Here is a 576,716-nt window from a genome sequence, read left to right on the forward strand (position 1 = left end):
AGCTCTGCTACATGTGACAAATGACAATCTCACCTCTGCTACATGTGACAAATGACAATCTCACCTCTGCTACATGTGCCAAATGACAATCTCAGCTCTGCTGCATGTGACAAATGACAATCTCAGCTCTGCTACATGTGACAAATGACAATCTCAGCTCTGCTACATGTGACAAATGACAATCTCATCTCTGCTACATGTGACAAATGACAATCTCACCTCTGCTACATGTGACAAATGACAATCTCAGCTCTGCTGCATGTGGCAAATGACAATCTCAGCTCTGCTGCATGTGACAAATGACAATCTCACCTCTGCTACATGTGACAAATGACAATCTCAGCTCTGCTGCATGTGGCAAATGACAATCTCAGCTCTGCTGCATGTGACAAATGACAATCTCAGCTCTGCTACATGTGACAAATGACAATCTCAGCTCTGCTACATGTGACAAATGACAATCTCAGCTCTGCTACATGTGACAAATGACAATCTCACCTCTGCTACATGTGACAAATGACAATCTCAGCTCTGCTGCATGTGGCAAATGACAATCTCAGCTCTGCTGCATGTGACAAATGACAATCTCAGCTCTGCTACATGTGACAAATGACAATCTCACCTCTGCTACATGTGACAAATGACAATCTCAGCTCTGCTGCATGTGGCAAATGACAATCTCAGCTCTGCTGCATGTGACAAATGACAATCTCAGCTCTGCTACATGTGACAAATGACAATCTCACCTCTGCTACATGTGACAAATGACAATCTCACCTCTGCTACATGTGACAAATGACAATCTCACCTCTGCTACATGTGACAAATGACAATCTCAGCTCTGCTGCATGTGGCAAATGACAATCTCAGCTCTGCTACATGTGACAAATGACAATCTCAGCTCTGCTACATGTGACAAATGACAATCTCACCTCTGCTACATGTGACAAATGACAATCTCACCTCTGCTACATGTGACAAATGACAATCTCAGCTCTGCTGCATGTGGCAAATGACAATCTCAGCTCTGCTGCATGTGACAAATGACAATCTCACCTCTGCTGCATGTGACAAATGACAATCTCACCTCTGCTACATGTGACAAATGACAATCTCAGCTCTGCTACATGTGACAAATGACAATCTCACCTCTGCTACATGTGACAAATGACAATCTCAGCTCTGCTGCATGTGGCAAATGACAATCTCAGCTCTGCTGCATGTGACAAATGACAATCTCAGCTCTGCTACATGTGACAAATGACAATCTCACCTCTGCTACATGTGACAAATGACAATCTCAGCTCTGCTGCATGTGGCAAATGACAATCTCAGCTCTGCTGCATGTGGCAAATGACAATCTCAGCTCTGCTGCATGTGACAAATGACAATCTCAGCTCTGCTACATGTGACAAATGACAATCTCACCTCTGCTACATGTGACAAATGACAATCTCAGCTCTGCTGCATGTGGCAAATGACAATCTCAGCTCTGCTGCATGTGACAAATGACAATCTCAGCCCTGCTACATGTGACAAATGACAATCTCACCTCTGCTACATGTGACAAATGACAATCTCACCTCTGCTACATGTGACAAATGACAATCTCAGCTCTGCTGCATGTGGCAAATGACAATCTCAGCCCTGCTACATGTGACAAATGACAATCTCAGCCCTGCTACATGTGACAAATGACAATCTCAGCCCTGCTACATGTGACAGCCTCCTCCCCACTACTCCTGGTCATCTCCGATGTGACGTTGTTGTATATACACACAAGTTATTCCTAATATTTGTGCCCCCCACCGTGTGAGGTTTGGAGGTCACCGCCCTCGGGGTCCGGGTACGGAGGGGTTACAATGTAATCCTGGGATCTCGGTGCTGCTTCAGGGAAAGGTTTAACTCTTCAGCCTCTGATGTAGAACGACCATTGAGGAAGTGGAACACGTTCCAGCAGAACGGTCCAGAGCCATCTGCTACTTGTAGTTCTACAGTGGAGGAGAGGGCACACAGAGCTGTAGAATGTAACCTGGGTTTATCAGTTGAGCGGATCGTGTGGTGCGTTGACCATGGCAGCCCATGGCTGTGCCGGAGCTTCAGTCCCTATGGGCGCCGGTAATGAGTCCCCAGCAGTCCTGTGTTGTGCAGTGCAGGCTGCCTGTTCCCATTAACCCTGTAATGCCGGCCGCTCGTGCACTCCTGACACACTAGAACGCATGCGCAGAGTTGCTGTGACAGCACATGACAGGCACGGTTTCTGTAGTTAATGGTTGTGCAATGTAACACAGCAATAATAACACTTTACCACCCATCTGGCATCGCGGCCTGTGCCCCCCAGAGCCCCTGTGCCCCCCAGAGCCCCTGTGCCCGGCGGGATGTGGCACCCTGCCTGATGGGGGTATGGTAATGGCAGTGTGGTGTCAGTGCGCAGCCGGGTGTTTGCCCTGTATGTTGTGGCCTTGTGGGCATTATATGCTGCAGCCCTGTGCTACCTGAGAGTGTGTGTGTGTATGTATATACACAGTATATCTATATATGTGCGTGTGTGTAATTGTGTGTGTGTGTGTGTGTGTGTGTGTGTGTGTGTGTGTGTGTGTGTGTGTGTGTATAGTGGCTCGATTCTAACACATCGGGTATTCTAGAATATGTATGTAGCAGCCACGTAGTATTTAACACAGGCCACGCAGAATATCATACAGCCCACGCAGTATATAACACAGCCCACGCAGTATATAACACAGCCCATGCAGTATATAACACAGCCCATGCAGTATATAGCAGCCACGCAGTATATAACACAGGCCACGCAGAATATCATACAGCCCACGGAGTATATAAAACAGCCCACGCAGTATATAACACAGCCCATGCAGTATATAGCAGCCACGCAGTATATAACACAGGCCACGCAGAATATCATACAGCCCACGCAGTATATAACACAGCCCACGCAGTATATAACACAGCCCATGCAGTATATAACACAGCCCATGCAGTATATAGCAGCCACGCAGTATATAACACAGGCCACGCAGAATATCATACAGCCCACGCAGTATATAACACAGCCCACGCAGTATATAACACAGCCCATGCAGTATATAGCAGCCACGCAGTATATAACACAGACGACGTAGTATATAACACAGCCCACGTAACATATAGCACAGCCCACGGAGTATATCATACAGCCCACGGAGTATATCACACAGCCACATACTATATAACACAGCCCATGCAGTATATAGCAGCCACGCAGTATATAACACAGGCCACGCAGTATATAACACAGCCCACGTACTATATAACACAGCCCACACAGTATATAGCAGCCACGCAGTATATAACACAGGCCACGCAGTATATAACACAGCCCACGGAGTATATAACACTGTCCATGCAGTATATAGCAGCCACGCGGTATTTAGCAGTGTGGGCACCATATCCCTGTTAAAAAAAATAATTAAAATAAAAAATAGTTATATACTCACCCCCTGGGATCCAGCGAAACTATGCGCGCGGCTGCTGCCATCTTCCGTTCCCAGGATGCATTGCGAAATTACCCAGATGGCTTAGCGGTCTCGCTATAGTATGGTATATTGCCCAGTCACGTAGTATATTGCCCAGCCACATAGTATATAGCAGAGCCACGTAGTATATTGCCCAGCCACGTAGTATAGAGACTTAAAAAAAAAAAAAACATATACTCACCTTCCGAAGGCCCGTTGAAGTCCTGCTATACTCACCATCCGCCGCCTTTGCCGCTCCTCGCCACGCTCCCAGGACCGCTCGATTGCAAGCGGCAGCTTCCGGTCCCAGGGCTGGTGTGAGCAGGACCTATGATGACGTCGCGGTCACATGACTGTGACGTCACGGCAGGTCCTTGTCGCACACCAGCCCTGGGACGGGACCGGAAGCTGCCGCTTGCAATCGAGCGGTCCCGGGAGCGTGGCGAGGAGCGGCAAAGGCGGCGGAGGGTGAGTATAGCAAGTTTTTTGTTTTATGTGTGTATACCTGTGTGTGTATATATATATATATGAATATATATATATATATATATATACACCTGCATATACTGTATATATATATATATATATATGTGTGTGTGTATACCTGTGTGTTTATATATATATATATATATATATATATATACCTGTATATACTGTATATGTGTGTGTATAGATAGATAGTGTATGCACTTTATGTGCATATATATACACACACACACACAAGTACAAACACACATGCTGTATATGCATATATCTATAATATTACGCTGGGAGCGTCACTCTGTCCGAAGCCTTTATAGACTGCGCAGGCGCAAGCGCCGGCGCAGTCTGGACCCCACAGAGTGACGCTCCCAGGAGATCGCGGTATGCGTAAGCACTGAACGCATACCGCGATCTCCACCGGAGAGCCAGGGACCGTGGACGCGCCAGGAGGTAGGGTAAGTATATTCACCTGTCCTCCGTTCCAGCGCTGCGTGCGGCTCCGTCTTCCGCCTCCTCTGCTGTGACAGAGTCCAGTCACAGGCAGAGGAGCCGGAGTGTGTGTTCAAGAAAATGGCGCCGGAAAGCGCGGACTGCGCAGGCGCCCATTCCTGCTGCCGGAATCGGCGCCTGCTCAGTCCGCGCTTTCCGGCGCCATTTTCTTGAAGACACACTCCGGCTCCACTGCAGGTGTGTCTTCAAGAAAATGGCGCCGGAGAGCGCGGACTGCGCAGGCGCCAATTCCAGCAGCAGGAATCGGCGCCTGCGCAGTCCGCGCTTTCCGGCGCCATTTTCTTGAACACACCTGCAGTGGAGCCGGACGATAGGTGAGTATGGTATTTTTTTTTTTTATATGGCAGCAGCATACGGGGGCATAGAATACAATAGTGGCGCAGGATGGGAGCAGCACATGACAGAACGGGCACAGGATGGCAGCAGCACATGACAGAACGGGCGCAGGATGGCAGCAGCACATGACAGAACGGGCGCAGGATGGCAGCAGCACATGACAGAACGGGCGCAGGATGGCAGCAGCACATGACAGAACGGGCGCAGGATGGCAGCAGCACATGACAGAACGGGCGCAGGATGGCAGCAGCACATGACAGAACGGGCGCAGGATGGCAGCAGCGCATGACATAACGGGCGCAGGATGGCAGCAGGATGGGAGCAGCACATGACAGAACGGGCGCAGGATGGCAGCAGCACATGACAACGGGCGCAGGATGGCAGCAGCACATGACAGAACGGGCGCAGGATGGCAGCAGCGCATGACATAACAGGCGCAGGATGGCAGCAGGATGGGAGCAGCACATGACAGAACGGGTGCAGGATGGCAGCAGCGCATGACAGAACGGGCGCAGGATGGGGATGGCAGCAGCACATGACAGAACGGGCGCAGGATGGCAGCAGCATATGACAGAACGGGCGCAGGATGGGAGCAGCACATGACAGAACGGGCGCAGGATGGCAGCAGCACATGACAGAACGGGCGCAGGATGGCAGCAGCACATGACAGAACGGGCGCAGGATGGCAGCAGCACATGACAGAACGGGCGCAGGATGGCAGCAGCACATGACAGAACGGGCGCAGGATGGCAGCAGCACATGACAGAACGGGCGCAGGATGGCAGCAGCGCATGACATAACGGGCGCAGGATGGCAGCAGCACATGACAGAACGGGCGCAGGATGGCAGCAGCACATGACAGAACGGGCGCAGGATGGCAGCAGCACATGACAGAACGGGCGCAGGATGGCAGCAGCGCATGACATAACGGGCGCAGGATGGCAGCAGGATGGGAGCAGCACATGACAGAACGGGCGCAGGATGGCAGCAGCACATGACAACGGGCGCAGGATGGCAGCAGCACATGACAGAACGGGCGCAGGATGGCAGCAGCGCATGACATAACAGGCGCAGGATGGCAGCAGGATGGGAGCAGCACATGACAGAACGGGTGCAGGATGGCAGCAGCGCATGACAGAACGGGCGCAGGATGGGGATGGCAGCAGCACATGACAGAACGGGCGCAGGATGGCAGCAGCATATGACAGAACGGGCGCAGGATGGGAGCAGCACATGACAGAACGGGCGCAGGATGGCAGCAGCACATGACAGAACGGGCGCAGGATGGCAGCAGCACATGACAGAACGGGCGCAGGATGGCAGCAGCACATGACAGAACGGGCGCAGGATGGCAGCAGCACATGACAGAACGGGCGCAGGATGGCAGCAGCACATGACAGAACGGGCGCAGGATGGCAGCAGCGCATGACATAACGGGCACAGGATGGCAGCAGGATGGGAGCAGCACATGACAGAACGGGCGCAGGATGGCAGCAGCACATGACAACGGGCGCAGGATGGCAGCAGCACATGACAGAACGGGCGCAGGATGGCAGCAGCGCATGACATAACGGGCGCAGGATGGCAGCAGGATGGGAGCAGCACATGACAGAACGGGCGCAGGATGGCAGCAGCGCATGACAGAACGGGCGCAGGATGGGGATGGCAGCAGCACATGACAGAACGGGCGCAGGATGGCAGCAGCATATGACAGAACGGGCGCAGGATGGGAGCAGCACATGACAGAACGGGCGCAGGATGGCAGCAGCACATGACAGAACGGGCGCAGGATGGCAGCAGCACATGACAGAACGGGCGCAGGATGGCAGCAGCGCATGACATAAGGGGCGCAGGATGGCAGCAGGATGGGAGCAGCACATGACAGAACGGGCGCAGGATGGCAGCAGCACATGACAGAACGGGGGCGCAGGATGGGAGCAGCACATGACACAATGGGCGCAGGATGGGAGCAGCACATGACAGAACGGGCGCAGGATGGCAGCAGCGCATGACAGAACGGGCGCAGGATGGCAGCAGCACATGACAGAACGGGCGCAGGATGGCAGCAGCGCATGACAGAACGGGCGCAGGATGGCAGCAGCACATGATAGAACGGGCGCAGGATGGCAGCAGCACATGATGGAGACCATATACCAATATAAATGCTCGCCACCCGGGCGTAGAACGGGTTCAATAGGTAGTATATATATATATATACACACATACACACACGCATACATATATGTGTATATGTGTATATATATATATATATACGCATACATATACAGATATATACACACAGGCATATATATATATATATATATATATATATATACACACACACACACGCATACACATATACATATATATACACACACGCATACTTATATATATACACAAACAGTCATACATTTTATATATATATATATCTATATATACAAAGAAAAAAAGAGGCAGCACTCCATAATAAAGTGAAAAAAAGTGGAAGGTTTTAATCGACCCACATAGCCGGGCGACGTTTCAGCTCCATCTGAGCCTTTCTCAAGCCAAGATGATGGAGCTGAAACGTCGCCCGGCTATGTGGGTCGATTAAAACCTTCCACTTTTTTTCACTTTATTATGGAGTGCTGCCTCTTTTTTTCTTTGTGAATTTGGTGCAATCGTTGGACTGGTTGCCTGGGGCCTTGCACCCGAAGATAAGTACTTAAGTTGTGCTGTTCCCTTTTTTTCCTATTATATTTATATATATATATATATATATATATATATATATATATATATATACACAGGTATATAACTATTTTTTATTTTAATTATTTTTTTTAACAGGGATATGGTGCCCACACTGCTAAATACCGCGTGGCTGCTATATACTGCATGGACAGTGTGATATACTCCGTGGGCTGTATGATATACTCCGTGGGCTGTGCTATATGTTGCGTGGGCTGTGTTATATACTGCTTGGCCTGTGTTATATACTGCGTGGCTGCTATATACTGCGTGGGCTGTTATATAGTACGTGGGCTGTGTTATATACTCCGTGGGCTGTGCTATATGTTGCGTGGGCTGTGTTATATACTGCTTGGCCTGTGTTATATACTGCGTGGCTGCTATATACTGCGTGGGCTGTGTTATATACTCCATGGGCTGTATGATATACTGTGTTGCCTGTGTTATATACTATGTGGCTGCTACATACTGTACATACATACATATTCTAGAATACCCAATGTGTTAGAATCGGGCCACCATCTAATATATATATATATATATATATATATATATATATATATATATATATATATATACACACACACGCATACATATATATATATAATTACACACACGCATATATATAGATATACTGTATATATACACACACACACACACGTATATATATATATATACACACACATATGTAGCTGGTACAGACAGTACAAACGCTAATAGTCCGGGCCCGGTATACAGTGAGAGGGGTGTCCCCGGCTTCTGCCCCCCACTTCCACCAGTGTGCCCGCTTGCTGGTCTGCCATGCTCTGGGTGGGTATCATTACTCAGTGCGGATTGTTCACCTCATGTAGTTACAATTCGACCATTTGCTGTTGGGGTTTGGTTTCTTTCCCAGTGTTCTATTTTTGGCACTACAAATCCCAGCGTGTTTCCAAGGACACTGCCGAGCTACTAGCTCTATTATGTATGGAGCAGTGTGACCCTCGGGAAGGTTCGTGTCTGTGGTGAAGTGGCCATAAAGATACCACGAGTGGCGGCTCTCTGTGGGAAGTGTCTCCGGCAGGTGTGGGCAGGTGATAAGTGGGGGGCGCGGTGTGGACTTTGGTGGTCGCCTCTATCACCACACAAGGACAGGTTAGTGCCATTTCCCCGCCGCTCCTGAGTGTGGCATCCCTGAAGTAGGTCCCTGGTGCCCCCTCCTCATGGCACGGCACTCCGGGGAGACGATCGCCGGCAGCGGGGAGAGCGATGCAGGCGAGGAACACGAGCCTGTGACCTCCTCCGCTGACGTGGGCGCTGACGATCGCGGAATTAAGTGGAGGGCCCATTGGGGAGAGAGGGAGTGAGACACAGCAGCACAGGAGCGGCTCCTCTCCGCGTGGATTTATCACAGTGGAGCTCCCTGCCTTGGATTATTGCACGTGTTTTCCTCTGGAGCCCGTGGATTACCCGAGCCGATGCCTCCATTCTGATCACTGACAGCAGACCCCGGAGCCCCCTTACTGGCCAGAGTGGGGGCTGTGTGGCCACTTGTGGATCACCCGTGGGGCCAGGAGGAGTTGGGAAGCAATGCATTGGCACATGCCAGCCACTTCTCTCACCCCAGGTACAGTCACCTCGAGTCCTCCTAGGTTGGCAGCTCTGATGCCAACACGTTTGCTGCAAAGAATGACATGATATCTTATCAGTATAGTGATGTCTGGAGTCATTGCTGGAATATTCCTCGCTACAGATCTATACCAGCCAATGCAATATGCCCGCTGGGTGACTTCTTATTGTTCCCTAGAATAAATTCATTTTATACTGAAAAATACCGTATAATTAATATTGTAATCCAATGGTTATAGTGTGTGAGTTATGTAATGGTTAATGCGATAGACCACATCCTACTAAACAGTACACCATGCTTCATGATAAACTGGCCACACGGTGGCGCTGTCTTAGTTCTGCCAAGTTGATGGTTCAGTGCTATTTTTCAGGGAGGCTTCTTCCCCATGAGCTTTTGGTGAGTTTTGGATGTGTCATGAAGTTGTAATTTATCGAAAATACCCAGTGTAAAAACCTCATTGTGTAAACACAGTCTAATACAAATGCCAGTGAGTTTAGTGCTGACACCTAATTATTAATATCTAGTGTCATCGATGGCTGCAGGATTATTTTGTCTTCTAGGCTTTTACTAATTTCTAAAGCATATAATTTCATTTATTGCTTATGCACGGTGACCTATATTGTTGTTCAGTGGTAGAAAATAAATGAAGACGTATGCCACCTTTATGTTACATTGATAATGTATGGGGAATGGCTGACTATCACTCTACAGCAAACATAGCGGGCAGTATATACCCAGCGCTGTGGCTATGTGTAGCTTTAATCCCACCGCCAGCTTCTTGTCTTGTGTGTCCGGCAGAGTTCATGGTCATTCTATATTTGCTGTAGTTTGAAGGTCTTCATGTTGTGTGCCTTAAACATGGTTCTTTATGTGGCTCCAGGAGCAGACTGTGCATGTACCCTCATTGTTTTTCATTTTGTAGTGTATTTTTGTATGGTTGCTATTGGGACTTTAACTCCAGCCTTATAAATCTTATGTAATCCATTATACAACCATGAGAGGTTCCATCATGAGCAGCAGACCTCGTGTTCGAAGTATTCAATCCTCCCTGATTATGACATGTTGACTTTAGCTTATTTGTTGAGTCATACACAGCCTGGATATGGGATCATAGGATCCACTCCCCTTCCTTTTCTGCTTGTTGGCATTTATAATGTCTATATATTACCATTGTTTCCCAGGAATACCACTCTGGAGACTAGATTGGTTTTCCATTTGTTTAGAGAGGACACATTTTGGATGTTCATCGTGAAACATGGGGCCCTATTTGTCACTTGCGCCTTATTTTTGTCACTTTGCTTTTTAGCGTCTTGTGGTATTCACTCGCTCTTTATGAGTCAAATTCATTAAATTTTGCGCAAAGTTAAAAAGTTTGCCTCTTCTCCCCCCGTCTTTAACGATTTTGGAACTTTTCTAGTGCAAAATTCTGCACATTTTACAACATTTTGCCATGGGGGAGGGGACGGAGAACATTTGTGACTTTTTGAAAAGCCACAACATCTGGAGATCCGAAACCATGCCCGTATTTGCAAACTAAAAAGAAAACAAAAAACAACAAAATAGACAACTACATATAAAATGAACGTTACAAAGTCACCAATGGAAAGATGGATTTGGAGTAAACAATAAATAGGTGCAAAGCAGCAAAATCTCAACACAAAAACAGGTCCAAGTGAAATAGTGAATCCGGCCCATAGTTTTATTGGTGTTTCTGAAACTACTTACAAGATGCATAGTAACATATGTTTTTCAGAAGATGCAAAACATTTACAATCTATCTATACGTTACATATATATACCGCTAAATTGCGCACAGTAAGCATGTGTAAGACTCATATTATATGATATAATATGGCGTATTAAGGATATCCTTAGGTATAACGTCACCAGGAATAATTTGTAAGCTGCCAATCCTGTGTATGCATTCTTTGTAGAACTGTGACAAATGTGTGTACTTACAAGGAACCATGGTCATTTACTTGCGATAGTAGCACAATTCACACACTTAGGCGATGGATATGCATTCATTGCCATTTCCATGGTCCATTCCAAGCAATATTGTCATTCATTTTTACAAAGTATAAATTCTGGCACCTAGCATTAAAAGCCATAGCATAAAATGTCCACCTTGAGGCTCTGTGCACACGATGCAGATTTTGCTGCGGATCCGCAGCAGTTTCCCATGAGTTTACAGTACGATGTAAACCTATGGGAAAGCAAAAACGCTGTGCCCATGCTGCGGAAAAAAACGCGCAGAAACGCAGCGGTTTACATTCCGCAGCATGTCAATACTTTGTGCAGAATCCGCAGCGGTTTTACACCTGCTCCATAACAGAAACCGCAGGTGTAAAACCGCAGTAGAATCCGCACAAAAACCGCGGTAAATCTGCAATAAATCCGCAGGAAAAATGCGGTGTTTTTGTCCTGCAGATTTATTAAATCCGCTGCGGAAAAATCCGCAGTGGACGATTCTACGAGTGCACATAGCCTAAGGCTTCATTCACACATAGTATTTTTGTAGTTTTATTTCAGCTTGTAGAACAGTGTGACGTGCTTCTTCCAAGCATTTACCGTGACATTTTCTTTTACTCATACATTTTAGTATGTGTTTAGTTTTACATTTCCATGGAGAGCCTATAGAAAAATGATTGAGAACAAAAGCCACAGAGAAAGCTGCGCAAAAAAGGATACAGGTTTTTTTTTTTTCGTTTTTTTTAAGAAAAATGGTGTTTGAGGCCTTAATACACTTTAAGAGGCAAATATCATGTAGAAGGCTCTATTCCCTATTCCTGGTAAAAGCCTGAATACACTGGATACATGTGTAATGTCAGCTTTGGTAACAGATTCTCCAGCTGATGATCTGAGCTTTCAGCAGACAGATTTCAGTCTTCTCAATTGTCAGCTATCTGCAAATACAACGTACAACTGAGTGTGATGGATTTAGACATTGATGCAATAAAAGTAGCAATTGTGAATCTGCACAGTCCTTTCAGTGTAGGATCTGCTTGTCTTCGGGAGCATAATACTGAAAGCTGATGCATCGAAATCCAACATCAGATAGATTGGGTTTTAATTAACATGTTTTATAATATCCGTTTGCCCGGATCCCTCTCTCATACAGTATAGGTGGCAGTATGGGGAAGATATGGTTGTCTCAAGTGTATGTCCAGCTTTAGACTGAGCCCACATTATTGCTTTCTTTGGCATTTACACTCGTGTTCTAGTTTGCATCAGATTTCAACAGTCTGGTCAGGATAAGTGTTTTTTTTTTTTACATTAATTGTTATCTGTTCTTCTTGTTCATACATTACTGATGCACGGCAGAGTTGCTGTCAGTCAGGGCTGGGACATGCTTACAGCCACCATTCTCGATGCTGAAAGCGGTGACTAATTGTTTCAGGCATGACTGAAAGCTGCATAAAAAATACTAAGTGGAACTTGTTATGTTTTGGGCTTGAATTTGGATCATTTTGTATAAACTTATATTTTAAAAAACTTTTACAAAAGACCCAGCACTATTTTGAAAGCATTTTGGGCCAAGTCCATCTTTTTTCTTAATGCATCAAAAGAGGCGGGTGCATCGTTTTCATTATTTTAGCCATATTCATCACATGTGACTTTTGAAAAAATGTTGCCCAAAATGTAGCAAAATTACTGTAGCAGGAAGGTGGCATGGGAAATCAGTCCTAGCTAGAAGTCTTACATCTAAAGACAGGCTAAACGTTTATCAAATTTATCAAACATTGTGTGACACTTTCACAAATTCAGCGCAAATAATGATAATGCAGCCAGAAGGAAAACTGACCTAAAATAATCATCTCTAGATAAATTCTTCCTTAGTTTTCTTCTGCTCAGATGAACATCCAATCTATGTTTGTTTGTAGAGAGCTTGGCTTAAAAAAAGTAATGCAAAGTGTTTCATTTTTTTTAATTCTAAAAAACCCCCGACACTACGGAAAAATTCAAATCTACCACCTACTTTATTCAAATAGGGAAAAAGCAAACACAACACGTAAAGCTTGGACAATTTCTGCAATAAAGGTAAGAACCAGAACGTAATAGAATACAGAGGTGGGTTTTGGTTTGGAACTCCCATTAAAATGATATTAAAGTTTTATATAGAAAATACACTACATGGACACTGTGACGCTGAGTCACTTCTCACGGAGAAGTCGTGAGCCGGGGTAGTCAAGGAGTCCGTGGTCAAAAGCCAGGAGTGTTCGTCATAATTGGAAGGAAGAGACAAAGGCATAGTAGGTAACGGTCTGAGGTCAAAATACCAGGAGGATAACCGATCAGAGCAAAGGGGTTCAACAGATGGATGGTCATAACGAGGTTCACAGTCAGGCAATGAAAGATCAACAAACAGAACACAAGGTGCAGAGTGACAAACCACACATAGCTGAATGTACAGTACGTCTGGCAGAGGTCTGGGACTAACATCCCAGCTAAATAATCACCTTGCACAATGAACACCTGGAGGCAGCCAGCACCTCCCAGTCTACGATTGGATGGCCGAGCTGTCAAAACGATGACAGTTCAGCATGCCCTTGCACCAGACTGGACGACTGAGCTATCAATTAAACAACTGCCAGCTTCAGCCGCCCCTGTACCCGACTGGATGGCTAAGCAATCAGAAACTGCATCCGAGACACATTGAGGGGTGGAACTGAGACAGATCCCACTCCTTACACTGACAGGAGCTTTTATAACATTCCATTCTAAATCCTTAGATTTTAATATGGTGCTGGTGCTTGAAATTTCCATTCTTCTGGGAGAACTTTACAAGATTTCAACATTTTGGAGTGTGTCTGTGGGAATTTTTGTCCATTCACAAAGAACAGCATTTATGAGGTCAGACACTGATGTTGGATGGGAGGACCTCGCTTGCAATCATAGTTCTAGTTTTTCTCAAAGGTGGGTGTACTATAGATTTGGGGTTAGAGCTTTGTGTGGTCAGTCAGGTTCTTCCACACAAATCTCATTCAACCATGTCTTTATGGATGTTGCTTTATGCACTAGGGCACAGACATTCTAGAGCAGAAACTATTCCAGCAAAATGATATATATTTTTTAATAACCTGAAGACGACTCCGGGATGTTGGAGTCGAAACGCGTTGTTTTATCCTGTAACTCCTAAATAAATGATTATATTTGATATCCACGAGAATCTTGTGACGGAAGCGCTGACAACTATCTGGGTGTTCCTTTGTCTATTGATTCCCGCAAAGTTGGAAGCACACAATTGTCCAAAATGTCTTGGCATGCTCTGTAGCTTGGTTGTCATGGTTGTCACTTTGTGGCTAAGTTGCTGTGGTTCCTAAACACTTCAACTTTTCAGTAATACCACTCACAGGTGACCGTAGACTATTTTTTAAAAGCTTGTTACACCGATGGCTCCAATTACAGTACCATTGTCATATTCAAGGTGCAATTTAGAGCAAGCTATTATTTCACAAATGTTTGTAAAGGCAAAAAACATGGCGAGTGAGTGGATTGTATATACCTGTAGCAATGGAGCTGAATGAAAGAGCTGGATTCATTGATTAAGAGGAGTGCCGCAATACTCTTCTCCCAGTGTAATTCAGATTCCCCCAAAATATAAAAATATTTAGTAGTCCTACATAAATGGTTTTATGGCGGTCATCATTACACACTGCTGCGTGATGATACAATACAAATAAATGAACATTTTGTGTACTGCAGGTTATGGATCGCAATGTTTTTGTATGACATGTTTGATTTTATTGCCATGCTGCTAGTGATGTAATGGAAGGAGGCAGTCACCCCAAAGTGTTGCACAGGTTTTGCACTCAGCATGTAGGAGTTTCTCCAGTGGATCTACAGCAATGTCTGTTACTTTTTTGCATATATATATATATATATATATATATATATATATATATATATATATATATATCTATATAGCCTTCCTAGACTGGATTTTTTTGCATGTTACTAGATCATTTTTTTTGACTTGAAGAATACATTTGTTGGGTGTTGCAATTTATATGATATTGCATTTTCTGCCATGCTGTTAGAGATGTATTTACGGGAGTGTTAAGGCTTTATGCTTGCTTTGAAGACATTTTCGGACAGGTTCACATTGATGCCATATTGTGAGCCATGTGACATACCTGGTGCAGAGCCTTGTAAACTAATTGGCGCTCCACTTAATTATCCTGACATGATCAGGCATGTAATGTATGTGCACCATTGTATCCCGCACAGGGCATTAATATACGTCCCTATATTCTAAACAATGTTTTTGTCCCGCTCAGTCATACATACATATGAAGTAACACTTTGTATTGCGTTATTTTATATTTGACGCAAGGCTCCTGTTTGCTCTTCAAATAGAATAGAAATGTCCTTCCTACAATAAGTGACATAAAATACAAATTAAGTTGGATTTGTACTGTCACAGGGGGATACTGATACCTGATACTGTATAATTAGGTTACCCCCCAAGGACAGAATATCCCAGTATACCTAACTTAGTGTAGGATAGCACTACAATTATATGCTATCTGCAGCCTTCAGTGTAAATGGGAAAGTCTATGAAGCCTGGAATAAGATATACTATTAATATTATTATGTAGCACCACCTTATTTTATGTGATAGAACCCGAGCACATGGGTCTAACATGGAAAACATCACTGTAGTGTGTAAAGCTGTGTTCACATGTTGCGTTTTTGCTGTGTGTTTTTTTCTGCAGGCAAAACCTGCTCTCTTGACAGTGAAGAAGTGCTTACAAACAGCAGGTTTTGTTGCGTTTTTTTTATTGTCTCTTGTGCATGCTGATAACGTTTAGTGCCCCCCCCCCAAAAAAAAAAAAAAAAAACATGATGCAACTTCCTTTGGTTTTTGCACCAAAAACGCAGCAAAACCTGATCCCTGCATTTTTTTGCACTTACTGATTACTTTCTGTGGGTGAAAAAATGCTGCAAAAATGCTGCAAAAATGCTGAAAAGACACTTAGGGTATGTGCACACGTTGCAGATTTCCTCCGTGCAGAAACGCTGCAGATACGCAAGTGATTTACAGTACAATATAAATCAATCAGAAAAAAACAGACAAAAAAAACCCCGCTGTGCTAATGGTGCGGAAAATTCCGTGCAGAAACGCTGCGGATTAATAGAATTAGCATGTCACTTCTTTTGTGCGGATCTGCAGCGTTTTTGTACCCATTCCATTATAGAAATCCGCAGGGGTAAAAAATGCAAGAAATCCGCACAAAATCCCCAGCAAATTCGCATAAAAAACGCATCAAATCCGCACCTGCTTTTTCTGCCAAGAGATGCAGAATCCGCACAAAAAATTCCACAGGCAATTCCGCAACGTGGGCACATAGCCTTAGGCTATGTGCACACGTTACAGATTTGGGGGCAGAATTTTCTGCACAAAATCTGCATCTCCTGGCAGAAAACGCAAGTACAGATTTGATGCGTTTTTCTTGCTGATTTTGTGCGGTTTTCCTGCGGATTTCATGCGTTTTTTACCCTTGCGGATTTCTATTATGGAATGGGTGCAGAAACGCTGCAGATCCACACAAAAGAAGTGACATGCTCCTTCTTTCAATCCACTGCGTTTTCCATGCGGAATTTTCCACACCATTAGCACAGCATTTTTTTTCCTATTTATTTACATTGTACTGTAAATCACTTGCGGATCTGCAAGTTGCATGAAAAAGTGGCAAAAAAAAATGGAAGCAAAAACGCTGCTTTTTAAGTTTAAAGTACTTTCTGCTCTAAAAATCTTTCCTTCTAAAGTAAAAAAGAAACAGAATCAGGCATTAGGTGCTTCAGAACTGTGCTCTGGTGATCATCTTCTCTGCGGTTATCTTTGTCTCACAGACACCATATTTGCACACGTGACAATCATTATCAGTCAGTGTTCCAGCGCCCATACATGGCTTCACAAGGCCCATTCATACAATAAATAGACACAACAAACAAAAGGTGGAATTAATGGCCGTGTCATTTATTTTTGAGTTACTTAAATTTCATAACAAACATTTTGACCTTAAAATTAAACTCTTAAATTAACCGGAAGTTTAAAACACCTTATAAACCAATCCACCCATAAGGGCAATTTTCCTCCAAAACAAATGATCACGACAGGATAACAACCATAAAATAGGGGAGGGAGGGTGGGATTCAAACTGCTGGGCTTTTTATAACCTTCTAAAAAGCCCGCCAAAAACCCAACGGCCAATAAAAAGCCGTTAATTCAAACTCCAAGCAAGCTGGATAAAACCAGTTCAAACCGCTCCTGGCACACTGCCAGAGCTAACTTTTACAAAACCAAATTAACCCCTTCATAGCATTAAAACCATATTCTTCACATTTAGGGCCTGTCAAGCCATGAGACCCCCCTTATAATTCTGCTATTATGGACGGGGGAGGACTTACATGGCTTCACAAGGCCCATTCATACAATAAATAGACACAACAAACAAAAGGTGGAATTAATGGCCGTGTCATTTATTTTTGAGTTACTTAAATTTCATAACAAACATTTTGACCTTAAAATTAAACTCTTAAATTAACCGGAAGTTTAAAACACCTTATAAACCAATCCACCCATAAGGGCAATTTTCCACAAGCCAAGTCTCAAAGAGACATGGCCCCCCCACAACCAGACAGCCATTTTTCCACCATCGTTTGGAGATCTAGGTTAAAAATGTCCAATCCAATATCGGAAAGATGAATTAAGTCGTTCCTGTGGAGACCGGGTAAAAATCCTTCTAAGTCCACATGTCTGAAAGAAAAGCTGTTAATCAAAGGAAGAAACTTAGACATAACCCGATTAACCCTCTTCCGAATTTTCTCTAAAAAAACGAGTTCGACTCTATTCCAAAGCAACCTAGGAATGATCTCAGAAAAAACAAAAGAAGTAAACGGAGAAGATTGCTTAAAATAAATAAAATCCGATCTCAACAAAGCTAACAAGTCCAAGGTTTTGGTTTTCCCGAGATCATTACCGGCCAGATGAAAAACTACTAAATCTGGAGATGGAAATTTACAAAAGCATTTCTCAAATTCTGCTATAACATTGTACCACGACATGCCTCTCACACTGTGCCAAAAAACTTGAACCACCTCTTGACTCAAAGCAAGATTTTCAGAATAATAACGTTGTTTGGCTCTCTTCTGGGCCCAAAAAACATAGGAATGTCCTATAATCCAGATAATTTTGGCACCTGAAATAAAATCAAAATCAGTTATCATATAAATCGTGTCTAACATAAAGCTTAAATCTACCCGACTCCCATCTGCCCAGTTGCATAATCTGCGAATCCAAAAGGCCGGATCTCGACGCTTCAGTTGCTGCTCCTATCCGGAAAGAGTGAGACGTAATTCTTAAATGATTTTTACCTAATAACTGCAAACATTTTTTCAAAACCGCATTAAACTGAAAGATTGTCGCCGGTGTGCCGTCCAAATGAATAAATAATGGACCAGGAAGGCTTGGCCTAACTTGAAGCCAGCGGCTGGCGTTGGCCACTGGACAAAAATTCTTATCTGGAATAGAATCAATCTTTAACCTAACGCCTCGCCCCAATTGATCTGTTTTAGATTTCCTAACAAACAAAAACAAGTGCGAGCTAAAAACCGACAGATCCGAAACCATTAGACCCGACGGATCAGCTTTTTTTGACGAAACTAATTCCCCGATACGCAATGCCCCGAAAAACGCCAGCGTAAGTGCCGAAGAAAACAACAAACTTTCAGCCGAATCACTACATACTTTACGCAAGGATATACAAAGGTCTTCTAACAGTTGAAGGGAAATAGGGCGTCTAGAATCTGGTTTGAAACTGGTTCTTCTAAACCCCTTTAAAAATTGTTTCACAGGAAATAAGGCCGTCAACGGAACCTTACCCAATAATTTTAGAAAAAACGAGACCCCCGCAAAGGACTTAGCGACAGCCGAGTATGACAGACCCTTGTTACAAAGAAACTCCCCGAATCTCAAACCCGAAATAGGGCTGGAATTATTAAACTCAAAATTATGTAAATTACAGAAGCTAATCCATTGCTGCCATGCGGCTGAATAGTCAGCCCATGATCGCGCTGACAATGAATTTTCTATAAAATGAGGAATTAACTCAAAATCAAGTCCCAAACCTCTAGCGGGCAAAACGTTGGTCCCAGGTCTGCATTGGGCACCTGTTGGCGAAAAATTTGCCATTGTTGATTGGAAAGAGAATCCGTAATAAGACCTAAACAACTCGTCCCCAATTTAGCTTTCAACCAGATGTTTGACTTTAAGCATAACAGAACCAACTGCCTCAGGATTCTCATAGCCCATATATTTTTAGAGCACAAGGTGTTAATGCTGAGAACAACACCCTTGTTATTGGACAAAATCAGTATCCTACTATCTTTCATCAGATGACCCCACAAATATAAGCCAAGAAAAATAGAAAAAAGTCCTAAAACCATGGGATTCAAAACTGTTTTCATGCGTAACCAAGAATCAGGCCATTTGTGAGAAAACCAATGCGAAGAAAACAGGATTCCGCAGCCGCTATCAGAATTGGAAGAAAAAGCAAACGGAAGAGAATCTGCTAAAACAAACTCCGATTGCCAACAGGATTTGCCATTGAAGCCCAAAAGAAATGACCTCCAAACCCTGGCATCCTCTTTCAACTCTGAAGAGACTCGAATATGTGCCTCAGGGGATGAGAGCCCCATTGTGGAATTGTAGAGGCGTCTTGAAAAAACCCTGCCCATCGGAATAACACGCAAGGCAAAATTCAAGAGGCCCAAAAGAGATTGCAAGTCCTTTAAGGTTACCTTTTTTCTGGATAAGAATTTATCCAAGGCATCAATTAATTTAGAAATTTTTTCTTCAGGAAGTCTGCATTCCATTCTAACTGAATCCAAAGTAATGCCCAGAAATTCGATCACGTTCGACGGTTGGCAAGTCTTATCATGAGCTAATGGGACCCCAAACTGTTCACACATGAATATAAATCTATTTAGAGTGACTAAGCACAAATCAGAAAAGGGGGGCCCTACAAAAAGAAAATCATCTAAATCGTGTAAAATACCGGCGTTCCGAGTGTTCTGCTCCAAAACCCAGTGCAAAAACGATGAAAAACTTTCAAAATAAAAGCAAGATAACGAAAACCCCATAGGCAAACACATGTCGAAAAAATAAAGATCATCAAAATGAAAGCCCAAAGAATTAAATCCCACCGGATGGACAGGAAGAAGTCTAAAAGCCGATTTGATGTCTGACTTAGCCATTAATGAAAACCTACCAAACTTCCTAAGCAAATCAATAGCCGCGTCGAAGGACGAATAAGAAACGGAACACAGGGATTTATCTACTTCGTCGTTCAGGGAAGAACCTACGGGGTATGATAGGTGATGAATCATGCGAAAACTGCCAGGGTCTTTCTTGGGAACAATCCCGAGAGGGGAAACCCGAAAATTTTCAAACGGAGGGGAAGAAAAGGGGCCCGCGATCCTACCCAAAGCTAATTCCTCCAAAATCTTTTTTCTAGCTACATCTAGATGACAATTTAAGGATGCCAAATTCTTAACCAGAACGCAACCAGGGCCCTTAAATTGAGGAACGTCAAAACCGAAAAGGAAACCATTAAACAAGAGTTTACTGGTCTCCTGATTTGGGTATATTTTTAACCACTGAAGCATTTCTAGAATTTTCACCGGAGTCCGAGCTTTTTGGAATTGGGTCCCTAGGTGATGTTTGAGACAATTGCTTCCGAAAGCACTTGAACATCGGATGAGAGTTCCCGCAGAATGAGCACTCATGGCGAAATCTGCAAGAGCTACCCCATTTGCATTGAGACTCATTATAAGCAAAACACACTCCTTTCCTTGGAAAAACCGAAGCTGGTTGTTTGGTGGCATACTGCCTTTGGGGGAGCATAAGGTTTATCCATAACCCCACATCTTTAACCCCCCATTTAACATCAGGGTGTACCGCTAATTTCTGCCTAAAGGCCTCATCATAATGGAGCCAAGCGAGGCCTCCAAAATTACGGTAAGCCTCTAAAATAATATCGACATGTTGGAATAATTTACTACACAACTCCGGAAATTTCTCCCCTAGGACTGCTGAATAGATGGAAAAGGCTTGAATCCAATTGTTAAATGATTTTGTTGAGCTACGTCTAGGGTCATCACTATCCGGTTTAACCTCCTTCTCTGATCTATTCAAGTGGTCCCTACGGGGAAGTAGCGAAAATAAATCCACATAATTCTTATTCCAAATGAGCTCCTTAATAGACGAGCTCAAATGGAAACCTAGAGGTGAAAGGTCGCAAGTAAGCGCCTCTTTAAAAGGGTTCAGCGGGAATGGGTTAACCTCATTGTTAATGGGTGCTATAACACTAGCAGGAGAGCTAAAAATATCCCCAACTGAATCCACTAATACATTTCTTATAATCTCCCTAAGCTGTTCAGGAGGGACAGACAGGGGCACATCAAAGTTCTCACCCCCTCTGGAAAGTCCTCCTCTGGGCCTCTGGTCCGCTGCAGAACCGACGCTCAAGCCCTGGCAGGCAGGCGAGCTCAGCTGTTGCAACGCTGGAGCGTTGTATCTTCGGTCGACGTCGGATTCAATCGTCTGGACGCCGGCCGTCGTAGGAGGGAGCAGGTTGCTGGAAGAGGCTGCTGAGGGGGCCGCAGCCACTGAGCAGGGTAATGCCGCTGCAGCGCTTTTACGGCTGCGAGGAGCGGCAGCCCTGCCGGCGGCTCCAGACGACGACGCCGACCCCTCTTGACACCGGCGCTGACCCTCACGCACCGGACTCCGGGAAGTGACCGGGGAGGAGCGCCGAGACCTCTTGCGCACATCCGGTGCGCGGCTGCTGGGACCCGGAGATGGAAGGGGCGGAACAGACCTCAATGGCGTTCTCCTTCTAGACCTGACAGGAGGAGTCACCGCTGGGACGCTCTCCTGTAACGGCTGCTGCACTTCAGGGAACGGCTCTAAAACAGGGAGGACAGTAACCGGAGCCACCGGTGACGATTCCAAGGCAAGACAGCTTCTCAACCAGTCTGCCCCGTCCTCTCTGCCGGCTCGTGCCAGGAGTTGCTGCAAGAGGCTGTCCATCTTCTGTTTCTTCAGCTCCGACTGAGGTAAAAATTCAAACTGCTGGGCTTTTTATAACCTTCTAAAAAGCCCGCCAAAAACCCAACGGCCAATAAAAAGCCGTTAATTCAAACTCCAAGCAAGCTGGATAAAACCAGTTCAAACCGCTCCTGGCACACTGCCAGAGCTAACTTTTACAAAACCAAATTAACCCCTTCATAGCATTAAAACCATATTCTTCACATTTAGGGCCTGTCAAGCCATGAGACCCCCCCTATAATTCTGCTATTATGGACGGGGGAGGACTTACAATCCATACACCATGCACAGCATTGCCGGGTGTACTTACATATGGTAGTGAGTGCGGGTGACATGTTTATTAGGCCACATACATTCCCTAACCCATCACTCCTGTGTCAGACAGCACAGTAATTATGAACTTACACTGTTCAGCCTTATTTCTGTGACCCGGTTTTCAAAGTTTTTTATTTCTGTCATTTAACAGGAACCTTCATTATTTAGTCAAAAAAGACAGAAATCTGACCTGTTCATGTGAAGAGCACTCTTGTGCATGGCAGATTAGCAGGCACGGCTATAATAACCTTAAGGCCGGGGCAGAGGCGTAGCTAGAGTTTTGGTTCAGGGGGGCAAAGCTTCTGAGTGGGCACCTAACCAGGTAACCTTGATTACAATTCGGTGACGTGCCCTAATAGTGGAGGAGAACCAACATAGATATTACCACCATATGGTCAGTGGTAAATACAGTCCTACAGAACATATAAGAGATCACAGCACAGTTACAGATAATGTCTTACCGCTTATGTTTTCTGATGGAGTTGTTCACATTTCCTGTCTTTTCCATATGGCCCAGACCGACATGACAACTTCTTCCAGCCAGGACTCGTCTGCAGAGATTACAACAAAGACACATTTCAATTCTCACATTCCAGCGTCATCATCATCTATTCCCAACCTGCACAAACTCCTCATCCTGCTTATACCCCAATACTGAGCCGCTGCTGCCGTATGTGTCCCTATTACTGCCCCTGATACCCCAATACTGAGCCTCTGCTGCCGTATGTGTCCTTATTACTGCCCCTGATACCCCAATACTGAGCCGCTGCTGCCGTATATGTGTCCCTATTACTGCACCTGATACCCCAATACTGAGCCTCTGCTGCCGTATGTGTCCTTATTACTGCCCCTGATACCCCAATACTGAGCCGCTGCTGCCGTATGCGTCCTTATTATTGCCCCTGATACCCCAATACTGAGCCTCTGCTGCCGTATGTGTCCTTATTACTGCCCCTGATACCCCAATACTGAGCCGCTGCTGCCGTATGCGTCCTTATTATTGCCCCTGATACCCCAGTACTGAGCCGCTGCTGCCGTATGTGTCCCTATTACTTATCCTGATACCCCATAACTGAGCCGCTGCTGCTGTATGTGTCCCTATTGCTGCCCCTGATACCCCAATACTGAGCCGCTGCCGCCGTATGTGTCCCTATTACTTATCCTGATACCCCAATACTGAGCCGCTGCTGCCGTATGTGTCCCTATTACTGCACCTGATACCCCAATACTGAGCCGCTGCTGCCGTATATGTGTCCCTATTACTGCACCTGATACCCCAATACTGAGCCGCTGCTGCCGTATGTGTCCCTATTACTGCCCCTGATACCCCAATACTGAGTCGCTGCTGCCGTATGTGTCCCTATTACTGCCCCTGATACCCCAATACTGAGCCGCTGCTGCTGTATGCGTCCCTATTTCTGCCCCTGATACCCCAATACTAAGCCTCTGCTGCCGTATGTGTCCCTATTACTGCCCCTGATACCCCAATACTGAGCCGCTGCTGCTGTATGCGTCCCTATTTCTGCCCCTGATACCCCAATACTAAGCCTCTGCTGCCGTATGTGTCCCTATTACTGCAACTGATACCCCAATACTGAGCCGCTGCTGCCGTATGTGTCCCTATTACTGCCCCTGATACCCCAATACTGAGCCGCTGCTGCCGTATGTGTCCCTATTACTTATCCTGATACCCCATAACTGAGCCGCTGCTGCTGTATGCGTCCCTATTGCTGCCCCTGATACCCCAATACTGAGCCGCTGCCGCCGTATGTGTCCCTATTACTTATCCTGATACCCCAATACTGAGCCGCTGCTGCCGTATGTGTCCCTATTACTGCACCTGATACCCCAATACTGAGCCGCTGCTGCCGTATGTGTCCCTATTACTGCACCTGATACCCCAATACTGAGCCGCTGCTGCCGTATGTGTCCCTATTACTGCCCCTGATACCCCAATACTGAGCCGCTGCTGCCGTATGTGTCCCTATTACTGCCCCTGATACCCCAATACTGAGCCTCTGCTGCCGTATGTGTCCTTATTACTGCCCCTGATACCCCAATACTGAGCCGCTGCTGCCGTATGCGTCCTTATTATTGCCCCTGATACCCCAATACTGAGCCTCTGCTGCCGTATGTGTCCTTATTACTGCCCCTGATACCCCAATACTGAGCCGCTGCTGCCGTATGCGTCCTTATTATTGCCCCTGATACCCCAATACTGAGCCTCTGCTGCCGTATGTGTCCTTATTACTGCCCCTGATACCCCAATACTGAGCCGCTGCTGCCGTATGCGTCCTTATTATTGCCCCTGATACCCCAGTACTGAGCCGCTGCTGCCGTATGTGTCCCTATTACTTATCCTGATACCCCATAACTGAGCCGCTGCTGCTGTATGTGTCCCTATTGCTGCCCCTGATACCCCAATACTGAGCCGCTGCCGCCGTATGTGTCCCTATTACTTATCCTGATACCCCAATACTGAGCCGCTGCTGCCGTATGTGTCCCTATTACTGCACCTGATACCCCAATACTGAGCCGCTGCTGCCGTATATGTGTCCCTATTACTGCACCTGTTACCCCAATACTGAGCCGCTGCTGCCGTATGTGTCCCTATTACTGCCCCTGATACCCCAATACTGAGTCGCTGCTGCCGTATGTGTCCCTATTACTGCCCCTGATACCCCAATACTGAGCCTCTGCTGTCGTGTGTCCCTATTACTGCCCCTGATACCCCAATACTGAGCCGCTGCTGCTGTATGCGTCCCTATTTCTGCCCCTGATACCCCAATACTAAGCCTCTGCTGCCGTATGTGTCCCTATTACTGCAACTGATACCCCAATACTGAGCCGCTGCTGCCGTATGTGTCCCTATTACTGCCCCTGATACCCCAATACTGAGCCTCTGCTGCCGTATGTGTCCTTATTATTGCCCCTGATACCCCAATACTGAGCCGCTGCTGCCGTATGTGTCCCTATTACTTATCCTGATACCCCATAACTGAGCCGCTGCTGCTGTATGCGTCCCTATTGCTGCCCCTGATACCCCAATACTGAGCCGCTGCCGCCGTATGTGTCCCTATTACTTATCCTGATACCCCAATACTGAGCCGCTGCTGCCGTATGTGTCCCTATTACTGCACCTGATACCCCAATACTGAGCCGCTGCTGCCGTATGTGTCCCTATTACTGCACCTGATACCCCAATACTGAGCCGCTGCTGCCGTATGTGTCCCTATTACTGCCCCTGATACCCCAATACTGAGCCGCTGCTGCCGTATGTGTCCCTATTACTGCCCCTGATACCCCAATACTGAGCCGCTGCTGCCGTATGTGTCCCTATTACTGCCCCTGATACCCCAATACTGAGCCTCTGCTGTCGTGTGTCCCTATTACTACCCCTGATACCCCAATACTGAGCCGCTGCTGCTGTATGCGTCCCTATTTCTGCCCCTGATACCCCAATACTAAGCCTCTGCTGCCGTATGTGTCCCTATTACTGCAACTGATACCCCAGTACTGAGCCGCTGCTGCCGTATGTGTCCCTATTACTGCACCTGATACCCCAATACTGAGCCGCTGCTGCCGTATGTGTCCCTATTACTGCCCCTGATACCCCAATACTGAGCCGCTGCTGCTGTATGTGTCCCTATTACTGCCCCTGACACCCCAATACTGAGCCGCTGCTGCCGTATGTGTCCCAATTACTTCCCCTGATACCCCAATACTGAGCCTCTGCTGTCGTGTGTCCCTATTACTGCCCCTGATACCCCAATACTGAGCCGCTGCTGCTGTATGCGTCCCTATTTCTGCCCCTGATACCCCAATACTAAGCCTCTGCTGTCGTGTGTCCCTATTACTGCAACTGATACCCCAATACTGAGCCGCTGCTGTATGCGTCCCTATTACTGCCCCTGATACCCCAATACTGAGCCGCTGCTGCCGTGTGTCCCTATTACTGCACCTGATACCCCAATACTGAGCCGCTGCTGCTGTATGTGTCCCTATTACTGCACCTGATACCCCAATACTGAGCCGCTGCTGCCGTATGTGTCCCTATTACTGCACCTGATACCCCAATACTGAGCCGCTGCTGCCGTATGTGTCCCTATTACTGCACCTGATACCCCAATACTGAGCTGCTGCCGTATGTGTCCCTATTACTGCCCCTGATACCCCAATACTGAGCCTCTGCTGTCGTGTGTCCCTATTACTGCAACTGATACCCCAATACTGAGCCGCTGCTGCTGTATGCATCCCTATTACTGCCCCTGATACCCCAATACTGAGCTGCTGCTGCCGTATGTGTCCCTATTACTTATCCTGATACCCCAATACTGAGCCGCTGCTGCCATATGTTTCCCTATTACTGCACCTGATACCCCAATACTGAGCCGCTGCTGCCGTATGTGTCCCTATTACTACACCTGATACCCCAATACTGAGCCGCTGCCGTATGTGTCCCTATTACTGCACCTGATACCCCCAATACTGAGCCGCTGCTGCCGTATGTGACCCTATTACTGCACCTGCTGTGTAAATTCTAAAGCACCCCCTCTATAATATAGTAATGCCAGGTTCAAGTGCCCTAGAAAACACTGCCCATATTTTGCCCCCTAGAAAGTAATATTGCCCTGTGTGCCCCTTTGATAGTCACAGTAACCCAAGTTCCCCTATAACAATAAGAGCCCACTTTACATATAATAATGTCCCGAGTCTCCCCCTGTACAGCTCCCCTATACACAGTATGATGCTCTCTTATACACAGTATAATGCACCCTCACTGTATAGTACCACCCACACAGTATACTGACCCCTTAGTAGACTTCAAACTGTTTGATGGCTCCAACACTGTATGATGGCCCCATAGATAACCTCCATATGGTATAATGTGCCATATACTATATGCGCATATTCATCACTGTAATGAGCGGTACCACGTGACCGCTCACACAGAACCTGCTGTCGGCGCTGAGAGCAGACATCGCAGGAGCTGGGTGAGTATTTCTCTGCATTCTTCCACATGTTTGGTGTGTCTCCCTGGGGGCTTATTGCAAACTTTTTATGGATATCTTTGAGAAATGGCTTTGTTCTTGCCACTCTTCCATAAAGGCCAGATTTGTGCAGTGTACGACTGATTGTTGTCCTATGGACAGACTGTCCCACCTCAGCTGTAGATCTCTGCAGTTCACCCAGAGTGATCATGGGCCTCTTGGCTGCATCTCTGATCAGTCTTCTCATTGTTTGAGATGAAAGTTTAGAGGGACGGCTGGGTATTGGTAGATTTGCAGTGGTGTGATACTCCTTCTATTTCAATGATCACTTGCACAGTGCTCCTTGGGATGTTTAAAGTTTTGGAAATCATTTTGTATCCAAATTCGGCTTTAAACTTCTCCACAACAGTATCACAGACCTGCCTGTTGTGTTCCTTGGTCTTCATGATGCTCTCTGCTTCACACAGAATCCTGAGACTATCACAGAGCAGGTGCATTTATACGGAGACTTGATTACACACAGGTGGATTATATTTATCATCATTAGGCATTTAGGACAACATTGGATCATTCAGAGATCCACAATGACCTTCTGGAGTGAGTTTGCTGCACTAAAAGTAAAGGGGCCGAACAATATTGCACACCCCACTTTTCAGTTTTTGAATTTCCACAAAAATGTTAAATAACCAATACATTTCGTTCAACTTCACAATTGTGTTCCACTTGTTGTTGATTCTTCACCAAATATTTACATTTGGTATCTTTATGTTTGAAGAATGATATGTGGGAAAAGGTTGAAAAGTTCCAGGGGGCCGAATACTTTCGCAAGGCACTGTAGCATAAGCGATTGGGAAATCGCATCTAAGTCCCCTAAGTGGTCCAACAATAAAGTCACGTGCACACATTCAATATTTTGTCAGTATTTCCCATCAGGATTTGTAAACCAAAACCAGGAGTGGGTGATAAATACAGAAGAGGTGATGTGTTTCTATTATACTTTTCTTCTGATTTTTCCACTCCTCGCAGAAATTAGCCGCAATGGGAAGGGGTTAAGGAAAAGCAAGCAAAGAGCTTGAAAAATGTAAGTTTATACATAAAGTATTTTGGAGAATGTTTTTTTTCACTACACAATAGTTATCAGGGACTTTTATGAGAAAGGTACGGTAATTCAAATAAGTGCAGGGGTTGCAATCACAAATAGACCTTGGAAACTAGGGGGCCTAAAATGTTCCTTTGCCTCATATATTATTATTATGCTTTGCTTATATAGCGCTATCTTATTCCACATCGCTTTACATACATTGTCATCCCTGTCCCCATTGGGGCTCACAATCTATATTCACTTCCAGTATGTCTTTGGTGTGTGGGAGGAAACCCATGCAAACGCAGGGAGCACATACAAACTCCTTGCAGATGTTGTCCTTGGTGGGATTTGAAACCAAGACCCCAGCGCTGCAATGCTAACCACTGAGCCACCGTGCTGCCCATATAAAAAGACGATTACTACTAAAGACATGTGATAGTTGGGGGCTCTGTTGTCAATTTTGCATTAGGGCCCACAAGCTTCAGCACTCTGTCTTACAGTTTATACACTGCTCAAAAAAAATAAAGGGACACTACAATCCCTCATCCTAGATATCAGTAAATGAAATATTCCAGTTGTAAATCTTTATTCATTACATAGTGGAATGTGTTGAGAACAATAAAACCTAAAAATGATCAATGTAAATCACAATTAATATCCCACGGAGGTCTGGAGTTGGAATGATGCTCAAAATCAAAGTGGAAGTTACAGGCTGATCCAACTTCAGTGGAAATGCCTCAAGACATGGAAATGATGCTCAGTAGTGTGTGTGGCCTCCACGTGCCTGTATGACCTCCCTACAACGCCTGGGCATGCTCCTGATGAAATGGCGGATGGTCTCCTGAGGGTTATCATCTCCTCTCAGACCTGGACTAAAGCATCTGCCAACTCCTGGACAGTCTGCGGTGCAAGGTGACGTTGGTGGATGGTGCGAGACATGATGTTCCAGATGTGTTCAATCGGATTCAGGTCTGGGGAACGGATGGGCCAGTCCATAGCTTCAATGCCTTCATCTTGCAGGAACTCCTGACACACTCCAGCCACATGAGGTCTGGCATTGTCCTGCATTTGGAGGAACCCAGGGCCAATCGCACCAGCATATGGTCTCACAAGGGGTCTGAGGATCTGATCTCGGTACTTAATGGCAGTCAGGCTACCTCTGGTGAGCAAATGGAGGGCTGTCCGGCCCTCCAAAGAAATGCCACCCCACACCATTACTGACCCACTGCCAAACCGGTCATGCTGAAGAATATTGCAGGCAGCAGATCGCTCTCCACGGCGTCTCCAGACTCTGTCACGTCTGTCACATGTGCTCAGTTTGAACCTGCTTTCATCTGTGAAGAGCACAGGGCGCCAGTGGCGAATTTGCTAATCCTGGTGTTCTGTGGCAAATGTAAAGCATCTTGCACGGTGTTGAGCTGTGAGCACAACCCCCATTTGTGGACGTCGGGCACTCAGACCATCCTCATGGATTCGGTTTGTAACCGCTTGTGCAGACACATGCACATTTGTGGCCTGCTGAAGGTCATTTTGCAGGTCTCTGGCAGTGCTCCTCCTGTTCCTCATTGCACAAAGACTGAGGTAGCGGTCCTGCTGCTGGGTTGTTGCCCTCCTACGGCCCCCTCCACATCTCCTGGTGTACTGGCCTGTCTCCTGGTAGCACCTCCTGCCTCTGGACACTACGCTGACAGACACAGCAAACCTTGCCACAGCTCACATCGATGTGCCATCCTGGATGAGCTGCACTACCTGAGCCACTTGTGTGGGTTGTAGAGTATGTCTCATGCTACCACGAGTGAGAAAGCACAACCAACATTCAAAAGTGACCAAAACATCAGCCAGAAAGCATTGGTACTGAGTTGTGGTCTGAGATCCCCACCTGCAGAACCACTCCTTTATTGAGTGTGTCTTGATAATTGCCAATAATTTCCATCTGTTGTCTATTCCATTTGCACAACAGCATGTGAAATTGATTGTCAAACTGTGTTGCTTCCTAAGTGGACAGTTTGATTTCACAGAAGTCTGATTTACTTGGAGTTATATTCTGTTGTTTAAGTGCTCCCTTTATTTTTTGAGCAGTGTATATAGGTATATTCTATACAAAATAGTTACTGAGTAGACTGCTTTAAACAGTGAGATCTAGCTCTTGTGGCATAATCACCCTGTTAAGAGCACAGGGAGCTTTCTTCAGAATGTCTATAGGGATGCAGAGTGCAGCGCAGTGGAGCGACAGTGATAGCTGTTGAAATAAAGTAAGAACATTGTTGGGAACATCAGCTTTCCTTCATGCAGTGCCTTGGGATTGTGGGCGCTTACCAGATCCCTTGGGGCGTCCTAGTCTATATGGGTCCTCCAGATTACTCCTGAAGTGGAGACACCGGAGTCACGTGCCTTGCTATGCTCCTTTATCAACCCTTTTCAGTCCAATCCCACACCCAGGGAGGTGCGAAGTGTATAGGATAACACTAACCTGGCAAACAAGAGAAGATGGACAGGGATAAATGAAAATAACATTCATGAAAAATACACTCACCAAACAGAATGGAACCCAGTGTAGTTAAAAGAAGTAGAAACCAAATAAGAGAATATGAGGATGTGCACACAAACAAAACTCCAAACAAAAATTGACTGAACAAATCTCCAAACTCCAACTCCAACCACGAACTCCACATCCAACTTCAAACCAGGCAGTAACACTGGCCATTCCTAAGTACCAGATGCGAGCATATATAGCAGAGGGGAGTGTTCAACACTGAACAGCCCAGACAATCCAGGTAGGAAAGCTCCAGGAGCTTCAACTGAACAGATTAACCCTTGCACTGCCAGCGAGGAAAAAACCTGCAATTTAATAAGATGGTGAAATACTTCTTACCACAGCAGGAGTTTGTGAAACCAGACGCCACAATCTTTTGGACCCACTCTGTCGCGATATCTCCATGACACTTTCATTGCCTTTTACTAAACATTCTCTCCCTGTCCTACGCCGTGAGATCTCATGATATCTTGCAACAGACATCATGCTGTTGCAAGATATCAGTATTTTACATCAGTATTTATAAGCCAAAAAGCAGAAATGGTGCATGTGTTTCTACTATACTTTTCCTCTGATTATTTCACTACTGATTTTGAATTACCGTACAAATACTGATGTAAAATACTGACTAAATACTGAATGTGTGAATGTGTGAACATGACCTTAGCCATGAAAAGGTATCAACCACTGAGGACTCTCAAATTTTAATATTTTTCTATCTACTGGCTATATAATATATAATTTTTCCTGTAGAAGAATGTGGGTGATTCGTACTCTTTAAACATTCATAGCATGGACTATTAAACAATACTACTCAATTAGGTACAACTGGGCTAAAGAGCATGTTTGACGAGTCCTGGAGTTATTCGATACTAGCTTTCTATCACTGCTGTGCTGGAAACGTACAGCTAATGTAGTTATGCTTTTTTATAGATATGTGTTTTATAGGATTTGACATCTCTGTGAGACTAGTCAGACAGCTTTGTGCACTGCTACGTTACTGATTGATCAAAGATTGTCATTTATTCCAATGGTCGTGACTTAAACCACTTACACGCGGCAGTTGACTCATGTGACAATACTCATTTTTAACAAGTCTCATTAATTTAACTTACAATGACAAGTTCTATCGGCAAATGGAAGCAGTCACTACAGGTTGTTTTTATACATTGAAACTATTGGAAAATGTAAGTGAAGCAGATTTTTTCAAAGGAAGGTCTGCATAGGCTTCATCAGACTTCGTTTGTACAAAGTAATCTCCCCTGGAAAACATTGCTGGCCCTTTCCGTTAAATGGAAAAAGTAATTTTTTCTTCTTTTCATTATTTTGTACAATGATACAAAAAGTTATCCATTTATTCACATACATAAAACGTTCAAGTTCACATGTCTAAAAAAAGACTACATTATAAGGACTTGTTCACATGCTGTGTTTTTGCTCGTTTTGTCAGGAAAACACGCAGCGTTTTACAATGCCAGCAAAGTGAGTGTGATTCTCAAATCTCATGCACATGCTGCATATTTTTTCCTTGCGGATTTGAACCATCAAAGCATTTTTTTTTTTACAAATCTGCATGTCAGTTCTTTCTGTGTTTTCAGCATTTATCACCGGATCAAATATATGAGAAAAAAAGCAAAACTGCATTAAAAACGTGTACATTTAGGCTATGTTCACATGCTGCGTTTTTTATGCAAATTTTAAGCTGCGTTTTACAGTACCAGCAAAAGTTATGAGATTTTAGAAATCTCATGGACACACATTGTTTTTTTTCCAGACTGAATTGAAAAACTGCTGCATTTTTGCAAACTACAGCACACCACTTCTTTCAGCGTTATTGTGAGTGTTTTTGCAGCGTTTTTTCACCCATATAAAGCAATGAGTAAGTGAAAAAATGTGGCAAAAAAAGCGCAGGTATCCTTAGGTGCAAAAACCTATGGAAATTTATCAGCATGCACAAGAGACAATAAACAGAGGAAAAAGCGAAGCAAATACACAGGAAAACCTGCTTTTTATAAGCAGCTTCTTTACTGCCAAAGAGAGCAGGTTTTGCGGAAAAAACGTAACGTGTGAACATAGCCTTACACAGCGGTTTTTCCGCCAACACTGCTGCAAATCCTCAAGGAGTGCACATACCCCAAGATGGACTGCAGTGTTAGGCTGCCGTCACACTAGCAGTATTTGGTCAGTATTTTACATCAGTATTTGTAAGCCAAAACCAGGAGTGGTGATAAATACAGAAGTGGTGCGTATGTTTCTATTATACTTTTCCTCTATTTGTTCCACTCCTGGTTTTGGCTTACAAATACTGATGTAAAATACTGACCAAATACTGCTAGTGTGACGGCAGCCTTAAATGTACAGTATTATGCTGCCCAGTCAGCACCCGCTATATACCAGTTCTTGTGCAGCTTTGTGGCTAATTCTTGTTTTACTTCATAATTGAATAGATGTTGAGTTATTAAATATTCCCACTCTTGAACAAAGTAACGGAACCTCAAAAACTCACACCAATGATATTCATGGCTTCTGTGGTATTTACAAAAAGCCAATTACTTTCTAGTGCTTGCTTGTGTCTTTATGTCTATGTTTATGTTTTGCATTTGTCAAAAAAGTTAGATGAGATGGGTGCCAGGACTGCTGTCTTCTCAGTCGATATATTAAATGGAATCTGACAGCTCTTTATTGTTCCCAGCCCTCCACCATGCCTTACTATACAAGCTGATCAGCCTTCTGGCTTGCTTGACATCTTCCCAGCCAGAGCATGTCACCAGCAGCCTCTGCCAACAAGAAGTCAACCAACCAGGAGGAATAGTTCTAAAACACTGATAAACTGTTCCATGTCTGAACGCTGTCCAGATGACTATTGTACGGTCATTTACAAAGAGGTTACAGTGTTTTCTACAAATCATATGATGTGATTGGCTCGTTTGGATTTATGAGTCGCCCCGCGGGCTAGGGGTACTCGGTACCGGGTCTGGTACTTCACAGGGGGATGTCACGGTGGCGGCGACCCGGTCCGTGGCCCTGAGCGCCCATGTAAAAGGGAAAAGTCTTTAAAGGGATAAAGTTTTTGTTCGTGACGCCACCTATGGTATTCAGTCAGGGTGACCGACGCTGCTTTAAGGGGTCCACTGGGGTGATGTTATGGCAGCTAGATGGTATACCGTCCCACAGGTGAAGTATGTCCCCAGGGCTTCCCAGTGTGTAGATGGTGGATGGTGAGAGGCGCAGAGAAGAACGAGGACACAAGGGTGCAATCTCTTTACCTTTTACTGAAGACTTCAGCATCCACATTCCAGGGCACCAGATCACAGGCCAGGCAGAGTCCGGCCAGTCTGGAGGCAAGTCCAGAGTCCCCTTATGCAGGTGGAAATCAGTAGCCTTCCTTGGCGCTGCAGTGTTGTAGTTCCTTACTGCTAAGCTTCTCATAAGGTCCTCACAACTGTTGTAGATGTTATGTCTCTCTCTCCCCTGGATAGGATAGGACAAACCCATATGACTGGTGGCTTGAGGTGGTTTATAGGGACTCTATCATGCCCCAGCCTCTAAGGGGTGCCACCGTGCCTCCTGGGTGTAGGGCGGACAGGTAACATGAAATTAGCTGTCCTGCCGGTCTCTGGAGCAAGGCATAAAGGTCGTTACTCCCTCGGTGTTCCAGCTACTGGGCTTCTGCGCCTCAGAATGAGGCAGCCTGTGTAGGGCTGATCCCCTCCTGATATCCACTTCTTTGCAACTGACTAACTTTCCCTACAGGCAACCAGTTTTAGCTAAGTGTGGGGAGTGATCTAATAAATAGGAGCAAGAGCTGGTGGCCTGGAGTGTGAAATGTGTTGCATGTTTGTGATACCTGGATGCAGTTATCCTTCATTGCCTCCAAACGTAGCATCACTCTCCCCAAGAGGAAAGCAATACCACTGCGACGACCAGGACCCTGGGGCGCCTCATTTAGCATTCAGGAAAATGTTCCGAAACATCCACATATGTCAGTTTCCCTTTAAGGATGGCCAGATGTCCACATCACAGATTATGTTATTGAAGCATTCGCCCATCTCCATCCGGACTCAGTCCCTCTCATCATTGACTACTGCACATTTTCTTATTATAAAATCAATGAAAACAATATTTACAATCTTAAATTGTTGCATATCGATGTTATAAACAACAATAATTACATTAGTAATACTAAAAGTAAAAGTAACTTGTGGAAATAAATGAATGTGTCTGTTATTAAAGAGAATAGCAATGGAAATACAAGCTTGCTCTTGTCGGCTTTACAGCCAAGCCTCTTTTCCTGCACATATTTTTAATACTGATGAAAAGCTGCTCAGAAAGTGAGAACCAACACACTTGTAAATAAATAGATCTATATGCAAATATATGCCCTGATCAACAGCATCTCTCCAGAAATAGTGACTTCATAAATGCTGTATTGATATAAATGGAATCAATAAATCATTGCCACATCTGCAGTTATTCTCCAGCAGAAGACATGAACAGGGACTTGGAGATAAAACTGCAGACAGCTATTTTTCTTGAGCTTGATGAATGTATGTAAGTGAAGCATGGGCTTCTTGGCTACACGTCTGTTACCTGAGACTCGTGTACATGGAAGTTAAAGGGAATTGAAAAGGTAAGGGGAGTGCTCAAAAACATTGTCATGTTTCATGAATTTTTCTAATGCGTCATTTCAGGTGATGAGATAAATAGATTATTATGCACCGAGGAACCTGCTTAAACATCTAAGGCTACGTTCACATTTGCGTTGCGTCGGGCGCAGGTTCGGCGACGCATGCGTCATGCGCCCCTATATTTAACATGGGGGCGCATGGACATGCGTTGTCTTGCGTTTTGTGACGCATGCGTCATTTTTGGCGCAAGCGTCAGGGCGCAGAGGACTCTGCATGTTGCATTTTTTTTGCATCCAAAATCAAGCCAAAAATGAACGCATGCGTCACAAAACAATGCGTTTTTGCATGCGTTTTGCTTGCGTTGCGTCGCCGACGCAACGCCCAACAACGCAAATGTGAACGTAGCCTAAGCCACTAACTCCAACATATACGACCTGGCAGATCCTATCTCCAGATAACAAAAACTCAATGACATATTGACATAGAATTCCAGAGGTATTATCCAACACTAATGTTCAGTAATGCATACAGCATGATAAATCAAATAGATTGAGGCGCTTTCCGACAATAGGTATTTACAGCATATCCCTACGATATATCCTAAATGTCTGATATATGCCCTGCTGCTTCTGTAATGTTTCACAGACTTAGGGCTCATACTCACTTGCAAAAAACTCGGATGAGTCTCGCACGGCAATACCCGGCACTGCACCCAGCATGTATTCCTATGCGGCCGCAAGCTCCGATCTGAGTGCCGGCAGCATTATCGGGTATTAACGTGTGATGCCCCAGGGTCCTGGTTGTCCCAGTGGCATTGCTTTCCTCACTGGGAGAGTGATGTCATGCTTGGAAGCGATGGAAGATTCCTCTTAACAGGTAATTAGCACATACAACACCATTCTGACTCCAGGCCAGAAGAGGGAGCTCTACACCAGACTTCAGGGAGCTGCTTTCTCTGGTCAGGAGGAGGAGTTAGTTGCTAGGCAGTTGCTAGGCAGTTAGGAACATTTAGACAGTTGGTGCCAGACAGCAGACTGGAACAGTCTAAGGCAGAAGGACGGGTGAGGGGCCATGTAGCCTGAAATGCTGCAGCTCCTAGATAGCGAGATACAGAAGGAAGAACAGCTTTTAGCTAACGTGCCAGAGAGCGAAGCACAGGAGAGTGACAACAGGGGAGAATAGCTGGGACTGGGCTACATCCCTGATTGAGCGCAGACACCGGTAGCCGGAAGACCGAGGCTTTTGTGGGACTCTAAGACACATAGCAGAAACCGGCAGGACACCTGTATTATACACCACCTGTTCGCCCTAATACCGAGGAGACACAGTGACACATAGAGCCTGGGTCGTGAGAGAGACCCTGTAAAAAGGCTCAAGTCACCTGTCATACGGGTTTGTGTCCCACTTCAACAAAGGACAGAGATAACTGAGAGGACCTTGCTAAGAAGCAATAGGCAGTAAGGGACTATAACAACACAGTGCTAGAAGGAAGGCTTTTAACTCCACCTGATAAAGCTGGACTCTGAACTCGCTTCCAAGCCGGCCGGACCCTGCCTGTACCTATGATCTGTTGCCCTGGACTGTGGCTGCCTGCTACCATCAGTAAACCAGGTAAAAAGACTGCACAACTGTGTCCTTCGTTCTTTACTGCACCACTCACCATCCTCCATCTATTCACCTGGGAACCTACTTCACCTGTGGGAAGTTATACTATCTGGCTGCCATAACATCACCCCAGAGGACCCCTTTAAGCAGCATTGGTCATCCCAGACTGAATACCACAGGTAGTGTCACGAACTTTCCTAATTTCAAAAACCCCTTTAAAGACCTTCCCTTTAACATGGGCGCCCAGGGCCATGGACCGGGTCGCTGCCGCCGTGACACATCCCTTTAAGTAATGGACCCAGTACCAAGTACCCCACGGCCCTGACGGGTGACTCACATGTGAGACTCATCCGAGCCCTAAAGTGCAATATACTTGGGTGTAAGAGCGGACACAGACAGAAGAGGGCCACTGTGCTACAACAATATATGGGCCCTGTGCAGTCCAATAGCTCAGCATCTACTATATTATTGTCCAAGGGTCACTTCTGTCTTTCTGTCTGTCTTTCTGTCTGTCGCGGATATTCATTGGTCGCGGCCTCTGTCTGTCATGGAAATCCAAGTCGCTGATTGGGCAAAGTTTGGCGGCAAAATGGCCGCTCCTTCCTCCCCGCAGTCAGTGCCTGCTCCATACTCCCCTCCAGTCAGCCCTCACACAGGGTTAATAGCAGCGTTAACGGACCGAGGTGTAACGCACTTCGTTAATGCAGCTATTAACCCTGTGTGACCAACTTTTTACTATTGATGCTGTGTATCAATAGTATCCAGGACTGTCTGGGGTATCCGGGACAGTTGGGAATAGAGATGAGCGGATCTATCCACGGGAATCTGGTCCAGCGTGCAGGTCTATGGTACTGGGTGGCTGGACAGGAGGCCATAAATCTCTCACCTTCCAACTTCCCTGCGGGACTTTTGATTAGTCTGAGCAGTGCGACTTCATCTGCTCGTCCTGCTTATCTGTTGTTGGAACCTGTGGATTTATTTTTCTGTTCATTCACATTTGGAGCCGCCAGAATTTTTTCATCTTGATGTAGCTTCACTATATGGCATCCGGCTTCTTGTGTCTGTTACGCAGTGTTCATACGTTGCATAAATACCAGGATCCGCACCAAACTACACAATAACAAATTTCTCCCCCTTTTTTAATGTGCTTTTTATAGTACAAAAAAAGCTTTGATTCTGCATTTAAAAAAACAGTTTTTTACATGCATTTCATTTAGGCTCCTCAAAAAATCCCCCAGAGAAAAAAACAAAACACCAAAACTGCCCAGTTCATCAGCATCTTCAGAACACAGGGAGTGCAGTTCTCATGAAATCACATCCACTTTGCTTGGACAGTTACTGTAAATACAGCAGAATTTTTGTGCAGAAAATATGCAGCATTTATGCTACATGTGAACACGGTCTAAATTTCGCAGCAAAGTGGATGTGATTCCATGAAATTTCCATCCCCTGTGCATCCAATGAAGCAGCTTAACTCTGCGGTCTTGGTGTATTTTTTTCTGTATACTCTTCTTTTGAAAAAAAAACGTATGTAAAAAAAAACCTTCACATTTTTAAGTTGCAGAATCAAAGCTTTTCTGTACTATTAAAAAAGTGTAAAAACTTTGCTTCATATCTACACCAAAATCGCTTCAAATATTTGGGAAAACGCATAAAAGAAACTCAGCAAACACACCATAACAGAGAAGATTGTTATTGCGTTGTGTGGTGTGGACATCTGTAGAAAAAACGCAGCATTTATGCTATATGTGAACACGGCCCCAGTGTTATAGGTCTATTACATTTTTTATGGGTTTAATAGAGAAAAAAATATCAATCATACCATTTTTTTAACGTCATTTACCGAAAATTAAATAATCCGATTGCTGTGTTGTTCGGGTCGTTACAGTTACAGGGACACCAAATATGTATGGGTATTTTGCTGATGTGTTTTTCATTTTTTAGTAATTTTATAGGATTGAACATTTCTTATTCTCCCACTAGAACACAAAAAAAATAGAAATCCACTGGCACAATGTATCATTACAATCTGCCTGTGGAATCAGAGCATGCAATACACATAAAGTATACAAAATTCTCCTCATTATATCCCTAGAGCCTCAATAGCTTTAGCTCCTGCCTGTAATGTTAATGTTGTGGATTCGATTGAGACTGTCACAAAGAAAAAAAAAATGAAATTTTTGTAAATGCTTATTATTTTTACTACTTTAATAAGAACAAAAAAAACTTTTTTATCGACTCCGTATACAGGTACCATAGAAATACATTGTTATACATAACATTTCTCTATGGACATGTCAGTGAAAAGAGGGAGACACAAAAGCGCAAATAGGGTCTTATCAAACGTTACACAAAGTTGCCCACCAAGAGAACTACTCACCTGGTGAGATTGAAGGAAGGACATATATTAATGGCGGCTGCTGCAGATCCACAGGTCAGTGCAGGACCTGATTGAAGCACACACTTAGATAGGAGAAAAAAGGATCATCCCCGCGCTGCCGCATGAAGAATTTCAAAAATTGTAGAGGTTTCAACGTGGTTTATTCTACGCGTTTCAGGGTTCAGGTGACCCCTTCATCAGGACATACCACAAATATTGTACCTATGGACATGTATAATCTGCTTCTGGGTTCACTGTTAGCAGTACAGGTCAAGATTACCAAATTCTCCTATCTACGTCATTGTGGGCTGTTGCTCATAGTTAGAGCCACAGCCTATGAATATCAAGATGTGAGTTTGAGTCCTGATCACAGGAGGGAGGCAAAGTGAATAATTTAATTTATGCAGAGTAAAGCAGCCCGCCAGCAAAGAATTTCAAACAGGAGACAGGTCAGTCACTAAGCAATGACCTGTCCAAAGGTAGTTAGAGGACAGGGGCAGGAGCTGAAGACCCACCCCACAGTCCAGCCACTGTGTACCTGACTTCAAACATGGATTAAAGAACAACCGTACAGCGGATTTCTTCACTAGAGGTATCAATTTACTCTGTATATCAGCGCCAGGCCTTTCCTTTAAATTGCTGAATCTTGCAGACCGGTCTTCTTCAAAGGAATATTACTGCTCCTTGTGCACATGGATTCTTTTCTACTGCACAGACTGGTGTAATAAAGCATTACTTGATTTGATTAATTGATTAATTGATGGTCCTGACTTGGACACATTTATCTATTGTAGCACAATCAGACACCAAGCAGTGGTATGATTTCATTGATGGTAAACCATTGTGCATCGCTCATTAGGATTTAGATCTAGTGTTAAATAATTCTCAATAGTTTTTCATCCCAAATAGGTTGTTTTGGCATCTGCCAGCAGCGATGAGCTGGAGGGAGCAGAACACAGGCTATATAAAGCCTGGATATTGCAGCACTCGCATTCTGATCAATTGCTTAAATGAGGAAAAAATGTATGCAATCTCGTTTCACTTAACTGAGCTGTCTCGTTAAAGCATTAGGCCTCACATAAGAGCATGTTGTACAGCATGTTGCATTTTTTCTAAAAACCACAAGATTACATTGCTTCACGGTACGATGTGCCAACTTTTCCAAATGACATCAAGGGAGAAAGAAAACCAATAGTTACAATGTAATATTGAGCAGTAGATCTCTAGTAGCATATTCCTTACTACCTGCAAGGCTCCAAATAACATTATTATTAATAATGTGACATAATAAAAATTACATGTTATAGATGCACGTTTCACCAAATACTGAATTGCTACAAAAGAAACGTAACATCAAATGTTGGAAAGGAGGAAAGCAAACCCGTAGGCTGTGATCGTGGAGGTGTCTTACAGACAGGCAGCAGTAGCCGTGATGTGTGCAGTACAATGTGTGGGAAAGCAGTGCGAAGCGGAGAATAAAATATTAGGTGTGGTTATACTCAGGGCTGTTATGGTTTAACTGAATTTCTCACCGACTTTTGTTAGATTCAGTGACACATTGGGAGCAGCTCACGTTGTGTTATGCAGGGTTAGGACACGGTCAGTATTTGGCCTGGATTTTACCTCAGGATTTCTGATAAACACAGAAGTGGTGATATGTCTCTATTATACTTTTCCTCTGATTGTTCCTCTCCTGGTTTTGGCTTACAAATACTGAGGTAAAATGCTCACCAAATACTGAACGTGTGAATGTGACCTAAGACAGAGTAGAACAAGCTCATGCTTTACTTTTCTGTGTTTTATTTGGGTTGTCTACATCAGAATTTTTTTTAAAAAAGAATGGCAAAACATTAGGACTCCGTTCCCTCTCCCTTTTCAGCTCTTTTGGGTTCCACACTAGCTTTCACTTTGGAATCTTTTTAGACACCTAACAAAATAGTTCAGGCACGGTGACCCCTACGGTCAGTGTTGGTTGGTCACATAGCATGGTGTCAGCAGGGTCAGGGTATAGCAGTTTTTTTTTAATGTAAATGGACATCTCCTTTTATGCTCAGTGGTTAGTACTGCAGCCTTGAAATTGCAACTCTGGGGTTCTGGGGTCAACTCCCACCAAGGACAACATCTGCAAGGAGACAGTTTGTTTGTTCTCTCCATGTTTGCGTGGGTTTCCTCCAGGTTCTACGGTTTATTACCACAATACAAAGTCATACTGGTGATAGGGAATATAGATTGTGAGCCCCAATGGTGAGTTACATAAATAAATAATATTCCCTGCTCTGCCAACACTTGGCACAATGCTAAAAGCATTGCAATGCCTAAAGAGTTACTATCACCAAAATTACTCCTTTTCTATGGATATTCATCATCAAACATGGCTAAAATGTCTTATTCATCTGACTTGCTAATATCCTTGCACTTAGTGCCAAAATAACTTCACTCCAATGAATTGAATACATTTTCATGCACAGAAGTTTCTGAACCAGATCATTAGCCTGCTAATGTCCAGATTCAATGATGTCATGTATTGGTAGTGATTCCTCCTGAGTTTTATACATTAGAGGTTCCCTATCAAACCTTGTTCAGAATGTCTAATTTATCAATTACCGGTTTCTGCTGATAGATATGTAGCAGCCATATCCGTGAACCTATATTACTGTGTATCTGTGATTGTTACTGAACCCATATAGACTATGGCTGGCCGATCACTGGTATGACTGGTGTTTGGATGGTGGGAAAACAGACAGCTGGGTTGTTACCATTATGTTAATATATTACTCTGGGACTTTTCTCTCTCCTTTTCTGTGGGGTTAACTCTGCTACTCGTTATGAATCTTTACCTTGATTTTTTAAATACACAGGATATATAGTACAGACCAAAAGTTTGGACACACCTTCTCATTTAAAGATTTTTCTTTATTTTCATGACTATGAAAATTGTACATTCACACTGAAGGCATCAAAACTATGAATTAACACATGTGGAATTATATACTTAACAAAAAAGTGTGAAACAACTGAAATTATGTCATATATTCTAGGTTCTTCAAAGTAGCCACCTTTTGCTTTGATGACTGCTTTGCACACTCTTGGCATTCTCCTGATGAGCTTCAAGAGGTAGTCACCGGGAATGGTCTTCCAACAATCTTGAAGGAGTTCCCAGAGGTGCTTAGCACTTGTTGGTCCTTTTGCCTTCACTCTGCGGTCCAGCTCACCCCAAACCATCTCGATTGGGTTCAGGTCTGGTGACTGTGGAGGCCAGGTCATCTGGCGTAGCACCCCATCACTCTCCTTCTTAGTCAAATAGCCCTTACACAGCCTGGAGTTGTGTTTGGAGTCATTGTCCTGTTGAAAAATAAATGATGGTCCAGCTAAACGCAAACCGGATGGAATAGCATGCCGCTGCAAGATGCTGTGGTAGCCATGCTGGTTCAGTATGCCTTAAATTTTGAATAAATCCCCAACAGTGTCACCAGCAAAGCACCCCTACACCATCACACCACCTCCTCCATGCTTCACTGTGGGAACCAGGCATGTAGAGTCTATCCGTTCACCTTTTCTGTGTTGCACACACGGTGGTTGGAACCAAAGATCTCAAATTTGGACTCATCAGACCAAAGCACAGATTTCCACTGGTCTAATGTCAATTCCTTGTGTTCTTTAGCCCAAACAAGTCTCTTCTGCTTGTTGCCTGTCCTTAGCAGTGGTTTCCTAGCAGCTATTTTACCATGAAGGCCTGCTGCACAAAGTCTCCTCTTAACAGTTGTTGTAGAGATGTGTCTGCTGCTAGAATTCTGTGTGGCATTGACCTGGTCTCTAATCTTAGCTGCTGTTAACCTGCGATTTCTGAGGCTGGTGACTTGGATGAACTTATCCTCAGAAGCAGAGGTGACTTTTGGTCTTCCTTTCCTGGGGCAGTCCTCATGTGAGCCAGTTTCTTTGTAGCGCTTGATGGTTTTTGCTACTGCACTTGGGGACAATTTCAAAGTTTTCCCAATTTTTCGGACTGACTGACCTTCATTTCTTAAAGTAATGATGGCCACTCATTTTTCTTAGCTGTTTTTTTCTTACCATAATACAAATTCTAACAGTCTATTCAGTAGGACTATCAGCTGTGTATCCACCAGACTTCTGCACAACACAACTGATGGTCCCAACCCCATTTGTAAGGCAAGAAATCCCACTTATTAAACCTGACAGGGCACACCTGTGAAGTGAAAACCATTCCCGGTGACTACCTCTTGAAGCTCATCAAGAGAATGCCAAGAGTGTGCAAAGCAGTCATCAAAGCAAAAGGTGGCTACTTTGAAGAACCTAGAATATAAGACATAATTTCAGTTGTTTCACACTTTTTTTGTTAAGTATATAATTCCACATGTGTTAATTAATAGTTTTGATGCCTTCAGTGTGAATGTACAATTTTCATAGTCATGAAAATACAGCAAAATCTTTAAATGAGAAGGTGTGTCCAAACCTTTGGTCCTTACTGTATATTATGGGATTTATTATTTAGGTTGCGCTTTACAAGCGATTGCTACATAGACGTTTTGCATATTTTGTAATCGTTTTTACTTCTCGATTATTTTGTTCTACTTTTTTTTAATCTGTGTCTTTGTATATATTTTTGTATATATTTTTAACATTTAACAATATTGTAATTGGTCTACCATAAGGGACATGTTTTTTACTGCCTCCTGCTTAGACTGCACGTTTTTTTGTTGTAATCAATGTTACTGGTTGAAGCCTTTACTATATTGTTGTGGATTTACTCAGGAAAACTTAGTCTAAATAAATGGCTTAAATGGACTCTAAACATACTGTATAATGTCGGGTTCACACATCCATGATATACGGCCTGTGTTCGGCTCGAAACGCCTGGACCAACCTGCGGGTCTCCTGAACTAACTACTAGTGACGAGTGAACGTGCTCGGATAAGGTGCTAACCGAGTGTCTTCGGCATTTTTGGATCATATGTTCGAGTCCCCACGGCTCCATGTCTTGTAAAAGTTCAACAGCCGCAACACATGAGGGGATTGCCTAACAGACATTTCATGCATGTGTTGCAACTGTCTAATAGCCACGAGACATGCCTGTGCATGTTCCCTGTTGGAGATAAAAATTCCCTCTTCTGTTGGTCATTGGGGGTCCCAATGCTCACACCCCCAATGATCAGCAAGTTATTACCTATTCTATGGATAGATGATGAGCTGTTTTCAATGGACAATCCCTTTAAGTCTATTACGAAGCAATGATATAATAATACAGCAGTTATTGACATCACACATATATTTTCCTGCGTGGGTTATGACAAAGCATGAAACCTTTATGGTCAATTTTAATAGAATCTGAAAAACATGAAATGATCATTTTTCCCATGTGAACTGACTTTCTGATGGAGATTTATTAACCCCTTTCTGACCTCGGACGGGATAGTACGTCCGAGGTCAGAAGCCCCGCTTTGATGCGGGCTCCGGCGGTGAGCCCGCACCAAAGCCGGGACATGTCAGCTGTTTTGAACAGCTGACATGTGCCCGTAATAGGCGCGAGCAGAATCGCGATCTGCCCGAGCCTATTAACTAGTTAAATACCGCTGTCAAACGCAGACAGCGGCATTTAACTACCGCATCTGGCCGGGCGGCCGGAAATGACGTCATCGCTGACCCCCGTCACATGATCGAAGGTCGGCGATGGTTCTCCATTGTAACCATAGAGTTCCTTGAGACCTTTATGGTTACTGATCGTTGGTAGCTGTGAGCGCCACCCTGTGGTCGGCGCTCACAGCACACCTGCAATTCTGCTACATAGCAGCGAACAGCAGATTGCTGCTATGTAGCAGAGGCGATCGTGCTGTGCCTGCTTCTAGCCTCCCATGGAGGCTATTGAAGCATGGCAAAAGTAAAAAAAAAAAGTTTAAAAAAATGTGAAAAAAATAAAATAAAAAATAAAAGTTTAAATCACCCCCCTTTCGCCCCAATCAAAATAAATCAATAAAAAAAAATCAAATCTACACATATTTGGCATCACCGCACTCAGAATCGCCCGATCTATCAATTAAAAAAAAGCATTAACCTGATCGCTAGACAGCGTAGCGAGAAAAAAATTAGAAACGCCAGAATTACGTTTTTTTGCTCGCCGCGACATTGCATTAAAATGCAATAACGGGCTATCAAAAGAACGTATCTGCACCAAAATGCTATCATTAGAAACGTCATCTCGGCACACAAAAAATAAGCCCTCACCCGACCCCAGATCATGAAAAATGGAGACGCTACGAGTATCCGAAAATCTCACACTTTTTTTTTTTTTTTTTAGCAAAGTTTGGAATTTTTTTTCACCACTTAGGTAAAAAATAACCTAGACATGTTTGGTGTCTATGAACTCGTAATGACCTGGAGAATCATAATGGCAGGTTAGTTTTAGCATTTAGTGAACCTAGCAAAAAAGCCAACCAAAAAACAAGTGTGGGATTGCACTTTTTTTGCAATTTCACCGCACTTGGAATTTTTTTCCCGTTTTCTAGTACACGACATTCTAAAACCAATGATGTCGTTCAAAAGTACAGCTCGTCCCGCAAAAAATAAGCCCTCACATGGCCAAATTGACGGAAAAATAAAAAAGTTATGGCTCTGGGAAGGAGGGGAGTGAAAAACGAACATGGAAAAACGAAAAATCCCAAGGTCATGAAGGGGTTAAAAACATTAAATCATTGCCAAGTTTAGGTGGAAGAGTTGCCCATTGCTACCAGTCAGCTTGTTGGAATCTGATTGATTGATATGGGCAACTGATTCACTTTTTGCACCAATAGTAATAAATATGTGACACAGAACAAAACCTCTGTACGTCTCTCTAATTGGTGCTTTTTCCCCCATATCATTCTTTAGGAGGATAAAAGACTATATATAAGTAGCTGTGAGGTCATAAGGGAGAACGTTCTGGTTCAGCGACTTTATTGAGGTGTGCACATACTCTGATCTTTCAATGCAGAATTCTGCAACCGCCTCACTTATTTATAGATGATATATGGCTGATTCACATCACTGAGCCATCTGGTAATATAAGTACTCTGGGTGTGCTGCATAAATTTGTGTCTTGAAACAGTCTACACCCTTCTCAATAAAATGGCAGTACTTTTATGTCGATCGTCATTCATTACATTTTAACCATTTCAAGCTTATTTTTCATATGCATCTTCTTTATGCCTTATGCGTTTTTGCGGCTTATGTTATTAAATTAGTCGTGGCTCAGTGGTTAGCAGCACTGTTTCCTTGTGGTTCTGGATTTGATTTGACCAGGGGCAGCATCTGCAAGGAGTTTGCATGTTTTCCCTATGTTTGCCTGGGTTTCACTGCTTGCCTCACACACTCCAATATACGGCAAGAGGTTACGGTAATTGCTGTTCTATAACAATCACTGTAGTTTGTGTGTCTAATGTAGGGAAAGTAGATTGTGAGGCTTATTAGGGAGAAGGACTGATGTGAACGGTGACAAGTTCTATATACCGTTGTGAAGTATGTTGGGGCTACATAAAAAATTCCAAAGAAATCTATGAATCATGTTGATCCTTCTAAGTAGCTAAAGAAAATGGAGACCTGGTACTAAAACTAGGTGTTAGGGTTGGCGGAACCCACCGAATATATATATATTTATTAGTAGTAGTAGGTGCGTTCGCAACCCGGGATCCACCGTGCAGGAAAGAACCTGCTGCTAAGTATGGCGGTACAATATAGTACTATAAACAAACTCTGTTACTTCACAGAGTCTGTTAGCAAGGAGAACGCTGTGCCCTGTTTAGCTCACAGAGGCACACAGCTACTTAGTAGAGCAGTTAGTGGTCATGCACCCAAATGCAAACACGCAACTCCTCACCAGTGGAGCCGGAATTCTAATGGCTATACGCCAGCCCTGAATCCACTCACATGAAGCCAGAGGTGCCAGCATTCTAGGGGCTTATTTCAGTCGGGTCCCTGGATACACACACATGAAACTCCTCGCCGGAGGTGCCAGCATTCTAGGGGCTTATTTCAGCGGGGTCCCTGACTGCATACAAACACGACCACACTGGAGCTGAGCTCATACATAAATTGACACTAGTGCATGGCCGTGCGGTCATGCGAACCTTTTATAGCTGCAGCATGTACAGGACCTTCCAAGAAGGACTAATGGAAGGCTGCCACAGAACTTGATCAGGTACAGGGCCTTCCTGGAGGACCAATGGAAGTCGCTGCAGTATCTGAGCATGTGACCCTAGACCTCCACTGAGAGATCTTACCCTGGGCATGCTCAGTGTGTGCAAAGCAGGACTTAGTCCCAGAAAAGCCTGCTTGCCGCAGACCAGTGCAGGGTACAAGAGCAGAGCCTGGAGAGGCAGCAGTAACCCTTTGCACAGTATCAGATCCAATGAGATGCTGGGACTGACGTCTCCGCTGAGCAGGCTCCACTGCGGCCGATGCAGAATGGGAGACTGCAGCAGACATGGTTCGAGATTCCCCCTGTGCAGCAGCGGGAACTCGACTCCTAACACTAGGTAACGTCCATTTGGAAATGATTATTTGCAAGTATTTTATTTAAAGGGAACCTGTCATGTCCTTTTGAGCATGTAATGCTACGTTCACATTTGTGTCTTTGGGCTCAGCGTCGTCGACGGATACCGACGCATGCGTCATGCGCCCCTATCTTTAACATGGGGGGCGCATGGACATGCACCGGTATGCATTGTGATGCGTTATACGACGCATGCGTCATTTTGGCGCACCAGTCAGGGCGCGGGCGACGCTACATGTAGCATTTTGTCTGCGTCAAATTTCCAATCAAAAACGCATGTAACGCACTTGCGTCGTACATGCGTAACAAAAAGCACATTAGTGTCTGATAAACGCATAGGGCGCAGGTGCCTGCATTGACCTGCATTGTATAACGCATGCGCCTTTTGAGAAAAAAACCATTGATGAAGTGTCTACACATAAAAGCATTTGAGGACAATGCATGCATCAAAAAACGCTGCGTTGTGTATATGCGTTTTGCATTGCGTCGACGACGCTGCGCCCAAAGATGCAAATGTGAACGTAGCGTAAGCTGTGCCCAGTGAGTTGATAGTGACGCAGTGTGCATTATTAACATCATTTGAATGATGTTCCCGGGGTTGTGCCAACATCACTCAAATCCGCTTTGAAATCCCGCACTTGGTCAGTGTGTATCGTGGAGCCGCACTTGCGCAGTGTTGGCGCATGCGTATACAGACAGTGAAGCTGGGTAGTACCCACAGCTTCAGTGCGCCAGCGCAGGGAGCCAATCATCACGTTGCATGTGTGGCTCCCCGCTCAACACTGTGCAAGTGCAGCTCCATGATACACACTGCGCAAGTGCGGCTCCACGATACACACTGCGCAAGCGCGGGATTTTTAAAGCGGATTTGAGTGATGTGGACACCATCCCAGAAACATAATTCAAATTGTGTGGTACGAAATGAAGCACATCCCTATGACTAAATGAACAGGTAGAATCTAACTACCGTATATACTCGAGTATAAGCCGAGATTTTCAGCCCAAATTTTTGGGCTGAAAGTGCCCCTCTCGGCTTATACTCGAGTCAAGGTGGGTGGCAGGGTCGGCGGGTGAGGGGGTGAGGGCGCTGAGGCATACTTACCTAGTCCTGGTGATCCTGGCGCTCCCCCTGCCGTCCCACGGTCTTCTGTGCTGCAGCGTCTTCCCCTCTTCAGCGGTCACGTGGGACCGCTCATTAAAAAAATGAATAGGCGGCTCCACCTCCCATAGGGGTGAAGCCGCGTATTCATTTCTCTAATCAGCGGTGCCGGTGACCGCTGATAGAGAAAGAGGCTGCGGCACCGAAGACCAGGCAGAGGGAGCGTCAGGATCGCTGGGACTAGGTAAGTATTTTATATTCACCTGTCCGCAATCCAGCCGCCGGGCGTCGCTCCATCTTCCCGGCGCCTCCATCTTCCCGGCGTCTGCGCTCTGACTGTGCAGGTCAGAGGGCGCGATGACGCATATAGTGTGTGCGGCGCCCTCTGCCTGATCAGTCAGAGCAGAGACGCCGGGAAGATGGAGGCGCCGGGACCGGACGCTGGGAGCTGCAAGCAAGAGAGGTGAGTATGTATTTTTTTTTTTTTATTGCAGCAGCGACAATGGCAGAGCATCTATGGGGAAATATGAACGATGCAGAGCACTGTATAGGGCACAGCTATGGGGCACAATGAACGGTGCAGAGCACTGTATATGGGGCACAGCTATGGGGCACAATGAACGGTGCAGAGCACTGTACATGGGGCACAGCTATGGGGCACAATGAACGGTGCAGAGCACTGTATATGGGGCACAGCTATGGGGCACAATGAACGGTGCAGAGCACTGTATATGGGGCACAGCTATGGGGCACATTGAACGGTGCAGAGCACTGTATATGGGGCACAGCTATGGGGCACAATGAATGGTGCAGAGCACTGTATATGGGGCACAGCTATGGGACAAAATGAACGGTGCAGAGCATTGTATATGGGGCACAGATATGGGGCAATAATGAACGGTGCAGAGCACTGTATATGGGGCACAGCTATGGGGCACAATGAACAGTGCAGAGCACTGTATATGGGGCACAGCTATGGGACAAAATGAACGGTGCAGAGCACTGTATATGGGGCACAGCTGTGGGACAAAATGAACGGTGCAGAGCATTGTATATGGGGCACAGATATGGGGCAATAATGAACGGTGCCGAGCACAGTATGGGGCACAGATATGGGACAAAATGAACGGTGCCGAGCACAGTATGGGGCACAGCTATGGGACAATAATGAACTGTGCAGAGCATTGTATATGGGGCACAGATATGGGGCAATAATGAACGGTGCCGAGCACAGTATGGGGCACAGCTATGGGACAAAATGAACGGTGCAGAGCACTATACGGGGCACAGCTATGGGACAAAATGAACGGTGCAGAGCACTATATCGGGCGCAGCTATGGGGAAATATGAACGGTGCAGAGCACTATATGGCACAGCTATGGGGAAATAATGCTCTATTTTTATTTTTGAAATTCACCGGTAAATGCTGCATTTCCACCCTAGGCTTATACTCGAGTCAATAAGTTTTCCCAGTTTTTTGTGGCAAAATTAGGGGGCTCGGCTTATACTCGGGTCGGCTTATACTCGAGTATATACGGTATATAAAGTGCCGTTTTGCACATAATTACAGCGCTCTTTTTAATGAAAAAAAGTATTAATGCACATTGCATCTCTAATAACGCACTGGTGACATATTACATGCTAAAAAGGACATGACAGGTTCCTAAGTGAAATTAATAACAAAATCTCTTTTTTTATGGAGATTCAAATGCTATTATCACAAGTGTCTTAATATTTGCTGCATATGATTATTATTGACCAGATTTACTACAAATACAATTATTACAGAGAAATAAAGTGTAACACTATGTACTGCATGCAATTTCATGGCCTGTAACAAGGTGGTAAAAAGATCAGCTTGTCATTTGCAATACGTCCCCTTTTTCACAAGTGAACTTGAATATTAAATTATCACTTTGCTGTAAATACAACATACAGATTACACGTATTGTTGCATTATACATATATCATATTGAATGACTCTTAAAAATAGGCTTTTATTCTCTCATTTTGTAATAACCTTAAATTACATTCTGCCCTCTATTGTCTATATAGAGCATGACAATTCGATTAGGAATTTAATTTAATATATACAGTGGAAACCAGAAGTTTACATACACTATATAAAGAGACACATAAGCTTGTTTTTCTCACTATCTAACACAAAATCAGAATAAACCTTTCCCGTTTTAGGTTTTTAGGTAAATTACAATTATCATCTACTATATAATTGTCTAAGGGTCACTTCCGTCTTTCTGTCCTTCTGTCTGTCTGTCTGTCACGGATATTCATTGGTCGCGGCCTCTGTCTGTCATGGAAATCCAAGTCGCTGATTGGTCGTGGCAAAACTGCCAATCAGCGATGGGCACAGTCCGGTAGAAAATGGCCGCTCCTTCCTCCCCGCAGTCAGTGCCCGGCGCCCGCATACTCCCCTCCACTCACCGCTCACACAAGGTTAATGCCGGCGGTAACGGACTGCGTTATGCCGCGGGTAACGCACTCCATAACCGCTGCTATTAACCCTGTGTGACCAACTTTTTACTATTGATGCTGCGTATGAGGCTTCAATAGTAAAAAGATCTAATGTTAAAAGTAATAATAAAAAAAAATCGTTATATACTCACCGTCTGTCGGCCCCTCCTCGCGACACTCCGGTGACCGCGCCATGCATTGCGACCTCGCTAGATGATGACGTAGTGGTCTCGCGAGATCGCTACATCATCATCTCGAGAGACCGCAATGCACTCTTGAGACCGGAGCGCACGAGGAGCATCGGTAACCGCTTCCTGGATCCAGGGACCAACGAAAGGTCAGTATATAACTATTTTTTATTTTAATTCTTTTTTTTAACAGGGATATGATGCCCACATTGCTATATACTACTTGGGCTGTGCAATATACTATATGGAGTGTGCAATATACTACGTGGCTGTGCAATATACTACGTGGGCTGTGCAATATACTACGTGGGCTGCGCAATTAACTCCGTGGGCTGTGCAATATACTCCATGGGCTGCGCAATAAACTCCGTGGGCTGCGCAATATACTCCGTGGGCTGCGCAATATACTACGTGGGCTGCGCAATATAATACGCAGGCTGCGCAATATACTATGTGGGCTGCGCAATATACAACGTGGGCTGCGCAATGTACTACGTGGGCTGCGCAATGTAATACGTGGGCTGGGCAATGTACTATGTGGGCTGGGCAATGCACTATGTGGGCTGGGCAATATACTACGTGGGCTGTGCAATATACTACGTGGCTGTGCAGTATACTACGTGGGCTGTGCAATGTACTACGAGACCGCTACGTCATCATCTCGCTAGACCGCAATGCACTCTTGAGACTGGAGCGCACGAGGAGCACCGGTAACCGCTTCCAGGATCCAGGGCCCAAAGGAAGGTGAGTATATAACTATTTTTTATTTTCATTCTTTTTTTAACAGGGGTATGATGCCCACATTTCTACTGTATATACTACGTGGGCTGTGCAATATACTACATGGAGTGTGCAATATACTCCGTGGGCTGCGCAATATACTCCGTGGGCTGCTGTTATGACCTGGTGGTTAGGAGCACCTGGATTGACCTGATAGTTAAACCTCATACAGGACGAGCTCTGGGATGTGGGAACTCTGCTGACCGCAAGCCCTAATCCTATCACACACATTAGAAATAGCCGTGGAGCGCTCCTGACCAGACCTAGGCGCCTCGTCACAGCCTAAGAACTATCTAGCCCTAGAGATAGAAAATAAAGCCTACCTTGCCTCAGAGAAATTCTCCAAAGGTAAAGGAAGCCCCCCACATATATTGACTGTGAGTAAAGATGAAAGTCACATACGCAGAAATGAAAACAAGTTTCAGCAAAGGGAGGCCAGACTTACTAAATAGACAGAGGATAGGAAAGGTAACTTTGCGATCAGCACAAAAACCTACAAAAGACCACGCAGAGTGTGCAAAAAGACCTCCGCACCGACTCACAGTGCGGAGGGACCACTCTGCATCCCAGAGCTTCCAGCTAGCAAGACAAAATCATGATAACCAACTGGACAAGAAAACAGTGAACAAGTAATGACTATCAGGAACTTAGCTTCTGCAGGAGAAGGCAGGTCACCAGAGAGATCCAGGAGCGAACTGAACAAATGCAAAAACATTGACAGCTGGCATGGAGTAACGATCTGAGAGGAGTTAAATAGAGCAGCCAACCAAAGGATAAACCACGTCACCTGTGTAAGGAACCTCAGAAGCCGCAGCTTCACTCATAGCCACCAGAGGGAGCCCATAGACAGAACTCGCCGAAGTACCATTCACGACCACAAGAGGGAGCTTGACAACAGAATTCGCAACAGGCTGCGCAATATACTCCTTGGGCTGCGCAATATAATACGTGGGCTGCGCAATATACTATGTGGGCTGTGCAATATACTATGTGGGCTGCGCAATGTACTATGTGTGCTGCGCAATGTACTACGTGGGCTGGGCAATGTACTATGTCGACTGGGCAATGTACTACGTGGCCTGTGCAATATACTACATGGGCTGTGCAATATACTACGTGGGCTGTGCAATATACTACGTGGCTGTGCAGTATACTACGTGGGCTTTGCAATGTACTACGTGGGCTGTGCAATGTACTATGTGGGCTGTGCAATGTACTGCGTGGGCTGTGCAATGTACTGCGTGGGCTGTGCAATGTACTGCGTGGGCTGTGCAATGTACTGCGTGGGCTGTGCAATGTACTATGTGGGCTGTGCAATGTACTACACGGGCTGCACAATATACTATGTGGGCTGGGCAATGTACTACGTCGGCTGGGTAATGTACTACGTGGCATGTGCAATATACTGCGTGGGCTGTGCAATGTACTATGTGGGCTGTGCAATGTACTGCGTGGGCTGTGCAGTATACTATGTGGGCTGTGCAATGTACTACATGGGCTGTGCAATGTACTACGTGGGCTGTGCAATGTACTGCGTGGGCTGTGCAATGTACTGCGTGGGCTGTGCAATGTACTGCGTGGGCTGCGCAATGTACTGCGTGGGCTGTGCAATGTACTGCGTGGGCTGTGCAATGTACTGCGTGGGCTGTGCAATGTACTGCATGGGCTGTGCAATGTACTGCGTGGGCTGTGCAATGTACTATGTGGGCTGTGCAATATACTACGTGGCTGTGCTATATACTACGTGGGCTGTTACACACTACACATACATATTCTAGAATACCCGATGCGTTAGAATCGGGCTACCATCTGAGAATGTTTTAAGGCATTTATATTAGTTACTGCAAAGTCAAAAATTTACATACTCTAAGATTAATATGCCTTTAAACAATTCTGGATGGCCCATATGATTATGTCATTTGTTTAGAAGCTTCTGATAGGTTTTCTGGCAACATCTGAGTTAATTAGAGATACATTTGTGGATGTATTTTAATGCACTCCTGAAATGCATTGCTCCTTTGTGTAGCATCATGGGAAAGTCTCCAAAAATCAGTCAAGGTATGAAGAAGAGAATTGTGGACTTGTACAAGTCTGGCTCATCCTTGAGTACAATTTTAAGATACCTGAAGGTGCCTTGTTCATCTGTACAAACAATTATACGCAAGTACAAACAAAATGGGAATGTCCAGCTGTCTTACCGATCAGGAAGGAGATGGGTTCTGTGTCCCAGAGATGAAGGTGCTTTTGTCCAACATATGCATATCAACCCAAGGACATAAGCAAAAGACCTTGTGAAGATGATGGCGGAAGCTGGCAAGATTGTGTCAATATCCACAGTGAAACAAGTACTGTATCAACATGGGCTGAAAGGCCACTCTGACAGGAAGAAGCCATTACTCCAAAAGAAACATAAAAAAACAGATTAACGTTTGCAAATGCACACAGGAACAAAGACCTTAATTTTTTGAGACGTGCTGTGGTCTGATTTAACTAAAATTGAACTTTTTGGGCATAATGACCATCATTACGTTTGGAGGAAAAAGGGAGAAGTTTGGAAACCTAAGAACACCATCCCAGCTGTGAAACACGGGGGGTGGCAGCATCATGTTGTGGGGTTGATTTGCTGGAGGAGGGACTGATGCACTTCACAAAATAGATGGCATAATGAGAAAAGAAGATTACGTGGCAAGACTGAACCAACATCTCAACACATCAGCCAGGAAGTTGAAGCTTGGCGGAAATGGGTCTTCCAAATGGACAATGACCCGAAGCATACTGCCAAAATGGTAACAAAGTGGCTTAAGGATAACAAAGTTAATGTTTTGGAGTGGCCATCACAAAGCCCTGATCTCAATCCTATTGAAAATTCATGGGCAAAACTGAAAATGCAGGTGAGAGCAAAGCGACCAACAAACCAGATTAGTTACACCAGTTTTGTCAGGAGGAATGGGCCCAAATTTTGACCAACTATTGTGAGAAGCTTGTGGAAGAATATCCCAAACGTTTGACCCAAGTCATTGGGCAATGGTACCAAATACTAATGAAATGTATGTAAACTTTTGACTTTGCATTAAGTCATAAAGATGCCTTAAAACATTTCCTCTCACATTATTTTGGGTATTTGGCAAATATTAATTTGGTAATCCTAGTTGACCTAAAACAGGAAAGGTTTATTCTGTCACAGTTCCTAATCAAACAATTGCTTTACTCACAGCAGTTTTCCTCGGAGCAGAGAGAGAGTCGTCCTCTTGTGGACTCTGTGGCCTTTTATACCACACATGAATAGTGATGAGCGAGTATACTCGTTGCTCGGGTTTTCTCCAAACAGCCTCGGGTGGTCTCCGATTATTTTGGCGTGTTCGGAGATTTCGTTTTTGTTGCCTTAGCTGCATGATTAGCAGCTGCTGGACAGCCTGAATACATGTTGGGATTCCCTAAAAAACAGGCATTCCTCACATGTATTCAGGCTGTTCAGAAGCTGCAAATCATGCAACTGAGGTGAGGAAAACTAAATCTCCGAGCGCGCCAAAAATACTTGGAGGACACCTGAGTATGCTTGGGAAAATCCGAGCAATGAGTATACTCGCTCATCACTACACAAGAGCACTGCGGGAGATTAACCACAGTCATCAAAAACACAAATATATTTGTAAGACTTCACCACGACATTGCATAATAGGAACTAGTGTTAGCTGTTTTCAAAGTTTGTGTGTCAGCATAAACCTCCATGAGTCTATGAATGAGTGTATATGTAATTAACATGTAGTGTGTATGTAAGCTTAAGACATAAGCTCAAAACTGAACCAACACTAGGATTATATTATACAGGGGGATTATAAAAGACTCATCAGGTTTCAAAGAGGCATATTTCAAAATGTCTTACATGCACAATAGTGAATGGCACATGATAATGAACATAAATACTCCAAGTTTAGTGCATAATGTTTACAAATGTTCTATGTGTCATCTTGTTGTCACACGACACATCTATGTGGTATTCCAGTTCGACCCAAACCCGCTGCAGCATGTCCTGTTGATGGTCATTAGTGCGGCGGTAATATGGTCCCAGAGCTCATCCAGTGGTGCTAGCAAAGGTGCCAATGTCTTGGAAGTACCCCCAAAGGAAGAAGTCACACACTGAGAGATCTGGACATCTGGGGCTATTCTCTTGCCTAGTTGCCATTTTGTGATCTGATGCTGCCCTGCCACCTGGTGTCCTTTCAATACGTTATTATTATTACAATTGGGTGAAACATATATCTTTGCAGAAATATTAATTCAAAACTCGATGAATATTTTATAATCGCCTTGTATTTGCCAATCATCTATGACTTGTCTTAAGGTAGAATCTCCGTGGTTTCGATCATTATGCTTACATCTGTTTTTCATAGCAATAGAAGTTATCTATACATTTATAGTTATAGTAACATGAACATTTATTTATAACATACGACTTACGTCATATTCAGCACAATCATTAAAACGTATGGTCAGGCTTTCTCATGATGTCACTGTGGCATTTGGATGCTTTTGTCCCTGTTCTGACACTTAGCATACATTTCTACAATTATATCATTTGATGTTATGGCTCACAGTTGGGACTTGGTTTCCATTGTTCTTGTGTATTTTCTTGATTGAACCTACACCCTGACAAATCCAAACAATTAGGACTCCTAAACTTTTTCAGTAACCACTTGGTCAATGACATGAGGTTTTCAATGGTCTTTCCCATTATTGAGACTGAAATCCATACTGTAAAGTACGTTTGATAGTTTGTCGGCATCTTGCATTGTCTGTTGTTGCACAGGTGCTTCTCTCATTACTTTCATCTCCTCTCTATCTGTTTTTCAGATTCATTCAAACTAATTGTTCCATCCTGGGTTCAAGTCAAGAGAAAGGGGAAACTCATCCTGATCCTTCACTTTTACTGTTGATCTATAGGGACCATGGAAGATCTATGTAGTCTTCCTTATCTTCATTCATTAGTTGTTTCTCTATCCTCATCCTTGGTCAGTTTTTTTTGGTAGTAAAGTTGTCTTTAGAGGACCATCAATAAGAAGTAGGCAGAGAAGAAATAACTTACTAAGCATTGTCGGGAACCATACATGGGGTTTTCTGGAATTGTCAGGTTATTGTATGGAGCTTGCATTAATACGAATGACGGATTCACGAATTTGATTGAAATCAGGTCCGATGAGTAATGTAGCTCTTGAGGAGGCAGCAAACAACCAAAAAGATTGCATTAATGTAAAATTGTAGTAAATGACAATGGAAGCCGCAGCTTTAAAAAATATGAGCATGTATTTGTAACATAAGGCTTATGATGTCTTACTAGGCACAAGCATTCATGTCTGGTCAGGTTCTTCCATGTCTGTATGGCAGGTAGGGTTGCCACCTAGCTGGTAATTTACTGGCACAGCCGGTATTTCTACTTAAGAGGCTGGTATAATAGTAGCAAAAGCTGGTATTTTTTTCATTATAAAAGATGCGTGGCAATAAAGTTACCGTACTTCATACATGAATTAATTATTATTCCTATTCCAGGTCGTCCAGCTCTAATAATGTCAGTAGTGTCAGGATTAGGTCACAAGTGGGACTGGCAAAAGGCATTACAATGGGCAAGACACTAGAGAGCCAGAGACAGCAGACTACCAGCCTATACTGCCCTGTGTAATCAAAAGCCATAAAGATTTTACTCAGGGAGGTTTCACATTGCGCCTCGCAGTGTCCGCTTGCCGTTTCTTCCCTGTGGCCTCCATCAGGTCTTTATACATTGGTCAACCTTTTAACTGCTGTATGGAAATTACATTACTCACAGTGGTGTATGATAGGTTCGTTGTGCTTTTTTCTTTTTTTTTTTTGGCCAATTTGTTGAAACACACTGAAAAAATCACACAAACCCAACATGTGTAAATCACTATGAGCATGGGCAATATTTTTTGGGATAGAATCCGTGGCAACCCAATATGCAAAGTGACTAAATTACCTTGACAATAAATAGTTCCCAGATTGGAACCATGCCACCGAAACCTATATGCCCTTTTTAAACCTCACCCCAAATTTTTGGGTAAAAAAATGAGTAACAATAATGATGTGTTCATTTCCCTGTTCTAGCTTTGCATACATTCCTCTAAAAATATTAGGATTCCCAGGCTAATCAGTCAGTGTAGTTATAATGTTTTTAGGGGAAAGAGTTCTCCATTTCTTCAATCTTCCTCTGAGTACAAAGGAACAATGTATGCAGTCTTTCCTGTATCCAATCAGTAGTTTCTGCACATTTTCTTTTGCTTCTTTGGAAATGTCATTCTCTCGAGTGGATCTTCAAAGAGTTGTCAGTGTTAGCCAGCACCCGATAATATTTTTTTATGTACATAGCTCCTGTCAAGTGCTACTATATAGTACATCCCAGGCTTTCAGGATGCCATATGTACAGTGAAACAGCAGTGGTGGAGTCATTAAAGAATATAATTGAAGTCACTTAAAGGATTTTTCCATTTTTTAAATTTTTTTACTCATTCGTGTAGAATAGGGGATCTTAAAATTTTCTCATACACATGTATTTAAAACGCTACTCACATATCTTGTACCAGTGTCGTAGCCTGTGTCTAAATAATGGCTTTTTGGACCAGGACTAGAATGTGGGCACATGTTAAGGAGCTGAAACTCCTAAACCCTTCATCCAATTTTAATGTGGATACCCTCAAATGAAAGCTGAAAGTCTGAACTTCAACTGCATCTGAATTGTTTTGGTTAAAATTCACTGTGGTAATGTCTATAACCAAAATTAGAAAAATGTTGTCTCTGTCCAAATATATATGGACTTAACTGTATGTGTCACACTTTCCTACTTTTTGATGCCAGGAAACTGGTGTGAAGGGAATGATAAGTTCTGACTGTTGTGATGCAATCTTCTCTATTTAGGCTGCTACAGCCTTGCTGGGGCTTGGAAGTGGCTGTAAACAGTAGCTGTGAACAAGCCTACGCGGTCTTTGAATGGCTCCATAATCACTTAATTTTCCTGGGAAAGAGCTCTTTTCATCTGCTAAACCACACTAAAGGTACCTTCACACTCAGTGACGCTGCAGCGATACCGACAACGATGTCGATCGCTGCAGCGTCGCTGTTTGGTCGCTGGAGAGCTGTCACACAGACAGCTCTCCAGCGACCAACGATCCTGAAGTCCCTGGGTAACCAGGGAAAACATTGGGTTACTAAGCGCAGGGCCGCACTTAGTAACCCGATGTTTACCCTGGTTACCAGCGTAAAAGTAAAAAAAACAAACACTACATACTTACCTACCGCTGTCTGTCCTCGGCGCTCAGCTTCTCTGCACTCCTCCTGCACTGACTGAGCACAGTGGCCGGAAAGCAGAGCGGTGACGTCACCGCTCTGCTTTCCGGCTGACCGACGCTCACAGCCAGTGCAGGAGGAGTGCAGAGAAGCTGAGCGCCGAGGACAGACAGCGGTAGGTAAGTATGTAGTGTTTGTTTTTTTTACTTTTACGCTGGTAACCAGGGTAAACATCGGGTTACTAAGCGAGGCCCTGCGCTTAGTAACCCGATGTTTACCCTGGTTACCAGTGAAGACATCGCTGGATCGGTGTCACACACGCCGATCCAGCGATGTCAGCGGGAGATCCAGCGACGAAATAAAGTTCTGGACTTTCCTCAGCGACCAACGATCTCCCAGCAGGGGCCTGATCGTTGGTCGCTGTCACACAGAACGATTTCCTTAACGATATCGTTGCTACGTCACAAAAAGCAACGATATCGTTAACGATATCGTTATGTGTGAAGGTACCTTAAGAAACAGCTGTTTCCCTGCAAGTATTTTTTTTTTACGGAGCTGTTATATTTACATTACAACTCACAGCTGTTACGTTTCTTGCATTTAATGCAGCTACATGAAAAAATAGGCCTTGTGACTCTGATTTACAATGACTCGATCTAATATCATACATATTCAGTTTTTTGTGTTGGAACGGTATGTGCCCACAGGGTTTTCGGACGTTTTGGAAAAGAAACTGAGCAGAAATTCTTTACATCCTCCTACAAAACTCAAAGCTTGGAGGTTCTGCTTAGTTTCTGCTCCAAAAGCTCATAAAAAGACTCTGTGAATTCATAGCCTTATTTTATTAGAGGAGTATGTGGAGCTGAAACTGAGCGGAAATGGAATGCAAACTCTCCAAATCCTTCTCCAAATCTCAAAACCCTTTAAAAACTTTTAAGTTCCCGCTCAGTGGCCATGTGCACACAGAGTATTTTTGCTGAGTTTATGGAGCAGAATCTGAGCATAAACTCAAAGTTTTTGAGGAGTGTTAAGATTTGGGGGTGGATCTGGACATTCTTTGCTCAGTTTTTGCTAGGAAAGCTCATAGAAAAGATCTTTGTGCAAAAATATTCCTTGTGCAGATAGACCAATAGTGTCATAAATCATGAAGACATAATATAAGATCAAGCCATATTTGTGGAATGTTGTGAAGACAAGATAAATCCAACCCTCTGTGTGAAAGTAATAGATGGATTCTTGCCAGTCTGTGATGTTTAAACAAAATGAGATCAATAAAAAACATCATTATTATACTTTATGGCCTCGATTCATCAAGACTTGTTGTTTTCTCGCTGCTCTTGTTGAGGAGGGTGTGTTGGAGTCAGATGCACAAAAGTGAAGAAAGCGACAAAAACAACCACGGTAGCAAAAAGAATCTTCTTTTATGGTAATATGTCACACGGTGCCAAGATATATATCTTTCCTGGTAATATGTCACATAATACAGGGAGACAACATTGTTTCAACTTAACAAGATAGATAGGTCTATATCAAGCCATGATAGCACCCTATCTATCTTGTAAGGTTGAAACGATGCTGTCTCCCTGTATTCTGTGATGTAAAGAAGACACTGTTTGCTACTGTGGTTCCTGTTGTCGCTTTCTTCACTTTTGCATCTTATGGAGGATTGCGATCGTCCTCTTTTGGGCATACTTGCAAACACTATATACAGCATATCAATTTATATGTGGTTAGGCGCTGCTCTAAACTTGCTATCTTTCCGCACTCGGACGCAGCTGAGTTCATGAACCAGGAGCAGCTAACCAGTGGCATGCGCCCAGGGCCGGTTTTAGGCAAAGTGGTGCCCTAGGCAAAGTTTAAAATGTGGCCCCAATTGCTAACATATTGCACATCACACAGAAGCATTTCGGTTCTATTTACATGCGCTGAGTTCAGGCCGCTAAATGAGTGTGATCGGCAATATTGAAATCGTTCAACGCTTGTTTCCCGGCCTCTTTCCACCGTCTCAGAAAGAATGATGGGGACAGAATGATCACTAATAGATCACTAACAGATTACCATACATTATCTACAGTTTACACTGGCGATGTGCTAATGAAAACAATGATTTTTGTTCCGGCATAAACAATCCAATCACTCGATGAATATGCAGCATTTTGTTTGTTTAGTATAATACACCCCATAGTCCTCCATATATTATAATGTGCACCACAGTCCTCCATATTGTAAAATGCACACCACATAGTCCTCCATGTAATATGCCCCATAGCCCTCCATATAGTATAATACACTCCTCAGTCCCCCATATAGTATAATACACTTCCCATAGTCCTCCACATAGTATAATACACTCCTCATAGTCCTCCATATATTAAAATACACTGCTCAGTCCTCCACATAGTATAAGGCTGTGTGCACACGTTGCAGTTTTTTCGCGTTTTTTCCCAATAAAAACGCTATAAAACCGCATAAAAATGCATACAATAAGCTTCCCATCATTTAGAATGAATTCTGCATGTTTTGTGCACATGATGCGGTTTTTTCTGCGAAAAAAACGCATTGTAGTAAAAACCGCAGCATGTTCATTAATTTTCCGTTTTTTTTTTGCGGATTTCCCACTCCAAAATGCATTGGGAAGTGTCCGGAAAAAACCGCGGCAAAAATGCGTCAAAACCGCGGCAAAAACGCATCAAAACTGCGGTGTCAGAGACAGAGCGGGGAATGATGGCAGAGGGAGTGTCAGCTGAAGCTCTCTCCCCCATCATTAGCTTTGAACTGTACCGGCAGACGCCAGTATAGTTCAATGCGGCTGCAATGGAGTCAGTGCTGGCAGCAGGTGGGACCCCCTGCCTCACAGGCCCCATATCGGCTGCTTGATGTGCCGCTAGCTGGGGGCCCCTGGGAGAGAGGGGTTCCTAGGCAGCTGCCTGGTCTGCCTGCCCCTAATGCCGGCCCTTCATGCGCCTCTGTGCCACTCCAGAAATCTTAGTCCTGTTCCTGACTGGAGGAACATTTCTAGCATAAAGAATACCTCAGCTTGTGATGAATTAAACGAGCCGTGCCATTACGCCCTCCCCAGATGTCCCAGCTTTACCCACATTGGCAGAGCGAGGAAAAACTAGCGTGAAAAATGCAAACTTTGCAACATTTTTGCACAATTACAAATTGCACAATAATTTTGCACCTTTTCAAATCCATTTGCACCAAAATGTATTCTTTGATGAATCGGGGCCTATATTTTAAACTTTAGAGTGTGACTGTCTCAAAACTCTGAGCAATAGACCCCAAATATCTAATAGAAGATAACCTAGTTTGAAATTAACTTTAGAGAAAATCACTAGTCTGAATTTTATGAGCTTAGAGAACCTATTAAACCTTATGCACACCTTCCCAAGTGTGTAATGAGATTAGCAAATATTACAACAGTTACAATTGATGCAGTCTGTCTCTATGATGATGAACATGCTTGTGCTTCGGGGTGGCCTGTGGGCAGGTCTTTCCTTAGTCTCTCTGGCTTTGAGCAGGAAGATAAGACTCTGCCTACAGTCCTGCCACGGGCACAAACAGTCTGTCTCTATGATGAGCAACATTCTTGTGCTTCAGGGTGGCCTGTGGACAGATCTTTCCTTAGTTTCACTGGCCTAGAGGAGGAAGATAAGACTCTGCCTACTCTCCCGCCCCGAAGCATGGACATATCATTAACTGAAAACTTCTAACACTGATTACACAAGAACCACAAGATGGATTTCTTCACCACTGATATCAGTTTAATCAGTATAATAGTGGCAACCTGACAATGTCTGTAGTTTACTTAGCAAAATCCTGCTGACAGGTTAATTTCAATACACCCTGAGAGCCTGTACATGCTTGATGGAATATTCTCAATATCTCATTCAACATGTTTTTAGAGCATTGTGTTATACAACTGCCCATCTCTGCTTCTTCACTTGTTCCACAGTACCTACGTTCCATTCTGTGCCTTTTCTTCCTGGTTTATGCCTCGCTTGAGATTCTTCACAATGGGAGGGTGAAAGTACATACCACTGCTTTGATCTAACTTAATCTTAAATAGATTGTGCCACTTATGTCATCACTTTCCAGCATATAAGCTCCTTTCTCCAGTAGTTACACTTTCAATTACATCTCTATACCCATTAAGAGGCACCTCACTCACTATGTGCAGAATAATCTGAAGTCTTATGCATGATAGGGTGCCCGGCCCCTTCTTTTAGCTGAGCTGAATATGCGTGTGTCAGTTGTAGCTGAGCTGTGTGTCTTGCCTGCTGTAGCTGAACTGTGTGTGTTGTGTTTGTTGTAATTAAACTTTATGTGTGTGTCTGCTGTAGCAAAGTTTGTGTTGTGTGTTATAGCTATCCATGTATGTGCATGTTGTAGGTGAGCGATGTGTTTTGCGTCTGTTGTAGTTGAAGCTGAACTTGTGTGTGTCTGTTGTAGTTGAGTGTGTGTTGTGTCTGCTATAGCATAGCTTGTGAGTCTGTCATAGCTGAGCTGACTGTATTGTGTCTGTAGCTGAGCTGAGTGTGAGTTGTCTGTTGTAGCTGAGCTGAGTGTGAGTTTTGTCTGTTGTAGCTGAGCTGAGTGTAAGTTGTGTCTGTTGTAGCTGAGCTGAGTGTGAGTTGTCTGTTGTAGCTGAGCTGAGTGTGAGTTGTCTGTTGTAGCTGAGCTGAGTGTGAGTTGTCTGTTGTAGCTGAGCTGAGTGTGAGTTGTCTGTTGTAGCTGGGCTGAGTGTTTGTCTGTTGATAGTTTGCTATAATTCTTTACAGATTGCACAGGCTGTAATATACGGTAACTTCTTTTTATCCATCATAATGAAGCAGACATATTTACCAGGGGGCAGTAAACAGTTTAGGAAGGTATTAGGTCATATTATTACACCATGTTGGGGGTTTCTTCTGCAAGAATCCAGTGACAGGTTTAGTTTTAAAATTATGCTGTAAAGAAGATGAAAAGTTGGCATAGCTCCGAAATTGATGTCATTCTAACAGAACACAAAACAGAGGAAAATAAACAGATAATGGAATAGAAATACGCAGATACAGTATTGCTACAACCAGTGCCGCCTGTGTCTGTCAGCACCACACTCGTCATGTATGTCAGGCGCTGTGCTGCAATCATCAATGTAAAAATTGTTTCTATCCCAACAAAACATAAGAGCTATTTATATGCAGAGATCGGGCTAAATAACAATGTGTCCAAGTGATTGTACTAAGTGCTTTGTGATTCTGTAAAGGTACCGTCACACTAGACGATATCGCTAGAGATCCGTGACGTTGCAGCGTCCTGGCTAGCGATATCGTCCAGTGTGACAGGCAGCAGCGATCAGGCCCCTGCTGTGCTGTCGCTGGTCGGGGAAGAAAGTCCAGAACTTTATTTGGTCGCTGGACTCCCCGCAGACATCGCTGGATCGGCGTGTGTGACACCGATTCAGCGATGTCTTCACTGGTAACCAGGGTAAACATTGGGTAACTAAGCGCAGGGCCACGCTTAGTAACCCGATGTTTACCCTGGTTACCATCCTAAAAGTAAAAAAAAAAAAACACTACATACTTACCTACAGCCGTCTGTCCTCCAGCGCTGTGCTCTGCACTCCTCCTGCACTGGCTGTGAGCGTCGGTCAGCCGGAAAGCAGAGCGGTGACGTCACCGCTCTGCTTTCCGGCCGCTGTGCTCACAGCCAGTACAGGAGGAGAGCAGAGCACAGCGCTGGAGGACAGACGGCTGTAGGTAAGTATGTAGTGTTTGTTTTTTTTACTTTTAGGATGGTAACCAGGGTAAACATCGGGTTACTAAGCGCGGCCCTGCGCTTAGTTACCCGATGTTTACCCTGGTTACCGGCATCGTTGGTCGCTGGAGAGCGGTCTGTGTGACAGCTCTCCAGCGACCAAACAGCGACGCTGCAGCGATCCGGATCGTTGTCGGTATCGCTTCAGCGTCGCTAAGTGTGACGGTACCTTAAGGCTCACGGTGGTGGCGAGGGCCGGGCACCATGGGGATTTTCCTATTGATATTTCTTTGATAACTGTTAGCAGGATAAGGACTAGAGATGCGTCATATGGAAGTTCTCCTTCATTACTAAAAAGGGCATCCTGCATCCGATGAAGTATTTGTACTCCTACAGCTCTAATGCTTGGCATCAGTGCAGACCCGCAGAATACTATCACAGATATAAGATCTATCTATCTATCTATCTATCTATCTATCTATCTATCTATCTATCTATCTATCTATCTATCTATCTATCTATCTATCTATCCCATATCTATCTATCTATCTATCTATCTATCCCATATCTATCTATCTATCTATCCCATATCTATCTATCTATCTATCTATCTATCTATCTATCTATCTATCTATCTATCTATCTATCTATCCCATATCTATCTATCTATCTATCTATCTATCTATCTATCTATCTATCTATCTATCTATTTATCCCATATCTATCTATTCTATTTAATCGATCCGTCATTACTGGAAATTAAATGCAAATATTCAGAATTGCCATTTGCTAAAACAGAAAAGTGCTTTGGGTACTCACAATGTTTGGGACATCTTTGCATAGCTATATTCATAATCCTAATATGAAGTCACTTAACCAACAAAACATATTTTCCATATTTGCACTTCTTTTTTATTTACCATGTTTTTGGACTTCAGCTTTGTATGGCAGCCACTGGGTTTATCAAGCGTTAAATTACAGAACACGTGTTCAAGTTACGTTTACTAGCTCAAAGATTTAGAGATGTTATTGTCTTGGAAACAATGATTCACTGATGAATATTTTCAGAGGACATTGTTTGTGTGTGAATGCTTATTCCCCATGAGTTCCCGTACTAGAATGGAACGAGAATGATAGGTAATTTATCACAATATAGGCAGAACTCACGTTTTCATAAGTTTTACGTAAATGCTTAATTTTGCAAAAATATTTTGTCATGATTTGTTAGGTTATACAATACTTAAATGAAAACTAATTATTTGCTAAAGGGGTTGTCTCATGAAGACAACTGCTGTGTACAATGGGTACAGAAAATATTTAGACCCCTTTAAAGTTTTCATCCTTTGTTTCATTGCAGCCATTTGGTAAATTCAAAAAGTTCATTTTTGTTCTCATTAATGTACACTCTGCACCCCATCTTGACTGGCAGGGCCAGTCAAGAATTGTGACAGAATTGTTCTGAAGCCACTCCTTTGTTATTTTAGCTGTGTGCTTAGGGTAATAGTCTTGTTGGAAAGTGAACCTTCGGTCAAGTCTGAGGTCCAGAACACTCTGAAAGAGGTTTTCATCCAGGATATCTCTGTACGTGGCCGCATTTATGTTTCCTTCAATGGCAACCAGTCGTCCTATTCCTGCAGCTGAAAAACACCCCCAAATCATGATGCTGCGACCACCATGTTTCACTGTTGGGATTGTATTGGGCAGGTGATGAGCAGTGCCTGGTTTTCTCCACACATACTGCTTAGAATTATCATCAAAAAGGTCTATCTTCGTCTCATCAGACCAAAGAATCTTATTTCTCATAGTCTGTGAGTCCTTCATGTGTTTTTTAGCAAACTCTATGCGGGCTTTCATACTGTATGTCTTGCACTGAGGAGAGGCTTCTGTTGGGCCACTCTGCCATAAGGGCCTGACTGGTGCAGGGCTGCAGTGATAGTTGATTTTGTGGAACTTTCCACCATCTCCCTACTGCATCTCTGGAGCTCAGCCACAGTGATCTTGGGGTTCTTCTTTACCTTTCCCACCAAGGCTCTTCTCCCACGATTGCTCAGTTTTGCTGGACGGCCAGGTCTAGGAAGATTTTATTGTGGTCCCAAACTTCTTCTGTTTGAGGATTATGGAGGCCACTGTGCTCTTAGGAACCAAATCAGGTCCTATCAGTTTAACTAAACACAGCTGCACTCCAATGAAGGAGTAGAACCATCTCAAGGAGGATCACAAGGAAATGGACGGCATATGATTTAAATATGAGTGTCTGAGCAAAGGGTCTGAATACTTATTTCCATGTGATATTTCAGTTTTTCTTTTTTAATAAATATGTACCTTCCAACAAGACAATGACCCTAAGCACACAGCTAAAATAACAAAGGAGTGGCTTCAGAACAACTCTGTCACCATTCTTGACTGGCCCAGCCAGTCAAGATGGGGTGCAGAGTGTACATTAATGAGAAAAAAAATTAACTTTTTTGTATTTACCAAATGGCTGCAATGAAACAAAGAGTGAAAATTTTAAAGGGGTCTGAATATTTTCCGTACCTGTACCTGTATGTACAGTTGCTTCTCACAAAATTAGAATATCATCAAAAAGTTAATTTTTTTTAAATTCTTCAATGCAAAAAGTGAAACTCATATATTATATAGAGTCATTACAAACAGAGTGATCTATTTCAAGTGTTTATTTCTGTGAATGTTGATGATTATGGTTTACAGGCAATAAAAACCCAAAAGTCATTATTTCAGTACATTAGAATAAGCATTTAAAAAGGTCCCTTAGTCTGTTTCAGTAGGCTCCACAATCATGGGGAAGACTGCTGACTCAACAGATGTCCAGAAGGCAGTCATTGACACACTCTACAAGGAGTGTAAGCCACAAGAGGTCAATGCTAAAGAAGCTGGCTGTTCACAGAGTTCTGTATCCAAGCATATTAATGGAGAGTTGAGTGGAAGGAAACAGTGTGGTAGAAAAAGGTGCACAACTAACCGGGATAACCGCAGTCTTGAGAGGATTGTTAAGAAAAGGCCATTGAAAACTTTGGGTAAGATTCACAAGGAGTGGACTGCTGCTGAAGTCATTGCTTGAAGAGCCCCCACACACAGAGGTATCCAGGACATGGACTATACAAGTGTCACATTCCTTTTGTCAAACCACTCATGACCAATAGACAATGCCAGAATCGTCTTACCTGGGCCAAGGAGAAAAAGAACTGGACTGTTGCTCAGTGGTCCAAGGTGGTGTTTTAAGATAAAAGTAAATTTTGCATTTCATTTATAAATCAAGGTCCAGGAGTCTGGAGGAAGAGTGGAGAGGCACACAATCCAAGCTGCTTGAGGTCTAGTGTGAAGTTTCCACAATCAGTGATGGTTGGGCAGCCATGTCATCTGCTGGTGTAGGTCCACTGTGTTGTATCAAGACCAAAGTGATTGCAACTGTCTACCAGGAACTTTTGGAGCACTTCATGCTTCCCTCTGCCGACAAGCTTTTTGGAGATGGAAATTTCATTCTCCAGCCGGACTTGGCACCTGTCCACATTAACAAAAGTACCAATACCTTGTTTAAAAACAACAGTATCCCTGTGCTTGATTGGCCAGCAAACTCGCCTGACCTTAACCCCATAGAGAATTAATGGGGTATTGTCAAGAGGAAGATGAGAGACACCAGACCCAACAATGCAGATGAGTTGAAGGCTATTATCAAAGCCAGACCCAACAATGCAGATGAGTTGAAGGCTATTATCAAAGCAACCTGGGCTTCCATAACACCTCAGCAGTGCCACAAGCTGATCGACTCCATGCCACGCTGCATTGATGCAGTAATAGATGCAAAAAGGAGCCCCTACCAAGTATTGAGTGCATTATCTGAACATACATTTCAGTAGGCCAACATTTTGGAATTTAAAATCATTTTTCAAGCTTGTGTTATATTCTAATTTACTGAGATATGACGTTTGGGTTTTCATTGGCTGTAAGCTATAATCATCAACATTAACAGAAATAAACACATGAAATAGATCACTCTGTTTGTATTGACTCTATATAATGAGTTTCACTTTTTGCATTGAAGAACTGAAATAAATTAACTTTTTGATGATATTGTAATTTTATGAGGAGCACCTCTATATAGACAGTATGACCTCCTCTTTGTGTGAGAATGGAGAGACAGTCTGGTATTGCTGGTTCCAGTCTGACGGACCCAAGACATCTATGTAGTATAAGGATGCTCTTATGGGAAATGGAGGTGTTTGATAAGACAACTGTTTTACATTAATGTCTATCCTTATCATTATGTAAATATTTTCATGTTGTTATTTCTCAGTTTTTTCTATGTGGGCATATATTCTCTCTGGTTGTTTAGTGATTTGTTATTTACCATTATCCTATTATATTGTTATGAAAATCATTCTTCAATTCACTGTCATCCTGCAAAAATCACAAGACATACGTCAATTTACAAGTGAGTGTGTACCGCAGCCAGTCTAAACTAAAAGAGCTGCAGTAAAAAGCATAGCACAGAGAAATAGATAATGGATTTACCACTCCAATATTGCCTAATGCAAACTATGGCGTCACTACTTAATGGAGCAGAGCTAAAGGTAGCCACAATTAGGAACATAGAAGAAATAAAAAATCAGTTTCAAAATATCTTTGCAATGGGTGGTAATGGATAATAAGCTAGTGTTCTCTGTACAAGTAGCTCTGACACGGTTCTGCAAAACAAAGAACATTTTGTAAAGGTACCGTCGCACTAGACGATATCGCTAGCGATCCGTGACGTTGCAGCGTCCTCGCTAGCGATATCGTCCAGTGTGACAGGCAGCAGCAATCAGGCCCCTGCTGTGCTGTCGCTGGTCGGGGAAGAAAGTCCAGAACTTTATTTGGTCGCTGGACTCCCCGCAGACATCGCTGAATCGGCGTGTGTGACACCGATTCAGCGATGTCTTCACTGGTAACCAGGGTAAACATCGGGTAACTAAGCGCAGGGCCGCGCTTAGTAACCCGATGTTTACCCTGGTTACCATCCTAAAAGTAAAAAAAACAAACACTACATACTTACCTACAGCCGTCTGTCCTCCAGCGCTGTGCTCTGCTCTCCTGAACTGGCTGTGAGCGTCGGTCAGCCGGAAAGCAGAGCGGTGACGTCACCGCTCTGCTTTCCGGCCGCTGTGCTCACACAGACAGTACAGGAGGAGTGCAGAGCACAGCGCTGGAGGACAGACGGCTGTAGGTAAGTATGTAGTGTTTGTTTTTTTTACTTTTAGGATGGTAACCAGGGTAAACATCGGGTTACTAAGCGCGGCCCTGCGCTTAGTTACCCGATGTTTACCCTGGTTACCGGCATCGTTGGTCGCTGGAAAGCGGTCTGTGTGACAGCTCTCCAGCGACCAAACAGCGACGCTGCAGCGATCCGGATCGTTGTCGGTATCGCTGCAGCGTCGCTTAGTGTGACGGTACCTTAAGAGCCATGCTGCGAGAAGTGGAATGAAGATTAATTTCATAGGGACTTGATTTACAACCATAATGTGATTATTCAATTTTTTAAAAAATAAATTAAAAAGTAAAAAGAGCAACAAATGTTATAAAAAGGATTACTTGCCTCTTCTATTTAGCATCGAACGAGCATAGAGCCATGTTGGTGGCTGTGTGACACTTGACCACTGTGGACACTGATTGGCTGCAGTGGTCACACGCTTGTCACAAGTAAACAGAACTTGCAGAACACAGATTGGCGAGTGAGTAGTATTTTTTTTTATTTTTAACATTTGCTGCTGTATATCACTTTTAAAGGTAAAATGCAATATTTAACATACACTGTAAACTGACTGCAGGCGGCATATTTTAATAGTGGAGCAGTTAAGTGTTATCATGTGAAAAACACTATTAAACAGTAGATATGGGGTTAATCTGCAGGGTAGTAGCGTTATGATCGTACGGCACCCACACTTAGAGCCCCACTGTTGGGAGCAAATAATTTATCCCTACTGGCAACATTCAGTTTTCAGTCACAGGGGTGGCACCGGCGCAGGTTCAGTCACTGCTGTGTTTATAGAAAGCGGCGGCTGTAACCGCGCCCCCAGGACTGACTGACAGTGGCTCAGCATTAGGGGCAGCTGTCAGTCACTCCTCTGTTTATAGAGAGCAGCAGCTGTAACCGCGCCCCCAGCACTGACTGCCAGCCGCTCAGCATTAGGGGCAGCTGTCAGTCACTGCTCTGTTTATAGAGAGCAGCAGCTGTAACCGCGCCCCCAACACTGACTGCCAGCCGCTCAGCATTAGGGGCAGCTGTCAGTCACTGCTCTGTTTATAGAGAGCAGCAGCTGTAACCGCTCCCCCAGCACTGACTGCCAGCCGCTCAGCATTAGGGGCAGCTGTCAGTCACTGCTCTGTTTATAGAGAGCAGCAGCTGTAACCGTGCCCCCAGCACTAACTGACAGCGGCTCAGCGTTAGGGGCAGCTGTCAGTCACTGCTCTGTTTATAGAGAGCAGCAGCTGTAACCGCGCCCCCAGCACTGACTGACAGCGGCTCAGCATTAGGGGCAGCTGTCAGACACTGCTCTGTTTATAGAGAGCAGCAGCTATAGCTGCGCCCCCAGCACTGACTGCCAGCGGCTCAGCATTAGAAGCACCTGTCAGTCACTGCTCTGTTTATAGAGAGCAGCAGCTGTAACTGCACCCCCAGCACTGACTGCCAGCCACTCAGCATTAGGGACAGCTGTCAGTCACTGCTCTGTTTATAGAGAGCAGCAGTTGTAACCGCGCCCCCAGCACTGACTGACAGCGGCTCAGCATTAGGGGCAGCTGTCAGTCACTGTCCTGTTTATAGAGAGCAGCAGCTGTAACCGCGCCCCCAGCACCGACTATCAGCGGCTCAGCATTAGGGGCAGCTGTCAGTCACTGCTCTGTTTATAGAGAGCAGCAGCTGTAACCGCTCCCCCAGCACTGACTGACAGCGGCTCAGCATTAGGGGCAGCTGTCAGTCACTGCTCTGTTTATAGAGAGCAGCAGCTGTAACCACGCCCCCAGCACTGACTGACAGTGGCTCAGCATTAGGGGCAGCTGTCAGTCACTCCTCTGTTTATAGAGAACAGCAGCTGTAACCGCGCCCCCAGGACTGACTGACAGCGGCTCAGCATTAGGGGCAGCTGTCAGTCACTGCTCTGTTTATAGAGAGCAGCAGCTGTAACCACGCCCCCAGCACTGACTGACAGTGGCTCAGCATTAGGGGCAGCTGTCAGTCACTGCTCTGTTTATAGAGAGCAGCAGCTGTAACCGCGCCCCCAGCACTGACTGACAGCGGCTCAGCATTAGGGGCAGCTGTCAGTCATTCCTCTGTTTATAGAGAACAGCAGCTGTAACCGTGCCCCCAGCACTGACTGACAGCGGCTCAGCATTAGGGGCAGCTGTCAGTCACTCCTCTGTTTATAGAGAGCAGCAGCTGTAACCGCACCCCCAGCACTGACTGCCAGCCGCTCAGCATTAGGGGCAGCTGTCAGTCACTGCTCTGTTTATAGAGCGCAGCAGCTGTAACCGCACCCCCAGCACTGACTGACAGCGGCTCAGCACTAAGGGCACCTGTCAGTCACTCCTCTGATTATAGAGAACAGCAGCTGTAACCGCGCCCCCAGCACTGACTGACAGCGGCTCAGCATTAGGGGCAGCTGTCAGTCACTGCCGGGGGGGGGGGGGCACAATCCCCAATCATTCTTCAAGACTTGGTCCAATTTTTGAGATTTCTTGTGGCTAGAAAAAAATTGCTGTCAATCTGGCTTTTGTGTCCCTGTAACATAGCACAGATTGAAGCTTGGCCCTTGTCAGTGTTGCAATTTTAATGATGAGGAGTACACATCATATATGGAAGTTTCAAGCACCAATGCTAGTAATGGACCAAAGAAAAAAAAATTATAATCATTGAGACTTTGCCCGCTCTCCTAGTTCAGAAATCTGGAATCATTTTACAGTTTATAGAAGATAGAGATATAATTAATGTTCTTTACTTCTTAGGACTGTATCATTCTGATCAATTTTAGCTTTTATTATTGAGAAATGGAAGCCAGCGGCACAGATCCAGCCACTGCAGGAAAATGTAGTACCATATAGCCGCCATTCAAATTGTTTGCCAGCCATGCAATAGGCTACTGAAGGTGTATTGGAATTGTCTATTTTAGCTTATAGGAGGGGTCCATGTGAGGGGCATCCATCCCATAATGTTCATATGCCTTACTGTAAATATATCAATGAATGAATTAAAATTTTAGACAATGTTTTTGTTATGAAAATGTCTTTTAAAGATAAACTGTCATCAGATTCTTGCTATCTAATCTGATGACAGTGTAATATGGTAGCTGAGACACAGATTTCAGCAATGTGTCTCTTATTAGACTGTGTGCTGTTATTTCCATACAATGAAGGTTTTATCTGAGAAGCAGCTCACTGTCAATAGACTATGCACATAGAAACCTGTGGCGTGGGCGGGGTTAGCTCTTGAGCTCTGCTGCATGCTACATATAAAAACTCTGATTGTGTCACATCTGCCGCACCAGTAAACTAAGTGACACATCGTTGGAGTCAGGGTCTCTTTTCCTACCTCATGCTGCTTTCAGATGAGTTTGTAAAAACATGGCGATAGATTCCCTTTAAGGATGCGTCTCTAGGCATTTGCAAAGTTGAGACATATTAATCATTAGCACATACCGGTGTAAAAGCCCAGAATAGTATAAATGAGACCAGTTGAACGGCTTCTGTTCCAGATAAAGTAGATAGGTTTGGAATAAAAGGGTTTTGCTAATGATATTCTTGAAAGATGACCCACAATATCAGCACAAGGAAGGTCTCTGTGCAGCGTTCTCCGGGTGCTTGTTTTTCTGATATGTGGTGTAACTGATTTGTTTGAGAAGTGTAAAATGCTGGGGATCGGTTTTAGCACTCAGTAAATAATAGACTGTATAGTAATAATATTCAACACTTTTACATGAAAGCAATTATCACCATCCCAGATAAAGTGAAGGCTGCTTGCTTATTTATAAACTCCCATAAAAAGTGTTTTCCATTTCATTTACTTTGCTGTGTTCTAACCTCCCTGAAGACACATTTCAATAGCAGACAGATGTTACCGGCTTGTAGAGTTACAAAAACACGTATAGACTCTTGAATGCGTGACCTTAGCATCGGAGCGCAGCGCTCTTCTTGGAACAATAAAACAGATTCAATTTCTTGCTGAAAGCAAAAAGACGCTTTCTAATATAATCTTTGACGTATGCATCAAACAGAGATAAGGGCACAGTTTCCATTTGGGAGTTGGGTATACAAATTCTTATTGACGATTGAGCTATAAATACGTGTTCATTATCTTGTACTTAGGCATCAGTGATGAGCGAACGTCATCGGATAACGTGTTATCTGAGTATTTTGGGCATGCTCGAATAATATCTTTGAGTCCACGCGGCTACATGATTGGCGGCTGTTAGACAGGCCGCAACACTTGCGGGGATTGCCAAACTGCCTGAAAATTTGCAGCCGCAGGGACTCGAACATATAATTCGAGCACACCCAAGATACTGTATGTAATGCTATATCCAAGCATTCTCGCTCATCACCATTAGGTATTTAAAGAGAATCAACCGTGTTTTGCTACCCCATCTGAGAGCAGCATAGGAATCGAGACCCTGAGTCCAGTGATGTGGCACTTACTGGGCTGCTTGTTGTCATTTTGATAATATCACTGTTTTATCTGCTATAGATTTTCTCTGAATGTTGAGTTCTGTATAACCCGGCCCACTGTGTACACTGTGCGTAGGCAGAAAGCTGCCAATCAGCAGTGGGTTTATACAGAGCTCATGAATATGCTTGGCTACCTGGCAGCAGGTTTACTAGTCCTAGTTTAATAGTCTGCTGATAGAACACTGATGTTATCAAACCTACAGTCCAATAACTGACTCGTTGCTGGAATCAGGGTCTTTGTCTCTACATTTTGCTGCTCTCAGATTAGGTGGAAAAATCTTGTAACAGAGTACCTACTGTAGTAACCTGTCAAAAAACAAACAAAAGCAAAACAAAATATGTACAAAATATGTACATGCAGGAATAGTAGCAATCTGCAGGTAAATAGCATTTTAAACGTTTGTAGCAGCCTGCTTAGAAATGAATTTATATTCTCCCTTCAGCCATTCACTTCCAATCATCAGGTCAGAGTCAGGCAGTAAATATTATTATTTATTATTAAAGTGCCATTTATTCCATGGCGCTTTACATGTAAGGAGGGGTACACATAATAAAAACAAGTACAATAATCTTGACCAATACAAGTCATAACTGGTACAGGAGGAGAAAGGACCCTGCCCGCGAGGGCTCACAATCTACAAGGGATGGGTGAGGATACAGTAGGTGAGGATAGAGCTGGTCATGCAGCAGTTTGGTCGATCGGTGGTTGCTGCAGGTTGTAGGCTTGTCAGAAGAGGTGGGTCTTCAGGTTCTTTTTGAAGGTTTCGATGGTAGGCGAGAGTCTGATATGTTGTGGTAGAGGGTTCCAAAGTAGGGGTGATACGCGAGAGAAATCTTGTATGCGATTGTGGGAAGAGGAGATAAGAGGGGAGTAGAGAAGGAGATCTTGTGAGGATCGGAGGTAAGTACCGGGAGACGAGGTCACAGATGTATGGAGGAGACAGGTTGTGGATGGCTTTGTATGTCATGGTTAGGGTTTTGTACTGGAGTCTCTGGGCAATGGGGTGCCAGTGCAGGGATTGACAGAGGGGAGAAGCTGAGGATTGGGGAATAGCGGGGGGGGGACAGGTGGATTAGTCGGGCAGCAGAGTTTAGAATAGATTGGAGGGGTGCGAGAGTTTTAGAGGGGAGGCCACAGAGCAGGAGGTTGCAGTAGTCATGGTGAGAGATGATGAGGGCACGGACTAGGGTTTTTGCAGATTCTTGGTTTAGGAATGTGCGGATCCATGAAATATTTTTGAGTTGAATTCATCAGGAAGTGGAAAGGGCTTGTATATGTGGTTTGAAGGAGAGATCAGTGTCAAGGATTACCCCGAGGCAGCGAGCTTGTGGGACTGGGGAGAGTGGGCAGCCATTTACTGTAAGGTTATGAGCCCACGTAGCAGAAAGTATGCAGAATTTTCCTGATGAAATCCAGACTCCCTTCGCAGGAAATCCGCTAGCGTTTTTTTTTGCGTTATTATCGCATTTTTTGCCCGTATTTGTCGCTTTTCTCCGTGGATTTTTTGCAGATTTTTAGCGTTTTTAATACAATTCTATAGCGGCAAAACAGCCAATTTTCCGCAAAATTAATGAACATTCTGCATTATTTTTCTGCAATACTTTTCCACTAGGCACACAAATTGCGGAATGCATTAAAATAATGGGATGCTTTATGTAAGCATTTTTTAAGCATTTCCGCAGTGGAAAACGGCCACAAAAACGCTTAAAAAACGCTAAAAATCAGAAACGTGGGCACATAACCTAATGGATAGGACTGTTGGGGGGGGTTGGTCGCGTGAGATGGGGGAAAGATGATGAATTCTGTTTTGTCCATGTTAAGTTTTAGAAATCTAGCGGAGAAGAAGGATGAAATAGCAGACAGACAGACATTGAGGGATTCTGGTTAGTATGGTGGTAATATCTGGACCAGAGATGTAGATCTGTGTGTCCTCAGCATAAAGGTGATACTGAAAGCCATGAGATTCTATGAGCTGTCCCAGGCCAAAGGTGTAAATGGAGAAGAGCAGAGGCCCTAGAACAGAACCTTGCGGGCCCCCGACAGATAGGGGGCGAGGTGAGGAGGTGGTGTGTGAGTGGGAAACACTGAATAATCAGCGTTTCCTACACTGTGAGAATTCTCCTGCTCCTTGACTAACCTCCTGCTGTGCAGAGCAATGTGTGGAAGCCCAGCATGTTGTCGCTCACCATGCCCTACTCTGCCAATCTTCCCACACAAGCAGTAGACATTGGAGTATATTTATCAAGCTCAATGCATCAGAATTCTGGCATCATTTGTGCCAACACTGTCCTTTATGACTTTCCCCAAAAGGGGCTGTGGCTTTACTAAAAAGGGAGTGGTTTTTGGAAAGGGGCGTGTCTTCAAGTGTGACACCATTTCCTAAAAAATGTGTCCAAATTATGGCACACCCATAATTAGCCAACTAACAGGTGATGTAAACTTGGACTAGATAGTATTTATAGGTTTTATAGATGTTTTTTTACCGACATCTGGTGAGAATTTCATGTCAATAGCACCTTTCGAAATATATCTACTTAGAAAATTGTTGACATGTTCGATACTTATATCACCCGCTGTATAATTCGGGCTCCATCAGTCAGAGAAAGGCTTGAATAGTGTCCTTTTGGGCTTTTCCGTGCATATCGCAAACATTGCTTTTTGATGATAAAAGTACAAAACAGCATTTTATTGATAGAAAACTCCTGCCACAGACACCAGTGATTTGTTATGTAGCAAGCAGGAGGCGAATACAAATATAAATAATTTCCAATATGGTATTTTGTATATTCTTCTTCTTTAAGACGAAGAATTGGAGATTCCTGTTTTAAGCATCATTTTCCATTTGCCAGTGATAGATGCAGCCAATCTGTATGAGGAGTGGGAGTTGTGCTTGTAGGAACTTGCTAGAATGATCCATGTGTCTTGCATATATCCCTGGTATGAGTATATTTCCGAGACTGATATACATTCCAGTACACTGGCTTCACAATATAACAGCCTGACATTGATACACTGATGCTTTTATGAAGTTGTTGGGAGTTTCCCTTCTTATACAGGCCGAAACTATAGACTTACCCTTGGCTTTATTCATAACCCAACAAAACAAGTCAGTATTTTCAAAAGCTTTAGAAACGCTAAATTCTAATAAGAAATATTATTCATAATATACCTTACAGTGCTTTTCATTTTCTTGCATTCATGGCTATGATGAGATAGATGTACTGCCTTTTTTTTTGGCAAAGAATACTTGCTGTTTAGATTCTATCTTAAGCTGGATATACAGTTTTGATGGAAAACAATGACCTTAAAGGGAACCTGTCACCCGTTTTTTATAGATTGAGATAAAAATACTGTTAAATAGGGCCTGCGCTGTGCGTTACAATAGTGTATGTAGTGTACCCTGATTCCCCACCTATGCTGCGAAATACATTACCAAAGTCGCCGTTTTCGCCTGTCAATCAGACTGGTCAGGTGGGCGTGGTGACATCGCTCTTTTCTTCCCCAGCTTTCCGTTGGTGGCGTAGTGGTGTGCGCATGTCCAAGTGCCAAATCCACTGCGCGCAGGTAAAGAAAAAGCACGCGATCTGCGCTATTACCCTTGTCATCGGTGGGGGCGGCCATCTTCCTGAGGCCGCGCGTGCGCAGATGGAGTGCTCTGCTGCACGGGGCTTCAGGAAAATGGCCGCGGGATGCCACGCGTGCGCAGATGGAGATCGCGGCGGCCATTTTCCTGAAGCCGAGATGCAAACTCGGCTTTGGGAAAATGGCCGCTGCGATCTCTATCTGCGCACGCGCGGCATCCCGCGGCCATTTTCTTGAAGCCCCGTGCAGCAAAGCACTCCATCTGCGCACGCGCGGCCTCAGGAAGATGGCCGCCCCCACCGATGACAAGGGTAATAGTGCAGATCGCGCACTTTTTCTTCACCTGCGCGCAGTTCATTCGGCACTTGGACATGCGCACACCACTACGCCACCAATGGAAAGCTGGGGAAGAAACAGCGATGTCACCACGCCCACCCGACCTGACCAGCCTGATTGACAGGCGAAAACGGCGACTTTGGTAATGTATTTCGCAGCATAGGTGGGGAATCAGGGTACACTACATACACTATTGTAACGCACAGCGCAGGCCCTATTTAACAGTATTTTTATCTCAATCTGAAAAACGGGGTGACAGGTTCCCTTTAATTTGCAGACATTAGAATACCCCTTTAAGTCAAATAATATTGGTAAATATCTTCACTTCTTTGAGTCTGTACTTTGCCTCTGGTTATAGCAGTCATTATTATTATAAAAATGGTTAGGATAAAAGGTTATGAGCTGTGCCAGAAATATCTAAGATGCCTAAGATGCAGATAAACCTCAAGGAAGATTTTCAGCATTGACCTCTCATGTCATAGTCTCAGGGCTTGTTCGGAGGGATATCTCATGTTTGTTCTAAAATTGCAGCAGACATAAATGTTATGCAGTGTAAAAGGCAGTCATGTAATTTTGTAGCTACAGTAATGGGTCTAATCTTTTCACTGAGTAGAACAGCTAAGGCTACTTTCACACTAGCGTCGTTTGGCCTCCGTCGCAATGTGTCGTTTTGGAGAAAAAACGCATCCTGCAAAGTTGCCCGCAAGATGCGTTTTTTCTCCATAGATTTTCATTAGCGGCGCATTGCGTCGGATTGCCACACATCGCATCCGTCGTGCGACGGATGCGTCCTGTTTTGGTGGACCGTCGGCACAAAAAAATGCTACATGTAACTTTTTTTGTGCGTCGTATCCGCCATTTCCGACTGCGCATGCGCGGCCGGAACTCCGCCCCCTCCTTCCCGGACCTTACAATGGGGCAGCGGATGCGTTGAAAAACTGCATCCGCTGCCCCCGTTGTGCTTTTACTTCACAGCATGCGTCGGTACGTTGGCCCGACGCACTGCGGCCCGTACCGACGCTAGTGTGAAAGTAGCCTTATGTGTGATTTGCGACTTAAGCTACGTTCACACGTTGCGTTTTTGGTTGCATTTTTTACTGTGGTTTTGTCAGGGCATATTTGTCTCTTCTGCATGCTGATAATGCTTAAAATGCATAAAAAAATCTGATTCAACTTCATCAGGTTTTGGCACCAAAAATGTATCAAAACCTGATATCTGTGTTATTTGGTTAGTTTTTGTAGTGTTTTTGCACTGCCCATTGTGAAAAATGCTGAAAAAAGACGTGACATTTTACAAAAAAACAAGCTCTTATGACAAAACAGTCAGAAAAAAAACAAGGTGTATGCAAGAGATTTCGGAAATCTCATTGACTTTGCTGGTACTGTGAAATGCAGTTGAAAATTTGCATTAAAAAAGTTGAAAAAAAAATGCTGCAAAAACGCAACGTGTGAACATAATAGTGAAGCACTTCTGAAAGACATGAAACAATGTATTAGTAAATACTTAAATAATGATCACCTAATATGCATTAATTAGTTAATAATGTTCCCCTTCATAAAGTGGGAACAGTCCTTGCAGAATTATAATCAATTTCAAGTTCCTAATTTAGTATTTGAACTTGCTCCACAGATGAATCTTTCCATTAAAGCGAACCTGTTAGCAGGATTTTGCTGAGTAAACTACAGACAGTATCATGTCGGCGCAGTTATACTGATTAAAAAGATACCTGTGGTGATGAAATCCGTCTTGTGGTTCTTGTGTAATCAGTGTTGGAAGTGTTCAGTTAAAGGGAACCTGTCACCTTCAAAATGGAAGGTGAGCTAAGCCCACCGGCATCAGGGGCTTATCTACAGCATTCTGTAATGCTATAGATAAGCCTCCAATGTATCCTGAAAGCTGCGAAAAAGAGGTTAGATTATACTCACCCAGGGGCGGTCCCAGTCCGGTTCTGGTCCGATGTGCGTCGCGGTCCGGCATCTCCTATCTTCATTAGATGACATCCTCTTCTTGTCTTCACGGTGCGGCTCTGGCGCAGGTGTACTTTGTCTGCCCTGTTGAGGGCAGAGCAAATTACTGCAGTGCGCAGGCGCCGGGAAAGGTCAGAGAGGCCCGGCGCCTGTGCACTGCAGTACTTTGCTCTGCCCTCAACAGGGCAGACAAAGTATGCCTGCGCCGGAGCCGCAGCATGAAGACAAGAAGAGGAAGTCATCTGATGAAGATAGGAGGCCCCAGACCGGACCGTGACACCCATCGGACTGGACCGGGACCGCCCCAGGGTGAGTATAATCTAACCTTTTTTTCTCATCTTTTAGGATACATCGGGGGCTTATCTACAGCATTGCAGAATGCTGTAGATAAGCCCCTGATGCCGGTGGGCTTAGCTCACCTTCTATTTTGGGGGTGACAGGTTTCCTTTAATGATATGCTGATGCTCAGAGTCAGGACTGTATGGAGAGTATTATATTCCTGCTCTAGGCCAGAGAAACCAAGGAAAGATCTGCCCACAGACCGCCCCAAAGCATAAACAGTCTCTTTCTATGATGAAGAACATGTCCATGAGAAGATTGTAATATATAGCCATTTTTCCACTTGATCTACTCAAACTTTATCCGGTATTTTTAAATGATCACATTTTTAAAAGCTGAAATAAAAAGTGATCATTTGAAAATACCATTTTTTAAAAAAAAAAATACCTTTTTTCAAATAAATTGAAAAAAAAAACAATGCCACTTGTGCTGAGGAAATCCTCCAGCCCTTTTTTAAATACTGTTATAGTGTCTGCCATTACTACCTGTTGTGGTCGAGCATTCCACAGTCTGACCCTTCTAGGAACCCTTTCTTATTTAGATACTGGAATTTGCCTTCCCTCCATGTGTAATGCATGTCCCTTGGTCCTTAGTATGGTCTGTGGAAGGAATAAATCATTTGCAAGTCCTATATGTTGCCAATCCATATATATAGCTCTCCCCTGAGGCCTCTTTTTTCCCCAACTTTTCCAACCTCTCCTCATATGAGAGACTGTCCATCCCTTGTAGTAATCTAGTTATCTGCCTTTGAGCTGACTCTAACTTCTGAATATCCTTTTTAAAACATGGAGACAAAAACTGTATCCCGTATTCATGGTGTGAGTGATTTATAGAGGGGTATTAAAAAATACTTTTGTTTCATGAACTCACCACGCAGGGTATGTGAGACTCCACTTTTCGTATGGAACCTGCTTGTTCTGCTGGCTGGAAGACTTAAGAAAGAAGTGGTGTAGGAATAACCAGGTACAACCACTTCTAAAAAATGATCTCTATGACTAAGGGCAGAGTTTCACAACAGAAATGTGTGTGAAAAGATATGTATCAATAAACCACCAAAAACCATTTTAATGGTTACCGAATAAAGAAAATTGTTTAATTTTTATTAGTTATTGCACCTTCTATATCCTCCACCACTTCTTCTTTATAGAGGGGTATTAATTCATTTGGATCACAGAATTTTTTTTTTTTGTTATGCACCCTAAAATCTTGTTTGCTTTTGCAGTTGCTGCTTGACATTGAGTTATCTGCTCAGCTTTTTTGGAATATCCATGTCCTTTCCTAGTTTTGTAATCCTTAGACATGGCTTAGCTTTGCAAAGGAAGATTTGTGAAGGGAGTGGTTGTCAACATTGATTTCAGGCTCATTGGTGGCCGATGAGCCCATCATAAAGTACTTCCATTTAATTAATATGCCGCAATATGATTACTCTGTTCCCCTGTTCCCCGTGCAATACATTTTATGTATCAACATTGAACTTCTTCTGTCATGTTTGCCCAAGCTGACATCTTAACTAGATCATTTTTTAATATTATACAGTCTAATTTAGTTTTTATTATCCTACAAAGGTTTGTCACCAGAAAAGACTAACACTTTACTGTTAACCACTGGTGGACGCATTAAGGGCCTCTGTGCAAGAACAACATATGGTCCCTATGCAAATCAAATAGCTCATCATGATGTACGATTCCACCTGTTTTGGTCCTCTTTACCTCTTGGGCCCCTATGCGGCTGCACAGGTTGCATCAGTGATGTGTCCATCCCTGCTTTTAACCGTACACAGAAGGTTCTTAAATGGGTATTCCCATCTCTAAGATCCTATTCTAATATGCAGGGAATAAAAAATGGGTCCAAACAGATCTTTGTGGTCCCCATGTCTGACTTTATTCCATTTAGAGAATGTACCATTTACAACGACTTTTGTTTGCTATTAGCCAGTTCCTTACCTATCTGCATATACATGATTTCCCCCAGTCCTTGCTTATGTTATGTGCTATTATATGAAATGCCTTTGCAAAATCAAGATACGGTAAATCACATCAGCCACATTACCAACATCCAGATTCGCGCTTAACTTCTTATAGAAACTCAACATGTTGTTTAGACATGACATGACTTATCTTTCATTTATCAATGCTGGTTGTCAGTTATTATATTCTTTACAAAATATTTCTGATGAAAAGTACTTGTTTAATATATCAGCCTTTTCTTTGCCCTCTGCAATTCTATTACTGTGATCATCTTTTAAGGGGCCGATGCCATCAGATTTTTCTTTTAGACATTAGTATATTTACAACATTTCTTGAATTAATTTTATTGGCGTTGTCGGATTTGTTTCTCTGTAACTAACTTTTCTTACTGTAGCAAAATGAAAAAATTATGTCAGAATAGATAGACAAGTTTACGTGCATTGCTTATGTGTAATTTCTTACTTGCACAATTATAATTTATGTAATCAAATTTATGTGAATGAATCCTTTGTGTCTATTTGATTTTCTGTTAATTTGTAAACATTATTAATTTTAAACTACCGGTATATATAATTTATAGATATAAACTATTCCCATAGCCTAAAACCACCATTACCCATAATTGTACATTTTTACTGTTTAATATTTCTATATTTGTTTTTTGGAAACCTGGGTACCTATTGGTATGGCTGCTGTTGTGGTTTCAAAAGTTGATGTCATCTTGTTTTCCTAAAGTCCTGGTAGAAAACATACATTATGGGAAAGCTGGCTGTTATTATTTGCCTTTAGGAAAAGGAAATAATGTTTCCGGCACACCGAATAGTTAAAATGAAAAGGGAAGGGTAGTCCTATGACTAGGGGTGCACTGCTGCAGTGCCAGAAATGCGTGAGTTACTTTTATTGTTTTATTTTTAGTCAGGTCCAAATAAACTTTTTTCATTTTAACCGGTCAGTGCGCTGGAAACATATCCTTACCTTTTCCTACGTTTACTGAATGCACCAGCAGGATGGGCACCCACCGGACACATGCTAGCAAACTCGCTTGGATTCCAGCTGGATACTACTCATGTGGAGACTCCATGTCCCTCTTCCCTGTCTATTATTTGCCTTTATCATTCCAAAATTTGGGGAAAATTGGTCTGAAGTCCCTGTGAGACCTGTAATAGTGGTCATATTGTGTGTCACCCAGCTTTTTTTTATTAAAATAAATAACTAATATTAATTTTATAAGAGCAAATATCAATGTAACAGAGAAGGCCAACTCAAAGACAAATTTGCTGGTGATTTTTCAACTTAATGATTACATAGTTAAAATCTATGGTGAAAAGAAAAATATAATATATCCCACACAACTCTGCACCTTACCATCTAAGATGAAAGTCATGAAATAAAAGACTGCCATGGTGAGTGCCCCATACTTTTTTCGAATTATTTAAAAATTTAATGTAATATAATATGAGTCCCCACGGACGCAACCCCTAAAAGTTGTCTTAGCTAATCCATAGAAATCCTCTTTAAAGGGACTCTGTCACCCCCAAAATCGTATATGAGGTAAGCCCACCGACATCAGGGGATTATCTTCAGCAATCTGTAATGCTGTAGATAAGCCCCTGATGTATCCTGAAAGATAAGAAAAACAGGTTATATTATACTCACACACAGGGGCGGTCCCGCTGCAGTCCAGGTCCGATGGGCATCGTGATCCGGGTCCAGCGCCTCCTATCTTCTTACGATGATGTCCTCTTCTTGGTCTTCACGCCTCAGGTCCGGTGCAGGCGTACTTTGTCTGAGGGCAGAGCATAGTACTGCAGTGCGCAGGCGTCGGGACAGGTCAGAGAGCCCCGGTGCCTGCGCACTACAGTACTTTGCTCTGCCTTCATCAGGGCAGACAAAGTACGCCTGTGCCGGAGCCGCAGCAAGAAGACAAGAAGAGGATGTCATTGAATGAAGATAGGAGGCCCCGGACCCCAACGCCCATCAGACCGGACCGCAGCGGGACCGCCCCTGGGTGAGTATAATCTAACTTGTTTTTCTTATCTTTCAGGATACATCGGGGGCTTATCTACAGCATTACAGAATGCTGTAGATAAGCCCCCGATGACGATGGGCTTACCTCATATACGATTTTGGGGGTGACAGGTACCCTTTAACTCCCTCATATGAAAAGAACAACAAACTTTCTAATATACGGTACTTACCAGTAAAATTCTGGTTGTCGTCTTTCCGCATACTATGGCACATTGTATTTTTAGTTATGGACTACTTGTCACTGTGATTTTATGTGGATCATATGAATTATCACATAGAAATCATAGCTCACACTAATTGAAGCTTCCCAAAGGTATATTGAAAATATCTTGTTCTTTTTTTAAATAAAATGTAAACACTATGTAAAAAATAATATTGCCTCTGATATGGCTGACCAAATGCACCCTGCTGATAAGAGTGAAACTTTTTCGGAAGAAAAAAGTAGAAGAGAAGAATTAAACAAAGATTTTGATCGAGGACAATTTATTTGTCATCCGATTAAGGCATTGTCTATTACTTTTGGTGTATTAAGTAGAATATTGGTAATGGAGAATATATCAAGGACCTACAACTGTTATCCATTGATTTCATGACTTAATGTCGTAACGACTTGAGTAAAATTCCTCAAATTCTCATGGTCCAGGAAGACAGAGAAGTTTTTATAGTGTAAAAGATTTAAAGAGGAAAAAATGTAAAAAGAAAAACCCAACCCATTTATGGAAGCCACATTAAATAAGTGTATTATTTTTTTATCAGGAGATGTAAATTTCTAGTAACAGGTAGAATTTAATCCTGCCATGCCATCTCTGTAGATATTTAGTATTAGTTGAATGCCAAGATCATGCTTAGAATAAAATTCATTTTATCTTTTGCAGATAAAGTCTACATAAAAATGTCAGCGAATGGGTTGGTCTGATCATTCTTTGATTAATTGTGTCTACTCTGCAAAATGCCAGCATCATAATAATATTTAGAATCTGTTATTAGTTAGACGCAGATTAATATCTAAAGTCAGAAACACAGTAATTATTTTTTTTCTTTTTAAAGTTCATCTCTTTTGAAATTCTAATTACAAGTCACGTGCCGAGTGCTGTCAGATGTCTTCTCTGGGAGGAAATTTCTTACACAAATCAGTATTTTTTCAGCATCTATGCTGTGTCCACACATTGCGTTTGAAGTGTTCTCTTCAAAAGTCTGGGAAATATGCAAACCAATTCACTTCTTGATGACGTGATATAAAGAAATATGTATAGATGAACTTCAGTAAGTTTTTCAAAGAACCAATTTTAAAGATGGAAATATAACCCAGTGTAGAAGCTGCCAAAGGCAGAAATTGGAAAACAATTTTGGGGCAGACTGCCGCAAAATGGGAGTCCGCTAGTGATATAGAAAATAGAGCAGGACATATTGTGGTTTAGGGAAATGCTAAAACAACTGAGATATTAAGGTACAATATCTGAACAAACAAGTACAACCTACGGTATTTTGTAAAAATATGTTAACCTGGATCTTTTTGTGCTTTGGAGATCCCCGATTGTGTATTAAAATGAAGGTGCACCCATTGAATTCAGTGTTACATAATTATTTTCTCACTTTTCTTTTCATTACATATAATATGCATAACATACTAGGTTTAAAAAAATCTAATCAGCCATGATATAACAATTTTGGAGCTTCATTTCGTATATATAGTGTTGTGCTGTACCACTGGGGCTTTCTTAGGCTCATTTTTCCTCTCCTTTCCAGAAGATTTTACAGCAAGGTTCCTTATCAGAGGCAGGATTTCAATGACTATTAACTAGAGAAAAGTGAACATCGTCGGCTCCCTCCTTATTCGGCAAGTATAGCGCTTACTGTAGAAGCTGCATCGGGAACCCGGATACTTGGCGCGCTCCTGATAATGAACTGTTCAGCGCCACAGCTGCATGTGTTGCGGCTGTATGACAGTCCCAACACACAGGCTCTTCATTCATGTATTATGACTGTCACACAGCCATGACACATGCAGCTGCGATGCTGAACAGCTGATTATCGGGAGCGATCCTGGTATCCTGGTTCCCGATGCAGCTTCTTTGGTAAGCGCTATAGCTTGTGAAATGAGGGAGTCGACGATGTTCACTCATCTCTACTAGTAACACCACTATACACAGCTGACAACACAGGGTCCACCAGTCACAATTGGCAAAGCTCCCTCCCTACATAATGAGATTTGTACAGGCTCATTAGATGCTTCATTATAAAAGATATGTCTGGGGTCTGAATATATTGGCTATCTACATGTGTTGTTTCCTGAAACAAAAAAGAAGTTAGAGACTAAAAATTCCCCAGTGGCCAATTTGAAAAATTGCAGCATTACTAATTTAATTTTTTTTAGCAAAGCTTGTGATATGAAAAAAACAGACATTAAAAATACATGGAACACAAAAAATTGATATAAAGAATAGGTTATTTTCTGGTGATAGTTTACCTTTTATAGTCTGATACTGTTAATTAACACTCATTGGAGAGGGTCATAGTATCAGCTTGTAAAATAGGAATAACAGAGGTAGAGCACAACACTATTTTGTAATTTTGATTTAATTACAGATTGTGATGTGAAAAAAAAAATGTTGATTTAAAGGGAACCTGTCACCCCCAAAATCGAAGGTGAGCTAAGCCCACCGGCATCAGGGGTTTATCTACAGCATTCTGTAATGCTGTAGATAAGCCCCCGATGTATCCTGAAAGAGGAGAAAAAGAGGTTAGATTAAACTCACCCAGGGAAGGTCCCGCTGCGATCCAGTCCAATGGGCGTCGTGGTCCGGTCCGGGGCCTCCCATCTTCATAGGTTGACGTCCTCTTCTTGTGTTCATGCTGCAGCTCTGGTGCAGGCGTACTTTGTCTGCCCTGTTGAGGGCAGAGCAAAATACTGCAGTGCGCAGGCGCCGGGAAAAGTCAGAGAGGCCCGGCGCCTGCGCACTGCAGTACTTTGCTCTGTCCTCAACAGGGCAGGCAAAGTACACCTGCGCTGGAGCTGCAGCGTGAAGACAAGAAGAGGATGTCATCGTAAGAAGATTGGAGGACCGCGACGCCCATCGGATCGGACCGCCCCCCCCCCCCAGGTGAGTATAATCTAACCTCTTTTTCTCATTTTTCAGGATACATTGTGGACAGAACGCTGTAGATAAGCCCCTGATGCTGGTGGGTTTAGCTCACCTTTGACAGGTTCCCTTTAACCCCTTTACCCCCAAGGGTGGTTTGCACGTCAATGACCAGGCCAATTTTTACAATTCTGACCACTGTCCCTTTATGAGGTTATAACTCCGAAACGCTTCAACGGATCCTGGTGATTCTGACATTGTTTTCTCGTGACATATTGTACTTCATGATAGTGGTAAAATTTCTTTGATAGTACCTGCGTTTATTTGTGAAAAAAACGGAAAATTGGCGAAAATTTTGAAAATTTCGCAATTTTCAAACTTTGAATTTTTATGCAATTAAATCACAGAGATATGTCACACAAAATACTTAATAAGTAACATTTCCCACATGTCTCCTTTACATCAGCATAATTTTGGAACCAATTTTTTTTTTGTTAGGGAGTTATAAGGGTTAAAAGTTGACCAGCAATTTCTCATTTTTACAACACCATTTTTTTTTAGGGACCACGTCTCATTTGAAGTCATTTTGAGGGGTCTATATGATAGAAAATGCCCAAGTGTGACACCATTCTAAAAACTGCACACCCTAAAGGTGCTCAAAACCACATTCAAGAAGTTTATTAACCCTTCAGGTGTTTAATAGGAATTTTTGGGATGTTTAAATAAAAATGAACATTTAACTTTTTTACACAAAAAATTTACTTCAGCTCCAATTTGTTTTATTTTACCAAGGGTAACAGGAGAAATTGGACCCAAAAAGTTGTTGTCCAATTTGTCCTGAGTACGCTGATACCCCATATGTGGCAGTAAACCACTGTTTGGGCGCATGGGAGAGCTCGGAAGGGAAGGAGCGCTATTTGACTTTTCAATGCAAAATTGACAGGAATTGAGATGGGACGCCATGTTGCGTTTGGAGAGCCACTGATGTGCCTAAACATTGAAACCCCCCACAAGTGACACCATTTTGGAAAGTAGACCCCCTAAGGAACTTATCTGGATGTGTGGTGAGCACTTTGACCCACCAAGTGCTTCACAGAAGTTTATAATGCAGAACCGTAAAAATAAAAAATCATATTTTTTCACAAAAATTATATTTTTGCCCCCAATTTTTTATTTTTCCAAGGGTAAGAGAAGAAATTGGACCTCAAAAGTTGTTGTCCAATTTGTCCCGAGTACGCTGATACCCCATATGTGGCAGTAAACCACTGTTTGGGCGCATGGGAGAGCTCGGAAGGGAAGGAGCGCCGTTTGACTTTTCAATGCAAAATTGACAGGAATTGAGATGGGACGCCATGTTGCGTTTGGAGAGCCACTGATGTGCCTAAACATTGAAACCCCCCACAAGTGACACCATTTTGGAAAGTAGACCCCCTAAGGAACTTATCTGGATGTGTGGTGAGCACTTTGACCCACCAAGGGCTTCACAGAAGTTTATAATGCAGAGCCATAAAAATAAAACAAATTTTTTTTCCCACAAAAATTATTTTTTAGCCCCCAGTTTTGTATTTTCCCTAGGGTAACAGGAGAAATTGGACCCCAAAAGTTGTTGTCCAATTTGTCCTGAGTACGCTGATACCCCATATGTGGGGGGGAACCACCGTTTGGGCGCATGGGAGGGTTCGGAAGGGAAGGAGCGCCATTTGGAATGCAGACTTAGATGGAATGGTCTGCAGGCGTCACATTGCGTTTGCAGAGCCCCTAATGTACCTAAACAGTAGAAACCCCCCACAAGTGACACCATTTTGGAAAGTAGACCCCCTAAGGAACTCATCTTGATGTGTTGTGAGAGCTTTGAACCCCCAAGTATTTCACTACAGTTTATAACGCAGAGCCATGCAAATAAAAAATATTTTTTTTTCCACAAAAATTATATTTTAGCCCCCAGTTTTGTATTTTTCCAAGGTTAGCAGGAGAAATTGGACCCTAAATGTTGTTGTCCAATTTGTCCTGAGTACGCTGATACCCGATATGTGGGGGGGAACCACCGTTTGGGCGCATGGGAGGGCTCGGAAGGGAAGGAGCATCATTTGGAATGCAGACTTAGATGGATTGGTCTGCAGGCGTCACATTGCGTTTGCAGAGCCCCTAATGTACCTAAACAGTAGAAACCCCCCACAAGTGACCCCATATTGGAAACTAGACCCCTCAATGAACTTATCTAGATGTGTTGTGAGAACTTTGAACCCCCAAGTGTTTCACTACAGTTTATAACGCAGAGCCGTGAAAATAAAAAATCTTTTTGTTTTCCCACAAAAATTATTTTTTAGCCCCCAGTTTTGTATTTTCCCAAGGGTAACAGGAGAAATTGGTCCACAAAAGTTGTTGTCCAATTTGTCCTGAGTACGCTGATACCCCATATGTTGGGGTAAACCCCTGTTTGGGCACACAGGAGAGCTCGGAAGGGAAGGAGCACTGTTTTACTTTTTCAACGCAGAATTGGCTGGAATTGAGATCGGACGCCATGTCGTGTTTGGAGAGCCCCTGATGTGCCGAAACAGTGGAAACCCCCCAATTATAACTGAAACCCTAATCTAAACACACCCCTAACCCTAATTCCAACGGTAACCCTAACCACACCTCTAACCCTGACACACCCCTAACCCTAATCCCAACCCTATTCCCAACTGTAGATGTAATCTAAACCCTAACCCTAACTTTAGCCCCAACCCTAACTGTAGCCCCAACCCTAACCCTAACCCTAGCCCTAACCCTAGCCCTAACCCTAACCCTAGCCCTAACCCTAGCCCTAACCCTAGCCCTAACCCTAGCCCTAACCCTAGCCCTAACCCTAACCCTAGCCCTAACCCTAGCCCTAACCCTAGCCCTAGCCCTAACCCTAGCCCTAACCCTAGCCCTAACCCTAGCCCTAGCCCTAACCCTAACCCTAGCCCTAACCCTAGCCCTAACCCTAGCCCTAACCCTAGCCCTAGCCCTAACCCTAGCCCTAACCCTAGCCCTAATGGGAAAATGGAAATAAATACATTTTTTTTTATTTTTCCCTAACTAAGGGGGTGATGAAGGGGGGTTTGATTTACTTTTATAGCGAGTTTTTTAGCGGATTTTTATGATTGGCAGCCGTCACACACTGAAAGACCCTTTTTATTGCAAAAAATATTTTTTGCAATACCACATTTTGAGAGCTATAATTTTTCCATATTTTGGTCCACAGAGTCATGTGAGGTCTTGTTTTTTGCGGGACGAGTTGACGTTTTTATTGAAAACATTTTTGGGCACGTGACATTTTTTGATCACATTTTATTCCGATTTTTGTGAGGAAGAATGACCAAAAGCCAGCTATTCATGAATTTCTATTGGGGGAGGCGTTTATACCGTTCCGCGTTTGGTAAAATTGATAAATCAGTTTTATTCTTCGGGTCAGTACGATTACAGCGATACCTCATTTATATCATTTTTTTATGGTTTGGCGCTTTTATACGATAAAAACTATTTTACAGAAAAAATAATTATTTTTGCATCGCTTTATTCTCAGGACTATAACTTTTTTATTTTTTTGCTGATGATGCTGTATGGCGGCTCTTTTTTTGCGGGACAATATGACGCTTTCAGCGGTACCATGGTTATTTATATCTGTCCTTTTGATCGCGTGTTATTCCACTTTTTGTTCGGCGGTATGATAATAAAGCGTTGTTTTTTTGCCTCGTTTTTTTTTTTTTTCTTACGGTGTTTACTGAAGGGGTTAACTAGTGGGACAGTTTTATAGGTCGGGTCGTTACGGACGCGGCGATACTAAATATGTGTACTTTTATTGTTTTTTTTTTTTATTTAGATGAAGAAATGTATTTATGGGAATAATATTTTTTTTTTTTTTTCATTATTTTGGAATATTTTTTTTTATTTTTTTTACACATTTGGAAAAATTTTTTTAAACTTTTTTACTTTGTCCCGGGGGGACATCACAGATCAGTGATCTGACAGTTTGCACAGCACTCTGTCAGATCACTGATCTGACATGCAGCGCTGCAGGCTTCACAGTGCCTGCTCTGAGCAGGCTCTGTGAAGCCACCTCCCTCCCTGCAGGACCCGGATCCGCGGCCATCTTGGATCCGGGGCTGGAGGGAGCAGGGAAGGAGGTGAGACCCTCGCAGCAACGCGATCACATCGCATTGCTCCGGGGGTCTCAGGGAAGCCCGCAGGGAGCCCCCTCCCTGCGCGGTGCTTCCCTGCACCGCCGGCACATCGCGATCATCTTTGATCGCGGTGTGCCAGGGGTTAATGTGTCGGGGGCGGTCCGTGACCGCTCCTGGCACATAGTGCCGGATGTCAGCTGCGATAAGCAGCTGACACCCGGCCGCGATCGGCCGCGCTCCCCCCATGAGCGCGGTCGATCGGCTATGACGTACTATCCCGTCCAGGGTCAGATAAGCCCAGGGCACCTCGACGGGATAGTACGTCTAAGGTCACAGAGGGGTTAAACAAAAGGTAATTTTTTGATGATAGTTTCCCTTTAAGGACACACCTTTTTGGAAAGGGCATTGCCACCATCCAGATGCCAATTTATCTTGTTCATGCTTACATCAATATATACAATGATGGTTGGAATACAAAATATATTTATAGGGTTAGATTTGTTTAGCTACTCATGTCAGTTTTTTATTAACTAAAAATTGTTGTCCTTTGCCTATTTTCCTTTTCCATTTTTCTTAAATGTTACAATGCTGTCATCGTTTTTAAAAAAGGCGTGTGTAGTATAGATGGGAAGCAAATGCTGACTCGCAGAAATGGCATAATTTTTGCCAATAATTGCCATAAGTTACAGTGGGTAACAGATGTTAAAAAATGTAGTAAGATGTCTCACATCATACCATCTGCTCCAAATATGGCGGCCAATATGTCATGTTACTAATAACAAATTCGGTTCACAGCAATACATAAATACCTAGCACAGGATGCACACCCACCAATAAAGAGCAGATTAATTTTATCTTTTAGCAGGTAATAAATTGCATAAACTATAATTTTAGCCCAGTGTTACAAACCAACATACAATTATAGCAAACCACTAGAAAGCAGAAATAACATAGCCCGAGATGATGATCCCTTTAGGCAGGAGGGGCCTCTCCACACCTTAAATGTCCTAACATTTGTAGTTTCCCCAAAGCAATAATTGCGTTGCGATGGTTAGGTGCATTCTCTTTCAGATTGGAATATTCTTGAGTAAATGATCATTTCCCCTGGAAGCAGTGGATGATTGACTGACTTAATGTCACTTTCATCTAGATAGGAAAGCTAACAGCCAGAGGTGACTTGGCAGAAAGAAGAAATGAATGCTATGTTTCTGTAGACTGAAGAGCGCTCGTGAACCCTGGCTCTCACATCTGAGATGCGATGTGACTATTTCCTAGTGCGCAGCAGAAATTCCAGTTGCTGCGTTTCTCCAGGCTTCTCATAGGACCTATTCTCTGGCAGTAAAGTCAACACAATCTTTATTGATATTGGCAGCGCTGCCCGAGTCTGCTAACAGTACACAAGCTTGTAACATTGCATTAATTGTCCAACTAAAGGAGTGGAACACATACATTTTTACGCGTAACATATGCTGCTTTGATTAGAAACTAATTAAAAGTGCAGTCCCTCACAGGATTAATGTCTACTAATTGCACCTTTCTATTCATTAATAACACGGCTTTCACTGACGAGTGGAGGTCTGCTGCCACCGAAAGTAATTGGAATTGTACATAGTCACGTGATAGGATCAAGAGTATGTCAAGTCATTCTGAAAAAAAAATCTGCATTAACAAAGCTTGTTTAGGTATTTAATGTGAGTGGGTTCCAGACAATTTACAAGTACCAATTATATGCCATTACTAATATTATCTAACCTTGGTTGGTGACAACAAACGTTAGATTGCTGGTTGGAGCTTTTAAGAATCACGGTATTAATAACAGACTATTCTGACTGATGGGAGTGTAAGTTGAGCACACATACACAGAGTTCATGTATCACTATTTAATCTGAAATTGACAACAGTTTGCAGTTAAAAGTATTGAGCCGCCATTGCAAATTAGATTTATTTGCAAACACTTCAAACTTTGTGATGCCAGAATTAAACCATGAATCAAGAACAATTTAAATAACTCAACATGACTAATATAACAAGTGGTATATCCAAATGTATCACAAAGCGTCACTTTTAATAACTGTGGCAGACTCAGGATTATTCTACTCCTTCATGACAAATTCCTTTAATACTAAGTGAGCACTCTTTGCTGTTTTGATCTGCTGAAAATGTGGCGCACAGCAAGACAACAACTTCTCGTAGTTTTCCTGAGGAGTCTTAGTCCATTTCTCATAGGCAATGTCCTCCAGATCACTTATATTCTTGCATTTGCGTGCTGTAACCGCCTTCTTCAAATTCCACCCAAAATTTTCCGTGGGATTTAAATCAGGTGACTGTGAAGGTCACTCTAGAACCTTCCAGAACCTTTGCAGAAACCAAGTCTTTGTGGACAATGATGTATACTTGGTATCATTGTCCTGCTGAAAGGTCTAATCACATCCAAGCTTCAGCTTCCCTCAAAAAAATGCCTGACTTTTTCTCCTAGAATTCATAATATTTCATTTAATCCATCTTATCCTACACATGCTGCAGGTTTCCCATGACAGAGAAGAAAAAAGCAACCCCAGCACATTGCTGAGCCACCACCATGCTTCACTTTGGGTTTCACTGAGCCACCGCCATGCTTCACCGTAGACTTCACTGTGCCACCACCATGCTTCACTGTTGGCAGTGTGTTCTTTTTAGGATATGCTTCTTTTTCCTCTTTGTGACATACTGCTGATCCATAGGCACGGAAAGTTAGAGTTTTGTTTTGTCACTTCACAGAACAGAAATCGCCAAACTTCTTTGGTTTATTTATATTAGAGTGGACTTTCCTCATTTTATTTTTATCGGTCAGCAGTAGAGGTGTATGTCTTTTAATTCAGGCATGGAGACCTTTAGTGTTTGTATGTGCCTTACTATGTAAACTGAAACCTCAGTGTCTGCTGCCAGCAAATCTTGCTGCAGGTGTTTTGTAGTCACCCAAAGGTCAGCACTCTTTTGGCCACATCCAGGTACTATAAACAGCAATCCTTTTTATTTTTTATTTTTTTTAAAATAACCTTTTTGTCCACTATCTTACCAATAGTGGTGATAGGTAAGTTTTATGACTTAACACGTGTAGGAGATTAGTGAGAGCCCAGATTTTCACACCCCACTTGTCTCTCAAAAATCAATGCATTGCTCAAGAGTCAGAAGTGCAGAGCTTTTGCCTGAGCACAAATACCGAGAGGTGGGTGTACTGGCTCAGTAGACCCCACCAATCTGCTACATATGTTAGGTCATTTTCAATAACTATTTGCAGATAATGAAATTTGTTAACACCAACAGATATTTTGTAAGGATAAAATTGCATCTCATTTGGTTTGATTGTCCTAAGATGAAATCTTCATATCCCTTATGATTGATTTGTCCCTCGGATATCTTTCATAGGCCATTTACATATAACTATTGTGTTTGAAAGACTAATTTGTAGACATGCCAGATCAGTTTTCTAGCAGATAATATGAACAGGTCATATACACATCAAATTAGATTGATATTACTTTGAATGCATAGACAATTTGTCAGATATCTGTATGGGTGAAAAGAATGTTTTTAATTTACATGACTTCATGCAAAATTACAGAATCTCTGAATTATTTCTAATGAATTTGAGACTAATAACAAGTGAACTTTAAGAGTAACCAACTTTTTTTATTAATTGTTCATAAATCAATAGTACACATGAAAATAAACAACTTTGGGATATATTTTATCAGATAAAATCTATTTTCAGTGAAGTCAGATGTATCACATTACCGAGATATGAAATGGCAGTTGGTGCTTTTAAAATTCTATGGAGGAGGGAGGAGCTATAAGCAGACACACCCATTTTGCTGCAAGTTTTCCTGAAACAACAGTTACAGTTGTCCATAGAACTTTATGAGCACCAACTGTCATCTCCTTTTTTCCGTAATGGGAAAATCTGTGTTCTTGGAATTAAGCAGTTTTAAGACTGAATCATCAGTCCAGAAGGAGAAAGAAGCAGATTGCTCTTGATAAGATATATTACAAAATTTCTTATTTGTACATGTACTATAGATTTATGTAAATAAATATATATATACAACAGTAATTACCCCTGCAGATTTCTATTATGGAATGGGTGCAGAAACGTAGCAGATCTGCACAAAGAAGTCACATGCTCCTTTTTTGAATCTGCTATGTTTTCTGTGCAGATTTTTCTGCACCATTAGCACAGCATTTTTTTTTTTGCCATTGATTTACATTGTACTGTAAATCACTTGCGGATCTGCAGCATTTCTGCGCAGAAAAAAAAGCTGCAGATCTGCAGGAAATCTGCAACGTGTGCTCATAGCCTTACTCTTAAAATGAGTGCTTCTTCGGTGAGCAAAAGTAGAACCAGCTGAGTAATTCTTGAGTGACCCAGTTGTTTTGACTTTTGTGACCATACAGAAAGCCTGCTAAGGATTTTGTAAGAATAATTCTTGCACATGACAATCACATTTTGGCCCCAATATATACATATATGTATACAGTATATAGATCTAGATATCTTATTGTTGTGTATATACAGCTCTGGCAAAAATGAAGAGACCCCCACATCAAAACCCTGTCATGGGCAGCCCAATCTCCAGACCTGAACCCCATTGAAAACCTCTGGAATGTAATTAAGAGGATGATGGAGAGTCACAAGTCATCAAACAAAGAAAAACTGCTTACATTTTAGTGCCAGAAGCAGTGTGAAAGACTGGAGGAAAGCATGCCAAGACGCACGGAAGCTTTGATTATAAATCATGGTTATTCCACAAAATGTTGATTTCTGAACTCTTCCTGAGTTAAAACATTAGTATTGTTGTTTCTAAATGATTATGAACTTGTTTTCTTTGCATTATTTGAGGTCTGAAAGCACTGGGTTTTTTTTTTTAAATTTTTTCCATTGTTCTTTGTCAGAAGAAAGACCCAAAATGTATTGTTTGGAAATTTGGAGACATGTCAGAAGTTTATAGACTAAAAGAACAATTTAAATTTTACTCAAAAAATATACCTATAAAGAGAAAAATCAGACAAACGGAACATTTTGCAGTGGTTTCTTAATTTTTGCAAGAACTGTATATAGATATACGTATAGAGAGAGAGATTGAGATGTATTGTTGTGGGCTGTAGCAGTTAATATTTCAGACCGAGGAGCTTTTAGAGAGAGATGGTTGATAACGGAGAGCAGGGTGTCCCAGCGATCTGGATAATGAGCTTATTTCCAGCATCAATATTGGCTTAGTTTAGCGTCTCTGATATGCACACGGCTTTCATCCATGTAGCGCTCCGTCACATAATGATGTGTCCTTGTCAGAATACCGAGAGCTTTTCACAAGTCCTTACATGATGCCACTTAACAACGTGTTGTATTTATATTTGTACCCCAGAGTTCAATTTAAGGTGATGGATCGGGCGCTGCTGAGTTAATACACAACTCCCCGAGCAGCCACACTCGATCTGTCCTTGACGGCAAAGCAAGAGGAGAAATGCTTGCGTTACAAATAGCCCTATTGTATGAGCAGAACCCATTCATTTCAGCTGAACATTTGATGTACAGACCGTGTATTCTAAAACTCCAGAGGGAACAGTAAATATTCGTTAGCACGCCATTCCGCTAATGTCTTGTAACGAACCAACGTGATGATCTATGTACACAGTGTACACTGGCTTCCTGATACAGATCTGGCTGTGTAGTCTGAAGTGCCGGTTTCTAGTAAAGTCTACTCGGGAAAGTACAGACTTAATAACTGGGATTTATAAGCATATTATAGGCTGGTTCGTCCAGTTACCAAACAGCGGTCATCCTGTCAGTTGATTACTAGAGGTTTTCTCGTAGAGGGATTATTTTTGGACATAAATCAGCAAAGTGTTTCTTCATCCTTCCACGTGCGCCATAGATGGAAATGTTTTCTCATTGGATTGAGCAGTGCATTTACTGTCTTGTGAAATGACATGTCATATCCTGACCAGGAGGTAATTGGCATAGGGAGTGCACAGATTCTTTAGAATTACATGGATTATTACGAATATTAGCAGCAGTGTTCTTATTATTTCAACATTTAAGCGTTGTTTATTAAAAAACAAATCATACGGTAATTTATCCCATTATGCAAAGCTGACATTCTGAAGCATCATTGTAGCATCGCAGCACATGTTAGATATGATGCAAGGGAAGGTGGGCACTCATCACTTTATTGCAGTTTTCATAAACAGAGAATGTGGAGGCAAATGTGGCTGACAGCCGTTTCGCCAGAGAATTACGCTTCCTCTGAGCCTCGGGGAAAGCCTGAGTGCCCTTTCTTTGCATCGTATCTACAATTGGACGCCAAGGCATTCCTTTTCTGCAAGTGACTGAGTGCGTGATTGTGCAGGATGTGATTGGGATTCTTATTAAGTACTACAAGATTTGTAGGATGGCTCTTAGGCCAGGCTGGTTTCACACCATGTTTTTGTTGCTTCCTGGGTGTATCCGTTTGAATAAGAAGGAAACATATTCGGATAGATTCATTGTTGTCTTCAGAGAATATAATGGGTGAAATGTGAGTCCGATGAGTATCAATTTTACATTTTTTGAAGAGACCGTAGTACTCCGGAAAGCTTGTGGTTTGTTACATCTTTTCAGTTAGCCATTAACAGGTATCAACCTCTGAGGACTCTCAAATCTTAACGTCCGTAAAATGGAGCACCAGTAGACATACTTTAGTGCCGAGCATCAGCCTCTAACCTAATGAATATATGGGACATGTGCTCGGCCCCATAGACTAACATTGCTCCGAGTGTGATCCGATGTTTTATGGATTGGACTCAGACCGAAAATACGCTCCTTTGCACCGGCCAAAATGATGACTAATATTACTGTTACTTCATATGAGATAACATTGTATATTGTACATAATATTATATGAATGAAGAACATAGCTCATTGTGCTTTTTTTTATCTAGGGACTGCATTTCCTATAATGATCTAGAAAAAGAAAAGAAAAGAAATGTCAGCAATGGAGACCAGGGGGCCGACAATACAAGGAAACCAAGACAAAACAAACCTACATATGGAAAACAGCCCAAGTAATGGCAGCAGAGAATTGTTTGGATCAGGTGAGTTCATAAGGATATTACTTATGGAGTTATTCATTATTGTGCCAGACATTTATACTAATTATTCAGAAACATTTTAACCCCTTCATGATGCAGCCAATTTCCGTTTTTTGCATTTTTTGTTTTTTTCCTTCCCTTCTTGAGAAACCCATAACTTTTTTATTTTTCGGTCCACATAGATATATGAGGGCTTGTTTTTTTGCGGGATGAGTTGTACTCTTAACACTATTCTCTTTACCCCATAGTGTACTGAAAGACAGGAAAAAGAATTTCAAGTGGGGAGAAACTGTGAAAAAAAAAACCACAATCCTGAATTGTTTTTCAATGTACACATCCTGTTCATCAATAAGACTATGGCAATACCAAAAATGTCCAGTTTTTTAAATTATTTTAGTGGTGAAAAAAAATCAGAAATTTGCAAAAAAAATTACATATTGGGTTTGAGTAACCATTTTCCAATACCCATAACGTTTTCATTTTCTGTCGTTGGAGCTGTGTGATTGCTTGTTTTTGCTGGGCGAGACAACGTTTTTATTTATACCATTTTGGGATAGGTTTGATATTTTGATCTCCTGTTACAGCATTTTTTGTGGTATTGCAGTGACCAAAAAAAACACAATTTTGTCATTTTTCAATTTTTTTCATTAAGGGTATTTACCAATCGGGTTCATTATTTTTATATTTCGATAGTTCAGTCTTTTCTGAATGTCACAATACCACAAATGTGTATTTTCATTTAGTTATTCATTTATTATTTATTTTTTTGAATTATTTTAGCAGTGCCCTTAGGGAACCTGAAAATGCGATCATCTGATCGCTTGTGCGATACACAACAAAGTCACAGCATTTATGTATATAGTAAAAATCACTCTCTCCTTTTAAGCTCGGCCACAGGCTAGGTTCAGAGGCGCTCAACAGACCCCTTGTCTATTATAGCAACTCATCGGCAACCCGCAATTACATGATGGGTGCGCCGATGGACGTATAGAATGAAGCACCCCCATATTGGCACATGTTAAATGCTGCAGTCAGAGTTTCACAGCGGTTGTTAACAGGTTAATAATCGCGGGTGGAGCAGAGTGTTAGCGGCAGGTCCTGACTGTAACACACCGACATCATCTGCTGAGTATGGGTTGAGTTCCCATACACCCACTTCCGACTTGAGCTTTACATGTAGGTCGCATGTCGTCAAGTAGCTGAAAACAAACTTTTTATTTAGTGATAGAGTTGTAAAGTTGTGTCACAGGGACAATGGGTCCATATGTTTTGTTTGTTTTCTAACTTCTTTTATTTTTTGTTTGTAGGAAGGTCTTTTTACAAATTTTTGGTGAACTTTTATTTAATGCTTTTATTTTTTGGGCTTGGGACATCAATGATAACACGATCCGATGTAATGGCTACTTCCTCACTGAACTTGTAGCAGCCATAGAATAATTAATGTTGTGCAACCACTTACACAATGAGGTGTTTTTTCCACATGCAGGGACACAGTATTTAGGCTGGGATCACACCTGTGAGTGTGATGCAAGAAACTTGGTCGAGTCTCTCGCATCAATAGCCGGCACTGCCGCCGGCACTCGGGACTAGAGTGTTCAACTGCCTAGAAATTCATTCAGCCGCACACTCCGGTCCCGAGTGCCGCCGGGTATTGATGCGAGAGGCTCGCCCGAGTTTCTCGCATCACACTCGCAAGTGTGACCCCGGCCTTAGACTGAGTACTGTATTTAGTGCTGTTAATGACAGGGAACTAATCATGTCATTCAGACACATTAGTTAATTGAGCTGTGATGGATAGCTGCTGATGAAGTCACTATCAAAAGTGTAATATAATTCCATTACTAAAAATGTTGAGTGCAAAAATGATATACAGTTATGGTCATTGGTCACTAGTAGACATATACTATGGATGATCGTGTTTGAGGTGAGTTTCCTGAAAAATGACATTTTACGCCAAATTTGAACATTTTGAGATTTGATTTGCACTTAGCAAAAAAAACAAACAAACATGCCCAGCACTGTTTCCCACACTGCTGATATATCAGCGAGCAGGCTATTGATTTGAATAATGCAGTATAAGCCCCAACCACTACAAGTAGGCGGAGTCTAGTAATAATGCAGTTTAGACCTCATATATTCAGCGTTTGCAAATGTCTTGGCCTATCCTAAATCTAGGGCATCAGTGTAGTGGGCAACCTCTTTACGTTCTTATGGTCAGAGGGGTCATAGCTCGCTTTTACCTGTAAAGTGTAAGCTCTTATGGTGAGCGAAGTTTTCTCTCTCTCCTCTCCCTATGTGTATTTTATGAGCAATTACAATCTTTTCAGTATTGAGATTTGCACAAATTTTTAAGTCGCAAATCTTAATTTTGGGGAAAATTTGGCAAAGTTCGCAAATTCAAATTTTAAAAGATCTGCTTATCCTCTAGTCACTAGGTGTCTTCATTCTGAGCAATTTGCTGTCAATCTGTAGTTACAGAAAAGCAGGATGGATTATAAGAAGTGAGTGCATGTCCTTACAGCTGTCATGGTGCTTCGAGCTCCTACATAGACGGTGTTACAGGACATCCACTCAGTCTCCAAGTACACAGTAGGAAAGCTGTTGGACTTTTTCCATGTTGGGATCTATCTATGACTGTTTTTTTCAATTATTATCTCAGTTTGTTCAATTGCCTGCCCATTTTTATAGCAAATTAGTGGTCTTATACTAAAATTCTCTCTTTCCCCTTGGCTTGTTTTCAATGTCATCTGTTTCCCTCACAATTATTCTACTTGTCTCCTTACATTCCTCCACTCTTTCTTTACATGTGTTGTGCTTTGAAAAGCTGGAAACAGCCGTGCCATTCTTACACCGGCACTGTAAACCAGCTTTTCCATCACAAGCCCTCAGAGTACAAAGCGGTGTGAAACTTGGTTACATTGCTTGTTTCAGAGATTCATGGCTGTTATAACTGCACAAAACACACTCGTACATATAGATATTGTATAATATATGCTGGTACGGACTGGGGCTGAAATTCAGCCCTGGCATTTGAAATCACACAGGCCCATGTTGTCCCCGTCCCATGAACCAGATGGGATATATTACTAATATTACCCTGGATAGAGGAAAGGAAGATTTTCTACAAGACCAATATTTCTAATGATTCCCATGGCCTGCTGGGGTAAGTGACGGAGTCAGCAACTTTGTGCTTCATCACAACTCTTAAGGCTGCCGTCACACTAGCAGTATTTGGTCAGTATTTCATCAGTATTTGTAAGCCAAAACCAGGGGTGGGTGATAAATGCAGAAGTGGTGCATATGTTTCTGTTATACCTTTCCTCTATTTGTTCCACTCCGGATTTTGGCTTACAATTACTGATGTAAAATACTGACCAAATACTGCTATGGGTGTCTTGAGAACAGTGATTCTGTTAGCAACGTAGCAGACAAGGCAGCCCACAACCAGACAGGCCCTTCTGGCATTTGTCAGAATTGCCAAATGGCCAGTCCGGCCCTGAATATATCTATATATATAATTGTCTAAGGGTTTTTCCGTCTGTCTGTCTTTCTGTCTGTCTGTCTTTCTGTCTGTCTGTCTGTCCTGGAAATCCCGCGTCTCTGATTGGTCGAGGCCGCGACCAATCAGAGACCGGCACAGCATCGACGTAGAAATCCCGCGTCTCTGATTGGTCATGGCCTGGCGGCCTCGACCAATCAGCAACGGGCACAACGATGATGTCATAAAGGACGTAGAAATCCCACGTTTCTGATTCAGCGACGGGCACAGTATCGACGTAGATGTCATAATGGTTGCCATGGCGACGATGATGTCATAAAGGTTGCCTCGACCAATCAGCGACGGGCACAGTCTGCCGCGAATTCTGGAATCATCATTGTCTATATACTATGGGGACATGCATATTCTAGAATACCCGATGCGTTAGAATCAGGCCACAATCTAGTATATATATATATATATATATATATATATATATATACTAGATTGTGAAACATCGCGGACAGGGTCCTCTCTCCTCCTGTACCAGTCGTGACTTATATTGTTTAATATTACTGTACTTGTTTTTATTTTGTATTCCCCCCCTCGCATGTAAAGCACCATGGAATAAATGGGGCTATAATAACAATAATAATAATACTATATGTTCTAGAAAAAAAATAAGTTTATAATGTAATACTCTATGTACCATAGATTAAAGCCACCGTGGCACTTCGGCTGTGTTAAAGTGCCCATTTTTTTCGTGATTGTTCCTAAATTTTGTACTCATAAGTTAATCCAGACTCCATATCCCTAATTTAAACCTCAGACAAAACCTTTAACATTACAAGAACAATAAACAAAACCCTAAAAATTAAGTTAGACTCCCAACTAGACATCTAAGTTAATGCATAAATGAGATTCCTAATTTAATTCAAACTTCAGATGAAACTTTAAAAGGAATATCTATCATTTCAACGAACTTTACATTAATTAATAGTTCAAGTAAATATAAAAAAAATTGTAATAAACAGTGTCTTATCAGATAAATTAACTTCTTTCTCCACTTATTAGCCACTTTTTTCCCTATCTCTGCCTCCTATACTCATCATGTACTCTGAAAAACAACTCAAAGAAAGATGAGCAGCCAGCTCACTCTAGTATCATAAGCTCTATAGAGAAGGAAGGAGAGAGGAGCACTTAGCACAATGAGATCCGACAGACACAAATAGATTTAGCTTTAATATCTAGTAAATGTATTTCACCTCAGTGATAGATTCACAGTAACACAGCTCAGTACTGCTCTATAATGTTTTCAATGCTGCTTCTTTTCTCTGTGTGCTGCAGATAAAGAAGAAAAGGGATCAATCTTTCTCTGTGTGCTATGTAAGAGAGGTGTCATAGCAGCTAATATCCACCCACTAGCTTAGAGAGAACTTAAAATTGGAGATTGAAACTGTTTAAAAATAAAGGATACAAGTCATACTATATTAGATAAATTTGGCAGTGATATAAAGATTAATAAATGAAGTGTAGTTGTGCAGTGACCCATGGGAGAGTAGAAGACATTAGCGAAGACACACTTGCTTCTGATTATTATTAGGTACCCCAGATTTATGCAGAAAATGTACATGCTAGCAGTTTCATCTTTTTGTTTCCATGAGGACAGTGCAAAATAGACAGCAAAAATAGGACAAGGTAAAAGAAATTGCAGTTCATATAAGAATAATGTCAAAATAAATCACACAAATAAAAAATATGCATTAGTGATGAGTGAGAGTGCTCGGATAAGGCTTTATCTGAGAAGGCTCGGGTGCTAACCGAGTGTCTTCCGTGTGTTTGAAAAATATGTTCGAGTCCCCGCAGCTTATCTGAGCATGTTCACTCATCACTAATAGGCATGTATTCACACTACTGAAAAATAACTTATGGCAATTAATGATCTTTATTTGTATAACTGGTAGATTTAATTTATCTATTTATTGTTCAGGAATGGTTTGGAAAACATGACATACAGTTTAAGGTGTTGACTTGACTTCCAAATTCCCCAAACCTAAATCTGACTGACCATATGTAGGATGTGCTGGAAAACAAGCCAGATCCATACAGGTCCCAATTCACAGCTTGCTAGACTTAATAGTGTACGTCCTTGTGGCACCCCAGGAGTCCAGTTGCCACAATGGCATTGCCTTCCTCACGGGGGGAGGGTGGTGATGTCATGCCCGGGAGTAAGGATGGATCCCCTTGGCAGGTAACACAAACATGCAACACATTCCTAACTCCAGACCAGAAGAGGGAGCTCTTAACCCGGGTTCAGGGTAGCTTCCCTAAAAGTTCTGGCCTGAAGGCGGGGTTAGGAGTTCTTTGTGAGACAGCAAAGGGAGAGGAAGCGTTTGAGGATAGAGACTGGGAGTGGAGCTGTTACTGAGTTCTTCCCAGGAATAAGCGCACAAGAAACTGGACACCGGAGTCCATTGTTGTATGGGTACTAAATGCCCAGCAACTAGAACCGGAGGGCAGGAGATTGCAGGTCTCCTTGCCCATCTGACACCTGGAGGCACCACAGCAAGTCTGGAGCCTGGGGCTGCCAGTGAGAAGACAGTGCCCATGAAAGGCTCATGCTGTCAACCATAGGGGTTAGGAGAAACAGACACTAAGAGAAACTTGTGTAAAGCTTCAGGCAGCAAGGGACCGAGAGTACAGCGCAAAAGGAAGGCTTCCGAACCCACCTGACTAGGTGGATCCTTAGATACTCCCAGGCTGCCTGGACCCCATCAACACCTGTAACCTGTGCCCCGGATTTCACCTGCAATTTCATCAGTAAAAGGTAAAGGAAACTGCAATACATGTGTCCTCCAATTGTTTCCTGCACCCTCAGTCCTGCTCCCCACCATTTATCATCCCTTACCAACTGCACCGGTAGCCCTGGGGAACCAAGCTCTACCTGTGGGGAGCTATACCAACTCTGCTGCAACACCATCAGCCCCAGTGGTCCCCTTTAAGCAGTTTCGGCCATCCCTGGTCAAGTACCACAGGTGGCGTCAAGAACATTTCTCCATAGACTTTATTTTCCACTACACTTCATCACCTTTAATTGGACGCCCAGGGCCACGACTGGGTCACCGCTGCCGTGACCTTCCTCTTTAAGAACTGTGTCTGGCCCGAGTATCCCACGGTCCTAGCGGGCGCTCCTTCCTTGTATGTAGAAAAATGAGAATAATGTGTAGAGGAATGGACTGTGTTGGGTTTTATAAATCACATTGACACATCTGCTTTTAGATATTAGCAGAGGCCTGCTAATGTCTATGTGATACGATAATGAGCGTCCGGTTCTCTATCTCCAAGGCTCCGATATCCAGTTGTAAATCTGAATTTCCAGCACTGTATACAGAGCAGGAGGCTCTATATCCCATATGTAGTGATATGAGCAGGCCTATGCTGCTCTGTAAAGTGAAATTGTCATATCACAGCCTGGCTGCATGATTGCAGTCAGGTATATTATTCTCTGAAATGCCATAGTATTTAAAATATATTTTGAAGATCCATTGATGACCAGAACCCAGACTAGTCCGGTGGACCCCCAGGCCGGCTCCTCCCAGCACTGCAGCAGGTGATTGACAGGTCTCTCCCTATGTATACACGACAGGGAGAGAGACCTGGCAATCTCCTGAATTCCCTGAGAGGTTACCTTTAACAGCAGCTTTGTCAGTGAACGTGATTTAAAAAGCCAGATATTGTGTGTACTCCTGCACTATAATGATTTTTCTATGTAATTGGAGGGACACTAATGAACCTTACATCTTCCTGATAGATATCTCATGCCTCCTGAGAGGTCTTGTGGTATCTGCACCTCGATGATCGGCTGTTCTGGCAGGAATAGTGGAAGCAATATTATTAGGCAGGTGGATTCAGGTTCACATATATTTTTAATTTTTATGAGCTGCCATTTTCTCTTACTATTTTATATTTTTCACCAAGCGTTTCATTTTTTCCCCTTAATTAACCGTGAATAGGCCAAACATGCCACTGTGAAATATTGCTTCTATTAAGTTTTCTCTTTAAAATGAAAATAGGGAAATAAATGCCATGCCACTTAATGATTACAATCTAATTTGTCAGCTTAAACTATTATCTAGTGAAGCATGGGAGTCCAGTTTATTCTGTATAGTACATTGTGAAATGTATTCCACAAGGATCTGCTGAACGGCGTGCTAAAGATAATGAACCTTGGCAGCTACCAACTTAGGATAGTTTCTAATTGCTAACACAGCAGATTCATGCTGAGCAGGGACAAGCGTTACACTTTAAAGGATTTCAGGAAATATTTTTAGATACAATGCTTAGTCGATTGACATAATTAAGAAGCAGGACCTTCAAAATACAATGTATTCGGCTATATTTATTTTTATTATGGTTCTACGTCAGGATATGTTCAATATATTCTACAGTGTAATGTCTTTGTTGTATATTTCTCTCCATAATGTTAATTACTTATTTATAGTCAAGATTATGTTTTTTCCTTTAAGACAAATAATTATTTATTGATAAAAAAAAAATCATTTCCACATTACCCCTACAGCAACCAACTAAATTTAGCTCCATACTCGGGACCATGGTGGCTGGTCCTGAGAGGTAGGACCTTGACCGGTATGATAATTCTGTTTGTAACTAGCTCTCAATGAATCCTGATGGATCCTTTGACTTATAATGGGGTCCTCCATCAAGTTTCCATCATTTTTTACGTGGAAGAAATAGTGTGACAGATTGCACTGTACTTGTTATAAAGAAAAAAAATAAACACCAGACTTGGAACCCCGCACTAATGTTAACATTATATCCACAACCACAAGTCCTCATTCAGAAGTTCATGAACCATGTGTTCTGTCAGTGATTTTCATGGATAGAACACGTACCCACTAATGACTATGGAGCTGTTCACATGTATGTGGTTTAATTTTGTGGACCATGTGTCCACTACAAAAATTACAAATGTATGGCTGTTTTACAGTTATATGAAAAGGTTTGGGCACCCCTATTAATCTTAAGCTTAATGTTTTCTAAAAAATTGTTTTTTTGGCAACAGCTATTTCAGTTTCATGTATCTAATAACTGTTGGACACAGTAATGTTTCTGAAATAAGGTTTATTGTACTAACAGAAAATGTGCATGCGCGGCCGGAACTCCGCCCCCACCTCCCCGCAACTCACAATGGGGCAACGGATGCGCTGGAAAAATGCATCCGCTGCCCAAGTTGTGTGGCGCTTGCACAGTATGCGTCGGTACGTCGGGCCGATGCAGCGCGACGGCCCCGTACCGACGCTAATGTGAAAGTACCCTAAGTCTTTGGGTTCGTGAAAAACACAGACACCACATGGATGGCATCAGAGTGTAATCAGCCTGCTGTACATGATTATTATTTTAATAAATAAGAGAAGCTTTGTAATTCATCTATTTATTTATGAAAATCACCGATGAAACACTGATGGTAAAAATTGACAAAAGTTGATGAAACTTCCATCCAAAACACTGATGAAACTGGACCGTTTTTTTGTGTACATGAAAAATCACTGATGTCTGAATGAGGCCTAAAAACTGCATTAAAGAAGCCCTCCCATGAAGTTTTTTTCTCTAATCATGTGTATGTGTATGTAATATAGTATGTGTGTGTTAAATGTGCATTAATACGCTCTCCTACTCTCCTTCTGCGCCGTTCTGCTCCTCTTCTCAGTGATGTCACCGCTCTGCAGACTCTATGGATAACCCTGCACTATGCGTGACCCGGAAGTGGCATTTATAATGTAATTCTGTGGAGCCTCTTTCTGACGCTCCGTAGACTTGCGTGGTAGAAACAACTTCCTGGACAATGTGACCCGGAGAGTCTGCAGAACGGTGTCATCACTGAGAAGATGAGAAGATGAGAAGAGGAGCATAATGGTGCTGGATCTGGTATCCAGCACCATTATGCTCCTCTTCTCATCTTCTCAGTGATGTCACCGCTCTGCAGACTCTCCGGGTCACATTGTCCAGGCAGCAGTTGATGAATGCATTCTCACACTACACTACAAACACATATACACTTGTTTTTTGAAAAAAAATCTTCATGGGAGGGCTTCTTAAACCTACAGTACACAGTTGCGGCTCAGATACTTCCAGCAATTCACAGTGAATGTACTGGGCAGTGATGCTACTGGGACTGGAGTTTTGCCTGAACCATCATCAGTGGGTGTCAGCTACATATTACAGCTGATATCCTGCTGCATCGTCGGATTGTAGAAGCTGCCAATCCCAGGAGATTAACACCTTAGATGCATTAATGTGAAGCGACTGCAATATCTTACTGGTAAGACTGAGGAAAGAGAACCATCCCCCTTCAAACGATTGTGGAGCACCAGTGGGTTGCTAATCAAAGCCTCCTACTAGGAGCTGCCTGAAGCCTAATAGTCCTATTAGTCGGCCTCTCAGTGCAACACTGAAAAGCTAAATCCACTGCAATACAGAAATATAATTTATGATATAATCCAGAAGTCCAGAAAATAACAGTTTTATTTGGCAATTATGTTCACAAGAAAAGACGGGTGATCGCGGCCTAAAGGAACTACTAAACTGTGTAAATGATAAGCAAGTGTTACTATTTACAGATGTTTGTAAATGATTTAGCTAGAGATAAAGTTTATGAGAATAATAAATCAGCTAAGGTCAAGTGGAAAAGAAATCCGAGATTATTACGATAAGCCAAAAGTGACTGAACTGTATAATCAAGGTTTTCTGTGGGAATATGGATAGTCATTGTCTTTCCTGTCCTTTGCTGGAGGGACTGGGTCGGTGGTGATTTATTCCGTGCCTGCTGTTGTACTCACAGATTTTCTCCCATTAGCCCATCCCATCCATTCTTGCACTCTCTTTACTAAAGAGACTATTTGGATAATAATTTAAGGTAAAATACATATTAATATTATTCATTCTTATGTAAATTGTTGCCTTAAGAACATTAGCATTTCCCTACAAATATTTGCATAATTGTACAATTAATGACAGAAGCTACACGAGTTCTCATCAGAAAAGTATTGTAGTTATCACTTCATCATTACACACAGATAAAGTAATAGAACTGTTGTGGAAATCTCATTTATGCTGCATAATTGAAATATAATGGAGTTATTCCAGCACTGGAATTAGTCTTTGTAGAAACAATTATCCCTCAGATGCTTCTTCTAAGCCGCGTTAATGTACATTTATATCCCACCACAAATTGTATTATGTTATTACCACATGGAAATGGGATGAAGGATTGGATTTTTAATGAAACCAAATCTCCCATTTCAATTTGGATGTAATAAATATTACAACACTGATTAGATTGTGTGTTAGTATCAAGGTAAATTGATTGCTGTTAACAGAAAATTATGTAGAAAATCAGCTTTGTAGTGCATTTCTTCAATCTACCAAAAGCGCTCTAAAATCTACGTGTAGAGGTAATCCTATGCGTAGTTGTTTTAAAGAGGTTGTCCTATACTCTAATATTGATGGCCTATCATTAGGATAAGATATCAGTGTCTGATCGGTAGGAGGCGACATCTGGCACCACTTCTGATCAGCTGTTTCCGGTATCGTTGCGGCCAGAACTGCTCAATTACGGAGATGCACATTGCAACTCTTTTGACAATATAGTGGCTGCGACCGGGTACTGCACATCCACCCCCTATTCCAATCAATAGGGGGGAATGCGCAGTTCCCGACTGTGACCAATATCTTGTTGACTGTGCTGCACGGTGCAACTCTGTAGCTGAGCAATACCGGCCAACACCGACAACAGCTGATTGGCAGGTGTGCAGGATGTCGCACCTCCACTGATCAGACATTGATATCTTATCCTAAGGATAGGCCATTACAGGAAATGGATTATATGTTAAGTGAAATTTAATCAACAAATATTTCTAATGTTCAGAAGAAAGTTTCCAATTTTTGAAATGTACATTGCACAAATTGCCACATTCCAAGCCCTTATCATAAAGTCACAAGAGTTACAGACATTATTTGCACAATCCCAAATTCTGTGAATGAAAGAAAAAAAGAGAGGCTTCAAATGACAATTAGTACCAAAGAATATATCAATACTGGTCACAGAAATAGTGCTAATGGAATCTATACTAGAGTGCAGTCTAGCGTTTTCCACGCACTCATTTACTTGCATGGCAGAGTGCAAGCTAAATATCGGATACAACTTGGGCATAGTGCTATCTTTTCCTCTGACCGATTCGTTCTGAGGGAAAAATTGGATATGTGCACAGCCCCATAGAATAACATTGATCCGAGTACGATCCAATAGGTTGTCAGATTGCCCTCGGACCAAAAATACGGTCATGTGTACAAGTCCTTAGAGGGTCTGGTTTAGATTTCTCATGATACCATATAATTCCGTTGCTGGTGTTTAATAACTTGAGGAACAATAACAAAAAACCTAATGAATTAAACTCAACAGATAGAAAATTCTCATGGACAATAGCTAATACCCGTATACATTATATACAAATATTTCCCAATGATTACTTTATGTATAGGTGATACAAGGCGCATTCCCTTAATTGTGAAAATTCTGTCCGTCTCACCAATATCGATGATAGAGAGTTGGTTCAGTGTGACAATTTATCTCCTAATTTCTGATGAGATGACAGTAGAGCCAGCTGGCACATGAATCAGTCTCTAGACGCCAACTATAATTCCAGTGTGGGTGAAGTTACTCTTTAATGTTACATGAGGAATCTAATTGTCTCTTCTTCTATCCGTAGATGATGGCTCCAGTGTTGAAGACACAGATTTCAGTTGGGATGAGTATCTGGAGGAATCGGCATCTGTTGCTGCACCTCATACTTCTTTTAGACATGTATGTATTGCTGATGTCTGGGATTAGCCAAACCCTGAACTAAATACCATGTGAGGAAAGCTCCAGCTAACACCTGGGATCTGGTGTCACATAGCAGATCAGACATCAAAGCCGTTAAGCTCATCTCGAAATTCAAGTGAATCTTTGGTTAGACAAGTTGTTTTTCGAGATTTTTCATAGAATTTACACTTCCACGTGTAAAATTCTGATGACTTCATACTGCAGAGCAATGTTTCTCTGTGCCTATCAGTTACAGTACGTCTTCCTTCCATTGACTTCTAATATGAAGAAAGCAAATCTTAAAAGATTGATGATAAGCATATGATTTCCAGGGTTATAGCTGATAAGACCACCACTAATTCAGAGGACCGTGGTCGTCTGTGTGAATGAAGTGTTAGTGAGTATGTGTCAATACTCTACCTTTAACTATCCGTAACTCTCATAGACAGTTAAAGGGTTTTCCACTACTGGGACAACCCCTTCTCAATTGCTATATTCCACCATAGAAAATAACAGCCTATATTCACCTCTGGTGCTGGCGCTATTCCAGTGACATCGGCGCCGGGTCTCATAACACATGACATTATTGTGTCACGGGATCACTGCTGGAGATCACGCTAATGTGCCACTTCACTCACACTTCCGTCAGACGTGTCTGACATGAGTATGTCAGCGAGCACAGGCATGTCTCACTTCTTCCGGGTGTCAGTTTTAGTGACTGGCTGCAGCAGGGCTCATGTAGCATAAAACATCTTGCAAGCCCTCGTAGAGCCCTCGTGTTTAAATTGTGTAATAATAATAATTGTTGTTATTATTACTACTACATAATTTAAGCATGTTTGTATATACAGTGGCGTGTTATTATTATTTCTTGTTTTATAAGATTTACTTTTATAGTATAGACTGAATTTTTTTATTTTTGACAATGATGTTATTTTTTTTTCCTGAAAGTTAAGAAAAATATACAAATTCTGACGCCCAGTTCACTTTTAGAGTCACATGATATCATATAGCCATGGAATTCAATGGCTTTGTGTGTTCCATGGGCGGACTATGTTTGCATACCATCGCTATTTTTAGACAGTGACCTGGGACTATGTTCTTAAGTGTCTCATTTTGTATGCTTAGTTGATATTAGCAGAGGAAAACATTTAAAGGCGTTTTAATGTAAAATTAGAAGAAACAAGTTTAATTTTCCAGGTATGACTTCACCCTTTATTCTTATTTTATGTAACCCTGTAAAATTTTGGAAAATCTCTTCTGCACCAATCAAATGGCATAAATTCAAAAGAAACATTAAGAAGACATTGTAATGTACTAAAGCTGATTAGAAATGGAAAATAGCACCATGACTAGATAATAGAGCATAAAATGCACTTCTTTTCTTGTACAATGTCTTATACAACGGCTGAATACATTGTTTGCTTTAATTTTTGGTATTACTTTAGATATATGTTCATAAAAACTTAATTGTTTCATGTAGTGTGGTATGATCCATCTCATTTCTTATCATTTACAAGGTGGAAATTAGTCTTCAAAGCAGCTTCCAACCAGGAATGAAACTGGAGGTGGCCAATAAGAGTAACCCAGATACTTATTGGGTGGCTACTATCATTACAACTTGTGGCCAGCTATTGCTGCTGAGATATTGTGGCTATGGAGAGGACAGAAAAGCCGACTTCTGGTGTGATGTTATGACAGCAGACTTGCATCCTGTTGGTTGGTGTACACAAAACAACAAAGTCCTAATGCCACCTGATGGTAAGATCTACATCTATCTATCTGAAAATATTTCATATGATGCTATTAAAAAATATTCAAGTTATTATTTTTAAATGTATTAAAGGGCTTGTCTGGATGCAACATATTGATGGCCTGTACATAGGATAGGACATTAATATCACTTCAAATCAAAAGTGTTTACATCCGGCTGCTTCTACAACAATTAACAGCTGATCAGTGGGGGTGCCAGATGTTGGATCGCCACTGATCTGATATTGTTGATCTATCCTATCGGTCTCCCTCTCACCAAACTTTCTCCTCTCCAATCCATCTTGAATGCAGCTGCCAGGGTCATATTTCTGTCCAGACGCTTCACCGATGCCTCCATCTTGTGCCAGTCATTACACTGGCTACCCATTCGCTACAGAGTCCAGTATAAACTTGTCTCTCTCACCCACAAAGCTCTCCGCAGTTCTGCACCGCCTTATATCTCCTCTCTCATCTCCGTCTATCGCTCTACACGTGCCCTCCTTTCTACAAATGACCTAAGACTAACATCCCCTGTAATCCGAACCTCGCATCTCCGTCTCCAAGACTTCTCTTGTGCTGCGCCAGCTCTCTGGAATGCACTTCCCCAGATGATCAGACTGATACCTAGCCCTGACCAATTTAAGCACGCTTTAAAAACCCATCTCTTCAAAGAAGCCTACCACATCAACTACTCAGTAAACTAACTTTGCCCTGTTCCCTCCTTCCAAACATTATTCTTAATCTGCACCCTGCTATTCATCTGTCTCCACACCCTCCATGCACACGATAGCTGCACTTGATACTTGACTATTGCACTCAAACACATGGGCTGATGACTGGATCACGCAGCTTCATATGAAAATCCCTATTTATTATAATTGCCAGACCTGAAATAACAAGCACTTTTCACCTATTGTGTCCCCCCATTTCCTTGTAGATTGTAAGCTTGCGAGCAGGGACCTCACTCCTAATGTCACTGTTTAAATTGTCTTTACTTGTATTGAATTTATTGTCTGTACAAGTCCTCGCTTAATTGTAAAGTGCTGCGGAATATGTTGGCGCTATATAAATAAAAATTATTATTATCTTATGAATGTAATTATCGGACAGCCCCTTTAACTGTATTATCTACAAAAGTCGTGTAGTTAGTTGATATTAGGACACTGAAAACTTCTGAAAGTATTGTGCTGCACCCATAGTCATACCGATAACATAAAAATGATTACGATAACTTCCTGCTTTGGTTCCATGAGGACGATGAATTCCCCTTATAGTTCTCTGGTGTGAAAGTTAAAATGTATTGTATAAGAGCTGCTAGAATCATAGAAAAAAGTCTTCAAAGTTTAATTCACTGCATTCTTGGTGTTATAGTATTATTTTAGAATTTCTGATACATTTTAGGCTAAAACATTATTGGGTTCTTGTATCTGACTTTATGACTAGTTTTCATTTACTGCAAAAGAACAAAGAACATTTTTATTTGTGCTCATTTGTCACAGCTTACTGATAAACATTTAGCAACACTTTTTATTCATTCATTCATTTGTTTATTCATTAATTCTAGATTTGTACACACACATAATGTTTTGTTGTAGGAACTGGTAGCCAAAGCGAGTCCCAAATGTTTGTATGATTGACTATATAAATATCATACCCAGTAAACATGAAAATATATTGGCTATCTTTGGCACCAAAGTAAGTTTTCTTTTCCTTCTTCTATATCTATGACTAATGGGGTTTTCCTTCACCTTTATGAATTATTGGCATAAGGAGTTTGATTGAGGCAGCGGTCACACAGCGATCAGACAATTATCTTCTATGATGTTGATTTTTAGTAAAACCACTATGAGTGTTCACAGACAGGAGAAATGTTGTTCAAAAAAGTAAAGTATGGAAAAAAACCTTTTTTTTGTTCATATAAATATTAGTTAACCCTATAATTAAAAAGATACCTAAACTGCATATTCTTCTAGCGTACAATTACGCTCAGGTTTATGCTTAAAAATGTATCTTTAAGTAATCTAAAACTGCATGCCAAAAATACACACTTTCACAAATGTTTGGCACATAATAAAAGTTATATTTCAAGGATAAGCTACTATATGTATTATGAACAAATATGGTTTCAATCTAAAAAATGCATTGAATATACTATCATAAAGTCATTACATTATTAACATCCCATTAAAATTGTCGACATCCACCGAGAAAAATCTAACATCACTGGTCGTCTATTTCAACAATTGTTTTTGGAACCCCCAGCTAATTTGAGGAGCTTCCAAGTGACCAGATATATACAGTAGCTTTTCTGTTATATGGACTGCATAAGTAGGGTCTGTGCATTTTGGCAATAAGTGTTAAAAATCCCAAATCCTGCTGATGGGTAGCACTATTAATAGGCTCATTGATTTTGTTACTTTACTAGAGTGCACAGCTTTGGGGGAACAATAGGTGGGTTCAGTGGTGGAACTTATCACAGATTTTCTTATATCCTTTGGGAAGAAATAAAGCAATTCTAAAACAATGTTATCAAGGTGCTGTTTCTCCATTTACAGATAAAGTTCTGTCTTATATATATACCGTAAGCAGGGGCGTAACAACTGCGGTCGCAGGGGTCGCGACTGCGACGGGGCCCACAGTGTTTTCAGGGCCCGCCCAGTCCAGCAAACAAGTAGCAGGGGAAGGAGACAAGTCACGCACGCATCCTGCTGGCCACGCCCACAGCTTCCCCAGACTTTCAGCAGTGTGCGGCGAGTGGGCGTGTCCGTGAAGGACATGTGACCTAGCAGAAGGGCTGTGCGTGTCACTGACTGAAGCTGGAGAGATGGCAGGCATTAGCTGGTAAGTGATGTGCTGCTTACACCTGACACACACACACACACACACACCTACCTGTTCTATGCGCACAGGACCTGTGATGAGGTCACAGGAGGGGAAGAGTCAGGGGTTACATGATCAGTGGCCTCAGTGTGTGCACTATGCAGGACTCTGCTGTGCTTGATTGTCATGGTGCTGAATGAGGGGATGTTTATGTAACAGAGCCGTGTGTGTACAAGGTGTACAGAGCGGAGCCGTGTATGTATGTAGTGGAGCAAGGTGTACGGAGCGGAGTCAGGTGTGTACAAAGCTGAGCCGTGGGTGAAAGAGGTGAGCGGATTCGTGTATGTATGGGGTGTATGGAGCGGAGCCGCGTGTGTAAGAGGTGTATGGAGCGGAGCCGCGTGTGTAAGAGGTGTATGGAGCGGAGCCGCGTGTGTACAAGGTGTAAGGAGTGGAGCCGCGTGTGTACAAGGTGTACGGTGCAGAGCCGCGTGTGTACAAGGTGTAAAGAGCGCAGCCGCATGTGTACAAGGTGTAGGGAGCGGAGCCGCGTGTGTACAAGGTGTAGGGAGCGGAGCCACGTGTGTACAAGGTGTAGGGAGCGGAGCCGCGTGTGTACAAGGTGTACGGAGTTCTCGGAGCGAAGCCGTGTGTTCAAGGTGTAGGGATCGGAGCCGCGTGTGTACAAGGTGTAAGGAGTGGAGCCGCGTGTGTACAAGGTGTACGGTGCAGAGCCGCGTGTGTACAAGGTGTAAAGAGCGCAGCCGCATGTGTACAAGGTGTAGGGATCGGAGCCGCGTGTGTACGAGGTGTACGGAGCAGAGCCACGTGTGTACAAGGTGTACAGAGCAGAGCCGCGTGTGTACAAGGTGTAAAGAGCGCAGCCGCATGTGTACAAGGTGTAGGGATCGGAGCCGCGTGTGTACAAGGTGTACGGAGCGGAGCCGTGTGTGTACGGGTTCTCGGAGCGAAGCCGTGTGTGTACGTGCTGTGGGCAGAGCCCAGCATGTGCACTGTGGGGGAGTATTGCGTGTACTTGCCAGTGTCAGAATGTGCAGTGCGTATGCTCCAGAGCCAACCAGTACACCCAATACACCCCCACACTGCACAGGTCTGGAAATGACGCACTGCAGCGTCATACCAGGAAGAAACAGCACACAGAGTTCAAACGCCGGGAGTGCGCTTGGAATTAGAGCGAGGGAGGACATATTACTATAGGGACATGTTAGTTATAAAATCATTTTTCTCAGCGAGTACAGGGCAGTATTAGGTCAGACTACACAACATTGCAACACGACTATAGTGTGCGAAATGAATAGGGAAAATGTGAATTTCGGTGGGAAATATTTTGGCGCGGGGGGGCCCCATTTGAAAGTTCGCATCGGGGCCCCTCACTTTGTAGTTACGCCACTGACCGTAAGTATAAGCTTTCAGGCTTCTTTTATGAAGAGGCTCTCAGTAAATCACAGAAAATATGAACACTTTATCTCACATAATCCAACCAGATCTAATGTTCTTCTAATACTAAATTAGAGGTGTGTATATTGAAAATAGACAAGTCTGGAGAAAGAGATTGACATAGAAAATTAATTATAAAATTGTACAATAGTGAAATAAATAAATTTAACTTGTGACTTCCTTTGTGATGGCGTAACTGAAACCAGTATGAAGTAGAAAACCAGTGAAATGTTATGTAGGGCTTATTAAACATGGACCCGGCTCGGATCAGAAGATCACCGGATCGCCCAGTCTGCTGACTTGAGCTGACCTTTTCATATATGCCTAAAGGTACCGTCACAAAGCGACGCTGCAGCGATACCGACAACGATCCGGATCGCTGCAGCGTCGCTGTTTGGTCGCTGGAGAGCTGTCACACAGACAGCTCTCCAGCGACCAACGATGCCGGTAACCAGGGTAAACATCGGGTTACTAAGCGCAGGGCTGCGCTTAGTAACCCGATGTTTACCCTGGTTACCATCGTTAAAGTAAAAAAAACAAACGCTACATACTTACCTACCGCTGTCTGTCCTCGGCTCTCTGCTTCTCTGCCCTGTGTGGGCACAGCGGCCGGAAAGCAGAGCAGTGACGTCACCGCTCTGCTTTCCGGCTGCCTGGCGCTCACAGCCAGAGCAGAGAAGCAGAGCGCCGAGGACAGACAGCGGTAGGTAAGTATGTAGCGTTTGTTTTTTTTACTTTAACGATGGTAACCAGGGTAAACATCAGGTTACTAAGCGCGGCCCTGCGCTTAGTAACCCGATGTTTACCCTGGTTACCAGCGAAGACATCGTGTGTCACACACACCGATTCAGCGATGTCAGCGGGAGAGCCAGCGACGAAATAAAGTTCTGGCCTTTCTTCCCCGACCAGCGACATCACAGCAGGGGCCTGATCGCTGCTGCGTGTCACACTGGACGATATCGCTAGCCAGGACGCTGCAACGTCACGGATCGCTAGCGATATCGTCTAGTGTGACGGTACCTTAAGATGCAGTTTGTTAAGGTCAAAAGCCTTGACGGTTGGACCACGTCTTCTGACTTGAGCTTGGCCCTTGAACATGGACCATGTGAAAACCAACCTAATGTTGGAGCATTTTTCCAGTATTTTCTTCTGCCAAAGCAGATACACGAGCGTCATAGTAGTTATGTGATTGCGTGATAACCTGATCACAACATGATGAAAACATTTTCAGCAAACATCTGACATATAAATATAATCTTGTGCTAAACCAATGAGATTACAAAATGTACTTTATTTTTGTGTAGGTGTGCTACCAACTATGCATTTTAGTTAGTCATCTGCCTCCACAGGTCTATACTATAGGGCAGGCAACCAGAAACAGAATTTTGTTTCCCATGTGGTTTGCACAGAATAATGGATTAATGAAAAATTATGTACCTTTTTTCCGCTTTGTAAGACACACTTTTTCCCCAAAAAGTTTTTGGGGGAAATAGGGGATGCATCTTAAAATGTGGACATACCTTATCGGTGCTGCCGCTGCGGGTGTCCGATGCTTGCCGCCAAACTATCCCCGATGCTGCCGTGTGCTGCTGCTGCCACCGCGCTGTGTCCCCGGTGCTGCCGTGTGCTGCTGCCACCGCGCTGTGTCACTGGTGCTTGCTGCCGCTCTCTGTCCAGTGCTGCATGGGGGGGGATCTGCAGTTCCATCCATGCTTTCCTGTGCGATGGATTCTTTCCAGGAAAATGGCCGCCGGTAGGTCTCGGGAGATGAGATCTCAGTGCTGAAATCTCATCTCCCGAGATCTTGTTGCCGAGATCTCCATCTGCGCATGCGCCAACTCCCGGCAGCCATTTTCATGGAAGGATTCCACCACACAGGAAAGCATGGATGGAACTGCAGAGCTCCCCCATGCAGCACGGGACAGAGAGCGACGGCAGCACCCAGCAGCATTGGACAGAACATGGCGTCAAGCATCGGGGACACAGCACGGCAGCATCACCCGGTAAAAGAGCGCGGCAGCAAGCATCAGGGATACAATGCGGCAGCAGCACCCAGTAAAAGAGTGTGGCAGCAAGCATCGGGGAAACAGCATGGTGGCAGCACCCGGCAGCAAGGGACAGAGTGTGATGGCAAGCTTCGGGGACACAGCATGATGGCAGCATGGGACAGAGTGCGATGGCAACACCCACCTCCTCCAGCAGCAACGCTGAGACCTCGCTTCACCACAGCCACCACCTCGGTAAGAAATAAGATGCATGGATTATAAGAAGCAACACCATTTTATTAAAAAAGTTTTTTCCTATTTTTCTCCTCAAAATTTGGGGTGCGTCTTATAATCCGGAGCATCTTATAAAGCGAAAAATACGGTAATTTCCCATTCCAGGAGATGCTGAATGTGGATTCTGTCAGCTGCTGTACAAACTTCAGTCCATCTTATCATCTGCAGGAACAGCTTCTTCAGAACCACATATTCCATATTCCTGACATGAGTTTTAATTTGAAGTTTCACTTTGGGCACTTTCTAAAGATTAGGTTCATAAACCCTACCCTTCAGGTAACGCCACAGAAAAAGGTTGTAATTGTAAAGGCCACAACTATAAGTTCTTCTGTGAATACCACACAAATTAAGTAGAGGGATTTAACAATGTATGGTAAATTGCACTGGCACAGGGTGGCGGCATCAGTGCAGTGGTTGGACATAATTTTGGCTGCTGCATTCATGATAGATTGGAGAGGGGAGAATTTAGTAAGAGAAAGACCGATTAGTTGAGAGTTTTCTTTGTGCTAGTACTTACAATACGGTGAACTAACATCTCCAGTTAGATTCAATCATGGTTCATTAAACATGATGAATGTCCATACATTTACATAATGGCTTTCTGCAGTCTTAACTTGAACAGCTGAACTCCGGTAAAGTTGGCACATCGGCATGGAGTTCTGCTGCGTTCGCCTGCTGGGATCACTTTTATGTTGAATTCTTCTGACTTTTCATAATCTACTATATAATTATCTAAGGGTCACTTCCGTCTGGCTGTCTGTCTGTCACAGATATTAATTGGTCGCGGCCTCTGTCTATCATGGAAATCCAAGTCGCTGATTGGTCGTGGCTGTTTTGCCGCGACCAATCAGCGACGGGCACAGTCCGGCGGCAACATGGCCGCTCCTTCCCCGCAGTCAGTGCCCCCGCCATACTCCCCTCCAGTCACCGCTCACACAGGGTTAATGGCAGCGTTAACTGACCGAGCTATGCCGCGGTGTAACGCACTCGGATAACGCTGCTATTAACCCTGTGTGACCAGCCTATGCGGCATCAATAGTAAAAAGATCTAATGTTAAAAATAATTAAAAAAAATAAAAAATCGTTATATACTCACCGTCCATCGGCCCCTCGGATCCACAACAGGCCTTTCCCGCTCGTGACGCTCCGGTAACCGGTCCATGCTGCGATCTCGTGAGATGATGACGTAGCGGTCTCGCGAGACCGTTAAGTCATCATCTCGCGAGACCGCAATGCACTCTTCAGACTGGAGCGCGCAAGGACTCAGCGTCGGTAACCACTTCGCTTGGATCCGAGGGCTCCGGAAGGTGAGTATATAACTATTTTTTATTTTAATTCTTTTTTTTTAACAGGTATATGATGCCCACATTGCTATATACTATGTGGGCTGGGCAATATACTACATGGGCTGTGCAAAATACTACATGGGCTGTGCTTTATACTACGTGACTGGCCAATATACTATGTGACTGGCCAATATACTACGTGGCTGCGCAATATACTACGTGGCTGGGCAATATACTATGTGGCTGGACAATATACTACGTCGCTGGGCAATATACTACATGGGCTGTGCTTTATACTACGTGGACTGTGCAATATGTAGTATATTGCCCAGTCACGTAGTATATTGCCCAGTCACGTAGTATATTGCCCAGCCACGTAGTATATTGCCCAGTGACGTACTATATTGCCCAGCTACATAGTATATTGCCCAGCTACGTAGTATATTGCCCAGTGATGTAGTATATTGCCCAGTGATGTAGTATATTGGCCAGCTACGTACTATATTGCCCAGTGAGGTAGTATATTGCACAGCCACGTAGTATATTGCCCAGCCACGTAGTATATTGCCAGCCACGTAGTATATTGCCTAGTCACGTAGTATATTGCCCAGTCACGTAGTATATTGCCCAGCCACATATTATATTGCCCAGTGATTTACTATATTGCCCAGCTACATAGTATATTGCCCAGCTATGTAGTATATTGCCCAGTGACGTAGTATATTGCCCAGTGACGTAGTATATTGCCCAGTGATGTAGTATATTGCCCAGCTACATAGTATATTGCCCAGTGATGTAGTATATTGCCCAGCCATGTAGTATATTGCCCAGCCATGTAGTATATTGCCCAGTCACGTAGTATATTGCCCAGCCACGTAGTATATTGCCCAGTCATGTAGTATATTGCCCAGTCACGTAGTATATTGCCCAGTAACCTAGTATATTGCCCAGTGACGTACTATATTCCCAAGCTACGTAGTATATTGCCCAGTGACGTAGTATATTGCCCAGTGACGTAGTATATTGGCCAGCTACGTAGTATATTGCCCAGTGAGGTAGTATATTGCCCAGCCACGTATTATATTGCCCAGTCACGTAGTATGTAGTATATTGCCCAGCCACGTAGTATATTTCCCAGCCACATAGTAAATTGCCCAGTCACGTAGTATATTGACCAGCCACGTAGAATATTGCCCAGTCACGTAGTATATTGCCCAGCCACGTAGTATATTGCCCAGCCACGTAGTATATTGCCCAGTTACGTACTATATTGCTCAGCTACGTAGTATATTGCCCAGCCACTTAGTATATTGCCCAGCCATGTAGTATATTTCCCAGCCACGTAGTATATTGCGCAGTCACGTAGTATATTGCCCAGTCACGTAGTATATTGTCCTGTCACGTAGTATATTGCCCAGCCACGTAGTATATTGCCCAGCCACGTAGTATATTGCCCAGTTACGTACTATATTGCCCAGCCACATACTACAGGTCCTTCTCAAAAATTAGCATATAGTGTTAAATTTCATTATTTACCATAATGTAATGATTACAATTAAACTTTCATATATTATAGATTCATTATCCACCAACTGAAATTTGTCAGGTCTTTTATTGTTTTAATACTGATGATTTTGGCATACAACTCCTGATAACCCAAAAAACCTGTCTCAATAAATTAGCATATTTCACCCATCCAATCAAATCAAAGTGTTTTTTAATAACAAACAAAAAAACCAACAAATAATAATGTTCAGTTATGCACTCAATACTTGGTCGGGAATCCTTTGGCAGAAATGACTGCTTCAATGCGGCGTGGCATGGAGGCAATCAGCCTGTGACACTGCTGAGATGTTATGGAGGCCCAGGATGCTTCAATAGCGGCCTTAAGCTCATCCAGAGTGTTGGGTCTTGCGTCTCTCAACTTTCTCTTCACAATATCCCACAGATTCTCTATGGGGTTCAGGTCAGGAGAGTTGGCAGGCCAATTGAGCACAGTAATACCATGGTCAGTAAACCATTTACCAGTGGTTTTGGCACTGTGAGCAGGTGCCAGGTCGTGCTGAAAAATGAAATCTTCATCTCCATAAAGCATTTCAGCCGATGGAAGCATGAAGTGCTCCAAAATCTCCTGATAGCTAGCTGCATTGACCCTGCCCTTGATGAAACACAGTGGACCAACACCAGCAGCTGACATGGCACCCCACACCATCACTGACTGTGGGTACTTGACACTGGACTTCAGGCATTTTGGCATTTCCTTCTCCCCAGTCTTCCTCCAGACTCTGGCACCTTGATTTCCGAATGACATGCAAAATTTGCTTTCATCAGAAAAAAGTACTTGGGACCACTTAGCAACAGTCCAGTGCTGCTTCTCTGTAGCCCAGGTCAGGCGCCTCTGCCGCTGTTCATGGTTCAAAAGTGGCTTTACCTGGGGAATGCGGCACCTGTAGCCCATTTCCAGCACATGCCTGTGCACGGTGGCTCTGGATGTTTCCACACCAGACTCAGTCCACTGCTTCCTCAGGTTCCCCAAGGTCTGGAATCGGTCCTTCTCCACAATCTTCCTCAGGGTCCGGTCTCCTCTTCTCGTTGTACAGCGTTTTCTGCCACATTGTTTCCTTCCAACAGACTTACCATTGAGGTGCCTTGATACAGCACTCTGGGAACAGCCTATTTGTTGAGAAATTTCTTTCTGGGTCTTACCCTCTTGCTTGAGGGTGTCAATGATGGCCTTCTTGACATCTGTCAGGTCGCTAGTCTTACCCATGATGGGGGTTTTGAGTAATGAACCAGGCAGGGAGTTTATGAAAGCCTCAGGTATCTTTTGCATGTGTTTAGAGTTAATTAGTTGATTCAGAAGATTAGGGTAATAGGTCGTTTAGAGAACCTTTTCTTGATATGCTAATTTATTGAGACAGGTTTTTTGGGTTATCAGGAGTTGTATGCCAAAATCATCAGTATTAAAACAATAAAAGACCTGACAAATTTCAGTTGGTGGATAATGAATCTATAATATATGAAAGTTTAATTGTAATCATTACATTATGGTAAATAATGAAATTTAACACTATATGCTAATTTTTGAGAAGGACCTGTAGTATGTGGCTGGGCAATATAGTACGTAACTGGGCAATATACTACGTGGCTGGGCAATATACTACGTGGCTGGGCAATATACTACGTGACAGGACAATATACTACGTGACTGGGCAATATACTACGTGACTGCGCAATATACTACGTGGCTGGGAAATATACTACATGGCTGGGCAATATACTAAGTGGCTGGGCAATATACTACGTAGCTGAGCAATATAGTACGTAACTGGGCAATATACTACGTGGCTGGGCAATATACTACGTGGCTGGGCAATATACTACGTGACTGGGCAATATTCTACGTGGCTGGTCAATATACTACGTGACTGGGCAATTTACTATGTGGCTGGGAAATATACTACGTGGCTGGGCAATATACTACATACTACGTGACTGGGCAATATAATACGTGGCTGGGCAATATACTACCTCACTGGGCAATATACTACGTAGCTGGCCAATATACTACGTCACTGGGCAATATACTACGTCACTGGGCAATATACTACGTAGCTTGGGAATATAGTACGTCACTGGGCAATATACTAGGTTACTGGGCAATATACTACGTGACTGGGCAATATACTACATGACTGGGCAATATACTACGTGGCTGGGCAATATACTACGTGACTGGGCAATATACTACATGGCTGGGCAATATACTACATGGCTGGGCAATATACTACATCACTGGGCAATATACTATGTAGCTGGGCAATATACTACATCACTGGGCAATATACTACGTCACTGGGCAATATACTACGTCACTGGGCAATATACTACATAGCTGGGCAATATACTATGTAGCTGGGCAATATAGTAAATCACTGGGCAATATAATATGTGGCTGGGCAATATACTACGTGACTGGGCAATATACTACGTGACTAGGCAATATACTACGTGGCTGGCAATATACTACGTGGCTGGGCAATATACTACGTGGCTGTGCAATATACTACCTCACTGGGCAATATAGTACGTAGCTGGCCAATATACTACATCACTGGGCAATATACTACATCACTGGGCAATATACTACGTAGCTGGGCAATATACTATGTAGCTGGGCAATATAGTACGTCACTGGGCAATATACTACGTGGCTGGGCAATATACTACGTGACTGGGCAATATACTACGTGACTGGGCAATATACTACATGGCTGGGCAATTTACTTTGTGGCTGAGCAGTATACTATGTGGCTGTGCTATATACTACGTGGACATGTATATTCTAGAATACCTGATGCGTTAGAATCGGGTCACCATCTAGTTCTTCTATAAATGCCTATAACAATGATGGGTGTCTGAACACAAGATTGACTGTATCTTTTTGCTTCTGGTCACGGATACATCCAGTCTTATGCCTCTTACACAGCAAATCAGGTATGCTGCTTGTTGCTGGAACACGAATGTATAAAAAGGTACCCTATATACTCGAGTATAAGCCGAGATTTTCAGCCCAAATTTTGGGGCTGAAAGTCCCCTCTCGGCTTATACTTGAGTCATGATTGGCGGTGGGGTCGGTGGGTGAGGGGGAGAGAGGACTGTCATATACTCACCTAGTCCCGATGCTCCTGTCGCTGTCCCTGCCTGTAACATCGTCTCTGCATTCCGCAGCTCTTCCTCTGTTCAGCGGTCACGTGGGACCGCTCATTAAAGTAATGAATATGGACTCCACTCCCTTAGGGGTGGAGCTGCATATTCATTCTGTAATGAGCGGTCCCACGTGATCGCTTACTACAGGAAGAAGCTGTGGGCGCCGGAGACCATCTGTCTGGGAGAAGCTGCCAGGGACCACGCCGGAGCAGGTGAGTATTTCATTGTCACCTGTCCGCGTTCCACCCGCCGGGCGCCGCTCCGTCTTCCCGTCCTCTTGCTGTGACTGTTCAGGTCAGAGGGCGCGATGACATATTATTGTGCGCGCCGCCCTCTGCCTGAACAGTCAGTGCGGTTAGACGGGTCGCTGAGGAGCAGCAGGCAGCAAGCAAGGAGAGGTGACTATTTCTTTTTTTTTTTATTGCAGCAGCATTACATGTGGCACCGCTATATATGGATCATCTTATGGGGCAATAATGAAATGTATGGAGCATTCTATATGGCACAGCTATATATGGATCATCTTATGGGGCAATAATGAAATGTATGGAGCATTCTATATGGCACAGCTTTATATGGAGCATCTATGGGGCAATAATGAAATGTATGGAGCATTCTATATGGCACTGCTTTATATGCAGCATCTATGGGGCAATAATGAAATGTATGGAGCATTCTATATGGCACAGCTTTATATGGAGCATCTATGGGGCAATAATGAAATGTATTGAGCATTCTATATGGCACAGCTTTATATGGAGCATCTGTGGGGCAATAATGAATTGTATGGAGCATTCTATATGGCACAGCTATATATGGAGCATCTTATGGGGCAATAATGAAATGTATGGAGCATTCTATATGGCACAGTTTTAAATGGAGCATCTTATGGGGCCATAATGAACTGTATGCAGCATTACAAGGGGCACATTTTTATATGGAGCATCTTATGGGGCCATAATGAACTTTACTGCAGCATTACATGGGGCATATTTTTCTATGGAGCATCTTATGGGCACATCATCAACTTTATGGAGCATTACATGGGCCCATCATCAACTTTATGGAACATTATATGGGCCCATCATCAACTTTATGGAGCATTATATGGGCCCACCATCAACTTTATGGAGCATTGTATGGACCCATCATGAACTTTATGGAGCATTATATTTTTGAAATTTACCAGTAGCTGCTGCATTTTCTACCCTAGGCTTATACTCGAGTCATTAGGTTTTTCCAATTTTTTTGTGGGAAAATTAGGGGGGTCGGCTTATACTCGGGTCGGCTTATGCTCAAGTATATACGGTAATTATGGAAGATATGGAAATTGACCATTTCAAGGATCTTAGTCAAATCTGAGTCCTAGAGTCTATAGACCAAAGGCCCTTTGGCCCATAGGATAAGACCAGTTCTTTTAAAGACCGTTGATAATTGGGGGTCTAATTGGAGATTTTGTCTTGGGGCCCATGATTTTTCAATTATGTGACTGGTAAAGAGTATAATTGACTTTCTAGGTATCATTGACTTTCTGGGACAGATGTGATGGATCTCATTTATTTATTACACAGCATTATATTGTATAAACCACAAAATGGAAATAGTCTATCCTGGCCCAGCATTTTTAAAGCTTACAGTGCCTTGCGAAAGTATTCGGCTCCCTGGAACTTTTCAAGCTTTTCCCACATATGATGCTTCAAACATAAAGATACAAAGCGTAAATTTTTTGGTGAAGAATCAACAACAAGTGGAACACAATTGTGAAGTTGAACGAAATGTATTGGTTAGTTTAAATTTTTGTGGAAAATCAAAAACTGAAAAGTGAGGCATGCAATATTATTCACCCCCTTTACTTTCAGTGCAGCAAACTCACTCCAGAAATTCATTGTGGATCTCTGAATGTTCCCATGTTGTCCTAAATGCCTAATGATGATAAATATAATCCACCTGTATGCAATCAAGTCTCCGTATAAATGCACCTGCTCTGTGATAGTCTCAGGGTTCTGTTTGAAGCACAGAGAGCATCATGAAGACCAAAGAACACAACAGGCAGGTCCATGATACTGATGTGGAGAAGTTTAAAGCTGGATTTGGATACAAAATGAATTCCAAAACTTTAAACATCCCAAGGAACACTGTGCAAGCGATCATATTGAAATAGAAGGAGTATCATACCACTACAAATCTTCCAAGACCCGGCCGTCCCTCTAAACTTTCATCTCAAACAAGGAGAAGACTGATCAGAGATGCAGCCAAGAGGCCCATGATCATTCTGGATGAACTGCAGAGATCTACAGCTGAGATGGGACAGTCTGTCCATAGGACAACAATCAGTCGTACACTGCACAACTCTGGCCTTTATGGAAGAGTGGCAAGAAGAAAGTCATTTCTGAAAGATATCCATAAAAAGTGTTGTTTAAAGATTGCAACAAGCCACCTTCGAGACATATCATACATGTGGAAGAAGATGCTCTGGTCAGATAAAACCAAAATCAAACTTTTTGGCAACAATGCCATACGATATGTTTGGCGTAAAGGCAACACAGCTCGTCACCCTGAACACACCATCCCCACTGTCAAACATGGTGGTGGCAGCATCATGGTTTGGACCTGCTTTTCTTCAGCAGGGACAGGGAAGATGGTTAAAATTGATGGGAAGATGGATGGAGCCAAATACAGGACCATTCTTGAAGAAAACCTGTTGGAGTCTGCAAAAGACCTGAGACTGGGACGGAGATTTGTCCTCCAACAAGACAATGATGCCAAACATAAAGCAAAATCTACAATGGAATGGTTCACAAATAAATGTATCCAGGATTTTGAATGGCCAAGTCAGCTGAAAACTGCTGTTCACAAACGATCTCCTTCAAACCTCACTGAGCTCGAGCTGTTTGCCAAGGAAGAATGAGCAAGAATTTCAGACACTCGATGTATAAAACTGATAGAGACCTACCCCAAGCGACTTGCAGCTGTAATCACAGCAAAAGGTGGCGCAACAAAGTATTAAGTTAAAGGGGCCGAATAATATTGCACGCCCCACTTTTCAGTTTTTGATTTTCCACAAAAATTTAAAATAACAAATAAATTTTGTTCAACTTCACAATTGTGTTCCACATGTTGTTGATTCTTCACCAAAAATTTACACTTGGTATGTTTATTTTTGAAGCATGATATGTGGGAAAAGGTTAAAAAGTTCCAGGGAGCCGAATACTTTCACAAGGCCCTGTATATATAGGTACTGTGGTTTAAATAATTATTGAACATATCACCAATTGTCTAAGTAAATATATTTCTAAAGGTGCTATTGACATGAAATTCTCATCAGATGTTTGTGACAATCCATCCCATCCACCCAGATATTAGCAGGAAATTGTTAAGATAACTTCTTGAAATTCCGCAAAGTAAAAGCTTATTTTCTAGATGAAAACTGTAAACGTGAGGCAACCACTACCCATTATACAGCGGGTGAAATAAGTATTGAACACCAATTATCAAAGTAAATATATTTCTAAAGGTGCTATTGTCATAAAATTTTCACCAGATGTTGGTAACAACCCATCCAGTCCACATAAGCAAAGAAATAAAACCATAGATGTCTATAAATTAAGTCTTGTTTAACAATGAAAATTACAAAGTGAATTGAACACATGAAGGACAGGTTAAAAAAGCCATGGAAAGTCATGACACCAGCTGAAATCTATCAGTACTTAGAAAACAATCCTGCCACTTAGTGAAAAATATCAGCTAGTTCAACTGCTTGCCAATAAAAAGGTATCCTATTAGCAAGATGCTGCACAAGAGACATCTCACAGTGGGTGAATCCAGTGAGCTGTCTCAAGACCTTCGCAACCTTATTGTTACAAAAGATGCTGATGGCATTGGTTACAGAAGAATTTCAAAACTACTAAAGGTTTCATTTAACACTGTTGGAGCCATAATCCAGAAGTGGAAAGAACATCATTTCACCTTAAATTCGCAACAACCAGGTGCTCTCTGCAAGATTTGCATGCTCACCACATGTCATGCAGAGGCAAGAGACGACTCCCAGTGTCCGGCTTAACACCAAGAGAGATGTACAGAGAGACCCTGGTGATAGGGAGATGGGACACCTAACTTAAACTTAGTCTGATCTCTGCACTCCCTGTCGTCCTTCCCCCCATGTATGATTGCATGCCTAACTGCTCCATGGCCATAAACTTAACCTTTCTAGTGCGCAGGCCAGCAAGTCCCACTACTACAATAAGACAACATGAGAAAGGTTCGAGAAACAAAAGGAAAGCCCACAACTTATAAACAACTTAGCTTCTCCAACAGTAACCTTCACTGCTGCAACTGTAACGAGCACCTCAGCTTATCCAGAGACTGGCTCTTTCAAAGAGATTAGTATAGAATGAACTATAACTGGCATTGAATGAAGCTAGCAGTAGGTTTATATAGAGGAAGGGAGAGGTCACAAGGTGCTGCAGCTGAGCACTCAAGCTCCAAGTTCACTGCCAGAAGAGAAATGGTCCTTAACCCTTTCAGCACTGAAAGTAAATCCACTCCAATTCAAGGTAAGCGACCAACGAATCCTAAGAGGACCTGAGATCTAATAAACGCTGTGATCTTCTGATCCCAGATCCTCCAGAAGTCATATCAGGACATGACACACCCGTGACACCACACAAAGCTCTGTTGCTGAACAAAAAGCATGACCAAGCAAGTTTAAAGTTTGCTTAACAACATTTAGACAAGCCTGTGAAATAATGTTAGAATATAGTCTGGTCAGATGAGACCAAAATTGAACTCTTTGGATGTCATAATATACACCATATTTAAGGCCAAAAGGCACTGCTTATCACCCCAAAGACACCATAGTAAGTGATAAGTTTTGAGGTGGGAACATCATGGTGTGGGGCTATTTTTCACCATATGGCACTGGCAAACTTCCTATGATTGAAGGAAGAATGAATAGACAAATGTACCAAGAGATTCTTGATAAAAATGTTAGAATTGGAAGAGACCTCCAGGGTCATCGTGTCCAACCCTCTGCTCAATGCAGGATTCACTAAACCATCTCAGACAGATGTCTGTCCAGCCTTTGTTTGCAGACTGACTTTCACTGAAGGAGAACTCACCACTTCTCGTGGCAGCCTGTTCCACTCGTTCCACTCATTGATCACCCTCATTATAGAATTCTAGATTCATTGAAGAGACTTAAGTAATCTCAAAAGCTTGCTTTGTAAAGTCACTTGCTGTATTTTGCAGTTTATAAGATGCACAGGATTATAAGACCTCAAATTTTGAGGAGAAAAATAAGAAAAAAAACTTTTTTTTTTAAACAAAAATGTTGGTGTTTCTTACAATCGATGCATCTTATTGCTTACCGGGGGTGGTGGCTGCGGTAAAGTAGGGTCCCAGGGTCACTGTTGGCGGATGCAGGACTGGGGTAATGCTGCGGACCCCAGACTGGGAGAAAGGAGTGTTCAGATGTGCGATGCTCCGGGTGTTCGGTGGGGGGGGAGCTCCGCCGACATTTTGTGAAAGCCCGGAGCCCCCATACTTACATGGTTTACTTTGCAGTGGACTCCGGGAAAATGGCTGGCGGGGCGGCGCATGCGCACATGGAAATCTTGGCCCTGAGATCTCATCTCCCGAGATCTTGGTGGAGATCTCCATATGTGCATGCGCTGCCCCCGCGTGCGCTGTCCACCGCAGTGTAAACTATGGAAGTACGGGGGCTCCGGGCTTTCACAAAATGTCGGCCAGGCGCCCACACCACCGAACACTCGCAATGTCGCACCTTTAAATACCCCCTGATCCCAGCCTGCGGCCTGCAGCAACACTCCACTCTTGCCTCCAGCAGCGACCCTGGGACCCTGCTCCACAGTGGCCAGTAAGGTATATTCGAATTATAAAAAGCACCCCCATTTTCCCCCAAATTTGGGGGGGAAAAATGTGTCTTATAATCTGAAAAATACAGTATTTTATTTTTGTTGTCCATTGAAACTATTACGCTACACGGAGGTGAGACGACGAGACGTAGTAAACCCAATAGTGGACCCTCTAGGTCACGGTCCCAGAGCCCCCCAGGGCGAGCAAACCTGATGGAAGCGCCCCCTATACAGGGAGCGTTAGGAGCAGGCCCAAGGAGGATGGTACCGCAACTGCCGGAGCCAAAGGGACGACTGGGTGAAGCAGCGGAGCAGGAACGCAGAGGGAGACGAGGCAGAGAGCTGAAAAGGAAAAACACAATATAAGGACAAGGCAAAACCAAAAACCAGCAGGAACAGGGAACAGGGGAAAACCGGAGGAACAGGGAGAAACCGGAGAAACGGAACACAGAGAGTAATCCTAAGGATGGGCCCAAACACAACGCTGGCGCAAGCAGGAACGCTACAGCGAAGATACACAGGCGCTTACCTGAGGAAGCGCCGAGCAGAAATACCCGGTGGGCGCCGCCATATTGGAGGCGGAGCCACCGGGTCACAACCTCCCAGCAGGCAGAGCGGCAGAAGAGACCCTACGGCGTATGCGCGGACCGCAGCTGCGCCGAGAAGCAGAGAAGCCTAGCCGACCAGAAGAAGAAGGGACGTTAGGAGCGCGCCGGCCGGACAGGTAAGTATCGGCGATCGTGACAGAAATGTATCATAACTACAAGATTATTATTTTGTTTCTCACACTGAGCGCAATCAATCATTTCTCATTATTATACATAACTTATTTTTGCGACATCTAAGGTTTGATTTCTTTGCCTGAGTGAATTGAATGGATTGTTACCGATATTTGGTGAGAATTTCATGTCAAAAACACCTGTAGAAATATATTGGCTTAGAAAATTGATGACATGTTCAATACCTATTTTGTGCACTGTATATCTATATATATAATTGTCTAAGGGTTTTTCCGTCTGTCTTTCTGTCTGTCTGTCTGTCTGTCCTGGAAATCCCGCGTCTCTGATTGGTCGAGGCCGCCAGGCCTCAACCAATCAGCAACGGGCACAGCGACGATGATGTCATAAAGGACGTAGAGATCCCGCGTCTCTGATTGGTCAAGGCCGCCAGGCCTCAACCAATTAGCAACGGGCACAGCGACGATGATGTCATAAAGGACGTAGACATCCCGCGTCTCTGATTCAGCGACGGGCACAGTATCGACGTAGATGTCATAATGGTTGCCATGGCGACGATGATGTCATAAAGGTTGCCTTGACCAATCAGCGACGGGCACAGTCTGCCGCAAATTCTAGAATCATCATTGTCCATATACTACGGGGACATGCATATTCTAGAATACCCGATGCGTTAGAATCGGGCCACAATCTAGTAGATATATATATCTATATATATAATTGTCTAAGGGTTTTTCCGTCTGTCTGTCTGTCTGTCCTGGAAATCCCGCGTCTCTGATTGGTCGAGGCCGCCGGGCCTCGACAATCAGCGACGGGCACAGTATCGACGTAGAAGTCCCGCGTCTCTGATTGGTCAAGGCCTGGTGGCCTTGACCAATCAGCAACGGGCACAGCGACGATGATGTCATAAAGGACTTAGAAATCCCACGTTTCTGATTCAGCGACGGGCACAGTATTGACGTAGATGTCATAATGGTTGCCATGGCGTCGATGATGTCATAATGGACGTAGACATCCCGCGTCTATGATTGGTCGAGGCCGCCAGGCCTTGACCAATCAGCAACGGGCACAGCGACGATGATGTCATAAAGGACTTAGAAATCCCACGTTTCTGATTCAGCGACGGGCACAGTATCGACGTAGATGTCATAATGGTTGCCATGGCGACGATGATGTCATAAAGGTTGCCTCGACCAATCAGCGACGGGCCCAGTCTGCCGCGAATTCTGGAATCATCATTGTCCATATACTACGGGGACATGCATATTCTAGAATACCCGATGCGTTAGAATCGGGCCACAATCTAGTATATATATATATCTATATATATAATTGTCTAAGGGTTTTTCTGTCTGTCTGTCTGTCTGTCCTGGAAATCCCACGTCTCTGATTGGTCGACCAATCAGCGACGGGCACAGCATGGCAACGATGATGTCATAAAGGTTGCCTCGACCAATCAGCGACGGGCACAGTCTGCCGCGAATTCGCCTCGACCAATCAGCGACGGGCACAGTATCGACGTAGATGTCATAATGATTGCCATGGCGACGATGATGTCATAAAGGTTGCCTCGACCAATCAACGAGGGGCACAGTCTGCCGCGAATTCTGGAATCATCATTGTCCATATTCTACGGGGACATGCATATTCTAGAATACCCGATGCGTTAGAATCGGGCCACAATCTAGAATATATATATATATATATTCAAACCAGAACGTATCCTGATTGTAAAGGGTAGTTATATAATTAATGTAGATGTTAATCTATTTGGTACACAAATAAGAATTTAGGGGCTTAGTGATGACCTTTTGGTTGAATGGGAGAGGAATTGGTGCATTTTGTTATTGTAGCAAGAGATATATTTAAACCTTTGATCATAGAAGCAAAAAACCTGTATCACTTTAAAAGTTTAAAAAAACATAGTTTTAGCATGATCTAAATCTCGCAACACGTTTTGCAACAATTCTTAAAGGACTTGGGAAATCTTTGTTGCTTACGATCAAGCCCATTCTTGCATTTTTCCTTTTGTTAGAACCATCAACATGAATTTGGTTTGTGACGACCCTAATCTCTTCACCTTCATATTATGTCACATTCTGTTTTAAAATCTTCCTAATGTTTATTGCTTTTTGTTAGAATTATATCCTTAAGCTTCAGTTGAGTTTATGGCGGCCTGCCCAGAGTTTTATACTATACTACTAAGCCATTAGTAGTCACATAAAAAGATATGAAGTCTCACGCTTAACAAAAATACGGTACATTTTTTCATCACACTTTTAAAATTTATGCATGTTAAGAAAAAGACTAGAAGATTAGAAGGTGGAGAATTCCTTGATATTTAAAAAAAGCAGGATAATGGGATAAAAGTGAACTAAAGCATCCACATAAACTGTATCCAATTCAGCATGCCATGTCACCATTCATACAACTAGTTTATGAAATTCAATTAAATGCAGAATATAAGAAATCATATGACAGTTTGAATCATCATGCTTTCTCTTCTTTAAAGTAAATGCAAAGGTTAGATAAGAGTAGTGTACAGCTCTGTCCATATCACACCTCTTGCCTGCTGTATACCTTACCTTTAAAGAAGCCCTCCCATCAACGTTCTTATCCTCTTAATATATTGCAGTGATCATATTATATAGCACTGCGTACTTGCAATTGCTCATTTTGCCTTTCTACCCAGTAAATTATTCTCTTTTTTCTTCTCTATGTAAAAACAGGAAGTTTCTTATCCCTGCATAAATCATTCCCCTCTTCAACTTCTGACCCAGATGCTCTGCCCCTCCTCCCTGCCATGGGCTTTTGCAGTGACTCATGGCTCATACAGAGAAATTTCACTTCCTGTTGTTACATAGAGGTTAGACGGATTCGTCTAGTCAGTTTTTAATCATAGACCTAATGGAAAAGAGAAGAATTAGCTGGGTAGAAGAGCAAAATGAGCAATTGTAAGTACACAGTGCTATATAATATGATTACTGTAATATATTAAGAGGATACAAATGTTGATGGGAGTGAAGCTCTAACATAAGCCACTGTGTAGACATAGGGTATATGTATATATGGGATGCTTCTTCATAGAAAAGTACACTTGACCGAGCTTTTACTCATTGCATAATATGCATAAAAACACGTTTAAATATGAGCATTGAAAAAGCAAGCAAGCAAATTACATATCCGGATACCCCAGAGCTGTTTCTGTGGTGCATGTACTGTATATGGCACCAATGTTTCTCTATGGAATACCCCTTTAATTTTTATGCAGGATGAAGGGGATTGTAACCAAATGGTTCTAGCTTATTTTCATTTAAGTATATTGGAGTGATCTGCAAAATGAAGGAAAACCGCTAATAATTGCAGCATATATCAAACAGAACACTTTAAACAATGAAGGGGCCTTGCTGCAGACCCTGTCAACAGCTGACTGGCCATCAGTTTTAAAGGGATTATGTCATCAGAAAATGAACTGCTGTTTAAATCCTGTTTTTGTGTTCCATGCATTTTACTTATTATTTGTGTTATTTTTTTATTATATCATAAACTATTGGGGCTATTTTAGGCTCATACATATTGTTCTTTCATAAATTGTTCAAGAGAATTTCCTTATTATCAGAGGCAAGATTACAATGGCAGGCAACACCTCTATACATAGCTGATAACACCAATCACATTAGGTGGTGTCACCATTGACTCTGCTCTTCTTCCTTTCACAAGGACCTTTGCACACGCTCATTACATGCTTCAATACAGAAAAAGGAGTCTGTTCATTGTGGCTAATGTACATGTGCTGTTTCTTGAAATAACAGGAAGCTGGAATTTAAAAAAGCTTTCGTGGCCAGTTCAAAATTTGAAAGTTTTCTCATTTATATTTTTAATCTGGATTGTATCATTGAAAAAAAAAAAGGCAAAAAAATAGGTGTAAAATAAAAATCTTTGATTTACCTACTTCAGGTCTTCCCATGGACTATAAGCATCTAGGAAGTCCACATTCTATTCTGCAGTGACATTGTAAAACATCACTTTGTAACAGAGCTGCTGTTAGACACAGCTCAACTCCCTGCAGCGAAGGTAGACAGGATAGATTGTCATGTGTACCTTTTCGATTGCTCTATACACAGCTCTGAACAAGATTACAAAGAGATTAGAAAGGACTTACAGTGCCTCCTCCTCCAGACCCAGAAATCATGCGATCATCATGTGAGGCTGAGGCTTTGAGTACGGACGAATGACACAAATCAGACTGGATGACGCCTATTAACATATGGCGTGGGAGAATTATAAAAGATATTTTCTTAGACAAGTAGGGGAGCTAGGTACTTATGAATTGGAGTGCTGTTCAAGATTACTTTAAATCGCTAGACTTAATTCATATGGGGAAAACTTGGTAACAGGTTCCCTTTAAGCAACAAACAGAATTGTGTGTATTGAGCCATGAGAGGCATCATATCTGTGACCCATTCACTAATAACATAGTTGTCCCATAAACAATATGCAACTTCCAGGTTCTCACACCCAGTAATACTGGTTGTTAGTGTCTGACTCTGCCAAGAGCGCACAGAGTGGAGGAAGCTAGTTTCTTGGCATATTTTACTAGTGTACGTGGAGAGATAAGGTGACATCTGTCCCGAATACTTTACGTGTATCCTAGGGTAAAAATGATAAATGTTCCTAAAAGTGCAGTGTAGATAGGATAACATTTCTAACGGTGACCCTATTCTGGACCCTCTGGTATTAAAACCTTACCATTTGTCAATTGATGTGCATGTAAATAAGGTCTGAGAAGGACTGAGACCTGGATAATGGACACCCAGGCATGGGGAATTACATGAATGTAATGTCCAGCTCAAAGAAAAAAGAGGCCGCACCTGCTGCAACAGCACGCAGCCTAATAAGTGATACATCATTGGAATCAGGGTCTAAAAGCCTGCATTATGCTGCTCTCAGATTAAATAGCAAACACTTTCTGACAGATTCCCTTTAGGGAAGATTTTATTTTAATGCTCCTTTGCACCCTCTTTTTTATTCAGATGTTTTATGTACAGTGCCATAGCTCTATTTGGGAGAAATATTTCTTGATTCCTTTACAAAGGATTTTGTCTCTAAATGAAAAATAATAAAAAACATATTTTCTAGTAAATCAAGGTTCAGTATAAGTAACCGATCTCTGTTGTCCACCATAATCCAGACGTTCTTTTGGTGCAACAGAGTCCGACACAAATGTCAAAGTCTTCTGTTTCTAGAGTGTAGGGGGATGCTGCTGCCATTCCTGTGCATGTGTGTAAGTAAACCTTCTTGATATTTAGTACCGTAATTATTAGAGAATATTTAGGGCTGTTTACAACTCCTCCATGAGCCAAGACAGCGAGCCATTATGTATTAGCGGTCGCCATTCGGGCTGAATTTAGAGATCCATGTTTTACATAGAAAGTCATTCATTTGAATCACTATGACATTCCCATACTGAAAGGGTCATCTCTTACGTAATGTGAATAAAGCATTTATTTAAAGTGAGTTCCCCATAAATCTACAACATACTTCATCAATGTTTTTCAACTTGCGGGTAGAGAATAGTCTGTGGAGTTGGTCTAGCCATAGTAAGGGCCATGGAATTATTCCTCTATTTTGGAATGATATTTTTTGGTTATTAAGTCATAGTTGCATCCTAGACTTAAGTTTTGATTGAATGTAAAATGTTCCTGACAATATGATGGTATGGGTGGCGAATACTTCAGTGTTAGGAGCGGCATTGGGTTATAATTCTGACTTACATGATATTTCTTTTGAAAAGTCACTTTTAGAACATACACATTTCCTATTTCTTGTCTGAGGTCTTACAAACCGGGGGAAGAAATGCCAGTCAAGTGCCAAAACCTCCCAGTGATGGCCGCACTAGAAGATCGTTATTGCTTTTTGGCCTGAGGGAAGAGCAGTTCTTAGTGAACGCTGAAGCCACCCTGTCATGTTCTTGAAAAGTGATTTCATGTGCATTGCCGAGCCTCAGAGGGTTGACTTCGCTAAAGATAGATTGAAGAAAGGCAGAGCGGCTGAAGCTGTTGATTGTTGGCTACAGGCAATGATCTGCCATGGTAGCTGTGTGCTTTTAAATAAGGATTATATGGTTCTTGGATATGTGAAAAATATTCCATTTTTTTTAGAGGTTAGTCCATCCATTGCTCGTAACAGCTGCAATACTAGCAGCACTCCCCCAAAAAATGTAAAGATGATTGATGTCCCTCCAAATGTTTGCTACATTGTGTTTATGGAGCCGTTGTTTGGATTAGCGAACCTGTTTATAGCGCTGCTCAATGTGACAAAGGGGAAATATGAAAAAGACAAAAAGTCATGGAAATATAATTTATGTAGCAAGTGAAAATAAATTGGAAAAAAAAAAGGTTATGCTAGATTCATGTTAAGGGCTTGTTTTCACTTGTGAGGAACACGTCCGTGTCTCGCATGTGGAAATGAAGCTCTGGTGCCGGCACTCCAGAGCGGAGCGTGCGGCTCCATGTGTTCCTATGCGGCCGCACGCTCTGCTCCCAAGTGCCGGCACCAGAGCTTCGTTTCCACATGCGAGACACGGACGTGTTTCTCGCATGTGTGATCCTGGCCTAACACTGAGCTCTGCATCGGAATTTCCGTGTACATCACCCATGAACAAGATTGGAGCCATGCAATGTCATAGAGAACACAGTCACAGTGAATGACGACGTTCAACTATTGTGGAGGACAAAAAGCGTAGTCTACCGTATATAAACAGACACTTCCAGGACAGCGGCCAAACAGAGTCCAACGTGACTTCTGCTGGCTAAATTATACTGTACAGCACAATAAGGGAGGTCATATGAAAGCCTTTTTTGGAATATTTAGAATTGAGAGTCCTCAGTGGTTGATACCTTTTAATGGCTAACTGAAAAGATGGTAACAAATTGGAAGCTTTTGAGACTTATTTATATCTTGCCTTTTTGGGGGAATTTTGAAGGAACTGTCTTATAGCCCTCAACATAGAGAAATGTATAAATGTAAACCTGGCCTTATGTTGTCTTGAATTCGAATGACTTTAGTAAGAGGCTTGGACCAGTACACGATATGAAGAACGATGGAGCTAGGGTGTGGAGAAACAAAAATACAAGGAATCCATTGTATACATTCAGTCTATAACCTTTGTAATCCAAAGATATTATCGGAAAATTATGAAATTGTGGAAAAAGAAAATATGTTAAAACTGTAATAACTGTCTTCATTTAAGATTTGTGTAATTTATTTTTTATATATTTTTTTTGCTAATTTGTGATGTTACTTAGGTGCTGATTTCCTTGATTGAGTTTTACTTGCCTTTACCGTCATGATTGGTATAGAATCCATCAAAAAATCATCTGTGTGTATTTGTATAAAATATAGATGCAAACCATGGGACAGCATGGGCTAAAACATCCCACGGTACCTTTGTATGAATCCATAATATGTATGATACTATTGCTTCAGGGTATAGTCCTGTATCATCAGATTAGTGCCAGTTAGGGTGAGTATTTATCATCACAGCTCAGTGGAGTCTTCTTCATGATTCTATCATTGGGTATGCAGATGCCATTGCAGGTCCTCCTCCCTATTCTGCTTTTATGTGTTTGGTTAGATTTTTTACATTTACAGCACCTATAGATTCAATTCTTTTCATATATCTGGCATTGTTTGTCCTGATAACGTCAGATCCCGGATTCTGGTTTTATCATGTGAGTTTCTTAGGAAGAAAAGCGCGCACACAATAATAACCTGAATCATTGGTTTTGTTTCCATGCTGCCCTTTTAACATGAAATTCTGTGGAATTATATGACTCGCATTAAAGAGAAAAAGAAGCTAAAGTCCCAAGTTATTCTGTGGAATTGTAATATCATGAGAAGTTTTATTTTGGCTGCAGGGAACGTGTCTGTTAGTCATATAGAAGTGCGGTAATAGTATGATTGGCGTTGAGTCTGTAGGACTGAGTGCTGACAGAGAAAACAGTCATGGGCCAGAACTTATGGCCAAAGTGAGATATACTGTTTCCAAGCAGAATGACAGCTATGAGCATCGATTCCTCCTGGTAGGGAAATGATTCCCGGTGACACAAAAGAAGTCAGTTACAGTCCCTGGGCAATGGGAGATACGCCATAACTACATGTTTCTGAATTCTTAAAGACCAATATTAGATTTATGGTTTGCACCAAGTGTTCATACAGTACAAGAATGCCATCCGATCAGAAGTGACCGCACACGGCTGCATTTCCCATACAATTAGTTCTGACTTTAAAAGCCTCGGTATTGTTTCTTGGTGTAAAGCCGCTGGAGGAGCGGAGGGGTCGGTGAGTGAAAGCCTCACATTAAATAGGTTTCTGGTGATCTGAAGCAGAGGATTCTCCCTGACATTGTAGTTCAGCATTTGATGTGACCCTATGTCAATCTTAAGCATGAACTCATGCAATACTTTGTTTTCCTATAGCACCTGTGTCTAATTCCCCCTATATATAGGAATAAGAAGAAAGCATGTAGATAGAGCATGAAAGCCGTCCGTTCTATACTGTCTGACTGCGGGACATGCTGAACAGTAGAAAATAGCATTTATTTCTTATTACATTAACACATAAATACATACAAGGGATTTACGAAATATTGCTTTAAAGGTAAGTTCACACTCATATATAAAATCTGTCCTATTCTCATCCAGGAAAGAGGAACGATTTTTTTCCTCACTTGTCATCCATGTGCTGTCCGTATGCAATTGTTTGTTTTTTTTACTCAGCAGCTATTAATCATTTAACGGTTTTTCATCTCACAGAATTGTAATGTAGCCACAAAAATCGGATGCTGTACTGATGGCCGGTTTGGCATGCGGTTTATTTCTCACACCTATCAGATTTCAGAGTGAAATCGCAACATGTTGAATACGGCTGAGAAAAAATACGCAGATCTGCACTCTCCACTGTACAACATTGTCCGAGTGGAATACCTTTTTTTTTCTCATTGCGCTCAACCGATTTCTACGCTAGTGTGAGCGGACTCTAAAGGCTGGGTTTATAGCCCTTTTTTGTCTTCTTGTGATCCAGATGTATACATTAAATGAAGGATGTGATGGATGTCTAATGCGTCATTCACACGTCAGTATTTGTATGCCAAAACACGAGTGTCTCGAAAACACAGAACAGGTGTCAAACTTTCAATTATAGCTTTTCTCTGTAAGTTCTAGTCCTGGCTTTGGCAAACAAACATTGATGCAAAAATACTGGGGTGTGAATGAGGCCCAACAGTGACATGCATCACACATATGCTATAATGGTATTTATCAATTAACAAAATGCAAGTTAATGAACAAAGCAGAAATCTAAATCTAATCAATATTTGGTGTGACGTCCCTTTGTCATTAAAACAGTATCAGTTCTTCGAGGTACACTTGCTCACAGCTTTTGAAGGAACTCGGCAGGGAGGTTGTTCCAAACACTTTGGAGAGATAACCACAGATCTTCTGTGGATGTAGGCTTAAATAAATGTGGAACCAATCAGACGCTTCCTGGTGGTATTGCTTGATGGATTAGTATCTCCTTGCATTTCTCAGAATTGAGGACATAATTGATCCTGACCAAATCCCCAACTCCATTTGCTGAAATGCTGCCCCAAACTTGCAAGGAACCTCCACTGTTGCCTTCTGACACACATAATTGTACTGTCTGAAGTCTTTTTCCAAACAAATTATCAGCGAAATATTTCGCATTTTAACTTATCAGACCGGAACACTGGCTACCATTTTTCTGCACTTCCTATTTTTTCATGCATAGTTGAGTCACTTAGACTTGCATGAATGTTGAAGGCATGGCTTTTTGGAAGATTTTTTTTCATGAAGATCACTTGTGGTCAAGGTTTTCTAAACATTAGATGGGCATTGTTGGGTCCCACTGATGACTGCCTGTTCTGAACTGATGGCACTGCTGGACATCTTCCAATTTTAGCCTCACACCTAGCCAAATCAGTTCTCATGCTTCGCACTGACGAGGGCCAACAGCCCGAAACACCATGTCTGCGAATTGAGATACTGATTTGGCTTTTATCCTAAGTCATATTGCACGACTCGTTAAAGGGTTGATTGTGACTTGTAGGATCGCTTCTTCCAGCAGGTGGCGCTATAGAGTTTAAGTCCTCTTTTTCTCAGAAGAGGCAATTTGCATATTTAATTTCCCAGAGGAGCATTGCACGGCAAATAAGCCTCCTTACCTTGACAAGCCAGCTGGTATGTCACTCTCCATAAGGAGAAACGTTACCCCTTAGACCCCAGTCCAGAGCCTTACACCTAGCCAAATCAGTTCTCATGCTTCGCACTGACGAGGGCCAACCCAAAACACCGTGTCTGCGAATTGAGATACTGATTTGGCTTTTATCCTAGGTCATATTGCACGACTCGTTAAAGGGTTGATTGTGACTTGTAGGATCGCTACTTCCAACAGGTGGCGCTATAGAATTTAAGTTCTCTTTTTCTCAGGAGAGGCAATTTGCATATTTAATTTTAAATGAAGTAAGTTTGATGTGGCTTTTATCTGGTGCAGTAACTTTGTTTGCCTGATGATTGCATCTAAGGTCCTCAACTATGCCAATTTCCTGATGTCCTCCATACTGAGAAATAAAGGCAGATACTTATCTTTCCCACAGTACATTAATTAGGCCTTCTGATTGTCTCTAATTTTACTATGCAGCAGGACTATGACCCCAAATATACAGCCAATGTCCCTTCCCGACATTCGCCGTACTAGTACTTCTCTGCGGGAACTGAGTTCCCGCAAACCGCAGTACTAGTACGGCAGCACGATCGCGCAGTCTCACAGTGAGCACCCGCGCTGATCGTGGGCATTTAACCCCTCTCATGCTGCTGTCAGTAGTGACAGCGACATAGAGGGGCATCGCACAGGGATGAGGGCTTCCTGCGCTCTCACACTGGAACAACGCGATGCGATGTTCCAGTGTTCTGTAAGGAGTCCCCGGATCCAAAATGGCCACGGGGCTCCTTCCGAGTTCTTCGCTGAGGTGGCTTGCCGGCGCCTGCTGAGAGCAGGTGCCGGAAAGCCTCCTGCACTGCCTGTCATATTGCTGATCTGACACAGTGCTATGCAAAGTGTCAGATCACCGATCTGATGTACCATATTGATGTCTCACCCTAGGACAATGCTATAAAGTTAAAAAAAAAAAATAGAATGTATAAAAAAAAATCCCCAAGTAAATAAATAAATAAATATTTTCCAATAAATCCATTTATTTATTTAAATTAAAAATAAACAATAAAAGTATACATATTTGGTATCGCTGTGTCCGTAACGACCCGCTCTATAAAAATATCCAACTAGTTAACCCCCTCAGTGAACACCACAAAAAAAAACGAGGCAAAAAACAGTGCTTTATCATCATACTGCTGAACACAAAGTGCAATAAAATGTGATAAAAAGACGGATATAAATAACCATGTTACCGCTGAAAGCGTCATCTTGTCCCGCAAAAAAAAAAAGCCACCATTCAGCATCATCAGCAGAAAAATAAAAAAGTTATAGCTCTCAGAATAAAGGGATGCAAAAACAATATTTTTTTATATAAAATAGTTATTGTGTAAAAGCGCCAAAACATAAAAAAAGATATATATGAGGTATCGCTATAATCGTACTGACCCGAAGAATAAAGGCACTTTATCAATTTTACCAAATGTGGAACGGTATAAACGCCCCCCCCTAAAAGAAATTCAGGAATTGCTGGTTTTTGTTCATTCTGCCTCCCAAATTCGAAATAAAAAGCGACAAAAAAGTAATTTGCCCGAAATGGTACCAATAAAAACGTCAACTCGTCCCGCAAAAAACAAGACCTCACATGACTCTGTGGGCCAAAATATGGATAAATTATAGCTCTCAAAATGTGGTGATGCAAAAATCTATTTTTAGCAATAAAAAGCGTCTCTTAGCGTGTGACAGCTACCAAAGAAAAACCCGCTATAAATAGTAAATCAAACCCCCCTTTACCACCCCCTTAGTTAGGGAAAAATAATAAAATTAAAAAAATATATTTATTTCCATTTTCCCATAAGGGTTAGAGTTTTGGTTAGGGTTGGGGCTAATATTAGGGTTAGGGTTGGGGCTAAAGTTAGGGTTAGGGTTGGGGCTAAAGTTAGGGTTAGAGTTGGGGCTAAAGTTAAGGTTAGAGTTGGGGCTAAAGTTAGGTTTGGGGCTAAAGTTAGGGTTAGGGTTGGGGCTAAAGTTAGGGTTAGGGCTGGGGCTAAAGTTAGGGTTAGGATTGGGGCTAAAGTTAGGGTTTGGGTTATGTTTACGGTTGGGGTTAGGGTTGGGATTTGGGTTAGGGGTGTATCAAGGTTAGGGTGGGGTTAGGGTTATGGTTTGGGTGGAGATTAGGGCTGGTTTTAGGGTTAGGGGGGTGTTGGGGTTAGGGGTGTGGTCAGCGTTATGGTGAGGGTTGGGATTAGGGTTAGGGGTGTGTTCGGGTTAGGGGTTTGGTTAGGGTTATGGTTGGGATTAGGCTTAGGGGTGCATTGGGGTTAGGGTTGGAGTTAGAATTGGGGGGGGTTCCACTGTTTAGGCACATCAGGGGCTCTTCAAACGCGACACAGTGTCCAATCTCCATTCCAGCCAATTCTGCATTGAAAAAGTAAAATGTGCTCCTTCCCTTCCGAGCTCTGCCGAGCGCCCAAACAGTGGTTCCCCACTACATATGGGGTATCAGCGTACTCAGGACAAATTGGACAATTTTCACGGCTCTGCATCATAAACTTTAGCGAAACACTTGGGGATTCAAAATTCAGGTGCATCAGGGGCTCTGCAAACGCAATGTGACGCCCGCAGACCATTCCATCAAAGTCTGCATTCCAAAAGAGCGCTCCTTCCCTTCTGAGCTCTGTCATGCGCCCAAACAGTGGTTTACCCCCATATTTGGGTATCCGCGTTCTCAGGACAAATTGATCAACATTTTTTGGGGTCCAATTTGTCCTGTAACCCTTGGGAAAATAAAACATTTGGGGCGAAAAGATCATTTTTGTGAAAAAAATATGATTTTTTTTATTTTTATGGCTCTACATTATAAACTTCTGTGAAGCACTTGTAGGTTCAAAGTGCTCACCACACATCTATATTCGTTCCTATGGGGGTCTGCTTTCCAAAATGGTATCACTTGTGCGGGGTTTCCACTGTTTAGGCACATCAGAGGCTCTCCAAACGTGACATGGTGTCCGATCTCAATTCCAGCAAATTTTGCATTGAAAATTCAAATGGCGCACCTTCCCTTCCGATCTCTGCCATGTGCCCAAACAGTGGTTTACCTCCACATATGGGGTATCTGCGTACTCAGGATAAATTGCATAACGACTTTTGTGGTCCATTTTCTCCTGTTACCCTGGGTAAAATAAAACAAATTGGATCTGAAGTAAAAAATTTTGTGAAAAAAAGTTAAATCTTCTATTTTTTTTAAACATTCCAAAAATTCCTGTGAAGCACCTGAAGGGTTAATAAACTTCTTGAATGTGGTTTTGAGTACCTTTAGGGATGCAGTTTTCAGAATGGTGTCACTTTTGGGCATTTTCTGTCATATAGGCCCCTCAAAGTCACTTCAAGTGTGAAGTGGTCCTTTAAAAAAAATGGTTTTGCAAATTTTGTTGTAAAAATGAGAAATCGCTGGTCAACTTTTAACCCTTATAACTTCCTAACGAAAAAAATTATGTTTCCAAAATTCTGCTAATGTAAAGCAGACATGTGGGTAATGTTATTTATTAACTATTTTGTATGATATGACTTTCTAATTTAAGGGCATAAAAACTAAAATTTTAAAAATTTCCATTTTTTTCACAAATAAACGCAAGTCATATCGAAGAAATTTTACCACTATCATAAAGTACAATATGTCATCAGAAAACAATCTCAGAATCACCACAGTTGTCAGAATTGAAAAAAATGGCCTGGTCAGGAAGTTGAAAACAGGCTTTGGGGTGAAAGGGTTAATAAATATATTTAGTGTAAAGAAGAACACAGAGTACTATATGTCATTATATGAATCCCACACAATTCACATCTCAACGTTGTGATTTCTGTCTGGGACGACATGAATAGACAGAAGGAATTTCATAAGCCATCATCCACAGAAGATCTGTGGTTAGTTCTCAAAGATGTTTGGGACAACCTCACCTTCAGAAACTGCATGCAAGCATGCTTAGAAGAATGGATGCTTTGATTCTGTTCTGAAGACAAAGGTTATTCAAAACAAATATCGATTTGATTTAGATTTCTCTTTTGTTCTTTTACATTTTCTTCATTAATGAAAGAAAAACCATTAACATTTATACATTTTAAAATGTTCTTACGTTGCAGAGTTTTTTTTTCTACACCTGCCTAATACTTTTCCACAGTGCTGTATCTCATGAGCATTTTATGAAGGATATGTTAAATGGATGGAGGTTTTTGTTATGTAATCTGACTGTAGCATGATGTAGGGGCAGAAATCCTGATTCCAGCAATGTTTGGACTAAAGTTACCTTCACACTCAACGATATCGCTAGCGATCTGTGACGTTGCAGCATCCTAGGATAGCAATATCGTTGAGTTTGACAGGCAGCAGCGATCAGAATCCTGCTGTGCCATCGTTTGTCAGAGCAGAAAGTCCAGAACTTTATTTCGTCGCTGGACCTCCTGCAGACATCACTGAATCGGCGTGTGTGACGCCGATTCAGCGATGTCTTCACTGGTAACCAGGGTAAACATAGGGTTACTAAGCGCAGGGCCGTGTTTACCCTGGTTACCAGCGTAAACGTAAAAAAAAAAAAAACACTACATACTTACATTCCGGTGTCTGTCCCCGGCGCTGTGCTTCTCTGCACTGTGAGCGCTGGCCAGCCGGAAAGCAGAGCACAGCGGTGACGTCACCGCTGTGCTTTCTGGCTGGCGCTCACAGTCAGTGCAGAGAAGCACAGCGCCGGAGGACAGACACCGGAAGGTAAGTATGTAGTGTTTGTTTTTTTTTACGTTTATGCTGGTAACCAGGGTAAACATCGGGTTACTAAGCGCGGCCCTGCGTTTAGTAACCCGATATTTACCCTGGTTACCAGGGGACCGGCATCGTTGGTCGCTGGAGAGCTGTCTGTGTGACAGCTCTCCAGCGACCAAACAGTAGTGTTGAGCGATACCTTCCGATATCGGAAAGTATCGGTATCGGTTTGGATCGGCCGATATTCAAAAAATATCGGATATCGCCGATACCGATACCCGATCCCAATGCAAGTCAATGGGACCAAAATATCGGAATTAAAATAAACCCTTTCTTTCCTTGTAGGTTCATTCTACATGAAGGAAAACAACTAAGAATAATGTAGGATGTATGGGGGAGGTGGTGGAGACATTAAAGGCAATGAGGATTAGTCCAATCAAATAGAATAGCATGATTTTTTTTTTTTTAAAGACGTTCGGATTGAAAAAGATATTGACTATGTAAATTTTTTTTTATTTTGTCAGATATTGATGTTTCACTATTCCACGACCTTCCCCTTCTTTTTTTTCCTTTTCCCACACTTTCATCTTCATCATCATCAGCATCTTTGACATCAACTTCTTCACCTTATTCATCTTCTTCTTCATCTATTTTTTTTTTTTATTACATTCTTCATATTCATTTTCTTCAACTATTATTATTCTTCCTATTCTACATATTCTTTTTATTCCACTGTTATTATTCTTCCTATTCTACTTCTTCATCATATTCTCATTTGTGACAGCCTCAGGCATTCCCGTAGTTGTTATCTATAAAAGTTGGAAGATTACACCTTCCGTTCTGCCAGTCACAAAAGTTACATTTGTCCGCGTTCAGTTTGGCCTGCAGCATCAGGCTTTATCCAGGGGCACCACGAGGAGGAACGGACTCACCCCCATACACTGCTTAGTCTTCTTCTGCATATAATTTAGATAATATCTTTTGCTCTGATATTAAGTCTTATGCTTAATGTTCTTCTGCTCTTTGTTCTGCAGCCTCTTGTTCTTCTGCTTCTCGGTCTTCCATGTCGTCGTCTCCAGGGTCGTCGTCTCCAGTGTCGTCATCTCCGCCGTCGTCATCTCAGCCGTCGTCGTCTCCGCCGTCGTCGTCTCTGCCGTCGTCATCGGGGTGGTCTTCCGGGTCGTCGTCGTCGTCATCGGGGTGGTCTTCCGGGTCGTCGTCATCAGGGTGGTCTTCCGGGTCGTCGACTTTAGGGTCTTAAACTTGGAAATGTAGCAGAAGGTACAAGAAGGCTGAGAAAATGCCAAGAACCAGCTGATGGAACTGGAACTCGGATGGCTACCCGAAGGTTCAAGAGCCTATGGAACTACCGAGGACCAGCTGACGTTACTGGAACCCGGTTACTAAGCAGGAGGTACCCGTGCTAAAAAGCACTACCAAGGACCGCCTGACGTTGGCGGAACTCGGATACCCAGAAGGAGGCACCTAAGCCAAAGGCTCTGCCCGGAACCAGCTGACGTTACTGGAACCAGGATGGGGAGCAGAAGGTACAAGAGCAAAAGACACTGCCGAGAACCAGCTGACGGTACTGGAACCCGGATGGGTAGCCGAAGGTCCAAGAGCCAATGGAACTACCGAGGACCAGCTGACGTTACTGGAACCCGGTTACTAAGCAGGAGGTACCCGTGCCTGAAAGCACTACCAAGGACCACCTGACGTTGGTGGAACTTGGATACCCAGAAGGAGGCACCTAATCCAAAGGCTCTGCCCGGAACCAGCTGACGTTACTGGAACCAGGATGGGGAGCAGAAGGTACAAGAGCAAAAGACACTGCCTAGAACCAGCTGACGGTGCTGGAACCAGGTGGTGGACCCGAAGGCCCACAGGAGAGGAGAGAACAGCTAGGCCGCGAGGCAGCCGCAGTTACCGAACCCCAACAGTCCTACAGGGGGAGCTGGGCCTACTGGCACTACAGAACCAGCCTTGACTACCAGTTCACGCAGCCCACATAGGAAGCTCCTAAACTGGAGGCACCCTGGAGTTGGCTAACTCGACCGCACCACGACGGGGCAAGCATAGGCGTCTCAGTGAGCTTGACACAACCCGGAAACAGCTGACGGTGCTGAAACCAGGCTTGGCACGAGGGAGTACCTGTGACAAGAACACTGCCGAGAACCAGCTGGCGGTGCTGGAACCCAGATGCGTTGCCCCAGTGTGCAAGAGCCAATGGCACGACCGAGGACCAGCTGACGGTGCTGGAACCCGGTTACTAAGCTGTAGGTGCCCGCGCTTAAAAGCACTACCAAGGACCGCCTGGCGTTGGCGGAACTCGGATACCCAGGAGGAGGCACCTAAGCCAAAGGCTCGGCCCGGAACCAGCTGACGGTGCTGGAACCAGGTGGTGGACCCGAAGGTCCACAGGAGAGGAGAGAACAGCTAGGCCGCGAGGCAGCCGCAGTTACCGAACCCCAACAGTCCTACAGGGGGAGCTGGGCCTACTGGCACTACAGAACCAGCCTTGACTACCAATTCATGCAGCCCACATAGGAAGCTCCTAAACTGGAGGCACCCTGGAGTTGGCTAACCCGACCGCACCACGACGGGGCAAGCATAGGCGTCTCAGTGAAGTTGACACAACCCGGAAACAGCTGACGGTGCTGAAACCAGGCTTGGCACGAGGGAGTACCTGTGACAAGAACACTGCCGAGAACCAGCTGGCGGTGCTGGAACCCAGATGCGTTGCCCCAGTGTGCAAGAGCCAATGGCACGACCGAGGACCAGCTGACGGTGCTGGAACCCGGTTACTAAGCTGTAGGTGCCCGCGCTTAAAAGCACTACCAAGGACCGCCTGGCGTTGGCGGAACTCGGATACCCAGGAGGAGGCACCTAAGCCAAAGGCTCGGCCCGGAACCAGCTGACGGTGCTGGAACCAGGTGGTGGACCCGAAGGTCCACAGGAGAGGAGAGAACAGCTAGGCCGCGAGGCAGCCGCAGTTACCGAACCCCAACAGTCCTACAGGGGGAGCTGGGCCTACTGGCACTACAGAACCAGCCTTGACTACCAATTCATGCAGCCCACATAGGAAGCTCCTAAACTGGAGGCACCCTGGAGTTGGCTAACCCGACCGCACCACGACGGGGCAAGCATAGGCGTCTCAGTGAAGTTGACACAACCCGGAAACAGCTGACGGTGCTGAAACCAGGCTTGGCACGAGGGAGTACCTGTGACAAGAACACTGCCGAGAACCAGCTGGCGGTGCTGGAACCCAGATGCGTTGCCCCAGTGTGCAAGAGCCAATGGCACGACCGAGGACCAGCTGACGGTGCTGGAACCCGGTTACTAAGCTGTAGGTGCCCGCGCTTAAAAGCACTACCAAGGACCGCCTGGCGTTGGCGGAACTCGGATACCCAGGAGGAGGCACCTAAGCCAAAGGCTCGGCCTGGAACCAGCTGACGGTGCTGGAACCAGGTGGTGGACCCGAAGGTCCACTGGAGAGGAGAGAACAGCTAGGCCGTGAGGCAGCCGCAGTTACCGAACCCCAACAGTCCTACAGGGGGAGCTGGGCCTACTGGCACTACAGAACCAGCCTTGACTACCAGTTCACGCAGCCCACATAGGAAGCTCCTAAACTGGAGGCACCCTGGAGTTGGCTAACTCGACCGCACCACGATGGGGCAAGCATAGGCGTCTCAGTGAGCTTGACACAACCCGGAAACAGCTGACGGTGCTGAAACCAGGCTTGGCACGAGGGAGTACCTGTGACAAGAACACTGCCGAGAACCAGCTGGCGGTGCTGGAACCCGGATGTGTTGCCCCAGTGTGCAAGAGCCAATGGCACGACCGAGGACCAGCTGACGGTGCTGGAACCCGGTTACTAAGCTGTAGGTGCCCGCGCTTAAAAGCACTACCAAGGACCGCCTGGCGTTGGCGGAACTCGGATACCCAGGAGGAGGCACCTAAGCCAAAGGCTCGGCCTGGAACCAGCTGACGGTGCTGGAACCAGGTGGTGGACCCGAAGGTCCACTGGAGAGGAGAGAACAGCTAGGCCGCGAGGCAGCCGCAGTTACCGAACCCCAACAGTCCTACAGGGGGAGCTGGGCCTACTGGCACTACAGAACCAGCCTTGACTACCAGTTCACGCAGCCCACATAGGAAGCTCCTAAACTGGAGGCACCCTGGAGTTGGCTAACCCGACCGCACCACGACGGGGCAAGCATAGGCGTCTCAGTGAAGTTGACACAACCCGGAAACAGCTGACGGTGCTGAAACCAGGCTTGGCACGAGGGAGTACCTGTGACAAGAACACTGCCGAGAACCAGCTGGCGGTGCTGGAACCCAGATGCGTTGCCTTGCCTATTAAAGATTGTCTTCCTAGAGCCCCAACTAGCGGTGTTGGAGCAAAGGGTAAGCAGGGGGAGATGAGTGTAGGCCGAAGCCTGCACTGGAGGCAGCTTTGTGTCTGCGTTGCGTTTGCAGGACACTTTGCCGGCTACACACTGGGGGAACAGCTGGCGTTGCTGAACCCCACTAACACAATGGCGTGTGTTTTTCTCTGTGCAGCTAGCACTTGCGGGCAAAAACTAGCGATGTTAGAGCCCATGTTGAAGCAGGAGGAGGAGGAGAGGAGCAGAGTGTAGGCCGAAGCCTAGTTGAACCAATTTCAAAGGAAACCTTTAACCCCCCCCTCAGGTGTTACAAAGTACAAGAGACACACCTTGTGCAGTATTAATGCTGCACAAGTGAAAGGTTGCTCTATTAATTTGTCTACTTGCACACGCTGAATGAAAGACATACACAATTTACCCCATTCTACAGTCAAACTGTAGTGGATGCGTGACTTGGTTTTTTGATGAGACGCAGCACAGGTGTCCAAAATAACGCCTTGGTGCTTGGCGCAGCTTCCTGAGCGTTGTTATTTGCTGTACAGGAGTCTGCGCTCTTGTGTTATCCCTTGGCAATGCCCTGTTAGCGCTGCCCATCTTATGACATCATTTCATGTTGGCCGGTGCGGTTAACGATGGCCATAAATCCCAGACCCACAGTGTCTTTTCATAAAGCCACACTGCGGTGCTGGGATTCGTGGCCTTGAGCAGTAAATATTTTGGCCGCTCACACACGTCCTTACACCTGCTTCAGACTGGGCGGCCTCTGCTGATCCCTTCTCGCATGCCGCGGCCATGAGGCTGCACAGTCTGAAGAAGGCGGAAGGAGATGAGTTAAGACAGGCGAAGATATGCACTGCTCGTGCCCATCAATCACACCCTCGCAGTCAAAATAATTAAGACAACGAGGAGCATTTTATTCAGGCAGGGCGGACGAACAGGCGCAAGTAGCCAACCAATGATGTCAGAAGACGGGAAGCGCTGCCAAGGGGGGTGCTGCGTATCATTAGAAAGGAAAGTCACACCTCAGGGACAGTGGAATGGTCTCAAAGAGACACATTTTGTACGTGTTGAGTTCCACGTGGGCAAGGAGAAAACATCAGCCACCTTGTACAAATGCAGCAGTACTGCTGTACAAGGTGGCTGTTATACATAGAAACACCTGGGGGTGGTGGCCAGGCTCCCTTCAATTTCAGTTCATGTGCCTGCGTGGCGTTTGCAGGTCACGTTGCAAGCTGCACAGCAGGGGAACAGCTGGCGTTGCTGAACCCCACTAACACATTGGCTGGTGTTTGTCTCTGTGCAGATCGCATGTCCGGGCAAAAACTGGCGGTGTTTGAGCCCAGGGTCAGCAGGAGGAGGAGAGGAGCAAAGTGTAGGCCGAAGCCTGCACTGGTGGCAGCTTTTGTTCTGTTGTGCCAGCGTGGCTTGTGCTGGACACGTTGCCGACTACACAGCAGGGGAACAGCTGGCGTTGCTGAACCCCACTAACACATTGGCTGGTGTTTTTCTCTGTGCAGCTAGCAGTTCCGGGCAAAAACTAGCGGTGTTTGAGCCCAGGGTCAGCAGGAGGAGTAGAGGAGCAGAGTGTAGGCCGAAGCCTAGTTGAACCAATTTCAAAGGTTACCTTTAACCCCCCCCTCAGGTGTTGCAAGGTACAAGAGCCACACCTTGAGCAGCATTAATGATGCACAAGTCAAAGGTTGCTCTATTTAATTTTGCTCCTTGCACACGCTGAATTAAACACGTACACTATTTAGCCCATTATACTGTCAAACAGTAGTGGAGGCGTGACTACTAGTCTTTTTAAGGAGACGCAGCACAGGTGTACCAATTTACACCTAGGTGCTGTGCGCAGATTCCTTACCATTGTTATTTGCAGAACAGGAAACTGCGCTCTTGTGTTATCCCTTGGCAATACCCTGTTAGTGCAGGCCGTCTCATGACCTCATTTCATGTTGGCCGGTGCGGTTAACGATGGCCATAAATCCCAGACCCACAGTGGCTTTTCCTAAAGTCACACTGCGGTGCTGGGATTCGTTGCCTTGTGCAGTAAATATGTTCGCCGCTCACACATGTCCTTACACCTGCTTCAGATTGGGCGGCCTCAGCTGATCCCTTATCGCATGCCGCGGCCATGAGGCCACACAGTCAGAAGAAGGCGGAAGGAGGGGAGTGAAGACAGGGGAACATATGCACTGCTCGTGCCCATCAATCACACCCTCGCAGTCAAAATATATGAGACAACGGGGGGCGTTGTGTCGGGCAGGGGGGACGCACAGGCACAGCCAGCCAACCAATGATGTCAGGAGACGGGCAGCGCTAACAATGGGGGTGCTGCGTGTCATTAAAAAGGAAAGTCACACCTCAGGGACATTGTAATGGTCTGTAATGAGACACATTTTGTACTTGTTGAGTTCCACGTGTGCAAGGAGAAAAAGTCAGCCACCTTGTACAAATGCAGCAGTACTGCTGTACAAGGTGGCTGTTATACATAGAAACACCTGGGGGGGTGGGGGGCAGGCTCCCTTCAATTTCAGTTCATGTGCCTGCGTGGCGTTTGCAGGACACGTTGCCAGCTACACAGCAGGGGAACAGCTGGCGGTGCTGAACCCCACTAACACATTGGCTGGTGTTTTTCTCTGTGCAGCTAGCATGTCCGGGCAGAAACTGGCGTTGTTTGAGCCCAGGGTCAGCAGGAGGAGGAGAGGAGCAAAGTGTAGGCCGAAGCCTGCACTGGTGGCAGCTTTTGGTCAGTTGTGCCAGCGTGGCTTGTGCTGGACACGATGCCGACTACACAGCAGAGGAACAGCTGGCGGTGCTGAACCCCACTAACACATTGGCTGGTGTTTTTCTCTGTGCAGCTAGCATGTCCGGGCAGAAACTGGCGTTGTTTGAGCCCAGGGTCAGCAGGAGGAGGAGAGGAGCAAAGTGTAGGCCGAAGCCTGCACTGGTGGCAGCTTTTGTTCTGTTGTGCCAGCGTGGCTTGTGCTGGACACGTTGCCGACTACACAGCAGGGGAACAGCTGGCGTTGCTGAACCCCACTAACACATTGGCTGGTGTTTTTCTCTGTGCAGCTAGCAGTTCCGGGCAAAAACTAGCGGTGTTTGAGCCCAGGGTCAGCAGGAGGAGGAGAGGAGCAAAGTGTAGGCCGAAGCCTGCACTGGTGGCAGCTTTTGGTCAGTTGTGCCAGCGTGGCTTGTGCTGGACACGATGCCGACTACACAGCAGGGGAACAGCTGGCGGTGCTGAACCCCACTAACACATTGGCTGGTGTTTCTCTCTGTGCAGCTAGCATGTCCGGGCAGAAACTGGCGGTGTTTGAGCCCAGGGTCAGCAGGAGAGGAGCAGAGTGTAGGCCGAAGCCTAGTTGAACCAATTTCAAAGGTTACCTTTAACCCCCCCTCAGGTGTTGCAAGGTACAAGAGCCACACCTTGTGCAGCATTAATGCTGCACAAGTAAAAGGTTGCTCTATTTGTTTTGCTCCTTGCACACGCTGACTAAAACACGTACACTATTTAGCCCATTATACTGTCAAACAGTTGTGGAGGCGTGACTTGTCTTTTTAAGGAGACGCAGCACAGGTGTCAAAATTTGCACCTAGGTACTGGGCGCAGATTCCTGAGCGTTGTTATTTGCTGTACAGGAGTCTGCGCTATTGTGATCCCTTGGCCATGCGCTGTGAGCGCTTCCTGTCTTCTGACCTCATTTCATGTCGGCCGTTGCGGTTAGCGATGGACATGAATCCCAGACCCACAGTGTGTTTTCAAAAAATGACACTGCGTGGCTGGGATTCGTGGCCTTGTGCAGTAAATAGGTTTGCCGCTTACACATGTCCTTACACCTGCTCCAGACTGGGCGGCCTCAGCTGATCCCTTATCGCCTACCACAGCCAGGAGGCCGCACAGTCTGAAGAAGGCGGAAGGAGATGAGTTAAGACAGGCGAACATATGCACTGCTCGTGCCCATAAACCACACCCTCGCTGACAAAATAAATATGACAACGAGGGGCGTTGTTTCTAGCAGGGCGGATGCACAGGCGCAGCCAGCTAACCATGATGACAAAAGACGAGAAACGCTACCAAGGGGGGTGCTGCGTATCATTAGAAAGGAAAGTCACACCTCAGGGACAGTGGAATGGTCTCAATGAGACACATTTTGTACGTGTTGAGTTCCACGTGGGCAAGGAGAAAAAGTCAGCCACCTTGTACAAATGCAGCAGTACTGCTGTACTAGGTGGCTGTTATACATAGAAACACCTGGGGGGGTGGGGGGCAGGTTCCCTTTAATTTCAGTTCCTGTGCCTGCATGGCGTTTGCAGGTCACGTTGCCGGCTACACAGCAGGGGAACAGCTGGCGTTGCTGAACCCCACTAACACATTGGCTGGTGTTTTACTCTGTGCAGCTAGCACTTCCGGGCAAAAACTAGCGGTGTTTGAGCCCAGGGTCAGCAGGAGGAGGAGAGGAGCAGAGTGTAGGCCGAAGCCTGCACTGGTGGCAGCTTTTGTTCTGTTGTGCCAGCGTGGCTTGTGCTGGACACGTTGCCGACTACACAGCAGGGGAACAGCTGGCGGTGCTGAACCCCACTGACACATCACCTAGTGTTTTTTCTGTGTAGACAACACTTCCAGGTGGCAACTGACAGTGTTGAAACCCAGGGAATCAAAGAGGAGCAGAGTGTAGGCCGAAGCCTGCAGTGGAGCAAGTTGAAAGGGAACCTTTAACCCCCCCCCCCCCAGGCATTTGTTGCTGAAAGAGCCATCTTGTACAGCAGTAATACTGCACATGGAAAATGGTGGCTCCGAAAATTATGCTCCTTGCAAACGCTGAAGTACACACTCATATAATGTGTCCCCTCACACCGTCAAACCATCCCGGAAGTGGGACTTTCCTTTGTAATGTGACACAGCACAGCCGTCATTCCAACCCCTTTGGTGCCGGGCGCCACCTCCTCAACGTTGTTTGGTTCTGTCACGGAGCCCGCGCTGTAATGTTATCCCTTGGCCATGCACAGTTAGCGGTGCCCGTCTTCTGACATCATGTAGGTGTCAGGCTGGCAGTGCCTGTGCGTCCAAGCTGCCCGAGATCCAACCTTGCAGTGTCATCTAATGTAGTCCCACTGCGGGCCAGGGATCCATGGGCATGCGCAGTGCATATCATCGCCTCTCACTCACCTCCTTCCTGCTTCTTCAGACTGTGCGGCGTCACGGCCGTGGCATGCTATTAGGGATCAGCTGACGCCGCCTAGTCTGAAGAAGCGTGAAGAAGGGGAGTGAGAGGCTAGTATATGCACTGCGCATGGCCATGGATACCAGGCCCACTGTGGGATCACATTAGACGACACTGCGAGGTGGGATTTCGGGCAGCGTGGACGCACAGGCGCAGCCAGGACGACAACAAATGATGTCAGAGGACGGGCAGCGCAAACTGTGCATGGCCAAGGGATAACATAACAGCGCAGGGTCCATGACGGAATCAAACAACACTAAGGAGGCAGCGCACGGTGCCAAGGGGGTAGCAATGACGGCTGTGCTGCGTCACATTACAAAGGAAAGTCCCACCTCCGGGACGGTTGGACGGTGTGAGGGGACACATTACATGAGTGTGTAGTTCAGCGTTTGCAAGGAGCATAATTTCAAGAGCGACCTTTCCCTTGTGCAGTATTAGTGCTGCACATGGTGGCTCTTTCAGTAACAAACGCCTAGGGGGGGGGGGGGGACAGGTCCCCTTACATTTTAGTTATGCCAGCGTGGCGGTCGCATGACACATTGCCGGATACACAGCTGGGGATCAGCTGACGTTACTGAACCCCAATAACAGAGGAGCGACTGTTGACTGTGCACACAGCACTTCCAGGCACCAACTGGCGGTGTTAGAGCCCAGGGACAGCAGGAGGAGCAGATTGGAGGTATTGCCACACACACAGCTGGGGATCAGCTGACGTTACTGAACCCCAATAACAGAGGAGCGACTGTTGACTGTGCACACAGCACTTCCAGGCACCAACTGGCGGTGTTAGAGCCCAGGGACAGCAGGAGGAGCAGATTGGAGGTATTGCCGCACACACAGCTGGGGATCAGCTGACGTTACTGAACCCCAATAACAGAGGAGCGACTGTTGACTGTGCACACAGCACTTCCAGGCACCAACTGGCGGTGTTAGAGCCCAGGGACAGCAGGAGGAGCAGATTGGAGGTATTGCCGCACACACAGCTGGGGATCAGCTGACGTTACTGAACCCCAATAACAGAGGAGCGACTGTTGACTGTGCACACAGCACTTCCAGGCACCAACTGGCGGTGTTAGAGCCCAGGGACAGCAGGAGGAGCAGAGGAACAGAGTGTAGGCCGAAGCCTGATTGGAGCAAGTTGAAAGGAAACCTTTAACCCCCCCCAAGACGTTTGTAGCTGAAAGAGCCATCTTGTGCAGCACTAAGGATGCAAAAGGAAAAGGTTGCTCTTTTAATTATGCTCCTTGCAAACACCGAAGTAAACACTAAAAATGTGTCCCTTTATACCGTTAAACCGTTCCGGAGGTGCGAATTTCCTTCGTAATGGGACACAGCACAGCTGTCATTCCTATCCCCTTGATGCCGTGCGCTGCCTCCTCAGCGTTGTTTTAAGCTGTCACGGAGCCTGCGCTGTTCTGTTAGCCCTTGGCCATGCCCAATTAGCGCTGCCTGTCTTCTAACATAATTTGGTGTCAGGCTGTCAGTGCCTGTGCGTCCACGCTGCTCCAGATCCCACCTCGCAGTCTCATCTAACGTAATCCCACTGCGGGCCTTGGAACCATGGGCATGCACAGTGCATAACCTCGACTCTCACTCCCCTCCTTCCCTCTTCTTCAGACTGTGCGGTGTCACGGCCGTGGCATGCTAGGGATCAGCTGACGGCGCACAGTCTAAAGAAGGCGGAGGGAAATGAGCGAGAGCCCGAGGGGAAGATATGCACTGCGCATGCCCATGGATCCCAGGCCCGCAGTGTGACTCAATCAGAAGACACTGCGAGGCGGGATCTCGGGCACCGCGGCCGCACAGGCGCAGCCAGCCTGACACCAAATTATGTCAGAAGACAGGCAGCGCAAATAGGGCATGCCCAAGGGATAACAGAACAGCGCAGGCTCCGTGACAGCTTAAAACAACGCTGAGGAGGCAGCGCATGGCACCAAGGGGGTAGGAATGACGGCTGTGCTGCGTCACATTACGAAGGAAAGTCCCAGCTCCGGGACGGTATAACGGTATCAGTGAACACATTTTATAAGTGTTAAGTTCGGCGTGTGCAAAGAGCTAAAAAAAAAGAGCTACCTTTTCCTTGTGCAGCATTACTGCTGCACAAGATGGCTCTTTCAGTAACAAACGACGGGGGGGGGGGACAGGTTCCCTTACATTTAGGTTGTTGTGCCAGCGTGGCGGTCGCAGGACACATTGCCGGCTACACAGCTGGGGATCAGCTGACGTTACTGAAACCCAATAACACTGGGTCGTATGTTTTTACTGTGCAGCCTGCACTTCTGAGCCGCAACTGGCGGTGTTGGAGCCCAGGAATAGCAGTTCAGGTGGTAGAAAGATGAACACAGCAGGAGACCTGGATGACACCCAATTACTTAATCAGGCAGAGGAGTGGCAAATTCCTGCAAGATCCAGGCCTGGTTCATTTTCAGGAAAGTAAGCCGGTCAACGTTATCGGAGGATAGTCGCATGCGACGGTCTGTTAGTACACCACCTGCGGCACTAAAGACACGTTCCGATAAGACACTAGCCGCAGGGCAAGCCAGCACCTCCAATGCATACTGGCTTAGCTCTGGCCATGTATCCAGCTTAGAGACCCAAAACTTGAACGGGGAAGAGCCGTCTGGGAGTACAGTAAGAGGGCAAGCCATGTAGTCTGTCACCATCTGACGGAACCGTTGCCTCCTGCTGACTGGAGCCGCCGGTCATGGTGTAGACATTTGGGGCGGGCACACAAAAGTGTGCCAGAGTTGTGCCATACTGGGCTTGCCTTGGGCAGAGGCACTGCTTCTGCTCCCTCTTTGGGCAGAGCCTCCCCCACTGCCTCGACGCACTGAGCTGCTTTGTAAAGCACTAGCAGCACTCCTCTCAGTTGGACAGGAGAAGATGATGGAATTCACCAGTGTGTCGTGGTACTCCCGCAATTTACGCTCCCGGGTCAACGCAGGGATGAGGTTTTGGACGTTGTCCCGGTAGCGAGGATCGAGGAGGGTGAACACCCAATAATCAGGCATGTTGAGAATGTGGTCGATGCGGCGGTCGTTTCTCAGGCACTGCAGCATGAAATCCACCATGTGCTGCAGAGTGCCAACTGGCCCAGAAACGCTGTCCCCTGCTTGAGACATGATCTCTGCCCGCTCGTCATCACCCCACCCTCGCTGTACACACTGACCACTGGACAATTGTGTCGCTCCCTCCTCTGGACGGAGCTCTTCCTCCTCCATTGACTCCTCCTCATCCTCCTCACAAATTGGCCCCTGCGTACCCCTTTGTGAGGAACCACGTGGCGCTGACTCTCCAGAAGCTGATGGAAAAGGTGACTCCTCATCCTCCACCTCTTCCACCACATCATCCCTTAACCCTTGCAAAGTTTGCTGAAGCAGGCAGATAAGGGGGACAGTCATGCTGACTAGTGCATCATCTGCACTTGCCATCCGCGTGGAATAATCAAAAGGACGCAAAACCTGGCAGACGTCCTTCATAGTGGCCCACTCTGTGGTTGTGAAGTCTGATCGGCGCTGACTGCGACTTCTTTGCGCCTGATGCAGCTGGTACTCCATAACTGCTTGCTGCTGCTCACACAACCGCTCCAACATATGTAACGTGGAATTCCACCGGGTAGGTAGGTCACATATGATGCGGTGTTCCGGAAGGCGGAATCGGCGCTGCAGAGCAGCAATGCGGGATCTGGCCAAGCTGGAACGCCGCAAGTGAGCACACTCTAGGTGGACCTTGTGCAGCAGGGCATCAAGATCCGGATAGTCCCTCAGAAAACTCTGCACAACCAAATTGAGCACATGTGCCAGACATGGGATGTGAGTGAGGTTGCCAAGGGCCAAAGCTGCCACCAGATTTCGGCCATTGTCACACACTACCATGCCTGGCTGGAGATTCGCTGGCAGTAACCACACATCGCTCTCCTGCTTTATGGCATTCCAGAGCTCCTGCGCTGTGTGGCTTCGATGCACCAATGAAACTAGTTTCAAGACGGCCTGCTGACGTTTGGCCACGGCTGTGCTCATGTCGGTCATAGGTAAACGTTCACGGGTCCATGTGGGGGTGGACTGTGACGGATCCTGCAGAGAGGAATCAGAGGAACTGGTGTAAGAGGAGGAGTCGATGCGTACAGACTGGATTCCTGCAATCCTTGGAGTGGGCAGGACACGTCCTGCGCCACTCGCACGATCTGTACCTGGCTCAACAACATTAACCCAATGGGCAGTGAGGGAAACATATCGCCCCTGTCCATGCTGACTGGTCCACGCATCGGTGGTGAGGTGGACCTTGCTACTGACGGCGTTCAGTAGCGCATGTTTTATGTTTGCCTCAACATGCCTGTGCAGGGCAGGGACAGCCTGCCTGCTGAAGTAAAAGCGGCTGGGCACCTTGTACTGTGGGACTGCCAATGCCATCAAGTCACGGAAGCTGTCAGTCTCCACCAGCCTGAACGAGAGCATTTCCAGGGACAACAGTTTGGCAATGCCTGCATTCAGAGCCTGTGCTCGGGGGTGGTTGGCCGAGAATGCCCGCCTTTTCTCCCATGCCTGTACTACCGATGGCTGTAGAGTAGACTGGGAGTGTGAGGATGACTGGGAAGGTGGTGCTGTGGGTGGAATTACACAAGGTCTCTGGGAGGAAGCCAAACCAGCTGTGCGTGAGCTGGAGGAAGAGGCAACACGAGCTGAAGAGGTGGTAGCTGCCGCTGTTGGTTGGCCTACATCTTCAGTGTGTTTCTGTAACTCCACCGCGTGCCTGGTCCGCACATGTTTCCACATATTTGTGGTATTGAGGTTGCTGACATTTTTCCCTCTTTTTACTTTATGATGACACAGCTTGCATTTGACAAAACAAATGTCATCTGCAACTGTGTCAAAAAAGGACCAGGCACTGCAAGTCTTGGGAGCGCCCTTTTTGGCTTTGGAAAGAGACAGGCTCCTAACGGGTGCCAAAGTGGAGGCTACAGGCTCCGCAGTCTTCCCCCTCCCTCTCCCTCTCTGGCCCGTAAGAGGAAGCTCTTCCTCTGAGCTGCTCCCACCACCTTCCTGTTCCTCACGCCACGATGGGTCAAGGACCTCATCATCTCCACTACCCTCTGCCACCAACTGCTCCTCCTGGGTAGTCTCAGCAGCACAGTACGCACGAGAAAGCGGCACCTGAGTTTCATCATCAGATGCGTACTGCGCTGTGGTCACCGGAGGCACTGGCCCACCTGCCTCTTCAGAGTCAGAGAGAAAAAGGTGTTGGGCATCACTGCACACTGCCTCTTCTTCCATTTCTCCAATGCTGCTTGGCTGGCCCCCTGTTTCCAAGCCAAGAGATTCAGAGAACAGAAGTAGAGACGGCTCCTGTCCTGGGCTCTCTGACTGCCTGGCCAATTTGGCAGGTGGTGAAGAGACAGATGGCTGCTCTCCAGTGCTCTGTGCCTGAGAGGATGTGGCACTAACTGAAGTCGATGCCGAGGCGTTAGCTGCCATCCACCCGACAACGGCTTCAATTTGGTCTTCACGCAGCAGCGGTGCACGGCGCTCTCCGACAAAGCTGCGCATGAAGGACTGTTCCCTGCTGAAACTGAGTGACGACGAGTCACCGGCGCCCGCAGCAGGCACAGAATCACCACGTCCTCTCCCTGCTCCTCTCCCTGCTCCGCGCCCACGCCCACGTGCCTTACTCCCTGCCCTCTTCATCTTGGTTGACAGATAAAGATAAGCAGAAAAGTACTAAGGCCTTAGTGTGCTTATTCCTGTAATGCTCCTCCTAACAGGTGTAAGAAACACTAATGTTGTAAATTGTGGACTAAACTTTATTATTTTTCAAATGTGGCCTACACAAGTGTTAAGTTGTGTTTGGTGAACTAAACCTTTTTTTTGGTGCAGATCGGGCTACAGAGCTAGTTTAAATCACACGGAGACCGTGCAGACAGCCGTAAACGGCGCTGCAAGGCCAAAAAACCCTCCTCTAGGTTATCCTATATAGTGTTTTTCCACTATTTAGCTGGATACAAGTGGAAAGACACTAATAGGAATTTTTTTTTTCAAATTTTAAACTGGCTGCACTATTTGAAAAAAAGGAAATTGTTTTTCAAGGTATGAGGCAGTAACGCACCCTGAGCTGAATCCAACCGGCTATGGCTGCACACAGACTACAGGGCGAGCTGCGCTCACACAGAGACCGTGCAGACAGCCGTAAACGGCGCTGCAAGGCCCCAAAAAAACCCTCTAGGTTATCCTATGTAGTGTTTTTCCACAATTAAGCTGGAGACTGGTGGAAAGACACTAATAGGAATTTTTTTTTTTTCAAATTTTAAACAGGCTGCACTATTTCAAAAAAAGGAAAATTTTTCTCAAGGTATGAGCCAGTAACGAACCCTGAGCTGAATCCAACCGGCTATGGCTGCACACAGACTACAGGGCGAGCTGGGCTCACACGGAGACCGTGCAGACAGCCGTAAACGGCGCTGCAAGGCCAAAAAACCCTCCTCTAGGTTATCCTATATAGTGTTTTTCCACTATTTAGCTGGATACGAGTGGAAAGACACTTATAGGATTTTTTTTTTTCAAATTTTAAACAGGCTGCACTATTTGAAAAAAAAGGAAAATTTTTCGCAAGGTATGAGCCAGTAACGAACCCTGAGCTGAATCCAACCGGCTATGGCTGCACACAGACTACAGGGCGAGCTGGGCTCACACGGAGACCGTGCAGACAGCCGTAAACGGCGCTGCAAGGCCAAAAAACCCTCCTCTAGGTTATCCTATATAGTGTTTTTCCACTATTTAGCTGGATACGAGTGGAAAGACACTAATAGGAATTTTTTTTTTCAAATTTTAAACAGGCTGCACTATTTGAAAAAAAGGAAAATTTTTCTCAAGGTATGAGCCAGTAACGAACCCTGAGCTGAATCCAACCGGCTATGGCTGCACACAGACTACAGGGCGAGCTGGGCTCACACGGAGACCGTGCAGACAGCCGTAAACGGCGCTGCAAGGCCCTAAAAACCCCCTCTAGGTTATCCTATGTAGTGTTTTTCCACAATAGAGCTGGAGACTGGTGGAAAAACACTAATAGGAAATTTGAGAAAAAATGTGCAGCAGGCTGCACTAAGAGCAAAAAAGAACAACTGTGTGAGGCAGTGTGAACCCCCCCTGAGCTGAATACAACCGGGTATATGGCTGCACACAGACTACAGAGTGAGCTGCACACACACACACACAGAGACCTTGCAGAACGCTGTTAAAACAGCGCTGCAAGGCAAGAGCAAGGTGAACAGTGAAGAACACACAGCGTTTTGCTAAATTAGCCTTTGGAAAGGAAAATAAAGCAATTAGCAAGCTCAACTGGCCCTCAGTTAGAACACAGTGTCCTGTCCCTAACTGAAATCACAGCAGAGTGAGCGAAAAATGGCGGCAGCGCTTTTTTATAGTGCAGAGTGACATCATTTCAGCAGCCAATCCCAGCCTTGCCAGTACTTACATGCCCACCATGCTAAACAGGATGTGCCCACACTTTCATTCATTCCTCATTGGCTGCTGCGTTCAATTTGAATTCTGGGAACTTCCGATTCCGGTATCCGATACGCGGGAAGTATCGGAATTCGGTATCGGAATTCCGATACCGCAAATATCGGCCGATACCCGATACTTGCGGTATCGGAATGCTCAACACTACCAAACAGCGACGCTGCAGCGATCAGCATCATTGTCTGGATCGCTGCAGCGTCACTAAATGTGACGGTACCTTAAGAGGCACCTAGTCCTGTAGTGATAACCTCCTGCTCAATAAAACACTGATTTTATTGAAAGCTTAGTAAATGACACATTGTTGGAATCGGGTTCTCTTCCCCTATATCATGGTGCTTTTAGATTACATAGCAAAAGCTTTCTGACAGATTCCCTTTAGCTGTTATTCTTCTTAGATGCTTCTTAAATGCTATCAATATCATTACAAAATTATTTCCTTTATTTTAAGTGAATTCATGACATTGCATAGTCATAGTTTTAACATTCCTTAAGGCTTAAAAAGGGGTATTTCCATTTCCAAGATCCTATCCCAATTTGTAGTAGGTATAATAATAATAATAATAATATTAGCAAATACAAATTAAGAATGTAGTATAGTTTTTCTGATTCACTATGTCTCTTTCGTCATGTGCAGGCATTTCAAGACCTTAGGCATCCATGGTTACGACCACTAGCAACTAAATGTCACAATATCAGTGGTCATAGCCATGGATATCTAAGGTCCTACAATGCCTGCACATGAAGAAATAAACAGTGAATCAAAAAAACTATACTATATTTCTAAATGGAGGCAATTTGTAATATTATTAGTACACCTACTACCTATTTTGATAGGATCTTGGAGATAGGAATACACCTTCAAGCATGCCATTGAAGCTCTGAATAAAGTTGTTAAATGTTAGACATTAGTACCGAAGATCTTGAGGCTATAGCACAAGTCAGAGACTAATATCCATGTGTCAATCAAAATAACCTGTTCACATATTTTTCTGTAGAAATCAGATATCCTCTGCTTCGTCGGGATTGTCTGTAAAAGGAGATATTAGTATGTCAATTGTCTGAATAGCATTACTTATGGACTCTTTACACAGGACATGATGGGGCTGATAATCGCCTGAACGATCTTACAGTAGAACATTCAGTTCTAGTCATTGTTCAGTGTAAACATGTGCAGAAATAAAATAATGAATGTTCCCTGTTTGGTATCAATCACATATTTTATGCTGATTGCCAACATAAAAATGATTCTTTGTCAGCAGTAAATCCACTCTGTAATGGAAGCATATAAAGAGGAAAGACAGATCATTGCCAGCACTTAAGGGGAAGCCATCATCAGAACATGACCTATTGTTTACTTCAGCTCTCAGTGTTAAATACTGTATATATATATATTTATTCTGGTAATTTGTATTACCAAGTCACAATCTGTATTAAAGAGAACCTGTCACCCCCAAAATCGAAGATGAGCTAAGCCCACTGGCATCAGGGCCTTATCTACAGCATTCTGGAATGCTGTAGATAAGCCCCCGATGTAACCTGAAAGATGAGAAAAAGAGGTTATATTATACTCACCGAGGGACAGTCCCGCTGCGGGCCGGTCCAATGGGCGTCGCGGTCCGGTACGGGGCCTCCCAACTTCTTATGATGACGTCCTCTTCTTGTCTTCATGCTGCGGCTCTGGCACAGGCATACTTTCCCTGTTGAGGGCAGAGCAAAGTACTGCAGTGCGCAGGCGCCAGGATAGGTCAGAGAGGCCTGGCGCCTGCGTACTGCAGTACTTTGCTCTGCCCTCAACAGGGCAGACAAAGTACGCCTGCGCCGGAGCCGCAGCGTGAAGACAAGAAGAGGACGTTATCGTAAGAAGATGGGAGGCCCCGGACCAGACCACGACGCCCACCGCAGCGGGTCCGCCCCTGGGTGAGTATAATCTAACCTCTTTTTCTCCTCCTCAGGATACATCGGGGGCTTATCTACAGCATTACAGAATGCTGTAGATAAGCCCCTGATGCCGGTGGGCTTAGCTCATCTTTGATTTTGGGGGTGACAGGTTCCCTTTAAAGTTGAAAAAGAAAAATCTTGCAATTTTCACATTGAGCTCTTTTTCCTACCTAGCACTTGAGCTCTATTTCCTACCGATTCAGGAAATAAAAAATGTACATAGTCACAACATTTGTTTCATGTCCCCATTTTTCATTCTGAAGCATCTAATGAGCATGTGCCAAGGTCATTCTGTAGGCCCCCAGGGTCATCTGTGACATCACCTATAAGGATTGAGGGATCCAGTGCTATTAGGTGTGTATAGAGGTGTTTCCTGGCATTGTAACCCTGCCTTTGATAGTATGGATAGTATGGAGCTTTGCTATAAACTTCCTCAATTGACAAGAAGTATAAGTCTTAAAAATCTCCACTAGTCAGTGTGAAAATTGCAAGATTACTAATCTTTTTTTTAACACAAAAACCTGATTTAAATAATAGGTCATTTCTGATGATATTTTATGTTTAAAACACAATTATTGTAATATATAAATGTAAGCCTTGGAAATCTGACAGTCTTCTGTATCGGAATCTGGTGCTTTTTACAATTTATTTACCTTTGTTAAAGTATTATTAGTTTGACATTTGTTGGAATCCATAATCCATTGATTTTACGTGATTTTTCTATTAATATGATATTCATTTTTTTGCGTGCAAGAAAGTCTGATCACATTTGATCGGTTGTTTTTATCTGTTCTTGATCCATTTTTTGACAGTTATTACCATAGTTACATAGTTGCTACTATGTGACATCTGTTTCTTTATATATAACAAAATTTCCCATCATCTCATACTCATTAGACAGTAAAAAATAAACAGCGTTAGGAACATCTGTGTGCTATTATTTTTTTTCACTGACCCATTAACTTGAATGGCCGCTGTTGACCTGCAAATTGGATCAAAATTGGACATGAATATGTTTTTTTGTTATTGAGGACAATCAGACATGTGAACAGTACCACCATGAGCTGAGCGATTTCAGAAAACTCATGCCCACACTTGTTTTTTTCCTGACTCAATTATAAAACTGCTGTTTTCTTTAAAGCCTGCAGCAAGTCACTACTTCAGTGTTTTGCAACTTTTTCACCCATAGAAAGCAATTAGTAAGTTCAAAAAAGCCATCAGTTTATTCAGTATTTTAGTGAAAAAAGCAGGTACAGCAGGATGTGAAACCCATTTATTTTGTGATTTCCTAAAATTTAAACCAAAATGTCTTGGTGTCCTCACATGAGCAAGGATGTTACAATTACATTCAAGAAAAGAGGAGGGGGGAGAGGGAAGGTTAGGAGCTTGACACGCCGAGACGTGCATCTGTAAACCGTTGCAAATGAATGTAGCTGGTGGGTGCTGTACCTGCTGGTGATTTCAGCTGAAGTAGAAGAAAAGAAAAGGGAATATCCAGCACGTCCATCCAGTGTAAGTAAAATATCCAAAATTTATTGAAGCATTTTAAAAAACAATATTAAAAAAGAAAGAGAGAGAGACTCTCTCTGCCTGATGCGTTTCTGGCGCACCACGCCGCTCTTAGTCATAGGAGTTGTTACAATTAGTACAGTTTCGTTAAATGAGAAATATGTATTAAAGTAACCAAAAGTCTGAGCAATTCAATGCCCAACCAACGTGTAAAAGTAAACAATGTCCGACCAATGTGTGAAACTGAGCAATGTCCAAGCAACTCAATGCTTTTCCAATGTCTTAGGCCAGTCTCACACGTCCAGATAATTCCGGTACCGGAGAAAATGGTACCGGAGTTATCAGTGTCCGTGTGCTCACGTAGGCCATCCGTGTGGGATACGTGTGATGTCCGTGAGTACGTTTTTAGGGTTCTGTCCGTGTGCTGTACGTGCGTCCGTGTCCGTGTATTGCAACAATTTTTACAATTTTTAACCCTATGACAGGAAAAACGCACACGGATGACGCACAGACAGCATCCGTGTGCGGTACGTGTTTACACGGACCCATTGACTTTAATGGGTCCATGTGATCTGTGCGCTCCCACGAACACTGACATGTCTCCATGTTTTGCAAACAGACACACGGCCCGTGAAAACACGCTGACATCTGCAGAGACACATTTATTTTAATGTGTCTACGTGAGTCAGTGTCTCCGGTACGTGAGGAAACTGTCACCACACGTACCAGAGCCACTGACGTGTGAAACCGGCCTTAGGTAAACTATGCTGACCAATTAATCTCCCTCCGCTGTTTTTACATTTGCAATTGTGTATTTTTTCATAAACTCTTTTATTCAGAATAGACTATTTTTTAAGACATAAAAAACTTTTTCACTAAATTATTTGATGAAATTGCTCTTTTTTTCAAAAATGTTCTACAGCTTCACATACATTTTGCATTGGTGGCCTAACACCTTGCATTGTTCATGTGTGTATAGTGGAAACAAAGCTAAACTTTCCTGAAAAATGCAGCAAAAAACGCAGCAAGAAAAGACAGCAAAACCTGCTTTTTGTCTGCAGCTTCTTTTTGCTGCCAAGCGATCAGTTTTTACATGATCTCTAAATAAAAAAAAAAATACAGCTACCTGATACATAACAAATATATAGGGTTATTCCATGTCGTGAACTAATAATTTTTACCACTATATTTTTAATTCTTTTGAGATTTTGTTATTTGGTAACAGTGTGTCAGAGAATGCAAAATGTGAAGAAAAAAATCTAGACATTTTTTTTTATTTTTTATAGATTTTCAAAGTTCGGAAAAAGTGCGAATTTCGGTGTTGCCTGCCTTTACATCTTTCCCCATAACTCAGGCTAGAAAAAAGATAGAGAAACAAAATAAACACCATTCTACTCAAAACTGTACAGGCTTTCACCAGATATATCACAAAAGCATCTTTGATAATATTTTACCTATGCGAACGCAAGCACAAAACTTTAAAAGGCATTTCCGAAAAAAACGTTTAAATCAAAAATTTCAAAAACTGCACGTTTGCCTGCTATGCTCCTATCCACATCTGTACCAAAATACAAGCTGGGATCTTGATGGGATCATATTTTAAAAAATAAAACTATTACAGTGTCAATTCGAAAATCTCGCATTCAGATCTGTTCAGCCTGTGGTCTAACAGTGTGGGGTCTGTTATGATTAGGTGGCCTTGGAGCAGCATGAAAAACCTTCACTGGAGTAGGTGGTAACTATACTGACCGCAAACCCTGATCTTATCACCGCAACTAGAAGTAGCCGTGGGGTGTGCCTAACAAAACCTAGACACCTCGACACAGCCGGAGGACTAAATACCCCTATGGATGGAAATAGGAATTTCTACCTTGCCTCAGAGCAGAACCCCAAAGGATAGGCAGCCCCCCACAAATATTGACTGTGAGTAGTAGAGGAAAAGACACACGCAGGCAGGAAACAGGATTTAGCAAATGAGGCACACACTAGCTAAATAGGAAAGGATAGGACAGGATACTAAGCGGTCAGTATTAAAAATCCTTCCAAAAATATCCACAGCAGAAAATACAAAAACTCCACCATCTAACTAAAGATGTGGAGCGTATATCTGCATCTCCAGAGAATCCAACAAGACTGAGAAAACACTGACACAGTCTAAGCTGGACAAGAGAAAAACAAATGCATAGCACAGAATATAAGCACACTGCATGTGTGCCACAGAAACAAAAACCAGACACTTATCTTTGCTGAAATGGCAGCTAAGCAGGAGAAGCCAGAAAGTGATCCAACACTTCAGAAGAAACATTGACAACTGGCAAGGACTAATGAATCCTGCACACCTAAATATCCCAGTCAGAACTGCAATCAGCAGATACACCTGGCCAGGACTGCGACTCAGAGACAACTGCATTCCCACCTTCAACCACTGGAGGGAACCCAAGAGCAGAATTCACAACAGGGGTCTATATTTACCAAATAATCCATGATTTTTAGATATTACTGTATTATTTTATTATGTTACAGCTTAGAAGCAGGAGAGGGCAGAGGAGAAAGCTTTGTTAGGGCTGAGAATGACCAGGGGTAGACAGTGACTGCAGAGCAGATGACCGGCCGGCAGCTCGGGACTCCAGAGGCCATATTCACACCAAATCTTAACACCCAGGCCACTCCTCAAATGGAGGGAGAAAAATATTCTTAACATCCAGTTCATGTATTGTACAAACCACGACTACGAAGAGGAGGAGGAGAGTTTGTGAAAACCTCGGTTACAGGAAGCAGAAAGGAGACTCGGCAATACCGCACTGCCATCCCATGTAGTGAAACAGAAATAAAAACAAGGTTTTTTTCATTCAGCAAAGACCGTGAAGTCCATGACGTGGTAGAAGGTGGCACAAGATCGGCAATGGATAACTGGTGATGTGACCTGTGAATATGATCGGCGCTGGTGGCAGCTACTGGACTCTCCAAAGATTGTGAAAATGAAGGCGTAGAAGTGACTTTTCTGCAGCTTCTGGTCCAGCGCCGTCCTTTGTGTATCCAAGAAAATCAGACATTGTAAAAGTTAACAAAAATCAGATATTGACTCAGGTGGAGCCGAACACCATGACAGGCCGCACATACTCTGACATAAAAGGAAACGGCTATTGCTAGTAAGCGCTTATGGACAAGATTACATTTCACCCACTAGAAGGGACACATTGATGATAAAAGGCCAGTGTAAAAACCTACCATTAATTGTTTGATTAGCTCATATTTTATAAAGCGAGGATTTAACTACTGTACTATTCCTCTTAAAGGGAACCTGTCACCTGAATTTGGCGGGACTGGTTTTGGGTCATATGGGCGGAGTTTTCAGGTGTTTGATTCACCCTTTCCTTACCCGCTGGCTGCATGCTGGCCGAAATATTGGATTGAAGTTTATTCTCTGTCCTCCGTAGTACACGCCTGCGCAAAGCAAGATTACCTTGCGCAGGCGTGTACTACGGAGGACAGAGAATGAACTTCAATCCAATATTTCGGCCAGCATGCAGCCAGAGGGTAAGGAAAGGGTGAATCAAACACCTGAAAACTCCACCCATATGACCCAAAACTGGTCCCGCCAAATTCAGGTGACAGGTTCCCTTTAAACACTTCATAAATGACATGTTTAGTGATATAATAGAAAATAAATTGTTCCACGTATAAATAGGTGGTAAAAATATTGGTTCTTTTAATTTTGTTTTTAACATATAATTAGGATGAGACTGTATTTAGAAAATCACACTTGAGGATGTGATCACCTTTTTTCTTTTGGCTTGTTCAGTGAATTCAGGTTGAAAATGCTGAGCAAGTTGTGTTATGATTAGTGTTGAGCATTCCGATACCGCAAGTATCGGGTATCGGCCGATACTTGCGGTATCGGAATTCCGATACCGAGTTCCGATACTTTTGTGGTATCGGGAATCGGTATCGGATCCATAGTGATGTGTAAAATAAAGAATTAAAATAAAAAATATTGATATATTCACCTCTCCGGCGGCCCCTGGACATCACCGCTGGTAACCGGCAGGCTTCTTTGTTTAAAATGAGCGCGTTTAGGACCTGCGAATGACGTCGCGGCTTCTGATTGGTCGCGTGCCGCTCATGTGACTGCCACGCGACCAATCACAAGCCGCAACGTCATTCTCAGGCACTAAACTCCTCATTCTAGGAATTTAGGACCTGCGAATGACGTCGCGGCTTCTGATTGGTCGCGTGCCGCTCATGTGACCGCCACGCGACCAATCAGAAGCCACGACGTCATTCGCAGGTCCTAAACGCGCTCATTTTAAACAAAGAAGCCTGCCGGTTACCTGCGGTGATGTCCAGGGGCCGCTGGAGAGGTGAATATATCAATATTTTTTATTTTAATTCTTTATTTTACACATTAATATGGATCCCAGGGCCTGAAGGAGAGTTTCTTCTCCTTCAGACCCTGGGAACCATCAGGATACCTTCCGATACTTGGTGTCCCATTGACTTGTATTGGTATCGGATATTGGTATCGGCGATATCTGATACTTTTCGGGTATCGTCCGATACTATCCGATACCGATACTTTCAAGTATCGGACGGTATCGCTCAACACTAGTTATGATGATTAAGATGTATTTATTCTGGCACTTCGGTATTTGTTTTTTGTGTTTCTTTATTGTTGCATATAAATATTGAATTCAATAAGTTGTAATTTGAAAAGAAAAAGGGAAGAAACTCACACAAACATAAAATCAGATGATTCAAGGCTAGTGTTGAGCATTCCGATACCGCAAATATCGGGTATCGGCCGATATTTGCGGTATCGGAATTCCGATACCGACTTCCGATATTTTTGTGATATCGGGAATCGGTATCGGGATTAAGACTCATGTGTAAAATAAAGAATAAAAAAAAAAAATATTGATATACTTACCCTCTGACGCGCCCTGGTTGTCACCGCTGCAACCGCCATGTTTCCGTTACTAAGAATGAGCGCGTTAAGGACCTTTCGGTGACGTCGCGGCTTGTGATTGGTCGCGTGAGCGGTCACATGATGCTCACATGACCAATCACAAGCCGCGACGTTATCGAAGGTCCTTAATGCGCTCATTCTTAGGAAGGGAATCATGGCGGTTGCAGCGGTGACAACCAGGGCGCGTCCGAGGGTAAGTATATCAATATTTTTTATTTTTATTCTTTATTTTACACATCAATATGGATCCCAGGGCCTGAAGGAGAGTTTCCTCTCCATCAGACCCTGGGAACCATAGAGGATACCTTCCGATATTTGTGTCCCATTGACTTGTATTGGTATCGGATATCGGTATCGGCGATATCCGATATTTTTCGGATATCGGCCGATACCATCCGATACCGATACTTTCAAATATCGGACGGTATTGCTCAACACTATTCAAGGCTTAAAAAAAAAAAAAAAATTTGAAAGGTCCCAAGTTGAATCCCTGTACAAATATAATCAAGAACACAAGTAACACACATGCATGTTTTCACAATTTTAAAACATATATGTTTTTTTTTCACAATTGCGCATCAAAATTTTGAATTTGATTTCTCCTAAACAAAATATAAAGAAACATAGTCTTGTGACATATCAAATGCAAGCTGGTACTGTTCTGAGAACAATGATGCCTCTCTCACCTCTTTATCTTAATTCTAGCCAGAGATATGATACAAAATGTAAAGCCATACCAGGCCAAAATCTGCACTTTTTCAAAACTTTAAAAGTCTGTAAGAAATTAACTGATGAAGAAAAAAAATTGAAACTTTTAATTTGTAATTAACTAAAGTTGTACTTCATAAAAACAAAAAAATTAAAAAATCTAAAGACGTCAGGTAAAAAAAATAGCATATCAAAAAAGGAAAGGAAAATCAAAATTTGAATAGCAAACCATCATATTCCTGTCGGCATTTCTGTGGGCAACCAGGGCAAGACATCTTACCCCTTTACACCGCGGCCCTTTTCCGTTTTTGCGTTCTCGTTTTTCGCTCCCCTCCTTCCCAGAGCCATAACTTTTTTATTTTTCCGTCAATATGGTCATGTGAGGGCTTATTTTTTGTGGGACGAGTTGTACTGTTGACGGGAACCATTGGTTTTAGCATGTCTTGTACTAGAAAATGGGAAAAAAATTCCAAGTGTGGTGAAATTGCAAAAAAAGTGCAATCCCACACTTGTTTTTTGTTTGGCTTTTTTGCTAGGTTCTCTAAATGCTAAAAATGACCAGCCATTATGATTCTTCAGGTCATTACCAGTTCATAGACACCAAACATGTCTAGGTTATTTGTTATCTAGGTGGTGAAAACAAAAAGCGCCATTTTCCGATACCCGTAGCGTTTCCATTTTTCGTGATCTGGGGTCGGGTGAGGGCTTATTTTTTGCGTGCCGAGCTGACGTTTTTAATGATACCACTTTTGTGCAGGCATGTTCTTTTGATCGCCCGTTCTTGCTTTTTAATGCAATGTCGCCGCGACCAAAAAAACGTGATTCTGGCTTTTCGAATTTTTTTCTCGCTACGCTGCTTAGCGATCAGGTTGATGCTTTATTTTTATTGGGCGATTCTGAATGCAGCGATACTAAATATGTGTAGGTTTAATTTTTTTTTCATTGTTTTTTTTTGGATGGGGCGAAAGGGAGGTGATTTAAACTTTTATATTTTTTTCATATTTTTAAAAAACATTTTTTTTTAACTTTTGCCATGCTTCAATAGCCTCCATGTGAGGCTAGAAGCTGGCACCACTCGATCGGCTCAGCTACATAGCAGTGATCATCAGATCGCTGCTATGTAGCTGAAATGCAGGCTTGCTATGAGCGCCGACCACAGGGTGGCGCTCACAGCAGGCCGGTATCAGTAACCATAGAGGTCTAAAGGACCTCTATGGTTACTAACCTGACGCATCGCCGTCTCCCGATCATATGACGGGGTTCGGCGATGCGCTCATTTCCGGCCGTGTGGACGGAAGCAGTAGTTAATTGCCGCTGTCAGCGTTTGACAGCGGCATTTAACAGGTTAATAGTGGCGGGTGAATCGTGATGTCAAAACAGCTGACATGCCTCGACTCACCGCTGGAGCCCACATCAAAGGGGGAGACACGACATGTGCAGTACTAGTACGGTGCATGTCGTGAAGGAGTGTATCGCTGACATATTGGCTTCATAGGAGGTAATTTACGTCCATATTAAATATTATACAATACATAGTTGTAATGAATAATCGTTTGTGTATATAAGACATAAGAAAGATCAGTTCATAGTAGAACACTGTATGCTTCCTTGGCCTGCTCCAGGCATACAGTGGGGCAAAAAAGTATTTAGTCAGTCAGCAATAGTGCAAGTTCCACCACTTAAAAAGATGAGAGGCGTCTGTAATTTACATCATAGGTAGACCTCAACTATGGGAGACAAACTGAGAAAAAAAAAATCCAGAAAATCACATTGTCTGTTTTTTTAACATTTTATTTGCATATTATGGTGGAAAATAAGTATTTGGTCAGAAACAAAATTTCATCTCAATACTTTGTAATATATCCTTTGTTGGCAATGACAGAGGTCAAACGTTTTCTGTAAGTCTTCACAAGGTTGCCACACGCTGTTGTTGGGATGTTGGCCCATTCCTCCATGCAGATCTCTTCTAGAGCAGTGATGTTTTTGGCTTTTCGCTTGGCAACACGGACTTTCAACTCCCTCCAAAGGTTTTCTATAGGGTTGAGATCTGGAGACTGGCTAGGCCACTCCAGGACCTTGAAATGCTTCTTACGAAGCCACTCCTTCGTTGCCCTGGCGGTGTGCTTTGGATCATTGTCATGTTGAAAGACCCAGCCACGTTTCATCTTCAATGCCCTTGCTGATGGAAGGAGGTTTGTACTCAAAATCTCACGATACATGGCCCCATTCATTCTTTCATGTACCCGGATCAGTCGTCCTGGCCACTTTGCAGAGAAACAGCCCAAAAGCATGATGTTTCCACCACCATGCTTTACAGTAGGTATGGTGTTTGATGGATGCAACTCAGTATTCTTTTTCCTCCAAACATGACAAATTGTGTTTCTACCAAACAGTTCCAGTTTGGTTTCATCAGACCATAGGACATTCTCCCAAAACTCCTCTGGATCATCCAAATGCTCTCTAGCAAACTTCAGACGGACCCGGACATGTACTGGCTTAAGCAGTGGGACACGTCTGGCACTGCAGGATCTGAGTCCATGGTGGCATAGTGTGTTACTTATGGTAGGCCTTGTTACATTGGTCCCAGCTCTCTGCAGTTCATTCACTAGGCCCCCCTGCGTGGTTCTGGGATTTTTGCTCACCGTTCTTGTGATCATTCTGACCCCACGGGGTGCGATTTTGCGTGGAGCCCCAGATCGAGGGAGATTATCAGTGGTCTTGTATGTCTTCCATTTTCTAATTATTGCTCCCACTGTTCATTTCTTCACTCCAAGCTGGTTGGCTATTGCAGATTCAGTCTTCCCAGCCTGGTGCAGGGCTACAATTTTGTTTTTGGTGTCCTTTAACAGCTCTTTGGTCTTCACCGTAGTGGAGTTTGGAGTCAGACTGTTTGAGGGTGTGCACAGGTGTCTTTTTATACTGATAACAAGTTTAAACAGGTGCCATTACTACAGGTAATGAGTGGAGGAAAGAGGAGACTCTTAAAGAAGAAGTTACAGGTCTGTGAGAGCCAGAAATCTTGATTGTTTATTTCTGACCAAATACTTATTTTCCACCATAATATGCAAATAAAATGTTAAAAAAACAGACAATGTGATTTTCTGGATTTTTTTTTCTCAGTTTGTCTCCCATAGTTGAGGTCTACCTATGATGTAAATTACAGACGCCTCTCATCTTTTTAAGTGGTGGAACTTGCACTATTGCTGACTGACTAAATACTTTTTTGCCCCACTGTATATGTGAGCAAGGCATCTGAAAGTGTATCTCTGTCATATGCTTCATCAGTTGTGATGTCACTCCTTATTGTCCATATTAAATACTATGAAATACACAGTTCTAGTGAATAAACTGATGCATTTATAAGGCTGGAGTCACACTCAGCGTAAGACAATACGGTCCGTATATTACGGCCGTAATACGCTGAAAAGTCCCGAAAATAGTGGTCCGTAGCTCCTCCGTAGGCAGGGTGTGTCAGCGTATTTTGCGCATGGCATCCTCCGTATGTAATCCGTATGGCATCCGTACTGCGTGTTTTTCTCGCAGGCTTGCAAAACCGACATACGGCTATACAAGGGATCCATGTGTTAAAAAAAACAAAAACATATATAATATATATATATATATGTCATTAGACACATATATGTATATATATTATTACTTCATACAGCGCTAGATAGCTTTAAAGTCGGTAATTCAATTGCCGGCTTTTGCTATCTCCTTCCTAAACCCGACATGATATGAGACATGGTTTACATACAGTAAACCATCTCATATCCCCATTTATTTTGCATATTCCACACTACTAATGTTAGTAGTGTGTATATGCAAAATTTGGCCGTTCTAGCTATTAAATTAAAGGGTTAAATGGCAGAAAAAATTGGCGTGGGCTCCCGCACAATTTTCTCTGCCAGAGTAGTAAAGCCAGTGACTGAGGGCAGATATTAATAGCCTGGAGAGGGTCCACGGTTATTGGCCCCCCCCCTGGCTAAAAACATCTGCCCCCAGCCACCTCAGAAAAGGCACATCTGGAAGATGCGCCTATTCTGGCACTTTTTCTGTATGTAAACCATGTCTCATATCATGTCGGGTTTAGGAAGGAGATAGCAAAAGCCGGTAATTGAATTACCGGCTTTAAAGCTATCTAGCGCTGTATGAAATAATAATATACATACATATATGTGTCTCACTGACATTATATATATATATATATATATATATATATATATGTATGTATATATATATATATATATATATATATATACCTATTCTATGTGTACACATTTATTCTACCTATTCTATTGTAAGCTGTCAGTGTGATTTTACTGTACACCGCGCTGAATTGCTGGCTTTTCTCTCTAACACCGCTGCGTATTTCTCGCAAGTCACACTGCTGGTCCGTGTGTAATCCGTATTTTTGGGGCTTCCATAGACTTTCATTGGCGTTTTTTTTGCGCAATACGGTGACAAACGCAGCATGCTGCGATTTTCTACGGCCGTAGAAAGCCGTATAATACTGATCAGTAAAATACGGCAGATAGGAGCTGGGGCATAGAGAATAATTGGGACGTTTGTTTGGCGAGTTTTACGGACGTATTTTCTGCGCTCTTAAGTCCGTAAAACTCGCTAGTGTGACTCCAGCCTAAGACATAATATGGATCGGTTCATAATAGAACATTGTGTGCTTCCTTGGTGTGCTCCAGGCATATATGTTGTCAAGGCATCCCAAAGTATATATCATATTGGCTTCATCAAAGATGACGTGACTCCTTAATTATCCATATTAAATGCTATGAAATACACAGTTGTAGTGAATAAACTGATGCATATATAAGACATAGTATGGATGAGGTCATAGTGGAATATTGTGTGCTGCCTTGGGGTGCTCCCGTCCTCACCTTTCTGACATCTATGCTGTGTATAAAGCCATACAGACTAGTTATAATGTGGGTAAAATCAATCACGCTATTTCAGACAAGAGCTCTGTACCCGTGTAATCTAATATATATAGGTATGTTACCACTTGCTGTATTTGTTGAAGATTTTCCATTAAGTTTGTTGCAGAAAAGTTGTGGATTTGCCTCAGATTTCTCTGCATAGAAAAAGGTGCAATCTGCACAATGTGTGAGATAAATTGACATTTTGTGCATGACAATACACCTGCGCTCGTCAGTCTACATGCTGCAGATTGTCTCTGGAGTGTGTGAATGAGATTTCAGAAATTTCACTCACAATGCTACTCCTGTAATACTCGTAATAATGTAAAAATCTGCTGGGAAGAAAAATCCACAGCAAACGCACAAAATTGGAACATTCCCTTCGATGTGCAGTCTTATTTTTTGCATATATCTTTTGTACTTGTGCATCTTACACAGTAGACATGAAAAGTGCCCCCTACACTCCTGCCATACAAAGCTGCTGCCTCATGGGTAAAGGTGTAGCCAAAGCGACTCTCATCAGTAAAGGGTAATATTGGGTCAGGATTTTATGAAAAAGAATAAATCGTGCTTAGTTAATGTTTATTAGATTTTTATACTGTGACAAGAGTTTGGGAGGTTTATTGATTTGTGGGAAACCTCAAATCTATGCAGGTTCAAATGGAGAGTAATGCAATGACATGTTTGGGTTGCGCTTGTTTTGGTGTGTTAGTGCCAATGACTGCAATGAATAATTGGCTTTCCAATATGGAATTTTCTCTTTTTAGCAACATTAGGTGCCATTGTGTTCCAGCGCCAACAGCACTTCCACGTTTCAAATGCCTCAACCTCTGGTAAGTACTGCCACATAGGATGTCCTCAACCATTATCATCAATGTTACTCTGTTAGTAGATGCCCTAGAATTTAGTCTGAATATATATGTATACACACATTCCCAATGAGTAGACATGATACTCTTGCTTAGATCCTTTGCTGAAAGACTGGACAACTTTTAGATCATTATCTAGGTGCCCACCAGTAAAGTCATTAGCAGAACACCTGTACAACCAACAGCTGTTTCTCTGGACACCCCCATATGCATGAACACTTGGCTCAGCTGAGCGATCCTATGTTTGCTATGAGATAGCTAATGCCAGACATCTCTGGCAGTGGCTTATCTCCAAAACAACAGAATCCGCCATAGCAATTCAACAGGCTTGGACCTTCAGTTGATGTCTGGGGAAAGAGATGAGAGGCACCCACATATATTAAACTGGTAGCTGATCTCGTCAGTGTCGGAGGGTTTGGCCAATTTTAATAGAATGTGATGTCCTTGCTGGGGTGGCGCTGGTCTTTGCTTGCTTGTTCCTTACACTGTGCAATGACAGTGCGCTTTGTTGCTAGCTTGTCACTCCTGATTAGAGTCAGCAAGAGAGCGCACTGTCACTGTACACTGAGAAGAACAGTGACAAGTGACAGGGATATACTGAGCATCCATCAAAATTGCAAAGTGATGCATGCCCAATAGAGCAGAGGTTAGCCCAGCCCCTGAAATAGATAGAGGTCATTGATGATGCTTTGTTTCAGGGAGGGAGCAGAGGCTGTGGTCATGTAGCCTCTGCCCACTGATGATGCTTCCTTTGAGTATACCAGCATGCATTGGGATTTGCAAACAAAGCTTCATTAAATTGGAAGTAGTAGGAAAAAGAAATACATCAGTTAGATGTATGTGATAAATGAGGTATGATGTAGTGTAGTTATTATTATTATTATTATTTATTTATATAGCACCATTAATTCCATGGTGCTGTACATGAGAAAGGGGTTACATACAGGGTTATAGATATTGTTCACAGTAAACAGGTGTACAGTGATGGACTGGTACAGAGGGGAGAGGACCCTGTCCTTGCGGACTTACATTCTATGGGATAGTGGGGAAGAGACAGAAGGTAGGGGTGAGGCGGCGGCTCTGGCGGTGGTGGTGAGGTGGCGGTTATGGCGGTGGTGAGGCAGCGGCTCTGGCAGTGGTGACGCGGCGGCTCTGGGGGTGGTGAGGCGGCGGCTCTGGCAGTGGTGAGGCGGCGGCTCTGGCGGTGGTGAGGCGGTGGCTCTGGCGGTGGTGAGGCGGCGGCTCTGGCGGTGGTGAGGCGGTGGCTCTGGCGGTGGTGAGGCGGCGGCTCTGGCGGTGGTGAGGCGGCGGCTCTGGCAGTAGTGAGGCGGCGGCTCTGGGGGTGGTGAGGCGAATAAGTGTAGTTATGGAAGGATAGGTACATTTTGCTTAAAATATATTAGAAAAAAGATTAGATTGTGACATTAAATAGAGTTTGGGATGAAAAAAAAATTTGCTTCCGACCACCCCTTCAAGAACAGTATGGGTCTCAGTAAAGTATCATATTATATGACTTTCCACATTTTTTTTTCGTTTTGCACTGTACCAAGAAAGCAAAGTGTTAAAAACACAACATGTATTTAGGAAGTTTGTGGCATACCAATACTTTATCATTTAACTGGATTAGCTAGATACTAGACTGGGCACCCACCCGTTCACGCCTCATCAAAGCCTTTAATATTGTTTTCATAGAGAAGACTCCCTTTATGTCTACAGGGTAAAAGAGCAACTGGATTATTACTCTTTTATCTTCGTAATTATTTAGACCCGACCCACCCATTCATTATATCTGATAATCCTGGCATTTCTCGCTGTGTTTCCTGAAGCTATTGTTTGCCTGATTTATTTATAGCCTTTTTGTTGCCTTTTTCCTAAAATAATAATTCTGCATAAGGTTGCGAGATAAATATAATTTGCATGACTAAACTACTGGAAATTTTGTGCAAACCTCTATATCTCTCTAACTCTTCAAGATATGCATTCCTCTTTAAAGAGGAATGACTGAAAAAGAATCATATGATAATCTTTATTTTTTTATATAGCGCTAACATATTCCGCAGCGCTTTACACACATTATCATCACTGTCCCCGATTGGGCTCACAATCTAGAATTCCCTATCAGTATGTCTTTGGAATGTGGGAGGAAACCGGAGTACCCGGAGGAAACCCACGCAAACACGGAGAGAACATACAAACTCTTTGCAGATATTGTCCTGGGTGGGATTAGAACCCAGGACCCCAGCGCTGCAAGGCTGTAGTGCTAACCACTGCGCCACCGTGCTGCCCATAGGTACTGTGGATATAAAAAGTCTACACATCTTTGGTAAAATACCAAGTTTTTAGGATTTTTGCATGTAAACAAAAATTCTACCAAGAATAAGAATTTCAGAACTTTTTCCACAGTACATGTAAGAAGACCACACTGGTAAAATTTGTGTTTTTTGTCCGTCAGTGATTTCCTGAAGAAAGAAAAATAGTTTAAGCAGTTTTCCAGTGAAAAAATATTGATGAACTAACCTTGGGAAAGATCATCAATATCATCTCGGTGGTGGTCTGACACCCCGGATCCTCACCGATCAGGTGTTATAAGCAAGTTGTAATCATTGAAAAGAACTGTAAAGCACAGCCCGTTCAGTGTGTAGTGGCCCCTGCCAAGGCCTACAGATCATCTGGATGTAAATGGCACGGTGGCTCAGTGGTTAGCATTGCAGCGCTGGAGTCCTGGGTTCAAATCCCACCAAGGACAACATCTGCAAAGAGTTTGTATGTTCTCCCCATGTTCGCGTGGGTTTCCTCTGGGCACTCCGGTTTCCTTCCACATTCCAAAGACATACTGATAGGGAATTTAGATTGTGAGCCCCATCAGGGAAAGGAATGATAATGTGTGCAAAACTGTAAAGTGCTGCGGAATATGTTAACGCTATGTAAAAATAAAAATTATTATTATCATTATTATTATTATTAAATACATTGAATGTAAGTTTAATGTCATTCCATTCTCTAGAATAGCAGCTGTTCTGCAGTATCTGGAAGTGACTACTACACACTGAATGAAGCTGAACATTGCAGCTCAGATCAATGTATTCATAACCAACTGCCAATCACAGGCTTCCTACATATCACGTGCAGTACATGATGGCATCGTCACTAAGATAGCGATTGTCATGCGATTCCTATATAGAATAAGAGAGAACAGATACAAGCAAATAAATAAAATTTGCAAAAAAAAAACAGAAAAGCAGCTACACAATGAAAGAGAGAGTGCACATCCAAATGTATAAAAATATATTGTTAGATTTTATTATAAACACAAAAAGCAAGACACTGATAATATGGTATTTGGTAAATGGCTTAGTTTTTAGGAGGGCATTATCATTGGGCTTTATGTGGATATTCTGATTGTTTTTTGCCCATCAGTTTAGATATTCCTGCTGGTATATGTGCTTGTTTGAGCTATTGCACACTATTTATACGTTTTCTAGTCCGTTTCATTGTGGGGCTTTTTTTAATCTTAGTCTTCTTTGCTTTTATAATGAAATATAACAATATATTTTATATATTTGAATGTGCACTTTCCCTTTTCTTGTGTAGCCCCTTCTCAGTTTTTTTACATTACTTGCTTTACACACTGAGTAGCATTCCCTATTATATTAATTGCTTTGACTACGGTTTTTGATGGCACAAAATTAATAAAATTCTCACACAACCCATTTCATCCACTTTAGCACTGCTTAGAAATTTCTATCACTTTCTATCACTGTTAATTAATTGCAACTACTTATCAGCCCAATGCAATATTGTGTTTCCGAGTGTTTTTGTAGAGTTTTTAGTGTTTTGTACCTTTTAGTTAATGCTATATTTATCTTTCCAATTGCTCTTTTTTTCAAGTCTGCTTTATATGAGTTTGCCTGTTTTTTTTCTTTTTAGTTAGCCACCGTGGGCGGGGTGTTTAGAGTTTTCAGATTTTGGATTTTTGTTTTGCCTGATTCATCATTTTTCACTTTTTGAGAAGTTACAAAATTTCTTACAAATGCACTCCAGTCCCCCCATGGAATGATTTTATTTGTGCCTGAAGTTTTTGAAATTTTGCACCATTTTGGCAAAATGTGTGGCTTTTTACCCCTTAAAAAGTTGCAAAAGAGTTCAATGTAAAAATATTTTTTATTTTGGATAGAATCAATGAACAACATGCATCATTTTCAAGAATTTGCCAGATAAAAACAGCAATGACTACCACAAGACAAAATAATATAGTGATTTAAAAAATGCAAATGATGAATAGAGGCCTATGTGTCTATATACATAACATTTTTATTACATGATTAGTGTGTGAACCAGAACAGCTCCCCACACACATTTCGTGGCTCGCATGCACTGAGCATATGTTCTTTGACCTTCTGTTTATCACTGTATAATGCATAGTCTGCTGTAATATACTATATATAGTAATGGCCCATATATGCTGAGGCTTTATTTGGAAACGTGCGTGAGGTAATATTCTGGTTATATACCTCCATAGACACAATGATAACATTTGAACCAATTGAAATTGAACCAATATGTCCTAAAAGAACCCAAACAGGCCATGTCTGGAGTATTTCCTTAACGTCACACCATAAGTTTCACCAAATTAAAGGTTAGCAAAGCCTCGATACTTGGTTGTTGGAGTTCCTTGAGGACGTGTTTGAGAAACACTCTTCTGTACAAATGGACATTCACATCACCAGTTCACTTAGAATGTTGCTACTTTTACCTTGTCATGATATTCTGAAAAGTTTAACAATAGGGTCGACTCCAGGTTTATCCACTCTCTGTAACCCTAAAGGCTCCTCCTCTTCACATAAGTGAAAGGTAGGAGTTGGATGGATGTACATCTCCAGTAATAAAAAGCACTGTACATTTTTCATCCAGTAAAAACTGAGTTTTTCATCTATGTGGTGAGTCTGTTTTTAGTATCCATATGACACTCGTTTTATTCATACTATCACTGCCATATTGGTCCTCCTACAAAGCTCAGCCTGTGGCAGAACTTCATTGCCAGACGTCAACATAACTGTACTCCTTGACATTGAAATTGCAGCATCAGGAAAGAAAAGTCATTGAACTAGGGAAATCACAGGTTCGATAGATGTTCATGATGTAAAAATTGTGACAACATGGAAACATTTTGAAAACCTCTTGATTTATTTGGTATGGAGTATGAGCGACATGTGCAGGTACTTATACACCTTGATTGCTATCAGTGAGATTATTAATTGTTTGATGAATGTTCTGCCATGATGAGTGCATACAATCATCAAGATCTGCTGCTGGCAGCTCTCTTTGCAATTGCCAACCAAAGACATCCCAGACGTACTTGGTGGGAGAGAAGTCTAGAGACACTGCAGGTCATTGTCACGTGTTTAGGCTAGGCTGCTCACAAGAGCACCAGCAACCTGTGTCCTGGCATCGTGATGTTGAAAAATGGTTTTGGGACACTTTGGAGAAATGGCCTCTACTTTTCCTTCCTAGGTATGCATACATGTTGAGTAAAATTTCTGCACCATTTCTGCATCTCTTGGCAGGAAAAACACAGATGCAAAAATGCACATTTTTGTTGCGTTTTTGGTGCATTTCTTCCCTGTTTTTTTGCCCTGTGTTTTTGACTGATTTGAATGAAGTCAATGGTGAAAAAGGCAGGGTATATGGAGAATCACATTGCAAGGTCATTTTTTACCAAACCATGAAGGCCATAAAAATGGTGACAGAGTTTATTTTTTTCACAATATCTCCCCATTTTGGATCATTTTTTCCCATTTTTTCGGTGTATATTGTGGTAAAATGAATGGAGTTATCCAAGCCGATATTTTTGTTAGAATGGGGTCTAAAACATTGGCAATCGTAATCGTCACTCATAATTTAATTTATGTGTGCAGTGACAAAGAACCATGAATATATGCCATGCCATATGTATATCTATGAAAGCTGAATGACAACCTCTGTGGCAGCTATCTAAGTTGTCAATCAACATTCCTAAAAACACATTACAGATTAGAGTGAGTTTAATTATTCTAACTGGGTTTTTTTCTTTACCAACAGAAATTGGCCTTTGATATTTATAGACTAGTGCTAGCAGGAGGTTATTTTCTCTGAAAATCTTTGTTCGTTGAGTAAACATCGACTTAACATTTTACAGATCGCTCTTCCTTGTAACCTTGACCCAGTTATTGCATTCTGTATGTGACATGTTCTAGAGAAATATCTATTCTATGTTTACTGACCTAACACTCCGGCTGTTGCTGGCTCATCATACTTTTCTATTTTGACAACCTCATAAAGTTCATATACACTGAGTAAAACAATAGGATACTATCCAGGCAGCTGTAGTCACTGCTAGACTTGCAGAAGAGTTGGAGAGTTGTACAGTGGCATGTAAAAGTTTGGGCACCCCTGGTCAAAAGTACTGTTATTGTGAACAGTTAAAGTGAACCTGTCATCAGGATCGTGCACAGTAACCTACAGACAGTGTCAGGTTGGCGCCATTATACTGATTAAAATGATACCTTGGTTGATGAAATCCATCTTGTGGTTGTTGCTTAATCTTTATTTGTAGTTTTCAGTTAATAAGATTCTCGTGCTTCGGGAGGCCTGTGGGGGGGGGAGGCTTTATGTGGTGCTTTGCTTAGATGTTCATCCTTATGGGCTCATGACCGGTCACTGATCCCTCAGTGACCTACCCCCTACCTCAAAGGGCGCAAGCTGAAGGTTTTACAATGGCCCTCACAGTCCCCTGAGCTGAATATCATTGAAAACTGTGGCTAGACCTCAAGTAGCAGTGCATCCAAATTGCCTAAAATACAAAGGAAATGTGTCATCTTTAACTTTAGCCTTTTTAGAGATCATTGAATCTTTAACTTGCTTAACTGTTCACAATAACAGTAATTTTGACCAGGGGTGCCCAAACTTTTAAATGCCACTGTATATCACTGTTACCAAAATGTATCTCTTAAAGGTAATCTGTCATATCACCCCTCAAAAAAAGAAACTATTTATATATGCATGTAGCGCTATCAAAACAAGTCCATAAATATGGTTAAATGGCTAGTCCGTTACTGTTACTGAGAAATCGGTGTTTGAATTGACATGTAAATGGTTATGTTAGATCTACAACCAATGTCACTCCAGCTCTATTCCCTGCCCAGCACCGCCTCTCTTGCTTGACCAACAACCTCTATGATGTGTGACGCCAGGCAAAGTTGTCATCAGTCAAAAAAGAGGATGTGGCACTGGGCAGGAAATAGAGTTGAAGTGATAAGTGGCTTCAGACCTACCATAGTTCTTCAGTGTCATTTGAATATCAATTTGAAAGCTATTTTCTCAGTAATGGGGGAACGGACTGGCCATGTAAAGGGGTTGCTGGTCTTATCTTTGAAAGAGCTACATGCAGATATAAATAATGGGGTGTGAAATCCTGCTGATATTTTCCCTTTAAACTTCTGATCATTTAAATAAGAAGAAAGGAATCAAATATGTTCTTATTAGTAGAATATCACAAATAGGTTACAGTGTCTTCTTTACCGTCTTTCTCTTTGCTGCTCAGGTACGGACTGGGGTTCAAATTCAGCCCTGGCATTTGAAATCACACAGGCCCATGCCGTCCCCGTCCCCATGAACCAGATGAGATATATTACCCTGGATGGAGGAAAGGAAGATTTACTACAAGACCAATATTTAGAATGATACCATTGACCTGCTGGGGTAAGTGACGGAGTCAGTGACTTGTGCTCCGTCACACCTTTTTAACAGTATTGGTGTCTTGAGACCACTGATTCTGTTAACAACGTAGCAGACAAGGTGGCCCACGACCAGACAGGCCTTTCTGGTATTTGCCAGAATTGCCAGATGGCCAGTCCGGCCCTGTTGCCGCTAGTATCTTTTTTTCTTTTCATTGTATATGTAACATAGTGGCGGCTTCCAAATGGAAGACACCTGAAGAATGGTCAGGTCGGTTCTTTTAGTTGCTTTGTGGCTTTGGAATCCTGAATGCGTTAAAAGAAGTTAGATGGAACATATGCACGGCAAGTCATTTTGACGTTACTGTGAATGTGTTCATTCAGTATAATATGTTTATCCAGGTCAGTACTATAATGACAATACCAAACTTGCATATCTGTCAGAATGCTATGACACCCAGCCATAGGATGGACTCCACAGAAGCGATGACATGACAAGCACGAGGGCAATCAACTGCCCCCTTCTGTCATAGCAGCCCATTGGCTCCCTGTGATTGCTTTGCAGGGAGCCCGATGACCGCTGAACTGGGCGGGATCCAGGCACTTAAATGCTGTTGTAAACAGGATTTAAGCGATTAACAGCAGCGATTGTCAGGCACACCAATAGCTGCTGTTAGGGGAAGATGCTGGCCATATATTATAGCCTGCATCTGCCCTTTGTGGAGCGAGTTCTGCTTCTGATCCCATTCCAAAGTCCTTGACAAACTCCATGAATGATACATCCATCATGGGGCGTTAAGGTGTTTTAAATTCATGCTACAGTTGTAATTTTGCATTTGACCCTTTGCAATGAACCTTTTCTGTGGTGAAATCCACAGAGGTAATAATTGCTACAAAGATCTCTGCATATTATCTGCTGTTGGTGGCCCCAAATTTTCCTATTGTAGTTTTGTCTTTTTTTTTTTTTAAAGGTACAAAAAAGGAGCGATTCTTGTATAAAAAAAAGCTGTGTTGTAGTATCATTATAGTCTTTAATTACATTCTCAAAAGCAAAATTACATGATGTTAGGAATAATAAAAGAGAACAGTACCGATGACTAATTTGGCATAATTAGCTATAAACCAAAACTTTTTTTTTATAATTGTATCTAAAAAAACCTGGTTGCTGTTTGTCACTTATTTTTCTCTGTACACCATGTTCTTTCTTTCAACATGTTTTAGTATAGCTCTAACCATGTGTTTCTGGTTAGGCAAGGTTCTGAAATGGCTAATAAATGACTGGCATGAGACCTAATGTTAATTAGCTGTCTCAGCAGTCAGCACATTATGCATTTCCATCAATGTGAATAATCATGGTAATCAAACAAGATTAAATTAATACATAATACATTATTTTCACAGAGCTAATAGATTCTTTATCATAAATATGAGATAATGTATATTATTATTTTAATAATTCAAATTATAATTTTATTTGTGAGAAGAACTATTAGGTCATGTTCACACGATGCAATTCTGCTGCGTTTTTTTTGCTGTGATTTTCCAAAAGAGCAGAAAACTATATTTTTTTTTCTATCCCCAAATTGTGTAATAAATGAAGCATGATCAAATTACATGATAGGATAATCTTAAAGTTGCAACTCTATTTTCTGCTCTTAGGCCTATGAGCATCCTTAGAAACGCTAGAAAAAGCGCTCACAGAATGTTTAAAAGAATTTTATTATTGATTTGTGTAGAAAAACATGCCTGGTTGGAGAAAAGAGAGTGCACGTCAATTCTTTCAAGTGGATTGTGACGGAAAACGTTCCAAACTATGCACTGTCCAATCAAAAGACTATGAAAACACTTCATGAAAAAAAAAAAACACCTTGAACACCTTCAAAAACTGCTGCAGGAAATGCAAAACTCCTCCAAAAACTTCCCCAAAATTTGGAGTTTTTGACCACAATAAAAAATTCTCAATGTGAAAATACTCTTAGGTCATGTTCACACATTCGGTATTTGGTCAGGATTTTACATCAGTATTTGTAAGCCAAAACCAGAAGTTGGTGAAAAATGCAGAAGTGGTGATGAGGAAAATCTGCAGGTAAAAAAGAGAATATGAGTTTTTTAGCTCATTCCCGCAGTGGAAAAAACATAGGAAAACCGCATGTAATCTATTCATAACTTTATCAATTTTTATGGAAGCTGAGTTACAGGACATTTTCAAAACCAAGCAGTTTTATTCTTCTTTGGCTTCATATTGGAGACTCTCAGAAGTTCCTAAATCTCCAGAAATCTTGGAAAAGATTAATTTACATAGCTCATTGGAACTGAGATTTGCCATTCTTCATAACACCCTTACAAAATACTCCAAGAAATAGGATACTTGGAATACGCGATTTAAGAAATCTTAAATGTTAAGATATTTTATGGCAACTTTACTTGGACTACATTTTCATTCGATATCTGGTTGATGGACATTACAAGAAGATTTAGCTACTCCTTAATTCTTCTATACTCAAATAAAATAATAGCTTAAACTAATAATATTATATCGGTATTGCTTTAAACTATATTGAATGCCAAATCTTGATGCTTTCTCTTATATTCTGTATTGGTAGAGTCTTTCTTTTAATTCCCTACATTTTTTTCCCCTATGTTCCTTGTTTATTTGCATTTCCCCCATTTAAAATGTTAAAGTTTTAATAAATAAAGAAAAAGAAAAAAAAAAAAAAAACACAAGGCGCCCCCAATGTGTCTCACTATATTTGAAAGAATACAATCCTTTGCGGGAAATGTGCTCACCTATTTCAGTTGTGAACCAAAGGTCACAACTCCCATGAAGGCATAACCGTAGCAGCAGGTCTCCACAAAAATCCAAAAGGATATTGAGGGTAGTAGTCTTGGGCGCGGTCTTCAGTTCGCCCAAAAGTTTTAATAAAAACATTTGACACACAAAGCAGTTTTATTCAAAACATGATATACCAGAAAGAGTTAAAAAACACATGTAAAAAAAAATGTTAAAAAACAATTAAAAAAGCAAGTAACCTAAACTAGCTACTCTTGAAGATTTTGTGCCTCATCAAAAACTCACCAAATACTCCTTGTGGAAACGTAACTTTTAGGCCTCTTTCACACATCAGTTTTTTGCTATCAGTCACAATCTGTCGAATTTTGAATAAAACAAATCCGGCGACAGATGCCGCCGGATCCGTTTTTTTCTCATAGACTTGTATTAGCGATGGATTGAGACGGATGGCCTCACGTTTCATCTGTCGTTCGCCGGATCCATCGAAAATTGTTTGTCCGGCTGCTGGAGACGATGGACAAAGTAACTTTTTTTGTGTACGTTGAAAAATCAAACAGTGACGGATTTGTCGCCGTCCGTCGTTTGCTAGAATAGAAGCCTAAAGGCGTTGGATCCGTCAAATGACTGAATCTGGTGACACATTGCGTTTTTTTTTTAACTGAGCATGCTCCGATTTATTTAGGATCCAATTAGCCAGATCCGCTAGTCGGATCCATCGGAAAAACAAATCTGTTGCATCAGTTTTTCACAATCTGTGACGGATTGTGACTGACGGCAAAAAAATGATGTGTGAAAAGGGCCTAAGAATGCTGAATTTTTAAAGTTTTTTTTTTTAGTAGAAACATGCATTATCAAAAACACACCAAATACTTCTGGTGGTAGCTTAGCCCTACTATTCAGATAAAAACGCAGTTAACAGAAGTGGGGAAACGGCGACATATTATTACCCCTGAATGTGAAGGCTGAATTCAGATGACCGTGATTTCTGAACAGACTGCGTATCTCCTGACCCGAACATAATGTTCTCATAGGTATATATGAGGTTGCGGTCTATACTCAGACCATGATATATGCATGTCTGAATTCGGCGTAACAGAAGTATTGACTGGTTAAACATTTTAGTAACAGTATAAAAGTTGCATATGAAAATATATCCCAGCGTTCATTTATACCCACGAGGGATTTCTGGATATTTCAGAGTCGTTCTAATCATTTACTCATCTCGATTTTACAAGACATCTTATTTAAATGTAAGATGCATTTTGACACTGGATTTCTTGTACTACTCTCCAACATCTATAGTGCAGACAGTAAACCCCATAATAACACTCGGGGCAGTGGATAAGTATAGGATTTGCTCCAGGCCATCCATCTTTTATGGCTAAAGGCCAGTCAGATGTCAAAACCTCTTCAAGTATCTTGTGCTAACATGAATATTTTATTTCCATTGCGGCTATTCTCTGTCCTATTTCCGTAATAACCTATAACTGTAAATATTCTCTAAAATGCAGTCCTGTGTTGTTCTAGACACGGCCATAGGCCACATACTAAAGCACTTTCACCAATTACTGGGCATTGGTAGCAATGTGAAGACATTTGTTCGTATGTCACGACTTATCATATTTTACTAAATACTTGCATTCCCCATAACCGATAAGGAACGTTACTGAGGTGCTGAGCCGTTCCTCTGCTATTCCTCCCAAAAAGCAATGAATAAGGTGACCTTTGGGTGTTTAAATTCTTCTTGTTAAAGGGAACCTGTCACCACGTTTTTGCCCTATCAGCTAAGAATATCATTTGATTGTCAGGTATGCATTCCACATCTACATTTGAAACCCCATGCATCACCCATAAAAACCTTTTTTATTTGTCAGGGGGTTTCAAATGTAGATGTGGAATGCATACCTGACAATCAAATTATATTTTTAGCTGATAGGGCAAAAAAGTGGTGACAGGTTCCCTTTAAAGAACTGTGTCTAAAGCAGGCCATACAGATGAGATGGCCATCAGCCAAATGATGCTTCGGCTTCAGCCATCTCGGCCAACTTTACCATACACAGGAGCATTCTTTTGGCCAAGTGCTCCCATATTCTCGATGAGAAAACAACGGAACTACACGTCAGCCGATGGCTTGTCTCCACGAGAACAATGCGATAGCCATCTCTCCAGACCATCAGTCAGTTCACTCGCCTATACAAATTAGACCTTCTTCTGAACTCCTCGATATCACTGGGTCCTTCCTGCATTAGATTAATGCGTATATGGACCTTGATACTGTTAGCACTGATTGAACCTTATCTGTGTGCTGTGACATACCCCAACTAATAGTTTTCAGTCTGAATGAGCCCTTAGGCCTTTTTCAGACGTCAGCTATTTTTTTCTTACACAAAAAATGGTCCTAGTGTCTTGAGTGTTTTTGATCAGAGTTTCATCAGAGGTTAATCAGTGTAAATTTTTACCATCAGAGCTTGGTTAGAATTTCATCAGCTTTTCTCTGAGGAAAAAAAATCTGATTGAGGATTCTAAAACTTCTCATATCAATCAGTGGAATCTGAGTGCTGTCCTATTTTTCATGGACTCACAGACTCGCATTACCGAGTTTCATCCAGACTCGCATCAAAATTAGATGTTTCTGTGATTTTGTGAGGACCACTCACTCCACAGGAATAAACCACAGATAGAACGCATATGATAAGAAGTGACATCTGGAGCTACACGCTGACTTTGCCCACGACATCTGTTGCGCAACCAAGGTTTCTTCAGTGCTGCTACTCCATTGCCGCGCAATAGAAGTGAATGGGATCACAATGCAACCCCAAGGCTTCTGCAACAAGCAAGTTGTAAGAAGAACAACCTTGTCAGCTGTTTTTTACAACTTGCTTGTTGCAGTCGTAGTACCCTTAGGGCCACAATGTACCCTCATTGACTTTTGTGCTGCGATGTAGCAGTGGCACTGGGCAAACGCTGGTCATTGGCCAGTGTCAATGTGTAGACAGCACCTTATTGAAATCCTGCATATCCCCTCTTGGTACAAAGAGGGTCACATTTAAAGGGGTATTTAAAGGGCTATTCCAAGCATTGTCTGCTGCGGCATAAGTACTGCTGTAGGTATACTTTGGTGGTGGTTTCCATTTACTGTACCTCTCCCTTTAAAGGACAAACTGAAAGATTAATAATTTTTCCTTTAGTCAGTGTTGTGAGTAAAAGACCTAATAATTAGCAGTATACAGTCAGTGTTACCCAATATTTTTACACTGAAATTACTTAAAGAGCATTGAGTGCTTCTTGAACAATTTGGAAAGACCTTTATCAAATCCTTTATCCTAAACCTACAAAAAGTCCCATAAGACTGGATTCACACATTCCATTTTTGATGCAATTTTTTATATACACTCACTCTGTAGATTTTCTGGCTGAAAGTTCTGCGATTGTCCCATTCATAGGAAATCACCCCATTCCGATGTATGTCATGGATTTTCTGCAATAAAATCTGTAGTGTATGAATTTATCCCATTGACTTTTTTCCTAGATTGTTTTGCCTCTCTTTTTTAAGTAGCTGGTTTTCCTGGCTTTTAAAATGTGACTGCACCAAAAATGCTAGAAAAAAAGCCTTTAAATAACCCGTGCTTAAAACCACCCTAACATAATTTGCAGGATTTTATGAAACTCATAAAGAAGTCATAATGCAAGAAAGATACCAACCACTATGGACATATTATTGTTCAGTGTTAGACAATCATGGCTGTGTTCAACCAAAAATAGCACCACTACAAGTGAATGGTACAAAGCTGTAATACTACACATAACCTATAGACATAGGTGGCACTAAAGAAGTGAGACATATTTGCTGATGCTAGAAAACCCCTTTTATGCCAGTTAATACATTTACTAATTCTTATGAGTTTAGACTGGTCAAATTATGGGGTGGTCATACAGAAAAGAAATAAGTAATAAATAACTAATATAATTGGCATGTAACTGTGGGAAACCTGGGCTAGTGATTTCGCCTTGCTGCATGATATCTACGATCAGACTACAGACAGCTTTAACAGTCATTTTTGGCATTTCTTAGTCCTGAAGGAGGAAATGTCCTCAATGCTGTAAAAAGAAGAAATGCTTACTGGTTAGCTTCACCACTTTCAGAATGACTTTTCATGTGCATGTTTTTGCATGTAAGTCTATGAATGTGGACCGCGCACTTACTTCCTGATCACATTTAACGCCCATTGATCTTGAATTAATCATCACTTATCTGTCTGTAAGCTTCAAACACTTTTTTAATGTCAAACGATTTAAATAAATCAAATAAGATGTTTAAAGACATACATGGGGTCACATATTAACACCGCAGACTGCGGGGTACTAACCTTAGACCTGATGAGAAATACCACTCACCCTGTGCAATACTGCAAGGTCTGAGCTGATCAGGGAGGTAACGTAGAGGAGCATGTTTGGTGAATCGTTTTTCGGACAGGGCATACACATGGTTTTTCCATGGTTTTCAGTCTCAAGTCACTACTACTACATCTGTGGACCCTGTACATGACCAAATCGATTCATAGGTCTCTTGTAGAGCAGGCCCATCAGTATTCCATGGCTGCCCTGTGAACTTCTACCTACTGTCTCCTCTTTTAATTAGCCAGCCGGGCATGACTTCATCATTGCGGGGTAACGCCCACTTGATGTCACGCAAGGTCAACTAATCAAAAGAGGACGCAGGGCTGGTGGCAGGAGGAAAAGTTTGCAGGACTCCTGTCTGCCCTCTACAGAATATGGACATGGCTAATTGACCAGGGTCCTGAAAATTGATTAGCTCATCTCTGATTGGCTCCTTATCTAAATATCAAATGTCCAGTTCTTGTACTGACTATAGAAACTCACAAAAGCTTTATAAAAGCACCTTTCCTCTGTAGAAGATAGGAGAGTTTCTTCTTGCCGCAGTGCTGTAGGTGTTTATTGTTCTCATCGGGGCATTTGACATCATAACATCAGGAAGGGTCTTCCTTTTTATTAAAACTAAACCTGGATGCCACACACATTACATAGAAGTGGGTGGATGGCTGGACAACTGTCAATCGTCTGGAGAATGAGTGACATTTTCATCCACATTGGCCATTACAGTCGCACAAACTGGCCATATATTGACACTGGTGGGGATGGACGCATGATCTTATGGACACATTGTTTACGGGCCACAGTTAACCAGAAATTACAAACTGACTTTTGCCAGATGATATATTGGACATACTTTTAAATAACATTGAATAGGATTTTGTAGAGAACTTCTGGCTGTTAAATAATATGCGTGGGCCAAATTGTTTACTGTAAAGTCCTGTGCCAAAATTTCTCATAGTTGACATTATTTGTGATTTAATTCTGTCTAATCTAGTGTCCCAATTATCCCTGATAATACTGTAAAGGGTTTTGCATGAGTTTCTATTCTAGAATTTTTAAAGTTTTATTTCCATTGTCTATATATATATAGAGAGAGAGAGAGAGAGAGAGAGAGACAATGGAAATACAACTTTAAAAATTCTAGATATTATATATATTCTAGATTCTATATATATATATTAGTATGAACCTGCTAAAATGCTTGAATGTCTGGATTATGCTTTTATATAATGCACTAGGATAAGTACAAGCTATTCACCCATAGATGTGCCACAATTGCTGTGTCTTTAGAAAAAACTCACAACCAATAGTATCTAAGAAAAATCAGGATAAACAGTATATAACTACTAATTGTAAGTACAATTTTGATTTTTAGAACACAGGTTGAATTTCAGCATTCTTTTTCTCTGAGTGACAAACTGTTAGATCATACTATTTAAAGGGATTGTTTCAACTTCTTTAATGGGCAAAATTGAAAAGTCCTCATGAAAACAAGCAACTTTGCAATTTCCACTTTTGAAAAATCCTCTATTTGAAGAACAGTGGAATTTGTAATTTTACAGTTTGTTGCTTGTTTCCTAGCCACCACAGTAGTCTATCAGCAATGACTGGTCTCCTGCGCAAGGAGCACATCTGTGTATCTAGCAAGCTTCAGTGCCCATGCATGGTTCCAATGCTGCTGAGGCACAATAGAGTACACAGTTTGGGCCAGCAACTCTACCATGCCACTGGTCTGAACTGTCAATTATCAGGAGCGCACCATCCCCCGGCAAGCGGGAACCTGTGAAAGGGGGAGCTATTTACTCCTGAAGAATGAAGATGTGACAACTCCTTTAAGGAACTGAATAAACAAGGAGAATCTGAGTCATTTATGCCATTAAAAATCAGTTCCAAATGTTATTATCACAGAAAGTACAATAATATTAAACACGTAACAGTTACATGAATTTTATGGGTACATGTATAGAGCCATGATCGTGACCCCAGGTAAAAAAGGGGAGAGGAAAAGGCAAGGACAAGATAGTTTGTGTCAGACTAATAAATAGTATTGTTGATATATATCAAAGAATGTGATTTGCATTAATAGAGATGTATATGTAATTAATTGCCACCAAAATTAATAATTTGCTCTATGGTGTCCTAATGGGCAATATACCTTCCGTGCTGATAAAATGAGACATAGACAAGTGTCAATCACATTACCAAGAACCCATGTTTGAACACATTGCAAGTTTGCAAGAGGAGGAGGAAAGTATTAGCGTTATTTATGGTATTTATCCATGATATGTGTCTTGCCTTGACGTCGGCCCCTTGACGTTGGCATGTGGGCACAATTTGTGTTTTGTAACTTAGAACAGAGCTCTCCAACCTATTACCTTTAACCTGTTGCAAAATTACAATATCCAACATGGACTGGTCTAAAAATTATTGTATGTTTGGAAAGTACAGATGATTAGTAGTATGTAGTATTCTAATACGTGTAAAATAAAAAGACTTGAATATTTACACAGAATATTATACTTATAATTTGTTACACTAACTTTGGCCGTTTCTTTTCAGGAATAAAAGAGAAATGCACAGACTGGGCCGAGTTCCTTATTCATGATCTGACTGGCTCCAGGACTGCTCCAGCAAAGCTTCTAGAGGGAGTATGTCATGTTCGTACATTGTATTATTGTCGTAGTATATGTAATTATTATTGTATGTATGTATTATTGGACTATTCTCTTACATTGTATTGTTATTGTAGTGATTTGTTTTCCTATAGTGGATTATTTTATTCTCTATTTCTTGTCTCTAAATTATAATTGAATTTATTTTTGAGGATCAGTATCATCGTCTCTTAAACAACATAGATTAGAAATGTTTTGTCACTTTTGGGCCCAAAGGGACCCTGCACAAATGATGCTTTAGTCAGCATGTTCAATACCTGCTATATTAACTTTTTATTTATTTTACTTATGTAACACCGTCATACTCAACTTCATTATCACCACTGTTCCCATTGGGGCTTACAATCTAAATTCCCTAGCAATATATCTTTGGAGTGCAGGAGGAAACCACACAAACACCAGAAAAAAAATAAAAATTTGAAATCTTGCAATTTTCACACTGGCCAATGGAGCATTTTTATAGTCTATCTTTCTGTTGTTTCAGGAAACAATCCATGTACATTAGCCACAAATGACAGACTCTCACCTCAGGTTTTGTACTGAAGTCTACAAGTCTACTGAACGTGTGCAAAGATCATTGTGGAGGGGGGGGAGTAGGGGTCAGCTGTGACATCATCTATTGCGAATTGTGGATCCTGTGCTACCAGCTGTGTAAAAAGTTGTTACTGGTCATAGCAATTAGGAATGAGAGGACACGTGGAAGTTTGGGTTCTCATCCCGAACTTTAGTGCAAAGTTTGGTTCGAGCACCATAACTGTACTCGAACTTGAACCAGAAACCCATAGAAAACAATGAAGCCCCGAACTTTGGATCTAAAAAAAAATATCTTTCTCCCTTACTCGTACCCAGACTTCCCCCGATACTCTGAATATTAAAACAGACTTCTGGGACAAGTCCGTGTTCAGGGTTTAGCATTGGACACTAAGTGTCCGGTACGAACCCTGAACTTTTAAATTGGGTTCCCTCATCTCTAATAGTAGTTCTTCATCTGATGCCTGCTGAAAAATGTTTTTGCAAGAACTTAAATTTAGTTAGTGATATAGCTCCAATGAACAAAGAGAACATTTCAAGATAATATATTTTCTTTAATAAAATCTTGATCTGGAAAAAATACTTGTAATATAAAAATGTAATTGAAAATGTAGTCGTTTTCTGGCAACACAATTAAAGACAAACTAGAAACCATAATCAATGATAAAAGTAATAAAAGCACCACTCGTGTGTTTTTTTTTTTAATTGCAGCACTGGAGTGGTGCTACTAATCTGAGTTTCTTGCCCCTAGTATTCTACTTACCTGTCACTGTCTTCATCTTTTATCAGCACTGTTGGTCTCCACAGCTTGTGAGCCGCCGGATTGCTCCAGTGTTTGCTGGACAGACTGTAATGGTACCGTCACACAGTGGCACTTTGATCGCTAGGACGGCACGATCCGTGACGTTCCAGCAATATCGTTACGATCTCGCTGTGTCTGACGCGCTACTGCGATCCGGGACCCCGCTGAGAATCGTACGTCGTAGCAGATCGTTTGAAACTTTATTTCGTCGCTGGATCTCCCGCTGACATCGCTGAATCGGTGTGTGTGACGCCGATTCAGCGATGTCTTCACTGGTTACCAGGGTAAACATCGGGTTACTAAGCGCAGGGCCGCGCTTAGTAACCCGATGTTTACCCTGGTTACCAGCGTAAACGTAAAAAAACAAACACTACATACTTACATTCCGGTGTCTGTCCCCCGGCGCTGTGCTTCTCTGCACTGGCTGTGAGCGCCGACCAGCCGGAAAGCACAGCGGTGACGTCACCACTCTACTTTACGGCTGACCGGCGCTGACAGTGCAGAGGAAAGCACAGCGCCGGAGGACAGACACGGAAGGCAAGTATGTAGTGTTTGTTTTTTTACGTTTACGCTGGTAACCAGGGTAAACATCGGGTTACTAAGCGCGGCCCTGCGCTTAGTAACCCGATGTTTACTCTGGTTACCAGGGGACTTCGGGATCGTTGGTCGCTGGAGAGCTGTCTGTGTGACAGCTCTCCAGTGACCACACAGCGACGAAACAGCGACGCTGCAGCGATCGGCATCGTTGTCGTATCGCTGCAGCGTCGTTTCAGTGTGACGGTACCCTAAGTGATATAAGACTTCCAAACAGACATTCGGACCCTGCCTGGGTCGAAACATGTTGGTTTCTATGCCTTTTTTTAAAATCATGAGTGTATCCAAACTGCCTGACCTTTTTTGTTACCTGTTTCTAATATGAAGAAATAAATACGGTAGATGTTTTAAGAAACCTTGGATTTCCAGGGATCATTCGTCCAAAGAGGCGCTGGATGTTAACTACGGTATTTGATTCTTAAGAGTATGTCTAGTTTTTTTAGTAACAATACTAAATACATTACTGAATATTTTGTAGATAAACTCTTTATACAGTATGTAATTAAAGGGGTTCCTTCATTAGGATAACCCCATTCCATCAACTATTAGTCAGAATTAGAGCCACTGCATCAGCTATGTTCATCTTTTATATTGACATAATAGCTGTCTGGAAAATGACTATTATTTTAAAGAATACCTTTTTTTAAAAAACTTTTGATATGTTATAGTGATATGTCAGATGTTTTAATTGGTTGGGAGATCGGGCGCTGAGAATAAATGAAGGGACGGAGTAGACAGAAGAGCTGTGCCCCTTTTACTCCTTTGGACTCTCGCCTAGACTTTGTATAAATTCTGTGAGAGATAGACTATGATTATAGCATCAGCTCCTAGCCTATAAGTGATAGGGTTCTTCAGTTTGTATAAATTCATACACAGCTTGATCAGCTCTTCTATAACAGGAAACCTCAAAAGCAAAGGGGCCCAGTGCTAAGAGATTGCCGAAGGTCTCAGCACCAAGACCCCTACTAGTCCAAACGTCTTAAAGTTACTATGACATGGCAAACATTTTTGAGATATTTCTTAATATGTTAGTGATCTAATAAGCATAGTCTCCTATAGAAACCATTCTCATATCGTGTGTGAGATGTACTTATGAAGACATATATGTAGCAAGTTAAAGGTTTAGGCATTGGGTGGAGATAACAAGAAACAGAAACAAGCAAAAGCACAAAAAAATAGGTCCTGGGAAATTCACACAAGTTATTTATACAATGCAGAAATTCCCGACTTCAGCGTAATTTCTAATCAAATGACTCATATGACTCCATAAATTGTGTTTACTCTTGAAATGGATCTTGTGTAATAAGATAATATAATGCTTCATTAAAAGAGAATAAGGAAAACAGAGTTAGTTAAGAGCTACTGCAACGAGCCGCAGGACGGGCGGTTGTCACGGAAACCAATTGCGGGATCTGTGAACTCTTCTAGAATTGGTTTTCAGGGTATGCTTGTAAAGTGTGTTAAAAGGGGTCATCAGAGCACAATGAATGACTGTTACTAAGATGCTCACCGTATATTGCTGAATAGGTTTTAGTCTATTTCCACTGCATTATCCCCTTAACAAAGAGCTGTACATGCAGTTATTGTCAAAATGAATATCCACAGTCATTAAAGGATATTTTTACTACATAAAATTAAAACAATTGCATTGTGTGTATATATATATATATATATATATATATATATATATATATATATATATACTAGATGGTGGCCCGATTCTAACGCATCGGGTATTCTAGAATATGCATGTATATAGCAGCCACATAGTATATAGCACAGGCCACGACATATTCTTGAATACCCGATGCGTTAATACAGGCCACGCAGTATATAACAGCGGCCACGCAGTATATAACACAGCCCAAACAGTATATAGCACAGCCCACGCAGTATATAACATTGCCCACGTAGTATATAGCAGCCATGTAGTATATAACGCAGCCCACACAGTATATAACATTGCCCACATAGTATATAACACTGCCCACATAGTATATAGCAGCCATGTAGTATATAACGCAGCCCACACAGTATATAACACTGCCCACATAGTATATAGCAGCCATGTAGTATATAACGCAGCCCACGCACTATGTAACATTGCCCACATAGTATATAACACTGCCCACGTAGTACATAGCAGCCATGTAGTATATAACACAGCCCACGCAGTATGTAACACAGCCCACGTAGTATATAGCAATGTGGGCACTATATGCGTGGTTAAAAAAGACTTAAAATAAAAAGTAAGCATATACTCACCTTCCAAGGGCCCCTTATAGTCCGGGCACCTGTGTGCGGTGCACGCGGCAGCTTCCGGTCCCAGGGTTGGTATGAGCGCAGGACCTGTGATGATGTCGCGGTCACATGACCCTGACGGCATGGAAGGTCCTTCTCGCATAGCATCTTTTGAACCGGAACCTGCAGCTTGCACTGCCGAGGACAGCGCGCGACCTCGGAGGGTGAGAATAACCTTTTTTCTTATTATTATTATTTTTAACATTAGATCGTTTTACTATTGATGCTGCGTATGCAGCATCGATAGTAAAAAGTTGGTCACACAGGGTTAATAGCTGCGTTAATGGAGTGCGTTACACCGCAGCATAAGGTGGTCCATTAACGCTGCCATTAACCCTGTGTGAGGGCTGACTGGAGGGGAGTATGGGGCGTGCACTGACTGCGGGGAGGAAGGAGCGGCCATTTTTCCGCCGGACTGTGCCCGTCGCTGATTGGTAGTGGCAATGGTCGTGGGCGTTTTGCAACGACCAATCAGCGACTTGGATTCCATGACAGACAGAGGCCGCGACCAATGAATATCCGTGACAGACAGACAGACAGAAGTAACCCTTAGACAATTATATAGCATATATATATATATATATATATATATATATATTGCTTACAAATATCACACTAGAAGTAAAGAGGATATCTAATTTAGCAACACATCACCTTATAGTTTGTGATTCCTGCAGCTTTACCACTTGTCCTTATATACAGCCGACATGCTCTTCACAATCTGGGAAACCAGCAAAAATATATTTATACAATGACACAGATGTACATACACATAAGGTTGATGTAGACCTCTAAGACTACCCCAATTGCCTCAGTATCCCACCAAAGATGCATCTTATTTCAGTAGGTAAAATAATATGACCAGACAATTCTGCTATTGGGTGTCTGCACAGACACATACGTTTCCAGCTCTTGTTTCTCCTAATTGGGGATATTGGGGAATAGGTGGGCTGTTCAGGTGAACAATAGATGTCAATAGACTCTAAAGATAAGTGATGGCCAAACCTTCATTCATCTTACAGCTATTTATTTAAAAATTCCTCCATACACCTGAACAATTACCTTGGCCGACCATTCAGTTGCTCTTTTTTGAAAGAGCGCAATAATCGGCTGTCAGGCTCATCCTGCAGAACAAAAGAATAGGGGGATTAAATTCTTACCGCCCAATCCTTATCAGCCCCTCTTACTCTTCGCCGACACATGAAGTAATGGAGGGTCTGGAGGCCTTCATACACATTAGATCAGGGGTGTCAAACTGCATTCCTCGAGAGCAGCAAACAGGTCATGTTTTCAGGATTTCCTTGTACTGCACAGGTGATAATTTAATCACCTACACACATCATGATTACAGCACCTTGTGCAATGCTAAGGAAATCTTGAAAACACGCATGGTTTGCGGCCCTCGAGGAATGCAGTTTGACACCCCTGCATTAGATGGTTGGCCAATTCCACCATAATTAATGGGTTTAATAGACTTTTATCATATTTGCTTTAGGGCCTTAATGCCTGCAAAAAAATTAAGTACCCTATGTAGAGTGAACATGACCATTAGAATTTAGACTCTTAATAATGGTGTGGGAGAATACAGTAGGTAAAAATTAGATTAAAGTTATTGATTTTTCCAATTATATGGTTATTTTGCGTGCAAATGAGATGATAAAATGAATGTACAAAAAAGTAGTCCACAGCCTGTCTCTCAATTATTACATATATATAATTTATTATACTGTATATCTTGGCGGACATACCATTGGTGCAGATTCACAGGGGCCCAATAGGTAATGGGCACTCCCACCTGCAAAGCGAGGCATAAGGAGCATTATGATGAGCTTTTAGACTCCAAAAGGCCCACATACTATTCTTGCACAGTCGCCCATTCCCATCTTAGTCTGCTCCTGCTATATATTACTGTACTGTTTTACATATATGTTAGGAATTTTTATATTGAAACCACAATTTCTTTCTCTTTCTATAGCCTCTTCGTGGAAAAGCTCCTGTAGATCTCATTACAGTGGATTCACTCATAGAGCTACGAGACTCACATAATCCATTCCAGTACTGGATCGTAAGTGTGTTAGAAAATGTTGGAGGAAGATTACGATTGCGCTACGTTGGCTTAGAAGAATCCGATTCTTGTGATCAGTGGTTGTTTTACTTGGACTGTAGACTTCGACCTGTTGGTTGGTGTCAAGAAAATCAGTGCAGAATGGAACCACCTTTAGGTAAGTCTTAACAAGTTGCTGCTGTGTTGTCATAGTGTAAAGCAAACAACCACTGCATTAGATGCATGGGTATAAATCTTGTCTGCAGGACCTTCATACTCATATCCATAAACCTTGGCTTTCTGGTCTAAAGCAAACATCCACTGCATAACATGCATCGGTATAAATCTTGTCTGTAGGACCTTCATACACATATCCATAAACCTCGGCTTTCTGGTCTAAAGCAAACATCCACTGCATTAGATGCATGGGTATAAATCTTGTCTGCAGGACCTTCATACACATATCCATAAACCTCGGCTTTTTGGTCTAAAGCAAACATCCACTGCATTAGATGCATGGGTATAAATCTTGTCTGCAGGACCTTCATACACATATACATAAACCTCGGCTTTCTGGTCTAAAGCAAACATCCACTGCATTAGATGCATGGGTATAAATCTTGTCTGCAGGACCTTCATACACATATCCATAAACCACTGTTTTCTGGTCTAGCCAATGGCTATGTAGTCTCTAAAGTCACTCTAATGCTATGAGCATGCATACTAGTTCATTAAAAGGTTTTCTAGTATAATAAATAACTGTGAATACAGAGAGAATGCTTTTCGTGATTGTTACCTGAAATGCATGTGGAAGGATAAATTACTTTTATAGATTTGAATTATGTAATATAAGATATACTGACCATATTGGCCAAGTAGTTGTCTGGCATTAGGGTTCAAACATACAGTCACTCTATGTTCCTGCAGACTTGTTAATCCTCACAATACGTGCATTGCAGTCACATGGCCCAAGTATGTGATTTGCTTACATGCGATCACATACATGCAAGTTTATTGAGTGAGGCCGAATGTGTCTAGTCAGAATGTGGCTGGAAACATGCAAATAGCATATTTGTGGTCATGAATCCTCACGCTGCACAATGCATAGGCAGACTGCAGACTTGTATGCTAAGGAGGGACAACCCCTTTAAGTTGACCCTTTTTAAATGCCTTAGATATTATATGTGAATTTACATGTTTAACAGTTTGTATTCACGTAGTATTATTGAACTAAATGATCTGATTTTCCTTAAATACGGTAAATCCTCCATACACAGTACTTTCCTACCATTGACCCAAAAACAAAACATGTAAATTAGCTGATCTACTTTTTATGGTGTTAAGTTTGTTCCTATGTTTTGTCAGAAACCAGTGGTCTGCTATTAGCGGTTTAGGTCAGGAAACAGGTCATCTTTGTATATACTCATTCCGTTATACAGTACATGGCTGTACATTTAGGCTCTCGCTGGTTAGTAGGTCATCTATTCTGACTACTGCTTCAAATGATTACACATCAAGGATTGTAGATTTTCAGCCGGTTGATTTCCTAGTAATTCCTTTAAAATAGTCTTGTGAAGTTGCTTTAAAAACAATCCAGGGCAATTATCAATTGCAATGTCTGGGCAGATATTGAGATACCAGACATTCTTTACTTTTGGGAAATTGCAACATAAATTTAATCCAGGTGAAATTATGTTGCATTTTACATAAATATTCTCTGTGGTCATCGTAGATTGGAAGACAAGTCAGTAAAAATTGTCAAATGTCTTACATTTGTTTTAAAGTGTTATATTTTGATTAATATTTATTTCCAATGTGCTCACCTTGTGAGGGGTGCAATAGAACATAGCAGTAATGGGACTACTGCCATCTCCTTGCTAGATCATTAGCAGAATCATTCGTCTTTATGGAAACCCGTGAAAAAAATGGAGAGTTTTTCGGTGCAGTTTCATGTAAAACATACATCTATACTCTCATTAACGCTAGAATGCGTGACATCACAAATCTACACTTTTACATAACAGGGGCCTTTTAGTGCAAATCATATGGAGAAACTCACATAAATAACTTTTACAAGTTTATTTCAAAATTGCAAAATAAGATATCAATAATGCACAACATTTTAGTTATATTTTTTTTTGCAGAAAACACCAAAAAACTTTTTTCCAAATTTCAAACAAAGATATGAAAAACACACAAAGGTATATAAATCTAGAGTAAACTAGCTGCAGCTACATTTCTTTTCTAACTTTTCTTTTCAATTTTGTTGGTCTTCCAAACAATTTTCAGATGTTATCTTTTCTGAAGAATGTTCTTTGCAGACCTTTTCCCCACAAGTTGTACAATATCGCTCAGTTTTCAGTAATCTAAATTTCTTGGACAAATGAAACAATGCTTTTATTTTTCTTCTCCTGGCCCAGGAGCAGCTCTTATCTTTTATACTTTCTTTTAGGTGGTGTACAATGCGCTGGATATTTGTGGCTCATAAGCTCAACCCTTTGCAAGCTTCTTATAGAAACAAAGAGACTCCCAACATCATATGATCACAGGTCCTTCATCAATTAGCTCATAGTGTATACTGTCCTCATTACTCTCTACACAGCTCATTACTGCGTTCAGAAGAACCTGAGATGATGTCATGGCCTTATTACTCCCTCCCAAAATCATGTGACATCCTCATATGGCATTATCCATACCCTGGTGCCTTCACCAGCATTACTGGGTACAAATAAAGTAACTGGAGACACAAACACTGCTGAGTAGTACATGATAAAAATAGCAGGGGCCTAAAAGGCCCCCGTTCCGTACAAATGTGGTTTTCCCGAAAAAAGCATTGTTACACCAAAATGCCTATCAAAAAAATTACATGAACAACTGGATATTACCAACAACGACATACTTGAGGAATACCTAGAGTTTCAAAACTCTGACTAAACTAATTTTGCAGATAGTAGCAAAAAAGTAAGCGCAGGTGCCCCGATCCGAATTCTAGGGTTAAGATTCTGGTACAGGATCGAAAACTTATTTGTTTATATAAAATTTAATAACAAAGCAACTGATTTTATTTGGGGTTTTAATTGGACCAATAAAGCTTTGTGTTTTAGCTGTTGAACAGAGGAAGACTTAGTTTTACATGATTCTGAAAAATACTGCACTCTTCAAAATTAAGTTTTATGCTTAATAATGTAATTTTATTTGCAATAAAACTTCATTTTGACAAGTGCAGTATTTTTCAGAATCATTGACTGTCCCTTCTGACTAGCACCGTCCAACTCCCTTAGTTGCGTGCTAGCCCTCCGTTTCCATAACCTTAGTTTTACACGAGACAGCGCTGAGAAACACTTCATTTTTTTCACTGGTTTCCATCTAAAGTGAGCAGTCATTGTGAACCAACCCTTTCTGAAATAATACTTAGAAATATGAATAAAGTAGCTAAAACCATATATAATCCAGCATGTTCAATGTGAGACTATCTCAGCACTCATTATCTAAGGTGTATTGCATATTTATGTATTTGTAATACTCTAGATCTTTGTCCACTCAAGAGCATGTCTGAATGGAAAAGTGCTCTAGAAAAGTCTCTAGTAGATGCTGCAAGAAGTCCTCTCCCACTCGAAGTGTTCAAGGTAAGATATAGCTTGGGTTACAAGACTGTAAGATGATTTTTTTTAAAATATATACACTCAATGTAAATACTTGTATTCCCAAAAACAGACAAAAATATTCTAAGAGTTATACATTTATTGACTAACTAGAATTTTTTTTCCGATTAGCCAATAAAAGTATCACTCCTAGAATATGTCTTTTTTGGGCATAAAAGTATGTACATTGTTTTATTGGCTAATACAGTATCACAATATAATTTTGTATTCTACATCATCAAAATACATTTAAATAGTGCAAATAGTTATTGCAAGGGTTATCCATCACGGGAAAACCCATTCTTAACTACTAAATTGCCACAGGAAATGAGAAGATGTATACTCACTGAACAGAATTGTTACATTTTTGCAATGTCAGCATTGTATCTCTTGGATGTTTGCTCTGAAGGAATTTTGAAAGGTTGCAATCGATACTATTTATGAATATAATCTTCCTTTATGAAGGATCATGCTGACCTAAGGCCCCATTCATTCACTGCTGGGATGAAGGTGGAGGCCGTAGACCCAACTGAGCCCTCTCATATTCGTCCTGCAACTATCTGTAAGGTGAGTAACATTCTTGGTTAATAATGACTAAAGTAATTATAAGGAATCTGTATGACAGCCTTGTTACCACAGAGTGATCATAAGGACGTCTCAATATTTACAAGCATGCTGAAATTTAGACTGTAAATTTATTCATATACACTTCTGATGTTCCAGGAGAAAGCCTTGATTTCATTTATAGAGTTTATGCAAGACTATTTTTAGTGCTATCTACCTACTTGTTGCGCCCAGAATGCTAGGGGTAATAAACCGCTCCTGCTGGAAATTCATTGGCTTCCCCTGATGTCACGTCGATTGAGCAGCAACATCTTTTCTGCTCTGCTCTGTTGATGGAACGTGACAGTCAGCTTAAGGCTAATTGACAGCTTCCTGTTGCTTACGGCCACATTCACACATTCAGTTTTTGGTCAGTATTTTCCATCAGTATTTGCACACCAAAACCAGGCGTGGGTGAACTTTGTCTTTTAAATACTGAGGTAAAATTCTGACCAAATACTGAATGTGTGAACATGGCCTAACAGTCACTGCCCATCAACAGAGCAGGGCAAAAAAAGAATGTGCTTCTCTGTTGACGTTGAGCAGCTGAATCGCCGGCAGGAGTGGTCAACTCCCACTATGTGGTAGCACTGGGTAGAACAGTCGGGTAGTTAGCAACTACCTGCCTGCTGGTTTTTACTCCCATAGTAAAAATAAAATCCTGAATAAACCCTATTAACACCGTCCTCCTATTATGATACTTTAGCACATACTGTCTTCATGAGTTGAGGAAATCACAATGTTTATTATGAGCAAGCAATAGAATTATTTTTAAGTCTTTAGCTTTGGAGGATTGGAATTAATAGTGTTTAATTAATGGAGAAGTTATTTGTTTACTGGGTTTTTACAACTTTGGATAATATGCACTGATATTAATTTTTGCATGTTAAATCAGTGTAGACGCTAATATGGTGCTCCATGCTGTGCTGCTACATGGGGGTATTCTTATGTAGAAGACATTCTTGTTATTCCATGGAGCTTGCCACAAATTGTGTAACTCATATAGAATCCTAGAAAAGAAATCTGTATTAAATCCGTAGCTTGTGAGGTACACAAGGCTCTTATCGCTGCTTACAACTCAGTGTGTTTATGGAGCCATATTAAGGCTATATCCGTGTATTGTAAATGTAGTCCAGAAATAACGTTCTTTAATCTACTATTGTGCAATAATTGTATAAATATCAATAAAATTCAGCATCTTCTCAATCTAACAACAAACAGTCATGCGTACTTGTTAACTGATATTTATTTGCATGCTCATTAGGTGTATATTCATCTTTTTATAGCTTTATTCCATTCATACAGGCGACCCACTACTCAGTTCATCTTTACAATTTTTATAGGTATTTTTCCCAATTGCATAATTTGTTGAGGTCTATAAAATGTTGGTCAGCAATGATAAAGCAGATAACACCACTGTCCGAGTGAGCCTCACTTAATAATACAATCCATCTGGCTGTATATTGCAGGTTTTTAACAACGTATACTTCCTAGTAACTATTGATGATCTGAGAGCTGAAGCAAGAAACATGCCGATGCTTTGTCACGCCGATTCCTTAGGCCTCCTCCCGATACAATGGAGTCTTATAAATGGGGTTAATCTCACCCCCCCAAAAGGTCTGTAATGCAGTCGTATAAAAAATGGCATAAAAGCACTTTAAGGCCAAGTTTCCACAATGAGTAGTTGGTGTATTTTTGATGCTGAGTTTTTTCATTGCCTAAGGCCATGTTCGCATGTTCAGTATTTTGGATTACAAATAGTGATGTAAAATACTGACCAAAAATTGAATGTGTGCACGTAGTCTAAAGGAGTAGATTATTCTGTGAAAATGTTGTTGTTGCCCTTATGCAAGGTACAATCTGATAATGTGACATCATTACATTACACTGGGAGATGTAAGGACAATTAATGTGTTTAAGGGGTTGTCTGGTCCAAATCGATAAGTATGGCTGCCAGTTCCTGAGCCGGTACTGGAGGGTATGTATGTCCCATACACAAGCATATGAAGCTGGGCCATGCCCACTGGCCGGGCTCTGGCCGGGAGTATGGATAACTCATTCACACCCTGCGCATACACAGAAACTGATGAATCCCCGCAGCGCTTAGTGTGTCTGCAGACTTATGGATTTGGACCGGACAACCCCTTTAAATGAATGTAAAAGTGGTCTGGACCATAATGTCTCTCGTTATTTCCCCTTTTTCTATGAATTCATTTGCATTTGTCTATTAGGAACTTTCTTTTGACTTTCTCAACATTGATATCGTAGGAAAACAATAGGTTGAATTCAATAGATTTAATTGTATTTTCTATTTGTTTGCCATTATTGATTTGAATGATGTTTACACTAGTTTTCATCCGTGTCATCAATTGTGCACAGAATTAACAGGAAAATCATTATATTGATCATTAAATATGAATATTTGTACATGTACAAATATTCCTTCTGGACAAATGTTCCTACGCTGTATTATGTTGTAAGCATTTCCTCATATTTTGTGAAATCAGGTTATCCGGAGCAGGACTTTGACTGGGCGGATTACCAGAAACAGTGTGGAGCGGAGGCAGCACCTCATACATGCTTCAGAAATGTAAGATGCCAACGATCCTATTATTAATGGTGTTTATTGTACTAATGTTACAACGAGGGAAGCAGGTCATTGCAGACGTGGTTGGTTCGGGACATTAACTTTATGAGCACTGCTGGTTGTCATCGCACACAGCCTTCAGATACTTGTGGTGCTGTTTTGGGAAAAAATAGCTGTGTTTTTCTAAACCTGTACACTCAATATAAATAAAAATGACTTGAATAATTATTTGGTGCTATGGATACTTGCATTTTATAACCGCAACAATATAGCCTGTGTACATGACCTGTGGCACAAGCACAACATAGACGTTCTTATTTAGGAGCCTTAATGGAACGTCTTAATTTTATATAGATTTTCAGGATGTTGCATTGTAACTAATGCTACTACTGTAGCAGGTCTTACCTGGTTTTTACACTCTGCTGCTCACTCTAAAACCTATAGCACAGTCCACTAACCCATGAAAATCCTTCCATACAATTTGTATATGGAACCTGAAATGGCTAATTGTAGGAGCCACTGTCACAATTCTGCAAAGATGAGTGGGCCAAAATTCCTCCAGAGCGTTTTAAGAGACTCGTTGCCACATATCGCAAACGCTTGATTGCAGTAGTTGCTGCTAAGGGTGGCCCAACCAGTTATTAGGTTTAGAGGGCAATCACTTTTTCACACAGAGCCCTGTAGGTTTGGATTTCTTTTTCCCTTAATAATAAAGATCTTCATTTAAAAACTTATTTTTTTGTTTACTTGTGTTATCTTTGTCTAATATTTACATTTGTTTGGTGATCTGAAACATTTAAGTGACAAACATGCAAGAGAATAGGAAATCAGGGAGGGGGCAAACACTTTTTCACATAACTGTACATAAACTAGCAGGTGTGCCGAAACACAAGATTCAATTTTATAACCTATTATTGAGTAGAATTTCACCTGCCTATGTTTCCTCACAAGAATCTAAAGAATGCCCATTATGTTGGAAGCCAGACTGGTTTTATCGCTGATAAAGAACAATATTATAAGGGACTACAATTACATAATGTCGTGGAACATTATTTCACTTTTTAAAGTGTAAGCAAAGGAAATAACAGCAAATTACTTTCTGCATGGAAACTTGTAGAAATGGTGCTGCAGTTGAGCAACTTCTCATATGGCAATCATGTGAAACAAGCCTGGTGGAACACTGGTCAGAAATAATGATAGTAGCAAGTTCTGCAACCCTTAGAGAGGTTGTCCACTACTGTAGCATTGACAATTTATTCTTAGGATAGGTCATCAATGTCCGATCGGTGGGGGGCGTGACACCCAGCATCCTGCCGATCAGCTGTACTAGGTGCCGGCCGCAGCCGAAACTGCTCAGTTACAGAGCTGCTTTGTCTGCTGATAGTGGCTGTGGCACATCCTCCCCCTATTCAAATCAATAAAAGGCGGATGTGTAGTTCCCAACCGTGGCCACTATCCGTAGACTAATCTGCTCCTTAACGGTGCAGTGTGGACATCGCCAGCACCTAGAACATCTGATCATCGAGATGTCGGGTTGCACACCCTCACCGATCAGACATCGATGACCTATCCTAAGGATACGTCGTCAATGTTAAAGTAGTGGAAAATCGTTTTAAGTCTATTGTGCTAAGCTTGTCACCGCCAAGAATACTATGGTAAAGAAAATAAAAGGTATATCTTCAACTGCGGGAGATCTGTGTGGAAAAAGAGTACCCTTTATATAATCCTGTGTTCTTCTAGGCTTTTAATAGTTTCATAACTCCCTCACAATTATGTTCTCAGTAAACTTCCTCATACCATTCTATGGAACCTGTAATAAAACAGAATTCCTCATACTCATTAACTGGTTACAAGCATATGCACCCATTGAATTTCCACTGGTATTTATTCATTAAGTGTGATGACACAGGTCCATAAAGAAAAACATCTTAACATCTCTTGGGTCCATCTGAAAGAATCATAGAAGTTGGACAAATGATAGCTATAAGTGTGGAAAAATATTTAGTAACAACATATCCCTCTTTATAAATACGCAGATACCGTCATAGTATGGTGGCTGGTAAATAAATGTTTAGGGATCATTTTAATTAGTGGTATTACAATTTTTTTGTGGTTTACTATCTGTCCTGTACATTCAGAGTTAGTCTGTTGTAGTCTGCATTATTTCAGTAACTCCATACAGTCATTACCGAAAGTGTTGGCACTCTTGAGATTGTTCCAGAAAGTGAAGTAGTTCTTCAAGAAAATTATTGCAATTACATATGTTTTGCTATACACATGTTTATTTCCTTTGTGTATATAGGAAGAACACAAAAAAAATGGAGGGAAAAAAGGCAAATTAGATATAATGTCTCACAAAATCCCCAAAATTGTCCGGTCAAAATTGTTGGCACCTTTCCAAAATTGTGGATAAACAACTTTATTTCAAGCACGTGATGCCTGTTCAAACTACAAAGAAACTCATGCTGTCCTACAGGCTGAGGGTGCATCGATGTCAGTGCCAACTATCTGTTGACATTTGAATGAAATGAAGTGCTATGGCAGGAGATCAAAGATGACCTCACTGCTGACACAGAGACATCACAAAGCTAAACTGTAGTTTGCCAAAATGTATGTAAGTAAGCCAAAATCTTTCTGGGAAATGGTCTTGTGAACAGATGAGCCCAAGATAGAGCTTTTTGGTAAAGGCCATCATTCAACCGTTTACCGAAAAAGGAATGAGGTCTACAAAGAAAAAACACAGTACCTACAATCAAATATGGTGGAGGATCAAAGATGTTTTGGGGTTGTTCTGCAGCCTCTGGCACTGCGTGTTAGGGGTCGAGTTCCCGCTTCTGCACAGGGGGAATCTCGGGCCGCTTCTGCTGCGGTCTCCCATTCTTCTCCTGCCGCAGGTAAACCTGCTCAGCGGAGACGTCGGTTCTTGCGTCTGGCTCAGTCTCACTCTGTGCTTAGGCTTGCTGTTGCTTCTCCAGCTTTTGCCATTAAAGCCAGTGCTGGGCAGCAGCGAGCAGACGCTTTTGGGACTAAGTCCTCCTTTTTCCCTTCTGAGCATGCCCAGGGTGAGATCTCCCATTGGAGATCAAGGGTCACATGCTCAGATGCTGCAGTGGTTCCCATTGGTCCTCCTGGCAGGTCCTGAAAGGGCTAACTTCTGTGGCAGCTGCCCATTGGTCCTTTATTGGAAGGTCCTGAAAGTACTACAGCTATATAAGCTTCGCATGACCGCACGGCCATGCGCTAGTGTACAATTGCATACATGTGTTTGTTGTGAGTGCAAGTCGTTCATTAAATACCCCTACCCTATTGTATGACTGTTCGCGTATGGAGTATGGCTGCTATCTAGCGCCCGACTAACCACTCAACGTGTCACACACGTATCAGCGTCTATTGCTGTGTCCGCCAGTGCGGCGCCACGCGCCAGTAGTACGCTTCCTGACCCACGTCTGGGTGCTTAGTGGTGTCTGCCAGCACGGCACAGTTCGCACTTCGGTGCTCTAATTATAATAGTTACCTAACACACCCAGTTGCGGTGTTGTGTCAGCAAGTGGTCTAATCAGACTTCAATCCTGAGTCTTGGGGTTGTGTTCGCTGACTCCTTGCTTGCACTCTTTAGTGCGGTATTGCGGACCTGTGGCTTTACCGGGTTCGCTTCCACCGCCATATTGCGCTGCCATTTACTAGCAGCAGGTGTTCACCTGCACGGTGGACCCCGGACTGCGAACGTATCTATTACATCTTTCTTGGTGCGTTCCGCCAGTCCTAACACTACGTGCCTTGAATGTGTGCAAGGCATCATCAAACCTGAAGATTACTAAAGGATTTTTGGGTCGTAATGTACAGGGTGGGCTATATATACAGTTAGGGCCAGAAATATTTGGACAGTGACACAATTTTCGCGAGTTGGGCTCTGCATGCCACCACATTGGATTTGAAATGAAACCTCTACAACAGAATTCAAGTGCAGATTGTAACGTTTAATTTGAAGGGTTGAACAAAAATATCTGATAGAAAATGTAGGAATTGTACACATTTCTTTACAAACACTCCACATTTTAGGAGGTCAAAAGTAATTGGACAAATAAACATAACCCAAACAAAATATTTTTATTTTCAATATTTTGTTGCAAATCCTTTGGAGGCAATCACTGCCTTAAGTCTGGAACCCATGGACATCACCAAACGCTGGGTTTCCTCCTTCTTACAGCCGCAGCCTTCAGGTCTTGCTTGTTTGTGGGTCTTTCCGTCTTAAGTCTGGCTTTGAGCAAGTGAAATGCATGCTCAATTGGGTTTAGATCTGGAGATTGACTTGGCCATTGCAGAATGTTCCACTTTTTGGCACTCATGAACTCCTGGGTAGCTTTGGCTGTATGCTTGGGGTCATTGTCCATCTGTACTATGAAGCGCCGTCCAATCAACTTTGCAGCATTTGGCTGAATCTGGGCTGAAAGTATATCCCGGTACACTTCAGAATTCATCCGGCTACTCTTGTCTGCTCTTATGTCATCAATAAACACAAGTGACCCAGTGCCATTGAAAGCCATGCATGCCCATGCCATCACGTTGCCTCCACCATGTTTTACAGAGGATGTGGTGTGCCTTGGATCATGTGCCGTTCCCTTTCTTCTCCAAACTTTTTTCTTCCCATCATTCTGGTACAGGTTGATCTTTGTCTCATCTGTCCATAGAATACTTTTCCAGAACTGAGCTGGCTTCTTGAGGTGTTTTTCTGCAAATTTAACTCTGGCCTGTCTATTTTTGGTATTGATGAATGGTTTGCATCTAGATGTGAACCCTTTGTATTTACTGTCATGGAGTTTTCTCTTTACTGTTGACTTAGAGACAGATACACCTACTTCACTGAGAGTGTTCTGGACTTCAGTTGATGTTGTGAATGGGTTCTTCTTCACCAAATTAAGTATGCGGCGATCATCCACCACTGTTGTCATTCGTGGACGCCCAGGCCTTTTTGAGTTCCCAAGCTCACCAGTCAATTCCTTTTTTCTCAGAATGTACCCAACTGTTGATTTTGCTACTCCAAGCATGTCTGCTATCTCTCTGATGGATTTTTTCTTTTTTTTCAGCCTCAGGATGTTCTGCTTCACCTCAATTGAGAGTTCCTTTGACCGCATGTTGTCTGCTCACAGCAACAGCTTCCAAATGCAAAACCACACACCTGGAATCCACCCCTGACCTTTCAACTACTTAATTGATTACAGGTTAACGAGGGAGACGCCTTCAGAGTTAATTGCAGCCCTTAGAGTCCATTGTCCAATTACTTTTGGTCCCTTGAAAAAGAGGACGCTATGCATTACAGAGCTATGATTCCTAAACCCTTTCTCCGATTTGGATGTGGAAACTATCATATTGCAGCTGGGAGTGTGCACTCTCAGCCCATATTACATGTATAATTTTATTTCTGAACAAGTTTTTGTAAACAGCTAAAATAACAAAGCTTGTGTCACTGTCCAAATATTTCTGGCCCTAACTGTATATATATATATATATATATATATATATATATATATATATATATATATATATATATATATATATATATACATATATACACCTAAATAAAATGGGAATGGTTGGTGATATCAACTTCCTGTTTGTGGCACATTAGTTTATGGGAGGGGGAAAGCTTTTCAGGATGGGTGGTGACCATTGTGGCCATTTTGAAGTTGGCCATTTTGGATCCAACTTTATTTTTTCCAATGGGAAGAGGGTCATGTGAAACATCAAACTTATTGAGAATTTCACAAGAGAAACAATGGTGTGCTTGGTTTTAACGTAACTTTATTATTTCATGAGTTATTTACAAGTTTATGACCGCTTATGAAATGGGTTCAAAGTGCTGCCCATTGTGTTGGATTGTCAATACAACCCTCTTCTCCCACTCTTGACACACTGATAGCAACACCGCAGAAAAAATGCTAGCACAGACTTCCAGTATCCGTTGTTTCAGATGCTGGGGTCATCTGAAGGCAATGGTTTATGCTGTGAAAAGACGAGATGTGCAGCTGTACTTTCAAAAGACTTTGTATAAGTCAATAGTATAGGAGGTTATAAGAAATGTTGTAATGTATCTTATCAGAAAAGTCAGCTTCCTTTCCCACTTATCACAAGTCTTACCCTTCCCCCTGCCTCCTGAACTTTTCATCCACTGTGAAAAAGCAGCTCATGTCCATCTTGCTCAGAGGAGACAGTTGTCATGTGACACAGCCCATTATCCCCTATCGAGAAAGGGGATGGGGTGGAATGAAACACAAGAATGGGAAAAGGTAGACAGAGACAAAAAACATTATGCAGAGCTCTGTAACAAGTGTTTTATCTCACATCATAGCTTGATTGAAATCAACACAGCTCAGCTCTGCTGTATAATGTCCTCCTTGTTGGTACAGCTTGTGTCTGTGAGCTAGAAAGTGAATGAAGAGCCGCAATTCGCCTTTCTGCACCATGCTGTCTGTGGGATAAATCATTGCATCTGTTCTCCTCCTCCAGTTCCAAGTGGATTGCAATTTACAGATAGATCACGCAGAGTAAAAAAACTGATGAGCATGCAGAATAAGTCACATGGCCAGACGTGGTGTTATTCATCATGCACACACACAAGGCAACTTGTTCAGAAAAGTTGTTTGAAAGCACAGTTAAGCTTACATTTTTCAATCATTTTTATATTCCTTTTTTTGCTACTATTTTGAGAAAATATGAGCATTATAGGAAATATGTCTCTATTTTTCCCTTTTTTTATTTTTCATGACCACAAAAAACTGCTGAAAAAGCATTTTAAATTACACGCCATTGTCTTTTTTTTTAATGTTGAGCCTATTTTTTTCTGATGGGTGCTTGGCTAAAAACAGGAATTTGGACTGGAAGTGTCTCTTTTTTAGGTTTGTTATATTTATTTATATTTTTTCTTGCTTTTTTACATTTATTTATTTCATACTGTGCCCTCCAGAAGGCATTAAAATACCTTTTCGGGAAGGGTTTGTCTTAATATATTGATACATTCTTTTCATCACTTATTTTTTCCATAATTGGAGCTGGTATGTTAACCCCAGCCTCAAGGAAAGGTCAGCTTCCTTCATGTATAGCAGAGCGATCTGAGTCTAAGAAGACCCAAGAGCTCCTGCTCTCTCCCTACACCATGCACTGAAATGATAGGTGGGTCCGAAGGAAGAAGCCTGACAGCGTTTCTTACACTGTATATACAGCACTTGTTTAGTGGTTTGTATACAGTGATCAGGAAGGAAGGGATGGTAATTAGCGATGAGCGAATGAGCTCGGATAAGGTGGTATCTGAGCATGCTCATGTGCTAACCGAGTGTCTTTGGCATGCTCGAAAAATATGTATGTTAGGCAATCCCTGCATGTGTTGTGCCTATTGAACAGCTGCAGAACATGCAGCCCGGGGACTCGAACATATTTTTCAAGCACACCGGAGACACTCAGTTATCACATGAGCATGCTCTGATAACACCTTATCCGAGCACTTTCACTCATCACTAATGGTAATAAACCATTTCTACCTTCTCTATGAGGAGCCTGGCCGTCTCTGACACATGGCTCCCTGCTACATCAGCTGCATGAACTTATGCAAGGAGCTAAGGCTACGTTCACATTTGCGGTGTTGGGCGCAGCATCGTTGACGCATACCGACGCATGCGTCATGCGCCCCTATCTTTAACATGGGGGGCGCATGGACATGCGCTGGTATGCGTTGTATTGCATTTTATGACGCATGCGTCATATTGACGCTCAGAGAGGGCGCAGAAAACGCTACTTGTAGCGTTTTCACTGCGCCGAAATTCTTGCTCTGTACGATCTTATGACAACGCATGCGTCGCAAAACGCTGCGTTGTGTACATGCGTTGTTGGTTGCGTCGCCGATGCTGCGCCCAACAACGCAAATGTGAACGTTACCTAAGTCTTCATTGGCCTTTTTTAACGTTAGTGCAGAGTAAAGTGTGGACTGCCCTGATGTTTAAAGTCCATGGGCGGTCCAGAACTGGTTAAGATATCTTTTGTTTTTGTACTTCTTGGCTTCTATAATAATGTATTTTTGTGTGTCTATTAAATGTAAAAAAAATTTAGTTCACCTATTTTTCTAGTATAATTGTAGTTGTTTAAGGTATGTGATTTTTGGAGCATAGGGACAGATTGTAGTTGTGCCTGCTTACTATAGCTCCTATAGTCACACAATGTACATATAAATTAGGCTCTGTTGCACATACGTGACTGCTCTGACATGTTGCAAATATATTTTTTTTCCATACAATAGAACTAACTTCTCCATCATGTTCACAATCCCCTTTCCTAGAAACTATTCTGTACAAATTGCAAAACTATAAAATAATATTGATTTCATAAATTTGTCAAAATTCAATTTTAGGTCTATAACAGCAACCTGACAATTTGCACAAATGACAGTTTTACACATTTTCCTAATGCATTGACTTGTACATAAAAGAACCACGTTTAGTTTCTGTTCATTATAATAACATAACCTGCACACAGTGAAACTTTATCACAAATACATGACTTTTTCTGAGTTATTTCTTGTCTAATGAAGACACATTGCTAAATCTGAATGTGAACATCGCCATGCTATTTTCCTATCTCACTGTCTCACTGTAATGTTTACGTTCTTATGAAGATTGTTGTGTCCCCCCGTAAACGGCAGTTACCGTAATTCATTTAGTATTCCCATTGAAATAAATTACATTGTGACTTGTTTCTAGTAAAGAATAAATGAGGTATGGATAATGTGACAACATTACACTGTGCCCTCTGTTCAATTGTTAAACATATATTTTTTTTAGCAATTCGAGACAAAACTTACTTTTGCGCTTTCAACTCTTCTAATTTTTAGGTCTATCTAAAGATACACCAAATAAAAGAAGTTATATTTGTATCATCAGCCATTGTGTCCATAGTGAAGTATATCGTGGCACAGTTGTGTCGGTGCTCAAGAAAGGTTTCCCACACCAGCAATCATATAGTTAGTAAATAACTTGGCACTCAACTTAGTGGATCGTGATAATAAAGAAAAATAATTTTATTACTTGAATAGCAGCCCAGCATAATATGCTGGGCTGCTATTCAAGTAATAAAATTATTTTTCTTTATTATCACGATCCACTAAGTTGAGTGCCAAGTTATTTACCAGCCATTGTTTCCATTGACAAATCATATTTGCTATTCCCGTTTGCATTGATTTATAGACTGTGCCTTTTAGTAGTCTAAATTTGTGTTTCAGACCTCAAATTCTCGTGGATTTACAAAAAACATGAAACTGGAGGCGGTCAACCCAAGTAATCCGTCTGAGATTTGTGTTGCATCTGTTACCAAAGTAAAAGGAAGATTAATTTGGATCCACCTTGAAGGTATCTAAGTTTCCAGTCATTTTGATTTGTGCTTGACTATTGTAACAAAACAAGTTTTGATTTTTATATTTTAGCCACATCTTTATTTGAATTACAAAAAAGCTAGAAGAAAACCAGAAAGCACAATAGGGTCTTATCTGGATAGAAAAAAGAGTATAACACTGCCCAGTTGTGCTCACCTGGTAGGGTTGTGTGCACACAACCACTAATATGGTTAGGTTGTTAGGTTAATGTTAGGTTGCTGTAGACCATGAGGAGATACCAGGAGGAACTAGAAGAGAACATGCCCAGGCATCAATAATGATGAGAAGACCAGATTCCAAAGATATGTAGTTTAGTAGTCAACGGGTTTCGAAATATACAACTTCTTCACCGTGGTTGTTTGTCCTGATGAAGAAGTTGTATATTTTTCGGAATTCATTGACTATTAAATCGTGATGACCGTGTGTACTCGTTGCATGCTCGGGTGATCTCTGAGTATTTGTTAGTTTTCGGAGATTTAGTTTTCATCACCGCAGCTGAATTATTTACAGCTATTAGCCAGGTTGATTACATGTGGGGATTCCCTAGTAACCAGGCAACCCCCACATGTACTCAGCCTGGCTAATAGCTGTAAATCATTCAGCTGCGGTGATGAAAACTAAATCTCCGAACACTAAAAAATACTTGGAGATCACCGGTTCATGCTCGGGAAAACCCGAGAAACGAGTACACTCGCTCATCACTACTGTTAGACCATATATATTTGAAATTCGCTCTCTTCATCATTATTGATGGCAGCACAAGTTAACCCATTCCTTTCCAGTTGCGCCTGACATCTTTATTTGATGTATACTAGTTTGTAAATTTCATGTCATGCTAACAATGAATTCCAAAAAAGAACATTGTGGCTGCTAGATAATAGATGTATCTTACTGCATATCGTCATATATTGAGCTCATAAATAACAGTCTATGCCGTAGGCGTCTATGGTCCCGATTGTGTTGGCTGTAGGGAGCCAGAACTTGTGCTGTACCGCTATGTCTATGCAATGAATTCGAGCTCCATATAAAAACAAACTTTTCAAGATATACGGCATTGAGAAATGTACGGATTTCTCATCAGAGATAACCGCTTTCAAAAAGCACCTGCTGCACTGATAAGCCGTGTACTCGCTGGCAAACAGCTAATATTGTCGGCCACAGCTGCTTCATGGAAGCTGTACGATTACACTTCTTATAATACGGGAATAGCTCCAGCCCTCATTCTCACACAGCAATTCTTTATTCTAGTTCATGAAGAGGTGTGATGAGTATGGGATCGTTCTATATGATGTTCATATGACCAGGAATTTGTCGTTATTAGATAATCTGCTTAAATCACTGCATTATTTTAAAATTAAAAATGACAGAGAGGAATTCACTTAACAGTCACTGCTGAGATACTGAAATTAATACCTACCGTATTTATTTAAAGGGAACCTGTCATATGGGGTTAATCTGCAGGTTAATAGCATTTTTGACACCATGCGGTGCTGGCACTGAGAGCCCTGCTGCCGAGAAGAAATCAACTTTATTCACCCTGGCCGCATTTGGCTTCCAGTCATAGGGATGGTGTTGTGCGGCTTGAGCCACCCATCTAGTATTAGGGTGGCTGTCAGTCAGTTTTGGGGGCGCAAGTACAGCCGCAACTGTGACTGATGCCGCACCAACGCCACCCCTATAACTGGAAGCTGAACGCTGCCAGGGGGATAAAGTATATTTCCCCCCGGCAGAGGGGCTCTCAGTGTTGGCACCACATGGTGTCAGATCACTATTAGTTAGTAGTTATTTTACATGACAGATTCTCGTTAAATGAAATGACACTTGTATTTTCTGTGTTTTATGCATTTTGTTTACTTGTGAAGCCTCTCTTTAGGTGGGGCTAGATGTCTTTTATATTTTAGGAAAACAGTGGAATGCCATAGGTTGGATTTTATTAGATCACCTCAATATATAGCCAAACACAAGCACAAGTGTCACATCAGTGTTTTGTGTGATTTAATGGCTACTTGGAAACCAATCAGCTCATCCGGAAACTGAAAAAAGTAAAATGTTATTATTTTTAGTAATGCTTATCTAAAACCAGATACTGAATTTTCCAAGCCTTTAATATGGCCCAATGCTGAATATCACAGACAGATTAGAATTCAGTGAGAGCCAATAAGACAATTTAATAGAGCTCGACCATTGGATGGTCGACATTACAGTTCTCTGAAGACAGAATCAGCAGCAGATACAGTGGGGCAAAAAAGTATTTAGTCAGTCAGCAATAGTGCAAGTTCCACCACTTAAAATGATGAGAGGCGTCTGTAATTTACATCATAGGTAGACCTCAACTATGGGAGACAAACTGAGAAAAAAAAATCCAGAAAATCACATTGTCTGTTTTTTTAACATTTTATTTGCATATTATGGTGGAAAATAAGTATTTGATCAGAAACAAAATTTCATCTCAATACTTTGTAATATATCCTTTGTTGGCAATGACAGAGGTCAAACGTTTTCTGTAAGTCTTCACAAGGTTGCCACACACTGTTGTTGGTATGTTGGCCCATTCCTCCATGCAGATCTCCTCTAGAGCAGTGATGTTTTTGGCTTTTCGCTTGGCAACACGGACTTTCAACTCCCTCCAAAGGTTTTCTATAGGGTTGAGATCTGGAGACTGGCTAGGCCACTCCAGGACCTTGAAATGCTTATTACGAAGCCACTCCTGCGTTGCCCTGGCGGTGTGCTTTGGATCATTGTCATGTTGAAAGACCCAGCCACGTTTCATCTTCAATGCCCTTGCTGATGGAAGGAGGTTTGCACTCAAAATCTCACGATACATGGCCCCATTCATTCTTTCATGTACCCGGATCAGTCGTCCTGGCCCCTTTGCAGAGAAACAGCCCCAAAGCATGATGTTTCCACCACCATGCTTTACAGTACGTATGGTGTTTGATGGATACAACTCAGTATTCTTTTTCCTCCAAACACGACAAGTTGTGTTTCTACCAAACAGTTCCAGTTTGGTTTCATCAGACCATAGGACATTCTCCCAAATCATCCAAATGCTCTCTAGCAAACTTCAGACGGGCCCGGACATGTACTGGCTTAAGCAGTGGGACACGTCTGGCACTGCAGGATCTGAGTCCATGGTGGCGTAGTGTGTTACTTATGGTAGGCCTTGTTACATTGGTCCCAGCTCTCTGCAGTTCATTCACTAGGTCCCCCTGCGTGGTTCTGGGATTTTTGCTCACTGTTCTTGTGATCATTCTGACCCCACGGGGTGGGATTTTGCGTGGAGCCCCAGATCGAGGGAGATTATCAGTGGTCTTGTATGTCTTCCATTTTCTAATTATTGCTCCCACTGTTGATTTCTTCACTCTAAGTTGGTTGGCTATTGCAGATTCAGTCTTCCCAGCCTGGTGCAGGGCTACAATTTTGTTTCTGGTGTCCTTTGACAGCTCTTTGGTCTTCACCATAGTGGAGTTTGGAGTCAGACTGTTTGAGGGTGTGCACAGGTGTCTTTTTATACTGATAACAAGTTTAAACAGGTGCCATTACTACAGGTAATGAGTGGAGGAAAGAAGAGACTCTTAAAGAAGAAGTTACAGGTCTGTGAGAGCCAGAAATCTTGATTGTTTGTTTCTGACCAAATACTTATTTTCCACCATAAAATGCAAAAAAAATGATAAAAAAACAGACAATGTGATTTTCTGGATTTTTTTTTCTCAGTTTGTCTCCCATAGTTGAGGTCTACCTATGATGTAAATTACAGACGCCTCTCATCTTTTTAAGTGGTGGAACTTGCACTATTGCTGACTGACTAAATACTTTTTTGCCCCACTGTATATGTGATACAGATACACATCTCTATCGCTGACACATCCAACAAATTAAAATGGAAAGGAAAAGGATGTTGTGGTTGAGTTTCTTGCACATTTCTTAGTGGTCCCACAAGCACCTGCATCTGCAACAAATCATTAAAAGGTCGAAACAGGAAGTTTTTTTCTTCTTTTCTCAGTAATATTAAAGGAAAGCTGGTAGTGGATGTCCTGTTTAATGCTGACATATATAGATATCTACCACTGCACAACATATAATATAGCATGATGAGAATAAGATGTAACTTTGGATAGAAGATAGTAGATACAATTATTTATACTTGACTGAGGCCATAATAAACATGCTACTAATTATGTTGTACAGTTTTATGATTTGCTTCTCCATGAGTGTGATTGCTAAAGAGAATGTCCACTACCCTGATAACCCTTTGTTAAATATTGCGCCATATTCTGTAAAGAAAAGCATCACCGGTGCAGTAGGTATCTGTTTTTTTAGTTTAAACTGGGGACTAAAGCATTTAAATAGAGGTTGTTCAAGAAGTGAGCAACCTCTTTAATCTCAGATTGAACATTCCTTTTGGGTCTGCCACGTTGTTGTTGTTGCTTGCTATGCCCTTCTTTTGGCATATTTTGTTTTATAAGGCATAAAACACCTTGAGAATTTCAGTATAACAGAATCATAAAATGTTTTCTAGTTGGCAGAATACTTGAAGAGTTTTTTTGGGCAGCTGTTATTTTTCATTTTAGTCGTTGTCTCTAGTTTCCCTTGCTTACCATCCCACTGTTGTTTCTTTATTTCTTAATAAGGTAACGTTCACACTAGCGTTTCCCGTTTTGCGTCGTGTTTGCGTCGGGCGACGCAGCGGCGACGCATGCGTCATGCGCCCCTATATTTTACATGGGGGACGCATGCGTCTTTTTGTGCTGCGTTGTGCGACGCATGCGTCTTTTTTGCCGCAAGCGTTGGACCAAGAAAACGCAACAAGTTGCATTTTTCTTGCGTCCAAATTTCGGCAAAAAACGACGCATGCGTCGCAAAACGTAGCCTAACTTCATAATCCTAGAAACACCTAAGCCTTATTTGAGATGAAACTTTACTTGATGTTACAGTCATCGTTAAAGCCTCAACTAAGTTGGACTAAATTATACCTAAGCACTGTAAGGGTCCTAAACTACATTTCTAGTCTAAGATATTGAGAATTCTAATGTTTACTCTCATGCACCAGTTACTACCATCTGCAGTATTTATTTAGCTTCTTATTGTGCGTTTCTTATATAGTGCCATCATATTGCACAGCGCTTTAAAGATATCATCACTGTCCCCATTGGGGCTCATAATCTAAATTCCCTATCAGTATGTCGTTGTTGTGTTGGCGGAAACCCAGACCAAAATGGGGAGAACATACAAACTCCTTGCAGATGTTGTACTTGAGGAGTTCTGAACCCCGGACCCCAGCATTGTGAAGTTGCAGTAATAACCACTGAGCCACCATGCTGCCCAATATAATATATTTATTTACAATTTTTAAGAAGATTAAAATCTAGCATTCTAAAGAATAGCCCGAAATGTTGTAAAAATATTAGCAGGTGATTTATATTATGACACAATATAGTCGACTGTCCCATTAAATCCCTACTTAATTATTTGTTAATTATAATATTTGTGGGACAGTAATGTTTGAGATCATTATATTGTTTAGTTTCTTTTAGTTTAAAAAAAATATTTATAGCAGTATATGTAAAGCTTAAAATATCTTGAGAGAACTTGAAATGTCACAAACTCATTTTCATTTAGTCACATGCAAAATATTTCTCTGAAGTTTAAAGTTGGTCTATGTCAATTCAACAAGTTTAGCATAAATCAATAGCACACAAGAATCTAAGAAAATTTGTACTGTATCTTATTAGAAACTTCTGCTTCTTTCTCTACGTATGAGCTATTTCTCTCATACTTCTGCCTCCTGAACTAATCATTCACTTAGAAATATTGTTTAAATTAGTATTGCTTAACCTCTCCACACATAAATGGACACCAATGCGATGTGTAATTTCCCGCATCAAGCCGTACATGTATGGAATGAGGATGGTGAGGACACAGGAGGTACTACATTCAACTAGGCTCCCACTGCAGCAGTTTGGACTGCAGCTACGGGCAATTCCATCTGTTTAAGTCTTTACATGATGCAAATGTCATTGACAGGACATTTAAGAAGTTTGGCAAAGAGAAAATGCTCCCTCTATCAGCCCATCCGTACCACCGCAGTGATGTTGTGGGGAGCCGATGGGTTTCCATAGCAGCCAGAGACCTAGGAATGTCCTCCATGCCTGCCATACATCGTAGCTTAGCTGATCTTTCTGGAGGCTTGGTTTGATAAGCTGTACCAATCCATACTAAAAAACTGCTTGGATGGTGAATGCCGCAAAATAAAAAAGACTTGTAATGCCAGAATTGCTTTTTTTTGTTTATCCTGTCTCACAAAAAATAAATTAAAAAAATGATAAAAATGTGCTTTCACCCCAAAATTGTACCAATATATACCAATTATAGCCCAGAAAATGAACCTCATATAGTTTTGTAAGCAAAAAGAATGAAAACTTATAGCTCTCAGAATATGATGACACCTCACCTCCCCCCAAAAAGAAATGTTGTAAAAAGAAAATTTCTGCTGCAAAAGTAGTAAAGTATTAAAAAAAGGATAAAAATTAGGTATCACCAAAATTGTATCAATCTGCAGAATAAAGGTGTCATGTGTTAAGTTCCCACTGCTGCACAGGGGGAATCTCGAACCACCTCCGCTGCGGTCTCCCATTCTTCTCCGGCCGCAGTGGAGTCTGCTCAGCAGAGACGTCGGTCCCAGCATCTGGCTCAGGCAGATACTGTGCGCTTGGTTACTGCTGATCTTCCAGACTCAGCCATTATAACCAGCACTGTTCTGCGGCGAGCAGATTCTCCTGTGACTAAGTCCCGCTTTTCCTCTACTGGGCATGCCCAAGGGACGACCTCTCATTGGAGGTCGGGGGTCACATGCTCAGGTCCTGAAACAGTGCCTATTGGACCACTAGGAAGGTCCTGGAGAGCTTCCTCTATAAAAGGTTCGCATGGCTGCACGGCATTGCGCTAGTATCAACTTAAGTTCATGCGTGTGTGAGCTTAGCTACTTGGTGGTCTGTGTCAGCATGTGCTCAGGGTCGGCTGTATAGCCATTAGAATTCCGGCACCTCTGGAGAGGAGTTAGTGTGTGTGAATTTAGGGCCGGCGTATAGCCACTAGTATTCCGGCACCTCTGGAGAGGAGTTTGTGTGTATGAATTCAGGGCTGGCGTATAAACACTAGTATTCCGGCACCTCCGGAGAGGAGTTGTTTGAGTGCTTTTGCTGACTGTGTGACCACTATATGCTACCTGCTCCATGAGAGAGCTGTGACCCTCTGTGAAGTTAACAGGGCACAGCGTTATCTTTTATCCCGGCGACTCAGTGAAGCAACAGAGTTCGCTCCTATACAGACCATGTGACAGAACCCGTATCTGTTCAGGCGTAATACCACCTTATAGTGCCGCCGTTTACTAGCAGCAGGTTCCACTCCTACATGGTGGACACCGGGCTATGAACGCACCAATATTATCTCCATATTTACTCGGTGCGTTCCGCCAGCCCTAACATTATGTTAGTTATACTAGTGAAAAAAAACTGTTTTTTGTTCAGCAATCCAAAAACGTGACGACTCGGTCAGATGAAAAACTTTCTCAAACATCGGATTGCATGAGCTGGTTATGATGTGCAAAAAAAAGTGCAGTGAATGGTGATATAACCGCTCTGGTGAGAGGCGTGGTCCTAATTATACTGCACAGTGAATGCTATAAGAAATATAAATAAAAAACAAATGGCGCTCAAAACCATTAATAAATAAAATTGTGTCAATACAATTGTTCAAGTTCAGCATATGTCCATGCGACCACTCAATGTAAAAAGGGGGCAGTTGCTTTCACCAGAGATGTGATGTCAAAATAGAGTACAAATGGATGTAACAATAAAATGTATCAAATAAAGATGCCACATACAAAGTTATATTGATGGTATGACCTGAATTGCTTTGTAATTGCTGGATACTGGGAAAGCTGGGTGCAGTGCTCATGGTCGGATGCCTGGAAAGTTGGATGTGTGGTGAGGTGGCAAGACGCCACATAATAAGATTCAGAATACGTTGAAGGGCTGTTTTTAGGCAGTAATTATAATAAACACGCTGTCCTGGCCGGTGGCAAGTGTGTGGGGAATCACTGTCGTTTGACCTGAGCGGTAAAGTACCACTTCTAGTTCGTCACTCCCATACCTGTAGCAATGTACGGCCCTAAACCAACGCGTTTCAGGAGCTTACGGCTCCCTTCATCAGGGATATGACATGCTCGGTTAACACCTTATCTGACCACGTTCGCTCATTGTTATTTCTTACCCAAATGACAACTCTTGGCTGAGAGTCCCATTGATCTTATAATATCTAATGCCTACAGCTAACACTAAAACAATCATTTCTTCATACATTTCAGGTCTAGTGAAACCTGTTCCAGAGTACATAGTTGATGTGGAGTCCATGAATATTTTCCCTGTTGGATGGTGTGAAGCGAATTCATATCCACTGAACACCCCACAGAGAGCAGTAGGTAAGTACATCCAGATCATATATACTATATACTCAGCCCTGAACCCTGAGCTCAGGATTATCCAGGCTCTTATAAATAATATAAGAAATAGCTTACTGTGATATAAAATGGCCCTACCTAGTTTGTCCCTTTGTTAAAAATCAAACAATACACTCAATCGCACAATGTAATATAGTGGATGCAGATTCATGGAGTTACTGAAAAACGTTTGATTTGAGAAAACGTCTGAAGTTTCATGACTCATGAGGTACAGTATAAGTCACAAATCAATTTTCCATAGTTACGGTAAGTACTTTCTTAATAGTAGTTTCACGGATGAGTTCCCTTCTCAGCGCAGAGGAGTTGATGATTAATGACATTCAAGTAGCACAGTCACACTGCGAAAATCACGGGTATAGCACAGGATCCAAATAATGGGAGTTGTAACAGATTCTGCTTATGGGAGGGATAGTTTATCATGTACTCATTATTAAGAGATGGGAAGTCAACAAGAAGCTGTGGGGCAATGTTAAAAGGAAGCTATCATGTTGAAAATGGTATTTTCTCTATAAGCAGGGTGTTATAGAGCTGGAGGAGCTGATCAGATTAATATACATTTTTTTAAGTTTCAGTAAAAAGTTTCAGTAAAACTTTAGTTTTATTTGTTGAAATCCTGGTGTTTGTATGAATATGAGTCACGTGATTGTCAGTCTTCCCTGAATGACAGTGCATGCAGAGATAGCTGTCAATCATTGAGTAGGACCACCCACTGGACTCATATACACACAAACACCAATGATTTCAAGGAATAAATTACAAGTTATATTAAATCATTTCGTACTAATCTATATATCATTCTGCTCAGCTTCTCCTTCTCTATATCATGTTGTCCACAGATCAAACCGAAGATAAAATGTGACATGTTCCCTTTAAAGGGAATCAGTCACCAGATTTGTTATCTCTTATCTAAGAAAATCATGATGTAGGTGCAGAGACCCTGATTCCAGCAATGTGTCACTTACTGTACTGCTTGTTGCAGTTTTGAGCAAATCCCTGTTTTTTCTACTGCAGATCTGCCAGTTCTCCGAATGTTGATCTCTAAACAGCCCCGTCCACACCACTGATGGGCAACTTTCTGCCTTTGTACAGTGTATACAGAAAACTGCATATCCATGGTGGATGTGGGGTTATGCACAGCCCAGGAATATGCTTAACTACCTGGCTGCATGTTTACTAGTTCTTCAATTATAATCTCCTGATGATAAAATACTTATTTTATCAAAACTACACTAAGCAGCCCAGTAAATGATACATAGCTAAAATCAGGGTCTCTTTCTCTACACTATACTGCTCTCAGATTACTTGGCAAATATCTGATGGCAAATTCCCTTTTATAGGAAAGCTGAGACACTAAATTCAATGGTGTTTCACTTTTTTGCCTGTGTGCTGTTGTTTACTTACAACAAGGGTTTTATCACCAGGAGATAATTACTGTTGGACTACAGCACTGCATGAGCCCTAGTCCAACCCCGCCTCCTGTGATAAGCAGCTCTCTGTTACTAGACTATATACATAGGGATATAAATCAAATATTTGTCCATATGTACCCTACATTTAGAGGATCAGGTAAACAGAAGTGACCACTTAAAGGGAACCTGTCACCCCTAAAATCGAAGATGAGCTAAGCCCATCGGCATCAGGGGCTTATCTACAGCATTCATAGGGAGCCTGGTGTGGGCGGGGTTAGCTTTCTCAGCTCTGCTTCATGCTACATCTAAAAATTCTGATTGTGTCACAACTGCTGCACCCAGTAATCTAAGTGATGCATCATTTGAATCAGGGTCTCTTGCCCTATATTATGCTATTGCAAAATGATATAGCCAACTCCTGCAGACATATTCACTTTAAGACACTACTCATCACAATAGAAGCATAAAACTAGTGTGAAGATTTCCAGGTACAATGGCAAAATGCATTTGCAGAAATAAGTTATTACTTAAATGACAAAATGTGAGTTGTAAAGTTCCAGAAAGAAATAATAAAGCTATATATTTATTGTTCTTTGGAGAACATGAAGTATGAGACAACAAATGTATCTTTCCACTCCACACCTAAAAACATTTACAGTTAGGCTGTTTTTACACATCAGTTTTTTGCCGTCAGTCACAATCTGATGAATTTAGAAAAAAACTGATCCGGCAAAAGTTGCTGCTGCATCCGTTTTTTCCTCATAGACTTGTATTAGCGACGGATTGCGATGGATAGTCTCCCGTTTCATCCGTTTTTCGCCGGATAATAATAATCTTTATTTTTATATAGCGCTAACATATTCCGCAGCGCTTTACAGTTTGCATACATTATCATCGCTGTCCCCGATGGGGCTCACAATCCCTATCAGTATGTTTTTGGAATGTGGGAGGAAACCGGAGAACCCGGAGGAAACCCACGCAAACACAGGGAGAACGTACAAACTCCTTGCAGATGTTGTCCTTGGTGGGATTTGAACCCAGGACCCCAGTGCTGCAAAGCTGCAGTGCTATCAACTGAGCCAACATGCTGCCCATGGTCGAAAATTGCCGGATCCATCGAAAATTGGTTGGAGAAAACGGACATAGTAACGTTTTTTGTGTCCGTCAAAAAAACGGACGGATTTGTCGCCATCCATCGTTTTCTAGAATGGAACCCTATGGTGCCGGACCCGTCAAATGACGGAAACCAGCAACGGATTCCATTTTTTTTATCTGAGCATGCTCTGATTTTTTTTGGATCCAATTAGCAGGATCAGCTAGTCGGATCCATCAAAAAAAAGGATCCACCGCATCAGTTTTTCACAATCTGCGACGGATCCGTTTTTTTCAACATTCGACGGATTGTGACTGATGCCAAAAAACTGAAGTGTGAAAGCAGCCTAAGTGTAAACCCCCCAGAAGGACGTAGATGAGTTCTGCACTTACGGCATACCTCCTTGTGTGAGCACTGTGCATTGCAAGCCCATAGCCAATTTACTAGTCATTGACAGGGGACTTGTTGAAGGGGTTTTCTCTTTACATAAGCTGCTTAAAATATTCTTGTATTTATATGGTGCCATCAACCAACTCAGCTCTCTTCTTACTTACATGACACATTGTAGCGATTAAAATTCAGTTTTGGCACAGAAAAAAGAAACAGTGTTACAATGTAGCAAAAGTAACGACACCCGGACTTCGGGCTCAAATAGTATTTAGGTGGTTTTATTCACTAACACATGTGCGCAGCGTTAGGCAATGAGCCTTTTTCAAGTTCTACTTGGTATATGGCAAGGGATCGATCCAATCCTGTCGGAATGAAAGCTACTATTAGGGGCAGTGGAGCAATCTGCGCCAATGCTTACAAGACACATTTAGTAAGAGCCGGGCCTATACAACTTTACAATGCATAGGAAACTCACAAAGGCAATAAAGCTTGTGATACACTGGACTCTATGTACTAAGCTCAACATGTCTTTAATATTATTTTCCATTCTGCGGATCCTAGTGTTTCCAGACGTTTTGTCTATTGAGGGGTAGCAGATAAGTGACAATGAGGAGCAGAGTGATGAGGTGACTATAAGGATTTTTTTTTCATTTTTTTTTTACATCTTACATGCAAGAGCTTAAGGGACATGAAATTTGCAGAGAATAAGTTCTCTGAAAATCAAATTTACTGGTTAAATCCATGCGAACAATTCGAATATGCTAATCTCTAATTTGCAACATTTTCAATGTTTTGTGTTCTGCATGAAAACCTCAAAAACTGGAAAACCACAGTGCAAAATCTGCATGTTTTTTATGCTGTGACACAACACTCCGGGATCGCCTTTGCTGGGGTCAAAGGCCACGTGGTTTGTGCATTGAATCTGAGGCGTACAGCAGGTTTTCTGAGCAGGCTGACCTCAGGTCAGATTTATTAACGTGAAAGCAACATAGATAAAACAAAACATAAAAATAAATCCTAGCCTGTCCGGCGCTAACTAAACCAACACGTTGCTATCTCAACAACTGGGGGGGCTTCTCCCACCCAGCTAACATCACACAATCCTTGAGCACAGCTCTCACTCACGTTTGTCTCACACAGACAGGCAATCTGTGTGCCCCAGGCTGACGCTGGAAACCCCCAGCTGGTCATCCTTTATTCCTGCACTTGTTAACCCATTAGCATCCTGAAGATACTGAGTGGCCTAATTCACATAGGACAAATACCTGGGCGAGATATACCTGCCCCCAACTACCACACCGACATGAGTCTTACAATGCATTTTTCTACATTTTGAGTTATGTTTTTTGATGCATTTCCTCTCGCAAAAGCAGAAAGAAAACTAACACCGGCAACTCTATGTGTGAATTGTTCAGCACTTATTTCCACAATCGCATAAAAGTGACCATAACAGTGTCCTATTGTGAGGCAGATTGTTGGTTGGCCACTTCTCTACAGTATTCCTCTGTGATATTTCATTGTTGTAATGAGTAGGTTTGAAGCCTATGATCATGGAAGCTTTAGTACTAACTAACAAATTTGCTCTTTCCAGCAAAGTATAATAATAGGAAGGCAGTGGGGAAAAAAGACACAAAGTCACCCCGAGTTAGTTGTGTATGATCATATATACCAGTACCAGCGTGGGGCATCATTTCTATGTTTGCAGTAAGGTTGACACAAAGGGTAATTTCTAAAGATCCCATATGACTAGTTAAACATAATTACTAATTACAGTAGATGAGATTCCTGAACTGTTGCGTTTACGTCATGTACTGTATATGCTGCATAGCGCTCAAAGCATTTCTCCAGAACAGTTTTGTAATCCGTTGATGAGTGTGGGTGGCGTGGTGGTAATAAATGTTTGACCTTCTGTCATTATTTATTACATGTAGGTCATCAGACAATCTGTTTATGAAGTTTTTCCATTCATTAGCCTGTACTGTGTAGTTTTGTATTGATGAAAATATCATTACTGCATCGCTAACTATTTAGAGACCTCTTTGGGAAGTTATGTCTGTGGCACCTGTTATACTCCTCTTTCACCATACTCCTTCCCTATAAATCCTGTTTCTGCAACTAATTGCTGGCCCGTGAAAGGGACAAATCATTTTCTGTGAGAACTGTAACAAGAGTTCCACATTCCGCAATTTTTCCAATGTGTTTTGCACAGAGCTTGAAATCTTAAACAGATACAACACCCCGGTATATATGATAATCCTGGTGTTAGATTCCCTGGCTTTAGAGTACAATGCATGAACAGTGAAAATGTGCAAAAGCTTTACAAATTGTGTATATTTCAAATATGACTTGTATTACTAAGTCATTAAATGTAAGTTAAATGGAGCATGAAGCAGATCTCAGATCTGGATCACATGCTCCGATATAAATTACACAGCTCTCTGGCCAATTTCAGCATTTCCAATTACTCCTGTAAGTGGCAGTAATGCACCCAGCTTTTCACCATAAACATTCGCAGCCCGGCAAGACCATATGATCTGAGCAACTGGGAGACCGTCATTTTGGCAGTAGTTCTTGAAGCTGTTATGTAATTAGATCCAGTGATTCATAGCGAACATTACTGATCACAGGCTACGCAGTGAGTTTAGGTTATGATTAACCGCATACTCATGCATTGCTGACCTCCACGCAACACAATTAGGATAATTGTTGATCAATTAAAATGATATTTAATAACATGTCTTAATCCCTTAGGAATGAACAGAATAGCAAGTAAGCTAAGAAAAAGGTTGTTTCCCATGCCGCTCAATATTAACATTTAACCCTTCTAAGGCCGGGTTCACATTTGCGTTCGGGGGCTTTGTGGAGGGCTGCATACATCCTCCATTAAGCCCCGCCTATTTCCTGCGTACCGATCTCTAACATTGGGTGAGCATGACATGCGGGTGTATACGGATTCGTCATTTTGATGCGCCCGCCATGCATTCCCATGCGGTCGGCGGGCGCGTCAAAACAATGTATCCGCATACATCTGCATGTCCTGCATACCCAATGTTAAAGATAGTACATATCCGCATACATCCGCATGTCCTGCATAAACAATGTTAAAGATAGGTACGCAGGACGCATGTAGAAGTATGCGGAAATAGGCGGGGCTTAACTGAGGATGTACGCAGCCCTCCACAAAGCCCCCGAATTGAAAAGTGAACTTAGCCTAAAAGATGCAAATGTTACATAAATAAGTACATAAATAGCAAGAAAGTTGCTGTCATTGAAAATGATATTTTACATACCTAATAAAAGAACTGCTGTATTGTGGAGTGGAGATAATGACTCATTTGGGAATAATATGAACAGCTGAGTTTATGATGCAGGTATTAAAGAGTCTACTGGTCACAGCTTTTTCATGAAATAGACATCGAAAGTCTACCGATATTCTAAATTCTGCTAGCGATAAACCTATGATTTCTGTCATGGTAAACTATTTGAGAAGAGAAATACAGCCACTAGTTGCTTTTATATAGTAACCATAGTAAAACAATGAACACAATGGGTACAAAGCTTGTGTACAGTAACATGTAAAAGATTGGGCACCCCTGGTCAAAATTAGTGTTATTGTGAAGAGTTAAGCAAGGTGAAGATGACATGATCTCTAAAAGGGCTTAAGTTAAAGATGACACATTTTCTTTGCATTTTAGGCAAAAAATAAGTACATGTATTTTCATCTTTTACATTATAAAAATGATAAAAAGGAAAATGGTCCAATGCAAAAGTTTGGGCACTCTGAATGGTTAGTACCTAGTAGCACCCCCTGGTGCAATTATCACAGCTTGTAAACACTTTTTGTAGCCAGCCAAGAGTATTTTCAACTCTTGTTTGCGGGATTTTAATTCATTCATCCATTCTTCATTGGAAAATTCTTCCAGTTCTGTAAGATTCCTAGGTCATCTTGCATGCACTGCAATTTTGAAGTTTAGCCACAGAATTTTAATGATGTTCAGATCATGGGACTGTGAGGGCCATTGTAAAACCTTCAGCTTGCACCTTTTGAGGTTGTCTATTGTGGATTTTGATGTGTATTTAGGATCATCACGGATAGTGTTATGTTTACATCAAGAATTTGTTGAAATTTCATTGAATCCAATCTTCCTTCTACCTGTGAAATGTTCCCAGTGCCATTGGCTGTAACACAACCCCAAAGCATGATTTATCCAGCCCCATACTTAAAAGTTGGTGAGAAGTACTTTTCCTGAAATTTTGTGCCCTATTTTCACCACATATACATTTGGTCATTGTGGTCAAGGAGTTCTACTTTAAGTTTATTGGTCCAAAGGTTTGCATATTTCTGATGCAGAACATTATGGTGAAAACGCAGGAGAGATTTTCTTCTGATAACTCTTCCATGAAGGCCATATTTGTGCAGGTGTCTCTGAACAGTAGAACGATGTACCACATCTCCAGAGTCTGCTAAATCTTTATGAATGTCTTTTGCAGTCAAGCAGGAGGTTCTGATTTGCCTCTCTAGCAATCCTACAAGCAGCTCTCAATGAAATTTTTCTTGGTCTTCCAGACCGTATCTTGACCTTCACTGTTCCTGTTAACTGCTATTTCTTAATTACATTTTGAACAGGAAAGGGCAATTTGAAAACGCTTTGCTATCTTCTTATATCCTTCTCCTGTTTTGTTGGCCTCCACCATTTTCATTCAGAGTGCTAGGTAGCTGCTTAGAAGAACCCATGGCTGCTGTTTTTCAGCACAAGGTTAGAAGAGGCTGGGTCTTTATAAAGCTGGGAAATTTATATCATCTGACCTTTCCTAATGATGATAATGAACAAGCCATAACCCTAACGGGCTAATTGAGGTCTGAAACATTGGTCAAAGCTATCTGAGCACACAAATCTCCAAGAGTGGAAATGTGTCATCTCTAACTTTAGCCCCTTTAGAGATCATTTCATTTTCAATATGCGTAACTATTCACAATAACAGTAATTTTGACCAGGGGTGGCAAAACAATTACATTTCACCGTAATTATGAGAGATCAAACACATAAAGTTTTGCACATTTATGTGATACTTTAGTCCCCCAAAGTAGCATGAAAATCATTTAGAACAAATCACACCAATATGTTGTATGACCTTTAGTGAACCTATTACTGGGTTTTTGCCACCTAGTCTCAGAGTAGCATAATGTAGAGACAGAGGCATCAATTTATCACAGATTTTATGTTCCAGAAGTGGTGTAAAAGCTTTGCAAAGTTACAAAATATAGCAATTTTTGGTGTTTTAACTACAATTATTCCCAGCTCTGCCAAAATGGACGGAGCTGGGGCAGGAAGGGGGCATAGCACCACGCCACATTTTGTCTAATTCATGACAAGTTGCGGCATTCCCTACTCCAAAAATGTCACTTTAGTGATATTTTTATGTAACGCATCATGAATCAGGAGAGTTTGACTCTATCATGCCCCCTCATGAAGACCAGCAAGAAAATTGACTGTCTTGATGAATCAGGGCAATGTGTTACTTTCTTGGCTATGTGTTGTAGATTTGATGAAATCAGCAATAGATTACCAATAGAGGACTAGTAAGCCAGCGCTGCCATGTAGTCCTCCATATTCATGAGCTCTGTATAATCGTTCCGTCACTATCTATTAGTTGGCTTACTGTGTGCCAGAAATGTGCTCAACAATTTTGGTGCCCAAATTAGGTTACACCCTTTTCCAATAAATCCCACCCTATCAACAAAGTCATACCCCCTTGTTATATAAGTTGTAAAAAGTGTCTAAAACTTCAAATAAATATGCTGCAAGCCGTCAAAAATAGGGTTGTTTTTTTAGCAAATTACCTTAAAATTTCAGCACATTTTAGCTTGATAAATATGCTCCAGTGTCTCTATATATCCATTTGCTTAATTACTTTTGTCAATATGAACAGAGCTTTTTTGCAGCCATCATGCTAAGATTTTAATTTTGCAATACTTTGATATAAGAAAGCAAAAACAAAGGGCAACTCATACCAGAAAATGAAAAAAATGTGCAATGCAGTAAATCACTGTTGGTAAATAGAGATATTGTCATAGACAGAAACCTTGGAGTACTGCCACGGGCTTCTAAACCACCACTGGGACAATCATGACCTATATCTCTAAGCAAGACAGCATCAGATCAATGAATTCTGCCATTAGAATTCTACCTAAATGTGGATTTTGTATAAATTTGTATTTGTATAAATACATTTTATGTAGAACTAACTCAAATTTGCTGTTATTTTGCACTTGCGCCATGTTCACGTACGCAAGTGAGTATATGGATTTTGGAATATTATTTTAAAATGTTATTTTCATTTTTTTTTCTAGTGAAAAAGAAAAGAAAAATTGCTGTTGTTCAGCCAGAAAAACAGTAAGTAATATTCCTTATATGAAGAATTGTAACAAATGAAGAAGCTTTAGAGTGTCCCCCAATGATTATTATACAAAAGGGAGCTGACTTTCTCACATTTACTGATTTCCCTAAGTATTTTTTTTTTACATATAATTTCAAGATCAGAAACACAATGCAGCAAAGGAGGAATTATGTTTCCCATTTAAGGGAAAAATTAATTTGTTATTCTTTATTTAATACGTTTTACCGGTGCAGTGCCGCTCTATCCAAAGTCTATGGAGATGACAGACATAGCCAAGCGCTGCACATGTCTATTCTGGTCAATCCCACAGACTTTGAATAGATCAACACAGGAAGACCCAGTACCTGTAATAGAATACTTGTCACCTATGGATCTTATTATTTCCTGTAGATAGGTTTATGGGCAAAGTCCTAAAATGCTCCTTTCGAATGGTGTCCCCTTTAATGTGTATTGGGGCTCCCAACTCTCCCCCCTGATCAAACTTGTTGCATATCAATGGCCACTCCTTGCATTCTAGTGAAAATTCACTTGCCCAAAAGGGGTGAGGAATGTTCGGAGAGATGGTAATCTAATATATATTGCCACAATTTCTATGATGTCATCCCAGACTCCAAAATATACATACATAAATCAGATTATCGTGAATTTACAGATTTTTGCAAAAAAGGCAAATAAGAATGTTGGTCCTTTTGATTAATATGATTAATTATACTTTGTGTATAGAGGTATACATTTTTTTGTCATTCTGCAACGTTTTTCAGACATAGTCATGCGACTTCTTACTTTTCCCTTATATTGTCACAGCTGAAAATAAGAGCAAATGATTGGTGGCAAGTAAAAACCTTGTAGCTAAGTGTAATGTCAGTAAATGAGCAGTAGAGTTGATTAATAGAGACGGTTTTCTGCTTTTTGCACTGCCGGGATGCAGGGTTTCTAGCATTTCGCTCAATAAGGTCTCTCTGGGTAGTTTAAACCACAATAAAATATCATACAGTGAAGATTAACATCTGTAAATGTGTGCTACTTCTCATTCAGTCAAATCCAACTTCAGTAACCAAGTATTTCAGAATCCAGGAATGACCATTTACTAAATAGACATTGTATAGTATACTACCATTTACATCTCTAGTGCCTCTTTCATTAGTCTGACAGTAACATTAGGAATCCTATAAAACAGATTTCTGTCCATTACATGCAACATTAAAAAGCAAATATAACTTTTCAGGATGGAATTAGTGTTGTGTTGTTGATTTTAATGCTGTTTTTATTGACGCTGTAAAACTAAAAAATTGAATTGAAATCCACAGAAACAATTCCCTGGCAATATTGCTTTTTATTTAGTCAACTTGGCATAGTGTTGGTATCAGACGAGCCATAAAAGCTGTTTTACTAAATGCATCATTACTGTGTGAATTTAGTGTTATGTCCCTGCGATTACACAGTGATTTTGTAAAGTAGGTATTGTGGTGTACTTTTTACTTAGACGAGCCCTGCACAGGATTTATGGCATCTTGATTGTAATTATTGTAATTAAATTCTACCGTGTCTTCTTAAAATTGACTATACACAAATAGCAGAACTTCATGAGTGCATCTGCCGAATGTTTGCACAAAAGGCCTAACGACTTATATACCGTACCTTCTGTTTTAATACCCTTTCTGAGGCAGAGAGAACACAAGTATAGCATTAGAATCACAACCTTTTATTTGTACTGAAAAGGTTTCTGTGTCCTGGGATCAAAGCGCATGTGCATGGTGATTGATATGAGCACATATGAAGGGGGGCACAGGACCGGTATGCTGTAACTGGATTATCTTTGCCCTGAAACACTTCTTTTATATAGGAATCAGAGTTGAGTGTGATGTGCTGTGGGGTGCTTTCTTTATTCACTTTTAGCTCAGGAGTCCTTCTTACCTTCCCATCTATGGGATCAGATCCGGCTACAGATATGACAGGAGACCATAGGTCCGGTTCAATAGGTTTGGCTTTACTGTCAATACGGATACAAGCAGTTGCAGCATACATATTGAGACAGAGGCCATTTTTAGTGATGTTCCCTTGGCCCTGTATATTATCAGTCTTTTATATTCTGTCCAACCTGCCCCCGCCTCAACATCTTCTGTTGGTCACAGTAGCTTCAAATCCAGCATTAACAGTTTCCCTGAAGTCCACCATCTTCTCCTTTCACTGTGACCAGTCTGACATCTTTCTCACCAGGGAAACAAAGACACAACACACAATAACTTTCCTGGACCCTAGGCCCAAGACTGTCCCGGCGTCCACACAAAGCTTGGAATGTGTTTTCCTACTGTTAGGAGACTTGAACTGAAAGAACCCTTCCGCCTATGCTATATACATTATCTTAGAACCTGTTGGTATCATTTTTTTTTCTTCCTCTGGATCAACATATTAGGATATGGGTTGAACTAGATGGACTTAAAGGGACACTGTCACCTGGATTTGGAGGGAACAATCTTCAGCCATGGAGGCGGGGTTTTGGGGTTTTTGATTCACCCTTTCCTTACCCGCTGGCTGCATGCTGGCTGCAATATTGGATTGAAGTTCATTCTCTGTCCTCCGTAGTACATGCCTGCACAAGGCAAGATTGCAGTGTGCAGGCATGTAGTACGGAGGACATAGAATGAACTTCAATCCAATATTGCAGCCAGCATGCAGCCAGCGGGTAAGGAAAGGGTGAATCAAAAACCCCAAAACCCCGCCTCCATGGCTGAAGATTGTTCCCTCCAAATCCAGGTGACAGTGTCCATTTAAAGACTTCCTTCAACCTTAAATACTTTGTTACTATGTATTATCTAGCAACTCCTTACTTACTCTTCTCCACTCTTAACTCCACTGACTAAACTAGGAAGTGCTTCCCCTAAAAACGAATCTAACCCCTCCTAACTAATAAGCTAATCCCTTGTATTATCGCTATAATACCTGTTATGACCTGGTGGTCAGGACAATAATGGACCTGGTGGTTAAGAGCACACGGAATGACCTGATAGTTACTGATAATAAGGACGAGCTCTGGGACGTGGGAACTCTGCTGACCGCAATCCCTAAACCTATCAAACACACTAGAAATAGCCGTGGATTGCGCCTAACTCTCCCTATGCAACTCGGCACAGCCTAAGAAACTAGCTAGCCCTGAAGATAGAAAAATAAAGCCTACCTTGCCTCAGAGAAATTCCCCAAAGGAAAAGGCAGCCCCCCACATATAATGACTGTGAGTAAAGATGAAAATACAAACACAGAGATGAAATAGATTTAGCAAAGTGAGGCCCAACTTACTGAACAGACCGAGGATAGGAAAGGTTACTTTGCGGTCAGCACAAAAACCTACAAAAAGACCACGCAGAGGGCGTAAAAAGTCCCTCCGCACCGACTCACGGTGCGGAGGTGCTCCCTCTGCGTCCCAGAGCTTCCAGCAAGCAAGACAACAAATTAAATAGCAAGCTGGACAGAAAAATAGCAAACCAAAGAAATACAAGCTGGAACTTAGCTTCTGATGGGAAGACAGGTCACAAGAACGATCCAGGAGTGAACAGGCCAATACTGGAACATTGACAGGTGGCATGGAGCAAAGATCTAAGTGGAGTTAAATAGAGCAGCAGCTAACGAATTAACCTCGTCACCTGTGAAACTCAGAAACACCCACCAGAGGAAGTCCATGGACAGAACCAGCCGAAGTACCATTCATGACCACAGGAGGGAGCCCGACAACAGAATTCACAACAGTACCCCCCCCTTGAGGAGGAGTCACCGAACCCTCACCAGAGCCCCCAGGCCGACCAGGACGAGCCAAATGAAAGGCACGAACCAGATCGGCAGCATGAACATCAGAGGCAAAAACCCAGGAATTATCTTCCTGACCATAACCCTTCCACTTGACCAGGTACTGGAGTTTCCGTCTCGAAACACGAGAATCCAAAATCTTCTCCACCACATACTCCAACTCCCCCTCAACCAACACCGGGGCAGGAGGATCAACGGATGGAACCACAGGCGCCACGTATCTCCGCAATAACGACCTATGGAACACATTATGGATGGCAAAAGAGGCAGGAAGGGACAAACGAAATGACACAGGATTGATAACCTCAGAAATCTTATATGGACCAATGAAACGAGGCTTAAACTTAGGAGAGGAAACCTTCATAGGAACATAACGAGACGACAACCAAACCAAATCCCCAACACGAAGTCGGGGACCCACACAGCGCCGGCGGTTAGAGAAACGTTGAGCCTTCTCCTGGGACAATGTCAAATTGTCCACCACATGAGTCCAAATCTGCTGCAACCTATCCACCACAGTATCTACACCAGGACAGTCTGAAGACTCAACCTGCCCTGAAGAGAAACAAGGATGGAAACCAGAATTGCAGAAAAACGGCGAAACCAAAGTAGCCGAGCTGGCCCGATTATTAAGGGCGAACTCAGCCAACGGCAAAAAGGACACCCAATCATCCTGATCAGCAGAAACAAAGCATCTCAGATATGTTTCCAAAGTTTGATTAGTTCGTTCGGTTTGGCCATTTGTCTGAGGATGGAAAGCCGAGGAAAAAGACAAATCAATGCCCATCCTAGCACAAAAGGATCGCCAAAACCTTGAAACAAACTGGGAACCTCTGTCAGAAACGATGTTCTCCAGGATACCATGTAAACGAACCACATGCTGGAAAAATAATGGCACCAAATCAGAGGAGGAAGGCAATTTAGACAAAGGTACCAAATGGACCATCTTAGAAAAGCGATCACAAACCACCCAAATGACCGACATCTTTTGAGAGACGGGGAGATCCGAAATAAAATCCATAGAAATATGCGTCCAGGGCCTCTTCGGGACCGGCAAGGGCAAAAGCAACCCACTGGCACGAGAACAGCAGGGCTTAGCCCGAGCACAAGTCCCACAGGACTGCACAAAAGAACACACATCCCGCGACAAAGATGGCCACCAGAAGGATCTAGCCACCAAATCTCTGGTACCAAAGATTCCAGGATGTCCAGCCAACACTGAACAATGAATCTCAGAGATAACTCTACTAGTCCATCTATCAGGGACAAACAGTTTCTCCGCTGGGCAACGGTCAGGTCTATCAGCCTGAAATTTTTGCAGCACCCGACGCAAATCAGGGGAGATGGCAGACAAAATTACCCCCTCTTTGAGAATACCCGCCGGCTGAGGAACACCCGGAGAGTCAGGCACAAAACTCCTTGACAGGGCATCAGCCTTCACATTCTTAGAGCCCGGAAGGTACGAAACCACAAAATCAAAACGGGAGAAAAATAATGACTATCGAGCCTGTCTCGGATTCAACCGTTTGGCAGACTCAAGATAAGTCAAATTCTTGTGATCTGTCAAGACCACCACGCGATGCTTGGCTCCTTCCAGCCAGTGACGCCACTCCTCGAATGCCCACTTCATGGCCAACAATTCACGATTACCAACATCATAGTTACGCTCAGCAGGCGAAAACTTTCTAGAAAAGAAAGCACATGGCTTCATCACCGAGTCCTCAGAACTTCTTTGTGACAAAACAGCTCCTGCTCCAATCTCAGAAGCATCAACCTCAACCTGAAACGGAAGCGAAACATCTGGCTGGCACAACACAGGGGCAGAAGAAAAACAACGCTTCAACTCCTGAAAAGCCTCTACAGCCGCAGAAGACCAATTGACCACATCAGCACCCTTCTTGGTCAAATCAGTCAACGGTTTAGCAACAGTAGAAAAATTAGCGATGAAGCGCCGATAAAAATTAGCAAAGCCCAAGAACTTTTGCAGGCTCTTCACAGATGTCGGCTGAGTCCAATCGTAAATGGCCTGGACTTTAACAGGGTCCATCTCGATAGTAGAAGGGGAAAAAATGAACCCCAAAAATGAAACCTTTTGAACTCCAAAGAGACACTTTGACCCCTTCACAAACAAGGAATTCGCACGAAGGACCTGGAACACCATTCTGACCTGCTTCACATGAGACTCCCAATCATCCGAAAAGACCAAAATATCATCCAAATACACAATCAGGAAATTATCCAGGTACTCTCGGAAGATGTCATGCATAAAGGACTGAAATACTGATGGAGCATTGGAAAGCCCGAATGGCATAACCAGGTACTCAAAATGGCCCTCGGGCGTATTAAATGCTGTTTTCCATTCATCGCCTTGTTTAATACGCACAAGATTATACGCCCCTCGAAGATCTATCTTGGTGAACCAACTAGCCCCTTTAATACGAGCAAACAAATCAGACAGCAACGGCAAAGGATACTGAAATTTGACTGTAATTTTATTAAGAAGGCGGTAATCAATACAAGGTCTCAAAGAACCATCCTTCTTGGCCACAAAAAAGAACCCTGCTCCTAACAGTGATGACGACGGGCGAATATGGCCTTTCTCCAAGGATTCCTTTATATAACTCCGCATAGCGGCGTGTTCTGGCACAGATAAATTGAACAATCGGCCCTTAGGAAACTTACTACCAGGAATCAAATTAATTGCACAATCGCAATCCCTATGAGGAGGTAGGGCACTGGCTTTGGGCTCATCAAATACATCCCGATAATCTGACAAAAACTCTGGAACTTCAGAAGGAGTGGAAGACGATAGACAAAAATGGAACATCACCATGTCCCCCTGGCAAACCCAGCTGGACACAGACATAGATTTCCAGTCCAATACTGGATTATGAACCTGTAGCCATGGCAACCCCAAAACGACCACATCATGCAGATTATGCAACACCAGAAAGCGGATATCCTCCTGATGTGCAGGAGCCATGCACATGGTCAATTGGGTCCAATACTGAGGCTTATTCTTGGCCAAAGGCGTAGCATCAATTCCTCTCAATGGAATAGGATACCTCAAGGCCTCCAAGAAAAAACCACAGCGCCTAGCATACTCCAAGTCCATCAAATTCAGGGCAGCGCCTGAATCCACAAATGCCATAACAGAATTGGATGACAAAGAGCAAATCAGAGTAACAGACAATAGAAATTTAGACTGTACCGTACCAATGGTGGCAGACCTAGCGAACCGCTTAGTGCACTTAGGACAATCGGAGATAGCATGAGTGGAATCACCACAGTAAAAACATAGCCCATTCTGACATCTGTGTTCTTGCCGTTCAGCTCTGGTCAAAGTCCTATCACATTGCATAGGCTCAGGCCCATGCTCAGATAGTACTGCCAAATGGTGCACAGCTTTACGCTCACGCAAGCGTTGATCGACCTGAATGGCCAAGGACATAGACTCATTCAGACCAGCAGGCATGGGAAACCCCACCATGACATCCTTAAGGGCTTCAGAGAGACCCTTTCTGAAGATTGCTGCCAGGACACATTCATTCCACTGAGTGAGCACAGACCACTTTCTAAACTTCTGACAATATATCTCCGCTTCATCCTGACCCTGACACAGAGCCAGCAAGATTTTCTCTGCCTGATCCACTGAATTAGGTTCGTCATAAAGCAATCCAAGCGCCAGGAAAAATGCATCAACATCACGCAATGCCGGATCTCCTGGCGCAAGGGAAAATGCCCAGTCTTGAGGGTCACCACGTAACAAAGAAATAATGATCTTTACTTGTTGAACAGGGTCACCTGAGGAGCGAGGTTTCAAGGCAAGAAACAATTTACAATTATTTTTGAAATTCAAGAACTTAGATCTATCACCAAAAAACAAATCAGGAATTGGAATCCTAGGCTCTGACATCGGATTCTGAACCACAAAATCTTGAATGTTTTGTATCCTTGTAGTGAGATTATCCATCCAAGAGGACAGACCTTGAATGTCCATGTTTACACCAGTGTCCTGAACCACCCAGAGGTAAAGGGGAAAATAGAGACAAAACACACTGTGAAGAAAAAAAAATGGTCTCAGAACTTTTATCCCTCTATTGAGATGCATTAGTACTTTGGGCCACCTGTACTGTTATGACCTGGTGGTCAGGACAATAATGGACCTGGTGGTTAAGAGCACACGGAATGACCTGATAGTTACTGATAATAAGGACGAGCTCTGGGACGTGGGAACTCTGCTGACCGCAATCCCTAAACCTATCAAACACACTAGAAATAGCCGTGGATTGCGCCTAACGCTCCCTATGCAACTCGGCACAGCCTAAGAAACTAGCTAGCCCTGAAGATAGAGAAATAAAGCCTACCTTGCCTCAGAGAAATTCCCCAAAGGAAAAGGCAGCCCCCCACATATAATGACTGTGAGTAAAGATGAAAATACAAACACAGAGATGAGCTTTGGAACTCAGTCATACAGGGGGAAAAACAGGAGAAAATATCCTGGGACCGCCTGAAGATGTCGATTTATTTTCCTCCTTCCAATCCTCCCAGGTGTTGGGAAATGGAGGTCAGTTTCACCTCCAGGGTTGATCTGGAAACTTCTCTCTCCCACGTTCGGTCTCGGGCAGTCTGGTCCCAGACATGAAAATCTGTGTAGAAATATTGCCAGTCAAGGAGATATTCATTTCAGCCACAGAGGACACCTCAGTGCCAGAGCATTTATCTTCTCTGACCCGAGAGGGGGGTTTGAGTGTTGATTTGCATACTGCGACTCTGTTTCTTTGGAGATCTGGGAGCTTCAGATGCCTGAACCATTGGCTGGGAAGGTGGGTGTCGGCACTGGTGGCAGTGAACCCTCTCGAAGTCCACCTCTTCCAACTTCGAGACTTCTTTACTGGAGGCCGGTCATGTGACACCCACAATGTACCAGCACCAGGCTTTACCGGGATAAGGGCTTTATCCGACCATTCCAACTCAGACGCTAATGTCTGGAAGTGGACGGCAAATTGGCTGACCATGGACGAACCCTGAGTCAATGCCAGCTTTTGGAGCGCCATATCATGGGTGACCTGGGGTCCAAAAAAGACCTGTTTCAGAGTGCTCAAAAACCGAGGAGCACTCTGCACCACATGATCATCGCGCTCCCACAGCGGCGTAGCCCACTCCAATGCCCTGTCCGACAACAGAGAAATTATAAATCCCACCTTTGCCCACTCTGTGGGAAAACATGCAGCCAGGAGCTCGAGGTGTATACTGCACTGGCTTACGAAACCCCTACAGGATTTACTGTCACCAGAGTATTTTTCTGGCAGCGGGAGGTGAGATAAGGTTGGAACAGAGATGGCAGTGGGTAAAGCTGCCACAGCCACGCTAGCAGCCTAAATGTAATGCACACAAGTGCAACTAACATGCCATAATCAAATATACCATAATGAAGACAGACTGTGGCGATTTACAGCTAATTCGGACCGGGACAGGACCTGTTACGATCATTATGGGTAATTAATCCTTATCCAGCACTTGTACTTGCACTTTATCTGAAGACAGTCATGTAGGTAATAGTACCGGTATTGAACATTCGAATTAGCTGTAAATCGCCACAGTCTGTCTTCATTATGGTATATTTGATTATGGCATGTTAGTTGCACTTGTGTGCATTACATTTAGTATACCTCTCAGTATCCTGTTCCGTGATCTTGGGTTCTTGATGTACTCATGGTATTGTCACATGATGTCACTTATATGGTACATGATCCTATTTGTTTTTTTATTACATTTTCTAATAAAATTATTCTAGATTACTTTTTGGCCTTTTTTGACTCATAGTTCTCCTGTTTTCATAGAGGCACAGATATATTGATTTTATGTGGTCGCACCTCAATTGTACATAATATTTCACCCATACAGTATGCCTGATTTGGTTATTTTATTCTTTCTACCTGTCCTTCACTAAACACAGTCCACTTCCGTGCAGTACCTCTGTCACTGCCTGGGAAGTATAGTCTTCTTTCATTAACACTTCTAGGTCCAACCTACATGTTGTCTCTTCAGCCTTCAACATCTATCCAGTGTCCCCTCAAATGCACATCTCTACTTTCCCGGTTCCTGGTTATAATGACCACTGCTGCTGAGCTCTCCTTTCATGTCTGTTACACTTCCCAGGAACCAGGATGTTCTGGTCATAATAAAATCCCGACTTCCCCGTTTATCTAGTACAGTTACAGGGCTTGCTGCCTCAGAAAATCTCTTTGCTCTTAGACCAGGTTCACATTGTGTTATGGTGGTCCGTTAAACGGACTACGTTACACCGCGGCATAACGTAGTCCATTAACGCCACCATTGAAAGCAATGTCGGACCCATCGCCAGCACACGCCCACAATGGGCGTGCGCTAGCGGTGTGCCGTCATTGAGTGACGGACCCCGAGACGCGGGCTGCAGCGTTTCCGGGTCCATCACCACTAGCACAGATAGAGCTAGCAGATGCTCTATCTGCGCTAGCGGGCTGCAATAACGGCACTTGCTTTAACAGCAGCCCGTTAATGTATGTGTTTAACGGGCTGCTATTAACGCAGTGTGAACCCAGCCTTACTCCGAGAATGCAACCTATTCAGTCACCATAAGTGTGACTGGCGACACTCTCTTCACGTCACTGTTGACTCACTCTAATGCCATGTTCAGTATTTGGTCAGTATTTTACCTCAGTATTTGTTAGCCAAAACCAGGAGATAGTAATAAATGCAGAAGTGGTGACGTGTTTCTATTACACTTTTCCTCTGATTTTTCTACTCCTGGTCTTAGCTTACATATACTGAGGTAAAATACTGACCAAATGCTCAATGTGTGAATGTGGCTTCACCAGGACGTGATGCTCATCTATCTTCCAGGGCTAGCTAGTTGTTAGTCGCTCCTTACTGTCTCTCTGCCTATAATGTTGCTTTCACTTTCCCCAGTACAATTGCATAGGAGGCATTAATCATACATCAAACGTCAGCATTCACGAATACACAAGTACAGCATATCATCATATCAAAAATCATAATCACCTTCTGGGAGTGTCAGCCATCTCCACACTCCTTACGCTCCGTAACCAGATTTCTACACATATATTGAATAAAACTAAACGATAATAAAAAAGATAAAGACCATGAAGATATGTAGTACAATATGTGTATTGATAATAAACCCTTAGGCAACATCAGAAGGTTTAATCAGATTTACAACAGTGATGCGTGGAAAAGACCAAGAGGTCCATCATTTAAAAAGCAGTAGTTCGATTTGTTGCACATAGGTGTCCTTATGAGGATAAGGCTCCTTCTTATATTCCAGTAGAACGCTTGCTGAGCCATAATACTTATGTTTGACAATAGATCTAAGCTAATGTACCAGCTTCTTTCATTGTACTGGCTGAGAATGGCTGATCTTGATGGGTGTATATTGTTTTCATCCTATATAATACTGCTTTACCTACCCAGTAAGCTCCGCTCACTAATACAGTACATCACAAGGATAAAAGCTTACAATAGAAAATATGTAACAAATAACCTATTTATTATTATTATTATTATTATTATTATTGTTGTTATTTTCAATTAGTAATAATATTACACATGTTTTATCAGATTACCATCCTCAGTGCCTGTGCAGAAAATACCTCATGATCCTTGTCCGCTTCCTCAGAGTGACAGCTGCTCAACAGGTACATTATGTTCGTTCTGGCTACAAGCCTTAGTTATTTTGTGATGTTGACAGGTATTGATTTCTTCGAACAAAGCAGCACACAGAAAGCTGTATTTCATTACGTTATTACATACAAATTATTTATCTGTCACTTTATTTGCTTGCTATGAATTTATTTGTTGCTGGGTAATTGCCAAAGACAGCGAGATTCAATACAAAGTAAAAGTAGATTGTAAAGTGGCAATTAAGTCTTTCACACATTTTGAAACATAAATAATTTATAATTATCTTTTGTTCTTGCATTTTAGTCAAAACTTAAATGTAAAAATATTTAGACAGGATCTTTACTAACTCTTTTATGAAAGGTGTTATCTTACATTATATCTATTATCATTATATAATAAAGTCAGAGAACATTATATTATACTTTATACATACAGTGGGAAAAAAAGTATTTAGTCAGCCACCAATTGTGCAAGTTCTCCCACTTAAAAAGATGAGAGAGGTCTGTAATTGACATCATAGGTAGACCACAACTATGAGAGTCAAAATGAGAAAACAAATCCGGAAAAGCACCTTGTCTGATTTGACAAGATTTATTTGGCAAATTATAGTGGAAAATAAGTATTTGGTCATTAACAAAAGTTTATCTTAATATTTTGTTACATATCCTTTGTTGGCAATGACAGAGGTCATACATTTTCTGTAAGTCTTCACAAGGTTGGCACACATTGTTGGTTGTATGTTGGCCCATTCCTCTACAGTAGAGCAGTGATGTTTTGGGCCTGTCGCTGGGCAACAAGGACTTTCAACTCCTTCCAAAGGTTTTCTATAGGGTTGAGATATGGAGACTGGCTAGGCCACTCCAGGACCTTCATATGCTTCTTACAAGGCCACTCCTTCGTTGCCTTGGTGGTGTGCAGAAAGACCCATCCACGTTTCATCTTCAATTCCCTTGCTGATGGAAGGAGGTTGGCACTCAAAATCTCATGATATATGGCCCCGATCATTCTTTCCTGTACACAGATCAGTCATCCTGATCCCTTTGCTGAGAAACAGCCACAAAGCATGATGTTGCAACCCCCATGCTTCACATTAGTTATGGTGTTCTTTGTATGCAACTCAGCATTCTGTCTCCTCCAAGCATAACGAGTTTTGTTTCTACCGAACAGTTCTACTTTGGTTTCATCAGACCATATGACATTCTCCCAATACTCTTCTGGATAATCCAAATGCTCTCTAGCAAACTGCAGACGGGTCGTTACATGTACTCGCTTAAGCAGGGGGACACGTCTGGCACTGCAGGATCTGAGTCCCTGGCGGCGTAGTGTGTTACTGATGGTAGCCTTTGTTACGGTGGTGCCAGCACTATGCAGGTCATTCACTAGGTTAACCCATGTGGTTCTGAAATTTTTGCTCACCGTTCTTGTGATCATTTTGACCCCACGGGGTGAGATATTGCGTGGAGCCCCAGATCGAGGAAGATTATCAGTGGTCTTGTATATCTTCCATTTTCTTATTATTGCTCCCACAGTTGATTTCATCACACAAAGCTGCTTGCCTATTGCAAACTCAGTCTTCCCAGCCTGGTGCAGGGCTACAGTTTTGTTTCTGGTGTCATTCGACAGCTCTTTGGTCTTCATCATAGTGGAGTTTGGAGTATGACTGTTTGAGGCTGTGGATAGGTGTCTTTTATAATGATAGCAAGTTCAAACAGGTGCCATTACTACAGGTAATGAGTGGAGGACAGAAGAGCCTCTTAAAGAAGAAGTTACAGGTCTGTGAGAGCCAGATATTTTGCATGTTTTTAGGTGACCAAATACTTATTTTCCTCCATAATTTGCAAAATAAATTTTGCGAAATCAGGCAAGGTGATTTTCTGGATTTCTTTTCTCATTTTGACTTTCAGAGTTGTGGTCTACCTATGATGTCAATTACAGGCCTCTTTCATCTTTTTAAGCGGGAGAACTTGCACAATTCATGGTTGACTAAATACTTTTTCCCCATTGTAAATTCTGATATTTTCTTAAAGGGAAGGCATCGTCTTGAAAATGCTGGGTAAAGTATGGCATCTTGTTATAGAGCAGAAGGAGCTGAACAATTTGATATAATGTTTGCGGGAAAGGATTCATTGTAACTTGTGGGTTTTCATTTTGCTTAGGAACCAATGGAAAATACTGCTGCCCTCAACTTTACATCAATCATCGCTGCTTTTCAGGACCATATTTAAATAAAGGCAGGATAGCAGAACTACCTCAGTCAGTGGGTCCTGGGAAATGCGTGCTTGTTCTTAAAGAGGTATGTTCACCATTCATGATGCCAATGAATAAACTATCCTATTTGTGTGCCAGGTGCATTAGTGTAGGTATTATTATGGCAGAGTGGAGTTGACAGGCAGTTTTTGAGGTGAGGTGCTGGTGGAAGGGGGTTAGTGAGCTCCTAGGACATCGACTAAAGTAAGTTCACTGCACACTCAAGTTGAATGCAAGTTCTTACTGTTTTAATTGCAAAATACACACAAGTTCAGTGTAGGCATAGAATAAGGGTTGTGAGTGCGACTTATAGACGTTTTGACACGGTCCCGGGTCTTGCTCACAGAGTTGCTCTTTATAGTGCTGACCTTGATAAAAGGTGCTGATGGTACCTGAAGGGGTAGAAATGGAGGCCTTCGCCTGTGGAAGTGTCCTATGTTGTGTGCATCCGCACCTCTGGAGTGCAAGCCAGTATGGGCAGTTTTTATAAATGTAATAACAATATTAAACATCTTAAAATGTTCAAAAATATGTTCCTAGAGTTAAAGTGTAACCCAGAACCTCCTGTTTAATATAGCTGCATTTCTAAATAATATTCTGCAACTAGAACACAAACATTAGACTTAATTATTTAAAAAAACATCCATGCCTAAATAAAAAAAAATCAACATTGATTAACCCCAAAAGTGCAGTCAACTTAAACAGAACTGTAAAAAGTGGTTGGTGGGTCATAATTGACTGGAGAGTTTGGGCAACTCTTTTAAACTGTTTCCAGGCAGCAGTTTTAATTAACCCCTTCCCGACCTTTGACGCCACGTAGGCGTCATGAAAGTCGGTGCCATTCCGACCCATGACGCCTATGCGGCGTCATGGAAAGATCGCGTCCCTGCAGATCGGGTGAAAGGGTTAACTCCCATTTCACCCGATCTGCAGGGACAGGGGGAGTGGTAGTTTAGCCCAGGGGGGGTGGCTTCACCCCCTCGTGGCTACGATCGCTCTGATTGGCTGTTGAAAGTGAAACTGCCAATCAGAGCGATTTGTAATATTTCACCCATTATAACGAGTGAAATATTACAATCCAGCCATGGCCGATGCTGAAATATCATCGGCCATGGCTGGAAATACTAGTGTGCCCCCACCCCACCCCTCCGATCGCCCCCCACCCCCCCGATCTGGCCGGTACACTGCTCCGGCTCCCCTCCGTCCAGTGCTCCGCTCCCCCCCGTGCTCGTGTCCGCTCCCCCCGTGCTCCAATCACCCCCCCGTGCTCCAATCACCCCCCCTGCACTCCGATCCACCCCCCCCCGTGCTCCGTTCCACCCCCCCGTGCTCCGTTCCAGCCCCCCCGTGCTCCGTTCCACGCCCCCCGCGCTCCGTTCCACCCCTCCCGCGCTCCGATTCCCCCCCCCGTGCTCCGATTACCCCCCCCCGTGGTCCCCCCCCACCCTATCATACTTACCGATCCAGCCGTGGTCCCGTCCGTCTTCTCCCGGGCGCTGCCATCTTCCAAAATGGCGGGCGCATGCGCAGTGCGCCCGCCGAATCTGCCGGCCGGCAGATTCGTTCCAAAGTGCATTTTGATCACTGAGATAGATTATATCTCAGTGATCAAAATAAAAAAAATAATAAATGACCCCCCCCCCCCCTTTGTCACCCCCATAGGTAGGGACAATAAAAAAATAAAGAATTTTTTTTTTTTCCACTAATGTTAGAATAGGGTTAGGGTTAGGGGTAGGGTTAGGGTTAGGGGTAGGGTTAGGGTTAGGGGTAGGGTTAGGGTTAGGGGTAGGGTTAGGGTTAAGGTTAGGGCTAGGGGTAGGGGTAGGGTTAGGGTTAGGGGTAGGGTTAGGGTTAGGGGTAGGGTTAGGGGTAGGGTTAGGGTTAGGGTTAGGGCTAGGGTTAGGGTTAGGAATGTGCACACGTATTCTGGTCCTCTGCGGATTTTTCCGCTGCGGATTTGATAAATCCGCAGTGCTAAACCGCTGCGGATTTATGGCGGATTTACCGCGTTTTTTTCTGCGCATTTCACTGCGGTTTTACAATTGCGATTTTCTATTGGAGCAGTTGTAAAACCGCTGCGGAATCCGCACAAAGAAGTGACATGCTGCGGAATGTAAACCGCTGCGTTTCCGTGCAGTTTTTCCACAGCATGTGTACAGCGATTTTTGTTTCCCATAGGTTTACATTGAACTGTACACTCATGGGAAACTGCTGCGGATCCGCAGCGTGTGCACATACCTTTAGAATTAGGCTATGTGCACACGGTGCGGATTTGGCTGCGGATTCGCAGCAGTGTTCCATCAGGTTTACAGTACCATGTAAACATATGGAAACCAAATCCGCTGTGCCCATGGTGCGGAAAATACCGCGCGGGAACGCTGCGTTGTATTTTCCGCAGCATGTCAATTCTTTGTGCGGATTCCGCAGCGTTTTACACCTGTTCCTCAATAGGAATCCGCAAGTGAAATCCGCACAAAAAACACTGGAAATCCGCGGAAAATCCGCAGGTAAAACGCAGTGCCTTTTACCCGCGGATTTTTCAAAAATGGTGCGAAAATATCTCACACGAATCCGCAACGTGGGCACATAGCCTTAGGGTTAGGGTTGGAATTAGGGTTGTGGTTATGGTTAGGGGTGTGTTGGGGTTAGGGTTGTGGTTAGGGGTGTGTTGCAGTTAGGGTTGTGTTTAGGGTTATGGCTACAGTTGGGATTAGGGTTAGGGGTGTGTTGGGGTTAGTGTTGGAGGTAGAATTGAGGGGTTACCACTGTTTAGGCACATCAGGGGTCTCCAAACGCAACATGGCGCCACCATTGATTCCAGCCAATCTCGTATTCAAAAAGTCAAATGGTGCTCCCTCACTTCCGAGCCTTGACGTGTGCCCAAACAGTGGTTTACCCCCACATATGGGGTACCAGCATACTCAGGACAAACTGCGCAACAATTACTGGGGTCCAATTTCTCCTGTTACCCTTGTGAATCTAAAAAAATGCTTGCTAAAACATAATTTTTGAGGAAAGAAAAATGATTTTTTATTTTCACGGCTCTGCATTGTAAACGTCTGTGAAGCACTTGGGGGTTCAAAATGCTCACCACATATCTAGATAAGTTCCTTGGGGGGTCTAGTTTCTAAAATGGGGTCACTTGTGGGGGGTCTCTACTGTTTAGGCACACCAGGGGCTCTGCAAACGCAACGTGACACCCGCAGACCATTCCATCAAAGTCTGCATTTCAAAAGTCACTACTTCCCTTCTGAGCCCCGACGTGTGCCCAAACAGTGGTTTACCCCCACATATGGGGTATCAGCGTACTCAGGAGAAACTGGACAACAACTTTTGGGGTCCAATTTCTCCTGTAACCCTTGGGAAAATAAAAAATTCTGGGCTAAATAATTATTTTTGAGGAAAGAAAACGTATTTATTATTTTCACGGCTCTGCATTATAAACTTCTATGAAGCACTTGGGGGTTCAAAGTGCTCACCACACATCTAGATAAGTTCCTTTCAGGGTCTAGTTTCCAAAATGGGGTCACTTGTGGGGGGTTTCTACTGTTTAGGCACATCAGGGGCTCTGCAAACGCAACGTGACGCCCGCAGAGCATTCCATCAAAGTCTGCATTTCAAAACGTCACTACTTCAATTCCAAGCCCCGGCATGTGCCCAAACAGTAGTTTACCCCCACATATGGGGTATCACCGTACTCAGGAGAAACTGGACAACAACTTTTGGGGTCAAATTTCTCCTGTTACCCTTGGGAAAATTAAAAAATTCTGGGCTAAATAATTATTTTTGAGGAAAGAAAACGTATTTATTATTTTCACGGCTCTGCATTATAAACTTCTATGAAGCACTTGGGGGTTCAAAGTGCTCACCACACATCTAGATAAGTTCCTTTGGGGGTCTAGTTTCCAAAATGGGGTCACTTGTGGGGGGTTTCTACTGTTAAGCCACATCAGGGGCTCTGCAAACGCAACGTGACGCCCACAGAGCATTCCATCAAAGTCTGCATTTCAAAACGTCACTACTTCACTTCCGAGCCCCGGCATGTGCCCAAACAGTGATTTACCCCCACATATGGGGTATCAGCGTACTCAGGAGAAACTGGACAACAACTTTTGGGGTCAAATTTCTCCTATTACCCTTGGGAAAATAAAAAATTGCAGGCTAAAAGATCATTTTTGAGAAAATAATTTTTTTTTTTATTTTCATGGCTCTGCGTTATAAACTTCTGTGAAGCACTTGGGGGTTCAAAGTCCTCACCACACATCTAGATTAGTTCCTTTGGGGGTCTAGTTTCCAAAATGGTGTCATTTCTGGGGAATCTCCAATGTTTAAGCACACAGGGGCTCTCCAAACGTGACATGGTGTCCGCTAATGATTGGAGCTAATTTTCAATTTAAAAAGCCAAATGGCGTGCCATCCCTTCCGAGCCCTGCCGTGCGCCCAAACAGTGGTTTACCCCCACATATGGGGTATCAGCGTACTCAGGACAAACTGGACAACAATATTTGGGGTCCAATTTCTCCCATTATCCTTGGCAAAATAGGAAATTCCAGGCTAAAAAATCATTTTTGAGGAAAGAAAAATTATTTTTTATTTTCATGGCTCTGCGTTATAAACTTCTGTGAAGCACCTGGGGGTTTAAAGTACTCAATATGCATCTAGATAAGTTCCTTGGGGGGTCTAGTTTCCAAAATGGGGTCACTTGTGGGGGAGCTCCAATGTTTAGGCACACAGGGGGCTCTCCAAACGCGACATGGTGTCCGCTAACAATTGGAGCTAATTTTCCATTCAAAAAGTCAAATGGCGCGCCTTCCCTTCCGAGCCCTGCCGTGTGCCCAAACAGTGGTTTACCCCCACATATGAGGTATCGGCGTACTCGGGAGAAATTGCCCAACAAATTTTATGATCCATTTTATCCTACTGCCCATGTGAAAATGAAAAAATTGAGGCGAAAATAATTTTTTTGTGAAAAAAAAGTACTTTTTCATTTTTACAGATCAATTTGTGAAGCACCTGAGGGTTTAAAGTGCTCACTAGGCATCTAAATAGTTCCTTGGGGGGTCTAGTTTCCAAAATGGGGTCACTTGTGGGGGAGCGCCAATGTTTAGGCACACAGGAGCTATCCAAACGCGACATGGTGTCCGCTAACGATGGAAATAATTTTTCATTCAAAAAGTCAAATGGCGCTCCTTCCCTTCCGAGCCTTACCATGTGCCCAAACAGTGGTTTACCCCCACATGTGAGGTATTGGTGTACTCAGGAGAAATTGCCCAACACATTTTAGGATCCATTTTATCCTGTTGCCCATGTGAAAATGAAAAAATTGAGGCTAAAAGAATTTTTTTGTGAAAAAAAAGTACTTTTTCATTTTTACGGATCAATTTGTGAAGCACCTGGGGGTTCAAAGTGCTCACTATGCATCTAGATAAGTTCCTTGGGGCGTCTAGTTTCCAAAATGGGGTCACTTGTGGGGGAGCTCCAATTTTTAGGCACACGGGGGCTCTCCAAACGTGACATGGTGTCCGCTAAAGAGTGGAGCCAATTTTTGATTCAAAAAGTCAAATGGCGCTCCTTCCCTTCCAAGCCCTGCCGTGCGCCCAAACAGTGGTTTACCCCCACATATGAGGTATCAGCGTACTCAGGACAAATTGGACAACAACTTTCGTGGTTCAGTTTCTCCTTTTACCATTGGGAAAATAAAAAAATTGTTGCTAAAAGATAATTTTTGTGACTAAAAAGTTAAATGTTCATTTTTTCCTTCCATGTTGCTTCTGCTGCTGTGAAGCACCTGAAGGGTTAATAAACTTCTTGAATGTGGTTTTGAGTACCTTGAGGGGTGCAGTTTTTAGAATGGTGTCACTTTTGGGTATTTTCAGCCATATAGACCCCTCAAACTGACTTCAAATGTGAGGTGGTCCCTAAAAAAAATGGTTTTGTAAATTTCGTTGTAAAAATGACAAATCGCTGGTCAAATTTTAACCCTTATAACTTCCTAACAAAAAAAAATTTTGTTTCCAAAATTGTGCTGATGTAAAGTAAACATGTGGGAAATGTTATTTATTAACTATTTTGTGTCACATATCTCTCTGGTTTAACAGAATAAAAATTCAAAATGTGAAAATTGCGAAATTTTCAAAATTTTCGCCAAATTTCCGTGTTTATCACAAATAAATGCAGAATTTATTGACCTAAATTTACCACTAACATGAAGCCCAATATGTCACGAAAAAACAATCTCAGAACCGCTAGGATCCGTTGAAGCGTTCCTGAGTTATTACCTCATAAAGGGACACTGGTCAGAATTGCAAAAAACGGCAAGGTCTTTAAGGTCAAAATAGGCTGGGTCTTGAAGGGGTTAAGGTGGCCCAATGGTTGCCCTATATATACGAGCTGTCATCTTTTAACACAAACTGCAAAAATGAAGAATGCCTCCTTTGTTATTATTATAATGGATTAAGCTTATAATCAGTAGTCTGATGAATGAATTCTCTGTTTATAAAAAGACTTTATGACCTCGTTACAAAATGACCTAATTAAACACAAATAAAACCTATTTCATATTGTATAGGGACCTAGTATTCGCGATGGCAGTCCTATTTCTATTTATATAATTTATATACAGTGGCATGTAAAAGTTTGGGCACCCCTGGTCAAGATTACTGTTATTGTGAACCTTTAAGCAAGTTGAAGATGAAATGATCTATAAAAGGCCTAACTGTTGTGAATTCTGTGGTCAAGCTCCCTCCTGTGGTCATGAGTGGTACTTCAGCTGGTTCTGTCTATGAGCTTCCTCTGGTGGATGTGAGTGGGGCTGCGGCTTCTGAGTTTCCTTCCTCAGGTGACGAGGTTAAGTCGTTAGGTGCTGCTCTATTTAACTCCACCTAGTTCTTTGTTCCTTGCCTCCAGTCAATGTTCCAGTATTGGTCTTGCTCTCTCCTGGATCGTCCTTGTGGCCTGTCTGCACTGCATAATCTAAGTTCTTGGTTTGCTATTTTTTCTGTCTAGCTTGCTATTTTGGTTTGTCTTGCTTGCTGGAAGCTCTGGGACGCAGAGGAAGCACCTCCGTACCGTTAGTCGGTGCGGAGGGTCTTTTTGCGCCCTCTGCGTGGTTGTTTGTAGGTTTTTGTGTTGACCGCAAAGCTATCTTTCCTATCCTCGGTCTATTCAGTAAGTCGGGCCTCACTTTGCTAAAATCTATTTCATCTCTGTGTTTGTATTTTTATCTTTACTCACAGTCATTATATGTGGGGGGCTGCCTTTTCCTTTGGGGAATTTCTCTGAGGCAAGGTAGGCTTATTTTTCTATCTTCAGGGCTAGCTAGTTTCTCAGGCTGTGCCCGAGGCGCCTAGGTCTGGTCAGGAGCGCTCCACGGCTACCTCTAGTGTGGTGTGATAGGATTAGGGATTGCGGTCAGCAGAGTTCCCACGTCTCAGAGCTCGTCCTATGTTATTAGTAACTATCAGGTCACTTTGTGTGCTCTTAACCACCAGGTCCATTGTGTTTCTGAACCACCAGTTCATAATAGTACTGGAGGTCCTACCTCCGCATAGGGATTGCGATTGCGCTATCGATTTGATTCCTGGTAGTAAGTTTCCTAAGGGTCGACTGTTTAATTTGTCTGTGCCTGAGCACGCCGCTATGCGGAGTTACGTAAAGGAATCCTTGGAGAAGGGTCATATTCGCCCGTCGTCGTCGCCTTTGGGAGCAGGGTTCTTTTTTGTGGCCAAGAAGGATGGTTCGTTGAGACCTTGTATTGATTACCGCCTTCTAAATAAAATCACAGTCAAATTTCAGCACCCCTTGCCGCTGCTGTCTGATTTGTTTGCTCGGATTAAGGGGGCTAGTTGGTTCACCAAGATAGATCTTCGTGGTGCGTATAATCTTGTGCGTATTAAACAGGGTGATGAATGGAAAACAGCATTTAATATGCCCGAGGGCCATTTTGAGTACCTGGTTATGCCATTCGGGCTTTCCAATGCTCCATCAGTGTTTCAGTCCTTTATGCATGACATCTTCCGAGAGTACCTGGATAAATTCCTGATTGTATACTTGGATGATATTTTGGTCTTCTCGGATGATTGGGAGTCTCACGTGAAGCAGGTTAGAATGGTGTTCCAGGTCCTGCGTGCTAATTCTTTGTTTGTGAAGGGGTCAAAGTGTCTCTTTGGTGTTCAGAAGGTTTCATTTTTTCCCCTTCTACTATCGAGATGGACCCTGTTAAAGTTCAGGCCATTTATGATTGGACTCAGCCGACATCTCTGAAGAGTCTGCAAAAGTTCCTGGGCTTTGCTAATTTTTATCGTCGCTTCATCAATAATTTTTCTAGTATTGCTAAACCGTTGACTTATTTAACTAAGAAGGGTGCTGATGTGGTCAATTGGTCTTCTGCTGCTGTAGAAGCTTTTCAGGAGTTGAAGCGTCGTTTTTCTTCTGCCCCTGTGTTGTGCCAGCCAGATGTTTCGCTCCTGTTCCAGGTCGAGGTTGATGCTTCTGAGATTGGAGCAGGGGCTGTTTTGTCGCAAAGAAGTTCTGATGGCTCGGTGATGAAACCATGTGCCTTCTTTTCCAGGAAGTTTTCGCCTGCTGAGCGTAATTATGATTTTGGCAATCGAGAGTTGTTGGCCATGAAGTGGGCATTCGAGGAGTGGCGTCATTGGCTTGAAGGAGCTAAGCATCGCGTGGTGGTCTTGACTGATCACAAGAACTTGACTTATCTCGAGTCTGCCAAACGGTTGAATCCTAGACAGGCTCGTTGGTCGCTGTTTTTCTCCCGTTTTGACTTTGTGGTTTCGTACCTTCCGGGCTCTAAGAATGTGAAGGCGGATGCCCTGTCTAGGAGTTTTGTGCCCGACTCTCCGGGTTTGCCTGAGCCGGCGGGTATTCTCAAAGAGGGGGTAATTTTGTCTGCCATCTCCCCTGATTTGCGGCGGGTGCTGCAAAAATTTCAGGCTAATAGACCTGACCGTTGCCCAGCGGAGAAACTGTTTGTCCCTGATAAATGGACGAGTAGAGTTATCTCTGAGGTTCATTGTTCGGTGTTGGCTGGTCATCCTGGAATCTTTGGTACCAGAGATTTGGTGGCTAGATCCTTTTGGTGGCCGTCTCTGTCGCGGGATGTGCGTTCGTTTGTGCAGTCCTGTGGGATTTGTGCTCGGTCTAAGCCCTGCTGTTCTCGTGCCAGTGGGTTGCTTTTGCCCTTGCCGGTCCCGAAGAGGCCCTGGACACATATCTCTATGGATTTTATTTCAGATCTCCCCGTCTCTCAAAAGATGTCGGTCATTTGGGTGGTTTGTGATCGCTTCTCTAAGATGGTCCATTTGGTACCCTTGTCTAAATTGCCTTCCTCCTCTGATTTGGTGCCATTGTTTTTCCAGCATGTGGTTCGTTTACATGGCATTCCGGAGAACATCGTTTCTGACAGAGGTTCCCAGTTTGTTTCGAGGTTTTGGCGAGCCTTTTGTGCTAGGATGGGCATTGATTTGTCTTTTTCCTCGGCTTTCCATCCTCAGACAAATGGCCAAACTGAACGAACCAATCAGACTTTGGAAACATATCTGAGATGTTTTGTTTCTGCTGATCAGGATGATTGGGTGTCCTTTTTGCCTTTGGCTGAGTTCGCCCTTAATAATCGGGCCAGCTCGGCTACTTTGGTTTCGCCGTTTTTCTGCAATTCTGGTTTCCATCCTCGTTTCTCTTCAGGGCAGGTTGAGTCTTCAGACTGTCCTGGTGTGGATACTGTGGTGGATAGGTTGCAGCAGATTTGGACTCATGTAGTGGACAATTTGACATTGTCCCAGGAGAAGGCTCAACGTTTCGCTAACCGCAGGCGCTGTGTGGGTGCCCGACTTCGTGTTGGGGATTTGGTTGTCGTCTCGTTATATTCCTATGAAAGTTTCCTCTCCTAAGTTTAAGCCTCGTTTCATTGGTCCGTATAGGATTTCTGAGGTTCTTAATCCTGTGTCTTTTCGTTTGACCCTTCCAGCTTCTTTTTCCATCCATAATGTATTCCATAGGTCATTGTTGCGGAGATACGTGGCACCTGTGGTTCCATCCGTTGATCCTCCTGCCCCGGTTTTGGTTGAGGGGGAGTTGGAGTATATAGTGGAGAAGATTTTGGATTCTCGTATTTCGAGACGGAAACTCCAGTACCTGGTTAAGTGGAAGGGTTATGGTCAGGAAGATTATTCCTGGGTCTTTGCCTCTGATGTTCATGCTGCCGATCTGGTTCGTGCCTTTCATTTGGCTCATCCTGGTCGGCCTGGGGGCTCTGGTGAGGGTTCGGTGACCCCTCCTCAAGGGGGGGTATGCTGTTGTGAATTCTGTGGTCAAGCTCCCTCCTGTGGTCATGAGTGGTACTTAGGCTGGTTCTGTCTATGAGCTTCCTCTGGTGGATGTGAGTGGGGCTGCGGCTTCTGAGTTTCCTTCCTCAGGTGACGAGGTTAAGTCGTTAGGTGCTGCTCTATTTAACTTCACCTAGTTCTTTGTTCCTTGCCTCCAGTCAATGTTCCAGTATTGGTCTTGCTCTCTCCTGGATCGTCCTTGTGGCCTGTCTGCACTGCATAAGCTAAGTTCTGCTTGTGTTTCTTGGTTTGCTATTTTTTCTGTCCAGCTTGCTATTTTGGTTTGTCTTGCTTGCTGGAAGCTCTGGGACGCAGAGGAAGCACCTCCGTACCGTTGGTCGGTGCGGAGGGTCTTTTTGCGCCCTCTGCGTGGTTGTTTGTAGGTTTTTGTGTTGACTGCAAAGCTATCTTTCCTATCCTCGGTCTATTCAGTAAGTCGGGCCTCACTTTGCTAAAATCTATTTCATCTCTGTGTTTGTATTTTTATCTTTACTCACAGTCATTATATGTGGGGGGCTGCCTTTTCCTTTGGGGAATTTCTCTGAGGCAAGGTAGGCTTATTTTTCTATCTTCAGGGCTAGCTAGTTTCTCAGGCTGTGCCCGAGGCGCCTAGGTCTGGTCAGGAGCGCTCCACGGCTACCTCTAGTGTGGTGTGATAGGATTAGGGATTGCGGTCAGCAGAGTTCCCACGTTTCAGAGCTCGTTCTATGTTATTAGTAACTATCAGGTCACTTTGTGTGCTCTTAACCACCAGGTCCATTGTGTTTCTGAACCACCAGTTCATAACACCTAACGTTAAAGATAACATATTTCCTTTGCATTTTAGGCAACAAATATATATATATTTTCATCTTTTACATTTTAAAAATTACAAAAAGGAAAATGGACCAATGCAAAACTTTGGGCAACCTGCATAGATAGTACCTAGTAGCACCCCTTCTGAAAGTATCACAGCTTGTAAATGCTGTTTGTAGCCAGCCAAGAATCTTTCAATTCTTGTTTGAGAGTTTTCATCCTTTCTTCCTTGTAAAATACTTCCAGTTCTGTGAGATTTCTGAGTTGTCTTGCATGCACTGCTATTTTGATGACTAGCCACAAATTTTGAATGATGCTCAGATCAAGGGACTGTGAGGGCAATTGTAAAACCTTCAGCTTTCACCTTTTGATGTAATCAGTTGTGGATTTTGATGTGTGTTTAGGATCATCATGTTTGTAGAAGCCATCCTCTTTTCAACTTCAGCTATTTTTTCCAGATGGTGTTATGCTTGCATAAATAATTTTTTTAAATTTCAGTTAATCCGTTCTTCCCTCTACCCATGAAATGTTCCACATGCAATTGGCTGGAACCCTTTTTTCTCCACACATACCTTTGATCATTGTGGCCAAACAGTTCTATTCTAACCTCATCTGTCCACAGGACTTGTTTCCAAAATGTATCAGGCTTGTTTAGATGTTCTTTTGCATACTTCTGATGCTGAATTTTATGGTGAGGATGCAGGAGAGGTTTTCTTCTGATGACTTTTCATTGAAGACCATATTTGTGCGAGTGTCTGAACAGTAGTACAATGTACCACGACACCAGAGTTTGCTACATCTTTCAGATGGTCTTTTGCAATAAGCAAGGGTTCTGATTTGCCTCTCTAGCAATCTTACAAGTAGCTTTCACTGAAATTTTGCTTGATCTTCCAGACTATATCTTGACTTCAGCTGTTCCTGTTAACTGCCATTTCTTAATTACATTTCGAACTGAGGAAAGGGCAACTGAAAATGCATTTCTATCTTCTTATAGCCTTTTCCTGCTTGGTCAAAGTTGAGTAAATAAATCTCCAAGGGTGCACAAACTTTTGCATCGGCCCATTTTCCTTTTTGTAATTTTTAAAATGCAAAAAATGTCAATATAATTTTTTTGGCTAAAATTCAAAGGAAATGTGTTATCTTTAACTTTAGGCCTTTTAGAGACCATTTCATCTTCAACTTGCTTATCTAATTACAATAACAGTAATTTTGACCCAGGGTGCCCCAACTTTTACATGCCACTGTAGATGTTTCAATTTTTTTCTTTTTTTAATTTTCTTGTTCAAAACTAGAAATTAATTATGGCTGCTTACTATAATTTAGTCTTCAGCCTCTGTTTTTTAATACAGACTCTTTTTCTTTATCTGCATTATAATAGGGGTTAATGTGAAGAGTTCATTTAGAGCTTTATAAAAAAAAATGTAGCTCTTTATTCCCAGTGTTATTACAGGCTTTGCTCATGAGCCATTTTTTTTATAGTCCGGTTTAAATCCCCGGCCGGGAAAGTGCACGGGAAGAAATACATACAGTTCTTATTTTTTTCTTATAACATCAAAAGATTCCGCTTGGAATACAGCATTCCAAGTATCTTTTACTTTCAGGTGTGAGATTGTTCTGTTGAGATTTTTCTTTTACTGTTAAATGTGATTTTGATAATCATTTTTCAGCTACAGATTATATTTTTAGGATTTTATACTGTAAGAAATGGAACAATTTGTATATAGGCTCTTTTAATGAAAAACAAATGTCATGACAATACAATGGAATTTGGCTTCGATATTTTACAATTTGGTCTTAAAGTTTTTTTGTGGGATTAGCCAAAGTTCAAATCTGCACTTAATTCTGTAGTTTTCTTTTTAGACACTGGGTCCCGTATACTGGCTTCAAGGACATTAGTAGCAATAGTTTGAGTAACCAGTCTCAAAAACACTAATGTTTTACCCTCTACTCTTATATTAATGTTTTTAATAAAAGGCGGGTGTGGGTCTAACTTATGGCACCCAATGATCAGCTATTATATGTGTTGGTGGTGGCCGAATGTAAACAGTGTACTGAGCGTAAAAGCATGTCTCTGCTTCTCCGTTTCCTGTGTCACTGTGTCCTATACTGTCATAAGTTTCTATGAGGAGCCAAACAGTGGTGATTTCAAGTAACAACTACCAGGGGAAGTGATTCATTAAACTTGGATAGTGGTGTTAGCAGACTTGGACTGGCCGACAGGGGAACAGGTCAATCCCCCGGTGGGCCCCTGTGGAGGAGGAAGCCACTTATCCCCCAAAACCGATCAATAGCTGGCCCAAAACATTTGATTCACTATGTACAGACAAAAGTGGCATCTCATCACTCATTCAACAACCTACCTAGCTTATTATTATTATTATTATTTATTGTTATAGCGCCATTTATTCCATGGCGCTTTACATGTAAGGAGGGGTATACATAATAAAAACAAGTATAATAATCTTAAACAATACAAGTCATAACTGGTACAGGAGGAGAGAGGACCCTGCCCGCGAGGGCTCACAATCTACAAGAGATGGGTGAGAATACAGTAGGCGAGGATGGAGCTGGTCATGCAGCGGTTTGGTCAATCGGTGGTTACTGCAGGTTATAGGCTTGTCGGAAGAGGTGGGTCCCAGGCTCTTTTTGAAGGTTTCGATGGTAGGTGAGAGTCTGATATGTTGTGGTAGAGAGTTCCAGAGTAGGGGTGATGCGCGAGAGAAATCTTGTATGCGATTGTGGGAAGAGGAGATAAGAGGGGAATAGAGAAGGAGATCTTGTGAGGATGGGAGGTTGCGTGCAGGAAAGTACCGGGAGACGAGGTCACAGATGTATGGAGATGACAGGTTATGGATGGCTTTGTATGTCATGGTTAGGGTTTTGTACTGGAGTCTCTGGGCAATGGGGAGCCAGTGAAGGGATTGACAGAGGGGAGAAGCTGGGGAATAGCGGAGGGACAGATGGATTAGTCGGGCAGCAGAGTTTAGAATAGATTGGAGGGGTGCAAGAGTGTTCGAGGAGAGGCCACAGAGCAGGAGGTTGCAGTAGTCAAGGCGAGAGATGATGAGGGCATGGACTAGGGTTTTTGCAGATTCTTGGTTGAGGAATGAACGGATTCGTGAAATATTTTTGAGTTGAAGTCGGCAGGAAATGAAAAGGGCTTGGATATGTGGTTTGAAGGAGAGATCAGCGTCAAAGATTACCCCGAGGCAGGGAGCTTGTGGGACTGAGGAGAGTGGGCAGCCATTTACTGTAATGGATAGGTTGAAATAGTGGACAGACATTGAGGGATTCTGGTTAGTAGGGAGGTGATATCTGGTCCAGAGATGTAGATCTGTGTGTCATCAGCATAGAGATGATACTGAAAGCCATGAGATTCTATGAGCTGTCCCAGGCCAAAGGTGTAAATGGAGATGAGCAGGGGCCCTAGGACTGAACCTTGTGGGACTCCGACAGATAGGGGGCGAGGTGAGGAGGTGGTGTGTGAGTGGGATACGCTGAATGTCCGGTCTGTTAGGTATGATGAGATCCAGGATAGGGCCAAGTCTGTGATGCCAAGGGATGAGAAGGTCTGTAATAATAGGGAATGGTCCACTGTGTCAAAGGCAGCTGACAGGTCCAGGAGGAGGATGACAAAGTAGTGTCGCTTGCTCTTGGCAGTTAAGAGGTCATTGGTAATCTTAGTAAGGGCAGTTTCCGTGGAGTGGTGTGACCGGAAGCCAGATTGTAAGTGGTCGAAGAGGGAGTAAGAAGAGAGATGGGAGGACAGTTCAAGGTGGACGTGTTGTTACAGTAGCTTGGAGGCATGGGGGAGAAGTGATATAGGGCGATAGCTAGATACAGAGGATGGGTCAAGAGAGGGCTTTTTGAGGATAGGTGTGAAGGAGGCATGTTTAAAGCTTGAGGGGAAAACACCAGTTGTTAGTGATAGGTTGAAGAGATGGGTTAGGGTTGGGATGAAGACTGTGGTGAGGTTTGGGATGAAGTGGGATGGGATCGGGTCAAGTGCACAGGTGGTGAGATGTGATCCTGAGAGTAGAGTGGAGAGTCGATCTTCTGTAATGGTGGAGAAGTTGGTTTTGGAGGTGGAGGGCTGGGAAGTCGGGAGGAAGGGCTCTGGGGGTTGTTGACCAAAACTGTCTCTGATGTTATCAATCTTCTGCTTGAAAAATGAGGCAAAGTCTTCAGCTGAGATGAGTGGGGAGGGAGGAGGTGCTGGGGGATGGAGGAGAGAATTGAAGGTGTTGAATAACTGTTTAGGGTTGTGAGACAGGGAGGATATGAGAGATGAGAAGTAGGTTTGTTTAGCTGTGGAGAGTGTGGTCTTGGAAGTAGTGAGGGACTGTTTGAATGTGATGAAGTGCTCGTTGGAGTTGGATCCTGGAAGCTCGCCTCAGTTCTTTGGTCAGGCTGGTGTGCCAGGGCTGTCTGTTGATATTGTGCGCTTTGGTATGTGTAAGTGGGGCAGCAGATTCGAAAGCTGCAGCTATTGTGGTGTTATATAGAGCGGCATTGTCATCCGCATTGTGTAAGGAACTTATATCTGTGAGAGGGAGGAGGGATTCAGAGAATGAGTGTAGGTCAAGGTGTTTAAGATTTCTGCGAGGGTGTGAAAGTTTGTGGGGTGGGGATCGTAGACATGGAGTGGAGAGGGAAGAGAATGTGAGAAGGTTGTGGTCAGAGAGAGGAAGAGGTGAGTTAGAGAGGTTAGATAGGGAGCAGAGGCGGGTGAAGATGAGGTCCAGTATGTGACCATCTTTGTGAGTGGCTGTAGAAGACCATTGAGTGAGGCCGAAGGAGGAAGTGAGAGATAGAAGTTTAGTGGCAGCTGAGAGGGAAGTGTCAATAGGGATGTTGAAGTCGCCCATGATGATAGTAGGGATGTCCGCGGAAAGCAAATGAAGAAAATGAAGTAGCCAGGTGGTGAAGTGGTCAAAGAAGGTGGTGGCTGGCCCTGGGGGGTGGTAGATGACAGCCAGTTGGAGGTTGGAGGTGGAGTAGATGCGCAGAGTGCACCTCAAAGGAAGGAAGGGTAACAGAGGTTGGCAGTGGGATTGGGGTGAAGGAGCAGGTATCTGACAGGAGAAAACCAACTACTCCGCCATGTTTGCTGCTGGGGCAAGGGGTGTGAGAAAGGTGGATGCCACCATACGAAAGTGCAGCAGGAGAGGCTGTGTCAGAAGGGGTGAGCCAGGTTTCTGTGATGGCAAGGAAGGAAAGTTTGGTAGTAACAAAAAGATCATGGATGTAGGAAAGCTTGTTGCAGACAGAGCGAGCGTTCCACAGAGCTCCTACTAGTGGGACTGGGGAAGCGGGGGCTGGGTGAATGGGGTATAAGATTAGAGAGGTTACGGAAGGTTGTGATAGAACGTGAATGGGAGGTAGAAATGACTGTGGGAATGTGGTGAGGAAGACCAGGATTTGGAGAGATATCACCAGCAGTGAGAAGGAGCAGAGAAAGTGTTAGCAGGTGGGAGCAGGAGAGGGCATGAGGGGGCTGTCTGTGTTTGGAGACAGAGGATTGTATGTTAAGGAACGGTTTTGAGGAGGAGGTGAGGTGGATGGGGAGGATTGAAGAAGAGATGAACAGTTCTTTACTAGGAGTAGGGATTAGGGGAGTTTGCAGAAAGTGAAGAATTACCGTATAGTGGTGAAAGTGAAAACAAACAGAAACATTGTTTACAGTGACTGGCCAGTTACCTTCAGTTCCCTTCTGGTTCAATTCTGGTTTTAATTCTAAAATTAATCTTCACACTTCTTGGACACACGTATACGAATCACACAGCAGACTGAAGTCATTGCAGACTTTTGCTATGCAATATATGTACAACTAAGTGCATTCAGGTGTGAAGCAGAGAGGAGTGGTCTCTGCACATCTTGGTCAGAGAATTAAGGGTGGACCAGATGCATATAATCAAGCATGGAGTAAACAGGGTCATAAATATCACAGGGTAAGCTGGGGTTAGCTGAAAGGCATACCATGTGAAAGCTAGGAGCAGAGGGAAGTCTATGTGCAAAGCTGGGTGATGTACTATGTGCACTTCATAGACTGACAGCAGGAGAGCATGAGAGCTGGGTGGATTAACATACCATGTGAAAGCTAGGAGCAGAGGGAAGTCTATGTGCAAAGCTGGGTGATGTACTATGTGCACTTCATAGACAGACAGCAGGAGAGCAGGAGAGCTGGGTGGATTAACATACCATGTGAAAGCTAGGAGCAGAGTGAAGTCTATGCTTATTAGTAAGGGCAGCACGGTGGCGAAGTGGTTAGCACTGCAGCTTTGCAGCGCTGGGCTCCTGGGTTCTAATCCCACCCAGGACAACATTATTATTATTATTATTTATTTATATAGCACCATTGATTCCATCTGCAAAGAGTTCTCTCCGTGTTTACGTGGGTTTCCTCTGGGTACTCCGGTTTCCTCCCACATTCCAAAGACATACTGATAGGGAATCTAGATTGTAAGCCCCATTGGGGACAGCAATGATAATGTGTGCAAACTGTAAAGTGCTGCAGAATATGTTAGCACTGTATAAAAATAAAGATTATTATTAGTATACAAAGGCAGAGGTAAATTTGTAAATGACAGTAATGTAATATGTAGCTGACTAGTGGGCACCCAAAGTCAGTGTTACTGGAGGGCCCTTGCCACCCCAGTGCTTGGCCTTACCCACCCTTGCAGTTGGGAATAATTATGTTAGAGAGACTTTCTTACTGAAGTGTACAAGTTAGCAATATATACTGTATTTTAACTTGTCTTGTTCAGTTAAGATGTTAAAAGTTGTATCCGGCTTTTATTTTCTGTAATATCTTTTTTTTCTGGGAATGTTGAGTAACAGCTATAATAAATGCCACTACTGCTTGCACATGTGTAGTCTTTTGGCTCTTCCAAACTCTTGAATGGCAAATCTGCCTAGAAATACATCTTACTCTTTCATTTTGCTGCAGACTAGGCAGATTTGCCCTCCAGAAGTCAGCAAGAGATAAGTGACACCCCTGTGGGAGCTATAATGGCTATATCGATCGCCACCCCGGAGATGGCTGGATAGAATTTTTAATAACTTGTTATAAGAAGAGAAGCAGATGAATATTGAGACTATATTCTCTCTTTTATTTTGGGCTGAATTGCATGTGTGGCTGCAGTTTGCTGCTTTTGTGTTTTTGCCGCAGTTCATTGTACTGTCGCTTTATTAAGATGTTTATTTTATTCTAGACGCTGAAACAACAATAAAAAGTAAATTAGCAGATGCTTCTTAGCGAATAGTGACTGCCAATCTAAGCAGCATGCAGATGTAATTGGTTTAGATTCACTCACCCATGAATTGAATATACTACATTTGCTTTGGGAAATATTCGCAGTATGCCCTATGAAATTTATGACCTAATTAGAGTCTTTTGTAGATTTAGTTTACATTTCTCCGCCAGCAGATCGCTCTACCAAGGTAGTGAGCTCTAAGTAAGTTTCTCTATGGCTTGCTCAGTGGTGCAAATGAAAGAAAAGGATCTGGCAGTAAATTAACTGTAGGCACTGCCAACCAAACTTACGGGCAGTGTATTAGTTTGTGGCTTTTTATGGACTGTTTTCTGTAAGATTTGTGGTAGCCTTCATAATCATTCAATGTGCTGCTTCCAATATTGCAAGGTGACATTGCCATCCAGTTGCTTCAGAAAACATGTCTCTATCATATGACTGGTTCAGAGGCACTCAAAATGTTAGGGATGTATCAGCAAAATCCTAAAAAATGACAGTTTGAACTGGTAATATCAGTATCATGGAAATGTAATGTGCATGTGCTATTGGCAACTCACAGGTACAGTTTATGGTAGTCTGGTAGTCAGTATTCTGCGATGTGGCAACTAACAGAAGCCCTAGTTAAACTGATTGTTACTATAACTGGCATCTGCAGGGAAAAGACCAAGCGTTAAGAAGTGGCTCCTCAAAGAGATTTTTTTTTTTATTACAGCAAAGCCTTTGATTTATCAGTGCCACTGCTCTATACTCTGCCTCATAATTGGGGACCTGTAATCAGGTATTTGTGGACCTTTTCAGTGGCCAAGCATTGGAAAGCTTATAAAAGGGGGGTCTGAAATTCACATGAAGTTTCATCCTCAATCCCTATCTATTTGATGCCATAACCTAAACTCTTTTCTCAAATACTCAAATTAAAAATTCCCTTTCTTTCCCTAAGTACACTGACTGCTTTTTTTACGCTTCATTTAAGAATCCGAGTGCATGCTGAGATAATCAAATGAAACATCACAAGGGGCAGAGACTGCGGTCACTGCTGAAGCCTCTGCCCCTCAATGCGGTCACTTCCGCAGCCTCTGCCCCCTCCATGAAACGAAGCATCATCAATGATGCTCATTTCAGGGACTGGGCTAGTCCCAGTGCGTTATGCACAATGACAGCACTCTCTCTGCTGCCGGCTTAGATCAGCAGTAACGAGCTGATGACAGAGCGCATTGTCAGAATACCTGGTGTGTAGGAACCAATGACTTCTCTTGCAGGGACGGTACTGGTCTCTGCACCTCTGGTATTCTGACAAAGCACTCTGTTGCTATCTCATTACTGCTGATCTGAGGCAGCGGTAGAGTGTGCTGTCATTGTGCACATCACACTGGGACTAACTTCACTGATGAGGCTTCATTTCATGGAGGAGGTAGGGGCTGTGGCAGGTACCGCATCCTCTGCCCCCTGATGATGTTTTATTTAAGTATCCCAGCATGTACAAGGATTCAAGCATCATCAAAAAGGAAGTAGAAAAAAAAAGAGAGTAAAGCAATTATGTAGTTAGTGTAGCTAGGGAAAACAGGGAACTTTTAAATTCAAGTATATTAAAAAATAGTTTAGATTATGACATTAAATAGACAGAGATTAAGGATGAAAATTCATTTGGATTTCAGATTGCCTCTTTAGCCTCAGCTAGACTTGTACTCGTCTAGTAATTGCTTTTCATGCTCTTAATATAAGTTAAATATGAAGTAAAACAGAAGAGAAAATGGTTAATACCTTGTATATGTACAGATGATATCATGTTTTTTTTGTTCGTATCATTAAATATACTCTGTTAAATGGTACAACTGGCAGCAGTGCAGAAACTTACTTGCTATATATTTGCGGCAGGTCCTCAGCATGGTAATTAATGCTGCCTACAAACCTGGAAGGGTTTTACGAGAGTTACAGTTAGTGGAAGACTCATCATGGAATTTCCAGGAAGAAACACTCAAAGCCAAGTAAGTAATCCAAGGCTAATACACACAGGTCATTATTCTTACTGGTGCTTTATCCTTGTGCACTGTTATATAAAATCAGCAGCGCTGAGAACAAATGAATTCTGGTTAAACAATGACAAGCAATCCACGAACATACTGGGCTCATGTATTAAATGCTAATTAATAGTCTGCTGGAGCGTAGCAGATACCAGGTCGGACAATTAGGACACGTTTCTGTTTTATGTAATATTCTAGTAGTCAGCTAGAAATGCTGCAGAGCTGGAGCCTTTGTATGCTGCCAAGCAGATACAGTTAAGGCCATATATATTTGGACAGAGACAACATTTTTCTAATTTTGGTTATAGACATTACCACAATGAATTTTAAACAAAACAATTCAGATGCAGTTGAAGTTCAGACTTTCAGCTTTCATTTGAGGGTATCCACATTAAAATTGGATGAAGGGTTTAGGAGTTTCAGCTCCTTAACATGTGCCACCCTGTTTTTAAAGAGACCAAAAGTAATTGGACAATTGACTCCAAGGTTATTTCATAGACAGGTGTGGGCAATCCCTCAGTTATGTCATTCTCAATTAAGCAGATAAAAGGCCTGGAGTTGATTTGAGGTGTGCTGCTTGCATTTGGAAGGTTTTGCTGTGAAGTAAACATGCAGTCAAAGGAGCTCTCCATGCAGGTGAAACAAGCCATCCATAAGCTGCGAAAACAGAAAAAACCCATCCGAGAAATTGCTAATATTACAATCATTAATATGATCATTCTGTGCACATAGAGAATTAATATTCTCAGCAGCACATGTCCTAGGGTGCAGATTGTGGCTTTCAAACAACTGCCGATCAGCAACATGTAAGCCATCCAGTAGGGGCATAACTATAGTGGGTGCAGGGGCTGCAGTCACTCCCAGACCCTAGAACCTAGGAAGAGGCAAAAAGTACCTTTGTCCCATATGAAAATACAATGCTATTAAAGACTCATGGTAGTTGAGGACCCTGTTGGAGATTTTGTATTGGGCCCACAAGCTTCAAGTTGCGGTACTGCTGTTCTGTAATTGCATATTTGTCTGTTTAGACAGGCCTACCACATATCCATATGCACAGAATGATTGCTATTATGACCATTCTGTGCACTTAGAATCTCATTTGAATCAGTTAACAAAGTTTTCACACACCTGGCTAAAACTTTTGCACAGTACTGGATGTGAGAGTAAAAAATTACATACTGTATGTGAGACAAGAATAAATACATATGTGAGATCATAATAAATAGATATATGAGAACAGAATAAATATGTGAGGTCAGAATAAAAACTTAGGTGAAACCAGAATAATTACGTATTTTAGACCAGAATAAATACATATATAACTTTACTTGCAAATAGAATGTAAGCCCGCAAGGGCAGGGTCCTCGCCCCTCTGTATCAGTCCGTCATTGTTAGTTTGTTTACTGTATGTGATATTTGTAACTTGTATGTAACCCCTTCTCATGTACAGCACCATGGAATCAATGGTGCTATATAAATAAATAATAATAATAATAATATATGAGACTTAGGCCAAATTCAGTTGAGGATAATACAGTTCCATACAGAAAGCCTTAATGCATCTATTTGCTTAGATTTGTGTTACATATTAGGGAGCATTTACATTGTTTGCTGTCTACATATATGTATTTATATGATTGATGCACCTGATGTCTGCTATTGTATAGATATACAGTGGCATATCTTTACCATAGGCTCCTGTATGCAAAAATAAAAAAGTATGTCATGCAGTATACTTTTTTTACTGAATTTTCATGTATAGAAAAGCATAAAGTACTATTAAATTCTGTACAGCACAAAAAAGGTATACTGCCATATGCATTCATGGCCGAAAGTGCTGGCATCCTGGAAATTGTTCCAGAAAATTAAGTATTTCTCCCCGAAAATTATTGCTTATTATTGTTTATTTCCTTTGTGTGTATATGAACAACACAAAAAAGACAGACCACAAAAGGCAAATTTGACATAACTTCACACAACACCCCAAAAATGGGCCAGTCAAAATTGTTGGCATCTTTCCAAAATTGTGGGTAAACAACTTTGTTTCAAGCCTTCCATGATCATTCATGCTCACCTGTGGCAAGTAACAGGTGTGGGCAATATGAAAATCACACCTGAAACCAGATAAAACAGGGAGACGTTGACTCAATCGTTTCATTGTGTGTCTGTGTGTGCAACACTAAGCATTGAGAATAGAAAGAGGAGATGAAAATTCAAGGTTTCCTTCAAGCTAAGGATGCATCAGTGTCAGCGTAAACTATCCATTGACATTTGAAAGAAATTAAATGCTGTTGAGACCCAGTGGGACCCCACTGCTGATACAGAGACATAAAAATTTAGACTGCAGTTTACCAAAATGTACTACTGTTTGCTGAAAATGGAATGAGGCTCACAAAGAAAAGAACATTGTCTTTACAGTCAAATATGGTGGAGGGTAAAATATGTTTTGAAGTAGTTTTTCTGCCTTTGGCACTGGGTGCCTTGACTGCGTGCAAGGCGTCATGAAATCTGAAGATTACCAAAGGTTTTTGGTCACAATGTAGTGCCCAGTGTCAGAATGGATCTTCCAGCAGGACAATGACCCCAAACATACTTCAAGAAGCACCTATAAATGAATGGAAACCAAGCACTGGGAGTTATGACGTGACCAGCAATGAGCCCGGATCTAAATTCCTTTGAACACTTGAGGAGAAATCTTGAAGTTACTGTTAGGAGATGGCACCCATCAAATATGAGAGACTTGGAGTGGTTTGAAGAAGTAGAGTTGTCCAAAATTCCAGCTGAGAGGTGTAAGTAACTTGTTGATGGTTATAGGAAGCGATTGATTGCAGGTATTTATTCCAAAGGGTGTGCAACCAAATATTAAGTTAAGGGGGCCAATAATTTTGTCTGGTACATTTTTGGGGTTTTTGTGTGAAATTATGTCCAATTTGCCTTTTTTCTCAGCTTTAATTGTGTTGGTTCAATATTCACTAAGGAAATAAACGTATTAACCCATTATCTACCAATTTCCTTTTTTTGGGACGCCTAATCTTTAGCTTCTAGCAACTAAGATTTTGTAATTTTTATAATTAGGTCCAATTTTTTGTGCTGTGTTTGTAAAATGAATATTGACAAAATAGGAAATCATGTCATTGTCATTTTTAATTGAATATTAGGACGCCCTTTTCTGAAAAATCCGTACTTGAAAACATTTAGCAAATCATGTTTCTGATTCATTAAGACTCAAATCATTAAAAATCTGTCATTAAAAAAAATAATGAAAATTGCTAATTTGGCAAGTAATGGGTTAACAAAACGTGTAATTGCAGTCATTTTTTTGGAGGAATACTTTATTTTATGGAACAATTTCAAGGGTGCCAACACTTTTGGCAATAACTGTACTAGCTTGTCAGAGGCCACCCTTTTGACTTCCAATGGGTGAAAAATGGCATAATGGATACATTTGACTTATACACTAGGAACTTTCAAACACAATACAAATGCATTCTTCTTCTACCCTGATCACATTTCAGGGTATTATTTTTTTCATTTTTGAATGTTTAGAGCAGAGATATCAAACTCAAATACACAGAGGACTAAAATTGAAAACTTGGACAAAGTCGCTGACCAACCTTTATATTTATTTAAAAAAAAGTGTACAATTATGGACGTTTTTCCTTATCATCAAATATAAAGATGAACCTTTTCATATGGAAACAAACTTAAAGGTGTTGTCCCAGTCAGATCACATGACTGGATCATTGAGTATGATAATATGACACCCACACAGTGAATTCCTCCATAGTACCCTTCACAAGCACTTTATGATGACCCTACTGTACCCTCTTCAACACCCCTGGCAAAGTATAAGTATGGTAAACCCCAAAACAGTATGATGCCAAACTGTGATCCCCACACAGTATAATGGTCCCCACATAGTCCTCCATATAGTACAATCAGCCCCACATAGTCCTCCATTCAGAAAAATGGCCTTACATAGTCCTGTATACAGTATAATGTGCCCCACATAGTCCTCCATACAGTATATTGGGCCCCACTTAAAAAAATCTTCTCTCCTCGTTCCTCATCTTCTCCGGTCTTGACAATGAGTGCTCTGAAGCTCTTCACTGAGTGGCACATGGGGCTTGAAATAGTGACGTCACCACTAGGGTTGAGCGACTTTTACTTTTTTAGGGTCAAGTCGGGTTTCACGAAACCCAACTATCTCTAAAGTCGAGTTGAGTGAAATCGGCCGATTATGGCGAAAAGTCGGGGATTGACCGAAACACGAAACCCAATGCAAAGTCAATGGGAATTTTTTTGTTTTTTTTGTTTTATTTTTTTATTTTTATTTTCTCTCCCTCTCCTTCTCCCTCTCCCTCTCCCTCCCTCTCTCTCTTTCTCTCTCTCCCCTCCGTCCCTGAACAGAAAAGCTGGTGTTACACATTGCAAATCGCTACTGCGCACAATCGACAAGATGACGATAGGCGTCCACGCCCCTAAGACCTATGTCATCACTCTGTCCACGCTCCTTCATTGGCTGAAAAAATGGCGCCAAGCGCGTCATACGAAACTCGAATTTGGCGCGAAAGTCACGTACTGCATGGCCGACCCCACACAGGGATCTGGTCGGGTTTCATGAAACCCGACTTTGCCAAAAGTCGGCGACTTTTGAAAATGAACGATCCGTTTCGCTCAACCCTAGTCACCACGTCAGATGCAGAGGAAGAATGATAGGGGAGGGACCAGACAGGTCCCATTGTTGGTTTCAACTGTCGGCGTCCACTATATATCATGTCTACTATCATCTCATCTTCTGGAAATAATAAATAGTGGGCCATATCTGAGAATGAAGGGTAGACATTGCCAATAGATATGTTGTACTTCATGATCTATCCTAAATTGACAGAACGGTTTACGTCTTTTAATAGAATGAGCAGGTCTTTGAAAATCTGTCTGTTCAGTTTGATGCTGGTAGATGGGAATACTGAAATTAAACAGGGGCATTCTGCCAAGTAATTTCCAAGCAGCTGCTGCCAGTTTTGATTCTCAAGTACACCATTGACTTCCTGACTCCAGGAAATGATAATCAGATATCTCACTAGATCAATAATGTGCTGAGTATGTTTCTTAGTATTTCGCCTTCAAGTGCTCCAGCTCCAAAGGGCATAGCGTTTGCTGAATAGGTCAAGGATCGGTGCATGTGGATGAATTACACAGTAAAGATAACCTTGTTGTTCTGGAGTTTTAATTTTCCCCAATTTAGTGTAATTTCACCTATAGATATAAAGACACCACCTGCAAATGACATATGCTCGAGTACACAGGGAAGATGTTTGACAGGTTTTCTCCCCCTAATCTTTAATTTGTTCTTGAAACAGACCAAGGCACACTTGGATTTCTCCGAGAGGCTAATTAAACTAATTTACCCTAAACTATTATTAATGAAACACTGCTGATTACTGCTAATAATGCCATTTCCTAACTGCTGTTTCTGGCCAATATCTTTTAATAGGATTTATGTATCTTATCTGTGATTACTAATCTCTAATCCTCGGCTTGCAATATCACTTTACAATTGTCATGACTTAGCCTCTCTCAATGAGGCCACTTGAAACTGTGCCAACCGCACATTTTATGACCCATTTATTGAAAACAGCTCACTTCATTAATGATATTTTATAGGATCCATTTTACGGTGTAGGTGACAGTTTTTGACAGATTTATAGTATTTGCTGATTTTTATACATGTTTCCACAGATGACATAATGACGAATGTATGCATGGTGTCCAGATACTTGTTTTCACGTCCAGAGCACAGAATAAATTATTTCATGTGATTATGGATAAAATGTTCCAAATGTGTTATTTTAATCGTGTAATGCATACTTGTAATATTTACAGCTATATAAAAGCTTCAACACATTTTAACCTACAAGCTATATAAAAAATAAATATTCAGAAGGAAAATTCATTAAATATATACTTTAATGTATAATTAAAGAGCCTCTGCCCTACTCCTCTTTCAGGTTTTCTTGTTTTATTTGCTATATAGTTTTAGATTTACATTGTTTTTACTTGTAAAACTTGCCCATATGTCTCCTAAATGTATAGAACAAATCAAAGCAGTGGGTTTTTTTTTTATATATATGAAGTCCTGCTTATAAGAATGGAGCTTTGAAAGAGCTCTACGTTTGTTCCATGTAGTGAAGTCATATCAGAAGGTAACATTTCGGGGGCTCAAACATATCTCGACAAATTAACATTAGCATAAATAAAATGTTCTTTTTTAATACTTAATAATTTAATAATACTTCAATAATTGTTGAATTACTTTTGGTCCATTAAAATGAAGCTGCTGCATATTAAAAAGCTGTAATTCCTAATCCCTTCCTCCAATTAGGATGTGAATATCTTCAAATTAAAGCTGTGAGTCTGCACTTTAAGCCCCTACTGATTATATAACTGTACCTTGAATATGTTTTGGTGAACAGCTAAAATACCCAAACGTGTGTCACTGTCCAAATTAGGGATGAGCGAATATATTCGTTACTCGAGATTTCCCGAGCACACTTGGGTGACCTCCGAGTATTTTTTAGTGCTCAGAGACTTAGTTTTCATCGACGCAGCTGAATGATTTACAGCTACTAGCCTGCTTGATTACATGTGGGGATTCCCTAGCAACCAGGCAACCCCCACATGTACTTATGCTGGCTAATAGCTGTAACTCATTCAACTGCGGCGAAGAAAACTAAATCTCCGAGCACTAAAAAAGACTCGGAGGACCCCCGAGCGTGCTCGGGAAATCTCGAGTAACGAGTATATTCATTCCTCACTAGTCCAAATATTTCCGGATGTAGCTGTATATACATTGCATATATTTATATACATATGGCTGCTTCCAGAAAGTGAGTTAGTGTGTGGCAACCCAAATGTCAGTATCATATTAGTGAGCAGAGAGAAGTAGACTAGAGGCTTGATGGAATTAGTTCCCAAGAGTGAGACTCGGAGAAGTCTGTAAAGAATGCAGCAGCTGCATAAATACATGTTCTTGGTGGAATAGCTTGCTGCATCTTAGCGGTGTTGGAACATATATAAAGAAATGTGAGACTATAGGGCAGGATGTCACACACTACAGCCCAATGTCCTCACAGTTGTCAGAGCTATCTACTTTGTGAGTGAGAAATGTGTTAATGTGGGAGCATGTTTGTTAATGATGTGTTACTACTCTTTTATAGATGTGCTGGTCTGGGTGACATGCATGTTGCCATGTACTGTGATATAGGTTTCCTTTTTACAACATCGGGGTCTCTATGCTTTCACTATCTGAGGAGGTGCCGAGCCAAGAGTCTGATACTCTTAAAGTTATGTCCTTTGTCATATATTTATAATTCTTAAAAATTAATCTGTGATATTTTAGTATGCACATCTTTTTAGGGTACGTTCCCACGTTCAGGATCTGTTGCGGTTTTGGCGCTGCAGAATGTCCGCACCATTTCCGCACCTATTATGCAAATTACCAGACATTCGTTTTAAGTTTTTTTTCACATGAGGATTTTCCTCATTAATGCAAGTCTATGAGGGAAATCTGCATGCATACTCGCAAGAGAAATTGAATTGCTGCGAATCTGAAAGAGGCGCCGTATGTCAGTTGTCAGTTTCCGCGGGTTTATTTACATAGACATACAGGTCAGCTTCCTATGACCTGTATGTCTATGTAAATTGCTTAGGAGGGTTGATCCTACTGACAGATTAATTTTAAGCAAACCAAAAGATAATTGTACCCAATGAAAGAGTGTTTTGTTCATTTGTCAGGTGATAAACAGCGTGATTATTAACATTTAGCAATGCTAGTTCATGAGAACTGTGAAGTTTAAATGAACCCTTAGGTTTGGGCTGCTCTATTATTTACATTAAAAAGTCAGAAAAAATAAATGGCCTGTCCACTGTATGGAATTGACCCTATTTATTGCAGGAGTCAAGTCTGAACTTCTGGATTAAAATAATCCCATCAATGACCCCTGCAAATTTCTTAACCCTCATGTCATACAGAACAAGAGCCTCCAAAATCTCATCACTATAAACAGTGCTGGTAACTAGGGTTGAGCGACCTTGACCTTTTTAGAGTCGAGCCGTGTTTCGCGAAACCCGACTATCTTAGAAGTCGAGTCGAGTGGAATCGGCCGATTATCGCGAAAAGTCGGGTATCGCCCGAAACACGAAACCCAATGCAAGTCAATGGGGGAGCATAGTCGGCAGTGAGTGGAGGCCAGGAAAACACCTACACTGCCCATTTTAATGGCAAAAACATCCATTCTTGTTAAAGAAGCTTGTCAATCGTAATTTACCTTATAATAATTGGAAGGCATTTGAAATTGGGGGTCATTTGGCTAAAGTTGTGGGGGGTAGGGCTGGTTCAAGTAATTAGTGGGCCCAGTAAATCTGGACCACGTCATGGCAGTGGAGCAGGGAGAGGTAAGTATTTAAACTTTGCAAGTGCTGTGATCCTGAGCAAGCAGGGGGGGCCCACTCGTTGGCATTGGCACTGGCACAGGGCCCCTCAAAGTACAGCGGTGTGTTTGCACGGCGGGGGCGCCTCCCACCGGCAGCAACACTTTTGCGTACTATGAGAGGCCCTGTGCCAGTGACGTCGCCAACTAGTATTCCTCCCCCCACCTGATGAAGGAACCTGCACTTTCATCTGCACCTTCCTCTTTGTCCCCGTGTAAGGTGGTATGGTATGCGGGAAGAGGAACCTGACTTTCAGCAGGGTCACAATCTTGCTGTGTAGCGTGCACGGGGAATTTTGCGTTATGGGTCAATGTACCAGCAGACTCATCTATCACTGGCTGGGCAATGGGCAGGATGAGGAGGAAACACAGATATAGGCCCAAAGAATAAAGTGGGCTAAATGCAGTTCAAAATTGGTAACACAGGACTAACCAGGGGGCATTGCAGTGGAGGACAACTGGAATGAGAGGCTGACACAGAGAGTAGGCCCAAATCAGTAAGTAGTCGACATGCAGTTCAAAATTGGCAACCGTAGTAAACAGGCGGCCCAGCTTTGTTCAGTTGAGGAGAACAGCAAGGAGTGGCAGACACCGATAGTAGGCCCCAACCCAACTAGTAGGCCAAATGCAGTCTAACATTAACAACTACTTAACAAGAGCCTGAAAATGGAATTTCAGGACAGGAAACCAGGAGAACAGCAAGGAGTGGCAGACACCGATAGTAGGCCCCAAACCAACTAGTACGCCAAATGCAGTTGTTCCATTTAACTACAATTTAATGAGAGCCTGAAGATAGAAGTTCAGGAAAGGCAACCTGGAGAACACCTTGGAGTGGAACACACCATCTCTCTACACCCCATACCCAATTTGTAGGCCTAATGCAGTGTAGTTTTCAACAACTACTAAACGAGAGTCGGAAGATCGAAGCAATGTGGACGAAACCTGGGGAACACCTTGGAGTGTAACACACCGTCTCTCTACACCCCATACCCAATTTGTAGGCCTAATGCAGCGTAGTTTCCAACAACTACTAAACGAGAGCATGAAGATTGAAGCTCAGGAAAGTCAACCTGGAGAACACCTTGGAGTGGAACACACCATCTCTCTACACCCCATACCCAATTTGTAGGCCTAATGCAGCGTAGTTTCCAACAACTACTAAACGAGAGCATGAAGATAGAAGCAATGGAGAGGAAACCTGGGGAACACCTTGGAGTGGAACACACTATCTCTCTACACCCCATACCCAATTTGTAGGCCTAATGCAGCGTAGTTTCCAACAACTACTAAACGAGAGCATGAAGATCGAAGCAATGGCGATGAAACCTGGGGAACACCTTGGAGTGGAACACACCATCACTCTACACCCCATACCCAATTTGTAGGCCTAATGCAGCGTAGTTTCCAACAACTACTAAACGAGAGCATGAAGATTGAAGCTCAGGAAAGGCAACCTGGAGAACACCTTGGAGTGGAACACACCATCTCTCTACACCCCATACCCAATTTGTAGGCCTAATGCAGCGTAGTTTCCAACAACTACTAAACGAGAGCATGAAGATTGAAGCAATGGAGAGGAAACCTGGGGAACACCTTGGGGAGGCAGACACCGTTAGTAGGCCCTACCAAAGTTGTACACCCAATGCAGTTTTAAAATTCCTAGAGGCTGAAAACAAGACTATTGACGCTCAGCTTTTTTCAAAGGAACACAGCTGAATTGAGTGGCGCAGACAGACACAGGTAGTAGGACTCAAACCAAAAATGTGGCTCACTGCAGCAGAAAAAAGTTACAGGGGTACACAAGCTGCAGTGCTCTGGGCAGTGGAGGACAATTTCAATAGTGAACCGCAGACAGACTTTGTACGCCTACTATTAAAAAAAGGATGCTCTATGCAATTATAAATAGGTTCCAGGGGTACACGGGCAGCAGTGGTGTGGTCAGTGGATGCCTAGTGGAAGGAGTGACCGCAGACAGGCATCGAAGGCCTAAAATAATAACACATGGCTGTAGGCAATTTTAAATTGGTTCCAGGGGTACACGGGCAGCAGTGGCCTGGTCAGTGTAGTAGTAGTAGAAAGAACGGACCGCAGACAGGCATCGAAGGCCTAAAATAAAAAAATTGGGCTGGCTGTAGGCAATTTTAAATTGGTTCCAGGGGTACACGGGCAGCAGTGGTGTGGTCAGTGGAGGCATATTGTAAGGAGTGACCGCAGACAGGCATCGAAGGCCTAAAATAATAACACATGGCTGTAGGCAATTTTAAATTGGTTCCAGGGGTACACGGGCAGCAGTGGTGTGGTCAGTGGAGGCCTAGTGGAAGGAGTGACCGCAGACAGGCATCGAAGGCCTAAAATAAAAAAATTGGGCTGGCTGTAGGCAATTTTAAATTGGTTCCAGGGGTACACGGGCAGCAGTGGTGTGGTCAGTGGAGGCCTAGTGGAAGGAGTGACCGCAGACAGGCATCGAAGGCCTAAAATAATAACACATGGCTGTAGGCAATTTTAAATTGGTTCCAGGGGTACACGGGCAGCAGTGGCCTGGTCAGTGTAGTAGTAGTAGAAAGAACGGACCGCAGACAGGCATCGAAGGCCTAAAATAAAAAAATTGGGCTGGCTGTAGGCAATTTTAAATTGGTTCCAGGGGTACAAGGGCAGCAGTGGCCTGGTCAGTGTAGTAGTAGTAGAAAGAACGGACCGCAGACAGGCATCGAAGGCCTAAAATAAAAAAATTGGGCTGGCTGTAGGCAATTTTAAATTGGTTCCAGGGGTACATGGGCAGCAGTGGTGTGGTCAGTGGAGGCATATTGTAAGGAGTGACCGCAGACAGGCATCGAAGGCCTAAAATAATAACACATGGCTGTAGGCAATTTTAAATTGGTTCCAGGGGTACACGGGCAGCAGTGGTGTGGTCAGTGGAGGCCTAGTGGAAGGAGTGACCGCAGACAGGCATCGAAGGCCTAAAATAAAAAAATTGGGCTGGCTGTAGGCAATTTTAAATTGGTTCCAGGGGTACACGGGCAGCAGTGGTGTGGTCAGTGGAGGCATATTGTAAGGAGTGACCGCAGACAGGCATCGAAGGCCTAAAATAATAACACATGGCTGTAGGCAATTTTAAATTGGTTCCAGGGGTACACGGCCAGCAGTGGTGTGGTCAGTGGAGGCCTAGTGGAAGGAGTGACCGCAGACAGGCATCGAAGGCCTAAAATAAAAAAATTGGGCTGGCTGTAGGCAATTTTAAATTGGTTCCAGGGGTACACGGGCAGCAGTGGTGTGGTCAGTGGAGGCCTAGTGGAAGGAGTGACCGCAGACAGGCATCGAAGGCCTAAAATAATAACACATGGCTGTAGGCAATTTTAAATTGGTTCCAGGGGTACACGGGCAGCAGTGGTGTGGTCAGTGGAGGCCTAGTGGAAGGAGTGACCGCAGACAGGCATCGAAGGCCTAAAATAAAAAAATTGGGCTGGCTGTAGGCAATTTTAAATTGGTTCCAGGGGTACACGGGCAGCAGTGGTGTGGTCAGTGGAGGCATATTGTAAGGAGTGACCGCAGACAGGCATCGAAAGCCTAAAATAATAACACATGGCTGTAGGCAATTTTAAATTGGTTCCAGGGGTACACGGGCAGCAGTGGTGTGGTCAGTGGAGGCATAGTGGAAGGAGTGACCGCAGACAGGCTTCGAAGGCCTAACATAACAAAAATGTCAATACAATGGTATTGTCAGTGGCAGGCATTGAAGGATGTCAGCGCATAGACTAAACATTGGTGGAGCTGTGAGATAATTTTGCAAGTGGTAGAGCACTGTTTGAGCTGGGGGGGGAACTGTCTTGTGGCCGGCGGTACAGGCCCAGGGCCCCTCATATTACAATGGTGTGTCTGACGTTGGGTGCGCACCACCACCGCCAGAGACACTTTATTGTACTAGGAGGGACCCAGTGGCAGTGCCGTCGACCAAATGCGGGCACACCCACCTCTTCAGACAAACAGCACTCTCACGGGTGCTGTCGCCAAGTGTCGATACCACGGCCCCGTGTGGGGAGTTTGGCCATTTAGTGAGGTGTAAACATATCGTATGCTGGACAATCAGGTGCAGAAAATTACGAGATTGGAAAAGGCATTCAGAATAGTCCACAGGCAAGACCTTTTCATAGGAAAGCTAGGTGTCAGCCGGGCAAGGTGGGGCAAAAGATTTCGAAATCCAGTTGTGGTTCATTTTAATGAAGGTTAGATCATCTACATTTTGGGTAGCCAGACGAGTCCTTTTTTCTGTTAGTATTGAACCTGCAGCACTGAGTACTCTTTCTGATAGGACACTAGCTGCCGGGCAAGCAAGCTCCTGCAATGCATATTCTGCCAATTCTGGCCAGGTGTCTAATTTTGATGCCCAGTAATCAAATGGGAATGACGGTTGAGGGAGAACATCGATAAGGGATGAAAAATAGTTTGTAACCATACTGGACAAATGTTGTCTCCTGTCACTTTGAATTGATGCTGCAGTACCTGTCCTGTCTGCGGTCATAGCAAAATCACTCCACAACCTGGTCAGAAAACCCCTCTGGCCAACGCCACTTCTGATTTCTGCTGTTATGGCTGGCAATCAGGCAACACAGCGTGCAGTAATCAGCGCACATACAGAGATCTGGCAATAACCAAAAACAATAGGACGAGCTCTGAGACGTGGAATCTCTGTAGACTGCAGTACCTGATCTATCCTCACACAACTATAAGCAGCAGTGGATTGCGCCTATCACTACCTATGCAACTCGACACTGCCTGAGGAGCTGACTAGCCTGAAGATAGAAATACAAGCCTGACTTCCCTCAGAGAAATACCCCAAAGGAATAGGCAGCCCCCCACATATAATGACTGTTAGCAAGATGAAAAGACAAACGTAGGAATGAAATAGATTCAGCAAAGTGAGGCCCGATATTCTAGACAGAGCGAGGATAGCAAAGAGAACTATGCAGTCTACAAAAAACCCTAAAACGAAAACCACGCAAAGGGGCAAAAAGACCCACCGTGCCGAACTAACAGCACGGCGGTGCACCCCTTTGCTTCTCAGAGCTTCCAGCAAAAGTTAATAGCAAGCTGGACAGAAAAAACAGAAAACAAACTAGAAGCACTTATCTAGCAGAGCAGCAGGCTCAAGGAAAGATGCAGTAGCTCAGATCCAACACTGGAACATTGACAAGGAGCAAGGAAGACAGACTCAGGTGGAGCTAAATAGCAAGGCAGCCAACGAGCTCACCAAAACACCTGAGGGAGGAAGCCCAGAGACTGCAATACCACTTGTGACCACAGAAGTGAACTCAGCCACAGAATTCACAACAGTACCCCCCCCTTGAGGAGGGGTCACCGAACCCTCACCAGAACCCCCAGGCCGACCAGGATGAGCCACATGAAAGGCACGAACAAGATCTGGGGCATGGACATCAGAGGCAAAAACCCAGGAATTATCTTCCTGAGCATAACCCTTCCATTTGACCAGATACTGGAGTTTCCGTCTAGAGACACGAGAATCCAAAATCTTCTCCACAATATACTCCAATTCCCCCTCTACCAAAACAGGGGCAGGAGGCTCCACAGATGGAACCATAGGTGCCACGTATCTCCTCAACAACGGCCTATGGAATACATTATGTATGGAAAAGGAGTCTGGGAGGATCAGACGAAAAGACACCGGATTGAGAATCTCAGAAATCCTATACGGACCAATAAAACGAGGTTTAAATTTAGGAGAGGAAACCTTCATAGGAATATGACGAGAAGATAACCAAACCAGATCCCCAACACGAAGTCGGGGTCCCACACGGCGTCTGCGATTAGCGAAAAGCTGAGCCTTCTCCTGGGACAAGGTCAAATTGTCCACTACCTGAGTCCAGATCTGCTGCAACCTGTCCACCACAGAATCCACACCAGGACAGTCCGAAGACTCAACCTGTCCTGAAGAGAAACGAGGATGGAACCCAGAATTGCAGAAAAATTGAGAGACCAAGGTAGCCGAGCTGGCCCGATTATTAAGGGCGAACTCGGCCAACGGCAAAAATGACACCCAATCATCCTGGTCAGCGGAAACAAAACATCTCAGATATGTTTCCAAGGTCTGATTGGTTCGTTCGGTCTGGCCATTAGTCTGAGGATGGAAGGCCGAGGAGAAAGATAGGTCAATGCCCATCCTACCACAAAAGGCTCGCCAGAACCTCGAGACAAACTGGGAACCTCTGTCAGAAACAATATTCTCAGGAATGCCATGTAAACGAACCACATGCTGGAAGAACAAAGGCACCAAATCAGAGGAGGAAGGCAATTTAACCAAGGGCACCAGATGGACCATTTTAGAAAAGCGATCACCACAATAGAAACACAGTCTGTTCAGACGTCTGTGTTCTTGCCGTTCTACTTTAGTCATCGTCCTGTCGCACTGCATAGGCTCAGGTTTACTCTCAGACAATACCGCCAGATGGTGCACAGATTTACGCTCGCGCAAGCGACGACCGATCTGAATGGCCAAGGACATAGACTCATTCAAACCAGCAGGCATAGGAAATCCCACCATTACATCCTTAAGAGCTTCAGAGAGACCCTTTCTGAACAAAGCCGCTAGTGCAGATTCATTCCACAGAGTGAGTACTGACCACTTCCTAAATTTCTGACAATATACTTCTACATCATCCTGACCCTGGCATAAAGCCAGCAGATTTTTCTCAGCCCGATCCACTGAATTAGGCTCATCGTAAAGCAATCCCAGCGCCTGGAAAAATGCATCAACATTACTCAATGCAGAATCTCCTGGTGCAAGAGAAAACGCCCAGTCCTGTGGGTCGCCGCGCAAAAAAGAAATAATAATCAAAACCTGTTGAATAGGATTACCAGAAGAATGAGGTTTCAAGGCCAGAAATAGCTTACAATTATTTCTGAAGCTCAGGAACTTAGTTCTGTCACCAAAAAACAAATCAGGAATCGGAATTCTTGGTTCTAGCATCGATTTCTGATCAATAGTATCTTGAATCTTTTGTACATTTACAACGAGATTATCCATTGAGGAGCACAGAGCCTGAATATCCATGTCCACAGCTGTGTCCTGAAGCACTCTAATGTCTAGGGGAAAAAAAAGACTGAAGACAGAGCTAAGAAAAAAAAATGCTGTCAGGATTTCTTTTTTCCCTCTATTGGGAATCATTGGTGTGGCTCCTTGTACTGTTATGGCTGGCAATCAGGCAACACAGCGTGCAGTAATCAGCGCACATACAGAGATCTGGCAATAACCAAAAACAATAGGATGAGCTCTGAGACGTGGAATCTCTGTAGACTGCAGTACCTGATCTATCCTCACACAACTATAAGCAGCAGTGGATTGCGCCTATCACTACCTATGCAACTCGGCACTGCCTGAGGAGCTGACTAGCCTGAAGATAGAAATACAAGCCTGACTTACCTCAGAGAAATACCCCAAAGGAATAGGCAGCCCCCCACATATAATGACTGTTAGCAAGATGAAAAGACAAACGTAGGAATGAAATAGATTCAGCAAAGTGAGGCCCGATATTCTAGACAGAGCGAGGATAGCAAAGAGAACTATGCAGTCTACAAAAAACCCTAAAACGAAAACCACGCAAAGGGGCAAAAAGACCCACCGTGCCGAACTAACAGCACGGCGGTGCACCCCTTTGCTTCTCAGAGCTTCCAGCAAAAGTTAATAGCAAGCTGGACAGAAAAAACAGAAAACAAACTAGAAGCACTTATCTAGCAGAGCAGCAGGCTCAAGGAAAGATGCAGTAGCTCAGATCCAACACTGGAACATTGACAAGGAGCAAGGAAGACAGACTCAGGTGGAGCTAAATAGCAAGGCAGCCAACGAGCTCACCAAAACACCTGAGGGAGGAAGCCCAGAGACTGCAATACCACTTGTGACCACAGAAGTGAACTCAGCCACAGAATTCACAACATTCTGCCCCTCTAACTCCTCTGGTCTGCTGGCCCCTGCAGCTCGTGTGAGAACGATCACGGGCGCTGTGTGCAGGGTGATTGTTTGGTTGCTAATATTAGTTCCAAGTTCTCATGTGGCATTATATTTTGCAATTTGCCTTTATAGCGAGGATCAAGGAGGCAGGCCAACCAGTAATCGTCATCGTTCATCATTTTAGTTATGCGTGTGTCCCTTTTGACGATACGTAAGGCATAATCCGCCATGTGGGCCAAAGTTCCAGTTCTCAAATCTGCGGTTGTGCTTGGTTGAGGGGCAGTTTCAGGCAAATCCACGTCACTTGTGTCCCTCCAAAAACCAGAACCCGGCCTTGCCGCGCCACCAATTTCCAGTGGCCCCGGAAAAGCTTCCTCATTAAAAATATAATCATCCCCATCATCCTCCTCGTCCTCCTCCTCCTCTTCGCCCGCTAACTCGTCCTGTACACTGCCCTGGCCAGACAATGGCTGACTGTCATCAAGGCTTTCCTCTTCCTCAGCTGCAGACGCCTGATCCTTTATGTGCGTCAAACTTTGCATCAGCAGACGCATTAGGGGGATGCTCATGCTTATTATGGCGTTGTCTGCACTAACCAGCCGTGTGCATTCCTCAAAACACTGAAGGACTTGACACATGTCTTGAATCTTCGACCACTGCACACCTGACAACTCCATGTCTGCCATCCTACTGCCTGCCCGTGTTTGTGTATCCTCCCACAAAAACATAACAGCCCGCCTCTGTTCGCACAGTCTCTGAAGCATGTGCAGTGTTGAGTTCCACCTTGTTGCAACGTCTATGATTAGGCGATGCTGGGGAAGGTTCAAAGAACGCTGATAGGTCTGCATACGGCTGGAGTGTACGGGCGAACGGCGGATATGTGAGCAAAGTCCACGCACTTTGAGGAGCAGGTCGGATAACCCCGGATAACTTTTCAGGAAGCACTGCACCACCAGGTTTAAGGTGTGAGCCAGGCAAGGAATGTGTTTCAGTTGGGAAAGGGAGATGGCAGCCATGAAATTCCTTCCGTTATCACTCACTACCTTGCCTGCCTCAAGATCTACTGTGCCCAGCCACGACTGCGTTTCTTTCTGCAAGAACTCGGACAGAACTTCCGCGGTGTGTCTGTTGTCGCCCAAACACTTCATAGCCAATACAGCCTGCTGACGTTTGCCAGTAGCTGCCCCATAATGGGAGACCTGGTGTTCAACAGTGGCAGCTGCGGATGGAGTGGTTGTGCGACTGCGGTCTGTGGACGAGCTCTCGCTTCTGCAGGAGGACGAAGAGGAGGAGGAGGGGGTGCGAACGGCTACAGCCAACTGTTTCCTAGACCGTGGGCTAGGCAGAACTGTCCCAAACTTGCTGTCCCCTGTGGACCCTGCATCCACAACATTCACCCAGTGTGCCGTGATGGACACGTAACGTCCCTGGCCATGCCTACTGGTCCATGCATCTGTTGTCAGGTGCACCTTTGTGCTCACAGATTGCCTGAGTGCATGGACGATGCGCTCTTTAACATGCTGGTGGAGGGCTGGGATGGCTTTTCTGGAAAAAAAGTGTCGACTGGGTAGCTCGTAGCGTGGTACAGCGTAGTCCATCAGGGCTTTGAAAGCTTCGCTTTCAACTAACTGGTAGGGCATCATCTCTAACGAGATTAGTCTAGCTATGTGGGCGTTCAAACCCTGTGTACGCGGATGCGAGGCTAAGTACTTCCTTTTTCTAACCATAGTCTCATGTAGGGTGAGCTGGACTGGAGAGCTGGAGATCGTGGAACTAGCGGGGGTGCCGGTGGACATGGCAGACTGAGAGACGGTGGGAGATGGTATTGTTGCCGCCGGTGCCCTAGATGCAGTGTTTCCTACTACGAAACTGGTGATTCCCTGACCCTGACTGCTTTGGCCTGGCAAAGAAACCTGCACAGATACTGCAGGTGGTGCGGAAAATGGTGGCCCTACACTGCCGGAAGGGATGTTGCGTTGCTGACTAGCTTCATTGGCCGAGGGTGCTACAACCTTAACCCCTTCAAGACTCAGCCTATTTTGACCTTAAAGACCTTGCCGTTTTTTGCAATTCTGACCAGTGTCCCTTTATGAGGTAATAACTCAGGAACGCTTCAACGGATCCTAGCGGTTCTGAGATTGTTTTTTCGTGACATATTGGGCTTCATGTTAGTGGTAAATTTAGGTCAATAAATTCTGCATTTATTTGTGATAAACACGGAAATTTGGCGAAAATTTTGAAAATTTCGCAATTTTCACATTTTGAATTTTTATTCTGTTAAACCAGAGAGATATGTGACACAAAATAGTTAATAAATAACATTTCCCACATGTTTACTTTACATCAGCACAATTTTGGAAACAAAATTTTTTTTTGTTAGGAAGTTATAAGGGTTAAAATTTGACCAGCGATTTGTCATTTTTACAACGAAATTTACAAAACCATTTTTTTTAGGGACCACCTCACATTTGAAGTCAGTTTGAGGGGTCTATATGGCTGAAAATACCCAAAAGTGACACCATTCTAAAAACTGCACCCCTCAAGGTACTCAAAACCACATTCAAGAAGTTTATTAACCCTTCAGGTGCTTCACAGCAGCAGAAGCAACATGGAAGGAAAAAATGAACATTTAACTTTTTAGTCACAAAAATTATCTTTTAGCAACAATTTTTTTATTTTCCCAATGGTAAAAGGAGAAACTGAACCACGAAAGTTGTTGTCCAATTTGTCCTGAGTACGCTGATACCTCATATGTGGGGGTAAACCACTGTTTGGGCGCACGGCAGGGCTTGGAAGGGAAGGAGCGCCATTTGACTTTTTGAATCAAAAATTGGCTCCACTCTTTAGCGGACACCATGTCACGTTTGGAGAGCCCCCGTGTGCCTAAAAATTGGAGCTCCCCCACAAGTGACCCCATTTTGGAAACTAGACGCCCCAAGGAACTTATCTAGATGCATAGTGAGCACTTTGAACCCCCAGGTGCTTCACAAATTGATCCGTAAAAATGAAAAAGTACTTTTTTTTCACAAAAAAATTCTTTTAGCCTCAATTTTTTCATTTTCACATGGGCAACAGGATAAAATGGATCCTAAAATGTGTTGGGCAATTTCTCCTGAGTACACCAATACCTCACATGTGGGGGTAAACCACTGTTTGGGCACATGGTAAGGCTCGGAAGGGAAGGAGCGCCATTTGACTTTTTGAATGAAAAATTATTTCCATCGTTAGCGGACACCATGTCGCGTTTGGATAGCTCCTGTGTGCCTAAACATTGGCGCTCCCCCACAAGTGACCCCATTTTGGAAACTAGACCCCCCAAGGAACTTATTTAGATGATTTAGATGCCTAGTGAGCACTTTAAACCCTCAGGTGCTTCACAAATTGATCTGTAAAAATGAAAAAGTACTTTTTTTTCACAAAAAAATTATTTTCGCCTCAATTTTTTCATTTTCACATGGGCAGTAGGATAAAATGGATCATAAAATTTGTTGGGCAATTTCTCCCGAGTACGCCGATACCTCATATGTGGGGGTAAACCACTGTTTGGGCACACGGCAGGGCTCGGAAGGGAAGGCGCGCCATTTGACTTTTTGAATGGAAAATTAGCTCCAATTGTTAGCGGACACCATGTCGCGTTTGGAGAGCCCCCTGTGTGCCTAAACATTGGAGCTCCCCCACAAGTGACCCCATTTTGGAAACTAGACCCCCCAAGGAACTTATCTAGATGCATATTGAGCACTTTAAACCCCCAGGTGCTTCACAGAAGTTTATAACGCAGAGCCATGAAAATAAAAAATAATTTTTCTTTCCTCAAAAATGATTTTTTAGCCTGGAATTTCCTATTTTGCCAAGGATAATGGGAGAAATTGGACCCCAAATATTGTTGTCCAGTTTGTCCTGAGTACGCTGATACCCCATATGTGGGGGTAAACCACTGTTTGGGCGTACGGCAGGGCTCGGAAGGGATGGCACGCCATTTGGCTTTTTAAATGGAAAATTAGCTCCAATCATTAGCGGACACCATGTCACGTTTGGAGAGCCCCTGTGTGCTTAAACATTGGAGATCCCCCAGAAATGACACCATTTTGGAAACTAGACCCCCAAAGGAACTAATCTAGATGTGTGGTGAGGACTTTGAACCCCCAAGTGCTTCACAGAAGTTTATAACGCAGAGCCATGAAAATAAAAAAAAAATATATTTTCTCAAAAATGATCTTTTAGCCTGCAATTTTTTATTTTCCCAAGGGTAACAGGAGAAATTTGACCCCAAAAGTTGTTGTCCAGTTTCTCCTGAGTACGCTGATACCCCATATGTGGGGGTAAATCACTGTTTGGGCACATGCCGGGGCTCGGAAGTGAAGTAGTGACGTTTTGAAATGCAGACTTTGATGGAATGCTCTGTGGGCGTCACGTTGCGTTTGCAGAGCCCCTGATGTGGCTTAACAGTAGAAACCCCCCACAAGTGACCCCATTTTGGAAACTAGACCCCCAAAGGAACTTATCTAGATGTGTGGTGAGCACTTTGAACCCCCAAGTGCTTCATAGAAGTTTATAATGCAGAGCCGTGAAAATAATAAATACGTTTTCTTTCCTCAAAAATAATTATTTAGCCCAGAATTTTTTAATTTTCCCAAGGGTAACAGGAGAAATTTGACCCCAAAAGTTGTTGTCCAGTTTCTCCTGAGTACAGTGATACCCCATATGTGGGGGTAAACTACTGTTTGGGCACATGCCGGGGCTTGGAATTGAAGTAGTGACGTTTTGAAATGCAGACTTTGATGGAATGCTCTGCGGGCGTCACGTTGCGTTTGCAGAGCCCCTGATGTGCCTAAACAGTAGAAACCCCCCACAAGTGACCCCATTTTGGAAACTAGACCCTGAAAGGAACTTATCTAGATGTGTGGTGAGCACTTTGAACCCCCAAGTGCTTCATAGAAGTTTATAATGCAGAGCCGTGAAAATAATAAATACGTTTTCTTTCCTCAAAAATAATTATTTAGCCCAGAATTTTTTATTTTCCCAAGGGTTACAGGAGAAATTGGACCCCAAAAGTTGTTGTCCAGTTTCTCCTGAGTACGCTGATACCCCATATGTGGGGGTAAACCACTGTTTGGGCACACGTCGGGGCTCAGAAGGGAAGTAGTGACTTTTGAAATGCAGACTTTGATGGAATGGTCTGCGGGTGTCACGTTGCGTTTGCAGAGCCCCTGGTGTGCCTAAACAGTAGAGACCCCCCACAAGTGACCCCATTTTAGAAACTAGACCCCCCAAGGAACTTATCTAGATATGTGGTGAGCACTTTGAACCCCCAAGTGCTTCACAGACGTTTACAACGCAGAGCCGTGAAAATAAAAAATCATTTTTCTTTCCTCAAAAATTATGTTTTAGCAAGCATTTTTTTAGATTCACAAGGGTAACAGGAGAAATTGGACCCCAGTAATTGTTGCGCAGTTTGTCCTGAGTATGCTGGTACCCCATATGTGGGGGTAAACCACTGTTTGGGCACACGTCAGGGCTCGGAAGTGAGGGAGCACCATTTGACTTTTTGAATACGAGATTGGCTGGAATCAATGGTGGCGCCATGTTGCGTTTGGAGACCCCTGATGTGCCTAAACAGTGGTAACCCCTCAATTCTAACTCCAACACTAACCCCAACACACCCCTAACCCTAATCCCAACTGTAGCCATAATCCTAATCACAACCCTAACCCCAACACACCCCTAACCACAACACTAACCCCAACACACCCCTAACCCTAACCACAACCCTAATTCCAACCCTAACCCTAAGGCTATGTGCCCACGTTGCGGATTCGTGTGAGATATTTCCGCACCATTTTTGAAAAATCTGCGGGTAAAAGGCACTGTGTTTTACCTGCGGATTTTCCGCGGATTTCCAGTGTTTTTTGTGCGGATTTCACCTGCGGATTCCTATTGAGGAACAGGTGTAAAACGCTGCGGAATCCGCACAAAGAATTGACATGCTGCGGAAAATACAACGCAGCGTTCCCGCGCGGTATTTTCCGCACCATGGGCACAGCGGATTTGGTTTTTCATATGTTTACATGGTACTGTAAACCTGATGGAACACTGCTGCGAATCCGCAGCCAAATCCGCACCGTGTGCACATAGCCTAATTCTAAAGGTATGTGCACACGCTGCGGATCCGCAGCAGTTTCCCATGAGTGTACAGTTCAATGTAAACCTATGGGAAACAAAAATCGCTGTACACATGCTGCGGAAAAACTGCACGGAAACGCAGCGGTTTACATTCCGCAGCATGTCACTTCTTTGTGCGGATTCCGCAGCGGTTTTACAACTGCTCCAATAGAAAATCGCAATTGTAAAACCGCAGTGAAATGCGCAGAAAAAAACGCGGTAAATCCGCCATAAATCCGCAGCGGTTTAGCACTGCGTATTTATCAAATCCGCAGCGGAAAAATCCGCAGAGGACCAGAATACGTGTGCACATTCCTAACCCTAACCCTAGCCCTAACCCTAGCCCTAACCCTAACCCTACCCCTAACCCTAACCCTACCCCTAACCCTAACCCTACCCCTAGCCCTAACCTTAACCCTAACCCTACCCCTAACCCTAACCCTACCCCTAACCCTAACCCTATTCTAACATTAGTGGAAAAAAAAAAAATTCTTTATTTTTTTATTGTCCCTACCTATGGGGGTGACAAAGGGGGGGGGGGGTCATTTATTATTTTTTTTATTTTGATCACTGAGATAGATTATATCTCAGTGATCAAAATGCACTTTGGAACGAATCTGCCGGCCGGCAGATTCGGCGGGCGCACTGCGCATGCGCCCGCCATTTTGGAAGATGGCGGCGCCCGGGAGAAGACGGACGGGACCACGGCTGGATCGGTAAGTATGATAGGGTGGGGGGGGACCACGGGGGGGGGGATCGGAGCACGGGGGGGGAATCGGAGCGCGGGAGGGGTGGAACGGAGCGCGGGGGCGTGGAACGGAGCACGGGGGGGCTGGAATGGAGCACGGGGGGGTGGAACGGAGCACGGGGGGGTGGATCGGAGTGCAGGGGGGGTGATTGGAGCACGGGGGGGTGATTGGAGCACGGGGGGAGCGGACACGAGCACGGGGGGGAGCGGAGCACTGGACGGAGGGGAGCCGGAGCAGTGTACCGGCCAGATCGGGGGGGTGGGGGGGCGATCGGAGGGGTGGGGTGGGGGCACACTAGTATTTCCAGCCATGGCCGATGATATTTCAGCATCGGCCATGGCTGGATTGTAATATTTCACCCGTTATAATGGGTGAAATATTACAAATCGCTCTGATTGGCAGTTTCACTTTCAACAGCCAATCAGAGCGATCGTAGCCACGAGGGGGTGAAGCCACCCCCCCTGGGCTAAACTACCACTCCCCCTGTCCCTGCAGATCGGGTGAAATGGGAGTTAACCCTTTCACCCGATCTGCAGGGACGCGATCTTTCCATGACGCCGCATAGGCGTCATGGGTCGGAATGGCACCGACTTTCATGACGCCTACGTGGCGTCAAAGGTCGGGAAGGGGTTAAGGGACGTTTGGTAGTTAGTCCAGGCTTGCAAATGCATGGTGGTTAAATGTCTATGCATGCAACTTGTATTGAGACTTTTCAGATTCTGTCCTCTGCTTAAGGTAGTTGAACATTTTTGACAGATGACTTTGCGCTGATCAATTGGATGTTGTTTAAAAAAATGCCAGACTGCACTCTTTCTAGCATCGGATACCTTTTCAGGCATTGCAGACTGAGCTTTAACCGGATGGCCACGCTGTCCTCCAACAGGTTTTGATTTTTTCTGGGAGAATTTAGAAAATAAATAAAACAAAAAAAGGCTTTCTATGGCCCACTGAGTGAGAGATGACGCACACAGGAGTCAGGAGTGGCACACAAGCCCAGAGGCCAATATTTATCTCCCACTGATTGATGTAGTGATTTTTTCAGGTACATTTTGGAACCCAAATCAAGCTAAAAAAATAATAGGCTTTCTATGGCCCACAATTGGAGAGAGAGAGAGAGATGGCACACCCAGGAGTCAAGACTGGCACACAAGCAGAAAGGGCAATATTAATCTCCCACTGATTTGATTTTTTTTTTTTTCAGGGAGACTTTAGGAAAAAAAAATAATAGAATAAAATGATTTTTTCAGGAAGAATTTAGAAACCAAATAAAATAAAATGATTTTTTCAGGGAGAATATAGAAAACAAATAAAAGAAAAAATAGGCTTTCTATGGCCCACGGAGTGAGAGATGACGCACACAGGAGTCAGGAGTGGCACACAAGCCCAGAGGCCAATATTGTTCTCCCAATGATTGATGTAGTGATTTTTTCAGGTAGATTTTGTAACCCAAATCAAGCTAAAAAAATAATAGGCTTTCTATGGCCCACAATTGGAGAGAGAGAGAGAGATGGCACACCCAGGAGTCAAGACTGGCACACAAGCAGAAAGGGCAATATTAATCTCCCACTGATTTGATTTTTTTTTTTTCCAGGGAGACTTTAGAAAAAAAAAAAAAAAAAATGATTTTTTCAGGAAGAATTTAGAAACCAAATAAAATAAAAAATAGGCTTTCTATGGCCCACTGAGTGAGAGATGACGCACACAGGAGTCAGGAGTGGCACACAAGCCCAGAGGCCAATATTTATCTCCCACTGATTGATTTATTGATTTTTTCAGGTAGAATTTAGAACCCAAATCAACCAAAAAAATAAATAGGCTTTCTATGGCCCACTATTTGTGAGAGAGATGGCACGCTCAGGACTGGCACACAAGCCCAGAGGCCAATATTAATCTCCCACTTTTTATTTTTTTTCAGGGAAAATTTATAAACCCAATAAAAAAAATAATAAATAGGCTTTCTATGGCCCACTATTTGAGAGAGAGAGATGGCACGCTTAGGACTGGCACACAAGCCCAAAGGCCAATATTAATCTCCCTTTTTTTTTTCAGGGAGAATTTATAAAACCAAAAAAAAAAAAAAAAAATAGGCTTTCTATGGCTCACTATTTGTGAGAGAGATGGCACGCTCAGGACTGGCACACAAGCCCAGAGGCCAATATTAATCTCCCACTTTTTTTTTTTGTTCCAGGGAAAATTTATAAACCCAATAAAAAAAATAATAAATAGGCTTTCTATGGCCCACTATCTGAGAGAGAGAGATGGCACGCTTAGGACTGGCACACAAGCCCAAAGGCCAATATTAATCTCCCTTTTTTTTTTCAGGGAGAATTTATAAAACCAAAAAAAATAAAATAAATAGGCTTTCTATGGCCCACTATTTGTGAGAGAGATGGCACGCTCAGGACTGGCACACAAGCCCAGAGGCCAATATTAATCTCCCACTTTTTTTTTTTTTGTTCCAGGGAAAATTTATAAACCCAATAAAAAAAATAATAAATAGGCTTTCTATGGCCCACTATCTGAGAGAGAGAGATGGCACGCTCAGGACTGGCACACAAGCCCAGAGGCCAATATTAATCTCCCACTTTTTATTTTTTTTCAGGGAAAATTTATAAACCCAGTAAAAAAAATAATAAATAGGCTTTCTATGGCCCACTATCTGAGAGAGAGAGATGGCACGCTTAGGACTGGCACACAAGCCCAAAGGCCAATATTAATCTCCCTTTTTTTTTCAGGGAGAATTTATAAAACCAAAAAAAATAAAAATAAATAGGCTTTCTATGGCCCACTATTTGTGAGAGAGATGGCACGCTCAGGACTGGCACACAAGCCCAGAGGCCAATATTAATCTCCCACTTTTTTTTTTTTGTTCCAGGGAAAATTTATAAACCCAATAAAAAAAATAATAAATAGGCTTTCTATGGCCCACTATCTGAGAGAGAGAGATGGCACGCTTAGGACTGGCACACAAGCCCAAAGGCCAATATTAATCTCCCTTTTTTTTTTCAGGGAGAATTTATAAAACCAAAAAAAAAAAAATAAATAGGCTTTCTATGGCCCACTATTTGTGAGAGAGATGGCACGCTCAGGACTGGCACACAAGCCCAGAGGCCAATATTAATCTCCCACTTTTTTTTTTTTGTTCCAGGGAAAATTTATAAACCCAATAAAAAAAATAATAAATAGGCTTTCTATGGCCCACTATCTGAGAGAGAGAGATGGCACGCTTAGGACTGGCACACAAGCCCAAAGGCCAATATTAATCTCCCACTGATTGATTTATTGATTTTTTCAGGTAAAATTTAGAACCCAAATAAAGCAAAAAAAAAAAAAATAGGCTTTCTATGGCCCACTGAGTGAGTGATGATGCACACAGGAGTCAGGAGTGGCACACAAGCCCTGAGGCCAATATTTTTCTCCCACTGATTGATGTAGTGATTTTTTCAGGTAGATTTTAGAACCCAAATCAAGCAAAAAAATAAATAGGCTTTCTATGGCCCACTGAGTGAGAGATGGCACACACAGGGATGGCACTCTAGCAGAAATGTCAATCTTAATCTCCCACAAAAAAAAAAAAAAAACAGGGAGTGTCCAACAATTACTATCTCCCTGCAGTAATCTCAGCCAGGTATGGCAGGCAGCAATAAGGAGTGGACTGATGCACAAATTAAATAAAAAGTGTGTACAAACAAAAAAGATAGCTGTGCAGAAAGGAAGGAACAAGAGGATTTGTGCTTTGAAAAAAGCAGTTGGTTTGCACAGCGGCGTACACACAGCAATGCAGCTATCAGTGAGCCTTCTAGGGCAGCCCAATGAGCTACAGCGCTGAGAAAAAAAAAAAAATGTAGCTTCCACTGTCCCTGCACACCGAAGGTGGTGTTGGGCAGTGGAAATCGCTACAGCACAAGCGGTTTGGTGGTTAATGGACCCTGCCTAACGCTATCCCTGCTTCTGACGAAGCGGCAGCAACCTCTCCCTAAGCTCAGATCAGCAGCAGTAACATGGCGGTCGGCGGGAATGCCCCTTTATAGCCCCTGTGACGCCGCAGACAGCAAGCCAATCACTGCAATGCCCTTCTCTAAGATGGTGGGGACCAGGACCTATGTCATCACGCTGCCCACACTCTGCGTTTACCTTCATTGGCTGAGAAATGGCGCTTTTCGCGTCATTGAAACGCGACTTTGGCGCGAAAGTCGCGTACCGCATGGCCGACCCCGCACAGGGGTCGGATCGGGTTTCATGAAACCCGACTTTGCCAATAGTCGGTGACTTTTGAAAATGACCGACCCGTTTCGCTCAACCCTACTGGTAACTAGTTCTGGTGGCATACATACAGTGTAGTGATTTCTTGGCTTTGGCTACAGATGAGCAGATGAGGCAAACTTCAACTTCACCTGTACATTCAGATTTTCCCTGCTGTAAAAAAAAAAGATTTTTCATACAGCCTATAATGTCTAGTAGATTTTAAAGATACCGTATATACTCGAGTATAAGCCGAGATTTTCAGCCCAAATTTTTGGGCTGAAAGTGCCCCCCTCGGCTTATACTCGAGTCACGGTAGCGGTGGGGTCGGCGGGTGAGGGGGAGAGGGCACTGAGGTATACTTACCTAGTCCCAGCGATCCTCGCGCTGTCCCTGCCATCCCATGGGCTTCGGCGCTGCAGCTTCTTCCTCTCATCAGCGGTCACGTGGGACCGCTCATTACAGAAATGAATAAGCGGCTCCACCTCCCATAGGGGTGGAGCCGCCTATTCATTTCTCTAATCAGCGGTGCCGGTGACCGCTGATAGAGAAAGAAGCTGCGGCACCGAAGACAGCTGTGACAGGAGGGGACAGCGCGAGGATCGCCAGGACTAGGTGAGTATGTTATATTCACCTGTCCGCGTTCCAGCCGCCGGGCGCCGATCCATCTTCCCGGCGTCTATCTGCGCTCTGACTGTTCAGGTCAGAGGGCGCGATGACGCATATAGTGTGCGCGGCGCCCTCTGCCTGATCAGTCAGTGCAGAGAGACGCCGGGACCAGACGCTGGGAGCTGCAAGCAAGAAAGGTGAGTATGGCTTTTTTTTTTTATTGCAGCAGCACAGTATGGGGCCATATGAACGCAGCAGAGCACAGGATGGGGCCATATGAACGCAGCTGAGCACAGTATGGGGCCATATGAACGCAGCAGAGCACAGGATGGGGCCATATGAACGCAGCAGAGCACAGGATGGGGCCATATGAACGCAGCAGAGCACAGTATGGGGCCATATGAACGCAGCTGAGCACAGTATGGGGCCATATGAATGCAGCAGAGCACAGGATGGGGCCATATGAACGCAGCAGAGCACAGGATGGGGCCATATGAACGCAGCAGAGCACAGGATGGGGCCATATGAACGCAGCAGAGCACAGTATGGGGCCATATGAACGCAGCTGAGCACAGTATGGGGCCATATGAATGCAGCAGAGCACAGGATGGGGCCATATGAACGCAGCAGAGCACAGGATGGGGCCATATGAACGCAGCAGAGCACAGTATGGGGCCATATGAACGCAGCAGAGCACAGGATGGGGCCATATGAACGCAGCAGAGCACAGGATGGGGCCATATGAACGCAGCAGAGCACAGGATGGGGCCATATGAACGCAGCAGAGCACAGGATGGGGCCATATGAACGCAGCAGAGCACAGGATGGGGCCATATGAACGCAGCAGAGCACAGTATGGGGCCATATGAACGCAGCAGAGCACAGGATGGGGCCATATGAATGCAGCAGAGCACAGGATGGGGCCATATGAACGCAGCAGAGCACAGGATGGGGCCATATGAACGCAGCAGAGCACAGTATGGGGCAGATATGGGGATATATGAATGCAGCAGAGCACAGTATGGGGCAGATATGGGGATATATGAACGCAGCAGAGCACAGTATGGGGCAGATATGGGGATATATGAACGCAGCAGAGCACAGTATGGGGCAGATATGGGGATATATGAACGCAGCAGAGCACAGTATGGGGCAGATATGGGGATATATGAACCCAGCAGAGCACAGTATGGGGCAGATATGGGGATATATGAACGCAGCAGAGCACAGTATGGGGCAGATATGGGGATATATGAACGCAGCTACTGATGTCTCAATCAATTTTACTTTTATTGGTATCTATTTTTATTTTTGAAATTCACCGGTAGTTGCTGCATTTCCACCCTAGGCTTATACTCGAGTCAATAAGTTTTCCCAGTTTTTTGTGGCAAAATTAGGGGGGTCGGCTTATACTCGGGTCGGCTTATACTCGAGTATATACGGTAATTTTTCTGCTAGTGACACCGTCTTTAACTGTTGCAGCATTTTACATTAAATTGGGCATTAAAAAATATCTGCACATAATGTCATTATCCAGTAATATTCTAGCTCGCAGATACTGAAAGTGAAAGCTATTTATTTTTGTCGATGCTGTTGCGCATTGTTTGCAGAGTCTGTATTTTATTATCTTTTCTTTTTCCATTTTTTTAATGCTAAATCTAATTGTAAATTAAATAGAATCTGTCATTTTACAGAATTATACAGTGTACTGTAAGGAGCTTATCGTCTGTGCAGGGTTTATTCAGTAAATGCTAATATCCTAGCAACACTACAGAGATCACTTACTAAACTCAGAAGTGGCCATTTCACATAAATCTGGAGCGCAAGTAATTGTGTTTAGATGGACTAAAACATGATGGCATCTCAGACTAGAGTGGGTAATATCTCACAGCACTCAACTTAGGGTCTATTAATAATAATAATATTTATTTTTGTATAGCGCTAACATATTCCGCAGCGCTTTACAGTTTGCTTTGCACACATTATCATCACTGTCCTCAATGGGGCTCACAATCTAAATTCCCTATCAGTATGTCTTTGGAACTATTCTTTTACAATAAATACAATTCTAATTCTGTTATCTATCTATTAGTGATGAGCGAATATAATCGTTACTTGAGATTTCCCGAGCATGCTTGGGGGTCCTCCGAGTCTTTTTTAGTGCTCGGAAATTTAGTTTTCATCACCGCAGCTGAATGATTTACATCTGTTAGCCAGCATAAGTACATGTGGGTATTCCTTAGCAACCAGGCAACCCCCACATGTACTCAGCCTGGCTAACATATGTAAATCATTCAGCTGCGGCAATAAAAACTAAATTTCCGAGCACTAAAAAATACTCGGAGGAACCCCAAGCATCCTCGGGAAATCTCGAGTAATGAGTATCCTCGCTCATCACTACTATCTATCTATCTATCTATCTATCTATCTATCTATCTATCTATCTATCTATCTATCTATCTATCCCATATCTATCTATCTATCTATCTATCTATCTATCTATCTATCTATCTATCTATCTATCTATCTATCTATCTATCTACCTAATCTATCATCTATCTATCTATCTATCTATCTATCTATCTATCTATCTATCTATCTATCTATCTATCTATCCCATGTCTGTCTATCTATCTATCTATCTATCTATCTATCTATCTATCTATCTATCTATCTATCTATCCCATATCTATCTATCTATCTATCTATCTATCTATCTATCTATCTATTTCCAAAAAAGCAGGCAGCACTCCATTTTCTTAAAGATAATATGCAGGATTTATTTAAACGCACATGTCTCTGCGATGTTTCGGCTCTGAATGAGCCTTTCTCAAACCTTGAGAAAGGCTCATTCAGAGCCGAAACGTCGCAGAGACATGTGGGTTTAAATAAATCCTGCATATTATCTTTAAGAAAATGGAGTGCTGCCTGCTTTTTTGGAAATATATGGACTAGAGACAACCGGTGGACGGGTGGTCGAGGGGCTTTGCACCCGAAGATAAGTAAGGGATTTGTGCTGTTCCAATTTTTGCTATTCTATCTATCTATCTATCTATCTATCTATCTATCTATCTATCTATCTATCTATCTATCCCATATCTATCTATCTATCTATCTATCTATCTATCTATATATCTATCCAGAGGCGTAGCTAGGGTTTTGGTTCGGGAGGGGGGGGATAAAACTTCTGAGTGGGCCCCTAACCAGGTAACCTTGATTGCAACTGGGTGAGACACCCTAATAGTGGAGGAGAACCTCAGCAGATGATCGCGCTGTTACTGAAGATAATCTACTATATAATTGTCTAAGGGTCACTTCTGTCTGTCTGTCTGTCCTTCTGTCTTTCTTTCTGTCACGGATATTCATTGGTCACGGCCTCTGTCTGTCATGGAATCCAAGTCGCTGATTGTAGGGTTGAGCGAAACGGATCGGTCATTTTCAGAAATCGGCAACTTTTAGGCAAAGTCGGGTTTCATGAAACCCGAACCGATCCTACAGTGGGATTGGCCATGCGGTACACGATCAGAGCGCCAAAGTCGCGTTTCATATGACGCTGTCACCGCCGTTTTTCATCCAATGAAGGAGGATGCAGAGTGTGGGCAGCGTGATGACATAGGTCTCGGTCCCCACCATCTTTGAGAAGGGCATGGCAGTGATTGGCTTGCTGTCTGTGGCGTCACAGGGGGTATAAAGGGGCGTGCACGCCGACCGCCATCTTACTTCTGCCGATCTGAGCATAGGGAGAGGTTGCTGCAGTTAGTCAAAAGCAGGAACAGAGTTAGGGAGGAAATATAAACCCCCAAACCGCTTGAGCTGGAGCAATTTTCACTGTCCCACACCACCTTTTTGTGCAGGGACAGTGGAGGTCGTATTTTAGTGCAGCAGCTGCATAGCTGTGTGCACGGTGCTGTGCAAACCAACTGCTTTTTTTAAAGCAAAATTCCTGTTGCTCCTTTCTGCACAATTACCTATCTTGTTTATTTGTCCACATTTTTGTGTTAAGCAGTCCTTTTTATTGCTGCCATACTTGTCCTGAGCTCATTGTAGGGAGCTTGTTATTTTATTTATTTATTTTTTTAAAAATAATAATTCCAGCCACTTTCTGGCACGTTCATAGTGTTGTGTTATACCACTGGGCCAGAGTTGTGGTTCTGTGTCTCCCCCCCCCAAAAAAAAGGGAGATTAAAATTTGCACACAGTGTATATTCTGCTGTACTGCTAGTGTGTCGTATATATCAGGCAGCCACTTTCTGCCACGTTCATAGTTTACTGTTATACCAATGGGCCAGAGTTGTGCTTCTGTGTCTCCCCCCCAAAAAAAGGGAGATTAAAATTCGCACACAGTGTATATTTTGCTGTACTGCTAGTGTGTCATATATATCAGGCAGCCACTTTCTGCCACATTCATAGTTTACTGTTATACCACTGGGCCAGAGTTGTGGTTCTCTGTCTCCCAAAAAAAGGGAGATTAAAATTCGCACACAGTGTATATTCTGCTGTACTGCTAGTGTATCATATATATCAGGCAGCCACTTTCTGCCACGTTCATAGTTTACTGTTATACCACTGGGCCAAAGTTGTGCTTCTGTGTCTCCCCCCCCAAAAAAAAAGGGAGATTAAAATTCTCACACAGTGTATATTCAGCTGTACTGCTCGTGTGTCGTATATCAGGCAGCCACTTTCTGCCACGTTCATAGTGTTGTGTTATCCCACAGGGCCAGAGTTAGGGTTCAGTGTCTCCCCCCCAAAAATGGAGATTCAAATTCTCACACAGTGTATATTCAGCTGTACTGCTAGTGCGTCGTATATCAGGCAGACACTTTCTTCCACGTTCATAGTGTTGTGTTATCCCACAGGGCCAGAGTTGTGCTTCTGTGTCTCCCCCCCAAAAAAAGGGAGATTCAAATTCTCACACAGTGTATATTCTGCTGTACTGCTAGTGTGTCGTATATATCAGGCATCCACTTTCTGGCACGTTCATAGTTTACTGTTATACCACTGGGCCAGAGTTGTGGTTCTGTGTCTCCCCCCCAAAAAAAGGGAGATTAAAATTCGCACACAGTGTATATTCTGCTGTACTGCTCGTGTGTCGTATATCAGGCAGCCACTTTCTGCCACGTTCATAGTGTTGTGTTATCCCACAGGGTCAGAGTTAGGGTTCAGTGTCTCCCCCCCAAAAATGGAGATTCAAATTCTCACACAGTGTATATTCAGCTGAACTGCTAGTGCGTCGTATATCAGGCAGACACTTTCTTCCACGTTCATAGTGTTGTGTTATCCCACAGGGTCAGAGTTAGGGTTCAGTGTCTCCCCCCCAAAAATGGAGATTCAAATTCTCACACAGTGTATATTCAGCTGTACTGCTAGTACGTCGTATATCAGGCAGACACTTTCTTCCACGTTCATAGTGTTGTGTTATCCCACAGGGCCAGAGTTAGGGTTCAGTGTCTCCCCCCCAAAAATGGAGATTCAAATTCTCACACAGTGTATATTCAGCTGTACTGCTAGTGCGTCGTATATCAGGCAGACACTTTCTTCCACGTTCATAGTGTTGTGTTATCCCACAGGGCCAGAGTTAGGGTTCAGTGTCTCTCCCCCAAAAATGGAGATTCAAATTCTCACACAGTGTATATTCAGCTGTACTGCTAGTGCGTCGTATATCAGGCAGACACTTTCTTCCACGTTCATAGTGTTGTGTTATACCACAGGGCCAGAGTTGGGGTTCTGTGTCTCCCCCCAAAATCAAGTCATCTTTCAGGCAAGCTACGTGTCAGCAGAGGAAGGTGGGGCAAAAGAATGTGAAATCCATGATTGGTTAATTTAAATGAAGGTTAGACCATCAACATTTTTGGTAGCCAGACGTGTCCTTTTTTCGGTTAGTATTGAACCAGCAGCACTGTGAACACTCTTTCTGAAAGCACACTGACAGCAGGGTAATCAAGGTTCTGTAATCCATATTCTGGCAATTCAGGCCAGGTGTCTACTTTAGATGCCCAGTAATCAAAGGGGAATGACCTGAGAGGGAGAACATCGATAAGGGCGGAAAAGTAGTTTGTAACCATACTGCACAAATGCTGTCTCCTGTCACTTTGAATCGATGCAGCTGTCCCTGTCGTGTCAGCGGTCATTGCGAAATCATTCCACAACCTTGTCGTAAAACCCCTCTGTCCAAAGCCACTTCGGATTTCTGCACCTCTAGCACCTCTGCCATGTTGCCCCCTGCAGCTCGTGTGAGAACCATCACCGGCGCTGTGTGCTGGGTATGCCTGAACCAAACGGTCTACAAGAGTTGCTTGTTTGGTAGCCAATATTTGACCTAGGTTCTCATGTGGCATGATATTTTGCAGTTTTCCTTTATATCTTGTATCCAGGAGGCAGGCCAACCGGTTGTCGTCATCGGTCATCATTTTAAAAATGTGGGGGTCCCTTTTTAGGATACGCAAGGCATACTCAGCCATGTGGGCCAATGTTCCAGGTGTGAATTAACTGTTTCTGCTGGTTTGAGGCCCACTTTCTTGCAAATCAACATCACAAGTGTCCCGCAACAAACCTGTACCAGACCTTGCAATGCCACCAGTTTCTATTGCCACCTGAGAATCATCCTCCTCCCATACATATTCATCCCCATCATCCTCCTCCTCATCCTCTTCGTCCGCCAATTCGTCCTGTACAGTTCCCTGAGCAGACAATGGCTGACTGTCATCAAGGCTTCCCTCCTCCTCGGCTGCAGACGCCTGCTCCTTAATGTGCGTCAAACTTTGCATCAGCAGACGCATAAGTGGGATGTTAATGCTTATGATGGCGTCGACCACTGCACACCAGACAACTCCATGTCTGCCATCCAAGTGCCTGCCCGTGTATCTTCCCACAAATTTATAACAGCACGCCTCTGTTCACACAGCCTCTGAATCATGTGCAGTGTGGAGTTCCACCTTGTTGCAACGCCGATTATTAGGCGGTGCTGGGGAAGATTCAGCGATCGCTGATGGTTCAGCATACGGCTGGAGTGTATGGGCACCCGGCGGATGTGCGAGCAAAGTCTTCGCACCTTCAGGAGCAGGGCTGGTAACTTTGGATAATTTTTGAGGAAGCCCTGCACCACCAGGTTAAAGGTGTGAGCCAGGCAAGGTATGTGTTTCAGTTCTGAAAGGGCTATGGCAGCCATAAAATTCCTTTCGTTATCACTGAATACCTTGCCTGCCTCAAGATGTACACTGCCCAGCCATGACTGAGTTTGTTGCTGCAAGTACTCCACCAGTACTTCCGCGGTGTGTCTGTTGTCGCCCAAACACTTCATTTGCAACACAGTCTGCTGACGCTTACCACTAGCTGTTCGATAATGGAACACCCCATGTGCAACACTGGCAGCTGCTGATGGAGTGGTAGGGCGACTGTGCTCTGTGCACATGCTTTCGCTTCTGGAGGAGGAGGAGGAGTTGCGAATGCCGTATGCCAACTTTTTCCTGAGACTGTGGGATAGGCTGAACTGTCGCACTATGGCTGCCCCCTGTGGACCCTGCATCCTACACATTAACCCAGTGCGCCGTGATGGACACGTAACGTCCCCGGCAATGCCTACTGGTCCATGCATTTGTTGTGAGGTGCACCTTTCCACTGACTGGTTGCCTCAAGGCATGGACAATGCGGTCTTTGACATGCTGGAGGAGGGCTGGGATGGCTTTTCTCGCAAAGAAATGTCGACTGGGTAGGTCATAGCATGGTACTGCGTGGGCCATCAGGTCTTTGAAAGCTTCGCTTTCAACCAAACGGTAGGGCATCATCTGTAATAAGATTAGTATAGCAATGTGGGCATTCAAATCCTGTGTACGCGGATGAGATGATGAGTACTTTCTTTTCCTAACGAGAGTCTCTTGTAGGGTGAGCTGGACTGGAGAGCTGCATATGGCGGAACTAGCGGTGGTGGTGGTGGTGGACATGGCGGATTGAGAGAGAGTTTGTTATGGTATTCTTGTTGTTGCCCAACATAGAGTCTTTCCTATCAATAATCTTGTGATTCCCTGACTGCTTTGGCCTTACGACGATACCTCCACATTTGCTGCTGGTGGTGTCCTAACCAGTGGGCTTACAGTGAGGGAAGCAATGTAGCATTGCTGACTACCTTCACTCTGAGCAGGTGAACCAATGGTACGGGACGTTTTGTAGTTAGTCCAGGCTTGCAAGTGCATGGTGGTTAAATGTCTAAGCATGCACGTTGTATTTAAATTTTGAAGATTCTTCTCTCTGCTAAAGGTCTTGGAGCATTTCTTACAGATAACTTTTGACTGATCATTCTGATCTTGGTGAAAAAATTGCTACGCTACACTCTTCCTACTATCGAAAACCTTTTCAGGCATTATGCGCTGTGCTACTTTCACCCAATGACCACGCTCTCCTAACACTGTTTTTGTTTTTCGCAAACATTTTTGGCCTGATACGGGCCTGCCAGATGACAGCTGTTGCAATGTAGATGGCTGATGCGGATCATCCTCCTCCGCTTCTGAGCTAGTGGCAGCGGCACCCTCTTCCCCCAATGGCTGCCAATCTGGGTCAACAACTGGGTCATCTATCACCTCCTCCTCAATGTCATGTGCACCTTCCTCAGTGTCACCGTGTAAGGTGCTATAGCGTTCGGGACAGGGCACCATAGTCTCATCAGGGTCAGATTCTGGCTCAGTAAACTGCGAGGGCAATGTAGTGATCACAGTCAATGGAATAGCATCACAATCTAGCTGTGGCTGTGCATCAGTGCACTCCATGTCCTATTCTTCTTGTAATTGGCAGTGTACAATTTCCCTTTCGAACCCAGGCATGGTATGTGTAAAGAGCTTCATGGAGTAACCTGTAGTGTCGCCTGCTGCATCCTTCACTTTTGGTTTGGGAGAAGGACACAAGGAAACGTCTTTTTCCTGACCGGGAGCATCCACTGACGACTGGCCTAGTAACATTGTCTGCTGCCGCCTCTTGTTTTCCTCTACTAAACAAAGCTGAGCTTGAAGCTTCAGGCTTTCGGCCTGTAACAACAATATGAAACTACATTTGGCCTAGTTCTTGGTTTGGGCCTAGTAACATTGTCTGCTGCTGTCTTTTGTTTTCCTCTACTACACAAAGCTGAGCTTCAATCTTCAGGCTTTCGGCCTATATTTAGAATATGAAACTGCATTTGGCCTACTTGTTTGGTTGGGCCTACTAACGGTGTCTGCCGCTGATTGTTGTTCTCCTCCACTGAACAAACCAATGCCGCCTGTTTACTCCTGTTACCAATTTTTAACAGCTTTTAGCCTACTTTTTTTATTTTGGGCCTATATCTGTGTTTCCTCCACATTCCTGCCCATTGCCCAGCCACTGCTAGATGAGTCTGCTGGTACATTGACACAGACCACTACATTCCCCTTGCACTCTACACAGCCTGAATCTGACCCTGCTGAAACTCAGGTTCCCCTTCCCGCATACTATACCACCTTACATGGAGACAAAGAGGAAGGTGCAGATGAAAGTGCAGGTTCCTTCAACAGGTGGGGTGGGCATACTCATTGGCGACGTCACTGGCACAGGGCCCCTCATAGTACGCAAGTGTCTCTGCCGGTGGGAGGCACCCCCGCCGTCAATCACATCGCCGTACTTTGAGGGGCCCTGTGCCAGTGGCAATGCAAACGAGTGTGCCCCCCCCCCGCTTGCTCAGGATCACAGCACTTGCAAAGTTGAAATACTTACCTCTCCCTGCTCCACCGCCGTGACGTATTCCACATTTCCTGGGCCCAAGAAAAAATTGAGCGAGCCCTTCCCCCCCCCCCACAACTTTAACCAAATGACCCCCAATTTTCAATACCTAACTATTATTATAAGGTTAATTAAGATTGACAAGCTTAAGTAACAAGAATTGATGTTTTTGACATTAAAATGGGCTCTGTAGGTGTTTTTCTGTCCTCCACTCACTGCCGACTTTTATTCCCCATTGACTTTCATTGGGTTTCGTGTTTCAGTCGGCCCCCCGACTTTTCGCAATGATCGGCCGATTTCACCCGACCCGACTTTTGACAAAGTTGGGTTTCGCGAAACCCGACTCAATCCTGAAAAAGTAAAAGTCGCTCAACCCTAGCTGATTGGTCTCGCCAGCTGCCTGTCATGGCTGCCGTGACCAATCAGCGACGGCCACAGTCCGATTAGTCCCTCCCTACTCCCCTGCACTCAGTGCCCGGCGCCCGCTCTTTACTCCCTGCAGTCAGTGCCCGGCGCCTGCTCCATACTCCCTGCAGTCAGTGCCTGGCGCCCGCTCCATACTCCCCGCAGTCAGTGCCCGGCGCCCGCTCCATACTCCCCGCAGTCAGTGCCCGGCACCCGCTCCATACTCCCCGAAGTCAGTGCCCAGCGCCCGCTCCATACTCCCCTCCAGTCACCGCTCACACAGGATTAATGCCAGCGGTAACAGACCGCGTTATGCCGCGGGTAACTCACTCCATTACCGCCGCTATTAACCCTGTGTGACCAAGTTTTTACTATTGATGCTGCCTATGCAGCCTCAATAGTAAAAAGATCTAATGTGAAAAATAATATAAAAAATCATCATATATTCACCTTCCGGCGCCTTTCCTGCTCCTCGCGACGCTCCAGTAACCGGTCCATGCATTGCGATCTCGCGAGATGATGACGTAGCTGTACTGTGTGGCTGGGCATTATACTACGTGGCTGGGCAATATACTATGTGGCTGGGCAATATAGTACGTGATTGGGCAATATAGTACGTGACTGGGCAATATACTACATGGTTGGGCAATATACTACGTGGCTGGGCGATATACTATGTGGGCTGTGCAATATACTACATGGACATGCATATTCTAGAATACTCGATGCGTTTTATAATCCGAAAAACACAGCATATTTACATCAGCATTTTCTTAAAATGCAATAAATGTGCTTAGGGTAAAAGGCATCCCAAACTGGAGTTGTGGAAGGGCACATGGTTTATAGGTCAGAAGGTGCAAAATGAATGACTTACCCCAGGTGGGCAGCGTACGCTACAATGCTGGATAAATAGGTGCTGCATATAGACGGATTATAGATAAAAACAAATAGATAAAATGTTATAAAATAAATGAACTTTAAAAAAAATCATGAAAAAAATTTAAAATAGATGGAACTCATAGTGATGTTTTTTATGAGTACTTTGGAGCAGATTCTGCTGTAAATCTACTTAAAAAATGCTTTAAATAGCCTTTGAATAAGCATTCTATTGATTTCAGTTGATCTCGACAGGCCTATAGTGCACATTCTGCAAATTAGCCACCATGTTGTCAAAACTTCAGGTATTACTACTTGAAAAAATAATCCACATTTGACTATTGAATCAATTGAAGCAGAGAAAACACTCAGAAAAACACAACAAAAAAGAATGCCAAAAAAGTTTGATAATGAAGATGAAAAGAATTGGCTTCCCAGGCTTGAGCATATGTCTAATGAGTACCACACTGTCAAGATGTCAAGCTTCTGTTCGTGCTCTCATATCAGTATTCTCCAACCTGTACAGTTATCAGTTCTAACGGGGGAAATACAACTTTGTCCTAACAGCGCTATGTACTCCTGCTGTTTATTCTCTGCATGGGAAGGAAGCACTCTGGGTAATGATTTCTGCTTAACTTTATGAACATCGAGAGGGGAGAAGATGCGTTTTCTGAATGCAAAGTATGCCTGCTCTACCGACTTGACCTTCTTTGTGAGTATCTTGTAAGGGATGATTAAGAAGACCCGCTAAATGAAGGGAAATACGTTTACCAGTCATTGGGGTAAAAATCAATATTATATTGTGTGGTTACTTACTATAAAAAACAGAAGGACAAAACAAAAACACAGGAAGAACATCAAATGCAATGTGCAGTCATGATGACTACTTTAATTCAGGAGAAACATTCAGTGAAGTGATAAAAGTGAATACGTCACTGCATGGTGTATTAGAAGAACTGTATGGTTCAGACTTTCTTGCAGTGCCTATACCATTCATCAGAAATTGTAGCAAGTAGGGTTGAGTGACCTTGACTTTTTTAGGGTCGAGCCGGGTTTCGCGAAACCCGACTATCTCAAAAGTCGAGTCGAGAGAAATCGGCCGATTATGGCGAAAAGTCGAGGATCGACCGAAACACGAAACTCAATGCAAAGCCAATGGGAATATTTTTTTTTTTTTTTTTTTCTTCTTCTCTCTCTCTCTCTCTCTCTCTCTCTCTCTCTCTCTCTCTCTCTCTCTCTCTCTCTCTCTCTCTCCGTCCGTCCCTGAACTGAAAAGCTGGTGTTACACAGTGCAAATCGCTACAGCGCACAAGCAACAACATGGCGATAGGCGTCCACGCCCCTAAGACCTATGTCATCACTCTGCCCACGCCCCTTCATTGGCTGAAAAAAATGGCGCCAAGCGCGTCATACAAAACGCGACTTTGGCGCGAAAGTCGCGTACCGCATGGCCGACCCCACACAGGGATCGGGTCGGGTTTCATGAAACCCGACTTTGCCAAAAGTCGGCGACTTTTGAAAATGAACGATCCGTTTCGCTCAACCCTAGTAGCAAGTACACACTTTACACAGTTTTTCAAAAAAGTTTCAGACCAACTTCCAGAAATTGAAATATATGTGTGGGACTCTCCTTAATGAGGATCAGCTTCATTAGGAAACCACTTGGATGTGGAATGGCTCCTGGAGTTGAGAAGTAATTGGTTGCCGATTCCTTCTTTCTTGTATGGTTCCCTGTGAGAAGTCAATATAGACGAAGACTTGATGAAAAGGGAATGATAACATTACAATCTTCTTGGATGCTGTCATGAGATTACCTTAAATGTTATTAAAAATGGAGTATGACATCGTATGGATTATTCTCTGTAATATCTGTAATACTTTAGGTTTGGGGAACCTAAGCACTCCATGAGTAATAAGATGCAATTTGTGTGGCATCAGGTAAAATGGATGCAATAAATATAAATCTAATCTAAAATAAATTCAGCATGTGTTTGGTCTTCTATATCTGCCAGTTTAGCTTTGATCGAAGACAAGTTGTCTTTAACAGTGTTTAGGGGTCAATAAGAGAATTATGGACATTTGCATATTCATTAGAGATGAGCGAATCGATCTGCAGAGGATTGAGATTCAGTCGAATTTTCCTAAATTTCTCTGTTTCATGAAAATTGAAATATTTTGAGACATGATTCATGGTTCTATAAAAATCTTGCCCAACACCATTTCCAACACTGCTAAAGCATTAGAAAGCGGTCTAACATAATTTTGAGTTGCCTGGTGGGCCTCCCCATAATGCCTTACAGCAAAGGCTTCTTACAGATTTTTGTACCTTGGGCAGATGTGTTTAGTACCTGGCCTATGACAGATCAGTTGTTGCCAGGAGATGACAGTTTGCACAGCAGAGTCATTTTCCACCTCCAGAGTCACAGGGTAGATCCCTCTTTTGTATAGCATAAGCAGTTATGGTCAGTAGGGTCCTCTCTCTCCTGTAGGGTGTAAGCTCTTATGGTCAGCAGTGTCCTCTCTTCTGTAGAGTATAAGCTCTTATGGTCAGCAGGGTCCATTCTCTTCTGTAGAGTGTAATCTCTTTTGGTCAGTGTGGTCCTCTTTCTCTTCTGTAGAGTGTTAGCTCTTATGATCAGCAGAGTCCTCTTTCTCTCCTGTAGAGTGTAAGCTCTTATGGTCAGCAGGGTCCTCTCACTCTTATGTAGAGTGTAAGCTCTTATGGTCAGCAGGGTCCTCTTTCTCTTCTGTAGAGTGTAAGCTCTTATGGTCAGCAGGGTCCATTATTTTCTGTAGTGTATAAGCTCTTATGGACAGCAGGGTCCTTTCTCTTCTGTAGAGTGTAAGCTCAGATGGTCAGCAGGGTCCATTCTCTTCTGTAGTATGTAAGCTCTTATGGTCAGCAGGGTCCTCTTTCTTCTGTAAAGTGTAAGCTCTTATGGTCAGCATTGTCCATTCTCTTCCGTAGAGTATATGCTCTTATGGTCAGCAGGCTCCCCTCTTCTGCAGAGTATAAGCTCTTATGGACAGCAGGGTCCTTTCTCTTCTGTAGAGTGCAAGCTCTTATGGTCAGTGGGGTCCTCTTTCTCTTCTGTACAGTGTAAGCTCTTATAGTCAGCAGGGTCAATTATTTTCTGTAGTGTATAAGCTCTTATGGACAGGAGGGTCCTTTCTCTTCTGTAGAGTGTAAGCTCAGATGGTCAGCAGGGTCCATTCTCTTCTGTAGTATGTAAGCTCTTATGGTCAGCAGGGTCCTTTCTCTTCTGTAAAGTGTAAGCTCTTATGGTCAGCATTGTCCATTCTCTTCCGTAGAGTATAAGTTCTTATGGTCAGCAAGGTCCTTTCTCTTCTGTGGAGTGTGTGCTCTTAAGGTCAGTGGGGTCATCTTTCTCTTGTGTAGAGTGTAAGCTCTTATGGTCAGTGGGGTCCTCTTTCTCTTCTGTAGAGTGTAAGCATTTATGGTCAGCTGGGTCCTCTCATTCTGTGTTTTGTAGTGTGCTAGATCGTATTTGAGGTTAAGCACACATCTGATGGTTTTTGGTCATGTGAATATTTATGTGAAGAAGACACCAATCATATGATTACTATGTTCAAAGGATTTTTCTTAATATTATTACTGCTTTTTCACATAAAACTCTTGATTTTAAAAGGGAGTAAAAAATATATTTCTCAGCAAAAAGTTATTGATTGTAAATAAATCCTATATTAGGATTAGTCATAACAAACATACCCAGTGTTACAGAACCAATGTACTTTGTTATTACCTGTGTTGCCATATGTGATTTGTACCGCTGCTTGGTGATCTGGGATATAACTGGCAATTACATGAAATCCCATCCATGTGAAAATGGTTCTCAAGGGAGCTGCAAGCAGGTGTGTATCTATGGAGAAAATTATCTCAGCATTTCATGTTTGTATCCCCTCCAGATACAAAGGGAAAACCTACAGGGCGACTGTGAAGATTGTCCGCACATCCAACCAGGTTGCAGATTTTTGCCGCAAAGTTTGTGCAAAATTGGAATGTTGCCCGAATTTGTTTAGTTCATTCCTGGTCACTGACGTATGTCCAGAAAACTGCTCCATACACACGAAAACCAAATACAGTGAGTATCTCGAGGCATTGTGCATCCATGTAGCTCAACATGTAGAGAATAGCATTACTTCAGCCCGTGTGTGGAATTAATTTATCTTCTCCAGCTGTATGACAGGTGCTTTAGGACTACAAACAATTACAGACACAGGAAGCTATTTATTTTTTATTGACACTGGATTAAGAAGTAAATCTCCTTCGAAGCGAGCAGTCACAGAATTCGCACTATAATGAACTGTCTACGAACACTATCAGTGCACCAGCTTTTAATAGGTCTAAGTAGGGGATGTATTCGGTACAATGGGTTACAATTAATGATGTGTTCTTCGCACAGTTCACAGTAACATTATACTTTAGCATTTTAAGTACAGCAAGCGGCATTATACTTAGTATTTTCTCCCATGTTCACTGGAAGCAAATGTTCATTTTCACCAAATAGAGCGCTCATTCACTTTTTTTTAATAATGGGAATAAAATGTAAAATAACTATTGAACAGATCCCATTTATTTCAGTTGGTTTGGAATATATCATAACATTCTTGTTTACAATCAATAAGTAAATGATAATGAGATAATCACAAAACACAGAGATAGGTATGGATTTGAACATGTTTGCAATCTATTTTTACAAAAGAAAAAGCAATAGCAGACATTGATCTTTTGTTTTGTGCCCGAATTTGAGTGCATTTTGTTTTATTTTTAGTTTTATTCACTTCTTAATACTCCCATTTTGCACCTAGTGCGTCATTTTTATTTTGAGCAAGTCAACATTAATGGGTTAAGACATTTTCATAGGTTTTTTTTAAAATGTGGAACAAAAAGGATGCAAAATCACTTGAGTAGGGCATGTGGAAAAAGTGAAAAATCAATTCTGGAAAGAAGTCTTACATCAAAACATTGTGCAACACTTTAATAAATTTAACATTATTAATGACAATATAGCCAGAAGCTAAATTGACTTAAAACCTACTGTAACGCTGGTGGGTTTTAACCCACTGTGCCACGGGTCGAGCTTACCCTGAAGGGCCGTGACTAAGTGTCTACTGGGTATTGACTAGAGCCTCTGATGGTGAGGATAGGCTGGGCTAGCGATAGACACCATGTACCACTCCAGGGCAGTCCCTGGGACTGTAGCAGCAGACTGACTTGGGTAAGGGGTACAGGTGAGTGACACAAGGTCAGAGCAGGCAGCACAGGTTCAGAGTTAGTAGCCGAGGTCAGGAGCGGAAAAATCAGAATAGACAAAAAAGACAAGCCAGGTTGATAACAGATGGGACTAAACAGGAATAAGCCAATACAGGAACTAGAGACAGAGCTACTAAGAACCTAAGATCAGGCGAGGAAGGGAAAGCGAATTCACCTGATATATCATCTGCTGGCAAATGATAGGCTGGGGAAGCAGATCTCTAAAGGACAGAAGGGATACAAATACCTGCAGAGTTCCAACATGCCCCCTATGACTCACAAACAGCAGAGCTGGAAGAGAGGCACCAGACAGCTCACATGGATGGTCAGTTACTGAGTGAAGCAGAGTGAAACAGGCGATGAGTAGGTTGACGCTTAGGAGGTGTGCAAATGGCTGGTGTAACAGCCCCTCTATATGTGGTATTATAGGCCGAGGGTATATCCATATTTAAAGGGGATATCTGGGACTTTAAAAAAAAGTCATGTAGCAGCTAACAGAGGTACCTACCTGCCTCTTGTATCCAGTGCCGGTAAATGACCGCTCCTGCCAGAGATTCAGCTACTCCTTGTCAACAGAGCAGCAGTTTCTCTTCCTGTTGACATGCAGGACTACTGGTGTCAAGCCGATTGACAGGTGCCAATTAAGCAGTGGGAGCCGGCTGTCAGTCAGTATGAAAGCAGTAGTCCCGCCCTGTCAACAGGAAGAGAAACTGCTGCTCTGTTGACAGAGAGTAGCTGATTTTCTGGCATAAGCGGTCAACAATCGGCACCAGGTACAACAGACAGGTAGTTGCTTCTGTTAGCAACTACATACCTTTTTTTTCTAAAGTTCTGAATCCTTTTTAACATTTGCATTGTATTTTGGATAATACAGTCAACATAGTTTTTATTTCTATACGACAACTGTGGCCAAAGCCTGCACTAATGAAAAGACATTGTACAAAAACTTAAGGGTGGATGTACCCTAATGCACCATGTAGTTCCAATGACATAATCAGATTCCTGGAAGATTAGGTAAGCATTTCTAAAGAAAGCTTGTGAACAATTTTTCTGTCTGAGATGCACAAATCAGGTTTACGGATAACAGTTTGGAACAGTTTAGAATATAGTTTACCTTTTTGGGGGACTAAAGCAGGATGTGCATCCGAATGAGCAAAAAGTATAAAAGAAAAACTACTGTTTAAACTAAGTGTAATAAGATCAGTATATAGTAATTTTCATTTCTTAATGCAAAACTACTCACTATGATGAATTATTTCTATTTCTTACTGCAGCTTATTATGGAAAGAGGAAAAAGATTGCCAAGGCTTCTAGTGGTGAACATCAAGAAGACAATACCCAGACCAAACCAACAAGACGCAGAAAAAGGAGAAAATCAATTTTTGTACAAAAGAGCAGCCCCGTTGGCTCTGTTGAGGTAAGGGAAAGTATTTCAAACACTAATCAATTTATTTGATAATGTGAACATTGGAAATTTCCATTTTTTTTTGTCTTCCAGGTTCTTTTTTAAAGCTTAGTTGTGATAATGGATTGTTATTGGAAATGGAAAACGGGTCACTTGTATTTTTAGTGTAAATTTCTATTATTTCATTTTTTCAGATATCTCTGTGCTCCACATACATTGCTTTGGTGCAGTAGATGTCTGCTGAGGAGGAGATTTGCATTTCTTTTTAGTTCCTAAAATTGTGATTATTGTTGGCCAAGTTTTGTGTCTTAATGATCCTGACATTTTTTAATACTAAAAGTAATTAAAGTCACATAATTATCCAATTCATTAGTGCCTCACTTCTTTATGGGGGTATGTTTACATGAGGCGGGTACACTACAGATTTCTTGTTAGAATTTTGTGAGAAGGAAATAGACAGTGAAGTACCAGCAAAGTAGATGAGATTTTGCCAAAAATGATGTCATCCGTGCCGAAAGTGACCTGAGTTGTGTAACAGATTTTTCTATTGCCGTTTAGGTCTCGTTTATGCTCCTCTTGAAATTTAATAAATTTGGAGATTGATAGAAGAAAATAAAAATAACTAATTTTCCACTATGTGAAAATGCTAACTACTCCTGGAACTGGCTTGACTGTAGCAATGTCCCTTTAAAATTGAAGTCAACTACTTTATTTTAAAGGGAACCTGTCATATAAAAATAACACTACAAATCTACAGATATGGGGTTAATCTGCAAATTAAAAATGTTCTGAACATGCCTGGCTCTGTCCCTGCCTCTGCCAGGTGGAAATAAACTTTATTCCCACTAATGTTCAGCTTTCAGTCACTGCTCTGTGTATAGAGAGCAGCGGCTGTAACCGCCCCCCTGTCACTGACTGACAGCAGGTTCAGCATTACAGTTGGCTGTCAGTCAGTGCCAGGGGCGCAGTTACAGCCGCTGCTTTCTATACACTGAGCGATGACTGAAACTGTGCTGGAGTGACCCCTCTGACTGGAAGTCGAACGCTGCTGGAGGAATACATTTAATTTTCTCCCTGCAGTGGGACTCTCAGTGCTGGCAACGCATGGCATCAGAACACTATTAACTTGCTAATTAACCCCACATCTGCAGCTTAGAAGCGTTATTTTACATGACCGGTTCCCTTTAAATGTATAGGTAATTTTTTTCTAAAACAAACATCTAAACATGTTTTTTTTTGCTCTTTTTCATATTTCCTTTATTAACTAAATTTCCAATGTTAATAGGAGAGTGCAGACGATGATGGCCTCGAAGATGATACAGGCAGTGAGGGAACAAGTTCTGAAGTACGTGATGATCACACGGACACCTCCTCTGTTGAAGTTCCCTCTGTTCGTCCAAGAAGAGCTGTAACGCTAAGAAATAGCATTGCTTCTGACAGACCACCTCTAGTGGAGAGGTCAAGAAGAGTCCGGAAAACACATTCTCTGTCATATGCTGAAAAGGTCGATACCATAAGTGGGAAAGATGTACGTTTGTATGTAAAAACACAAATTGTTTGAGAACAAAAGAAAACTATTAGTTGTATGCAATGGCCTAGCCTCAATACAAAGAGTACTGTACACATGAATTGGAATCTGGAGCTCTCCTTGAGTTCTGAGAATGTAATGTTTTGCAACAATAACTTGTCATGTTCTATAAGCCAAGTTATTGGCATGCTTTTGAATACAGAGCATTAACATATATTAGTCTTAAATTCAGCTGCGATTAATGATTGGTAATGTCTGATTATTTTGTTATTTTGTTCCTAAAGGAAATGAAACAAGAGGAAGAAGAATGTTTGGTCCTAGAGAGTAACCCCTTGGAATGGACAGTAATGGATGTAGTGAAGTTTATTAAGTCTACAGATTGTGCTCCCTTATCTAAAATTTTTCAAGAACAGGTATAAATATTTTTTTACATGTTGCACAATGTTTTACAGAATTTCCCATTAACATACTTAATAACTTTTGAAGGTTCACCATGTTTTTCTCTGGCTACTTTCTACACATTTTGAAATTCACTAAAAATGGAACTATGGGTCTTTAAAATAACTGCCCCATCTGATTCTCAGAAATGACCTATAAATCGGGTGATATTTTTTCCTGCAGTTCTTGCTTATATTCTCCTTTTGTGACCTGGGACTAGAGCTTAGAAACGGTGCTTATGGGGTGTTTGAGATAGACTCAGACACATGTCTTGCCTTTTGATTGCCTTAGGTTGCTGGCTAGTCCCACTTTGCAGTTCTGCCTCGCCTGATTGGTTACTGTATAGTATATACTCTATATAGAACAACTTACTAAGAAACATCCAGCAATGGCACAATAATCTCAAAGAGGTTGGCTGCTACTTTCTTTTATTGATGGCCTTACCTTGAGGCTGCCGTCACACTAGCAGTATTTGGTCAGTATTTTACATCAGTATTTCTAAGCCAAAACCAGGAGTGGGTGATAAATGCAGAAGTGGTGCATATGTTTCTATTATACTTTTCCTCTATTTGTTCCACTCCTGGTTTTGGCTTACAAATACTGATGTAAAATACTGACCAAATACTGCTAGTGTGACGGCAGCCTGAGACTGGCCATCAGTATCTGATCAGTGGAGGTTTGACAACCGGCAGTTCTGCCGATTAGCTTTTAACGACAGCAGCTGGAAGTCTTCAGATGCTGCCAGAAAGCAGCAACTCCATGCATTATGAGGTGGATCTGCAGTACCTGGCTGTTGCCACTAAAGAACTGTTGGAGCTGCTGTGTTCTGGATGTATCTGAGAGCGTCCAGCTGACACTGGCCCTAGTAGCAGCTGATCATCAGGGTGGAAAAGCGGAGGTAGTTGGGTTGAGTGTCGTAATTCCATTGATCAGATATTCATGGCCTATCCTAATAGGAAATCAATATAGGAATGGCAGCCAACCCTTTTAAGGTACATATAACTAAATTACCACTGTGAAAAATAAAATGATAAGGAAACTGATGCACAAATACTAAAGGGGATGCGTCTTAGTAATGGGTAGCACAAAGGGTCGTTATAAGTGACGTCAGTCTCCTGATCATCTGCAATAAAGTTCAGTATTGCTGCAGATGAATGTCAGCAGGACACAAGGTGCTGGTTCTTATATTTTATTCTGCGTTAACATGATACAGCTACCAAACACAGTATAGATCCCAAGGCGCAGCTGCTGGGAATCTCGACTTTCCTGCTAATTTACAACTTATTGTTCAATTGTCCATGTTGGTAGATGAATCCATTTGAAAATAACTATATTACTAAGGAGCTTGAAGTTTTTTAAAGTTAAATATAATTTCTTTTACATTAGTATATTTTATATCTTTAGTTAAAAAACTTACAGTACAGGACTTTAATTATTACATACCTTAAGAGCAGTAGTTTATTTCTAAAGTTTTGTTACCAAGAGGCTTTTAGTTTCTTTACAATGTATCTACCATTGTCTTTGTATTGTTTGGGGCTGTTGTTATAACAGTACATCCGCATATATAAAGTGCACTAAATATGACTATTTTGTGTATTTTTAGGACATTGATGGACAAGCATTCTTACTTCTGACTCTTCCCACAGTACAAGACTGTATGGAATTAAAACTCGGCCCGGCCATAAAGCTATGCCACCAAATAGAGAGAGTCAAAGTGGCATTCTATGCACAATATGCCAACTGAACCCTCCGACATGTTTTGCTGTATCTAATTTAGACTCATTTTTAATGTAAAAAAATGAGTTTTCCACAAAAAAAAAGGAAAAAAGGAAAAAACACAGAAAAGATTTTTCCACATTTGTAAGCATATGTAAATATCGCTGCCATTTTTAATATCGCTAAGGCTAATCACAGTTGTGAAATCCGCAGAAATTCCAAACAAAACAGAAGAAGGATTTTTGTCTTGTTTTTCTGATATAAAGGCATACTTTGGCATGTCTGATCTTTTAGCAAAACTCGTAATCTTCTTTCATATTGAAAGTGTGTGTTTGTTTATACCGTGATCTGTGGCTTATGGGAAAGCTTTGATATAGTCGTTCACTTTCTATTGTTGCTTCTTGTCATTTTAATACCAATCTGGAGGAAATAAAGCCTTTCACTGCAGGAAAAGTCTGTCCTTCATTGCAGAGTAATAAATTGCAGGAGACTTCACTTGTCATTAGACTGTATTGAGCTGTAAAGTGAAGTCAGGCAAGCTACGTGGATATAGTTATCTGATTTAATGATGCACTAAAGTGAGGAAATGATAAGGCCAAGGTGTAAACTGTCCTAAATTCTAATACTGCTATTGTGATACTATAGTGTGACAGGTACAGTAGAAAATTATTAGACATATACTATACTTAAAGAGTCCCTATAACCAATGTGGGGTTATTCTCCTTAAATACTAGACAAGTGGGCAGCCCCAGATTGGTGATTTTCCTAAATACAATGTAGTAACAAAACCTTTCATAATAATGTCCCCCGAAAGGATCTAGCAAAAGTAGGACCTGGTCTTCTGAGGTGTCAGATCCCGGCAGGTAGAGCAGAATCCCACAACTGCTCTCTTACTCAAACCACGAGATTTCAACAGATCTCACTTTTCCTACTAAGGGCTGCCACTTAATTTACTTAGCTGTTACTGAACGGGTACATAATGAGAGATAACTGTTCGGTTACAGCTCAGTGAAGTACATGGCAGCGCTCACTTAGTACAAAGATTGAGGTCTTGCGTTAAGGTTGAGCCGTGGGAGTCTTCTCCACATGCCCGGATCTCACAACTCGGAAGTTTGGGCTCTTACGAGAAGGTTAGGCCCTTTCAGGGGACATTAGGTAACTTATGTGCAGTTTTGTCCTACATGATATTTAGAAAAATCACCAATCAGGGACTGCCTATTCTTTTATTAAATAGGCAGCCCCAGACTAGTCATAGGTATTCTTTCAGGCTCTGGAACATCACTTCATCCATAGTTTTTACGTTTTCTTTCTTTATGGTACAGCCATTTAGTGTGTCAATTTGGTATATGGTTTTCTCTAGTGACATATAACATCTCCTGCCTTTCACATAGTGCTATACAATCAAAAATGTGATATTTCATTTTTTACTGTTATTACACTTTCTGTCTTGAATATATTATGACACTTGGAACGTGTGGAGAAGAAAGGATTTCATTTTTCTACCTCTAAGGGATAATCAGCAAAGAGGTATCACCAATCCCCACCATTATCGCAAAGCGTTGTCTGCAGCATACAGCTGGCACCTGCTGAAGATGGTGGTAGCAAGAAATGTACAGTGAGCGGCTCCAAGGAGTTAATATTTTCTGACTATCCACAGAACGGGTGTACTTTATTGAACCCAATACATCCCTTTACAGAGTATGGATATACCCGAGAGATAATGGGAGTTGTATTGTGCTGTATTATGCAGGATGGATATACCACAAAGATTATTGAATTTGTGTTGAAGAGTGAACAGCGAGTTGTACTGTACATATATATCTATATATAAATCATAGGTAATTGAGGTCAAATGGCATGTAGATGTATATGCATAATCTTAAAGAGGTTGTCTACAGAAAAAACATTATCACCTATCCACATGATCGGATATAACTTATAGATTATTGGGGTCCTGTGATCCACACTATTTGGCAGATTGGGGCCGTGTATCCCCTTTATCCCAATTTTTAATGAAGCGGCAGTGTGCATGCCCACCTATCACTCCATTCATTTTCCATGGGCATATGAGCCATTCTAAATGCGAACAATAGGGATAAATTTGTCCCTTTCTGTCCCAGCAGAAGCTTAGGTACCTATCATCATCATCTTTATTTTTATATAGCGCTAACATATTCCGTAGCGCTTTACAGTTTGCACACATTATCATCGCTGTCCCCGATGGGGCTCACAATCTAGAATCCCTATCAGTATGTCTTTGGAATGTGGGAGGAAACCGGAGAACCCGGAGGAAACCCACGCAAACACGGGGAGAACGTACAAACTCCTTGTAGATGTTTTCCTTGGTGGGATTTGAAAACAGGACTCCAGCCCTGCTGATTCCAACTGCTAACATCTAACTAACTGTCACTATATGAGTGATCAGAGCCAATAATATCTGGGATACTGCAATGCCCTGTACATGGGGTAAGGACATAACAAATCAGAACAACTATACTACATTTCTAAGTGGAGGTATTTGCTAATATTATTATTATTATTATTATAAAACCTACTACATATTGGCATAGGATCTTGGAGATGGAAACACCCAACTGCTGGGACAGAAAGGGGCACTTTTATCCCTATTAATTACATTTAAATTGGAGCTGGCTGTGCGTATGCCCATAGAGCATGAATGGAGCGATAGGTGAGCAACTCTATTAAACGTACATGCTAAAAACCATAAACACTCATAGCTGTAAATAAAATCATATAAATACTCGGATACATATGTAGACTTATAGGCTCCACCTAAATACATGGACACAAATCTGGGGGATACCTTTCTATTCCACAAATCCTCTGGTCCTCCACTGAAGTTCTTAAGATGAGTCTTAGCTAAATTATCACTGAAGACATTCCCAGATTCATTATTTACTGAAATGTACCGAACTCCCAGACACGAGTTTAACTCTAATTGCGACTCACAATAGAATTTAATGTTATTATTTCATTAGGTCTGTAATTAACTGTACAAGTAAAATGCACTATGCTCATATACTTGGCAGTTTCATTGACTACATTTTCCAACTATTTAAGGTTGTAGCACAATCAATTAATAATCTCTATCTGGATATTAGGTCTTGTGGCCAAAATTGTGGCAAACTAATGTAGTCATCATGGTGCAATATGTCACCAGTGCTATCTTCTTCCTATATTCATGGTGTCTGGGGGATTAGATTTGACCTTCTTCAGTTTAATCAGGCATACTGTGTCAATATGCAGAGTATGCAGACTTTCTTAGATTGCTTGCTTGCTTACTTTGATTGCATAGCTTATATATACAATATTAAAGTAATGAAAATTGCTCCATATGGTGAGTACTTTGTTTTTATTCAATGTTTGTAGTTTAGTTTTGTTTTTATAATAGAACTGCAATAATTAGAATTCTACATGAACTGACTTTCATCTAAACCGAATATGACAGATTTACTACTATAGTCGTCATTCTGGAACTTTATAACTTTTCACGACATCTGTTATGACTGCGGAATCTCTGACCAATATGAAAAATGTCTTTGGTTTCAGTACTAGACATACATCTCAAGAGTCTGAGCTCTCAAAATCCATGCTCTTTAAAAAAAGGAAAACTTTTTTTTTTCCGGAGTAAACATTGATTGATACTCCCAGGTCCTATATTGATCAGGAACTTGTTTGTGGTTGAGTTGCAGTATTTAGTTTCTCCGCACTGTGTCTGTATAAACACTGAATGGGCTGCAATTACCGGTATCCCCTGAGAACAGTAACTCCTTACTTATACTAATCACTGCAGGTCCCTGGATTAAAGTCAGGATTAATCACCTATGAATAAGCCTTCATTTTGTATTTATGGAAAAAACACTTTAGTACCAAATATATATTATTGAGTGAGGACTATGCACAAGACAAAGAGCGTTATACCAATTCCCCGGTGGAATGGAAGTTATGTAAGAGATTAGAGAATTTAGTTCACTAGATCCAGCAGGCACATGGATAGTCTGTGGCTGCCACACGGGAGCCCTGCGAGTCTCCTCCTACATGCCAGTGCCTCTTCTGTTCAGTAAGCCCGGTGTGACTTCATTTGTGCATCTCATTGCATGATGTCGCAATGAGGCACAAATCAGAAGAAAGGCCAGAGATTTTGGTAGGGAAGAGGGCTCCCATCTAGTGGTTATGGATGTGGCAACTGGACCAGGGTACCAAAAATCGATTTGCTGAAATTTAAAGTTGTGCTTATTGGAGTCTTAATTTAGGGTGGGCATTTGTATATTACATAGAAATAGTTGGCTTTAGTGTTTTGAAGAGAATAGAAGCTGTAGTATCCCACAGCGACACATTGTATGCCGCATCTCATTGCATGTCATTCATTTAAGTCCTCCCTACTCCAAAGCTAAACACGACCAATCGGGTGTGACTGGTGTCGGACCCTAACCTAAGGATAGGTCATCAAAATCTCCTGACCAGACAATCTCATTTAATGATCAGGCATTGCAGAATATGTCTCTGTTATAAATCAGGAATTGAACACAACCTAATCGGTTTTGTTCATGAAAAGTAGTTATTTTCTTTAGGATTGTGAGGTCTGCTGAACACAAACTCACATTTGTTCTGTAACTATTATTTAAAAGTTATAGAAAATGAGCTCAATAGAACAGTTGGTCTAATACAGTTTTTCTTGTTAAGTAGCTACTAATAACATACCGTAAGTGATTTTTTTCCTGTAAGCAGAGAACATACTAAGAAGTATATCAGAATTCCAGTAAAATCGCATTTTTTCTAAACATACATGGTTTATTTTAAATGTAATTTCCTGATCAAAATCGTTTTCAATCTAGGATGTCACACTGTTGGCTTCCTGTGCTCTTGAAGACTTTACCTCTCATGTATTCCAGTAACTAAATACCTATGTAACAGAATCTTTGTAGAATGCCCCGTGGTGTTTCCACTGTAGTCATCAGATGTTAATATTACATAGGGCAAATGAATGGTCACAAGTAATATTACGATACCAAGCTTCTCGGGGCATAATGAGCTATTTGCAAGGGGTGCAGGAAACCAACCCTAAAGGGGGCTCTCTTTGTAAGACAACCCCTTTATGTTTGCTTGTGATTAAAACACTGGGCCATATTCCTAGAGTATAATGAATTACGGTAATAAACCATTCAAAAGAATTACGAGGGTTTAAAAAATAATATTTTCCACCTTTCTTTCCATATGTTGAAAAAAACTCTAGGAAGAATCTGAAATAACAATGTTATTGTGGGTACAAATTGTCTCGGAACACACAGTATGAGCCCACATTGAAGCATTATTTGTCCAGAAATCCTGTTATTAATAAATCCTATTTTGACAAATCTTTTTCGCTTTTTTTTTTCTCAAACCATATTGAAATGTCAGTGTACGCCGCAATATATTGTGTTTGATTAGCTTGGAAAGGTTAATATAGGATAATGGTATTCCGAATTTACATTTAAGCTTCTGTTGGAAAGCCTAGGGCAGGAATTCTTATTTATTCATGACAACCTTTATGGGCATGGAGTTCAATTGTGTGACCTGTCTACTCCATCAGTAAATATACACCTGTGTACTGTATATACACTGTTTTATTTTGGAACATTGCAGCCTGTTTTCTTATGTTGTGATAAAATCTAAAATGTACATTCCTGTTCTGCAATACCCCTGACTATATTGTGAAATGGGGTTTGAAGAAACTTGGAAATGTATCTCATTCTTATCCTTTTACAAATTTCAGGTGCAAAATTCTGCTCCAAATTATCAATTCATGAATGTTCATAAAATTCAAAACTGAATATACATTCAGAATAACATACTTTTGTCTCCATAACTATAAGACATATTTTAAGGTTAATCATGGTGATAGGTGAGGTTTATTTTAATTATTAAGATTTAGATTTATTTAGAATTCCTAAGTTTTGTAATTTAATTTTAAGATTGTTAAGGGTTATTCCCACTCTGATCATTTATTTTTTGGGGAGATGAGAGGGACAGGTGACTTCATGGCTACTGATACCCAGCAGGATGCATGTGTGATCAGCAGGTATGATGTACCTGTCCTAGGATAGAATGAGGTGAATGTTATCTGACAATTGTGGACACAACCCAGCAGGTTTCAGTGGAGGTGACATCACCGACCCTACAAAAGAATACTTCTTTGAATAAGATTAAACAGCATACCTTTAGCCCATTCTAGTAATTTTTCTCGGTAGTTCTACAAAAACGTAATGGGGAAAATAGTCTTGTCTTGATGCCCTAAAAGATATAGATTTCTAACATATAGGCCCTGATTCATCAACACTGGAATTTTTCATGCCAGTCTTTATGAGAGGGTAGGGTGGAGTGCGAGGCACCTCATTTATTAAGACGTGCATGCTCTCAGTTAATCAGGCAAGTCTAGAAGTGAAAGTGTTATGATCCTCACCAAAAATCTTACTCCAGTCAGAGTCTGAAGAATTGTGCTGTAAGGAACTCCACCTCTTGTCGTGAATTTGATGAGTGGGGGTCACCACCCCCGTCTCTCCCCAACTCTGTACACTTTGTCAGATCTGGGTGAAACTGGAGTAAAAAAAACCTGCAAAATTTTTGCACAGCTTAGCATTGTTCAAAAATTTTAATGACTATTAAATCTTTTTACAACTGGTTTCTTGCATAAAAGCTTTAATAAATCAGGGCCATAGGGTATGGCTGCATTATTCAGATTTTTGTCATGTATTCACATATCAATAAATGTATATTTCTATACAACATTTTTCATATTGCCATGGAGGTATAAAACATGTCTATATTCTACTTTTACAAATTACTCCTCCCTTTAGCAACTATTCCCCATGGGTGCAAGGTTGCTAAATAAAGGTGCAAATAATGGGATTTCACAATTTTCATGCTAGTTGAAAATCATATATCTTTTGTATTTCTCCATCACAAATTTCACCACAATTAGTCTACTGTATATAGATGCCATACAGGGTAAATCACGATATAGACTAATATTTGTCTTTCTTCTTCCATATTTATTCACCAGGTCCCAGACTGTGGTTTGGGGAATGTTGATGGAAAGGGTAAAAGATTTGCCAAATTCATTTTAGAAGTGTAACTAGAAGTCCCCCAAAGAAGAGTGAGGGTGATCCCCAACATCTAAGGTTTGGGCAGATGGGAGAATAGAAGTATTACCTTATTCCTTTTGCTTAGACAAGAACTCACATAGTAGTGCTAAATATTAGAAACCCACCACCTTTCCCCTCTCAGAAAGGAATGGAACACCTATCTGAGTGGGCCCGTTCTGTCTCTGACCCCCAAATCATGTGCTCATGTTTTGTCTATTCCTTGATATAATAACATTTTTGGGATGACATTGAAGGTCTAAAACTTCAGCTGCTTAACTTTACCCTTATACAAATGTTGTAAAATCTCCTCCGCTGAGTTTATGAAATCAAACCTCGTTTTTTTTTCCTCACGTCTGTTCTGTGCAGGAAATTCTCGTTTTCCTAATGACTTTTAGAATTTATGCTGTACAACTTGCATCTGTTAAAGTGATTTGAAGTCTTTTTCCATTAACACTTTTTAAAAACTCTTTCTGAGTTCAAGGTGTCTCCTTGGCTCCTCTAGAAAGAAATGTAATGCATTTAGAGCAGGAGTCTATGGGGTTACGTTAATAATGCATCATTAGAAGAAGGCTACCAATAAAGTTGAGACTTTTTTGACTTTTGACAATAGTTGAATTTAGACCTAGTTACATGGTATTTTCGGGGGTACAGGCATGTAAAATATATACAGTACATGCACCTGATTGCATATATTTTTTTCTTTTTTAAGTCTGTAATAACTAATGAATTGATGAGATCAGTAACTGCCATTAAGGCTCTGTTCACACTGTGGTTGAGCCCTGCATTTGACATATACGTAAAAAAAATTCCCAGCCTATGTCAAAAGTATCCATATGGTTCCATTTATCTTACGGAGGTCAAAAGAGCAACCTTTTGACCTCCACTAGGCTGACATCTCATTGTACACCTATTTGTAATATTTAGTCAATTATTCTTTTTGCAGAAAACTTAGTGACGTATGCCACTGTTTGCCTCTTCTCCCGATGTTTACGTCTGTTATAAGATCAGATATGATGTGAACAGGGATTTATAAGGATCTGATGAGCTGTTTACATGATATTGATGAATGCAGCCACATGTCAGGGCTAGCTGCAGTCCTAATTCAATGTAAAATATGTTGTAATGAATTTAATATTTGCAATTTGGCCAAGGGGATGCCGTTGTCTTTTTCTGTAATATGTATATACATTTTCCTTGTATATAAGTAAAATCTATTTACAGAGATTTATTTTAATTTGTATGAAAAGTCAAACCTTTCTACTTGAAAGACTTGTAAACCACCATGTTAATAAACTGCTATTGATACACTTTCATGGTTTTCGTTTGTCTTACTGAGCCGTTTAGAAGCTGATTCATGATGACTTTACATTCAGTCTTAAAGGGATTGTCATAGTGTTCAATATGGATCTAGCTGATACATGAAATAAACTACACCAGTGCCCCTGTCACATGCATTTACATTGATTCTTACTGTATGTGCCCAAGGCATTAATGTGAAAAGGACAGGAATGGTTGCCGTGTACCGTATCTGAGCTCCTTAAAGACTAATAACTAGGACCCCTTACTCCCTATGTCTGTTATTACCCATCATTTTATGGGCGCCTAAGACAGAATGTTATACTTCTCAAACATAGTGACTCCGCCACTTTAGAAAAGGGCATAATACTATATTTCTTTAACTTTTCAGATGCTTTCCATATTTTGTATTAAGCAGGTCTATGGGGCAAAGGAAGGAGAATACTACCTGAATCCGGTGCATTTAAGCACGTTACCTTCTCAATACTGCTTGTTTTTACAAGCTCTTTGCGAATGTAAAATGCGTCCTGGGTGGTAGCCATAGGCGAGTGTCAAATGTCCAACACCCCGTCATGTTACAAAGAAACGAGTGCTAGGGTTGTGCATGTGGGACATTATTCCTGCCTCTGTTACCACCACCATCGACTCTGATGCATTGTCACTTCCTTTAACCCTTTCAATCAGGAAGCCAGACTAGATCTTACAATCAATGTCCATTTTATGACCAGCCAAACTGGTGAACAGGGAATAACAGGTTATGGATTCTCCTTCACCATCTTCCATACAATTCATTGGCTTCTTTCCCAGACGTTGCTCCCTTGGTCAGTACTCACAGCAGGGTGCTACCTTGCCCCAAAGTGCTGCAATTTTTATCACATGCAGATTTGGTCACTAAAAAAAAATCCCTCATCTCCATTGCCATTGAATTATATCAATACAATTGTCCGTTTTTTATGGACAGAACTCAGACCACAAATATGGTTGTGTGAATGAGATCTCAGTGTGAGATCACACAGTGTGGCGGGCAGCAAGATCGAAACTATGCCCAGCTGCAGTGGCCATCTATTGGCAGATTTTGAAGCTCCTAAACATAGTTGAACATTAAAATAAGCAAAAAGGATGCAGTAGTTAGACAAGTCCAATCCATTATATGATCACTTTCTGTTCTTGTTCTAGGGCCACCTATAGTTTGCTTACCCTGTATGTCAGAAATATATAAAATGAAGGAAATATTGCTATGTAGATGCTGTCTGACTTGTGATCCATCGGTGTCTGTCTTTTTAGGCATGCATAAGTGTCATTGGCCACAGTTTTGGGCACCTCTGAAAAGAAAAACACCACTGAATAAAGGCCAGATTGAGTCCAGATAAACTCTGCTGCCTCATTATAGTGAGTGAATCCCTCAGGAGTTTCATCTGAATCACGTCAATGGGAGATTTAGATTGAAACCCTCATATAAGTGCTCAGCGTAGAGCGCAGGATAAATGTGATCCCAAAAATTATATAAAATGTTCCTACCAAAACCTACAAACTAATCCACAAAAAAGCACCCACTTAGGGCTGTCATCTGTCAATGGAAATATAGGGGGGCTTCCACATTACTGGTAGCACAAAGGCTTTGGAAAAGCAAAGTGGCTCCTCGACCCCCAAAAGAAATTCAGTAAATTCTGCGCTGCCAAATCTAAGTACCCCCCCTTCCTCTCTGAGCCCCAGTGTGCCTAAGTCACATTTAGCACCCACAGGTTTGTCATTTCTGTAGCTATGAGAAGCCACCTAAGTTATGGGTGCGTGTCTCCAGAAGCATGAGCTGAGCATAATGTACTGATCACTACAACATACTGGGAGCTACAACGTTTTGGGGACTACGTCGTACTGGGGACTACAACGGCAGTTTGCAATTTTCACTCAGCAGTATCCACTGCTGCTTGTTTCTGGAAAACACCCATGGGGTCAAAATTGTCACTATTTATTAGATACACCATTTCTGGGTCAGCTGAGGGCTGATGTTCTTAGTCTGGGAGGGGGCCAGTATCCATGACCCTTTCCTAGACTATTAATATGAGCCTGCAGCTGTCTGTGTTTGCTTGGTTAGTAAATATAGGGGGTACCCAACATCATTTTTTTGAGGGGTTTCCACTATAATAACCAGTAAAGGATAAGCAAACAGCTGTGAGTTGATATGTGTCTATAAGACACCCCCATTACTAACCCCATAGTCAAATTTAATAAAGACATACAGTACAGACCAAAAGTTTGGACACACCTTCTCATTTAAAGATTTTTCTGTATTTTCATGACTATGAAAATTGTAAATTCACACTGAAGGCATCAAAACTATGAATTAACACATGTGGAATTATATAATTAACAAAAAAGTGTAAAACAACTGAAAATTTGTTTTATATTCTAGGTTCTTCAAAGTAGCCACCCTTTGCTTTGATGACCGCTTTGCACACTGTTGGCATTCTCTTGATGAGCTTCAAGAGATAGTCACCGGGAATGGTCTTCCAACAATCTAGAAGGAGTTCCCAGAGATGCTTAGCACTTGTTGGCCCTTTTGACATCACTCTGTGGTCCAGCTCACCTCAAACCACCTCGATTGGGTTCAGGTCTGGTGTAGCACTGCATCACTCTCCTTCTTGGTCAAATAGCCCTTACACAGCCTGGAGGTGTGTTTGGGGTCATTGTCCTGTTGAAAAATAAATGATGGTCCAACTAAACGCAAACCAGATGAAATAGCATGCCGCTACAAGATGCTGTGGTAGCCATGCTGGTTCAGTATGCCTTCAATTTTGAATAAATCCCAAACAGTGTCACCAGCAAAGCACCCCCACACCATCACACCTCCTCCTCCATGCTTCACGGTGGGAACCAGGCAAGTCTCTTCTGCTTGTTGCCTGTCCTTAGCAGTGGTTTCCTAGCAGCTTTGTTACCATGAAGGCCTGCTGCACAAAGTCTCCTCTTAACAGTTGTTGTAGAGATGTGTCTGCTTCTAGAACTCTGTGTGGCATTGACCTGGTCTCTAATCTGAGCTGCTGTTAACCTGCGATTTCTGAGACTGGTGACACGGATAAACTTATCCTCAGAAGCAGAGGTGACTCTTGGTCTTCCTTTCCTGGAGCGGTCCTCATGTGAGCCAGTTTCTTTGTAGCGCTTGATGGTTTTTGCCACTGCACTTGGGGACACTTTCAAAGTTTTCCCAATTTTTCAGACTGACTGACCTTCATTTCTTAAAGTAATGATGGCCACTCGTTTTTCTTTACTTAGCTTCTTTTTTCTTGCCATAATACAAATTCTAACAGTCTATTCAGCAGGATTATCGGCTGTGTATCTACCTGACTTCTGCACAACACAACTGATGGTCTCAACCCCATTTATAATGCAAGAAATCCCACTTATTAAACCTGACAGGGCACACCTGTGTTGTGAAAACCATTCCCGGTGACTACCTCTTGAAGCTCATCAAGAGAATGCCAAGAGTGTGCAAAGCAGTCATCAAAGCAAAAGGTGGCTACTTTAAAGAACCTAGAATATAAGACATATTTTCAGTTGTTTCACACTTTTTTGTTAAGTATATAATTCCACATGTGTTAATTCATAGTTTTGATGCCTTCAGTGTGAATTTACAATTTTCATAGTCATGAAAATACAGAAAAATCTTTAAATAAGGTGTGTCCAAACTTTTGGTCTGTACTGTAGATTAAAATCATTTAATTGAAATAAACACAAGAAGTTGTTTAATTGAAATAAACAATCCATGACCCTCTTTTACCCATTTATTCACCAAAAAAATAAAATGAAAAAGCAAAGTTATACTCACCTTTGCACCAATAATCCATTAATGCCCATGTCCCATGATGATCTGGATGGTTTGGTGAGTGGTCACACCAGTGATGTGGCCTCTCACTACTCTGAACATATTGAGGTGAGCTTGATAAAGCGACTGTGTGTGACAGTGGCGACATCATTAAGGTTACCGCTGGTCACAGGCAGCGCTTTTCACGCTCAGCTCAGTGTGTTCTGGCTGGCGTGGTGAGCAGTTGCATCCGTGATGTGACCGCTCACCAAACCATCCAGATCGTCGTGGATTATCGGCGTAAAGGTGAGTATAACATTGCTTTTTTATTTTTATTTTTCGGTGAATAAATTGGTAAGAAAGGGTCGGTGAGTCTTTATTGTGGCTAAATTATAAATGCGGTGTAGGAGTTTTGACAGGTTCTCTTTAATTCAAGGGTTTGAGCAGCTCATCAACATGGAGCAAAAATGCAAAAAAGACTGCATTTTTCCAGAAGCAGTGGACTGGTATCCATCAACCGTGTATGGTACTGCAACTCCAGCCTATTCAATTTAATGGGATTTACAATGAGGACATGTAAAAAGGGAATATTCTACTACTATTTGTCTCCAAAATAGCATCAAAATGGCATATTTGAAAATACCCTCAGACTATCATAAATGGTTCTGGTATGATCTTGCTTCCATGGATAGTCAACTTGGTGATAAGGGTTGCAGATAAGGACAAATGATTTTCCTACAGACTGTACCTAAGCAGCTAATGGTCTTGTTCTATCAGCTTGTGTGGTCTACTGATTCTCAGTGTATTGTTTTTTGCTCTTAAGACTTTTTAATATAATACAAGAATTCTGTAGTCTGCAGCTCTAGCCGGACAGAATTCTAATTAGCTGACTTGATGAGGTGGCCTCCTATGATCATGTCACATTGAAAGTCACTGCACTCTATGACCTTTTCTGTGACTTATGGTAGTCTATGGAAATTGCATGACTGCACTTTTGATGTTAAGCACCTGTCAGTGGAGGGTGTGTACACTAATTAGAAGGGTTGTCCACAGAAACTACAGCTATGGAGTATGTGAATGGAATTTTACAATTATTCTACTCTTATCAGTGGATTCGAAGATTGAAATAGAATATAAAATCACACCGAGTGATAAGAAGATTTCACTCAGCGAAAAACAGCTATGGAACAAGATCTTCACTTCAAAACATTCTCCTTTATGGTGGGACAAATGGTTCTTTGAAAGCCTTGCAGCAGCTGTTTAATTACTAGTCTTCTAAGGAAAATTTCCTTTTCTTTTCAGCTGATTTCCTGTTGACTATAAAGACCGTGTGCATATTTTTCCTCTTACAAGTATGTGTGGTGTCATATGACAGTGCTTGAATACTGAGCTACAGAAGCTATACATTCATAGCCCTCTAAGGAGCATATTCATGGCTGTGGTGACAAGTTGTAGTTAAGTAAAGAGATGCTAGACAGTAACATAGACGTTTCAAGAGTCAGGAGTCAAGATTAGTTGGGAGGAAACCTGTGCATATAGGTTTAGATAGAAAGTACCTGTGTTCTACATTTGTAAAACATTTTTACTTGAAATAACTATGTACAGATGTTTGGACGTAGAGGAGCTTACTGCGACAAAGGGGAACTGGAATATCATCCATGTTACTGAGAAATGTGTCACGATGTCCAAACTAAATAACTCAGGAACACTACTTATATAGATAGAAAGCCAGATGCAACTACAGAACTAGACAATATACATAACTTATTTTATACAAATTTGTTTACATTCATTTATAGCTGTCTTATTTGGGGTTGTATTTTTAATACAAGTAAGGTTTTTTTTTATACGTTTCTTCTATCTTGTTTGAATTCTTGAAGATATAAAGCCTGTGGCTACATACTCAAGAGATGCTGATGACAACATGTCCCCTTCTGTCCTCTAACCAAGAAAATACAGCTGCACTCTGAAATGCTATAACATGCCAACATTTAATATATGAAATTGAAACTACATTACTGCCATAAAATTGGCCAATTCGTGAGAACCCAACAGCCCTGACAAGGCGTACTCTTTTCTGGGAACCCTAAACCGTATATGCCTCTCCCAGGCTGGAATTTTAAGGACAGGCAGGATCCAATTCTCAGCCAGAGAAAGACATAGTAGGTTTACGGTCCCCACAGAAGAGTATGCCTTGTCAGAGCTGATGGGCTCTCACAAATTGGCCAATTTGTGCACTAAGTACCTTCATTTTTTATTATATTTGTTATACAGTAATGCAGTTCCAATTGCATATATTCAATGAATGCATATTATAGCATTTCTTAGTGCTGCTGTATTTTCTTGGTTATATTGAATAGTTGTGACAGCTTGCACCTGTTCACACTTGTCTTGTTCTGTTTCGAGGTGCTGGCCACTCTTTTTGATATTTACGACCACAGTACCAACCCAAAGAAAATAAAAGATTGGCACAAGGAATGTAAAATTTAACAAATTTTATTATAGACCAACAAATTAACATGTATCATAATTACCTAAGTACCTCAAACTACAACTAGAAGCCACTAGCCACTACATACCATAATAAATGGCATAAGTTTACGGGTATCTTCCAGAAACACTGGAAAGTATTACATTCAGATCCTATTCTTAGAAAGATCTTACCGGAGAGACCTACGGTTGTGGCCAAAAGAACCAAAAATTTGCGTGATATTCTGGTTCATAGTCTCTATAGTCCAGGGGGGGATGCCACGTCTGCTGGTTCCACCAATTCGGGTTTTTACCCCTGTGGCCTGTGCAAAGCGTGCCTTAATCATGTTAAATGCAAAACCTTCTCCAATTTTGACAGTACCAAAACCTTTACCATTAGGAAACGGATCACATGTGCCTCTCGTGGCGTAATCTATCACGCCACGTGCCCCTGCAACAAAGTCTATATTGGACTCACCACCCGTGAACTGAAAATCCGGACGCGTGAACACTGCAGGGATATTATGAATGCCAAAACAGCTCAGGAAGAAACATCTTTAAAAACTTTACCCAGGCATTTCAGGCAATATCATCAGTGTAATCCACATAGTCTAAAGGTTAAAGGGATAGACTTAGTATCTATGGGTATCAGAGGGGGAAACTTGAGTAAGCTGCTTGCGCAGACCGAGAGTCGGTGGATTTATCGGCTGGGCACAATAGCACCACAGGGGCTAAACGAAAACTTTGGCTTCGGGGCATTTTTGTAAAAGATTTTTGTCTCTCTTTTCTCTTATACATGAGGTTTTTAGGGGGGAATTTGGTTGTTTATATACAATATTGATTTTCTTTTTATCATTTTTAGAATTGTTATCTTCGAGCGGGTCTATTTGCCTTATATTTGTTCCCTATCGATCAAGTTATCCTTGTGGACGATTAAGAAGTCTGTTGAATAAAGGAAGATCTATCAATGCAATGAACTAGAAGACAGTATTGGAATTTAATATTCGTCTAATATGGGAATATGCGTCATATATACAGTTTGGTATCTTGATGCCTGTTATGCCTGTGACTGAATATGTGTCTTCTTTTATGTTGTCACCTTAATTTTATATATTGACTACTGTATTTACTGCATTTGTTGCATTATTGTTATTTTCACAGCGTATGTTATATATGTAGCTGAGTATTTACAGCGTTGTTTCTCTTAAAGTAATTAGGGTCAAAACACATGTATCTTGTATCTAGGTTCATGTACACATATTGGTATATTGCACTTTCATTACTCGTATACCATTAGAGTTACGTGTCACTATTATTAAGTATAGAGTATTAAGTATTATTGAGTATAGAGCCATTATATTGTGGTTTGGGCTATGCTGCTATTCCTATGCACTTTCTTACAGTCACATGGGCACTTTATTTTAGAGCTATTGTGCAGTATTAGTAGACAGATAGTCAATTTGTAAGGCGGTAACATGATTACATGGCTATCTTTTGGCATTGGGGTTGTGCGCATGCGCTGCCTTGGTCGCTCCAGACGTCCCTGATCTGGTCTTGATTGGTGTTGCCTGACTTCCGCTCAGCGATGTGCTGGGCGGAATGCGGCCAGTGCCTTGGACCGGTGAGGGGTTGTCCCTTTTGGTAGCGATGCTGGGCGCCGGATGCGCCGTCATACCCTCGCCTTTGTTTACATCCGATGTCACGGACACATGATGCAGGATCACTAGGGACGCAACTTCTTTGATAGGTCTCGGGGCATTTTGGCAGCGATACTGGGTGCCGGATGCGCCGTCATACCCTCGCCTTTGTTTACATCCGACGTCACGGACACATGATGCAGAGTTACTAGGGACGCCACTTTTTTGATTGGTTTTGGGGCATTTATAAGGTCCGCCTACCTCCCTAAGGATATACGCCCCCGGAAGAAGAACTGGCGAAACGCGCGTCGGGGTGGGTCGCACACTAGGACGCGGGCATTATACAGGTAATATACCTTCATATATCTGCTATAGGGATATTTTGATATTGTGCAGGCAGCCTATCAGGCACATGGATAGTTTCCCTCGGCTTTTTCACCACTTAGGCGTATGCCAGTGGCTTTAATTAAGTCTGGTATAGGGAGGTCCCATGTGTATGTGATGTGTTACACTGTATGGTTCTATTCTTGTTATTTTTGAATATAGCAGTTGTGGGGATTTGTGCCTTGCTCCTAGTCCTAGTGGCTTCTAGTTGTAGTTTGAGGTACTTAGGTAATTATGATACATGTTAATTTGTTGGTCTATAATAAAATTTGTTAAATTTTACATTCCTTGTGCCAATGTTTTATTTTCTTTGGGTTGGTACTGTGGTCGTGTGTATCAGTACGGAATGTGACCAAGCTTTGTGCTTAGGTCACTTGGATTTAAATGTATGTCTTTTTGATATTTGTAGTACACTCCCTCAGAATGAGCATGCCTCCTATTATCCTAAGGCATTTTTAATTAGAGCTGGCTCCTACCTGCCCTAAAAATTCTAGTCTTTCAGCCCAGAGACATTTTGTCTGCAAAATTGGCTGGAATCCAGAACGGACGCCATGTTGTATTCGGAGAGCTCCTGATGTACCTAAACAGTAGAAACCCCCAAAATTGATCCAATTTTGGAAACTAAACCCCATCAAGAAGCTTATCTAGATGTGTGGTGACTGGTGAACCTACAGATGCTTCACAGAAATTTATAACTTTGAGCTTTGAAAAAAAAGATACTTTGTTTCCACAAAATTATATTTTAGGCTACAAATTGTTTATTTTCCCAAGGGAAGCATGAGAAAATGGATCTAAAAAATTATTTTGCAATTTCTCCTGAGTACACAGGTACCCCATATGTATGGAAAAACTACTATTTGGGAGCACGGTGGGTCACGGAAGAGAATCATCACCGTTTGACTGTTTGAACGCAAAATTAGCTGGAATCCAGAGCGTATGTCATGTTGCATTTGGAGAAACCCTGATGTGCTTAAACAGTAGAAACCCCCCACAAGACCCCTCAATGAATGCATCTTAGATATGTGGTGAACACCTAAAACCCACAGATGCTTCACAGAAGTTTATAATGTACAGCTTTGAAAATAAGTAATCACATTTTTCCCCAAAAAATGTTCTTTTAGCCCCAAATGTTTTATTTTTACGAGAAAATTGACTCCAAAATGTGTTGGGCACACGGCAGGGCTCAGAAAAGGAAGGAGCACCATTTGACTTTTGGAGCGCAAAAGTGGCTGGAATCATTAGTGGTTGCAATATTGCGTTTGGAGAACCCCTGATTTGCCTAAACAGTGGAAACTTCCACAAGTGATCTCATTTTGGAAATGAGACCCCTCAAGAAATCTATCTAGATGTGGGGTGTGCACCTTGAACATCCAAGTGCTTCACAGAAGTTTTTACATAGAGCCATGAAAATAACAAAATCTAATTTTTCCCACAAAAATGTTCTTTTAGCCCCACATTTTTTATTTTCACAAAGGCAACAGGAGAAAATGGACCACAAAATATGTTGTGCAATTTCTCCTGTGGTGGAAAGTTACTGTTTGTGCACATGGCAGGGAAGTAGCGCCGTTTGATGTTTTTAATACAAAATGGAATCTTTAGAGTACGCCATGTCGCATTTGGAGAGCCCCTGATGTTCCTAAACAGTAATAAAACACAAGTGCCCCCATTTTGGAAACTAGAGCCCTCAAGAAATGTATCTAGTTTTGTGGTGAGGACAAAAATGTTTTAATTTTCACAAGGATAGCAGGAGAAAATGGACCCCAAAAATATTTGTGCACTTTCTCCTGAGTACATAGATACTTCAAATGTGGTGGAAAGCTACCCTTGAGGCACAATGCAAAGCTTAGAAGGGAAGAAGCGCCATATTGGAGTTCAGATTTTGCTGGAATAGTTTGAGGGTGACATGTCACATTTGCAGAGCCCCTGAGGTGCCAGCAGTACCCTCCCATAAATTACTCTATTTTACAAACCACACCCCCCAATGAATTCATCTAGGGGTGTGTGATCATTTTGACACCACAAGAGTGTCACAGAATTTTATACCATTGGGCAGTGAAGAAAAAAAATTGTTTCAGCATCAGATTTTACATTTTCACAAGGGGAATTTAGAAAAATTGGCACCAAAATTTGTCTCACAATTTCTGCTGAATGTAGAAGAACCTCATATGTGGCTGTACAGTACTGCTTAGCCATACAGGGAGACTCAGGAGGGATGGAGTGCTATTTGTCTCCTGGAGCACAGATTTCCCTAGAATAGTTTTTGGACTCCATACTCAGAGCCCCTAACTGCTGGAAGCGCAGAATCCCCCTCTAGTGACCCTATTTTGGAAATTATACCCCTTTGGGAATTTATCTACAGGTGTAATGATGATTTGACTCCATCAGTATTTTTTAGAAACTAGCAGTAGTGGATCTTTCTGAGTGAAAATTGCAAATGTCATTGTAGTGCACTGTAACTGTACGTTGTAATCCCCAGGATGTTGTAGTGCCCAGTACGTGGTAGTGCCCAGCTAATGCTTCGGAGATATGGATCCATCTCTTTACTTCCCAAGTTCCAAACATGTGGATGCTATATGTGGTTTAGGCACACTGTGGCTCAGAAGGGAGGGGGCATTTGGATTTGAGTGCACAGAATTTGATGATTTTTTTTTGGGGGGGGGGGTGAGGAGCTATTTTGCTTTTCCTGAGCCTTTGTACTACTAGTAACATGGAAGCTCCCTATATTTCCATTAACAGATGACGGACCTGAGTGGGGACTTGCTTTTTTGTGGCTTGATTTGAAGCTTTTGTTGCGAACATTTTTAAAATGTTTTGGATCACATTTATCCTGCACTCTACACTGAGCACTTACTTTGGGGTTTCTATCTAAATCTCTGAGTGACGTGATTCAGATGAAACCCCTGAACGATCCATTCACTATAATGATGCAGCAGATGTACTCTGGACTCCATCTGGCTTCTGATCAGTAGTTTCCTTTTTTTCAGAGGTGCACAAAACTGTATCCGACCCCGCTTTTATGCACGCCTAAAAAGACGAACATCGCCGGATCATAAGCCAGACTGCACCCACAGCTGTTGTGAGTTCCGTTCTGGAGCTCCCTCTTGTGGTTACTGATGGTATGTTTGCGAGTTCTGCCCTTGGGCTCCCTCTGGTGGTTTTGAGTGGAGCTGCTGCTCCGTTAGGTAGCTGTGGCAGCTGCCTTCACTAATCGCCTTGCCTGGGTTTGTTATTTAAACCTGCTCTGGGCCTTAGTCTATGCCTGCTGTCAATGTTCTTGGTTGGATTTGATTCTTCCCTTGGATTTCTCATATGGCCAGTCCTTGTCTGCAAAAGATAAGTTTTGCTAGTTTTGTTTGTCCATTTGTTTGGACTCTATTGCATTTGCATTTTTGTCTCTTTTGTCCAGCTTGTCACTATGTCTTATTCAGGCTAGCTGGAAGCTCTGGGAAAGCAGATTTGCCCCTCCACACCGTGAGTCGGTGTTGGAGTTCATTTTTGTAAACTCTGCGTGGATTTTGTAGTTTTTAATACTGACCGCACAGTATCCTTTGCTCTCTGTCTATCTAGTTTAGTTTTGGCCTCCCTTTGCTGAAATCTAATTTCATTTCTGTGTTCGTCATTTCCCTCTCCTTTCACAGTCAATATTTGTGGGGGCTGTCTTTCCTTTTGGGGGTTTCTCTGAGGCAAGATAGCTTTCTATTTCCTTCTTTAGGGGTAGTTATATCTGAGGCTGTGACGAGGTGTCTAGGGAGTGTCAGGAACATCCCACGGCTATTTCTAGTTGTGTTGTTAGGATTAGGGACTGCGGTCAGTAGAGATACCACCTTCTCAGATCTCGTTCCATGTTGCGTTTTAGCCACCAGGTCATTTCAGTGTGGCCTCTTAACCACCAGGTCATAACACACAGCGTTTCCATCTTCCTCATTATAGGGAATCTTCCATCCGGGGATCCATCTGAATAACGTATTTCAGAGACTTATGTGGAAACTAGATGGTGGCCCGATTCAAACGCATCGGGTATTCTAGTATATGTATGTATGTATATAGCAGCCAAATAGTATATAGCAGAGGCCACGTAGTATATAGCAAATACTACGTGGCCTGTGCTATATACTATGTGGCTGCTATATACATACATATTGTAGAATACCCGATGCGTTAATACAGGCCATGCAGTATATAACAGTGGCCACGCAGTATATAACACAGCCCAAACAGTATATAACACAGCCCACGTACTATATAACACAACCCACGCAGTATATAGCAGCCACGCAGTATATAACACAGGCAATGTAGTATATAACACAGGCCACGCAGTAAATAACACAGCCCACAGAGTATATAACACAGCCCACGTACTATATAACACAGCCCACGTACTATATAACACAGCCCACAAACTATGTAACACAGCCCACGCAGTATATAGCAGCCACGCAGTATATAACACAGGCGACGCAGTATATAACACTGCCCACGTAACATATAACACAGGGCACGTAGTATATAGCACAGCCCACGGAGTATATCACACAGCCCACGGAGTATATAACACTGCCCATGTAGTATATAGCAGCCACGCGGTATGTAACACTACCCACGCAGAATTTAGCAGTGTGGGCACCATATTCCTGTTAAAAAATTAATTAAAATAAAAAATAGTTATATACTCACCTCATAAGTACCCCTTAGACAATTATATATATAGATCCTGGTGCAGAGCACAGGATAAATGTGAGCCAAGCCTTACTGCAAGCTTTGGCAGGCAGAATTTAAAAATCAACAGCAGGTGAAGAATTGGTTTTATTTATTTTTTACGCTGTTCTTCGTGTGGAATAAGTGATTACATTACTTTTTGGGGGGTCACTGTGATTACAGCAATACCAAATTAATATAGTTTTTTATGTTTGGCTGTTGTCACAAATTAAAAAACGCTTTTTTTTGTTCATCATCATCATATATTAAGAGCTATAATTTTTAAATATTTCAGCAGATATAATTATGTGACAACTTATTTCTTGTGGTAAGAGTTGGCATTTTTATTGGTATCATTTTCGGGCACATAAAGTTTTTCTTCATAGTTTTAAGCGTGCCCTAAAATCGCATTTGTTCAGACTGGCCTACCACCTCAACACATTAACCTAACGATCCCTGTGTGGCCCATTCAAAAAACTTAAACCATAATCAGGTTCCTCGCATCATGTTTTCATACACTTTATGCAGTTAATAGCCCTCTGTGTCTGTACTGTTACATACTTAGGCAGGTAACTGGTTCATGCAGCTTTACATGAACACCCGAGCCTTACACTATGGCTGGTCCGAATAACTATAGCAATTGTTGCCATCCACCTCTCGTGTCTCCCCTTTTCCTCATAGTTTGTAAGCTTGCGAGCAGGGCCCTCATTCCTCCTGGTATCTGTTTTGAACAGTGATTATGGTTATGCTGTAATGTCTATTGTCTGTAAAAATCCTCTCTATAATTTGTAAAGCGCTGCATAATATGTTAGCGCTATATACAGTAAATAAAATTGCTATTATTATTATCATTTTGATCACTTTCTATTCAAATTTTTGGGAGGCAAAATGAACAGAACCAGAGGTAGCTTTATTTTTCGGGTCAGTGCAATTACAGCGATACCACATTTATATAGTTTGTTTTTTTGGGCACTTTTACACAATAAAAACCATTTTATAGAAAAAATAATTGTGTGCCTCACTGTATTCTGACAGCTTTTTATTTTCTCTTCCACTGATGGATGTCTTGTGGATTGTTTTTTTAGGGATAAGATGACTTTTTCAGCGATACCATTTTGATTTACATTCGTCTTTTTGATTGCGTTTTATTTAACTTTTTGTTCGGTGGTATGATGAAAAAGCATTGTTTTTTGCACTTTTTTTTACGGTGTTCACAGAAGGGGTTAACTAGTGTGACAGTTTTAGGCAGCGAGTTGTTCTGGACGCAGCAATACCAAAGTGTACTATATTGTTTTGTTTTTTCACATAAAAATACTAATTTATGGATATAATATATATATATATATATATATATATATATATATATATATATATATTATCATTATTGTTTTGTAATTTTTTTAAAATATTTTTAACAATTTTGTTTTTACTTTTTTTTTACTTATTCGCTCTTTGAGACTTTCATTTTCAGCAGTTTGATCGCTGTTATAAACCAGTGAACTGACACAAGCCCCTCAGACCATACACTGCCCATGGTCTAAGGGGCTTGCCATAGCCTGGTTACTCGGATGTCTTCCTGACGACCTCGGATCACTATGGCACTGATGGGGCCCCCAGTGATTATGTTGTAGATGCGCTGATTAGAGGGCACAGGGAGCTCCCTCCCTCTTCCTGCCTTCTAAATGTTGAATTTGATGTTGTTTTTAGATTTTAGAGGTTAAAGTGACTGGACCGCTGCCGGCTCCTGGCAGTGAGAGCAGGGTGTCAGCTGTGATGTATGCTGAACACCCAGCAGCTGATGTGCTTGCAAAATCGCCAGGATGAAGAAAGTCAATCCCAACCAGGATGTGCTGGGTACGTCCAAGGTCGTGAAGGGGTTAATACAGCTCTGTCATAATTTATTTCTGTAGGAAAAAATCTGAAACCAAGGATTGTGCATGACAGAAAATGTGCTTCCTGGCATAAGAGAACAGTGAGCCATAATTTTAATTTTTTAAAAGAAAAATCTCCACATTCCAGAAATGTAAACATAACTGTGTACATTTTCCCCAACTTTCCCTGTTGTAATAGTCCAATACCAGAGTCATATATGTCCCCTGAATATCACTGTTGGCCACCACTTTTTACTATCCATTTATCTCTATCCAGATAGTTTGAGGACACTTGGACATTATTAAGGCTATGCCTTGTGCAGGCGTGTACTACGGAGGACAGAGAATGAACTTCAATCCAATATTGCAGCCAGCATGCAGCCAGCGGGTAAGGAAAGGGTGAATCAAACACCCAAAAACCCCACCTCCATGGCTGAAGATTGTTCCCTCCAAATTCAGGTGACAGTGTCCCTTTAATGAAGAGAGCACTGTAGTAAGATGCACCATATTGATTTTGAGGCGTAGGATTCACCTCTCAATTAGTTTGCTGCATCTGACAATTGCCGTGTGCCCCCACCAGAAATGTTACTCCATCCAGACACTGTCGTATATTTCTGTCATAATTTACGCAACCTTTGTGGTGTAAATTTAGATGACTTTGTCAAGCCGGCCTTACTACACTTCGTCCTGTTTCAGCTCCACCAAAGTAGCCTAGAGTAAAAACGCCAACAATTGTGGCACCAGAATTCTGGGTAAAACTCCTCAATAAATAGGGGCCATATTGACATAAAGCATGGGTCCAATAGAAACATACAGGTTTTGTTACATACCAACCTGGACCTGCTCTAGCGACGTCTGCCTCTATTTCCATGGGCTGCAGGATTCACCCTTTACATAGTGCTGATGATTGAGGAGACAGTAATGCCTATATAAGTGGTTGTCGCAGGTGCTGAACATCCTGGAATACTGATGTGGCTGGGACTTGTGGTGCTACCCATTTGGGAAGAATGGGTGTACTGCCCCCTACTTCTATTTTCATTTTGACCCCAGCTCAACTGACTCTTCTTAATGACTGACCTCCTGTTCCTGGTTAGAGATGAGCGAACTTTACAGTTTGGGGTTTGTACCGGTGATGAATTTCGAACACAGACTTTTCACGGAAGTCCATTTTCGTGTTCAGAGTTTGAATGGAGAGAGAGAGATTTTGTGGGGTTACTCTGCTTCCTTTGGCAGTACCTTAGCCCTGACTGCGACAATTTTACAGCACTACATTTCAGGGCCCCATTTATTCTATGGGGTTCAGGTTCAAGTTTGGGTAGAGTGCTGCTGCTCAAACCGAACTTTGGTCTAAAGTTCGGTTGAACTCAATGAGCACGAACATCCACAGGTCCGCTCATCCCTAGTCCTGATACCTGACTCTAGCTATTCCTTTGACTGTGGTTTTGCTTTCTGCTTCTGTCCCTAATTTTGTCCCTTTTGATGCTGATCTGACTTTGCTTGACCATCTCTGCCTCACTTCTCTGTCCTGCAGCTACTCCGTGGACCCATCCCCGGGGGCCCTGTTATAAGTCCAGCTCTCTGCATATGGGATAAAGCATGAAGGATTGGGTCCAGGCTCCTCTCGGACCTACTAGATAGGTCCCTGAAGTACCCTGTGTATCTGAGGACCATTTGTGAACTGAAGGCGTCTGACAAATCTTACAGTACTCTATTATTTCCAATACTTCTTGTGCTTTAGTTTGTTTAAAAGTTGACAAACCTTATTAAATACCCATTGTTATTCTTAGAATACATTATTAGCATTAGTAATTGGCAATAGTGTTGTAGCACCAATAATTGGACAGGATTGTGCATAACCCAGAGTACTTCAAGTCACAGAATATGGTGCAAAAGGTGAGACTTTTAATATGGATTAGTCTATCGTTTACACTACTCTTCAAGTTACTTTTCCTCATTAAACTGTGAGTTTGACTTTTATAGTCATTATTCAGTGTGAACAGATTCCTGTTTTCCAGAGTAATTTATAATCTAATACATGTTTAGCTTGTCACCGTGCCAAAACATTCACTAGCCTTTTCTCGATGTAGAACCAATCACGCCGGGGCTGACTTCACCCAGGCTTATATATATACGCAGTGTAAACTCAGACTCAATGACCGCTTCAGAAGGTGTCATTAGCTTCCACCATATAAAAGCACATTAATGGTGGTCGGCCATATGTATTGTTGCATTGCCGCCACAGTTACCAGCTTTGAGATATTAGATCTTTATTTGTAACTGTGAAAGTGTTAACTTTTATATTGAATGTGAAACTTCACTATGTCAACAAATGAGCTGTGACTTTATTTGTATTTTATAGAAGGCAGTATATAAGAGAAGACTGTTTAATGCCTTGACTATTCATAAAGACACTTTTGTTAATGGTGGGAAAGGTATTGCTGGAAAGGAACTATTGGAGATCTTCTCCCTCTAGTGGACGGGAATATATTCTATTCCGAAGCAGGAAACTTATGTGGAAAAACCACGAAAATGACTGGGGTTAATTTTGGACAATTCTTAAAATGACTGATTCAAACTTTTCTAAAAAAAAAAATATATATATATATATTTTAACTTATTGACTGCATTTAAAAGCAACATTTATTATGTACTTTTTAATGAAAATGATTCAAATTATATTTTCATGTCAATGGTTTGCATTTATACATTGCCCGTTTCAAACAATCATTGAGCAGTTTTTTAATTTATTTCTTTTAGTGCTTTCAGAACATGAAAGCTACACTGCGATTGGATGGTGTGGGCAACAAAGATATTTTTTTACTTATAATGATGCCAAGTTTAATATTTCTGAAAATGGACTAAAATAATGCAGAATGTGGAGGAGCATGCCACTGTAAATCCCTTTACTACGTATGCCGTCTGGGTATGGCACTCATCAGAGAGAGCAGCGGTATGGAGCGGGCTCAGGAACTGAGCCTACACCATCCTTGCCTGTCTCTAATAGTTGTGGCTTCACCCACTGCTCTTAACCTGATAAATGCAGCTGTCAATCTCTATTTACAGAGCACCCCCCACATCAAAAACTGTCCCATGCTACCAACGCCTCATTCACAATGTGATTGCGAGGTGCGGAGAGGTTGCCAGGATAGCCAGAGGTCTGGTAAAGACCCCATGACTGTCATGATGGTGCTCTCGTGAAGCCCAGGATACTAGTAGACTGTAGTTTTCACCACACACTACAATGAGGATCGATTACAGTAAATAGTATAGGTTATCAGATAGTTACAGGTTAAAGTCCCCTAAGTTACCTAATATTTTTTGTGTAATTCTGTGTATTAAAAAAGATTAGAATTTACATTTTCTTAAATTTGTGATCATTGTGCTTATTTCTGGCCACTTGTTTTCGCCTCATAAGAAGAGATATAATGACTCAGACTTAGTTGTTATGTCTTATTAGCACTATACAATACATGGATCACATCCCACTCTTGATCATTGCCGTGTGCATAAAAGTCTATTCTTTCAAAATATAATTATAATAATATATTCATTAACCCCATCAATAAAAACTATAAGGAGGAAAGAAATGAAATGGAAGTTGGAATTTCAAAGAGAGAATTGGAGCAAAGTGCACACTGACACTCTGACAAAATTTGATCCAAGAGTATTTGCGTAATATTAGCCGTTATTGTGCTGTCCGGTGCCAGCACGCAGTCGAATGTATAGGGGATAAAATGATCTTTATTCTCCCTGCCAGCATTCGGTATTCAGTCATGGATGCGGCGTCAGTTCAGTCATGCTCTGACTCCACAGAGCAGCTGCAATGTAGAGTCAATGTAGAGTCAGTGTCAGTCAGGGCTGGGGGCGCAGTTGCAGCGGTCACTCTGTGTACTCAGAGCGGTGACTGAACCACCGCTACCCCGCCTCCACGTTTGGACATATTTGCGGTCCTTAAAAAACAGACTGCATACAGACATAAAAAACGAATGTGTGAAGGGGCCTTAGCGATGTAAAAGTAACCTCATCATAAAAAAATGGTAACCCAGTAGTAACCAAAAGCCTATTTAAATGGAATATGTCAGCAGGTTTTAGATTTCAGTGATGTGTCACTTACTAGGCTGTGTGTTGATGTTTTAATAAAATCAGTGTTTAATCAGCAGGAGATTAATACTACTGGACTAAAGGTACCGTCACATTTAGCGACGTTGCAGCGATCCAGACAATGATCCCGATCGCTGCAGCGTCGCTGTTTGGTCGCTGGGGAGCTGTCACACAGACAGCTCTTCAGCGACCAACGATGCCGGTCCCCTGGTAACCAGGGTAAACATCGGGTTACTAAGCGCTGGGCTGCGCTTAGTAACCCGATGTTTACCCTGGTTACCAGCGTAAACGTAAAAAACAAACAAATACTACATACTTACTTTCCGGCGTCTGTCCTCCGGCGCTGTGCTTCTCTGCACTGACTGTGAGCGCCAGCCAGAAAGCACAGCAGTGACATCACCGCTGTGCTCTGCTTTCCGGCTGGCCGGCGCTCACAGTGCAAAGAAGCACAGCGCGGGGACAGACACCGGAATGTAAGTATGTAGTGTTTTTTTTTTTTAATGTTTACGCTGGTAACCAGGGTAAACATCGGGTTACTAAGCGCGGCCCTGCGCTTAGTAACCCGATGTTTACCCTGGTTACCAGTGAAGACATCGCTGAATCGGCGTCACACACGCCGATTCAGCGATGTCTGCAGGAGGTCCAGCGACGAAATAAAGTTCTGGACTTTCTGCTCCGACCAACGATGTCACAGCAGGATCCAGATCGCTGCTGCCTGTCAAACACAACGATATCGCTATCCAGGACGCTGCAACGTCACGGATCGCTAGCGATATCGTTGAGTGTGAAGGTACCTTTAGTTTCTGTGGCTCCTAGTTAACCCCATCCCCACTATTGATTAGTATCCTTCTGTCAATATACAGTGTACACAGAAAGCTGCCAATCAGTGGTGTGGGAAAGGTTATACAGAGCTCATCATTTAAGGCTGTGTGCCCATGATGAGCGTTTATCATGTTTATGAGCTGTGTATTTTCGTTGAGTGTTTTACAGTACCAGCAAACTGGATGTGATTGATAGAAATCTCCTGCCATTGTGCTTCATTTTTATGCTGCATAAACAGACCTGTGGTGCCTTTTCCAATCCACAGCACGTCAGTTTCTCTTGTAAGTTTGCAGAGTTTTCAGTGGGTAATTTTCCCATAGACTTGCACTTGCGGAAAAACGCACATACGTTTTTAGTGTGTTTCCTGGTGGAAACGCATCAAAAACACATTTAATCAGCACCTAATGATGTAAAATACCAGGAGGTTTAAAAAGCAAAGCAGCTTTAAGCATGACACACCAACCAGAGACAAAGAACGCAGCATCAAAAACGTGATAAAAACGCATGTTAAAAAAAGGAGTGAAAAAAGGACCCTAATTTATATAATAGCTGCAGAAATGGTGTGGAAATTCTGCAATGTTAAAAACTCACCAAATACTGATCGTGGGACCGTAACCTTAGAGAACAGGTAGATCTGTGGTAGAGAAAACAGTTGTTTCAAAATCACAGCAAGCAGCCCAGTAAGTGACACATCGCAGGAATAGGGGGTGAAAGGTTTAGAAATCCCAACCACTTTGATCGATTGCAGGATGCTGCTTTTGTTTTGTGCTGTGAAAATATGCGATGTCAAAAACTCGCTGAGAACTCATTGTAGGAACTTAACCTAACAGAAGAACTGAAAGCGCACAAAATCATATTAGCAACTGTCTCTTGAGTACAGTTTTTCTAGAACACTGAATAATCCAGTGGGCCATCGTTGCACTTTCTGCCTATTAATAAGCTGTAAAACCAAATGGTTTGAACAATTAAAAGACAAAAGTGGATTATCATGTGTATTTGGCTAGACAAGCAGCACAGTCAGGGAAGCTTCCTTGGAACAAGATAAAACAATTTAGCAGCACAGAGATAATGCTTCACACAGCCAGGCTTCATGGATCCTTGCGTCACCACTCGGCATTTCCAGCTTCTCTATATGTGGCCTCCTTTTATACTTTATTCCCTTCCTCCCATGATGTCACTGGTCCTGTCACAAACAGCTTTACCCATAGAGTCACACAAGTGGACAGGACTTGGCCTTCCATCGCCTGCCGCCTCTAATGTTTAATGAGCTAATTGGACAAAAGCATACTCATGGAAGAAGAGCAACTAAGAAAATGGTGTAATTACAGTGCAAGGACACGGTGATAACAGGTTTTTTTTATTTTAAATTCATGACAAATTATCTTTTTCTTACAACCATAATCATTTTATAATTCTAAATTATTTCTCCTTTGAGGACAAACTCAAATCTAAATCGATAATTTGCAGCAAATAAAAATGTCCACATTTCTACATTAAAAGAAAAGAAAGAACCTGAATATTCAGAGGAGAAGCAGGAATAAAATAAGCAAGAAAATGACTTTTTAACCGGTGATAGGTTCAAGAGGCCGTTGCGTTTGGATGGGACTGAGTTATAAAAAGGTAGGACCCAACCATTGCCAGAAGAGATGCTTAACGAAAAACACAGCCGGTGTTCTCCCGAAGCGTGTTCTTCTTGCTAAAATAAGCGAGTACATTAATGTTTAAAAGATGTTGTGAAAACATGCCCTAAAAAGGGTTTTGGAAATCCTCTTACTGACAAAGCATGACTCAAATGTTTTTTTTTATTTCAATGCTGGAATGGTGCTTCTAATCTCTGTTTCCTGACCCTAGTATTATACTCACCAGCTGCCGTCTTCAGCTCTTCTCAGTGCCGCATCTGTCCCATGCCGCCATAATGTGACCACAACTTCTGACTGACCAGAAGTCTGAGGTAACAGCGGTAACCGTGCTCTGACTCCAACAGACTTACATTGAGCTGTCACTTCTGGATCGCTAATGCTGGGCATAAACTGCTGGAGACCAACCGGAGAGGTGCCGATAAACATGAAAGTTGGTGGCTGGTAAGTATAAGGGTATGTTTCCACGTTCAGGAAACGCTGCGTGTTTGACACTGCAGAGAGGCGCAGCGTCAAACACGCAGCGTCCAGATGTTACAGCATAGTGGAGGGGATTTAATGAAATCCCGTCTCCACTATGCGTGGAAACACGCATCCCGCGGCCCTGCGATTCCGGACATGCGGTGCGTCTTTTTAGATCGCAGCATGTCCATTTACCTTGCGGCGCCGCTGCGCCGCCACAAAGTATAACACAGGGCCCTATGTGTGGGGTGCGATGATTCCGGATGTGTGCAATGAACACATCCGGCATCATCACGTCCCCAGAAGGCGCCGGCCATCCTGAACGTGGACACGTACCCTAAGACTAAGGCCAGGGAACTTAGATTAATAGCACTACTCCAGTGCTGAAACTTAAAAAAAACACTGCAGTGGTTCTTTAACCTTCGTCCGGCTGAGTAGGTACAATTGTAACTATTCCGTTTTAAAATTGCAATAACTTTTTTTTTCGAAAAGCCGTAGAGGGCTGAAATTTCGTGAAATCTCTGCAGCTTTGGTCCAGAATATATTGGCCAAATTTCAACAAAATATATATGAAGGTACAATTATACCTCTGCAGCCTGTTAACGTTGTAAAATTATGCAGCCTGACGAAGGTTAAGGCACTTATGTATTTATTTATATAATATATATGGTCCCAACATATTCCACAGCTGCATACATATACATTGTTATCACTCATGCCTGGATATGGGCTCACAATCTAAATTCCCTATCAGGACGTCTTTGACGTGTTGGAGGAAACCGAAGTTCCTGGAGCAAACGCACACAAACACAATAAAGACCCACCAAATCCATACAGATATTGTCTGTAGAATTGGACCCAGGGGACCAGAGCTGTAAGGCAACAGTGCTGAGCTCCTTAACCCCTTAGCGACAGGGCCAATTTTTAAAAATCTGACATGAGTCACTTTGTGTGGTAATAACTCTGGAACGCTTCAACATATTCCATTAGTTTTGAGATTTTTTTTGTGACAAATCATATTTTATGAAAATAGTAAGTTTAGGTTGATATGTTTTGGGTTTATTTATAAAAATATCAGAAATTTTACAAAAATGTAACAGAATTTTCAGTTTTCCAATTTGAATGATTATCCCTTTTATCCAGATAGTCATAACACACAAAAAACATTAATAAATAACATTTCACTCTTGTCTGCCTTACATCAGCACAATTTGTAAAATGTTGTTTTATTTAGTTAGAATTTTAGAAGGTTTAAAAATGGAGAAGTAATTTTTATTTTTTTCAAGGAAATTTCCAAAACTTTTTTTTTCAGGGATCAGTTCAGGTTTGAAGTGACTTTGGGGGTTTACTTGTGGGGTGCAGCACCTCGACCATGACTACCATCCTGTGCCGCTTACACAGCCTTTCGAACCCCGCCCCTCTCGTCTTGATGACAGGTTTAGCGTTCCTTTGCTTGACTCATTAGTGGTCTGGTGCGTGACCAGCATGTCACTGATGTAGACGATGCTGAGAGAGGAGTTGTGCCTGCGCTGGCTCCTCACTGAGCTACACACAGGAACACAAAAAATGATGAGGGCTATAGGAGGGACAATAGCCAAACCTCAATATACTTCCTGACTTGAGCTAACTTGTTGAAATGGAATAGAATTGCTATTTCTCAATTATGAAACCATTTTAAATGGCAAAACGGGCATGTAGAAAGCTTGCTTTCATGGCACCTATCTGTGTTGACCTATTCTGGCAGATTTCCTGTACAGCTGATCTGTAATAATATTATGCTACCAACTTTAAGGGCAGCATTATAAGGAGACATGTCCTCTATACTATTTGCCCAAAATGGCACCTGTGGTGCAAAAACGCTATTTACCTGAAGATATAGGGTTAATATGCAGGTAAATAGTGTTAAAACACTGTCTTAAAGAAAACACAGCTACCAGAATTAAATTAACTTATCTCCTCCCAGGAGCCGCTTGCTTTCAGTCATAGGGGCCTGCACAGAGCGCTTACAGTCATTTCTCATTATCACTCCCCAGCACTAAAATGACAGCTCTGTAGGTAAATAGTATGTTTGCACTATTCTGTAGCACTATTTTGTAATTGGCACATAACATGACATATACAAGAAAAAGTATAACATGACGATATTTGTGAAATTTGACTCTTGAAAACGTGAGATTTGAGTAGCATACATACAGATGATTTCTTACAGATCTATCAGTGGCCATAAAAGGTAACAAAATAATGTGGAACTGGCTGTACAGTCTGTTCCGTACCACTAAACTGAGCAATTCAGAAGAGAAATCTATGAAAGAACGACCTAATGAAGGCTCGGCCCTGATGGCCTCATGCACAATATACTTGATTTTCCCAGCAGACATTATCATTTACAGATTGTTCAGTTTGGAGAGAACAACGACTGTAATACTTTTGTAGATGAGTAATTTACTGGTTAAGATGCACAAAGATAGAACTCTGTATTGCTTCAGAGCAAATCTCTGTTGTTCACTTTATATGTTAAGGAGTAGTGGACTAAGGCTGGTTTCACATTTGCGTTTTTTGCCACTGCGTTTTAGCGCAAAAAAGCATGCTTTTTTCCCCTATACTTAACATTAAAACGCATGCGTTTTTTGCATGCGTTTTGCCGCGTTTTGCCGCCGTATGCGTCTTTTCTATACATGCGTTATGTTGCAGAAATGCAACATGTAGTAATTTCTAGCTGTGTTTTTTTGCGGCAAAAAAACCCATTGCTGTCTATGTAAACGCATGCGTTTTTAAGCACATGCGTTTGCATGCGTTTTTAAACGCATGCGTTTTAATAGATAAACACAAGAATACACACTGATAAGCGAACCCCAAACCCTAACCCTAAGTGATCCTAATAAGGGTTAGGGTTTGGGTTAGGGTTAGGATCCGTTAGGGTTAGGGATAGGGTTAGGATCCCTTAGGGTTAGGGATAGGGTTAGGGATAGGGATAGGGTTAGGGTTAGGATCCCTTAGGGCTATGGTTATGGTTAGGGTTAGGGTTAGGATCCCTTAGGGTTAGGGTTAGGGATAGGGTTAGGGTTAGGATCCCTTAGGGATAGGGCTAGGGTTAGGGATAGGGTTAGGGTTAGAATCCCTTAGGGTTAGGGTTAGGATCCCTAGGGTTACTAGGGATCCTAACCCTAACCCTAACCCTAGCAATTTCTGTTTAAAGTTGCTAGGGTAGCTGTCACACACTTCTCATCATGCGTTTTAAAAACGCAAACGCAGGAAAAAACGCATGTAAACACGTCAAAACGCCGCGTTTGTATTAAAAAACGTTTTAACACGTTTACATGCGTTTTTTTCACCACACGCGTTTGCGTTTAAAACGCTGCGTTTTTAAATGCAAATGTGAAACCAGCCTTAGCATGTTATAGAGAATAACATGGACATATACCCCACCTTTTCACCTCCTTCACTTATTTTCCTCTCAGCGTTCTAGAAATGGAAACAAGGTTCAGAGTTAAAAACAGAACAAAATGTCATGAAAAAGGGTTTCTATTTAGTGCTAACGTATGAATTGTTGTCTCTATATGGGGCCACATAGTGAATATTAAAATATGGCTTTAGGTTCAAACTTTATATGACATTTGGACTGATTTCTAACACACCTTCCTATCACTGCATTGGGTTTGAAGTAGTTAGATCTGTGCAGGATCTCACCATCATTAGAACTAAGAATTTACAGCCAATCAAATCTGAAACACCAATTTTCCGGAGTCTCAGTGCAGAGGCATAGCAAGCATCTACAGCACAGATTCCTACATGGGAACATTGTATTGCTACTACATTGTGTGCACAATTATTAGGCATATCATCATTTTTTTACGCAATTTTTTCAACTCCAAGCTGTGTAAACGTCAATGCTTATTGGATGAACCTGATCAGTTGATGTGCACTTGCGTAATGAGGGGAGTGCGGCCTAGAGATATCAACACCCTTCATCAAGGTGGGCAGACATATTAGTCAGCTTGTTTTCCTTAGGCAAAATGGGCTCAAAAAATAAATTTAGCTGAATGCGAAAAGTCCAAAATTGTTAAAAGTGGCATGGAGCGCTCTTGAAATTGCTGTGTTGTCATATTCCAGAACTACAACTTCCCTGGAGTGCCCAGAAGTATTAGGTCAGTTCAGTGTTCAGTGCTCAAAGACAAAGCCAAGGTAAGGAAGGCTCAAAGTTGACCACCAAAATCAGCTTTTTGACAAATCAGTCTAATGTGGAAGTCTTGTATCCCTGTCTCAAGTTCTGACAATAAGCTGTGTATTTCTTATTTTATTTTATTCAGTGTCGGTCGGACTGGGGGTAACAGCCACCGTTAGCTATACTCAGGGCGGTGACTGAACCCACACCAGCACCCCACTTATGACTGAAACTGGACACCTGTGACTGAAACCGGAACACTGTGGGGGGAATAAAGTTCTTTTTTGTTGGTGCGGGGAGGTTAATGCCGTTATTAACCTGCTAGATCTGCAGGTTAAAAGCGTTTTTTGTAGTGACACGTTCCTTTTAAACTTTGGAAAATTACAAAAATAAATAGGTTTCACACCCTGCTGAACCTGCTTTCTTTCACGAAGGACACTACAAAAACTGATGGCAACGTTTTCTTGCTGCTTTTTTGCACTTACTCATTGCTTTCTATAGGTAAAAAAAATACTGCAAAAACATGAAAGAAGTGACAAGCTGCAGTTTTCCAATTCAGTTAGGAAAAGAAAAAACAAGCATCTGCATGAGATTTCTGAAATTTCACCCCAGCTTTTAATTTGCATGAAAAAACAGAGCGAAAAACTCAATGTGCGAACCTAGCCTAATACTGAACGAACCCGAAATCTTGACTATATTGTGGAGTTGTCGACTTTCCTTTTTCACCATTGTGTTGCTCCATTGAGGTTTTGATAAGTTGTACATTTTGATGGTCTATTGTACTTTTTATTTCCTTTTTTTTTTTACATATTTTTTACATTCCGGATTACATATCCAGGGCAGTTTCCATGGTGCTGCGACATATAGAACATAGCAGGAATCAGATTCATAATACTTAATACTAATAATAAAGAAGGCAGAGCTCGCTCGTCATCCAAATATTGCACAGCTGTATGGCACGTATTCTCTTTAACTACTTCCGCATGTATCAAGAAGTTGTCTCTTAAGCTGCAAGCTAGACTTTACAAGAAGAGATCAAGTTCTCACAGATCAGAGTGACAGCCGCGTATTTGCAGAATTATGCAGTGGTAAATCTAAGGAGCGCGGTTGCCTAGTAACCTGGTAGATGTATGTTGACTCAACAGCGTACTAACTCCATATATTCCTTTCTTAAAATTACCCGCAATGAAAAGGTCATCAACCGAAAGGAAAATCAGATTAAGTTAAACTATTAACTAGACAAATAGAGTGAAGGAACTCCTATGCGTCGGTTCCATCCAATTAGATTACATATTGTTCTGTCAAATCAAGCATGAATCATTAATTTATTCCTGAAGCTGGCTACTCTGGTTCCTGCTGAAAGATTAAAATTCAGTCCTCTGCAAATAGAAAAACAATTCTGTTAGCGCCTGTTGGGCTTGTAACACATTGTTTGTAGCGTGATAAATAAGGGAACGGCATATTTGCTTTAGTAGTTGCATTGTTTAACCTATAAAGGAATGACGCTCCGCATTGTCCAAAGTATATTCTGTTTAGAAGTAGGAGACATTTAATAAATACTGTAGCGGCATGTACGGGCCAGATAAAGGCCGCCCATAATATAAATTATCGGTGTAAAAAAAGCAGGATTTGAAAAATTAACCCTTTTTATGTCCGGGGTGGAAAAAAATAATGAAAATATTACTACAGTGGCTTTCCTTAATATGGCAATTTATTCACGTACAGATCTCCAACTGTTTTATTCTTATATTACCTTAAGATTAATTCTTCATCCTTTAACTTAAATATATCAAACATTCTATGCTTATTAATTTCTTAACTGAATATGCTTTTCTGGCTGTCAAAGCTTCCTCTTCTGATAAAGCTGTTAGTCAACTACAAGTCAGGGGCAGGGAGGTGGTAGAGCACTCCCATCAAATTGCAAACAAAATGCAATTCTACAATTGTTCTTTTGTTTTTTTTATTTATCATGGTCACTATTCTGAACTGACCTGGCAATATGATTCTCCAGGTCAGTGTGATTATGCAGATACCAAACGTATAGGTTTTTTTTATTTAAGTGGTGAAAAAATTGAGAAATGTTGAAAAAAAAATGTTTGCTTGTGTCGCTATTTTACGAAAATTGTAACATTTTCATTTTTCATGATACGGGGCGTTGTGACAGCTTATTTTTTGCCCCCTGAGCTGATGTCATAAAGAGACCTCTGTGTTTCAAGAAGACACCTGGTCTAGTGCCAACATCCTCTTATGGGCTAGATTCATTGATGATGTATTCTTGCTTTGGTGCAGGTCTTGATTGTCGGTGAGTTCAAATTATTTGTTGACTGTCTTAATGACAATGGTATTCGTATGAGACTCGCATGAGAAAGTCAGTATAAGGAAATACCATTCTTAAATCTCATCATTAGCAGAGGTAGACAGGGATACTTAATTACAAGAACATATAACACATGTAAACTTACTGAGACTAATAGTCATTTTTGAGATGGCATCACCTTGGTCCACTTAAAAAGAGAATAAAGGGCAATTTATGTGGAGCAGGAGAAATTGTACCCATATGGTTGATTTTCAGGTACAGGTCTGGGACATCAGAGATAGATTCCTACAGAGTGGGTTTCTCAAAGACATTTTGGATTCAGCTTTCCGTAATGCATTGGATCAAGTCATTACATTTAAAAAAAAAAAGAGAACCTGATCGATGTACCTAGGATTATTTGAACGTATGACAATCAGGCCAACCATATACATTACATGGAGTAATTAAAAAACACTGGGGCATCTTCCAAGCGGAAGGGATTATATTTTATCAAATCCAGACATTATATATCGCAAAGGTCAATCCGTTCGTGATCACCTAGTATCCAGTTTTTACCAGAGACAAATACAATCAGGTACATGGCTGGATCGAAAAATATGTGGAACTTTTAGATTAAGCTGAGTAAAAACTTAAGTGGTACATCTGCATCAAAGATCTTTTATATGAGGGATTATGCAAACTGTAAGACAATGGGAGTTATATATATATGGCTACTTGTTCATGCCCCTTAAAATAATAAAAAATAGAAATTTTTTAAAATAAAATGGCCGAGCGTTTTACAGTCCATTTTAACTGTAGCTTACCGAGGAGGTCAGTGGCTGTGAAGTGGGGTCACAGGACGCAGGATCGCTGCTTCAGGAGACTGGCGGCAGGAGTGGGGCGATGCTGCATTGCCTGGGCAATCAGATGTCGACACCAGTTCCTTTTCCACTTTGCAGGGAGGCACAGTACACCACTTCTGAAGCCAGAGCAGTGAAAAGATTTGGTCTGTTGGCTAGCAGATAATAGTTCCAACAGGCTTGGCAGTACCACATCGTCTTCCTCACGGTCCAGTCACACCAGCCTAAAGTCTGGATCACTAAATCTTCACCCTGATCCTTCTTACTCCAACCATGCAGGCAAAACTGACAGCTGCTGGCTGAAACTCTCAGCTGTCAGCTTTATCATGGCTGGTCAAGAATAAAAGGGTCCCCATGCCATTTTTTAAAATTATTTAACACTCCAAAGAAAATTCTCACGGTGCTCACGGTGATCTCATTGAGGTCGCCCCAGTTCATTGTCCTGCTCAAAGTGAAGTGAGCTTGGTAACGCACCTTCAGCGACATGCAGTAACCTTGATGATGTCACTGCTAGTCACTGAAGCTGCACCCGCAGCATCTCATTCTCCCATGGTTTTCATCCTCAACGGTTGCATCAAGCCACTGTTCAGGCTGAAAACCAAATATCGCAGACATGGATTACGGTGTCAGATAGTATGGCTTATCTTCACTTCACACAGGTGAGGGATTTAACACAGCTGATATTAACCCAAAAAATATTAATCCACTTGTCAACCTTGCAAACCATCAGAATTGGCACATCTATTAGATGCGCCTTTTCTTGGCAGCAGTGGGCTGATGACGTAGCGGTGTTGCATGATGCTACATCATCTGGGGTCATTGTTGCAAGGCATCGCTGGGAACAGGAGTTGTTGGGAGCATCGTGAGGATCGGGAAGGCTGCGGGGCTGCCTGATTTTAAAAAAAATAATTTTTAACATTCTATTTTTTACTATTGATGCTGCATAGGCAGCATCAATAGTAAAAAGTTGGTCACACTTGTCAAACACTATGTTTGACAAGTGTGACCAGCCTGTCAATCAGTTTTCCAAGTGATGCTACAGATTGCTTGGAAATGCTAGCATTCTGCAAGCTAATTACGCTTGCAAAACCCTAGTGCTTAGCGGGAATACGCATACCAACTCCGCATGCGTATTTCCCGCGGCAGGGAGTTGCGAAATTTTCACGGCAATTCCGATTAGTGTGCACATAGCCTTAAGATTGAGAAAGTGTGTGTTACGCCCACAGGGTGTGGGAAAGTATAGTGGACTCACTAGACCATTGATGGAGCAGTGGTAGTTTTATACCCGGTACACAAGAGACAGGAGAATGAGCTTCCAAAAAGCAAAGGTATTTATTTAAAGGAAGCTTTAACAAACAAAAAGAGATGCCTGAGAGAAGAACCCTCTGGACCACAACACTGAACCACGTAGTGGAGCACCGGGCAAGATGTACCCCTATACAGGGATTTCCCCGTCACAGGTTATGTCAGTGGAGAGAATCCTGGAAGCTCTGTGTAGTCCCGGAAAGGCTGATCCAGCCGGCAGCAATATCTGGATTTTTCCGAGAGGAGCAGCTTAGTCACCCTGGAGTGGAAACCGGAGAGTCCAGAAGGATCCAGAATAGGGAACTGCCAGCGGAGGATTCTGAGGAGACAGAGGAATTAGAAAACCGAAAGTAATAAACTTCAGTTTGCAGAGCACAGCAGAGTGTGGCCTGAGCAGAAGGCCACGAACAACAGAATGAACACATTGCCCAGGCACCTCCCATAAGGGGAGGATGTCTTTTATGCACAGAGCATCATAGCACAGAGAGCCCTAATAGAGAACAGGTGCTCTGCTGTTTTAAGTATGTGCAGGAAGTGGGGCGCGCCTCCTAAGAGCATTTCCAGGAGACCTGCCAAGAGGATGCAGGTTCTTAGCAGAGAAAGGAGCCGCTGATTGTCTGGAACCACAGACAGGGTGAGTAGTACCAGTGGAGCTGTGTGAAAGGTGCCGTTCTCCCTTCGCAGCAGAGACCGGGCCTGCAGCTGAGGGCATGACAGTGTGCATGAGAATGGGAGCATTACAAATAGAATCTATCTCATTCATGGTGTTTCCTTCATTACCAGCTAGGGTTCTGTTGGGTATGCTCTGGTTTATGAAACACAATACTACTATCAATTGGGAGAATTGTGAGGTTAATTCATGTTTTTAGTACACTCGAGTATAAGCCAAGATTTTCTGCCCAAAAAAATGGGCTGAAAGTGCCCCTCTTGGTTTATACTTGAGTCATGGTCGGCGGGTGAGGGCGAGCGACAACAGTCACATACTCACCTGCTCCTGGCACTCCTGACACGGTCCCTGCATGTCCCATGGTCTCCGGCGCCGGTAGCTTCTTCCCCTGTTCAGCGGTCACCTGGTACCGCTCATTAAAGTATTGAATATGGACTCCACTCCCATAGGGGTGGAGCCGCATATTCATTACTGTAATGAGCGGTACCAGTGACCGCTGAACAGAGGAAGAAGCTGCCGGCTCCCGGAGACCATCTGTCTGGGAGAAGCTGCCAGGGACCGCGCCGGGAGCAGGTGACTATTTCATATTCACCTTTCCTCATTCCACTGCCGCCCCATCTTCCGCGTCCTTTGCAGTGACTGTTCAGGTCAGAGGGTGCAATGACGTATTAGTGTGCATGCCACCCTCTGCCTGAACAGTCACTGCGGAGAGACGGGATGCTAAGGAGCAGCGGGCAGCAACGAGAGGTGAGTATGTCATTTTTTTTTATTGCAGCAGCTGTGGCACATTGTTATATGGAGCATCTTATGGGGCCATAATAAACTGTATGGAGCATTATATGTGGCACATTGTTATATGGAGCATCTTATGGGGCCATAATGAACTGCATGGCGCATTATATGGGGCACATTGTTATATGGAGCATGGTTTGGGGCCATAATGAACTTTATGGAGCATTATATGTGGCACATTGTTATATGGAGCATCTATGGGGTCATAATGAACTGCATGGAGCATTACAGGTGGCACATTGTTATGTGGAGCATCTTATGGGGCCATAATGAACTGTATGGAGCATTATATGTGGCACATTTTTATATGGAGCATCTTATGGGGCCATAATCAGCATGTGTGCAACATTATATGGGGCATAATAGTCTATGGAGCATCTTATGGGGCCATAATCAGCATTTGTGCAGCATTATATGGGCCAAATATCTGTATGGAGCATCTTATGGGGTCATAATCAGCATTTGTGCAGCATTATATGGGCATATTTTAATATGGAGCATCTTATGGGGCCCATCATAAACTGTAGGGAGCATTATATGGGGCTTTTTTTATGGAGCATTGTATGGGGCCCATCATGAACTGTATGGAGCATTATATGGGGATCCTGATTCAATATGGATATTCAAAAACACTTAACCTACTGATGTCTCAATTAATATTACTTTTATTGATATCTATTTTTATTTTTGACATTTACCGGTAGCTGCTGCATTTTCCACCCTAGGCTTATACTCGAGTCAATAAGTTTTCCCAGTTTTTTGTAGCAAAATTAGGGGGGTCGGCTTATACTCGGGTCGGCTTATACTCGAGTAAATCCCTGGCATCTAGGAGATATCTTCTTCTAGATTTTATTCAGAATTTTGAGGATGTGTTTTCCAAAACTGATTGTGAATTTCTTCCCATGCATAGGTCGTATGATTGTGCTATAAAATTTTAATGTGATCATCTGGGGGTGTTGTGTGGGGGCACAAAACTTATAAGAGCCTTCGATTCTGCAGTTGCAGTCTCATGATTTGTTTTTCTACCTTGAAAAAAGTGCACTGAAATGGCACTGAAATGCATCGGTTGAATAAAAACCTTAATTTTACGCAATCAAGGTTTCATCATTCCCGCAAGGACAGCCCAGGTACCATTAGTGTCTGCTGTAAGTCAGTGCCGGGGTCACGACTACGGCCGTCGCACTCTATACACAGAGGGGTAACTGAAACACCAACGCTGTCAGGAGTAATAGAGTTAATTTCCTACTGGCAGCAGGGCTCAAAGTATGGGTGTCGGGCTATTTACCTGCAGATTAACCCCATATCTGCAGGTTAATAGCATTTTTTCACGTGACAGGTCCTCTCTAAGCTGATAATATGTATTTAAATCACATTGGTTTAACTTTTTCCAGAGAGAAAAATAGCGAATATATGAATATATGCGATGATGTTATTTTGTTATACTTGGTCCTAACCCAAAGAAATGTTAGGGTGTGCCAAAGCTAATAATATATTTTTCAGATGGCCATAGATTACTCTTATACAACCAAAAATGTTGTATTCATTCCTATTTCCTCTGTCAGAGTGCTGTCCGATTGGCCTACCCTAAAAACTTCAATGTTCACGTAAGCTTCCTCAAAGGTTTCAGAGACTTTGCAAAATTACAATGTGTTAGTTAATGTTATCTGAAGCAAGCAGTAAAATGCAAATATGTAAAATGGGATTTTCCGCTGCATTTATATAGTGAAGTATTTCCTCATAGCTCATAGTGGAGGAAACACCTTAACCTACTTGGAGCAGTGTTTACTAGGATCAGTGACAGGTCAAAATCCAGACAAGTTAGAATATCTGCACACAAGCAATACAAGTAAGGACTCGCTCACACTGGCGAGTAGCAGCCGATGATGCTGTCATGCGAAAGAATCAGATGCTATATGCAAATCACCCTCGGCTCAAACTCTAAAGGTACCTTCACGCATAACGATTTCATTAAGGGCACGTTCACACTAGGCGTTTTTTGCTGCATTTTTGAGCATTTTTTGCTGAGTTTTGGCATGCTAGAGTTGTCTCTTGTGCATGCTGATAAAGTTTAGTTAAAAAAAAAAATCCTATTCTATAAAATCAAGTTTTGGCACAAAAAATGCAGCAAAACCTGATACTTGCGTTTTTGGTGCTTTTTTCAGTGTTTTTCACCACCCATTCATTTCAATTTGTGAAAAACGCTGAAAAAAAAGCTGAAAGAAATGACATGCTCCATTATGCAAAAAAACATGCAAAGCACAAAATTCTGATGATAAAAAAGCTCAATGTGTGTATGAGACTTCTGAACACTCATAGACTTTGCTGGTACTGTAAAATGCAGGTGAAAAATTGCATTAACCTTAACCTTAAAGCACACTTTACAGCCTTTTTTACACACTGTATGTCCTTAAATGTATTGCAGACCAGTGGTGGTCTGAGTCCTGGAGATTCTGACCTACAGCGCAAAACACTGTTCTAAAGCACTTACTTCAGGAGGCAGAAGCTCAGCTCCTGCAGGAGCACGTGCATAAATCTATGTATGCTCAACAGAAAGCTGAGGACATACAAAATAGAAAACCATTGTAAAGTGTACGAACAGTTGAGAGAGAACCTGTCAGCAGGATTTAGCAATATAAAGTAAAGTTATTACCAAAATGGTGCTGTTATACTACTTAAACTGATACCACTGGGGTAGGGTCATCTTCCGCTTCTCCGCTCTACAGTACAGCCAGTCTTCTGTCTTGCTTTGACAGGAGTGACCTGCCTCCTATTAAAAATTCAGCAGTGCCGTCATTGTGGTGAGCGGTGCTTATGCAGTGTGATTCCATGGTGATCAATCTGCACATGCTCCACTTCCAGTGTCATTTTATTGAAGACCTGAAAACCAGCAATGGACTCACACTGCGCACGCACCACCCACCCAAATGATGGCAGTGGTAGCGTGGAATTTAAACAAGGAGGCAGGTCACTTAATAATTAGTGACCTGTCATAGCAGCACAGGAGACTGGCGGTTTGACAGAGGAGTAGAAGAAGACCCAACCACTAGTCCTTCCCTGATGCACAGATATATCATTAGAAGAAAAATTTAGACCCTGTTTAACAAACAAATACCAGAGATCTAATTCCTTCACCAAAGATATCAATTTAATTAGCATAACAGTGCCAATATGGCCATATCTTTACTTTATATTGATAAATCCTGCTGATAGATTCTTTTACGCTTCCCTTAGTGGCAATTGTAGGTGACCAACATGGCATCTCCTCAATCTATGTCTACTGCATGTAGGGAATTTAAAGCTTTGTACCATAAAATTTCAGCTCTAACCTTTAAAAAGATATAGTAAGCAAGACACATTAAATATCAGTAGTAGAGATAAGCAGAGGATTGATTTTGAGTCGAATTTCCTGAAGTCCTAGGTTTAACACAAATTCAAACATTTTGAATTTGTATTACCAAACTGAGGAGAACCCCAAATAAACCCTCACTAGGAAGCCTAAAATTTAACTTTTATTATTAGCAGTACTAAAAATTAACTAAAGGGTATAAAATATGTCCCTAATCTGCCTACATTTGTTTGAATTTAAGCGCTCACTGATCTCTTTCTTATACGTGATAGGTAGCACCCCGGAGTGCCAACCATTATCTGGTAGGACATAGACAGGTAGCACACTACTCCCCCCCAACATGTCACCACATTGGAGGCGTCATCAGGGGATGGGACACTGAATGGTGGCCGTCCAGACAAGCCATCTATATATACAATGGGTACGGAAAGCATTCAGACTCCTTTAAATTTTTCACTCTTTGTTTCATTGCAGCCATTTGGTAAATTTAAAAAAAAAATTTTTTTTCACATTAATGTACACTCTGCACCCCATCTTGACTGAAAAAACAGAAATGCAGACATATTTGCAAATTTATTAAAATGAAAAAATGAAATATCACATGGTCATAAGTATTCAGACCCTTTGCTCAGTATTGAGTATAAGCACCCTTTTGAGCTAGAACAGCCATGAGTCTTCTTGGAAATGATGCAACAAGTTTTTCACACCTGGTTTTGGTAATCCTCTACCTTGCAGATCCTCTCCAGTTGTTATTTTAGCTGTGTGCTTAGGGTCATTGTCTTGTTAGAAGTTGAATCTTCGGCAAAGTCTGAGATCCAGAGCACTCTGGATGAGGTTTTCATCCAGGATATCTCTGTACATGGCCGCATTCCTGTTTCTTCAATGACAACCAGTCATCCTGTGCCTGCAGCTGAAAAACACCCCCATAGCATGATGCTGCCACCACCATGTTTCACTCTTGGGAGTGTATTGGGCAGGTGTTGAGCAGTGCCTGGTTTTCTCCACACATACTGCTTAGAATTATCACCAAAAAGGTCTATCTTTATCTCATCAGACCAGAGAATCTTATTTCTCATAGTCTGGGAGTCCTTCATGTGTTTTTAACACACTCTATGCGGTCTTTCATATGTCTTGCACTGAGGAGAGGCTTCTGTCGGGCCACTTTACTATAAAGGCTCGACTGGTGAGGGCTGCAGTCATAGTTGACTTTGAGGATCTTTCTCCCATCTCCCTACTGGGAGCTCAGCCACAGTCATCTTGGGGTTCTTCTTTACCTCTCTCACCAAGGCTCTCCTCCCATGATTGCTCAGTTTGACTGGATGGCCAGGTCTAGGAAGACTTTTGGTGGTCCAAAACTTCTTCCATTTAAGGATTATGGAGGCCACTGTTGTAACCTTGGCCAGATTTGTGCCTTGTCACAATTCTGTCTCTCAGCTCCTTAGCCAGTTCCTTTGACCTCATGATTCTTATTTGGTCTGACATGCACTGTGAGCTGTGAGGTTTTATATAGACAGGTGTGTGCCTTTCCAAATCAAGTCATATCAGTCTAATTAAACACAGATGGACTCCAATGAAGGAGTAGAACCATCTCAAGGAATATCACAAGGAAATGGACAGCATGTGACTTAAATATGAGTGTCTGAGCAAAGGGTCTGAATACGTATGACCATGTGATATTTCAGTTTTTCTTTTTTAATAAATTTGCAAAAGTTACTACATTTCTGTTTTTTTCAGTCAAGATGGGGTGCAGAGTGTATATTAATGAGAAAAAAAAGCTTTTTTAAATTTACCATATAGCTGCAATGAAACAAAGTGTGAAAAATTTAAAGGGGGTCTGAATACTTTCCGTAGCCACTGTAAGTATATTAGTTGTTCGCATCATAATGAATATCTCTTTATTTTATTCAATACACAATTAGTAGTAGGGGAAAACCAGTAGTCTTGAATACCAACGTCACAGGTTCCTGATATCGAACATACGTTATTAATAAACCATCTCCATAAGTGGAACATGTTACATTAGAGTTGAGCGACCTTGACCTTTTTAGAGTCGAGCCGGGTTTCGCGAAACCCGACTATCTCAAAAGTCGGGTCGAGTGAAATCGGCCGATTATGACGTAAAGTCGGGATCGACCGAAACACGAAACCCAATGCAAGTCAATGGGGCAGCATAGTCGGCAGTGAGTGGGGGCCAGGAAAACACCTAGAGTGCCCATTTTAATGTCAAAACCATCCATTCTTCTTAATGAAGCTTGTCAAGCGTAATTTACCTTATAATAATTGGAAGGCATTTGAAATTGGGGGTCATTTGGCTAAAGTTGTGGTGGGTAGGGCTGGTTCAAGTAATTAGTGGGCCCAGGAAATCTGGACCACGTCACGGCAGTGGGGCAGGGAGAGGTAAGTATTTCAACTTTGCAAGTGCTGTGAACCTGAGCAAGCAGGGGGGGCCCACTCGTTGGCATTGGCACTGGCACAGGGCCCCTCAAAGTACAGCGGTGTGTTTGCACGGCGGGGGCGCCTCCCACCGGCAGCAACACTTTTGCGTACTATGAGAGGCCCTGTGCCAGTGACGTCGCCAACTAGTATTCCTCCCCCCACCTGATGAAGGAACCTGCACTTTCATCTGCACCTTCCTCTTTGTCCCCGTGTAAGGTGGTATGGTATGCGGGAAGAGCAACCTGACTTTCAGCAGGGTCACAATGTTGTTGTGTAGCGTGCACGGGGAATGTTGCGTTATGGGTCAATGTACCAGCAGACTCATCTATCACTGGCTGGGCAATGGGCAGGATGAGGAGGAAACACAGATATAGGCCCAAAGAATAAAGTTGGCTAAATGCAGTTCAAAATTGGTAACACAGGAATAACCAGGGGGCATTGCAGTGGAGGACAACTGGAATGAGAGGCTGACACAGAGAGTAGGCCCAAATCAGTAAGTAGTCGAAATGCAGTTCAAAATTGGCAACCGTAGTAAACAGGCGGCACAGCTTTGTTCAGTGGAGGAGAACAGCAAGGAGTGGCAGACACCGATAGTAGGCCCCAACCCAACTAGTAGGCCAAATGCAGTCTAACATTAACAACTACTTAACGAGCGCCTGAAAACGGAATTTCAGGACAGGAAACAAGGAGAACAGCAAGGAGCGGCAGACACTGTTAGTAGGCCCCAAACCAACTAGTACGCCAAATGCAGTTGTTCCATTTAACCACAATTTAACGAGAGCCTGAAGATAGAAGCTCAGGAAAGGCAACCTGGAGAACACCTTGGAGTGGAACACACCATCTCTCTCCACCCCATACCCATTTTGTAGGCCTAATGCAGTGTAGTTTTCTACAACTACTAAACGAGAGTCGGAAGACCGAAGCAATGGCAAGGAAACCTGGGAAACACCTTGGAGTGTAACACACCATCTCTCTCCACCCGATACCCATTTTGTAGGCCTAATGCAGTGTAGTTTTCTACAACTACTAAACGAGAGTCGGAAGATCGAAGCAATGGCGAGGAAACCTGGAGAACACCTTGGAGTGTAACACACCATCTCTCTCCACCCCATAGCCAATTTGGAGGCCTAATGCAGCGTAGTTTCCAACAACTACTAAATGAGAGCATTAAGATCGAAGCTCTGGAAAGGCAACCTGGAGAACACCTTGGAGTGTAACACACCATCTCTCTCCACCCGATACCCATTTTGTAGGCCTAATGCAGTGTAGTTTTCTACAACTACTGAACGAGAGTCGGAAGACCGAAGCAATGGCAAGGAAACCTGGGGAACACCTTGGAGTGTAACACACCATCTCTCTCCACCCGATACCCATTTTGTAGGCCTAATGCAGTGTAGTTTTCTACAACTACTAAACGAGAGTCGGAAGACCGAAGCAATGGCAAGGAAACCTGGGGAACACCTTGGAGTGTAACACACCATCTCTCTCCACCCGATACCCATTTTGTAGGCCTAATGCAGTGTAGTTTTCTACAACTACTAAACGAGAGTCGGAAGACCGAAGCAATGGCAAGGAAACCTGGGGAACACCTTGGAGTGTAACACACCATCTCTCTCCACCCGATACCCAATTTGTAGGCCTAATGCAGTGTAGTTTTCTACAACTACTACACGAGAGTCGGAAGACCGAAGCAATGGCAAGGAAACCTGGGGAACACCTTGGAGTGTAACACACCATCTCTCTCCACCCGATACCCATTTTGTAGGCCTAATGCAGTGTAGTTTTCTACAACTACTAAACGAGAGTCGGAAGACCGAAGCAATGGCAAGGAAACCTGGGGAACACCTTGGAGTGTAACACACCATCTCTCTCCACCCGATACCCATTTTGTAGGCCTAATGCAGTGTAGTTTTCTACAACTACTAAACGAGAGTCAGAAGACCGAAGCAATGGCAAGGAAACCTGGGGAACACCTTGGAGTGTAACACACCATCTCTCTCCACCCGATACCCATTTTGTAGGCCTAATGCAGTGTAGTTTTCTACAACTACTAAACGAGAGTCGGAAGACCGAAGCAATGGCAAGGAAACCTGGGGAACACCTTGGAGTGTAACACACCATCTCTCTCCACCCCATACCCAATTTGTAGGCCTAATGCAGCCTACTTTCCGACAACTACTAAACGAGAGCATGAAGATCGAAGCTCAGGAAAGGCAACCTGGGGAACACCTTGGAGTGTAACACACCCTCTCTCTACACCACGGAAGGGCTGATTCTTAGGAAGGAAGGCTGTCGGAAAGAAGCAGGGCGCGTCCGAGGGTGATTATATTCTTATTAGGTATATACTCACCCTCGGACGCGCCCTGCTTCTTTATTTGTAATGAATGTTTATTTGCAATGTGGTTTTGACTTACTCTATTTTTTTGGTAAATAATGATTTTATTATTTTCATTGTTTTGCATCTTCTTGGCAATAATATAAAGAAGACGCGACAGGACAACACTCGGTGGATGCCATATCTGTGTTTTAAATTGAAAAAAACTTTCAGTTAACTACTTGCAGGAGAAAGTTATTGTAGCTGGTGGCCAATTTTAGTACTGTACCAGATTTTTGTTGTATGTGTTTGTTTTTAATGTTAAAATGTCTGCATTTGATATCTCTCCAGTATTTTCTTTTTTATAAGCAAAATACTTATTTTTATATTTTCTGATGTTGGTTCAAGGGGTACACGGGCAGCAGTAGACAGGTCAGTGGAGGCCTAGTGGAAGGAGGGACCGCAGACAGGCTTTGAAGGCCTAACATAATAAATTGGGCTGGCTGTAGGCAATTTAAAATTGGTTCCAGGGGAACACGGGCAGCAGTGGCCTGGTCAGTGTAGTAGTAGTGGAAAGAACGGGCCGCAGACAGGCTTCGAAGGCCTAACATAACAAAAATTGGGATGTAGGCAATTTACAATTGGTTCCAGGGGAACACGGACAGCAGTAGACAGGTCAGTGGAGGCCTAGTGGAAGGAGGGACCGCAGACAGGCTTCGAAGGCCTAACATAATAAATTGGGCTTGCTGTCGGCAATGTTAAATTGGTTCCAGGGGAACACGGGCGGCAGTAGCCAGCTCAGTGTAGTAGTAGTGGAAAGAACGGGCCGCAGACAGGCTTCGAAGGCCTAACATAACAAAAATTGGGCTGTAGGCAATTTAAAATTGGTTCCAGGGGAACACGGGCAGCAGTAGACAGGTCAGTGGAGGCCTAGTGGAAGGAGTGACCGCAGACAGGCTTCGAAGGCCTAACATAAGAAAAATGTCAATACAATGGTATTGACAGTGCCAGGCATTGAAGGATGTCAGCGCATAGACTAATCATTGGTGGAGCTGTGAGAGAAAATTTTGCAAGTGGTAGAGCACTGTTTGAGCTGGGGGGGGGACTGTCTTGTGGCCGGCGGTACAGGCCCAGGGCCCCTCATATTACAACGGTGTGTCTGACGTTGGGTGCGCACGACCACCGCCAGACAATTTATTGTACTATGAGGGACCTAGTGGCAGTGCCGTCGACCAAAAGCGGGCACACCCACCTCCTCAGACAAACAGTACTCTCACGGGTGCTGGCGCCAAGTGGCGATACCACGGCCCCGTGTGGGGACTTTGGCCATTTAGGGAGGTGTTAACATGTCGGATGCTGGACAATCAGGTGCTGCAAATTACGAGATTGGAAAAGTCGTTCAGAATAGTCCACAGGCAAGACCTTTACATAGGAAAGCTAGGTGTCAGCCGGGCAAGGTGGGGCAAAAGATTTCGAAATCCAGTTGTGGTTCATTTTAATGAAGGTTAGATCATCTACATTTTGGGTAGCCAGAGGAGTCCTTTTTTCTGTTAGTATTGAACCTGCAGCACTGAATACTCTTTCTGATAGGACACTAGCTGCCGGGCAAGCAAGCTCCTGCAATGCATATTCTGCCAATTCTGGCCAGGTGTCTAATTTTGATGCCCAGTAATCAAATGGGAATGACGGTTGAGGGAGAACGTCGATAAGGGATGAAAAATAGTTAGTAACCATACTGGACAAATGTTGTCTCCTGTCACTTTAAATTGATGCTGCAGTACCTGTCCTGTCTGCGGTCATAGCAAAATCACTCCACAACCTGGTCAGAAAACCCCTCTGGCCAACGCCACTTCTGATTTCTGCCCCTCTAACACCTCTGGTCTGCTGGCCCCTGCAGCTCGTGTTAGAACGATCACGGACGCTGTGTGCAGGGAATGCCAGAAGCAAACAGTCAACAAGAGTTGATTGTTTGGTTGCTAATATTAGTTCCAAGTTCTCATGTGGCATTATATTTTGCAATTTGCCTTTATAGCGAGGATCAAGGAGGCAGGCCAACCAGTAATCGTCATCGTTCATCATTTTTGTTATGCGTGTGTCCCTTTTGAGGATACGCAAGGCATAATCCGCCATGTGGCCCAAAGTTCCAGTTCTCAAATCTGTGGTTGTGCTTGGTTGAGGGGCAGTTTCAGGCAAATCCACGTCACTTGTGTCCCTCCAAAAACCAGAACCCGGCCTTGCCGCGCCAACAATTTCCACTGGCCCCGGAAAAGCTTCCTCATTAAAAATATAATCATCCCCATCATCCTCCTCGTCCTCCTCCTCCTGTTCGCCCGCTACCTCGTCCTGTACACTGCCCTGGCCAGACAATGGCTGACTGTCATCAAGGCTTTCCTCTTCCTCAGCTGCAGACGCCTGATCCTTTATGTGCGTCAAACTTTGCATCAGCAGACGCATTAGGGGGATGCTCATGCTTATTATGGCGTTGTCTGCACTAACCAGCCGTGTGCATTCCTCAAAACACTGAAGGACTTGACACATGTCTTGAATCTTCGACCAATGCACACCTGACAACTCCATGTCTGCCATCCTACTGCCTGCCCGTGTATGTGTATCCTCCCACAAAAACATAACAGCCCGCCTCTGTTCACACAGTCTCTGAAGCATGTGCAGTGTTGAGTTCCACCTTGTTGCAACGTCTATGATTAGGCGATGCTGGGGAAGGTTCAAAGAACGCTGATAGGTCTGCATACGGCTGGAGTGTACGGGCGAACGGCGGATATGTGAGCAAAGTCCACGCACTTTGAGGAGCAGGTCGGATAACCCCGGATAACTTTTCAGGAAGCACTGCACCACCAGGTTTAAGGTGTGAGCCAGGCAAGGAATGTGTTTCAGTTGGGAAAGGGAGATGGCAGCCATGAAATTCCTTCCGTTATCACTCACTACCTTGCCTGCCTCAAGATCTACAGTGCCCAGCCACGACTGCGTTTCTTGCTGCAAGAACTCGGACAGAACTTCAGCGGTGTGTCTGTTGTCGCCCAAACACTTCATAGCCAATACAGCCTGCTGACGTTTGCCAGTAGCTGCCCCATAATGGGAGACCTGGTGTGCAACAGTGGCAGCTGCGGATGGAGTGGTTGTGCGACTGCGGTCTGTGGACGAGGTCTCGCTTCTGCAGGAGGGCGAGGAGGAGGAGGAGGCGGTGCGAACGGCTACAGCCAACTGTTTCCTAGACCGTGGGCTAGGCAGAACTGTCCCAAACTTGCTGTCCCCTGTGGACCCTGCATCCACCACATTTACCCAGTGTGCCGTGATGGACACGTAACGTCCCTGGCCATGCCTACTGGTCCATGCATCTGTTGTCAGGTGCACCTTTGTGCTCACAGATTGCCTGAGTGCATGGACGATGCGCTCTTTAACATGCTGGTGGAGGGCTGGGATGGCTTTTCTGGAAAAAAAGTGTCGACTGGGTAGCTCGTAGCGTGGTACAGCGTAGTCCATCAGGGCTTTGAAAGCTTCGCTTTCAACTAACCGGTAGGGCATCATCTCTAACGAGATTAGTCTAGCTATGTGGGCGTTCAAACCCTGTGTACGCGGATGCGAGGCTAAGTACTTCCTTTTTCTAACCATAGTCTCATGTAGGGTGAGCTGGACTGGAGAGCTGGAGATCGTGGAACTAGCGGGGGTGCTGGTGGACATGGCAGACTGAGAGACGGTGGGAGATGGTATTGTTGCCGCCGGTGCCCTAGATGCAGTGTTTCCTACTACGAAACTGGTGATTCCCTGACCCTGACTGCTTTGGCCTGGCAAAGAAACCTGCACAGATACTGCAGGTGGTGCAGAAAATGGTGGCCCTACACTGCCGGAAGGGATGTTGCGTTGATGACTAGATTCATTGGCCGAGGGTGCTACAACCTTAAGGGACGTTTGGTAGTTAGTCCAAGCTTGCAAATGCATGGTGGTTAAATGTCTATGCATGCAACTTGTATTGAGACTTTTCAGATTCTGCCCTCTGCTTAAGGTAGTTGAACATTTTTGACAGATGACTTTGCGCTGATCAATTGGATGTTGTTTAAAAAAATGCCAGACTGCACTCTTTCTAGCATCGGATACCTTTTCAGGCATTGCAGACTGAGCTTTAACCGGATGGCCACGCTGTCCTCCAACAGGTTTTGACTTTGCCACGCGTTTTGGGCAAGATACGGGCCCGGCAGATGGAACCTGTTGCGATGTTGATGCCTGCTGCGGCCCCTCCTCCTCCGCTTCAGAACTGCTGCCGCCTGCACCCTGTTCCCCCAATGGCTGCCAATCGGGGTCAAGAACTGGGTCATCTATTACCTCTTCTTGTAGCTCGTGTGCAACTTCGTCTGTGTCACCGTGTCGGTCGGTGGTATAGCGTTCGTGATGGGGCAACATAGTCTCATCAGGGTCTGATTCTTGATCAGCACCCTGCGAGGGCAATGTTGTGGTCTGAGTCAAAGGACCAGCATAGTAGTCTGGCTGTGGCTGTGCATCAGTGCACTCCATGTCAGATTCAACTTGTAATGGGCATGGACTGTTAACTGCTTCACTTTCTAAGCCAGGGACGGTATGTGTAAAGAGCTCCATGGAGTAACTCGTTGTGTCGCCTGCTGCATTCTTCTCTGTTGTTGTTTTTGCTGAAGAGGACAAGGAAGCGACTTGTCCCTGACCGTGAACATCCACTAACGACGCGCTGCTTTTACTTTTACCAGTTTCACGAGAGGAGGCAAAAGAGCTAGAGGCTGAGTCAGCAAGATAAGCCAAAACTTGCTCTTGCTGCTCCGGCTTTAAAAGCGGTTTTCCTACTCCCAGAAAAGGGAGCGTTCGAGGCCTTGTGTAGCCAGACGACGAACCTGGCTCCACAGCTCCAGACTTAGGTGCAATATTTTTTTTCCCACGACCACCTGATGCTCCACCACTACCACTACCCTCATTACCAGCTGACAATGAACGCCCCCGGCCACGACCTCTTCCACCAGACTTCCTCATTGTTTTAAAAACGTTACCAAACTAACGGTATTTGTTGCTGTCACACAACTTACACGGTGAGAAATAACTTCAGTATGATTTAGCTACCCCTTTACAGGTGGGTGAGACCACAACGAAAATCAGGCACAATGTTACACACTCTGTTGTTGGTGGCAACAAATGAGAGAGATGCCACACACGCAGGACTGTCACTGAAGCGCAAATGTAAATATTAATCTCCCACTGATTTGTTTTGTTTTTTTTAAAAGGGAGACTTTAGAAAAAAAAAATAATAAAAAAAAATGATTTTTTAAGGAAGAATTTATAAACCAAATAAAATTAAATGATTGTTTCAGGGAGAATTTAGAAAACAAATAAAAAAAAAAAAAGGCTTTCTATGGCCCACTGAGTGAGAGAGGAAGCACACAGGAGTCAGGAGTGGCACACAAGCCCAGAGGCCAATATTTATCTCCCACTGATTGATTTAGTGATTTTTTCAGGTAGATTTTGGAACCCAAATCAAGCAAAAAAATAAATAGGCTTTCTATGGCCCACAATTGGAGAGAGAGAGAGAGATGGCACACCCAGGAGTCAAGACTGGCACACAAGCAGAAAGGGCAATATTAATCTCCCACTGATTTGATTTTTTTTTTTTTTCAGGGAGACTTTAGAAAAAAAAAATACAAAAAAATGAATTTTTCAGGAAGAATTTAGAAACAAAATAAAATAAAATGATTGTTTCAGGGAGAATTTAGAAAACAAATTAAAAAAAAATAGGCTTTGTAGGGCCCACTGAGTGAGAGAGGACGCACACAGGAGTCAGGAGTGGCACACAAGCCCAGAGGCCAATATTTATCTCCCACTGATTGATTTAGTGATTTTTTCAGGTAGATTTTGGAACCCAAATCAAGCAAAAAAATTAATAGGCTTTCTATGGCCCACAATTGGAGAGAGAGAGATGGCACACCCAGGAGTCAAGACTGGCACACAAGCAGAAAGGGCAATATTAATCTCCCACTGATTTGATTTTTTATTTTTTTTTTTCAGGGAGACTTTAGAAAAAAAAATACAAAAAAAATGATTTTTTCAGGAATAATTTAGAAACCAAATAAAATAAAATGATTTTTTCAGGGAGAATTTAGAAAACAAATAAAACAAAAAATAGGCTTTCTAGGGCCCACTGAGTGAGAGATGACGCACACAGGAGTCAGGAGTGGCACACAAGCCCAGAGGCCAATATTTATCTCCCACTGATTGATTTCGTGATTTTTTCAGGTAGATTTTGGAACCCAAATCAAGCAAAAAAATAAATAGGCTTTCTATGGCCCACAATTGGAGAGAGAGAGAGAGAGATGGCACACCCAGGAGTCAAGACTGGCACACAAGCAGAAAGGGCAATATTAATCTCCCACTGATTTGATTTTTTTTTTTTTTTCAGGGAGACTTTAGAAAAAAAAAATACAAAAAAATGAATTTTTCAGGAAGAATTTAGAAACAAAATAAAATAAAATGATTGTTTCAGGGAGAATTTAGAAAACAAAAAAAAAAAAAAAAGGCTTTGTAGGGCCCACTGAGTGAGAGAGGACGCACACAGGAGTCAGGAGTGGCACACAAGCCCAGAGGCCAATATTTATCTCCCACTGATTGATTTAGTGATTTTTTCAGGTAGATTTTGGAACCCAAATCAAGCAAAAAAATTAATAGGCTTTCTATGGCCCACAATTGGAGAGAGAGAGATGGCACACCCAGGAGTCAAGACTGGCACACAAGCAGAAAGGGCAATATTAATCTCCCACTGATTTGATTTTTTTTTTTTTTCAGGGAGACTTTAGAAAAAAAAAATACAAAAAAATGAATTTTTCAGGAAGAATTTAGAAACAAAATAAAATAAAATGATTGTTTCAGGGAGAATTTAGAAAACAAATAAAAAAAAATAGGCTTTGTAGGGCCCACTGAGTGAGAGAGGACGCACACAGGAGTCAGGAGTGGCACAGAAGGCCAGAGGCCAATATTTATCTCCCACTGATTGATTTAGTGATTTTTTCAGGTAGATTTTGGAACCCAAATCAAGCAAAAAAATTAATAGGCTTTCTATGGCCCACAATTGGAGAGAGAGAGATGGCACACCCAGGAGTCAAGACTGGCACACAAGCAGAAAGGGCAATATTAATCTCCCACTGATTTGATTTTTTTTTTTTTTCAGGGAGACTTTAGAAAAAAAAAATACAAAAAAATGAATTTTTCAGGAAGAATTTAGAAACAAAATAAAATAAAATGATTGTTTCAGGGAGAATTTAGAAAACAAATAAAAAAAAAAATAGGCTTTGTAGGGCCCACTGAGTGAGAGAGGACGCACACAGGAGTCAGGAGTGGCACACAAGCCCAGAGGCCAATATTTATCTCCCACTGATTGATTTAGTGATTTTTTCAGGTAGATTTTGGAACCCAAATCAAGCAAAAAAATTAATAGGCTTTCTATGGCCCACAATTGGAGAGAGAGAGATGGCACACCCAGGAGTCAAGACTGGCACACAAGCAGAAAGGGCAATATTAATCTCCCACTGATTTGATTTTTTTTTTTTTTTTTCAGGGAGACTTTAGAAAAAAAAATACAAAAAAAATGATTTTTTCAGGAATAATTTAGAAACCAAATAAAATAAAATGATTTTTTCAGGGAGAATTTAGAAAACAAATAAAACAAAAAATAGGCTTTCTAGGGCCCACTGAGTGAGAGATGACGCACACAGGAGTCAGGAGTGGCACACAAGCCCAGAGGCCAATATTTATCTCCCACTGATTGATTTATTGATTTTTTCAGGTAGAATTTAGAACCCAAATCAACCCAAAAAATAAATAGGCTTTCTATGGCTCACTATTTGTGAGAGAGATGGCACGCTCAGGACTGGCACACAAGCCCAGAGGCCAATATTAATCTCCCACTTTTTTTTTTTTTCCAGGGAAAATTTATAAACCCAATAAAAAAAATAATAAATAGGCTTTCTATGGCCCACTATCTGAGAGAGAGAGATGGCACGCTTAGGACTGGCACACAAGCCCAAAGGCCAATATTAATCTCCCACTGATTGATTTATTGATTTTTTCAGGTAGAATTTAGAACCCAAATCAACCAAAAAAATAAATAGGCTTTCTATGGCCCACTATTTGTGAGAGAGATGGCACGCTCAGGACTGGCACACAAGCCCAGAGGCCAATATTAATCTCCCACTTTTTTTTTTTTTTTCCAGGGAAAATTTATAAACCCAATAAAAAAAATAATAAATAGGCTTTCTATGGCCCACTATCTGAGAGAGAGAGATGGCACGCTTAGGACTGGCACACAAGCCCAAAGGCCAATATTAATCTCCCACTGACTGATTTATTGATTTTTTCAGGTAGAATTTAGAACCCAAATCAAGCAAAAAAATTATTAGGCTTTCTATGGCCCACTGAGTGAGAGATGGCACACACAGGAGTCAGCAGTGGCACACAAGCCCTGAGGCCAATATTTTTCTCCCACTGATTGATGTTGTGATTTTTTCAGGTAGATTTTGGAACCCAAATCAAGCAAAAAAATAAATAGGCTTTCTATGGCCAACTGAGTGAGAGATGGCACACACAGGAGTAAGGAGTGGCACACAAGCCCTGAGGCCAATATTTTTCTCCCACTGATTGATGTAGTGATTTTTTCAGGTAGATTTTAGAACCCAAATCAAGCAAAAAAATAAATAGGCTTTCTATGGCCCACTGAGTGAGAGATGACACAGACAGGGATGGCACTCTAGCAGAAATGCCAATCTTAATCTCCCACAAAAAAAAAAAAAAAAAAGGAACTGTCCTTCAATTACTATCTCCCTGCAGTAATCTCAGCCAGGTATGGCAGGCAGCAATAAGGAGTGGACTGATGCACAAATTAAATAAAAAGTGTGGACAAACAAACAAGATAGCTGTGCAGAAAGGAAGGAACAAGAGGATTTGTGCTTTGAAAAAAGCAGTTGGTTTGCACAGCGGCGTACACACAGCAATGCAGCTATCAGGGAGCCTTCTAGGGCAGCCCAATGAGCTACAGCGCTGAGGAAAAAAAAAAATGTAGCTTCCACTGTCCCTGCACACCGAAGGTGGTGTTGGGCTGTGGAAATCGCTACAGCACAAGCGGTTTGGTGGTTAATGGAACCTGCCTAACGCTATCCCTGCTTCTGACGAAGCGGCAGCAACCTCTCCCTAAGCTCAGATCAGCAGCAGTAACATGGCGGTCGGCGGGAACGCCCCTTTATAGCCCCTGTGACGCCGCGGACAGCAAGCCAATCACTGCAATGCCCTTCTCTAAGATGGTGGGGACCAGGACCTATGTCATCACGCTGCCCACACTCTGCGTTTACCTTCATTGGCTGAGAAATGGCGCTTTTTCGCGTCATTGAAACGCGACTTTGGCGCGAAAGTCGCGTACCGCATGGCCGACCCCGCACAGGGGTCGGATCGGGTTTCATGAAACCCGACTTTGCCAAAAGTCGGCGACTTTTGAAAATGAACGACCCGTTTCGCTCAACCCTATGTTACATCCATAGCAATAAAGTGTCAAATAAAACTGTTGTTATTGTTCTTATTGTTATTAGTCCACTTTCTATGCTAGATACATTACGATTACTCAGATCCTCAACTATTGATATTCATTCACTCCTGACTAGGGTTGAGCGAAACGGGTCGAACATTTTCAAAAGTCGCCGACTTTTGGCGAAGTCGAGTTTCATGAAACCCGATCCGACCCCTGTGTGTGGTCGGCCATGCGGTACGCGACTTTCGCGCCAAAGTCGCGTTTCAATGACGCGAAAAGCGCCATTTCTCAGCCAATGAAGGTGAACGCAGAGTGTGGGCAGCGTGATGACATAGGTCCTGGTCCCCACCATCTTAGAGAAGGGCATTGCAGTGATTGGCTTGCTGTCTGCGGCGTCACAGGGGCTATAAAAAGGCATTCCCGCCGACCGCCATCTTACTGCTGCTGATCTGAGCTTAGGGAGAGGTTGCTGCCGCTTCTTCAGAAGCAGGGATAGCGTTAGGCAGGGTCCATTAACCACCAAACCGCTTGTGCTGTAGCGATTTCCACTGCCCAACACCACCTTCGGTGTGCAGGGACAGTGGAAGCTACATTTTTTTTTTTTCCTCAGCGCTGTAGCTCATTGGGCTGCCCTAGAAGGCTCCCTGATAGCTGCATTGCTGTGTGTACGCCGCTGTGCAAACCAACTGCTTTTTTTGCTTTTTTCAAAGCACAAATCCTGTTGTTCCTTCCTTTCTGCACAGCTATCTTGTTTGTTTGTCCACACTTTTTATTTAATTTGTGCATCAGTCCACTCCTTATTGCTGCCTGCCATACCTGGCTGAGATTACTGCAGGGAGATAGTAATTGTAGGACAGTCCCTGTTTTTTGTTTTTTGTTTTTTTGTGGGAGATTAAGATTGGCATTTCTGCTAGAGTGCCATCCCTGTGTGTGCCATCTCTCAGTCAGTGGGCCATAGAAAGCCTATTTATTTTTTTGCTTGATTTGAGTTCTAAAATCTACCTGAAAAAATCACTACATCAATCAGTGGGAGAAAAATATTGGCCTCAGGGCTTGTGTGCCACTCCTGAGTGTGCCATCTCTCAGTCAGTGGGCCATAGAAAGCCTATTTATTTTTTTTGCTTGATTTGGGTTCTAAAATCTACCTGAAAAAATCACTACATCAATCAGTGGGAGAAAAATATTGGCCTCAGGGCTTGTGTGCCATTCCTGACTCCTGTGTGTGCCATCTCTCACTCAGTGGGGCATAGAAAGCCTTTTTTTTTATTATTTGGTTTCTAAATTGTCATTGAAAAAATCATTTTATTTTATTTGTTTTCTAAATTATTCCTGAAAAAATCATTTTATTTTATTTTGTTTATAAAGTCTCCCTGAAAAAAAAATAAAAAAAAAAATTGGGAGATTTATATTGACATTTGTGCTTGAGTGACAGTCCTGTGTGTGTGGCATCTCTGTGATTTGGTGCCACAGAAAACAGAGTGTGTAACATTGTGCCTGATTTTCCTTGTGGTCTCACCAACCTGTAAAGGGATATTGAAATCAAACAGAAGTTATAGCTCAGCGTGTAAGTTGTTTGACAGCAACAAATTAAGTTAATTTGGTTAAGTTTTTAAAACAATGAGGAAGTCTGGTGCAAGAGGTCGTGGCCGTGGGCGTTCATTGTCAGCTGGTAATGATGGTAGTGGTAGTGGAGCATCAGGTGGTCGTGGGAAAAAAAATATTCCACCTAAGTCTGGAGCTGTGGAGCCAGGTTCGTCGTCTGGCTACACAAGGCCTCGAACGCTCTCTTTTCTGGGAGTAGGAAAACCGCTTTTACAGCTGGAGCAGCAACAGCAAGTTTTGGCTTACCTTGCAGACTCAGCCTCTAGCTCTTTTGCCTCCTCTTCTGAAACTGGTAAATGTAAAAGCAGCGCGTCGTTTGTGGATGTTCACGGTCAGGGACAAGTCGCTTCCTTGTCCTCTTCAGCAAAAACAACAACAAGAGAGAAGGATGCAGCAGGCGACACAACGGGTTACTCCATAGAGCTCTTTACACATACCGTCCCTGGCTTAGAAAGTGAAACAGTTAACAGGCCATGCCCATTACAAGTAGATTCTGACATGGAGTGCACTGATGCACAGCCACAGCCAGACTGCTATGCTGGTCCTTTGACTCAGACCACAACATTGCCCTCTCAGGGTACTGATCCACAATCAGACCCTGATGAGACTGTGTTGCCCCATCACGAACGCTATACCACCGACCGACACGGTGACACAGACGAAGTTGCACACGAGGTAGAAGAGGAGGTAATAGATGACCCTGTTGTTGACCCCGATTGGCAGCCATTGGGGGAACAGGGTGCAGGCGGCAGTAGTTCTGAAGCGGAGGAGGAGGGGCCGCAGCAGGCATCAACATCGCAACAGGTTCCATCTGCCGGGCCCGTATCTGGCCCAAAACGCGTGGCAAAGCAAAAAACTGTTGGAGGACAGCGTGTCCATCCGGTTAAAGCTCAGTCTGCAATTCCTGAAAAGGGATCCGATGCTAGGAAGAGTGCAGTCTGGCATTTTTTTAAACAACATCCAATTGATCAGCGCAAAGTCATCTGTCAAAAATGTTCAACTACCTTAAGCAGAGGGCAGAATCTGAAAAGTCTCAATACAAGTTGCATGCATAGACATTTAACCACCATGCATTTGCAAGCCTGGACTAACTACCAAACATCCCTTAAGGTTGTAGCACCCTCGGCCAATGAAGCTAGTCAGCAACGCAACATCCCTTCCGTCACTGTAAGGCCACCATTTTCCGCACCACCGGCAGTATCTGTGCAGGTTTCTTTGCCAGCCCAAAGCAGTCAGGGTCAGGGAATCACCAGTTTTGTAGGAGGAAATACTGCATCTAGGGCACCGGCGGAGACAATACCGTCTCCAACAGTCTCTCAGTCTGCCATGGCCACCGGCACACCCGCTAGTTCCACGATCTCCAGCTCTCCAGTCCAGCTCACCCTACATGAGACTCTGGTTAGAAAAAGGAAGTACTTATCCTCGCATCCGCGTACACAGGGTTTGAACGCCCACATAGCTAGACTAATCTCGTTAGAGATGATGCCCTACCGGTTAGTTGAAAGCGAAGCTTTCAAAGCCCTGATGGAGTACGCTGAACCACGCTATGAGCTACCCAGTCGACACTTTTTTTCCAGAAAAGCCATCCCAGCCCTGCACCAGCATGTTAAACAGCGCATCGTCCATGCACTCAGGCAATCTGTGAGTACAAAGGTGCACCTGACTACAGATGCATGGACCAGTAGGCATGGCCAGGGACGTTACGTGTCCATCACGGCACACTGGGTGAATGTGGTGGATGCAGGGTCCACAGGGGACATCAATTTCGGGATAGTTGTGCCTAGCCCACGGTCTAGGAAACAGTTGGCTGTAGGCGTTCGCACCCCCTCCTCCTCCTCCTCGTCCTCCTGCAGAAGCGAGAGCTCTTCCACAGACCGCAGTCGCCAAACCACTCCATCGTCAGCTGTCACTGTTGCACACCAGTTGTCCCATTATGGGGCAGCTACTGGCAAGCGTCAGCAGGCTGTATTGGCTATGAAGTGTTTGGGCGACAACAGACACACCGCGGAAGTTCTGTCCGAGTTCTTGCAGGAAGAAACGCAGTCGTGGCTGGGCACAGTAGATCTTGAGGCAGGCAAGGTAGTGAGTGATAATGGAAGGAATTTCATGGCTGCCATCTCCCTTTCCCAACTGAAACACATTCCTTGCCTGGCTCACACCTTAAACCTGGTGGTGCAGTGCTGATTGAAAACTTATCTTGGTTTCTCCGACCTGTTCCTCAAAGTGCGTGGACTTTGCTCACATATCCGCCGTTCGCCTGTACACTCCAGCCGTATGCAGACGTATCAGCGGTCTTTGAACCTTCCCCAGCATCGCCTAATCATAGACGTTGCAACAAGGTGGAACTCAACACTGCACATGCTTCAGAGACTGTGCGAACAGAGGCGGGCTGTTATGTTTTTGTGGGAGGATACACATACACGGGCAGGCAGTAGGATGGCAGACATGGAGTTGTCGGGTGTGCAGTGGTCGAAGATACAAGACATGTGTCAAGTCCTTCAGTGTTTTGAGGAATGCACACGGCTGGTTAGTGCAGACAACGCCATAATAAGCATGAGCATCCCCCTAATGAGTCTGCTGATGCAAAGTTTGATGCACATAAAGGATCAGGCGTTTGCACCAGAGGAAGAGGAAAGCCTTGATGACAGTCAGCCATTGTCTGGTCAGGGCAGTGTACAGGACGAGGTAGCGGGCGAAGAGGAGGTGGAGGACGAGGAGGATGATGGGGAAGAGTATATTTTTAATGAGGAAGCACTGGAAATTGGTGGCGTGGCAAGGCCGGGTTCTGTTTTTTTGAGGGACACAAGTGACGTAGATTTGCCTGCAACTGCACCTCAACCAAGCACAACCGCAGATTTGACAACTGGAACTTTGGCCCACATGGCGGATTATGCCTTGCGTATCCTCAAAAGGGACACACGCATTACTAAAATGATGAACGATGACGATTACTGGTTGGCCTGCCTCCTTGATCCTCGCTATAAAGGCAAATTGCAAAATATTATGCCACATGAGAACTTGGAACTAATATTAGCAACAAAACAATCAACTCTTGTTGACCGTTTGCTTCAGGCATTCCCAGCACACAGCGCCCGTGATCGTTCTCACACGAGCTCCAGGGGGCAGCAGACCAGGAGTGTTAGGGGTTCACACATCAGAAGTGGCGTTGGACAGAGGGGTTTTCTGACCAGGTTGTGGAGTGATTTTGCTATGACCGCAGACAGGACAGGTACTGCTGCATCAATTGAAAGTGACAGGAGACAACATTTGTACAGTATGGTAACAAATTTTTCATCCCTTATCGATGTTCTCCCTCAACCGTCATTCCCATTTGATTACTGGGCATCAAAATTAGACACCTGGCCAGAATTGGCTGAATATGCATTGCAGGAGCTTGCTTGCCCGGCAGCTAGTGTCCTATCAGAAAGAGTATTCAGTGCTGCAGGTTCAATATTAACCGAAAAAAGGACTCGTCTGGCTACACAAAATGTTGATGATCTAACATTCATTAAAATGAACCACAACTGGATTTCGAATTCTTTTGCCCCACCTTGCCCGGGCGACACCTAGCTTTCCTATGAAAAGCTCTTGCCTGTGGACTACTGTAATAACAAACGGATACACGCATATATTGGGGGGGATACCTCATAGTCAATCAATGTAACTACCAGTGTATTCAATTGGAGGCACTCCCACCTACATCGTAGGACAGTAAGGACCCACCAAAAACTACATATAACCACAAGGAAAAAAGTGGAAAAATGTCCGCAAGTATAAAGATAGAAACAACTTTATTATTAAAACTATACAAAAAGGTATCAAACAGGGACATGACAAAATCAGGCAGCAGAGTACATCACCGCAAAAATAGCGAGAGCCCATATATTAGGGCGTAAGTAGATCATGAGCGCAAGTGCGCAACAAAGTATAGGCACAGAAATGCATAATGTAAGCCTTACCCAATCAAATATATATACACACACCCGGCGAATATGGGCTCCCGCACTCCCCATAGGGAGACATTCACATTTATGTATTGTTTTGGACTACTAACTGGCAGACACTCATTACAATCATCCTCCGCTGACCAGGCCACTGCTGGCCGTGTTCACCTGGAACCAATTTAAAATTGCCTACAGCCATATGTTATTATGTTTGGCCTTTGATGCCTGTCTGCGGTCACTCCTTCCACTAGGCCTCCACTGACCACACCACTGCTGCCCGTGTACCCCTGGAACCAATTTAAAATTGCCTACAGCCAGCCCAATTTTTTTATGTTAGGCCTTCGAAGCCTGTCTGCGGTCCGTTCTTTCAACTACTACTACACTGACCAGGCCACTGCTGCCCGTGTTCCCCTGGAACCAATTTAAAATTGCCTACAGCCATCTGTTATTATGTTAGGCCTTCGATGCCTGTCTGCGGTCACTCCTTCCACTAGGCCTCCACTGACCACACCACTGCTGCCCGTGTACCCCTGGAACTAATTCAAAATTGCCTACAGCCAGCCCAATTTTTTTATGTTAGGCCTTCGAAGCCTGTCTGCGGTCCGTTCTTTCTACTACTACTACACTGACCAGGCCACTGCTGCCCGTGTTCCCCTGGAACCAATTTAAAATTGCCTACAGCCATCTGTTATTATGTTAGGCCTTCGATGCCTGTCTGCGGTCACTCCTTCCACTAGGCCTCCACTGACCAGAACACTGCTGCCCGTATTCCCCTGGAACCAATTTAAAATTGCCTACAGCCAGCCCAATTTTTTTATGTTAGGCCTTCGAAGCCTGTCTGCGGTCCGTTCTTTCAACTACTACTACACTGACCAGGCCACTGCTGCCCGTGTTCCCCTGGAACCAATTTAAAATTGCCTACAGCCATCTGTTATTATGTTAGGCCTTCGATGCCTGTCTGCGGTCACTCCTTCCACTAGGCCTCCACTGACCAGAACACTGCTGCCCGTGTTCCCCTGGAACCAATTTAAAATTGCCTACAGCCATCTGTTATTATGTTAGGCCTTCGATGCCTGTCTGCGGTCACTCCTTCCACTAGGCCTCCACTGACCACACCACTGCTGCCCGTGTACCCCTGGAACCAATTTAAAATTGCCTACAGCCAGCCCAATTTTTTTATGTTACGCCTTCGAAGCCTGTCTGCGGTCCGTTCTTTCAACTACTACTACACTGACCAGGCCACTGCTGCCCGTGTTCCCCTGGAACCAATTAAAAATTGCCTACAGCCAGCTGTTATTATGTTAGGCCTTCGATGCCTGTCTGCGGTCACTCCTTCCACTAGGCCTCCACTGACCACACCACTGCTGCCCGTGTACCCCTGGAACCAATTTAAAATTGCCTACAGCCAGCCCAATTTTTTTATGTTACACCTTCGAAGCCTGTCTGCGGTCCGTTCTTTCAACTACTACTACACTGACCAGGCCACTGCTGCCCGTGTTCCCCTGGAACCAATTTAAAATTGCCTACAGCCTACTGTTATTATGTTAGGCCTTCGATGCCTGTCTGCGGTCACTCCTTCCACTAGGCCTCCACTGACCACACCACTGCTGCCCGTGTACCCCTGGAACCAATTTAAAATTGCCTACAGCCAGCCCAATTTTTTTATGTTAGGCCTTCGAAGCCTGTCTGCGGTCCTTCCTTCCAATAGTTCTCCACTGACCAGACCAATGCTGGCCGTGTACCCCTGGAACCCAGCTGAAAGTGCATGGAGCCTCCTTTTTTTCTTTGTTTTATATTTAGACAGCCCAAATGAACTATGCTGTACCACGGTTCAAGCTACCCAGTCGACATTTCTTTTGCGAGAAAAGCCATCCCAGCCCTCCAGCGGCATGAAAAAGTCTGCATTGTCATAGCACTCAGGCAATCAAACAGTAGAAAGGTGCACCTGACAAGAGACGCATGGACCAGTAGGCATGTACACAAAAAGTTACGTGTCCATTACGGCGCACTGGGTTAATGTGTTGGATGCATGGTCCACAGGGGACAGCCTACAAAGTCTGTCTGCAGTCCCTAATTCAAATTTTCCTCCGCTGACCACACCACTGCTGCCCGTGTACCCCTGGAACCAATTTTAAAGTGTCTACAGCCTAATTTTGTTATGTTAGGCCTACTACGCCTGTCTGCGGTCCCTCCTTCCAATACTCGTCCACTGACCAGACCACTGCTGCCCGTGGACCCCTGGAACCTATTTTTAATTGCATAGAGCATCCTTTTTTTAATAGTAGGCGTACAAAGTCTGTCTGCGGTCCACTATTGAAATTGTCCTCCACTGCCCAGAGCAATGCTGCCTGTGTACCCCTGTAACTTTTTTAAGCTGCAGTGAGCCACATTTTTGGTTTAAGGCCTACTACCGGTGTCTGTCTGCGTCACTCAATTCAGCTGTGTTCCTTTGAAAAAAGCTGAGCGTCAATAGTCTTGTTTTCAGCCTCTAGGAATTTTAAAACTGCATTGGGGGTACAACTTTGGTAGGGCCTACTAACGGTGTCTGCCGCCCCAAGGTGTGCCCCAGGTTTCGTCCACATTGCTTCGGTCTTCCAACTCTCGTTTAGTAGTTGTAGAAAACTACACTGCATTAGGCCTACAAATTGGGTATGGGGTGTAGAGAGATGGTGTGTTCCACTCCAAGGTGTTCCCCAGGTTTCCCCTCCATTGCTTCGATCTTCATGCTCTCGTTTAGTAGTTGTTGGAAACTACACTGCATTAGGCCTACAAATTGGGTATGAGGTGTAGAGAGATGGTGTGTTACACTCCAAGGTGTTCTCCAGGTTGCCTTTCCTGAGCTTCTATCTTCAGGCTCTCGTTTAGTAGTTGTTGGGAACTACACTGCATTAGGCCTACAAAATGGGTATGGGGTGTAGAGAGATGGTGTGTTCCACTCCAAGGTGTTCCCCAGGTTTCCTCTCCATTGCTTCGATCTTCATGCTCTCGTTTAGTAGTTGTTGGAAACTACACTGCATTAGGCCTACAAAATGGGTATGGGTTGTAGAGAGATGGTGTGTTCCACTCCAAGGTGTTCCCCAGGTTTCCTCTCCATTGCTTCGATCTTCATGCTCTCGTTTAGTACTTGTTGGAAACTACGCTGCATTAGGCCTACAAAATGGGTATGGGGTGTAGAGAGATGGTGTGTTACACTCCAAGGTGTTCTCCAGGTTGCCTTTCCTGAGCTTCTATCTTCAGGCTCTCGTTTAGTAGTTGTTGGGAACTACACTGCATTAGGCCTACAAAATGGGTATGGGGTGTAGAGAGATGGTGTGTTCCACTCCAAGGTGTTCCCCAGGTTTCCTCTCCATTGCTTCGATCTTCATGCTCTCGTTTAGTAGTTGTTGGAAACTACACTGCATTAGGCCTACAAAATGGGTATGGGGTGTAGAGAGATGGTGTGTTCCGCTCCAAGGTGTTCCCCAGGTTTCCTCTCCGTTGCTTCGATCTTCATGCTCTCGTTTAGTAGTTGTTGGAAACTACGCTGCATTAGGCCTACAAAATGGGTATGGGGTGTAGAGAGATGGTGTGTTACACTCCAAGGTGTTCTCCAGGTTGCCTTTCCTGAGCATCTATCTTCAGGCTCTCGTTTAGTAGTTGTTGGGAACTACACTGCATTAGACCTACAAAATGGGTATGGGGTGTAGAGAGATGGTGTGTTACACTCCAAGGTGTTCTCCAGGTTGCCTTTCCTGAGCTTCTATCTTCAGGCTCTCGTTTAGTAGTTGTTGGGAACTACACTGCATTAGGCCTACAAAGTGGGTATGGGGTGTAGAGAGATGGTGTGTTGCACTCCAAGGTGTTCCCCAGGTTTCCTCTCCATTGCTTCGATCTTCATGCTCTCGTTTAGTAGTTGTTGGAAACTACACTGCATTAGGCCTACAAATTGGGTATGGGGTGTATAGACGGTGTGTTCCACTCCAAGGTGTTCTCCAGGTTGCCTTTCCTGAGCTTCTATCTTCAGGCTCTTGTTAAATAGTGGTTAAATGGAACAACTGCATTTGGCGTACTAGTTGGTTTGGGGCCTACTAACAGTGTCTGCCGCTCCTTGCTGTTCTCCTGGTTTCCTGTCCTGAAATTCCATTTTCAGGCTCTCGTTAAGTAGTTGTTAATGTTAGACTGCATTTGGCCTACTAGTTGGGTTGGGGCCTACTATCGGTGTCTGCTACTCCTTGCTGTTCTCCTCCACTGAACAAAGCTGTGCCGCCTGTTTACTACGGTTGCCAATTTTGAACTGCATTTCGACTACTTACTGATTTGGGCCTACTCTCTGTGTCAGCCTCTCATTCCAGTTGTCCTCCACTGCAATGCCCCCTGGTTATTCCTGTGTTACCAATTTTGAACTGGATTTAGCCAACTTTATTCTTTGGGCCTATATCTGTGTTTCCTCCTCATCCTGCCCATTGCCCAGCCAGTGATAGATGAGTCTGCTGGTACATTGACCCATAACGCAAAATTCCCCGTGCACGCTACACAGCAAGATTGTGACCCTGCTGAAAGTCAGGTTCCTCTTCCCGCATACCATACCACCTTACACGGGGACAAAGAGGAAGGTGCAGATGAAAGTGCAGGTTCCTTCATCAGGTGGGGGGAGGAATACTAGTTGGCGACGTCACTGGCACAGGGCCTCTCATAGTACGCAAAAGTGTTGCTGCCGGTGGGAGGCGCCCCCGCCGTGCAAACACACCGCTGTACTTTGAGGGGCCCTGTGCCAGTGCCAATGCCAACTAGTGGGCCCCCCCTGCTTGCTCAGGATCACAGCACTTGCAAAGTTGAAATACTTACCTCTCCCTGCTCCACTGCCGTGACGTGTTCCAGATTTCCTGGGCCCACTAATTACTTGATCCAGCCCTACCCCCCACAACTTTAGCCAAATGACCCCCAATTTCAAATGCCTTCCAATTATTATAAGCTAAATTACGATTGACAAGCTTCAGTAACAAGAATGGATGTTTTTGCCATTAAAATGGGCAGTGTAGATGTTTTCCTGGCCTCCACTCACTGCCGACTATGCTCCCCCATTGACTTGCATTGGGTTTCGTGTTTCGGGCGATACCCGACTTTTCGCGATAATCGGCCGATTCCACTCGACTCGACTTCTAAGATAGTCGGGTTTCGCGAAACACGGCTCGACTCCAAAAAGGTCAAGGTCGCTGAACCCTACTCCTGACGTTACATCAGTCTATATATCTATTGAGTTCATAGCACTTGAACCCTTCTCACAAGGTTTTACACATCTTGATTAACATTAGACCATTGTACCAAAGGAGACATAATACAAGGCCACATAGATTAAGAATAGTGCTAATTAAAATATATTATAAACAACATACCCACAACTGTAATGATTTTACCATACTGTATATCATATATAAATGTAAATATACCTCCATATATATACAAATATTTTCTTTATAGTTTCCACTCATAGAAAAGCGCCATTTGAGAAACCCTCATTAAGGCCAACTGGACTCATAGTACCAAGGCGATAAATCTATCTAGCCTAATCTATAAAAATATAATGCATAAAAAGTTGCAATTGTGTGATGCTTATTGTAAACATATTTATTTTCATCCTCACTAATCTTGAGATTATATTTCATCCAGCACCATTTCTAGGCTGCTGAAGAATCAGAGAGTGTGCTAACATCATTTTGCGTTGCTGTGTGGCTTCCCTATAATATCATGCAGCTATGGCATCATACAGATTTATCGTACCTTATATAGGTAAGTCAATACTTGGGCTATCACAGATCACCAGTTCTCAGAGGAGCAAAGTTTGTACCGGAGAGCTGTTTCCATCTTCAGAGTCACTCAGTTAATCTCTCTCTTGTCTAGATAGTAAGCTTTTTGGTCAGAGTGGTCCTTTCTCTCTCGCCTGTAAAATATAAACTCTTGTGGTCAGCAGGGTCCTTTCTTTTTCTCTGTATCCTCTTCCCCTCATGTATCTACTAGCAATTACAAGCTTACCATTATTGAGATTTGGGCAAATTTATTTGCCGTGATTTGAAAATATTTGTGAAAAATTCAGAGAAGTCATCGAAGTCGAATTCCAATAGATCCGCTCATTTCTTGTAGTAATGAAACATTTTTTTAACAAGCTTTACATTGGATTAATATAATGTTAATGGAGAGCCAATAAAATTATCAAAATAAACCTGTTGCCAATATATTTGGTTATTCCCTTTTAAGAAAACTACTGAGATGCCTTTACTTAGTATAAACGCAAAGCTAGATTTTCAAAGGCCTATAAATCCATCATTTTAAATTATATAATATATAGTATACAATGACATACACTCACATTTTCCTTTCTTCAGACAATTTAGAAAAAAGCAGACCATTGGCATACAGAAATATGTTCAATTGTTTTTATCTGCAGTTGGTACACAGTGTTCCACTCATTCATCCAAAAGGCCCTTCAAAGGGGCCGAGATTTTTTTTATTTTGTTATAGGAGCCAAACCAGTTGGTGCGACACAAAAGCAATTTAAATGTATATTACATTGTCTCCAGTTGTTCCAAAATAAAAGAGATAGGAAAAGTCTGAGCTGTCCTTATTCTCCAAGGACAAAGGAAAGCCCAAGATACATTTCGGAAAAATGTGTTTTACTGATTTCTTCTGTACTGCCTGTCCTTAACAGCAGGCTGTGGAGTTTCTGGAGTTTAATCTCCAAATCGACACAAACATGGCCAGCGTGTGACTATTGTACGGTAAAAGCCATATTTTCTGTTCTTTTCTTTCTAGGTTGCATTTGTAGTGCTAGACTCGAAAGACACACTTCTATTCTGTGGGACTTTAAACCATGTTTTATTTACTTTTTTGTCAACATTAATTTTGACAATAGACGTTTACTCAATTTTTGCATGTAATGTTTCTATCTATCTATCTATCTATCTATCTATCTATCTATCTATCTATCTATCTATCTATCTATCTATCTATCTATCTATCTATCTATCCCTCTATCTATCCATCTAGTGTGAACAGGTGCAAGCTGCAATGACTGTATAGCCTTTTAAAACAAAGGAGGAACACTGCAGCACTCTGTAAGGATCAAGAAACTACATTGTTGCTGAATAAAATGCACTATGAAAATAAATAGTACTTACAATAAATTAAGATTCTTAGCGCATAAATTGGCCAATTCATGTGTGGCCATCAACTACAGAAAGGTGACACTTGTCTAATGAGTCCTATTATTCTAAACATGCCTCTATTAGACCCAAGAGTGCTTTTAATTAGTGCTGGTATCTACCTGCACATTTAAAATTGTAGGTTTATAACTAGTGATGAGTGGGCTCGGGTGCTCGTTGCTCGGGTCGAGCAGATTGGAATACTCGGGTACTCGGCCAGAACAACGAGCCCAATGTAAATCTATGGGAGACCCGAGTATTTTTACCGTAATCCCCCCCGGGGGTCCTTGTAAGGTCTAAAAACGTCTGAAAATGATGGAAACACTGCTCGAATGACACAGGGACATCATGGGGATCGCCCCTGGAAGCATTCTTGACTCCTAGGTCACAGCTTTAATCAATTTTTTCCGAGATTCATGCCATTTTTCATGGTGCCACAAAAACACATTAAAACGAAACCAAAACGGGTTTTGCTCGGAAATATGTCAAGGTACATCCTTTGCAGGTTAATGACTTGCCTGTAAGGCCAAATGTTTAACCCCAGACCGAAAATTTCCTCTCCCAATTAGGTTTAGTTCAGACGCAACGTTTTTTAAGCGTTTTTCAACTTTAACATTGCTTTCAACCACTACAAATGCATTCACTGGGAAATGTCATTGTAACATTTAACAACCCTAGCTGCCCATGTGGTGTGTGACACATAAGCAGACACATCTAGTTTCATTTATGAAGGAAGGACTCTTAAAGTCACAGAGCCTATTTTTACTGGTGCATCAGGCGGCATTAATCTTCTTAAAGGGCCATTATGAAACAGTGGGTCTCCTAAGCTGTCGTAGCCTATGCTGTGAGTGGATGGGCTGCCAAGAATTACGATGCACCATAATACCCCTGTCATAAGATGTTCAGGGGGGACTCCTGAAAAAGTGTTGCATTGAATTTGAGGCCTGCCCTGCTACCAATTCATATGCACCTCAATAAGCTTTTGAACCCACATACTGGATGCGCCCATGAAAATCCACTTCACAATACGCATTTTGTACTCCCGTACTCCTTTGTTTTACATATTGGCAGCAAGGTGAGCCCTGCTGTATAGTCAGTCATATTCACCCCATTACGCCTTTGAACCCACAAACTGGATGGGCCCATGAAAATCCACTTGTATTTTTTAATGGTATGATGGTTCCCTCTTTGCACAATTATTTACAGGAGAATTTGGCAATTTTATTTGCCATGTTTTTAACACTAAGGTTCAGATACAGCTTTAAAAAAGGCTGATACTTGCAATACAATGCAATTTTAATGCAAACTACAAAATTCAAGGAATAGTATGATTGAATAGTGTGAGTGCGTACACTTTTGTATATGTTAACACACACAGGTTAATAAGTACATATAAGGATTAAATAAATATAGTGATTACGTATATTTGAAGATTAACTACATACAGTTTACTTAGATCATCACCAAGAGGCTTTTAAACATCATCCATCTGGAATATCAGAGAAGCAACACCAAGACAGAGAACCCCTGGGAGATTACCTACACTGCATGGGCGTCCCCAATTATGCAGGTATCAGCACACTGAACATGTACAGGTACCCCAGTTTTGGCATCTGTCTAAGTCATGTTTCTCTGGTCTTATATAGTGATTTACACTATGTAGTAACTCTAGTTTCACCCAGACTTTCAAGTGGCCACTTTTCAAGGTTGGATGAAACTGAGATATCATGGAGTCATCAGACGAGGGGCTATAAACCCCTAGAAAATAAAAGCCACAAGGATTTAGATCAAACCACCACCGGCATAGTTTCAGTAAACCTTAATATTTACAATGACAAACAGCAAACATGTAGAGGCTTAGAATGATTTGTGAAGTGAATAAACAAACATTTATCAAGATTGTGTCACTATGAGCATTGTCTGTCACATGTGTAAATGTTTTACAAGAAATGCAGCTATGTGATTGTCTGAATGCATTGGGTATACAGTATTTAAATCCTGGTTACAAATCGCCATTTGTATATTCGCCATTTGTACATTTGAGGCAGCCAAAGTTATGGCTCTCAAGGAGAGAAAGAAAAAACAGCAAAACGAGGCAGAGATGCTTACCTGCCTAAGCCTCTAAACAAATGCACTGGATGCAGTGGACCCATGTGGTTAAGATGGAGACTACACAGGTGCAGCATAACCGATGAGGCAGCCACTCTCAACCTACCAAGCTAATGGAGGGGGTGGCTGCTTGGCACATTGCTGCACATAAAAGACTTGTATGTGGCGCTGTTCACACAATGGAGATGCACAGCATCCAGGCAAGCCTAATAGTGACACCCTTCTATTAGATCAGGCGGGCCCGCACAGCGCTATCCAAATGCACCCCATGTGAACAGACACCACAGTTTACAAGACAAAAATGGGCCCAACTGTACCCTGAAAAAAAGTGCAAAAAACACAAAAAAAATAAAAAAAATTTGTGAGGTATTAGTTTATACTTTGGCCAAAATACGCAAGCTCGTAACCCGCGTCAAGGGTCCCCACGCTTCTCTCAAGGAGACAAACTAATATAGTGGACAAAGCTATATTTTTAATGAACTACTGAGCCAAACTAACGGCATTGCTTTATCAAATTTATCTGAAGTGTATTGTGTCCAATGTGAGCAACCAGGCAACACAAAAAGGAGCTTTTTAAGGGAGTTCTTTAAGGTACACAAATGTTATGAAGTCTTTGCCAACAAGGATGTGGTTTCACCAATGTGGGGTACCTTTTTAAATATTATACTAGTGCCATTGCAGGCTCCTTGCCTAAACTTCACAGGCCTATAACAGTACAAAGCACGTTCACCCTGGTGATCTAGTGGCAGTTAAACAAGAGACATTGCAAGAAGTAAGCCCAATGTAGTGGTGTGTGTCTCTGAGACTTGTAATGAAGTGCATGAGCTGTCAAACAATTCCCCAATGGGGGTACCTTTTTTAAAAATAGACTAGTGCCATCACAACCCCCTTGCCCAGAATTCACCAGCCTATAACAGTACTGAGCACGTTCACCCTGGTCATCTAGTGGCAGTTAAAGGACACATTGCAAGAGACAGACTTAAGAGGTAGGCCAAATGTAATGTAATGCCCAATTCCCCAATGTGGGGTCCTTTCTTTACACATTAAAATAGTGTCATCACAGCCCCTTTGCCCAAAATGCACCATACAGAGCATGTCCACCCTGGTGATCTAGTGGCTGGTGAAGGACACACTGCAGGAGACAGATTTAAGAAGTAAGCCCAATGTAATGCAGTGGCCATTTCCCCAATGTGGGGTCCTTTCTTTACAATTAAAATAGTGCCATCACAGCCCCCTTGCCCAAAATGCACCGTACAGAGCATGTTCACCCTGGTGATCTGGGGGCAGTTAAACAAGAGACATTGCAGGAGACAGAGTTAAGAAGTAAACACAATGTAGTGGTGTGGGTCACTGAGGCTTAAAATGGAGTGCATGAGCTGCCAAACAATTGCCCAATCGGGGAACCTTTTTTAAAAACAGACTAGTGCCATCGCAGGCCCCTTGCCTAAACTTCACTGGCCTATAACAGTACAAAGCACATTCACCCTGGTGATCTGGGGGCAGTTAAACAAGAGACATTGCAGGAGACAGAGTTAAGAAGTAAGCACAATGTAGTGGTGTGGGTCACAGAGGCTTAAAATGGAGTGCATGAGCTGTCAAACAATTTCCCAATGGGGGTACCTTTTTTAAAAATAGACTAGTGCCATCGCAGGCCCCTTGCCCACAATTTACCGGCCTATAGCAGTACTGAGCACGTTCACCCTGGTCATCTAGTGGCAGTTAAAGGACACATTGCAGGAGACAGACTTAAGAAGTAGGCCCAATGTAATGTAATGCCCAATTCCCCAATGTGGGGTCCTGTTTTTACTAAACAAAATAGTGCCTTCACAGCCCCCGTGCCCAAAATTCACCTGCCTATAATAGTACATAGCACATTCACCCTGGTCATGTAGTGGTTCTGAATGATGAGGATGAGGATAAGGAGGAGGATAACAACAAACAGACCAAATCTAGAAGCGTATACTCATGTGAGGTTGTGAAGAGGTGCATGAGAATACACCTCCCCAAAAGAGAGAATGTATTTGAGGTTATGTTTTGCTGTTTTCACTTGGTGGTGTACAGAAGTCTTTCCCAATCCAGCCCTTGTTCATTTTTATAAGAGTCAGCCTGTCAGCATTTTCAGTTGACAGGCGGATGCGCTTATCTGTTATAATTCCACCAGCGGCACTAAAAACCCACTCTGACACGCTAGCAGCAGGGCAGGCCAGGACCTCCAAGGCGTAGAGAGCCAGTTCATGCCACGTGTCCAGCTTGGATACCTAATAATTAAAAGGCACAGAGGAATCATGGAGGACATTTGTACGATCTGGAGGACATTTGTACGATCATGGAGGACATTTGTACTCCCTCACCATCTTCTCAAACATTGCACTTCTTGTGACAGCACCCCTTGCCTCTGTGCCATCTTGATGGGAGGGTCTGAGAAAACTGTCCCAGAACTTTGCCATTGTTCCCATGCCTGAGCTGGATTGCACTTCTGTCTCTCTCGCTTGAACTCCTTGTTTGTACAACAAACTCTGATGTCTGCTGCCAGCGTTCTCACATGGGAATTTTCAAAGTAGTTCAGGACGACTGACCATGCTGTCCTCCTCTTACTCATCCTCCTCCTCCCTGTCCTCAGGCCATCCCGGCTGAACAGACGATATGACAGCTGTGTTTGTAGTACCGTCTATAGCGCATGAAAGTAGCTCCTGTACTTCCTCCTCCTCCTCATTGACTACCTATCCACGATGAGAAGACTTGAGGCTGGGCTGAGTGTAATCCCCCTGTATTGTTCCTTGCTCCATGTCCTCGTGCTCTGCCTGCAATGCATCCTCTTTAATTGTGAGCAGTGAGGTTTTCAGAATGCTGAGAAGCGGGATGGTGATGCTAATTATGGCGTCATCGCTGCTCACCATCTTGGTGCAGTCCTCAAAGTTTTGGAGGATGGTACATATGTCGGACATCCATGTCCACTTCTGAGGTCTTATGTGTGGAGTCTGAACTGAATATCGACGGCCTTGTTGATGTTGGTAGCCAACAACTGCCCTTTTCTGCTCACAAAGCCTTTCCAACATAAGGAGCGTAGAGTTCCAGCGCGTGGGGCATCACACACCAGCCGGTGAGCTGGAAGCTGCAAATGCTGCTGAAGCATGGCAAGGTCGGCTGAAGCAGTAGCTGACTTTCTAACATGGGGAGACAGATGGTGTACTTTCACTAGCAGATCCAGCAGCTCCAGGTAGCTTTTCAAAAAACGTTGAACCACGAGGTTAAGCACATGGGCAAAGCAAGGTACGTGTGTGAGCTCACCTTGCCTCAGAGCGACCACCAGGTTATGTCCATTGTCACACATGACCATGCCTGGCTGTAGGTTCAGCGGTGTCATCTAAACATCTGACTGCTCTTTCAGCGCTGTCCACAACCCTTCTGCATTGTGCGGTTTGTCACCCATGAAGACTAGCTTCAGCACAGCCTGTTGCCGCTTGGCTGAGGCAGTGCTTCCAGCTTTTGACTCATGTCTTGATTTCAGAGATGGAGGATGAAGAGGAGGAGGAGGTGCAGGAGCTGTAGACTGTGGCGGCAACCCTGATTGACGTAGGGCCAGCAATCCTCAGCATGGGGAGGATGTGTTCCATCCCAAAGTCCGACTGGGTCCCGGCTTCCACTATGTTAACCCAGTGTGCCGTCAGTGAGATGTACCATCCCTGCCCACAAGCACTTGTCCACATGTCCATGGTTAGGTGGACATTCACTGTAACCGCATTGTTGAGGGCACGGGTAATGTTGTGGGACACATGCTGGTGTAAGGCCGGTATCGCACACCGGAAGAAATAGTGGTGACTGGGGACCAAGTAACTTGGGACTGCCACCGCCATCAGGTTGCAGAAAGCTTCTTTCTCAGCTAGCCTAAAAGGCAGCATTTCTAGCGCAAGAAGAAGAGAAATATTAGAATTTAGGACTGTGGCCTGTGGGGCGTTGCCGGGGTATTTCAGCTTGCATTCCAAAGACTGGGTTATAGACAACTGAAGGCTGTGCTAGGACAAGGACGTGGACGGGCTTGATGATGGTGCTGCTTGACTGTGGGCCACAACAGGTGCAGGGCTAAAGGCATCTTCACATGCACGGGATTAGCTTCTCCACAAAACAGTCAAAGATGCAGTGGTGTGACCTGCAGGCAGTGGTCCAGGAGCCTGGGGTTCGGCCCACAAAGTTGGGTGCTTTGCTGCCATGTGCCTGTTCATGATGGTGGTGGTCAGGCTGGTTGTTTTCCTACCCCTGCTGATCTGCGCATGGTAGGTTCTGCAAATGGCCTGTTTGGGGTTATAGGCAGAGTCTTTAAAAAATAACCAGACTCAGGAAGATCTAACAGTTGGAATGGCTACTTTCCTCATGTTGGTGTTACGGGGAACGGATGCACGCCTTCTGTCTGTGGCCACCACACTGTTTATTCCTGGCTGTTGTGGTGATATGCCTCCTTCCCCATGTGTGCTGCTGCCCTCGCTCTGCATGTCCTTCTGCCAGGTTGGGTTAGTCACTATGTCATCCACCACCTTGTCTTCCACATCAGCACCCTGCTCCTCCTCCTGACTTTCTGGCAATTGTGTCTCATCATCATCCACCTCCTCTGACACTTTCCCACCACCACCTTCACGTGACCGGGGCTGGTCAAAGCTTTGGGCATCTGTACATGCGATCTCATCTGTCTCCACTTCAAGTTCACCGGCCGAGAGTTCAGAATCTTGAAATGGAAAACTGAACAGCTCTTCATAGTCTCCATGTGTGGGATCAGTTTTCTCAGGGCACTTGGCATGGTGGGAGGAAGGAGGATCAGGGTGAGGAATATCCGGGCCACACTCACGGCTACTTAGACTTGAACGTGTGGAAGGCATGGTGGTGGTGGTGACGGTGGTGGCTAAGTGACTGGAAGCATTATCCGCTATCCAACCAACAACCATTTCACACTGCTCTGGCTTCAATAGTAGTGTGCTACGGTCCCCTAGAAACTGTGACAGGAACGTCGAGCGAGAAGATGTGGGTCTCTGTTGTTGCCCACTTTCACCTTGGCCACGGCCTCGTCCTCTGCATGCACCATCATCATCATGTCCACTTCCCCGTCCCTTGCCCCTTGCTTTGCCCATTTTAAATGGACTACTGCACTATTTCAAATGCTCAACACAAATATATATATTTTTTTATAAGCAAAATAGTGCTGTATAGAATTAGAGTATCAGACAGCAAAAAAAGTGTCCATCGGCCTACAATGACCAAACTTGGAGCACGCAGATATATGAGGGCTGTTATGGAAATACCACACTGGACAAAATGTGGACTGTTTTTTTTTTTTTAAATGCAAAATAGTGCTGTATATAATTAGAGTAACAGACAGCAAAAAAAAGTGGTACACCGGTCTACAATGACAAAACTTGGAGCATGCAGATATATGAGGGCTGTCACGGAAATACCACACTGGCAAATATGTGGCCTTTTTGTAATTTTGAAAGCTAAATAGTGCTGTATAGAATTAGAGTCTCAGACAGCAAAAAAAGGGTCCACCGGCCTACAATGCCCAAAGTTGGAGTACGCAGATAAGAGGCCTTTTCAGTGAATTTAAAACACACACACAAAAAGTGTGACAAGGCTAGCACACACAACTATGCTACGTATGCCTGACAAACTATGATTTTTCAACAGGCCTCAGTCTGACAGAACAGATTGTATATTTTTGTTTTTTGGGTTGAGTTTTTGGAAGAAAAAAAATCCAACTAGGTATATAGTAAAGAAGCTGCAGCAACTGCAGCAGCAGACAGTTATGGAGCTTTGGGAAGTATGCAGAGGTAGCAATGGACGCACATACAGTGCCTTCAGGCTTTGCACTGATGTGGATATGCTGTGCCCTGCCTGCCTAGCACTGCAATATCGGGACCCACGAATTAGCCCAAAAAAGGACTTTTGGTTTCTGAGGAGTTGTGGATTTAAGAGTTGCATACCTACACTAACTAAAAACCACGACTCTGACCCTATCTTGGCACCAGCTCTCCCTACTCTCGCTGAATTCGGAGCAGAATGCGGCGAGCAGGGCGGCGCCAGGTCTCTTATACTCGGGATGATGCTATGCGGCCAAGCCAATCACTGCACGACCACAACAAAGATGGCTGCGGCTTTTCATGGCCTGGCAGACAATCCATGCACCGTGATTGGGTCTCTAAAGTCTGCCAAAAACGCTGGGTGGAGACACCAGTTACCGCTGAATAATCCCGGAAATGCTCGCTGCTCGCCGAGTACACTGAGCATAGTAGTGGCGAGCACGTTCGCTCATCACTATTTATAACCATACCTACCAGCAGCCTCCGGCTTTCATTCATAGAGGCATGGCATTGGACAATGTTCAGTACATACAGTGTGGTTTGCCAATGTATTCACCCCTTTGGTATTTTTCATCTTTTGCTACCTCACAACCTGAAATTTCACTTTTATTTAGAGTGTGTATCAGTTCATGTACAGAACATGCCTACAACTGTGAACATTTGGTTTTCTGTTTCTTGTGAAGCAAATAACAAATAGGACAAAATAACTGAAAACTTCAGTGTGCATAACTATTCACCCCCCCTAAAGTCAGTCCTTTGTAGAGCCTCCTTTTGCGGCAATTATAGCTGCAAGTCGCTTTGGATAAGTCTCTATGAGCTTTCCCTATCTTACCACTGGGATTTTTGCCCATTCATTAAGGCAAAACTGCTCCCACTACTTCAAGTTAGATGGCTTCCTCTGGTAAACAGCAATCCTCAAGGCTGACTACATATTCTCAATTGGATTAAGTTGATTAGGCCACTCCAAAATGTTTCCCCTTAAACCCTTCGAGTATTGTGTTGGCAAATAAATTAATAAATTGGCATTGACTGCTCCAAAACATGAAAGTAAAAAAGGAGCACTTGGCGGTACTTTCAAATTATGTTGAACACAAGTAGTAACAAGAAGTAGAACTGTAGGTGATTAGGTGTTTCTACATACTCATTTAGCTTTCGGGGACCCATAGGAATACGGTTCAGTGCATTCCTTTTTGCAAAAGCATACAATTGATACAAAATGTGATAAACATTTTGCTTCTTACATGTGAAAATATACCAACACAACGTCTCAGCCTCCTCAGAACGTTCATACAATTTTCGACGTTGTGTCCATAGAGCTGAAAAGTTCACAGCTAAGCTAACAGAAATGGATCATGAAGAGGTGATTAAACCATTAGGGTAACAGCTCTCTTGGCACGCTGCCTGTCCTGCTATAAACAGGATTGCCGTTCTAACACAGTGACCGCATGTCTGGCACTGCGGTGAGTTACAGGCTGTGTGATATAATTTCAAAGTGATTGGAGAGGTTCCTTCAATTCACCAGTTCATTTTCTGCTCATCAACCGGTAGCAGTAATTATTAACATTGCTCATGGGTTCATGATGTTGGAAAGGTCAAGGGATAAGAACAGTTTTTGTTTCATAGAATTAATTTTTTATTAATGTCTAAATATAAACATACGAGTGACATTTACTATTGGATATATGCCAGAATTCTGTCTAAGGGGTTTGTGCAGATGTAAGGAGATGGACAAAATGCCCGTCCCCCTTGAAGAATATGTGTATTATTAATGTGCAATGTGACATGCATTTATGATGTTTATATGTGTAGTGATCTATGTTGTTGGTGACGAGTAGATATGAGGGAACTCGTTCAGTAAACGATCATCAATCTCAAATTTAGCACACATGTAGCACATTCGGATTCGTGTTCAGTTTCAGAGTATTTTTTCTCATAGTCGGCAAAATTCTGTCACAGTTCGGTAAATGATTGCGTTTCCACTAATACTTTTGTTAGGACTTTGGCTAGGATAGTGATTCTGTATGATGAGTGGGGATGTGTTTTATGAAGGGAGGTGGTATGTATAGGCCAGAGGAGCGGCGGTGGGTAATTTTTTTTCCTTTTTAATAACTTAATGTGTGCAAATTCCAGCAGCCAATCAGGGCGCAGAAGCCATACGCAACATCATGACACAAGCGTTTCTGTCATTGGCTTCCAAAGTCACATGTCCCTCTCTATATAAAAAGCAGACATGTTTTGCTGGCACAATTTTCTCAGTGTAACAGCGCAGCAAAGCCGCTGCTACTGCTGCAAGTTGTCATATTGTTAGATAGGATCCTATCCTGTGTGAAATAAACCTTCTAGCATCTACCTAGATTGTGCTAATAGTGTTGTGCAGGTAGGAGTCCACATTGACTACTCAAAATCATTTGGGCTAATACTGTGTGGCAGGCAGTAGTCAGAAGGCCCCATTTGCTAATCAAAATCATTTGGGCTAATGCAGTCAGGAGACCCCATTTGCTAATCAAAATTGTTAGTGCTAATAGTGTTGTGCAGGCTGGAGTCCACATTTCCTACTCAAAATCATTTGGGCTAAAACTGTGCAGCAGTCAGAACTCAGGAAGCCCCATTTGCTATCAAAATCACTAGGGCTAATACTGTTGAGCAAACCAGGAGGCCACATTTGCTAATAAAAATCATTTGGGCTAATAATGTGGTGCAGCCAGGAGGCCCCATTTGCTAATCAAAATCATTAGGGCTAATAGTGTTGTGCAGCCAGGAGTCTACATTTCCTACTCAAAATCATTTGGGCTAATGCTGTGTTGCAGTCAGGACTCAGGAGGCCCCATTTGCTGATCAAAATTGTTAAGGCTAATATTGGAGTGCAGCAAAGAGACCCCATTTGCTAATCAAATTCTTTAGGGCTACTAGTATTGGGCAGCCAGGAGGCCCCATTTGCTAATCAAAATTGTTAGGGCTAATAGTGTTGTGCAGCCAGGAGGCCCCATTTGCTAATTAAAATCATTAGGCTAATACTGGGGTGCAGCCAGCAGACCCCATTTGCTAATCAAAGTCATTAGTGCTAATAGTTTCCTACTCAAAATCATTTGGGCTAATACTGTGCTGCAGTCAGGACTCAAAAGGCCCCTTTTGCTAAACAAAATCATTAGGGCTAATAGCGGGGTTCAGCAAGGAAGCCCATTTGCTAATCAAAATCATTAGAGCTAACATTGTTGTTCAGGCACACTATCTCAGAAAATAAATACTGATTGTTCATTTAGTGACAGATCACTGACTGGTCTGGGCATAGGGTTGTGAAACAGCTGGTTAAAAGAGGGGGAGGGCACATACAAATGAGTGGGAAAAAGCAGGGCCATGGTGGAAGGGGGAATAGGCTTGGTGTTCCACGTGTACATGGGTTTGGTGGTAATGTTACTGAAAGCTCTACTGAACAAATGCCGCCTTGTCCTATGCAAAGGCAAATGACAACATCTGTTATTGGACCGGCTACTTGACTCCCTTTCTTTGGCAGCCACACAGTGTACGCCTTGTAGATGAGGGTTAGAAAGAGAATGTGCTCCAGTGGATTGCAAGCTCTGCCTTAAATAACCTTTCGTCCTCTTCCTCCACTTTAACATCACACACACACAGTACAATTCTCAGAGGTGGCACCCCAATTATCCTTGTTTCTCCACGTGTCACAACTTTTCAACTGCTCAACTGACTGTGGTGAACCACAGATGGGCCAGTCTGCAGAGCTGTTCATGCATTATATTCCATGAAAATCAGAAGTCTGCTCCAAATATTCACAGAATCCAGAAGAGGAAAGCATCTGCACCTATGTTCAACATTTTTTCCTGTTGGATCAAGGGCCGGACAAAGTAGGGTCCGAACAGAATCCAGACTTTCGTCAGCAGACGATAAACCCCAGGGTGAGATTCAAATACCTAAGGCACACGTGAACTGTACTGTGATGTCAGGGCAGGAAGAGAAGGAGGATGACTCTGAGGGTAAGGAGTGGGAGTACAGAGAGGATTAAGATGAGGTTGATGACCCAACTCACAATATCTGTCAATTTTGCAAAAAGCGAGTCAGTAGAGACAAAAATTGCAATAATTTGATTACTACTTGCATGAAATGGCACATGAGCAATCAACATGCCTTAGTCTGGGAATCACACTGTGCTAAAATGTGGACCAGTGGGCCTCATCAACCACCGGCCATCAAATCAACCACATCTGCTGCTTCTTCCTAATCCTCACTGTGCCAAGTGTACTCACACAGATCTCCACCTTCAGAAATTCAACTTGTTCACCCCCTACAGTCGGGGTGAGTGAGAGCCTGTCAGCTGTTAGGGAAGCCGAGATGCCTGCTGTTTTTGTTTCACTGAGCAAAACAAATCTTTCTCAGCCCACCATAACATCTCTGCCTGCACCTCAATCACAGTCCAGCAGTTTGTCCTTTTCACTCTACTCCAATCTCTCTCAGCACAGCAGACAGCCATTGGTCCCGCAGTTGTGGTCACATAAAAGAATGTTTCCTCCTACACATGCCAAAGTTAAGAGCTTGAACTCCACCTTCTTCAATCTGTTGGCCATGGAAACGCTGTCTTTCCACCTGGTGGATACAGATGGTTTCTGAAAGTTGATGGCCATCGCAGTCATCTAGTAACAGTTGCCCAGTCGCCATTACTTCTCTAAGAAAGATGTGCCTGCACTACACCAGCATGTTGCAGACAACATCATCAGTTCCCTGAAAAAATCTATGTCTGCCAGAGTGAATTTCACAACTGACACCTGGAAGAGGAAACATGGGCAGAGGCGCTACATCTCGATGACTTGGCGCTGGGTGACTCAGGTGGCTGTGAAGGCAGGTGGTCAACGGACTGCTCCACAAATCCCCAAGGCTTGCTGGACAAGTCTCTTTATCTAATATTTCCTCCACTGCTTCTGCCTCCTCCACCTCCTCTAGTGCCTCCACCTCACCCTCAACCTCTCCCTTAATGAGACACGCATTCCAACAGTACAGTGAGAATCCTCCCCACCTCCACACTGTGCAGCCAGGGATCACTGCATTTAGGCAGTGTTTAAATTAATATGCCTTGGAGAGCGTAGTCACACAGCTCAAAAGTTGTGTACAGCTATCCAGGCTGAGTTAGAGCAATGGCTGTCTCTACTGAATCTGGAGCCAGGGAAGGCCATGTGTAATAACAGTGCAAACCTGGTGGCAGCCCTACGCTGGGGCAACCTCACACACGTACCTTGCATGGATCACATCCTCAACCTGGAGGTACAGCTATTTCTCCACCACTTTATGTGATGCTGCAGAAAGCACGGTCGCTGTGTGCTCACTTCTGATGATTGCACCTCACAGGTCATCGACTTGCATCACTACATAGGACTTTTGGCCTATTGGTTACCTGTTTAATTTGTGATATTCCAACATGGTGGAATTCCACTCTGCACATGTTGCAGCGACTGTGGCAGCTGCCCTGGTGCAGTCTGTCCTTTCGCATAGCTAGGGCCAATGCACTATGGACGTGGTGCAAATCACACTTGCGGAGTGGGCACAGATGAAGGACCTCTGCACCCTTCTACACAGTTTTGAAATGGCTACTAAAATGATTAGCGCTGATGATGCCTTCATCAGTATCACTATTCCAGTCATCTACATGCTTGAGCACAATTTGAATACTCTGCATGAGGAGGTGGTGGTCCCAGAGAAAGAGCTGGAAGCAGAGGATGATGTTGAAGAGATAACAATAGCTCTAAGTTCCAGACTGTCATTGCACAGGCGGGTGCCATGGGATTGAGGGGGCTCTGGTACCAAACAAACTGTTAGTGAATTAGTGAAGGTGCAGGAGCCAAGGAACAAATTGAGGAGGGCAATGAGGAAGAGGTGATGGACGCGCAGCAGTCAGGAGAGGAAGAGGATAATAACCCACACTCTTTTGTCCATAGTTGGTGGAAGGGAACGGAGGAAGCAACCTTGAGTTTTATCCCTCCATCAACACACCATGGACTTGGACCTCATGGAATCCCCTGATACATGAGCGCCTTCTTGCTGCACTATCTTCAACATGATGCCCGTATTCTTAGGATTAGAATTAGTTTTGACTTCTGGGTTGCCACTCTGCTAGATCCACGATACAAGAGTAAATGTTGCCAGATGCTTCCCCCCTGGAAAGGTGCGCGCGCATGCTGAAGTATCGAAAGAGTGAGGTACACAGTGTGCATCGTGGTTCTAGACTTCCAACCCATGGAACATCAAGGCGTCATCACAAAAACATTGGCAGCAACAGCAGCAGTGTAAGTGGCATAAGCAATTTCTGTAAGTAATTTCACACATTTTTTAGACCAGCCCATACACCAGCAGAACAGAGTACAAGTCTTACACGTTGTGAACGACTTGAGAGGATAGTGCATGACCCTGGTATTGTCGAAGCTTCTTGGGAAAGAGGGAGATACCCCCTACTGACACTCTTACCATCCCTTACCTTTTTTCCCCCAGCGCGACCACCCGAACCCCTTCTCCCAATTAAGACAGAGACAAGAGTTTCTTTGGAATTATGTAGGCCACAGCAGCCTGTTTATTAAACAAAAACAACGGTTAACAATTAATGTAAAAGCATACATTTCAAAACTAGGGGAAGTCCTTGGAGCCCAAAAGAATCTGGTGATTTTAACCATACCGCGAACATAACTCAAACCATATTTTACTCCCAGCCGTTGTAAGCCTGGCTCGGGAGCACCAAAAACCCCGCAAGAGGGTTCACTGTTCGCGGTAAAAACATGAGATCCGACCACCCCTGCCGCAACTCCCCACCACCAATCACCAGATCCAAAACATAATAAACTTCAGAACAGAGGAGCCATATACCTATGGACCCCCCAAACCAATTTCCACCAACTCCAAGGACTCCCCCCAACCGCCACAACGAGAGGCCTTTGAAAACCTTAAAGGCCCGAGACCCCACCCGACCGAAAAGCTATGGCCTTCTCAATGCCCTCCTGTAACCCGAGAGCCCAAAAATCCATTCCTACAGCATTCAAATGCACGCCGTCCGCCAACCAATACTCCCCATTTCCAGATTCCAATTCAAAATGTCTGACCGCCGCACCCCCATTCCTAACCACAAAGGCAGACACCGCCCTGTTCACCTTTATGCGGGCCTTATCAATTTTTTGCAAAGACCGCATGTGCTTCCACCGTTTCCGCGGCACGATTTCGGACCAGACGACAGTCAATCCCGGGTACAAAACCCACAAACGTAAACAGTCCTGTTTGATGTCTCTAACCAACTCCCGAAAAGGTCGGACCCCAAGATCGTTACCCCCCACGTGCAAAACCAAAACGTCGGGAGCTCTGTCCAGTCTCACACTGTTCTGGATTTCCCGCAACACACGATTCCAGGCCATACCCCGAAAACCGAGCCACCGGATGCCTGCGACGCTTCGATCAAATCCGAGTTGCCTGCCCTCCGTCCGAACGTCGGCTCGCAGAGCTCCCCAGTGCACGTACGAGTGTCCAAGAATCCACACCAATAAACCTTGGTGACCTGGAACACAAACACAAACTTAACAACTGTCCCCTACTGCAGCAAAACGCTCCATAAAGCCTATAAAACCCCATCGACCACCCCCTGTGGCCGCACATAACTTCTAAAGCGGTTGGAGCGCCACCTACCGATCCTACGAATGGCGGAATCCTCCAATCCCCCAATTGCCGCTTCAGTTGTGGCACCTATCCGGAAGGAGTGAGGGGCGAAACAAGCCCCATCCAACCCCACCGAGGAAATCGCCTTTTTGAAAACCGCCGTGAACTGGTATCGAGACAAGCAGGAACCATCCTGGTGACATAACAATGCCCCATCCCGCTTAGGCTGCAGGCCCCAAAAGTTGCTAAGGCAAGAGACTGGACACATAACGGACCCCGCAACTGAGCCCACCACAATTCTGCTGCCCCGCCCCTCCTGATCCGACTTTGACCTTCGCAACCATAACTCCACCTGGCTCCCAGCCAACAATACGTCCCTGGCCAATAATCCCCCCGGCCCTTTTTTGTTTGGTGCCACCAACTCTCCTACTCTAAAGGCCCCAAAAAAGGCCAATGAAAAGGCCAGCCGAAATAAACAAAGCTCAAAAAACGAAGAACACAGTGATGACAATGCTTCGCCCAATTTTTCCAAAACGTTAAAAGACACCGGCCTCCTAGAATCTGTTCCTCTGGGCCGCCGCCTAAAACCTCTTACGGCCCTCTGCACCAAAAAGGACTTGGTGATATCGTCCCGACCCCGCAATTTGCAACCAAAGGCCAGGGCCGCCATGACTCTTGACACTTTTGCGGGAGACCAACCCGCTGATGCCACCCGGCTCAACCATGACAACAGGATCCCGATCTGATCCTGGTAGCTCCACCCACCAGATTCCGCTGCTAGCAAAAACTCCCACTCCCGCCAAGTTGCCTGATAAGCCTCCCAGGTTCTGGGAGCCAACGACGCCTTAATCAATGCCTGAGCATCCCGGACACCGCTAGCCAAAGTTCTGGAGGGCACTCCAAACCGACCATCTCCGCCTCCGGGGCCAATGACCGAAAACGATCGAACTGCAAACGAGAAAGAGAGTCAGCGATGGAGTTATGAACTCCCGGCACATGCGACGCTGTGACATGCGCGTTCAAATTCAAACACAACAGCACCAAACGCCGTAACACGCAAACCACCGGCGGCGAAGATGCAGACAAACTATTAATCGCGCAAACCACCCCCATGTTATCTCAACGAAAACGAACACGCCTGTTCCGAAAATTATCTTGCCACAAGTGCACCGCTACCAAAATAGGGAAAATCTCCAGGAGAGCAATGTTACGAACTAAACCAGTAGAAATCCAACTCGCAGGCCACTTTGCCGCGCACCATTGCCCTTGGAAATATGCTCCAAAACCCGAACCTCCGGCTGCGTCAGTGAATAATTCCAACGACTCGTTGTCAATCACGCCCGCCATAAACAACGACCTACCATTATATGACTTCAGGAACTCACTCCACACTGCCAAATCCTCCTTGTGCTCAGCTAATAACCGCACAAAATGGTGAGGAGCCTTAACTCCCGCCGTAGCGCTAGCCAACCTCCTAGAAAAAACTCGCCCCATTGGCATGACTCGACAAGCGAAATTAAGCTTACCGAGCAGAGATTGCAGGTCTCGCAAAGGCACCTTACGCAGGCGACCAGTTCGTACAACGTCTTCCCGTAGGCCCGTCAATTTGTCCTCAGGCAAACGAAACTCCCACCGCACGGTATCGATGACTATGCCTAAGAAACACAAGCACGTACTCGGGCCTTCCGTCTTACCCGGTGCCAGCGGGACCCCGAACCGCGAAGCCACCCATTCAATCGCATTCAAAATCCTTGCACAGCAATCGGACCCCGCCGGGCCGATGCACAAAAAATCGTCTAGGTAGTGTAGGACCGCATCGCAACCAGACACGTCCCGTACCACCCATTCCAAAAAGGAACTAAACGCCTCGAACAGAGCACAAGACAGCGAACAACCCATGGGCAAACATCTGTCAACAAAAAATTTTTTCTCCCAAAAACATCCAAGAAGTCTAACGCTAGACGGATGAACCGGCAACAATCGAAAAGCGGCTTCTATGTCCGTCTTTGCCAACAGGGCACCTTTTCCGCATCTCTGCACCCAAGCTACCGCTTCATCAAACGATGCGTAAACCACCGAGCACAAATCAGGATCAATGCCGTCGTTCACCGACCTACCCTTAGGATACGACAGGTGCTGGATAAGGCGAAATTTTCCCGCTTCCTTCCTAGGGACCACCCCCAGAGGGGAAACAACTAAGTCCTCAAATGGAGCATGGTCAAAAGGGCCAGCCATGCGGCCCAAAGCCACCTCTTTACGTAACTTCTCTGAAACCACCTCAGAGTGTAACAAGGCTGAATGCAGATTTTTCCTAACAACGGGAACCACAAAAGGAGGTGCTGGAATAACAAAACCTTCCGTAAAACCGGACAGTAACAGTGCCGCCTTTTCCTTATCCGGGTACCTACTTAGATAAGGGACCATCCTTTCCACCATCACCGGAGTCTCCCCCATGGGAATTACCTGGACCTGCTTTTGCCTTGCCCTTCTTAAAGCATTTTGCGGCTCCGTGGGAGGAACCACTGCAGTGGGAGCACAAATGTTTAAATCTACAATTGCTTCCAAATTTGCACTGTCCCTCATTAAATTGCCAGCAGACACCCAACTTCTGTCCTCCTGCCTGACCGGCGTTGCCTGAGGAGCTCCCTGCACCGGACTGAGATCCATGGCCGGACCCACCGGCCCCCCCTTGAAAGGGATGGCCGAACTTGTACTGCGCCATCACGCGCAACCAGAGACCAATATCCTTCTGGTCCCACCTAATAGCCGGCCGCACAGCTTTTCTCTGCCTAAACTGCTCATCGTATCTCAGCCACGCCTGACCGCCATACACCCTATGAGCCTCACTGATGGAATCCATGTAGCAAAACAGCCCCGAGCAATTCTCTGGAGCCTTCTCGCCAATAACACTGGCCAAAATGGCAAAAGCTTGAAGCCAATTAGCAAAAGTCTGGGGAATCAAACGCCAACGCCGCTTTTCTTCCTCCTCCTTTTTTAAATCCTCCTTCTTCCCCTTGTCAATGTTAAATTTCTCCAAGGGGAGCAGTGAAAAAATTTCCACGTACTCATCCTTACTAATCTTTTCCCTGACCTCTTTCTTAAGATGCGCCCCCAACGGGCCCTCAAAACACACGTATACCTCGCCGTGCGCCCTATCATCTAAGTGGACCCTACACTCCTTCTCCTTCTCAGTCTGCACAGAAACCGAAACTGGCTCCGCAACCTCGGCCTGCGCTGCTGCCGCACTAACCGGACTCCGTGTTACACCAGACCAAGCACCCAAAAAACCCTGCGGAGCCACATCACGATCCAATCTAGCTAGCAGGTCCTGCACATTAACAAAAAGCTCCCGCACCCCTGCCGCTTCACCGCCGCCTGCTACCCCTGCCGCAGCTACGCCGCTAAGCGCTCCCTGACCACCACTAAACGCAGGCGCACTAGCATCATAAGAACAAGCACGAGACACAGACGCATACTCACCGGGCTGCAAGGGATCTGTGGTCCCTCCAGCCGGAGTGCTGGTATCCGGACGTCCACGAACGGCCCAATCCGCCACCGACCCGTCCAACGATGTGCCTTGGAGGTGTCCGTCAGACCCGCTGCTCCCGGACGCAGCTAGCCCGTGGGACACTGGATTCGGACTCCCCGCGATGGGGGGAGACGCCGCCTGGACCGGAGAGGGCACATCTTGCTGACCGGCGCCAGCCACAGTCCAGGCCGCCGTAAGAGGCTGTCCGCTCCAAGGCCCTGGAGCAGGGGGACCCCCCGCCACTGTAGTAGGGGCCGACCCAGCGCCGTCCTGCCTCGGGCCGCCCGCCCGGCTTCCATCCACCGCTCCTCTGGGCCCCGCTCTCACCGCCGAGGCAGACCGCGCAGCGGAACCGGCACCGCCGCGGCCTCCCGCTGCTCTAGGCCCCAAGCGCTGCCCGGCGCGTCTTGGCTCCGCCCCCACCGCACCACGAGGTGAGGGCCTAGCAACCGCCGCTGCGCCCCCCCTGGCAGTCGGATTCCTCCCAGGCCGGGGCCTACTCGCCGCTGCTCTTACCGGTGCCCGGCCTGGAGGGTCCCGGGAGGGGCTCCTACGCCTGCGGGGGGCGCTAGGCCCAGGATCCGGCGATAGGCGCTCGGGGGGCCGTGTCCGCCGAGCCCGCCGATCAAGATGGGGGACCGCCGGCGGGGATCCGCTGCCGCCGGCGCTGCCGTCCAGCAGGTGGGCCACCTGCGCCTCCAGCCATCCGGAAGGCCGAGAGGCTGCAGCCGCCCTCAGGCTCTGCAGCACAGCGTCCACACCTGACATGCTGCTGCTTTCAGTGCTGGTGAGCGGGAACTGACCGGCCCCCGCCCCCTGACACTTCCCTAACCCTCTCTTCAACTATCTCCCCCGCCCCCTATACTGTTAACCCTTTCAGCCCCACCCCCTCCTCTCCAACCCATTGTCATGCTGGCCTTCGCTTAGCCGTGGGGGGGAGGGGGCGGCTCGCTCCGGCCTGTCCTGGAGTATCTGGAGCTCAATTGAAATTTGGACCCTTTTGCTTTTTTTTCAAGACTGGAAGTGTGGCAAAGCTTGCCTGTCACGCTTTGGAGGTTTTGGAATGCTCCACAGCCAGCGTTCTCTCAGAACATATCTTCAGTGCTGCTGGTGGTGTCCTGACAGATAAGCACATCTGGCTGTCCTCTGAAAGTATAGACCACCTAACTTTCAGCAAAGTGAACAAGTCATAGATCTACAATGACTTTTGCACCCCAGTCACAGACTGAACAGTTTAGGCGATGGTGTCATTTTTAGTGTCATGCATTTATCTCGCATTACTGTAGTCTGTGATACCTTTGTCATGGCTTCTGTGCCTGCTGTTGCTACTGGTGCTGGTGTTACAAACAATGTTTTGAAATGTGAAGACTTCAATTTGGTTCTCAATGTGGTGGGTTGCCTGTAGAAGAAGGTGTGTCAGAGGCCTATTATGCTGCATGTGTCGCGGCTGTGTGACAGTCACAACAAACAGGCTCTCCATGCACGTGTTGTGACTGTGAAACAACCACGACACATGCAGCTGCGCACCGAACAGCTGATTATCGGGAGCGCTCCAGGTACCCAGGTTACTGTTGCAGCTATTCGGTAAGCGATATACAGGTCCTTCTCAAAAAATTAGCATATAGTGTTAAATTTCATTATTTACCATAATGTAATGATTACAATTAAACTTTCATATATTATAGATTCATTATCCACCAACTGAAATTTGTCAGGTCTTTTATTGTTTTAATACTGATGATTTTGGCATACAACTCCTGATAACCCAAAAAACCTGTCTCAATAAATTAGCATATTTCACCCATCCAATCAAATAAAAGTGTTTTTTAATAACAAACAAAAAAACCAACAAATAATAATGTTCAGTTATGCACTCAATACTTGGTCGGGAATCCTTTGGCAGAAATGACTGCTTCAATGCGGCGTGGCATGGAGGCAATCAGCCTGTGACACTGCTGAGATGTTATGGAGGCCCAGGATGCTTCAATAGCGGCCTTAAGCTCATCCAGAGTGTTGGGTCTTGCGTCTCTCAACTTTCTCTTCACAATATCCCACAGATTCTCTATGGGGTTCAGGTCAGGAGAGTTGGCAGGCCAATTGAGCACAGTAATACCATGGTCAGTAAACCATTTACCAGTGGTTTTGGCACTGTGAGCAGGTGCCAGGTCGTGCTGAAAAATGAAATCTTCATCTCCATAAAGCATTTCAGCCGATGGAAGCATGAAGTGCTCCAAAATCTCCTGATAGCTAGCTGCATTGACCCTGCCCTTGATGAAACACAGTGGACCAACACCAGCAGCTGACATGGCACCCCACACCATCACTGACTGTGGGTACTTGACACTGGACTTCAGGCATTTTGGCATTTCCTTCTCCCCAGTCTTCCTCCAGACTCTGGCACCTTGATTTCCGAATGACATGCAAAATTTGCTTTCATCAGAAAAAAGTACTTGGGACCACTTAGCAACAGTCCAGTGCTGCTTCTCTGTAGCCCAGGTCAGGCGCCTCTGCCGCTGTTTATGGTTCAAAAGTGGCTTTACCTGGGGAATGCGGCACCTGTAGCCCATTTCCTGCACACGCCTGTGCACGGTGGCTCTGGATGTTTCCACACCAGACTCAGTCCACTGCTTCCTCAGGTTCCCCAAGGTCTGGAATCGGTCCTTCTCCACAATCTTCCTCAGGGTCCGGTCTCCTCTTCTCGTTGTACAGCGTTTTCTGCCACATTGTTTCCTTCCAACAGACTTACCATTGAGGTGCCTTGATACAGCACTCTGGGAACAGCCTATTTGTTGAGAAATTTCTTTCTGGGTCTTACCCTCTTGCTTGAGGGTGTCAATGATGGCCTTCTTGACATCTGTCAGGTCGCTAGTCTTACCCATGATGGGGGTTTTGAGTAATGAACCAGGCAGGGAGTTTATAAAAGCCTCAGGTATCTTTTGCATGTGTTTAGAGTTAATTAGTTGATTCAGAAGATTAGGGTAATAGGTCGTTTAGAGAACCTTTTCTTGATATGCTAATTTATTGAGACAGGTTTTTTGGGTTATCAGGAGTTGTATGCCAAAATCATCAGTATTAAAACAATAAAAGACCTGACAAATTTCAGTTGGTGGATAATGAATCTATAATATATGAAAGTTTAATTGTAATCATTACATTATGGGAAATAATGAAATTTAACACTATATGCTAATTTTTTGAGAAGGACCTGTAGTTTTTCAGAAAAACACTTATCTGAAGCTATTCGATCAACCCTACTATTATACTTCTTCTACTCTGTGGGAATTGATGCCATTTTAGTGGTGTGTGACAATAATTTTTGAAATGTGGAGACTCAAAGTTGGGTCTCCATCTGGTGGGTAGCCTGTAATGGAAGGTGTGTCAGAAGCCTATTATATTGTTTCTATTCTGTGGAAATTGATGCCCCTTTAGTGATGTATGACAATATTTTTTTGAAATGTGGAGAATTCAGCTGGATCTCCTTCATTTGTGCTGCCTGTAGAAGTAAGGCTCCTAGACAGGCAAGCCTGCACTTACTTTCACTCACCTGACTGTATTACTATCCCTACATTTTTACCAATAGTACTCTATGAAACTTATGTTTGTCCCAAGTGAGTGTGGCTGGAAAAAAAAAACTGTTGCATGAGCTATCAGGGCTCCCAGCAAAGAAGGCTTACACCACTACCTTAACCACCAAGTCTTAATTTAAACATCAATTCAAACCTCTAAATGCTGGCCTTGACCCTGATACTTATGCATAGCCCGTGGCTGACTGCTTCTGTGCCATTATAAAATGTTCTATTGTGGGTCAATTGATCAGTAAACTATCTGTGTTATTTTCCTTACATTTGTTCTACCAATAGTACGGTATGAAACTGATGTTTGTGCCATCTGAGTGTGGCTGGGAAAAAAAATTGAAACTGCAAGTTAATGAGGGCGTGGAAAAGAATCGCATTGTACTCAGATGGCAGCCGGCTCAGAGAAAGTGCAGTGTGACAGCTACCAGTGGTCAATCTATCAGACGCTAGTACAATTGAATCTCTGACTACTGGGTCAGGATGGCATCAGCAATGTGATCAGGTTATGTGATCATGCTGCTGACGTCACACGTCAGCGCTGCAGAGGCACCAACAATATTGGTGGTAAGTGCTTCAGTGGGCTGAAGACATTGAAGATTTATTGTAATGGGTAGATGGGAAGGTAAAATTTGAGGACACAGTTAGGTGAACGAAGAAGAAATGGATGCAAACACAATAGAAGAAGGAGAAACAGTACAGTGAGTGGGAGAATTGGTGCAGACAGTATGAGGAGCAAGAAGTGAATGTATGTGGACACAGAATGAGGAGGATGGGTGCATACACAGTATGGGGAGTAAGGGAGGGGATGTGTGCAGACACAGTATATTAAGTGAGGGGATCTATAAAGACATAGTATGAGGGGCAAGGGGAGGGAATGTATTCAGACACAGTATAGGGAGTGAGGGGAAGAATGTATGTGGGCACATAGAATCATAGAATGTTAGAGTTGGAAGGGACCTCAAGGGTCATCGTGTCCAACCCCCTGCTCAATGCAGTGCAGGATTTTTAAACCATCTCATACAGTTGTCTGTTCAGCCTCTTTTTTAAAACTTCCACTGGAGAAATCACCACCTCTCATTACATCTGGCTCCACTCATTGATCACGCTCATTGTCAAACAGTTTTTTCCTAATATCTAAACTGTATCTTCTGCCTTTCAGTTTCATTTCATTGCTTCTCATGTTTCCATGTGCAAATGAGAATAGGGATTATCCCTCTACACTGTGACATCCCCTCACATATTTGTAGACAGCTATTAAGTCTCCTCTTAGCCATCTTCTTTGCAATCTAAACATTCCCAGATCCTTTAACCGTTCCTTGTAGGACATACTTTGCAGGAGTAGTGAGGGGGAAATGTGTAAGGAAACTATTGATGGGAATAGTGTGAGGAGACAGTATAGGGGAGAAAAGCGTGATTAGGCAGAGAATAAAGACTGACTAGTGTGTTGGGGTTGGCATGGAGGAACCATGTAAGGTCACAGTCAGGAGTGGACAGTATGCCAAAGAGGGGGATTGTGATGAGGGGGCATGGTACAGAGACTGGGCCCTATAAGGGGGAAGAGGGGACCAAGTATGGAAAGGAGAGGGCAGTGTGGAGGGCATGTAACATAAGAGCGACAGTATGTGGGTCATATTTTATGCAGGGAATATAGTGAGGCAATAGTAAGCAATTACTTATTTAGGGGCTCAGTGTAGGGCAGATATTTTTATTCAGAAGAATTATGATGCCATTGCAATTTTTAAGGACATCATGTCAGGATGTGCTGCACATGGAGAAGATGGAAGTCTGTAGAGATGAGCTGTGGCTGTGAAAAGTCATCATGGCATTGCTGCAGTAAGGTAAAGAAAAGAAAGAGAACAACTTCAATCAAAGATAATGTCATTTATAAGGTATCATCTGGATGTAGTTTTTTTTGTGATACTAAGGCCATGTTCACACAGTGCATTTTTAACTGCGGAACCGCCGCGATTTTGCCGCTGCGGGTCCGCAGCTGTTTTCCATGCAGGGTACAGTACAATGTACCCTATGGAAAACAGGAACCACTGTGCCCACATTGCGGAAATGCACTAAAAAAGCCGAGCTGAATAGCTGCGGTAAAAAAGAAGTACCATGTCACTTCTTTGTGCAGAACTGCAGCGGTTCTGCGCCCATAGACCTCCATTGTGAGGGTCAAACCCACAGTAAAACCCGCAGACGAAAAAAATATCTGCGGGTTTTCTGCGGTTTGTGGTGCAGAACCGCTGCAGCAGGAAGTGCGTGGGCGGAGTGTGGCTGTCCCCCCGTGCCCCAATCCCACCCCCCCATGCTCCGATGCCACCCCCCGTGCCCTGACGCCCCCCGTGCCCTCATCTCCCCCCCTTATACTTACCGGACCTCCCGGTGTCCGTCCGGCCGTCTTCTCCCTGGGCGCTGCCATCTTCCAAAATGGCGGGCGCATGCGCAGTGCGCCCGCCGAATCTGCCGGCCGGCAGATTCGTTCCAGGCACATTTTGATCACTGTGATAACCTCACAGTGATCACAATAAAAAAAAGGTAAATGACTCCCCCCTTATCACCCCCATAGGTAGTAACAATAATAAAATAAAGAATTTTTTTTTTCCCCTCACTACAGTTAGAACCAGGGTTAGGGTTAGGGGTAGGGTTAGGGTTAGGGGTAGGGTTAGGGGTAGGGTTAGGGGTAGGGTTAGGGGTAAGGGTAGGGTTAGGGGTAGGGTTAGGGGTAGGGCTAGGGGTAGGGTTAGGGTTAGGGGTAGGGGTAGGGTTAGGGGTAGGGTTAGGGTATTTTCAGCCATTTTAACCCTAAAAAAACTTCCTAGAAAACACACAGACTCTGCAGAGAAAACTGCATAAAAAACCGCACTAAAAACCGCATCAAAAAACGCATCAAAAAACGCACCAAAAACGCACCAAAAACCGCACCTGCGTTTTCTGCCAAGAGCTGCGGTTTTTAGTGCAGAAAAAACAGCAGGGAAATCAGGAACGTGTGAACATGGCCTAATTCTCAACAATACTGTTGTTCCTGTATAATCTGCTGTCTGATCAGCAACAGCTCTCAGCGACTTCTTACCATTTGTAAGGACATAGTGCAAGTTGTAGGTTCATGCCATACAAATGTATGTATATATGGATCTGACCTGACATTACAATTGATGTACCATGTACTGCTGGTGGTTCTGATGCCGAAGTCATGTACTGATGGTGGTACTAGTGATGTATTCTTGTGATGCATTCCTGTACTGATGAAGGTTTGGTGCTGCATTTCTGTACTAATGGGGTTATATGGATTAATTTCTGCACTGCTGTTGGTTCTGATGATGAATTTCTGTACTGCTGGTGATTCTGAAGATCAATTTCTGTACTGCTGCTGGTTCCAGTGATGTATTTCTGTACTGATGAGTTTTTGTATGCTGTGCTTCTGTACTGATGGGGGTTATAGTGCTACATTTCTGTACTGCTGGTGGTTCTGGTGATAGATTCATATGCTATTGGTTCTGATCTTGTAACAATCCATATATTAAAAGATTACGTGATTCATGGCTAGGTTGATAAAGTGCTATGCTGTCTGAAAAGTTAAGGATTACTATGTTTTTATATATGTTAGGAGCATTAAAGGGGTTGTCCAAGTTTGTGGTGAGTCTGCAGTCATTCTATGTGACAGCAGACTTCTGAATTCTCACAGCATGCATGATTCTCTGGTGCCAGGAGTGAGAGTGTGAGGTAATGAAACCTCAAGTATTTAGACTGCATACATGCGGTCATGTACTGACTAGACATGCTTTGAAAATTATTTGATAGAGGCTGGACACATCTAGTTGGAATGTGGCCAGAAGTACACAAATTGCATACTTGTACTCACATGACAGTCCACCCTTGCCACCAGCAATGGAGAATCCTAAAAGTGTGCAGTGCACACAGTGTTAGAATTCACAAGTCTTCAGTCACATAGAGTGACTGCAGACTTTCATCTCAAACCTGGACAAGTCCCTTAATTCTAAAATGAAGCACTGTAGCATGTCAATTCTAACAGATTGTAATATACTGTCAGGATTCAGCTCTGGTTGCTGGTTCCAGCAGTAATCAACTGGCCTCTTCACTCATGCATTTTTCACACTTATAGTAAGTGATCATTACATTGTAACATTGAACATTGTGCTCTGTGTTGAATACATGAACTCAAACATTTCCTTTAATACTATGAAAAGAATATTTAATTGAATTAGCGAAGAAAGTTTTTTTCAGTAATTGCGAATTTATTTGTTCCAATCCTCTAACTGCATTGGAACCTTTTTTTGGACTTGCATTTTCACTTCTCCTTTTTGTTGTTTTTTTCTATCAGTTAAACTATTTCATGTGTGATAAACAAGCATTTTTGGAAACATTGTTCAGTTACTCAACCCATTTACATTACACAGTTATCGTGAATGATGGGTAGTCACCATTAGAATCTGATGGATTACCCGTCAGTACAAAAGGGCCTTACATTTACACTGTCTGACAATAATACAGAATTAGAAACTTTATCTTATAACTAGCTGAAGAGCCCGGCGTTGCCTGGGCATAGTAAATATCTGTGGTTAGTTATAGCACCTCACTTCTCTTATTTTCCCATCACGCCTCTCATTTTCCCAATCACATCTTTCATTTTCCCCCTCACATCTCTCATTTTCTCCCTCACATCTCTCATTTTCTCCCTCACTCCTCTCATTCCCCCCTAACACTTGTCATTTCAACCTCACATCTGTCATTTTCTGATCACTCCACTATTTTTCCTCACTCCTCTCATTTTGCATTCACACCTTTTCATTTTCACCTCACACCTCTCATTTTCACCTCATCACCTCAGTATATACATGTTTGTCATCTCCCTTATATATAGTATACATCTGTATGTCATCTCCTGTATATAGTATATACCTGTATGTCATCTCCCCTGTATATAGTATATACCTGCTGTGTGTCATCTCCCCTGTATATAGTATATACCTGTATGTCATCTCCTCCTATATATAGTATATAACTGTATGTCATCTCCTCCTATATATAGTATATACGTGTATGTCATCTCCTCCTATATATAGTATATACGTGTATGTCATCTCCTTCTATATATAGTTTATACCTGTATGTCATCTCCTCCTGTATATAGTATATACCTGTGTGTCATCTCCCCTGTATATAGTATATATCTGTGTGTCATCTCCTCCTGTATATAGTATATACCTGTATGTCATCTTCTATATATAGCATATACCTGTATGTCATCTCCTCCTGTATATAGTATATACCTGTAGGTAATCTGCTCCTGTATATAGTATATACGTGTCTCATCTCCTCCTGTATATAGTATATACCTGTATGTCATCTCCTCCTGTATATAGTATGTACCTGTATGTCATCTCCTCTATATAGTATATACCTGTGTGTCATCTCTCCTGTATATAGTATATATCTGTGTGTCATCTCCCCTGTATATAGTATATACCTGTGTGATCTCCTGTATTAGACCTCGTTAACACGTTATTTGCTCAGTATTTTTACCTCAGTATTTGTAAGATAAATTGGCAGCCTGATAAATCCCTAGCCAACAGGAAGCCCTCCCCCTGGCAGTATGTATTAGCTCACACATACACATAATAGACAGGTCATGTGACTGACAGCTGCTGTATTTCCTATATGGTGCATTTGTTGCTCTTGTAGTTTCTCTGCTTATTAATCAGATTTTTATTTTTGAAGGCTAATACCAGACTTGTGTGTGTTTTAGGGCGAGTTTCGTTTGTCAAGTTGTGTGTGTTGAGTTGTGTGTGGCGACATGCATGTAGCGACTTTTGTGAGATGAGTTTTGTGTGGCAACATGCGTGTAGCAACTTTTTGTGTGTCGAGTTGCATGTGACAGGTTAGTGTAGCAAGTTGTGTGCAGCAAGTTTTGCGCATGGCGAGTTTTGCGCGTGGTGAGTTTTATGTCTGGTGCCTTTTGAGTATGTGCAAGTTTTGTGTGAGGCAACTTTTGCATGTGTTGCAAATTTTGTGCATGTGACAATTTTTCCGCGTGTGCAAGTTTTGCGTGTGGTGAGTTTTCCATGAGGTGAGTTTTGCACTTGTGGCGAGTTTTGCGTGAGCCTAGTTTTTGCATGTGGCGAGTTTTGCGCGTGGCAAGTTTTGAGCGGCGACTTTTGTGTTTTGACTTTTATGTGGCGAGGTTGGTGTATGTGTGGTGAAATGTGTGCTGAGGGTGGTATATGTGTTCAAGCACGTAATAGTGTGTGGCGCATTTTGTGTGTGTGTTCATATCCCCGTGTGTGGTGAGTATCCCATGTCGGGGCCCCACCTTAGCAACTGATCGGTATATACTCTTTTGCGCCATCGCTCTCATTCTTTAAGTCCCCCTTGTTCACATCTGGCAGCTGTCAATTTGCCTCCAACACTTTTCCTTTCACTTTTCCCCATTATGTAGATAGGGGAAAAATAGTTTGGTGAATTGGAAAGCGCGGAGTTAAAATTTCACCTCACAACATAGCCTATGACGCTCTCAGGGTCCAGACGTGTGACTGTGCAAAATTTTGTGGCTGTAGCTGCGACGCCTCCAATACTTTTCCTTTCACTTTTTTCCCCATTATGTAGATAGGGGCAAAATTGTTTGGTGAATTGGAAAGCACGGGGTTAAAATTTCACCTCACAACGTAGGCTATGACGCTCTCAGGGTCCCGACGTGTGACTGTGCAAAATTTTGTTTCTGTAGCTGCGACGCCTCCAACACTTTTCCTTTCACTTTTTTCCCCATTATGTAGATAGGGGCAAAATTGTTTGGTGAATTGGAAAGCGCGGGGTTAATATTTCACCTCACAACATAGCCTATGACGCTCTCGGGGTCCAGACGTGTGACTGTGCAAAATTTTGTGGCTGTAGCTGCGACGGTGCAGATGCCAATCCCGGACATACACACACACATACACACACACACACACACACACACACTCATTCAGCTTAACCCCTTTACCCCCAAGGGTGGTTTGCACGTTAATGACCAGGCCAATTTTTACAATTCTGACCACTGTCCCTTTATGAGGTTATAACTCCGAAACGCTTCAACGGATCCTGGTGATTCTGACATTGTTTTCTCGTGACATATTGTACTTCATGATAGTGGTAAAATTTCTTTGATAGTACCTGCGTTTATTTGTGAAAAAAACGGAAATTTGGCGAAAATTTTGAAAATTTCGCAATTTTCAAACTTTGAATTTTTATGCAATTAAATCACAGAGATATGTCACACAAAATACTTAATAAGTAACATTTCCCACATGTCTCCTTTACATCAGCATAATTTTGGAACCAATTTTTTTTTTTGTTAGGGAGTTATAAGGGTTAAAAGTTGACCAGCAATTTCTCATTTTTACAACACCATTTTTTTTTAGGGACCACGTCTCATTTGAAGTCATTTTGAGGGGTCTATATGATAGAAAATGCCCAAGTGTGACACCATTCTAAAAACTGCACCCCTCAAGGTGCTCAAAACCACATTCAAGAAGTTTATTAACCCTTCAGGTGTTTAATAGGAATTTTTGGAATGTTTAAATAAAAATGAACATTTAACTTTTTTACACAAAAAATTTACTTCAGCTCCAATTTGTTTTATTTTACCAAGGGTAACAGGAGAAATTGGACCCAAAAAGTTGTTGTCCAATTTGTCCTGAGTACGCTGATACCCCATATGTGGCAGTAAACCACTGTTTGGGCGCATGGGAGAGCTCGGAAGGGAAGGAGCGCTATTTGACTTTTCAATGCAAAATTGACAGGAATTGAGATGGGACGCCATGTTGCGTTTGGAGAGCCACTGATGTGCCTAAACATTGAAACCCCCCACAAGTGACACCATTTTGGAAAGTAGACCCCCTAAGGAACTTATCTGGATGTGTGGTGAGCACTTTGACCCACCAAGTGCTTCACAGAAGTTTATAATGCAGAACCGTAAAAATAAAAAATCATATTTTTTCACAAAAATTATATTTTTGCCCCCAATTTTTTATTTTTCCAAGGGTAAGAGAAGAAATTGGACCTCAAAAGTTGTTGTCCAATTTGTCCTGAGTACGCTGATACCCCATATGTGGCAGTAAACCACTGTTTGGGCGCATGGGAGAGCTCGGAAGGGAAGGAGCGCAGTTTGACTTTTCAATGCAAAATTGACAGGAATTGAGATGGGACGCCATGTTGCGTTTGGAGAGCCACTGATGTGCCTAAACATTGAAACCCCCCACAAGTGACACCATTTTGGAAAGTAGACCCCCTAAGGAACTTTTCTGGATGTGTGGTGAGCACTTTGACCCACCAAGTGCTTCACAGAAGTTTATAATGCAGAACCGTAAAAATAAAAAATCATATTTTTTCACAAAAATTATATTTTTGTCCCCAATTTTTTATTTTTCCAAGGGTAAGAGAAGAAATTGGACCTCAAAAGTTGTTGTCCAATTTGTCCTGAGTACGCTGATACCCCATATGTGGCAGTAAACCACTGTTTGGGCGCATGGGAGAGCTCGGAAGGGAAGGAGCGCAGTTTGACTTTTCAATGCAAAATTGACAGGAATTGAGATGGGACGCCATGTTGCGTTTGGAGAGCCACTGATGTGCCTAAACATTGAAACCCCCCACAAGTGACACCATTTTGGAAAGTAGACCCCCTAAGGAACTTATCTGGATGTGTGGTGAGCACTTTGACCCACCAAGGGCTTCACAGAAGTTTATAATGCAGAGCCATAAAAATAAAACAAATTTTTTTTCCCACAAAAATTATTTTTTAGCCCCCAGTTTTGTATTTTCCCTAGGGTAACAGGAGAAATTGGACCCCAAAAGTTGTTGTCCAATTTGTCCTGAGTACGCTGATACCCCATATGTGGGGGGGAACCACCGTTTGGGCGCATGGGAGGGTTCGGAAGGGAAGGAGCGCCATTTGGAATGCAGACTTAGATGGAATGGTCTGCAGGCGTCACATTGCGTTTGCAGAGCCCCTAATGTACCTAAACAGTAGAAACCCCCCACAAGTGACACCATTTTGGAAAGTAGACCCCCTAAGGAACTCATCTTGATGTGTTGTGAGAGCTTTGAACCCCCAAGTATTTCACTACAGTTTATAACGCAGAGCCATGCAAATAAAAAATATTTTTTTTCCACAAAAATTATATTTTAGCCCCCAGTTTTGTATTTTTCCAAGGTTAGCAGGAGAAATTGGACCCTAAATGTTGTTGTCCAATTTGTCCTGAGTACGCTGATACCCGATATGTGGGGGGGAACCACCGTTTGGGCGCATGGGAGGGCTCGGAAGGGAAGGAGCATCATTTGGAATGCAGACTTAGATGGATTGGTCTGCAGGCGTCACATTGCGTTTGCAGAGCCCCTAATGTACCTAAACAGTAGAAACCCCCCACAAGTGACCCCATATTGGAAACTAGACCCCTCAATGAACTTATCTAGATGTGTTGTGAGAACTTTGAACCCCCAAGTGTTTCACTACAGTTTATAACGCAGAGCCGTGAAAATAAAAAATCTTTTTGTTTTCCCACAAAAATTATTTTTTAGCCCCCAGTTTTGTATTTTCCCAAAGGTAACAGGAGAAATTGGTCCACAAAAGTTGTTGTCCAATTTGTCCTGAGTACGCTGATACCCCATATGTTGGGGTAAACCCCTGTTTGGGCACACAGGAGAGCTCGGAAGGGAAGGAGCACTGTTTTACTTTTTCAACGCAGAATTGGCTGGAATTGAGATCGGACGCCATGTCGTGTTTGGAGAGCCCCTGATGTGCCGAAACAGTGGAAACCCCCCAATTATAACTGAAACCCTAATCTAAACACACCCCTAACCCTAATTCCAACGGTAACCCTAACCACACCTCTAACCCTGACACACCCCTAACCCTAATCCCAACCCTATTCCCAACTGTAAATGTAATCTAAACCCTAACCCTAACTTTAGCCCCAACCCTAACTGTAGCCCCAACCCTAACCCTAACCCTAGCCCTAACCCTAGCCCTAACCCTAGCCCTAACCCTAACCCTAGCCCTAACCCTAGCCCTAACCCTAGCCCTAACCCTAACCCTAGCCCTAACCCTAGCCCTAACCCTAGCCCTAACCCTAACCCTAGCCCTAGCCCTAACCCTAGCCCTAACCCTAGCCCTAACCCTAGCCCTAACCCTAGCCCTAACCCTAGCCCTAACCCTAGCCCTAATGGGAAAATGGAAATAAATACATTTTTTTTTATTTTTCCCTAACTAAGGGGGTGATGAAGGGGGGTTTGATTTACTTTTATAGCGAGTTTTTTAGCGGATTTTTATGATTGGCAGCCGTCACACACTGAAAGACCCTTTTTATTGCAAAAAATATTTTTTGCAATACCACATTTTGAGAGCTATAATTTTTCCATATTTTGGTCCACAGAGTCATGTGAGGTCTTGTTTTTTGCGGGACGAGTTGACGTTTTTATTGAAAACATTTTTGGGCACGTGACATTTTTTTATCGCTTTTTATTCCGATTTTTGTGAGGAAGAATGACCAAAAGCCAGCTATTCATGAATTTCTATTGGGGGAGGCGTTTATACCGTTCCGCGTTTGGTAAAATTGATAAATCAGTTTTATTCTTCGGGTCAGTACGATTACAGCGATACCTCATTTATATCATTTTTTTATGGTTTGGTGCTTTTATACGATAAAAACTATTTTACAGAAAAAATAATTATTTTTGCATCGCTTTATTCTCAGGACTATAACTTTTTTATTTTTTTGCTGATGATGCTGTATGGCGGCTCTTTTTTTGCGGGACAATATGACGCTTTCAGCGGTACCATGGTTATTTATATCTGTCCTTTTGATCACGTGTTATTCCACTTTTTGTTCGGCGGTATGATAATAAAGCGTTGTTTTTTGCCTCATTTTTTTTTTTTTTTTCTTACGGTGTTTACTGAAGGGGTTAACTAGTGGGACAGTTTTATAGGTCGGGTCGTTACGGACGCGGCGATACTAAATATGTGTACTTTTATTGTTTTTTTTTTTTATTTAGATGAAGAAATGTATTTATGGGAATAATATTTTTTTTTTTTTTTTCATTATTTTGGAATATTTTTTTTACACATTTGGAAAATTTTTTATTTACTTTTTTACTTTGTCCCAGGGGGGGACATCACAGATCAGTGATCTGACAGTTTGCACAGCACTCTGTCAGATCACTGATCTGACATGCAGCGCTGCAGCCTTCACAGTGCCTGCTCTAAGCAGGCTCTGTGAAGCCACCTCCCTCCCTGCAGGACCCGGATCCGCGGCCATCTTGGATCCGGGGCTCGAGCAGGGAGGGAGGTGAGGAGACCCTCGCAGCAACGCGATCACATCGCGTTGCTGCGGGGGGCTCAGGGAAGCCCGCAGGGAGCCCCCTCCCTGCGCGGTGCTTCCCTGCACCGCCGGCACATCGCGATCATCTTTGATCGTGGTGTGCCAGGGGTTAATGTGCCGGGGGCGGTCCGTGACCGCTCCTGGCACATAGTGCCGGATGTCAGCTGCGATAAGCAGCTGACACCCGGCCGCGATCGGCCGCGCTCCCCCCGTGAGCGCGGCCGATCGGCTATGACGTACTATCCCGTCCAGGGTCAGATAAGCCCAGGGCACCTCGACGGGATAGTACGTCTAAGGTCACAGAGGGGTTAATATAGTAGATATTGCCCCAAAAGCCTAATTTCTTTATTTCCACAAACAAGGTATCTTGCTCCTCTGTTGTTTATATGCTAATGGTTAGAGATGAACAATCACTTTTTTTCACACAGGGCCCTGTAGGTTTGGATTTTTTTCCCTTAATAACAAAGACCTTCAGTTAAAAACTACATTTTTTATTTACTTGTGTTATCTTTGTCTAATATTTAAATTTGTTTGTTGATCTGAAACATTTAAATGTGACAAACATGAAAATGAATAGGGAATCAAGAAGGAGGAAAGCACTTTTTCACACAACTGTATGTACTGTATATATATGACATGATGGACCAGATAGTTTATCTGCTGATGCAAAAACTGAGAAAATGGAGGGGACACCAAACACCATAGGGTCTTATCTGAGGGATGAAAAAGTCAAAATAGGCCTAATTTTTATGACAATTAATTAAAATCTATCAATTAAAATAAAGTATATACAAAGGGTGTAAACCATTTTGTCCCTAATCTGTCTCAAAACAGCATATAGAAAAAAACAGCAGCCAACAGCACTTCAGTATAGGGATGCACGTTCCAACTCCAATAAACCTAATTGGAGATACAGCAATCAAAAGGCAAAAAGGAGCAGCATCTAGTCCAGGTGAAAAGGAGAAAAAATCTTTATTCCACCATGATACAACGTTTCGACCAGTGTTGGTCTTTATCAAGTCTTTTTCACCTGGATGCTGCTCCTTTTTGCCCTTTAATCTGTCTCAGAAGTCTGCAGTTATTTTATGCAGTATTCCTGCTAATTTATATTTAGAAAGTGCCTAGCAATCGGTATGCTAATACATATTGGCAGAATAGAACAACAAATTTTAGCACCAGCGTCCCTCCTAAATGTTTCACAATGCTAGCGGCATCATCAGGGGATAGAACGTAGGCTTAAACGCCAGTGATGGTGCGGTGAAACATGTTGGGGGGACGCCGGTGCTAAAATGTTGTTGTCCTATTCTGCCGATATGTATTAGCATTAGTGTTGAGCGATACCGTCCGATACTTGAAAGTATCGGTATCGGATAGTATCGGCCGATACCCGAAAAATATCGGATATCGCCGATACCGATATCCGATACCAATACAAGTCAATGGGACATCAAGTATCGGAATGTATCCTCATGGATCCCAGGGTCTGAAGGAGAGGAAACTCTCCTTCAGGCCCTGGGATCCATATTAAAGTGTAAAATAAAGAATTAAAATAAAAAATATTGTTATATTCACCTCTCCGGCGGCCCCTGGACATCAGCGGGAGGATCCGGCGTCCGGCACGGCTTCTTTCTTCAAAATGCGCGCCTTTAGGACCTGTGGAATGACGTCCCGGCTTCTGATTGGTCGCGTGCCGCCCATGTGACCGCCACGCGACCAATCAGAAGCCGCGACGTCATTCCTCAGGTCCTAGAAGGCGCTCATTCTAGGACTTTAGCTGAGGAATGACGTCGCGGCTTCTGATTGGTCGCGTGGCGGTCACATGGGCGGCACGCGACCAATCAGAAGCCGGGACGTCATACCACAGGTCCTAAAGGCGCGCATTTTGAAGAAAGAAGCCGTGCCGGACGCCGGATCCTCCCGCTGATGTCCAGGGGCCGCCGGAGAGGTGAATATAACAATATTTTTTATTTTAATTCTTTATTTTACACTTCCGATACCGATACCCGATATCACAAAAATATCGGATCTCGGTATCGGAATTCCGATACCGCAAGTATCGGCCGATACCCGATACTTGCGGTATCGGAATGCTCAACACTAATTAGCATACAAGGTGTTATACACTTTCTAAATATAAATTTGCAGGAATACTGCACAAAATAACTAAATCATATAGAGAAAAAATGCACATACGAGAACAAGAAATCACTAAAATGTAACACTTTATTAAGAAAATTGTATTAAAAGATATGCAACAATAATAGTACTGGAAGGGTGATCAGACAATGAGAACTACCAATCAAGGTGGCACCGCAGGTAAGAGGTAAAGAAATAAGTACAAGATACCCACTAGAATAAAATGTAAATACCATATATACTCGAGTATAAGCCGAGATTTTCAGCCCACTTTTTTGGGCTGAAAGTCCCCCTCTCGGCTTATACTCGAGTCATATACCGAGAGGTCGGCAGGGGAAGGGGAGTGGGGGCTGTGTAATTATACTTACCTGCTCCTGGCGCGGTCCCTGCAGTCCCTGGCTTCCCCGGCGCTGCAGATTCTTCCTGTACTGAGTGGTCACATGGCACCGCTCATTACAGAATTGAATAGGCGGCTCCACCTCCCATAGGGGAGGAGCCGCATATTCATTGCTGTAAATGATCGGTAACTGTGACAGCTCAATTACAGGAAGAAGCTGCAGCGCCGGGGAAGCCAGGGACTGCAGGGACCGCGCCAGGAGCAGGTAAGTATACGGGGAGCGTAGCGCTGCGCGATATTTACCTGCTCCTCGCTCCGGTACGGCTCCATCTCCAGCGTCCTCTAGCAGTGACGCTCAGGTCAGAGGGCGCGGTGACATAGTCAGTGCGCGCCCTCTGCTGAGCGTCAGTGCTGGAGACGGAGCCGCACGAGGAGCAGGTAAATATTGAAAGCGCCAACACCCTGAGTAAGAGAGGTGAGTATGCGATTTTTTTTTTTATTGCAGCACCAGCAGCATTCTATATGGCACAGCTTTATAAGGAGCATCTATGGGGCCATAATCAACGGTGCAGAGCAATATATATGGGGGACAGCTTTATAAGGAGCATCTATGGGGCCATAATCAACGGTGCAGAGCAATATATATGGGGGACAGCTTTATAAGGAGCATCTATGGGGCCATAATCAACGGTGCAGAGCAATATATATGGGGCACAGCTTTATAAGGAGCATCTATGGGGCCATAATCAACGGTGCAGAGCAATATATATGGGGCACAGCTTTATAAGGAGCATCTATGGGGCCATAATCAACGGTGCAGAGCAATATATATGGGGCACAGCTTTATATGGAGCATCTATGGGGCCATAATCAACGGTGCAGAGCAGTATATATATGGCTATATGGCACAGCTTTATAAGGAGCATCTATGGGGCCATAATCAATGGTGCAGAGCAATATATATGGGGCACAGCTTTATAAGGAGCATCTATGGGGCCATAATCAACGGTGCAGAGCAATATATATGGGGCACAGCTTTATATGGAGCATCTATGGGGCCATAATCAACGGTGCAGAGCAATATATATGGGGCACAGCTTTATAAGGAGCATCTATGGGGCCATAATCAACGGTGCAGAGCAATATATATGGGGCACAGCTTTATATGGAGCATCTATGGGGCCATAATCAACAGTACAGAGCATTATATATATGGCACAGCTTTCTATGGAGCATCAATGGGGCCATAATGAACAGTATAGAGCATTCCATATGGCACAGCTTTATGTGGAGCATCTTTGGGGCCATAATGAATGGTGCAGAGCATTCTATATAGCACAGTTGTATATGGAGCATCTATGGGGCAATAATGAACGGTATGGAGCATCTATTTTTATTTTTTAAATTTACCAGTAGCTGCTGCATTTCCTACCCTAGGCTTATACTCGAGTCAATAAGTTTTCCCAGTTTTTTGTGGCAAAATTAGGGGGGTCGGCTTATACTCGGGTTGGCTTATACTCGAGTATATACGGTAAATATATCCCAGGTAAGTACTATATCACTGAAAAAAAGGAATTAATGCCACCGGTGACAATCACCAATAGGTGGTAAAGAGATAAAGGGGCAAAAAGAGCATGATGGTTAACAGTTACCTCAGACATGCGGTGCAACGACCCCTACACGCGTTTCAGCTCAGCTTGTGTACCTTCTACAGGGGGAGACTGCTTCCACTAGCAGAAATGCAAAATAATTACCCAAAGTGGGGGACTTTTTCTCTGCTCCTGCTGTCTTGCCTGCCTAACTGCATATAAGCATAACAGAGAAACAAAATTTCAGATTGGGGCAGGCAAGACATTGAACAATGTATGTCTGGGAAGTGGAGGAAAGAAATTTACTGCAACTATAGATACAGTAATGTAGAGTAACCCACTTAAAATAAAAACAGTTAATGGACGTATTAGGTATGTTGTTAGATGTTACAGATTTTCCATCCATCATAATCTTGGGACTGAAAATTAGCAAGGGAATACAGGATCAGAAAAGTAGATGAGATTTTTACAATCACTACTCTCCACTGCAGAGGTGTAGCAAATGATTCAGCATACGGAGGAAGTGAACTAAGTCTGAGTAAACCTCTAGCTAGGTAACCCAAGGCCCATTAAAGGGCCGATATTGACTTTTAGGATTGCTACTTCCAATAGGTGGCACTAGAGTTCCAGTACTTTTCTTCTCTGAAAAGACAATTTCTCACCCAGCCAAGCTCTCACACTTTGCACTGATGAGGGGCAGCACCTTGAAACACAGTGTCTGCAAATTGAGATTTTGGTTTGGCTTTTATCCTAAGCCATGGGACAAGGCTTGTTAAAGGGTTGATATCAACTTTTAGGATTGCCTCCTCCAATAGGTGGCACTTGAGTTCTAGTCCTCTTCCTCTCTTAAGAGGCAATTTGCATATTTAATTTCCCAGATGAGCATTGAAAGGCTTAAAAGTCTCCTCACATTGGCATGCCAGGTTTGGCATGTTACTCTCCACAAGGAAAAACATTGCTCCTTACAACTACAATGACGTACCCTAATGCTGAGCAAGCTGTCAGTCAGTTTTGAGCCATGGTTAAAGCTGCGCTCACTATGTATTGATTGGTGGCTGAAACTGCACTGACCACACCCCTATTATTGAAAACCCATGGGCGCCTGGAAGAATAAAGTTCATATCCTCCACTGCTGGTGAGTTGCCCGCCAGGGCCGTGGGGTACCTGGTACCGAGTCTGGTGTTCACAGGGGGATGCCACTGTGGCGACCTTGTCCGAGGCCCAGGGTACCCCTGTAAAAGGGAAATTAATTAAAGTTTATGTTCGTGAATCGTGATGCCACCTGTGGTATTCGATCAGTGGGGACTGACGCTGCTTTAAGGGGTCCTCTGGGGTGATGTTATGGCAGCTAGATAGTATAACTTCCCACAGGTGAAGTATATCCCCAGGGCTCCCGGTGTGTAGATGGAAGATGGTGAATGGCGCAGTAAAGAACGAGGACACAGCTTTGCAGTCTCTTTACCTGGTTTACTGAAGACTTCAGGCAGCCACAGTCCAGGGTACCAGATCACAGGATAGGCAGTATCCGGCCGGCTTGGAGGCAAGTTGGGAGTCTCCTTTTCCTGGTGGACTTAAAAGCCTTCCTCTAGCACGGTGGTGTTGTAGTCCCTTACTGCCTATGGCTTCTGATAAGGTCCTCACAGTTCTTCTCTGTCCCCCATATAGGATAGGACACAAACCCATATGACAGGTGACTCAAGCCTTTTTACAGGATCTCTATCATGACCCGGGCTCTATGCGTCACTGTGCCTCCTGGGTATTGAGGCGGACAGGTAACTTGAAGTTCAGCTGTCCTGCCGGTCTCTGCTGTAAGTCTTAGAGTCCATTACAACCTCGGTGTTCTGGCTACCAGTGATCTGCGCCTCAGAGGGAGGCAGCCCATTCACAGCTGGTCTCCCCTGATATCACTCTCCTGTACTTCGCTCTCCTACATGCTCGCTGCAATCTGTTCTGCTTTCGGTATTATCTCTGTCCAGAACACATGGCTGCACGGCTCCTCATACGTTCTTCCTGCCTCAGACTGCTCCAGTCTGCTCTCTGGCACTATCTGACTCACGTTCCCTCCAAATCACAATATATATAGGGGAGTCACCTAGGAATAGGATCAAAAGCTCCCCCTTGTGGCCTGGAGTGTGAACATGTTGCATGTTTGTGTTTACCTGGTGAGAGTAAGTCTTCCTTGCCTCCAAGCATAACATCTCTCTCGCCGTGTGGAAAACAATGTCACTGTGATGACCAGGACCCTGGTGTCATATTCCCAGATTCAATCTCTTGAGCTTGTGTTCTGTGGTCAGCTTCTCTTTCTGCTGAGCCACAGGAGACACACCTTTTCTCTGGGTGTTTGTTTTCTGCTATTCTGGCTGCAGTCTGTCTAGCAGACAATTGTTCTTATTTGTCCACCTATCTCCTTTTGGGTGAAGCTTTATATTCTGTCCCCCTGCTGGTGTTTCCTCCTGGTGATAGATTCATAGGGATGCTCTGACATTATTTTGATGTTTGGAGCCAGTCTGTGAATTTCCATCTAAGCTTTGCTGTTTCTTTGCTATACTTTGAAATTCTCTTCTGTTTATCATTTGGAACTAGGCAGTATATTTGGTAGCAGTACTTGCTCTATTATTTGTTTGGTATTACGTTATTCACTTTACTCACTCTGGATCTTTCCTTTGTTCAGCACACTTTTCCTCTTGTCGGTAATTCACACTCTGCTCTGTCCTCCTGTTCTTTAGGAGGAACATGAAGCAACTCAACAACTTTTTAGGCAATTAGATCGAGCTGCCTTCTAGAGTCTGTGGTTAGGACTGTCTCTGTACCCACAGGCACCACTAGGCGCTGTGGAGTCAGGATATCTAATCTGAACAGGAACTGGCAGGGTCAGTTGCAGTTTTTAGTGCATAACCTATTTTACCGAGTGAGTTGCTACACAGGCACAACATCAGGCAGCTTCAGAACGTTATTAACCCCAGAGTAACCCCATATCTGCAGGTTAAGAGCGGTTTTTAATATCACAGGTTCTCTTTAAAGAAAGGATGTGAGCAGTCAAAGGAAATTTGCAGCAAAATCAATACTACTTTGTACAGATCTGACACTGAGGACTTTCCGGTAGATACTTGCAGGTTTGCTGTAGAAAGTGTCCACAAAAATCTGCAATATATATACATATGCATACACTAATATGTGCACAAAGCAGTTTTATCTTGTTGGGGATGAGGGCAGCAAGACCATGATTTCATATAGGTTTTGTTAACGATAGGTATGCTTAACAGGAAGAGTGTCTACTGTATTCATTCTTTGGACCTTGGAATCTGTAGACAAGGATAGGTTGAATTAGGCACATTGGAAGTATTATAAGATTGAAAGCAGTTCTGGGCATTTCCTTAATTCCTTTCTTTTCTGGTTGATATCATATAACAATAAAGTGCTCTAGGTAATGCTATATAAAGACAGAGATTTTCTTAATGCTTAAACTGTTAACCATGAAGTTTTCTTCCTAACGCTCCTTTGAGTAAGTTCCATTCAACAAAGCAAATCAAATCAAATCTATCTTTCATATACAAGGAATCCCTTGTGTTTTCATCAACACATTAATGGCACACTATTGCACTTTGCTAAACATTTTCCTCCTATCTCAGCAGGGCAAGTTTTGAAGATTTAGATATTTTATTGGAATCTATTGAAAATCCTGAGTGTGGGCTGGATGCTGTTCATTTAAATCACTGCAGGATACTCAATTTTGGATTTAAATGCACTCTTCTTTCCAGAGCCAGTAGGGGACTTTTTAGAAAATGTATTTTCCATTATTCTCATACAAGAATAGCAGTTATCATGCAAATGTCTAATCCACTCTGGGCAGTCATAAAGCTTAAAGCTGTCCTATTTGTCATACAAAACAAAGGCTCTCTTGAATTATGAAATCTACAAGTGTGTTATTAATCATTATGCATTAGTCATTGTTATTTTCAATAGCAGCACTTTATAAGGGTTGTTGTATCTATTTGCTGAAATGAATGCCTACAGACTTTCAGTGGCAACATTTTCAATTATATTCGTGTGTCATGTAAATGTTGGTAGATAACAGGCTTTGACAGTACTAGAGAAGACCAATAAATACTAGCTCGCCCAGCTTTGTGTGAATATGCAGGACGCCTTTTTATCTACAGTACATACTTCTGACTGTTTCGTATAAAATCCCTTTCCTAAAAATTGAACCTTTCCATTTACTGCAAACTATCACCCAGCTGAGTTCCATAAGTATTCATGAAATAGAAAGTCTAAAGTGATTTGGTCTGCGTAAAAAATGTACAGTTTGGAGAGATCAGCTGCACCAACTATTTCATGTCCATTAAGGTCATGTATTCTCAAGATTTACAGTGGTTCTACCATTCCAGTGATTGTATGGAATATGTCAATTTAGCCCATAAAGGTGTGATTAGAGGACCTGAGCCAGGACTAGTCTGAGGAAAGAGAGGCAAGGGAAGAAAAGAATAAAATTACATTTACAAAAATAGCAAAACTAGCATTGAACATGAAATAGCATTTCAGAATAAAAGAATGATGATTAGTGTTGAGCATTCCGATACCGCAAGTATCGGGTATCGGCCGATACTTGCGGTATCGCAATTCCGATACCGAGATCCGATACTTTTGTGGTATCGGGTATCGGTATCGGAACCATAGTGAGGTGTAAAATAAAGAATTAAAATAAAAAATATTGATATATTCACCTCTCCGGCGGCCCCTGGACATCACCGCGGGTAACCGGCAGGCTTCTTTGTTTAAAATGAGCGCGTTTAGGACCTGAGGAATGACGTCGCGGCTTCTGATTGGTCGCGTGCCGCCCATGTGACCGCGACGCGACCAATCAGAAGCCGCGACGTCATTCCTCAGGTCCTAAATTCCTAGAATGAGCGCGTTTAGGACCTGAGGAATGACGTCGCGGCTTCTGATTGGTCGCGTGCCGCCCATGTGACCGCGATGCGACCAATCAGAAGCCGCGACGTCATTCTCAGGCACTAAACTCCTCATTCTAGGAATTTAGGAACTGAGGAATGACGTCGCGGCTTCTGATTGGTCGCGTCGTGGTCACATGGGCGGCACGCGACCAATCAGAAGCCGCAACGTCATTCCTCAGGTCCTAAACGCGCTCATTTTAAACAAAGAAGCCTGCCGGTTACCCGCGGTGATGTCCAGGGTCCACCGGAGAGGTGAATATATCAATATTTTTTATTTTAATTCTTTATTTTACACATTAATATGGATCCCAGGGCCTGAAGGAGAGTTTCCTCTCCTTCAGACCCTGGGAACCATCCGAATACCTTCCGATACTTGGTGTCCCATTGACTTGTATTGGTATCGGATATCGGTATCGGCGATATCCGATACTTTTCGGGTATCGGCCGATACTATCCAATACCGATACTTTCAAGTATCGTACGGTATCGCTCAACACTAATGATGATACGTTCATCTATATTTGTAGTTAGGCAGCGTAGTAGTAGTATAATAGTAGTTATAGGGGTACTCCCATCTCCAAGATCCTATCCCAATATGTAGTAGGTGTAAATCATAATATTAGCAAATACCTCCAATTGGAAATGCACATCCTGCACACGAGGAAAGAGACGTAGCAAATCAGAAAACCTATGCTACATTTCTAATTGGAGGTATTTGCTAATATTATGATTTACACCTACTACATATTGGGATAGGATCTTGGAGATGGGAATACCCCATTAAGGAGAGTTAGGGAACCAAACAAATTGCCCATTTCTATGTCAGTTTGCATATTTTGAACATGTTCATGACATGAGTTGTAGATATTTTCTTGTATTTATACTATTTTTTTGATCAGCGGAACAATTATTATAACGCGCTGTCAACATATTTAGACACTGCGTTTTAGTAAATGGGTGGCAATTACACCTAACCTTAGATTATAAATTGGCCATTCAACTATTATAATTATGGGTATCAGTTATGTTAATTTTTATATTTATCTACATTCTTACTGCTTATTTGTTCAGATGTATTACAACTATGTTTGCTGTATGTCTGACCATTTTTTGAAAAATACAAAACAAAAAAAAAGTTATATTATCTGTCTAGAAAAAAACGCTTTCTACACTCATGATAGAGTGTATATAACCAACACCATTAGTGTCCATTACATCTCACCATTAGAGGCTTGCCAAACTGAGCTGGACTGACCGACCTTATAATGTGTATTTGTGTATTGTATTGTGTTTTACATTCATTTGGCTTATATTAAGGAGATAACAGATAACGCGTTGGTGATTTACTCTCCTCTCCCTTTTCAGAACACACGCATGCTTAGTCATATTGAGCATATATGTGTACGGCAAGTCAAGAAGAATAGCTGTGGGCTGAACAAGCGTATATCCAAGAGCTGCATGTGTAACACCACCTTATAAAATGACTTTGATAACACACTGTGACATTTCTCTTTAATTCCTTCTGGAAATGCATAATTGAAAGCTTGCGTTTTGTCTAATGAAAATTAGATTAGTCTTTATTTCCTCTATAATTATAACATTATGGATGTCTTTAAATTATTTTATTTCAAATGAGTTTGCCAGGTTAAAATAAAATATTCTGCTTTATTTTCACAAACAGTGCAACTCTTGTCCTTGAACTCCGTCTGGTATTGCTGAACATCCCCATTCACGTGAACGCCATACACATTCCATGCAAGAGTGGCATTTCTAGAAAAAAGAAGCCGACACTGGCTAATTCCTTTCAGTGTTTAATCATTTATATTCTGATGGCATACTGTCATTTACAATATAAGATGCTTAAAAGGTTATTCCCACAATCGCAATATTTTTCACAAAGCAAAGTAAATATATAGTTATTTTTAATATACTGACTAAGCCCATCATAACACTTCTTTCTTGTACCTCGTGTGTGATTTTTTTTATCTCTATCTATCCTTCTGGACTTCCATCTTCTGTTAGCACAATGAATGGTCCATTTCTTATCTGCTAAAACTGCATTTGTCAGCAGCACCCGCTTGTTTTCCATGCTGCAGACCCCTTCCGCTATATCGTATGCTCCTGAATAACCTCAATCTGAGTTATCATTAAGCTCATTATTATTATTTATTATAATAGCGCCATTTATTCCATGGCACTTTACATGTGAGGAGGGGTATGCATAATAAAAACAAGTACAATAATCTTGAACAATACAAGTCACAACTAGTACAGGAGGAGAGAGGACCCTGCCAGCGAGGGCTCACAATCTTTAGGTGTAGAATTCACCTTATACTCCTGTGCAGTCTCTGCTGACCAATTTTATCTTCGGCCAACTACATCAGTATAGCTGCTTGCAGTGCCGGACTTGGACTAAAATTCAGCCCTGGCCTTTGAAGTTACACAGGCCCACTTGTCACATGGTGACTGTATAATATCTTTGTACACTTGTAGGCAGGGCCGGTTTTAGGCAAAGTGGGGCCCTAGGCAAAGTTTAAAATAGGGCCCAAATGATAACATATTGCACATCACACTAAAGCATTTCGCTTATATTTACATGCGCTGAGTTCAGGCCGCTAAATGAGTTTGATCGACAATATTGAAGTTGTTCAACGCTTGTTTCCCGGCCTCTTTCCACCAGCTGAGGAATAATGATGGGACAGAACAATCACTAATAGATCACTAACCGATCACCATACCATATCATGTTATCAGCAGCACATCTACAGTTTACACCGGCGATGTGCTGCTGAGAACAAGGATTTTTGTTCCAGCAAAAACAACCTGAATATGCAGCATTTTACTTGTTTAGTAAAATACACCCCATAGTCCTCCATATATTATAATGTGCACCACAGTCCTCCATATAGTATAATACACTCCCTATAGTCCTCCATATATTAAAATACACTGCTCAGTCCTCCACATAGCATAATACACTCCTCATAGTGCTCCATATAGTATAATGCACTGCCATAGTCATCATAATAATAATCTTTATTTTTATATAGCACTAACATATTCCACAGCGCTTTACAGTTTGCACACATTATCATCACTATCCCTATTGGGGCTCACAATCTAAATTCCCTATGTCTTTGGAATGTGGGAGGAAACCGGAAACCCAGAGGAAACCCACGCAAACAGAGAGAGAACATGCAAACTCTTTGCAGATGTTGTCCTTGGTGGGAATTGAACCCAGGACTCCAGCGCTGCAAGGCTGCTGTGCTAACCATTGCGCCACCATGCTGCCCTGTACAATTCACTTCCCATAGTATAATGCACCCCATAGTTCTTGATATAGTATAACGTATTTCCCATAATCCTCAATACAGTATAATGCAGCCCACATATAGTATAATGCAGCCACCTCATAGAATATAATGCAGCCCCCTCATAGTTTAATGCACCCCCCTCATAGAGTATGATGCAATCACCCCTCAAAGAATATAAATATAATATAGCCCCCATAGAATATAGCGTAGCCCCGAATAGAATAGAATACAGCCCACCTCCCCACAGAATATAATGCAGCCCCATCAAAGAGTATGATGCAATCATCCCTCATAAAATCTAATACAGCCCCCTTAGAATATATTACAGCCCACCTCCCCATAATATATAATGTAGCCCCCATAGAATAAAATGCAGCCCCCTATAGTATATAACACAGCCTCCCCCATAGAATATAATATACCCCCATAGTATATAACACAGCCTCCCCCATAGAATATAAAATACCCCCACAATAGTATGTAACACAGCCACATAGTGTATAACACGGCCTCCCCCATAGAATATAATATACCCCCATAGTATATAGCAAAGCCCGCATAGTATATAGCACAGCCCGCAAAGTATATAGCACTACCCGCATACGTATATATCACAACCCACATAGTATATAGGACAACCCGCAAAGTATATAGCACAACCCGCATAGCATATAGCACAACCCGCATATCATATAGCCCAACCCGCATAGAAGTTAACACAGCCCACGTAGTAGTATACAGCACAGCCCACACAGTAGTATACAGCACAGCCCACACAGGAGTATACAGCACAGCCCACACAGTAGTATACAGCACTGTCCATGTAGCAGTATAAAGCACAGCCCATGTAGCAGTATACAGCACAACCCACATAGCAGTATACAGCACAACCCACATAGTAGTATACAGCACAGCCCACGTAGTAGTATACAGCACAGCCCACATAGTAGTATATAGCACAGCCCATATAGTAATATATAGCACAGCCCACATAGTAGTATATAGCACAGCCCACATAGTAGTATATAGCACTGCCCACACAGTAGTATATAGCATAGCCCACATAGTAGTATATAGCACAGCCCACATAGTAGTAAATAGCACTGCCCACAGAGTAGTATATAGCACAGCCTACATAGTAGTATACAGCACAGCCCACATAGTAGTATACAACGCAGCCCACACAGTAGTGTATAGCACAGCCAACACAGTAGTATACAGCACTGCCCACACAGTAGTATACAGCACAGCCCACAAAGTAGTATACAGCACAGCCCACACAGTAGTATACAGCACAGCCCACATAGTAGTATACAGCACAGCCCACATAGTAGTATACAGCACAGCCCACAAAGTAGTATACAGCACAGCCCACATAGTAGTATACAGCACAGCCCACATAGTAGTATACAGCACAGCCCACATACTAGTATATAGCACTGCCCACATAGTAGTATACAGCGCAGCCCACACAGTAGTGCATAGCACAGCCCACATAGTAGTATACAGCACTGCCCACACAGTAGTATACAGCACTGCCCACACAGTAGTATACAGCACAGCCCACACAGTAGTATACAGCACTGCCCACACAGTAGTATACAGCACAGCCCACACAGTAGTATACAGCACAGCCCACACAGTAGTATACAGCACAGCCCACATAGTAGTATATAGCACTGCCCACATAGTAGTATACAGCGCAGCCCACACAGTAGTATATAGCACAGCCCACACAGTAGTATACAGCACAGCCCACATAGTAGTATATAGCACTGCCCACATAGTAGTATACAGCGCAGCCCACACAGTAGTGTATAGCACAGCCCACACAGTAGTATACAGCACAGCCCACACAGTAGTATACAGCACTGCCCACATAGTAGTATACAGCACAGCCCACATAGTAGTATATAGCACTGCCCACACAGTAGTATATAGCACAGCCCACACAGTAGTATATAGCACAGCCCACACAGTAGTATACAGCACAGCCCACAAAGTAGTATACAGCACTGCCCACACAGTAGTATACAACACAGCCCACACAGTAGTATACAGCCTGGGACACAGTGAGTGCGCGCGCACCCGCAGTGTCAGAGGCAGAGAGGGGAATGATGGGAGAGAGAGCGTCAGCATTCAACTGTACTCTCGCCATATGGATGCCATATGTTTGCCATACGGATGACACACGTATAATTTTTGGAGAAAAAATTGCATCCTCGCATTGAATATGGATCACTGTTCAGGACCTTTTCTGCGCATCTCGGCCGTAAAAAATGGACTGTATTTTGATACTTTAGGTCTGACCCTGGCCTTATTCTGCAATATATATCTCCTCTTATTCCATTCTATACACAAATGTGGTACATCTTTCTTTTTATCCCTCTATATACAGCACCTTCTTATAGTATATCTCTCTTGATTTATACACAGCCCCATCTTGTAGTATATTACCCCCTCAGCCCTCTATATACAGGCAATTATGAATTAAATCACTCCTCTCAACTCCTCTACATACACCCTACTCCAGAATACCACACCTCTCATCCCCTCTATATACAACCCCACTTGATTTTATGTATAATTGCTTTCATTACCATTTTTTGTCCTAAAATATGTGCCTGGGCATAGTAAATATCTGTGGCTAGTTATAGCACCTCACTTCTCTTATTTTCCCATCACCCCTCTCATTTAGCACCTCACTTCTCTCATTTTCCCCCTCACACCTCTCATTTTCCCCTCACTCCTCTTATTTTCCCCCTCACTCCTTTCATTCCCCCCTAACACTTGTCATTTCGACCTCACATCAGTCATTTTCTCCCTTACACCTCTCATTTTCCCCCTCACTCCTCTCATTCCCCCCTAACACTTGTCATTTCGACCTCACATCTGTCATTTTCCAATCACTCCACTATTTTCCCTCACCCCTCTCATTTTGCACTCACGCCTTTTCATTTTCACCTCACACCTCTCATTTTCACCTCACACCGTGTCCGTCACATGTGTCAGAAGTGACAGAGTCTGGAGACGATGTGGAGAGTGATCTGCTGCCTGCAACATCCTTCAGCATGACTGGTTTGGCAGTGGGTCAGTAATGGTGTTTTTCCCCTCAGTATATATATTTATATATAATATACACCTGTATGTCATCTCCTGTATATAGTAAATACCTGTATGTCATCTCCCCTGTATATAGTATATACCTGCTGTATGTCATCTCCTCCTGTATATTGTATATACCTATGTGTCATTTCCTCCTGTATAAAATATATACCTGTATGTCATCTCTTCTGTATATAGTATATACCTGTATGTGATCTCCTCCTATATATAGTATATACCTGTATGCCATCTCCTGTATATGGTATATACCTGTATGTCATCTCCCCTGTATATAGTATATACCTGCTGTATGTCATCTCCTCCTGTATATACCTATGTGTCATCTCCTCTTTTATATAGTATATACCTTTGTCATCTCCTTCTGTATATAGTATATACCTGTGTGTCATCTCCTCCTTTATATAGTATATACCTGTAAGTCATCTCCTCCTGTATATAGTATATACCTGTGTGTCATCTCCCCTATATATAGTATATACCTGTATGTCATCTCCTCCTGTATATAGTATATACCTGTGTGTCATCTCCTCCTGTATATAGTATATATCTGTATGTCATCTCCTCCTGTATTAGACCGCATTCACATGTTATTTGGTCAGTATTTTTACCTCAGTATTTGTAAGCTAAATTGGCAGCCTGATAAATCCCCAGCCAACAGGAAGCCCTCCCCCCTGGCAGTATATATTAGCTCACACATACACATAATAGACAGGTCATGTGACTGACAGCTGCCGTATTTCCTATATGGTACATTTGTTGCTCTTGTAGTTTGCTTATTAATCAGATTTTTATTTTTGAAGGATAATACCAGACTTGTGTGTGTTTTAGGGCGAGTTTCATGTGTCAAGTTGTGTGTGTTGAGTTGCGTGTGGCGACATGCATGTAGCGACTTTTGTGAGATGAGTTTTGTGTGGCAACATGCGTGTATCAACTTTTTGTGTGTCGAGCTGCATGTGACAGGTTAGTGTAGCAAGTAGTGTGCAGCAAGTTTTGCGCATGGCGAGTTTGGCGGGTGGTGAGTTTTATATGTGTTGCGTTTTGAGTAGGTACAAGTTTTGTATGAGGCAACTTTTGCATGTGTTGCAGCTTTTGTCCATGTGGCAATTTTTCTGCGTGTGCAAGTTTTGCGTGTGGCGAGTTTTCCATGAGGTGAGTTTTGCACATGTGTCAGATGTGACAAAGTCTGGAGACGCTGTGGAAAGCGATCTGCTGCCTGCAACATCCTTCAGCATGACTGGTTTGGCAGTGGGTCAGTAATGGTGTTTTTCCCCTCAGTATATACATGTTTGTCATCTCCCTTATATATAATATACACCTGTATGTCATCTCCTGTATATAGTAAATACCTGTATGTCATCTCCCCTGTATATAGTATATACCTGTATGTCATCTCCTCCTGTATATAGTATATACCTTGCCTTGTGCAGGCGTGTACTACAGAGGACAGAGAATGAACTTCAATCCAATATTGCCTGCCGTATGTCATCTCCTCCTGTATATTGTATATACCTATGTGTCATTTTCTCCTGTATAAAGTATGTACCTGTATGTCATCTCTTCGGTATATAGTATATAGCTGTATGTGATCTCCTCCTATATATAGTATATACCTGTATGTCATCTCCCCTGTATATAGTATATACCTGCTGTATGTCATCTCCTCCTGTATATACCTATGTGTCATCTCCTCCTGTATATAGTATATACCTGTGTGTCATCTCCTCCTGTATATAGTATATACCTGTATGTCATCTCCCCTGTACATAGTATATACCTGTATGTCATCTCCCCTGTATATAGTATATACCTGTATGTCATCTCCTCCTGTATATAGTATATACCTTGCCTTGCGCAGGCGTGTACTACAGAGGACAGAGAATGAACTTCAATCCAATATTGTGGCCAGCATGCAGCCAGCAGGTAAGGAAAGGGTGAATCAAACACCTGAAAACTCCACCCATATGACCGAAAACCGGTCCCGCCAAATTCAGGTGACAGGTTCCCTTTAAGCAAGAAGTGGACGGGAAACAAGGAGAGATACAGAAGAGCTGTAAGCACAGGGCCCACCCACTGCACTTGCAACTTATTATCTTACAATTTCAACCATGGATTTCTCTAAGAAGCCGAAAAATGAATTTCTGCAAGAAAAGTAAAGATTTAATCAGCATTAAAGCACCTATACATAAATGCCACTATTTTGTGGTATAAAATCAGGTTCCCTTTAATATTGAGTTACACTGACATGTATTAATAAATATATGTATATAGTTTTATAAGACTGCATTGTAATTTTGGGACTAACCATGAAAGGCACTCATACACATTAGATAAAAATCGCCAGAATTCAGTCACCCGATCCTTTTGTTCAGTGGAGAGATAAGCCATTGCCAGATGATATCGGCATCAGCGCTCGCATAGAGAAAACAGAAAACGTTCAGTGAAGCCGAGTGTTTCAGTTTGTCGTGGAATTGGGAGGGATAGCAGACAGTTATCTGATGTGTATGACAGGTTCTGACAAAATTCCCGCTGTCTATAAATTACTATCTGTTAGTAGACAAATATTTAGAATTGAGAGTCCTCAGTGGTTGATACCTTTTAATGGCTAACTGAAAAGATGGTAACAAATTGCTCAATTCTAAATATTTTTCTATCTACTGGCTAACACGGTACCGAGATATATTTATTTCCTGTATCTGTTAGTTGTAACCAGGAAAAATGTAAGGCACTGTCCATTCACTCTCAATCAAGGTGTTCTGTCATTATCTACAAACATACCGTAGAGGTAATCTACAGACGACCATGATAACATTCCTTCATCTCTTCTAACTTATTATTCTCTCTTCATTTAATCTTACACTAATTATTCACAATGGAAAAAGTCATATAATACCCACTTTCCTAATTTATTGGAAACTTTTCTATTCTTGCTTTCATTAGAAACTGATATGTCTCAGCCTTGTGTGCTGTCTCACTAATGGGCAGTTTTCTACGTGGTTTTATGTATATTTTAACTCAATGCAATAGTTTGTATTACAGATCCTAATTAAATCTTATCACCATTCATAACTCTGTTATAATGTATTACTGAACAATTTCCTGACTGCATACCTATAGAAAAGGGTTAAGTGAGGCTTGTTCATTAGTCATTAGTGCTCCTCTTCAGAAACATAATTACTACATTTGGTTTTCAGCAGCATCTCGTGTTAATTACAACATTTCTTCAAGTGAAATTTCCCAAGGTCTTATAACAAACAGCAATAAATGTCTTTTAATTCTCCCATCTTTCATTTCTGAGACATCTGCCCAAGGTCAATCTCCCTTTTCCATTAACATTTCCCTACCTGTATCTGTTTGTGTCCGACACTCCCAAATTTTAAATGCTTTGTGGAAGATCTCTTGTACACGATTGCTTCTATTTTATACTTCTATTTATTAGGAGACTCCATCTGTGACTTCGTATACGGACATGTCAAAGTAACAATTGGCATTTTCCCATATTAGGGATCATGCTTTCTCCTATTTTTATATTAAAATATTTGTCCATAGTGAATGGAAACTAATCCCTATTCTGCACCATGATATTGTCGTATGAAGCAATGGAAGGAAACCAAATTTCAGACACATATTGTGTTAAAAAGTTACCACCTTTGTGATATGTATTTGTATCAATTATAATGCATATTATGGACATGGAAATCTTGAAAGATTGAGGCAATTTACTGCTAACTGACATATGACTTGATTGCCTCAGTTATGTGGTCTTCATCATTAGAAGAAGGCAAGATTAAGAGATATGGATAAATCGATGAAGGCCTGAGAGTTTTAAACAATTTGCTCAACTGCAGAGTATGCCTTGCCACAATATCAGTTCTATAATTACTGCTAATTATGCCATGCTTCAGACATTGAATGATGAGACCATCTAAAAAGCTAAGGAGGCAGGCAATTGACTGATGGATGAAACCATTTAGGATGCACCATATACACAGAAAGTTTTTTTTAGGAATCTTTTGGAGTGGGTCTGCATTAAAAGATTTCTGAAAAAATGAAAAAAAAAAATCTTTCCTATATATTTTCTCTTTTTTGCATGAATAATAATAATAATAATTTTTATTTATATAGCGCCAACATATTCCGCAGCGCTTTACAAATTATAGAGGGGACTTGTACAGACAATAGACATTACAGCATAACAGAAATACAGTTCAAAACAGATACCAGGAGGAGTGAGGGCCCTGCTCGCAAGCTTACAAACTATGGGGAAAAGGGGAGACACGAGAGGTGGATGGTAACAATTGCGTTAGTTATTCGGACCAGCTATAGTGTAAGGCTCAGGTGTTCATGTAAAGCTGCATGAACCAGTTAACTGCCTAAGTATGTAGCAGTACAGACACAGAGGGCTAATACTGCATAAAGTGTATGAGAACATGATGCGAGGAACCTTTTTATTTTATTTTTTTTTTATTATAAATAGGCCACACAGGGATCGTTAGGTTAATGCATTGAGGCGGTAGGCCAGTCTGAACAAATGAGTTTTTAGGGCACGCTTAAAACTGTGGGGATTGGGGATTAATCGTATTAACCTAGGTAGTGCATTCCAAAGAATCGGCGCAGCACGTGTAAAGTCTTGGAGACGGGAGTGGGAGGTTCTGATTATTGAGGATGCTAACCTGAGGTCATTAGCGGAGCGGAGGGCACGGGTAGGGTGGTAGACTGATACCAGGGAGGAGATGTAGGGTGGTGCTGAGCCATGGAGTGCTTTGCATGAAATATTTTATTGAAGGAAAACAACATTACTGTAGACAAAGTCACAAAGACATTATGATAATAGCTTTTCATTTTAAGCAATTCTTCAATCCTGTGAAAAGTATGGACCATGGCATGGGTAAGGAAACATTGACCCCACCTCAGTAGTGATTAATGAGAAAAATACATGCCACCCAGTGTTGAGTAATAACTATCTGGGACAATATGTCCCTAGTATTTGCATCATTAAAGAGGAGGGTGAAAAGTGGAAGGGAAGGGAAAGGGGGTAATTAAGGAAAATCATAAAAAAGTTATGGCTGGAGGGGTAGACTGATATGTACCGTATCATAAGACGCACTTTTTTTCCTCCAAATTTGGGAGGAAAGTATGGGTGCGTCTTATGGTACGGATGTAGCATGTGGGGAGTGGGGCAGGAGTGAGTGGGATCGCACTGTTATGCCACTTCAGGATGTCCCAGCTGCCCAGAATCAGTGCTGGGGAAGCCATGTGGTCCGGATGATTAAGTGCAGTGAATATTCATTAGCGGCTCCCCGCCCACCTATCAGCTGAGCAGTGAGCCGGGAGCAGTAAATGAATACTGTACTTAAGCAGGGACACACATGGCTTCTCCAGCGCTGATTCCTGCAGCAGCAGGGGAGGGCTGTGTGTTCGGGGGAGGAGGAGGCAGCAGCAGCAGGGGCCAGAGTAGAGAGGAGATCGCTGCATACCTGCCTGCCATGCCTGGGCTGGACGCCAAGTGCTGTGCACAAACAGGACCTGTTTGATGTCAGGAGTGGGCGGGCTGGAGCATCACATGGCAGCTCAGAGCCCTCCCTCTTCTTGACATCACCACAGGTCCTTCAGGCTCTCCACTAGAATCTGCAGCTTCCTCATAACCTGTGCTGTGGAAAGGAAATGAGGGAAGGCTCTGTGTGCAGTCATGGGATGCTTTTACCTCACCACAGTGTGGCTGGCTGCCACATTTAAGAGGTTAGTCTTTACAAAACACAATAAAGCACTCTGCCACTCCTTTGGTGAACTATAACTCCCAGCATGTCATAGGATCTGCAGTGTTATGATGCGGTGGTTTAGGAGCAACATGGAACGAGCTCTGAAAGAAGTGGTAACTGTACTGACCGCAGTTCCTAAGCGCAACACAACACTAGAAGTAGCCATGGGGTGCTCCTAACTCTCCCTAGGCACCTCGTCACTGCCTAAGAGCTAACTACCCCTAAAGATAGAAGCAGGAAAACTATCTTGCCTCAGAGAAAATCCCCAAAGGATAGATTAGCCCCCTACAAATAATGACTGTGAGTGGAGAGGGAAAAGACTTACACAGAATGAAACCAGGATGAGCACAGGAGGCCAGTCTAACTTGATAGATAGGACAGGATGGAATACTGTGCGGTCAGTATAAAACACTACAAAATCCACGCAGAGTTTACTAAAAATCTCCACACCTGACTAAAGGTGTGGAGGGTAAATCTGCTTCCCAGAGCTTCCAGCAAGACAGAATTAATTCATACTGATAACGCTGGACAAACATAGAAGCACAGAACGGATAAGTCCACAAACTGTGAACAGAAAAGAGCAAGCAAAAACTTAGCTTTGCTGAACTGGTCAGGATAACAGGGAACTCCAAAGAGATGTGAATCCAACCAGGAACCATTTACAAGTGGCACTGGCTGAAGGACAGAGCCAGGCATAAATAGCCGAGCAGAAAAGACGATCAGTGGAAGCAGCTGAAGACAGCTAACTCCAAGGAGCAGCCATACCACTAGAAACCACAAGAGGGAGCCCAAGAGCAGAACTCACAAAAGTGCCACTTACAACCACCGGAGGGAGCCCAAGAGCGGAATTCACAACAGTACCCCCCCCCTTGAGGAAAGATCACCGAACCCTCACCAGAGCCCCCAGGCTGATCAGGATGAGCCAAGTGAAAAGCACGAACCAAATTGGTGGCATGGACATCGGAAGCAACAACCCAAGAATTATCCTCCTGACCATAACCCTTCCACTTGATAAGATACTGAAGCCTCCGCCTCGAAAAACGAGAATCCAAAATCTTCTCAACCTCATATTCCAACTCTCCCTCAACCAACACCGGGGCAGGAGGGTCAACCGAGGGAACAACGGGGACCACATATCTCCGCAACAAAGATCTATGGAAAACATTATGAATGGCAAAAGAGGCTGGAAGAGCCAAACGAAAAGACACTGGATTAATAATTTCAGAAATTTCATAAGGACCAATAAACCGAGGCTTAAACTTAGGGGACGAAACCTTCATAGGAACATGACGAGAAGACAACCAAACCAAATCCCCCACACGAAGCCGGGGACCAACACACCGACGGCGGTTAGCAAAACGTTGAGCCCTTTCCTGAGACAACGTCAAATTGTCCACCACATGAGTCCAAATCTGCTGCAGCCTGTCCACCACAGAGTCAACACCAGGACAATCAGAAGGCTCAACCTGCCCAGAAGAAAAGCGAGGATGAAAACCAAAATTACAAAAGAAAGGTGAAACCAAAGTAGCCGAACTAGCCCGATTATTAAGGGCAAACTCAGCCAACGGCAAGAAAGACACCCAATCATCCTGATCAGCAGACACAAAGCATCTCAAATAGGTCTCCAAGGTCTGATTAGTTTGCTCAGTTTGGCCATTAGTCTGAGGATGAAACGCCGAAGAAAAAGACAAATCAATGCCCATCCTAGCACAAAAGGCCCGCCAAAATCTAGAGACAAACTGAGAACCTCTGTCAGACACAATATTCTCCAGAATGCCATGCAAACGAACCACATGCTGAAAAAACAATGGAACCAGATCTGAGGAGGAAGGCAACTTAGGCAAAGGTATCAGATGGACCATTTTAGAGAACCGGTCACAAACAACCCAGATAACAGACATCTTCTGGGAAACAGGAAGATCCGAAATAATATCCATGGAAATATGCGTCCAGGGCCTCTCAGGGACCGGCAAAGGCAATAGCAACCCACTAGCGCGGGAACAGCAAGGCTTGGCCCGGGCGCAACCAAATCCCTAGTACCAAAAATCCCAGGATGACCAGCCAACACTGAACAATGAACCTCAGAAATCACCTTACTCGTCCATCTATCAGGAACAAACAGCTTCCCCACAGGACAGCGGTCAGGCCTATCAGCCTGAAATTCCTGAAGCACCCGCCGCAAATCAGGGGAGATGGCAGAAAGAATCACCCCTTCCTTAAGAATGCCAACCGGCTCAAGGACTCTAGGAGAATCAGGCGAAAAACTCCTAGAGAGGGCATCAGCCTTAACATTCTTAGATCCCGGAAGATACGAGACCACAAAATCAAAACGGGAGAAAAACAGAGACCATCAAGCCTGTCTAGGATTCAGCCGCTTGGCCGACTCGAGATAAACCAGATTCGTATGATCAGTCAAGACCACAACGCGGTGCTTAGCTCCCTCAAGCCAATGTCGCCACTCCTCAAACGCCCACTTCATAGACAACAACTCCCGATTGCCGACATCATAATTGCGTTCCGCAGGCGAAAACTTTCTGAAAAAAAGGCACACGGTTTCATCAAAGAACCATCAGACTCCCTCTGAGACAAAACGGCCCCTGCTCCAATCTCAGAAGCGTTAACCTCAACCTGAAAAGGAAGAGAAACATCCGGCTGACGCAACACAGGGGCAGAAGTAAATCGGCGTTTAAGCTCCTGAAAGGCCTCAACAGCCGCAGAGGACCAATTCGTCACATCAGCGCCATTCTTCGTCAAATTAGTAAGGGGCTTAACCACACTGGAAAAGTTGGCAATGAAACGGCGATAGAAATTAGCAAAGCCCAAAAATTTTTGAAGGCCCTTCACAGATGTGGGTTGAATCCAGTCATGAATAGCTTGAACCTTAACAGGATCCATTTCTATAGACGAGGGAGAAAAAATAAAACCCAAAAAAGAGACCTTCTGAACTCCGAATAGGCACTTAGACCCCTTCACAAACAAAGCATTATCACGAAGGATCTGGAACACCATCCTGACCTGCTTCACATGAGACTCCCAATCATCGGAAAAAATCAAAATATCATCCAAATATACGACCATGAATTTATCAAGATAATTGCAGAAAATATCATGCATGAAAGACTGGAACACAGATGGAGCATTAGAGAGCCCAAATGGCATAATAAGGTATTCAAAATGGCATTCGGGTGTATTAAATGCAGTTTTCCATTCGTCATCCTGTTTAATACGAACAAGATTATATGCCCCTCGGAGGTCAATCTTAGTAAACCAACTAGCCCCCTTAATCTGAGCAAACAAATCAGTAAGCAGAGGCAAGAGGTATTGGAATTTAACCGTGATCTTATTAAGAAGACGATAATCAATACAGGGTCTCAAGGAGCCATCCTTCTTGGCAACAAAAAAGAAACCCGCTCCCAATGGTGACGAAGAGGGCTGAATATGCCCCTTCTAAAAAGTCTCCTTAACATAACTCCGCATGGCGGCATGCTCTGGCACAGACAGATTGAAAAGTCGGCCCTTAGGGAACTTGCAACCAGGAATCAAGTTAATAGCACAATCACAGTCCCTGTGTGGTGGAAGGGAACTGGACTTGGGCTCATCAAATACATCCTGGAAATCCGACAAAAACTCAGGGACCTCAGAAGAGGGGGAAGAGGAAATTGACATCAAAGGAACGTCACTATGTACCCCTTGACAACCCCAACTAGTCACAGTCATAGTTTTCCAATCCAGCACCGGATTATGTTCCTGTAACCATGGAAAACCCAGTACAACAACATCATGCAGGTTATGCAACACCAGAAAACGTCAATCTTCCTGATGTGCTGGGGCCGTGTACATAGTCATCTGCATCCAGTACTGAGGTTTATCCTTGGCCAAGGGTGTAGCATCAATACCCCTCAAAGGAATAGGGCTCTGCAAAGGCTGCAAGGAAAAACCACAGCGCCTGGCGAATTCTAAGTCCATTAAGTTCAGGGCAGCGCCTGAATCCACAAATGCCATGACAGAAAAGGACGACAATGAGCAAATCAGGGTCACAGATAAGAGAAATTTAGGCTGTATAGTACTAATGGTAACAGACCTAGCGACTCTCTTAGTACGCTTAGGGCAATCAGATAATATGAGTAGAATCACCACAGTAAAAACACAGCCTATTCTGACGTCTGAATTCCTGCCATTCTGTTCTAGTCAAAATCCTATCACATTGTATAGGTTCAGGACTCTGCTCCGAGGACACTGCCATATGGTGCACAGCTTTGCGCTCGCGCAGACGCCGATCAATCTGAATAGCTAGAGACATAGATTCGCTCAAACCGGCAGGCGTAGGAAAGCCCACCATAACATCTTTAAGGGCTTCAGAAAGACCTTTTCTGAAAATAGCAGCCAGAGCCTCCTCATTCCATTTAGTGAGCACAGACCATTTTCTAAATTTCTGGCAGTATAATTCTGCCGCTTCCTGACCTTGACACAAGGCCAACAGGGTTTTTTCTGCATGATCCACAGAATTAGGTTCGTCATACAATAATCCGAGCGCTTGAAAAAATGCGTCTACATTCAATAATGCCGGATCCCCTGTTTCAAGAGAAAAGGCCCAGTCTTGAGGGTCACCACGCAGCAAGGATATGATAATTTTTACTTGCTGAATGGGATCACCTGAAGAACGGGGTTTCAAAGCAAAAAACAATTTGCAGTTATTTTTAAAGTTCAAAAACTTGGATCTGTCCCCAAAAAACAAATCAGGAGTAGGAATTCTAGGCTCTAAAGCCGGAGTCTGGACTACGTAGTCCTGGATACTCTGTACTCTTGCAGCAAGTTGATCCACACGAGAAAACAAACCCTGAACATCCATGCCAGAGCATATATCCTGAACCACCCAGATATCAAGAGGAAAAAAAAGACAAACCAGAGCACAGAAAAAAAAATGGTTCAGAACTTTCTTTTCCTTCTTTTGAGATGCATTTAATTCATTTTTGGCCACTTGTACTGTTATGATGCGGTGGTTTAGGAGCAACATGGAACGAGCTCTGAAGGAAGTGGTAACTGTACTGACCGCAGTCCCTAAGCTCAACACAACACTAGAAGTAGCCGTGGGGTGCTCCTAACTCTCCCTAGGCACCTCGTCATCGCCTAAGAGCTAACTACCCCTAAAGATAGAAGCAGGAAAACTATCTTGCCTCAGAGAAATTCCCCAAAGGATAGATTAGCCCCCTACAAATAATGACTGTGAGTGGAGAGGGAAAAGACATACACAGAATGAAACCAGGATGAGCACAGGAGGCCAGTCTAACTTGATAGATAGGACAGGATGGAATACTGTGCGGTCAGTATAAAACACTACAAAAATCCACGCAGAGTTTACTAAAAATCTCCACACCTGACTAAAGGTGTGGAGGGTAAATCTGCTTCCCAGAGCTTCCAGCAAGACAGAATTAATTCATACTGATAACGCTGGACAAACATAGAAGCACAGAACGGATAAGTCCACAAACTGTGAACAGAAAAGAGCAAGCAAAAACTTAGCTTTGCTGAACTGGTCAGGATAACAGGGAACTCCAAAGAGATGTGAATCCAACCAGGAACCATTTACAAGTGGCACTGGCTGAAGGACAGAGCCAGGCATAAATAGCCTAGCAGAAAAGACGATCAGTGGAAGCAGCTGAAGACAGCTAACTCCAAAGAGCAGCCATACCACTAGAAACCACAAGAAGGAGCCCAAGAGCAGAACTCACAAAAGTGCCACTTACAACCACCGGAGGGAGCCCAAGAGCGGAATTCACAACACTGCAGGACATGCTGGGAGGTATAGTTCTCCCATGGGATTTTAAAGCAGCACTCCAGTGTTATTTTGCAGTGCTGGAGTGGTGCTTTAAATATAAGCCCTGTGCCCCCATTCTTGTACTCACCCTCCAGCATCTTCATATAGTACTGTACAGACACCACACTGGTCCCGCAGCTTCCAACATAAATTCATACTATTATATATAATAACACCACATATAATAGTATGTTATTTATGTTATTAAATATTTTACCACATTTTTTTGCTTCAAATATTTTTTTTCCCTATTTTCCACCTCTAAAACCTGGGTGCGCCTTATAGTCCGGTGCGTCTTATAGTCCGAAAAATACGGTAATTAATTGTCATAACAAAAACTCAAGAAGCTCTAGAAGAGGTTATGGGCCAGGCACCCATGAGGCTTGAGGATTCCTTAGAGAATATGTACTCGCTCTAGTAGAACCAGATTTTGTCTTCAAGCAATTTGAGGTAGTGGACTTCCAAAGAGCCAGAATACAGGCCATATTTGATGATGTAGTAAAGAGTGGAAATAGCTTTCTATGGGTATGTTGTGGTGATGAATGAGAAAGAGGCCTGGGTTCTTTGGAAGACACTTTCCTGTAAGTTTGTAGGAAATCTTATGTACATCTTCTCAAAAATGCGTCAGATGACTGCAGTACCAAAACATATGAAGCAAAGATCCCTCCTCCGAACGCAATGTCATTATCATGTTGTTGAGGGATATATTTATTTCAAGACTGTCGGAACTCGGTATCATCTGGTTAAAGTTTATAATTAGCTTCTTTGTATCTGGTATCTTGGTAAAACCTCAAATGGAGTATACTATAAGTATTTTGGCCTTCTCTTCAGGTGGTGACATCATCTAAAGATCCCATTCCCATTTTGACAGGAAAGAAGGGAGCCAGTTATCAAAAGGATCTATAAGACAATGAATCTGTGAGCATAAACATGGAACCGGGTAAAGATTTAAGATAAAAGATAAAGATTTAAAGGCTGTGATAGGACAAATGAAATGTGTTGAGGGGTAAAGAGAATGTGGAAAGTAGGGTTGCAGAAAATTTAGGATAGGCAGATTCATAAACTCTGTGATTGAGTTCTATACCAGGTAACCACTGTGTTCGGGATAAGAAATGCTAGATTTGATTTTTCCACTGGTGTAGCCAAGTGTTAAATTTGGCCCCAGGACCTTATAGTGGAACAGAAAGACTGCTGAGTCTGGGGTAGAGCAACAAATGGGTAAAGGATATAAAATGCGAAGGAAAAAAGTGGCAAGAAAGCTTTAACCTGTTGAGCCTCCAAGTCTGATTTCACCTTCATGACCGGGCCAAAATTTACAATCCTGACCAGTGTAATTTTATGAGGTAATAACTCTGGAACACTTTAACATATCCCATTAATTCTGACACATATTGTACTTCAGGATAGTGATAAAATTTCTTCAGAAATTTGGCAAAAATTTGGAAAATATTGCAATTTTCAAACTTATAATTTATATATCCTTGAAACAGAGAGCAATGCACACAAAATAGTTAATAAATAACATTTTTGCACATGTCTAGTTTACATCAGCATGATTTTTTCAACAAAATTTGCAAAACCATTTATTTTACGGACCACATTCCATTTGAAGTGACTTTGAGGGGTCTATATGAGCTGAAAGTGACACCATTCTAAAAACTGCAACCCTCAAGGTGCTCAAAACCACATTCAAGAAGTTTTCTAACCCTTCAGGTGAGGACAGGAATTTTTAGAATGTCAAAGAAAAAAATGAACATATAACTTTTTTCACAAAAATATTAATTTACACCCCAAGTTTTTTTTTTTTTCAAAAGGGTAACGTGAAAAAGTGAACCCTAAAATTTGTTGTGCAATTTCTATTGAGCATGCTTATATCCAGCATGTGGGGCAAAACCAATGTTTGGGTGCACGGCAGGACTCAGAAGGGAAAAAGTGCCATTTGAATTTTTAAATGCAAAATTTGCCGGAATAATTAGCAGATGCCAGGTCGCGTTTGGAAAGCCCCTCATGTGCCTAAACTGTGGAAACCCCCCATAAGTGTCCCCATTTTGGAAACTAGACCCCTCAAGAAATGTATCTAGATGTGTGTTGAGCACCTTGAACCCCCAAGTGACATTGAGCCGTGAAGATTAAAAAAATCACACAGGGTAACAGGAGAAATTGCACCATACACTTTGTTGTGCAATTTCTCCTGAATACGCCGATACTTCATATGTGGGGAAAAACTACTGTTTGGGTGCATGGTAGGGCACAATACAATATATTTTTATTTTTGTAATTATTTTGTGATTTAAAAAAAAATAATTTTACAAATTTGTTTTCACTTTTTTTTTAAACTTTTTTACTTTGTCCCACTATGTGTCTTTCACTTTTTGCAGCCTGACCACTTGTAAAGCATAGGAATACAGGAGCATTCCTATACTTTACAAACTGTCAGCACTTCACTGACAGACAGTTACATCATGCTCTGAGTCATTTTTACTGCACAATGAATGGTGTAAATATAGAACCCCATAAAATATGGGGATACTGCATTTTTTCCCTTTTCCCCACACGTGGAATTATTATTGCCATTTTCGCTTACTATATATGGTAAAATAAATGGTGTCTTGCAAAACTACAACTCATCAACTGTGGGTATGACGGTTTAGTATTTAGTGCTGTCAGAAGTGGATTTCTTGTATAAATACAATCTGGGTTCAAAGGCGCCATGGTTCCCTGAAAAGGATGAAGCATTTCTTTCTTCACATTAAAAGATATGATCCAAAGAGAAGGTGTTGATGTCATCTAGAGAGAAAAATGGGGTGGTGATGGTAAAGGGTCCAGAAGAGAGAATGCTAAGCAGTACAAGAGAGAACTATTTCCCATGAAGTCAAGAGCCTATCTGACCAATTACAGTGAACAGTCAGGAAAGAGGCAAAGCAAGGCAGTGGCAGCAAGGCTCATGAACACCATAAATTAACAGAATAATTGATCCAGGGCAGAAGTACTGTGAATTAGTGATGGGGATAAAATATTCCTAAGAAGTGAGAGTTATGATGACTCTCCAACAGTAGTATTGTCCTTGGTGTTTCCATCACTGTCTATCTCAGATGTGTCAAGGAATGTCCTTATATAGCCCCAGGCATGAAAAAGCTGGGATCTATCAATCGGTGTCAAAGCTCTGATGCTGACTTAGGCGGGTCCTCTGGGAGATCTGCATTGTACACTTGGTCTCTCTGTCTGTGATTTATATCTACATTACGCCAGTATATTAGAATCCAAAACAGCAAGTCAATTGGAGGGACTAGAAGTAAATGAAATACATTACAATAAGTCCACCTGAGTGAATATGGATAACGATGCTCCATTTTGGTGCATATGTAGGTGAAAAAAATGCCACACAAATAAAATTCCCCTGCTGCATCCTTTGCACATGTTTTCTCCAACAGTGGGCAATATTGAATCCGTATTAAGAGCATATGGTTTTAGACGTCAGGCAGAATCTGAATTTTTGCCCCATCAAAGACTACAAGGCCATTCTCCCACACTTTCCATACCAATTGTTCTTTGAAGGTATAGTAGTGAACTATGGCAAATAATGCCCAAAGGAATAGCAACAGTAAAGGAGAAAATCCCCAGAACTCTATAGACTCATTCACATTCAATATGTTCAGTTGAGAGCCTTTCCTGAAGGAGATTGAATAGTGCAATCATAGTGAACTTTAGGTCTTCTTAGTGGGTTCCTCCTGTTAAACCTCTTATGTGCAAGTTATCATTCTGGCTCCTATTCTCGTTATCGTCCTCATATTATATGGTGGTGTGTATCATACTGTAGATTCCTGGGCATCCTGTCTTGCTGTAATTTCATTAATGCCATCATCCATTGATTTATGGAAAGATTCTGAGAGGTCCCCCTGTTTCGCAGATCCCCTACTACATGCCCTGTTTCTTCTATGCTTTGGCCACAGAGGACTTCCAGTCTGGACATATTAGTTCAAACTAAGCTTTATCCAGTATGTTATGTGCATTTTGGAAGTGCATTGAACAGCAAGGTGGATTGCTGCTGAGGGGGAAAAAAAATCTCTTTAAATCTTCAGCTTTGCGAGTGTGAACAAGCTGAGTGTGACCTGAGCGTAAGTGCGAACGGCGGTAGGTGTGAGACTTGTGATTCAGTGACTTTGGATTCAGAGAGTTTCCAAGGGAGGAATTACTGAATTGCTGTCTGTATTTTGTTAATACTTTGTATTTATTTTTATTTAACTTTTCTGTCTGATGCAATCCCCATTTGGAAATGTGCTCCACTATTGTTAATGCCATCCAGTGTACATCTTGCCACATGTATTCAATCCTTGAGCAGCCGGTCGAGGGTGCATACTGCTGTGGGAGATGTGAGCACGTTGTGCATTTGGAAGCCCAGATACTGGATCTAAATGTGCAGCTGGAAACACTGAGATCTATAGACAATATGGAAAGGAGTCTTCTGCTCACTGAGCAGACGCTCAATGGGATAGATGAGGTGGGGGATGGTAGGATGGAGCTGCAGGACAGTGAGGCAGTTAGCTGGGTGACAGTTAAAAAGCAGAGTAGAGGGAATAGGGAAGAGTGCCAGGGAGGCTAGTCCTGATCTGGCTCACCCCAGTAAGTTTGCTAAGTTGGCAAATGAGGTGGGTGCCAGTACAGGGGTAGCACTGCTGCAGCCAAGCATGTCATCTGAAAGTCGGAGGTGTGTCTGCTCCAGTAAGGGGGCAAATAGGAGAGCAGTGCAGGCCAGACAGGTGCTGGTAGTGGGGGACTCAATTATTAGGGGGAACAGATAGGGCAATCTGTCACAAAGATAGGGATCATCGAATGGTGTGCTGCCTACCTGGCGCTCGAGTCCAACTCATCGCTGATCGGGTTGACAGATTACTGGGAGAGGCTGGTGAGGACCCAGCAATCATGGTGCACATTGGCACAAATGACAAAGTTAGAGGTAGGTGGATGGTCCTTAAAGATGATTTCAGGGAATTAGGCTGCAAGCTGAAAGCAAGGACCTCCATGGTGGTATTTTCCGAAATACTGCCTGTACCATGTGCCACTCCAAAGAGGCAACGGGAGATTAGGGAGGTTAATAAGTGGCTCAAGAATTGGTGTAGGAAGGGGGGGGGGGGTTGGGTTCCTGGAGAACTGGGCCGACTTCTCAGTTGGCTACAGGTTCTACGCTAGGGATGGGCTGCACCTCAATGGGGAAGGTGCAGCTGTGCTGGGGGAGAAAATGGCTAAAAGGTTGGAGGAGTGTTTAAATTAGGGATTGAGGGAGGGTATTCATTTTATAGGAGGGGAAGATAGTGCAGATAGAGACCTGGGCACAAATAAGGAAATTGGGGGTGGCGGTGGCATGGGGGGTGGGGTTAGAACAGTTAACAATTTAAGAAAGAATAGAGTTACATCAAGTGCATGAATACTAATGCCAGAAGCCTTGCCAACAAAATGGAGGAATTAGAATTAATGTTGTTGGAGCATAACTATGACATGGTGGGGATATCTGAAACATGGCTGGATGAAAGCCATGACTGGGCTGTTAACCTGCAGGGCTATAGTCTGTTCAGAAATGACCATACAGATGAGTGAAGGGGAGGTGTGTGTCTACATGTAAAATCATCCTTAAAACCCATCCTGTGTGATAATATAGGTGAATCTAATAAAAATGTAGAGTCCCTGTGGGTGGAGATGAAGGGAGGGGGAAAAAATAATAAATTACTGATAAGGGTTTGTTATAACTCCCCCAAAATAATGGAAGCAATGGAGAATATCCTCGTAAAGCAAATAGATGAAGCTGCGACCCAAGGAGAAGTCATTATTATGGGGGACTTCAACTATCCTGAAATAGATTGGGTAACAGAAACCTGCAGTTCCAGCAAACGTAATCGGTTTTTGACAACTATAAGAGACAATTACTTTTCACAATTGGTTCAGGACCCAACAAGAAGGGGGGCACTGCTAGACCTAATATTAACCAACAGGCCAGACCGCATAGCAAATATAAGGGTTGGGGGTCACTTGGGGAATAGCGATCACAAAATAATAAGTTTTCATGTATCCTTTAATAAGATGTGTAGTAGAGGGGTTACAAGGACACTAAACTTCAGGAGGGCAAAATTCCAACGGATGAGAGATGATCTTGGTGCAATTAATTGGGACGATATCCTGAGACATAAAAATACACAAATAAAATGGGAGACGTTTATTAGCGTCCTGGATTGGACCTGTGCACAGTATATACCGTATGGGAATAAACATACTAGAAATAGGAGGAAACCAATATGGCTAAATAGAGCTGTAAGGGGCGCAATAAGTGACAAAAAGAAAGCATTTAGAGAATTAAAGCAAGTAGGTAGTGAGGAGGCATTAAATAAATACAAAAAATTAAATAAATTCTGTAAAAAGCAAATCAAGGCAGCAAAGATTGAGACAGAGAGACTCATTGCCAGAGAGAGTAAAAATAATCCCAAAATATTCTTTAAGTAAATAGTAAGAAACTAAAAAATGATAGTGTTGGCCCCCTTAAAAATAGTCTGGGTGAAATGGTGGATGAGGATGAGGAAAAAGCCAATATGCTAAATGACTTTTTTTCATCAGTATTTACAAAAGAAAATCCCATGGCAGACAAAATGACTAGTGATAAAAATTCCCCATTAAATGTCACCTGCTTAACCCAGCAGGAAGTACGTCGGCGTCTAAAAATCACTAAAATTGACAAATCTCTGGACCTGGATGGGATACACCCCTGAGTACTGCAGGAATTAAGTACAGTCATTGATAGACCATTATTTTTAATTTTTATTTTTAGACTCCATAATAACAGGGTCTGTACCACAGGACTGGCGTATAGCAAATGTGGTGCCAATATTCAAAAAGGGGACAAAAACTGAACTCGGAAATTATCGGCCAGTAAGCTTAACCTCTACTGTGGGTAAAATCCTGGAGGGCATTCTAAGGGATGCTATACGGGAGTATCTGAAGAGGAATAACCTCATGACCCAGTATCAGCACGGGTTTACTAGGGACCGTTCATGTCAGACTAATTTGATCAATTTCTATGAAGATGTAAGTTCCGGACTGGACCAAGGAAATGCAGTGGACGTAATGTATTTGCAGATGACACTAAACTCTGCAGGGTAATCAATACAGTGGAGGACAATTTTACATTACAGGATGATTTATGTAAACTAGAAGCTTGGGCTGATAAATGGCAAATGAGCTTTAACACTAGGACTACTGGAGTCGTGACCCCGCCTAGAACTACTGAAAGGAGTCATTTTGACTCCTTGCTTGTTTTCGTTTATTTTTAGAGTTTCATTTGTGGTTATTTATTAATAATTATATTTTTTGTAATGTATTATTATTGTGAGATCCAACAGTAATGCTTTTGATTGTTTTTTTTCTGCTTTTCTTATTTTTCTACAGAAAATAACAATAATTATAATATACGTTTTTCAAACATTTTTTTTTATTCAAGTGCACACATATAAACAACAACTGAAGAACAAAAAGCAGAGAAAATGTAGGTGGAGGAGCATAAAAATGAAAATATGGCGCAGAATTCACCTTCTAAACATTTGGTGTTTCGCATTTTAGGCATTGCCTTTGATTTATGGTAGTACATTGCCCACACAAAGACTTACCACAAGTCTTACAATTGCCGACAGATCTATTTTTCTTGCACTTTTCTTTGATCTGGCAAAATTTTGTTTGAACCATCACTTCTGAACATGTAGAAACTTGGGACGTGGAACCCTTTTCCCTATCTGTGACATAAGGACCACTCAACTCTCTCACAAGCGTTTGCAAAAATGCCTTGCGTGACATTTTTTGGTGGGTAATCTCCTTGAATATTATACATGCATTTATACCCGCAAAGTCTAAGGCATTTTCAAATGCATGAACAGGCCATCTCCTTGTGGATGTTCGTGTGGTATATTTTCGTGCCATCTGATCCACTACATCTACTCCATATTTTGTTTCATTGTAAAACTTTACCGTTTCTGGAGTTTTTTTAGCGGAATCAGACGCAACAACAACATCTGGATGGACGGAACTCAAAATGACAACATTTTTGTTGGGCTTTCCTTGATATACTGTAAGTGTAAAATTGCCTTCATTTCTAAACACTTTAGTGTTGTACAATTCCTCTTTCATGGATTTTATTTCTTTAGGCACTTCTCGCCTTATTCAGTGTTTCCACGATGGTTGTTCCTTTGCTTTTTAGCTGTTTAGCTAATTTTAATGAAGTAAAATAATTATCGGTTGTAACATTGCGACCTTTTTTCAAAAACGGGTCCAATAACTTCATTACCACATGGTCAGCTAAACGGTCCACAGCACGGCGTGTGTCATCTTTGCCTAGATAAGGGATGCCATTTGCCAGATATTTGCTCTCCTTATCAACAGCTAGCCAATATTTGTGGCCATATTTATCTGGTTTGGAAGGCATGTACTGCGTGAATGGACACCTAGTTTTGCTTGGGAAAAGTTGCTCATCCACCGTTATGTATGGGCCAGGTTTGTAACACGCAATACAATTTTCAATAAACCTGTCCCACACAGTAGAAAATAGAGCAAACTTGTCCGTTTGCAGTCTCTCCGATCGAGTAGATTTCTCATCAAATCTGAGTTATGTGTCTGTCTGCATTTGCCTCATTTTAGGCATTGTTCTAAATCGTTTTTAGATGTTTTTAATGTTTATGTCCTGTGTTACACCTTAATAAAGTTGTGTTTGTTGCACGAATCCTCGCTGTCTGGTGATCCCCAATTTGTATGGCCTTTGCTGTTTCTTCTCTTTTGTACATGTTCATATTCTCAGGTCAGGGTTGGATCCCAGCTTTTTATATTCTGTGGTGCCCCCATACTATATTATTTTGGGGATAAATGTAAGGTCATGCATTTGTGAACTATGTGCTTAATTGTAAAACACTGGGAAAACCGTCAATGAATATGACCTGGGTGTATGGGTGGATGACAAACTCACATTTAGTGGCCAGTGTCAGGCAGCTGCTACAAAGGCAAATAAAATAATGGGATGGATTAAAAGAGGCATAGATGCTCATGAGGGGAACATAATTTTACCTCTATACAAGTCACTAGTTCAACCACACTTAGAATACTGTGCACAGTTCTGGTCTCCGGTGTATAAGAAAGACATAGGTGAACTAGAGCAGGTGCAGAGAAGAGCGACCAAGGTTATTAGAGGACTGGGGGGTCTGCAATACCAAGATAGGTTATTACACTTGGGGCTATTTAGTTTGGAAAAACGAAGGCTAAGGGGTGATCTTATGTTAATGTATAAATATATGAGGGGACAGTACAAATACCTTTCTGATGATCTTTTTAATCATAGACCTGAGACAGGGACAAGGGGGCATCCTCTGCGTCTGGAGGAAAGAAGGTTTAAGCATAACAACATACGTGGATTCTTTACTGTAAGAGCAGTGAGACTATGGAACTCTCTGCCGTATGATGTTGTAATGAGTTATTCATTACTTAAATTTAAGAGGGGACTGGATACATTTCTGGAAAAGTATAATGTTACAGGCTATATATACTAGATTTCTTGATAGGGCATTGATCCGTGGAACTAGTCTGATTGCCATATGTGGAGTCGGGAAGGAAATTTTTTCCCCAAAGTGGAGCTTACTCTTTGCCACATGGGGTTTTTTTTGCCTTCCTTTGGATCAACATGTTAGGGCATGTTAGGTTAGGCTATGGGTTGAACTAGATGGACTTAAAGTCTTCCTTCAACCTTAATAACTATGTTACTATCTACTATATAATTGTCTAAAGGTCACTTCCGTCTTTCTGTCTGTCCTTCTGTCTGTCTGTCTGTCTGTCGCGGATATTCATTGGTCGCGGCCTCTGTCTGTCATGGAAATCCAAGTCGCTGATTGGTCACGGCAAAACAGCCACAACCAATCAGCGATGGGCACAGTCCAGAAGAAAATGGCCGCTCCTTACTCCCTGCAGTCAGTGCCCGGCGCCCACATACTCCCCTCCAGTCACCGCTCACACAGGGTTAATGCCACCGGTAACGGATCGCTTTATGCCGCGGGTAACGCACTCCGTAACCCCTGCTATTAACTCTGTGTGTCCCCAACTTTTTACTATTGATGCTACCTATGCGGCATCAATAGTAAAAAAATGTAATGTTAAAAATAATAAAAAAACAAAAAACCTCACCCTCCGTAGTCCGCCCAGCAGCTCGCGCCTGCCGCTATCTTCCGTTCCCGGCGATGCATTGCGAAATTACCCAGAAAACTTAGCGGTCTTGTGAGACCGCTAAGTCATCTGGGTAATTTCGCAATGTATCCTGGGAACGGAAGATGGCGGCAGTCGCGCGCGTATCGCCGGAGCTTCGGTGGATCTCAGGGGGTGAGTATATAACTATTTTTTATTTTAATTATTTTTTTAACAGGGATATGGTGCCCACACTGCTGAATACTATGTGGGCTGTGTTAGATACCACGTGGCTGCTATATACTACCTGGCCAGTGTTATATACTGCGTGGGCTGTGCTATATATTACGTGGCCACTGTTATATACCGCGTGGGCAGTGTTATACACTACGTGGCTGCTATATGCTGCGTGGGCAGTGTTATATACTACGTGGCTGCTATATACTGCGTGGTCTGTGCTATATATTACGTGGCCAGTGTTATATACTGCGTGGCCTGTGTTATATACTACGTCGCCTGTGTTATATACTGCGTGGCTGCTATATACTGCGTGGGCTGTGTTATATAGTACGTGGCTGTGTTATATACTGCGTGGCCACTGTTATATATTGCGTGGCCTGTATTAATGCATCGGGTATTCTACAATATGTATTTATATAGCAGCCACATAGTATATAGCACAGGCCACATAGTATTTGTCTGCTATATACTACATGGCTCCTATATACTACGTGGCCTGTGCTATATACTATGTGGCTTCTATATACATACATAAATACATATTCTAGAATAGGGTTGAGCGAAACGGATTGGTCATTTTCAGAAGTCGCCGACTTTTGGCAAAGTTGGGGTTCATGAAACCCGACCTGATCCCTGTGTGGGGTCGGCCATGAGGTCGGCGATCTTCTTATTGGGTATCGGAATTCCGATACCGAGTTCCGATATTTTTGCGATATCGGGAATCAGTATCGGGATCCATATTTATGTGTAAAATAAAGAATAAAAATAAAAAATATTGATATACTCACCCTTGGAAGCGCTCTGGTTCTAACCGGCAGTCTCCCCTCCTAAGAATGAGCGAGTGAAGGACCTGCGGTGATGTCGCGGCTTGTGATTGGTCGCGTGAGTGGTCACATGAGCGGTCACGCGACCAATCACAAGCCACGACGTCATCGAAGGTCCTTCACTTGCTCATTCTTAGGAAGGAAGGCTGCCGGCTAGAACCCGGGCGCGTCCGAGGGTGAGTATATCCCTATTTTTTATTTTTATTCTTTATTTTACACATTAATATGGATCTCAGGGCCTGAAGGAGAGTTACCATTAGTATCCCATTGCACTGCATTGGGTTTCGTGTTTCGGCCGACCCCGACTTTTCTATAGGATCGGCCAATATCACTCGACCCGACTTTTGAGAAACCCGACTCGACCCTATAAAAATAAAAGTCGCTCAACCCTATTCTAAAATACCCGATGCGTTAGAATCGGGCCACCATCTAGTGTTACTATATAAAGCTGGGGTCTACCTGCCTTTTATTCCATAATGAAAATTGGTGTCTAAAAAGTGTGCCAGGAGACCATTCCAGATGAGGTTATGCGGCCCATTGCATTGCGAATCAATAACAGAGGAACGAGGTGTGCTTACTACTGGAGAGGGATAGTTCCCCACCTCTCACAGTAATTTCTTTTGTAAAACATCTTGCTGTTCTTATATTAAGTCTTTTGAACGCTTGAAAAACTGTTCAAAGCCACTTCAGGAAACTAGTAAAAACTCTTTCAACACCTCCCAAAAGAAGGGGCATTTCCTTAAGCGCGGTCCACTAGAAAACTCAGTTTTTAACTGCCGCAAAAAAATGTACATACTAAAGATGAGCAAATTAATTCTACTTGAATTTGACAAAAATCTGCATTTGCCAAAATGAGGATTTTTCGAATTTGCTTCCGCACTGATTCTGCAAAATGGCAGCCATTAACTTTTTTTTCAATCTCAAATGGTCATCAAAATGCTAAAAAAGTCCATATTTTCACCTCTCCATCCCCTTTGCATAACCCATATGGTCCCCATGGCATCTTCAGATTGCCTTCTGCTAAGATCCTCGGATCTCTTACTCTGCGCCTGGACTTCCGGCTAAGATGATATACCAAGAGGGCTCAGCATAAGTGCATGAAAGGTCACAGAGACATGGTGTCACTACTTGTGCCATGACCTTGCATGGCCATGCGCAGAACCCTCCTGGGTTTGATCAAGCACGGAAGCTCCAGGCAAGAGTTGAGGTCTGGGAATTTCAGTGCGAGTGTAATCTCAAGACGTGTCATGGACTGGACAAATGATGGTATTTTTTTATCATATAGACCCCTCAAAGTTACATCAAATGTGAAGTGGTCCCTAAAAAAATGGTTTTGTACATTTTGTTAGAAAAAGGAGAAATCGCTGGTCAACTTTTAACCCTTATAACTTTTTAACAAAAAAAAAAAATGTTTCAAAAATTATACTGATGTAAAGTAGACATGTGGAAAATGTTATTTATGAACTATTTTGAGTGACACATCTCTCTGATTTAAGGGCAGAAGAATTAAAAATTTGAAAATTGCTAAATTTTCCAAATTTTTGCCAAATTTCATTTTTTTTCCACAAATAATATATTGAAGAACTTTTACCACTATCATGAAGTACAATATGTCATGAAAAAAATAGTCTCAAAATTAGTAGAATCTGTTGAGTTATTACCTCATAAAATGACACTAGTCACAATTGTTAAAATTGGCCTGCTCATTAACGTGCAAACCACTTTGATCAAGGGGATAAAAAAAATTTCTGCATTTTTTAAAACTTTTTTTACTTAGTCCCTCTATAGGAGTTTCACTTTTTTTTTACTTTGATCTCAGGTATAATGCATTGCAATTTACTAGCATTTCAATGCATTATACCTACCGTATATAGAATCTTCTTAGACCATGCTTTCAGCATGGTCTAAGAAGCTTTCCATAGCTTGGTGTACCCGTGGGTCATCATGACGACCATGGGTCACCATGCCAACGATCGGACCCTCACGATGACGTCATGCGGGCACCGATTTGAAGGCAGAGGGAGCTTCCTCCCTCTGCCTGCCTCCTAAATGTATCAATCACAGCATTTAGGTGGTTAAATGACCAGGGCGGTGCTCATACCATCCCTGGCTATTAGTGCAGGAGCTCGCCTGTTCCATCATGTGCTATGTCCGTCATTGGTCATTAATGAGTTAACTATAGGCCTTTTAGAGAGTATTTCATCTTCAACTTACTTAATTGTTTACAATAACAGTAATTTTGACCAAGGGTGCCCAAATTTTTACATCTCACTGTTGAGATTTTATATTTGGTGTGTCAAGCAAAGAGGGCAATCCTTATTTTCCAAGGTACACATATGTCACAATTAGGAATAACAAAGTTTTCTTAACGCCCTTGAAAGTCACCTAATCTATTGTGTTGCCTTTAGAGCGGAGAAGATTGTGCATCTTGGCTATATAGATAGTATTCCTGGGTACCTTCCAATAATAATCTTTTTCTTTTTTTTTCATTTGTATAAATATTCACTTAGCGCAGATATTTTTTTCACTGCTTTGACTGTTGTTCATTGACCCATCATGAGATTTTGAAAGGAAACAATGCAAAACACAGCCACCGGCAGATAATGAATGTGTGGGATTGCTGCCACATTATAATTATGCCTTATAAGGCAGAAAAAAATAACAGCATGACTATCGTAATATAAATATGCGTAATATTAGCTTTCTTGTGTATTTAATCTGAACTTTCTAAGATGTGATAGTGACCAAATAATAACTTTTGTTGTGTGATTATTGCAGAAGTCTGGAGTCAAGACATGTGCAACAAATGTATCTATAGGATCAGTAAGAAAGAGTTCGATCATATTACTTGTGATTCAATTAATCTATAAATCAAAGAAATTGCATTTTTATGGAAATTTGATGTGCTTTTGGTATTCCTTGATACAAGGGAATTCTCATTGTTGCTTTCAAAATAATTTGGGGAGTCTGAGTGGTGTAAGGAGAACTTTGCAAAATGCAACAGTCATGCCGTTCATTTGAAGTCATAAAACACAAGTGGTGGGCTGGCGCAACTAATATTTTCCATATAGCCCTAGTGTGCAGTTTAAGGCCAGAATCTCACTAGCGTATGACATCCGATGTGAGAGCATCGCATGCGAGATGCTAACTGTCTGAAGCTCTGCCGCGAGCGTTAGCTGAGTGTAAGTGCTCTGTGCTCCGATCCTCTTGTATCAATCAGAGGATCGGAGCACAGGTGCGAAGGAGACAGAGAAGCTAATTTCTCCATCTCCTCTACTGACGACGTCCGCGGGAATCGCACTGCACAAGGTGTAACATCCAAGTGTAGTGTGATGTTTCACATGCACCCATTGATTTATATGGGAGTGTACGATCTGAATTTTGCGCGCAATCGCAGCATGCTGTGTTTGCTATTCAGTCAGATCTTGATCCGATTAGAGCTGAAAAAAACCCCACAGATGAGTACACAATTATAGAAAAACTATTTATTCGCAAGTGTGAGTGAGTCCTAAGGTATATTTACCCTTCAGACCCAATCCCTGGAGGTCTGACTGCTTGCTGCCTCAATAAGCCCAAATCCATGGCTCTAAAGAGTTTTACGTGTATGATGCTGTGGTTGATCATGTTGTTCTAATCATTTCTATGGAAGTGCCGAAGACCAACCGACCATAGTGCTCGGCTCCCTCCGGTGGTCCCATTAAGTATGAATTTAGCGGCACTGCTACAATCACATGGGGCGTGAGATCCTCAGAGAATGAAAAGTTATCCACTATCACTATGATAGTCAATAATGTGCACACTTGAGAATACCCATTAAAGCTGTCACTATTCCTGTCCTTGCTATTAAATCGAAAGCTGATGTCACAGTCACAATAATGCCTCTGTGCAACCATAATTTCCAAAAGGGCAATATTGCTCAAAAGAGCGATCTGGTTTTAGTATATATATATATATATATATATATATATATATATACTGGTATATATATATAAAATGAGTGTTCTCTTAATTGTCACACACCATACACCTATGCATAATGTGTACATATAATAATTTATTAAAAACCTAAATGTATTGGATTTATGTGATTTGCTTATAATACAGTATTGCTGAGTAAATGAGATGACCCAGGAATAATCATCCAAGAGAATGGCAAATATTTCACAGATACGGAGCGGAAAAGCAATTCTGTACATATGCCAGAGTGAGAACATTTTGTGAACAGCAGATAGAGCAGCAGTTTCATAGCGAGCCATCTTTGTTCTCTCTATTCCCTGTTAACGGTGGCCATTATTTTTACATCTGCTACATTTACATAAATCTACAAATCAGATTTTATTCAATTAATGCATTGTTTTACAGTAAATTTATTTTAATCTATTCAGTGATGTACAAGTCAGTAATGTGCCTAGAGCGGCGCTCATTTCAATGAGCTAATCAAGAAACGATATTTAAAAGAATATGATGTACAACATTAGTCAGTAATTGCCAATAAAAGGGAGCGGACTGACCTTTTCAGCACGTAATGCTTTTACAAAACCTGTTTGCATTTAGCTTCTTGCTACAATAATAAATTATGCTTAATATTGTAGCACCAAATCAGGTACAACATAGAGGTCACATTTTTATTCCATTGATTATTTGCCTAATTGTTTTTCTAACCATAATTTTTATAGTATAATATGACTCTTGTTTTATGGAGTTTAAGGGAGTGATTTATAAAAACTGATCTTCTTCTCTCCAGTTTTAATGAGCATTGCACAGACATAAGATGTACCAAATTTATTAAAGAGGACCCGTCGCCAAGTTGTCATGTTGAATTGAACACACAATGAAAGTGGAATAAGATGTTTTTTTTGTTTGTTTCTTTTTTCATTTTTTTAACTTACCATTGTGGAGATATTAGTAATAGAGATGAGACATCGTCAGCTCCCTCCTTATTCGGCAAGCTATAGCGCTTATTGAAGAAGCTGCATTGGGAACCCAAAAACCTGGAGCACTCACGATGATCAGCTGTTCTTTGCCACAGCTGCATGTGTTGCGGCTGTGCGACAGTCACTACACACAGGCTCTCCATGCATGTGTTGCTACTTTCACACAGCCGTGACACATGCAGCTGCGGCGCCGGACAGCTGATTATTGGGAGCGATCCAGGTATCTGGGTTCCTGATGCAGCTTCTTCGGTAAGCGCCATAGCCATAGTAATCAAAGTAGTTGGCACCTAATGAGTTAATCTTTTTTAATTCCAAGTGGATGTTTTCAGAATTTTCACTGGGAAATGTGTATATCTTCTCTCTGTGTGATGCTAATCAATCATAATCAAGCAGCCACAATTAAAGGAAAGAAGAACGCCCCACCACCATAGGTTGGAGCAGATTTCTCAGTGTGTGTGATATAATGATACGGCTCTTATATTCAACTCTTATAGTGACACTATCGAATGGAAACAATGTTTTGCTCAGTTCACCTCCTCTGTCACCATAATACTTAGTAATACCGGTGTAAAAATCACCAGTCTTGAAGAATCAGGGCCAGAGGCGTGGCTAGGGTTTTGGTTCAGGCGGGGCGAAGCTTCTGAGTGGGCCCCTAACCAGGTAACCTTGATTACAACTCGGTATGTGCCCCTTTGACAGTCACAGTAACCTGAGTTCCCCTATAACAGTAAGTGCCCACTTTACATATAATAATGTCCCGAGTTTCTCCCCTGTACAGCTCCCCTATACACAGTATGATGCTCTCTTATACACAGTATAATGCCCCCTCACTGTATAGTACCCCCCACACACAGAGGCGTAGCTAGGGTTTTAGCTTAGGGGGGGGCGAAAAATCTGAGTGGGCCCCTAACCAGGTACCCCTGACTAAAGCTATGTGGTGCACCCTAATTGTGAGCATAGAGGAACATCAGCAGATGACCGCACTCTGACTGAAAAAAAACATATATAGACAAAAACGAACACTGATATTACTATATGGATACCATATAGTGGTAGATGCCAGTCTTGCAGATCATATAAAAGATCACTGGACAGTTTTAGATGGTGACTTACAGCTGATGGTCTTTCTTATGGAGTTGTTCACTTTTCCCATCTTTTCCATCTCGCCCAGAGCAACATAAGAACTTCTCCAGCCAGGACTTGTCTGCAGAGATTACAACAAAGACACATCATACGTCTCACATTTCCAGCACCGTCCATATCTATTCCCAACCTGCACAAGCTAATCATTCTGCTGATACCGCAATACTGAGCCACTGCTGCCATATGTGTCCCTATTACTGCACCTGCTGTGTAGTACAATAATGGTGCCGCCCCACATAATAATGCCACCACTGAGCCCCTTAGGCTACTTTCATACTAGCGTTGTACTCGGCCCGTCGCAGTGCGTCGGGCCGACGTACCGACGCTAGCAGTGAATGCACCGCACAACGGGGGCAGCGGATGCATTTTTCCAGCACATCCGCTGCCCCATTGTGAGGTGCGGGGAGGTGGGGGCGGAAATCTAACCGCGCGTGCGCGGTTGGAAATGGCGGACCGTCAGCAGCAAAAAACGTTTTATGTAACTTTTTTGCAGCCGACGGTCCGCCACAACATGGCGCAACCGTCGCACGCAATGCGACGCTAATGCAAGTCAATGGAGAAAAAACGCATCCTGCAAGCACTTTTGCAGGAAGCGTTTTTTCTACAAAACGACGCATAGCGACGTGCAGTGCACGACGCTAGTGTGAAAGTAGCCTTACATAGTAATAATGACTCCTTAAACGACGCATAGCGACGTGCAGTGCACGACGCTAGTGTGAAAGTAGCCTTACATAGTAATAATGACTCCTTTGTGCTCTCTAGATAATAAAATTCACCCCTAGAAAACACTAATGCCCTGTGCTAGTGCCCTCCACATTTTGTCCCTAAAAAGTAATAATACCACGTATGAAATTTTGATGGTCTCAGTACTCTGAGTGCCCCAATAACAATAACGTTTAAGTGCCCACTTAACATTTAATAATATCCCCTAAGTAGCCTCCATGTACTGCTCCATTATACACAGTATGGTGGGCCCACAGCTTCCCTATACACAGTATAATGCCCCTACAGCTCCCGGATACACAATATGATGATTCCACAGCTTCCCTATGCACAGTATGATGTCCCCACTGCTCCCCTATACACAGTATAATGAGCACACAGCTCCCCTCTACACAGTATGATGATTCCACAGCTTCCCTGTACACAGTATGATGTCCCCACTGTTCCCCTATACACAGTATGATGAGCCCACAGCTTTTCTATACACAGTATAATGCCCCCACAGCTTCCCTATACACTGTATGATGTCCCCACTGTTCCCCTATACACAGTATGATGAGCCCACAGCTTTTCTATACACAGTATAATGCCCCCACAGCTCCCCTATACACCGTATGATGTCCCCACTGTTCCCCGATACACAGTATGATGAGCCAACAGCTTTTCTATACACAGTATAATGCCCCCACAGCTCCCCTATACACAGTATGATGTCCCCACTGTTCCCCTATACACAGTATGATGAGCCCACAGCTTTTCTATACACAGTATAATGCCCCCACAGCTACCCTATATACAATATTATGATCCCACAGCTTCCCTATACACAGTATAATGCCCCCACAGCTCCCCTATACAAAACACAGCATAATAGTTAATAGTGTTCTGACACCGTGCGTCGCCTGCACTGAGAGTCATGATGCCAGGAGGAAATGAACTTCATTCCTCACTGCAGCCTAGGGAGCGGCGCCGATACTGTTTCAGTCACAGCAGCTGTAACTGCGCCTCTTAGGGTATGTGCACACGTTGCGGATAACATTGCGGACTTTTCCGTTCGGATTCTGCAAAATCCGCAGGTAAAAACACCCTGCGTTTTACCTGCGGATTCCCAGTGGATTTACTGCGGATTTTGTGTGGATTTCGCCTGTGTTTTTACACCTGCGGAATTGATATGCTTCGAAAAATACAACGCAGCGTTTCCACGTTGTATTTTCCGCAGCATGTGCACTGCGGATTTTGTCCTCCATAAATTTACATGGTACTGTAAGCCTGATGGAAATCCGCTGCGCATCCACAACGTGTGCATATAGCATTAGGCTATGTGCACAAGTAGGAAGGGTCCCTTCGGGTTCTCCCGCAGCGGATTTGATAAATCTGCAGGGCAAAACCGCTGCGGTTATGCCTGCAGATTTATCACGGTTTGTCTTGTGGTTTCCGCTGTGGGTTTACTCCTACTATTGATGCTGCATATGCAGCAATATGCAGCATCAATAGTAATGTTAAAAATAATAAAAAAATGGTTATACTCACCCTCTGACGTCCCGATCTCCTCGGTGCTGCAGGCGGCGGTCTGGTTCCAAAGACGCTATGCGAGAAGGACCTTCGTGACGTCACGGTCATGTGACCGCGACGTCATCACAGGTCCTGCTCGCACAGCAACCCTGCGACCGGACGGCTGCGTGCAGTGCTGAGAGGTGAGTATATCATGATTTTTTATTTTAATTCTTTTTTTTTACACAAATATGGTTCCCAGGGCCTGGAGGAGAGTCTCCTCTCCTCCACCCCAGGTACCATCCGCACATGATCCGCTTACTTCCCGCATGGTGGGCATAGCCCCATGCGGGAAGTAAGCGGATCAATGCACTCCTATGTGTGCAGAATCGCCGCGATTCTGCACAAAAGAAGTGACATGCTGCGGATTGTAAAGCGCTGCGTTCCCGTGCGTTTTTTTCTGCAGCATGTGCACAGCGTTTTTGGTTTCCCATAGGTTTACATTGAACTGTAAACTCATGGGAAACTGCTGCGGATCCGCAGCTGCAGAAATGCTGCGGATCCGCAGCAAAATCCGCACTGTGTGCCTTAAAGCGCCACTCCAGTGGTGAAATAACAAAAAATGCTGCAGTGATGCTTTAAATGTGATGCAGCTCATGGCTTACCCAGCTGATAAGTATAATATGCCCCCTACCTCTCCTTCCCAGAGAACAACTATTACATGTGATGGAGTGCATATTGTCTCTTCACAAAACTGTATAATAATCAGCCCCTCAGTGTTGTTGCCCCTCACCCACCTCAGACCTCACAATACCCTTATCTTCTCACATTCACCCCCCCAGTGCCCTGTCCCCCTCCCCCACCTAAGCCTCCACAACACCCCCATCCTCTCACATTTACCCCCCAGTGACTGACATGCCTATCAATTTAATGCATTTTATCCCCACTTAGGCTGGTTTCACACTTGCGTTTTTGAACGCATGCGTTTAAAAAAAAAAACGCATGGTGCAAAAGCGCATGTAAACGCGTGTAAACGCTGCGTTTTATTGACGCACGCGTTTAACGCGTGCGTCTAAAAAACGCAGCGTTTACACGCGTTTACATGCGTTTTTGCATGCGTTTGCGTTTTTTGGGGCATTTTCCAAAAAAAAAAAAAATTAAAAAAAAAGGTTACCAGACACAACCAATGGGAATAGAGAGGGCGTACATGATTGGCTCTCAATATATAGACCCTAGGGGTACAGAAATTTTCAGAGCTTGCTACTGTTTCCGGTGTCATGATGGATCTTTCAATGGAGAACTTTTATTTCAAACTGGAGTTCAGCTTCAAGATTTTCCTTGCCTGTGTTTTTGCTTGGGAGCAAGATCGAAACCGCCAAGGATGGAGAAGGAGACAGCGTCGGCGTTTTTGGAGGCACCCCATCATTGAAGTGCGTGAGACCCGTGGAGCATATCACACGCTCTATGCGGAGCTGAATGCCAACCCGGAGAAATTCCAGGATTACACCAGAATGTCTCAAGATTCTTTCCGGGATTTACTGTCTCGTGTAGAAGGTTCCATACGGCGACAGGACACACGGCTCCGTAGAGCAATTCCACCCGAGGAACATCTGTTAGTGACATTACGGTACGTTCCAAAACTAAACCAATGACAGTCCAATTTTTTGGTTATGACATGTATTTTTTGTTGTTTTTTTTACCTTTTTCTTATTTAAACAGACCATTAAGAGCCGATTTTAAATGTTTTTTTTGTTTCTTTTTCTTCTAGATTTCTGGCCACAGGAGAGAGTTTATCTTCCCTGCACTTCCAATACCGCCTTGGAATATCAACCCTGTGCGGAATCGTTGTGGACACCTGTCGTGCGTTATGGAATGTACTCCGTGAGGAGTTTATACCTGTACCCACCGTGGACATGTGGCGAGAAATTTCAAAAACATTTTTCAACGTGTGTGATTTCCCCAACTGTTTAGGGGCGGTGGATGGAAAGCACATCCGCATTGTCAAACCTGCCAGAACCGGATCTGAGTTTTATAATTATAAAAAATATTTTTCGGTAGTGCTCATGGCAATAGCAGATGCGGAGTGTCGCTTCATCGCCGTGGATATTGGAGGTTTTGGCCGTGGCAATGATTCCCAGACCTTCAAGAGCTCGGATATGGCCCGTCGGGTGTATGGCAACAATTTTAATTTTCCCCCTCCACAGCCTCTCCCCAACACTCAAGGCCCACCGCTGCCATTTGTTATGGTTGGGGATGAGGCCTTCCAGATGTGTGAAAATCTCCTGAAGCCCTATTCTAGTAGGGACTTGGACCACACTAGAAGAATATTCAACTACAGACTGACCAGGGCCAGAAGAACCGTAGAGTGCAGCTTTGGCATTCTGGTTGCTAAATGGCGCATTCTTGCAACAGCCATCAATCTAAAAGTTGAAACAGTGGACGAGGTGGTCAAAGGAGCGACCCCACATTGAACTTGATGAACCAGTTTCACACCCATTGCCTGATTTTCAGCATCACCCGATGCGGTCAACTGCAGCTGTTGGTCTTATGCGGGACCAATTTGCGGCCTATTTTGTGTCCGATATTGGACGGGTGTCATGGCAGAACAATGTTGTTTAAATGTCCTGTTGTATGTTTATGTTTACTAATTATTAAATACTGATACAAATTTTTCTAATTAATAAACTTTAGTGTTGGTTGTGTTGACCATGTCTCCTATCTTTTTACTCTCTAAACAAAGGTTGACCAAAGACGGCCAGTAGATATGTATATCATATTTTGTAATCCAAAACCAGGAGTGGGTAATAGTTGATGAGGTAATAATTTTTATTTTTTCATCATAATTGACCTCTGTTGCACTCCCTATTTTGCTTTACAAAGAATGATATAAAACACGGGCCGCATACTTATAATAATGGAACCAAATTTTTATTTATTTAATGGTAATCTTGTTGACGTCATTGCGTCAAGACTGTCACGCTCTCTATACCCATCAAGTCAAGTGTAAGAAATAATGAATTCATGATAAACATATACTGTACATGATCATGAATTCACAATTTCTTACACCTGGCCAGGTGAGCATAGATATGTAGCGTGTGACAACCATTGTCCCATCAGTTTGATAACCATTGTCACATAATGTGCTATATAGAATATGGTGAATATACAAGTCAGTAATCAACTAAATCGGTCAGGTGTCTATTTTGACATCTGACCGGTTCAGTTGAGTACTGAACTTGATTTCCACCATTTTCTCTTTGTACAGTGACACTACACTTGGTACAAAAATAAGAGTATGGAAATAACTACTATTTTTTTGGCCAACTCATATCTGTATACTAAAGAAACACATATTGATGTTGTCTTGTATTTTATACTACTGGAGATATGTTTTGGCCAAAAGAATAAGTGTGTGGCGAAGTTTATTGGTGTGTATTGAGAGCGGTGAAAGACACAATAAACCAAGCATAATTGTTGCAAATAAACTTTTTTTTTATTAACACAAACAAATTTATTTTTTTGTACCCCGATGGGTTGTACCGCGCCGGCTTGGGGTTGAGTGACGTAACTGGGGGGTGTTCAGAACTGAAGCCTGGCTCACCGTGGAGGAGGCAGAGGTGGCAGGAGAAGGGGCAAGAAAACTGGAAGGGTCTGGAAGTTCGGGGATGGGGCTTAAAACATGAGGGCCTTGAGACACACTGGAAGGGTGAGACACAACAGACAATTGAGACACATCGGTAGGTGATGGGGGAGGAATAATCAGGGTTTTTTGTTTTTTATGAGTTTTGGCGGTTTTTCTTTGGGTTTTCCTGGTTGGGGGATGTCTTCTTGGGTTAGGTTGTAGAGTGTGGGCGGGAGACACGTCAGGACCCGGCTCCACAATAACACAGTCCATCTCCATTGTGGAGCACTCGGCAACGTCTGAGTCCAACACCATTCTAGTGGGGGGAAAGATACAGTCCCGCCTGGGTCCTGGTGCCTCGTTGGGGGTGGGGAAACTAAAACCCTCCCAGGATCCTGGTGCCTCGTTTGGGGGGGGGAACATAAAACCCTCCCAGGGTCCTGGTGCCTCGTTGGGGGGGGGGGGGGAAACAAAACCCATACCAGTGTCCTGCTGCATTGCTGGTGGGGGGGAACATAAAGCCGTGGCAGGGTCCTGCTGCATCGGGGTTGGTCCTGCCTGGAAAGGTATGGCTTGGTCCTGCTGCATCATGGGGGGCCCGGTGCGATACGCCATGCCTGGGTCCTGCTGCATGGGGGGGTGGGCCGTCCTATACGCCTGGCCTGGGTCCTGCTGCATGGGGGGGTGTCCTGCCCGGAAAGCAATGCCTCGGTCCTGCTGCATCGGGGGGGGGGCCGGTCCGATATGCCAGGCCTCGGTCCTGCTGCATCGGGGGTGGGCCGGTCCGATATGCCATGGATGGGTCCTGCTGCATCGGGAGGGGGCCGGGTCGATAAGCCACGCCAGGGTCCTGCGTCATCGTGGTGTCAGCGGAGGAGGTCCATGCCGGAGCAGCGGTTGTCACGGTGGTGGCGGTGGGATGTCCAACAGCACTCGTCATCGTGTTGGCGCTGTAGTGGAGTACACCTGTAGAGGGAATAGAGGTGGCCGTGCAGTGGTATGCAGCAGAGGTAGGAATGGTGTGTACTTGTGACAGTGACGGCACAGTTGGATATGCCGCCACATTACGACTCTGACTCTGCTGCATAGCCTGCACAAAAGCAACATTGCAGGCCTGCATCACACTCAGCTGGAGACCAGGGCTAAGGTGTTCCGACATGCCCTGTTGGATTTGATTAAAAAAATGATGAGCTGGCTTCTGGAGGTCGGCTTTCACTTGATCAACGCTTTTGGCGACATCCTGGATGCGGCACTCTAAGAGGTTATGGGACACATCCATTCTGTCACCTAAAGCCTTGATAGCTTCGTGTAAAACCGAGCTCGGGCATGAGGGACCTATCCGAAGCCCTCTGTCGCTGCCGGGATGAGCCCGCAAAAATGGGTGAAGCGAAAGAGGACTGCGAAAGGGGAAGACCTGATGGGCCAGCCCCCTGGTCTCCAGTGAGTGTGGAAGACCCACCTGGTGCTGCGCTGCTGGATGGCTGGGACGGGTCCGTGGCTGCCGGCTGAAGGACCGCTCCAGAACCTGGTGCGACAGTCGTGCAGTGTGTGCTGTGAAAAAAGAACACAGAAAATTAATACCAAAATATAGCAAGATGGTACATCCTGTGGAATTTAAAATTGCAGATTATGTCAATGCTATACAACTGGAAGCATGTGAGAAATACTTACGTTCTCATGAGAAGGACCGGTCTTAAAAAGGCCAGCACACGGTGGTATTTGTAGAGCCAGTGCCTTGCTCCGGAACCACTAGCTGCACTCTTCTCTGCACGCAGATCCTTGTTGAAGCGGTCCTTCATGGAACGCCAACGTGTTCTTATTTTCTCAACTGTGAAATAATAAAAACATATAATGGTCAGAAAAAGTACTTTTGGCCATGCTCTCTTGACTGTGTGTGATGACAGAAACTCCAAAAAGTTTCTTTCATCACACACAGTCAAGAGAGCCCGGCCAAGGTCTCTGCTGCTTCACACTGCAGTGCAATACTTACCAAATGCATTACGGACCCGTGGCGGGGAATTCTCCCAGCCATCCCACAACGCTTGGGCCACCTCACTCCACAACCGACGGAGAACACTATTGACGGCGTGCTGTGGATCCCGGCCGTCCCACAACGGGACTCGCTCCTGGACCAGAGTGATAAGGAGGTCATTATCAATCCGGTCGTCGTCCTGTTGTGAAACCTAAAAGTAAAAGAAAATCATATAAGTTTGCTCAATCACATTGGGAAAAAAAAAAAAAGAAGATGAGAAAGGGCAGGAATATGAAAGTCAACTTTAAGAAAAGGATCATACAAGAAAAATTAAAAGAAAATCAAGGGTACAGAAAAGAAGATTCAAGAATATTACAATGAGGACAGTCTGCCTTGTATACATACCCGCTGACGTCTTCCCACCGGACCTTGACTCAGCTGCTCCGTCCCTCTCTGTCCCTCAGTTGAAGTGCTCTATAAAAAAAAAATCAAATTGTCTCATGTGTCGATGCGACAGTCAATACTTACCAAGCTGAAGGACAAAAAACTAACCTCACTGACGTGATCCACTTCTGACTGGCGTGGCTCAAACTCCTCATCAGATGAAGACTCCGCAGAAGACATTCTGATGCATGTTGAAAAAAAAAAATAGAAGAAATTAGGACATGTAGATCCAAAAAATTAAAAATAAATGCATTGGCTAGGATATACTCACATTGCTCTGGGTCTTGTCCACCAATGCGTCCGAGCAGGGTCTTGTCTTCTTTGGAGTCTGATGAGAAGTGACCAGAAACTTCCCCCAACCTTCCTTTTATAACCCTGCTGCTATGGGGGAGGCTTATCAGTGTCTAGACAGCCTTATCTACAGTCTATTCAACCATTGTTAAAAAAAACGCATGTGTCAAAAAAACGCATGCAAACGCATGCACAAAAAAACACATGCGTCCCCATTGACTCAAATGCATTTTTGGTCCAAAAAAAACCGCATGAAAACGCATGCGTTTTTTTTGGTCCAAAAAACGCCCCTCAAAAATACTACAAGTTGCATTTTGGAAAATGAACGCATGCAGTAAAAAAACGCATGCGTTTCAAAACGCGACCAAACGCGTACCACTAAAAACGCATGCGTTTTCAATGTTAAATATAGGGGAAAAAACGCTGCAGACAAAAACGCAAGTGTGAAACCACCCTTACCAATGACGTTTGCAGCAGGACCAGGAAGTATCTGAGTGAAATGCAGGTGGGCACTAGGACCCAGCGTGCTGCCCTGAGCCAATCCCAGCGTGTACAGGGAGGGAAGAAACCTGCAGCCTGGGAGGAGGTTGGTCAGCATAATACAGTCAGTGCAGGAGGGAGATTTGCAACTGGCCACTGTGCTGCCAGCATGCAGAATCTCTGTCAGGCAGGGGAGCAGGCATTTTACTGCTCTCCTCCTGTGCTGTATTGTGCCTCATCACAGAAGTGGCAGTGCCGGCTCCCGGTGGGCCCCTTCATGTGACAGGGCCCGGGACGATGCCCCCTCTGCCCCCCCAGTAGCTACGCTACTGCCCACACAGTATACTGACCCCTTAGTAGCCCCCAAACTGTTTGATGGCTCCAACACTGTATGATGGCCCATTCACTGTAATCCCCACTCTGTACGATGGCCCCCTCACTGCAATCTCCACACTGTATGATGGCCCCCTAGATAGCCTCCAAATAGTATTATGCACGAGATCATCCTAAATATACAGTTATATGAAAAAGTTTGGGCACCCCTATTAATCTTAAGATTAATGTTTTATAAAAATAGTTTTTTTTGCAACAGCTATTTCAGTTTCATATATCTAATAACTGTTGGACACAGTAATGTTTCTGCCTTGAAATGAGGTTTATTGTACTAACAGAAAATGTGCAATCTGCATTCAAACAAAATTTGACAGGTGCATAAGTATGGGCACCACACCAGAAAAGTGACATTAATATTTAGGAGATCCTCCTTTTGCAAAAATAACTGCCTCTAGTCGCTTCCTGAAGTTTTAATGAGTTCCTGGATCCTGGATGAAAGTATTTTTGACCATTCCTCTTTACAAAACAATTCCAGTTCAGTTAAGTTTGATGGTCGCCGAGCATGGACAGCCCTCTTCAAATGATCCCACAGATGTTCAATGATATTCAGGTCTGGGGACTGGGATGGCCATTCCATAACAGTGTAATGGTTCCTCTGCATGAATGCCTGAGTAGATTTGGAGCTGTCTTTTGGATCATTGTCTTGCTGAAAGATCCATCCCCTGCGTAACTTGAACTTTGTCACTGTCATGAACATTATTGTCAAGAATCTGCTGATACTGAGAGGAATCCATGCGTCCCTCAACTTTAACAAGATTCCCGGTGCCGGCATTGGCCACACAGCCCCAAATCATAATGGAACCTCCAACAAATTTTACTGTGGGTAGCAAGTGTTTTTCTTGGAATGCTGTGTTTTTTGGCCGCCATGCATAACGCCTTTTTGTATGACCAAACAACTCAATCTTGGTTTCATCAGTCCACAGGACCTTCTTCCAAAAAGAAATTGGCTTCTCCAAATGTGCTTTTGCATACCTCAGCCGACTCTGTTTGTGGCGTGCTAGCAAAAATGGCTTCTTTCGCATCACTCTCCCATACAGCTTCTCCTTGTGCAAAGTGCGTTGTATAGTTGACCGATGCACAGTGACACCATCTGCAGCAAGTTGATGCTGCAGATCTCTGGAGGTGGTCTGAGGATTGTCCTTGACTGATCTCACCATTCTTCTTCTCGGCCTTTCTGATGTTTTTCTTGGCCTGCCACTTCTGGCCTTAACAAGAACTGTACCTGTGTTCTTCCATTTCCTTACTATGTTCCTCACAGTGGAAAATTGACTGGTTAAATCTCTGAGACAGCTTTTTGTATCCTTCCCCTGAACAACTATGTTGACTAATCTTAGTTTTCAGATCATTAGGCAGTTGTTTTGAGGAGCCAATGATGCAACTCTTCAGAGGAGATTCAAACAGGAGAACAACTTGCAAGTGGCCACTTTAAGTAGCTTTTCTCATGATTGCATACACCTGGCTATGAAGTTCAAAGCTCAATGAGGTTAGAAAACAAAAAAAAGTGCTTTAGTAAGTCAGTAAAAAGTAGGTAGGAGTATTTAAAACAAGAAAATGATAAGGGTGCCCATACTTATGCACCTGTCAAATTTTGTTTAAATGCAGATTGCACATTTTCTGTTAGTACAATAAACCTCATTTCAAGGCAGAAACATTACTGTGTCCAGCAGTTATTAGATATATGAAACTGAAATAGCTGTTGCAAAAAAAACAAATTTTTATAAAACATTAAGCTTAAGATTAATAGGGGTGCTCAAACTTTTTCATATAACTCTATAAGGCAGCACTCCCATAGGCAGACCCTGTAGTATAAGGCAGTACCCCTATAGGCAGACCCTGTAGTATAAGGCAGCACCCCCATAGGCAGCCCCTGTAGTATAAGACAGCACCCCATAGGCAGACCCTGTAGTATAAGACAGCACCCCATAGGCAGACCCTGTAGTATAAGGCAGCACCCCCATAGGCAGATCCTGTAGTATAATGCAGCACCCCCATAGGCAAATCCTCTAGTATAATGCAGCACCCTCATAGGCAGACCCTGTAGTATAAGGCAGCACTCCCATAGGCAGACCCCGTAGTATAAGGCAGCACCCCAGATGCAGACCCTGTAGTATAAGGCAACACCCCTAGAGGCAGATCCTGTAGTATAAGGCAGCACCCCCATAGGCAGACCCTGTAGTATAAGGCAGCACTCCCATAGGCAGATCCTATAGCATAAGGCAGCCCCCATAAAAAAAACAATAAATACTCACCTCTCTTCCTCCTTGTTCCAGCAGTGCTCCGAGCTCCCGCTCATCTCCTGACAGTGGGCGCCGGGTGGTGACATCATCACGCCCACTGTCAGTGTTGGCATCAGTGATGTCAGTTGCCAACAGGGGGTTGATGGGAGAAGGAGCATAGCGGTCCTTCTTTTATCAATGCGGTCAGCTGTAGCTGTTCTGAACACGGCCATACCAAATATGTGTACTTTTTTAAATAAAAACATTTATTTGTGGGTACAGTATATATACAGTATATGTTTTATTATTTTGTAATTTTTGAAAAAAATATTTTGTACAAGCATTGCTAAGCTTTACAACTGTCAGTGCTGCACTGACACGAGCTTGTTAGACAATGCGCTGCACATGATCTAGCAAGATTGCTATTTGCTAGCACTAGTGACCTGGATGTCATCATGATGATGTCGGGTCACCAGGGCAACAATTGGCCCCTTGCGATGATTGGAGGGGAGGACGATCCCCCTCCCTCTCCCTGCTTTCTAAATACAGCTATTGATAACAATTGCAGCGTTTAGGAGGTTACACTGCCTGGAGCCATGCGAGCACTGCCCTGGCAGTGAGAGCCGGGTGTCAGCTGTCAGATTAGCTGAACGCAATGCGGCGATTGCGCATGCACAGCTCCTGTGCTTGTAAAATCGCCAGGATGTATGTATACGTCCAAGGTTGGTAGGTAGTGTTGAGCAATACCTTCCGATATCGGAAAGTATCGGTATCGGATTGGATCGGCCGATATTCCAAAAATATCGGATATCGTCGATACCGATACCCGATCCCAATACAAGTCAATGGGACCAAAATATCGGAATTAAAATAAACCCTTTCTTTCCTTGTAGGTTCATTCTACATGAAGGAAAACAACTAAGAATAATGCAGGATGTATTTGGGGAGGTGGCGGAGACATTAAAGGCATAGAGGTTTAGCCCAATCAAATAGAATAGCATGATTTTTTTTTTTTTTTTTTTAAAGACGTTCGGAGTGACAAAGATATTGACTATGTAAATTTTTTTTTTATTTTGTCAGATATTGATGTTTCACTATTCCACGCCCTTCCCCTTCATTTTTTTTAACTTTTCCCACACTTTCATCTTCATCATCATCAGCATCTTTGACATCAACTTCTTCTTCACCTTATTCATCTTCTTCTTCATCTTCTACCTGTTTTTTTTTATTACATTCTTCATATTCATTTTATTCAACTATTATTATTCTTCCTATTCTACTTCTTCATCATATTCTCATTTGTGACAGGCATTCCCGTAGTTGTTATCTATAAAAGTTTGAAGATTACACCTTCCGTTCTGCCTGTCACAAAAGTTACATTTGTCCGCGTTCAGTTTGGCCTGCAGCATCAGGCTTTATCCAGGGGCACCATGAGGAGGAACGGACTCACCCCCATACACTGCTTAGTTTTCTTCTGCATATAATTTAGATAATATCTTTTGCTCTGATATTAAGTGTTATGCTTAATGTTCTTCTGCTCTTTGTTCTGCAGCCTCTTGTTCTTCTGCTTCTCGGTCTTCCATGTCGTCGTCTCCAGGGTCGTCATCTCCAGGGTCATCGTCTCCGCCGTCGTCGTCTCCGCCGTCGTCGTCTCCGCCGTCGTCGTCGTCATCGGGGTGGTCTTCAGGGTCGTCATCTCCAGGGTCGTCGTCATCTCAGTGGTTGTCGTCTCTGGTGTCGTCGTCATCTTAGGGGTGGTCTTCCGGGTCGTCGTCTTTAGGGTCTTCAACTTGGAAATGTAGCAGAAGGTACAAGAAGGCTGAGAAAATGCAGAGAACCAGCTGAGGGAACTGGAACTCGGATGGCTACCCGAAGGTTCAAGAGCCAATGGAACTACCGAGGACCAGCTGACGTTACTGGAACCCGGTTACCAAGCAGGAGGTACCCGTGCTAAAAAGCACTACCAAGGACCGCCTGACGTTGGCGGAACTCGGATACCCAGAAGGAGGCACCTAAGCCAAAGGCTCTGCCCGGAACCAGCTGACGTTACTGGAACCACGATGGGGAGCAGAAAGTACAAGAGCAAAAGACACTGCCGAGAACCAGCTGACGGTACTGGAACCCGGTTGGATAGCCGAAGGTCCAAGAGCCAATGGAACTTCCGAGGATCAGCTGACGTTACCGGAACCCGGTTACTAAGCAGGAGGTACCCGTGCCTGAAAGCACTACCAAGGACCACCTGACGTTGGTGGAACTCGGATACCCAGAAGGAGGCACCTAAGCCAAAGGCTCTGCCCGGAACCAGCTGACGGTACTGGAACCAGGATGGGGAGCAGAAGGTACAAGAGCAAAAGACACTGCCGAGATCCAGCTGACGGTGCTGGAACCAGGATGTGGACCAGAAGGTCCACAGGAGAGGAGAGAACAGCTAGGCCACGAGGCTGCTGCAGTTACCGAACACCAACAGTCCTACAGGGGGAGCTTGGCCTACTGGCACTACAGAACCAGCCTTGATTGCCAATTCCCGCAGCCCACATAGGAAGCTCCTAAACTGGAGGCACCATGGAGTTGGCTAACCCGACCGCAACACGACGGGGCAACGCATAGGCGTCTCAGTGAGCTTGACACTACCCGGAACCAGCTGATGGTGCTGGAACCAGGCTGGGCACGAGGGAGTACCCGTGACAAAGACACTGCCGAGAACCAGCTGACGGTGCTGGAACACGGATGCGTTGCCCAAGTGTGCAAGAGCCAATGGCACCGAGGACCAGCTGACGGTGCTGGAACACGGTTACTAAGCTGTAGATACCCGCGCTTAAAAGCACTACCAAAGACCGCCTGGCGTTGGCGGAACTCGGATACCCAGAAGGAGGCACCTAAGCCAAAGGCTCTGCCCGGAACCAGCTGACGGTGCTGGAACCAGGATGTGGACCAGAAGGTCCACAGGAGAGGAGAGAACAGCTAGGCCGCGAGGCAGCCGCAGTTACCGAACACCAACAGTCCTACAGGGGGAGCTTGGCCTACTGGCACTACAGAACCAGCCTTGATTGCCAATTCCCGCAGCCCACATAGGAAGCTCCTAAACTGGAGGCACCATGGAGTTGGCTAACCTGACTGCAACACGACGGGGCAACGCATAGGCGTCTCAGTGAGCTTGACACTACCCGGAACCAGCTGATGGTGCTGGAACCAGGCTGGGCACGAGGGAGTACCCGTGACAAAGACACTGCCGAGAACCAGCTGACGGTGTTGGAACACGGATGCGTTGCCTATTCAAGATTGTCTTCCTAGAGCCCCAACTAGCGGTGTTGGAGCAAAGGGTAAGCAGGAGGAGCAGAGTGTAGGCCGAAGCCTGCACTGGAGGCAGCTTTGTGTCTGCGTTGCGTTTGCAGGACATGTTGCTGGCTACACAGCGGGGGAACAGCTGGCGTTGCTGAACCCCACTGACTCATTGGCTGGTGTTTTTCTCTGTGCAGCTAGCACTTCCAGGCAAAAACTGGCGGTGTTAGAGCCCAGGGTCTGCAGGAGGAGCAGAGTGTAGGCCGAAGCCTAATTGAACCAATTTCAAAGGTAACCTTTAACCCACCCTCAGGTGTTATAGTTTAGAAGAGCCACACCTTGTGCAGCAGTAATGCTCCACATGTGAAAGGTTGCTCTTTAAATTTTGCTCATTGCACACGCAGAATGAAAGACGTACACAATTTTGCCCATTGTACAGTAAAACTGTATTGGAGGCGTGACTTGTGTTTTTAAGGAGACGCAGCACAGGTGCCCAAAAATAACGCCTTGGTGCTGGGCGCTGCCTCCTGAGCGTTGTTATTTGCTGTACAGGAGTCTGCGCTCTTGTTATCCCTTGACCATGCGCTGTGAGCGCTGCCTGTCTTCTCACCTCATTTCATGTTGGCCGGTGCGGTTATCGATGGCCATGAATCCCAGACCCACAGTGTGTTTTCAAAAATTCACACTGCGGGGCTGGGATTCATGGCCTTGTGCAGTAAATATGTTCGCCGCTCACACATGTCCTTACGCCTGTTTCAGACTGGGCGGCCTCAGCTGATCCCTTATCGCATGCCGCGGCCATGAGGCCGCACAGTCTGAAGAAGGCAGAAGGAGATGAGTGAAGACAGGCGAACATATGCCCCCTGAGGAAGGTTAACATCCGAAACATGCGTTGGGGTGTGTGCGCACATCCCAGGAGTCCCCGCATCTGTTGCCAGCTGAAATAAGGTATTGTCTATCTGGTATCCTCTTATTTATAGCCTAATTTTAGGTTTTTGAGTTACTATGTGCTCTTTATTCTTGGCGTACCTCTCATTTCACCTGAGGATACGTAATTTCATCTAGGTAACCTCTCCTACACCGTGATTAGTTAACGGGGAGTTTATTATACTGTATATCTTATATTGTATGCGAGATACTTCTGGTATGTGCGCACACCGTTTCGTCTTTTTATCATTGTTATCTTTGGGTTACTTTTTTAGCATACTGTCTCCCATCCTGATAGCCATTTTGTCTATGTTATTTTCTATTAATAAAGAATTTTCACTTTTATATACCATATGGGCTTTCTTGGTCGTTCTTCTTGGCTTGCTAGCCTTGTTTTCTGTTTTCATATTGTATTAGCGACTAGCCCTTACTGTGTAGTCCGTGGTGTGCAGCTGGCTATCCATTATGGTTGACCTCTTCTAAATACTGAGATATTTATATTACGTCATGCTGACTGCTTCTGTGAGTATTTCTCTCTACCATATGCACTGCACATGCCCATCAATCACACCCTCGCAGTCAAAATATATGAGACAACGAGGGGCGTTGTGTCGGGCAGGGCGGACGCAAAGGCACAAGGAGCCAACCAATGATGTCAGAAGACGGGCAGCGCTACCAAGGGGGGTGCTGGGTGTCATTAAAAGGAAAGTCAAACCTCAGGGACATTGTAATGGTCTGTAATGAGACACATTTTGTACGTGTTAAATTCCACGTGGGCAAGGAGAAAAAGTCAGCCACCTTGTACAAATGCAGCATTACTGCTGTACAAGGTGGCTGTTATACATAGAAACACCTGGGGGTGGGGGGCAGGGTCCCTTTAATTTCAGTTCAGGTGCCTGCGTGGCGTTTGCAGGGCACGTTGCCGGCTACACAGCAGGGGAACAGCTGGCGGTGCTGAACCCCACTAACACATTGGCTGGTGTTTTTCTCTGTGCAGCTAGCACGTCCAGGCCCCAACTGGCGGTGGTAGAGCCCAGGGTCAGCAGGAGGAGGAGAGGAGCAGAGTGTAGGCCGAAGCCTAAGTGAACCAATTTCAAAGATAACCTTTAACCCACCCTCAGGTGTTACAATGTAGAAGAGCCACACCTTGTGCAGCAGTAATGCTCCACAAGTGAAAGGTTGCTCTTTAAATTTTGCTCATTGCACACGCAGAATGAAAGACGTAAACAATTTTGCCCATTGTACAGTAAAACTGTATTGGAGGCGTGACTTGTGTTTTTAAGGAGACGCAGCACAGGTGCCCAAAAATAACGCCTTGGTGCTGGGCGCTGCCTCCTGAGCGTTGTTATTTGCTGTACAGGAGTCTGCGCTCTTGTTATCCCTTGGCCATGCGCTGTGAGTGATGCCTGTCTTCTCACCTCATTTCATGTTGGCCGTTGCGGTTATCGATGGCCATGAATCCCAGACCCACAGTGTGTTTTCAAAAATTCACACTGCGGGGCTGGGATTCATGGCCTTGTGCAGTTAATATGTTCGCCGCTCACACATGTCCTTACACCTGCTTCAGACTGGGCGGCCTCAGCTGATCCCTTATCGCATGCCGCGGCCATGAGGCCGCACAGTCTGAAGAAGGCGGTTGGAGATGAGTGAAGACAGGCAAACATATGCACTGCACATGCCCATCAATCACACCCTCGCAGTCAAAATATATGAGACAACGAGGGGCGTTGTGTCGGGCAGGGCGGACGCACAGGCACAAGCAGCCAACCAATGATGTCAGAAGACGGGCAGCGCTACCAAGGGGGGTGCTGCGTATCCTTAGCAAGGAAAGTCACACCTCAGGGACAGTGTAATGGTCTCCAATGAGACACATTTTGTACGTGTTGAGTTCCACGTGGGCAAGGAGAAAAAGTCAGCCACCTTGTACAAATGCAGCATTACTGCTCTGCTGTACAAGGTGGCTGTTATACATAGAAACACCTGGGGGTGGGGGGCAGGGTCCCTTTAATTTCAGTTCAGGTGCCTGCATGACATTTGCAGGTCACAATGCCGGCTACACAGCAGGGGAACAGCTGGCGGTGCTGAACCCCACTGACACATTGGCGGGTGTTTTTCTCTGTGCAGCTAGCACTTCCGGGCTAAAGCTGGCGGTGTTAGAGCCCAGGGTCAGCAGGAGGAGGAGAGGAGCAGAGTGTAGGCCGAAGCCTGCACTGGTGGCAGCTTTAGGTCTGTTGTGTCTGCGTGGCATTTGCAGGACACGTTGCCGGCTACACAGCAGAGGAACAGCTGGCGTTGCTGAACCCCACTGACACATTGGCGGGTGTTTTTCTCTGTGCAGCTAGTACTTCCGGGCAACAACTGGTGGTGTTAGAGCCCAGGGTCTGCAGTAGGAGCAGAGTGTAAGCCGAAGCCTGCAGTGGAGCAAGTTGAAAGGGAACCTTTAACCCCCCCCAGGCATTTGTTGCTGAAAGAGCCATCTTGTACAGCAGTAATACTGCACATGGAAAATGGTGGCTCTTAAAATTATGCTCCTTGCAAACACTGAAGTACACACTCATATAATGTGTCCCCTCACACCGTTAAACCGTCCCGGAGGTGGGACTTTCCTTTGTAATGGGACACAGCACAGCCGTAATTCCAACCCCCTTGGTGCCATGCGCCACCTCCTCAACGTTATTTGATTCTGTCAAGGAGCCCGCGCTGTAATGTTATCCCTTGGCCATGCACAGTTAGCGGTGCCCGTCTTCTGACATCATTTAGGTGTCAGGCTGGCAGTGCCTGTGCGTCCAAGCTGCCCCAGATCCAACCTTGCAGTGTCATCTAATGTAATCCCACTGTGGGCCTGGGATCCATGGGCATGCGCAGTGCATATCATTGCCTCTCACTCCCCTCCTTCCTGCTTCTTCAGACTGTGCGGCGTCACGGCCGTGGCATGCTATTAGGGATCAGCTGACGCCGCCTAGTCTGAAGAAGCGTGAAGAAGGGGAGTGAGAGGCTAGTATATGCACTGCGCATGGCCATGGATACCAGGCCCACTGTGGGATCACATTAGACGACATTGCGAGGTCTGATTTCGGGCAGCGTGGACACACAGGTGCAGCCAGGACGACAACAAATGATGTCAGAGGACGGGCAGCGCAAACTGTGCATGGCCAAGGGATAACATAACAGCGCAGGGTCCATGACAGAATCAAACAACGCTAAGGAGGCAGCGCACGGAGCCAAGGGGGTAGGAATGACGGCTGTGCTGCGTCACATTACAAAGGAAAGTCCCACCTCCGGGACGGTTTGACGGTGTGAGGCGACATATTACATGAGTGTGTAGTTCAGCGTTTCCAAGGAGCATAATTTAAAGAGCGACCTTTTCCTTGTGCAGTATTAGTGCTGCACAAGGTGGCTCTTTCAGTAACAAACACCTAGGGGGGGGGGGACAGGTCCCCCTACATTTTAGTTGTGCCAACGTGGCGGTCGCATGACACGTTGCCGGATACACAGCTGGGGATCAGCTGACGTTACTGAACCCCAATAACAGAGGAGCGACTGTTGACTGTGCAGACAGCACTTCCAGGCACCAACTGACGGTGTTAGAGCCCAGGGACAGCAGGAGGAGCAGATTGGAGGTATTGCCGCACACACAGCTGGGGATCAGCTGACGTTACTGAACCCCAATAACAGAGGAGCGACTGTTGACTGTGCGGACAGCACTTCCAGGCACCAACTGGCGGTGTTAGAGCCCAGGGACAGCAGGAGGAGCAGATTGGAGGTATTGCCGCACACACAGCTGGGGATCAGCTGACGTTACTGAACCCCAATAACAGAGGAGCGACTGTTGACTGTGCAGACAGCACTTCCAGGCACCAACTGGCGGTGTTAGAGCCCAGGGGCAGCAGGAGGAGCAGATTGGAGGTATTGCCGCACACACAGCTGGGGATCAGCTGACGTTACTGAACCCCAATAACAGAGGAGCGACTGTTGACTGTGCGGACAGCACTTCCAGGCACCAACTGGCGGTGTTAGAGCCCAGGGACAGCACGAGTAGCAGAGGAACAGAGTGTAGGCCGATGCCTGATTGGAGCAAGTTGAAAGGGAACCTTTACCCCCCCAAGACGTTTGTAGCTGAAAGAGCCTTCTTGTGCAGCACTAAGGATGCAAAAGGAAAAGGTTGCTCTTTTAATTATGCTCCTTGCAAACACAGAAGTAAAAACTAAAAATGTGTCCCCTTATACCGTAAAACCGTCCCGGAGGTGCGAATTTCCTTCGTAATGGGACACAGCACAGCTGTCATTCCTACCCCCTTGGTGCCGTGAGCTGCCTCTTCAGAGTTATTTTAAGCTGTCACGGACCATGCGCTGTTCTGTTATCCCTTGGCCATGCCCAATTTGCGCTGCCTGTCTGCTGACATAATTTGGTGTCAGGCTGTCAGTGCCTGTGCATCCACTCTGCCCCAGATCCCACCTCGCAGTGTCGTCTAATGTAATCCCACTGCGGGCCTTGGATCCATGGGCATGCACAGTGCATATCCTCGCCTCTCACTCCCCTCCTTCCCTCTTCTTCAGACTGTGCGGCGTCACGGCCGTGGCATGCTATTAGGGATCAGCTGATGGCGCACAGTCTGAAGAAGGCGGAGGGAGATGAGCGAGAGCCAGAGGGGAAGATATGCACTGCGCATGCCCATGGATCCCAGGCTCGCAGTGTGATTCAATCAGAAGACACTGCGAGGCGGGATCTCGTGCAGCGCGGGCGCACAGGCGCAGCCAGCCTGAGACCAAATTATGTCAGAAGACAGGCAGCGCAAATTGGGCATGGCCAAGGGACAACAGAACAGCGCAGGGTCCATGACAGCTTAAAACAACGCTGAGGAGGCAGCGCACGGCACCATGGGGGTAGGAATGACGGCTGTGCTGCATCAGATTACGAAGGAAAGTCCCAGCTCCGGGACGGTATAACGGTATCAGTGAACACATTTTATACAGTGGGGCAAAAAAGTATTTAGTCAGTCAGCAATAGTGCAAGTTCCACCACTTTAAAAGATGAGAGGCATCTGTAATTTACATCATAGGTAGACCTCAACTATGGGAGACAAACTGAGAAAAAAAAATCCAGAAAATCACATTGTCTGTTTTTTTATCATTTTTTTTGCATATTATGGTGGAAAATAAGTATTTGGTCAGAAACAAACAATCAAGATTTCTGGCTCTCACAGACCTGTAACTTCTTCTTTAAGAGTCTCCTCTTTCCTCCACTCATTACCTGTAGTAATGGCACCTGTTTAAACTTGTTATCAGTATAAAAAGACACCTGTGCACACCCTCAAACAGTCTGACTCCAAACTCCACCATGGTGAAGACCAAAGAGCTGTCAAAGGACACCAGAAACAAAATTGTAGCCCTGCACCAGGCTGGGAAGACTGAATCTGCAATAGCCAACCAGCTTGGAGTGAAGAAATCAACAGTGGGAGCAATAATTAGAAAATGGAAGACATACAATACCACTGATAATCTCCCTCGATCTGGGGCTCCACGCAAAATCCCACCCCGTGGGGTCAGAATGATCACAAGAACGGTGAGCAAAAATCCCAGAACCACGCAGGGGGACCTAGTGAATGAACTGCAGAGAGCTGGGACCAATGTAACAAGGCCTACCATAAGTAACACACTACGCCACCATGGACTCAGATCCTGCAGTGCCAGACGTGTCCCACTGCTTAAGCCAGTACATGTCCGGGCCCGTCTGAAGTTTCCTAGAGAGCATTTGGATGATCCAGAGGAGTTTTGGGAGAATGTCCTATGGTCTGATGAAACCAAACTGGAACTGTTTGGTAGAAACACAACTTGTCGTGTTTGGAGGAAAAAGAATACTGATTTGCATCCATCAAACACCATACCTACTGTAAAGCTTGGTGGTGGAAACATCATGCTTTGGGGCTGTTTCTCTGCAAAGGGGCCAGGACGACTGATCCGGGTACATGAAAGAATGAATGGGGCCATGTATCGTGAGATTTTGAGTGCAAACCTCCTTCCATCAGCAAGGGCATTGAAGATGAAACGTGGCTGGGTCTTTCAACATGACAATGATCCAAAGCACACCGCCAGGGCAACGAAGGAGTGGCTTCGTAAGAAGCATTTCAAGGTCCTGGAGTGGCCTAGCCAGTCTCCAGATCTCAACCCTATAGAAAACCTTTGGAGGGAGTTGAAAGTCTGTGTTGCCAAGCGAAAAGCCAAAAACATCACTGCTCTAGAGGAGATCTGCATGGAGGAATGGGCCAACATACCAACAACAGAGTGTGGCAACCTTGTGAAGACTTACAGAAAATGTTTGACCTCTGTCATTGCCAACAAAGGATATATTACAAAGTATTGAGATGAAATTTTGTTTCTGACCAAATACTTATTTTCCACCATAATATGCAAATAAAATGTTAAAAAAACAGACAATGTGATTTTCTGGATTTTTTTTTCTCAGTTTGTCTCCCATAGTTGAGGTCTACCTATGATGTAAATTACAGACGCCGCTCATCTTTTTAAGTGGTGGAACTTGCACTATTGCTGACTGACTAAATACTTTTTTGCCCCACTGTAAGTGTTAAGTTCTGCGTGTGCAAGGAGCTAAACTAAACGAGCTACCTTTTCCTTGTGCAGCATTACTGCTGCACAAGGTGGCTCTTTCAGTAACAAACGCCTGGGGGGGGGGGGGGGACAGGTTCCCTTACATTTAGGTTGTTGTGCCAGCGTGGCGGTCGCAGGACACATTGCCGGCTACACAGCTGGGGATCAGCTGACGTTACTGAAACCCAATAACACTATGTCGTATGTTTTGACTGTGCAGCCTCCACTTCTGAGCCGCAACTGGCGGTGTTGGAGCCCAGGAATAGCAGTTCAGGTGGTAGAAAGATGAACACATCAGGAGACCTGGATGACACCCAATTACTTAATCAGGCAGAGGAGTGGCAAATTCCTGCGAGATCCAGGCCTGGTTCATTTTCAGAAAAGTAAGCCGGTCAACGTTATCGGAGGATAGTCGCATGCGACGGTCTGTTAGTACACCACCTGCGGCACTAAAGACACGTTCCGATAAGACACTAGCCGCAGGGCAAGCCAGCACCTCCAATGCATACTGGCTTAGCTCTGGCCATGTATCCAGCTTAGAGACCCAAAACTTGAACAGGGAAGAGCCGTCTGGGAGTACAGTAAGAGGGCAAGCCATGTAGTCTGTCACCATCTGACGGAACCGTTGCCTCCTGCTGACTGGAGCCGCCGGTGATGGTGTAGACATTTGGGGCGGGCACACAAAAGTTTGCCACAGTTGTGCCATACTGGTCTTGCCTTGGGCAGAGGCACTGCTTCTGCTCCCTCTTTGTGCAGAGCCTCCTCCACTGCCTCGACGCACTGAGCTGCTTTGTAAAGCACTAGCAGCACTCCTCTCAGTTGGACTGGAGAAGATGATGGAATTCACCAGTGTGTCGTGGTACTCCCGCATTTTACGCTCCCAGGACAACGCTGGGATGAGGTTTTGGACATTGTCCCGGTAGCGAGGATCGAGGAGGGTGAACACCCAATAATCAGGCATGTTGAGAATGTGGTCGATGCGGCAGTCATTTCTCAGGCACTGCAGCATGAAATCAACCATGTGCTGCAGACTGCCAACTGGCCCAGAAACGCTGTCCCCTGCTTGAGACATGATCTCTGCCCGCTCGTCATCACCCCACCCTCGCTGTACACACTGACCACTGGACAATTGTGTAACTCCCTCCTCTGGACGGAGCTCTTCCTCCTCCATTGACTCCTCCTCATCCTCCTCACAAAGTGGCCCCTGCGTACCCCTTTGTGAGGAACCACGTGGCGCTGACTCTACAGAAGCTGATGGAAAAGGTGACTCCTCATCCTCCACCTCTTCCACAACATCATTCCTTAACACTTGCAAAGTTTGTTGAAGCAGGCAGATAAGGGGGACAGTCATGCTGACTAGTGCATCATCAGCACTTGCCATCCGCGTGGAATAATCGAAAGGACGCAAAACCTGGCAGACGTCCTTCATAGTGGCCCACTCTGTGGTTGTGAAGTCTGATCGGCGCTGACTGCGACTTTTTTGCGCCTGATGCAGCTGGTACTCCATTACTGCTTGCTGCTGCTCACACAACCGCTCCAACATATGTAACGTGGAATTCCACCTGGTAGGTAGGTCACATATGATGCGGTGTTCCGGAAGGCGGAATCGGCGCTGCAGAGCAGCAATGCGGGATCTTGTCAAGCTGGAACGCCGCAAGTGAGCACACTCTAGGCGGACCTTGTGCAGCAGTGCATCAAGATCCGGATAGTCCCTCAGAAAACTCTGCACAACCAAATTGAGCACATGTGCCAGACATGGGATGTGAGTGAGGTTGCCAATGGCCAAAGCTGCCACCAGATTTCGGCCATTGTCACACACTACCATGCCTGGCTGGAGATTCGCTGGCACAAACCACACATCGCTCTCCTGCTTGATGGCATTCCAGAGCTCCTGCGCTGTGTGGCTTCGATTCCCCAAAGAAACAAGTTTCAAGACGGCCTGTTGACGTTTGGCCACGGCTGTGCTCATGTCGGTCGTAACAGGTAAACATTCACGGGTCCATGTGGAGGTGGACTGTGACGGCTCCTGCAGCGATGATTCCGAGGAACTTGTGTATGAGGAGGAGTCAATGCGTGCAGACTGGATTCCTGCAATCCTTGGAGTGGGCAGGACACGTCCTGCGCCACTCGCACGATCTGTACCTGGCTCAACAACATTTACCCAATGGGCAGTGAGGGAAATGTATCGCCCCTGTCCATGTTGACTGGTCCACGCATCGGTGGTGAGGTGGACCTTGCTACTGACGGCGTTCAGTAGCGCATGTTTTATGTGTCCCTCCACATGCTTGTGCAGGGCAGGGACAGCTTGCCTGCTGAAGTAAAAGCGGCTGGGCACCTTGTACTGTGGGACTGCCAATGCCATCAAGTCACGGAAGCTGTCAGTCTCCACCAGCCTGAATGAGAGCATTTCCAGTGACAGAAGTTTGGCAATGCCTGCATTCAGAGCCTGTGCTCGGGGGTGGTTGGCTGAGAATGCCCGCCTTTTCTCCCATGCCTGTACTACCGATGGCTGTAGAGTAAACTGGGAGTGTGAGGATGACTGGGAATGTGGTGCTGTGGGTGGAATTACACTAGGTCTCTGGACAACAGTGCCAGAGGTTCTTCCATGGCGATCCTGGGAGGAAGCCGAACCAGCTGTGCGTGAGCTGGAGGAAGAGGCAACACGAGCTGAAGAGGTGGTAGCTGCCGCTGTTGGTTGGCCTAGGTCTTCAGTGTGTTTTTGTAACTCCACCGCGTGCCTGGTCCGCACATGTTTCCACATATTTGTGGTATTGAGGTTGCTGACACTTTTACCTCTTTTGACTTTCTGATGACACAGCTTGCATTTGACAAAACAAATGTCATCTGCAACTGTGTCAAAAAAGGACCAGGCACTGCAAGTCTTGGGAGCGCCCTTTTTGGCTTTTGAAAGAGACAGGCTCCTAACGGGTGCCAAAGTGGAGGCTACAGACTCCGCAGTCTTCCCCCTCCATCTCCCTCTTTGACCCATTAGGGGAATCTCTTCCTCAGAGCTGCTCCCACCACCTTCCTGTTCCTCACGCCACGATGGGTCAAGGACCTCATCATCTCCACTACCCTCTGCCACCAACTGCTCCTCCTGGGTAGTCTCGGCAGCACAGTACACACCAGAAAGCGGCACCTGAGTTTCATCATCAGATTATTATTATTATTATATTTATTTATATAGCACCATTGATTCCATGGTGCTGTACATGAGAATGGGTTACATACGAATTACAGATATCACATACAGTAAACAAACTAACAATGACGGACTGATACAGAGGGGTGAGGACCCTGCCCTTGCGGGCTTACATTCTACAGCTGCGTACTGCGCTGTGGTCACCGCAGGCACTGGCCCACCCGCCTCTTCAGAGTCAGAGAGACAAAGCTGTTGGGCATCACTGCACACTGCCTCTTCTTCCATTTCTCCAATGCTGCTTGGCTGGCCCCCTGTTTCCAAGCCAAGAGATTCAGAGAACAGAAGTAGAGTCGGCTCCTGTCCTGGGCTCTCTGACTGCCTGGCCAATTTGGCAGGTGGTGAAGAGACAGATGGCTGCTCTCCAGTGGTCTGTGCCTGAGAGGATGTGGCACTAATTGAAGTCCGATGCCGATGCGTTATCTGCCATCCATCCGACAACGGCTTCAATTTGATCTTCACGCAGCAGCGGTGCACGGCGCTCTCCGACAAAGCTGCGCATGAAGGACTGTTCCCTGCTGAAATTGAGTGATGATGAGTCACCGGTGCCCGCATCAGGCACAGAATCACCACGTCCTCTCCCTGCTCCTCTCCCTGCTCCGCGCCCACGCCCACGTGCCTTACTCCCTGCCCTCTTCATCTTGGTTGACAGATAAAGATAAGCAGAAAAGTACTAAGGCCTTAGTGTGCTTATTCCTGAAATGCTCCTCCTAACAGGTGTAAGAAACACTAATGTTGTAAAGTGTGGACTAGACTTTATTATTGATAAAATGTGGCCTACACAAGTGTTAAGCGGTGTTTGGTGAACTTTACTTTTTTTTTTTCTGCAGATCGGGCTACAGAGCGACTTTAACTCACACGGGGACTGTGCAGACAGCCGTAAACGGCGCTGCAAGGCCCAAAAACACTCCTCTAGGTTATCCTATGTAGTGTTTTTCCACTATTTAGCTGGAGACGGGTGGAAAGACACTAATAGGAAATTTAAAAAAAAAATTTCAACAGGCTGCACTATTTAAAAAAAAGGACAAGTTATTTAACGGTATGAGGCAGTAACGCACCCTGAGCTGAATACAACCGGCTGTGGCTGCACACAGACTACAGGGCGAGCTGCGCTCACACGGAGACCGTGCAGACAGTCGTAAACGGCGCTGCAAGGCCCAAAAACCCTACTCTAGGTTATCCTATATAGTGTTTTTCCACTATTTAGCTGGAGACGGGTGGAAAGACACTAATAGGAAATTTTTGGAAAAATTTTCAGCAGGCTGCACTATTTGAAAAAAAGGACAAGTTTTTTCACGGTATGAGGCAGTGACGCACCCTGAGCTGAATACAACCCTACTCTAGGTTATCCTATATAGTGTTTTTCCACAATTTAGCTGGAGACGGGTGGAAAAACACTAATAGGAAATTTTAGAAAAAATGTGCAGCAGGCTGCACTATGAGCAAAAAAGGACAATGGATAGAACTGTATGAGGCAGTGTGAACCCCCCCTGAGCTGAATACAACCGGGTATATGGCTGCACACAGACTACAGAGTGAGCTGCACACACACACACACACAGAGACCTTGCAGAACGCTGTTAAAACAGCGCTGCAAGGCAAGAGCAAGGTGAACACACAGCATTTGCTAAATTAGCCTTGGAAAAGCAAAATAAAGCAATTAGCTATCTCAACTGGCCCTCAGTTAGAACACAGCGTCCTGTCCCTAACTGAAATCACAGCAGAGTGAGCGCAAAATGGCGGCAGCGTTTTTTATAGTACATGGTGACATCATTTCAGCAGCCAATCACAGCCTTGCCAGTAGTTACATGCCCACCATGCTAAACAGGATGTGCCCACACTTCCATTCATTCCTCATTGGCTGCTGCGTGCAGTTTGAATTCTGGGAACTTCCGATTCCGGTATCCGATACGCGGGAAATATCGGAATTCGGTATCGGAATTCCGATACCGCAAATATCGGCCGATACCCGATACATGCGGTATCGGAATGCTCAACACTATTGGTAGGTCCTACCCAAACAGGACGCATGAATTTGTCTAAGGGAACGGGTTAACTAGTACAAGGCTGTTCAGGAATATGTATATAATTTAAATAATAGCTGAATTCTTATTATGTACTACAAACATGTCCAAAAGCATATCAGTAATACATAGGGATCTTCACTACTAGACTGAATCCCAAGGTGCATTTAGACAGGGCGTTGTAATAATGTAACAACCTAAAAAATGGATAACTAGTATCCACACACACCAATCACCAATGAGCTATATATAAAATATTAAAGTTTATTATGTTGCAAAAAATCTAGACAATACATACATTGAATACAATCTTATACAGTCACACGTGACATGAAAAGATAGGTAAGAGGAAAAGAGTTTAACTTAAGTAAGACACACGTGGTGGCAAGGTGGAAAATAACAGGCACTGGGTCATTGCAAACTATCTAACATAATGCAGACCTATCCCCATCAACCCAGCAAGTGCTGCTCAGATAACATAATAAAGGGACAAATACCACTGCACCATGACCGAATCACATATTACCACCACATGGTGACCAATAATACCACATACAAAGGAACAAATACCACCACGCCATGACCAGACCACATTTTCCCACCACAAAGTGACCAAATAATACCACATACAAGGAACAACTACCGCCACACCATGACCAGACCACATATTACCACCACAGTGACCGAATAATAGCAAATACAAGGAACTAATACCGCCACACCATGAACAGATCACATATTACCACCACATAGCAACCGAATACTACAATACTGATCATTAATAAAAAAATAAACAATACTAATGCCATTATACAGAGGAGATCTGTACTTAGTATACAATGTCCTTGTACAGGTAATACAGTGATCACCAGTGACATTATACACAGGAGCTCTGTATACAGCATATAGTGTCAGTGTACAGGTAATACAGGGATCACCAGTGACATTAAACAGAGGAGCTCTGTATATAGCATATAGTGTATAGTATCAGTGCACAGGTAATACTGGGATCACCAGTGACATTATACACAGGAGCTCTGTATATAGTGTCAGTGTACAGGTAATATAGGGATAACAATTGACATTATACACCCAAGTGCTGTATACAGTGTACAGGTAAAACAGTGATCACCAGTGACATTATACACAGGAGCTCTGTATAAAGTGTCAGTGTACAGGTAATACAGTGATCACTAGTGACATTATACACAGGAGCTCTGAATGCAGTGTCAGTGTACAGGTAATACAGTGATCACTGGTGACATTACACACATGAGCTCTGTATACAGTATATAGTGTAAGTGTACAGGTAACACACTGACTCATCAGTGACATCTGTAGTTGAAGTCCTTCATCTTCGCTTGTCTTCTTCATCCAGTGCAGACCGCCATCCCTTCCTCCAGCCAGGACTCCTCTCTGCAGAAAATAAGACAGTTATCTAGTGCACATTCCCCAATTTTTAGCCAACCTCTATACTATGCCAGATGAAGAAAAAAGCGACAGTGTTGCCCAGCACAGTAACAGGACCTCTCCTCACCCACACTGAAGACAGTATCCTTAAAAATAATGTCCTTTAATTACCCCCTACAGTAAAAAAATCCCACATTCTGGACCCCATGTGTCCTCCCATTCTGGACCCCAAGTGTCCACCCATTTCGCCTCTTGTCTCTCCATATTGCCCCCATAGTCATCCATAATAGTATAATGCATCCCATAGTCATATATAGTGGTATAATGCAGCCCCATAATAGTGCAATGCATCCGCATAGTGGTATATAATGCAGCCCCATAGTGGTATATAATGCAGATCCATAGTGGTATAATGCAGCCCCATAGTGGTATATAATGCAGCCCCATAGCAGTATAATGCAGCTCCATAGTGGTATATAATGCATCCCCATAGTGGTATAATGCAGCCCCATAGCGGTATAATGCAGCCCCATATTGGGATATAATGCAGCCCCATAGTGGTATAATGCAGCCCCATAGTAGTATAATTGACCCCCATAGGGGTATAATGCAGCCCCATAGAGAATAATAGATTGTAAGCTTGTGAGCAGGGCCCTCATTCCTCTTAGGAATCTGTTGATCTATGTGGTTACTGTTATGCTATAATGTCTTTTGTCTGTACAAGTCCCCTCTAAAATGTAAAGTGCTGCAGAATATGTTGGCACTATAGAAATATAATTATTATTATTATATGCCGCATACTGTGGCTTTACAAAAAAATAATGCATCTGAGTCATGGACCTTCGTTCCAGCGTATGACAGTGATGTCATACGCCGGCGATGTACCCACTGATGTCAGCTGCTGGCAGATTCGCTGGTGACTTAACTGTTGCTGTTTGGGAGTAATCTACTGCATGGAAACACATTTTAACTGCCTGTGCGTCTGAGGATGCATAGGCAGTTACTGAGCCAGCAGAATCTTGCAGCTGGGGCCCGCTGAGGGCCCCCTCTGCTCATCGGGCCCCATCCAGTAAGGGCAATAATGCCCTGATAGCGGCCCTGCTTAGCTCAGTTGGTTTGGGAAGAAGGATACTTATATTATAAAGTCTTCAGGAGTATTAGGAATAATTAACGTATATAAAAGAATTGTCCAGCTGAAAAAAAAGTGTAAGGCCAGGGTCACATGAGTGATGATTCTCTCATGTGAGAGAATCGGCTCAATGATGCTACTGACACTTGGCTCAAACTCTCATCTGAGTGCCATCTGATTCTCTTGCATGAGATAATTGGTGCACATTGAGAAGAAAGAGAACTTAATTTCTCCATTGTTTGGTCAGAATCTGGCAAATGGATTACCACTCACAGTTAAAAGTAGTACTGAACCTTGTTTAGGGATTTCCCTTTTTCTTATTAGTTGAATTTCAGAGTAGTTTTTCTCGTGGGGTATATTTTGCCCTGTGGTTCCCATTTTTTATATTTCTTTGACTATATCCTCTTTCTGAGAAGCGATCCCACAGATCCCTTGCTTGTTGTTCAAATTTGTCCATTGTTGAGCATGTACGTTTGGCCCTGAAGAATTGCCCAATGGAAATTGCTTGGATGGCCGAGTAAGTATGTGCAGAGGAGGAATGAAAAAAAGAGTTGAACAATGTTTCAATGGGAGAACTAGAAGCAGAAATATCTACAGGTAACTTTGACATAGTGGAAATAACCGAGACATGGTTAGATGAAAGCTATGACTGGGCAGATAACTTACAGGGTTCCAGTCTGTTTAGAAAGGATCGTAAAAATCGGAGAGGAGGAGGGGTTTGTCTCTATGTAAAGTCTTGTCTAAAGTCCACTTTAAGGGAGGATATTAGCGAAGGGAATGAGGATGTCGAGTCCATATGGGTCGAAATTCATGGAGGGAAAAATGGTAACAAAATTCTCATTGGGGTCTGTTACAAACCCCCAAATATAACAGAAACCATGGAAAGTCTACTTCTAAAGCAGATAGATGAAGCTGCAACCCATAATGAGGTCCTGGTTATGGGGGACTTTAACTACCCGGATATTAACTGGGAAACAGAAACCTGTGAAACCCATAAAGGCAACAGGTTTCTGCTAATAACCAAGAAAAATTATCTTTCACAATTGGTGCAGAATCCAACCAGAGGAGCAGCACTTTTAGACCTAATACTATCTAATAGACCTGACAGAATAACAAATCTGCAGGTGGTCGGGCATCTAGGAAATAGCGACCACAATATTGTACAGTTTCACCTGTCTTTCACTAGGGGGACTTGTCAGGGAGCCACAAAAACACTGAACTTTAGGAAGGCAAAGTTTGACCAGCTTAGAGATGCCCTTAATCTGGTAGACTGGGACAATATCCTCAGAAATAAGAATACAGATAATAAATGGAAAATGTTTAAGAACATCCTAAATAGGCACTGTAAGCGGTTTATACCTTGTGGGAATAAAAGGACTAGAAATAGGAAAAACCCAATGTGGCTAAACAAAGAAGTAAGACAGGCAATTAACAGTAAAAAGAAAGCATTTGCACTACTAAAGCAGGATGGCACCATTGAAGCTCTAAAAAACTATAGGGAGAAAAATACTTTATCAAAAAAACTAATTAAAGCTGCCAAAAAGGAAACAGAGAAGCACATTGCCAAGGAGAGTAGAACTAATCCCAAACTGTTCTTCAACTATATCAATAGTAAAAGAATAAAAACTGAAAATGTAGGCCCCTTAAAAAATAGTGAGGAAAGAATGGTTGTAGATGACGAGGAAAAAGCTAACATATTAAACACCTTCTTCTCCACGGTATTCACGGTGGAAAATGAAATGCTAGGTGAAATCCCAAGAAACAATGAAAACCCTATATTAAGGGTCACCGATCTAACCCAAGAAGAGGTGCGAAACCGGCTAAATAAGATTAAAATAGATAAATCTCCGGGTCCGGATGGCATACACCCACGAATACTAAGAGAACTAAGTAATGTAATAGATAAACCATTATTTCTTATTTTTAGGGACTCTATAGCGGCGGGGTCTGTTCCGCAGGACTGGCGCATAGCAAATGTGGTGCCAATATTCAAAAAGGGCTCTAAAAGTGAACCTGGAAATTATAGGCCAGTAAGTCTAACCTCTATTGTTGGTAAAATATTTGAAGGGTTTCTGAGGGATGTTATTCTGGATTATCTCAATGAGATTAACTGTTTAACTCCATATCAGCATGGGTTTATGAGAAATCGCTCCAGTCAAACCAATCTAATCAGTTTTTATGAAGAGGTAAGCTATAGGCTGGACCACGGTGAGTCATTGGACGTGGTATATCTCGATTTTTCCAAAGCGTTTGATACCGTGCCGCACAAGAGGTTGGTACACAAAATGAGAATGCTTGGTCTGGGGGAAAATGTGTGTAAATGGGTTAGTAACTGGCTTAGTGATAGAAAGCAGAGGGTGGTTATAAATGGTATAGTCTCTAACTGGGTCGCAGTGACCAGTGGGGTACCGCAGGGGTCAGTATTGGGACCTGTTCTCTTCAACATATTCATTAATGATCTGGTAGAAGGTTTACACAGTAAAATATCGATATTTGCAGATGATACAAAACTATGTAAAGCAGTTAATACAAGAGAAGATAGTATTCTGCTACAGATGGATCTGGATAAGTTGGAAACTTGGGCTGAAAGGTGGCAGATGAGGTTTAACAATGATAAATGTAAGGTTATACACATGGGAAGAAGGAATCAATATCACCATTACACACTGAATGGGAAACCACTGGGTAAATCTGACAGGGAGAAGGACTTGGGGATCCTAGTTAATGATAAACTTACCTGGAGCAGCCAGTGCCAGGCAGCAGCTGCCAAGGCAAACAGGATCATGGGGTGCATTAAAAGAGGTCTGGATACACATGATGAGAGCATTATACTGCCTCTGTACAAATCCCTAGTTAGACCGCACATGGAGTACTGTGTCCAGTTTTGGGCACCGGTGCTCAGGAAGGATATAATGGAACTAGAGAGAGTACAAAGGAGGGCAACAAAATTAATAATGGGGATGGGAGAACTACAATACCCAGATAGATTAGCAAAATTAGGATTATTTAGTCTAGAAAAAAGACGACTGAGGGGCGATCTAATAACCATGTATAAGTATATAAGGGGACAATACAAATATCTCGCTGAGGATCTGTTTATACCAAGGAAGGTGACGGGCACAAGGGGGCATTCTTTGCGTCTGGAGGAGAGAAGGTTTTTCCACCAACATAGAAGAGGATTCTTTACTCTTAGGGCAGTGAGAATCTGGAATTGCTTGCCTGAGGAGGTGGTGATGGCGAACTCAGTCGAGGGGTTCAAGAGAGGCCTGGATGTCTTCCTGGAGCAGAACAATATTGTATCATACAATTATTAGGTTCTGTAGAAGGACGTAGATCTGGGGATTTATTATGATGGAATATAGGCTGAACTGGATGGACAAATGTCTTTTTTCGGCCTTACTAACTATGTTACTATGTTACTATGTATGTTTCCTTGCGATATATATCTGTCTGGACGGATCCATCCCCTTCAACCGAGAGGGCAATGTCCGAAAAATCAATGTTTTGTCGATGCCATTTATAAGTTAACTTGATGTTATATACATTTCTGTTGAGATTCATCATAAATGTTTCCAATTCTGGCACAGGACCCTGCCAAATAATCAGTAGGTCATCTATATCGCGAAGCCAGCACTGCACATGGTCGGCAGCGCATGCTCCATCCCCACGAAAAACCTCCCTCTCCCAAAATCCAAGGAAGAGGTTTGCGTAGGCAGGCGCACAAGCCGCCCCCATGGCAGTGCCACGCTTCTGCAAATAATGCTTTTCCTTAAAGGTAAAAACGTTATGATACAAAACAAATTGGAATAATTCCAGTATCAGATCTACAAGGTATCCGTCCAGACTGCTCATCCCAAGGAAAAATCGTGCCGCACGTATACCATCATTGTGATCAATACATGTATATAGGGACTCGACATCCACGGTGACAAAGAGCATATCTGAATCCAAGTTGAGTCCATCGACCCTAACCAGAATGTCAGCAGAATCCCTGACATAGGAGGGCAGGGTCTCGACCAACGGTTTCAAATAATGATCAATAAATTTACAGACTGGGCCGCACTGCCCCCCTATGCCAGAGACTATGGGACGCCCCGACGGGTCAACGGGGTCCTTGTGGACCTTAGGGAGGAGGTAGAAGGTGGAGATTTTTGGAAATTTCACTGTTAGGCCATCTAGGATTTTTTTTGGGATAATACCCTTTTCAAAGGCCTGATTATCGAGTATCGAGTCCAGCTCTTGAGAGAACATGGCCATAGGATTTTGAGGAAGGAGTAAATAGGAATCCTTATCCTTAAGTTGTCTAAATGCCTCCTTTTCATATTTATCCATCGGCTAGATCACGACATTGTCAGCTGGTTTAATAATCACATTATCCAATGATCTTAATTCCTTTAATGCACTTCTACGTCGAGCACTAAGATTATCTCTCTTAATTCTAGACAATACTTTTTTAAAATCTTCAGTTACTAGACGTGCAAAGATGTCAACTTGTGGGCAGACTGACAAGGGAGGGAAGGTCAATGATCTGGGTAAGATGGAAGTAGGAAATTTAACTGTTCTCTCATAGTCTTCATGAAGCAACTCCGCCAATACCTCCAAGGCCTCATGCTCCGTGCCACCACGGATGTCAACGTCCTTTGCTGGTCGATCGTGCAATTTTTTAAGGACAAGTTTGCGGCAAAAGGGGTGGAGGTCCTTCACTGCAGTAAAAAAGTTGAAGTTATTACTAGGTGAAAATGATAGACCCAATCCTAAAACCTCAATTGTGCCTGAGACAGAATATATGTGGAAAGGTTAATTATCTCTAGGTTGTTATTAGTACTGCGTGTTTTCTTTGTATATTGGTGTGGGGGAGCAGGGTTGGACTGGGGTGTCTGGGGCCCACCAGAGGAATGGACTTTAGGGGCCCACCCTACAGCTATATGCAAATATCTGTCATTATAGTGGAGCATCGGCTGTAAAACACCGGCAGCTGCTGCACATCTACCGTGTGTCCCAATAACTGGGATGTATAATTACGGTAGTTTACATTAATGGAGTTCTTGGTTAAAACAAGTTATCACCGATCCATGGGCTCTACAGGATAGGTGATCGCTTAGATCCGACCATTAGAAACTGCACCGATCGGAAGAATGGGGAAGTTTTATCCCTGACAGGACACTTTTATCACTATTTTAAAATGCAGCGGCAGGTGGGATGTCTGACCGCAGCTCCATTCATTCTCTTTGGGGCTTCCAGAAAAAAAACAAGTGCAGCCACTGAGAGAATGAATGGATCAGTGATCTAGTCGGACATGACGCTCCAGTCTAATGGGGATAAAAAGTTCCACATTTTGCTGAATGGGTCCAAGCAGTCAGACCCCCATCAATCAATACGTTATCACTTATCCTGTGGAGAGGTGATTACTTTTTTCCACAGGAAACCCCCTGTAAGTGCATCTCCTCCGCTGTGTACAAAGCATTAAAACTCTAATGGAAATAAAGAATCTTCTCCTAATTAATATCAGAGAGAACAAATGACCACCATACACAACACAATCCACTATACCAAGACCAATAATACCACATACAGGAAGAAATACCACCACACCGTGACCAGACCACATAGTGACCGAATAATACTACATACAAGGGACAAATACCACCGCATCATGTCAAGACCACATATTACCACCACTTGGTGACCAAATAGCACATACAAGGGACAAATACCACAACACCATTTCCAGACCACATATTACCACCACATAGTGACTGAATACTACAATACTGATCAGTAATAAAAAACAAAAACAAAACACAATACTATCACCATAAGTGCCAGTATTCACAGGAGATCTGTACTTAGTATGCAGTGTCTGTGTAGAGGTAATACAGAGATCACTGGTGGTATTATACACAGGAGCTCTGTATATAATGTATAGGTAATGCAGTGATCACTGGTGACATTGTACACAGGACCTCTGTATATAGTATACAGTGTATAGTGTCAGTGTATAGGTAACACTGACTCACCAGTGACGTCTCTAGGTGAAGTCCTTCATCTTTCATCCAGCACAGACCGCCATAATTTCTTCCAGCCAGGACTCGATTCTGCAGGAAATAACAGTTATCTCAAGCTCCGCTTGCAGAACACATTACTTAATTTTTCACAACTTCTACATTACACCACATGAAGAAAAAAAGGCGATATAGTGCCACTCTGCACAGTAACAGGACCGCTCCCCCATTTAAAACAGTATACTCAAAAAATAAAATAAATACATCACTGCAGTAATAATATCCCTTAATTAGCCCCTATGGTAATAATATTCCCCACCCTGGCCCCGTTTATCTCATTCCTGGCTCCAGCCATATGTTCTCGCATCCTGCTCTCAGGAGTATCCATTCTACCCTATATGATCTCCCCATCCTGCCCCATCTGTCTCCATCGTATCCATGCTGCCCCATGATCCAATCCTGCCCCATGTCTTTCATTCTGCCCCGTGTCTCCAATCATGCCCCGTATCTACATTCTGCCCATGCCTCCAGTCCTGCCCCCAGTGTGTCCAGCAATCTGCCCCAGTTTGTCCAGCATATTACCCCTAGTGTGTCCAGCATATTACCCCCAGTGTGTCCAGCAACCTGCCCCAGTATGTGCAGCATATTGCCCCAGTGTCCAGCAATCTGCCCCATTGTGTCCAGCATTGCACCCAGACAATGTGTCCAGCAATCTGCCCCAGTATGTCAAGCATATTGCCCCAGTGTGTCCAGTATTGCCCCCGGACAGTGTGTCCAGCAATCTGCCCCAGTGTGTCCGGCAATCTGCCCCAGTGTGTCCAGCAATCTGCCCAAGTGTGTCCAGCATATTACCCCCAGTGTTTCCAGCATATTACCCCCAGTGTGTCCAGCAATCTGCCCCAGTATGTCCAGCATTGCCCCCAGACAGTGTGTCCAGCAATCTTCCCCAGTATGTCAAGCATATTGCCCCAGTGTGTCCAGCATTTCCCCCAGACAGTGTGTCCAGCAATCTGCACCAGTGTGTCCAGCAATCTGCCCCAGTGTGTCCAGCATATTACCCCCAGTGTGTCCAGCAATCTGCCCCAGTGTGTCCAGCATATTACCCCCAGCGTGTCCAGCATATTACCCCCAGGTTGTCCAGCAATCTGCCCCAGTGTGTCCAGCATATTACCCCCTGTGTGTCCAGCAATGTGCCCCTGTATGTCCATCACTGCCCCCAGTGTGTCCAGCAATCTGCCCCAGTATGTCCAGCATTGCCCACAGTGTGTCCAGCAATCTGCCCCAGTGTCCAGCATTGCCCCAGTGTGTCCAGCAATCTGCCCCAGTGTCTCCAGCATTGCCCCCAGACAGTTTGTCCAGCAATCTGCCCCAGTGTGTCCAGCAATCTGCCCCTAGTGTGTCCAGCAATCTGCCCCAGTGTGTCCAGCATATTACCCCTAGTGTGTCCAGCAATCTGCCCCAGTATGTCCAGCAATCTTCCCCAGTGTCTGACTCCAGCATATTGCCCTCAGTGTGTCCAGCAATCTGCCCTAGTATGTCCAGCACTGCCCCCAGTGTGTCCAGCAATCTGCCCCAGTGTCTCCAGCATTGCCCCAGACAGTGTGTCCAGCAATCTGCCCCAGTGTGTCCAGCAATCTGCCCCAGTGTGTCCAGCAATCTGCCCCAGCGTGTCCAGCATATTACCCCCAGTGTGTCCAGCAATCTGCCCCAGTATGTCCAGCAATCTTCCGCAGTGTCTGACTCCAGCATATTGCCCTCAGTGTGTCCAGCAATCTGCCCCAGTATGTCCAGCATTGCCCACAGTGTGTCCAGCAATCTGCCCCAGTGTCCAGCATTGCCCCAGTGTGTCCAGCAATCTGCCCCAGTGTCTCCAGCATTGCCCCCAGACAGTGTGTCCAGCAATCTGACCCAGTGTGTCCAGCAATCTGCCCCAGTGTGTCCAGCAATCTGCCCCAGTGTGTCCAGCATATTACCCCCAGTGTGTCCAGCAATCTGCCCCAGTATGTCCAGCAATCTTCCCCAGTGTCTGACTCCAGCATATTGCCCTCAGTGTGTCCAGCCCCAGGGTCTCCAGCATTGACCCAGTGTGTCCAGCATTGCCCCCAGACAGTGTGTCTAGCAATCTGCCCCAGTGTGTCCAGCATATTACCACCAGCCTGTCTGAGTCAGACATAAAGAAAAAAAAAAAGTTTAATCCTCACCTCTCCCGTTCCCAGCGCAGGTCCGGTGCACTCAGCGTCTCTCCGGCTCTGCACCGCTCAGGACAGAGAGGCTGAGTGCGCAGTGATGACGTCATCGCACCCTTTGCCCTGAGACGTCGCAGAGTCAGAGGGTGCTGAAGACGTTGCAGCTGCCGCAGGAACCAGGAAATGTGAGTATTAGAAGGGGGGCCCAATGCCAGGGCTGGCACCGGGGGGGGCCCTGGTCGTGGCGGCGGTCGGCGCCGCCTGAAGATTTAAAGGACCCGCGTCTCTTTTTTTTTCTTCCTCCTCCTCCCCTCTGGGTCGGGCCCACCGGGCATTTCATCGGTATCCCGGTGGGCCAGTCCAACACTGTGGGGGAGTAATTTTCCTTTTGTTGAACTTTTTATTGTTCCTCCTGGGGTCTTTGACATTCATCATTCCTGTTGGCCTCTCTGTATGAGAGTCGCTAGTGCTTGGACGTGGCTTATCAGTGGAAGTAAATGAAGACATGGACCCTGATCGTGATCTATTGACAACATCACCCATAATGCTTCTTCTTCACTTATACATTGTTTTGTTTTGAAAATCCAAAATTGTCCCGTTGGAATTTGTGAGATTTAAAATTAACAATTACCTTTTCTCATCTTTGAAAACTCACATCAAGGTCCCTATTAAACTCCTCCGTTGCAGCCACAGACAGTTTTTTAAGGTCACTCTGGATTTCCTCAATCTCTTTTTCAATCTCTTTAAGTTTGGCGTCATTCAATTTCAAGAGTAATTCCATGAACCCTTTTGAACACTCCCCAGCAATCTTCTCCCAATTTCTTTGAAATACATCATCATTAATTGCAAAGGATGTAAAAATTTGCACATGTAATCCACAAGGGACCAAACCTTTGGCAATGTATCTCTCAAGAAAGGCTCAGTTCCACCACACCTTGGTACGCTTGTGGAGGAGATCCTTTAGTCGAGCTGTCTGCTCCTGTGCATCCCTGCCATTTAAAATCAAACTTGAGTCCTCTTTAAATACCTTATTTAATTTACTGAGCCACGTCTGATCACGGGCTCGATAATCCATATGCTTTGGATCAGAAGCTGTGAATAAAACAGAAACAATTAGAACTACAAACATGTCCGGTTGATTGTGACTTGTAGGATCGCTACTTCCAACAGGTGGCGCTATAGAGTTTAAGTCCTCTTTTCCTCAGAAGAGGCAATTTGCGTATCAAAAGCATATCAGTAATACATAAGGACCTTCACTACTAGACTGAATCCCAAGGTGCATTTAGACAGGGGGTGTGTCAAAATGTAGCAACCTAAAAAAGGATAACTAGTATCCACACACACCACTCACCAAAGAGATATATAAAATATTAAAGTTTATTATGTTGCAAAAAATTTAGGCGATATACACATTGAATAAAATCTAGTACAGTCACAGTTGATATGAAAAGATAGGTAAGAGGAAAAGAGTTTAACTCAAGTAAGGCACACGTGGTGGCAAGGTGGAAAATAACAGGCACTGGGTCATTGCAAACTATCTAACATCATGCAGACCTATCCCCATCAACCCAGCAAGTGCTGCTCAGATAATATAATAAAGTGTTAACAGTGTAAATATATAGGTCTGCAGAGTATGCAATAAGAGATTCAAAGCATACCCATATGAGTAGAAGCCTGTCCACAATGCCACAGAAACCCCGACGTACATTTCGCTGCTCATTTTCTCAAGGGGGAGGCGTGTGTGTAATATCCTACCTAGTTCTGTTTTTATGTCCGTCCTACTCTGTTGTGGGCCAATCATCATTCTTATTATGTATTTGATCACTAGCTATCAATCCACTATATAATTGTCTAAGGGTCACTTCCGTCTGTCGGTCTGTCACAGATATTCATTGGTCGCGGCCTCTGTCTGTCATGGAAATCCAGTCGCTGATTGGTTGCGGCAAAACAGCCACAAGCAATCAGCGACGGGCACAGTCCAGAAGAAAATGGCCGCTCCTTCCTCCCTGCAGTCAGTGCCTGGCGCCCGCATTCTCCCCTCCGGTCAGCGCTCACACAGGGTTAATGGCAGCGTTGACCGCGGTGTAACGCACTCCATTAACGCTTCTATTAACCCTGTGTGATCAACTTTTAAGTATTGATGTGGCCTATGCAGCATCAATAGTAAAAAGATCTAATGTTAAAAATAATTTAAAAAAATAAAAAATCGTTATATGCTCACCGTCCGTCGGCCCCTCGGATCCACAACAGGCCTTTCCCGCTCGTGATGCTCCGGTAACCGATCCATGCTGCGATCTCGCGAGATTGTGACGTAGCGGTCTCGCGAGACCGCTACGTCATCATCTCGCGAGACCGCAATGCACTCTTCAGACCGAAGCGCGCGAGGAGCGTCGGTAACCGCTTCAATCCGGGGCCAACGGAGGGTGAGTATAGAACTATTTTTTATTTTAATTCTTTTTTTTAACAGGGATATGGTGCCCACATTGCTATAGACTGCATGGGCTGTGCAATATATTACGTGGGCTGGGCAATATACTACATGGGCTGGGCAATATACTGCGTGGGCTGGGCAATATACTGCGTGGGCTGGGCAATATACTACGTGGGCTGGGCAATATACTACATGGGCTGCGCAATATACAACGTGGGCTGTGCAATATACAACGTGGGCTGCGCAATATACAACGTGGGCTGCGCAATATATAACGTGGGTTGTGCAATATACTACGCGGGCTGGGCAATATACTACGTGAGCTGCGCAATATACAACGTGGGCTGTGCAATATACAATGTGGGCTGCGCAATATACAACGTGAGCTGCGCAATATACAACGTGGGCTGCGCAATATACTCCGGGGGCTGCGCAATATACTGCGTGGGCTGTGCAATATGCTACGTGGGCTGCACAATATGATACGTGGGCTGCGCAATATACTACGTGGGCTGCGCAATATACTACGTGGGCTGCGCAATATACAACGTGGGCTGCGCAGTGTACTGCGTGGGCTGCGCAATGTACTGCCTGGGCTGTGCAATGTACTGCGTGAGCTGTACAATATACTACATGGGCTGCGCAATGTACTGCGTGGGCTGCGCAATGTACTGCGTGGGCTGCACAATGTACTGTGTGGGCTGTGCAATATACTACGTGGTCTGTGTTATACACTACACATACATATTCTAGAACACCCGATGCGTTAGAATCGGGCTACCATCTAGTATAACTAAATATCTAGGAATCTTTTTTTAAAACTTTCTATTTATAGACAAAACAGTACCAAAATCACAAAATAGAGAATTCAACATAATTGATAAAAGCAAAGTGAAACAGTGCTTTACAAATATGTCACATAACAGACAATACATAAAAGAAATAATGGTCCTCAGAGATATATATATATATCCTACGCGGGCTGGGCAATATACTACGCGAGCTGTGCAATATACAACGTGGGCTGCGCAATACACAACGTGGGCTGCGCAATATACAACTTGGGCTGCACAATATACAACGTGGGCTGCGCAATATACAACCTGGGCTGCGCAATATACAACATGGGCTGCGCAATATACTCCGGGGGCTGCGCAATATACTACGGGGCTGCGCAATATACAATGTGGGCTGTGCAATATACTTCGTGGGCTGCGCAATGTACAATGTGGGCTGCGCAATATACTATGTGGGCTGCGCAATATGCTATGTGGGCTGCGTAATATACTACGTGGGCTGTTTGTAAGCAAAGAGAAGTTCATAAAGAGGGAAGAGTGAAATAAAAAGACGTGAGGAGGGACGAGGGGATGGAGATGAACAGAGGAGCCAAACCAGGTGACCATTCAATCTAGACTCAAGGGGTGCTGGAACTCTATCCAATAGTAGCAAGCTTTGTAAAAAGCCTCATATCTGCTGTACAGTCAATTCCTCCATATATATTAAAGGGAATCTGTCACCTCATTTTAGGCCTATAAGCTAAGGCCACCACCATCAGGGGCTTATCTACAGCATTCTATAATGCTGTAGATAAGCCTCGGATGTAACCTGAAAGATAAGAAAAACAAGTTAGATTATACTCACTCAGGGGCGGTCTTGGTGCGATCTGGTCTTCATAGGATGACGTCCTCTTCTTTGCTTCCTGTTGTGGCTCCTGTGCAGGCATACTTTGTCTGCCCTGTTGAGGGCAGAGCAAAGTACTGCAGTGCGCAGGTGCCAGGAAAGGTCAGAGGGGCCAGGGGCCTGCGTACTGCAGTACTTTGCTCTGCCCTCAACAGGGCAGACAAAGTACGCATGCGTAGGAGCCGTGGTAGGAAGCAAAGAAGAGGATGACATCATATGAAGATGGGAGGCGCAGGACCCGGACCGCGACGACCATTGGACCGGACCAAACAGGTATAATCTAACTTGTTTTTCTTATCTTTCAGGTTACATTGGGGCTTATCTACAGCATTATAGAATGCTATAGATAAGCCCCTGATGGCTGTGGCCTTAGCTTATAGGCCTAAAATGGGGTGACAAATTCCCTTTAAATCATTGACCTTAGAAATTCAGAGGACATGCAGAGTGGAGTGGCTTTCTTTCAAAGTAGAGGCATACAAGCCATCACCAAAAATTTTAGGAGTAAATGATTACATGAGGAAACAGAAGTCTCACAGAGCTGTAATAGAAATAGTTTAGGACCCACTTCAGATGAAATGCTTGTAACCGACTTGATAATGCTCTTCACTTTGGTCCAAAACCAGAACCAATATAGGACAGGATCAAAAAATGTAAAGGTAATCAACCTCATGTTATCCACATCTCCAACACTTAGAGTCAATGGAGAGAAACATTTTGTTTAATTTAACAAAAATCCTATACCATCTTGACAAGAGTTTGTAATTCTATTTCTGCAGGTGTGAACTTATAGATGATTTATGTGCCAAGGACAATACCCTATCTCTCTGTTCAATGGACAGGGACGTCCCCAAGTCTTCCTTCCATTGTGTTCAAAATCTAGGGGGAGGCTGATCCAATGGGTTGACTAGCATAGAGTGAACGGATGAAAATGTATGCTGAATCAAACCCTTGCCCATGTTTTCGAATAAGGATAAGCTATGTGTGTAACGGGAGTAATTTGGGAGGGAAGGATGAAAATGGCGGAGTTAGACAGAACATTAAAAATGCAGTGGCACAGAGTCTACAGCATCTTATATGGCCTCTAACGATGGCCAGTCAGTGTCTGTTCCAATTTGACTTTCCCTGAAATTACTCCAAAAGATCCAAAGCTGAAAAACTGTATCTGACAAACAAGGAGGGAAGTTCGAAGAACAAATAGTAGGGGATAGTGGAGATGGAATGGGAAGAAGAAGTTTGTGTATCCCTCATCTGGAGCAGCAACAGAGTGTAGTGCTAGTTGTGGGATAATTTTTCAATGAGGAATGATTAATATTCGGTAACCAAGGAAGAGCAGATAATAAAATCTCTGAAAAGCTTTATTCTATTTGCATCCATGGCTTCACTGAGGTGTCTGCATCAATCTAAGACTCTAAACATATGAGCAGAAATACAGTAAGTATTTAACTATGGATGGCCCAAGCCACCCCTACTTTATAGTCTACACAGGAGGGACGGCAGAAGTCTAGCAGGTTTGTTTTGCCCATTAAACCTTGTAAAGACACCACACAGTACATTTGAAAAAAGAATTGGGAATTTTAATGGGCAGAGTTTGAAGATATAGAACGTAGGGAAGAACATTTATTTTAAGGATTTCACATCTATGAAACCTAGCAAAATAATGTTTAAACCATTTCTTGCAATCATCTTTAATGTCCTGGAGCAAAGGCAGGAAGGTTCAAGATGGAATTTATATCAGCGGAAAGGAGGATGCCCAAATGCTTCAAGGACTGCGATGACCAGCAAAATTTAAACAAATTTTGTAGAGAGGAAACTATCTATGATGAGAAATTAATATTCAAAGCCTCAGATTTAGATAAGTTAAAGTTAGATAAGGAAATGTAGCTTTTGAAATTCCAACACTAAACTTGGGAGTGAGGCAATCGGATTAGGGATGAAAAATAAGAGGTCATTCTGCAAAGGCTGCAATCGTAAAATAAATCTTATGTATCAGATCCAATATCTGGATTGGATCTGATACACCAAAAAGAAGGGCTCAAGGGAAAGAATAAGGATTAAAAGAGAGGGTGGCCCTAGCATATACCATTTGCAGTAGAAATTCTCTCTCATAGTACACCATTCACTTGAACACAGAAGGAAAGAGCTGTAGAGTGAGTCAATCCACTTTAATATGGAGCTCTGGAATCCAATTGATTCCATGTACACCCAGTTGACTCAGTCGAGGGCCTTTGAATATCTGTGGATAGGAACATAAAAAGAGTGTCAATCACTTTGGCTTTATGGATAAGATTCAAGGCCTTAAGGTACCTTCACACTGAGCAACTTTAGAACGATAACGATCCGTGACGTTGCAGCGTCCTGGATAGCGATATCATTGTGTTTGACACGCAGCAGCGATCAGGATCCTGCTGTGACATCGCTGATCGGAGCTAGAAGGCCAGAACTTTATTTCGTCGCTGGATCACCCGCTGACATCGCTGAATCGGCGTGTGTGACGCCGATCCAACGATGTCTTCACTTGTAACCAGGGTAAACATCGGGTTACTAAGCGCAGAGCCGCGCTTAGTAATCCGATATTTACCCTGGTTACCATTGTAAATGTAAAAAAAAAAAAAATACTACATACTTACATTCCGGTGTCTGTCGCGTCCCCCGGCATCAGCTTCCCTGCACTGTGTCAGCGCCGGCCGACCGTAAAGCAGAGCAGTGACATCACCGCTGTGCTCTGCTTTACGGCCGGCGCTTACACAGTGCAGCGAAGCTGATGCCGGGGGACACGACAGACACCGGAATGTAAGTATGTAATGTTTTTTTTTACATTTACAATGGTAACCAGGGTAAACATCGGGTTACTAAGCGCAGCCCTGTGCTTAGTAACCCGATGTTTACCCTGGTTACCTGGGGACTTCGGCATCGTTGGTCGCTGGAGAGCTGTCAGTGTGACAGCTCTCCAGCGACCACACAACGACTAAACAGCGACGCTGCAGTGATCGGCATCGTTGTCTATATCGCTGCAGTGTCGCTTAATGTGATGGTACCATTAGTGTTATTGTCTCTCGCCTCTCTGTCAGACATAAACCCTGCCTGATTAGGGTGAATGATCTCTCCAAGTAAAGGTGCTAATCAGGTTGCCAGAATCTTGGTAAGGAGTTTAAAATCTACATTAAATTGTTATGCACGTGGTTGTGGAACTACTATGCCAATCCGAGAAGAGTCTGGAGGGGCGTAACTAAATGAACACTTGGTTCTTGACTAGAGCCCCTGAGGGTGTGGTTAGACTTGAAACCAAGTGGATGCCAGGTGCTTCTTCAGCATGGACCCCAGAGCCGTGGCAGCTGACGCTCAAGGGGACAGGGAAGTAGGACCAAAAAGGAACTGATTAGCAGGATGTATATGGCTGGTAGCCATGTTGAGGGATCAGGCAAAACAGGATTGGTACAGGAACATGGGACACAAGTAAGGGATCACTTTGGAGTTTGGGTATCGGTACAGCAAAATGGCGAGGATCAGGTGCAGACAGGATGGACAGGATCAGATAAATAGAGCACTGGTAGAACTAGGTACCAGGATATAGACTGATAGCTAAAGTTTCTAAGGCACCTACCAATACGGTTAGGTGCCTTAAATACCAGACATCTCCCAGCCATTGTCTGGGGATGTTTTAGGAATGCACATGCAGGCCCTTTCAGGGGCCGGATGAGTGCGCACCCTAAGCACACTCCCTCGAGACCTGCATTCTGTGCGTAAGACCTGGGAGGAAACAGACGCTGAGGGAGCCCAGACAGGTAATTGAACAAGGAGTCCCTGCAGTGGGGAGGAAGGAGACAAATGCAGGGGCACCAGTGCTGTGCTAACAGTATTTCCCCCCTCTTACACCCCCTCTACTTCAAGACAATTCTTCAAGTCCAAATCCCTTCCGATAAACTAAGACAAAGTTCAAGGCTAGGATATTCTTCACCTCAAAGACATCCTCACAGGTGATGGGAGCAGGTGTGACACCACAATCCTAGAAGTGACTCAACACAACTGGCTTCAGGAGGGACAAATTGAAGGAATTGGGCATTGGTACGGAGGTTGGCAGATTCATCTTATAGGATACATCATTAATTTATTTCATGACTTCAAAGGGACCGATTAAACAATGACCCAACTTGTAGGATGGGATCTCAAGACAGATGTACTTGGAAGATAGCAAAACCATATCCCCTAGACGATAACAAAGGGGATCCAAGCATCTCTTGTCCATATACTTTTTCATATGCTCAGATGATTTTTCTAGAGTGGCTTTAGTCTTCTCCCATATCTTTGAGAAATCCTTTGAAAGGGCATCAGCAGCTGGTATGCCAGAAGAGGCCATAACCGGAAGAAAGATTCCTTGCTGTTGCCCAAAAAAAACTAAGAATTGAGAACTTGCAGAAGACTCACTTACATGGATGTTATAAGAGAACTCTGCCCACGGTAAGAGCTTGACCCAATTGTTATGATTTGCGTTTATGAAGTGTCGCAGGAAGCCAAGCAGATTCTGGTTGATTCTCTAAATCTGTCCATTGGATTGAGGGTGGTATGCCGACAAGAAATCCAGGAGAATGTTCAGATGCTTACACAAAGCTCTCCAGAATCTGGATGTGAACTGGAAGCCTCGGACGGACACAATGTGGTTAGGGAATCTGTGAAGACGGAAGATTGGCTGGATGAATTCCTCAGCAAGATCCAGAGCAGATGGAAGGTCCAGTAAGGGCTGACATGTGCCATATTTGAGAAGTGACGCAACACTACTAGATGACAGAACAGCCTGATGACACAGGAAGGCCTGTAATAAAGTCCATAGCAGTATGCTGTCAAGGTACACAGGAAGTTGTAGTAGGAGTTGCCTGGGAGTATCACAACTCTGTTTACGGGTATTCTGGGACTCCTTCCCTGTCCCTAATGCAAAGGGTGCCCTAGCTTTTCCTGTTCCCTGGATTCATTCTGATGGTAAAGATCCCAGGGCCATGTGCAGCGCCTCAGAGACCTGGTCGTTGCAGTAGTATCGCTCTGCCACTAAGGGGAGTGATGGTACGTCTGATGGCACTAAAGGAGTTCATCTGACCAGGTATCACCAGCACACATTACACTTCACACTCCGGCCACTAGGGGGAGCAAAAGGTTTTATTTATTAGGCCACTCCTCACATTGGTAAAACTAGGGGTTGGATAGGAAGTTAGTCAGGAGCTGACTGGGTTTTGTTCAGGCAACATCCTGTGGCAGGGGGTGTTGCGGGGGGAAGATTCAGGGGGGTCCCTGTCAGGCGTGGGAACCTGGCAGGCACCTAGCAACAAGGATAGAACGTTACGGAGCCGTGCCTGCGCTATCTGCGGCGGCATCCAAAGAAAGGACACGAAGCGAAGGATATTGTGAACAGTGAGAAATGAGATCAAAGCACAAATGAGAGCCAGTAGGAGTCGTGCCCGGAAAACGGCAACATCCTACTGAGGCGCGTAGCCGGTGCCCGGAACACCGAGGAAGTAACTGACTTTATGCCTTACTTCAAATACCGCAGGACAGTTAATTATAGTTTGGCTGTCTACCTTACATCACCTAAGCAGACATAGGGCGCAACGTGTGGAGAGGGGCATCGCTAGGGTCCCGGAAGAGCTCTGAGCCTTCCCATCAAATGGGTGCGTCCTAGCCATAACAAACCTGGGTGACGGAGAATAGAAAGAACGAGAAAAAAACTAGAAAGAACGAGAAAGAACGAGAAAGAACGAGAACAGAAGTTGTGAGGACTATCCCGAATGCTCAGCAGGGAAGCACTACAACACACAGGCGCTAGTGGTAGGCAATGATTTCCACCTGCAAAGGGAACTCTGGATGTGCCTTCAGACCGGCCGGTCTCAGACAGCCCTGTTAACAGTGCTCTGGATTGAGGATCCTGAAGCCTTCAGTAAAGAGGTAAAGAGACTGCAACCCTGTGTCCTCGTTATTGACTGCACCTCACACCATCGCTACCCACATCACTGGGAAGCCCTGGGGACATACTTCTCCTGTGGGAAGGTATACCATCTAGCTGCCATCACATCACCCCAGTGGACCCCGAGCAGCGTCGGTCACCCTGACCGAATACCACAGGTGGCGTCACGAAACCTTGACAGACTTGTATCACCTTTTATTGGACGCCCCTTAGCAGGGTCACGGACCGGGTCCAGCCACCGTGACAACGCCAGAACTGAGCCAGAGAGGACCGGTACCGAGTAACCCACGGCCCTGCATCTGGGGGCGCTCCACATGCATCTTGCCTTAGCTCAGGAGCTAATCACCCTCAGTCTGTTCCCTTGGGAAAGTGAATCAGCTTTGAAGTTTTAGTCGGCTAGTCTGAAATGCAGATCAAAATCAAAACAGACAAAAAAATAATGATTACTTTGCCTGATGTGGATTCAGTCTTTGCGAAGACTGCAGATAGTCCAGGTTCTTGTGGTCGGTATAAATAACGACTGGATTAACTGCTACTTCAAGAAACATAATACGTAAAATATCTGTCTTATGGATGAAAAAGTTGCCAGGTGTTAATCAATTGATGATCATGAAACCCCCATCTAATATAACGTAGAACAGATTTAGACAAACACGAAGAATACTTTGATACATCAACAACGGGCTCTAGTGAGACATTAACCCCTTTCTGACATATGACATACTATCCCGTCGAGGTGGGGTGGGCCCGTATGACCACTGACGGGATAGTACGTCATACGCGATCGGCCGCGCTCACGGGGGGAGCGCGGCCGATCGAGGCTGGGTGTCAGCTGCCTATCGCAGCTGACATCCAGCACTATGTGCCAGGAGTGGTCACGGACCGCCCCCGGCATATTAACCTCTTAGGCACACCGCGATCAAACATGATCGCGGTGTGCCGGCGGTATAGGGAAGCATCGCGCAGAGAGGGGGCTCCCTGCATGCTTCTCTGAGACCCCCGCAGCAACGCAATGTGATCGCGTTGCTCCGAGGGTCTCCTATCTCTCTCCCTGCAGCAGGCCCGGATCCAAAATGGCCGTGGCATCCAGGTCCTGCAGGGAGGGAGGTGGCTTACCAAGTGCCTGCTCAGAGCAGGCGCTTGGTAAGCCTGCAATTCTGTAAGGCAGATCGCTGATCTGACAGAGTGCTGTGCAATCTGTGAGATCAACGATCTGTGATGTCCCACCCTGGGACAAAGTAAAAAAGTTAAAAAAAATAATTCCAAATGCGTAAAAAAAAATTAAAAAAAAAAATCCTAAATAATGAAAAAAAATATATATTATTCCCATAAATACATTTCTTTATCTAAATAAAAAAAACAATAAAAGTACACATATTTAGTATCGCCGCGTCCGTAGCGACGTGACCTATAAAACTGGCCCACTAGTTAACCCCTTCAGTAAACACCGTAAGAAAAAAAAACGAGGCAAAAAACAACGCTTTATTCTCATACCGCCAAACAAAAAGTGGAATAACACGCGATCAAAAAGACAGATATAAACAACCATGGTACTGCTGAAAACGTCATCTTGTCCCGCAAAAAACGAGCTGCCATACAGCATCATCAGCAAAAAAGTAAAAACGTTATAGTCCTGAGAATAAAGCGATGCAAAAATAATTATTTTTTCTGTAAAATAGTTTTTATCGTATAAAAGCGCCAAAACATAAAAAAATGATATAAATGAGGTATCGCTGTAATCGTACTGACCCGAAGAATAAAACTGCTTTATCAATTTTACCAAACGCGGAACGGTATAAACGCCTCCCCAAGAAGAAATTCATGAATAGCTGGTTTTTGGTTATTCTGCCTCACAAAAATCAGAATAAAAAGCGATCAAAAAATGTCACGTGCCAGAAAATGCTACCAATAAAAACGTCAACTCGTCCCGCAAAAAACAAGACCTCACATGACTCTGTGGACCAAAATATGGAAAAATTATAGCTCTCAAAATGTGGTAACGCAAAAAATATTTTTTGCAATAAAAAGCATCTTTCAGTGTGTGACGGCTGCCAATCATAAAAATCTGCTAAAAAACCCGCTATACAAGTAAATCAAACCCCCCTTCATCACCCCCTTAGTTAGGGAAAAATTAAAAAAATGTATTTATTTCCATTTTACCATTAGGGCTAGGGTTAGGGTTAGGGCTAGGGCTAGGGCTAGGGTTAGGGCTAGGGTTAGGGCTAGGGTTAGGGCTAGGGTTTGGGCTAGGGTTTGGGCTAGGGTTAAGGCTACAGTTAGGGTTGGGGCTAAAGTTAGGGTTAGGGTTGGGGCTAAAGTTAGGGTTAGGGTTGGGGCTAAAGTTACAGTTAGGGTTTAGATTACATTTACGGTTGGGAATAGGGTTGGGATTAGGGTTAGGGGTGTGTCTGGGTTAGAGGTGTGGTTAGGGTTACCGTTGGGATTAGGGTTAGGGGTGTGCTTGGATTAGGGTTTCAGTTATAATTGGGGGGTTTCCACTGTTTAGGCACATCAGGGGCTCTCCAAACGTGACATGGCATCCGATCTGAATTCCAGCCAATTCTGCATTGAAAAAGTAAAACAGTGCTCCTTCCCTTCCTAGCTCTCCCGTGTGCCCAAACAGGGGTTTACCCCAACATATGGGACATCAGCATACTCAGGACAAATAGGACAACAACTTTTGGGGTCCAATTTCTCCTGTTACTCTTGGGAAAATACAAAACTGGTGGCTAAAAAATAATTTTTCTGGGAAAAAAAGATTTTTTATTTTCATGGCTCTGCGTTATAAACTGTAGTGAAACACTTGGGGGCTCAAAGTTCTCACAACACATCTAGATAAGTTCCTTGGGGGGTCTAGTTTCCAATATGGGGTCACTTGTGGGGGTTTCTACTGTTTAGGTACATTAGTGGCTCTGCAAACGCAATGTGACGCCTGCAGACCATTCCATCTAAGTCTGCATTCCAAATGGCGCTCCTTCACTTCCGAGCCCTCCGATGCACCCAAACGGTGGCTCCTCCCCACATATGGGGTATCGGTGTACTCAGGACAAATTGGACAACAACTTTTGGGGTCGAATTTCTCCTCTTACCCTCGAGAAAATACAAAACTGGGGGCTAAAAAATAATTTTTTGGGTAAAGTTTTTTTTTTATTTTTACGGCTCTGCGTTATAAACTGTAGTGAAACACTTGGTGGTTCAAAGCTCTCACAACACATCTAGATGAGTTCCCTAGGGGGGTCTACTTTCCAAAATGGTGTCTCTTGTGGGGGGTTTCTACTGTTTAGGTACATTAGGGGCTCTGCAAACGCAATGTGACACCTGCATACCATTCCATCCAAGTCCGCATTCCAAATGGCGCTCCTTCCCTTCCGAGCCCTCCCATGCGCCCAAACAGTGGTTCCCCCCACGTATGGGGTATCAGCGCACTCAGGACAAATTGGACAACAACTTTTGGGGTCCAATTTCTCCTGTTACCCTCAGGAAAATACAAAACTGGGGGCTAAAAAATAATTTTTGTGGGAAAAAATTTTTGTTTTATTTTTACGGCTCTGCATTATAAACTTCTGTGAAGCCCTTGGTGGGTCAAAGCACTCACCACACATCTAGATAAGTTCCTTAGGGGGTCTACTTTCCAAAATTGTGTCACTTGTGGGGGGTTTCAATGTTTAGGCACATCAGTGGCTCTCCAAACACAACATGGCGTCCCATCTCAATTCCTGTCAATTTTGCATTGAAAAGTCAAACAGCGCTCCTTCCCTTCCGAGCTCTCCCATGCGCCCAAACAGTAGTTTACCCCCACATATGGAGTATCAGCGTACTCAGGACAAATCATACAACAACTTTTTGGGTCCAATTTCTTCTCTTACCCTTGGGAAAATAAAATATTGGGGGTGAAAAGATAATTTTTGTGAAAAAATATGAATTTTTATTTTTATGGTTCTGCATTATAAACTTCTGTGAAGCACTTGGTGGGTCAAAGTGCTCACCACACCTCTAGATAAGTTCCCTAGGGGGTCTACTTTCCAAAATGTGTCACTTGTGGGGGGTTTCAATGTTTAGGCACATCAGGGGCTCTTCAAATGCAACATGGTGTCCCATCTCGATTCCAGTCAATTTTGCATTGAAAAGTCAAATGGCGCTCCTTCGCTTCTGAGCTCTGTCATGCGCCCAAACAGTGGTTTACCCCCACATATGGGGTATCAGTGTACTCAGGACAAATTGAACAACAACTTTTGCGGTCCATTTTCTCCTGTTACCCTTGGTAAAATAAAACAAATTGGAGATTAAGTAAATTTTTTGTGAAAAAAAGTTAAATGTTCATTTTTATTTAAACATTCAAAAAAATTCCTGTGAAGCACCAGAAGGGTTAATAAACTTCTTGAATATGGTTTTGAGCACCTTGAGGGGTGCAGTTTTTAGAATGGTGTCACACTTGGGTATTTTCTATCATATAGACCCCTCAAAATGACTTCAAATGAGATGTGGTCCCTAAAAAAAACTGGTGTTTTAAAAATGAGAAATTGCTGGTCAACTTTTAACCCTTATAACTCCCTAACAAAAAAAAATTTGGTTCCAAAATTGTGCTGATGTAAAGTAGACATGTGGGAAATGTTACTTATTAAGTATTTTGAGGGACATATCTCTGTGATTTAATTGCATAAAAATTCAAAGTTGGAAAATTGCGAAATTTTCCAATTTTTTTCACAAATAAACGCAGGTAATATCAAAGAATTTGTACCACTATCATGAAGTACAATATGTCACGAGAAAACAATGTCAGAATCACTGGGATCCATTGAAGCGTTCCAGAGTTATAACCTCATAAAGGGACAGTGGTCAGAATTGTAAAAATTGCCTTAGGACTAATGTTTCTTCTTTTAACTCCTGCAATATGTCAAGGTACTGCAACAATGATGAACATTGAACCTTGTTGGGTAAGTAGAGAGATGAAAAACTGAAATTTTGAGAAGCCATTTTGCCCTTGAGTAAAAAAAAAGTCTGCCTTTATCATCAGTGCGTGACTCCCTAAACTACCAGGGAAGAGGAAGAGAGCTAGATAGCAAGATAAAGGTTCTGCTGGATTTCGAGTCAGGAGAGGTAAAATGGTAAACTAGTAGAAACTGCCTATCAAAAAGCTTTCAGGGTTTTCCTCTGCTGTAATGAGTTCCTTGGAGGAAAACTACCTGAAGAGGACTTCCCCACAGAAAATTCATGAGGATAGAGCATTTCTTGGGGCTATGAAAGCCCTTATCTTTCAAAGATCCCACTCGACTGTGACTGCTCAATTATAGTCAGAATAGTCACCTTAAAAAGTAAAAAAGGAGGGGTGGGGATGGCAAGTGGGAGTGAAAAAAGATAGGAAAGAGGTATAAGATAAGAAAGAACAGGAGATGGTTGTGAAAAGGTAAGAGAAGGTGAAGAAAAGAGTTAAGAAAGTGAACAGAAAAGAGCAAGAAGAGAGCTGCCTGAACAATGCCCTGGAATTTTCAGAGAAAACATACAGTGGTTTACTGGAGAGAGCATTGGAATAGATAAGATTAGTCTAATGCCACCCCAGACTAGCATCTCCCCACCTTACGCACCTGCCCCGGTCTGTAAGATTTTCCTGTTCTCCATGTCAGGCTTTGCTCCCATGTGTTGTATTTCCTGGGTCTATACATGGCCTCCCAAGACACGCACCTGTGTCTTGACATTGTGTTAAGACTTACTAGTAGCTCTTTTATTTTGTCTGTGCACAGTTCCAGTCCACAGTCTCCTGGCTGTCATTCTTTTCTCATCCATGTGTTGTTGGTCTGCAGTTTCCAGTAATCTTGCCACCTGTCAATGGTCTTTAGGATTTCACCAAATTGTCTGTGGTTTCCATTAACCATGCTACCTGTTATTAGTCTTTAGGACTTCACCTACTTGTCTGAAATTTCCTGTAATCTTGCTACCTGTCAGTGGTCTTCAGGATTTTATCTGTTTATCTGTCGCTTCCAGTAAAGTTGCTACCAGTAAGAGGTGTTCAGGACTTCACCTGCTGGTCTGTAGTTTCCAGTAACCTGCGTGTCTGACAGTTTCGAGGATGTCTTCTAGACGCCTGTGGCTTCCATGGTATTTATACTTTCTTGTTACTCTGAAGTTTTGACTGCTACCTGCCTGTGTCTCCATGATGCTTCCTGTCTGCCTATGGCCTCCAGTCCTTAAATCTCCAATGTGCCTGCATTGTGAGGTCTTCAGTAACTTTGCTTATGATTTCCTTGATGTCTCTCGCCAGTTTGCCTGTGGTCTCCTGGAATCTCCTACCTGCCACTGGTATCTAGCATCTCGCCTGCTTGCCTGCAGTCTCCTGGAAGTTTCCTGCTTACCTGTAGTTCCTAGCATCTCACCTGCTTGCCTGTTGTCTCCATGATGTCCCTCACCTGCCAGCAGTTTCCAGCATCCCACATGCTTGCCTGTCATCTCCTACACATATCCCACCTGCCATCAGTTTCTGGCATCCCAAATGCTTTCCTGTGGTCTCCTCGTTCTCTGCGGTTTCCAGTATCCCCCTTGCTTACCTGTGGTCTACTGTATACCAAGATGAGTATCAAAAAGTTGCGGCAGCACTCACCAATCCTTGAGTGGTATAAATCCTTTATTGAAGCAAGTATAACATCATGTTCATGGCTCGGGGGTGTTGGTGAAACAAGGGTGTGCAGGGGTCGACAACGGCCGTTTCGCGCTGACAGTAGCACTTCCATGGGACCCGTGGAAGTGCTACTGTCAGCGCAAAACGGCTGTTGTCGACCCCTGCAGACCCTTGTTTCACCAACTGGTGAGTGCTGCCGCAACTTTTTTCTACTCATCTTGGTCGAAGTACTTTTTTTATGCGAGCACCCCGATCCACTGTCAGGCTCTCCTGTGCACAGTATAGTAACTACGGTCAGCTCTAGGTCTTTAAGCTGTGCTGCTCAATATATTTTTTCTTTGGATTGACTTTATGTGGTCTACTGTATGTTTCCTACTTGCCTGCGGTTTCCAGCATCCCAAATGCTTGCCTGTGGTTTCCTGGATGTTTCCCACCTTACCACGGTTTTCAGCATCCCTCCTGCTGGCCTGTGGTCTCCTGGATGTTTCCTACTTGCATGAATTTTCCAGCATCTAGGCCTGCTTGTCTACCATCTCCTGCATGTTTTCCACCTGCAGGCAGTTTCCATCATCCCACCTGCTTGTCTGTCGTTTCCAGGCCCTCTATAAGTGATACGCTCGGGTGGTGTCCGAGTATTTGTAACTGCTTGGAGATTTAGTTTTTGTTGACGCAGCTGCATGATTTATGGCTGCCAGCCAGTCTGAGTACATGTGGGGGTTGCCTGGTTTATGGGAATCCCCACATGTATTCAAGCTGTCTATCAGCTGTAAATCATGCAGCTGAGGCAAAGAAAACTAAATCTCTGAGCACTTACAAATACTCGGAGATCACCCGAGCAACGAGTATATTCGCTCATCACTACCCTCTATGTGTCCGCCTGCAGCTACCAGGGTGTCTCCTGTTAGCTTGCGGTTTCCAGAACTTTATTAAAACTTTTAGTTATCTATGTGTCTGCCTGCTTTCCTGTGGTCTCCTGGATCTCTGCCACTTGCCTGAGGTTTCTAGCATCCAACGTTCCACCTATCTGTGGTTTCTAATCCCTCAGCTGTCCCTGTACCGCGTGCTCCACCTAGCTTCTTCACGGGTGCCCTTGGCCCGTGTGCTCACCCAGACCTTGGACTTAGAGACTAAACCTCACCCAGTGAGCCTGCTTTGTGTAACACCAACAACGCTTTAGATGATTGACAGGTCAGGTACACACAACTATGTTTTCTTTGAAATGACAGGCTAGCATTGTAGAGAAAATCATACCCTCAGCAGTTGTGCTTCCTGGCTCTGATTTATGCTGCATGTGCTTTAGGGCTTGTTCACATTGGCAAGTAGCCAGCATATAACTCGGACAAGTGCTATCTGATTTTTCATTAGATAGCACTCGCTCTAATATTATACTATGGAAGAGTGCCAACTAGCGTTTAATTTCTCATGCCGAGTCGGCATGAGAAAAATATTGCAGCATGCTGCAATTGGCAGTGTATACATTTTTTCCGCACCTGTGATCAAATTCTAGCATGCGACGGAATTGGTATCACAGTAAGATATCACTTGTATCAAACTCGCAGTAGAGTTTGAGCTGAGGGTCTATTGCATATAGCTTCAGATTCTCTTGCATGAGAGAATCATTGGATGCTATACACTAGTGTGAGCGAGCCCTTAATGTCTCACAATTCTGTCTCATGAATCTTATACACATGCTGTGCTTGTGAATGCAGTGTAAAGCCATAACATTATTACAATGCGGGGACGATTTGTAGCAGTTATACAGAGATTAGCTTCACAATGCTGTAAAGCATGCTTGTATCAGTAATAGTATCACAGTGGGAAGAGAACATTATCCTAAGTGGCTAAATAGATTCATGTAGCATTACTCTGGCTAGAGGTTACTGTAAAAAATTGCGTCTTTCACACCCCATGACATGTTCATAGGTTCTAATATTTCATGCTTTCCCATTAGCGCTATCATATATCACATACGTATTTAGTACACACATTGCTACCACTTACATTACAATTACATTTCTATCCTCATTCCTACAGGAAACTCCCAAGACCCCTATTATCTTTGCCAGCATATGGTGGGAGACAGAGGGCATATAAAGATTACACAGATTTCAGGGATCTTCCGTATGTATAACAGACGTCAGCTGGATAATTTATGCTTTCATGAAAATATTTAGAAGTCATATAACCCCTGATCATAAAAAGATTTTATCTATTTGGAGTCAAGATATATATATATATATATATATATATATATACATACATATATATATATATATAGTTCTAGTGATATTCATATATATTTTTAAGATTTGCATATTGTTAGTGGTTGAGGTACTAAGGGTAAATACACACTAGGCATTTTTTCGGCATTTCTTTTCTGCAGCAAAACCTGATCTCTTGGCAGGAAAGAGGCTGCAGAAAAACAAGCAGGTCTTGCTTCCATTTTTTCTGCGTTTTTGCTGCATTTTTTTATGCGTTTTTTGTGGCAGTTTTGGCATGCTAGATTTGTCTCCTCTGCATGGTGATAAAGTTTAGTGTTGAAAAACACAGCCGCTTCATTGGAAAAAACTGTGCAAGGACATTTCTAAGTGACCCTAAACTTTGGAACGGTAGTGTACATAGTAGACATCTTAAACTGTAATCCTGCCTTTAATGATAGTAAGATGATTACTGAAAAATTATCTGTTAAAAACATAAAGTGCCCACCTGCTATTAGGTTCAGTGATCAGAGTGAAAAGCAAAAGTTTTCAGGATTTTCAAAGTGTTCTGGTCATTCTTCATGAAGGGACGATCTTTGTGGCACTTGCGAAAGTGAAGTAAGGAAAATCCTTTTCGCTCTTGCTGACACTAAATAAGACCGGTTTCACATTTCCGGTTGTGTCCGCAGCGTTTCTGATGCAGACATCCACGTGTCTTGATTTCATCTTTTACATTGTGGACGCAGGTACATGCGTTTTCATGTGTTCACCTGCGATTGCTTATGCATGCGTCGTTTCGCGGTGTGCAACGAGGCGCAGCTAACACATCATGTTGCAATTTTTGAGGCATCAAATTTCCGCTGCCATACGCATGCAGAAGCTTGCAGAAGGAGTGCGTTAAAAAAACGCATTACAGTATATGGGAACGCATTGGTACGCAAGGACATGCGCACGATTGTGTTTGAGTATGCATGCATTTTTATGAGTAAACATGTCCAGGAACTGGTTTTAAGCCACCTCCCAAAGAAAGCTTTTAAAAGAGGGTGTGGGCACTGGAAGTCCATTTCTCTCCAGACTCTGGAAGCAATATAAGGCATTGCAGCACCTTTTTTGGAAGACTCTATCAAAATGTGAGTATACAAGCTACATGTCAGCCTGTCTGTTTTTCTCCCTTCAGTCTGTAATCATTTCTGTCTCTCTTGCAGCATTCCTTATCATGTCCTCCAGTGCAGAGCAGACCTCATACAGTGGACAGGAGACTGAAGTGAGTACATTTGCTACTGATTGGTAAGTATTCACTGTCACTATTACACATGAGGCAAAGTATTTTCCTTTCCAGAGCCATTCCAGTGCAGATGAGCAGGAGCAGCAGACTCAGGCCCAAGTTCCGGTGGCAAGACGGTGTGTAAGTATTCTTGACTGTTTTTGGTTATTCTTGACTATTTTTGGTTAAATGTTTTATCTATACAACATTAATGTCTTTCTTTCATTTCTAGGTTCCACAACGGGAGGAAGAAGCAGTTGACAATGACCTCCTCTTTACACTTGTGCAGTAGCGGATGCAGCAGCACTCTGACGCTGTGGTGATTCGGCGGCTGCGGAATGAGGTGGCCGAAGCACTGGATAACTAGGACAACACCATGCCACGAGTCAGAAAGGAATTTTGTAAGTATTGCAATGTGGTCTAATGCGGCAGTGAACCTGAAGGCCAGGATCACACAACCATGTGCGATGTGAGAAACTTGCGGGAGTTTATCGCATCACACATGGTTGTGTGAACCCGGCCTCAAGTGCATTGTTTAGCAAAAAAAATTTTCCCCCTTCTCGGTGAACAAAGTAAAAACCTGTTGGTGTTCAATGAAGGATCGTTTCAACAAGGACCTGAGACAGGAGATCCAAGTTCGCAGTGGTGCTGCAGCAAGGATCGGGAAATATAACTACCACCGGTTGCTGGCTTTCCTGAGGCCTGTCCTTGCCCAGAGATTGTAAGTATTTTTGTGTTGTATTCCATTATGTTGTATTCCCTAATCTGAATTTTTCTATTCCACAGGAGTTGGCGCTTTTACAATTGTTATTTTTTGGTAGTAATGTTTTACTTTTCTTCTACAAAACCTGGAGCAGCACCCTCAAACCTGGATGGTCCTCTGGAGAGGTCCCACATCAAAGAGGCACAGGCCAGTCCCAGCCATCCACCAGCGATGCAGCAAGTGGGCCAGCATCACAGGCTGGAGAATAGGCAGCTGGTCCTTCAGGTGTTCCCCTGTCCCAGTCCTCTGCCTCTTTTTGGGGGGGTCTTCCCGCCAGCAGCAGAAGGCCTCAGATAGGTCACTCATGCCCGAGTTTATTCACTTGAGCTCGGTCTTCCAGAATGGCCTGAAGGCATTGGGAGATAGACTGGAAAGCGGTCTGACTCATATTAACGCACTTTTCTAGGATGTCAACCAACACCTTGACCATCTGGAAGCCGACCTCCAGAGACCGGCACACCATTTTTTTTATGAGATAGAGCGGGGCATGTCGGAAAACCTTACGCCTGAACTCCAGCTCAATGTGATGCAGGCCTGCAATGCTGCTTATGTTCAGGTTATGCAGTAGACTCTGTACTTACAGCAGCCACAGGTGGTATTTCCACCTGTGCCCCCAATTACACATTTTACCTCAATATCGAGTTCTGCTGCATACCACTGTACGCCATGGCCAGTCCTGCCGCACCCCACTACACTGCCACCACCATGCCGATGCTGCTGAAAGCCACTCCACCACTATGCCGAGTTCTGCTCCTGCATGGCTGTCCACCACCATGTTGCTTCAGCAAACTGCACGTCCGTCCACCGCCACCACCACCACCATGGTGGTTCAGCAAACGGCACGGCTGTCCACCGCCACCACCATGGAGGTTCAGCAAACTGCACGGTCGTCCCGATCCACTACCATGGAGGTTCAGCAAACTGCACGTCCATCCACCGACACCACCATGGAGGTTCAACAAACTTCACGGCCATCCCGATCCACCACCATGCCGGTTCCGGATCCCACCATTCCCACTCTCCCAAGGAGATGAAGAAGCCACCAGCATACTCATGGTACTCATACTCTTCAAACCAAAAAAGAAGAAACGGGCAACAAGAACTGTCGTACTACCTCCATCCTCACCTCCAAATGTGTCTGTGTTGTCCAGTTTGTCTCTCCCTTTCAATGTGTCTCTCCCATTCCATGCTTCCACTCCTAATGTACAGTACAGACCAAAAGTTTGGACACACCTTCTCATTTAAAGATTTTACTGTGTTTTCATGACTATGAAATTTTACATTCACACTGAAGGCATCAAAACTATGAATTAACACACGTGGAATTATATACTTAACAAAAAAGTGTGAAACAACTGAAAATATGTCTTATATTCTAGGTTCTTCAAAGTAGCCACCTTTTGCTTTGATGACTGCTTTGCACAATCTTGGCATTCTCTTGATGAGCTTCAAGAGGTAGTCACTGGGAGTGGTCTTCAAACAATCTTGAAGGAGTTCCCAGAGATGCTTAGCACTTGTTGGCCCTTTTGCCTTCACTCTGCGGTCCAGTTCACCCCAAACCATCTCGATTGGGTTCAGGTCTGGTGACTGTGGAGGCCAGGTCATCTGGCATAGCACCCCATCACTCTCCTTCTTGGTCAAATAGCCCTTACACAGCCGTGAGGTGTGTTTGGGGTCATTGTCCTGTTGAAAAATAAATGATGGTCCAACTAAACGCAAACCGGATGGAATAGCCGCTGCAAGATGCTGTGGTAGCCATGCTGGTTCAGTATACCTTCAATTTTGAATAAATCCCCAACAGTGTCACCAGCAAAGCACCCCTACACAATCACACCTCCTCCTCCATGCTTCACGGTGGGAACCAGGTATATAGAGTCCATCCGTTCACCTTTTCTGCATCGCACAAAGACACGGTGGTTGGAACCAAAGATCTCAAATTTGGACTCATTAGACCAAAGCACAGATTTCCACTGGTCTAATGTCCATTCCTTGTGTTCTTTAGCCCAAACAAGTCTCTTCTGCTTGTTGCCTGTCCTTAGCAGTGGTTTCCTAGCAGCTTTGTTACCATGAAGGCCTGCTGCACAAAGTCTCCTCTTAACAGTTGTTGTAGAGATGTGTTTGCTGCTAGAACTCTGTGTGGCATTGACCTGGTCTCTAATCTGAGCTGCTGTTAACCTGCGATTTCTGAGGCTGGTGTCTCGGATAAATTTATCTTCTGAAGCAGAGGTGACTCTTGGTCTTCTTTTCCTGGGGCGGTCCTCATGTGAGCCAGTTTCTTTGTAGCACATGATGGTTTTTGCCACTGCACTTGGGGACACTTTCAAAGTTTTCCCAATTTTTTGGACTGACTGACCTTCAATTCTTAAAGTAATGAGGGCCATTCATTTTTATTTACTTAGCTGCTTTTTTCTTGACATAAAACAATTTCTAACAGTCTATTCAGTAGGACTATCAGCTGTGTATCCACCAGTCTTCTGCACAACACAACTGATGGTCCCAACACTATTTATAAGGCAAGAAATCCCACTTATTAAACCTGAGAGGGCACACCTGTGACGTGAAAACCATTCCCGGTGACTACCTCTTGAAGCTCATCAAGAGAATGCCAAGAGTGTGCAATGCAGTCATCAAAGCAAAAGCTACTTTGAAGAGCCTAGAATATAAGACATAATTTTAGTTGTTTCACACTTTTTTGTTAAATATATAATTCCACGTGTATTAATTCATAGTTTTCATGCTTTCAGTGGGAATGTACAATTTTCATAGTCATGAAAATACAGAAAAATCTTTAAATGAGAAGGTGTGTCCAAAGTTTTGGTCTGTACTGTATCTACTTCCATCCTCGGCCTCCCAGACCCCACAAATTTACTAGGCCCTTCCCCTGGAACCCCTTCATCGTCCACACCAAACCAATCCTCCCAGCTCCACACCCCCAGGTCCATAACATTTCTCCCTCATTGCCTCGTAAAAAATATATATATTTTTTGTCTGTGTTGTTAAATAAATTTTTGTGCTTTTTTCCCCTATCACTGCTTGTCTCTTTCGTCGCCTTCAACACACACCGTTCACCATCAACACATATGTAGCCATCTACACACACTGTGTTTTTGCCACCTCATAGCTCCATGACACACAATCTGCGGCCCCTCTTTTTTATTTGCTTTACACTGCAGCTTTGTTTCTTGTGTGTGTCATGGAGCTATGAGGTGGCAAAAACACAAAGAGGACTGAAAATCCTCAAAAAAAATATTAATACAGCACAAAGGGTCAGGGGTCAGCAATGCTCACAAGCCCAGCTGTCAGCACTAGTGCACACAGGATGCTGGGTTTTCTGCATCCTGAGTACACTAGTTCTGACACATGGGCAGGTGAGTAACAATATGAGTTGGATTAGCTCCATCATCTCTTCAGTCTGCATTAATCTATTGGACTATAGAAATGCTGACTGAATAGACAATGGAGCTAATCCAAGTCACCTACCATAGCACTGACCTCAGTGAGAAGAGGTGTGGTGTAAAGCATGGGTGACATAACCCAATTTGGTTGAAATCGACTCCCTGTCTCATGCAATCTGCATTAAACAGGGACTGGATTTTATAAAGATTGTAGTTGTGAGCCGGTGATCACCTTATTAAACTTTATAAAAAAGTATTGTCATGTAGAGGGCACTTGGAACTGGTGTTTTTACTAGAGGTGTTTTATTTTCAGAAAACATTAACCCCTTCCCGACCTTTGACGCATACGCTGCGTCATGAAAGTCGGTGCCATTCCGACCCATGACGCAGCATATGCGTCATGGAAAGATCGCGTCCCTGCAGGCCGGGTGAAAGGGTTAACTCCCATTTCACCCGATCTGCAGGGACAGGGGGAGTGGTAGTTTAGCCCAGGGGGGGTGGCTTCACGCCCTCGTGGCTACGATCGCTCTGATTGGCTGTTGAAAGTGAAACTGCCAATCAGAGCGATTTGTAATATTTCACCTAAAAAACTGGTGAAATATTACAATCCAGCCATGGCCGATGCTGCAATATCATCGGCCATGGCTGGAAACACTTATGTGCACCCACCCCACCCCTCCGATCGCCCCCCCAGCCCCCCGATCTGTGGTCCGCTCCCCTCCGTCCTGTGCTCCGCTCCCCCGTCCTCCTGTCCGCTTCCCCGTGCACCAATCACACCCCCCACGCTCCAATCAAACCCCCCCGCACTCCGATCCCCCCCCGCACACAGCGACCCCCCCCCGTGCTCCGATCCACCCCCCCCGCACAGCGATCCCTCACCCCGTGCTCCAATCCTTCCCCGTGCTCCAATCCTCCCTCCCGTGTTCCGATCCACCCCCCCCCATGCTCCGATCCACCCCCCCGTGCTCCGACGCCCCCCCCATGCCCTGATCTCCCCCCCCTTATACTTACCTGGCCGCCCGAGGTCCGTCCGTCTTCTTTCCTGGGCGCCGCCATCTTCCAAAATGGCGGGCGCATGTGCAGTGCGCCCGCCGAATCTGCCGGTCGGCAGATTCGTTCCAGAGTGAATTTTGATCACTGAGATAGGTTATATCTCAGTGATCAAAATAAAAAAAATAGTAAATGACCCCCCCCCTTTGTCACCCCCATAGATAGGGACAATAAAAAAAATAAAGAATTTTTTTTTTTTTTCACTAAGGTTGGGGTAAGAACTAGGGTTAGGGTTAGGGGTAGGGTTAGGGGTAGGGTTAGGGTTAGGGGTAGGGTTAGGGGTAGGGTTAGGGGTAGGGTTAGGGTTAGGGTTAGGGGTAGGGTTAGGGCTAGGGTTAGGGTTTCGGTATGTGCACACGTATTCTGGTCCTATGCGGATTTTTCCGCAGCGGATTTGAAAAATCCACAGTGCTAAACCGCTGCCGATTTATCGTGGATTTACCGCGGTTTTTCTGCGCATTTCACTGCGGTTTTACAACTGCGATTTTCTATTGGAGCAGTTGTAAAACCGCTGCGGAATCCGCAGAAAGTAGTGACATGCTGCGGAATGTAAACCGCTGCGTTTCCGTGCAGTTTTTCCGCAGCATGTGTACAGCGATTTTTGGTTCCCATAGGTTCACATTGAACTGTAAACTCATGGGAAACTGCTGCGGATCCGCAGCGTTTTCCGCAGCGTGTGCACATACCTTTAGAATTAGGCTATGTGCACACGGTGCGGATTTGGCTGCGGATCCGCAGCAGTGTTCCATCAGGTTTACAGTACCATGTAAACATATGGAAAACCAAATCCGCTGTGCCCATGGTGCAGAAAATACCGCGCGGGAACGCTGCGTTGTATTTTCCGCAGCATGCCAATTCTTTGTGCGGATTCCGCAGCGTTTTACACCTGTTCCTCAATAGGAATCCACAGGTGAAATCCGCACAAAAAACACTGGAAATCCACGGTAAATCCACATGTAAAACGCAGTGCCTTTTACCCGCGGATTTCTCAAAAATGATGCTGAAAAATCTCATACGAATCCGCAACGTTGGCACATAGCCTTAGAGTTGGGTTGGAATTAGGGTTGTGGTTAGGGTTAGGGGTGTGTTGGGGTTAGGGTTGTGGTTAGGGGTGTGTTGGGGTTAGGGTTGTGATTAGGGTTACGGCTACAGTTGGGATAAGGGTTAGGGGTGTGTTGGAGGTAGAATTGAGGGGTTTCCACTGTTTAGGCACTTCAGGGGGTCTCCAAACGTAACATGGCGCCACCATTGATTCCAGCCAATCTTGTATTCAATAATTCAAATGGTGCTCCCTCACTTCCGAACCCCGACGTGTGCCCAAACAGTGGTTTACCCCCACATATGGGGTACCAGCATACTCAGGACAAACTGCGCAACAATTACTGGGGTCCAATTTCTCCTGTTACCCTTGAGAAAATAAAAAATTGCTTGCTAAAACATCATTTTTGAGGAAAGAAAAATGATTTTTTATTTTCACGGCTCTGCGTTGTAAACGTCTGTGAAGCACTTGGGGGTTCAAAGTGCTCACCACATATCTAGATAAGTTCCTTGGGGGGTCTAGTTTCCAAAATGGGGTCACTTGTGGGGGGTTTCTACTGTTTAGGCACACCAGGGGCTCTGCAAACGCAACGTGACGCCCGCAGACCATTCCATCAAAGTCTGCATTTCAAAAGTCACTACTTCCCTTCTGAGCCCCCACGTGTGCCCAAACAGTGGTTTACCCCCACACATGGGGCATCAGCGTACTCAGGAGAAACTGGACAACAACTTTTGTGGTCCAATTTCTCCTGTAACCCTTGGGAAAATAAAAAATTCTGGGCTAAAAAATTATTTTTGAGGAAAGAAAACGTATTTATTATTTTCACGGCTCTGCGTTATAAACTTCTGTAAAGCACTTGGGGGTTGAAAGTGCTCACCACACATCTAGATAAGTTCCTTTGGGGGTCTAGTTTCCAAAATGGGGTCACTTGTGGGGGGTTTCTACTGTTTAGGCACACCAGGGGCTCTGCAAACGCAATGTGACGCCCGCAGACCATTCCATCAAAGTCTGCATTTCAAAAGTCACTACTTCCCTTCTGAGCCCCCACGTGTGCCCAAACAGTGGTTTACCCCCACACATGGGGTATCAGCGTACTCAGGAGAAACTGGACAACAACTTTTGTGGTCCAATTTCTCCTGTAACCCTTGGGAAAATAAAAAATTCTGGGCTAAAAAATTATTTTTGAGGAAAGAAAACGTATTTATTATTTTCACTGCTCTGTGTTATGAACTTCTGTGAAGCACTTGGGGGTTCAAAGTGCTCACCTCACATCTAGATAAGTTCCTTTCGGGGTCTAGTTTCCAAAATGGGGTCACTTGTGGGGGGTTTCTACTGTTTAGCCACATCAGGGGCTCTGCAAACGCAACGTGACGCCCACAGAGCATTCCATCAAAGTCTGCATTTCAAAACGTCACTACTTCACTTCCGAGCCCCAGCATGTGCTTAAACAGTGGTTTACCCCCACATATGGGGTATCAGCGTACTCAGGAGAAACTGGACAACAACTTTTGGGGTCAAATTTCTCCTGTTACCCTTGGGAAAATAAAAAATTGCGGGCTAAAATTCATTTTTGAGAAAATATTTTTTTTTTTTTATTTTCATGGCTCTGCGTTATAAACTTCTGTGAAGCACTTGAGGGTTCAAAGTGCTCACTACACATCTAGATTAGTTCCTTTGGGGGTCTAGTTTCCAAAATGGGGTAATTTGTGGGGGATCTCCAATGTTTAGGCACACAGGGGCTCTCCAAACGCGACATGGTGTCCGCTAATGATTGGAGATAATTTTCCATTTAAAAAGCCAAATGGCGTGCCTTCCCTTCTGAGCCCTGCCGTGCGCCCAAACAGTGGTTTACCCCCACATATGGGGTGTCTGCATACTCAGGACAAACTGGACAACAACATTTGTGGTCCAATTTCTCCTATTACCATTGGCAAAATAGGAAATTCCAGGCTAAAAAATCATTTTTGAGAAAAGAAAAATTATTTTTTATTTTCATGGCTCTGCATTATAAACTTCTGTGAAGCACCTGGGGGTTTAAAGTGCTCAGTATGCATCTAGATAAGTTCCTTGGGGGGTCTAGTTTCCAAAATGGGGTCACTTGTGGGGGAGCTCCATTGCATAGGCACACAGGGGCTCTCCAAATGCGACATGGTGTCCGCTAACAATTGGAGCTAATTTTCCATTCAAAAAGTTAAAAGGCGCGCCTTCCCTTCCGAGCCCTGCCGTGTGCCCAAACAGTGGTTTACCCCCACATATGAGGTATCGGCGTACTCGGGAGAAATTGCTCAACAAATTTTAGGATCCATTTTATCCTATTGCCCATGTGAAAATGAAAAAATTGAGGCGAAAATAAATTTTTTGTGAAAAAAAAAGTACTTTTTCATTTTTACGGATCAATTTGTGAAGCACCTGAGGGTTTAAAGTGCTCACTAGGCATCTAGATAAGTTCCTTGGGGGGTCCAGTTTCCAAAATGGGGTCACTTGTGGGGGAGCTCCAATGTTTAAGCACACAGGGTCTCTCCAAACGCGACATGGTGTCCGCTAACGATGGAGATAATTTTTCATTCAAAAAGTCAAATGGCGCTCCTTCCCTTCCGAGCCTTACCATGTGCCCAAACAGTGGTTTACCCCCACATGTGAAGTATCGGTGTACTCAGGAGAAATTGCCAAACAAATTTTAGGATCCATTTTATCCTGTTGTCCATGTGAAAATGAAAAAATTGAGGCTAAAAGAATTTTTTTGTGAAAAAAAAGTACTTTTTCATTTTTACGGATCAATTTGTGAAGCACCTGGGGGTTTAAAGGGCTCACTATGCATCTAGATAAGTTCCTTGGGGCGTCTAGTTTCCAAAATGGGGTCACTTGTGGGGGAGCTCCAATTTTTAGGCACACGGGGGCTCTCCAAATGTGACATGGTGTCCGCTAAAGAGTGCAGCCAATTTTTCATTCAAAAAGTCAAATGGCGCTCCTTCCCTTCCAAGCCCTGCCGTGCGCCCAAACAGTGGTTTACCCCCACATATGAGGTATCAGCGTACTCAGGACAAATTGGACAACAACTTACGTGGTTCAGTTTCTCCTTTTACCATTGGGAAAATAAAAAAATTGTTGCTGAAAAATCATTTTTGTGACTAAAAAGTTAAATGTTCATTTTTTCCTTCCATGTTGCTTCTGCTGCTGTGAAGCACCTGAAGGGTTAATAAACTTCTTGAATGTGGTTTTGTGCACCTTGAGGGGTGCAGTTTTTAGAATGGTGTCACTTTTGGGTATTTTCAGCCATATAGACCCCTCAAACTGACTTCAAATGTGAGGTGGTCCCTAAAAAAAATGGTTTTGTAAATTTCGTTGTAAAAATGAGAAATCGCTGGTCAAATTTTAACCCTTATAACTTCCTAGCAAAAAAAAATTTTGTTTCCAAAATTGTGCTGATGTAAAGTAGACGTGTGGGAAATGTTATTTATTAACTATTTTGTGTCACATAACTCTCTGGTTTAACAGAATAAAAATTCAAAATGTGAAAATTGCGAAATTTTCAAAATTTTCGCCAAATTTCCGTTTTTATCACAAATAAACACAGAATTTATTGACCTAAATTTACCACTAACATGAAGCCCAATATGTCACGAAAAAACAATCTCAGAACCGCTAGGATCCATTGAAGCGTTCCTGAGTTATTACCTCATGAAGGGACACTGGTCAGAATTGCAAAAAACGGCAAGGTCTTTAAGGTCAAAATAGGCTGGGTCATGAAGGGGTTAAAGGTACATTTAAACATCGCAGGTACATAACTTAGATAACATTACAAGAACATTTTACTAAACAATTTCATCTTGCCATGCCACACGTCCATTCTCAGAAACAAAGTAGGCCACAAATGTATCCCTCATTTGGGCAACTTCAACTGTTGTCCTCACACGGTGATGATGGTAATCTGGAAATGGGTTACTAACAGGTTCATTAAGTTTAATGTTGGGTCGCTCTTTAGCCAATATATAGTTGTGCAGAACCACACATGCCTTAACCACCTCATCGACTGTCTCAATGTTCAGATTAATGGCTGTCGCTAAAATGCACTATTTAGAGTCAAGCATATCAAAGGTACACTCAACAGTTCTTCGTGCTGTGGTCAGTCGGTAATAAACAATCCTTTTTCTCTGGTTCAAGTCCCGACTGGAATATTGTTTAAGGAGGTTTCCACACATCTGAAAGGCCTCATCATCCCCAACCACAACAAATGGCATTGGCAGGCCTTCAGTGTTGGGAAGAAGTCATAGCAGGGGGAAATTAAAATTTTTCCCATACAGCCGTTGGCCCATGTCTGAGTTTTTAAATGTCTGGGAGTCATTACTGTTATGAACTGGTGATTCAGAAACACAATAGACCTGGTGGTTAAGAGCACACAAAGTGACCTGATAGTTAATAATAACATAGGACGAGCTCTGGGACATGGGAACTCTGCTGACCGCAATTCCTAATCCTATCACACCACACTAGAGGTAGCCGTGGAGCGCTCCTGACCAGACCTAGGCGCCTCGGGCACAGCCTGAGAAACTAGCTAGCCCTGAAGATAGAAAAATAAGCCTACCTTGCCTCAGAGAAATTCCCCAAAGGAAAAGGCAGCCCACCACATATAATGACTGTGAGTAAAGATGAAAACACAAACACAGAGATGAAATAGGTTTTAGCAAAGTGAGACCCGACTTACTGAATAGACCGAGGATAGGAAAGATAGCTTTGCGGTCAGCACAAAAACCTACAAACAACCACGCAGAGGGCGCAAAAAGACCCTCCGCACCGACTAACGGTACGGAGGTGCTTCCTCTGCGTCCCAGAGCTTCCAGCAAGAAAAACCAATATAGCAAGCTGGACAGAAAAAATAGCAAACAAAAGTAACACAAGCAGAACTTAACTTATGCAGTGAAGACAGGCCACAAGAACGATCCAGGAGAGAGCAAGACCAATACTGGAACATTGACTGGAGGCCAGGAACAAAGAACTAGGTGGAGTTAAATAGAGCAGCACCTAACGACTTAACCTCGTCACCTGAGGAAGGAAACTCAGAAGCCGCAGCCCCACTCACATCCACCAGAGGAAGCTCAAAGACAGAACCAGCCGCAGTACTACTCATGACCACAGGAGGGAGCTTGACCACAGAATTCACAACAGTACCCCCCCTTGAGGAGGGGTCACCGAACCCTCACCAGAGCCCCCAGGCCGACCAGGATGAGCCAAATGAAAGGCACGAACCAGATCGGCAGCATGAACATCAGAGGCAAAGACCCAGGAATTATCTTCCTGACCATAACCCTTCCACTTAACCAGGTACTGGAGTTTCCGTCTCGAAATACGAGAATCCAAAATCTTCTCCACTATATACTCCAACTCCCCCTCAACCAAAACCGGGGCAGGAGGATCGACGGATGGAACCACAGGTGCCACGTATCTCCGCAACAATGACCTATGGAATACATTATGGATGGAAAAAGAAGCTGGAAGGGTCAAACGAAAAGACACAGGATTAAGAACCTCAGAAATCCTATACGGACCAATAAAACGAGGCTTAAACTTAGGAGAGGAAACTTTCATAGGAATATAACGAGACGACAACCAAACCAAATCCCCAACACGAAGTCGGGGACCCACACAGCGCCTGCGGTTAGCGAAACGTTGAGCCTTCTCCTGGGACAATGTCAAATTGTCCACCACATGAGTCCAAATCTGCTGCAACCTATCCACCACAGTATCCACACCAGGACAGTCTGAAGACTCAACCTGCCCTGAAGAGACACGAGGATGGAAACCAGAATTGCAGAAAAACGGCGAAACCAAAGTAGCCGAGCTGGCCCGATTATTAAGGGCGAACTCAGCCAAAGGCAAAAAGGACACCCAATCATCCTGATCAGCAGAAACAAAACATCTCAGATATGTTTCCAAGGTCTGATTGGTTCGTTCAGTTTGGCCATTTGTCTGAGGATGGAAAGCCGAGGAAAAAGACAAATCAATGCCCATCCTAGCACAAAAGGCTCGCCAAAACCTCGAAACAAACTGGGAACCTCTGTCAGAAATGATGTTCTCTGGAATGCCATGTAAACGAACCACATGCTGGAAAAACAATGGCACCAAATCAGAGGAGGATAGCAATTTAGACAAGGGTACCAAATGAACCATCTTAGAGAAGCGATCACAAACTACCCAAATGACCGACATCTTGAGAGACGGGGAGATCCGAAATAAAATCCATAGAGATATGTGTCCAGGGCCTCTTCGGGACTGGCAAGGGCATAAGCAACCCACTGGCACGAGAACAGCAGGGCTTAGCCCGAGCACAAATCCCACAGGACTGCACAAACGAACGCACATCCCGTGACACAGACGGCCACCAAAAGGATCTAGCCACCAAATCTCTGGTACCAAAGATTCCAGGATGACCAGCCAACACCGAACAATGAACCTCAGAGATAACTCAACTCGTTCATTTATCAGTGACAAACAGTTTCTCCGCTGGGCAACGGTCATGTCTATTAGCCTGAAATTTTTGCAGCACCCACCGCAAATCAGGGGAGATGGCAGACAAAATTACCCCCTCTTTGAGAATACCTGCCGGCTCAGGCAAACCCGGAGAGTCGGGCACAAAACTCCTAGACAGGGCATCCACCTTCACATTTTTAGAGCCCGGAAGGTACGAAACCACAAAGTCAAAACGGGAGAAAAACAGCGACCAACGAGCCTGTCTAGGATTCAACCGTTTGGCAGACTCGAGATACGTCAAGTTCTTGTGATCAGTCAAGACCACCACGCGATGCTTAGCTCCTTCAAGCCAATGACGCCACTCCTCGAATGCCCACTTCACGGCCAGCAACTCTCGATTGCCAACATCATAATTATGCTCAGCAGGCGAAAACTTCCTGGAAAAGAAGGCACATAGTTTCATCAACGAGCCATCAGAACTTCTTTGCGACAAAACAGCCCCTGCTCCAATCTCAGAAGCATCAACCTCGACCTGGAACGGGAGCGAAACATCTGGTTGTCACAACGCAGGGGCAGAAGAAAAACGACGCTTCAACTCCTGAAAAGCTTCCACAGCAGCAGAAGACCAATTGACCACATCAGCACCCTTCTTGGTTAAATCAGTCAACGGTTTAGCAATACTAGAAAAATTATTGATGAAGCGACGATAAAAATTAGCAAAGCCCAGGAACTTTTGCAGACTCTTCAGAGAAGTCGGCTGAGTCCAATCATAAATGGCCTGAACTTTAACAGGGTCCATCTCGATAGTAGAAGGGGAAAAAATGAAACCCAAAAATGAAACCTTCTGAACACCAAAGAGACACTTTGACCCCTTCACAAACAAAGAATTCGCACGCAGGACCTGGAACACCATTCGGACCTGCTTCACATGAGACTCCCAATCATCCGAGAAGATCAAAATATCATCCAAGTATACAATCAGGAATTTATCCAGGTACTCTCGGAAGATGTCATGCATAAAGGACTGAAATACTGATGGAGCATTAGAAAGCCCGAATGGCATAACCAGGTACTCAAAATGGCCCTCGGGCGTATTAAATGCTGTTTTCCATTCATCGCCCTGTTTAATACGCACAAGATTATACGCACCACGAAGATCTATCTTGGTGAACCAACTAGCCCCTTTAATCCGAGCTAACAAATCAGACAGCAGCGGCAAGGGGTACTGAAATTTGACTGTGATTTTGTTTAGAAAGCGGTAATCAATACAAGGTCTCAGCGAACCATCCTTCTTGGCCACAAAAAAGAACCCTGCCCCCAATGGCGACGACGACGGGCGAATATGACCCTTCTCCAAGGATTCCTTTACGTAACTCCGCATAGCGGCGTGCTCAGGCACAGATAAATTAAACAGTCGACCTTTAGGAAACTTACTACCAGGAATCAAATCGATAGCACAATCGCAATCCCTATGCGGAGGTAGGGCACTGGACTTGGGCTCATCAAATACATCCCGGTAATCCGACAAGAACTCTGGGACCTCAGAAGGGGTGGATGATGAAATAGACAGAAATGGAACATCACCATGTACCCCCTTACAACCCCAGCTGGACACAGACATAGATTTCCAATCCAATACTGGGTTATGGACTTGTAGCCATGGCAACCCCGAAACGACCACATCATGCAGATTATGCAACACCAGAAAGCGGATATCCTCCTTATGTGCAGGAGCCATGCACATGGTCAATTGGGTCTAATACTGAGGCTTATTCTTGGCCAAAGGCGTAGCATCAATTCCTCTCAATGGAATAGGATACTGCAAGGGCTCCAAGAAAAACCCACAGCGCCTAGCAAAGTCCAAGTCCATCAAATTCAGGGCAGCGCCTGAATCCACAAATGCCATGACAGAATAGGATGACAAAGAGCAGATCAAAGTAACGGACAAAAGAAATTTCGACTGTACCGTACCAATGGTTCATTTATTTTCTCAAAATAAAATATATTTGTAAATTTTTTTAAAAAACAGTACAACGCGTTTCGGCTGCTATTTTTACAGTGCAGCCTTCATCAGGTAGTAAAAAAACAAAAAGAACAAACAATACAATAAGCACTATAAAATGATCTTTACTACCTGATGAAGGCTGCACTGTAAAAATAGCAGCCGAAACGCGTTGTACTGTTTTTTAAAAAAATTTACAAATATATTTTATTTTGAGAAAATAAATGAACCATTGGTACGGTACAGTCGAAATTTCTTTTGTCCGTTACTTTGATCTGCTCTTTGTCATCCTATTCTGTCATGGCATTTGTGGATTCAGGCGCTGCCCTGAATTTGATGGACTTGGACTTTTTTTTTTTTTTTTAAATTTACAAATATATTTTATTTTGAGAAAATAAATGAATTTTTTTACATTTTTCACTTGAAGTGGATGAATTAAAAAATCCGTAGGTGCTTAGCGCCACATTTACTTGGAGTTTTTTTTTTTTTTTTTTTTCTCTTTGAAATTGCCACCTATGTGGATCTGAAGCAGGATCAACACATAGTTCTCCAAAGTGAGCTGCACACCTTATTGGTTTATACAACATACGAAGAAGAGTTGCCTAAAGAATTGATTCCTTGAGAATCTCAACGTGCATTTCTTACCGATAGAAGGTGAGCATAACTACAAATAAAAGAAATGTTTTTAACTTGTTGGTAAAAACGTATTATGCTCAGAGGAAGCGCCGCACTTGTCTCTTTTTTTTTTTTTTTTTTTCCGTACCAATGGTGGCAGACCTAGCGAACCGCTTAGTGCGCTTAGGACAATCGGAGATAGCATGAGTGGAATCACCACAATAAAAACACAGCCCATTCTGACGTCTGTGTTCTTGCCGTTCAGCTCTGGTCAAAGTTCTATCACATTGCATAGACTCAGGTTTATGCTCAGATAATACCGCCAAATGGTGCACATTTTTACGCTCACGTAAGCGTCGATCGATCTGAATGGCCAAAGACATAGACTCATTCAGACCAGCAGGCATAGGAAATCCCACCATGACATCCTTAAGGGCTTCAGAGAGACCCTTTCTAAAAATTGCTGCCAGCGCACATTCATTCCATTGAGTGAGCACAGACCACTTCCTAAACTTCTGACAATATATCTCTACCTCATCCTGACCCTGACACAGAGCCAGCAAATTTTTTTCTGCCTGATCCACTGAATTAGGTTCATCATACAGCAATCCGAGCGCCAGAAAAAACGCATCAATATCGCATACTGCAGGATCTCCTGGCGCAAGGGAAAATGCCCAGTCTTGAGGGTCGCCACGTATAAAAGAAATAATAATCTTAACTTGTTGAACTGGGTCACCAGAGGAGCGGGGTTTCAAAGCCAGAAACAGTTTACAATTATTTTTGAAATTCAGAAACTTAGCTCTATCTCCAGAAAATAAGTCAGGAATAGGAATTCTAGGTTCTAACATAGATTTCTGAACCACAATGTCTTGAATATTTTGTACTCTTGCAGCGAGATTATCCACACAAGAAAACAGACCTTTAATGTCCATCACTACACCTGTGTCCTGAACCACCCAAATGTCTACGGGAAAAGAAAGGCAAAACACAGTGCAGAGAAAAAAAAATGGTCTCAGAACTTCTCTTTTCCCTCTATTGAGAAGCATTAGTACTTTGGGCCTCCAGTACTGTTATGAACTGGTGATTCAGAAACACAATAGACCTGGTGGTTAAGAGCACACAAAGTGACCTGATAGTTAATAATAACATAGGACGAGCTCTGGGACGTGGGAACTCTGCTGACCGCAATTCCTAATCCTATCACACCACACTAGAGGTAGCCGTGGAGCGCTCCTGACCAGACCTAGGCGCCTCGGGCACAGCCTGAGAAACTAGCTAGCCCTGAAGATAGAAAAATAAGCCTACCTTGCCTCAGAGAAATTCCCCAAAGGAAAAGGCAGCCCCCCCACATATAATGACTGTGAGTAAAGATGAAAATACAAACACAGAGATGAAATAGGTTTTAGCAAAGTGAGGCCCGACTTACTGAATAGACCGAGGATAGGAAAGATAGCTTTGCGGTCAGCACAAAAACCTACAAACAACCACGCAGAGGGCGCAAAAAGACCCTCCGCACCGACTAACGGTACGGAGGTGCTTCCTCTGCGTCCCAGAGCTTCCAGCAAGCAAGAAAAACTAATATAGCAAGCTGGAAAGAAAAAATAGCAAACAAAAGTAACACAAGCAGAACTTAGCTTATGCAGTGAAGACAGGCCACAAGAACGATCCAGGAGAGAGCAAGACCAATACTGGAACATTGGCTGGAGGTCAGGAACAAAGAACTAGGTGGAGTTAAATAGAGCAGCACCTAACGACTTAACCTCGTCACCTGAGGAAGGAAACTCAGAAGCCGCAGCCCCACTCACATCCACCAGAGGAAGCTCATAGACAGAACCAGCCGCAGTACTACTCATGACCACAGGAGGGAGCTTGACCACAGAATTCACAACACATTACCACGTCCAAAAGATCCAATATCCACGGTGACAAACCTACAGTCCGCAGCTGCAATCGCCATGAGCACTATGGCAAAAAAAAATTTATAATTGAAGTACTTGGATCCAGTTCAAGCCGGTTTGGTAATCTGGATATGTTTTCCATTTACTGCTCCCAAACCGTTGGGGAAATTACAAACTTAAAAAAAGTTTCTGCAGTTTCCTGCCAGATTGCTGTGGTGGGTAGGGGGATAAATTTCTCACGGAAAACATCCCATAAAGCCCAGCAGGTGTCTGAGACAATCCCAGATATTGTTGAAATTCCAATCGGAACTGGAAATGGAGCAATGATAGGCTCTCTCCGGTAGCCAGGAATCTGCCAAACAGAGAGAAAAAAAAAATCAGATCAATAATATTTATGACATGGGTTTTGCAAAACAGAGAAAGAAAAAAGAAAATAAAAAAGGACCAGGACATGGCTTTTAGAACAATAATATTTAGGACAGTTTTTTGCTAAACAAAAAAAAGGAAAAAAATTAAGTACATTGCAGAACAATAATAATTATGACAGGAGTTTATTTTTAAATATTACGTACCTCAGTGTCACCAACAGATGTTCCTCAGCAGGAATCGCTGTACGGAGCTGGGTGTCCTTCCTGCTGATGGCTCCTTGTACATGATCCAGCAATTCCGTGAAGCTGTCTCAAGACATTCTTGTGTACTCAAAATATTTCTCCGGGTTTTCACGGAGCTCACTATATAAGGAGTGGTAGGCTCCGCAGCTCTGTTTTGCATGCATTTGCGGTTGCGGACAAGACGCTGCAGACTCAAGCGCAAATGTGAAACTAGCCTAAATGCACAAAGATAGGTTTAAACAGATTCCAGATCTAGCAGTGTCACAGTGTCAGTAACGTAGATCTAAACACCCTTTGTTCTGGATCACTGCGTTGAGAAACACGTGATGGTGTCTCCGTGGTGTTGGATGTTTTTGTCTCCACGAGGTCAATCATCCGTGCCTTTATAGACTTTCTACTAGGCACTGCTCATAATAGCCAGTTTCCTACTCCACACTGATGAGGGGCAAAAACCCTGAAACAGCTGTCTGTGGATGGATACCATGCTTGGCATAGGTGGTTTTCCTTTATTGGATGTTTTCCTTTATTGGATGCTGCCCTTCCCGTGGTTGTTCCTTCCCGGGGAAAGGCCTGGCTATTCATTGCTTGCGTTGAAAAACACGTGATGGTGTCTCCGCAGCTTACTTTACATGCATATGCATATTTCCCATAAGGGATGGGGGCAGTGTTCTGGATCACTGCGTTGAGAAACATGTGATGGTGTCTCCGTGGTGTTGGATGTTTTGGTCTCCACGAGGTCAATCATCCGTGCCTTTATAGACTTTCTACTAGGCACTGCTCCTAATAGCCAGTTTCCTACTCCACACTGATGAGGGGCAAAAACCCCGAAACAGCTGTCTGTGGATGGATACCATGCTTGGCATAGGTGGTTTTCCTTTATTGGATGTTTTCCTTTATTGGATGCTGCCCTTCCCGTGGTTGTTCCTTCCTGGGGAAAGGCCTGGCTATTCATTGCTTGCGTTGAGAAACACGTGATGGTGTCTCCGCAGCTACTTTACGTGCATTTGCATATTTCCCATAAGGGATGGGGGCAGTGTTCTGGATCACTGCGTTGAGAAACACGTGATGGTGTCTCCGTGGTGTTGGATGTTTTGGTCTCCACGAGGTCAATCATCCGTGCCTTTATAAACACCCTTTGTGTTATGCTTTTTACATTGAAGCATAAGCTATTTATACTTGTAAGGCCAGAGTCACACTAGATGGTAATACAGACGAGTGCTATGCGATAAAAAATCCCATAGCACTCGGACCAGTATTCTTCTATGGGGAAGCTCACATAACCATTTTTTTCCTCGACCGTTTTCAGTGTGCGAGTGAAATCGCAGCATGCTGCGATTGTCACCGACACTCGGTCGCGTCTCTGCTCACTCGCACCCATATAAGCCTATGGGTGCGAGTGAGACAACGCACATCACCCAGATATCATCCGAGTGATGTGTGTTATACGCTGACCCCGGCAATGGAGGAGATGGAGAAATTCATTTCTCCGCCTCCTCCGCAGCTGTGCTCTGATCCGCCCTCTGCGAGAGGCTCGGTACACAGATGCATGACACTCGGCTCCTGCTGACAGCAGAGCAGGAGCTGAGTGTCATTAGCATATCGCATCCGATGCTTTTGCATCAGATGCAATATGCTAGTGTGACACCGGCCTAAATTTAATTCTTCAAAGCAGGTAATTGAGCTGGTCTATACAGTGACATCAAACCATAGGACATTGTATTTTACCCAGCTATGCTTTTCGATGAGTACAAAAGTGGTTATTATGCCAGAGACATGGAATAATGGAAGGAAAGGAGGACACAAAGCCAGGAGCACAGTTACAATACTGCTAATTTAAACCCTCCATGATTTCAGATTATGGAAGTTCTAATATTTAAGAGAGCCAAAAGGCTTAAAGGGTTATACAGGCCATTTTTTTTCCTATTGGGGCTCAGAACGTATTGGCAGGACTACTAATAAGTTACTAACTACCTACCAGTTCTGCCCTGTGACGATCTATTCCAGCTCAGAATTTTCATGGATGGCTCCTGCCACCAACAATTCTCCCACTTCCGGTGACATCACGTCAACAAGGCAGCTTCTACTCTTCCGTCCTACTCAAGGTCATGCTGATGCTTTTGTCAAGCTTATTAAGAGCATGCTTCCTACTGCCTACCTGTAGATGTCAGCATGACACTGGCCTTCTGTGATGCCTTGTCTACAGCTCAGACTGGAAGAGAAAGTGAGGTCAACGGAAGCAGGAGAATTTTCATGTAAGAAAAAAGAAGACGTCCCAGATAACCCAATACCTATCCGGTATTTATATTAGGTCCACAGGTGCCAGTTAAAATGGCACATGCGAGCTGCTGCTCACGTCATTAAGAATGCTACCGCCCAGTGTCATTGCGGTGGTGCATGCGTGTTGAGCCAAAAAGGCACTGTGACGTCATATGCACGTGAGCGTAGCCCAGTGTCGACCCAACGGAGCAATAAGGCAGCAGAGGATAGCGTGCATGTGCACATTGGCGGCCATGTTTGAGAAGTCCACAGTGAGCTGCCATTTGTACACCTGTCAGCAGGCACAGAGAATCATGCTAGAGGTAATTGCAGGGTGTAAAGGAGGACTGGGGAGAAAATGGGCAAGAGAGCTGGACTATGTAAAAATATCCAGTCATTAAATAGTTGTAAAGTGCTACATGCATGTAAACCAACAAGGAAAAGTGACAAGTGCAAAATGCTTCATAATGGATAGAAACAAATAAACAAAGCAAGAGAGGAAAAAATCCATAATAGTAACATAGTATTAAGAATCGGGGCAGAGGAAGGGAAATATCATCGCATAACAAGTATTACATGCATCAAAGAATTGTTAATATTGACTGGCAGGAGGGGGGGGCATTTTTTGTCATGCTAAATTGTTGGCACATTGGACAATTAACTGACACCTGTGGATCTAACATAAATACCAGATAGGACACCATCACACTGACATCTCCCCTTGAGAAAGCTATACACGAAACACGCGTTGACATCTCCCCTTGAGAAAGCTATACACGAAACACGCGTCAGGGCAGTGATGATGGGCTCAATCGTTCCTCCCTCTTTATGTGTGAGCAATACTATTTATAACCTTTTCCCTCATCTAATTCTGTGCCCATGGTTATTTTGTCCGTTACTACTATGGTTATTTTGGTGTTCTGAGACTGGCTGTATAGGTATATTGCACATTGTATGCTGTATGACATGTTGAATCTATTTGTTGCTCTCCATTATCTCCATTATGATTCTTCCTTATTTTGACACATTAAGGCTATGTGCCCACATTGCAGAATGTAAGCAGAACTTTCCTCATCAAAACCAGACTCCCTTGCCAGGAAATCCACTCACATTTTTCTACCATTTGTTTTGCATTTTTTTTGCGTTTTTCATGTGTTTTTTTCCGTGCATCCCAATACAATTATATAGCGGCAAAATCGCTGCGATTCCACAAAATTAATGAACATGCTGCGTTTTTTCCGCCATTCGTTTCCACTGCGGAAAAAAACTCAGCATGGACACAACAATTGCGGAATGCCATTAAAAATAATGGGATGCGTTTTGTAAGCGTTTTTTAAGCATTTCGCAGCGTAAAAAACGTGGCAAAAACACTTAGAAAATGCAATGTGGGCACATAACCTTATAATTGATGGCAACTATTTGAAGTCTTTCAATAAATGCTTTTTAATATTATTGGTGGCCTATGGTTACTCTATTTTTTCTCTCTTTTGCTCATCATGTCTGGAGCTCACTGCTTGATTTTGTGGTATTAACTTATTTTGTTGGGGACGCTAAACTCTAGTCCTTCACATTTATAATGATTTAGTGCTTGACTTTTGGATATGGGATGGACCCCACTCCTTCTTAAAACCACCATAACTACTGTAAACCTAGGTACTAAAATAAATACACAAAACACATTATTTTGGTTGTCAAAATGGCCACAGCTTTTATTCAAATCACAGGATTAAATAATCACAGTAGGAGTCAGGTGGAGTGCTAGTACATTGGGATTCACAAGTACTGCGATATCCCCAGCTGTCTGACATACATCACCAGGACAGACAGCCATAAAGGGGCGGCACGCACTGGCTTGCCATTCAAGCAGAGCCAGTAAACTTCCAGGGCACCAATGACCCTATTATCCTCACTCCTGTGCTTAACCACTGTGCCCGCCCCTGATTGATGTTACCATTACAACGTCCTTGAGGCTGGCCACCAAAGCCGAGCCTGCTCACCACCATGAGGTTTTACATCCTCTATTAGTTAAAATGAGTCCACCTTAACTTGTCTGCAATTTCCACCTGACTCCTAAACCGCCACCATCGAGGCCATTTGACACCTTGAATGGACTCGACCCCCATCACCCATGCCTAATAAAGTCATCAACCAGATCTGCATGCTATGGAAAGACTGTGCATATAAGGAACAAAATTCCAGGACTGCAACAGATTAATTTTAACAATGCAACACTACCAAATTATGATCGATAATATGGTAACTACAGCAAAATACCAGCCGCTAAACATCCTGCAATGTGGATCCTATAATAGGGAATGCAGAAACTAAACCATAACAAAGGGGTAGCCACAGTCTGACTACCTGTATAATGACATCTGTGATGCCTCAAAAACTATTATACTGCATGTATTGTAGCTAGCTCTAATAACTCACTAATTCACAGATTTCAGTTCAAGAAACCACCATTACATACAGTAGCTGGGCTGTGCAGTAACCAAATCTTAAACCCACTTATAGGGTTGAGCGAAACGGGTCGAAATTTTTCAAAAGTCGCCGACTTTTGGCAAGGTCGGGTTTCATGAAACCTGACCCGACCCCAGTGTGGGGTCGGCCATGAAGTCGGCGATCTTTTGAATCTAGAATCGGAATTCCGATACCGATTCCCGATATGTTTAAGATATCGGGAATTGGTATCGGAATTCAGATTTAAGTGTAAAATAAAAAATTAAAATAAAAAATATCGCAATACTTACCCTCTGACGCGCCCTGGTACTAACCGGGAACCTTCCTTCCTTAGAATCAGCCTTCCAGGACCTTGCGGTGACGTCGCGGTGACGTCGCGACTTGTGATTGGCCGCGTGGCCGCCCATGTGACCGCTCGCGCGACCAATCACAAGCCGCGACGTCACCGAAGGTCCTGGAAGGGCTGATTCTTAGGAAGGAAGGCTGCCGGAAAGAAGCAGGGCGCGTCCGAGGGTGAGTATATTCCTATTAGGTATATACTCACCCTCGGACGCGCCCTGCTTCTTTCCGACAGCCTCCCTTCCTAAGAATCAGCCCATCCAGGACCTTCGGTGACGTCGCGGCGACGTCGCGGCTTGTGATTGGTCGCGCGAGCGGTCACATGGGCGGCCGCACGGCCAATCACAAGCCGCGACGTCACCGCAAGGTCCTGGAAGGCTGATTCTAAGGAAGGAAGGTTCCCGGTTAGTACCAGGGCGCGTCAGAGGGTAAGTATTGCGATATTTTTTATTTTAATTCTTTATTTTACACTAAAATATGGATCGCAGGGCCTGAAGGAGAGTTTCCGCTCCTTCAGACCCTGGGAACCATGGAAACCCAATGCACTGCATTGGGTTTCAGGTTTCGGCCGACCCCGACTTTTTTATAGGATCGACCGATTTCACTCGACCCGACTTTTTCAAAAGTCGGGTTTCGTGAAACCCGACCCGATCCTATAAAAGTAAAGGACGCTCAACCCTACCCACTTACTATTACTACCCAAAAAGTGATGAGTGTATATAAAGAGAAAGATACTATAAACAAGGAGTAATTAAAAGCCATACACAATATAATATCGACATTATAACCGATCATCAATAATTGAAATAATTTTTGCAATATTTGGACATGGTAAATGAAATAAGCCTATAGCAGAAAAGTCTGCAAAGACATTATTAATAACCTTGCCACGCCATTGTTAATTGCTTTACAGGCACTTGATAACATATACCATTAACCTTCTCCAACTGGGACAAAGGCATTGGAAATAGGCACATTGCCCTTCGTGTTAATGCACTTGATGTCTTCACCCCTCGCCGCTCCCACTGGCTCAAGGGCATCGGGATGCACTTTATTACTTTTCTCTTAGTCATTCCCACTGACTCCAGGGCACCCATATTAGGTACATTGCTCTTCAGTTTAATGCCCCAGATTACTGCATTGTCCAGGCAAAAACCTTGAAAGAAATAGGAGTTGGTCAATATAAACAGTCAAAATCTGTGCCTCAGCATTCTCAAGTCACAGGTACTATTCAGGACCTCGTCCAACACCCCAGGCATATGACCTGTCCAGGTGCTATTCAGGATGTCAGTCCAACACCCCAGGCATATAACCTGTCCAGGTGCTATTCAGGACATCAGTCCAACATCCCAGGCATATGACCTGTCAAGGTGCTATTCAGGACGTCAGTCCAATACCCCAGGCATATAACCTGTCCAGGTGCTAATCAGAACGTAGTCCAACACCCCAGGCATATGACATGTCCAGGTGTTATTCAGGACCTCGTCCAACACCCCAGGCATATGACCTGTCCAGGTGCTATTCAGGACATCAGTCCAACACCCCAGGCATATAACCTGTCCAGGTGCTATTCAGGACATCAGTCCAACATCCCAGGCATATGACCTGTCCAGGTGCTATTCAGGACGTCAGTCCAATACCCCAGGCATATAACCTGTCCAGGTGCTATTCAGAACGTAGTCCAACACCCCAGGCATATGACCTGTCCAGGTGTTATTCAGGACCTCGTCCAACACCCCAGGCATATGACCTGTCCAGGTACTATTCAGGACCTCGTCCAACACCCCAGGCATATAACCTGTCCAGGTACTATTCAGGACCTTGTCCAACACCCAATTTGTATGCATGTAGAATATGATTGCCATGACCACAGGGACTTTACCCTAACAGGGTCTTGTAAGATATAAATGCTTCTGGAGACCAGGGGGCCATACCGTGATGGTCACTCCTCCACACCAGGGGGCCATACCAAAGATGGTTACATCTCCATTCCAGGGGGTCATACTATGATGAACACCCCCCCTAAACAGAGGGTCCATACCTGAGCTGGTTATCCCTACTGACCAAATTATAATTAGCTTCAAGGACCCACTAAAAAAGAAACAAATAAGTACTTTTTTTTTTTTTTATACACACCTTTATTAATACAAACATACAATAACCCAACAAAGCATAAATAACCTTAGCTAGCTGGGAGGAATCCTTGAAGCTCATAAGATCTGGAGATTACCAAGCATAAAGTGAACATAAAATGTACCAACAATTACTCCCAGCCGTTACCCCACTAGCTCGGGAGCACCATAACCACAGGGTTCCAATGTTCACTTGAACTTCCTGAGGATCCGACAAACCTTTGCCGAAACTCCCCTCCACATTTCACCAGATCAGAACCATATTTAATACCAAAAGGAAGAATCCATATCCCAATGGATCCCCCAGACCAATTTGTAACCAACTTCAAGGAACCCCCCAACTGCCCGGCTCCAGGTAATCCACTTAGTCTGTGCTATCCACCATCTTAGGTAATATAAAATTTAGCACTCAGTGGATATACACCATTCCTGCAAATATATGAAGGGAACAATATAAGAATTAAAAACAGCATACAATAAAACATCAAAGCATAAAGAACATTAACATGCTGGGAGGAGTCCTTGAAGCTCATAAGATCTGGTGATTACCAAACAAAAAGTGAACATAAAATGTACCAACAATTACTCCCAGCCGTTACCCCACTAGCTTGGGAACACCACAACCACAGGGTTCCAATGTTCACTTGAACTTCCTGAGGATTCAACAAACCCTTGCTGAAAATCCCCTCTACCATTCACCAGATCAAGAACCAAATTAAATTCCAAAAAGAGGAATCCATATCCCAATGGATCCCCCAGACCAATTTATGACCAACTTCAAGGACCCCCCCCCCCCCCAACTGCACAAGATGTGGGATAAGTGAAGATGAAAACACCATGTAAGTTTACAACCAAGGCATATTACAGGTTGATACTGGAAAATGTCCCATCATAAGGTCAGATACATTCGATGATGGGCAATGCTGTTATATGCTGTAACAATAAAGAAGCCGCCTGCTCCTCTACAGCAGTTACAGACAGGCTCTCTAATCATCAGCTGCACATACATCGTAAGAAAATATAATATGTAGGTCTAGTATAAGCTGCCTGCAGCCATAAGTGCATGTGCAGAAAACTGCAAGGTCTGTGTCCCCAGTCAGTCACACTACCTACATACAATAGATGAGAGACAGGGCTGAAAACTGGGCCCATGATGTGTTCTCCAGAGCAAGGTGCAGCATCACACTAGGAGTGCCCACTCACTGCCCGCCATGTGCTGAGTTATTAGTGCCCACTCACCACCCCACCATGTGCTGAATTACTCCCTGAATAATTATTGACACCTGATAAAATATATATAGTAAGGCTCCAGGTAATCCACTCAGGCTTGTGATAAGCTGCCTGCAGCCATAAGTATATACAGAAAAAGGGGTGGATATATCAGGCAGGACAGCATGCAACATAATAGGACTAAAGGCTGCCTTATCTCCAGAAATAAAGCACGGATTTGGAAGTCATGCACAGATTATATGTGCAGCAAGGAAAATAACCTGGAGACCCAGGATCTAACATGTACTCAAAGTCTGTATACATGATAAGCATGCTGCGCAGAGATGGAGCCTTTTCCCATATATCACATATAGATAGTGAGAGTAACCTGGTTATCACCCAGCATCATCAGACTGTACTGCAGCAGAGATGAGGTCACATGCAGGTCACCAGACTCCATAAATGGGAAGAGGGGAATCAGCAGAAAGCAGCATACAATGCACAGACAAGAAGTGCAGCCTCTTACCCTCATATATATACTGTATAAGGTATATATATATACCATCCCTTTACTGCTCCCTCTCACCAGTGACTAGTCCCTGCAACTGCCCAGCTCCACGCTCCCAATAGCAGACACTGTATGTGCCAATGCTCTGACCCATCACACAGATACACAAAACTCATGAAGACTCTGTATAATACAGCAGAAATAAGACACAACAGCCATGTCTGTAAGGTGGTCACACAGGAGCTGTCTCTGCAGTGTGTGAGGCAACTTGTAACAGACCCATGAAGGAACATGGCAACTACATGAATCTCTGAGGTAATATTGCTCCCAAATAAGATGTAAGAGCTGAGACTACACTAATACATGACGAATGTGGAGTATTATATCAGCCATGTCTGCAGGGAAGTACACATGAGGGAACATGGCAGCCACATGAATTTCTGAGGTAAAATTGATCCCATATATGATGTAGGAGCTGATACTACACTAATACATGATGTGTGAAGTGAATGTGCTCCTATCAGCTATAATGTGAGGTGATAACCCCAGTATTATACTCCCTGAGACTGCAGACATGTTTCCTCCTGTCCATCGAGTGAGAGAAAGAGGGAGAGCCAGAGTTGCCTCTCCTATATAAGCCCCACCCTCCTCACAGTAATACACCAGGCACAAACATCTAAACTCCTTCCTCTTAAAGCAACAACACTCTTGTTTAAAATCTACACTGCAATACAAACAAAGGCTGCAGGAGTTCTCAGTCCACCCATCCCCAAGTCATGTCCACCTCCGTCTAGTCTCCGGTGGTTTCTATATAAATGTTTTCTCATTGATATACATAACGGTGTTTCTTACAGGAGTCAGTATAGTTGACTGGAAGAAATAACATTTACAGTAACATTATATCTGGCTAATAACAATGATAGCTTGGCTAATCTCACAAGCATTTTCCCATTATGAATAACATTAAAATATACTAAGAAAAACTACAAGAGGGACTCAATGTTATGCTATAAAAAAGGATTTCTGCTGTTTCTCTTGTCCTTTTAAATTGACCGATCGCATTTAGATTGTAAGTGGCAATAAAAGGAGCACAGTATTTGCGAAACCCATTTTGTCTTATTAACTCACAGTAACTTGTCAACTGTTATTGCTGCAATCGCTGGTCAACAAGACAATCTGCCAGCAAAATCCTGGATAAAATTTCTTATAGATCTGCATGCTTGTAATGGAAATGAAGAAGACACATTATAAAAAAAGCCACTGCTGGTAATATTATGCAGCGTACAATGGAAAATCTTCAAAATAGCCTCACTATTTTTATGTTCACTTTACTTTTTATTTTAAATACTTTTTTAAAGGAATTCATAAAAAAAACAAGTAGCTAATTCTGATAAATCCGATGGCTAGGACATTGTATTTCCACTGCATATTTATGTGTTATCAAGCTTGAGAGTAGACCTAAGTGATCAGTTAACAGTTCTTGACAGTTTCTAAGCAACAAACTATTTTTTATTCTGGATTTCATATAATAAAGACAAGTTCAAACTGAAAAAAGGAAAAGCTAATTAGTCATCTACTATATAATAGTCTAAGGGTCACTTCCGTCTTTCTGTCTTTCTGTCTGTCCTTCTGTCTGTCTGTCTGTCGTCGATATTCATTGGTCGCGGCCTCTGTCTGTCATGGAAATTCAAGTCGCTGATTGGTCGCGGCAAAACAGCCACGATCAATCAGCGACAGGCACAGTCCAGCGGGAAAATGGCCGCTCCTTACTCCCCGCAGTCAGTGCCCGGCACCCGCATACTCCCCTCCAGTCACCGCTCACACAGGGTTAATGCTGGCGGTAACGGACCGCGTTATGCCGTGGGTAACACACTCCATAACCGCCGCTATTAACCCTGTGTGTCCCCATCTTTTTACTAGTGGTGCTGCCTATGCAGCATCAATAATAAAAATATCTATTGTTAAAAATAATTTTTAAAAAACCCTGCTATTCTCACCCTCCGTCGTCCGACGATGCGCTCGCGCCTGCCGCCATCTTCCGTTCCCAGCGATGCATTGCAAAATTACCCAGAAGACTTAGCAGTCTCGCGAGACCGCTGAGTCATCTGGGTAATTTCGCAATGCATCCTGGGAACGGAAGATGGCGGCAGCCGCGCGCGTATCGCCGGAGCTTCGCTGGATCCCAGTGGTGAGTATATAGCTATTTTTTATTTTAATTATTTTTTTAACAGGGATATGGTGCCCACACTGCTAAATACTATGTGGGCTGTGTTAGATACCACGTGGCTGCTATATACTACATAGGCAGTGTTATATACTATGTAGGCTGTGTTATGTACTGCGTGGGCTGTGCTATATATTACGTGGCCACTGTTATAAACTGCATGGGCAGTGTTATATACTACATGGCTGCTATATACTGCGTGGGCAGTGTTATATGCTATGTGGCTGCTATATACTGCGTGGGCTGTGCTATATATTACATGGCCAGTGTTATATACTACGTCGCCTGTGTTATATACTGCGTGGCTGCTATATACTGCGTGGGCTGTGTTATATAGTATGTGGCTGTGTTATATACTGCGTGGCCACTGTTATATATTGCGTGGCCTGTATTAACGCATCGGGTATTCTACAATATGTATGTATATAGCAGCCACATAGTATATAGCACAGGCCACGTAGTATTTGTCTGCTATATACTACATGGCTCCTATATACTACGTGGCCTGTGCTATATACTATGTGGCTGCTATATACATACATAAATACATATTCTAGAATACCCGATGCGTTAGAATCGGGCCACCATCTAGTAAAACTTATAGAAAGGATATTGTTCATCGCTGATAATTATGCAGCCAATGTTAAAGGGAACCTGTCATGTGGAAATTGGTAACTGATCTGCAGACGGGATCTTATAGAGCAGGAGGAGCTGATCAGATTGAAATATATTTTTTGTGGGAACATTTTCAGTAACACTTGCATTTTATTCCAATTTTTATTCAAAATTATGAACTGTCTGATGTTTGCATACATATGAGTCCAGTGGGCGGTCCTAATCAGTGATTGAGAGTGTTCCATGTAAGACTGTGTATGCAGAGATAGCTTTCAATCACTAGCAGGCCCACCACTGGACTCGTGTGTGTGTGTGTGTGTGTGTGATATATATATATATATATATATATATATACACACACCATAAATTAGAAGCTATGCTGAATTTTTTCCAACACACCTCTACAATTTTGTCTGGTCAATTTTTGGGGTTTTGCGTGAAATTATGTCCAATTTGCCTTTTTTTTAATCATTTTTGTATTGTTCCAATATACTGTACCTAAATTAAAAAAAAAACAAGAGAATAACAAAATGTGTAACTGCAATAATTTTGGGGGAGAAATCCTTCATTTTCTAAAACAATTTCAAGGGTGCCAACACTTTCGGACATGACTGTATATTTATTAATTATGCTTTGCTTTTATAGCGCTATCTTATTCCACAGTGCATATACATTATTATCACTCTCCCTAATGGGGCTCACAATCTAATTCCTTGTCAGTATGTCTTTGGAATTTGGGAGGAAACCGTAGGAAACCCACGCAAACACGGAGAGAACGTACAAACTCCTTGCAGATGTTGTCCTTGGTGGTGTTTGAACCCAAGACTGTCGATGAGCGAATTTGATCGGGTCCCTGCTTATATGGCAAGCTCTAGCGCGTACCGAATAAGCTGCAAAGGGAACCCGGATACACAGAGCGCTCCGGCTGATCAGATATTTGGCTCTGTAGCTGCATGTGTCACAACTGTGGCACAGTCACAACACACGGGCTCTCCATGCATGTGCTGTGACTGTCACACAGCTGCGACACATGCAGCTGCGGCGTCGGACAGTTGATCAGCCGACGCACTCCATGTATCCGGGTTCCCTTTGCAGCTTATTCGGTACGCGCTATAGCTTGCCAAAGAAGCAGGGACCCGATCAAATTCACTCATCCCTACCCCGTGACCCCAGTGCTGCAAGGCTGCAGTGCTAACCACAGAGCCACTGTGCTGCAGCTTCACCTTCTCTATAGCATGTTGCCTGCAGAACGGACTGCAAGCATATTATGACAGGTTCCCTTTAACATAGTTGTCCAATAGTAATGTCTAGTTAATAAACATGATTGGGTACTGATCCAGTCAAGCAGTTAGAGGACAGTATAATGTATTCAATATAGAAATGTAAGGGTATTACATTTTACATGTATATGGGCTGTGAGAACATTTTCAAATCTCAGAAAACTTTATTTACTTAGCCTAAACATGAATATTTAATTTAGTTTTTCATGGGGATAAAATAGCAAAAGTCTTCTTTTTCCAGTTGTAGTTGTATATCCGCCCAAGGGAGGCTAACAAATACATCATTAACCATATTTCTCACAATTTCTCCCCCCAGTAAATTATTATGAATATACGGTATGCCTATTTTCATTATTTTAGAAGCGAAAGGCTGTCTGCAAGTTATTAATTAATTTATGCAAAAAAAAAACTGAATTATAAAACAGCTGTAACCATGCAATTTAGTTTCTCAGGGTATGCAGCTTTCTCTCTTATTAAAATATTGAAGAGGTTGAAAAATGTGCTGTTCTCGCTCCAACCATTGTAAGAATTCAGAGCAATGGCTAGATTATCCCGTTGCTGCCTTAGTTAATTTTTCTCCTTTATTGACATGCAATTCATGTCCGGCAGAGGCTGTTTAAAGCATCGCTAAGTGGCCACGCTCCCGATAGGGGAAAGATTTTACATTTTAAAATTCATTAAGCTCATTAGTGAAATAGTAACTTATAAGTATATGATAAAATCTTACAAATCCTCTAGATACGAGGTCCTGGCAGATTTTTAAGTTTATTTTTTCTTACCTTTTTTATAGTAATGAGAAAAACCCATCATCATTTTTATTCATGTAGAAATTGACTTATTTAATTTAAAAGGTTACATTCATTTTTAAGGTCTCATTATTTAATTGAAAACAAAATAAAACAGAAAATGTTACAGTCGGATGGAATAATTGTATTGTACCTTTTAGGAGGATTGTTAAACATGGAAATATGTTGTATACAGAATTGCTCTATGATTAGTTCTTTGCCCGTCAGCGTGGAAAAACAGCATATTACACATTCACTGCAGCTGTCTAGCTGAAGCAGCTGGATTGACACACAAAAAAATCCTTTGGAATTATATTCTCTATGGATGGCATGGTTTAAAGCAAAGCTAATCAAACATAAATGTTTTGCCAGAGGCAATCTAAAGCTTTACACATGTCAAGGCCACAAAATGCAATCTATAGCCGCTAGGGTATACACCTAGCCTACAAGAAGTGGTAAGTGATTTAACAGGACCTTAATGAGGTTGAGATCCTCGGAGGTACTTGGTGTTTAAAAGCATCCATATGGGTCATTAAGATTAAAATTAGGAAATAATAGGGCTCAGAAACTGTACATTTATTTTCTCTCTGTATATATTTGTACAAATTGGGTTAAAAAGGTGTTTTATGGAAAATGTATTATAATCTGATACATTTATTGGCAGGAGATGCTGAAAAAATGCTCTTCAGTTGTAGCCTAAAATATATTATTATTCAAGTGGTACAATGTAATCACTCCATAGTAGACTAGATCCGTACAGTCACCAAATGTGTCTACAGTGACATGTAAGAGGTAGAGAAAAAAAAAAGACCTTGGTTGGGCACTATGGAGTCTCCGTGCTTAGAACAAATGTTTTGCAACACATGGTGTTTGTATCTTCTCAACAGGTTTATGTGGGTTACCTTCTCTGCTTTCCTCCCACAGCCCAAAAACCACACTAATAGGAATATAGATTGTGAGCCCCAATGGGGACAATGTCTGTGAAGTGCTGCACAGTATATTGGGACTAAAGAAGAAAACATAATAAAATAAATAAATAACAAATAACCTGAAGCCCATGTCCCACCAAATTTTGGGCAAACAATTGACATATGAATTGCCATTGACTTCAAATGTTCAGAAATGTACATGGCACTCATTGATTTTGTAATATTTGTATATTTTCTATTATCCTATACATCATAAAAACATGTACTTATATTTCTAACATGTCTTATAAATATGATGTAAAAGGGGGAACTAAGTGTTCCTGAACATGTAGCCCCTATGAATACTGCCATAATGATACCTCATAGCATGTTATGCTGTATGACACCAATTTTATTTTCCCGTGGATTCTGTATATAATCAGAAACATAAGAAGATACAGTATGCCACCCATGTACTTGGTATATTTCTAGACAACCTTTGCTGGATTAAGAAAAGTATTGAGCAAATCTCTCAAACTGCATGGAGTACAATATACAGCAATACTGAGCAGTATAGCTGAGCATCCAGATCTGATTAGATAAAAATGTTAGAAAGCAGTAATGCACCTCTTTGTGTCTCTTTGCCTTTCTGTAACTTTGCAGCTGCACCCTCCTCTTCCCTTTCCCTTCAGCATCATGTAGCCTGAATGCTCAAATTGAATATTGGTATCCTATCTTAAAGGGAATCTGTCACCACATTTGACCTAGCTAACCTATTAATATGGGCATACAGGAAATAGATTGCTGAAAAGTCATCCCTGCATGCCTTACATTAGATACCTTGTTGTGGATAAATCATCTTTCATTATGTGACGCCCAGGAGACCGGGGTACCAAGCACCGGACCAATGGGGTCTGTCTCTTGAGGAAGATGTCACGGGTGGCTTGACCCGGTGCTGTGGCCTCAGGCAATGCACAGTGTAAGGGGTATCATGAGGGAACAGGCACTTACTTGATCAGCAGCAGGTTCTCTCAGCGGTGATGATCCTGATCCTGGATAGATAGCTATTGTCCAAATGAAAGTCTGAGGCACTGAAACGTTTAACCAGTTTACTTCAACATAAAGGGATTTACAACCAGTCCTGTCACCGGAGTCTGTATGGGAACTCTGAGTTACTTTGACCCTGCCGGGGTCTTCGCCTCTTATTGTACGCAGTTTCTATGTGGCCCTGCTGCTGTATGTGAACTGGCTGCCGGCCCAATCTGTCCCCTCCGGGTCCTGGTTCGACGGGCAACCCGAGTCCTTTTATCGGCTTACCCCCTCCAGGAGTACCGCTGAACTCTGTGTCTGTTGCTGCGTCCGGCCCTAGTGAAGCTGATATCACCTCACGTTTTTCCGGTTGCTGTATTATATATAATGAATACAGCCACGGATCCGGTATCCGTCTTTGCGCCTGTTCTGGGTAGTGATTAATGCTACCCGGTTCTCACAATGTCCTCTTTCTCCGTCCCTTTTCTCCTCAGGCCGGTGATTTGGGCCTGGAAACCGTCATAGGGCTGTTAGAAATTCAGCTGTATGACCTCTCACTTTCAGCTCCTTAGCCCAACTGCCAGTTCTTCTCTCAGACCAGAATGGATCAAGGGGAGTCTCTGGAGCTCCCCCTTCTGGCCGGAGGTGGTAGTGCAGTCTTGCTATTTTAGTATTTGTATTTAGTGTCAGTAACTGTTTTTGTGGCAAATACCCCTAGGGGTGCCACATTCCACTTAGTTAAGAACAGTACTTCGGGACTGTGGGACGATAACATTTTGAAATAACAATTAATATGTACAGAGTCTTAAAAATGAAAAGTTACAAAAACCACTCAAGGAAACAAAAATAGAGTTCTGTAAAAAGTCACTTCAAATAGCGTCCATTAACACAGTTCTATCCTTGAAGGTACTAGGAAAGGCACTGCACTTTGTGTCCAAGAATTTAGTTCCATTTTTCCAACAGAGTTACCAATATAAAGTCTAAAGAAAGTTCAAAAAGAGCAAAAAGCAAAGTTCAAAAAGCAGTCTTTCCGGAGCTTTGATTTAGTGCCTCCGGGCTGATAAAAAGTTCAAGAATATGCAATAAGTTCATACAGACAAGTCTCTGTAGGTACTGGGCTTAAACGTTGCAGAATGATAACAATGACTATAGTTTTATAGTTGGTAATCCGCATACCTGGCCGGTAATTGACCCTGGGTACTACGCTGTGATCTACGTAATAGCGGTGTCTCTTCATGTGGTGTACTACTGTCTACTGCGGATGTAGTATCTGCCCGCTCTGCTAAAGATAATTCCACGACTATGGAGTTGGCAAGTCCACCGTGAATGGGATTACTCTGATCAGGAATCTGTTCTTCCTGGCCTGGAACCTCCCGTAGTATGGGGTCAGCCTCTTCCTGTCTTGGGACTTCTGGTATTGGGTTCGGTGTTGGGTAAAAGGCCACCATGGGAACCACTACTGCACCATGGTATGTTAGTAGGGTTTTGGGAAAGTCTCCTATACAGGTGTGATACATTTCCTCTTATTTTTCCTTTACTGGTTGGACCTGCATGGGTTGAATAACTTCTGGTTCTGGCTGGACAACTTCTGGCTCTTTCAATGCTTCCGGACATAATTTAAGATTGTCTCTTGACACTAGTACAGATGTTAAGCCTCCGTTTTTGCTAATGAGACACATTTTAGGATTATCCATTCTTGTTGGTAAAACTGTGTAGGGTACGGCTTCCCACTGATTGTCTAGTTTATTGGTTCGACGATTTCTCTTGAGCACTTGGTCACCCGGTCTTAATGGGGTCGCTAGAGCATTCTGGTTGAAAGTTCGCTCTTGTCTTTCTCTAGTTTGCTGAAGGCTTCTTTCCACACTCTCTTGCACTTGGCGATACTGCTTTTGCCGTATGATATCCCAATTGGAGTTTTGAACTTCTGCGTCTGGTTTCAGAATTCCCATTTCTAGATCGATTGGTAATTGGCCGGGTCTTGCACGCATAAGGTAAGCTGGGGTGCAGTTGGTGGAGCTCACCGGGACATGATTATACAGATCCACCAAGTCAGGCAATTTCTCTGGCCATTGATTCCTTTCTGTCTCAGGTAAAGTCTTTAGTAGGTCTATTACAATATGGTTCATCTTCTCGCATAAGCCGTTTGTTTGTGGATGATAGGCCGTCGACCGGATCTTTTTGCAACCATACATATTACAGAATTCTCTGAAGATCTCTGATTCAAAGGCTGTACCTTGGTCGGTGAGAACCTGTTCTGGATATCCATGGGGTCTACAAAAGTACGTTTGGAATGCTTTGGCTGCTGTTTTTGCTGTCAGATCTTTTACAGGTACTACTACCAAGAAGCGTGAATAATGGTCGACGATGGTCAAGGCATAGACATAGCCGGACCGGCTTGGTGTCAACTTCACGTGGTCTATGGCTACAAGTTCAAGTGGTTGTTTGGTGATAATGGGCTGCAGTGGTGCTCTTTGGTTCTTTTGATCGTTTCTTCTGAGGTTGCACGGGCCACAGTTTCTGCACCACTGTTCGATTGATTTTCTCATCCCGACCCAATAAAATCTTTCTCTTAGAAGTACTTCTAACTTTTTCCAACCGAAGTGACCAGCACCATTATGGTAAGCTTCGAGGACCATCTTCACATCTTGTTTAGGCACGATAATCTGCCAAACCAATGCATGTGTTTTCGGATTGGTGTACCTTCTACAGAGCTTCCCTTGATACAGGAACATTTTGCCTCTCTCTTTCCAGAGTTGATGCGTCTCTTCTGGGGCATCCTCATCGGGATATGCACTTTGCTCATTCAGCAGTTCCTTCACCAACTTCACAGCCGGATTGCTGTCTTGGGTGTCAGCCCATCTATGGTGTGCTAACGGATTAAAATTCACCTCTTGTTGTTTCTGATAGGTACTTGACTGATGATGTTTTGCCTTGGGATGATGGAAGGCTGGTAGTTCAATTTCTTCAAGCTCCCCCGTTTCTTCTTCTACATCTCTCAAGTGTGGCATCCGGGATAGGGCATCGGCATTTCCATTCTTGCGACCTGCTCGATACTTGATTATGAAGTTGTAATTAGATAACCGGGCTATCCATCGCTGTTCTAACGCACCTAATTTGGCTGTGTCCAGATGGGTCAACGGATTGTTGTCAGTATAGACAATAAATTCTGCAGCGGCCAGATAGTGTTTGAAACGTTCAGTCACAGCCCAAACTACTGCCAGTAGTTCCAATTTGAAGGAGCTGTAATTTTCTGAATTTCTTTCAGTTGGCCGGAGCTTTCTACTTGCAAAGGCGATGACTTTCTCCCGGCCTTCTTGCTTTTGTGACAGCACCGCTACTAGTCCGACATTACTGGCATCGGTGTAGAGGATGAAAGGTTGATGGTAATCTGGGTATGCCAGAACCTCTTCTCCAGTTAGTGCCTTCTTTAGTTGTTCAAAGGAGTCTTCCCTTTCGTCGTTCCACTGAAAAGGAGGGTTTCGGTTTGAAGGTTTCTTCGTCTGCCCTACCAAGGCGTCTTGCAAGGGTGCTGCCAACTTGGTAAATCCTTTTATAAATCTGCGATAGTAACTCACCAATCCCAGGAATTGCCTCACTTCTTTTGCGTTGGTAGGTCTTGGCCAATCCCTTATGGCGCTTATTTTCTCGGGATCCGGTGCTACTCCCTCCGAACTCACGATGTGTCCCAGGTACTGTACCTTTGGCTTGAGAAGGTGACATTTGGATGGCTTGATTTTCATGCCATACCTGGATAAGGCTTCGAACACTTCTGCCAGGTCTTTTAAGTGTTGTTCGTAAGTCTTTGAGTAGATGATCACATCATCTAGGTACAGGAGGACGGTCTCGAAGTTCTTGTGTCCGAGGCAGCATTCCATCAGCCGCTGGAAGGTACCGGATGCGTTGCAGAGTCAGAATGGCATGCGATTAAATTCACATAGACCCATTGGTGTGGTGAATGCCGTCTTTTCCTTATCTCTCTCAGCCACAGGGACTTGCCAATACCCGCTTGTTAAGTCTAAGGTGGAAAAATAATTAGCAGATTTCAAAGCAGTCAAGGACTCTTCTATCCTAGGCAAGGGGTAGGCGTCTTTATGGGTGATGTTATTAATCCGCCGGTAGTCTACGCACATTCTCATGGTTCCGTCCTTTTTTTTGACAATCACTAGAGGGGCCGCCCAGGGGCTACAGCTGTCTCTTATTACCCCGGCCTGTTTCATCTCCCTCAGCATATCTTTTGCACATTGATAGTGAGCGGGCGGTATGGGTCTATATCTTTCTTTTATTGGGGGATGGTCACCGGTGGGGATTGTGTGTTCTACCCCTTCTATCCGTCCGAAGTCCAATGGGTGTTTACTGAAGACTTGTTCATATTCCGTCACTAGCCTATACACCCCTTGTTTTTGATGGGTAGGTGTTGAATTTATGCCCACGTGTAGCTGTTGGCACCAATCCTCCAATTCTCCATCGGAGCCATTGACTTCCACCTGACTGGTTGGTTCTAAGGGCTCAATGGTTGTGATGGCATTGTTGTCAACAGTATATAGCTTTGCCACTGTAGCATACCTTGGCAAAGTGACCTCTTCCTCTCCACAGTTCAAAAGTTGTACCGGCACTCGTCCCCGGTGTACCTCGACTACTCCTCGTGCTGTGAGTATAGTGGGCCTGCTGTCGGTGTACACTGGTTCTATTAAGGCTTGATAATCTCGTCCCTTAGTACCAATGGCTGCTCTACACCATACCAGCATTTCTGTTTTTGGTGGGATTACAATAGATGTTGGATCACTTACCCTCACACTGCCGATTTCTCCACCTGCAACTTCTACCTGTTGCCTTACCATCAATACTTTTATTTCCCTCCCGAGAACTCTCTGCTGGTAGGATTGGGCAGTTTCAGCAATTTGCTGTAAGACAGAAATAACTTCGGCAAAGCAGTTCTCTAACACATTCATTCCTATCAATACAGTTGGTTCACAGTTCCGCCGGTCAACATCAACAACAATTATACCCTGTTTCTTCAATTCTACTTTACCAATCTTTATGGTCATCTCCCTGAATCCTAGTTTCTGTACCAACTTACCATTACTGGCCCATATATCTAGTTCAACATCAGAGGGCCCTTTATCAATATCTGCATCAGCCCAGTACCTCTTATAAAGGATATACGGTATAGATGAAATCTGGGAACCTGTGTCCAGCAAAGCGTTGAGGGGAATTCCGTCCAGCACGATAGGGATAATGGGTCGTCCTCCGATGTACCTGTCGTGCCAGGGTGTTGGGCCTTGAAAGTTCATTCCTGTGAAGCGGCCCGCATTCCCAGGGGATTCCCGTTTAAATCACAATCTCGTGCAAAGTGGCCTGGCTGCTGGCAACGGTGGCAAATGGGCTGTCCATCCGGTTGGTAGCGGTCGCGGGGTCGTCCTCTCCATGTCGGGTATTTCCGGGGTCTCATCCATGGAACATCCTCTCTACGGTTTGCCAACTCCATCTTGGGTCCTCTCATCTCCTGCATGGTTTTAGCCATTGAAGCAACAACATCAGTTAAAGAGTCAAGCTTTTGTTGAAGAGCCTCATTAGTACTGGGCCCCAGGGGCTTAGCAATGGCCCCGGACATAGCTGATGTCACTTGCACTCCCTGTTGTTGAGGTGCCTCTGCCATGGGTTGCGCAGGATCCTCATCTCGAGGTGCCTCTGCCAGCTGGAGACGTATAGCGCTCTCCTTTAATTGGGCAAATGTCAATTCAGGGTTCTTAAAAACAAGCATACTCACATGCCCCCGGTGAGAAGGGGTGTAGAGTCCCTCAATAAATTGATCTCTTAGCAGTTTATCCACTCCGGTGTTAAAAATGGGTTCAGCCAGTGTAAGTGATTTAAGGGCTTCCTGCAGGTTTAAGGCAAAGTCTCTCACGCCCTCATTAGCTTTTTGTTTGCAATTAAAGAATCGTACTTTAGCTTTGCTGCCGGCAGTGGTTTCAAATGTAGCTTTTAATCCAGCAAATATGCGTTCAACAGTGCCTTTTAGATCAGCTGCCCATGCTGTGACTTCTCGCTTAGCATGGCCACTTAACTGCATTATCAGGAGACTAACACGCTGAACTTCACCCATGGGGAACATGTCAAAATGGGCCAGCATCTTTTCTCTGAAATCGTCAAGGGTATTAGGCTCACCTTCATACATTGGAAGCCACGGGCCACCCGGGGTATATGGCATCAGCACCGGCATGATGGGCGCCACTCCTTGCACCACTGCGCTACCGGACTCTCTATCGACACTCTGTCTTTCAGCTGCATTAGCGTCGCTGGGTGCTGCGGCGTCTCCGTGCTGCGACATACTCTGCCCCCTTAGTTAATCCGGACCCTTCCGGTCCTCCGCTTCCGTCGGGATAGTGTAGATTCGTTCCACTGTGCAGCAGGATTGGTTTTCCCCTTGCTCTGACGTCAGAGCGCTCAGCTTGGTGCCGCCCACAATGACACGCCCCCTGCTGCTCCCGCCCGCCACGCGCTCTGTAATGGCGGATTCTGAAGTTTTTCAGTCAGACTGGGGCTCAGGTAATGGCGTAGCTCAATTAACAGTCTCGTGCCTAACGGTTATGAGTAGTGTTGAGCGATACCTTCCGATATCGGAAAGTATCGGTATCGGTTTGGATCGGCCGATATTCAAAAAATATCGGATATCGCCGATACCGATACCCGATCCCAATGCAAGTCAATGGGACCAAAATATCGGAATTAAAATAAACCCTTTCTTTCCTTGTAGGTTCATTCTACATGAAGGAAAACAACTAAGAATAATGCCGGATGTATTTGGGGAGGTGGCGGAGACATTAAAGTCATAGAGGTTTATCCCAATCAAATAGAATAGCATGTTTTTTGTTTTTTTTTAAGACGTTCGGAGTGACAAAGATATTGACTATGTTAATTTTTTTTTTTATTTTGTCAGATATTGATGTTTCACTATTCCACGCCCTTCCCCTTCTTTTTTTTCTTTTTTTTTTTCTTTTCCCACACTTTCATCTTCATCATCATCAGCATCTTTGACATCAACTTCTTCACCTTATTCATCTTCTTCTTCATCTTCTACCTATTTTTTTTTTTTTATTACATTCTTCATATTCATTTTATTCAACTATTATTATTCTTCTTATTCTACATATTCTTTTTATTCCACTGTTATTATTCTTCCTATTCTACTTCTTCATCATATTCTCATTTGTGACAGGCATTCCCGTAGTTGTTATCTATAAAAGTTTGAAGATTACACCTTCCGTTCTGCCAGTCACAAAAGTTACATTTGTCCGCGTTCAGTTTGGCCTGCAGCATCAGGCTTTATCCAGGGGCACCACGAGGAGGAACGGACTCACCCCCATACACTGCTTAGTCTTCTTCTGCATATAATTTAGATAATATCTTTTGCTCTGATATTAAGTCTTATGCTTAATGTTCTTCTGCTCTTTGTTCTGCAGCCTCTTGTTCTTCTGCTTCTCGGTCTTCCATGTTGTCGTCTCCAGGGTCGTCGTCTCCAGTGTCGTCATCTCCGCCGTCGTCGTCGTCGTCATCGGGGTGGTCTTCCGTGTCGTCGTCATCGTGGTGGTCTTCCGGGTCGTCGACGTTAGGGTCTTCAACTTGGAAATGTAGCAGAAGGTACAAGAAGGCTGAGAAAATGCCAAGAACCAGCTGATGGAACTGGAACTCGGATGGCTACCCGAAGGTTCAAGAGCCTATGGAACTACCGAGGACCAGCTGACGTTACTGGAACCCGGTTACTAAGCAGGAGGTACCCGTGCTAAAAAGCACTACCAAGGACCGCCTGACGTTGACGGAACTCGGATACCCAGAAGGAGGCACCTAAGCCAAAGGCTCTGCCCGGAACCAGCTGACGTTACTGGAACCAGGATGGGGAGCAGAAGGTACAAGAGCAAAAGACACTGCCGAGAACCAGCTGACGGTACTGGAACCCGGATGGGTAGCCGAAGGTCCAAGAGCCAATGGAACTACCGAGGACCAGCTGACGTTACTGGAACCCGGTTACTAAGCAGGAGGTACCCGTGCCTGAAAGCACTACCAAGGACCACCTGACGTTGGTGGAACTTGGATACCCAGAAGGAGGCACCTAAGCCAAAGGCTCTGCCCGGAACCAGCTGACGGTACTGGAACCAGGATGGGGAGCAGAAGGTACAAGAGCAAAAGACACTGCCGAGAACCAGCTGACGGTGCTGGAACCAGGTGGTGGACCCGAAGGTCCACAGGAGAGGAGAGAACAGCTAGGCCGCGAGGCAGCCGCAGTTACCGAACCCCAACAGTCCTACAGGGGGAGCTGGGCCTACTGGCACTACAGAACCAGCCTTGACTACCAGTTCACGCAGCCCACATAGGAAGCTCCTAAACTGGAGGCACCCTGGAGTTGGCTAACCCGACCGCACCACGACGAGGCAAGCATAGGTGTCTCAGTGAGCTTGACACAACCCGGAAACAGCTGACGGTGCTGAAACCAGGCTTGGCACGAGGGAGTACCTGTGACAAAAACACTGCCGAGAACCAGCTGGCGGTGCTGGAACCCGGATGCGTTGCCCCAGTGTGCAAGAGCCAATGGCACGACCGAGGACCAGCTGACGGTGCTGGAACCCGGTTACTAAGCTGTAGGTGCCCGCGCTTAAAAGCACTACCAAGGACCGCCTGGCGTTGGCGGAACTCGGATACCCAGGAGGAGGCACCTAAGCCAAAGGCTCGGCCCGGAACCAGCTGACGGTGCTGGAACCAGGTGGTGGACCCCAAGGTCCACAGGAGAGGAGAGAACAGCTAGGCCGCGAGGCAGCCGCAGTTACCGAACCCCAACAGTCCTACAGGGGGAGCTGGGCCTACTGGCACTACAGAACCAGCCTTGACTACCAGTTCACGCAGCCCACATAGGAAGCTCCTAAACTGGAGGCACCCTGGAGTTGGCTAACCCGACCGCACCACGACGAGGCAAGCATAGGTGTCTCAGTGAGCTTGACACAACCCGGAAACAGCTGACGGTGCTGAAACCAGGCTTGGCACGAGGGAGTACCTGTGACAAAAACACTGCCGAGAACCAGCTGGCGGTGCTGGAACCCGGATGCGTTGCCCCAGTGTGCAAGAGCCAATGGCACGACCGAGGACCAGCTGACGGTGCTGGAACCCGGTTACTAAGCTGTAGGTGCCCGCGCTTAAAAGCACTACCAAGGACCGCCTGGCGTTGGCGGAACTCGGATACCCAGGAGGAGGCACCTAAGCCAAAGGCTCGGCCCGGAACCAGCTGACGGTGCTGGAACCAGGTGGTGGACCCCAAGGCCCACAGGAGAGGAGAGAACAGCTAGGCCGCGAGGCAGCCGCAGTTACCGAACCCCAACAGTCCTACAGGGGGAGCTGGGCCTACTGGCACTACAGAACCAGCCTTGACTACCAGTTCACGCAGCCCACATAGGAAGCTCCTAAACTGGAGGCACCCTGGAGTTGGCTAACCCGACCGCACCACGACGAGGCAAGCATAGGTGTCTCAGTGAGCTTGACACAACCCGGAAACAGCTGACGGTGCTGAAACCAGGCTTGGCACGAGGGAGTACCTGTGACAAAAACACTGCCGAGAACCAGCTGGCGGTGCTGGAACCCGGATGCGTTGCCCCAGTGTGCAAGAGCCAATGGCACGACCGAGGACCAGCTGACGGTGCTGGAACCCGGTTACTAAGCTGTAGGTGCCCGCGCTTAAAAGCACTACCAAGGACCGCCTGGCGTTGGCGGAACTCGGATACCCAGGAGGAGGCACCTAAGCCAAAGGCTCGGCCCGGAACCAGCTGACGGTGCTGGAACCAGGTGGTGGACCCCAAGGCCCACAGGAGAGGAGAGAACAGCTAGGCCGCGAGGCAGCCGCAGTTACCGAACCCCAACAGTCCTACAGGGGGAGCTGGGCCTACTGGCACTACAGAACCAGCCTTGACTACCAGTTCACGCAGCCCACATAGGAAGCTCCTAAACTGGAGGCACCCTGGAGTTGGCTAACCCGACCGCACCACGACGAGGCAAGCATAGGTGTCTCAGTGAGCTTGACACAACCCGGAAACAGCTGACGGTGCTGAAACCAGGCTTGGCACGAGGGAGTACCTGTGACAAAAACACTGCCGAGAACCAGCTGGCGGTGCTGGAACCCGGATGCGTTGCCCCAGTGTGCAAGAGCCAATGGCACGACCGAGGACCAGCTGACGGTGCTGGAACCCGGTTACTAAGCTGTAGGTGCCCGCGCTTAAAAGCACTACCAAGGACCGCCTGGCGTTGGCGGAACTCGGATACCCAGGAGGAGGCACCTAAGCCAAAGGCTCGGCCCGGAACCAGCTGACGGTGCTGGAACCAGGTGGTGGACCCCAAGGCCCACAGGAGAGGAGAGAACAGCTAGGCCGCGAGGCAGCCGCAGTTACCGAACCCCAACAGTCCTACAGGGGGAGCTGGGCCTACTGGCACTACAGAACCAGCCTTGACTACCAGTTCACGCAGCCCACATAGGAAGCTCCTAAACTGGAGGCACCCTGGAGTTGGCTAACCCGACCGCACCACGACGAGGCAAGCATAGGTGTCTCAGTGAGCTTGACACAACCCGGAAACAGCTGACGGTGCTGAAACCAGGCTTGGCACGAGGGAGTACCTGTGACAAAAACACTGCCGAGAACCAGCTGGCGGTGCTGGAACCCGGATGCGTTGCCCCAGTGTGCAAGAGCCAATGGCACGACCGAGGACCAGCTGACGGTGCTGGAACCCGGTTACTAAGCTGTAGGTGCCCGCGCTTAAAAGCACTACCAAGGACCGCCTGGCGTTGGCGGAACTCGGATACCCAGGAGGAGGCACCTAAGCCAAAGGCTCGGCCCGGAACCAGCTGACGGTGCTGGAACCAGGTGGTGGACCCCAAGGCCCACAGGAGAGGAGAGAACAGCTAGGCCGCGAGGCAGCCGCAGTTACCGAACCCCAACAGTCCTACAGGGGGAGCTGGGCCTACTGGCACTACAGAACCAGCCTTGACTACCAGTTCACGCAGCCCACATAGGAAGCTCCTAAACTGGAGGCACCCTGGAGTTGGCTAACCCGACCGCACCACGACGAGGCAAGCATAGGTGTCTCAGTGAGCTTGACACAACCCGGAAACAGCTGACGGTGCTGAAACCAGGCTTGGCACGAGGGAGTACCTGTGACAAAAACACTGCCGAGAACCAGCTGGCGGTGCTGGAACCCGGATGCGTTGCCCCAGTGTGCAAGAGCCAATGGCACGACCGAGGACCAGCTGACGGTGCTGGAACCCGGTTACTAAGCTGTAGGTGCCCGCGCTTAAAAGCACTACCAAGGACCGCCTGGCGTTGGCGGAACTCGGATACCCAGGAGGAGGCACCTAAGCCAAAGGCTCGGCCCGGAACCAGCTGACGGTGCTGGAACCAGGTGGTGGACCCCAAGGCCCACAGGAGAGGAGAGAACAGCTAGGCCGCGAGGCAGCCGCAGTTACCGAACCCCAACAGTCCTACAGGGGGAGCTGGGCCTACTGGCACTACAGAACCAGCCTTGACTACCAGTTCACGCAGCCCACATAGGAAGCTCCTAAACTGGAGGCACCCTGGAGTTGGCTAACCCGACCGCACCACGACGAGGCAAGCATAGGTGTCTCAGTGAGCTTGACACAACCCGGAAACAGCTGACGGTGCTGAAACCAGGCTTGGCACGAGGGAGTACCTGTGACAAAAACACTGCCGAGAACCAGCTGGCGGTGCTGGAACCCGGATGCGTTGCCCCAGTGTGCAAGAGCCAATGGCACGACCGAGGACCAGCTGACGGTGCTGGAACCCGGTTACTAAGCTGTAGGTGCCCGCGCTTAAAAGCACTACCAAGGACCGCCTGGCGTTGGCGGAACTCGGATACCCAGGAGGAGGCACCTAAGCCAAAGGCTCGGCCCGGAACCAGCTGACGGTGCTGGAACCAGGTGGTGGACCCCAAGGCCCACAGGAGAGGAGAGAACAGCTAGGCCGCGAGGCAGCCGCAGTTACCGAACCCCAACAGTCCTACAGGGGGAGCTGGGCCTACTGGCACTACAGAACCAGCCTTGACTACCAGTTCACGCAGCCCACATAGGAAGCTCCTAAACTGGAGGCACCCTGGAGTTGGCTAACCCGACCGCACCACGACGAGGCAAGCATAGGTGTCTCAGTGAGCTTGACACAACCCGGAAACAGCTGACGGTGCTGAAACCAGGCTTGGCACGAGGGAGTACCTGTGACAAGAACACTGCCGAGAACCAGCTGGCGGTGCTGGAACCCGGATGCGTTGCCTTGCCTATTAAAGATTGTCTTCCTAGAGCCCCAACTAGCGGTGTTGGAGCAAAGGGTAAGCAGGGGGAGATGAGTGTAGGCCGAAGCCTGCACTGGAGGCAGCTTTGTGTCTGCGTTGCGTTTGCAGGACACTTTGCCGGCTACACACTGGGGGAACAGCTGGCGTTGCTGAACCCCACTAACACAATGGCGTGTGTTTTTCTCTGTGCAGCTAGCACTTGCGGGCAAAAACTAGCGATGTTAGAGCCCGTGTTGAAGCAGGAGGAGGAGGAGAGGAGCAGAGTGTAGGCCGAAGCTTAGTTGAACCAATTTCAAAGGAAACCTTTAACCCCCCCCTCAGGTGTTACAAAGTACAAGAGACACACCTTGTGCAGTATTAATGCTGCACAAGTGAAAGGTTGCTCTATTAATTTGTCTACTTGCACACGCTGAATGAAAGACATACACAATTTACCCCATTCTACAGTCAAACTGTAGTGGATGCGTGACTTGGTTTTTTGATGAGACGCAGCACAGGTGTCCAAAATAACGCCTTGGTGCTTGGAGCAGCTTCCTGAGCGTTGTTATTTGCTGTACAGGAGTCTGCGCTCTTGTGTTATCCCTTGGCAATGCCCTGTTAGCGCTGCCCATCTTATGACATCATTTCATGTTGGCCGGTGCGGTTAACGATGGCCATAAATCCCAGACCCACAGTGTCTTTTCATAAAGCCACACTGCGGTGCTGGGATTCGTGGCCTTGAGCAGTAAATATTTTGGCCGCTCACACACGTCCTTACACCTGCTTCAGACTGGGCGGCCTCTGCTGATCCCTTCTCGCATGCCGCGGCCATGAGGCTGCACAGTCTGAAGAAGGCTGAAGGAGATGAGTTAAGACAGGCGAAGATATGCACTGCTCGTGCCCATCAATCACACCCTCGCAGTCAAAATAATTAAGACAACGAGGAGCATTATATTCAGGCAGGGCGGACGAACAGGCGCAAGTAGCCAACCAATGATGTCAGAAGACGGGAAGCGCTACCAAG

General features: G+C 43.5%; 1 protein-coding gene and 1 long non-coding RNA gene across 5 annotated transcripts; both read left to right on the top strand.

The window, feature by feature from the left end:
• Positions 1-8,529: 8,529 nt before the first annotated feature.
• SFMBT2 (Scm like with four mbt domains 2) lies at positions 8,530-322,279 on the top strand. Of its 4 annotated transcripts, none has more exons than XM_069765307.1 (22): positions 8,901-9,177; positions 100,058-100,210; positions 112,472-112,566; positions 114,087-114,327; positions 180,414-180,479; positions 197,973-198,061; positions 204,289-204,535; positions 207,886-207,983; positions 208,464-208,565; positions 210,071-210,218; positions 211,109-211,191; positions 220,451-220,577; positions 228,966-229,079; positions 238,363-238,405; positions 249,828-249,904; positions 252,047-252,183; positions 272,398-272,507; positions 315,677-315,852; positions 318,299-318,441; positions 319,715-319,957; positions 320,242-320,370; positions 321,999-322,279. In XM_069765307.1, exons 2-22 carry the CDS (start codon positions 100,102-100,104, stop codon positions 322,137-322,139), a joined length of 2,718 nt encoding a protein of 905 aa, XP_069621408.1. In that variant the 5' UTR covers positions 8,901-9,177; positions 100,058-100,101; the 3' UTR covers positions 322,140-322,279. The 4 variants fall into 4 exon arrangements, with proteins under 4 accessions (XP_069621410.1, XP_069621411.1, XP_069621408.1 ...); XM_069765308.1 differs by having other exon boundaries at positions 9,040-9,177; positions 319,715-319,933; XM_069765309.1 differs by lacking the exon at positions 180,414-180,479 and having other exon boundaries at positions 8,530-9,177.
• Positions 322,280-364,334: 42,055 nt separating this feature from the next.
• On the top strand, positions 364,335-437,567 carry LOC138674140 (uncharacterized). The gene is made up of 3 exons (XR_011320505.1): positions 364,335-364,452; positions 391,332-391,451; positions 437,294-437,567. It is a non-coding gene; the product is annotated as an uncharacterized lncRNA (long non-coding RNA).
• The last annotated feature ends 139,149 nt before the right edge of the window (positions 437,568-576,716 follow it).

Source organism: Ranitomeya imitator, chromosome 4, assembly GCF_032444005.1.
Source record: "Ranitomeya imitator isolate aRanImi1 chromosome 4, aRanImi1.pri, whole genome shotgun sequence".
In the NCBI taxonomy this organism is placed as follows: domain Eukaryota; kingdom Metazoa; phylum Chordata; class Amphibia; order Anura; family Dendrobatidae; genus Ranitomeya; species Ranitomeya imitator.

Bases quoted from the DNA above. Each gene is read 5' to 3' on its own strand.
- SFMBT2 (XM_069765307.1), top strand. From the start codon at position 100,102: ATGTCAGCAATGGAGACCAGGGGGCCGACAATACAAGGAAACCAAGAC. The intron at 229,080-238,362 runs GTAAGTACATCC...TTTTTTTTCTAG, and splicing joins CACCCCACAGAGAGCAGTAG to TGAAAAAGAAAAGAAAAATT. The intron at 272,508-315,676 runs GTAAGTAATCCA...TATCCCCTCCAG, and splicing joins GAAGAAACACTCAAAGCCAA to ATACAAAGGGAAAACCTACA.